The sequence below is a fragment of the Diceros bicornis genome, chromosome 3, assembly GCF_020826845.1.
Source record: "Diceros bicornis minor isolate mBicDic1 chromosome 3, mDicBic1.mat.cur, whole genome shotgun sequence".
Classification (NCBI taxonomy): domain Eukaryota; kingdom Metazoa; phylum Chordata; class Mammalia; order Perissodactyla; family Rhinocerotidae; genus Diceros; species Diceros bicornis.
Window position 1 is genome coordinate 89,766,154 of NC_080742.1, and position 557,541 is coordinate 90,323,694.

The 557,541-nt window shown below is 42.7% G+C and overlaps 6 protein-coding genes, 2 long non-coding RNA genes and 10 gene segments (V, D, J or C); 13 read left to right on the forward strand and 5 right to left on the reverse strand.

Moving 5' to 3' along the window:
• The window catches only part of LOC131400280 (T cell receptor beta variable 3-1-like), a 15,259-nt gene extending 8,001 nt beyond the window's left edge, over nt 1-7,258 (forward strand). The window contains 1 exon segment of the V gene segment in view: nt 7,187-7,258. Coding sequence covers nt 7,187-7,258 — 72 coding nt within the window.
• A 6,977-nt stretch (nt 7,259-14,235) lies between these two features.
• On the forward strand, nt 14,236-22,145 carry LOC131400291 (T cell receptor beta variable 20-1-like). The segment is given in 3 exon segments: nt 14,236-14,319; nt 14,651-15,096; nt 21,975-22,145. Coding segments are annotated over 3 exon segments (648 nt in total).
• Nucleotides 22,146-27,272: 5,127 nt separating this feature from the next.
• LOC131400303 (T cell receptor beta variable 20-1-like) lies at nt 27,273-28,589 on the forward strand. The segment is given in 3 exon segments: nt 27,273-27,358; nt 27,691-28,136; nt 28,461-28,589. Coding segments are annotated over 3 exon segments (606 nt in total).
• Nucleotides 28,590-46,445: 17,856 nt separating this feature from the next.
• On the forward strand, nt 46,446-47,230 carry LOC131400314 (T cell receptor beta variable 3-1-like). The segment is given in 2 exon segments: nt 46,446-46,683; nt 46,800-47,230. Coding segments are annotated over 2 exon segments (480 nt in total).
• Nucleotides 47,231-47,613: 383 nt separating this feature from the next.
• Nucleotides 47,614-51,424, forward strand: LOC131400325 (T cell receptor beta variable 4-2-like). The segment is given in 3 exon segments: nt 47,614-47,641; nt 50,673-50,891; nt 51,000-51,424. Coding segments are annotated over 3 exon segments (672 nt in total).
• A 25,564-nt stretch (nt 51,425-76,988) lies between these two features.
• Nucleotides 76,989-80,465, reverse strand: LOC131398332 (uncharacterized). Its single transcript, XR_009216861.1, has 3 exons — nt 80,379-80,465; nt 77,898-78,055; nt 76,989-77,246 (listed from the first exon to the last, which is right to left on the reverse strand). It is a non-coding gene; the product is annotated as an uncharacterized LOC131398332 (long non-coding RNA).
• LOC131398307 (T-cell receptor beta chain C region-like) lies at nt 78,779-366,260 on the forward strand. The segment is given in 9 exon segments: nt 78,779-78,827; nt 78,915-79,153; nt 134,589-134,648; nt 296,223-296,230; nt 361,625-361,671; nt 364,582-364,968; nt 365,410-365,427; nt 365,582-365,688; nt 366,001-366,260. Coding segments are annotated over 9 exon segments (936 nt in total).
• On the forward strand, nt 200,149-200,929 carry LOC131398323 (T cell receptor beta variable 19-like). The segment is given in 2 exon segments: nt 200,149-200,236; nt 200,357-200,929. Coding segments are annotated over 2 exon segments (441 nt in total).
• Nucleotides 268,812-269,298, forward strand: LOC131398318 (T cell receptor beta variable 25-1-like). The segment is given in 2 exon segments: nt 268,812-268,878; nt 269,006-269,298. Coding segments are annotated over 2 exon segments (342 nt in total).
• Nucleotides 350,649-354,217, forward strand: PRSS2 (serine protease 2). The gene is made up of 6 exons (XM_058531724.1): nt 350,649-350,688; nt 351,725-351,887; nt 352,258-352,299; nt 352,952-353,205; nt 353,595-353,731; nt 354,029-354,217. The coding sequence occupies exons 1-6, from the start codon at nt 350,649-350,651 to the stop codon at nt 354,179-354,181; spliced, it is 789 nt and encodes a 262-aa protein (XP_058387707.1). The 3' UTR covers nt 354,182-354,217.
• LOC131398328 (uncharacterized) lies at nt 356,691-359,395 on the forward strand. The gene is made up of 3 exons (XR_009216860.1): nt 356,691-356,831; nt 358,489-358,804; nt 359,322-359,395. It is a non-coding gene; the product is annotated as an uncharacterized LOC131398328 (long non-coding RNA).
• Nucleotides 366,261-368,527: 2,267 nt separating the features above from the next.
• Nucleotides 368,528-375,313, forward strand: LOC131400335 (T-cell receptor beta chain C region-like). The segment is given in 7 exon segments: nt 368,528-368,536; nt 369,718-369,865; nt 370,092-370,328; nt 373,681-374,067; nt 374,509-374,526; nt 374,680-374,786; nt 375,083-375,313. Coding segments are annotated over 7 exon segments (927 nt in total).
• Nucleotides 375,314-384,828: 9,515 nt separating this feature from the next.
• LOC131398380 (T cell receptor beta variable 30-like) lies at nt 384,829-386,434 on the reverse strand. The segment is given in 2 exon segments: nt 384,829-385,901; nt 386,256-386,434. Coding segments are annotated over 2 exon segments (357 nt in total).
• Nucleotides 386,435-417,748: 31,314 nt separating this feature from the next.
• On the forward strand, nt 417,749-437,813 carry EPHB6 (EPH receptor B6). Of its 12 annotated transcripts, XM_058531845.1 has the most exons (19): nt 417,749-417,996; nt 419,277-419,335; nt 419,622-420,165; nt 425,970-426,168; nt 426,450-426,514; nt 426,770-427,523; nt 428,254-428,409; nt 428,726-429,076; nt 429,198-429,322; nt 429,513-429,675; nt 429,905-430,019; nt 430,280-430,332; nt 430,529-430,648; nt 430,800-431,047; nt 431,292-431,465; nt 431,955-432,104; nt 432,372-432,565; nt 432,689-432,844; nt 432,958-437,813. In XM_058531845.1, exons 4-19 carry the CDS (start codon nt 426,069-426,071, stop codon nt 433,064-433,066), a joined length of 3,033 nt encoding a protein of 1,010 aa, XP_058387828.1. In that variant the 5' UTR covers nt 417,749-417,996; nt 419,277-419,335; nt 419,622-420,165; nt 425,970-426,068; the 3' UTR covers nt 433,067-437,813. The 12 variants fall into 12 exon arrangements, with proteins under 12 accessions (XP_058387828.1, XP_058387856.1, XP_058387807.1 ...); XM_058531835.1 differs by lacking the exon at nt 417,749-417,996 and having other exon boundaries at nt 418,030-419,335; XM_058531873.1 differs by lacking the exons at nt 419,277-419,335; nt 419,622-420,165; nt 426,450-426,514 and adding an exon at nt 425,240-425,293.
• TRPV6 (transient receptor potential cation channel subfamily V member 6) lies at nt 433,403-448,051 on the reverse strand. The gene is made up of 15 exons (XM_058531894.1): nt 447,691-448,051; nt 440,172-440,269; nt 439,889-440,011; nt 439,375-439,512; nt 439,013-439,111; nt 438,720-438,895; nt 438,116-438,262; nt 437,820-438,032; nt 437,409-437,495; nt 437,234-437,310; nt 436,818-436,983; nt 436,383-436,449; nt 435,742-436,010; nt 434,534-434,640; nt 433,403-434,179 (listed from the first exon to the last, which is right to left on the reverse strand). Exons 1-15 carry the CDS (start codon nt 447,816-447,818, stop codon nt 433,900-433,902), a joined length of 2,175 nt encoding a protein of 724 aa, XP_058387877.1. The 5' UTR covers nt 447,819-448,051; the 3' UTR covers nt 433,403-433,899.
• A 16,458-nt stretch (nt 448,052-464,509) lies between these two features.
• TRPV5 (transient receptor potential cation channel subfamily V member 5) lies at nt 464,510-487,203 on the reverse strand. Its single transcript, XM_058531904.1, has 15 exons — nt 486,977-487,203; nt 484,614-484,711; nt 484,323-484,445; nt 483,710-483,847; nt 483,347-483,445; nt 483,054-483,229; nt 482,516-482,662; nt 480,362-480,574; nt 472,004-472,090; nt 471,829-471,905; nt 471,396-471,561; nt 471,126-471,192; nt 468,837-469,105; nt 465,847-465,953; nt 464,510-464,857 (listed from the first exon to the last, which is right to left on the reverse strand). The coding sequence occupies exons 1-15, from the start codon at nt 487,102-487,104 to the stop codon at nt 464,557-464,559; spliced, it is 2,196 nt and encodes a 731-aa protein (XP_058387887.1). The 5' UTR covers nt 487,105-487,203; the 3' UTR covers nt 464,510-464,556.
• A 3,395-nt stretch (nt 487,204-490,598) lies between these two features.
• On the forward strand, nt 490,599-491,500 carry LLCFC1 (LLLL and CFNLAS motif containing 1). Its single transcript, XM_058535106.1, has 2 exons — nt 490,599-490,740; nt 491,322-491,500. The coding sequence occupies exons 1-2, from the start codon at nt 490,599-490,601 to the stop codon at nt 491,498-491,500; spliced, it is 321 nt and encodes a 106-aa protein (XP_058391089.1).
• A 634-nt stretch (nt 491,501-492,134) lies between these two features.
• KEL (Kell metallo-endopeptidase (Kell blood group)) lies at nt 492,135-511,430 on the reverse strand. Its single transcript, XM_058535113.1, has 18 exons — nt 511,407-511,430; nt 510,960-511,101; nt 510,481-510,657; nt 508,676-508,800; nt 508,210-508,356; nt 504,797-504,856; nt 504,514-504,702; nt 504,122-504,270; nt 502,819-502,948; nt 496,563-496,673; nt 495,305-495,403; nt 494,980-495,057; nt 494,437-494,537; nt 494,149-494,259; nt 493,940-494,007; nt 493,549-493,718; nt 493,096-493,191; nt 492,135-492,381 (listed from the first exon to the last, which is right to left on the reverse strand). The coding sequence occupies exons 1-18, from the start codon at nt 511,428-511,430 to the stop codon at nt 492,220-492,222; spliced, it is 2,139 nt and encodes a 712-aa protein (XP_058391096.1). The 3' UTR covers nt 492,135-492,219.
• Nucleotides 511,431-557,541: the final 46,111 nt, after the last annotated feature.

A 557,541-nucleotide genomic window follows, 5' to 3' on the forward strand; every position in this document is an offset into this window, starting at 1 on the left:
GGAAATGGAGTTTCTGATTTCCTTACACTACCAAAACACTGCGGGTGATTCGGGGATGTCCAAGGAATGATTCTCAGCCAAAAGACCTAATGGAACATATTTCACCCCGAAAATCCATCCTTCAGAGCTGGGGGACTCAACTCTGTGTCTCTGTGCCACACAGACATTGGCACATTGCTGCAGAGCCAGTTCTTCCATGTGGAATTTGGTCAGATATCAAGGGTCCTCAGATATTGAGGGTAGGGGATTCCGGCTAACCAACTTAGCAGGATTCTTGCTAAAATTAGGCTCTTGAGGACTCCCCAAGAACAAGGCCTTGATGAAAAAGATGAGAATGGATTCTTGAGGTATAGAATGGACAGAATTTGAACACTTAATTGTTGTAAGGGGTGAGGGAGATTAAAGAGATGAAGACAATCTTTAGATTTTGAGAATAACAAGGTGGTCAACAAATCCAGGGATCACAGATGAAAGAGATTATTCAACAAAGGGATTCACTTTGGCTCATTTTGAAATTGAGGTACATTTGAGGTATCCACACTGATACCTTTATAACTAAGAGAAACTCCCTTTCTCCTCCTTCCGTGGCCAGTGTCCTCACCCACTCCTGCCCCACATTCAAGGCTTACACACACACGTGCACATCCACATGCCTGCACACACATGAGTGTACATGCACATACACACACACACCTACTAAGACATTCATGTAAAGGCACACATCAACTTTTCCTCCCCAACCCCGACCCTCCCCAGCAGAGGGACGTATCAGACTTACAAAGCAATCTAATCTACCTTATTTTTATTAACAATTTTGTTTCATTACTGCCCCCTTAAGCACTTAAGTCTTGTTATATATAATAAGAATGCTGTTCGGGAGAAGTAAAAACTATTCCATATTTCCACTTTTACTATTAAGAGACATATAATTGCCAATTAGAGTTTCTCAGGTTCCCAGTGCATCAAAATAATAAAATACCTAGGCATAACTTTAACAAAAGTGAAAGAGTTGTACACTGATAAGTGTAAAACATTGCTTGAAAGAAATTAAAGATCATCTAAATAAATTGATAGATATCCCATCATCACGGATTGGGAGACTTAATATTCTTGAGATGGCAAAACTCCCCAAATTGATGTACAGATTCAACTGAAGCCTTATCAAAGTTCCAAAATTCCAACACCTTTCTTCTCCAAGAAATTGATGCTAAAATTCATATGGAAGTCCAAGGTACCAAAATTAGCCAAAACAGTTGGAAAAAGAAGAACAATGTTGAACATCTCACACTTCCGCATTTCAAAACTTACCAGAAAACTACAGGAATCAGGACAGTGTTGTACTGGAACTGGATAGACAGGTAGATCAATGGATAGAATTGTGAGTCCTCAAATAGACCCATACATTTATGGGGAACTGATTTTAGATAAGTGTCAAGACCATTACATTAGGGAAGAACAGTCTTTTTAACAAATGGTACTGGGAAAACGGGACATCCATGTGCAAAAGAATGAAGCTTCATTCCTTCCTCATATCATATACAAAAATTAACTCAAAATGGATCAAAGACCTAAATGTAAGAGCTAAAAGTATAAAATTCTTGGAAAAAAACACAGATTTAAATCTTTGTGACCACGGAATAGGCAATGATTTCTTAAATACAACACCAAAAGCACAGGCAACTAAAGAAAAAACTAAATCAATTGGACTTTTTCAAACTTAAAAAATGTTTGTTCTTCAAAGTACACTTTCAAGGAGGGTAAAGACAGCCCCTAAAGTGTGATAAATATTTGCAAATCATATATCTCACAAGAGACTTGTATCCAGAATATGTACAGAACCCTGGAACTCACCAATAAAAGGATAAATAATCTAATTAAAAAATGAGCAAAAGATCTAAATACACATCTCCAAAGAAGATATACAAATATCCAATAAATACATGAAAATATTCTTAGCATCATTAATCTTTGGGGAAATGAAAATCAAAATAACAATGAGATACCATTTCACATTCACTAGTGAGTAATAAAGATGACAGATAACAACAAATATTGGTGCAGATAAGGAGAAATTGGGACCCTCATGCATTACTGTTGGGAATGTAAAATGGTCCAGCCATTGGGTAAGATAATGGGCAGTTCTTCAAAATTTAAACATGGAATTACCACCTAACCCAGCAATTCACTCCTAGGTGTATACCCAAGACAGTTGAAAGCATGTGCCTACACCAAAGATTTTACATGCACATTCAGAGCAGCATTATTCATAACAGCCAAAAAAATGAAAACAATTCAAATGTCTGTCAATTAATGGGTGGATTAACAAAATGTGGTGTATTCATACAATGCAATATTATTCAGTTGTAAAAAGGAATTATGTTCTGATACATGCTATAACATGGATGAACCTTGAAAAAATATATGCTACATGAAAGGAGCCAGACACAAAAGGGCACATATTGCATGATTCCATTTACATAAAGTGTTCAGAATAGGCAAAAATCAGAGATAAAAAGTAGATAATGGTTGCCATGGGTAGGAGGGAGGAGTGAATGGGCAGTGAATTCTAATTGGTATAGGTTCCTTTTTGGAGTGATGATTGCACAGTTGTATGAATATACTAAAAACCACTGCAGTGTATGCTTTGAAATGGTGAATTTTACCGTATGTGAATTATTATCTAAAAAAAAAAGATATAGAAGCTCAACCTAAAATGATTTCAAATATTCCAGCTTGAATTTCAGAAATAATGAGTATATTTTCGAGATATTATTGTGAATAGGAGAATGTGCTAATTTGTATTGTATATCATCTTTATTGATGAACTTACCAATCTTCTAAAAATATTAAATATTTTACAAACTTCTCAGTAAATGTACTCTTTAGGTGGCTTAAAAAATTAACTGACTGTGATGTGCATAATAACATAGATGAGTCTCTAAATAATTACAATGATGGAAATAAGCCAGACACAAATGAATACATACTATATTATTCATTTATATGAAAATCTAGAAAATGCAAGCAAATCTATATTGACAGAAAGCAGATTAGTGATTGGTTAGAGATGGGACAGGTGTGGGAAGGGTTGAGAGGGAAGGATTACAACATGACACAAATAAATTTTGGAGGTGTTGGATATGTTCACTATCTTGATTGTGGTGATGGTCCCATGTTTGCATACATATGTCAAAATGTTTTAAATGTGTTCAGTTTATTTGTAAGTAAATTATACCTCAATAAAGCTGTTTCTTAAATTGAGATATAATTAGCACACAACACTGTTTAAGTTTCCGATGTATAATTTGTTGATTTGATACATTATATATTGCAATATGATTACTACTATAGTGTTAACTAACACGTCTATCGTTTCACATATTTATTATTTATTTTTTGTGGTGAGAACAATTAAGATCTGTCTCTTAGCAGCTTTGAAGTTTATAATTCTGATAAGAGTAGAAAGGAAATCCAAAAGTGTTTGGCAAAGTGTCTAAGCTGGTTTATTTGTTTGGAGAGGGATAAGTGAAATCAAATGGTATTTTATACCCTACTTATCTTGTAAACTTACTCAGTATTTCACAAATTAATTTTTATTATCCATCTGTCTGTAGTTTAGCCAATTTGTACACTGTTAAGAAGTGTTCCTTCCATTGAAGGGTGGGGGCACATTACCAGGGCTTTAAATGACAGGGAATGAGGAAGAAAAGTGAGGGCTATATTCTGAGGCTTTAGCCACTGGAAAGAATCTTCAGCTATTTGCGTGCTCATGGTGGAGGGAAGGTACACGCAGTTTTGTCAGAAGAGCCAAGTTTGAAAGTCTGAAAGTGGAAATTTGATCAGGTAAGTTCCAAATGCCAAAGGCATTACATACATTATAGCAATTGTCTCACGGCCATTTGAGCTGCTGGCGATAGCATCAGCATCACTCTCAGCAAAACATCAGGACCACCGCTTTTTCACTCCTCCCATTCCAACACACGATTAACTGCTTTCTTCTATTGACACTCATCACGATGTGATTGGAAGCTAAGTCTGGAGGGAGAAGGTTTGGTTTGGAACATGGACTAGCCGACAGGAGAGACTAAAAAGGGATGGTCCTTATCTCACCTCTCTGATTGTGTTTGAGCCTCGAGACAGGAGACTGGTAACCAGCAGCTGATGGAAACTTTCACAAGTTGTTCAGTGAGAGTCTGCATATAAGCAGAGCTTCTTCAGGCCCTAAGAAACAAGGATACCTCAGAGATAACGAGGTGACAACTCATTTCCCCACGTCTGTTGTAAACTCCACCACTGCCCTAGCAGCCTGAGGATTAGTGGGTTTAACACCATCGAGGAAAAGTCCCTTTGGGCTAGGCAAGGGGGCTCAGTGATGGGCATTTTCATCAATGCTATTTGGCGTACTTCCAGGAGAAATAACTGAGCTGATTCCGAGTGGTGACGGCAGCTACATTTTGGATGAAGTGTGCATTTGAGGAAGCCTACTGAATACTTCCCAAAAGAAGACTCTGTGAGGGAGACCTTAGGATCCTACTATTAATATGACAAGGCTTTGAGCTGTTGCTATTTGGTCACTAAAAGTTGACATGATCTTATTTATTACTCAAATCCTGGAGCACCCTAGTTGTACAGATTACATCTCCTCCAGGGAGCCTGTAAAGTCCAATAGAGCAGCATGGTGCCTTATTCTTGGTATCTTCCTTTCACTATGTCTGGGACAAAGGAAGCTTTCTCAGAATTTTTGTTCAATGCCACATAGTAGGAAAGAAGGACAGAAGAATAGAAGGAAGGAAAATCCCTCAAACATAGATGTCTCATCCATGATTAGAGAAAATAACACAGATAAATAAATAGAACCAGGGACATGAGGTGAGAGGAGAGTTTACAGTTTTTTTAATGGTTGTTCTTTGAATTATTTATATCAAAAATTAAAGTACCAATAACAAATGACAAAAAAAGTAAATTATAAACGATAAAATAAGGTTCCCTCAAGATGCTTGAAACCATTACTGGGCTGAGATGGAGGAGGGAAAGAGGAAACTGAGTCAAATCATTTCATTTCTCTAATTTTTTCCCAAGTAATCCCAATCTCTCCTCCCTGTCCCCTCAATATATGTCACCAAATATCATGTCTAGTGACTACCTCTACTCAGCAACAGAAAAAGGAAAGATGATATGAGCCAATGAAAGGAAAATAAAAGAACAAAAGATAACAAAAAGTGGAGAAGGAAGTGGTAAAAATTAATGTCTTAGAAACTAAGGACCAATAATGAAGACATTCATCTCTCAACTTGCCCTGCACAACACTGAACCCCACACTAACACATATTAAGCCAGTTTGCACTTACAGTTAAGAAAAGAAGATGTCCCATTCAACTGATGTGCAAGATCAGTTCTAGAGACAACGGAGTCCACTGGAAATGGTGACCTCACAGGAAGACTCACCTCATGGGAGGCAGCTGCAAGGTCTGGATCCCTGAGCTGCTGCAGTCAGCACCCTTCCTTGGCCCTGCCTGTGGGCTCCCCTTTGTGCCCAACTCTGCCATGGGCACCAGACTTCTCTGCTGGATGGTCATCCGACTCCTGGGGGCAGGTGAGTTCTGGGCCAATGGATCAGCATCACTGGGCTATGTCTGTGGCTCTATAGCTGTATCTCAAATATACCCTGGACCTCCATGTTGCCCGAAGATTTTCTGAAATGTATTGACACAAAGAATGAAATGAAAACAAAGAATTGCATTATGGAGTGAAAAGAAAACTTCATGTGACTTTTTAAATGCACTCACAATACTTAAAAGATATTTGAACTAGCCTTAGGTTGCTTTATTGTAAGGTACTCACTTCCTCTGCATTTAAGACTTGGTCTCATGTAATCTTTTCTTTTCTGAGGTCCCACAAATGCTAGCATCACCCAGAACCCAAGACACCTGGTCAGGGGGAGAGATCAGGATGCAACACTGAGATGCAACCCAGTGACAGGACACAATTACATTTACTGGTATCGGCATCTCCTGGAGGAAGGTCTGAAATTCATGATTTACCACCAGGAAGAAAAAGTCTTAGACGAGTCAGGAATGTCAATGACACACTTTTCTGCTGAACTTCCCAAAGAGGGACCCAACGTCTTAAACATCCAGCTGGCAGAGCTGGGAGACTCAGCAGTGTTTCTTTGCCAGCTCCTGATCCACATCAATGCAGAGTCACATCCTCTCAATGTACAAACACCCTCCAGGCCTCGCCCCAGAGACAAGCACAGGCTGGGGGAGGGGACATATTGTCTGATTAGGGAACAAATCAGCTATAAGTCATTCTGCAGGGTGATGATGGAGATAGATAGGGGAGGACTGTAGAAATATCACGGAACATCCCAGCAGCATCCTGCATCCTGAGCAGCCCATGCTCAGGATCTAAGGCTCTATCACACAAGAAAGGTAAAGATTTTTAAAAACTGAAAATAATTTGACAGGTTAAATTTTCATTGACTAACATAGTTCTCTTTCCGTTATTGCACACTCTATTTCAAGTTCTCTGTTGCATGCTTCGAACACAAATTTTATTTAATCAGCAAGACAATTGAGCAAAGAGAATAATTGTATTCATTTTAAACATGAGAAAACATGGTTCTAGGAGTTCATTTTCCTTTCTCAAACCCCCAAAAAAAAGAGAGAGAGAGAGAGAGAGAGATACAAGATACAAACACAAGTTTTTCTGGCACAAAGTGTTGTGCTTTTTATACAATGCTGTGCTGCCTTCTATACTTTCTGGAATAATCCAGGTTTTGTCCCTTGCCCAGTGCCTATGAAGCTATGAATAGAAGCCAGGATTAAGAGCTCTTGCTATAGGATATCCCAGAGATGGTGGAAATGGAGTTGGATAAATTAGTCTGGGATTTAGAAGACCGGTCTGGACCCAAAGTATTGTTCATTAGAAACACATCACCTCTACCTTTTGTTATCTCAGTAAATAATTTTTTAATTCTCATCATGCAACATGTTGGGCACCTAGAGAAAAGTGTTTATTACCATTTTCTTTCATGAAACAATTTCAGAAAATAAAAAGGCAGACGAATGCAAAGTCACTTCAAATACACACATACAAGGCAGTCCTCTCACATGTTAGGAGTATAAACCACATCATTCCGCTGTGTTTTCTGCATTTGATTTTCTGAAATTATTTCATTTCCCAGGTCCCGCTCCTCCCTTCCCTGGAGGAGGAGGTGGAGGAGAAAAACTGCGAGGGGGACAAAAGAGCACAGTGACTGGGCCAGAGGGGGAGTGAGAGGCACTGGAAAAAGACACCCCCTGAGTCAGACCTGAGCAGGATCTGAGGAAGGAGGTTTCAAGGTGGACTCACTCCACTTAAAGTTCCAGGCACCTGATGGAAAGATATCCTCTTCCCAATATCTAGCTTCTGAGAGAGAAAAAAAAGGCAAAAAGATAAGAAGAAGGGTCCTCTGGCAATGGGGTAGTGAAGAAAAAAAATAAGAAAAACGGGAAAACTTATAATCCTAAAAAACAAAAGAGAATCACAAAAGAAGAGGACTCAAACTACCCCACTATGAAAACAAACAAACTAAAGTTCCTAACGTGTCTGCACTCTTCTAGAATGACTGGAAGGGATACTATACCTGGGTATATTGTAAAATACTTCAACATCACGAAAATGAACAAGAGGAAAGCAAAATCCATAAAGTAGAGGAAACCTCTCGCCTGTCACCATCTCCCGCCAAGAAACAATCACGAGTAAGAAGAATAGGTAAGTCTACACTCCGGACAGAATTAAATAGACTCAAGCAAGCAGTTGAAGATAGGATAACCCACCTATAACCAGAAGTTCAAAATTTAACAACAAAATGGCAAAGAAGGAGGAACAAAAAAGAAAACTGGTTGACCTCAGGAAAGAAATGAAAGAAAGAGACAAAATGATCTAGGAAATGAACAATAAATTAAAAGATACCAAAGGAAGAATAAACTCAATTGGAAATTCAGTAACGGCATTGAAGAAAGGCAGGGAAACTCTAAGAGAATGAAAATGACAGAGAGAAGTAAAACCATCCAGAGAGAAGTTGCTGGAATGAAAGCAGGGCCTGGGCCTGAATGCAGAGGAGGATCCAGAGCAACTGGGCTCCTGGCAGCAGATCTGAGTGGTATCTTTTCATCGTTGCCACAGACACCTCTGCACAGACCTTAGAGTCACTCTTTTCTCAGAGAGTGGATGGGATTACAAATGAATCCTACCTTCTGTGTGACCAGAGCGTCTGCAGTGCTCCCACAGTAACCAGACATGACCATCACTAGGAAGGTGGAATCCAGTAGGCCAATCAGAGGAGACTCTGACCTGGAGATGCGATGATGCCAGCCCACTGAGGCCAGACTGAAAGCAGTTTCAGGAGGGAGGCACAAGGTGGAAGCAAGTGATTCGGATCGCTGTTCTTAGTTTCCTCATCCACAAAATTAGGGAGACATCTCGAATATCTCCAGGATCCTTTCCAACTATCTAGTCTAGACCTCTGTCAAATTCCACATATTAAGGCAGGAGAATCCCCAGAGCTGAATTTCATATCTCATTTGTCTTCCAGCCAGTGTTTGGAGTTACAAGGAGACCCCCTGACCACTACAGGAAAGATATGCTCTGTTGAGTGGCCCTTTGTCTCCTGGGAGCAGGTGAGTCCTGGGTAAGGGAGCAAATTCCTGTCCCAAAGGTGCCAAGCCCCCGAAATAACCTTTTCTCTGTGACTGCAGCATTAGGCACCCTCTTAGGGTGTTTCCAGAGTGTTTCTCTCTCTTCCATAGGCACAATGGATGGTGGAATCACTCAGATCCCAAAATGTCTGTTCAAAGAGAAATGATCAGATATGACCCTGGAATGTGAACAGAATTTGGATTACAATGTTATGTACTGGTACCGACAGGACCCAGGACAAGGACTGAAACTGATCTACCCTCGCAGGTTGTAAATGATGTTCAGAAAGGAGACGTATCTGAAGGCTACAAGGCCTCTCAGGAGGAGAAGACATTCTTTCCTCTCACTGTGACACTGACCCAAAAAAAAGCAGACAGCCCTGTATCTCTGTGCCAGTAGTAGAGACACAGTGAAGCACAGCCACCTCCTCTCCGTGCATAAATGTGTCCCAAGCCCGGCTTCCCCACCAGGTGGCAGGGCTTTCTGGACTCAGTATCCTGATTTACTGGCTTTCTTCTACCTCAACCAGGCCTCCAAAGCAGCTGCTGCCATCAGCACGCTTTGTGGAATGGCCTGGCACTTCAGTGACCCACTAAGTCGGTTTTAAACATGACATATATATATGTACCTATATCTATATTTGTCTATCTATCCATCTCATAGAGAGCAAGAGAAAGAGGAAAGAGAAAGAAGAAGTGGAAGAAAAGGAACAGGAGGAGAAGGAAGAGGAAGGGAGGATGGAAAGAGGGGAAGAAAGAAGAGGGAGGTTTAATTTTACAAAGCAGCACTTTTTTCTGTTTCACCAAACACTGGAAAATAAAAATGAACACACAATGATCTCTCTTCAGAAAGGTAATAAAAGCCTAGTGAGGAGAGAAATGTGTAGAAGACAAATACGGTAATCTAATATCACACGTGTGCTTTAATCAGAGATGTTAGTGGAGTATAAAAAATAACACAGCCAATTCTCTCTCATGACATCAGGAAGGGCTTCAAAGAGAAGGCAAAATGGGAGACGAAACTCTAATGGTGAGTAGGATTTTAAAGGATGGACAAGCAGCATTAGAATGATACAGGCTTAGGGAGCTATGTTAGGAGAGAGTGCTGAAACAATACAAAGAATAAAGATGATCACCCTCCCCGGAATATGGCAAGAAAAGAAAATTTGGAAGAATGATTGGAGCAAAGTTATTGAACAAAATTCAGTTTCTACTTGTAGTGGACCTTCCTTGGGTATCCACAGAGAAATCCCTAGTTGGCTCCTGTAAATGCACTTGGCACGTAGAGGGGAGAGTCAGGATAGAGAGAAGTATCTGCGTGACTACTCAGCAGACAGGTGGTCAGTATTATTTTGCAAATGGTCTTATTGTTTCTCTGTATTTTCTCCCTTTGTGGTCAGCCACCTATGTCTGGAATTAGAAGGCCAGTGATGTTAATTCTTGGGACTGATTTGTTTACAAGTTTTTATTTGACCACATGAGCCTGTTCCTGGAAATGAATGACAGTCTATTTTTCGGACTAACACTCACACTGTATCCAACTAAAAAAGCTGCATGAAATATATTTTTAAATATTCGTGGGAGCATTTGAGAAAACCAATCTGTTCTCCTGTGTGGCCCTGTGACTCCTGGGACAAGCAAGCTCTGGAAAAATGTGGGAAGACCCTCCCTGACCATCACACAAGCCTTCACTTCATGAATTTTATTTTGATTTCTTCCTGATTCTGTGTTTAGCCTTTGCTTTCTTCTCCCATATATTCTATAGAAGCCTGACTCACCCAGAGACCAATACACTGAGACACAGAGATGGGAAAGAGATCCTAACCTCTGAATAGGATTTAAAACACTGAACTGTGCCATGATGAGCATTCCAAGCTCTGATTGCAACTAATGCTCTCTGATAATAGTGAGGAAACCATTGGGATGGGATGGATCTAAGATGTTTCATATGGACTGTCCAGACCATGTTCCCAGGTACGTTAAGGTCAGTCATCCCCTGGGCCGGATGATGCAGTCATGGCCTTTTGTGTCAATGGGGAGACAGCCACGGAGTTCTCTGCTCCCTGTGTGCAAGCCACATTCCAGAGGCAATGGGATGGGTGAGGCTATCTGTCCAATGAGAGAAAGGAAATGAAAGCAAAGACATAAGAGATAGACAGTCTTCTTCTACTTTGCTATCTTGGGTATAACTAGAAGGGATAGAGATTTCCTTCCACCAATTGAGGAATTTATAAAACAAAGCCTATGCACCTACTTGTTTTAAAACATCCATTCTAAAACTATTGAACCATTTACTATTTATGATTTGTGGTGACTCTAAAAAGCTGTGACGTTTCATAATGGCTCCCATTCCCATCACCAAGCTGTAAGAGAGTTATTGTATGAAAAGAAACTCAAAACATTTAAAAAGTTAAAATATCACTAAATGTTTCCTAGGCAATTTTTGAGAAGCCATTGCAAATGTTAACTAAGAAGAACAATTTATAGAGAAATATAATCAAAGAATGATAATATTTCTTGGGCACAATAAACGTAATTCCTGAATTTAAAAATATACTAGAAGCAGTCAGCAGTAAATTAGGGAAGTGAGAAATCCAATTTGTTAATTGTGTAGAAACTCAAGAAATATTCCAGAATTTTAAGAAAATAGAAAAGGATATGTGAGAAAAACACACCATCACAGATGCTTTGTTCATGATGACCTCAAACTGGAAAACACTTAAATGTCCCTCGACAATGCAATGGATAAATAATCTGTGCTACATTTATATAATAGAATAAAATATAGCAAAAAATCAAATATTGTTTGTAAAATCATGGATGGATGAATCTCATAGACATAATATTGAAGAAAAGAGGACAGCAAAAGACAACACACTATATGATGGAAAAACAGTGGCTAGTTGGGGGCATTTTTAACTTACTTGGAGGGAAGAATGGGAGAGATTTCTGGGGTTCTGAAAATGTCCTATGTCTTGATCTGGGTGGTAGTTACATAAATGTATTTTTTTGTGAAAATTCACCAAGCCGTACACTTGAAATTTGTGCAGTCTATTATATGTATTCGAAGTCACACTTAAAAGCTTAGAAAACCAACAACAATAATAAAAACCACCCCCAAATGTAGTGACTTAAGATAGAAATATATTATCTCTCATGTTCCGTGGATTGAGCAGGTTTAGCTGGGCAGTCTCCACTTGGGGGTCTCTCACATTGTCACAGTCAAATAACCACCAAGCCTGGAGATGTCTTAAGACTCACCTGGGCTTGACACCCAAATGGCTTCTTTATGCACATACCTGGTCCCTCACCTGGGGTGGTGGGAACAGCTATGGACCAGCCTGGCATGTCTCTCTTTCTCCACATAGCCCTTCAATGTGTTAGATGGGTTTCCGCACAGCAAAGCGGCTTCAGGGTAGTTACCATTATTACATAGTGGCTGGCTTCCCCAAGAGTCAGCATTCAGGAAACTCAGGTGGGATCTACAAGGCTATTTTTCAATCTTGCAGAATCATACAGTCATTTGCACCACAACAGGCCTGCCTAGAGTCAAGAGGAAGGAACTGACAGGAATGTGAATACTGGAAAGTGTGTTTCATCTGGGTGCCATCTTTGAATAGTAGCCACCATAATATGATAAATTGGTACTTCTAATCCTATTCCTCACTGCCTTGGACCAATGATGACTTCAGAGCATAGTGACAGCTCCTTCACTTGCAAATATTTTTCTTGAGATCAACTCTAATCAAGAAATATACCAGGAAGAAGGAAATGCATCTCTTCCTTAGTTAAGTTGATACAGCAATATAAACCACAAGTATACACATGAGGCTTGTGGTCCTCAAAAGGAGTAGAAAAGTTTTATTCTGATCCAGAAGCTTCCACCCACTTCATCCCATATGTCATAATGTTATACCAGAAGTAATACGTTGTAAGGTACATTCACATACTCCTTGTAGGAAAAGTACAGCTATAGCATGAGGCGGCCCCAGTCTAATGCGGTGTGTATCAACCATGAAACAAGTATAGCCACAGGAACATGTCAGATGCCCTTCAATCCATTTATCAGTCCTATGTATGAGTAATATTTAGTATGCAATAATTATACTTGCTATGATAAAAATCCATGTCACTGTAGTGCAAACATAATTTGAGGGATCAAGTCCTAATCCCACCTTTCTTAGTTGCCCACTCCAGATAAAAAGAACTAAATATTAAGTGAAAGCACAACTGGGAGGTTGTTATAAAAATGAAATCATAATGCTTTGGAGAAAAATATTTAGCCTCTTTGAGATTGCTATGCGTTTCCTAGAGTAAGCTTTAAATCAAATATTCCAGTATGTTCAAAGCTGAAGTAGTTCCTATATCTCCTAGAACCTGTTTCCCTTGGCCAATACTTAGCTTATGACCTGTATCATGGTGAAATGGCTATAAATAAATTATCCTCACAGCCTTCACAGTGCTTTACACAAAGACATTTAGACTCTAATAAAATAGCCATGTTTAGTATTAAGTACATCAATATGAAGAGAACTGGCATGAGACAGTTGTGAAATAAATTCCTCATTTAGAAGATGAGGAAGTGTCCTTATCATCAATATGAAGAAACATTGATCCTCTAGCCTAGGATACCTTATGCTCACCCATAGTTCTAGTGATTAACAACCATGAGTTGTCTTGGTGTTGTGTGCTGGTCTCAGCCTGTTGATAACCAATGTTGTGGCTGGAATGACCCTTGTGGTTCTTATTAGGATTATAAGATGCCCTCAGCACCTTGGGGAAAAAGTTTATTACTTACAAGTCCTAGAAGTTAGGAAGCACAGCTGGGGGTACACAGTGATGTCTCAAGTAGAGAAAGCATGCAGGGGCCTGAGGTTCTACTTTTATTGGGGTCAAGGGTAGGGGCCTAGAGTTTCCTGGGCTCACTCCATATTGGTGAATTTAAAACATAAGAGCAGGAAATTAAAGCTTGGGAAGTAGAAAAACAAGTGGCCCAACTGGTCAGTTATCAAAACCAATCAAGATCTTAAAACAAAGGAGCCTGAGCTGGAGGGCTGAGGGGGGTGGCCTGGCTCTTTATCTAGTCCTATGGTTGGCACTGTGTTTATTGGAAATAGACATCTTTGAAGTGGATGTCTCTTTGAATTGGATGCCTCAGCAATCAAAGCTTAAGTCAGGTACTTGTATGACAAAGAAGAAAAACCAGCTGTCAGGGCTGCACTACACTTGGTTACTTTGAGGCACAGAAGTAAAGAACTGACTACAATTCCATTTACTACACAAACATACACCTCTTTTCTTATATAAGGCTAAGAAACTCATTCTAGTCATTTCAATGACCTAAGTATCAGTGTAGCTTCTATAAAATTAGGAGTTGAATTAGAACATTTTTAAGGTCCCTTTCAGCAATATATGTATTGTTCTTTGACGCTGAGAAAGAGCAATAGATCTTGTATCATTGGCAAAGATCACCACCAGGGGGCAGATTAGAGCATCCTCAGGATTCTGTAAACTGTCACCCATCTTTCTAAGGGTGAAGAAAGGAAAAAAGAAGATCAGGGTCATAACTGTTTTGAGAGGGCTGTGCTGTGAGGCCAACCCCTGAAGATGCTGAAGCTTCTGCTGCTTCTGGGGCCCAGTAAGAGCCTTATTATATCAGTAGCTTGGGCGAGTGTGCGTGTGTGTTGGCATGAGTGATGTGGTAGCTAGAGATTGGGGATTTTTTATGCTGATCAAAATGAGAGGGGACATCCATGCCCTCTGGGAGTGTAAAGGGTAAGGTGAGAAGTCATCAGGCAGGGGCGATGGGGGATTATGATTCAGGGAGTCTGAGAGGGAGATTTCACAAAACAAACAGGATTCTCTGGGAGCTGTGAGAAAGGTGAGGGAGCGAGGCTGTGAGTTCTCTGCCTGTGGTCACGTCTGACTGGTCCTGCTGGACTCTTTCATCTCTTTGACCTCTGTTTCAGCAGGCTCTGTGCTTGGTGCTCTCGTCTCTCAACATCCAAGTATGGCTCTCTGTAAGAATGGAACCTCCATGAAGATCGAGTGCCGTGCAATGGACTTTGAGGCCCAAACTGTGTGTTGGTATCGTCAGTTGCCGAAACAGGGCCTCACACTGATTGCAACTTCTAATCAGGGCTTTGACCCCACATATGAACAAAGTTTTAGACAGGAAAAATTTCCCGTCAGCCATCCCAACCAAACATATTCATCTCTGAAGGTGAAGAGTGCGCATCCCACAGACAGCAGCCTGTACTTCTGTGGTGCTAGTGACACAGCGCTGGGCAGAGATCAGAGACCCAAACAACAACCTTTGCAACAGGCCCCTCTTCCCCACTCCACCAAACCCACGGAGCCCTGTGGAAGGAGGTGTGGAGAGAGGAAAACCACAGCTTCTCTGATTGAGACATCTGTGAGTGTGTGTGTGTCTATAAAGAGAAAGAGATAGAGAGAGTGAGAAAGAGAAAATATCTGAACGTGGAGTGTGGAGAAGGTGTAGAGTTTGAGAACCAGCAAGAGAGAATGGAGCTGGGTCTAAAGAGACCAAATGACATGGAAACATTATTGGGATGAAAATTATAAACTTGGATTTTTTCCAGAACCTGCCATATGTTAAACATACGTTCTTTGATAAATATACACATAATCCTATGGGTAGATCCCAAAATGCTTCTGTAAAACACTGTGTGTTTATAGAAGCAGAAGTAATAGACTTTGGCATTTGGCTCTCCAAGACTATTCCACAGCATCTTGTCTCCATCCTAGATCATCAAGATAAAGAGAATCATAAGGCAGCCAAGCAGAGATGTTCACTCATGGAAGAATTCGTTGATGTGCTATGTACAGTGTTTTTATTGATGAATGAACAGGGTAAGGGTAGGTACAAAGGAAGGTGTGCATCCTCCATACCTGGGTACAGAGCATAGCAAACCTTCATAGAGAACATGTTGGTTGAACTAGATCTCAAGAAAGTTGTCAGAGGTAAGAGAAGGCAGAGGGATCCTATAAGGAAGACTTCAGACAATATGACTTGTCAACAGAACTAGTGAGTTCTGTCAGAAGCCAGAAGATAATAAGTGGAGCAGTGAGAGTAAGCCCTTCAGAAAAACCTCTTCCTAGGAAAAACCAAATACTTACCTTCACCTTGAATCTTACATGACCCAATAAGAAAATAAGGAAAAGATTTTAATATGCATTTAATGGAAGAAACATCTATGACTGATATACATATGAGGACATATTTAACTTTTCTGATGATCAGAAAAATGTTCAGCAAGACACAATGATTTGTAAGTTTATATCCACTTAATTAGCCATATAAAAAGCTAGGAAATATAAACTGTTCAAGAGGGTATGGAGCCACAGGATTGCTAGTGGAAGCTTAAGTGATACAAACGATTTGGAATCAGTTTGACAATATCTCACGTAGTGGATCAATCCTGTATTCCATGACCCAGCAATTCCACTCCTAGGTTTACATCAGGAGAAGCTCTTGCATATGCACATCAGAAGATGTGTACACAAAAGTGTTCTAAGCAGCACTATTCACAGTAGCAAGTCATGGAACCAAGCCATGTATGCATTGACAAGAGAATGAAAGAATAAACAGTGGTATATTCAAATGTTGGAAAACTATATACACATCAGTCAAAATGAATGAACTCTAGTGATAAGCAATGTTGTAGGTGAATCCTAGCAATATAATAACAAGTGCAAAAACTAACCCTGATAAGATTATGTAAAGCATGATGCACTTTTTATAAAGCTAAAAACAAGAAAATAGAAAAAATAATTTTCATGACTACAAATACATTAGACAAAATTATATTAGAAAGAAAGCAAGAAAGAGTTGTTGCTGGAACTGGCTTTTACTAGCCCATGAGAGCCAATTGTACACATCTTTCTGAACTCCAATTTCAAAGGCATCATGTTGGTAGCTTGAAATCAGCAATAGAGGAAATATGTACACCATAGTTAACAGCAGACACATCAAATCAAGACTTGTTTTATTTTTCCTCCAGAGAGCTAGTTCTCAAACATTTACCAGCAAACATTGATAAGGTATGATGATGACTCAAATTCAGGATGGAGTTTAATATGGGACTGTGATGGGCAGTGGTAGGAGACGGAATGTAACAGAAGAATATAACTAAATTTATATATTGAGTATCGTTTAATGAGGAAGAGAGATGTTTTACAAGTACCTACTATATTTTTAAGTAAATAAACACCATGCACCAACAAACAATGCCTGTCTGTGATAAACCAAGGGTCAAGGTAAATCAAATCCCACGCATATGAGATCAAAGAAGAGAAAAAATAAAACAAGAACAGAAGGGATTAGAGTCTGTGAAAGAGGAGAATGAAAAACGTTGTGTAGGGAGAATCAGGGAGTGAGGATTTATACACCAAATGTGAAAATGAAGGTGTGGAAACAAGACCTTGCCCCTGACCAAAGTAGAACTGAACAGAAAAAGATGGGAGCTAATTCAGCAAAGCACATGCCACCATGTTGTATCTACATGATGACCACATCCATTTTGTTTCTGGTGATTAAATACTCCACTTGAGGTCGGTTGCCTCAGACTGTGTTCATTGCCACTGATGCCAGGGACACAATTTAATTGTAGCCCCCTACTCTGTCAGCATTGTCAGCCTGAAGAAGAGAGCTAGGAACATCCTTTAAAAATATCCCGCTACTTCCTCCACCAAGGGCAGGGAAAAGATAAGAGCATTTGAGGCTCTGGCATGAAACATAGTGAGAAAGTGATCACATCCCTACCTCAAGCAGTCATTGATTTCCCTCCTCTACATTAAGCTTCACAAGATTGCAGTGTCAGTTCACATGAATGGATGCTGCGTCCACACTTGCCTTTTCCAATTCAGCTGACTGTCAGAGACACGGCCTGCCACCAACATGTCTTATTTTAGGGGAATATGGCAAAGCACTGAACATAATCTGATCCAAATTTGTGTCCTGTCCTCCTTGGACTAGGACTGTGAAAATAAATTTCTACAAAGTTTCCTTCAAATTTTTCATGATATAAATGGACAATTCTTTTTAAGTGTAATATTTTCTTTTGTGCTCTATGTCTGTATCCTATTCTCTGGTATGTGTTGTATTTGAACTGAAATTAACCTTTGATGGTGCCTTATTCTTCTTTGTATCTTCCTTTCACTATGCCTGGGACAAAGTAGGCTTTCTCAGAATTTTTGTTCAATGCCGCAGAGTAGGTGAGAAGAACAGCAGAACGTAATGAAGGAAGATTCCTCAAACATAGGTATCCTATCCATGATTAAAGAGAATAATAGAAATAAATAGAATCAGGGATATGAGTTGACAGGGAGAGTTTATAGTTTTTTAATGGTTGTTCTTTAATTACTTATATCAAAAGTTCAAGTAGAATTACAAAAGATGAGAAAAGTGAATTATAAACCATAAAACAAATTTCCTCAAAACGCATTAAACCATTGTTTAGCTGAGGTGAAGGAGGAAAGAAGGAAACTGAACTAAATCTTTTCCTGTCTCTAATGTTTTTCCCAGCAATCCTGATCTCCACTTCTCTGTCACTCAGATGTCACATCTGGTCACTATGTCTCTTCAGCAACAGAAAAAGGAAAGATGATAGGAGCCAATGAAAGGAAAATAAAGGAACAAAAGACAAGAAAAAGTGGAGAAGGAAATGGTAAAAATTTATGTTTCAGAAACTAAGGCCCAATAACGAAGACATTCATCTCTCAACTTTCCTGCACAACACTATTCCCCCCATTAACACATATTAAGCCAGTTTGTACTTACAGTTAAGAAAAAAGGATGTCCCATCCTTGCACATCAACTGATGTGCAAGATCAGTTCTAGAGACAACAGGGTCCACTGGAAATGGTGACCTCACAGGAAGACCCGCCTCATGGGAGGCAGTGGTAAGGTCTGGATCCCTGAGCTTCGGCAGTCAGCACCCCTCCTGGGCCCTGCCTGTGGGCTCCCCTTTGGGCCCAACTCTGCCATGGGCACCAGACTCCTCTGCTGGATGATCACCTGGCTCCTGGGGGCAGGTGAGTTCTGGGCTAATAGAGCAGCATCACTGGGCTTTGTCTGCGGCTCTGTAGCTGTGTCTCAAATATGCCCTGGACCTCCATGTTGCCCTAAGATTTTGTGAAAGGAATTGACATTTAAATGAAAACGAAAAATCGCATTATGGAATAAAAAGCAAAATTCATGTGAAGTTTTAAATGAACACAGGGGACTTCAAAGATATTTGATCTTGCCGTGGGTTGCTTCATTATAAGGCACTCTCTTCCTCTGCCATTAGGACTCTGTCTTATGCAATCTTTTCTGAAGTCCCACAAATACCTGCCACATCCAGAACCCAAGTCACTTGGTCATGGAGAGAGGACGGGAGGCAACACTGAGATCCAGCCCAGTGACAGGACACAGTCATGTTTACTGGTATTGGCGTCTCCTGGAGGAATGTCTGAAATTCATGATTTGTCTCCAGGAAGAAAAAGTCATAGACGAGTCAGGAATTCCAATGACACACTTTTCTGTTGTATTTCCCAGAGAGTGACCCAACGTCTTAAAGAACCAGCTGTCAGAGCTGGGAGACTCAGCAGCGTATTTCTGTGCCAGCTCCTGATGCACATCAATGAAGAGTCACATCCTCTCAATGCACAGACACCCTCCAGGCCCCGCCCCAGAGACAGGCACAGGCTGGAGGGGGGACATGTTGTTTGATTAGGGAACGAATCAGCTATAAGGCATTCTGCGGGGTGAGCATTGAGATGGGGAGGACTGTAGAAATATCATGGAACATCCCAGCCCATGCATAGGATCTAATACTCCATCACCTGAAAATGTTAAAGATTTTTAGAAACTGGGCATAATCTGTCAGGTTAAATCTTTATTGACTAACATATTTCTCTTTCCTTTATTTCATACTTGATATCAAGTTCTCTATTGCATGCTTCTAATATATAATTTTATTTAATCAGCAAGGCAATCAAACAAATGAAATATTATCTTCAGTTGAACATGAGAAAACAAGATTCCAAGAGTTCATTATTCTTTCTCAAACTCAAAAAAAAAAGATTGAGAGAGAAAGAGAGATAGAGGATACAAACCCAGGTTTATCTGGCTCAAAGCATTGTGCTTTTTATACCACGCCATGCTGCCTCTTATTTTTTCTGGAATAATCCCAGCTTTATCCCTTGCCTAACGCCTTTGCGGAGATGTGTATAGAAGCCAGGATTAAAAACTCCTGCTATAGGATATCCCAGAGAGAGTGGAAATAGAGTTGGACAAATCAGTCTGGAATTAGGAGATAGGTCTGGCCCCCCAAAATTATTCATTGGAAACATATTGCCTCAAACTTTTGTTATCTCAGTAAATATTTCTTTTTATTCTTATCATGCAACAAATGTGGAGCACCTACAGAAAAGTCTTTATTCTCATTTGCTTCGGTAAAACAACTTCAGAAAATCAAAAGGCAGATGAATGCAAAGTCACTTAGGAAGGAAGTCCTCTCAGCAAAACACAGTATAAAACACCTCACTCTGCTGTCATTTCTGCCTTTTGATTTTCTGAAATTATTAAATGTACCCCTAGCCCTCCTTTCCTCACAATCAGGAGGAGTTGGAGCAGAAAAACTGGGAGGGGGACTGAGGAGGGGCACTGTCTGGGCCTGAGGGTTGTTGGAGAGACCACCCAGAAAGGACACCCCTGATCAGACTCCAGAAGGACCTGAGGAAGGAGGTTTCAAGGTGTACTCACTCCCTTTAAAGCTCCAGTTACCTGATTGAAGGGGATTGCCTTCGGAATGTATAGCTTCTGAGGGAGAATAAAAGGCAAAAAGGAAAGAAGAAAGATCCTCTGGAAATTGGGTACTGAAGGAAAAAGGAAGAAAAAGGAGAAAACTTAGAGTCCTACAAAACAAAAGAGAATCGCAAAACAAGAGGATTCACAACCCCACACACACCCCCATGAAAACAAACAAAACTTCCTAAAGTGTCTCAACTTACCTTGAATAACAGAAAGGATACCATTAAGCTGGGTATCTTGTAAAACACCTCAACATCACCAAAATGAACAAGAGTAAATCAAAATCCATAGAGTAGAAGAAAACCCCCACCTCTCAACATCTCCCCCCAGAAAGCAATCACAAGTCAGAAGAAAATGTAAGTCTACACTCCAGACAGAATTAAATACACTCAAGCAGGCAGCTGAAGATAGAATAACCCACCTATAGCCAGAAGTTCAAACATTAACAACAGAAATGGTAAACACAGAGAGAAATGAAAAAAAAAAAATGGTTGACCTCATGAAAGAAATGAAAGAGACAAAATGATCTAAGAAATGAAGAATAAATTAAAAGATACCCAAGGAAAAATAAACTCAATTGGAAATTCACTAAAGGCATTGAAGACAGGCAGGGAAACCTCTAAGAGAATGAAAACAACAGAGGGAAGTAAAACCATCCAGAGAGAAGGTGCTGGAATGAAAGCTGGGCCTGCGCCTGAATGCAGAGGAGGATCCAGAGCAACTGGGCTCCTGGCAGCAGACCTGAGTGGTGCCTTTCCATCGCTGCCACAGACACCTCTGCACAGATGCAAGGTGTCACTCTTTCATCAGGGAGAGGATGGGATTACAAATGAATGCTACCTGCTGTGTGACCAGAGTGTCTGCAGTGCTCCCATGGTAATCAGACATGAGCACCACTAGGAAGATGAAATCCAGTGGGCCAATCAGAGGAGACTCTGCTTGGGATGTGGGGGTGCCAGCCCACTGAGGCTAGACTGAAAGCAGAGTTTCAGGAGGGAGGCACAAACAGGGAGCAAGTGATTCAGTTCTCCCCTCTCAGTCTCCTCATCCACGAAATTAGGGACCCATCTCGAATATCTCTAGGATCCCTTCCAAATATCTAGTCTAACCTTCTGACAAATTCTGCATATTAAGACAGCAGGATCCCAGAGCAGAGTTTATTTCCTCATTTGTCTTCCAGCAAGTGCTTGGAGCTACAAGGAGACCCCCTGCCCACTATGGGCAACCATGTGCTCTGCTGGGTGGTCCTTTCATGGGAGCAGGTGAGTCCTGGGTTCAGGGAGCAAATTCCTGTCCCAAAGGCACCAAGCCCCCGAAATAACCTTCGCTCTGTGACATCAGCATTAAGCACCCTCTTAGGGTGTTTCCAGAGCGTTTCTCTCTCTTCCATAGGCACAATGGATGATGGAATCACTCAGAGCCCAAAATGCCTTTTCAAAGAGGATTGATGAGATGTGACCCTGGAATGTGAACAGAATTTGGATTACAATGTTATGTACTGGTACCAACCGGACCCGGGACAAGGACTGAAACTGATCTACTCCTTGCAGGTTGTAAATGATGTTCAGAAAGGAGACGTATCTGAAGGCTACAATGCCTCTCCGGTGGAGAAGGCATTCTTTCCTCTCATCGTGACGTCGACCTAAAAGAAGCAGACAGCCCTGTATCTCTGTGCCAGTAGTAGAGGCACAGTGAAGCACAGCCACCTCCTCTCTGTGCCTCAATATGCCCCAAGCCTTGTTTCCTCACCGGATGTCAGGGCTTTCTGGACTCAGTACCCTGATCTGCCTGCTTTCCTCCACCTCAACCAGGCCTCCAAAGCAGCTGCTGCCATCAACACACTTTGTGGAATGGCCTGGCACTTCAGCAATCCACTGAGTTGGTTTTTAAATACGATATATATCTGAATATCTATATCTATTTTTGTCTATCTATCTATCTATCTCATGGAGAAAGAGAGAGAGAGAGGAAGGAAAGAAGAAAAGGGGAGGGGATGAAGGAGAGAGGAGAGAGGGGAAGAGAGAAGAGAGAGGTTAATTTTGCAACCCAACTCTTTTTTCAGTTTTACCAAACACTGTAAAACAAAAATGAACAGAAAATGGTCCATTTCCTCAGAAAGATAATAAAAGCCTACTGGGGAGAGAAATGTGTAAAGACAAATGCTATAATCAAATATCATATGTGTGCTGTAATGAAAGGTGTTAGTGTAGTATAAGAAGTTACATGGACAATTCTGTCTGGTGACATCTGAAAGAGTTTCAAAGAGAAGGCAAAATGTGAAATGAAACTCAAATAATGAGTAGAATTTCACCAGATGCACGAGCACCAACTGAGCGATACAGGCTTTGGGAACTGTGGCAGGAGAGAGTGATGAGATAAAATCAGGAATAAGGAAGATCACCACCAACCCCTCCTGCCCACCGCCCCTGGAATACAGCAATAAGAGAAAATGAGTGGAGCAATGTTATTGAACAAAATTGACTTTCTAGTTCTAATGGACCTTCCTTGGATATCTGCATAATCAGCAGACAGGTGATCAGTATTATTTTGCAAATGGTCTTTATATTTTCTGTATATTTTCTCCCTTTAGTGTCTGCCAACTATCTTTGGAATTAGAAGGCAAGTGGTGTTGTTCCTGGGACTGCATTTGTTTACAAGTTTTTATTTGATCGAGTAAGTCTGTTTTGACAAATGAATGACAGTCTATATTTTTCAGATTAAAACTCACATTGCATCCAGCTAAAAATGCTGCATGAAATATGTTTTTAAATATTCTTGGAAGCAGTTAAGGACCCCAGTCTGTTCTACTATGTGGCCCTGTGTCTCTTGGGATTAGCAATTTCTGAAAAAGCGTGGGGATCATTACACATAAGACATGTCTTCATGCATTTTATTTGGATTCCTTCCTGAATCCTGTGTTTAGCTCTGGCTTTTTTCTCCCATATATTCTGTGGAATCCTGACTCACACAGAGACCAGTATACTGAGATACAGAGACGGGAAAGAGACACTAATCTCTGAACAGGATGTAAAACACTGAACTGTGTTATGATGAGCTTTCCAACGGTCATTGCAATGAACGCTCTCTGACAATAGTGAGGAAACCATTAGAAATGGGATGGATCTAAGATGCTGCACTTGGACTATCCAGACCATGTTCACAGACACCTACAGGTCCATCATCTCCTGAGCCCGATGATGCAGTCATGGACTTTTGTGTCAGTCGGGGCCATAGCCCTAGAGTTCTCTGCTCCTTGTGTGCAAGCCACATTCCAGAGGCAATGGGATAGGGTGAGGCTATCTGTCCAATGAGAGAAAGGAAATGAAAGGGACGACAGGAAGAGATAGACAGTCTTTTTCTTCTTTGCTATCTTGGGCATAACTAGAGAGGATACAGATTTCCTCTGTCCGTTGAGGAATTTATAAAACAAAGCATATGGCCTCTTCTTGATTTTAAAACATCCACTCTAAAACTATTGAACTATTTAATTTTTCAGAGTGGTCTTGACACTGAAACGCTGTGAAGTTTCATAACAGCTCCCATTCCCATGACCAAGCTGTAAGAGAGTTATTGTATGAAAAGAAGGTCAAAAAATTTAAAAAAGTTAAAATATCATTAAATGTTTCCTAGGCAAGTTTTGAGAAACCGTTGCATCTATTAATTAGGAAGAACAATTTGTAGAAAAATGTAGCCAAAGAACAACAATATATCTTGGGTGCAATTAACACAATTTCTCAATTTAAAAATATACTGGAAGCAATCAGTAGTAAATTAGACAAGTCAGAAAACCAAAATGTTAATTGTATAGAAACTCAAGAAATATTCCAAAATTTTGAGGAAATAGAAAAGAACACGTGAGAAAAACACACCATCACAGTTGCTTTGTTCATGATAACCTCAAACTGGAAAAGACTTAAATGTCTATCGACAATGCAATGGATAAATAAACTGTGCTACATTTATATAAAAGAATAAAATATAACAAAAAATCAAATATTGCTTGCAAAATAATGGATGGATGAATCTCATAGACATAATATTGAACACAAGAAGCCAGCCACAAGAGTACATACTATATGAAGGTAAAATACTGGCTACTTGTGGGCATTTTTAATTTACTTGGAGTGAAGCATGAGGGAGATTTCTGGGGTTCTGAAAATGTCCTATATCTTAATCTGGGAGGTAGTTACATGAATGTATTTTTTGTGAAAGTACACCGAGCTGTACTGTTGAGATTTGTACAGTCTACTATATGTATTTTATGTCTCACTAAAAAAGCTTAGAATAACAACAACCACCCCAATATATAGTGACTTAAAATAAAAATGTATTATTTCTCGTGGTTCTGTGGTTTGGATGGGCTTGCCCAGGCAGTTCCCACTTGTGGTCTCTCATGTCATCACAGTCAGATAGTCACCGAGGCTGGAGATATCAGAAGGCTCACCTGGGCTGGACATTTGGGATGGGTTCTCTATTTCCATTTCTGATCCCTCACCTGGGATGGCTGGAACAGCTGTGGAGCAGCCTGACATGTCTCTCTCTCTCCACATAGCCTCTCAATGTGTTAGGTGAGTTTCCTCATGGCACGGTGGCCTCAGGGTAGTTAAAATTATTACGTAGTGGGTGACTTCTCCAAGAGTGAGCATTCAAGAGACCAGGTGGGATCCACAAGGCTGCTTATGATCCATCTCGGAAAATCATACCATGTTGTTTCAAGCACCTACATGCCAGTCCAGAGTCAAGAGAAAGGCACTGACAGGAATGTGGATACTGGGAGGTGTGGTTCATGTGGGTGCCATCTTTGAAGAGTAGCCACCATAATATGGTAAACTGGTATTTCTGATCCTGTTCCTCACTGCCTTGGACCAAGGATGACTTCAGAGCACAGTGACAGCCTCTTCACTTGCAAATATTTTTCTTGAGATCAAGTCTAATCAAGAGCTATACCAGGAAGAAGGTTCTGGGAAAGGTATTTCCTCCTCGTTTAAGCTGATACAGTAACATAAACCACATGTATATACCTGGTGGCTGCTGGTCCTCAAAAGGAGTAGAAAGATTTTCTCCTGATCTGGGGGCTTCCAGCCACTTCATCTCGTATATGTCATAATGTCGTACGAGAAGTAATGCATTGCAAGGTACATTCACCTACTCTTTGCAGGAAATTAAAGTTATAGAGTGAGGTGGTCCCAGTCTAACATGGTGTGTACCAAACATGAAGCAAGTATACCCACAAGAGCATGTCAGATGCCCTTTAATCCACATATCAGTCTTATGTATGCATTAATTTTAGTATACAATAATTATACTTGCTATTATAAAAGTCCATGTCACTGTAGTACAAACATAATTTGATGGATCAAGTCCTAATCCCACCTTTCTTAGTTACCCACTCCCCATAAAAAAAACTAAATATTAAGTGAAAATACAACTGGGAGGTTGTTATAAATGAAAGTATACTGCTTTGGAGAAAAATCTTCAGCCCCTTTGAAATTGCTATACATTTCCAGGGATAATCCATTTACAACACATATTCCAGCATGTTCAAAGCAGAAGTAAATTCCTAAATCTCCTAGCACATATTTCCATTGGCCAATACTCAACTTATGACCTGTATCATGGTGAAATAGCTATAAAGTACCCTCACAGCCTCCACAGTGCTGTATACAAAGACATACAGACTATAATATATAGCCAAGTTTAGTATTAAGCCCATCATTATGTGGGGAACTTGCATGAGATAATTGTGAAATAAATAGTCCATGTAAGATGAGGAAGTGTCTTTATCATCCATATAAAGAAACACTGAACTTCTAGCCTAGGATTTCTTATGCTCACCCATAGTTCTAGTGATTAACAACTCTGAGTTGTCTTGGTGTTCTGTGTGGTCTCAGCCTGTCTATAACCAACGTTGCGTCTGGACGGGCCCTTGTGGTTCTTATGATTGCAAGATGCCTTCAGCAATACCCAATGGGAAACTTTGAAGAAAAAAGGTGTATTACTTACAGGTCCTTAAAATTATATAGCACATCTGGGGCCACACAGAGAGGCCGAAGGTAGAGAGAGAGGGAGAGCACAGGCCAGGGGTTCTGCTTTTCTTGGTGTTGAGGGTGAGAGTCTAGGGTTTCATGGGCTCACTCTGTATTGGTGGATTTAATACCTAAGAGGAGGCATTTAAAGCACCCGAAGAGAAAAAACAAGTGGCCCAAGTGGTCAGTTATGGAAATCAACCAAGGTCTCTAAAACAAAGGAGCCTGGGGAGGGGGGCAGCATGGAGGTGTCCTGTGGTTGGCGCTGTGTTTATTAGAAATAGACATCTTTGAAGTGGCTTCCCCCTTGAAGTGGACGCCTCAGCAATCAAAGCTTAAGTCAGGTACTTGCATGACAAAAAAGAAAATCCAGCTGTCAAGGCTGCACTACATTGGTTACTTTGAGGATATGACACAAAGTAAAGAACCGACTATAATACCATTTACTACACAAACATATACCCCTTTCCCTATATAAGGCTAAAAAACTTGTTTCAGTCATTTAAATGATCTAGAAGATACACTGGTATCTTCTACAAAATTAGGAGCTGAATTAGAACATTTTCAGGGCACCTGAATTAGAACATTTTTGAGGCCCCTCCTGCAATGTATGAATGGTTCTTTGACAGTCAGAAAGAGCAGGAGATCTTGCATCATTGGTAAAGACGGCCATTAGGGGGCAGATTAGAGCAGCCTCAGGATTATGTAAGCAGTCATCCATCCTTCTAGAGGTGGAGAAAAGAAGGAAACGCAGGATCATACTTCTCCTGAGAGAGCTGTGCTGTGAGGCTAACCCCTGAAGATGCTGATGCTTCTGCTGCTTCTGGGGCCCAGTACGAGCCTTATTATATCAGTAGCTTGGGCGAGTGCGCGTGTGTGTTGGCATGAGTGAGGTGGTAGCCAGAGATTGGGGTTTTTTTTATGCTGATCAAAATAAGTGGGCACATCCATGCCCTCTGGGAGTGTAAAGGGTAAGGTGAGAAGTCACCAGTGAGGGGAGATGGAGGATTATGATCCAGGGAGTCTGACAGGGAGATTTCACAAAACAAACAGGACTCTCTGGGAGCTGGGAGAAAGGTGAGGGAGCCAGGCTGTGAGTTCTCTGCCTGTGGTCATGTCTGATTGGTCCTGCTGGACTCTTTCACCTCTTTCACCTCTGTTTCAGCAGGCTCTGGGCTTGGTGCTCTCGTCTCTCAACATCCAAGCAGGGCTCTTTGTAAGAATGGAACCTCCATGAAGATCGAGTGCCATGCAACGGGCTTTCAGGCCCAAACTGTGTTTTGGTATCGTCAGTTGCCAAAACAGGGCCTCACACTGATTGTAACCTCTAATTGGGGCTCCACGCCCACATACGAACAAGATTTTGGGGAGAAAAAATTTCTCATCAACCATTCCAGCCTAACTTTTTCAACTCTGACCGTGGAGAGTGCACGTCCTGCAGACAGCAGCCTCTACTTCTGTGGTGCTAGTGACACAGCGCTGGGCAGAGATCAGAGACCCAAACAAGAACCTTTGCAACAGCCCCCTCTGCCCCACCCCACCACATCCGTGCAGCCCTGTGGAAGGAGGCGTGGAGAGAATAAAACCACAGCTTCTCTCATTGAGACATCTGTGAGAGTGTGTGTGTGTGTGTGTGCGCGCGCGCGTGTAAAGAGAGAGAGAGCAAGTGAGAATACCTGAGTATGGAGTGTGGACAAGGTGTAGTGTTTGAGAACCAGAAAAGTCGGAATGAAGCTGGGCCTATAAAGTGGCCAACTGATGTGGAAATGTTCCTGGGCTGAAAATTATAAAACCTGTACTTTTTTCCAGACTCTGCCATATGTCAATCGTATGTTCTTAGATCAATCTACACATAATCCTATAGATAGATCTCAAAATGCTTCGATAACGCAATGTATAATTTTTACAATAAACTTTGGCATTTGGCTCTCCAAGACTGTTCAGCACACTTTTGTCTCCATCCTAGAACCTCAAGATAAAGAGAATCGTAAGGCAACCAAGCAGAGAAATTCAATCCTGAAAGAATTTGATGATGTGCTATATAGTGTTTTCACTGATGAATGAACAGTGTAAGACTGGGAAAAAAGGAAGGTATGCACCCTCTATACCTCGGTACAGAGCTTAGCAAACCTTCATAGAGAATGGGTTGGTTGAGCTGGATCTCAAGAACGGTGTCAAAGGGAAGAGAAGGCAGAGTTAGAAGATAAGAAAGACTTCAGACCACTTGGCTTGTCAACAGAGCTAGAAAGTTCTGTCCCAAGCCAGAAGGTAATAAGTGGGGCAGTGAGTGTAAGCCCACCAGAAAAATCCTTTCCTAAGAAAAACCAAAAAATTACATTTAACACAAATCTTATATGACCATTAAAAAATAAGCAAAGCATATTAAGATACATTTAACAGAAGAAACATCTATGACCAATAAATGTATTAAGAGATAATTAAATTCACTGGTGATCAGGAAAATGTGAAACAAGAAACGATGATATGTAAGTCTATATCCATTTGTTTAGCAATATAAAAATCTTGGAAATATAAACTGTTCTAGAGGGTATGGATTCACATGATTGCTGGTGGTAGCTTAAGTGATACAATCAATTCAGAAACAGTTTGACATGATCTAATATAGTAGATCATTCCTGTGTTTCGTGACCCAGCAATTCCACTCCCAGGTTTACATCAGGAGAAGCTCTTGCATATGCACATCAGAAGACATGAACACAAAGTGTTCTAAGCAACACTATTCACTGTAGCAAGACATGGAACCAAGCCACATATGCACTGACAAGAGAGTGAATGAATAAAGGGTGGTATATTTATATGATGGAAAACTGTATGTACATCAGTCAAAATGAATGAACTGCAGTGATGAGCAATGTTATAGGTGAATCTTAGCACTATAGTATAAAGTGCAAAAATCCTGGGAAGATCACATAAACCATGATACAATTTTTATTAAGCTAAAACTAAATAAACCACGAAAATAATTTTAACAACTTTAAATATATTAGATAAAATTATATTAAAAGGAAAGCAACAAACAGTTCTTGCTGGAACTAGCTTTTACCAGCCCGTGAGAGCTGATTGTACACATCTTTCTGAACTCCAGTTTCAAAGACATCATGTTGGTAGCTTGAAATCAACCATAGTGGGAATATTTACCTCATGGTTAACAGAACACGTAGCAAATCAGAGCGTGTTTTATTTTCCTCCAGAGAGCTAGTTGTCAAACATTTACCAACTCACACTGAGAAGGAAAGATGATGACTCAAGTTAACTGGTGTTTAATATGGAACTGGATGGGGAGTGGTAGGAAATGGGATGGAACAGAACCACATTGTTAAATTTAAATATTGTCAAGGTCTATCCTGAGTATTGTTGGATGAGGAGGAGAGATGTTTTACAAGTACCTACTATATTTTTAAATAAATAAATAACCATGCATCCAAAAACAATACCTGTGTGTGATGAACTAAGGATTAAGACAAATCAAATCCTATGCATATGAGATCAAAAAAGAGAAAAAAATTAAATAACTGAAGGGATTAGAGTTTTGAAAGGGGAGAATCAAGAGCAGTGTGTAGTGAGTATGAGGGAGTGAGGGCTTAGAAACAAATTGTGAATATGAAGGTGTGGAAACAAGACCTTACTCCAAATCAAAGTAGAACTGACTGGAATTAGATGGGAGCCAATTCTGCAACGGACATGTTGCCACATTATATCGACATGATGACCATGTCCATCATGTTATTTGTGATTAAATACCCCACCTGGAGTCAGTCACTTCAGACTGTGTTCATTGACACTGAAGCCAGGGACTCATTTTAATTGTAGTCCCCTACTCTGTTAGCATTTTCAGCCTGGAGAAGAGAGCTAGGAAAATACTTATTACATATTCTGCCGCTTCCTTCACCAATGGCAAGGAAAAGAGAAGAGCATTTGTGGTTCTGGCATGAAACGTGGTGAGAAAGTGATCATATCTCTATCGCAAGAAGTCATTGGTTTCCCTCCTCTGCATTAAGCTTCACAGTATTGCAGTGTCAGTTCCCATGGATGGATGCTGTGTCCACACTTGATTTTCAAACCAGCTGACTGTCAGAGACACAGCCTGCTGCCCACGTCTTATTTGACAAGAATGTGGCAATAGCACTGAACACAATCTGGTCTAAATTTCTGTCCTGTCCTCCTTGGACCAGGACCATCAAAATAAATTTCTACAAAATTTCCTCCAAATTTTTCATGCTGTCAATGAGCAATTCTTTTTAATTGTAATACTTTCTTTTTGTGCTCTAAGTCTATATACTACTCTCAGAGTTATGCTGTATTTGAAACCAAATTAACCTTTGAGAGTCAGTGATAGATGGAGTAAGAGAGAGACTCTTATCTCCCCCTCCCCAACACACACACACACACACACACACACACACACACACACACACACTCAACAGAGGCACAGTGTTCTCCAGTAATGGAGATGCCATAGGGAGAATATCAGAGGCTTCGAGGGAGTCAAGGTCCTTTAAGTCTTCCACATCCTTGGATATTCCCATTCTGAGTGCACATTTCTTACTAAATACCCCACGTTACACATAAGAGATTTGCAAGTTTGTGAGTCAACTGGCATTGTAATTCAACATCCCACAAAAGCAATTTCCAGAACTGGTTTACAGGAGTCTCAACCCAATTGCTGCAGTACATGTCATGTCTCAGGCGTCTGAAGGTGGTTATTTGATTAGCTGCTTCACCACTTCATACAACTGCAGCTGTGTGTCCATTCTGGAATATGGAAAGCAGTCTGACTACTTCTGACTGACCAATAGTCAATTTCAAATACTCTATAAATATTTGAGTGTCTTCTATTTGTAGTGTACTCTCTGGTGCCGTTTTTAAACATCATGTATTATTCTTTTGTGTTTTCTAACAAAAATAGACTATGGTTAATTTACTGCAAGCGACTTTTGATCAAATACTCCCTTGAGAATTTGAAGGCCCTGATATCATATGTTGAACGGTTATGCTCCTTTTAAGAAAAGGTAGGGGAAAAAAACATTAAATGTCATTCCCAAATAGTTTACATCAAGATCTGTGTGTCCTTTTACTAGAAACATTACTTTCTTCTTATAACCAAATGTAGGGAAAAAAAATGCTTGCAAGATCTTAGTCTAAATTATTTTTGAGGAACCTATTTATAGTCTTTAAGAAAGAATAAAGTCTTATACAATAAACTCATTTTAAATAATTAAGGGAAGTATGATTAGCTGTTATCTTTGTCATATTTTTCCTCCTCCAGTATGTTCATGAATAAGATTAAAATAACATCCACCTTTGAAGCAGTCCCTTGCTTGTGAGTAAAAACCTCTGGGTCCACTAACCCCCGAGGAGCAAGGATAGAGATGGCTCAGACTTTTGAAGGATTTCTTCTCACAAGCAGAGGCTGAAACCAGGAAAGACAATACATGAATGTTATTTTTTACGTCTTGGGTAGAAATTGAAATCCAGTAGAAAATCTCTTAGACATTTTTAAATTTCTTGGTGGTCTAAAATTTCTAATTCACTGTTTACAAGGAAAACAAATATTTTAGTTTGATGTAGTCCCACTTGTCTCTTGTTGCTTTTGTTGCTGGTGCTTTTGGAGTGATATCCAAAAAATCACTGTCAAGACTAAAGTCAAGAAGCTTTTCCCTCATGTTTTCTTCTAGAACTTTTACAGTTTCATGTCTTACGTTTAAGTCTTATATCCATTTTGAGTTGATTTTCCTGTGTGTTGTAAGATAGGGGTCCAATTTCTTTCTTTTGCATATGGATATTCAGTTTTTAAAACACTATTTGTTGAAGAGACTATCTTTTCCCCATTGGGGCACCCTTGTTGAACATAAGTTGACCATATATGCATGGGTTTATTTCTCAACTCTCTATTCTGTTCCATTGGTCCGTATTTCTGTCTTTATGCCAGTGCCGTACTATTTTAATTACTATAGCTTTGTATGGTATTGGAGAAAATATTTGCAAACTATATATCTGATAAAGTGTTAATATCTGAAAATATATAACAAAATTCTATGATTCAACAGCAAAACAAACAAATAGTCTGATTTAAAAATTGGCAAACTACTTGAGCAGATACTTCTCCAAAGAAGACATGCAAATGGAAAACAGGTTCATGAAAAGATGCTCCATGTCACTAATCATCAGGGAAAAACAAATCAAAACCAAGATGAAATATCACCTCACACCAGTTAGGATGGCTATTATCAAAAATCAAAAGATAACAAGTATTGACAAGGATGTGGAGAAATTGGAGCCCTCATACACTGTTGGTGGAAATGTAAAATGTTGCAGCTGCTATGGAAAACAGTATGGAGTTTCCCCAAACAATCAAAAATAGAACTACCATATGATCCAGCAATCCCACTTCTGGGTATACATCTAAACTAACTAAAATCACGATCTTGAAGACATATTTGCACTCACATGTTCATTGTAGCATTATTCACTCTAGCCAAAATACGAAAACAACTCCATCAACAGAGAAGTGGATAAAGAAAATGTGCTATATACATATAATAGAAGATTATTCAGCCTTCGAAAAGAAGAAAATCTTGTCATTTCTGAGAACTTGGAGGAATCTGGAGGACATGCTAAGTGAAATAAACCAGTCACAGAAAGACAAATAGTGCACGATTCCACCTAAGTGAAGCATCTAAAGTAGTCAGACCCATGGAAACAAAAAATAGAATGGTGGGGTGCCAGAGCCTATAGGGAAGGGGAAATGAAGAGTTGTTCAACTGATATAAAATTTCAGTTATGTAAGATGAATACTTTCTAGAGATCTGCTATAAGACATAGCTGTATGACATAGTGTCTTTGGTTAACAGTACCGTGCTGTACACTTAAAAATTTAAGAGGGTAGATTTCATGTTAAGTATTCTTACCACAAAAAAAATAAAGCAAAAGAAAGGCACACAAGGAAACTTTTGGAGGTGGTGTATATGTCTATTACTTTGATTGTGGTGATAGTTTCACCAGTGTATGCGTATCTCCAAGCTCATCAAATTCTATATATTAAATATGGCAGCTTTTTGTATGTTACTTCCACCTTGCAGCCACTACCTCTGTCTCTATGTCTCTGTTAAAATTTCAACCTCATGGGAGAGAATATTTGTTGGGATCCAGTGTCTCTGTCCTTGTATCAGGGAGGCGTGGCCAGGGCATTGTGTGAAATTGAACCCAGCTACCACTGCTTATGATACAGGGAGACCTAGTAGAGTCACAGAGCAGGTTCTCAGAGGAAGTTGTGTTTGAGTTGACATCCTAAAGATGAGCTAGAGGTGGTTAAGAGGGACTGAGGATAATGAACCAACAGGCATTTAAGAAAGATGGAAGATTCAGCACAAATATTTCAAGCAGGAAAGAAATTGGTGAGCTTAATGAATGGAAAGATGTAGTGACGTGGCAGAGCAGAGGAAGGGGGCGGGTACAAGGTGAGGCTGGAGAGAGGTAGGCAGACATCAGACCCTTCCTGACCTTATAAATCAAAGTCTAAGATATAGAATTTAACATAAAATTTAATAGGAGTCATTGAATTTTTTAAATAGACTTTATTTTTTAGAGCAGTATTAGGTTCACAGCAAAATTAAGCAGAACATTCAGAGAGCTCTCATGTACTCCTTGCCATGCCATTGAGGTTTAGTATTTGACTTTTATTGTAATCAGATTAGTGTTCATTGCTGTATGTGTGCATACGTGTGTGTGTGTGTGTGCATGCATGCGTTTTTCTGTAATTGCCCTGGCTATAGTGTGAAAAAATAATGAGCAGTGTGGAAAGAGCTGATGCAGAGAAAAGACTTAGCCAGTGCAGGCACCCAGGCAGGCAGTAGTGTAGCTAGGATATGATGGTGGTGATAGAAATACAAGGAAATGAGAGATTTAAAAGATGTTTAGGAAGTAAAATAAAAGGACTTGCTAATTGACTAGACACAAGAGGCAATAGATAAGGAGGATTATGCTTTTTGCTAGTATAACTTCCCTGTTCCTGCTCCTTTCTGCTTATGAAAGTATTTTATTTCATTCAGCTACTCAGAGCTCCTTTATATCTGTTGGATTAGATGCTGCCCCATTTATGAATCTTTGAAGAGAGCCAACAAAAATTTTTAAAATTTACTTAGTTGAATTTTATTTTTTAACATGTTGTCCTCTTTCAGCAACTCGTTTTCTCTCAGCCCAGCCAAGCCCCATACCCTCAACTACAGGGGCAGAGGATGGCTTATCCCTTGTGTGGTCCCCTCAGTACCCTTCTCAGTGGCGGCTCCTGGCTGGAATCGCAGTCATGCATTTCTGATGATGGGCACTGGTCCAGACTGGGACCATGACCATCCAGTCTTATTCCTAACACTAGCTCACCAGAGGGGCTCCATTGAGCTTAGATCCTGAGGGACACATTGTGTTGAGTGATGTTGTCTTGTGTGACTGAGCAGAGAAGGAAGGGTATCCCTTGAAGGGGAAATGATCTGTCGCTGAGAAGGGGTCTTGGAAGGGAGGGAGATAGAGGGAGAATCTATGTAATGAGGAGGAAGGCTAATAGCAAAAGAACAGCTGTCAGAGGAATATCTCAGCCCAGTCCATTCAAATCCACCATCTATCAGTATCTGTATAAGGTGTGAAAAGGGGAGGAGGAAATAGTCCCTGGAGCTGGGGAAACTGTCAGGACAATGATGTCACAGGCAAAACCACAACCAAGGCAGAGACCAGATCCCAGCCCCCTCCCCAGGGCATCCTAGTTAGACAGGCCACCACAGCCGTGACTCCACCATGGGCTACAGGCTGCTCTGCTGTGTGGCCCTCTGTTTCCTGGGAGCTGAGTCTTGACTTCAAATCGGCTGCCCTTGGACTTTAAGCCATTTTCCTGTGGCTGGAGCAAACTCTTCCTTCTGGACTTTGTCTGAATTTTGTCCCTTTCCCCCAACAGTCCCCATGGACAGTGGAATTACTCAGATACCAAACACCTGGTCGTGGGAATGAGCAATAAGATGTCTTTGAAATGAGAACAACATCTGGGACATAATTCTATGTATTGGTATAAACAGAGTCCTCAGAAAGTACTGGAACTCATGTTTGTCTATAACTATAAGGAATTTGCTGAAAACAAGACAGTTCTAGGTTGTTTCTTACCTGAATGTCCAGACAGCTCCCTCTTGTACCTTCACATGGATGCCCTGGAGCCAGAAGACTCTGCCATGTATTTCTCTGCTAGCAGCAAAGACAAGACACAGCTCTGCAGGGTCACCTTCTCCCTGTGCACAACCTCCTGAGTCCAGCCAGGAAGCTATGGGGACAACTAAGGTTCAGTTCAACATTTTCTGTAGGGCCCTAGACAGATATCTCAGACCATAACACTGCTGTCAATTCACTGGGTATGGCAACGCTCATTTCCATGCACAAACATCAGCAGCCTGTGGCCTGGCTTTGTCTTGAACAAGGCTATGCCTACAGCTGAAAGTAGGACAGACATGAGCAAGTTGAAGTCGTTCCAAGTGTCTTCCAATCAGCTTGTGCCCCTGGGAAATCTTCCATGAGACACTTTATACTCTGGCCACAGCAGTCCTGCAATCCTCCTTCCAGTAAGTACCTTTCTCTGACTTCTCCTTCCATCCAAGTTAGACCCTGGACCTCAGCCCTGATCCCAGCCCCAAACACGCTCAGAACTTTTTCAAAACACCTCCTTGTCTCATCGAGTGCTCTGCCTGCTCCTCCCACTGAGGACAATAGCCCCCTCATCCGGTTTGGAACATTGTTCTCTGGTTCACTCTCTCTGCTCCTTCAGGATCTCAGCTCCTCACTGGCTTCTCCTCCACTTGAGCTCTCACACCTTCAGACTTGATTCTTTTACCTTCTGTCTCTTTAATCCTAATTCCTCAGGGCTTCATGTCCTGCATTATCTTCAGAGTCTGAGGCCCTTGGATTGTTGCTCAATACAGACATTAAGTAGTGACAGCCTCGTGACATTTCAGAGCAGGACTCTGTACTTGGATCCTTCTTTGCTGAACCCCATATCTTCCCCCATTGCTCCTTGTAATGGCCCTCGGTCCTGCACAAGGACTGAGCAGACCCCGTGTCTTTGGGTGGGTGTGCCCTGACACGAATGTTCTCTCCTCTCCTTTGTGGAGGACGCTCCAGGGACAGTGGATGTTGCCAGAAAGGCTAATGCTACCATCAGATCTCCACTGTGGGACCACGGGAGCTCAGAATTCCTCTCCTCTGTTTCTGATGACCAGAGGCCTGACCTAAGAGAGGCTTCGCTCCCGTCCTGACCCTGCCATGGATACCTGACTCCTATGTTGGGTGGTTTATAGTCTGGAAGCAGGTGAATCCTTGGGGTTCATAGGAAATTATCATCTCTGAATTAACTAAAGGCAGTTAGTCCTAATCCATTCCCTTATTCAATCTTCAGCTTCTTTCTCCTCCAACAGGACACACAGAATCTGAAGTCCGCCAGACCCTGAACCACCAGGTCACAGAGATGGGACAGGAAGTGATGCTGAGGTGGAACTCATTTCTGGTCACCTATACCTATATTGGTGTAGATAAATCCTGGGGCAGAAAATGAAGTTTCTGATTTCCTTCTATAAGGAAAATCTCCCAGAGAAGTCTGAAATATTCAAGGATTGATTCTCAGCTGAAAGTCCTGATGGATCATTCTCCACTCTGAAGATGCAACTCACAGAGCTGGGAGACTCAGCTGTTTATCTCTGTGCCAGCAGTGTAACCTCAGCTTCACAAAGATGCTTCCAACCTGTGCACAAACCCTCATGTTTCTGCCTCTTTTCTAGCTACCAGCACCACTTTCTTGCCCAAGAGAAGGAAATCTGATTGGGCTCGTTTTTTCAGCTGTCTCCAAATAGACAAATGTCTGAAATCAAATTATCAAGGTGGGATATCTTGGGCAGGACTGGCCAGGAGCCATGGGATTTGCAGAATCTCTACAGACACCACAGGGTGTGACTCTGGGCTCCAGAGATGGGAGAGTTGTTGGCCAGAAAGTGACCACCAAGTGACTTATGTCTTTATCCCCTTTTGGTTATTGGATTTACTTTTGTTTTAGTAGCTTAGAATAAATAATTTTAACTCATAGGGTAGAGGATAGTTACTGAGGAGGAGCTTCAGTATTTACATGAGAGTATAGAGGGTCTACAACAGCAAATCTCCAGAAGGACATGGAGCTTGGCAAAAGGGTCTACATATCAATGAGTCCTACCCAGCATGTAGTCAAAGCCAGAAGTACCTGATGACCTTCTTAGCATAGGGTTCTTCATTTTCAGAAATGATGTTAACCCACATGAGAATAAGCTAAGAGAATAACCATGGAGTCTGATACTGGGACACCGCTTCAAGGCCATCAGAGGTTTCAAGCAGCAACAGAATCACCAGATTAAAGCTGGGAAGTGCAGGATCAGAATCCAGCAGTAAAAGTCACACAGCATCTAGAAGCAGAGCAGGTTTTGGTAACCTCAACTTGACATGGTACAGCATATTAACTTCCTGGGTTTTGAATAACGTCCCAGTGTTCTTGAAGAGTTGGAGCAGGGATCTTAGAGTGAAGACTTCAAAAGGATGAAAATGGATTTCCTCATATTAAATCAGGATGAACTCAAGCAATGAATGGGAGAAAAAAAAGGATGTGAGCAGACTATATCAATTATAAACAGATGAAATATTCATTTATTCAGTTACTTTCATGCCAACACCACCGTCTTCAGGGTTGTAGAATGACTGATTTACTGAGAGGAGTTCCTACTCAGCTTTGCTAGGGACCAAATGATCTCATTTTACAGCAAAGGAAATGAAATAATGGGTTTATGACCATGGGATCCATTTTGTGTGTGTGTGTGTGTACTGCATCTCTCAGAAATATCTGACCTTATAGAATGAAGAAATGACCTAATAAAAGCTTGGCTGAGGTGCCAGCTCTGAGATAACACCTGTGGGGCTGGGATGATATTCTCTAGGATGTGGTATGCATTGAACCAATAGCTAAAATATGAATCCAGGAGCCACGGGGATGAAGTAAGAATGGCATCCCTCTCATCATCACTCCCAGCGATCCAGTTGCAAATTTGTACTTACTTCCTCTGAATTTTTAGAGTCTACTTGATAAGAAGTTCTGATTCTTGAGGAGAGAGGGGAGGAGGGAATGGCTGCTTCCACTACAGGACATCATAAGGATTCCAATGAATATGAACTATGGCTGTGCCTGGTCATTTTGGTCTCCTCTTGCTGAGAAACAGCAGGTAAGAATGGAGGTATTGATCTTGGTTACCATGAGGTGATAGAGTTGCTGCTACACCATGACAGCAGGAAAAGGTTTACCTGGAATTCAGGGAACTAACTCAAGCATCTCTTGGTGCTTCAATTACTGGTGATAGTGACAATTTTGCAATTGCAACAATCATGGCCTGACAAAGTAAAGACATCTAAGGGCTCAGGGATTAAAGTCTGGGTCACCCCATCAAATAAACCATTAGACCATTGAAGTGCTGAGCAAAGTTGGAGGAAATCTAGAATTGGTGATGGAAGAAGACGATAAATATCAGTTATGTCCTTGGGTAATGTAATAGCAGCAGATCTGTAGCCCTAATCCTCTTATATTTGTACAGATTGCAGCTACCACCTTGAAGATGTGATTATTTGGACTTAAGGAAACAATGCAAGGAGTGGACTTTATCAAATGCTCTTATGTATCACCTCATATCCTCTTGGTCCAAATCATATGTCTTGATTCCAGCCACAGCTATTTTATGCAGCTATTCCATGCAGACATTGACCCACTCTATACTGATTACATTTCATGTTAAATATGGACCATGTATCTAGCTTCCTTCCCAACGTCTTTCGTTGCTGTGGCATGAGATACAGGAGTGGCCTGTTTGAAGCTTACAAATGCACAACCCAGAATTGTCAGGGAGTTAATGCTCCATGGGACAACATCAGTCAATGGAGGATGAGAACTAATAGATAAAGTTTTTTTTTTTTTTTTTTTGTCTCAGATGTCTTTGAAGGTTTTAGATTGATGGTGAGCTGTTTATCTATAATTATGGTCCAATTAATACAATTTCTTCTGTATTTTCCATCCTTTTTGTTTCCTACATGATTTGGTCTAGACATCTCCATCTGACTTATCTTCCAGTTTACTTATTCTATTCAGTTGTATCTATTCTGCTTTTAAACCCTTTTTAAAATCTTAATTGTAGGTATTTTTATGTTTTTATTGTAGAAATTCATTTAAATATTTGCTACAATTTCCAGTTGTCTGGTAAAATCCTCTATTTTGTCATCTACTTTGTTGAATATATTAATAACAGTTATTTTAATGTCAGTGTCTGATAACTCTAGTATCTGAATCCCTTTTGGGTCTATTTCTTTTGTCTGTTTTCTCTTCTTGGTTTTCAGCCATGTTGGTCTTGTTTCCTCACACACTAGATAATTTACGTTTGAAAGCTGAATATTGTCTATGAAAAAGCATAGACATAATTTGAAATTCTGAATGATTTATCTTCTTGTAGAGAGGATTCCTTTTTACTTATGCTGAGAAATTGTGGCAGAGGCAGGTCATCTTAATCTAGTTGGTAATTGAGCTGGATTCAAGCTGAGCTTCAGTCTTTTTGATTGCTGTTCATTTTTGCTCCTAATGTGTAGTCATTTAGGCTCCAAACTAAATGTCTGGAGTTTTTTTTAACAGCTTTATTAAAATATTGCTTGTATAACATATTCACCCATTTCAAGTGTACAACTCAATGAGATTAAATCATTTTACGCAATTGTGAACCTATTACCATGATCCAATTCTAAAACATTTCCATCCCCATAAAAAGTTCCCTTGTGCTGATTTTCAATCAGTTCCTATTCCTCCCGCCAGCCCCAAGGGCTGGGATCTTCAAGAGAATCCTTTCCTATTCAGTGGTGACTGAATACAAATGTTGTTCCCCGGGCCAGTAAGGTGATATGAGTTCCTCTAATCTCCTCACCCTCTCAGTGTTCTCTTTCTTCTCAGCTTGTTAACCACTGTTAGTAAATTAGCAATAACTCTAGGGGGAAAATGGTTTGTCACATTTATCCTTTCTCTGTGGGATGCTGATTTCTTAAGTCCTTACTGTCTCAGTAGCTCCCAGTGCCTTTAAATATATATCTTTTATATTTTAATGAGCTTTTCCAGTTGTTTTAGTGCAAGTGTTGTTCTCTAGCTATTCAGTCTACTAACTTTGAAAGCCAGTTTTCATATTTTATTAAGGTAGGGTATATGTGAGTATGTTTTTGTCACCTTTATTAAAGTATACTTACTATACAAAAATTGCACATATTTAATGTCTACATTTTGACGAGTTTGGACATATGCATTCACACTGATACTATCCCCACAATCAAGGTAATAAACATATCCATCACTCCCAAAAGATTTTTGGAGTCCCTTTGGTTTTGTGTGTGTGGTGAGAACACTTAGCCTGAGATCTACCCTCTTAACAAGTTTGTAAGTGCAACACCTTACTATTAACTATAGACACTCTGTGGCACAGCAGATCTCTAGAATTTATACATCTTGTGTAATTGTAACTATATCCATTGAGTTTGTATTTTGGGTGGAAGTAGATTGAACAAAGGGAAGAGTGGAGCCTACTGACACTTGTTTTAGTAACCCCCTGTTAATCCCACCGTTTAACCTTTTATCTCTGAATCTTTGGCTTTATAGTTCTCTGGGATATCTTCCCTGAGTTCCCGCATGAGGGAACAGACCGTCCCCAGGTTCTTCCAAAATGCAGAACTACTGAATTTCTGTAGTTTTAAATCTTTATTCTATCAGTGCTTTTTAACGGGGGCTCAAGCTGGCATTTGGGAGAACATTTCTATTCTGAATGTGGTTTTCCTATGTCTCCAATGAAGTTTAGAACCTCACCAATAACTGTGATAATCAGAACACCCCACACATTTACAAATGTACACAAAATTTATGGCATATACAATTTCTGGCTGAGAACAACTAAAACACTTTATTCTTCGCAAATTCTATAAGTCTGATATTTCCTCCCAAAATTATTAACCATCAGAGAGAGACTATTCAATAGTGATATTTCAGTGTCAGTCCCTGGGCTTAATATTCCTGGGTTTCAGAGTCTCCTGGGAGTGCCTATGAAACCCATAGATTACTTCTTGGCATGAGCCTTAGATAGCATGTCTTGCCCAACCAAACAGGCTGAGTGGGAAAGAGAGCTCCAGGTGAGTCTTGGGTCTGCTCTGAGACCAAGGATCTTCCTTTCCTGTGAAAGTTGCTTCTAAGGCTGACGGTGCTTTCACAGACAATGATATCAATATTCCAATATCCTTCAGGAGGGACCCTTTCTTCCTGATGACAAGAAGCATGAGCCTGGTATCCCCATTTCTGCCCTGCCCAGGTGTGGGCCCAGGTCCTCAGCTGTGTGTCTATTGAGGAATCAGTCTGAGATGGGAGGGCCAGAAGCAAATTACAACTGTCCGACTGTCCATCCCTATCTCTGAGACCTCTACCACCTTGCTGTCCTTTGTGCACGGCGGGAACTGAGTCCTGGCACCACTGATCCTTTGGCCACAAGGAAGAACTGTGAATCTGAGATTCAGGGAGCTCTCAGGGAGGGTTGAGAGAACTCCCTGGACGGGAGAGGGTTAAGAGAAAGTCTGAGTTTGTTTGCAGCACAGGAGAATGTGGTTTGCAGAGGCTGAGTCAGTGCTGAAATGTGAAGGATTAAATATAGACCACTTGCTCTGCATTGATCTGCAGTTGGTGTTGTCCCAGCAAAGAGCCTGGACTGCCAGATTTGTTGCAGGTGAGCCTGCATGGAGTTAGAAAGGGGAGAGGTTTGAGGTGTGGAAGGTAGGAGCCCACAGGCAGGTGCAGGTGGAGGACTCCTTCCTGAGAGGAACAGGGGAGGCTCTGGGTCTGGGCCTCAGCCTCAGCTCACCCAGTGCATTGGAGCAGAGCGCTGCTGTGATGTGAACTCCTGGGGCTCAGGCAGTGAGCCTGGAGGGCCAGGGCTTCCTTGGGGATCTTGCAGAGATAGTAATAACCCAGGGACATCTACCTACCAGGCCAAAGGAGACCTAGAGCTCCATTCCCTCACTCCAGAATATCTAGGAGTTAAGCTAGAAAGGGTTTTATTCTTGTCCCTCTGCTGGTGTCCTCTGAATTTTTAGAGCAGGAGAGTTCTGAGCAATGATAGGAAAACCCGCTTCTGGGTTTGATGAAACAGTTCTAGGAAACTCTGCAACAGACTTCCTCCTGGACTCTATCTCCAACTTTTATCTCTGTCTCCAATGACCCACGGAAGCTAGAAATGTCCAGTCACAAAAACACGTGATATCAAAACACCTAGAGAGAGAAAAGACAGACATCAGAATGCAGATCTGAAACATGACTTTTCATTTTGTTTTCACCAAAGGCTCCTGTTTCACCTCTTTAAAAAAAAAAAAAAAAACTGGAATTTCCTTTGCTTCTTTGAAACCCAAGAATGGCACAAAATTACATTTTATGTATTTCTGGTTGTCTGCAGTAGGAGGATGCTTCACAATATAGACATATTCTACCAAACAGTGAAAGTCTGGCTTGACAAATAGTTTACCAGGAAACTGTTAGCCACTCAGTGATGGTTAATTTTGCAGTTCATCTTAGACTGGAACAGACGAATCTACTAAAGATAGTCAACTCATTTGTCTGTGCTCATATCTAAATTTCTTAATCTTCTGTATCATGAGCCACTTCCAAAATTTGTTGAAAGTTACAAACAGAAAGTGCAGAAATACACACTTTTAAGTTTAATATTGAATATTCCACATGACTAATTTTAACTAAAGGCTTGGAAATTCAGGGTCCCCTAGACCTTCCCCACTCTCATCCCCACAAAACATCTATAGCTTCTTCCGAAGAACACAAATAAGGTGACATAGAATCATTTACAAAAGTTAACAAATGATGCCTGTGCATCATGGTATTGCATTAAATTTTTGTTAGTGTTTCTTGCATTACTTTCAGATGACTTAAAGATTAAACATTTAGGATCCATATAATAAAAGGAATAATAAATGTAAATATTTTAAGAGGATAAATGAGACTTCAATAGCTAAATGGGCAAAGAGCATGAACTGATCATTTGTAAAGCTGGAGGACTAATGACCTGTAGCAGAATGTTGCGTCTGGTTTTGATCTAGATTTTCATTTGGAAAATCGATGGCCATTGGTTCACCTGTAGCATATGACTCGAAGCGTTGAAGTGAATGTTGAATTTTGTATTTTTTTCAGAAAGAAATGGGATTTTTTTTCAAAGTCAGAGCCACCAGTGACTAGCAGCCAGCTGAGCAGAATGGAAGGCAGATCATGGCCCTTGTGCCCTTGCAGACCTGAGAGACCAATTTTGAGCACCAGCACCAGTGAGGAGAGACAGAATATGATGAAACTGAGATCTTCATGGGAATCTGTGTTCAGGGAACTAAACTTGACAGAATTGGGCACAAGAGAGTTTCCGTCTGTCCCATTCTGCCAGAGCACACAGCCTCATTTCCCCTGCCCTGAGTTCTTAGGGAGCTGGTGGAAGGAGACAGCTCTGCCAGGTAGAACTGTGCTCTTGCTGAAGTCACACAAAGTAGAGGCAGTGATGGAGGTTTTGTTTCTAGAATGAGAGGAAGATTTCACTTTTAAAACATACCAACACACACACCTGTTTCCACTAATACCCAAACTTTAGGTAATAGTCAGAATAACAGAAGGAGTTTAAATCTTGGACAGCCACAAATATGACCAATGTCCAAAATCCACATCCTCATATCATGCAGCCTTTTCTCCTTTGTTCTAGCTCTTCTCCAGGCTTCTGCCTCATCCCACTGGTCCTGTGACTCTCCACCTTTCTGTGGATGAAGTTATGTCTATGCTAAAATTATTGCATTTTTCTTCATTATTTACTTTCCTCCTGCGATTGACCCCTGGCGCTTCCCAGGCATCCCAGCCTCAGTCCTGTGTTCTTCCACAGAGGCTGCCGCTTCTCCAGTTTAGCCAGGCCTGTCAGAAAAGAAGGTGCGAAGAATCCATTTCTTTGTTCCATTCTATCCTTTGGGAAATTCTTGATAGACAAGGAAAAAAATCTTGTTTTCCAACTCTCCTGTGAAAAATATAAAACAATCAGAACTAATGTTACCTCATGCGAGACAAGTGTCTTCGTATCAGTTTCATCCCAGTCTCTCTCTTTGGATGATGTGTACCTGATTATTCAAGAGGATTTGCATACAACAATAAAGTAAATAATTGATGTGAAATCTACTCTTTAAGAAGGGTTACTTCTTTATATGCTCAGAATCACTATTATATGCAGCCTTGTGTCAGTTTTGTTTTTTACTATTTCCTTCTATACTTCCTCCCTCCCAACTTCCTCCCTCCCTCCCTCCCTATGTTCCTTTCTTTGAAAAGTTTCCTGTGTAAGCTGTGTGGTACAAAGAGGTAGGTACTTGGGACACTGGATGCATAAGACCCACTAGCTCAGCAAACATCTAGGAGTGCCCCTGGTTAGGATCATACAATTTTATACTGGCCAGAGACTTGGAAATTATTTGTTTCAGTCCATCATTTAATAGATGAGGACATGGGAAGCCCAATAAAAGACAGTGTTTGTGTTAATCATGAGTATATTCCTAATCTCCATATAATATGTATTTTGTATTTCTGGTCTAGGGTAATCTGTGAATTTCTTCTTGTACCTATCAGAATATAAGTATCACAAGAGTGAGAATATTGTCTTACTCATGCTTTGCACTAAGTAGCCATTCAATGACTGCAAACAATAAAGCATGCTGGGAGTTCCAGTAAGGAAGGTGGTCGTCTCTGTTTGGTCACTACTGCATCCCCAGTGCTTGTTCTGTGTTCAGTAAAAACAAATGAACCATCTGGAGCCGTCTTTGAAGGGGTTTCACCAACAGTTGACAGTTCCTGTTGACACAAATTGTGCATGTGTGTGTGCGTGTGCGTGAGCATGTGTGTGGCAGTTGTGGCTCCCTGGTCATACTCCTGGTCCTTGCTGACTTGAATTTAGTAAGGGCTGAGGCCAGGCCCAGGACGGCACTGAGATCTGAGAACTGCCCCGTGCTGACCACTAGGAGGAGCTGCGGCCCAAACAAAACCCTGATGCTGGTGGAGGAGGGGAAGGACTCCTGGAAGGAAAAAGGAGACCTTGCTCCTCAACAGGGGAGATCCAGCAAGGTCTGGAGACACTTTGGGTTGTCACAACTGGGAGAGGGGGGTGCTACTGGCATGTAGTGGGTAGAGACTAAGGATGCTGCTAAGCATCCTACAGCCCCCACAGCAAAGAATAATCCAGCAGGATGTGTCAACAGGGGCCCAGGTTGAGAAACCCTGGGCTAGGCATTGAGTTGTAAACTTTATACCAAAAGAGAAGGTGACCTGTAGTCACTTCAAGAGCAGTAAAATTATCTGCTTACACTCTCCACAACTGCCTTGCTATGATTCACTCCTACAACCTCTTTGATATCACATGTGACTTCTTATTCCCTAGGAGCCTCCTATCCCCACAGGGCTCTACCTCTGGGACAGAGGAGAACATCACAGGGAGCAGGGCTGCAGTTTATCCCCTCAGGGATTCATCATGCTCCTAGCTAACATCAGTTCATGCAATTTAAGTGGTCTGCAGCTAGTTCTCTGAGGAGACCTCACAGCAATCGCTTGCTCACAACTGAAATAGTCAGGGGGCCACTGACCCTAAACCACATTCAAGGGAGCCAGGATGTGAGTGGGATTGCCCTGCATTATTGTGAAGGAAAAGAGAAGATGTAGAGAAGTGACTCTGAGAGAGGAGCCCAAAGGGAGGAAGGGGGAGGTGGCCAGATCCTGGGGCAGGGAAAGAGGAAAGAGGCAGCTGCTGGAACAAGAATGACCCTCAGAGAAGCATCCTTGAGCCTGCCAATGGGGAAATCCTTCTAACCTGTGACATCACAGGCCAATCATCTGTCGGGGCCCTGGAGCACTGCAGTTGGGTCTTCGTACCACCGAGACCAGAATCCTGGGCTAGGGTTTGGCCTGGTCAGCGCTGACTCCACATGGGCTCCAGGCTCCTCTGCTGTGTGGCCCTCTGCCTCCTGGGAGCAGGTGAGTCCTGGGCCCTGGTGCACAATCCCACTTTGAGTCTCTAAGCCTGTTCATCACGCCTCCAGCAACAGGGTACCTTCTGGGACTTGTCTGAATTCTACTTCTTTCCTTCTCAGGCCCCTTGGACACGGCGGTTTCCCAGACTCCCAAATACCTCGTCACACGGGTGGGAAATAAGATGTCCCTAAAATGTGAACAAAATCTGAGCCATAATACCATGTACTGGTATAAGCAAGACTCCAAGCAATTGCTGAAAATCATGTTTTCCTACAGTAATAAGGAAGTCATTGTAAACGAAACAATTCCAATCCGTTTCTCACCTGAATCTCCTGACAATGCTCATTTAAACCTTCATGTCGACTCCCTGGAGCCCGGCGACTCTGCTGTGTATTTCTGTGCCAGCAGCAAAGACACAGCCCTGCAAAGTCACTGCCTCCCTGTGCACAAACCCCCTGGCCCAGCCAGGAAGCTGTGGGGACAACATGTTCACCCGATCCTGAGGCTCCAATCACCCCATGAGACATCTGACTTGAGTTTCAGTCTTTAGCACAGCCTGTCAGTGCACCCATGGGGCAGTTCTAAGATATATGCATATAGAAGCCTTACAGAATTCTGCTCATCAGCTAGAGCAGGGGTTCACAGTAAATTCACTAAAGCACTCCAGGCTCCACAAACAAGAAAGGGCCCTGTCCCACGCACCGAAGATCTTAACTGATGGAAGAAGCCATTCCTTGCCTTTCTCTGCTGCACATATTGGTACATAGTGTACATAACATTATGACTGAAAACACACTATTCACTGAAAATATTTGATGAGAAAAATCCTAAAGGAAGATGAGGTGAATAAAAAAGTTTCTAAGACAAAGAGAAATCCAGATTATCAATGAGTTCACTGTTTATAGAAAACTATTTGTAGAAGCATGAAAGTCCATGGCGACAGATAAACTAGAAAGAAAGGGTGGGTAGAAGCATCGGTGGAGGGAGCAAGTGCATTGCAGACTCCCTGCCTTCAACAAGGATACCAGGGTGATACTTGCCAATTCTGATTGAATGTCATCTTTGAAGCCTCCTCCAGAACAGGCAGTACCAGATGAGGGAGGATATTATGACACATGGAAAGGACTTTGGACACAAATCTCTAGGCAGTAGCTAGCCATCGGTCCTAACTTAAGTGACATAACATCATCAAATTCCTATTTTTTTACAATAACACTGGTAGCAGTCTGGATCAGAGGGAGATAGATTTTGGGTGGAATCACTCTAGGAGACTGCTAAAGTGTTCTCCATGAAAGATTAGGAAAGGGTCTGTGTGGGGCACTGTGGATGGTGTAGAGCAGAGGCTCTGGATTCTGTCATCTTCTTCTAAGGAGTGTGAGGTTGATTCTGGGAGGTTTGAACGTGGGATTTGCTGGGATCTGTTTCAGTTGTGCCCTCCCTCTAAGGGAGCCCCAGCACATGGTCATGATTATAGGACATAGCCTTTTGGGGTGTCAGTGGGAATCACAGCACCGTCTCCAGTGTCCCTCATTCTAACCGGCCCTGACTGCCAGTGTCTTCTAGCCGAGTGTCTGCTGAAATCTCCGCTCAGCTCTCCAGCCTTCCAGACCCTGTTCTCTGCTTCCCTTCTGGTGTCCCACCCTATGCATACATTAGGAATTGTTCTCAGGGTGACCAAGCCTTTCACTTTCACTCATTGTTTGAGGTTTCAGTTTAAAGTCCATTGTTTTTTTTAGTCCTTGGAAGTTTGCTTACTTATTGGGAGCCAAACAATGCAATAAAATTTCATTTATTCATATTATTGCGGTTTTATTGGAGAAGAGCTAAAGTGTCTTCTTGCTCCAGGGGATGTCCAGCATAGTAATTTTAATAGTAACACTGCTAGCCTTTTAATTAAGGTTAATGTTCGGTTCTTATCTAAGAATGGAATGTCTCCAATAGTAGCGTATTGCAGGTACATCATGCATGTAACTTGTTTAGCGGGACAATATCCAGCTCCCTTTGCTTAAATTCTAACCCATATACCTTTACATTTTTTTGTTTTATGGGCCATACTGAATATCTGATAAAATTTCTTACATTCAGAAAATGATAATATTTTCCTTCTGACCCAGCACATCCCTGGGTTAAAAAAATTTTAATTATCAACTCTTGACCTAAAGCATGAGTAACTACACTCCCTACCCCCAACATAGATTTACATAGATTCTTGTTATTCCAGTTTGGTACCAAGTACCTAAAATAATAATAATACATAAATGGTAAATATCAATTGGCAATTATAGATCACTTCATTTTTGTCTTTATTCATATCTTCAAATTTTCTAAAATGAAAACTCAGTAGTGGCATAACAGTACATTTTAAGAAAACAGATGCAATTCCAGTAATTAAATGGACAAAAAGCATAAACAGATATTTTATATTGTGAAGTAGAAATGACTCATTGTAGGTCATCCTAGCTGGTCCCAAATGGGAAAGCTCTCTGTAGAAGTGATGGGCGTGGTTTGGTTTCTAACAGTTTAGAAATGGACAGGGCTTTGGAGATCATTTCACATCAGTTCCCCTGCTGTAACAGTTGAGGAAATTGTGTCACCTATATGAAGTCATTAAACACTGAAATACGAAATACATTTCTTAAACTTCATATAGGACACATTTTACTCTCTAGTGTCATCTGTGAGTACGTTACAAACTGGCTTATAAGGGGCTGTGATAATATCTGTTTTGCTCTTGGCTAAGAATCCAGACATAGCCAATCTCTGTTGAGTAAAAGTTGAGTGTCCTAGGTGTGTGGATGAGCGGTTTGTTGCCAATTCTTTTGCTTCTTTCCTCTTCACACTTCCCTAGAGTTTCATGCCCATCACAGCTGCCCCCAGTCTCTAGAATGAGGGATAGATCTAGATTTGCTGACCCTGGGCTGCTAAGAGGCCTGGAATCTGGGAAATGTGAGGCTTTGACCACAAGGAGGAGCTGTGGCTCTGTTGAAACCTCTGAGGCTCAGGGAGGAGTCAGGGCTGGGAGTGAATGGAAGGATGGGGGAGGAAGGAGGTGAGGGTATAGTGGCTACATGTTTTTATCAGTTCGGAGCATCAGTTAGACATCTCAAAATTCTAAAGTCATTTACAAATTTTTCCCTTTGTTTTGCATCACATGCTTTGTGTTTGTTCAAAAAAAAAGAAAATACCCTCAAATGGGGTTACTTCTGCTAAGACCCACATCACCAGACCAAGACTGAATTAGTTTCTGTTCTCCCAGAAATGGAATCTTAAGCAATCAGTCAGGAATCAGCTGGTCAGCACTAGTGAGGTAATCTGCCTGATAGACCCCTGCCATCCCCTAAAGGAAACCCAACCCACGTTTTGCTAGAGCAACTTCCTTGTCTTGCTCCCTTCTGCCTATGAAAGTCTTTCACTTTGTACAGCTCCTTAGAGCTCCTTTCTATCTGCTAGATTGGATGCAGCCCTATTTATGAATCGTTGAATAAAGCCAATAAAATCTTTAAAATTTACTCAGTTAAATTTGGTTTTTTAACATGTTGTCCTCTTTCACCAACCTGTTTGCTGTCAGCCCGGCAAAGCCCTGTCCCCTCAACTACAGGGCCAGAGGATGGTCTATCCCTTGTGTGGTCCCTTCAGCACCCTTCCCAGTGTCTGGCTCCTAGCTGCCATCATAGTCATGCATTTTTAATGCTGGGCACTGGTCCAGAACGAGACCACGAGCGTCCAGTCTTCCTCCCTCCAACAGCTAGGCAGAGGGGCTCCATCAAGCTTAGACAGTGAGGGAAACAGTGTGTTGAGTGATGTTGTCCTATGTAATGGAGGAGAAGAGGAAGGAGATCTTTTGAATGAGAAATGGTCTGTTGCTGAGAAGGGGTCTTGGAAGGGAGGGGGATAGAGGGAGAATCTATATAATGAGGATGGCAGCTAATAGCAAAATAGCAGCTGTCAGAGGAATATCCCAACCCAGTCTATTCAAATCCATCTTCTATCAGAATCTGTACAAGGTGTGAAAAGAGGAGGAAGAAATATTCACTGGAGCTGGGGAAACTGTCAGGACAGTGATGTCACCGGCAAAACTAGCAGTCAAGGCCAAGGAGATGAGAGCCCTGCCCCCTGTCTAGGGCATCCTTCTTACACAGGCCACCACAGCCCTGACTCCACCATGGGCTGCAGGCTGCTCTGCTGTGTGGCCCTCTGTCTCCTGGGAGCAGGTGAGTCTTGACTTCAAATGGGTTGCCCTTGGACTTCGAGCCATTTTCCTGTGGCTGTAGTAAGAGTCTTCCTTCTGGCCTTTGTCTGATTTTGTCCCTTTCCCCTAGCACTCCCCATGGACACTGGAATTACACAGTCACCAAAACACCTCGTCATGGGAACGAGAAATAAGAAGTCTTTGAAATGTGGACAACATCTGGGACATAATGCTATGTATTGGTATAAACAGAGTGCACAGAAGCCCCTGGAACTCATGTTTGTCTACAACTATAAGAAACTCGCTGAGAACGAGAGTGTTCCAAGTCGCTTCTCACCTGAATGTCCAGATGACTCCCTCTTATACCTTCACATGGATGCCCTGGAGCCAGAAGACTCCGCTGTGTATTTCTGTGCCAGCAGCAAAGACACAGCCCTGCAGAGTCACCTTCTCCCTGTGCACAAACCTCCTGGGTCCAGCCAGGAAGCTGTGGGGGCAACCAAGGCTCAGTTCAACATTTCCTGGAGGGCCCCAGGCAGAAAACTCAGACTGTAATACTACTGTCAATTCACTGGTTATGGGAACGCTAATTTCCATGCACAGATGCCAACGGCCTGTGGCCTGGCTTTGTCTTGAACAAGGCTGTTCCTGCAGCTGAAAGTAGGACAGACATGTCAAGTTTAAGTTGTTGCAAGTGTCTTCCAATCAGCTTGTGCCCCTGGGAAATCTTCCATGAGACAGTTTACACTCTGGCCAGAGCAGTCCTACAATCCTCCTTCCAGTAGGTATATTTCTCTGACTTCTCCTTCCATCCAAGTTAGACCCTGGGCCTCAGCCCTGATCCCAGCTCCAAACACGCTCAGACCTTTTTCAAAACACCTCCTTCCCTCACCGAGTGCTCTGTCTCTTCCTCCCACTGAGGACAATAGTCCCCTCATCTGGTTTGGATCACTGTGATCTTGTCCACTCTCTCTGCTCCTTCAGGGTCCCAGCTACTCATTGGCTTCTCTTCCACTCCAGCTATGACACTTTCAGGCTTGATTCTTTCTCCTCCTGTCTCTTTAATCCTAATTCCTCAGGGCTTCACATTTCACATTACATTTAGAGTCTGATGCCCTTGGAGCGTTGCTCACAACAGGCGAAAAAAAGTGACGGCCTCGTGACATTTCAGAGCAGGACTTTGTACTCGGGGCTGTCTTTGCTGAACCCCATTCTTCCCGCATTGCTCCTTGTAGTGGCCTTCAGTCCTGCAAATACCAGCAGACCCCAAGGTCTGAGCAGAGCCCTCATCCTGGGGTGGGTGTGCACGGACACAAATGCTCCCTCATCGTTCCTATAGAGGGCGCTCCAGGGATGGTGAGGAGTCCTTACAAGTTTCAAACCACAGAACAGATGCCAATTCAACTGATGTGGCAACTCTCAATTCTATGCACATCTTTAGATTGTGGGTTTTCTTTTTCCCAAGCGAAACTTTGCCCTGTCAACTGGTTAAAGATAAACACATCTGGTTCCAGTGTTTTTGTTTTTTTTAATGTCTTGTCGGGGGAAGAGGGAGAATCTCCCTCTGCCCTTTTCCTTAAGGTTCCTATGGCTGGCCAAATAGTTAACAAGACAGGTTAGCAGGAGAAAATAATACCAAGTTTAATAACATGTATACATGGGAGAAAGCAGGGACACTGTGTTTCTCAACACAATAGCAGAAATTCTCATCTTAAATACCATGTTCAGCCAATGACAAAGGAGGATTTTGGGGGTTGGGGGAGTCAGTTACAGGAGATTACCACTAAAGCACAGTAAACAAGAGTAAGGTTTATTGTGCAGCCCCAAGGCCTCACCTTCCACATTGATAAGTCACTAGAAATGAGCTCATCCCCCCTCTTCCCAATACAGAGAGGGAGATACTTTTACAAATGGAGATTTCCCTTGTAAATGATTGTCTGGCAACTCCTCGCAGGGTCATCCAGAGAATGTGGCCAGAGAGACAGAACTTCTGATAAGAGGGGCTTGTTGGTGCCTTTCCTATTGTAACCTCCATCCTACATTATCTTTACAGCCATCATGATAGATCTGTTCCAGGAAGGAGCCACCATGTCAAATTCTTTAGGCAGTTAGTGGGGGAGGTCAAATGTCCTCAGAGAAAACAACCAAGGTAAAGAGATAGATTTCAGGGTGGCCGAATCTTGATCTCCCACAGTCCCGCCTTTGAAACTACAAGTTTCACAGTCTTTTTGAAACTTAAAGAAGTTTCATAGTACAGAAGCTGAGTTGGTGGATTGTTTCATCTTACTGAACACATTTTTTAGTCCTGATAATAGATCAGTTCAATTAAGTTCATTTTGGAAGGTGGTGATGCAGGTGGGCTCTCAAGGTTATGCCTATATTATGGAAGCAAGCAATCAAGTATTTAATAGAAGCATTTCTATGGAAACAAAAGAAAAACAAGGTTAATGGTTGGAGCAAATTGTAAACCAGTTTCTGAGGTCAGAGGACAGCCAGTTAAGATGATTTTTAGATGTCAGCGTCAAAGTATCTTTTGCAGTTTAAACTGTCTCTGATGGTGTCGTCAGGTCATCTCTTAAGTTTATATCAAGTCCATCAGCTTCAGTTTGTAAGGCTTCAGGAAAAAGGGCAGGTTCAGTTTTTAGTGATTTCAAATGAAAATGATGGAAAAAATTAAAAACGTTAGTTTGAACATCTGTAGCCAGATATTTCAGGAGACTAGAAGAAATCAGGATCCAGTCCAGTCAACAGATATAAAACAAAAACCTTAAAAGACAATTAACAAGACTAGGATCTAATATCCACAAATTTATACTGAAATAGTTTTTACTGAAATATAATTTTTTCTCTCTAAAATCACCCTCATTTTTATTAAGATAGCAAAATTAAAATTAACTAGTTTGCAAAATAAGTCTAGTTCCAATAGAGTTGGCCCAATTATTTACATAAGTACAGCAAGAATAGCAATTGATCACATAGGCTCTTTTAAATCTGCTTTGCTGGAACTTTTTATAAGGAATCTCAGATTGAACTTTAAAGGCCTCTCCAGGCCAGAAAAGCCAAGCCAAGGATTTTGTCATCAGACTTCGCCTGTAATACCTACAGATTTGGGTGAATTCCTCTCCTCCGAGGTTCCCCCAAAATATTTCGAGGTTCCTTGTACCTGCCAGATAAGTGACATTCTTTACTTATCCTGGTAAGTGCTGCTTGGAGCATAAGGTACCAGGCCAATATTTCCACGTGGCTTTATTCCATAAAGTCCAATCTTCATTCCTCAAAAACTGTATGGTTATATTGCAAATATGATGTTCCAGTCACAACCTTGGTAATATAACCAGTGTTTCCAATTGTGTCCTGTTATAAGGAGAACAGATTCTTATTGAACTTATGCAAATAACTATATTGCCATGAAAACAACAATATTCACTTACTAAGAGTTTCTAAATTCGAGGGATCAGATAGAGAGAAAAAGATAAATTTTTCAATTTTTCTTACAAAAGTATCATTTACCAAATTGTTATGTCATAGCAATCTTGGGAAAAAAGAGAAAAAGTTTTCCTTAAATCTGAAAAAACAAAACATTAAAAATTCAGCAATACTTCAAATGAAAAATCATAAAAATTATAATTATCCCTATCAGTTCATTCAGTCCTTAGTAATCCATTCTTGATCCCAATCTTTTTGTTAGCAGCTTCATGAAGTTATCAGTCTCTCCATCAGATTTCTGTAATTTCTTACCAAGTTCAGTTTTATGATCAGAAAGTTTGTCAGAAACCTGTATTCCAGTGTAAATATCAGAGTCCCTTCCATGAACCTTTCTGAAGTTGAAACATATTTGCAAAAGCATTAGAGCAAAGAAATGTCTGTAAACAACAAGACCTCAAAATGGCAATTGACAAAGAAATTTGGTTAATTTTGTGACATACAACACTTTAAAATAATAATAACCAGAATTAAGACTGATAACCAGGACAGATCAGAATTTCAGTAATGTTATACAATTTTAAAACACCTATATCAATAACATTTACCCACATAATACCACCTAAGCAGACTTATCATCACTTGTCTGACAATGCTTTCCATGTAATTTAACATACTGAATCAGCCTAATAAGTTTAGTATCTTTCTCCTTATAGGAAGAGAGCAAATTTCTTTGAGAAGTTCCAGGGCCCTTTGAAAATTCTCAAAGAAAAAAAGTAAAAATAAAGACTTTATTTAAGATATGAATTTTGGGGAGCTTGTCAAAAATATAAAAAGTCAAAGCAAACAGAGCATTAACAGTCCAAAAAGCCTTAATAGAGAGACCTCAGTCTTTTGAACACAGGAAATTATTTTAACAGTTTTTTTCTTTTTTTGGTAGACTTACTTAAAGGTAAAGAAAAATCTTTTATAACCTCTTTATCAAGTTTAAGCAAATTATCCTTTTACGAGAAATTTCAATTTTGCACCAGCTTACTTCTGCTATTAAAACTCATTTATTTAATTAAATTCATTTCAATCTTAGCCAACTTGACCATGCAAAAACTCCTTTTCCAGAATTCCTCTTCCACAAACCTTCTATAACTTTCTTTTTACATTCAGAATTTGTCCCATGTCTTTCTTTTCCCTCCTAGTACTTGAGGACAAATTTATCTTTCTTAATCAAACAAAATATTTCCATTCTTTGTACCTTCTTTATACATCTTACTTTCCTTGTACACAGACATATTTTTCTTAATTTTTAGTAGCTTCAATCACATATATTAATTAGAAATTTTAACCTTTAGAAACCTTAATTTGCAAGTAAAAACTAAGTAAACCATTATAAACTTTCTTTTACATTAGTATCTTGTGGCTTGGAAAATTTATAAATACTTCATAATTTCTAGAAATATGTTACTTTATAGTGCAATCTTTTAATAAAACACATGTTTACCAATAGACCCAAAACACCTTTTAGTTTTCCTGTAATGAAAAGCCAAAAGTAGACAAATGTACATTTAGCAATCAATGTCTAATATCTTATCTTATTTGGAAATGATGATACTCAGAGAATTTTTTTCATAAAATTTAGCAAAACTCTTAAAAGTCACCAAAAAGAGTTTGGAAGCTGTAACCACCATAACACATAATTATTGTTTAAAGTTCACCCAACATTCATCTTTTTCACAACTATTTAGTTACTTATTCCCAATAATTATTTAGATTGCCTATAAGACTTCATAAGACATTAGATAAAATTAGCCATCATTTAAATTACTATTTTTGTTAACCAGTTCTGTAATAGAAATAACATCAGTTTTCCTACAAAATTTCATGTAAATTTCATCACCTCTTATACCTTTAAACATAGTTATCATTAAAATTTTTATCAATAGGTCTTGGTCTTCTAATTTTGGACAAGGGAAGCATTCCCAGTCAGACATTTTAAAACATATTCAGGCAAAGTTGATGTAACCTCTATATAAAATTAGCTCAAACATTCCAACCTTTATAACCTTATCAACACTTACACTTTTACTTGTTCTCAATTCAATTGTAACCTGAGTCAAGGTCTTAAGGCTAGTCAAATTTTTCCCTTCCTTTTTCTGGCCTTTTTTTAGGTACCAAATAAATAATTATGTGAGAGCTCTCAAAACATTTTTTCCCCCCAATTTAGAAGTTTTCCCAATTTAAAGGATCCGTCGTCTGGCCATTGATGAGTAGGATCTTCATTTGTATATTTATTCCAATAGTGACTCAAACCAATAAGCCTTTTTAAGGAAAGACCCGGAGGTAACTTTCCACGCTTAGAATAAATATACCATGGACGCAAAGAGACGTCCCTGGTGAGGGCACAGATGATGTAGCCCCCGTGATCCACAGAATTCACTCCCAAAGATATTCAGAGAAAGTAAAGACCTTCGTTGCACAGGCGGTAAGGATGGTGTAGTGAAAACGGTGTCTCCGGTCTCCCACAACAGTGTGGGACGCCTCCAGTCACAGACCCGCTAATCTGTGACACCGGGCAGGCGATACTGGAATGGGATTTTTCCAGCACTAACAAGCAACAAAGGTTAAGACGACAAAAGCCCTTATGGACTGGGCCTTTTATGACAAACTCCCCTGAGATCTTGGCACAGCCGGACAAAGAGACAGTTCGGAACCCCAGTCTACTCGACTGGCCACCAAGGTGCACTCTGGTAAATGCACCTTCCGTATGGTGGTGACCAAGGAGAATATTCTCACTGGTCACAAAGCCAAGTTTTCTCAGGACACAGAACAAGACAGAGACTACTCTGGGAGGAAAAGGGATCAAGATCAAAACCAAGAGTACTCTACCAAATTTAAACCAAGAGTCACTAAAAGCACAAGAAACTAGTTTCCCAAATATTTTGTCCTGCCAATCTAAATTTAGAAAGAGAAAAAATTCTCACCATTTCCTTCCGCCGGACTCCGCAGATAGAGATTCCGGGAAGCTGACATGGTAAGAAATCTTACCTTTTTGCCGGCTTTTGTCAGGCGTTCCCGTATCTCATCATCTGCAGTAGTCCAGGGAGAAGGCAGGTCTTCCAGCCAGAGAAGGCAACTTGCCAGCCAGTGTGGATCCTGGCAACTACGCCAAAACTGTTGGGGGAAGAGGGAGAATCTCCCTCTGCCCTTTCCCTTAAGGTTCTTCTGGCTGGCCAAATAATCAACAAGACAGGTTAGCAGGAGAAAATAATATCAAGTTTAATAACATGTATACATGGGAGAAAGCAGGGACACTGCGTTTCTCAACACAATAGCAGAAATTCTCGTCTTAAATATCTTTTTTAGCCAATGACAAAGGAGTATTTTGGCGGTGGGGGGAGTCAGTTACAGGAGATTACCACTAAAGCACAGTAAACAAGAGTAAGGTTTATTATGTAGCTCAAGGCCTCACCTTCCACATTGATAAGTCACTAGAAATGAGCTCATCCCCCTCTCTTCTCCAAACAGAGAGGGAGATACCTTTACAAATGGAGATTTCCCTTATAAATGTAAATGATTGTCTGGCAACTCTTGCAGGGTCATCTAGAGAATGTGGCCAGAGAGACAGAACTTCTGATAAGAGGGGCTTGTTGGTGCCTTTCCTTTCGTAACATTTACCCTACGTTATCTTTACAGCCATCATGATAGATCTGTTCCAGGAAGGAGCCACCATGTCAAATTCTTTGGGCAGTTAGTGGGGGAGGTCAAATGTCCTCAGAGAAAACAACCAAGGTAAAGAGATAGATTTCAGGGTGGCCAAATCTTGATCTCCCACAGTCCCGCCTTTGAAACTAAAAGTTTCACAGTCCTTTTGAAACTTAAAGAAGTTTCATAGTCTAGAAGCTGAGTTGGTAGATTGTTTTATCTCACTGAACCCATTTTTTAGTCCTGATAATAGATCAGTTCAATTAAGTTCTTTTTGGAAGGTGGTGATGTAGGTGGGCTCTCAAGGTTACGCCTATATTGTGGAAGCAAGCAATCAAGTATTTAATAGAAGCATTTCTATGTAAACAAAAGAAAAACAAGGTTAATGGTTAGAGCAAGTTGTAAAGCAGTTTGAGTTCAGAGGACAGCCAGTGAAGAAGAATTTTAGATGTCAGCGTCAAAGCATCTTTTGCAGTTTAAAATGTCTCGGATGGTGGCGTCAGGTCATCTCAAGTTTATATCAAGTCTATCAGCTTCAGTTTGTAAGGCTTCAGGAAAAAGGGCAGGTTCAGTTTTCAGTGATTTTAAATGAAAATGATGGGAAAAATCAAAAACGTTAGTTTGGATATCTGTAGCCAGATATTTCAGGAGACTGGAAGAAATCAGGATCTAGTTCAGTCAACAGATATAAAACAAAAACTTCAAAAGACAACAAAACTAGGATCTAATATCTACAAATGTATACTATAGTTTTTACTGAAATATAATTTTTCTCTCTAAAATCACCCTCATTTTTATCAAAGATAGCCAAATTAAAACTAACTAGTTTGTAAAATAAGTCTAGTTCCAATAGAGTTGGCCCAATTATTTACATAAGTACAGCAAGAATAGCAATTGATCACATAGGCTCTTTTAAATCTGCTTTGCTGGAACTTTTTATAAGGAATCTCAGATTGAACTTTAAAGGCCTCTCGAGGCCAGGAAAGCCAAGCCAAGGATTTTGTCATCAGACGTTGTCTGTAATATCTATAGATTTGGGAGAATTTTTCTCTTCCGAGGTTTTTTTAAAATATTTCGAGGTTCTTTGTACCTGCCAGATAAGTGACATTTTTTATTTATCCTGGTAAGTGTTGTTTGGAACATAAAGGTACCAGGCCAATATTTCCACGTGGCTTTATTCTATAAAGTCCAATCTTTATTCTTCAAAAGCTGTATGGTTATATTGTAAATATGATGTTCCAGTCACAACCTTGGTAATAGACCCAGTGTTTTTAATTGTGTCCTGTTATAAGGAGAACAGATTCTTATTGAACTTATGCAAATAACTATATTGCCATGAAAACAACAATATTCACTTACTAAGAGTTTCCAAATTCGAGGGATCAGATAGAGAGAAAAAGATAAATATTTCAATTTTACTTATAAAAGTATCATTTACCAAATTGTTATAAGTCATAGCTAGCTCAGGAGAAAAGAGAAAAAGTTTTCTTTAAATTTGAAAAAACAAAACATTAAAAATTTAGCAGTACTTTAAATGAAAAATCATAAAAATTATAATTATCCTTATCAGTTCATTCAGTCCTGTGTAATCTATTCTCGATCCCAGTCTTTTTGTTAGCAGCTTCAGGAAGTCAGTTTTTTTATCAGATTTCTGTAATTTTTTTTTTACCAAGTTCAGTTTTATGATCAGAAAGTTTGTCAGAAAGTTTGTCACTGTGTTCCAGTGTAAATGTCAGAGTCCTTTCCATGAATTTTTCTGAAGTTGAAACATATTTTGCAAAAGCATTAGAGCAAAGAAATGAGTCTGTAAACAACAAGACCTCAAAATGGCAACTGACAGAGAAATTTGGTTAATTTTGTGACGTACAACATTTTAAAATAATAACCAGAATTATGACTGATAATCAGGACAGATCAGAATTTCAGTAATGTTATACAATTTTAAAACGCCTATATCAATAACATTAACCCACAAAATAGCACCTAAGCAGACTTATCATCACTTGTCTGACAATGCTTTTCATGTAATTTAACATACTGTATAGGCCTAATAAGTTTAGTATCTTTTTCTTTATAGGAAGAGAGCAAATTTCTTTGAGAAGTTTCAGGGCCCTTTGAAAATTCTCAAAGAAAAAAAGTAAAAATAAAGACTTCATTTAAGATACGAATTTTGAGGAGCTTGTCAAAAATATAAACAATAAAGGAAACAGAGCATTAACAGTCTAAAAAGCCTTAATAGAGAGACCTCAAGTCTTCTGAACGTAGGAAATTATTTTAACAGTTTTTTTTTTTCTCTGTCTTTTAGGTAGACTTACTCAAAGGGAAAGAAAAATTTTTTATAACCTCTTTATCAAGTTTAAGCAAATTATCTTTTTACGAGAAATTTCAATTTTGCACCAGCTTACTTCTGCTATTGAAACTCATTTACTTAATTAAATTCATTTCAATCTTAGCCAACTTGACCATACAAAAACTCTTTTTCCAGAATTCCTCTTCCACAAACCTTCTATAACTTTTTTTTTACATTCAGAATTTGTCCCATGTCTTTCTTTTCCCTTCTAGTACTTGAGGACAAATTTATCTTTCTTAACCAATGAAACAAAATATTTTTATTCTTTGTTCTTTCTTTATACATTTTACTTTCTTTGTACACAGACATATTTTTCTTAATATTTAGTAGCTTCAATCACATATATTAATTAGAAATTTTAACCCTTAGAAACCTTAATTTGTAAGTAAAAACTAAAAAATTATAAACTTTCTTTTACATTAGTATCTTGTGGCTTGGAAAATTTATAAACACTTGATAACTTCTAGAAACATGTTATTTTATAGTACAATCTTTTAATAAAACACATGTTTACCAATAGACCCAAAACACCTTTTAGTTTTCCTGTAATGAAAAGCCAAAAGTAGACAAACATACATTTAGCAATCAATGTCTAATATCTTATGTTATTTGGAAATGATGATACTCAGTGAATTTTTTTTATAAAATTTAGCAAAACTCTAAAGCTTTAAGTCACCAAAAAGAGTTTGGAAGCAGTAACTACCATAACACATAATTATTGTTTAAAGTTCATCCAACATTTATCTTTTTTACAACTATTTACTTGTTCCCAATAATTATTTAGATTGCCTATAAAACTTTATAAGACTTCAGATAAAATTAGCCATCATTTAAATTACTATTTTTGTTAACCAGTTCTGTAATAGAAATAACATCAGTTTTTTTCTACAAAATTTCATGCAATTTTTATCACTTCTTATACCTTTAAACATAGTTATCATTAAGATTTTTATCAATAGGTCTTGGTCTTATAATTTTGGACCAGGGGAGCATTTCCAGTCAGACATTTTAAAACATACTCAGGCAAGGTTGATGTAACCTCTTTATATAAAATTAGCTCAAACATTCCAACCTTTATAATCTTATCAACACTTACACTTTTACATGTTTTCAATTTAATTGTAACCTGAGTCAAGGTCTTAAGGCTAGTTAAATTTTTCCCTTCCTTTTTTTTTTTTTTTGGCCTTTTTTCCTTAGGTACCAATTAAACAATTATGTGAGAGCTCTCAAAACATTTTTTTCCCCCAATTTAGAAGTTTTCCCAATTTAAAGGATCCGTCGTCTGGCCATTGACGAGTAGGATCTTCATTTGTATATTTATTCCAATAGTGACTCGAACCAATAAGCCTTTTTAAGGAAAGACCCGGAGGTAACTTTCTACGCTTAGAAGAAATTTACCATGGACGCAAAGAGGCGTCCCTGGTGAGGGCACAGATGATGTAGCCCCCGTGATCCACAGAATTTACTCCCAAAGATATTCAGAGAAAGTAAAGACCTTCGTTGCACAGGCGGTAAGGATGGTGTAGTGAAAACGGTGTCTCTGGTCTCCCACAATAGTGTGGGACGCCTCCAGTCACAGACCCGCTAATCTGTGACACCGGGCAGGCGATACTGGAATGGGATTTTTCCAGCACTAACAAGCAACGAAGGTAAAGACGACAAAAGCCCTTATGGACTGGGCCTTTTATGACAAACTCCCCTGAGAGCTTGGCACAGCCGGACAAAGAGACAGTTTGGAACCCCAGTCTACTCGACTGGCCACCAAGGTGCACTCTGGTAAATGCACCTTCCGTATGGTGGTGACCAAGGAGAATATTCTCACTGGTCACAAAGCCAAGTTTTCTCAGGACACAGAACAAGACAGAAGGAAAAACCTCATCCGGTTTTTTTTTTTCTTATGTGCACAATGACAGCTTTAGCCACGCCTTAGATCTCTTGGAGCCAGAATAATACCTAGCGGGGGAGGTGCCGCGGGGTTGGGGACTGTGTGCTTTACAGAGTACCTCGTCGTTGCACGGACATTTTCTTGTAGTTGGCAGGGGACCTGTGTCATCTACCCCGTTCCGGGACCCAACTTATCCTGACACGGTAGTCTTCTGAAAGTGGCGAGCGCCCTAATGGCTCTTAACTGCTCGACCCGCGCCCACCAAATTTGCGGCCTTTTTGGCTTCCAAGATGCCCTCAGCAATGGCCTTCACTTCATGTGCATAATAACCCACAGCAAAGTTTGTAGGCGCCGGTCTGGTGAGACCCGCAAACTCACCAGTCTGTGGGGCCGGCCGGGACAGCAGGCTTATAGGGCCTATGCCTGCGTCCCACCCTATGGTATTTCCTTCTTATGACAAAAGACACAGACAAAAGAGAAAAACAGAGACTACTTCTGGGAGGGAAAGGGATCAAGATCAAAACCAAGAGTACGCTACCAAATTTAAACCAAGAGTCACTAACAGCCCAAGAAACTAGTTTCCCAAATATTTTCTCCTGTCAATCTAAATTTAGAAAGAGAAAAAATTCTCACCATTTCCTTCTGCCGGACTCCGCAGATAGAGATTCCGGGAGGCTGACGTGGTAAGAAGTCTTACCTTTTGCCGGCTTTCGTCAGGCGTTCCTGTATCTCACCATCTGCAGTAGTCCAGGGAGAAGGCAGGTCTTCCAGCCAGAGAAGGCAACTTGCCAGCCAGTGTGGCTCCTGGCTGGCTCGCCAAAACTGTCGGGGGAAGAGGGAGAATCTCCCTCTGCCCTTTCCCTTAAGGTTCTTCTGGCTGGCCAAATAATCAACAAGACAGGTTAGCAGGAGAAAATAATACCAAGTTTAATAACATGTATACATGGGAGAAAGCAGGGACACTGCGTTTCTCAACACAATAGCAGAAATTCTCGTCTTAAATATCTTTTTTAGCCAATGACAAAGGAGGATTTTGGCGGTGGGGAGAGTCAGTTACAGGAGATTACCACTAAAGCATAGTAAACAAGAGTAAGGTTTATTATGTAGCTCAAGGCCTCACCTTCCACATTGATAAGTCACTAGAAATGAGCTCATCCCCCTCTCTTCTCCAAACAGAGAGGGAGATACCTTTACAAATGGAGATTTCCCTTATAAATGTAAATGATTGTCTGGCAACTCTTCGCAGGGTCATCTAGAGAATGTGGCCAGAGAGACAGAACTTCTGATAAGAGGGGCTTGTTGGTGCCTTTCCTGTTATAACATTTACCTTATGTTATCTTTACAGCCATCATGATAGATCTGTTCCAAGAAAGAGCCACCATGTCAAATTCTTTGGGCAGTTAGTTGAAGAGGTCAAATGTCCTCAGAGAAAACAACCAAGGTAAAGAGATAGATTTCAGGGTGGCCAAATCTTGATCTCCCACATATACATGGGAGAAAGCAGGGACACTGCGTTTCTCAACACAATAGCAGAAATTCTCGTCTTAAATACCATGTTCAGCCAATGACAAAGGAGGATTTGGGGGGTTGGGGGAGTCAGTTACAGGAGATTACCACTAAAGCACAGTAAACAAGAGTAAGGTTTATTATGCAGCCCCAAGGCCTCACCTTCCACATTGATAAGTCACTAGAAATGAGCTCATCTCCCCTCTTCCCAATACAGAGAGGGAGATACCTTTACAAATGGAGACTTCCCTTGTAAATGATTGTCTGGCAACTCCTCGCAGGGTCATCCAGAGAATGTGGCCAGAGAGACAGAACTTCTGATAAGAGGGGCTTGTTGGTGCCTTTCCTATTGTAACCTCCATCCTACATTATCTTTACAGCCATCATGATAGATCTGTTCCAGGAAGGAGCCACCATGTCAAATTCTTTAGGCAGTTAGTGGGGGAGGTCAAATGTCCTCAGAGAAAACAACCAAGGTAAAGAGATAGATTTCAGGGTGGCCAAATCTTGATGTCCCATAGTCTCTTTACCATGAAATAAACAAGCCTGCTGTAAAGTGGATCATTTGATTTAAGGCTTCACAGGATCCTCTGAAGAAACACAGGTGCCCCCACAAGTCACGCCCTACAATAGAGCAGAGGACAAGAAGAACGCAGCCCTGTGAGGAGGTGTGTTGCCTGGGACTCTGCAGGTCCCACAGTTTCTGAGCCTCTCTTCTCAGTAACCAAGGAGCCCCTACTGTCACAGCTGTTACCACCCAGAGTCAGGCAGCACTGAATTTTCAGGAATCAGAGAAGGAACTTCCAGGCAAGGGTCCCAGGGCTGGAGCCAGCTGCAAAGGACAGTGGGAGACCCAGCCTTTAGATAATAGGTTTGAGAAATATGTGTCTCTCTATCTTCACAAATTTTATTATTCCTTAAACTGGCTTCTCTGTTCTCTGATTTCTCTTTTTTCCACTCAAAGCTAGACCCGGAGCCTCAGCCCTGATCAAAGCTCCAAATCTGCAAACACTTGCTCTGAACGCCACAGGCAGCCAAGGTGTCCCTGCTCCCAATGGGTCAGAGCCAGTGTACACGGGGTTGGGTACTTACTTTCTCATTCACTCTCCTTCCCTTGCACTGCAATGTCCTTTTAGGATTCAGATCTCAGCTCCTTACTGGATTTCCTCTCCACGCTGAATTTGTAGGGTTATTTGTTTTCGATTGGTCTGTTTATTCCCAATGTTTAAATCATCAGGCTCAAATTATGAATCACAGAGTCCACGGCCCTGATTGTGGCTCTGAATTAGCTGTTGAAGAGGGGAGTGTGTCCTGGCTGTCTATCCGGGTCTTCACACCCGGCCTAACTATCCTGAAGCCCGTATTGTCCGAGGGTCCCTCTGCAGCTGCAGTATATCACTCAGGGCCTGTGGGCCTGCATGATCCAGAACACATGGGGAGCTGAACCTTGGGGCATGATGTGGGCACTAACGCTCCACACTCTCTTCCATGGGGCTGCTCCTGAGTCTGTGGGTGCTGCCTGAGACTGTGAGTCACAGGGTCTCCTCCCTTGGACTGCTAAGGACCAAATGCCCCACTAGGAGAGGCCTCAGCCCAGCCCCTCCCTGCCGTGGATGGCAGGCTCTTCTGCTTGTGATCTTTGGTCTCCTGGGAGTGGGGGAGTCCTGGAGTGCTTGGGAATTTCCATCTCATTTCCTTTGCCTAAGGCCGGTTCCAAATGTTGCCTCATTCTCCTTCTGGCCTCTGTCTCCTCCCACAGGACACAGGGAACCTGGAGTCAGCCAAACTCCTAGCTACTGTATCACAGAGATGGGATATAGCTCTAATTGTAACCCTGCTGCTACTCATTCGCACTTCTATTGGTAGCAACAAACCCTGGAAAAGGCAGTGGAGTTTCTGATTTCCATCTATAACAAGATTCTTTCAGAGAAAGCAGGCTTTTTTTGTTTTTTTTTTTGTGAGGGAGATCAGCCCTGAGCTAACATCGGATGCTGATCCTACTCTTTTCTGCCAAGGAAGATTGGCCCTGAGCTAACTTCTGTGCCCATCTTCCACCACTTTATATGGGACGCTGCCACAGCATGGCGTGACAAGCGGCGCGTTGGTGCGCGCCTGGGATCCGAACCTGCGAACCCCGGGCCGCTGCAGCAGAGCGCGCACACTTAGCTGCTTGTGCCACCGGGCCGGCCCGAGAAAGCAGGCTTTTTGAAGGATCAGTTCTCAGCTGAGAAGCCTGACGGATGGCACTTCACTCTGAAGATCCAGCCTGCACAGCTGGGAGACTCAGCCGTGTACCTCTTTGCCAGCAGCTTAGCTACAGCCTCGCAAAGACACTTCCTGCCCTTGCATAAACTCAACAGCTTCCCTGCTCTCCCCAGCCTCTCAGCAGCCCTTGCCTGCCTGAGAGGGGTGAGGGGTGTGTGTTTGGGGCTGCAGCTGCTTCTCAGTATCAGAGGTCAAAAGTTAACTTTGATTCACAGAATAGGAAATGTTGTACAGGGATATCTGGGGCTGTGGCATTTGGGAAAGGTTCTCAGGAACCATAGAATGTGGCTGTGGACCCCAAGGATGGGACAAATGTGGCCAATGAATGACCAAGGGAGCCTACAAACGTACCTCTGTATCCTTTTCTGGTCTTTGTTTTTGTTATTTCCTATTTAGCAAACATACCTTCTATCTTCATAAGGAGACTGGCTTACTGGAGAGGAGAGGAGGGACTTGAGTGAGGATACTCAGGATCTTCAACTGGGAACTTTCCAGAAGGTGAAGAATCTCAACACCAGAGCCTGAGTACTGATGGGAAAAGAATGTTCTGGAACAGTAGATAGCAGAGGCAGAAGCCCACATAGAGCATCACATGGCAGCTAGGAGTGAACTCTTCACTCTCAGCAGGATATGTGGCAACAAGACTAACTTCTCAGAAGCTAAGACCTGAGGGTTTTTCAACAAGTGGCTGGAGGGATGATTAGGGAATGCTTCACAAGGGGATACAGGATTTCCTACTACAGTAGTCCCCCCTTATCCATGGTTTTGCTTTCCACGGTTTCTGTTACCCACGATCAACCTCCGTCCAAAAATATTAAATGGAAAATTCCAGAAATAAACAAGTCATAAGTTTCAAATTGTTGCTGTTCTGAGTAGTGTGCTGTAATCTCGGGCCATCCCCCTGTGTCCTGCTTGGGATGGGAATCATCCCTTTGTCCAGCATATCTATGCCATATAGGCTACTCATCCTAGTCACTTAATAGCCGTCTGTGTTATGAGATTGTCGTGGTATCTCATTCGGCACAGGGCTGGGTACTATCCACAGTTTCAGGCATCCATTGGGGTTCTTGGAATGTTTGCCCCATGCATAAGCGGGAACTACTATAACAAGGCAGGTAGAGCTCAAGTACTCTATTAGAAAAATAAATTAGTATTAGTGTTCTAGGCTAGTTCAGTATATTATATTGGTCATACACCTATTCATTCACTCATTCACTAATTCATTTATTCATTCTTTAGACAGAAGGTAACTTACCCCAAGATACGGAAAGTATGGTTAGTGTACTGCAGGGACCCCATGGGTCTCAGAGGAAGTATCAATCATAGGGTCATATATGATGCAGGGATCAGCCTACCTGAGTCAAAGAACTCTCCTTCATGCTCTGAAATCACCAACTTCCCTAGAAAGGGTGTACTGGGGCCACTAAGACAGAAACACCATGGAGAGAACATGCAAAATTAGGAAGAAATGTATAGTCTCATATTTTTAGGGAGGCCATATGATTTATCATCATACTGGGACACCTTGGGGAGTGAAAGGGGTGCTGATATTAATTACACTTGGACAACAGAGATAAAGCAGGACATGTGTTTATCCCACCTGTGGCCCATCCCTGGGATTCATCTCAGGGTCCTGAGCAGGAAGAGGCTTCCGTCCTGGGGAAAACAGCTGCAGGGAATAAGAAATGGCTACTAAGAGCTGTGGCAACAGGGGACCAACGAGTTTTCCTGGGGGATTTCCCTGACAGGGTGGCCCTGAGTGAAAGATCATCATCCCTTCTCCCCGGAGGAACCACTAAGGGCTGAGCACACAGGCGGAGCCCTGCACTGGTGGTTACAAATGCAGAGAACAGGGTACTGGGGACAGTATATGGTGCTAAGTGCCTCCCTCTCTTTCAAATTCTACCCCTGGAAGCAACAGAAGAGGCCAGTTTCCCAGGCAGCTGGGAAGAAAGGCAAGTGTCTGAGGCAACAGGCAGATGGTGATATCAATGAGTGGCTCCCTGTGGGATTCAGCCTAAGACAGGAGGTGATTCAGGAGCAATAAACAACCCTGAGGCTCTCTAGGATCACATAGGGAATCAAGCCTTGGGGCAAGGCTGGACGTTCTGGTAGTGCTGGGATGTTAGGGCTCTGAATGAGTACACTTTGGATATCCATAAACATGTGAGATTCTTTTGTGACTACGGTGTAGGGAGCTCTGGGAACATCTGATAACATATATATTTCACAAGTAATTTTAGAAAAAAGGCTGTTTGGAAGGATGATCAAAAACATCAATGGTTGTTGATTCTGGATAGTGGGATACATTTTTTATTAAAGGCAATGAAATGCATAATATTAAATGTTAATTATACGCATTTTGTCAAATGGAAACACTCAGGTAACACCACCCTAATCGAGATGTAGAACATCTCATCACCCTTTGTGTGTTATGTCCCCTTCTAGTCAATCCACCCCCCCATAGGTAACCACTGTTCTGATGTCTATTGGCATAGATTAGATTTGCTTGTTCTTGACTTTCATATAAATGGAATCATACGCTTTTTTGTGACCAGCATCTTTCACTTAACATAATGCTTTTGTTGTTGTGGGAGATCAAGATTTGGCCACCCTGAAATATATCTCTTTACCTTGATTGTTTTCTCTGATGGACGTTTGACCTCCCCCACTAACTGCCTAAAGAATTTGACATAGTAACTGCTTCCTAGAGCAGATCTTCTATCTGATGGCTGTAATATAATGTAAAATAGATGTTACAATAGGAAAGGCACCAACAAGCCCATCTTATCGGAAGTTCTGTCTCTGGCCACATTCTCTGGATGGCCCTGCAAGGAGTTGCCAGACAGACATTTACATTTATAAGGGAAATCTCCATTTGTAAAGGTATCTCCCTCTCTGCTTTGGGAAGAGGGGGGATGGCCTCATTTCTAGAGACTTATCAATGTGGAAGATGAGGCCTTAAATCTGCATAATAACCTTATCCTTGTTTACAGTGCTTTAGTGGTAATCTCCTGCAACTGACTCCCCCACCCCCAACATCCTCCTTTGTCATTGGCTGAACATGGTATTTAAGATGAGAATTTCTGCTATTGTGTTGAGAAACACAGTGTCCCTGCTTTCTCCCATGTATACATATTATTAAACGTGGTATTATTTTCTCCTGCTAACCTGTCTTGTTAATTATTTGGTCAGCCATAAGAACCTTAAGGAAAAGGGCAGAGGGAGATTCTCCCTCTCTCCTGACATTGTTCATCCTTATTTTTATGTGTTTTAGGAATTCTTTTTTTTTTTGAGGAGGAGAATTAGCCCTGAGCTAATGTCTGTTGCCAATCCTCCTCTTTTTTTGCTGAGGAAGATTGGTCCTGGACTAACATCCCTGCCCATCTTCCTCTACTTTATATGGGACGCCATCACAGCATGGCTTGATAAGTGGTTCATAGGTCCGTGCCTGGGTTCCGAACCTGAAAACCCCAGCTACCTAAGCAGAGCATTTGAACCTAACTGCTAAGACACCGGGCCAGCCTGGAGTAAGTCATCCTTTTTTATTCTATGTATTTTTTGATTGTAGGAACACTATCAAATTTGCATATGTATTTATTTACATGTCAATGGACACTTAGGTTGTTTATAGATTTTACCTGTTATAAATAAAGCTGCAATAAGAGCATTCTGGTACAAGACTCTTGTGCAGACATCCACTTTTATTACTATTGGGTAAATACTCAGGAGTGGGATTGCTGGGTTGTATGGTAAGTACTTATTTACTTTAGAAAAAGTGGCCACTCTGTTTTCCTAAGTGGTGATACCATTAGCCTTCTCGCCAGGAATGCGAGTTCCAGTTGCTTCAGTTGTTTATGCTGGAAAAAAAAGTAGAATGAGGGGAAGGGAAGTCAACATGGGGCTTCAGAGGAATCAAGAATGTACTACACTCAGCTGGGAAACACCACACAAGAAACAGGGAGGGGTGCAGATGAATGAAGATAAGAGGTGCAGAAAATCATTGGAAACCTTCCTGCCCCAGCTGACAATGTAAACACTTCCAATTTATTAAGAGGAGGCACTGTGGTTCCACTGAGACACAGGAGGCTGTGAGGAGGGGAGAGGAAGAGCTGTGGTCCATAGGGAGTGATGAGAATAATACGAAGTTTTCACATATTGAGGTATATGGGGAAACCACTCTGGTCTAAACCTGATTCAGCCTAGAACTTGTTCCCAGAGCAGCCTGACTGTGGCCCACCAAACACGCATTGTACATCTGCCTCAAACATTTTCCCAAAACAAAGAATACACTCTTCAAAGACAGGGATGTGATGTCTCCCTTTCTCTGACACTGATACCAATACTTCTTTGTACATCGGCTTTTCTTTCCAGAGAACTAAGGTCAAGTTGACCTGCTGTCTATGTGCTGGCCTGTTGCAAAACATCTCCTGGTGACTTCGGGGAAAACGATTGTATTCCTGTCATGCTTGATGGATGCTCTCTGTTCTAAAACAGCATATAACCATGCTGTAACCACACTTCCCAGGACTGCTTCCTTCCCTGCGGAAGAGAGTGCTTCGGGGATAGTCCTCACGTTAGGCTCAATAAATATACCTCTATTTGCTTATCTCTAGATTGGTTATTGATTATTTGCATTGAAAGGAGAGGGAGTTAGAAAGGCTTTGTCATCACATCAGGCAGACTGATCGCTGACCTTTGAGGCACTGCAGCAATACCATACAGCCTGATAGGAAGTGGGGGTCCTCAAACCTGGAAAGAAAAGTAGACAAGGAGGGAGTTTGAAGGAGCATACTGGATACCGAGGGGCAAGTGCATACAGAGAGGTAATAGCCTTAAAGGAAGATCAGAGGAAGTAGGGTGTGAGCCTACTCCTCAAATCCAGTTCCACGGATCATAGCCCTATCTTAGAAATAAAATAAGAAAGAGAGAATGATTGATTTTTGATTGGGACAAATAAGAGGGGATCATGGGCTTGGAGAACCTGCTGGAGTATTGACGTCCCAAGAAGACCTGGCTGTTGGCTTGTGAAGAGGCTCAGAGTGCCAGCACTTACCTAAGAACACCAGAGCATTGGGGTAGGGGACATCCCCTCACTCCCTGACCTGCCATGGGTACCAGGTTTCTCTCTTGTGTGGCCTTTTGTCTCTTGAGAGTAAGTCAGTCCAGGAAACAGAAGGGAAATTCCTGCTAATGGATTTTTCAATTCCAGATCCTCATCATTTCCTTCATTTGGACAACTGTTTGCTTCATTGCCTCTTTCTTAGCTCACATGTCCTTCTCTGATAGAACCCATGGATGCTCAAGGCAAACAGATAGCAAGATCCATATTGTAAAGATGGAAAAGAAGCTCATCTTTGAGTGTTCTTAGAAAATAAACCACTTTGCAATGTACTGGTATTGACAAGACCCCGGACTAGACTAAGGCTGATCCATTAATCAAATAGTGCTGAACTTACAGTCAGAGGAGATGTGCTTGAAGGGTACACATTTCAAAAAGATATAGAGAATTTCCCCCTTGACTCTGGAGTCAATCAGCACCAACTAGACCTTTCTGTACTTCTGTGTCAGTTTGTGATTCCATAGGACTGCACAGTTATAGCCACTTAGCTCAGAAAGAACAAGGTGGCCCCTCTCTCATGGAGTCCCTGCACTAACCAGAACGTATCACAGAAGACCTTCCCAGCCCCTGCCTACATCCTACAATGAAAACATTTAGATTGTGAGTGAGGAACCCAGAGAATTGAGGACCTCAATCTGAGTTGAAATCGATCAAGAATGGCTGAAACATGACTCTACCAATTTGACTGGACTGACTCCATTTTCTACCTGCTACCTCCTCTCTGTGTTGATAATCCAGGATCATCTCAATTTCTTGAAGAGAATTCCCCTAATTGCACTCCCTGCAGAAAACCAAGATGATAATGATGATGATTTATATGTAAAATAGGCTATAGTGTCTACTTGGTCTCTTCCCACAGACCTCAATTTCAGCTTCTGTCCCCCTTCCTTTCCCTGTCACATTCTTATTACTAAGATATATCTTCCTCATATTAGATCTCTGCTCCAAGTCCTTTTGATACTCATTTTTCAAATTTAAAAAATTAGATTGATAATATCCCGTTTTTTCCTTCCTGGAAACGGTAAAGTTGTTATACATGAGAGTGACAGCTACTGTCCAATATGGCTAGTGATCCTTGCCTCTTGGTATCCATTTCCTTGTGTGGTACCTTCCCACAGTGGATCTGGGCTGGTTTTGGCGATCAATAGAATGCAATAGAAGTGATACTGTATAACTTCTGAGGCTAGATCATAGCAGACATTGCAGCTTTCACCCTGATCTCTTAGATCACTTGCTCTGAGAGAAGCCAGATGCCGTATCATGAGAATACTCAAGTACGTACAAATTTGTACAAACTTTAACAAGACCCTCTCCAACTCCCAAAGACAAAGTAGATCTTTAAGCATTTCTTAGACATAGTGAAAGCAAGGAGAGTAAATAAGGAAGAGAAGAGATGAATAAAGAAAGAGAAGATTCATTCTAGGGAATGGTGAGACTTTGGGGGAGAATTTTAGGAAGACAGGAGGGAGGAGTTGGGGAAGATAAACGGTGTTAAGAAATTTTTGTTACATATTGTGCCATATAACTCCACATTCAAGATGAAACTTGTGATGGGTTTTAAAGAAAGGTGACAAATTTTTATTAAGATACATATATAAAATACCTAGTGCCTAGTATATTTCCTGTTAATGTGGCCAAAACATAAATTATCACTAATACTATTATTTTCATGAATGGAAACAGCAATTTCTGCATGAGGATCATAGTGTCCTAAGTAACTTACTTCATAAGACCAGAATCCTGGCCTGTAAAGTTCCACCCAATCCTGCCACAGGCTCCAGACTGCTATGCCCAGAGACACTTTCTATCTGGCAGCAGGTGAGTTCTGGGAACAGAAGATTAGAGAATCTAGAAATCTTTCTCTTTTGTCTATATAATTGGGCTTCTCTGGGCCTCTGCCTCCAGCTTCTGGGTCTTCTCTCTGACTCCACAGTTGTTAGTATCACCCAGATCCTAAGATACCTGGTCACAAAAACAGAAATGACGCTATTAACATGTGACCTGCATCTGAGATCTAGGCATGTATGCTGCATCCATGGAAGCTGTGGGAGAAATAAGAACTGCTTCTCTATTTTAGAGTCGTCCACAGGTAAAAATGTCCCTCTAGTAGATGTTAAGCAAGTTAGTCTTAACCCCTCACCCTGGGTTGGGGGCTTTACCTTTCTACTTTTGTGTAGTAACAGAGACGCACAGCTATGGTCACCGCTTGTCAAGGCACAAGTTTGTGTCTATTGCTGAATCCAACTCCTAAGAATCTTATTGCAGGTCCCACCTAGGCTCAACATGGTGTTAGGACACTAGTTGCTGAAAATCAACATACAAATCTCCTTCTTTTGGAAACCCATTTTCCGCCTCAGCTCCCATGATATTTTGCTTCTGATTCTGCTCTTATATCTCTGAATTGTCTCTTTTTAGCATCCTTTGTTGATTCCTTTACCTCTAGATGGACGTAAATGTGAATTTTCATTGAAGATTCATATTCAATTCATTTTATCTTTTCATATCTACTGTTTTGCTTGAATGACATTTTACCCTCCTCAGGCTTTATTCGTATAGAGTGATTTTCATTGGTCCATTTCCCATTCAGATTTCTCTTTGTGCTCCAGAACTTCATATCAGCTTTCCATCTGAATATCTTCATCTGGGAAAGCCATGGACACACCCAAACTCAGCATGTGCCAAATGGAATTAATCACATTTCCTACCTCACCTAACACACTATCCCCACGGCATTCCACTTAGAGAGATTTCCATCACTAGTCCTGTATAATTCGTTCACTCATTTGATAATTATTTTAATCATTTATTGGATAACAAGCAATTCTAGAAGACATTTGAGAATCATGATTTAGGTCCTCAAAAAGTCAAGTTAATGAGATCAATAAGTAAATCTTCTGAGTGTATCTCAAAGCTTTTAGTTGGTACCCTTATGTCAAGGAGGTAAGACCAATAAACCCCCTGTCTTTCAAGTACTGAAGGGTCCCTTTGGGCTTATAGCATACACACAATTCTGAAGGATGGATAAGTCCTCCAATAATTGAAGGAAATAATGGTCTTCATTTTTCAATGTGAAGTCAGATCCTGTAAATAAAACAGTTTGTTTGAGAAACTTGATATCTTTCACTTCTCCTTTCTCAAGTGCCCTTACCTCACCATCAGAGGGACCATGGTGTCCACTGACTACCTACAAACTTGTGTAGATTTATAGTCTATGTGTTCAGTTTAAAAGAGTCCCTTGTCGAATTTCAGTTGGAGCTCTTTACCTTCTGTAGAACCACTCTCCAGGTGAGCTGTGAGGTTGTCAGGGGTTACGGATGTGTCTTGTGCTCATTTCATAAAAACTTGTCTCCAAGACATAATCCAACTCACCCTTCCTTCCTTACAGACTCTAGTGATGCCAAGAGTCAATGTACTTTTCATACATTATATGAAAAGTAATATATTTAAAACAAACAACAGTAAAAATGAAAGAGAACTTCACCATATATTCCCATCAATTTCAAACATTCAAGAACATCATACCCATTAGCATGGATAATATTGAAGGAAAAACCTAGAGAATAAAAAGTGTAGGCGAAGTTGTGGAGATGTTAGAATACTTTTGCATTGCTGATGAGAATATAAAATAGTGCAGCCACTGTGGAACAGTGCAGCAATTCCTCAAAAAATTAAACATAGAATTACCATATGATCCAGCAACTCCACTTTTGGATATATGCCCAAAAAGTGAAAAGTGAAAGCAAGAATTTGAACAGATATTAGCACACCAATGTTCATAACAGCATTATTTGCAGTAGCCAAAAGGTGGAAACAACCCATCCACTCAACATGTAAATGGGTAAAGAAAATGTGATATATGTATAAAATGGCATATTATTGAACTTTATAAGTAATGAAATTCTGACACATGCTAAAATATGAATAAACATTGAACACATTATGGTAAGTGAAATAAGCCAGGCAGTAAAGGATAAATATTATATGATTCCACTTCTCTGAGGTATCTAGAGTGGTCAAATTCAAACAGACAGAAAATGGAATGGTGGCAGGGGTGGGGGAGGGAATGGGGAATTAGTGTTTAATGGATACAGAGTTTCAGTTTGGGAAGATGAAAAGTTCTGGAGATGGATACTGGTGATGGTAGCACAACGATGTAAATGTAGTTAATGCCACTAAACAGTAGACTTAAAAAGTGGTAAGTTTTATATTAAATATGTTTTATCAGAATAATAAAATTAAAGAAAAGTTAAAATTAAAATTTAGAAAAGATAATCTTCGAAGAAAGATGAGTTCCTCTCAAGAAAGAATTGATTAACCATAATTTTGAATGCAGAAAAATTATATTTTAGTGTCTTAATAGTGTGCACCTTATTTCTTAGGGAGGAAAGTATTTTTGATGGGAATATTTTAATTTAAGGGCTGGATATGGAAGGTAAACCCCAAGGGTATTGTTCTACATAATACAGGTTGAAGAATTTCAGGTTCTAGGAAGTCTTGGGTGAGGGTGTAACGATCAAGGATGGGAGAGAAATATTGACAAACTGTGGTCTGTATCATATATTCCTTTGCAGCAGTCCCCAAATCTTCATCAGACTCTACTACACTCACCAATACTTGATGTACATGATTTTGTTGAGGAAATCAAAGAAAGACTTAGCTTTACAGCCAGGTGATGTCACAGGGTTAGAGAAGATCTGGAGGATACAAACGTCCATGAAAATGGTCAGAAATCTCTGGAAGGGCTTTGGATTCCCTTGGCTTTTGGAACTTATAAGCTCTAGGACATTTCACCTAATTTTCAAGGAAGACGGAGCTTCACAGATCTTATCTGGATTCTAAATTTATTCGCTGAAATCTTGTTTTTATGAAAACAGGGAAAAATATCCCTTGATGATAGGAGTCATTATTTTAGGAAAATAATCATCTTTATTAGTTCCTATTGGACAAAAACTCTAAATGTTTACATGAAGCACTGGTTTCTCTTAGAGAATCAGATAACATGAACATTCTTCCCCATAATAAAACACTTGGAGATACTGACGTAAAATATGCTAGGTATGCTGTTGTGAAGACCTCCAGTAAATTGACCCTATGTGCTCTTACAGGTTATTTATCTTCTACTTTCTTGTTCATATTGCATGTCTTCACATAGTATATTTAACATGCTCGTTTTAAATTCTGGTTCATCTGGTTCAATCATCCACTTTCGGGGGACGTATATTGCCCAGTTGGCTATCTTTCTTTTAGAGTCCTTTAGTGCTATCAGTTACCCTGCTATTGATTTCTGCAATAAAAATCAGGTAAATTGTTTCAAAGCAAAGAAGGAGTCAGGCAAGAGCAGAGCTGAAACGATTTCCAGCACCTGGTTTTCCCACCGTACTCTTGGTCTCGCCTCTCATCTTACTCATATTCCAGCCCCAAATAGGTTCCATCTTTCCAGAAGCTTCTCATGGATTTTGGTTAGTCTCTAGTATTCATATTTGCTTCTTGCCCTATCAGGTTCCTCTGGGGAAGTAGCCAGGAGATGATGCTAGTTTGCAACTTTAGAAGACTCCAGAAGCCAATGCTCTCAAATCTCATACATATTTATAATGTCAGCTGGATTTTTCTTGTCTGAAACATAATGACAATTTATCACAGGATCTCAGGCATCTCTGAAGCAATAGATATCGTTTGATTTTTTATAGTTAGGGAATGATTGGCAATCTAGCAAACTTATCTAATTGAATTAAAAAAATGCCAGGTACTCCTTTTAAAGAAGAGAAATATACTTTCCTTAGTGTGATTTATACTGATTGTTTACATTTCTATGATTTTCTGTAGAAATTCTCATTTACCAGCAGAAACTCCATAAGACACACCAGCCGCTGTTATAAAAGGTTTTAATGAGTTATGATACACAGAATTCATAAAAAGTATTCAGTTACAGAACATTGCCATCTGGACTTGAGATAATTTCATCTTGTTTATATCCATGGAGATTCACTCAGGGTGGAATTTTCCTCTCTGGAGGCATCTTCTAAGAGGTACTAGTCACTGACCAGAGCTCATTGGCACAACGAGTGACCATCAATGTCAGATGCAGCCAGATCAGGGATCTCTTCTCAAAGGTACTTGACGGGGTTGTTGCCTTTGGAATTTGAAAGTCAAGAAATAGATTACATTAGAATATCTATATTCACTCTATATAGTGCACTATGTAAATTTAATAAAAATTAAGGCAAATGTAAACATTTAAAGAAATTTGGATTGGAAGTAAACTAAGAAGAAGCAAATGGAAGATGCTGGTTCTGGAACTGAGTCCTTCTCAGATTCTATTTTCCCAAGTCTTTCTGTTTATTTTGTTATCCTACATTAATCCAGACTGGACTATCCTTCCTAGAATACTAGGAGTAGAGGATTAGAGTATTTTATTTCAACTCAGACACATGTGTTCAATCACATATGGGGAAATGGGCATTATATTATTATCAAAGAACAGAGGCAAAAAGAGGATTTCTAAAGAGAGAGGATAGAAGATAAAGAAACAAACTCTCCAGCAGTCTTGGAACCGTGAGTATTATTTTCTTTATTTTGAGGTAAGCTGAATAGGGGGCGCCTTGCCCCCTATTCAGGCCTGTCTGAATGGTCTGCCTTGAGCAAGCTGTCTGGGGTCATCGAACACAAAGCAACTTCAGTTAATTGTTAGTTATCCCAAAATCCTTGGGAGTCCATCTGCAGGAAGAAAGACAGGCTGTCTCTGGGTAACCTCTGCAGGGTTCCTTCAGCACCCCCACCTTACCTGGGCCAGGTTTACGCCATCTCCTTCATCATCAGAATCTTATCAAAGGCAAAATATTTCCTTCATGACCACCTTTTTTCGTTCTTACATTGCAAAATCCCAAATCAGCTAAGTCTGGGGTTCTGTGTGTGTGTTGGGGGGGTGGCAATGTTTTCCCACTAGAAAATAAAACAAAACAAAACAAAAACTTACTGCAACAGGCACTGGTGCAATAGTTCCTAATTTAAACACATCTCAGGACTCCTGCATCACTGCAAAGATAAAATCTTGGTTACCGGCCCATATGCCACACTGGGCCGCTGTGGAACTGCCCAGCTCCAAAAGTTTCTGGGGCAGAACCAGCTGTCTGATACCAGAATGGTTAAGGAACAGCCTTCTTTGGTGCTTTTACTCCCCTAGAAGGCTTACTAGTAGAGACACTCATTTGCAGGCGTACTGTCTTGACTAGGAGCCATGAACTCCAGCTATGCAGTGGTGAGGGAGTCTCCTGAGTTTGCAAGGGAAAGTGAAGGGTGTGGGGCTGGGAGGAGGCAGCCCGCATGCCCCAGGCAGGGACAGGTAGAGGGACACCTGCCCCAAAGGAACAGCAAAGGAGCTGTGGGGATGCGCATGCTGCCTAAACCCAGCCTAGCCTAGACCAGCCCAGTCCAGCCGCATGTGTCATGGAAGAAGCTTTGCAGGAGAAAACAGGGTTCCTGGATCAGCTAGGCCAAGGACCTGGCAAGAGATGCCAGGCTTAAGGGAACAAGCAGAGACAATGACATCAGAGCTGTGACATCACTGCCTAATCTCCAATCAGAGAAGGGACACCCAGGACTTCATCTCTTAAGGGACCAGAACTCTAAGCAGGGAGACACCTGCCCAGTTCTGCTCCACCTGCCATGGGCTCCAGGCTCCTGTGCTGTGTGACCCTTTGTCTCTTGGGAGCAGGTACTACGCCTGACAGCACCCGAATCCAAGGCACCAACTTACTCCCTCCCGTGTTCCTTCTCCAGCCCCTGTCTTCTTCCCTCACAGGCCCAGTGGATCCCGGAGTACCTCAAATACCAAGACACCTGATTAAAACAAGAGGACAGCAAATGACAATGAGATGTTCACCCATCTCTGGGCACAACAGTATATCTTGGTACCAACAGGCCCTGGGCCAGGGCCCCCAGTTCCTCGTTCAGTATTACGATGGGGAAGAGAATGATAAAAGAAATATCCCGGATCGATTCTCAGGGCAACAGTTCAGTAACTATAGCTCTGAGCTGAACGTGAGCATCTTGCAGCTGATGGACTTGCCCCTGTATCTCTGTGTCAGCGGAGTGACACAGCCCTGCAGAGTCACCAATGTTCTGTGCACAAACCTCACTGCCCCAACTTGGAGCAACGTTAGAGCTGACAGATCTATGAGAACCTCGGGTCTGCAGTGGGAAAGAGAAATGACTTAGGGTCCTGGAAACTGCAGCCTCGGGCTCTTCTGCCAATCAGGGACATGGGACAACAGGGTACAAGAAGATCTGTTCAGAGGATGGTGCTGCAGGAATAGGTTCACTCCAAAATCACCTTCCTTGCCTGGCCCTCTAAGATACAAGGGTAGAGGGAAGAGTTTGTAATTTATAGCTGGTACACTATTTTTTCAGGAGGAAGAGTTCATTGAGGGATCAAAATTATTTGATAAACATGTAGTCTAGAAGATAGAATCACAGGGATATGGTTTATATAATTTAAGGATAAGAAACTGAGATTTTGGGAAAGTCTAGGAGAGAAAATGTAATTAAAAATGCTTGAAAATAGAGAGTTTCAAGTATATAAACAAAAAACCAAAAAACTGTCCTATTTGTAACACAATCTCTTTTCTCCCCTCCTCCCGATGTCTTCAACACCCAGACAACATAAAGCAAGGCCTTAGAGCACTGGCGTCACCCAGCGGCAGCTCGCTGGTGAGGACATCACCACGCAGATGCTGTGATGATGGTGAGAACCCTGGAGTTGATGCTCACTCCTCCCTTCTTGACTCCTCACCCCAATCCTCCCTCCTTGGGCACAGTCAAGCGTCTCCCAAACACAGACGATGGCACGCCGTCCCTGACTGTAACAGACAGAGGCTCTCCAGTTTCCCCCAGATCAGTTCTGCTTCCCTGGAACAGCTCTGACACTTCACCACCCAGGTTCAGTCACCTTCAGAGCATCGCTTCTTGGCTGTCTCGGGATGCATCAGCTCTGTGACCACACAGCTCTTCGCCACATTCCTACAACACCGATGCCCTTTAAATCCTCTACATCTGCTCTTCTGTTCCCATGGCCTGGAAGGCCCTTCCCTTCACCACCAACATGGACAGATACTATTCATCTTTCAAGGACTGGCTCAGACGTGCCTTCCTCTTTGCTTATCTCCCTGACATTCCACAGCACTGTACCATTGATTAGTCTACTCAGGTTGTCATAACAAAATACTGCAGACTGCGTGGCTTAAACAACAGACATTTATTCTCTCACAGTTCTGGAGGCTAGAAGTCCAAGATCAAGGTGCTAGGGTTGGTTTCTGGTGAAAACTCTATGCCTGGTTTGGAGATAGCCGCCTTTTGGCTGCGTCCTCACATGGTCTCTCTGTGTTCAGGTGGAAAGAGAGAAAGAACTCTCTGTGTCGCTTCTCCTTTTTATAAAGACACCAGTCTTATAGGATCAGAGTCCCAACCCTATTATGGCATTTAAGCTTAATTACTTCCTCAATGGCCCTATCTTTACATATATTCACACTGGGGGGTTAGGACTTCAACATAGGAATTTTGGGGACACAATTCCATCCATAAGTATATTGCTCCCTTTCCTTACCTCCTAGGAAAATCAAGTATATAATTGATACTCTTTTACACTTGTAAAATGAATAAGTAAATGCTCACTTATATAGAGCCATGAAGTATTATTATTCACTGTTTTCCCTTCACGACAATCTCCTCTTATCTGAAATATAAAGGGTAGTCATTGTGGATAGTCTTGTCTTTCCATACACCTTCTGCAATATTGTGAGCAATTGTGCTTTCATAGCCAGGACTGATGACCAGTTCTATAAAGAAACCTAATTGTATCTAAAGCTGAAATATGCTGATGTTCTTTTGGAACAGAGAAAATTATGTTACAGTACTATTCATCCAGTTTCACGATCCTGTAAAGAATTTTCCATCACCAGCCACCACCACATCTTTAGAGACATCTCTTGCCATCATCAAGGGTGTTTCTCAGAAATGAACCTGAAAAACTGATCAAGAAAAATTGATGTTCTCAGTAATAAAACCTTGATATCCTTGGTAATTAAAGTATAAGTGTGTGTGTGTGTGTGTGTGTGCACGCACGCGTGCGCATGTGTGTTTTCTTGTGGAGACATATAAAGTGGAAATAGTTTCTCTCTGGGTAGAATTTATTAAGAGGCATTGGGTCACTGAGCAGAACTCATAGGTCCTTCTGGTTGGTGATAGTAAATGTTAGGCTCAATTGGATAGACCTTAACTATGGCTGCAGGGTTTTTTATTTCCAGATTTTATAAGTTCAGAAATAAATATGTAAAATGTATAAACTCTCTTTACAAAATACACTGTCTAAAATTTGGTAATAATTAATTTAAATAGAAAATCTGGAAATATATGGATCTGACTAATCGGGAGGAGCTATGGAATATAGCGTTTCCAGCCTGGATATGCTTGAGATTATCAGACTGTTTATTTTTATGGTCTGTATTATTTTGGCTTGTCTATTCCATTTAGCATACTAATTGCAATGGTGCAGCAATTATTTCCTTCTTCATTGAAATGTTGGATCAGACAATCTGTTGCCCCCACAGGCAAAGGAGGGATTTGAGATCATCCCTAAATCAGCCAGGTTGGGAGAGCAGTAGAGTGGGTGTGTGTCGGGGGGTAGAGTGCAAGGGCTGCATGCATGGGGGTTGGGGGGAATTTCTATTCTTTATTCAGCAGAAGGTGTGAATCCACGAGACTGTGGACCTTCAGCCACTTGGAGGCGCTGTGGACTCACAGTACTTACTGCAAGGCCCCCTGGGAGGGTGAGAGTGGCCCAGGAGAGGACAGTTAAGGGAATTCTGGTACATGCCTGCCTCAGGGAGAGGGTTTGAGTTCACTGAGTTCACTGGTCTGGGGACACATGGAGTTAACAGGCTCTCACTGCCCAGGGAAGTGGAGACCCGCCTTGAACCTCAGTGGGCGCCAAGGAGGCCATCTCCTGAGCCTGCACAGGAAGTGGAGGGTGAAGGGGTGGGGGCGGCAAGGGTGGGCAATCCGTGTCAGGTAGGGGCAGGCAGAGGGACATCAGGTATGTTGTGGGCTATGAGGATGGTGCTCAATTCACACCCACCCTTTGTTGAGGGGCTGGGCAGGACAGGAATGGCGCCTAGAGTAGCCCACCCTGGGTCCTGCCAAGGGGGACAGTGGGCTGGGGACATCTGTGAGAGAGTAACAACAGAGCTGTGATGTCAGAGCAGCGACATCACAGGCAAATGCTGCTATCAGGGAAACGGGAGGTCAGAACCACTCACCCCAGGAGACCCCGCCCCTGAGCCAGGAGATGTCTTGGGTTCCTGATGCTGCCATGGGCTCCAGACTCCTCTTCTGTGTGGCTCTTTGTCTCCTGGGAGCAGGTGAGTCCTTGGCACAGTGTGAAAGCCTCTGCTGTGAGTTTGCCATGCCTGAAGTACCAGCCTGCCGGTGATGGCTGCAGCAGGAGGCTTCTCCTGTGCTCTGCCCCCAGCTGCTTTCTGTCTCCTCCCCAACAGGCCCAGCAGATTCTGGAGTCATTCAAACACCACGACACCTGATCAAAGCAACAGGACAGCAAGTGACAATGAGATGTTCCCCTATGTCTACACATCTCTCTGTGTACTGGTACCAACAGGCCTACAGTCAGGGCCCCAAGTTCCTCTTTCAGTATTACAATGAGAAAGAGAACGAAAAAGGAGCCATCCCGGCTCGATTTGCAGGGCGACAGTTCCCTGACCAAAGCTCTGAGCTGAACGTGAGCATCTTGGAACCGACGGACTCGGCCCTGTATCTCTGTGCCAGCAGCTTGGCACAGCCCCGCATGATCAGCAGCCTCCAGTGCAAAAACCTTCCTGCCCCAGCTCAGGAAGTGACAGCGAGGGTGGCGGCTGCCAGTCAGACAGGCTCAGGCCCTCATGTATCAGACATGATACAGACATCAGACCTTTCCCAGACACTCTTACTGCTGCTTCTATATGTGATATGTTTTATGCTCACAGAAATTATGCAAAATAAGTATTATTTACCTGTTTTCATATGTGAGGGGAAGTAACTTTCCCGGGTTTCACATTTCATAACTGGCAGAACAAGGAATCAAACTCAAGTCTGTTCCTCAACTCCCGTGGTCCCGCCGCCCCCAGACCTGTCGTCTCATCTGGCTTCCCTTTTCTAGGTCCAGATTAGCAGGACGGGAAGGTCATGCATCATATATGATTATCATGACCTCTTTCCTGACAACTTCAAGGAACATATGACTTCAAGGCAAAGAATATCCATTGATACTTCGTTGTGACAAAACAATAAGGGCACAATTTTCTGCACTGTAGCTGCTGCATGGACCTACGTCGTGTGCTATCTTTCAGGGAGGCTGTGTGAGTAGGGAGGTTTCCAGATCTGCCTTCCCAGCTGCAGAGCAAAGGGAATGCAATATTTGCAAGGAAAAGTGCATCTTTCTGTACATGATACAATTTCCATGAGGGAAAGGCACATAGATAATTATTATTTCTTTCTTAGGTTCTTTTACTCAACAAACATTTTTGGTCCCTTACTTTGTACAAGGTATTGTACCACATAAAGTAGAAAGTGAAAATAAGTATGTTTCTTGCCTTTGAGAGGTTTAAGGTCTGCATTATTAAATGTATAATATTTACCTTGAACATTTCACTGTTTCTATGGAAACCACCTTTCACATGAGTGCAGGTCATTACAGAAGTGTAAGCGCTGAGAACATTAATGCACAGACAGAGTTCAGTTCTGCTCCAGGTAGAAGACTCCGAAAAATTATGCCATCATTTATTGACAATTTACTATATGCCAAGTAAAAGTCCTTCATTTTTAAAATTTCAATTAATTATCAGAGAAATACCTAAGAGGCAAATGCAATTACTGTTCTCATTTTAAAGATGAGGGAATTTGCCCTCGAGTTAAATAACTTGACCAAATCAAATAGCTAGCAGGATGCAGAAGTGGGACTCAAACTCTGTCTGTCTCACTCTTCAGTCCCATGTTTGTAACTCGATGCGAGAATGCATTTTCATAAAGAGAGACGCCTACCTTCAAACCAGGCTGCTGTCCCGGAAGTCCCTGGCTCTAATGAAATCACTGCCAGGGATCAGTTTCCCCAGGAGACAGTGGTGTAGAGAAAGAGCCCTGACAGGGTGCCGTGTACACCTGGCTCTGATGCCAATTCCAACACTCGCTGCCAGTCAAGACCTGAGGCCAGTTTCTTGACATATGAGGCTGGGTTTTTTCATGTATAAAATGAGACTAATAATATCTATCTGTATTAATCAGGGTTCTCCAGAGAAACAGAATTTATATGCGTGTGTGTGTGTGTGTGTGTGTGTATATATATATATATATTTTTTTCTATTTGTTATAAGGAATTAGCTCACACAATTGTGGAGGCTGATAATTCCAAAATCTGCAAGCTGGGCTGGTGAGGCTTCACTGACTAGGTGCCTCCAGAAACTCAAAGTTGGGTTTGGAAGCAATTAACTGTTTTTCCAAGTCGTTTCTTTTCCTTTTGTTTCTTAAGGAGATGTAACCACCAGCCACCCTGAAACTGACCAAGCCTCATCACAAGAGCTATGCCCATGACCTTTGCCTTATTTTTAGTGCAAAGATCTCTCCAGGAGGAGCTTAGGCCTCATTATGTGGAAACATGTTCTCCAATTGAGCTTGTGCAAGGGAATATCTGCCTCTCCTTTTTGAATATTTATTTCACAATGAAAATAAAGATTCCTGATTCCCTTTGTTCGCGGATGCCATTACTTTGGAAATGATTCCTTGTGGCCTCCTATTTGCTGCAAATACACTTTACTTTGTGAGACCACTTCCACTGGTGTAGAGTCTTATTTAACTCACCAGGAGGTGAGCCTATTTGGTTTGGTAACAGTCCTGGAGACCCAGGGAGATCCCAAGTTTAAGTTTGAAAGCTGTTAGGCAGGAAGAGCTGATGTTGCAGCTGAAGGCCATCAGCTGGACTAGTCTCTCTTACCTGGGGGAAAATTGGTCTTTTTGTTCTATTCATGTCTTCAGCTGATTGGATGAGGCCCACCTACATTATGGAAGGCAATATGCTTTACTGATTAAACTGTTAATCTAATATTAAAATCTACCTATTTAAATGTTAATCTGATCCAAAAACACCCTCTCAAGGACACCCAGTCTGATGTTTAACCAAATATCTGTGAACTCCAAGGCCCAGTCAAGTGGACACATTAAAGCAGCCATCATACCATCTTCCAGTGTTGCATAAAAGTTTAATAAGCATAAAGTGCCTTGCATCTAATAGAGATCTGTTGATTCTTTTTGCTCATCGCTGACAGCCTCTTCCACCATTTCCTATGTGCAAAGGTAGATATAGATGCATTTTGCACAAAAACTGTATAGCTGAAGACTTCAGTGTCACAGAAATGGAAATATTTATACTCGCTGATTCATTACATAAAATTAACTGGAGCATGTAACATACATCCTTCCTCAGGCATTTTTAAATCAACTTTTTTGACATATGAATTATATACAAGAAACATTATATACTTTAATTGAACAGATCAATAATTTTTGAGGAATATATATGTATAGACCCACGTGACACTGACCCTATGAAGATATAAAACATTTCTATCACCCAGAAAGTTCCCTCAGGCCCCATTGCAATGGCTCTCTCCATCATTGACAACCAATGATGTGATTTCTATCCCTATAGATCAGTTTTGCTCAGGCACCTTTTTAATGGAAATTTAAAATCTCTACTCATCAAAACAATTCTTCTTTAGTACACAGGTAACCAGTTAAGAGAATTAGGTGCTCCTGGAATGTGTTATGGTTAAAGAAGTTCTTGAAACCGTGAGAGATACCTGATCCACAGTAGGGACAATTCTATGTGGAGATAGATGGTTTGATAAAATGACCATCAGAAGGTCTTTCTAGGGGCCAGCCCTGTGGCCTAGTGGTTATGTCTGGTGCATTCTGCTTTGGCGGCCTGGGTTCATGGGTTCAGGTCCCAGGTGCAGACCTGCACCACTCGTCAGCCACGCTGTGGTGGCGACCCACATACAGATGTTAGCTCAGGGCCAATGTTCATCAGCAAAAAGAAAGGTCTTTCTAGCTGGTAGAAACTGCTTTTGTTATTTGTTTACTCACTTTTATTCATTTCTTTTTTCTTGCACCCAATCATTCAAATTATTCTGTAATGATATTTTGACTAAAACTGATCATCTCCAAGGATATTATTTTGAGCCCCCATCAGACACACACATAGGTAGGCTTCCTGTTCACACACTGTTTTCTGCAGCTGAGCAGACCACGGGCAGTAGTGACTTTATTGAGAGATCGTTCCATGTTGGGAAAAGGGTTTCCTCTGCCATGACCCCAGTGTCCATCCAACAAAAAATGAGCTTGAACTGGTAAATCCTTCTTTCTGCTCTGGCCTTTCCTGGGCACCAGTCTCCTGTGCTGTGTGTTCTTCTGTCTCCTGGACCAGAGAAGTCCCAGGCACAGATGTGGAACACACTCATGGGCTAACCAGGCCCCAGCTTCAAGGCTTGTTGTTGTGGTTACAACATCAGGCTCCTCCTTTAGGTTCTAACCTTAGTTTCTGTGTCCTTCTCTCCAAGACCCCAGAGACCCTGAGTCACACAGACCCCAGACATGTGGTTCTGCTGAAGGGAAACCAGCACACTGGGAGGTGACCACAGGTCCAAAACCATGTACTTGGGACCAGCTACATAAATTGCAGAGCCCGTGGTTCAAATGCTATTAAGAATTGGAATGTCATGACAGCAGAGTGTTGAACCAAGTACAGGGTCCATCTAAGTGTGGGACTGTGTGCAACAAGATACAGTTTTTGAGCTCCATGATATTTATTTCTTAATTAATGGCAGCCATTCTTCATTGGCTCCCCATGGAATCTCCCCAAGGAGATACTCCCCATGGAATGGATGTCTCAAATAAAAAACGGAACATTATTCACTTACGCTGGAGTCTGCCACCTCTCCTGAAGTCTCTCCCACATCTGTATTCTTTTGTGCCAGTAGACCATCTGCAGCGCTGAGCTGCCATCACCTCAGTCACAGGTATGAGGCTGTTCTGCTTGCTGCTGTCTCACACAAAACCTGGGAAGCAAGTGTTCTGGGGAACATGAAGGGGCTCTAGCTGCATTTGGCAGCTGTCCCATCTGTCATGAATTGTTAAGAAACAGAGCAAAACGATTCCTCAAATGTTGATGATCCTGCCCCTGAGGTCTGGCAACCAGATACCAGGAGAATCATTGCAGGTAGAAGGACCTTAACAGGATGGCGGTCAATAAGCAAAGTGGAAAGGGATACCTGAAGGAGCATTTGTGTTGCATGAGTCAGAAAAGGCATCAGAAAGCCATAAGGATTTTCACTAAAATTCAAAGCCACAGAAATATGTAGATGCACAAAACCAATAAATTAATGAAAAATTATATCACAGGAATAAATACACATAAAGTTGCAAACAGTTTTGCAAAAAGATTAACAAGGACTTGTGTCAATTCAGACAAGTGCATTCTTCCCATTCTAAGCTGTTCCTTATACATTTACTTTTGCTTTGACCCTCTGGGGGAAGGGGCGTGGCCCCTTATGACAGGTTGGCCCTGGGGCCCAGGCAGGGAGAGTGACATCTCAGAATGACTCCCGGGAGAGCCCCTTTCTCCTTCCATCAGCACACAGACCCAGAAGACCCCTCTGTCTGCCCTGCTCCTGCCATGAGTGTTGGCCTCCTGTGCTCAGTGGCCTTTATCTCCTGCAGGCAGGTGAGTCCTGGGCAGGGATTTTTTCATGAGTCAAAATTTCCAGGTCTCAGTGCTGAACCTTTCCCTGTGTCTGCAGCATCAGCTTTATCTCCTTTTCCACAGGTCCAGTGAATGCCGGTGTCACTCAGAGCCCAAACTTCCAAGTCCTGGGGACAGGAGAAAATACGACACTGAGATGTGCCCATGATATGAGCCACAACTCTATGTACTGGTATCGACAAGACCTGGGACATGGGCTGAGGCTGATCCATTACTCAACCAGTGCTGGTTTCACTGAAAAGGGAGATGTTCCCGAGGGGTACAATGTCTCTAGACCAAGTACAGAGAACTTCCTCCTCGAACTGGAGTCTGCTACCCCCTCCCAGACATCTGTATACTTCTGTGCCAGCAGTTACACCACAGCGCTGCACAGCTGACTCCTCTCTGCGCAAAAAGGCAAATGGAGGCCCTGAACCCTGGGACTAAGTCAAGCCCTTTGCAGACTCTAGCACAGTGAGAAATTGGAGACCCGAATGGCCAGTGTGTGCAGCGTGAACCCCAGTGTGTGTTGAGGTCCATCTCCAGGGCAGTTTCAGCCAGGCCTGGCCCTGACCACAGGCCCTTGGGTGGACATGTCTCCACCGTTGCTCTCTCTCTCTCCTCTGCAGCTGCCCCGCTAGCTGGGAAGGTGCTTCCCCAGCTCTGACACTCTAGTCATGGGCCTGAGTCTGAGGCCTCCAGTATGGAATGTCCTTGGTAAGTAGATACATCTAGACCCCCTTGCCTCTCCCTGAGCACCTCACTGCTGTCTCTCTGTAAGGTCCTCCCCTAGCCCTGGCCCTCATGTGGTATCTGATCCTGCCCCCCTTTCCTGTTCAGGTCCGTCACCTCACAAGCCCTGCTGGGTCTTTCCTCTCCCCATCTCCCTGGACCAGGCTTAAATAGCTTACCCATCTCTCTCTACTCCAGCCACCCTGCTAGTCCCTCGTCTCTGTCACATCCCTTCCCATCTCAGAGACTTTAAAAGCTATTACCTCTGCACTGGACATGGACCCTTCTTCTTTGTAGTGACTTACTCCTATCTCACACTCCCATTGAAGGTGCCACCGGGTGGCCAGACAGTTTTGGGTAGACTTGTTTCCTATCTGAATTATGGACACAGTTGGGATGTCTGCGTTCTGAATTTTCTAGGTCTCAACTGTAAAATTCTCTCATGGCTGTGGATACATCTCCTCCCTACTTAGAAGCAGGGCTCTGTCTCCTGCTTCTCTCTCCCTTGTGAGCTTCTGTGATGCTGGAGTTGTGTGGACACCTGGTCAGTGTGAGGAGACAAAGGATGCAATCCCATCTCTAGAAACATCCCTGGATCCCATTCTGTTATACCAAAAGGCAAGCACTCTAGTCTCCCTTTAGACTCCACAGTCTGAGAAATGTTCTTCCTTTACTTAGAGCTGATCAGCTCAGAGTTCTGATGACAAACAAAAGTTAAATCCTCAGAGCTGAAGAAATAGCTGTGCATTTCTGCAATGGCAGCAAGAATACAGTGCTGCAGAGATGCCCGCTTCCCATGTAGAGACCTGGCCCCAAAACAGGAAAGAGCAGAGAGGGCTAAAGAGCCCAAACACATCTAAGATGATTGAAAGACGATTTCTCAGGGCAATCCTTCCCTCTACTGACCACAATCAGTTCCTGGTAAGACAGGTATGACCACTCTTTGCCCCTGTCAGCTGAGTAACCAGGATATCACATGTCCCAGCATCTTGTAACAACAGGGAAATAATTCAGATTCCAGCCTTCTTCCTGCACCACAGTGACTGACCTCAGGAAACTTGGTCCTTCAGCAAAGAGCTCTGTCTTCTCCTGGCCAGGTCTGGCCTGGCAGGCTTAATTCATCATTAATATGACTTCTTAATCTACTAAAAGGGGAACATATGACTGCAAAGTAAAGCATACTAATTTTACCTGAAAAAGTTAGCACTAAGTAGAAACTGAGGACTTTTGTTCCCTAATAGTCTTAAGTTGACAGATGGTAGAACAAATCTTTGGTGCTAGGACTTGGGGTCCTAGTGGTTTTCATATTTCCGTTCCCAGTTACCCAGGGTATACGAGAGTCAATGAACTCCCCTGCATCTGAGATGGTCTGCTATGAGTTTATAAAAGAACGTTCACTTGTCGAACAAGCGTAGGTACGTTTGTTTGCACAAGCAATTATGTCTGTTGCTATGGGAATTTCCAGTTTAAAATATGGTATGTTGTTTAACCTGAATGAATATAAGGTCTATAAATGCAATTCTGATATTAGGATATTTCTTGACGTTTTGAGCTGGGCAAAAAGGAAAGAAGAGGGGATGTTTGTAAATTTAGGAATTTATATAATATAAATAAATAAATACAATATATAATCCCCTCGGAGGAACACAAAGCGAAGATCACGACTCCACGACCTTATGGGCTCTAATTTATAGAGAGAGTATAATTAAAAGGAAACAGAGAATCAGAATTGCTTTCTGGAGCTAACACTCGGGTTGCTCTGACAGCATTTTCTGAAACTAGGAACCTAAGGGCCCAGATCTATTCAGCAGCCCAGTTTTGGGCTGACAGCAGACAGTTTTGGGACTCATGCACTTGGAAGTTAGATTTGAGATACTTGCAAAAAGTAGGTACTCTTGAAGTTCTGTACTCTCCATCCAAGCCTCTCAGGAACTCCACAGATTAACGTTAGACAAATATTCTCCCACTAAAAACATTAACTCAAAACCAATGAGGAAAAGTGACCAGAAACAGTAAATATTTGAAATGGACAGCCATTTGGCATTATAACATATGAAAGTTTGAAAAGTTATATTCAAATTAATACAAGAAGAAATTGAAACATGAGCAAGGAAAAAAAGCTGATGTTAAAAAACATCAGCTAACAAAAAAAGCATGAAGTAAGATATCTAGAAATGATTGATATAATTACTGAAAAGAATAATGGATAATTTAAACAGCAGAGTAGATACTCTTAAAGAGATTATGAATAACATAAAATACAGATCTGAAAAAATTACCTGGAATGTAGCATGGAAAATTATATGTGAAATATGAAAGAGAAATTAAATGACAGGGAAGAAAAAATAGGAGTTTCTAGTTTATTAGATCATACATAATATTTTATTCAACTTCCTCTTTGTTCTAACATATAATTGAAGTTTCAGAAAGAGAAAAGATATGGTATGAGACATTAACTGAGAATTCTCCAGATGTGATTAAAGACATAAATCCTCAGATTAAAGACGAATCCAAATGAATCCCCTGTAAGGATAATAGATACATCATAGTGAAATTGTAGAACATGAATGACAAAGAGAAGATTTTGAAAGCAGCCAAAAGAAAAGATAGATATCTCCCAAAGGAATAATTAGACTGAGAGCAACAGTGAAAGTCAAGAAAGAGGGTTAAAAGTAACAATTAGTATTATGGTCCTTATTCAATTAAGAATGAGGTTAATTAAAAAATGTTTCCATGGGGGGAAAATAAAAAAAAAAATAAAGATCTCAAAATTATACTTGAGAGAGATGGAAAATGATCCCAGGAGAAAGGTATGGAACACATACGTGATGGAATCAATTTAATCTGATAGTCATGTCCTCAAATCTACACAGACTGACTACTGCAACTAGTGTCTAATACGGGTGCTAATATTAAAATATCTTTGGCATACAAGGTGAGACAAGTTAATTGAACTGAAAATGTTCATATTTTCTTATTTTGTTTGAAAAGAGTGGAGATATTCAATAGACTTTCCATTGTGTGTGCTTTAAAAAAATAAAAGTAACCATTAAAAGGCAGAAATAAGAGTATATAACTTCAATACAGAGTTAGAAAAGGGAATATTAAAGAAGTCAAATTAATTCAAAGAAGACAGAGAAGGAGAAAAGAGAGAATAAAGAGAACAAAAGAGAAAGCAGGACAAATATAAAGCACAAAAAATACTGTTAGAAATAAATATAAAAATATCATTAATTATGTCAATATTAGTGGGCATTGCTTGTTAAAATGTTGACAGTTTGAAATTGTCAGACTATGTTTAAAACATCAAATTATATACTATTGAAAAGAGAAACATCTAAATTTTAAGGACACAGAGTGGTTAGAAAACCCTAACCAGAAGAAATCAGATGTAGCCATTTAAATATAAAAAAGCACTTAAAGCAAAATGTATCATTATTGCTTTTCTAAATTGGTAGATGTTAACATTTAGTTCTGTTACTTTAATGACTACAAAATGGGCAAGTTGCACTTCCTGCTAGAAGACTAAAATTCTAGCAAACACGTAAGTATAAGAACTATTGCTTCAGATACCAAAATGACAATATTAAAATGAGAAATTAACAAACATGCCATTGTGCTAGAAGATTTTAACAACAGTTCCTTCATAAGTGATACATCAATAGACAGCATGTTGGTAAAGACACGTAACATTTGAACAATACATTTAATGAGACCAATGAGAGGAAAAAATATAAAATCCTGCACACCCAAATTAGGAAAAAAGTTCCCAATTGCATGTTGAATATTTATATAAAGTGACTATTTATTAGGCCAGGAAGGAGGTCCCAATCAGTTCTAAAGTACTGGTATCATAAAGATAACCTTCTCTGAAAATAGCACCTTAATGATTAAAGGAAAAAACAAAAGATAAATTTTTAAAAACCACAGATTTATACATGTCAAAACATAATTGCAAATAAATCCTAGTTTAACCAGAAATCTTAATAGGAATTTTAAAATGTTTAGAAATAAGAGATACTGAGAATACTACGTATCAATAATTAAGTGCTGCAGCTAAAGTCGTCCCTTGAGAGAAATTTCTAGAAGTAAAGGATAATGAGTGCAGAAAAATAATAACCTAAAGATTAAGCTTAGGATCCAAGAAAGAGTACAGAATAATCCCCCCTGAAGTAGAAGAAATACAATCAGAAGTATAAAATATACAAATAGATGAAACAAAAAGCAAACTATATTGAGACTCGATAATGACAAATGTTTTGGAAACTAATAAAATGTACACACAAGGCAGGACTATGAAGAAAAAAATGTGGTAAATAAATTATATTAGGAATTAAAAAGAAGAGATAAGTAAAAATGGAAGAGAGCTCAAACTGTAAAAGAATACTATGGGGCCAGCCCCAGTAGCCTAGTGGTTAAGTTCAACGCACTCTGCTTCGGTGGCCCAGGTTTGGTTCCCAGGCTCAGACCTGCACTGCTCCGTTAGTGGCCATGCTGTGCTGGCATCCCATATACTGAAAAGTAGAGGAAGATTGGCACAGATGTTAGCTCAGGGCGAATCTTCTTCGCAAAAAAAAAAGAATACTATGAAAACTGTCATTAAATTAGAAAGAAATGAGAATATATGAAATAGTAACGTACCTGAATCAATAATTGATGTCCACCCACCTCCCAAAACACTAGGCATGGAGAGTTTACAGTTAAATTTTACCAAATGATCAAATAGTAGATAATTTCAACTTTATATAAAATATTATAGAGAATAGAAAAAGAAAGAAAGCCTTCCAACACATTTTGTGAGGCAGTTATAAACTGCTCTTGAGCAGTACTACCATCTCTTAGGACCACAGCCCTAAGCAGGAAGATGGAGAGGCCCCAGTGCTGACCTGATCCTACTGTGGGTTCCATAAATTTATACACAATTGTCCCTTTCTTCTTGGAAGAAAGCAATTACAGGAACTCGAGAAGATGTTTTATCCCTGAATCCACTTTTCTTAGACTGTAATCATTTCCCAAGTAGACTTGTAGGACTGTCTCCAGCTTCCATCTCCTTCACCCACAGGCTCCATGTATGGAGTTACCCAGGCTCTGGGACACCCAGTCACATGGGTGGGACGGGTAATAACACTTGGAAGAGAATAGTGAAATCATAAGCAGACACTTGTGACAATGTTCCCACAAGTCAGCCAAACATCTTACTCTATACATCTGAATGGTCTCCCCATTATGGGGGACTCAGCAGTGCTGCTTGGAGGAGCAGCAAAGACACAGAGCTACAGAATGTTCTCCTCCCGGACCCCACAGCCTTGCTCTCAACCATTCAGTCTTCTCTGCTACCTGCTACCGCTCACCCCTGAAGGAAATGGGGGTTAATAAAAGTGGCCGGACATTAATGGCTATAGAACATTAGATGCCTGATAACAGTGAAAGGAAGAGTTAAACTGCCTATAACACAGCTTCTAGGTTTCCAGAAGGACAGTTAAATTTATTATTGCATATTACACACCAGTGTTTTAAAGGTCAATGAAGTTGAGTCTTCTTCCATAAATAGCTGTAATGAAACTTTTTTTTTGGGGGGGGGGTGGAGGCGGATTAGCCCTCAGCAAATATCTGTTATCAATCCTCCTCTTTTTGCTGAGGAAGATTGGCCCTGGGCTAACATCCGTGCCCATCTTCTTTTACTTTATGTGTGGGACGACTGCCACTGCATGACTTGATAAGCAGTGTGTTGGTACACTCCCAGGATTTGAACCTGCGAAGCCCAGGCTGCCAAACCTAACCACTATGCTACCAGGCCAGCTCCAGGAACCTATTTTTTAATTCATGGTGACTTACAATGACATGAGGCTTTGCTCTGGGCTGTGGAGACATAACACTACGTGGAGATTAATGAACACAGAGAGGGCAATTGGTCTTTGATCTGCAGAAGGAATAGCAGTTTCCAACTGAGTTATTTTCCCAGGGCATCATGTCACCTCTTGTCATTGTCACCTTCTTATCTGAATATGTCACTGCATTCTAGGCAAAGCCGTGTCAAGCCCACAGTGCCCAAGCTTGCCTAAGAAATGGATAATGTTGAGCATGTGTGACTAGGAGGATGGAGGGGAGGGTGACAGAAACAGAGATGCTCACAGGAGATCCTGACTTGCAGAGAAGAAAATGAATTCAACTTTGGTATCTTGTATAGGAGATGCTGTTGACACATCCTAGTCAAAATGCCCAGTAGACAGAGGAGTGATAGGTGGATGTAAAGATAAACTTAGAGATAGAATGTGAGACCGCTGCATCCAGACAACACTGGAGCAGAAAGTGACTACCTGTGCATTGATTTTGTTAAAAAAGGAGTTTATAAATATTTAAATTAATCATCCAAGTATGTTATAATATAAATCATGTGTCCTTGAGGTTGTGAGGATTGACAGAGGCAGTGATGTCACTATGGGAACTGCCTTGTGGGGACAAGGGGCGTCCCCCCAGCTCCTGCTCATAAGGGCCCTGAACTGGTGACCCTCCAGTTCCCACCCTGACCCTGCCATAGGCTCCAGGCCCCTCTGCTGTGTGACCCTCTGTCTCCCGGGGGCAGGTAATTCCTTAGAAAACCAATAGTTTCAGTGTGTGTGTGTGTGTGTGTGTGTGTGTGTGTGTGTGTGATGATTACAATTGTTTTCCTCCTTACTGTTCCCAACTTCCGTCCCCACAGGTCACACAGGTGCTGGAGTCTCCCAGTCCCCTGGCACAGGGTCACAGAGAGAGGCCAGGCTGTAGCTCTTAGGTGTGAACCTATTTCTGGTCATGCTACCCTTTATTGGTACTGACAAACCTTGGGTCAAGGCCCACAGTTTTTGATTTACTTCTTGAACAAGAACGCATCAGACACATCAGGGATGCCTAATGATCAGTTCTCTCTGCTGAGAGGCCTGAGGGATCCTCCTCAACTCTGAAGATTCAGCCTGCGGAGTGAGGAGACTTGGGCATGTATCTCTGTGCCAGCAGCTCAGCTACAGTGTGGCACAGTCACCTCCTTCCTGTTCACAAACTCCTTATTTCTCACTTCTTGCAGTTCATAGAGACTTTAAACAAGCTATTCTTTGCCATTCATTCCCCAGCAAAAATAAGTAGACTTGGACATCTGTCCTTTGGGTAGAGAGACCATAGATGCACTCCTGAAATACTGTGGCTGTGAATGTCGGTGGATGGAAATAACTATGGCTCATTGGGTTCTAGGAGTCCCAGAGCCAGCTCAATCCTCCAAGGCAAGGACTGAATGTCCTGGGCACAAACTGTCTTCTGTAGGACTTTAAGATCACTGCCCACTTACACACCTCTGGCTCTGTGCAGTGAACAGTGTCTCCTCTGCCTTTGTTGTCTCCATCTGGCAAGTTTACCTCCTCAGGCAAATTTTTTCGTCTAAAGACTCTTCTACCCCTGTCACCTTGTAAGTTTTCTGCAAACAGTACCAAGTCTGTCTTCCTGTTGGAAGTAAATGCCTTTACTACTTTTGTGGTGGTTCATTGATAAACACAATATTGATATTAGTAAGACTTCATTTCCTCTGCTCTTTTAAGCAGCCCATTTCCTCTGTTTTCATTTTCCCACTCTCCAGTCCTGAGAGTTAGACAAAAGCATACTTTCACAACTGCTCCAGTTTCCTGATTCCCTGAGTAAATCTGATTTCTAGCGACTGTTTTATTTGGTGCCCTAGTCTTTGATATGAAATAATTTCCCTGAGATCTCTAAGTCAAGAAGAGGGGATATTTTCTTTATAATAATGCCCCTATTCCTTTTTATTTGATATATTATATATTGTTATATATTATTTGTTATAAATAATTATATTGTGATGACACCTTGCAGCCATCTGTGGGTGAAGCTGCAGTTTGTGTCTGTGAAATCTACAGCCATGGTCAGAGCTGATATGAACATGGATCGTAGGTTCCTGGGAGTCCTCAAAAACAACCCCAATGCTCCAGGACTGTGATTGAATGTCACAGACTCCGGCATGACAGAGGTGCCCTGAGCCTTACATGGTTGGTAAGGGGAATGACAGTCTCCCCAAATTCATTGATCAGAGATATGGGGGCTCAGGACTCCAGATTTCTTTCCCCACGGAATGAGTGTCCTCGGAAGGGAGATTTCCTGGTCTTACTTTAATTGTGACATCAGCAAAACACTCCTTGCTCTGTTGTTCTGTTTCTCCCAGGACTGAGGAAGGCCAGGGCACAGGGGGAATTCCTGGTCCTTGGAGTGCCATTCCAGGGGCTTCCTTCCTAGACCTAGTCCCAATTTTGGCCACTTTTCTCCACACGACCCTGGCAGATTCAGCGCCCTTATAACACTACTTTGCACCAGTGTTTTCTTATCTCCCACAACTCCTCTGCTTCTTCCAGAATCATCTCTTGCCTCCCTGCTGCTCAAATCAGCAGACACATATTGTACAATTTATTCATTTTGTATAGAGCATCCTTTTCTGATCTTAATTTGATGCATCCTTATTTTCCTCATTAGATAGCGTTTCCTCCATGATTGTTTATTGCCTTATAAGACGACCTATATTTTTCTTATATTCCAATTTTACCTTTTATTCACGCACATTTGGCCCCATCTTGAAGAAGATCTCATTATCTTCCCAGGCCTTTGCTGATCTATATTTTGGAGAGAACATTGATTGTCATTTTAGGGGGGGGAATTTTCGTTTATCTTTAGTAATGGAGACAAAAGAATCTTCTTAACTTCAATTTCTTAGTTTTTCTTCTTATTTTAGACTAAATATTATTTCCTTCTTATTTCCTTCCATTCCTCCCATTCTACCCCTCTCCCTTTCAGAAGATAGTTAAGGGAAAAGACCTCAGTTGGACTATAACTGCCAGATAATATGATAATAGTTAAGTAGAACGAGGGTGGGATTTTAAGCATGGTAACTCAAAGGAATAGAATCAGGGTTAGAATTAGTGTTGGGATTAGGGTTTAAGGAAGTTGAGCATAAAACTTGCAGAATACTACTTTTGGAATATCACCCCTTGGGCCATTGCAGAAGAAAACAGTGATGAAACTTCAGGTATTGTCCACAAGATGGCACTGTGACGCCACTGAGATCTAAGGGGCTCTGAGGATAGTCTGGGAGAACTGCCTAGGAGGAAAGGGTTAAGAAAAATTTAGGTGTGGATCCTATATTAGGCAGATGTTGAAGAAGTTTTCAGTTATTGCTAGGCTCCCTTCAGCTATGGGAGAAGTGGGAGGTCCCTCTCAACTTGACTGAGATCCACAGTTGAAGGAATTGGGCGAGGCAGCCTTGATGTCAGGGGCAGGTGCACAATAGAGAAGCTGTCTCAGAGGAATGTGGGAAACCAAGGGGGTGGGGTGCACCCTAAACTCAGTGCATGGCGGCCACACCCCATGTTCCCTGCAGGCCGTGCTAAGCAAGGCCTCTGAGAGGAGTAGCTGACCCTGCCTGAACCAAGTCAGAAGGGACCCTGTACCAGAGAGAATCTGCAGGGGTGGCAGGTAGTGACATCCCAGGCAGATCCCTCTGTCCATTGGAGAAGAGCCTCTGAGCTCCCTGTCTCAGTCCTGTGGATCAGAGCATTTAGCTGGGACAGCCCCCTCTCACCCTGACCCTGCCATGAGCCTCAACTTCTTTTGTGTGACTCTTTGTCTCCTGGGAGCAGGTGAGTTCTAGACCCAGCTGGAAACCTCTGCCATGGGTTTGCAAAGTCCCGGCTCCAAACCTTTCCCTTTCCTTTGCTGATCCAGGTTACTCCTTAAGTCTTATCTTTACCTTATGTCTGCCTCTCCTACAGGCCCCATGGATGCTGCAATCACCCAGAAGTCGAGATACCATATTATACAAAGAAGACAGGAGATGATCCTGGAATGTTCTCAGAATATGAACCATTTGTCAATGTTCTGGTATCCACAAGACCCAGGGCAGGGGCCAAGGCTGATCCATTATTCAAGTGGTGTCGGAAGGACTGCGAAAGGGGATATCTCAGAAGGGTACAGCGTCTCCCGAAACAAGACGGAGGATTTCTCCTTGACCCTGGAGTCGGCCAGCATCAACCAGACTTCCCTGTACCTCTGTGCCGGCAGTGAATCCACAGCGCTGCACAGCCAGCTGCTCTCTGCACAAAAAACGCAGCCACAAGCATGAGGGACACTCCTTCCTGAGGCCCCTGTCTCACCAGGGGAACCACTGCCCCTATGAAGTTCTCACCATACTTCCCAGCAAGGGCATCTCTGTCTGAGGGGCGCCGTGAAGAGTGAACCTTAGTGTGACCTGAGGTCCTTCATCATGAAGAGTGTGTGTGTGTGTGAAAGTGCAAACAGCACTTAATGTTATTCCACTCAATTCAGAATATTCTGGTAATGAGTCAAGCAGAGGCACAGCAGTGTCCAACATGAGGTTTACATTTCATCTTCTTTTCGGTGGGGAAGAGTAGAGCAGCAAGCAGCTGAGCCTAAACTCCGAGTGATCTGGAGTCTCCAAGTCTAACACTATTACGTAAAGTTGCCTTGAGCTTCAAAACCATTGAATACCAAGCAGTGATTCTCTGGAGGAAAAAAATTCTCAATAACAAGTTATAAAACATACAACTAAACAAACCACTTAGGAGAAATGCTAGTAGATGCATCAAACAGCAACGTTAGACCCAAACGAGGTCAAGTGTAGAGTTAGCACAAAGAGACTACAAACTAGGTCTCTACCTGTGGGCACAGAGCAGAGTTTGAGTCTTCTGAGGTTGTGAAGGGCAGATGAAGGGAGGAAGCTGATTCTTACCATTCCTTTGGCTTGGATTAAGATTCATGAGCTCCTCGATATTTTTTTCTTGTAAAATATTAGAAAATGATATGGGCAATAATGTCATTCTTCCCTACCCTGTATCTCTCCTTGCCTTCTTATTGGTAGAAGTCTGCACCCAATAGCGACGTTTCTTAACTTGGGATCCATTAACTCGGAGACAGGGAGGTCCACAGTTGTGCCTCATGGGTCATGCAAACCCCCTGTGCGGCTGCCCCATGAGCCCCTGCTGTGCCCATGTGCCCCCTGGAGCCTGCCCAGGAAGTGCTGGCTCAACAGGACCTGCTGCAGAGAGGGGAGCAGGCTGTTTGCTTGGCGAATCCTCTCTTCACTAATCTACTGAAAGCCTAACAAAAGACTAAATGGTGAAACTGATGAATCACCACTTTGTTAAACTATGGAGTTTACAGTAGTTCAGGATTTATGGAAGGATTTCAACAGCCTTTGAGGATTTTTTTTTTTCAAGTTTTTCTTTGGCTTCAGCCTTCCCTCCACCGCTGATCCTCAGCTGCTTCTGCCAGCTTGTTGGTCCAGCTTATTTATTTATTTGTCCTTCTTTTTTGTGCTAACATCTGTTGCCAATCCTCCCCTTTTTGCTGAGGAAGACTGGCCCTGGACTAACATCCGTGCCCACTTTCCTCCACTTTACATGGGATGCTGCCACATCATGGCTAGATAATCAGGGCGTAGGTCCTGCCTGGGATCCCAGCCTGCCAACCCCGGGCTGCCAAAACGGAGCGCGCGCACTTAACCACTACACCCCTGGGCCAGTCCGTTTATGGTGTGTTTTGATGTACAAGAGTTTAATTGAATGTAACTGAAATTATAGATAGTTTTTTTGCCTATCCCCATTAAACAAATTCTCTCAAATGAATGCCTGAAAATATTTTCCTTAATTTATTCTAGTAAAATTTAAATTTTACTTTCACAGCTAAGAATCAATGCACCCTGTGCGTATGGACCTCTGTGTGGTGCTGGGATTCCTCGCCAGCTCAGTCTCAGCTGGGTGAGCACCGTGGTCTGAGGGGACTCAGCCTTCTCTTCCAGCCCCTCCTGCAGCTCTGCCATTGGAGCTACCACAGCTCAGGACTTTCAGAGGAAATCCTCTCACCCAGCTGCTCACAGGAAGGAGAGTTTATCTGAAACTGGATACACACAGACACCGCTGACCCCTCAGGTCTATGTTCTGTCCCTGCTGGCCTTGTATAAATCTGTCTTCCTGACACCATTGTCATTTCAGTCACAAGCCTCTGTCCCTGTTGTGTCCACTCCAGGTTGTCCCTCTCTCCTGTGCCCTCATCTCTGCTTCAACCACACTGTCCTCAGCTCGTTCCTCATATATGTCCTGCTCCTCCCATCAGAAGTCTTCTCCACTCCCAGGCTGTTCTCTGTCAGCACAGGTCTCTCCTTTGATGTTCTCCTGCTCCAGATCTCGCTTAACCAGCACCTCCTGAGGGAAGCACTTCTTCGTTCTGTTACTAGGTCAAATCCCTGTGTTATCAGGGCTCAGAGCTTATACTATTCACCAGCATTTAGCACAGTTGTCATTTTACATGAACTAGTGTGACAATTCAACAGAAATCCCTCCCACTCTAGACTGTAAACCTCACATCAGAGGGACTGTGGATGTTCTTTATTCCCCATGTTATTCCCAGCACCAACTGCAGTTCTGGGCACCAGTGGACAGTCTTTAGGGAATGGATGACTCATGGAAGACCATCCAGGCTCCCACTTAGACCATCCCAGAGGTCTGGTCACATCTGCTGGGACCTTCCATCCCTTTGTCTCCTGGGATCAGGTAGGTCCTGAGAGGGATGAGAAATCCTTATCACAGGCTTATGTAACTGGATCTGAAGGCTTTCTGCAGGGCTGCCACTTCCTATCTTCCCATCAGCTTCCTCGAGGTGTCTCTTTCTTCAGTCTCCTTCCCTCCAGCCCCCAATGGATTTGAAGTCTCCCACATGGGAAACCTAATCACTGACAGAATGATCAGAAAAAGAATATCAAAAACTGTTTTAAAAGATGATGGAGAAGGAAACAAAATGGCTTCTCTATTACATTAGGGAAGGTTTTCCCAAGGCATGAGTATCTCTTGGATAAATTAGTGGCCCTGAGGCCTGATACCCTGAACTGTATCGTGGATGTCCACTTCCATGTATCGCTGGGCAACACCAGAGACACAGAGCTGAGGTCACTTGTTCCTGTGCCCCAGTTTCCTCCAGCCCACATCCTGACTGTGGTGCAGGAGGCTGTGCAGAGCTCTGTCCTGCTCTCCCTCCATTGCCAGATGAGAAAGGCTGTGACAGCCTTTCTCCATTTACAGAGAGAGAGGCCATGTGTTAGTCTTTGAAGAATCATGAGAGTCTTTCATGATAGAAATAATCAAATACACGATCACCTATGATGGCGCAAGGATAGAGCTAAGTCCAAGTTTTGCCTGAATAATTCATATCAATGCCTTAAAGACTAATGCAGTTTCATCTCCTTAGGCAGTGAAGAGCAAAAATAGACTACTTATTTCAAAGAATTGAACCTTAAAAAGACTGGAGTTAGAACATCTTCTGTAGGGACAGCATCTCTTCCCACTCATTTCAGAAAACCATATTTGACAAAGCTGTGATGTACTGATGAACCCTGGAAGAACAGCACCTTCAGCATTGTAATAATACTGCTACTTGAATTAAAAATAAAAGATGAACATTTCTAGAGCCTGTGAAAACATAAAAATGTAACTTATTTTTATTGAGTTTGGAAATGCAGGCACTGGAGGGTGCTCATTTACCTTCCTTTTCAAATAGGGAATTATTCAAAGCTTAGTCTAGAATGAGAGGTCAGATCCTTCACTCCCTCATGGTGTCAGGCTTTCATGGGTAGAAGCCATGTTAATTCATAGTCAGGACAAACTGAAATCAACATTGAATGTGTCGACCTCCCTGCTCACCCACCTCGCCAGGCAGGGGCCAGTCATGGGCACCAGGATCTTGTGCTGTTTTACACTTGGCTTATTCAAAGAAAATGGGCATTTATAACAGGGCCTTTGTGGATATTGCCCATTGAGACACCAAAAATTCTGCAACCTGTATAAGTGTCTGAATTGAAAGCTCTCATATGATTAAGCTATGTTTTATAATTTGAAAATAAATTAACAGTGTATAAAAAAAATGTTAAATGTTTAATAATCCTCTCCCCTCTCCAAACACACTCCTATCCAATCTCGCCTTTAGTTAGTCATCAATATTAACACTTTGGTGTATGTCTTCCCACCCCTCTTCTCTACACTCATGCAAACCTGTCTACCCAAATACACCTGCAAAAGTGGGGCCCCTATACACATTAACTGCCACATGCATACTTTTTCTCATAATCTACTTTAACGTTTTTTTTTAAGATTGCTATGTTTAGACCTAAGTTGCTGCTAGTAGCTGCCTCTTATTACACGATGGGGGTAGACAGGTACATTAATGCTCTGCCATCATTGTCTTATACCCTGCCTGACTAATACCTAAGTGCTGCCAGATCTTTCCTAAAGTGACTGAATGGCCCGTTTGTGCTCCCAAGTTCTCTTCACCCAACACCTAGCTGATGAGGCCAGTTCTTCCAACTCTCACAGTCCTAGAGGTCTGAGAGCTGCAACCGCACTTCCTTACATGAGGAGACAGGCAGGGAGGAGTGGATGGACGTTTATTACACCCACCAGACTATACAGTATCTCAGGTAGTCCTCATAAAACATTGTGAGGGGTGTTCACTCTGTTTTACAGACCAGAAGGCTGAGGTTCAGAGTGTTAATGGGCTGGGCATGGGTCTGAGAGCTAATAAATGGTGCAGCCATATTTCAAAGTTCAGTCTGTTTGCACTTATGTGGGAGGATATAGGAACCACAAGGTCACTGGAGGTTGAGGAAGGGGAGGTTTAGAACCATTTGGTGTTGTCGGTCTTCAGGTCAGATACCAGGGGTGGGAGGGTCCATGTGTGTCGTACACCACTGGAGGTAAACACATCACGACATTGACAGTGGAGAAGTGCTAGAGAGCGTTGATCAGTGGCCTGGCCCCAGAAGACCTGAACTTTGAGAAAATTATTCCTATCACAAGATGCAGCAGAGACACGGATGTGGATGAACCAGGGAAGGGAGCTCTGTGAGAAGCTACTGTTAAAATGAGGGAGGGGGGAGAGGCACCTAAGAGGTCGCTTCATGTATGTGAAATGTGGAGGAACACAGTGTTAACTCAAATCCAAGCTGGTTCTGATCAGTTTTGCTTTTTAAGTGGTTGGAAGGTGGGATGATTTATTTCGAAGGTGAAGTTAACATCCATACTATTCCTTTTCCTTGTGAAGGCTGGTGAAGAAGAGAAATAGTGAGGCTGAAGGAGCCACAGGGTAATTGTTTAATGGGGCACGCTAATAAATCATTCAGTGTTCAAGAAAACTCTCAGGGGCCAGAAATGGATCCATTTTCCTGCATAACCAAGTTGGAGGAATCTTCTCTTCTTTGGGAAGGATTGTGATTCTTGTTCCTCATATGAAGGGGGCCACCAATGAGGCTTTGAAAGTTATGCTGGGAATGAAAATGGGAAATTAATTACTCACAATGCAGCCTGGTGGGAGCCCCAAGAATCGGTTCAACCTCCCACCCCATTTTTATTGTTTAACTCTCCCCAGAATGTTAAGGATAAAACAGTTCTGACTTCTTTTGAAAGTAAGGTTTTGGAACATTTATTTATTTTAGAAGTGATTTAGAAACAAAAGAGGAAAGATGAAGTGGATTAGGACAAAAAACAGTATGGAGATTAACGAATTAATAGATGGAATTGTTTTTTTTTACTTTCAGAGTGAATGGAAGTTTCCAACTTAGGTCAGTACCTGCCAGAGGCACCATTTCATCCCTTGAGGCTATGAACTGTGAATTCAAACTCATTTCAGAACAAAGACATGGCTATGGTCCCATCCATCCTAATCCCCACATATCCCACTGCTGCCCAAGCCAGGGACAGGACAGGCAAAAGCAGGATCGAGGTCAGAAATAGGAGAGCTCAGAGGAAAGACGATCAAGTCAGCATCTTATACTGTAAATTTGAAGTCCTGTTGAAACGTCCAGATGGAAATGTCCAGCTGACAATGTGAAAGGAACGAGAGAAATGAGAAGACCGGCCAGATAGGGAGTGTGGGGTGCGGGAACAGAAAGCTCAGGAGTGACAACCAAGGAACCTAACAGATTCAGTGTATACTTAAATCCTCTTTGAATTATCATTTTTCATTAATTCTATGCTTCACAATTTTTCAACTTTTAACATTTCTGTTTATGAGTGACAGTATTTTTTTTCTTTCTTAATGGTACATAATAGAAAGGTGCATCTCAGAGTTGCTGGCATCTTAGATGTAATTAATTAATTAATGTCAGGTAATTCTGAGGCTCAGAGCTGTCACTATGAGAAGTGCCTTTTGGAGAGAAGAGACGTCCCTCCTCCTCTGCTCATGCTTACAAGGGCTCCTGAGCTGATGAACCTCCCATTCCTGCCCTGATCTGCCATGGTCTCCAGGCTTGTCTGCTCCTTGATGCTCTATATCCTGGGGGCAGGTGAGTCCTCAGAAAACCAAGCAGTTTCAGTCTGTGTGTGTGTGTGTGTATATGTGTGTGTGTGTGTGTGTGTGTGTGTGTGTGTGTGTGTGTGTGTGTGATGATTACGATTGTTTTCCTCATTCTGTTACCAAATTCTGTCTCCACAGGTCACACAGTGGCTGGAGTCTCCCAGTCCCCTCAGCACAGGGTCACAGAGAGAGGACAGGATGTAGCTCTCAGATGTGATCCTATTTCTGGACATACCTCCATTTACTGGTACCGACAGACACTGGGGCAGGGCCTGGAGTTTCTGACTTATTTTCAGGGTGATATTGCATCAGACACATCAGGGATGCCTAATGATCGGTTCTCTGCTGGGAGGCCCGAGGGATCCTACTCCACTCTGAAGATCCAGCACTCAGAGCTGGCGGACTCGGCCATGTATCTCTGTGCCAGCAGGTTAGCCACAGCATCACACAGTCACCTCCTTCCTCTTCACAAACCCTCCTGTGCTCACCTCTCCTCATAACCCCAGAATCCTGACAAAGCAGTCGCCCTGCTCTTCCCTCATCAAAAGGAACAGCTGCATTTGGATCGGTTGTTCTTCTGACAGAATGAGGTCAGGGAATCACCTTCCAAACACTGGAACAGAGAATGTTGGGTAGTAAGAACCGTAAGGATTTCTGGGATTTCCTTTATATGGTTCAAGATTCTATAATTGTGATTGACTATCAGAGCTTAGTTTCAGGTATAGTGAAATATTCTCTTATAAAACTATAAAGTTTCAGCATATTCATAATAAACTCCTATTACTGAGTGTCCCTAACTCAGACCACACTATGTCCAGGTGTGGGCTAGCTGATCCAGCATCCTATAAGGCCATATGCAGCTACCAGCCTTAGAAATAAATAAATGAGAATCCTTAGTAAGAACTGACATTGAAATCAATTATCCAGAAGCAATTGTCATGCATAATACTGCATATTAAGTATGTTCATATATTTCTTTTTTATTTCTCTTGACAATCATGCAGTCATTCTGCATTTAATTTTCTTCTTCTCTAGTCTATTTTTAATAGAAATTTGAATTTAGCTAGAGGTCCTGCACAACTGGCCACTTGAGGGCACTGTGGATCCACTGAACAAGCCACAGCCTCTAGGAGAGGGAAGGTTAAGGGACAGATAGTCTTGGTTTGGTCCCTGCAACAGGGAGATAATTTGGTGAATCAGGGTTAGTGCTGGCATATGAAGGGTTGATCACAGTCTTCTCACATGAACTGACTTGCAGGTGTGTCAGGAGAGAGCCAGGAACTTCACCTTGCAGGAAGTAAGGCCTCTCTTAGAGCCTACATTTGGTGGAGAGTGTGATGGGGCTTCAATGGGGCAGCCTGGATAATCCAAGCCAGATGGAGAGAAAGGAGAACTTGCTCTGAGGACACTCGAGCAGCTGTGGGGGGATGGACCCTGCCCAGCCTAGCTCAGCACAGCCAGGTCTCCCTGCTCATTAGGTGGCTAGACAAAGGGGAGAAGGCCTGGATCAGCTGAGCCTGTTCAGGGGGTGCAGGGTGCCTGCAGGAGCCTACAAGGACAGTAACATCAGAAGTGACATCACAGGCAAGCCCTCCAAAGAGAGAAAAGGGAGAAGCAAAACATCTGCTCTCCACCCAGGAGGCCAGAGTCTGAGTAGGAGATGTCCCATCTTGTCCTGCCTGAATCTGCCAGGGGCATCCAAGTCCTCTGCTGTGTGGCCCTCTGTCTGCTGGGGGCAGGTGAGTCCTTAGCTCAGGTGGGAGGTCCTTTGAACCCTTGACTCGCTGGAGTATCAGACTCCTTCCTGTACTAGGTCTCCTGCTTCTGTCTCCTTTCTCCACAGGTCCAGTGGTTGCTGGGGTCATCCAGTCCCCAAGACACCTGATCACAGCCAGTGGGGCAAGGCCATTCTGAAGTGCTATCCCAGCTCTGTACACAACAGAGTTAGCTGGTTCCAGCAGGCTCTGGGGCAGAGCCCTCAGTTTCTTGTTGAGTATTATGAAAAGAAGCAGAGAAATAAAGGAAAAACCTCTGATCACTTCTCAGCTCAGCAGTTCAGTGACTACAGCTCTGAGCTGGACATGAGCTCCTTGGAGCTGGAAGACTCAGCCTTGTATCTCTCTGCCAGCAGCTCAGGCACAGCCCTGCAGAGTTACTGGCTCTCTGTACTCAAACCTTCCTGTCCCAGCCAAGGATGTGACGGGGGAGGGAGTGGCCTTAGCCAAGTTGTAGGGATGCTTGTAGCTTTTTGTAACACTCTCTATGCCCTGCCCAGCTCAGCCAGAATACTCCTGAACATTCAGGCTCTAGGTTCACTGAGTATTCTCCCATCCCTGCCATCACCTACCAATTCCTAGCAAGTGGCAGGAGTCCTTACTCTGTGCTAGAGGGCAGGTGAATTTCGTGTGTTTTAATGCAAGATAGACATCAGTATGCCCACATTATAGATGAGGACAATCTCAGTATCCCGTTTTATAGATAGGAAGCTGTAGGTCACGGACTTTCCAATCATTTCATAGTTAAAGTATCAGAGGTAGGAGTCAAGCCTACATCGCCTTGCCCCCAAAATCAATGTTCCCCTAAAGTTCCATTGTGTTCCCCAGAACTTGGTCAATGAGATGTAGCAGAGCACTGTCTCTGGCATTTCAAGACCAGCTGAGCTGTGGTGGGGAGGTCACCCATAACGGTGTGTGGTCACTATAGATTATGGCCTGCCACCTTCTAGGACATATAACCTCAAGCCAGAGAATGTGTGTTTGTCCAGTCATAGTTCCACGTAGAGTGGGGCCATGATATCCCCGTGGTACAGGAGCTAAGTGACTAGGGGGATTTACAGACTCTCAGAGGATTAAGCCAAGGAAACAGAAGCCCTCTAGGAATTTCAAGCAGAATAGGAGTTAATAAAGGGAATTCATGCATCTAAACCATTGGAAAGTCTAGAGGAGGGAGGGTCTCCGAAATCTACAGCTTGCTCTCAGGGCCACCGCTTTCGATCAGAAAATCTTAAATTACTCTTCTGCCCAGGTCAGGAACTGCAGAAAACACGTGAGAGTCACAGGTATGAAATGTGTGGTCTAGACATTTACAACCTGCAGGTACAAGCTTATTAGTGAACACAAATGGCTTCAATTCTACTCCTTTATGTGAACTTATAGAAAACTTCCTTAGTTAGTGCTCATTTTCTCTGTGCCATATACTTAAGTACAGTTTTTCAATTTATTTTCTTAAGAACCACATGAGATAGAACAATTTATCCACATTACAGTAAAAAAGCTGATTGTTAGAGAGTTTGAATAATCTGCTAAAGGAGGCACAACTAACACATACGGGAACTGGGACTCAAACAGTCCATTCTGACTCACCCCCATGTTTTAGATCACCTCACTCTCCTGCATTCGGGTAGAGGGAGACATCTTCAGAATTGGAACACTGACCCAGAAGTCCCTTTCAGAAACCCTGGATCTGACACACACCATTTGCACAACATCTCTCACCTGGGAGGCCACGTGATGAAGAGAATAGACCTCCAACTTCGAAGACCTTCTGTTCATATTCTGACCCCCTTGGGCTGGTGACTTAGAAAATATTTATCTGAGTTTTCACATTTGTTAACTGAGGCCAATAAAATGTGTGTTGCAGAGATCTTACACAAGCAAATGAAACAAATTGCCTAATACAAATTATAGGCTCAAGAAATCTTAGTTTCCTATTAACTCTCTGACAAATTTCAGGTCTAGCACAATTATTTACTATGTGCAATTCTGGGATCAAAGGCAGGCATGGGTGATATTTGCCTGATTCACCTATGTTCTAGACACAAAGTCATCTGAAATGCAGATACAGTCATCACATTTGTAATGTGAAATTAACTACAAAGAGTTGCCTCTTAAGGGAAAATGAAAATGTGACCCATGACAGCACTTCCTGTTTGATATTAAGTCTCATATGCAAGAAAATGTGATACCTCCAGAAATTGTGGTTTCAGAGCAATTGGTGATCACACAAAAGGTATGATAGATGAAGAGACAGTTTCATTTGAAGAGAGACCATCATAGAGGAGCCTCAAGTGCCTTCCATCACATCCCTGACCCACCTCTGATTTCAGCCTCAGCGTTAAGCTCGTGCTGACAGCCCCTCCTCATAGGCATGCCTGGAGTCCCTCTACTTTCCATCCCAGAGCCTTCTCTGTGTCATAGGATCCCACTTGGCCTGTATAGGAGGGTAGTCAGAGCCGCAGGGTGCTAATGCTCCTGGTGGGAGAAAAGCTCCAGCCTCTGCATTCAGGCTTCAGAGGATTCTGAAGGCATTCCATGCGCTTATCAGCAGGTTCCAAGGGAATCCATCTGTTGCCTTAGTACAACTTCAATAGTGCACCTTCACCCTGCTTTTCTCCTTCCCTGCTCTCTTCCTCCTGCTTCCTGGGATTATTTCCCAGATAAACTACTTGTACCTAAGTCCTGTTCTCAGACTTTGCCTCCAGGGGCAGCCTAAACCATGACAGTAAGAGAATGACGGGGCCATCAGAAGACCCTTCCCTTTGGAAGAGACCGCCATTTTTCTTTAATTCATATTGCCATCCATTCATTCAAAAAATCTTATAATCACATACACGAACAAATATTTTCCCAGTTCATTTTGGGTTATTTTGAATTCCCAACAGACTCACGTGGGTCTCTGCTCCCTTAAAGCTGTGAACCTATTTGTAACTGTGTGGACTAGGGTTATGTTTACAGAAGCAGAGTTTGTCTGGACTCAGAAAACTATTTATTCCTTTCTCCATTCGTTCAACAAACACATATTGGATGCGGGTACAGAATAGATCCAGGTTTTGTGGGGCCTAAAGCTTATAAAATTTAGGGTGCTGTTTGAAACAGAGAATAGAAAAATTTTTTAGAGTATTGGAAAGGTCTTGTGCCAGTGAGAAGGCCTGAAGTTATTCTTCCTTGACCTCATGGCCAATCCACCCTCCAAGTGTAGCTACTGTTCCAGGTGCTTAGGAAACATGAGTGCATGCTATCAGCAATGCCAAATTCGTGACTCAATAAGTAATAATTAATCTAAAAATAAATTGAAAAAGGGATATTCCTGCTAAACCCTTATCTCTCTAAAGAAATTAGGATATTGTTGAGAATACTAACATTATGGATACATCATACCTTATTATGAGAACAGTCCTCAGATCTCTGGGATTACATGTACCCTTCCCCAAAGAATGTGACTCCTAGCTGAAAAACTCCCCTTTTTTGCACTGACCCAGCTATGGGCAGTAAGCTCCCTAGCTATGTGGCTCTTAGTCCCCTGGAAAAAAGTGAGTCCTAGGCATTAATGGGAAAGCCCTTAATGGGTTTGCCAGGACCCAACCCCAAGCCTTTCCACATGGTGCTACGTCCACCTCCTACTTGTTTCTGATTTCTGATTTCATGTCCTTTCTCACTGTTGTGTGATTATAGGAATTACCCATCAAGATTACATCAAGATACACAGTCACAAAAATATGGAAGCCTCACACTGTGATATGACCTATAGACGGAATAACAGTGTGCACTGGTGTTGACTGGCTATAAGTTTTGTACACAGCATTTACGATTCAATGAATGTTCTTCCATTTGGTGGATGCAAAGCCTCCTGAATAGAGACAGAACATTTCCCTGTGACCCTGAAGGCACGCGACACATGTTTCCCTGCGTGAATATCTCATCCACTTCGCTGACTAGCCTCCTCTCTTTTTCACAGGAAGCACAATAGCAGGGTTTAAGTGGTCCAGTCCTCCGTGGCCTCATCTGAAACAAAGGGAGGAATCTTCCCATGAGAGCATAGAGACCTGAGCAGAGATGACAGGGCTCCCATCAGTTGGTGAGTTGTGAGACAAGATAAAACGGTTCTTCAAATTCCAATGATCCTGATTTGAGATGGAGAAATTTCTGGAAATCAAGTGATGTCCACTGTAGGCTGACATCCAATTATCCAGAGTTAGGCAAAGAGAAAAACTAGTAAAAGGTATTTGGAGGCAAAATTTGAGCAGATAAGTCACAAAAGCACCAGACTGCCGTGAGAGTCTTTCTTGGTCAAGAGAAATATTATGAAAAATTATAATAGTATACACAAAAGGAATCGTATCATTATGGGAATAAAATATGCATAGAGGAATAAATTTCTTTATCAAAAGTGAGGGGAAAAGTATATATACTTATAGCGTTTCTTCAAAAAACAGACTTACAAATTATTCCCCTTCCATTACACTTTCAATTATGTATGTATGCAAATAATTGATTTGTTCCTGTGGGAGAGGGGTGTGGCAGGTTAGCTCTGCAGCCCAAGCGTTTGCTGGGGACACTGCCATCACTGAGTCACTGAGAGCCCAAGTTCTATTCCCACACAACAGAGCTGAAAGACACAGGATTCTGCCCTGGATCTGAAATGAGCACCAGGCTCTGCTTCTGTGTGGCTCTTTGTTTCCTGTGGACAGGTGAGTACTGGTCACAGGTGGGTTCCTTCTCTGGGATTCCCAAGACCTTAATACAAGGCCTCCTCTTAGGATGACAACATCAGACTCTGTCCCTCTCTATTACAGGACATACGGATGCTCGTGCTGGAATCACTCAGATCCCAAGGCACAAGATCACAGGGACAGGGAAGAAGGTGACTCTAAGATGTCACCAGACTCAGAACCATGACTATATGTACTGGTATCCACAAGACCTGGGACATGGGCTGAGGCTGCTCCATTATTCAAATGGTGTTGGCAGCACTGACACAGGAGAAGTCCCCGATGGGTACAGTGTCTCTAGACCAAATACAGAGAACTTCTCCCTCATGCTGGAGTCCACTACCCCCTCCCAGACATCTGTGTACTTCTGTGCCAGCAGTTACTCCACAGCGCTGCACGTCTGCCTCCACTCTGCGCATAAAGCGTAGTTAGAAAGACTGAGGTTGCCTTGCACTCATGAGGCCTAGCCCAAACCCCAGGAAGCCCCTGCCTCCACAGGAGTCACAGAGCTCTTGCCAACATGGGGGTCTTCCAGCAGTGGGCAATATGACCCTCAGTGCAGAAGTCCATCCCTACGCCAGTCTCAGCCTGACCGGAGGTCACCCCGACATCCTTAGCTTGCTGGTTCTCTCTTCTGCAGCTCTCTCTCTTTTGCTTGCAGAGAGAAAATGCATCCTTAGTTGAGACACATGAAGATTTCCTTGATAATCTAAAACCTCTACATTCTTCTCTCCCCTATGGGCTTCAGTGACTTCCTCATCTCGTCCTTTCCCCACCTCTACTACCCTCAATTTACTGTCATGAATCTTCACTCAGATGGTCTCTGCTCCTGGCAGCCTTTCTTCTCTGAGGCAATAGCCCTACAAGGTCTTATAATATTTACCCTCCACCTGTCTCTTCATCATCGTCTTGCACAAGTCTGCCTGGCTTTCTCTGCTCCAGCTGCACTCATCTACATTTGGTTAGTTCCTCATATGTGCCATGTTCTTTCCACCCTAGGGATCTGTCTTAAGGGCATTTCTTCTGCAGTGAACATACGTTTCTCCATCTTGTTTCTAGATCTCTACTTCATTCCTTACACAAAAATATATTTCAGACATGCTTATTCTTAATTGTGAAAAGTAAAACTTAAATTTTACTAAATAATTTAATAAAAATATTTTTAGGCACTCATTTGAGGATTTTTTTTTTTAGTGGAGATATGAATACAAACCACAAAGAAAAAAATATTTAAAATTTCAATTGCGTTAAATTAAACTCTTGTACATCAAAACACACCATACAAAAATGAACAGGTAAGTCATGGACTGGGAAAAGACATGATGAATGAAGAAAATAGGTAAAAGACTCAGTGTGACAGAGACCATTCGTGCTCACCAAATCCCCATGGTTCCTCTGTGATTCCCAGACTCACTTGCAGTTGGAGGGCTGGGAATCTATGACCAGGGTCTGACAGTGGGATATGGGTAAAAATTATGTAAGCCAGTTCCAAGCCTTGCCCTTAAATCCTGAGACGCTGTGTTGGATGTCTCCAGTATCCTCCCACGTTTGGAGATGCTCTAGAAGGACTCATGGGATATGGTATATAGTTGTAGTCATGACTAAGATTTATTAGTGACACAGTAAATACTCATGGCAGATCGTAAGGGGAAAAGCCACAGGTGGAGTCTAGAGGAATTCACATGCAGGCTTCCTGATGCTCTTTTCCTCCTAGGAGGGGTCCCATGGAGCTCACGCTTCACCCAGCAACAGAAATGCAGCAACATGGGTGCGATGTTTCTGCCATTGGAGCCATTAGGGACTGGGTTCCCAAATTTTTATCAGGACTAGATTACACAAGCACCCACTGTCCCCCATCTACTAAAAATCTAGTCTCCCGGAAGGAAATCCGGGTTCAGCATAAACTATGTGATTTGCACCAACTGTCCAGGCACAAAGAGCCACCTTCTCAGTCAGGAAATCTTGCATCAGTGCAGGCAACTGGTTACCACCAAATTCCCAGACACCAGCCAGAGGACAGTCTCGCAAGCACGGCTTTCTAAGCACAGCAGTCTCTGGCCTGCTGTGTAAACTCTTCTCTGCACAGGCTCCCTTCAACTCTCTTGTCCATGCCTTGGTGAACTTGGAAGGTACCTGTTGCAAATTGCCTGAGTACAACATGGGAGCAGCCTGGCTCACTGGGTCATGTTTTGGTGGACAAGTACTGAAGACAGCTGTTCGTGCACACTGGACTTTGTAGTCACCAGAAATAGAACTTTCTAGAGTTAAACTACTGAGATTTCAGGATTTGTTTTGTAGCATAGCTGACTTTGTCTAATATAGTTAGTACTTAAAACGAAAAAAGAATTCTCTTTACTTAGTAAGAAAAAGACAACCCAATAAAAATGGCAATAATCCAGGTAATTCACAGAGAATAAACATAAATTATCACTAAACATGTAAATAGATTCTCAGCCTGACTTAGAATTAAAGTGTTGCAAATTGGTCAATAAGTTATGAATTCAAACTTACCAGACAGAAAAATCTTCAAAAGAGTGACAGTCTGAAATCTGAGTAAAGATAGGGACTAGTGGAAACTCTCTTTCCCTACAGATGAAATTACAGCTATAATGGCAACCTTCTGTGGGATGTGCTCTGACCCATAGCACTTCTAGATAAATTGTCAAAATACTCAAATCACCTAGGTTCCTTTCACTGTCTTAGATTCCATCATGGAAAATTCAGCTGTTATATGTATATAAAATGGTAATACATATTTTTTTAACTTTTTAAAAATTGTGGTTATATATATTACAAAATTTGTCACTTTAACCATTTTGAAATGTACATTTCAGTGAGCGGCATTAAGGACATTCACAATGTGCAACCATCAACTCTATCTTTTTCCAAAACAATTTTCATCACCTCAAATGGAAACTCTGAACCCATTCTAACTCCCCATTCACCTCCTCTTCCCCTACTAGGCCCTGGTAACCTCTAATTTATTTTCTGTCTGTATGAATGTGCCTATTTTAGACAGTTCATATATGTGGAACTGTACAATATTCTTCCTTTTGTGTCTGGCTTATTTCACTCAGCATGATGCTTTCAAGGTGCATTCACGTTATGGCATGTATCAGAATTTTATTCCTTTCTATGGCTGAATAATATTCCATTGTGAGGATATGCCACCTTTTGAATATCTATTCATCAGTTGATGGACATTTGAGTTATTTCCACCTTTTGGCTATTGTGAATAACTGTGCAATGACATTGGCTTACAGGTATCTGTTTGAGTTTCTGTTTTCGGTTCTTTAGGGTATAAACCTAGGAGTGCAATTGCTGGGTCATATGGTAATTCTGTTTAACTTTTTGAGTAAGTGCCAAACTGCTTTTCTCAGCAACTGTACCATTTTACATTCTCATCAGCAATGCAGGAGGGTTCCAATTTCTCCCCACCCTCAACAACACTTGTTTTTTGTTTTTTTTTAATAGCCATCCTACTAGGTGTGAAGTGGAATCTCATTGTGGTTTTGATTTGCATTTCCCTATGACTAAGGGTTTTAAGCATCCTTTCATGTGCTTAGTGAACATTTGTATATCTTCTTAGGAGTTAACATCTTTTTTTATCTGATTATTTTTCAGTTTCTCTTTGTCTTTATATTTTAGTAGTTTTACTGTGATGAGGCTAAATGGGGTTGAGGATGAACCCCATTTGGGTGATTGGTTGTTGACAATGTTTTGAGTGTGTGTAGTATTTCTGAAACATTTGTAGTATACTGTAGAACAGAGAAAATGAGTAAGTTTATTGATATTGCTGGGAACTAGGGCTCTAACTAAGAGAAGGGAGATACACTTAAGAAACTGGAAAAGATGAGGTAGAAATGATCAGTTGTTTTGGAGGTATCAATATGAACTTATGATTTTAAAGATAATATATTTCGTAACTCTATCCATGGAAAGGCCTAAGAAACAATCCAAAAGCCAACTGTCTAATTGCTCTATTTTCTTTGTGGTTGTATTTGATTTCTAAGACTGTGCACATTTGTGGAGACAGTGATGTCGCTGCGGGTACTGCCTTGTGGGGACAAGGGGTGTCCCTCCTCCTCTGCTCATGTTCACAAGGACCCTGACCCGCTGAACCTCCCATTCCTGTCCTGACCCTGCCATGGTTAGCAGGCTCCTCTGCTGCGTGACCCTCTGTCTCTTGGAGACAAGTGAGTCCTAGGGACATCAGGATCTCTGCATTTCACCTTTCCAGAGATTATTCCAATCCTTTCCTTTTTCTATTTTCAAGTTCTTTTATTTTTCCCCCACAGAACTCACAGAAGGTGGAGTCGCCCAGTCTCCCAGACACAAGATCACAGAAAAAAGATAGGCTGTGTCTTTTTGGTGTGATCCTATTTCTGACCACCGTGCCCTTTACTGGTACTGGCAGACCCTGAAGCTTCTGAGTCTCTTTGAGGATGAGGCTGTAGTAGATGATTCCCAGTAGCCTAAGAATCAGTTTTCTGCAAGAGGCCCAAAGGAGGAGACTCTACTCTCCAGATCCAGCCTGCAGAGCAAGGGGACTCGGCTGTGTATTTCTTTGCCAGCAGCTTAGCCACAGCATTGCAGAGATACCTCCTTCCTGTGCACAAAACATCGTGATTCTCCTTTCTCTATTCAGCTCACAGCAGCTCTAAACAGAGGCCTTACCTTATTCCTCATGCTGCAAGGGAAAGAAGTGGTTTGCAGAGATAAGCTATGATTCATATAAAGGGAGGACATGAAGATTTCTTGAAACATGAGGGCTGAAAATGTTGTTAGAAAATAATTATGCTCCAGGACTTGAAGCACTTCTTGGTGACAACTCAGATTCAAAGCTGAAAGTGACTTATCACAGACTCAGTCCTCAGGGGCTAGTGATGGTTGTTCTCCTATAAAACTACGCAATCACAAAACATATTCAATAAACATTAATAATACAGATGGTGATGACATGCGAGTAGCGAACAGCGGGTTCTCCCTCTCTGGTTGTGTAACCGTCTAAACGATTTGAACTGACATCCTTCACTCTCAAGTTTCTTCTCTGTCCTCACTCAGGAAGTTTTCTGCATCAAAGTCTCAACACATATTATATATTTGGAAAAATTTTTTTCTGTTTTTGTAGAAATGCATTGATAATCATATTGTTAATGATGATGATGATAACTTCAGCTATTTTATTCAGCCCTTTTCCAACTTCAGAGGAATACACACAGATGGATATCCTGGGAACTAGTCCTAAATCTTAGGTCAAAACTAATTCTCCTTTCTCCAGAGAGGTCTAACTCTCCATTGTAACCAGCACAGATCAAGGACATCTCTAGGCTGAGCCAGCCAGTGCAGAGGCTGCTGAGGACGTTTCCAGCTGTCTGCCTTAGTGCCCTACAGTAGTTCCTCAGTGTGTTAAAATATTCCTTAGTAAGAACTTCTGAAACAACCAATTGCCCCTGATCCAATCGCCCCTCTGATAACACACCCTTTGTGTGGAGGTCCATATCCTCCGCTCTACCTTCAGCCTGGACTCTCTAAGATAACACTAGAAACCATTCTGAAGCATTGGTGGGAACTGTTTGGAAAGCAGCTCACTGAGATCCCCCTGAAGGCACTGTCCCTGCCCCTCACCTCTGCCAGCTTCACTTCCCTCCTGGTCCAACCGAGACTGCAGATCCTAACATATGTCGACTCACCCATTGCCTGTCTCCTCAACTCCTCTGCCCACACCTCCATCCAATTTGCTTGTCTGACAAAATTTCAGTCATTGATGAACACAGCTGTCTACAATCTCCTCGCCAGAGTTTTTACTTGATTCTTTCCCCAATCTGTTATGTTGCATTTTATAATTATTAATTCCCTCATAACATTTTCCAAGATTACCTTTTTTCTCTTTAAACATAGGAAACATAGCTGTTTCAGTCTGTCTGATCATTTTCACATCTGAAATCTTTGTGGGGTCTATTTTTGTTGATTTACTTTCTCTGCTGCTTCTCAGTCATGATGCTTGTATTTTCATGGTGTTTGTACTTTTGCTTATGAAGCGATTATCTTTGACTATGTGTCAGACACTAGATTTGTAGAAATAATTTTTTGTCTAGGATGGACACAGACCTTCCTCCAGAGAGAATTTTATTTTACTTCTGCCATGCGCATGGGGATGTAAACTCTCTGGCACCACCTAAATCAGAATTCAAGGCTTGAGGTGTCCTGGGTCCCCTAGAGAACAGATCCCTCTCTAGCTCTCTGTACATTGCGTTTGTCAATGTTCCACATTTGCTCTGACTTTTGTCCCCCTGGCCTGTGAGTCACCTCGTGAGCACTAAGTCAGGGTGGGCACATGCCCCCCAGGGCAAAGGGCCTGCAGTGCTCCCCTCCCTGGGGGCTCACTCTCCCCATGATTCCAGCCTAGCATCCCTCACTCTATTTTTAGGACATTAATTAGTTGAAGTTTTCAATGTTGTTATTTTATACAGCTATTTAGATAACAACAAAAGACTTGATTTGAGTGCTCTTATCTGTAATTACTGGGATTAAGGTCAAAAGAATTTTATTTGGAATTTTAAATAAAAATTAATTAATGTTAGATTCTTAGACTATGATGTCTTTGATATGTAACTTAAATAGCACAGATATGTTACACTTAAACTTTAATTTCAACCAAAGATTTATAAAAACCTAAAGGATATTTATAATCAAATTGAGACATTGATTTGTTTTTGTAATTTTTTGTTCTTTTTTAATTTTATTGCATAACCTCTGGTTATGGTTCCATTGGACTGTGTGGCAAGGTGGAAAATAAATAAGGAGTGAATATTGTGAATTGGTCAGCGAGTACAGAGTGACTTGGAATTCATTTAATTGCTGCACTGTCATGACACATTTGTGCTATTTTTTTATGAGTCTACCCAAGCAGCAGTGGCTGGAATTGAGGAGAATAACTGACACGTAACCATCCATCTTTCCCACTTAAACACAGACTCCTGGGAAAACACTTTATTCCACATTCCTCATTTTGGGAACTTCCCTAAAGTAATCCTCCTGTTCTAATCTTCCTATTCCTTGCCGAATGTTCTCTATGAGAAGGGAAATAAATTATCTTATTTATCGCTTTATCTCACTTTAGTCTCTCTTCATTTCCTTGCTTTCTCCCTAGCTACCTAGAGAAGAGAGATTCTTTCACGTTTTCTAACACGCACTAAGATTAGTGGAGAACTTTATTTTCCACAGGGTTAGCTTGTAGTTTGGAGGGGAGAGAAAATGAGTTAAATTCTGATTCAGCATAGTGTTAGCCTGCCCCTTTGGTTTCACATCTGAGCCTGTTATTTACCAATATTAAAACCTGACATTTTCATCTCTGCTGTCTGACTCCAATGTCTAACTTTCAGATGGTTCCATTTTAGGTCATAATAAGATAATATTATTTATTGACCCTCTAATATCAAATAAATCATAATACTCAAATCCCCTGTACTTAGTGAAACAAAGCATAACTCCCCTTATGTCCTGGCAAAAGAGCACCTTTGTGCTGTTTCTGAGCACGGCCACTAGGAGGCACTATGGCTGCGTTGTCATCTAGAGTTTATGTCCAGAGGCTGAGAGAGCTCCGTGGAAGGAGAGGATTAGGGCAAACCATGGGGTTGGGCTTAGATCAAGGGAGTTGCAGATGTGTTGAATGATGGCTGAGAATGAAGGAATTAGAGACCAACCCTTCCCCCTCTATTGTGTGGTGGTGGGTTTTGCTCTGAACGGGGCTCTGAATGGCAAGTGTGCTAGCAGTGAGCGTTCCTCTCAGTTTGCTTAAGATGTCGCAGCACAGGGAGCTGGGCTGATGAAGCTTGCACATTCTGGGCTGGGAAAAGCAGAGGAGCAGTTTGAGTGTCAGAGGAGTCTTAGAGAGCCTGACCCGGACCAGCCCAGGCCATCCCCCCTGCTCTGTTGCACTGTGGAGGGTAGAGCAGGAGAAGTGCTGGTGCGTCCCTGGACCACATCAGAGGGACCCTGGCCCCAGGGAGCTGACAGTCACAGGGACACCACCATCACATCCACTCATCAGGCAGGGACTAGGGTGGACCAGAACAACACAATTTCTCCCCAGGAAGTTTTGCTCTCATCAGGAAGATGCCACAATGTAGTTCTGACTTTGTCATTCACTCCAGACTCCCCTGTGTCCCTTGGAAGCAGATGAGGTCTGGGCAGAGATAAGAAGTTTTTGCCTGGGTTTCCCTTGGCCTGATTTCAAGTTCTTTCTACATGATTGTACATCAGTCTCCCTTGTGGACCTTGTATTTAGTTGCTGCCTCTTTCACCCATGAGTCCCACGGATACTGTAATTTGTTAGATTACTATTGCTGCGCTAACAAATTACCACACATTTTGTGACTTAAAACAATACAGATTTATTATCTTACAGTTTTGAAGGTTAGAAGTCCAAAATGGATCTAAGTGTGTTAAAATCAAGTTGTTAGCAGGGCTGTGTTCCTTCTGGAGGCTCTAGGGGAGAATCTGTTTCCTTGCCTTTTTCAGCTTCTAGAGGCCACCAGCATTCTTTGGCCTGTGGCCTCCTTCCATCTTCAAAGCTAGCAAAGACCTGTCGAGTCTTGTCTCATGCTGCATCACTCTGACTCTGTCTCCCCTTCCTCCTCCTTCCACATGTTAAGACACTTGTGATTACAGGGCACTCACCTGGAAAATCCAGAATACTCTTCCCTATATTAAGATCAGGTGACTAGCAAACTTAATTCCATTTGGAACATTATTTCTCCCATGTTATATAATATAACACATCCACAATTCCAGGGATTACACATGGACATTTCGGGGAGCCATCATTCTACCTGCCACACCTAGGTACCTGGGAAGGAACAAAGAATGATCATTTTGAAAACAGAATAATGGCCACAGTTTCACATTCTGGGCCCAACAGAAACCAAGAAGATAGACCCTGAAGGAAACATGTCCCCCAGGTCACACAATGCATCCTGAAAACTATCTGCTCTTGAAAATGGCTCATGCTCCTGAGGTCCAGAGGACTCAGCAGTGTGTCTCTGTGTAACCACAAAATATGGACTTGAACTGGTCATTCTTCTTGGTTAACAAATAATGTAATTGACTAACTAACCCAAGAAACAGAGGCGTCTCTCAGGTCTCCATAACCTCCACCATGAGAAGAAGTGGGTTTGTGACATCAGGCCCCTTTTCTAGGGAAAGGCCAAATCTTAACAATTAAAAACATTGAGATTTTCTAGGACTAGGAACAAGATTTAAATCAACTCCAGAGTATTTTATTTGCAAATCTTCAGGAATAAGAAACTCCTCTGCTTTTTTTCATGGCAGGGGTAGAGAAATGTGGGAGATTCTATACTATGGACTTTGGGAATTTAATAGAGCTGAAGGATAAATAAATTCAGAGAGATATTTCTCTGCTCATAAGAGCTTTCAAATGGAATCAGTTCTCAGGGCGCCAGTTCAGCCCCTGAAGCCCTCACAATGCAGTTGATACTCATTCTTCTGGAGAACTCAGCCCAACTAACTGATGAATGATTTTTGACCGTGTGTATATGACCAAGAGCATAGAGCCAACAGTGAGAGGAATATGAGAGTTTGCAGAGAGGCTGGCTTACAATGATACAATGAATTCCTCTTTAAATACTTGGAGTTTGAGGTTCAAATGAAAATAGTTAGCAAGCTCTAGAAAGGAGTTAGCATACAGAAGGTATTATTTTCTATTTTGGAATTGATAATACCAAAATTATTCTATTCTGGTATAAGAGAGTAGAATAATTAATTCTAAAATTATTCTATTTTGGAATTGATGAGACCAAGAAAAATCTTCAGGGAGCCTCTGGATGTGTGAATGCATATGGCAGTTCAATTTTAATTGAGTCTGGTCCTGCCTGTTTCATCTTGCAGAGAAGCAGCCTTCTTCTCTGAAGGGAATCCGTGAGTTGGGGGTGGTGGCTCATTCAGTGATGTCACTTACAGATACACCTTTGGGGGATAAAAGGTCCCAAAACTCACTTCTCTTCTCATGCTCATAGTGGCCCTGATCTGGGCTGTTCCACATCTGCCCATGCTGCTCTGGGTACCTGGGCCCTCTGCTGTGAGTGTGTTGCCCTTTGTCTCTTGGGGGTAGGTGAGTTCCCAGGATATTTGGCATCATCATGCTGGGTTTCCCTATTGTGGCCCCGACATTTTTTTTTCTTATTCTGTCCCTTCCTCAGAGCCCACAGATGCTGGAGTCACCCAGGCAGCAGATGACAGAGATGGGACAAGCAGTATCTCGGAAATGTGAGCCAATTTGAAGCCGCACTGTCCTTTTCTGGTACCGACAGACCTCATTGCAGGGACTGGAGTTTCTGATTTACTTCTGCAGTCAACCTCCTATGGACTAGACAGGGATGCCCAAGGACCAATTCTCAGCTGAGATGCCTGACAGATCATTCTCCACTCTGGAGATCCAGGGCACAGAACCCGGGGACTCAGCCGTATACCTCTGTGCCAGCAGCTTAGCCACAGTGCTGCAGAGTCACTCCCTCCCTGTGCAGAAACCCTTGAGCTTCCCCTTGTCCCTCTAGCTCCTAGCCTTCCTGAGTGAAGGTCCTCCCTGCTCCTCTCTCACCAAGAGAAATGAGTGGGTTTGGGGCCTGACAGGGACAGATAAGGTATCAACCTAGGAAATCTTGTGTAGGAAATACTGCAAGAAATGGGTTTCAGGGATTCCTCACAAATGGTCTGTGGCTCAAAACTCACCACACAGGTAGGATCAACCTTAATGACCCACACTGTCGACTTTCCTGCCTTCCTGCACTTGCCATCCCCATCTGAACGGTGGGAGCTACTGGTAATGGCTGCTCAGCCCTCTCCACTCTCTTCTCTCTCTAAACCATTCACAGAATGTCCCCACCACAATTTTCCTGATTGTAACAGAAACTACTATACTATGATTTTGGCATGCCTTTAGTTAATATCATCTTAACGTTTATTTGGGGCTTTTTCATTACACTCAAAGAGTATCTCAAATGTAGGTAAAGCAGACAGTTTAATACATTAGATGCAGCTGCCACTTCTGCAATCTTGGGACTTATTTGGCTCTGTCCTGCCTAGGGAGAGCCCAGACCTGACTGAGAGCAGACAACAGAGGCCAGAGCAGCTGAAGGCTGGTGTGGGCTCACAGGAGGCTGACGGGGCCTCCATAGCTGCCCGCTCTGGAACAATGAGCATGGATGCCACGCTATCGACGTGCGCGCAGATGATGTCTTAAGGTGTGCAGACCTTCCTCCCTGCTCACGTGTCCTTAACACCCAAATCTATATTTCTTTATGATATGCCAGAAATTTCCACGTAACACCTGCAATCCATTCTGAGTGGTAAGACTTACTCTCTTGTATGGTCTTATTTTACATAGTGATCCCTTCTCAGCACCCTCAGTTCCTGCTTGTGTGTCAAATCTTAGTAACCATTTCTAGTGTCTCTGAGTCTCCCGCAAGTGTGGTCATTAGGTTTTACTGAAGCTGATTCACCAATCCTTGGTCATTCTTGGACACATAAGTACAAATTCAACAATATTCCTTCCCCAAAAATGGAATATGGAAGTTTAATTGCTTCGCATGTAGAAAGGACAGGTCCTTTTAATCTTTCCATTAGATTATTTATGTATTAATAACATCCGACAGATTTATTTGGGGTTAGTAATAGCTCTATTCCCATCCCCACTCCTCGGTTCAAATGCAGACTGTATATATTGGATGTCGCAGCTGCAGGCTCTGGTTCTCCATTACATATGGAGCTATACGATGGCAGCTCCTCTTGTCTGGATATTTTCTGTGATCCTAGTTGGCAACAACCTCCCCATTCACTGGTAAGAGATTAAAAATAACAGGTCAATACTGAATCTTTGAGACAGCGAATAGATGGCCTCATTAGGTGGATTGTCATGGGAGAATTCGTATTTCTAAGACTTTTCTTGAAGTTAAAGAGAGTGAACTATCAGTAACTGGTGAACTCCCGGACAGAAATAATCTACTGTATGTGATAGTAAGCAAAATTAGCCAGGCCCTCTCCCTTGAAGAAAAAAGTAACAAGGAAGACTCTCAAGAAGAAGTAAATTAGATCATGTACACATGAAGATCCAAAATCAATCAACATAATTATTGCAAAAACTTAGAGGACAATTAAAAGAACTCTTGTGCCTAAAACACTATGTAGCAGGGAATTCAAATTTCTTAAGAGAGTAGATGAGACAGTATAGTGGTTTGAATTTGTTCTTCCTTCTAGCCAAAGAAAGGATATTCATAGTAGAAAGTTCTTATATGGTTCTTACTATGTGTTGGGCATTCCACTACAAGCGGAAAACATTCATTTAGTACCCCATTTTATAGATGACGAAACTGAAGAAGAAAAAATATATGTAATTTTCCAGAAGTCCTACACCTAACAAATGGTGGAAAGGAGATTTAAAGACAAGAAATTTGGGACCAGATTTTTTTTAACCATTTACAAACAATTGCAAACAAAATTTAAAATATAGATTCACTAAACTGGAGGACAAAAGAGAATTCTTTAGAAGAGCTAAAATCTTAGAAGACAGTATTCTCATGAGAAAGGAAACGGAGGGCCTCAAGGCCAGGACAGACAGATTTAAAGGGAAGAGGAAATGATTGTGAGTTCAATTGCTCTCAAAGGAGTTATTAGAAAAGAGAGATGTATTCTTAGTTGTTACTAAGGAAGACAAGTAAATAGGCCCAAAGAAGACTAACAGGGGAAAAAACGCAGGATCTCAGAGGACACATTGAAACCCACAACTCCCCAGAGGAAGATGGAATGGCTCTCAAAGTCACACCTATGTGAAAGGTCACACACAATTTAGACAGTTTTGACAGGAGACTCCTGGAGAGATCAGTTGAAAATATCCAAATGTTATATCAGCATCAGCTGTGGCCTGTGCCCTAAACAAGAATGACTATTAAAATATATTTTATATTTTATATATTTTTATTATTTATATTGTTATATTATATTTTATATTTTATAAAATATATAAATATTTATATTTTTATATTATATTTTATATTTTATAAAACAAATATATTTCAAAAATATAAATATATTTATAAAATTATGATTCTTAGGGGAGGCTTAGAAAAAACGGGGTATATTAAAGAAGAAGCATGAAAAACAATAAGAGTACCTTATAGATGGGCTTGCTCAACAGAGAAATTGAAGATATGGAATATTTGTTTTAATAGTGCTTGTTTTGGAAGATTAAGATGTTGTTAATTTCACATCTCTCACTGGGGAAGATCACAGAGACAAAATACAGACGAATAGTCAAGATTAATGACTTGGGCCAGGATGCAAACATAAAATTAAAGAATTTAAGTCCAGTGATTATTGCTAACACTACTTGTGTTTGAGAAGGAACAGGATGAATTTTAGCAGCATTTTTAACTTTGAGAAATTTAACTTAATCTTTCTTACAGGATTAGGACATAGCAGAAGGAAATAAAATAATTAAATTTGCATCGTTCTTGTAGAAATAAAAACCTATAACGGACATAAATACTATTCAAGGCCTGCAACATTGCAGATTTGAGAAAAGAGAGAGAGTTGATGAAAAATAATTGATGACTTAGATTGGTCTCTCTTAGGCCCTTACAAGGAATTTAATAATGAAAGTAGTACATATTCAAATTCGGGGTATCTCTGGATGTTGACATTTTATTATATTACTGGTAGTCCCTTATGATGTCATTTAATCATGCCATTGATCCTCTATTTTGTCATAATGGGAAATATGATGGACAGATTAGGAAGGAAAAGGAGAATGGAAAGCTTATTCTCAGTTTTTCAGCCAGTGTGGCCTTGGAGTTATTTAATGACTATATTGTTGTGCACCATTTCATGTCCTCTGAGGCCCAACTTAACAGCCCAGCTGAGGTTCCAGGAATGCATCCAAAGGAGCAGTAATTGACATTGAGGGAGAGCCTCAAGGTGAGAGCAGCAATGTGCTAACAGACGACTTCTCTCTTGCTGATCACAGGCATGATGGCTAAGCCCAATGTGTTAAGAGAACACAAATCCTGAGAATTTTAGGGAAAGCACTTACTCCCACTCTCTTTGTGGGAGGTTCTCTGGAGCAATGTTCCTGGCCCGTCTCCCTTCCCCTCACTCTTCTCTGTGGTCGGAGAACTGAGTTATCTGATTAGCGATTTTTGAAAGAAGGAACTGGGCATGCTCAAATCAGACTCTCCCACTTCTATCCTTGTATTTGTCCGCCTGTGGAGAAGTGCTGTCTGTTCTCCTGCCTTGGAATTATAGTAAAATTAGTGAGCAGAATCTGTTCAGTAGGGAAGCCTGGCTGCTAGGGAAAAGGGTAGTCAGGGGAGTAGCACATTCAGTTTAGGGGAATTCTAGCTAGCCCACGTAGCTGCACATTTTGGTCCCACCTTCACCAGCAATGAAGCCTCCGTTTGGATTTCAGTTTATCTGACTTCAATATCTCTCTCTCAAATGTTTTCAATCCTAGAAAGAGGGGTGGTTATTTTGAACCCCTAAAACATCAACTATAACACCCCCATTGACCATGTAGAGATGGAACACAGCACAGTTCACTTTGGGTCTTGATACAGGACTCATTTCCAATGACCTGCCCCACTGGCCACTAGGGGACACTGTGGTTCCACCACCCCACTCAGCGCCTCTGGGAGGAGCTGAGACAGCTACTGGACAGTGGGGCTTAGTGAGAAGCTCTGGCTTGGTCATTGAATCATCAACATGATTTGCAGACATCGAGCAAGTGTTGGAGAAAGAAGTAAACTGTGGGCAAGCCTGGAATGATTGCCAAGCAAAGGGGCCACTAATACACACAATAGTAGAACCACACAGGCCCAATTAAAATAATTTTTGTGTGTGTTCTGGGAAAAACATACAAGTGGAGAAGTAAAAGAGCAGACGTGATTCCCATCCCCCTCCATCCTCCAACCCAAGTCTCATTAACCCACAGAGATGTGTATTTGGTGGGTAATAGGTACACTGCAAGGACCATGGCCAACATTCTAGTAGAGCAAGACTCTGCCCCATAACACTCTACGTATTCACTTGGACAGGAAGGCAGGGCAGGGTCCATCTCTTTGCCTACATAATAACAGAAACCCCTTCGTGGTGGAAGACAAAAAAGAACATCTTGTTCTGTGAGTTAATGCAGATCACTGAGCCAGCTCTCTGCTAAATTACTGAAAAGATTTAGGAAGTGAGCCTCCAAGGCCATCTGTCCGCTCTGTGGGGAACCTCGGAACCTGCACAGGAGCGGGGAGAGGGAGCTGGTTGAGTAGAACTGTGTGTCCTGACAGAGGGAAAGCAAAATCGCTCCTGTGTCAGGGACCTCAGAGAAGCTGTTGGAACGGGCTTCCCTCTAAACCCAACCTGGTCCCTTCCTCCTGCTGTGAGGGGAATTTTCAGGCAGGGTCCTGAGTGGAAGGGCTGACTGTGCTCTAAGGCAGAGGGCCCTGAACCTTCAGAAGTCCACAAATACAGTAACATCACCAGAAAAAAATGAGCAATGCCCAGAGTGACTTTAAGTCTGATTTTTCTCTCCACCTAAGATCAGAGCACTGAGGAAGGAGCCAGCCCACTCTTGTTCTGAACTTGTTACATGTCACAGCTTCTCTGTTTCATGACCTCTTGTATCCTAGAGGAGATAAATCCTGGACACGAGTAAGAAATCCCCATGCTGGAATGCTATGCCCTGATTCAGAGTGCTTTCTATGTGACTCTGCTATTATGGCCACCAGCTCTGCCTTCTTCATCCACAGGCCATAGATGCTGTCCTGAAACAAGCAGACACTGGACCAGGAGCGAGCGTGGCTGATTCTCAGCTGTTAAGAGAATTTCATGATCTTAACTTCCAAGTAGTTGATCAGATGTTTCTCTTATCTTGACAGACTCTCTTTGGGAGGTTGGAGGAGTGTAGCTCTGTGCCAACAGCAAAGACATGGAGCTGATGTGTTCCATCTTCTCTATGGGCAGAAATCTTATTCTATCCATCACCCCAGAACCAGGTCATTTTCCAAATGTCCATCTCTAGCACCAGAAAAAGTTAATCAGTGGGTACTAGTTGCCTTAGTATAGGGAGAAAGTCAGATGTTAATCACTGAAGAACTGTCCAGAGCTTTGCTAGATATAAGAAGAAGATTAGAATTAATGGGCGAGTGCTTTATTGTGGAACTTCAAGGAAAGTTAAAGCCCTCATTTATCACTGCTCAATCCACACCAGTGCCTGAAGGATTAATGCAATTTTGAGCTTTACCATAGAGAAGTAAAATGAGACCCCTTATATGGTAGAGAATATAAGAGGCACTGGGAGAAATACAAGAGGCACTGGACTGTGGGCCAGGGGGAATCACACAGCACAGGGGCATTGATCTCTAGCCTTCACTAGGAATATAATCTTCACAGTCTTATCTCTTCCCAGGGCTTCCATTTAGGCCACTTTGTGATGAGCATGGAGGCCAAGTCTAAATGCTTCCAAGAGGGACCTGGGGCAAAGTCCTAACTTAGCAAGGAATTATCTTGATTTTGTGTGTCTGGGTGATAGGCATTGCCAGTGAGAGGAGTAATGAAGTTCTTGAGATTTAAAAAGGAGTGTATTGATGCCCAGAATTTGAGGTGCTGATGGCAAACCCAAGTGGAAATTCCAGCAGCCGGTTGATATCTGATACACAGAGAAGGCAGAGTGGTAGAAGCCCTGGGGCTGTGAGAGGTGACACCTGATGAAGGTGCCTGGAGTCTCTGAACGAGCCAACCACATCCCAGAATAGTTATGACCTACTCCAGTCGATCTTTGTGGAGGATTGATGTTCACCTTTGGAAGGAGATCCTCTGAGCAGGGACAAAGCAATGTCACTTCCAGGCCACTCTCCACCTTGTGGAGACAAGAAGGACTAGAACCCCCCACCCCTCTGCTCATGCCCACAAGGGCCTCATCTGGGTGAAGCCTCCTGCTACCCCACCTGCCATGGCCACCAGTCTCCTCTGCTGTGTGGCCCTTTGTCTCCTGGAGTAGGTGAGTCCCCACAAATAAAGAATCTGCATTTTTTGATATTCCCAGGTATGTTTTCTTTTATGTTCCTTAATCTGTCCCCAAACTCTGTTCCCTTCCACAGAGACCACAGATGCTGGAGTCACCCAGGAACCTAGGCACCAGGTGACAGAGATGGGACAAGCAGTATCTCTGAGATGCAAGCCAATTTCTAGCCATGACACCCTTTTCTGGTAGAGGCAGATCTCAGTGCAGTGACTGGAATTTCTGATTTACTTAGGCAGTCAAGCTCCTATGGATGAGACAGGGGTGTCCAAGGACCAGTTCTCAGCTGAGATGCCTGATGGGTCATTCTCCACTCTGAAAATCCAGCGCACAGAACCCAGGAACTCAGCCATGTACCTCTGTGCCAGCAGGTTAGCCACAGTGCTGCAGAGTCACCAGCAACTTCTGCAGAATGCCTCACTTCCCTTCTCCCTCCAGTCCCCAGCCCTTGTAGCAGTCTCTCCAGGCTCCTCCCCTATCAGCACAAGGACCTCGGTTTGGTGTTCTACTGTCCCTTGGGAAGGCAAGAACAGAATGTAATGAGGAATCACATTAGGAAACTTTCCACAGGAAGGCAACAGGGGGCTGGTCCTGGGAATTCCTCACTAATTCTCCCAGAGGGTGATTGAGTCCAAGATTGAGGGTGAATGTCACCCACTGAGCTTTCGAGGGATGAAGTAAGCTTAAAACTGTGCAGCATTGCACAGTGATAGTTATCTAGCCGGGAGCATTTCAGTTATGGTTAGAAGTCCCCCGTTCACCATCAGAATGATCAGAATGGTTGAACAGGCCATAGTCACAGCCTCAGAACCACCAGCCCTTTCCAATTTATCCTAACTGTTCTCATTATTGAGTTTTCCATAACTGTCTTCCTAATTTTAACAAAAAACTTTTTTCACATTTTCAAATGTTCGTCCTTTTAAACTTTTCATTTAAAAATAGTTGCAGATTCACAGGGAGTTGCAAAATATGACAAAGGGGTCCAGTATACCCTCTATCCAGTTTCCACCAATGGTTACATCTTACATAATTATATTAAAATATCAAGACCAGGAAATGGGCACCAAGTGTGCAAGCAGTTCTAAGTCATTTTTATCACATATGTGGGTTCATAAAACCATCACCACAGTCAGGATACAGATCTATTGCAACACCACAAAATCTTCCTCACTTTGTAATCACACACACACACCCCATCCGTAACCCTTGGGAACCACTGATCTAGTCTCCATATCTATAGTGCTGTCATTTTGAGAATGTTTAATAAATGGAATAGTACAGTAGGTGACCTTTTGAGACTGGCTTTTTTTACTCACCATGTTGCCCTTGAGATGCATCCCAGTTGTTACTTTTATCAACGGCTCATTTTTTCCTTTTTATTGCTGAGTAGCAGTCCATGGCCTGGGTATACCAGTTTGTTTAGCCATTCACCTATTGTAGGACATTTTGGTGGTTTCTATTTTTTGACTATTTCAAGTAAAGCAGCTATATGTAAACATTTATGTACAGAATTCTGTGTGAGCCTAAATTCTCATTTCTCTGGGATAAATTTATGCCCAAGAGTGAGACTGCAGGCTTATATTGTAAGTGAAAGAGTATCTTTATTTATTTTTTTATTTGTTAATTTTTTTCTGGTCAAGAAGATTATCCCTGAGCTAACACCTGTGCTGATCCTCCTCTATTTTGTATGTGGGTTACTACCTCAGCATGGCTGACTACTGGTGTAGGCCCATGCCCGGGATCCGATCCCACTAACCCAGGCCACCAAAGCGGGGCACACCAAACTTAACCACTGTGCCGTGGGGCCAACTGTGTGTATTCTTAGTTTTTAAGAATGCTACCAAATTATATTCCAGGGTGGATGTACCATTTTACATTCCCAGAGATTCATTTCTAATACTAGTAGTAATTTCAACTTACATGTAACATTCCACTTTATCATTTCCACAACACACATGCAAATAACTAAAAGAATAGAAACGTGGTAGACCCAGAGACTTTTTTCTATGGGTGTTTTTGAACTCTGCTCTTCAGAAATGTTTGAATTCTGTCTATCCATTATCTAACTGGGGTCTGCCTCTTCAGTGTAGCTATCACTGCCTGCTGCTGTCTGAGTGCTTGTGTCAGCATCCTAGAAAGCTGTGAGTCATTGTCAGCCATCTGATTCATAACCAGGGAGTCCACGAGGATGCCTCCCAGGTAGTTAGTTCTACCAGTTCCAAGTGTACACCCTGCCTCCTCAGTCTCCTTTGCACAAAGCCCCCAAGCACGCTGGGGTCACACAGACTCCACCATAGCTAGTTTCCATGAGGTGACAGACATTGAAGCTTAACAGCGAAAAGAATGCCAGTTACAGATTTATATACACAGGACTGGTTCGTTAGTACTGCAGGAAAATGATACCTATGAAAATTTCCAAACTCGTCAGAAAAACATTTTGTAAATGTGATAGGCTGAATAATGACCCCCAAGCCCCTCACCCGAAGATTTCGATGTCCTCATTCATGGAACCTGTGAATGTTGCATTATATGGCAAAAATACGCTTTATAGGTGCTATTAAGTTAAGGAACTTTAGACATGGAGATTATTCCAGATTATCCAGGTAGGCCCTAATGCAATCATGTGTATCTTTATAAAAGGGAGGCAGAGGGAATTTGACACAGATGGAAGAGGAAAAAGCAGTGAGACCACAGAGGCAGAGACTGAAGTGATGCAGCCATAAGCCAAGGAGTGCTGGCAGCTACCACAGGCAGGAAGAGGCGAGAAACAGATTGTCCCCTAGAGCCTCTAGAGGGAGTGGGGTTCTGAGGACACCTTGATTTCAGCCCAATGATATAGATTCTGGACTTCTCTTCTTCAGACTGTGAGACAATACTTTCTGCTGTTTTAAGCAATCCAGATTGTGGTAATTTGTCACAGGAGCCACAGGAAGTCAATACGCTCCAACATGTGCTGTTAATCTGAGACTAGGTAAAGGAACTCGTGTCCTCTTATTATTGTTTGTAAACCTCACTCTCATGTTTTTATCTAACACCCATCTCCAAACTGTAATGAGAGAAAATGAGTTTGAGACTCCCATTACTCTGAATGAGAGGAGCTCCTGTATAAATTATGGAAGAACTGTTGAGAGCTGTGTTAAGGGCGAAAGTCAAATTATGATTACCAGAAATGTAGGTCAAACTTCCCTAAGAAACAAATATTTTCTTCCCCAAGAAAAAAGACATAATTTTTTGTTGTACAATGAATTCCACACTTTAAGTTATCAATAAGTATCAGATTCCTTCTGTAGATACGGCAGTGAAAACTGTTGTCATTAGATACTTGCTATGACATGAGTCACTATGCTACAGACAAGGAATATAACATGGTATCGAGACCTATAGGAGAAATGCGAGCTCCCAGATCAGCTCAGTGCTCAACACATGAATTCAGCCCCTGTAACTCCAACCACGCTAGAGAATCCCAAGTGCTTCCAGAACAAATCTGACGCACTGCATAATTGGATGGTTTTGAGCCTCTGTGATTAATAAAAAGGGAAGTCCAGGGAGCTGACTTGAAGCTTATGTGTTGAGTTAATCTTTTGATACCTTAAGTTTGAAGTGCTGTTGGCAAAGTTGTTTATACAATAAATATTTGCTAAGCATCTATATGCTCTTGGCTCTGATGTTTGTTCTGTTTTTTTTTTTTTTTTTTTTTAACAAAGAAATATACTTAATAAGACCTCAGGATACAAGATCAATATACAAAAATATACAAATATCAATTGTATTTCTATACACCAGCAACCAACTGAAAGTGAATCTAAGGAAACAATCTCATTCATAACAACAACAAAAGGAATGAAACCACGTAGGGATAAATTTAACAAAAGGAATGCAAGACTTGAACATAGGAAACCTATAAAACCTTACTGAAAGAAAATAAAAACCTAAATAATTGGAAAGATGTTCTCTGTTCACGGATTAAAGACTCAATATTGTTAAACTGCTAATTCTCTCTAAATGGATCTGTGAATTCAACACAATCCTGATCAAAATCCCAAAGACTTTTTGTCCCCTTGTCTGGGTTGTGTCTTCCCCTAACCACTGAAAAGCTCTAATTTTCTTTCAAGATTTAATTCCAGCATTTCCTCCTTTCCAAAGAGTTTCAGGCTTTGTTTTATGTTCTGGGCATACATCAATAAAAAAAGAAGAAGAAGAAATTCATTTCTTCATGTTTACCTTTTATTGGGGGGAGAGAGAGATAGAAAACAAACAATAATTATAATGTATAAATAAAGTATATATTATGTTAGAAGGTAATGCCTGCCATGGAGAAAAGAACAAGCAGACTAAGGTAAGGGGACCAGGACTGCCTGAGTAAGGAGTGTTGAAACTGTCAATAAGATTTCCAGGGTAGGGCCCAATGAGAAAGTGACCTTTGAGCAAAGACTTCAAGGAGATGAAGGAGAGAGACATGCAGACACCTGGGGGAAGACCATTCCAGGCAGAGGGAAAACCTGGTACTAAGGCCCCAACAGATACTCAAGGACCAACGAGGAGGCAAGCATGACTGGAAAATGAAGGAAGAGAGCAGGAGGTTATGTCAAAGAGGTAATGGGGTGGGTGGATCCTACAAGACCTTGAAGGCCTATGAGCTTTACTCTCTTACTCTGAATGAAATTGACAGCAGATGATTTGGAGCAGATGAGTGGCATGGTCTAACATGTCCTAGAAAGCTTAGTTTGACAGCTTGTTAGGAAGTAAGGTGAAAGCAGGGTGACCAGTTAGGAATCTATTGCAGTAATCCAGGCCAAGGATGTTGGTGGTTTGCTCCAGAGTGTTAGCAGTGAAGGTGATGAAAAATGGACAGATTCTGTGTATATTTTGATGACGGAGTCAGTTGAATTTCCTAATGGGTTGTCTACAGGGTGAAATAGAAAAAGAGAAGTCAAGGACAACTCAAGTCAACAACAGAGGGAGCAAGTCAACAACAAGATTTTCAACTGGATCAACAGGAAAGCTACTCGTGGAGCAGAGTTGAGGATAATTTTTCATTTTCTGAGCATACTGAATTTGAGAGTAGGGGCAGCAAAATCTTGATTGGAGCAAATTTAAGAAAGAATGGAAAAAGAGAACTTGGAGATAACAAGTATTGATAATTAGAAATAGCAAGAATAGTAACAGTGGACACTGTAAGTAGAAATATCCCACAGTGTTTAGGGATGTGATACAAGAGAGAAGCTAGAGCTTAGTGAGGGAGTAGGGTCTAGAAATTTGACTCAGGAGCTATGGGTGGTGACTTCTTCATGAACATATATGATGTTAAAATCTATTTAAATGCATAAACAGGTCAATTTTTATTGGCATCAGTTCTTCTTCGTCATTCCCTCAAGGGGCAACCTTCTTCAGAGGTTTCTTTTATGTTCCTCCCTCCCTAGAGGGAGCTCCCAAGACTGTGGACATTGGTTAACAAGGTGATGTCACTGCCAGGCCACACTTTCTAGGGACGACGGGACATGGATTTGCTTTTATTTCTGCTCATACTTACAACCTCCCTCATCTGGAAAAGTTCTCCTTTTTATCTGGATTCTGCCATGGTGTCCACACTTCTCAGCTTAGTGTCCCTTTGTCTCCTGGGCGCAAGTGAGTCCTTCAAAATGTAAGTATCTCCACTTGGCCCTCTCCCAGTCCACTCTTGTCATGTGTTCTATGTTCTTGTCTTTTCCCACAGGACACACATCAGCTGGGGTCATTCAGTTCCCCAGCCACAGGGTCACAAGAGAAGAAACAAGCTGTGACTCTGAGATGTGACCCAATTTCTGGACATGAAGGTCTTTATTGGTACCGACGTGCTGTGGGGAAAGAGATAAAATTTCTGGTATACTTCCTAGGAGAGTCTAAATGGGATGAATCAGGGATGCCCAAGGATACGTTCTCAGCTGAGAGGACTGAAGGGCCATATTCCACTCTGAAGATCCAGCCTGCAGAGCTAGAGGACTCTGGAGTTTATTTCTGTGCCAGCAGCCAAGACACAGTGCTTCAGAGTCATGCCCTTCCTGTAAAAAACCGGACCCTTCTCCCCTCTCCTCTCAACTCATGGCAGCCCTAAACAGAAGTTTTCCTTGTGCATCGTGCCCCAGGAAGAGAAGAGAGGGAGAACCAGAATTGTGTTTCAAGAAAATTTTGGTGGAGATATTTGTGATTTGGGGGATTTCTCATGTTCCTTACACAGAACTCTATCTACGCATTTCTGTTTTTTAAATGCGTGTGCTTGTGATCCTGGTGTAAAGTACAGCAGCTTCTTGCCAACCTCACTGCTCTGATCTGAAAGGAATTATGATTCTCAGAGTTGTGGCCACATCTTCACATCCCTTCTTATCACCAGATAAACAAGTGTCCCTGAAGGAAATCAAAATTGTGAATAAAAATGCATTTATTACTGGTTGTAGGTTGCTCGCTGATAATGGTGGTGATGGTGGCGATAAGTTTAAATTACATTTGTCTAGCACAAACCCATTTCCAAATACTTTTTAAAATCTCATTTTTGAGAAGAAGCCAGGTCAATTATTACATATTAAAGTTAATTTTCCATTGTTATCCATAGGGTCTGATTTGTTCATGTAAAAAACATGAGTTAGTGCAATATATGGATGCATGTCAGCCAGTCCTGAACATTCTGAGGTCACTTCCAGTTGCTGCAATAGGACTACGTTATTCTTAGAAGGCTGGACACTGGGGTTGTAGTGATCTGAGGGTTACAGATCCAGCAGGAGCAGAATGAAGAACTAGATACGGTTCAAAGCCCTATTGTAAATCACCCTGTTGCACAGATTTCCCCAGTGTAGGAAGGCTGCCTCTAGACACTTTTCTACTGGCCACAAGGAGGCGCTATGGTGTCATAGGTAGCCAAAAGTTGTAGTGAATTTCCTTGATACTCTGAAAAATGTATCTAGACAGAGGAATTCCAGGGCTTTGTTTCTGTACTAAGGTGGAGATAGATTGCAGACATCGGTTATTCATCTGTGATGTGGATAATAAAACACAAAGATATTATCTCAGCAGGTTTATAAGTGAGACTGTAGCAGAGGCTATTCCTGTGTTGAGGAACCTCTGAGCTGCCTTATATGATGTAAGAAATTAAGAGTGAGATGGAGAGGCCTGGATGAACATGGGGCAGATGTAGGAACAGGGACAAATAAGGGAAAACTACATCTACTTCATACCTGATCCAGCCCAGCCCAAACTCCCCTGCCAAGTAGGAAGCTGTATCTAATATCACACCAAAAGTGACCCTTGCCCTGATGAGGTCGACAGCAGCCCTGTCATCACAGGCAGATCTACCTATCAGGCACCAGGGGCTCCCTGAACTCCCACTTCTCAACCCAGAGATAAGAATCTGGCACAGACAGACACCTCTTTCCTGTTCTGACTCTGCTATGGGTCTCAGGCTTCTTCACTGTGTAGCTCTTTGTCTCCTTGGAGCAGGTGAGTCTTGGTTAGAAAGGACGTCTTTGACTAATGCTATCATGTCCTCAGTTACGTGCCTTCATTTTACGGCAGCAACATCCATCTCCTTTGTGACTCCGTATCTAAATTTTCCTTCTCTCTCTGTAGGTCATATGAGTACCATGGTCACCCAGAACCCGAGATACCAGGTTACCAGGAAGGGAAAAGCAGTGACCCTGAGTTGTTCTCAGAATCTGGATCATGAGTACATGTACTGGTACCAACAGAGGCTGAGCCAAGCACCAAAGCTGCTGTTCTACTACTATAATAAGCAATTTAACAATGAAACGGACACCTCCGACAACTTCCAACCCAGCCGTCCCAACACGTCCTTCTGTTCTCTTCACATCCGCTCGCCAGGCTTGAGGGACTCAGCAGTGTATCTCTGTGCCAGCAGCATGGACACAGAGCTAAAGTGTTACCTCCCCTCTGCTCATAAACCTCTCTGTTTCCCAGATCCAAGAGCCTTCTTAGACCTCCCTCCCCTCCCTCAGCAGCATCAGGAAGTGGGTTTATGGCTCTCATTATCTCCTTTGTGGACAGAATTTGGGCATAAAACTACAAAAACCATTGACAGTTATGCCAAGAGTAGAAAAGTGGTTACACTTACCCAACATTCAGTTTGTGGTATTTTTCCAGAATCATCTTAATCATCCATTCTGTTCTCTTTGGTAGATAAATAGGAAATTTTTTTCAGTTGTTTTTTTTCAGCCTAAGTCGGAGACTTAGAAATACATTCAAGGGCAGGCCCAGTCAACATGGAACCCCACTCTCATGAATCCTTGCCCTAAGGAGAAGAAACCGCCCTCACAGGCAAGTTGATGCGATCTCACAGTTTTCTTACCAAGTAGGAAAATTAGAACTGCTAAAAATTTGTGGCAAATTTGAAGACAAATGAATTGCCTGGGACATACATGATTCACAACATATGTAACTATTTTGCCTGAATAAATCTGTCTATGAACCATTTAAGTGGCATATAAATAGGATTCATATCAAAAGCTAGATGCTGTGCTTTGGAAGATATATTAAAATTACTAGCTTGACCCTAATTTTTAACATTAACAAAAAATATAAGCACTGCATTTTCTTTGAAACAAAAGGAATTTTTGCAATCTATTAGAACATTTTTCTAAAAACCAATATGTATCTTATGGTCTTTAGTAGACTGAAAGATTTATGATGACTGATTGAATAAGTGGATGCATGAGTGAATAAAGTTTATCAGTACAAGAAGGAATCGGCATCTGTGAGCTATGAGAGGCCTGACTCAGAGGATGAGAATGAGTCTTCTTTTTAATTTTGAAGAACATGTAGACATTCCTACACAGCAATCGTTTATTACATCACCACATATAGTCAACAGTAACATCACATGTTTCCAATTTTTAAATCAAGAAGCCAAAAAGTACCACCCAAAAACTGTCATCTGGGCCACCTACCATCTAAAAATATCCTGCTTTTCCTCTCTCTTTTACTCATCATACATCTACACTGCTTTTTTCACAAATTATGAAAGCTTGTATTTTTTATTCACCTGCCTAGGTTTCAATTTTTTCTTCCATAAAATGAGATGTTTTGGCTAGATGTCTCTGGGGCCTCTTCTCACATTTTATGGTTCCATGATACAGTCTAGAAATTTGATGCAGCTTGAGTGAAATGGCTAAAGAATTCAACCAGGGGGCAGATTAGAGCTTCTTTAGGTTATGGAAACACTCCACATCCTCCTGAATAAAGGGAGGAGAAAAATGAAGAGCAAAGACTCGTCACATTCCAGGCCCAGTTAACATACGAGACCTGGGACTGAGGATACAGATGCTTCTGCTGCTCTGGTCCCCTGTCGGATCCTTGTACCTGGTTGTCTTTGGAAGATGTGATGACGGAGAAAGAGGTGGACAGGGCATGGTTTGATGCGGCTAAGCAGAGCAGTAGAGAATTCCCTTGTTCTTTAGGGGTGTGGAGGCCACTAAAAGTGTGAGGACACATTTAGGGAAGGAGGAAATTAAAGTCTTAGGAGAATCTGATTTAAAAAACTAGAAAACAAACATGAAGTCATGGTGTTGGATGCTCTGGGAGTTTAGAGAGAGCAAGGGTGCAAGAGTGAGTGGCGTCTTTTTTTTTTTTTGCGGTAAGAACACTTAACATGACATCTGCCCTCTTAAAATTTTAAGTGTAACATAGTATACACACACAATAAGATATTATCCGGCCTTAAAAGAGAAGGAAATTCTGTAATATGCATGGATGAACCTTGAGGACATTATGCTAAATGACGTAAGCCTGTCACAGACGGACCAATACTGCATGGTCCCACTTCTACAGGAGTGAGTGGATCCTTCCTGGGGTATGTCTCATCCCAGCTTCCTCTCATCTCTCTCATTTTTGTTCAGGACTTTCATTCCCAGCAGATTTTAAGAGTAGACATCTTTTAAGAGTAGAATCTCTGTGAAGATCCAGTGCCATCACATGAAATTACAGAAACTATTTTCTGGAACTTTTAGCTACCTCTACAGATCTTAATATTTATTGTGAGCCTTATCAAGGGCCCCAAACCCACCTAGAAGAGAGGAAATAGTCCAGGTCCTCCAAGAAGCAGATTCCAAGCCTGGATTAGTGATGAAGGGATTTAGTAGAGAAAACGCCTGTGAGAGAAAGTGGGAAGGAAGCTGAGGAGGCTGGGCCATCAGACTGTGCTGCAGACCTGACTCCTGTAAGGAGAGAGGGAAGGAAGAAAAGAGGAAAGGAAGAGAAAGGGAGGAAGGAAGCAAGAAAGGAAGAAAAGTTTGTCTTCGATTGTACTACAGTTCTAAGAAAATCTCAGCCATTCTGGGCGGATCCTTAAGTCAAAGTGGAGCTATGGAGCTTCTGTGCTTGTGGCCTGCCTCTCTCATGAGCAGAACCTCTGCACCTCGGCTCCAGAGCGGGGGGCAGGGACAGTGCCCACTTCTCTTAGAATGACCTGCCTGATCTCTGAGTGGGTCCCTGGGTGGGGTGGTATGCCCTCGTCTTCTTGACTTGCTCCTCCCACCATGGAATCTCTACCCTACGAGCAAGCCAGAATGCGGTAGATTGGGGCCTAGTATTCTTGGTCTGTTGTTTCTGGAATAGAGGGTCCACTCTATGTTGTGCATGGGTGCTGGGTGGAGGAAGGTCTGGGTCTGCACCAACAATAGCGTTTCTACAACATGGAGCTGGTGGGAATGAGAAGCCTGCCCCTCCCTGGGGAAACTGGAGGATCCCTGTGTTCTCCACCACACGCACAAGGAGCGGAGCTTCTGATGCACTGAGCTTGGGGTGGTGCAGGAGGGAGGGGATCTGGCTCAAACGCCACAGATTCTCGCTGCTCTTAAGGAGATTTAGTAGGTTTTCTTGAAGAGGTGTTTCTTCATTCACTGTAGGCCTTTGGGACAATTTTCAGAGGCTTTAAATGATTGTTTCTAAATTTTCAGCAGTTATGTTTTTTTCGCTGGGAAGAGGGTATTCAAAGCTGCTCATGCTGCCATTCTGGAAGTGCTTCTCACCCCAATAAAACTGTTTATGTAAACAAGTGGCCAGTAATTTGCCAGTTCCTGGTCTGGCCTAATTTTGTCCCACCACTAAAGTATGGCCATTCTGAAGATTCTAGTGAATTTTTTCTGTGGTTCCTCTCTAGTATTTTTTGAAGTTTCATCCTACACAGACACAGATTACTGTTGAGACAAAAATATTCTGATCCCTATGAAGATTTCTGGAGTTCTTGGTATAGCTTCCTCCTCTCTGGTAGTCTTCCTCTCAAATTCTAGTTGCCTTTATTCCCTCTGTCTTTCCACCTCGAACTCTTCAGCTCAGAACAGTTTTTGTGCTCTGTTGTTCCCTCCTCACTGTGTGTAGACATTGCCTCATTTTTTCTTGCTTTAGAAGAATCACAGTCTTGCGCTGCCTGTTTTCCAATAACAGAGTACAGTTGTTTCAGATATTCTGTTTTCTGCTTTTGCTTGTACAGAGCAGAATTCTAAATTTAATGGGTAGATTTATGTTTAGGATTCTGAAAAAAAAAAAAGAAGAAGTCAGAAATAAGAAATCTAATTGAAAATGATGTGGATGAAGCTGATGGAACAAAATTTCCAGGACTTAAGGTATACTCAGAATTGACAAAAGCTTCAAAGAGATCAAGCAGTAGAGAAACAAAAATAAGTTTTTGGTCTAGGAAGTATATAATTTTAATCTTTAGGAGAATACTTTCATAAGATTGGAAATATTTCCTGAAAAAGCTGAAGATGGCATCCAAAGGAGTGATTCCTCTCTGACTAAAGCAAAGGCGTCTTTGTATAAAGACTGTTGGATTCTATGAAGTGATCACGTCACAGAGTAGCTGCTCACAGGGGATGAAAAAGCCTCAGAGAAAGCCACCTGCCTCTGTTCTTTCCCTAAATCTACCATGTGCCTGATAGTTGTCTGCTTCATGGTCCTTTGTCTCACGAATGCGGGTAAGTCACTGTTCTGAACTTGTCAGCACCCTGCTTTAAGACTTTCATCCATGTCATCAGACTCCCTCATGGGCAAAGTCTCCAACTTTCGTCTGCTTTCTTCACAGGGGCCCTTGATGCAGAAGTCACCCAGACTCCAGGGCACCTGGTGAAAGGGAAAGGACAAAAAGGAAAAATGTATTGTGTCCCCAAAGAAGGACACCGTTATGTTTTCTGGTATCAACAGATTCTGGCAAAAGAGTTCAAGTTCTTGATTTCCTTCCAGGATGAAAATAATTTTGGTGAAACAGAGATGCCCAAGGAGATATTTTCAGCTAAATGTCCCCCAAACTCACCCTGTAGCCTGGAGATCCAGCCTACAGAGCAGCAGGATTCAGCCATATATCTCTGTGCCAGCAGTGAATCCACAGTGGTCAATATTAGCTCATCTTCGTGCACAAAATCCTCCTGGGCCCAGCTCAGGAAGCAGGTTGTTTACTAATTTGAAGGGATATAACAGAAACTAACTAGAGGTAACTTGAGGCAAACAGGAATTTATTGTGAGGCTAAATGTATGTCCTGTAGGACCCCAAACTAAGGACACAGGAATTTCTCAGGTACAAACTGGAATGAAGTCCTGGAATCATGATATGGTTCGTTAGTCAACTTTTATTTCTTTTTCCACTTTGTTGGCCCCATTATTCTCCCTTATTATAAATTGTCTCCTCCATTTCTTAGATCTCATAATGAGTAGAGGATTATAGAGTCTGATGTTAGCCCTCCAGCGACACTGAGAAGGACCAACTCAACTTTCTCTCATGTGAGATTACAAATCCAGAGAACAGAAAAAGTTGATTCTGCTTTACTCAAGAACATGCTCTTGGAAAACTCAACATTAACCAAGGGCGTTGGGTTATTTTGAACAACATGACAGCTGGGACCTGTCACTTTGACCTAATGGATCAAAGATTTCAAAGAGAGGAATTATCTAATTTGGGACCAGGACACCAAATAGGTGTTCATCACAAGTGAGGGGTGAAAGGTAATTAAAACATTTACTGGACACAGAGAACCTAGGAAAAGAGAAGGAGTTAGAGAGGGGGGTCAAATTCTTAGTTTTTAGAACAATGTTAGACCAAGTGAAGACTCGGGCTAATTTCTTTTTAAGGAGTAAATCCAGGTTTAGTTAAAGTGTGACAACTTCAGACCCCATAATGCTACTAATTAGTTTCTATGGAGATGAGGGAGGAGGCAGATTAATGTGTTCTCAGTGGAAAAATATTTAAAGTGCAGACAATTGAAAATTGACTTGCTGACACCTGAAAAATCCTCAGGTATGTGATCAATATTATAATGAGTGACAATACATTCAACATAATGGAAGTGAAGGTGGCATTATGGCAGTAACTCTACCTTGGGAGGTCATTGCACCTACTTAGAGCAGACACAGCATTCAAAATACCTCTACTACAATTTGATGATCCATTCTGTTTACAAAACTGGTCATTTCTACACCACTCACCGCTCAGCTTTAGAGAAGTTTATATATTCTTTCTAGTCACATCTGCTCTTATTTCTGTGTAAGGTGAACCTACTTATCTTACTCCCAGAAGTCCAAATATACTTCTTTTCTCAGGCAAAATTTCATTCTGACCCCTTAAAACAGAAGCTCTCACTTTTCTGATCTATCTAATGTTATAGATTTTTATTTCAAGTTCTTTTTCTAGCGCTCAAAAATGAGTGCTCCTTAGTGTTGATTTGTGTACCTCTCCAAGTCCAATCTATGGTTAGTGACCCACACCTTTGCTTTCATCACAGAGGCGTCACTCCTTTGGATGCCATCTTCAGCTTTTTCATGGAAGATTTCCATTCTATTTACTAGACAAAAGTTTTATTTTTGTTTTTTTGCTGCTTGATCTCTTTGAAGTATTTGACAATACTGACTATACTCCAAGTCCTAGAAATTTCTCTTCTCTTGGCTTCATGCATGTGGTTTTCAATTACGTTTCTTATTTCCTATGCATTCTATTTTTTAATGAAGTTTCCAGAACCTATATCTATCCATTAAATATTCCCTTTCTCAGAAAAATTCCTCTTGTTCTATTTAAACTTTAACATTCTAATTTAATCATGAACTCCTTTTCTTCTTCTTTTTTGTTCAATTATCCTACTAAAAATCTCTACTCAAAAATAAATTTAAAGTGTGTTCTGAGAAAATTTGCCTCAGTATCACCTGAGGTTTAGGTTAAACAGGCATATTCTAGGACATGGTCATGATTTCAGAGTCAGAATTTCTGGAACTGGGTTATGGGAATACATATAATTTTGCCAAGCCCCTGGTAATCTTTGTTCGTGCTCAAGTTTGAGAAATTCTAAGAGAACTTTGTAAGATTGATAAAACAGCAACTGTGGTATAGAGCTCCCCCGTTTTCTTCTTGCTTTTTCTTTTTCTTCTCACTCTCTCTTTTTCACTTTTCCACTACTTCTTACATCTTCCTTAAACTTCAACTTTCTTAAGAACCCTCGAGTGGCTTTGGTGCCTGTTTACATCATCCGTGTAACAAAATATACTTGAGACCAAACCTTTGGATCAAGGATTCCCCTCTTCCATAGAAGGTGCCCCTGGAGCTGTGGGTGTTGCCAGGGACAGTGCTGTGATACCCAGATCCTATCTTGTGGCCTTGAGGGAGCCCAGAACTTCCATTCCTCTTCGCTGCTTTGCATGAGGAACCATTGCTGGGAGAGCCACATCCTGCCCTGATCTTGCCATGGACACCAGGCTCCTCTGCTGGGGGACTCTCTGTCTCCTGGGAGAAGGTGAGATCAGGAGTGCATGAGAATTTGTGTAGAAGATGCTGTCCTAGGGCTCCCCTTCACTCTCTATGGCCTCTGTCTTCTCCACAGAACACACAGACCCTGGAGTCAGCCAGACCCCCCAGGCACAGGATCACAGAGATGGGAAGGGGGTGATTCTGAGATGTGATCCAATTTCTGGCCACATACTTGTTTACTGGTACCGATAGAATCTGAGGCAGGAAATGGAGTTTTTGATTTCCTTCCAACACTAAAACACTGCAGCTGAATCGGGGATTTCCAAGGAATTATTCTTAGCCAAAAGACCTAATGGAACATATTCCACCCTGAAGATCCCTCCTGCAGAGTTGGGGGAATCAACTCTATCTCTGTGCCACAGCAGCACCAGCACAGTGCTGCAGAACCAGTTCCTCCTGTGCAAATGCGTTGACTTCTCCCCTCTCCCCTGAACTCTAGGAAGACATTTCAAAAGACTCCTTCCTTGTCTTCCTGCCTCGGAAGAAAGAAGCAGGTTGATTGTTGTGGCTCCAGCTGCAACCAGTAGAGAGCAAGAGCATAAGTTATTTTTTAAATCATTGTGTTGGGCATGCTTTAGGACATGGGCTTCTCAAATTCCAAAAAAATAACACAGATAGGCAATCTGTGGATTCCAAGTTTAGAAATAAAGATCCCCACAAAGTTTTCAAGTGCAGAGGCCAGATATCCGAGGTTGACATTACCTTACCAAATGCTGAGAAATTCCTACTGATTTTACCTCAAATAACTTCCCTGCAAGCTCTGTACCCCATGGAGGTGATGACTTCTTTGTTTGTGGAACAAGAGAGTGATGACTACTACAAGTTTATTATAGTCCTTTTATCAGAGGTCTTCACCCTCCGCAAATCTAAGGGTCCCTCACAGGCAGTGATTAAGTAGGAATAACTGTGAGGGTACAGCAACTGCAACCGTCTTAAAAGGAAAGAAGCCAAAGAAACACTGATTTATAATCCCCATTCAGGGATTATTCCAGGGAATTTAGACCTCCAATCCAGGGGAGCATGGAGTATTACTCTGTGATTTCAAACACTCGATTGCTCCCTTCTCTCTCTTGCAGGTCCCAACTCAAGGAGAGTGGAATTGGAGTCAGGAAATCTGCTTCCTGATCCCAACTCTGTTTTTTTTTTTTTTCTTTTTTTTTAGCTGTAAGAAACTGGCAAATGTCTTCACCTCTCTGGGACTCAGTGTTATTTCTTTAAACTAGAGACTTGCACTATTTGGTCTCCATGATCAGACATAACTATGATTCTTTGACTCAGAATATCTCCATTTTTCCCACATGTGTGACCACCAGGGATTGCTGTGGAAGACAAGTCATGGCTATCTGGCAGTAACTGAGCATAATTGCACATGTAGACAGCACAGATCCAGAGAGCATCTGGTTGGAAGGGACATTATAGGTCATTCCTGTCTGCCTCAATGTTGACACTGACTTAAAATGTGCTCATGTCAAAGAAAATAGTATATGTTTCCTGCAATCTCCCCCACTGATGCCAGCTGGCAGTAAAGGAGCATGACAGAAAGTCGACCATGTAGGGCGGTCATATGGTCTGGTTCGCCATGGCAGCCCTGGTTCAGGCCTGCTGTCCTGGCATAATTATTAATATTACCCTCTTTCACGTAGTAAAAGGTCCCTTATTGGACAATAAACTAACACGACCACTGTTGATCATAACACAAACTGTCACATCCTTCTGTTAAAATTAAATTGTTTATTAATATTGTAGTGAATTTTGTCAAAGAAAATTTATTCAGACACTTGTTAAAACCATACGGCAGACTTTATTCAGGGGAACTGTGCAATGGGGTTTTGCAGTTCAGGGAGGCAGATTGGGCTCAATTCTGAATACAGTAAGGAAAAGTGGGAATTTATAGCCAGGGAGCAGGGAGCCGGAGCGGGCCAGTGGGTGGAGAATTACTAAGAGGGAACATCAGGGGTAAAGGGGATTCTGGTTAAACTAACCTTGCAGGATTCTTGCTGAAGGCAGACCAGCATGGTCAGACATCGCTGGGGGTCAGTGGGGGACAAGGAATTTTGTCAGATATCAAGGGTCCTCAAATATTATGGGTGGGGGATTCTGGCTTACTGACCTAGCAGGATTCTTGCTAAAATTTGGCTTTTGAGGACTGCCCAACAATGAGGCCTAGCTGAAAAAGAGGACAGTGGATTCCTGAGGTATAGAATGGACAGAATTTGAAGACTTATCTGTTGTAAGAGGTGAGGGAGATTAAAGAGACGAAGACGATCCTTACATTTTGAGAGTAAAAAGATGGTCAACAAATCCAGGGATCACAGATGAAAGAGACTATTCAACAAAGGGATTCACTTTGGGTCATTTTGAAGTTGAGGTACATTTGAGGTATCCACGTGGATATCCTTGTAATTAAAAGAAACTCCCTTTCTCCTCCTTCCATGGCCAGTGTCCTCACCCCCTCCTGCCCCACACTCCAAGGCTTACACACACACAGGCACATGCACACACATTCACACACACACATACATTCACACACCTACTAAGACATCCATGGAAAGGCACACATTAGCTTCCCCCTCACCACGACCTTCCCCAGAGGAGGGTAGTATCAGATTTAAAAGGCAGTCTAATCTACTTTATTTTTATTAACAATTTTGTTTTATTACTGCCCCCACTTGCCTAAATCTTGTTATATATAACAAGAATACTGTTCTGGCTTAGTAAAAGCTAATCCATGTTTCCACTTTTACTATTAAGAGACATGTAATTGTCAATTAGCATAAATTTACCAATAGAAGTGAAAGAGTTGTATGCTGAAAAGTGCAGAACACTGCTTGAAATAAATTAAAGAAGATCTAAATAAATAGGAAGATACCCTATGATCATGCTTTGGAAGACTTAATATTGTTGAGACAGCAAAACTCCCCAAATTGATCTACAGAATCAACTAAATCCTTATCATAACTCCAGCTACATTTCTTCTCCCAGAAATTGTTACTAAAATTCATAAGGAAGTCCAAGGTACCAAAATTAGCAGAAACAATTTGAAAAAGATGGAAAAAGGTGGACAACTCACATTTCCCCATTTCAAAACTTACCACAAAACTACAGAAATCAGGTTGGTGTTGTAGTGGAAGAGGATAGATAGATAGATCAATGGACAGAATCGTGAGTCCTCAAACACACCCATACATTTACGGGGAATTGATTTTAGATAAGAGTGCCAAGACCATTACACTGGGAAAGAACAGTCTTTTTTAACAAAATGTGCTGGGAAAACGGGACATCCATGTGCAAAAGAACAGAGCTTGATTCCCTCCTCATATCATATACACAAATTAACTCAAAATGGATCAATGACCTAAATGCAAGAGCTCAAAGTATAAAATTCTTAGAAGAAAACAAAGATATAAATTTTCATGACCATAGAATAGGCAATGATTTGTTAAATATGACACCAAAAGTACAGGCAACCCACAGAAAAACTAGATCAATTGGACTTTTTCAAACTTAAAAAATGTTCATGCTTCAAAGGACAATTTCAAGGAATTTAAAGACAACCCCCAAAATTATATAAATATTTGCAAATCATATATATATATATCACAAGGGACTTGTATCCAGAATACATGAAGAACCCTAGAACTCAACAATAAAAAGATAAATAATCCAATTAAAAAATGAGCAAAAGGGCCGGCCCGGCGGCGCAAGCGGTTAGGTGCGCGCGCTCCGCTGCGGCGGCCCGGGGTTCGCTGGTTCGGATCCCGGGCGCGCACCGACACACTGCTTGGTAAGCCATGCTGTGGCGGCGTCCCATATAAAGTGGAGGAAGATAGGCACAGATGTTAGCCCAGGGCCGTCTTCCTCAGCAAAAAAAGAGGAGAGTTGGTGGATGTTAGCTCAGGGCTGATCTCCTCACAAAAAAAAAAAAAAAAATGAGCAAAAGATCTAAATACGCATGTCTCAAAAGAAGATATACAAATGGCCAATAAATACATGAAAATATGCTCAGCATCATTAATCATTAGGGAAATGAAAATCAAAATCACAATGAGGTACCATTTGACATTCAGGGGTGTGTAATAAAAATGACAGGTAATAACAAATATTGGTGAAGATAAGGAGAAATTGGGAACTTCATGCATTGCTGGTGAGAATGCAAAATGCTACAGCCAATGGATAAGACGGTGGGCAGTTTCTCAAAATTTAAACACAGAATTACCACATAACCCAGCACTTTCACTCCTAGGTATATACCCAAACAATCGAAAGCATGTGTCCACACAAAAAATTTTGCATGCACATTCAGAGCAGCATTATTCATAATAGCCAAAAAAATGGAAGCAATTCAAATGGCCATCAATTGATGGGTGGATTAAGAAAATATGGTATATTCATACAATGGAATATTATTCAGCCATAAAAAGAAATGAAGTTCTGGGGGCCGGCCTGGCGGTGCAGCGATTGTGTGTGCACACTCTGCTTCGGCAGCCTGGGGTTCACAGGTTCGGATCTCGGCATGGACCGATGCACCTCTTGTCAAGCCATGCTGTGGCGGTGTCCCACATAAAGGAGAGGAAGATGGGCATAGATGTTAGCCCAGGGCCAGTCTTCCTCAGCAAAAAGAGGAGGATTGGCAATGGATGTTAGCTCAGGGCAAATCTTCCTTACAACAACAACAAAAAGAAAAGAAGTTCTGATACACGCTGTAACATGGATGAACCTTGAAAAAAATATGCTCTGTGAAAGAAGCCAAACATGACACAGCACATACTGTATGATTCCATTTATATAAAATGTCCAGAATAGGCAAAAATCAGAGACAAAAAGTAGAATAGTTGTCATGGGCTGGAGGGAGGAGTGAATGAGGGATGACTTCTAATTGGTACGGGGTTTCTTACTGGGATGATGACAATGTTCTAAAATTAGATAGTAGTGAGGGTTGCACAGCTTTGTGAATATACTAAAAACCACTGAATTGTATACTTTTAAACGGTGAATTTTATGTTATGTGAATTATTAGCTCAATTAAAAAAAATATCTGGCAGCTCAACCTAAAGTGATTTGAATATTCTACCTTAAATTTCAGAAAAAAGAGTATATTTTCAGGAGATACCATTGCGAATAGGAGAATGTGTTGTCTTAATTTGTATTGTATATCAATTTTATTGATGAACTTGCCAATCTTCTAAGAATATGAAACATTTTACAAACTTCTCAATAAATGTACTCTTTAGGTGGTTTAAAAATTAACTGTACATGATAACATAGACGAGTCTCTAAATAAGTACAATGATGGAAATAAGCCAAACATGAATGAGTATATACTATATTATTCCATTTATATGAAAATCTAGAAAATGCAAGCAAATCAATAGTGACAGAAAGCAGATCAGTGATTGCCTAGTGATGGACAGGAGTGGGAAGGGTTGGGAGGAAAGATTGTAACACTACATGAAGAATATTTTTGGGGTGATGGACATGTTCATTATCTTAATTGTGGTGATAGTTCCAGGTTTGCATACATATGCTAAAACTTTTTAAATGTGTGCAGTTTATTTGTATGTCAATTATGCCCCAATAAAGCTGTGTTTTTAATTGAGATATAATTGACAGGTAACATTGTGTAAGTTTAAGATGTACAGCATGTTGATCTGATACATTTATATATTGCAATATGACTATGACAAAATAGTGCTAGCTAACACCTCTATCACACCACATAATTATTATTTCTTTTTTGTGGTGACAACAATTAAGATGTAGTCTCCTAGCAACTTGCAAGTTTATAATACTGATAACAGTGGAAAGGAAATCCAAAAGCGTTTGACAAAGTGTCTCAGCCAATAATTTACTTGTTTGGAGACAGATAAGTGAAATTAAATGGTATTTTATACCCTAAGTATCTTCTAAACTTACTCAGTATCTCCCAAATTAATTTTTATTATCCATCTATCTGTAGTTTAGCCAATTTGTACCCTGTTAAGAAATGTTCCTTTAAGTGAGGGTTCCTTAAGTGATCCCTGCACATCACCAGGGCTTTAAATGACAGAGAATGAGGAAGAAAAGTGAGGGCTTATATTCTGAGGCTTTAGCCACTGGGAAGAATCTTCAGCCCTTTGCACGCTCATGGTGGAAGGAAGGTACCTGCAGTTTTGTCAGAAGAGCCAAGTATGAAGATCTGAAAGAGGAAGTTTGACCAGGTAAGTTACAAGTGCCAAAGGCATTACATACATTATAGCAATTATTCCACAGCCTTTTGAGTTGCTGAGACCTTGTCATCACCATCACTCTCACCAGAACATCAGGACCACTGCTCTTTAATTTAATTCACTACTTGCATCTATTGACACTCATCACGATGTGATTGGTAGCTACATCTAGAGGGAGAAGGTTTGGTTTGGAACATGCAGTAGTGAATAGAAGAGAGTAAAAAGGGGTGGTAAGTCCTCTGCTCTTTATCTCATCCTTTTGACTAGCTTTGAGCCTAGAGACAGAAGACTGGTAATCAGCAGTTGATGGAACCATTCACAAGTTTCTCAGTGAGACTCGGCACATGAGCAGAGTTGCTTTGGGCCCTAAGTAACAAGGACATCCCAGAGATGATGAGGAGACAACTCATTTCCCCATGTCTATGTAAACTCCACCACTGCCCTAGCAGCCTGAGGATTAGTGGGTCTAACAGCATCCAGGAAAATTCCCTTTGGGCTAAGCAAGGGTGCTCATTGATGGGCATTTCCATCAAAAACATTGGTGAACAATTTGGTGTATTACTGGGAGAAATAACTTAGTGGATTCGAGTGGTGATGGCAGCTGAATTTTGGTTGAAGTGTACATATGGGGAAGCCAACTGAGTACTCCTCAAAATAATAAAGACTCTTTGAGGGAGGCCTTAGGATCCTGCTATTAATGAGACAAGGCCTTGAGCCACTGTTATTTAGACACTAAAAGTTGACATGATCTATTTCTCAAAGCCTGGAGTCTCCTAGATGTATAGGTTACATCTCCTCCAGGGAGCCTGTAGGGCCAATAGGGCAGGATTGTGCCTTATTCTTCTATGTATCTTCCTTTCACTATGTCTGGGGCAAAGTAGGCTTTCTCTGGATTTTTGCTCAATGCCACAGAACAGAAAAGAAGAACAGAATAGAAGGAAAAAAGATTCTTCAAATATAGCCATCCCATTCATGATTAAAGAGAATAATACAGATACATAAATAGAATCACGGGACATGAGGTGAGAGGGAGAGTTTATAGTTTTCCTAATGGTTGTTCTTTGAATTACTTATATCAAAAATTCAAGTACAATAGGAAGTAAGGAGAAAAGTGAATTATAAACCACAAAATAAGGTTCCCTCAAGGTGCTTGAAACCATTGCTTGGCTGAGGTGGAGGAGGAAAAAAGGAAACTGAGTCAAATCATTTCTTGTCTCTAATTTCTTCCCTAGCAATCCTGGTCTCCACTTCCCTGTCACTCAATGTGTGTCCCCAGATATCACATCTGGTCACTACCTCTACTCAGCAGTAGGAGTGGAAAGGTGATACAAGCCAATGAAAGGAAAAAAAAGGAACAAAGGATCAGAAAAAGTACAGAAGGAAATGGTAAAAAATTAATGTTTCAGAAACTAAGGACCAATAATGAAGACATTCATCTCTCACCTTTCCCTGCATGACACTGAACCCCACACTAACACATATTAATTCAGGTTGTATTTATAGTTAAGAAGAAAAGATGTCCCATTCAACTGATGTCCAAGATCAGTTCTGGAGACAACAGGGTCCACTAGAAATGGCGACCTCACAGGAAGACCTGCTCCACGGAAGGCAGCTGTGAGTTCTAGCTTCCTGAGCTGCTGCAATCAGCACCCTTACTGCTCAGCAGTGTATTTCTGTGCCAGATTCTGATTCACATGAATGCAGAGTCACATCCTCTCAATCATAGACACCCTCCAGACCCTGTCAGGGAAACAGGGCGGGCTGGCTGAGGGGACATGTTGTTTGATTAGCTAACAAATCAGCCAAAAGTCATTCTGAAGGATGAGGTTGGAGATAGGAGAGGACTGTAGAAATAGCAGGGAACATCCCAGCCCATGCTCAGGAACAAAGACTCTGTCACCCGAAAAAGGTAAAGATTATTAAAAACTGGACATAATTTGTCAGGCTAAATATTTACTGACTAACATAGTTCTCTTTCCTTTATTTCTTGTTTGATTTCAAGTTCTCTATTGCATGCTTTAGATATAGAATTTTATTTAATCAGCAAGACAACCAAGTAAAGGAAATATTGTCTTCATTTTCAACATGAGAAAACATGGTTCCAGGAGTTCATTTTTCTGTCTCAAAAAAAAAAAAAAGAGAGAGAGATAAAGGATACAAACCCAGATCTGTCTGACTCAAAGGGTTGTGCTTTTTATGTCATGCTGTGCTGCCTCTTATTCTTTCTGGAATAATCCATGTTTTTCCCTTGCCTAGTGACTATGTAGGTATGTAGAGATGCCAGGATTAAAAACTCCTGCTACAGTATGTCCCAGAGATGGTGGAAATAGCGTTGGACAAATTTGTCTAGAATTTAGGAGATAAGTCTGGCCACAAAATGCTATTCATTAGAGATACACCACCTCAACCTTTTGTTATCTCAGTGAATATTTATTTTACTGTCATCACGCAAGAGATGCTGGGCACCTACAGAAAAGTGTTTATTATCATTTGCTTTGATGAAACAACTTCAAAAATCAAAAGTCAGATGAATGCAAAGTCACTTCAAATACATACAAGGAAGTCCTCTCACCAGGATGGAGTATAAACCACATCACTCCACTGTGTTTCCTGTCTTTTGATTATTGAAATTATTTCACCTGCCCTGCCCCTCCCCTCCATGCCCTGGAGGAGGAAGGGGGGCAGGAAAACTACTAGGGGGACCAAGGAGGGGCAGTGGCCGGGCCTGAGGGGAAGATGGAGAGACCACTGGAAAAAGACACCCCCCAATCAGACCTAAAGTAGGAGGTTTCAGGGTGCACTCACTCCCTTTAAACCTCTAGGCATCTGATTGAAAAGGATCACTTTCCAAATGTGTAGCTTCTGAGGGAGAAAAAAAAGGGAAAAAGGAAAGAAGAAGAGTCCTCTGGCAATTGGGTAGTGGAGGAGAAAAGAAGAAAAAGGGGAAAACTTAGAGTCCTGCAAAACAAAAGAGAATCACAAAATAAGAGGATTCGCAACCACCCCATCGTGAAAACAACAAAATTTCTAAGGTAGCTACACGTCGCTGTAATGACGGAGAGGGACACCACTAAGGTGGGTATATTGTAAAATACTTCAACAGCATGAATGAACAAGAAGAAAGCAAAATCCATATAGTAGAGAAAAATCCCCCACTTCTCACTATCTCCCACCAAAATCAATCATGAGTCAGAAGAAAATGCAAGTCTACACTCCAGACAGAATTAAATAGACTCAAGCAAGCAGCTAAAGATAGGGTAACCCATCTATAACCAGAAGTTCCAACATTAACAACAGAAATGGCAAACATAAGGAAGAGAAAAAAAACTTTATTGAACTCGGGAAAGAAATAAAAGAGACAAAATTATCAAAGAAATGAAGAATAAATTAAAAGATACCCAAGGAAGAATAAAGTCAATTGGAAATTCAGTAAGCACATTGAAGAAAGGCAAGGAGACATCTAAGGGAATGAAAATGACAGAGAGAAGTAAAACCATCCAGAGAGCAGGTGCTGGAATGAAAGCTGGGCCTCGACCTGAATGCAGAGGAGGACCTAGAGCAACTGGGCTCCTGGTAGCAGATCTGAGTGGTGCTTTTCCATCGCTGCCACAGACACCTCTGCACAGACCCCAAGAGTCACTCTTTCCTCAGAGAGTGAACGGGATTACAAATGAATCTACCTTCTGTGTGACCAGAGTGTCTGCAGTGCTCCCATAGCAATCAGACATGAGCATCACTAGGAAGGTGAAACCCAGTGGGGCAATCAGAGGAGACTCTGGCCTGGAGATGCGATGGTGCCAGCCCACTCAGGCCAGACTGAATGCAGAGTTTCAGGAGGGAGGCACAAGGGGGGAGCAAGTGATTCAGATCTCTGCTCTCAGTCTCCTTATCCACAAAATTAGGGAGCCGTCTCGAATATCTCCGGGATCCCTTCCAACTATCCAGTCTAGACTTTTGAAAAATTCCATGTATTAAAGCAGGGGGATACCCTAAATTTCTTTCCTCATTTGTCTTCCAGCAAGTGCTTGGAGCTATGAGGAGACCCCCTGCCCACTGTGAGCAACCAGGTGCTCTGCTGGATGTCCCTTTGTCTCCTGGGAGCAGGTGAGTCCTGGATTCAGGGAACAAATTCCTGTTCCGAAGGTGCCAAGCTCCAAATCTAAGACTTTCCTCCATGATAGCAGCGTTAGGCACCCGGTGGGGTTGTGTTTCCAGAGCGTTTCTCTCTCTTCCACAGGCTCCATGGACAGTGGAATCGCCCAGAGCCCAAAATACGTGTCCAAAGAGGAAGGACAAGTTGTGATCCTGGATTGTGAAAAGAATTTTAATTCTGACTCTACATACTGGTACCGACAGGATCCAGGGCAGGGGCTGAGACTGATCTACTACTCAAAGGTTGTAAATAATACTGAGAAAGGAGACATATCTGAAGGCTACAGTGCCTCTTGGGAGGAGAAGATATTCTTTCCTCTCACTGCGACATCAACCCAAAAGAATCAGACAGCCCTGTATCTCTGTGCCAGTAGTAGAGACACAGTGAAGCACAGCCACCTCCTCTCCGTGCATAAACGTGTCCCAAGCCCTGCTTCCCCCCAGGTGTCAGCATTTTTCTGGATTCAGTACCTTATCTGCCTGTTTTCTACCACCTCAACCAGGCCCCCATGCAGCTTCTGCCATCAACACGCTTTGTGGAATGACACGGCACTTCAGCGACCCACTAAGTTGGTTTTAAACATGACATATATGCATATGTCTATATTTCTATCTGTCCATCTGACTATGTCATGGAGAAAGAGAGAGAGAGAGAGAAGAAGAAGGAGAAGAAGGAGGAAGAAGAAGAGGAGGAAGAGGAGGGGAGGAAGGAGAGTGGAAAAGCAGAAGAGAGAGGTTAATTTTACAACGCAATTCTTTTTTCTATTTTATCAAACACTGGAAAGTAAAAATGAACAGAAAATGGTTCCTTGCCTCCGAAAAATAATAAAAGTCTAGTGAGGAGAGAAATGTGTAGAAGACAAACACTGTAATCTAATATACACATGTGTGCTTTAATCATAGGTGTTAGTGGAGCATAAGAAGTAACGCAGCCAATTCTGTCTGGTGACATCAGGAAGGGCTTCAAAGAGAAGGCAAAATGGGTGACGAAACTCGAATGATGAGTAAGATTTCACCAGATGCACAAGAACCACCTGAGTGATACAGGCATAGGGAGCTACGTCAGGAGAGAGTGATGAGATAATATCAGGAATAAAGGAGATCAACCCCCCTGGAATATGGCAATAAGAGAAAAGTTGGAAAAATGAGTGGAGAGAAGTTATTGAACAAATTGAGTTTCTGGTTGTAGTGGACATTCCTTGGACATCTGCATAGAAGTACCTAGTTGGCTCCTGTAAATGCCCTTGGCACTTAGAGGGGAGAGTCTGGCTTGACAGAAATATTTGCATGACTAATCAGCAGACAGGCTGTCCGTATTATTTTGCGAATGGAGTTTATGTTTTCTGTATATTTTCTCCCTTTGTGGTCAGCCATCTATCTATGGAATTGGAAGGCAAGTAGTCTTCATTCTTGGGACCGCATTTATTTACAAAGTTTTATTTGACCACATAAGTCATAGAAATGAATCACAGTCTATATTATTCAGACTAACGCTCACACTGTAGCCAACTAAAACTGCTGGATGAATATATTTTTAAATATTCTTGGAAGCATTTGAGAACCCCAGTCTGTTCTCCTGTATGGATCTATGACTTCTGGGGCAAGCAAGTTCTGGAAAATGTGGGGAGACCCTCCCTGACCATCACACACAAACCTTGGCTTCGCATTTTATTTGGATTTCTCCCTGAATTCTGCATTTAGTTTTGTCTTTTTTCTCCCATATGTTCTGTGGAAGCCTGACTCGTCCAGTGACCAATATACTGAGACACAGAGATGGGAAAGAGACAGTAACCTCTGAATAGCATTTAAAATACTTACGTGGGATATTATGAGCATTGCAACAGTGATTGCAACTAACGCTCTCTGATAACAGTAAGGAAACCATTGAGAATGGGATGGATCTAAGATGCTTCACTTGGACTGCCACCACATTCACAGATACCTCAGATCAGTCATTTCCTGAGCCGGATGATGCAGTCATGGACATTTGTGGCAGTGGACACAGTCCCTAGAGTTCCCTGCTCCCTGTGTGCAAGCCACATTCCAGAGGCAATGGGATGGGGAGAGGCTCTCTTTCCAATGAGAGAAAGGAAATTAAAGGGACAAGAGGAAGAGATAGACAGTCTTGTTCTTCTCTGTTATCTTGGGCATAACTAGAGGCGATACAGATTTCCTCCTGTCCGTTGAGGGATTTATATAACAAAGCGTATGGAGTTCACTTGATTTTAAAACAGCCACTCTAAAATATTGAAACATTTAGTTTTTCAGAGTGGTCCTGACACTAAAAAGCTGTGAAGTTTCACAATAGCTCCCATTCCCATGACCAAACTGTATGGAAAGAAAGTCAAAAAATTAAAATAATTAAAATGTCTCTAAATGTTTCCTCTACAAGCTTTGAGAGGCCACTGCATCTATTAAGTAGGAAGAACAATTTATAGAAAAAGATAATCAAAGAATGATAATATTTCTTGTGTACAATAAGCATAATTTCTGAATTTAAAAATATATTGGGAGGAATCTGTAGTAAATTAGACAAGTCAGAAAACCAAAATGTTATTTGTATACAAAGTCAAGAAATATTCCAGAATTTTAAGGAAATAGAAAAGCATATGTGAGAAAAGGATACTATCACATCTGCTTTGTTCAGGATGACCTCAAACTGGAAGCACTTAAATGTCTATCAGCAATGCAATGGACACATAAACTGTGTTACATTTATGTAATAGAATAAAATATAGCAAAAAATCAAATATTGTTTGCAAAATCATGGATGTATGAATCTCATAAACATAATGTTCAACGAAAGAAGCCAACACAAAAGTACATACTATATGAAGGTAAAACAGTGCCTACTTGGGGGCATTTTTAATTTACTTGGAGGGAAGCATGAAGGAGGTTTCTGGGGTTCTGAAAATGTCCTATATCTTAATCTGAGTGGTGGTTACATAAATGTATTCTTTTGTGAATATTCACTAAGCTGTACACTTAAGATTTGTGGTATGTATTTTATGTCTCACTTTAAAAGTTTAGAAAAACAACAATAATAACAACCACCCCACAATGCAGTGACTTAAAGTAAAAATGTTTTATCTCTCATGGTTCTCTGGGTTGAATGGGCCCCTCATGTCGTCACAGTCAAATAGTCACCAAGGCTGGAGCTATCTGAAAGCTCACCTGGGCTGGACACCCAAGATGGCTTCTTTATGCCCATATCTGATCCCTCACCTGGGGTGGTGGGAACAGCTGTGGATCAGTATGGCATGTCTCACTTTCTCCACACAGCTCCTCAATGTGTTAGGTGGGTTTCCTCATGGCATGATGGCCTCAGCGTAGTTAAAATTGTTACACAGTGAGTGACTTCTCCAAGAGTGAGCATTCAAGAGACCAGGTGGGATATACAAGGCCACTTAGGACCCATCTTGGAAAATCATACCGTGTTGTTTCAAGCACATACAGGCCAGTCCAGAGTCAAAAGGAAGGGACTGATAGGAATGTGGATACTGGGAGGTGTGATTCATCTGGGTGCCATCTTTGAAGAATAGCTACCGTAATATGATAAACTGGTACTTCTGATCCTGTTCCTCACTGCCTTGGACCAATGATGACTTCAGAGCATAGTGACAACTCCTTCACTTGCAAATATTTTTCTTGAGATCAACTCTAAACAAGAGCTTTACGAGGAAGAAAGTTCTGGGAAAGGTATTTCCTCCTTAGTTAAGTTGATACAGCAATGTAAACCACAGGCATATACCTGATGGTTGGTGGTCCTCAAAAGGAGTAGAAAGATTTTCTCCTGATCTGGGGGCTTCCAGTCACTTCATCTCATATATGTCATAATGTTATACCAGAAGTCACACATTGCAAGGTTCACTCACCTCCTCTTTGCAGGAAAAGTATATTTATAGTGGGAGGTGGTCCCAGTCTAATGTGGTGTGTACCACCCTTGAAACAAGTATATTCATAGGAGCATGTCAGATGTCCTTTAATCAATATATCAGTTTTGTGTATACAGTAATATTTAGTATGCAATAATTATACTTGCAATGATAAAAATCTATGTCACCATAGTATAAACGTAATTTGATGGATCAAGTCCTAATCCCAACTTTTTTAGTTACCCACTCCAGGTAAAAAGAACTAAATATTAAGTGAAGGCACAATGGGTATGTTTTTATAAAAAGGAAAATAAAATGTTTTGGAGAAAAATCTTCAGCCTCTTTGAAATGGCTATGCATTTCCAAGCATGAGCTGTTTAAAACAAATATTCCAAGGGCCAGCCCCACTGCGTAGTGGTTGAGTCTGGCGCTCTCCACTTCGGCAGCCAAGATTCATGGGTTTGGATCCTGGGCATGGACCTACACCACTCGTCAAGCCATGCTGTGGTGGTGACCCACATACAAAATAGAGGAAGATTGGAACAGATGTTAGCTTAGGGCTATATTCCTCAAGCAAAAAAAAAAAAGGAAGATTGACGACAGATGTTAGTTCAGAGCAAATCTTCCTCACCAAAGAAAAAAAAAAAGAAAACTTAAAAAATAAATAAACAAAATAAAAACAAAAAAACTTCACAAATTTTCCAGCATGTTCAAGACAGAAGTAAATCCCTAAATCTAGAAACTATTTCCATTAGCCAATACTTAGCTTATAACCTGCACCATGATGAAATGGCTATAAATAAATTACCCTCACAGCTTCCACAGTGCTTTACACAAAGACATATAAACTATAATACATAGCCATATTTATTATTAAGTTCATCATTATGAGGGGAACTGTCATGAGATAGTTGTGAGATAAATACCTCATTTAGAAGATGAGGAAGTGTCCTTACCATCAATATGAAGAAACATTGAACTCTTACACTAGGATTTCTTACGCTCACCCATAGCTTTAGTGATTAACAACCATGAGTTTTCTTTGTGTTATGTGCTGGTCTCAGCTTATTGATAAATAATGGTGTGGCTGGACTGGCCCTTGCGGTTCTTATTAGAATTGAGAGATGCCATCAGTAATAACCATCAGGAATCTTTGTGAAAAAACATGTTTATTACTTACAGGTCCTAGGAATTACATGGCACAGCTGTGGATACACAGCGAGGTCACAGTTAGAAAGAGCGTTCAGGGGCTGGGATTCTGCTTTTACTGGGGTCAAAGGTGGAGGCGTAGGGTTTCTTGGGCTCACTCTGTAATGGTAAATTTAAAACATAAGAGCAGAAATTTAAAACTTGGAAAGAGAAAAACAAGTGGCCCAAGTGCTCAGTTATCAAGATAACCAAGATCTTGAAAACAAAGGAGCCTGGGCTGAGGGTGGAGGAGAAGTGGCCTGGGATTCTATCTAGTTGTGTGGCTGGCAATGTGTTTATTAGAGATAGCCATCATTGAAGTGGATGTCTCTTTGAATTGGATACCTCAGCAATCAAAGCTTAAGTCAGGTACTTGCATGACAAAAAAGAAAAACCAACAGTCAGGGCTGCACTTCACTTGGTTACTTTAAGGCACGGAAGTAAAGAACTGACTACAATGCCATTTACTACACAAACATGTACTCCTTTCCATAGGCTAAGAAATATTTTTCAGTCATTTCAATGATCTGGGTCTCAGCATGTCTTCTATAAAATTAGGAGTTGAATTAGAACGTTTTTGAGGCCCCTTTCAGCAATGTGTGTATGGTTCTTTGATAATCAGAAAAGGCAATAGAACCGGCATCATTGGAAAAGGTCACCACCAGGGGGCAGATTAGAGCATCCGCAGGATTATGTAAGCCATCATCCATCCTTTTAGGGGTGGAGAAAGGAAGAACAGAGCATAGTCATAACTTTCTTGAAAGAGGGGTGGTGTGAGGCCAAGCACTGAAGATGCTGATGCTTCTGCTGCTTCTGGGGCCCAGTATGTGCTTTATCATATGGTAGCTTGGGCCAGTGTTCGTGTGTGCTGGCATGTGTGAAGCGGTAGCCAGAGATTGGGGATATTTTATGCTGATCAAAATAAGAGAGGACATCCATGCCCTCTGAGGGTGTAAAGGGTAAGGTGAGAAGTCATCAGGCAGGGGAGATGGGGATTATGATCCAGGGAGTCTGACAGGGAGATTTCACAAAACAAACAGGATTCTCTGGGAGCTGGGAGAAAGGTGAGGGAGGGAGACTCTGAGTTCCCTGCCTTTGGTCATGTCTGACTGGTCTTGCTGGCCTGTTTCATCTCTTTGACCTCTGTTTCAGCAGGCTCTGGGTTTGGTGCTCTCGTCTCTCAACATCCAAGCAGGGCTCTCTGTAAGAATGGAACCTCCGTGGAGATCAAGTGCCGTGCAATAGACTTTCAGGCCAGAACTATGTTTTGGTATCGTCAGTTGCCGAAACAAGGCCTCACACTGATTGCAACTTCTAATGAGGGCTCCAGCCCCACACATGAACAAGGTTTTAGCGAGGACAAATTTCCCATCAGCCATCCCGACCGAACATTTTCAACTCTGACGGTGACGGGTGCTCATCCTGCAGACAGCGGCCTGTACTTCTGCAGTGCTAGTGACACAGCGCTGGGCAGAGATCAGAGACCCAAACAAGAACGTTTGCAACAGCCCCCTCTTCCCCACCCCGCCAAACTCACGGAGCCCTGTGGAAGGAGGTGTGGAGAGGGGAAAACCACAGCTTCTCTGATTGAGACATCTGTGAGTGTGTATGTGTATGTAAAGAGAGAGAGATAGAGAGAGTGAGAGAGACAGAATATCTGAGTGTGGAGTGTGGAGAAGGTGTAGTGTTTGAGAACCAGAATAATGGAATGGAGCTGGGTCTAAAGAGGCCAAATGACTTAGAAGTTCCCTGGGATGAAAATTGTAAACTTGGACTTTTTTCCAGAATCTTCCATATGTTAATCATAAGTTCTTAGATAAACATGCACATAATCCTATAGGTAGATCTCAAAATGCTGCTATAAAACACTGTGTGTTCTCTGTAATAGACTTTGGCATTTGGATCTCCAAGACCATTCAGCCGTGTCTTGTCTCCATCCTAGATCATCACAATAAAGAGAATCATAAGGCAGCCAAGAAGAAATGTTCACTCATGAAAGAATTCGATGATGTGCTATATAAGTGTTTTTATTGATGAATGGACAGGGTAAAGCAGAGTACAAAGGAAGGCGTGCACCCTCCATACCTAGGTACAAAGCATAGCAAACCTTCATAGAGAGTGTGTTGGTTGAGTTGGATCTCAAGAGAGATGTCAGAGGGAAGAGAAGGTAGATGGATCATACAAGAAAGCCTTCAGACAATATGACTTGTCAACAGAACTAGTAAGTTCTCTCAGAAGCCAGAAGATAATAAGTGGAGCAGTGAGTGTAAGCTCTTCAGAAAAACCCCTTCATAATAAAATTAAAAATTACCTTCACCATGAATCTTATATGACCCAATAAAAAATAAGGAAAAGATTTTAACATACATTTAATAGAAGAAACGTCTATGACTGATAAACATATAAAGAGATATTTAACTTTTCTGGTGATCAGGAAAAAGTGGAGCAAGACATAATGATATGTAAGTTTATATCCATTTGATTAGCAACATAAAAAGCTTGGAAATGTAAACTGTTAGAGAGGGTATGGACCACAGGATTGCTGGTGGGAGCTTAAGTGATACAAACAATTTAGAATCAGTTTGACAATATCTCATGTAGTGGATCAATCCTGTATTCCATGACTGAGCAATTCCACTCCTAGGTTTACATCAGGAGAAGCTCTTGCATATGCACATCAGAAGACGTGAACACAAAAGTGTTCTAAGCAGCACTATTCACAGTAACAAGTCATGGCACCAAGCTTCATATGCATTCACAAGAGAATGAAAGAATAAACAGTGGTATATTCAAATGATAGAACACTATATATACATCAATCAAAATGAATGAACTCCAGTGATAAGCAATGTTGTTTGTGAATCCTGGCAATATAATATCAAACACAAAAACTAATGCTGATAAGATTATGTAAAGCATGATGCACTTTTTATAAAGCTGAACACAGGAAAATCAAAGAAATAATTTTCATTACTAGAAAAACATTAGACAAAATTATATTAAAAAGAAAGCAAGAAACAGTTGTTTGCTGGGACCAGCTTTTACCAGCCTGTGACAGCTGATTTTACACTTATTTCTGAACTCCAATTTCAAAGGCATCATGTTGGTAGCTTGAAATCAGCAATAGTGGAAATATTTACACAATGTTTAACAGCAGACACAGCAAATAAGGACTAGTTTTATTTATAATCAGAGAGCTGGTTGTCAAACATTTACCAGCACACACTGATTAGGAATGATGATGAGTCAAGTTCATGATGAAGTTTAATATGGGACTTGGATGGGGGTGGTAGGAGATGGAATGGAACAGAAGCACATAGCTAAATTTATATATTGAGTACTATTTAATGAGGAAAAGAGATGTTTTACAAGTACCTACCATATTTTTTTTTTAAAGATTTTATCTATTTCTTTATTTTCCCCCCATTTTAATCGTAGCCCCCTACTCTGTCAGTATTTTCAGCCTGGAGAAGAGAGCTAGGAAAACACTAAATTTCCCACCACTTCCTTCATCAATCACAAGGAAAAGATGAGTGCATTTGAGGCTCTGGCATGAAACACAGTGAGAAAATGATCACGTCCCTATCTCAAACAGTCATTGATTTCCCTCCTCTACATTAAGCTTCATAGCATTGCGATATCAGTTTGCATGGATGGATGCTGTGTCCACACTTGCCTTTCCAATCCAGTTGACTGTCAGAGACACATCTAGCTGCCAACATGTCTTCTTTTAGGGGAATATGGCAATAGCACTGAACATGATCTGATCCAAGTTTGTGTCCTGTCCTGCATGGACCAGGACTGTCCAAATAAATTTCTACAAAATTTCCTCCAATTTTTCGTGATATAAATGGACAATTCTTTTTACGTGTAATATTTTCTTTTTGTGCTCTAAGTCTATAAATCTACTCTCTGGCCTGGGTTGTATTTGAAACCAAGTTCACCTTCGATGGTGCCTTATTCTTCTTTGTGTCATCCTTTCACTATGCCTGGAACAAAGTAGGCTTTCTCACAATTTTTGTTCAACGCCGCAGAGTAGGAGAAAAGGATAGGAGAACGTAAGGAAGGAAGATCCCTCAAACATAGGTATCTTAGCTATGATTAAAGAGAATAATAGAAATAAGTAGAATCAAGCTCATGAGTTGAGAGGGAAAATTTATAGTTTTCTAATGGTTGTTCTTCAATTACTGATATCAAAAATTAAAGTAGAATAACAAAAGATGCAAAAAGTGAAATACAAACTGTAAAATGAGGTTCCCTCAAAATGCTTGAAACCATTGTTTAGCTGAGGTGAAGGAGGAAAGAAGGAAACTGAGTCAAATCTTTTCCTGTCTCTAATTTTTTCCCCAGCAATCCTGGTCTCCCCTTCCCTGTGACTCAATACGTGTCCTCAGATATCACATCTGGTCATTGCCTCTACTCAGCACCAGAAAAAGGAAAGATGGTATGAGCCAATGAAAAGAAAATAAAGGAACAAAAGGTAATAAAAAGTGGAGAAGGAAATGGTGAAAATTTATCTTTCAGAAACTAAGGACCAATAATGAAGACATTCATCTCTCAACTTTCCCCGCACAACACTATCCCCCACATTAACACATATTAAGCCATAATGTCTGTATAGTTAAGAAAAAAAGATGTCCCATTCAACTGATGTACAAGATCAGTTCTAGAGACAACAGGTTCCACTGGAAATGGTGACCTCACAGGAAGACCCACCTCATGGGAGGCAGCGGCGAGGTCTGGCTCCCTGAGCTGGTGCAGCAAGCACCCTTCCTGGGCCCTGCCTGTGGGCTCTCCTTCAAGCCCAACTCTGCCATGGGCCCCAGACTCCTCTGCCTGGGCAGTTCCCACTTGGGGTCTCTCATCTTGTCAGACTCAGAGTCACCGAGGCTGGAGATATCAGAAGGCTAACCTGGCTCAGACATCCAACACGACTTCTTTACACAGATAACTGACCCCTCACCTGGGATGGCGGGAACAGCTGTGGACCAGCCTGGCATGTCTCACTTTCTCCACACAGCCCCTCATTGTGTTAGGTGGGTTTCCTCATGGCATGTTAGCCTCAGGGTAGTTAAAATTATTACACAGTGGGTGACTTCTCCAAGAATGAGCATTCAAGAGACCAGGTGGGATATACAAGGTCACTTAGGACCCATCTTGGAAAATCATACCGTGTTGTTTCAAGCACATACAGGCCAGTCCAGAGTCAAAAGGAAGGGACTGACAGGAATGTGAATACTGGGAGGTGTGGTTCATCTGGGTGCCATCTTTGAAGAATAGCTACCGTAATATGATAAACTGGTACTTCTGATCCTGTTCCTCACTGCCTTGGACCAATGATGACTTCAGAGCATAGTGACAGCTCCTTCACTTGCAAATATTTTTCTTGAGATCAACTCTAAACAAGAGCTTTACGAGGAAGAAAGTTCTGGGAAAGGTATTTCCTCCTTAGTTAAGTTGATACAGCAATATAAACCACAGGTATATACCTGATGGCTGGTGGTCCTCAAAAGGAGTAGAAAGATTTTCTCCTGATCTGGGGGCTTCCAGCCACTTCATCTCATGTATGTCATAATGTCATACTAGAAATAATGCATGCAAGGTACATTCACCCACTCTTTGCAGGAAAAATTCAGCTATAGTGTGAGGTGGTCCTGGTCTAATGTGGTGTGTACCAACCATGAAAGAAGTATACCCATAGGAGCATGTCAGATGCCTTTTAATCCATATATCAGTCGTATGTATGCAGTAATATTTAGTATGCAATAGATACACTTGCTATGATAAAAATCTATGTCACTACAGTACAAACATAATTTAATGGATCAAGTTCTAATCCCACCTTTCTTAGTTGCCCACTCCAGATAAAAAGAACTAAATAGTAAATGAAAGCACAACTGGGAGGTTGTTATAAATGTAAATACAATGCTTTGGAGAAAAATCTTCAGCCTCTTTGAAATTGCTATACATTTCCAGGCATGAGCCATTTAAAACAAATATTCCAGCATGTTCAAAGCACAAGTAAATTCCTAAATCTCCTAGAACCTATTTCCATTGACCAATACTTAACTTATGACGCGTATCATGGTGAAATAGCTATAAAGTACCCTCACAGCCTCCACAGTGCTGTATACAAAGACATACAGACTATAATAAATAGCCATGTTTAGTATTAACTCCATCAATATGAGGGGAACTGGCATGAGATAGTTGTGAAATAGTTCATTTAAGATGAGGAAGTGTCTTTATCATCCATATAAAGAAACATTGAACTTCTAGCCTAGGATTTCTTATGCTCACAGTGATTAACAAACCTGAGTTATCTTGGTGTTGTGTGTGGTCTCAGCCTATCTATAACCAATGTTGTGGCTGGACTGGCCCTTGTGGTACTTATGATTGCAAGCTGCCCTCCGCAAAATCCAATAGGAAACTTTGAAGAAAACGGTTTTATTACTTACAGGTCCTGAAAATTATATGGCACACCTGGGGCCGCAAAGGGAGATCGAAGGTAGAGAGAGAGGGAAGGCACAGGCCTGGGGTTCTGTTTTCATTCGTGCTGAGACTGGAGAGTCTAGGGTTTCGTGGGCTCACTCCATATTGATGAATAAATACGTAAGAGCAGGCATTTAAGGCACTGGAAGAGAAAACACAAGTGGCCCAAGTGGTCAGTTATGGAAATCAACCAAGGTCTCTAAAATGGAAGAACCTGGGGAGGGGGCCAGCAGGGTGGTGTCCTCGTTCTTTACATAGTCCTGTGGTTGGCACTGTGTTTATTCCAGAGAGCCATCTTTGAAGTGGATGCCTCAGCAATCGAAGCTTAAGTCAGGTACTTGCATGACAAAAAAGAAAATCAGACTGTCAGGGCTTACACTACACTTGGTTACTTTGAGGATTTGGCACAGAAGTAAAAAATTGACTATAATGATATTTACTATATAAACATGTACTCTTTTCTTTACATAAGGCTAAGAAACCTGTTTCAGTCATTTCAATGATTTAGGTCTCAGTATATCTTCTATAAAATTAGGAGGTGAATTAGAACATTTTCAGGGCACCTGAATTAGAACATTTTTGAGGCCCCTTGCTGCAATGTATATATGGTTCTTTGATAGTCAGAAAAAGCAGTAGATCCTGCATCCTTGGTAAAGATCAACACCAGGGGGCAGATTACAGCATCCTCAGGATTATGTAAGCAGTCATCCATCTTTCTAGAGGCGGAGAAAAGAAGAAGGAAGATCAGGGTCATAACTGTCTTGAGAGAGATGTGGTGTGAGTCCAACTCCTGAAGATGCTGATGCTTCTGCTGCTTCTGGGGCCCAGTATGTGCTTTATCATATCAGTAGCTTGGGCGAGTGTGTGTGTGTGCTGGCATGAGTGAGGTGGTAGCCAGAGATTGTGGACTTTTTATGCTGATCAAAATGAGCGGGCATATCCATGCCCTCTGGGGCTGTAAAGGGTAAGGTGAGAAGTCATCAGTCAGAGGAGATGGGGGATTATGATCCAGGGAGTCTGACAGGGAGATTTCACGAAACAAACAGGATTCTCTGGGAGCTGGGAGAAAGGTGAGGGAAGCAGGCTGTGAGTTCTCTGCCTGTGGTCATGTCTGACTGGTCCTGCTGGCCTCTTTCATCTCTTTGACCTCTGTTTCAGCAGGCTCTGTGCTTGGTGCTCTCGTCTCTCAACATCCAAGCAGGGTTCTCTGTAAGAATGGAAGCTCCGTGGAGATCAAGTGCCAAGCAATGGACTTTGAGGCCCGAACTATGTGTTGGTATCGTCAGTTGCCAAAACAAGGCCTCACATTGATTGTAACCTCTAATCAGGGCTCCAAGCCCACATACGAACAAGGTTTTGAGGAGGAAAAATTTCCCCTCAGCCCTCCCAGCCCAACATTTTCAACTCTGACCGTGAAGAGTGCACGTCCTGAAGACAGCAGCCTCTACTTCTGTGGTGCTAGTGACACAGCGCTGGGCAGAGATCAGAGACCCAAGCAAGAACCTTTGCAACGGCGCCCTCTGCCTCACCCCACCACATCCGTGCAGCCCTGTGGAAGGAGACGTGGGGAGAGGAAAACCACAGCATCTCTGATTGAGACATCTGTGTGTGTGTGTGTGTGTGTTTAAAGAAAAAGAGAGAGAAAGTGAGAATACCTGAGTGTGGAGTGTGGAGAAGGAGTAGTGTTTTAGAACTAGCAAAGTGGGAATGGAGCGGGGTCTAAAAAGTGGCAAACTGACATGCAAAGCTCCCTGGATTTTTTTCCTGATTCTGCCATATGTCAATTATATGTTCTTAGATAAATCTACACGTAATCCTATAGGTAGATCTCAAAAGACTTGTGTAAAACATTGTGTATTTTTTATAATAAACTTTGGCTCTCCAAGACTGTTCAGCACACTCTTGTCTCCATCCTAGACACTCAAGATAAAGAGAATCGTAAGGGAGCCAAGCAGAGAAGTTGACTCTTGAAAGAATTTGATGATGTGCTATATAGTGTTTTCACTGATGAATGAACAGGGTAAGACTCAGAAAAAGGAAGGTGTGCACCCTCCTTACCTAGGTACAGAGCATACCAAACCTTCATAGAGAAGGGGTTGATTGAGCTGGATCTCAACCCATTCTCAACCTCGAGAATGGTGTCAAAGAGAAGAAAAGGCAGAGGGAGCAGATAAGAAAGACTTCAGACAACATGGTTTCTCTAGACGTAGAAAGTTCTGTCTGAAGCCAGAAGATAATAAGTGGGGCAGTGAGTGTAAGCCCTTCAGAAAAATCCTTTCCCAAGAAAAACCAGAAAATTACATTGAACACAAATATTATATGACCGTTAACAAATAAGCAAATGATATTAACATACATTTAATAGAAGAAACATCTATGACCAATAAATATGTGAGGAGACAATTAAATTCACTGGTGATTAGGAAAATGTGAAGCAAGAAACAATGATATGTATGTTTATATCCTTTTGATTAGCAAATAATAAAAGGCTTGGATATGTAAACTGTTCGAGAGGGTATAGAGCCACAGGACTGCTGGCAGGAGCATAAGTGATACACAATTTGGAAACAGTTTGGCATTATCTCATATAGTGGATCATTCCTGTAGCCCATGACCCAGTAATTCCACTCCGGGGTTTACATCAGGAGACGCTCTTGCATATGCACATCAGAAGACATAAATACAAATGTATTCTAAGCAGCACTATTCATAGTAGCAAGACATGGAACCAAGGCACATATCCATTGACAAGAGAGAGAGTGCATGAATAAACGGTGGTATAGTCATAGGATGGAAAACTATATGTACATCAGGCAAATGAATGAACTCTAGGGATGAGCAATGCTATAGGTGAATCTTAGCAATATAATATCAAATGCAAAAACCATGATAAGATTATGTAAGGCATGATATGCTTTTTATAAAGCTGAAAAAAAAATCAAGAAAATAATTTTAACAACATCAAATATATTAGAGAAAATAATATTAAAAAGTAAGCAAGATACAGTGCTTGCTGGAACCGGCTTTCACCAGCCCTTGAGAGCTGATTGTGCCCATCTTTCTGAACTCCAATTTCAAAGATATCATGTTGGTAGCTTGAAATTATCCATAGTGGGTATATTTACACCGTGGTTAACAGCAAACACAGCAAATCTGGGCCTGTTTTATATTTCTCCAGAGAACTATTTGTCAAACATTTATCAACACACACAGACAAGGAATTATGATGACTCAAGTTCAGCATGGTGTTTAATATGAGACTTGGATGGGGAGTATTAGGAGATGGGATGGGACAGAGTCACATTGCTAAATTTAAATGTTGTGAAGGTCTATCCTGAGTATTGTTGGAAGAGGTAAAGAGATATTTTACAAGTACCTACTATATTTTAAAATAAATAAATAACCATGCATCCAAAAACAATACCTGTGTGATGAACCAAGGACTAAGCTGAATCAAATCCTATTCATGTGATACCAAAAAAGAGAAAAACTAAAACGGATAACTGACGGGATTAGAGTTGTGGAGGAGGAGAATGAAGAGCATTGCGTAGTGAGAATCAGGGAGTGAATATGAAAGCATGGAAACAAGACCTTGCTCCTGACTAAAGTACAACTGAACAGAATAAGATGGGAGCCAATGCAGTCATGGACATGCTGCCTCATTATATCCACATGATGACCACATCCATCATGTTATTAGTGATTATATACCTTACCTCGGGTCACTCACTCCTGTGTTCTTTGCCACTGAAACCAGGGACTCATTTTAATTGTAGCCCTGTACTCTGTCAGCATTTTTCAGCCTGGAGAAGAGAGCTAGGAAAATACCTATTAAATATCCCACCGCTTCTTTCACCAATGGCAAGGAAAAGAGAAGAGCATTTTAGGCTCTGATATGAAACGTGGTGAGAAAGTGATCACATCTCTCTCTCAGACAGTCATTGATTTCCCTCCTCTACATTAAGCATCACAGTATTGCAGTGTCAGTTTGCGTGGATGGACACTGTGTCCACACTTGCCTTTTCCAACCCAGTGGACTGTTAGAGACACAGCCTGATGCCCACAAGTCTTCTTTTAGGGGAATATGGCAACAGCGCTGAATGTAATCTGATCCAAATTTGTGTCCTGTCCTCCTTGGACCGGGACCATACAAATAAATTCCTACAGCATTTCCTCAAAATTTTTCATGATATAAATGAGCAACTGTTTTTAAGTGTAATACTTTCTTTTTGTGCTCTACGTCTATATCCTACTCTGTGGGGTGTGTTGAATTTGAAACCAAGTTAACCTTTGATAGTGTCTTATTCTTCTTTGTATCTCCTTTTCACTATGCCTGGGACAAAGTAGGCCTTCTCAGAATTTTTGTTCACAGCCACAGAGTAGGAGAGAAGGACAGAAGAATGGAAGGAAGGAAGATCCTTCAAACATAGGTATCTCATCCATGATTAAAGAGAATAATATAGGGGACACGAGGTGAGAGGGAGAGTCTATAGTTTTAGTAGTGGTTGTTCTTGAATTACTTATATCAAAAATTCAAGTAGAATAGCAAAAGATGAGAAAGAGAGTTATAAACCATAAAGTAAAGTTCGCTCGAAATGCTTGAAATCATCACTTAGCTGAGGTGGAGGATGAAAGAAGGAAGTAGTCAAATGTTTTTTGTCTCTAATTTTTTCCCCAGCAACCCTCTTCCCTGTCTCTCAATATGTGTCCCAAGATATCACATTTGCTCACTACCTCTACTCAGAAACAGGAATGGAAAGATGATATTAGCCAATGAAAGGAAAATAAAGGAACAGAAGATAAGAAACTGTGGAGAAGGAAGTGGTAAAAGTTAATGGGTGGTTAATGGGTTAATGGGTTGCTGGGTGGTTATCTGGTTCCTGGGGGCAGGTGAGCTCTAGGCTAATGGATCAGCGTCACTGGGCTTTATCTCTGGTTCTATAGCTGTATCTCAAATTTGTCATGGACCTCCATGTTGCCCAAAGATTTTTCTGAAAGGGACTGACATTTAAATGAAAACAAAGAATTGCATTATGGAGTAAAAACCAAAATTCATGTGAATTTTTAAATGAACACAAGATACCTCAAAGATATTTGATCTTGCCTTGGTTTGCTTCATTGTAAGGCACTCACTTCCTCTGCCATTAAGACTCTGGTCTCACGCAATCTTTTCTTTTCTGAGGTCCCACAAATACCTGCCTCAATCAGAACCCAAGACGCCTGGTCAGGGATAGAGGCCAGGAGGCTACACTGAGATGCAGCCCAGTGACAGGACACAATTACGTTTAATGTTATGGACAGCTTCTGAAGAAAGGTATGAAATTCATGATTTATCTCCAGAAGGAAAAGTCATAGATGAGTCAGGCATGCCAACAAAACACTTTTCTTTAGAGTTTCCTAAAGAGGGACCCAGTGTCTTGAAGATCCAGCTGGCAGAGCTGGGAGACTCAGCAGTTTATTTCTGCGCTAGCTCCTGATCCACAGCAATGCAGAGTCACATCCTCTCAACGTACAAACACTCTCTAGGTCCCGCCCCTGGAACAATGGCGAACTGTGAGAGGGGACATGTTGTTGACTAGGGAACTAATCAGCTATAAACTATTCTGCAGGTTGACGACAGAAATAGGGGAGGACTGTAGGATATCATGGAACATCTCAGCCCATGCTCAGGAACTAAGACTGTCACCTGAAAATGGTAAAGATTATTAAACACTAGACATAATTTGTCAGGTTAAATCTTTATTGACTAACATAATTCTCTTTCCTTTATTTCACACTCTATTTCAAGTTCTCTATTGTATGCTTTAAATATAGAATTTTATTTAATCAGCAAGACAATCAAACAAAGGAAGTTTTGTTTTCGGTTCAACATGAGAAAACATGATTCCAGGAGTTCATTTTTCTTTCTCAAACTCAAAAAAACAAAAAAAAGAGAGTGAAAGGGAGATATACGATACAAACACAGCTTTGCCTGGCTCAAAGGGTTGTGCTTTATACCACGCTGAGTTGCTTCTTATTCTTTCTGGAAAAATCCAGGTTTTGTCCCTTGCCTAATGCCTATGCAGGTATGTGTATCAATGCCAGGATTAAAAACTCCTGCTATAGGATATCCAGAGTTGGTGGAAATAGAGTTGGATAAATTAGGCTGGAATTTAGCAGACACGTGTGGCCCCAATAGATTGTTTGTTAGAAACACATCACCTCAACATTTTGTTATCTCAGTGAATACTTTTTTATTTTTTGTGAGAAAGATCAGCCCTGTGCTAACATCTGCCAATACTCCTCTTTTTTTTTTTTGGCTGAGGAAGATTGGCCCTGGGCTAACATCCGTGCCCATCTTCCTCCACTTTATACGGGATGCCGCCACAATAAGGCTTGACAAGCAGTGCGTCGGTGCATGCCAGGGATCCGAACCAGCGAACCCCAGGCTGCCCCAGAGCAGTGCGTGCACTTAACTGCTTGCCCTGACGGGCCGGCCCCTGAGTACTTTTTTTTATTCTCATCACATAACAAATGTTGGGCACCCACAGAAAAGTGTTTATTATCATTTGATTTGGTGAAACAACTTCAGGAAATAAAAAGGCAGACGAATACAAAGTCACTTACATTTATACCAAAGAAGCCCCCCCTTACCAGGATGGAGTATAAACTGCCTCATTCCACTGGCTTTTCTGCTTTTTGATTTGCTGAAATTGTTAATGTACCCCTGTCTTTCCTCTCCCCACCCTCATGAGGAGGTAGAGAAGAAAAACCTGAAGGGGGATGGAGGAGGATCAGTGTCTGGGCCTGCGGGTTGTTGGAGAGACCATCTAGAAAGGGCACCCCTGATCAGACCCCAGAAGGACCTGAGGAAGGAGGTTTCAAGGTGCACTCACTCCCTTAAAAGCTCCAGGCAGGTGATTGAAAAGGATTCCCTTCCAAATATATAGCTTCTGAGAGAGAAAAAAAGGCAAAAATGAAAGAAGAAGGGTCCTCTGGCAACTGGGAATGAGGGAAAAAACAATAAAAGGAGGGAAAACTTAAGGTCCTGAAAAGAAAAGAAAATAACAAAACAAAAGACTTCAGGACTACCCTAGCAGGAAAACAAACAAACAAAACTTTCCACAGAGTATGCACTTTGCTGGAACAACGAGAAAAGATAACATTTTCTGGGAACATTGTAAAATACTTCAACATCACGAAAATGAATAAGAGGAAAGCAAAATCCATAAAGTAGAAGAAACCCTTCAGCTCCTACCACCTCCCCCCAAGAAACAATCACCATTCCGAAGAAAATGGAAGTCTACACTCCAGACAGAATTAAATAGACTCAAGCAAGCAGCTGAAAATAGGATAACCCACCTATAACCAGAAGTTCAAACATTAACAACAGAAATGGCAAACACAGGGAGAAATGAAAAAAAAAAGTTGATTGACCTCAGGAAAGAAATGAAAGAAAGAGACAAAATTATCTAAGAAATGAAGAATAAGCTAAAAGATACCCAAGGAAGAATAAATTCCATTGGAAATTCAGTAAGGGCATTGAAGAAAGGCAAGGAAACATCTAAGAGAATGGAAATGACAGAGAGAGGTAAAAGCAGCCAGAGAGAAGGTGCTGGAATGAAAGCTGGGCCTCGACCTGAATGCAGAGGAGGACCTAGAGCAACTGGGCTCCTGGCAGCAGATCTAAGTGGTGCCTTTCCAACACTGCCACAGACACCTCTGCACAGACCACAGGCGTCACTCTTTCCTCAGAGAGTGAACGGGATTACAAATGAATCCTACCTTCTGTGTGACCTGAGTGTCTGCAGTGCTCCCATAATAATCAGAAATGACCATAACTAGGAAGGTGAAATCCAACGGTCCAATCAGAGGAGACACTGACCTGGGGGTATAAGCCCACTGAGGCCAGTTGGAGTGCAGAGTTTCAGGCAGGAGGCACAAGGAGGAAGCAAGTGATGCAGGTCTTCCCTCTGAGTCTCCTCATCCACAAAATTAGGGAGCTAATCTCAAATACCTCTAACATCCCTTCCAACTATCCAGTCGAGCCTTCTGACAAATTGCATGTATTAAGGCATAGGGATCCCCAGAGCTAAGTTTCTTTTGTCATCCGTCTTCCAACAAGTGCTTGGAGCTACAAGGAGACCCCCTGCCCACCATGGGCAAGCAGGTGCTCTGCTGAGTGGCCCTTTGTCTCCTGGGAGGAGGTGAGTCCTGGGTTCAGGCAGCAAATTCCAGACCCAAAAGTGCCAAGCTCCAGATCTAAGCCTTTCCTCTGACAGCAGCATTAGGCACCCTCTGGTGCTGTGTTTCCAGAGCCTTTCTCTCTCTTCCACAAGCTCCATGGATGGTGGAATCACTCAGAGACCAAAATACTTGTTCAGAGAGGAAGGACAAGATGTGACCCTGGAATGTTTGGATTACGACTCCATGTACTGGTACTGACAGGACCCAGGACAAGGGCTGAGAGTGATCTACTACTCGCAGATTGTAAATGTTGTCCAGAAAGGAGACATATCTGAAGGCTACAGCGCCTCTCAGGAGAAAAAGGCATTCTTTCCTCTCACTGTGACATCGACAAAGGAACAAGACAGCCTTGTATCTCAGTGCCAGTAGTAGAGACACAGTAAAGCACAGCCACCTCCACTCTGTGCATAAATGTGTCCCAAGCCCTGCTTTCCCACCATGTGGCAGCATTTTTCTGGACTCAGTAGTCTGATCTGCATTCTTTCCTCCACCTCAACCAGGCCTCCAAAGCAGCAGCTGCCATCAACACAGTTTGTGGAATGACCTGGTACTTCAGCAATCCACTAAGTTGGTTTTAAATATGACATAAATGTATATATATATATATATATATATGTTTATCTGTCTATCTATCTGCTATCTCACGGAGAAAGAGAGAGAGAGGAAGAAAAAGCATGAGGAGGAAGAGGAGGTAGATGGGAGGAAGGAGAGGAGATGGAGAAGAGAGAAGAGAGAGGTTAATTTTACAACCCAGCTCTTTTTTGTATTTTACCAAACACTGGAAAACAAAAATGAACAGAAAATGGTCCCTTTCTTCAGAGAGATAATAAAAACCTAGTGGGGAGAGAAATGTATAGAAGACAAATACTGTTCTCTAATATTGTACATGTGTGCTTTAGTCAGAGGTGTTAGTGGAGTAAAAGAAATCACCCAGCCAGTTCTGTCTGGTGACATCAGGAAGGGCTTCAAAAGAAGGCAAAAAGGGAGATGAAACTCAAATGATGAGGAAGATTTCACCAGATGCACAAGCACCACCTGAGTGATACAGACTTAGGGAGCTATGTTAGGAGAGAGTGATCAGATAATATCAGGAATAAAGATGATCAAACCCTCAGGAATATGGCGATAAGAGAAAATTTGGAAAAATGAGTGGAGCGAAGTTACTGAACAAAATTGAATTTCTAGTTCTAGTGGACCTTCCTCGGATATTTGCATAGAAAGACCCAGTAGGCTCTTGTGAATGCACTTGGCAATTAGAGGGGAGAGTCAAGATAGAGAAGTATTTGCGCGACTAGTCAGCACACTGGTGGTCAGTTTGATTTTGCAAATGGTCTTTATGTTTTCTGTATATTTTCTCCCTTTGTTGTCAGCCGCCTATCTATGGAATTAGAAGGCCAGTGGTGTTAATTTTGGGGACTGCATTTGTTTACAATTTTTTATTTGATCACATAAGGCTGTTTCTAGAATTCAATGACAGTCTATATTATTCAGACTAACACTCACACTGCATCCAACTAAAAATGCGGGATGAAATATATTTTTAAATATTCTTCAAAGGATTTGAGAATCTCAGTCTGTTCTCGTATATGGCTCTGTGACTTCTGGGACAAGCAAGGTCTGGAAAATGTGGGGAGACCCTCCCTGACCATCACACACAAACCTTGGCTTAGCATTTTATTTGAATTTCTTCCTGAATTCTGTGTTTAGCTTTGTCTGTTTTCTCCCATATATTCTGTGGAAGCCTGACTCATCCAGTGACCAATATACTGAGATACAGAGATGGGAAAGAGACAGTAACCTTTGAATAGGATTTAAAACACTGACATGTGATACTATGAGCATTGCAACAGTCATTGCAACTAATGCTCTCTGATAACATAAGGAAACCATTGGGAATGGGATGGATCTAAGATGCTTCACTTGGACTGTCCAGACCACGTTCACAGATACCTCAGATCAGTCATTTCCTGAGTCAGATGATGCAGTCATGGACATTTGTGGCAGTGGACACAGCCCAAATAAAAATATACTATTTCTCATTGTTCTTTGGGTTGAAGAGGCTTGCATGGGCAGTTCCCACTTGTGGTCTCTCATGTCCTCACAGTCAAATAGTCACCAAGGCTGGACATATCTGAAGGCTCACCTGGGCTGGACACCCAAGATGAGTTCTCTATGTCCATTCCTGATCTCTCACCTGGGATGGCTGGAACAGCTGTGGACCAGCCTGGCATGTCTCTCTTTCTCAACACAGACCCTCAGTGTGTTAGGTTGGTTTCCTCACGGCATGGTGGCCTCTTATTACATAGTGGCTGGCTTCCCCAAGAGTGAGCATTCAGGAGACCCAGGTGGGATCTACAAGTCTACTTGTGACCTATCTTGGAAAATCATACAGTCATTTCCACCACACACATGCCCACCCATTCAAGAGGAAGGGACTTCCAGGAATGTGAATGCTGGGAGGTGTGGTTCATCTGGATGCCATCCTTGAAGAGTAGCCACCATAATATGATAAATTGGTACTTCTGATCCTGTTCCTCACTGCCTTGGACTTCAGAGCATAGTGACAGCTGCTTCATTTGCAACTATTTTTCTTGAGATAACTCTAATCAAGAACTATACCAGGAAAAAGATTCGGGGAAAGGTATTTCCTCCTCATTTAAGCCAATACAGTAATATAAACCACAGGTTTATATTTATACCTGATGGCTGGTCATCCTCAGAAGGGGTAGAAAGATTTTATTCTGATCCAGAGGCTTCCAGCCACGTCATCTCATATCGTTCATAATGTTGTACCAGAAGTAGTGCACTTTAAGGTACATTCACCTACTCTTTGGAGGAAATTGTAGTTATACTAGGAGGTGTTCCGGGTCTAATGTGGTATGTACCAACCAGGAAACAAGTATAACCACAGTAGCATGTCAGATGCCATTTAATCTATATATCAGTCTTATGCACACAGTAATATTTAGTATGCAATAATTATATTTGCTATGATAAAAATCGATGGCACTATAGTACACACATAATTTCATGGATCAAGTCTCAATCCCACCTTTCTTAGTTACCCACTCCAGAAAAAAGAACTGAATATTAACTGAAAGCACAACTGTGAGTCTCATAAAATGAAAGCATAACGCATTGGAGAAAAATCTTTTGCCTCTTTGAAATTGCCATGTGTTTCCAAGAGTAAGCCATTTAAAACAAATATTCAGGTATGTTCAGAGCAGAAATAATTCCCTAAATCTTCTAGAACTTATTTCCATCGGCCAATACTTAGCTTATGACTTGTATCACAGTAAATACCTATAAATAAATTATCCTCACAGCCTCCACAGTGCTTTACACAAAGACATATAGACTATAATAAATAGCCATGTTTAGTATTAAGTACATCAATATGAGGGGAACTGTCATCAGACAGTTGTGAAATAAAGTCCTCATTTAGAAGATGAGGAAGTGTCCTTATCTTCAATAGGAAGAAACAATGAACCTAGGATTTCTTATGCTCACCCATAGTTCTAGTGATTAACAACCATGAGTTGTCTTGGTGTTGTGTGCTTGTCTCAGCCTGTTGATAACCAATGTCGCGGTTGGAATGGCCCTTGTGGTTCTTATTAGGATTGCAAGATGTCCTCAGCAATAACCATTCAGAATCTTTGGGGAAAAAAATGTTTGTTACTTACAGGTCCTAGAAATTACATGGAACAGCTGGGGCTACACCGCAAGGTCTCAAGTAGAGAAAGCATGCAGGCGCCGGGGGTTCTACTTTTATTGGGATCAAAGGTGAGGGCCTCAAATTTCGTGGGCTCACTCCATATTGGTGAATTTAACACATAAGAGCAGGAATTTAAAGCTTGGGAGGAGAAAAAACACTACATTTGGTTGCTTTAAGGATGTGGCACAGAAATAAAGAATTGACTATAATGTTATTTACTGCACAAACATATACTCCTTTGTTTATATAACGCTAAGAAATTTGTCTCAGCCATTTTAATGATCTATGTCCTAATGTATCTTCTATAAAACTAGAAGTTGAATTAGAACATGTTCGAACCCCTGAATTAGAACATTTTCGAGGCTGCTTTCAGTAATGTGTGTATGGTTCTTTGATAGTCCTGCATCATTTTCAAAGATCACCACCAGGGGACAGATTAGAGAATCCTCCAGATTATGCAAGCAGTCATCTATCCTTCTAGAGGCGGAGAAAGAAAGAAGGAAGAGTATGGTCATACTTCTCTTGAGAGAGGTGCAGTGTGAGACCAACCCCTGAAGATGCTGATGCTTCTGCTGCTTCTGGGGCCCAGTACGAGCCTTATTATATCAGTAGCTTGGGCGAGTATGCATGTGTGTTGGCATGAGTGATGTGGTAGCTAGAGATTGGGGATTTTTTATGCTGATCAAAATGAGAGGGGACATCCCTGCCCTCTGGGAGTGTAAAGGGTAAGGTGAGAAGTCACCAGTTAGGGGAGATGGGGGTTATGATCCAGGGAGTCTGACGGGGAGATTTCACAAAACAAAGAGGCCTCTCTGGGAGCTGGGAGAAAGGTGAGGGAGCGAGGCTGTGAATTCTCTGCCTGTGGTCGTGTCTGACTGGTCCTGCTGGCCTTTTTCATCTCTTTGACCTCTGTTTCAGCAGGTTCTGGGCTTGGTGCTCTCGTCTCTCAACATCCAAGCAGGGCTCTCTGTAAGAATGGAACCTCCGTGGAGATCAAGTGCCGAGCAATGGACTTTGACGCCACAGTTATGCTTTGGTATCGTCAGTTGCCGAAACAAGGCCTCACACTGATTGTAACCTCTAATCAGGGTTCTACTCCCACATACGAACAAGGTTTTAGCAAGGACAAATTTCCCATCAACCATCCCGACCTAACATTTTCAAGTCTGACGGTGGCGGGTACACATCCTGCAGACAGCAGCCTTTACTTCTGTGCTGCTAGTGACACAGCGCTGGGCAGAGATCAGAGACCCAAACAAGAACCTTTGCAACAGCCCCCTTTCCCCACCCCAACACATTGGTTGAGCCTGGTGGAAGGAGTTGTGGAGAGAAGAAAACCACAGCTTCTCTGATTGAGACATCTATGAGTGTATATGTGTGTCTGTGTTTAAAGACAGAGAGAAAGTGTGAATACCTGAGTGTGGAGTGTGGCCAAGGAGTAGTGTTTTAGAACTAGCAAAGTGGGAAGAGAGCTGGGCCTATGAAGTAGCCAACCAATGTGGAAAGTTCCATGGGCTGAAAATTATAAAACCTGGATTCTTTTCCTGACTTAGCTGTACATTAATCATATGTTCCTAGATAAATATACACATAATCCTCTAGGTAGACCTCAAAACACTTCTATAAAACACTGTGTATTTTCAATAATAAACTTTGGCATTTAGCTTTCCAAGACTATTGAGAACCATCTTGTTACTATCCTAGAACCTCAAGATAAAGAGAATCGTAAGGCAGCTACTCAGAGACATTCACTCATGAATGGATGGGAATATGTGCTATATACAGTGTTTTGATTGATGAATGAACGCGGTAAGACTGGGCCAAAGGTGGGTGTGCAGCCTCCCTACCTAAGCACAGAACATACCAAAAACCTCCATAGAGAAAGTGTTGATTGAGCTGAATCTCAAGAAAGGTGTCAAAGGGAAGAGAAGCCAGAGTGAGAAGATAAGAAAGACTTCAGGGAGCGTGGCTCATCTAGAGAATTAGAAAGTTCTGTCAGAAGATGGAAGATAAGTAAGCAGTGGGTTAAGTCCTTCAAAAAAATCCTTTCTAGGGAAAACCGAAAAAAATCATTGAGCACAAATTTTGTATGGCCATTAAAAAATTAGCAAAAGATATTAACATACATTTAATAGGGGAAACATCTATGACCAGTAAACATATGAGGAGATGTTTAACTTTACTGGTGATCAGGAAAATGTGAAGCAAGAAACAATGATATGTAAGTTTATATCCATTTGATTACCAATATAAAAAGCTTGGAAATATAAACTGTTCAAGAGGGTATGGAGCCACAGGATTGCTGGTACGAGCTTAAGTGGCAGATTTGGAAACAGTTTGACATTATCTCACATAGCGTATCACTCACGTATTCCATGACCAAGCAATTCCACTCCTAAGTTTACATCAGGAGAAGCTCTTACATATGCACATCAGAAGACATAAAAACAAAGTGTCCTAAGCAGCAGTATTCACAGTATCAAGACATGGAAGCAAGCCACATATGCATTGACAAGAGAGTGAATGAATAAGTGGTGGTATGTTATTAGGATGGAAAATGATATATACATCAGGCAAAAGGAATGAACTCCAGTGATGAGCAATGCTATAGTTGAATCTTAGCAATATAATATCAAATGCAAAAACCCTGATAAGATTATATAAAGCATGGTGCACACTTTATAAAGCTAAAAATCATTGAAATCAATAAAATAATTTTCAAGACTATAAATATATTAAATAAAATTATATTAACAGAAATCAAGAAATAGCTGTTACTGGAACTGCATTTTAGCAGCCCACGACAGCCAATGGTACACATCTTTCTGAACTTCAATTTCAAAGACTTCATGTTGGTAACTTGAAATCAGCCGTAGTGAGAATATTTACACCATGGTTAACAGCAGACACAGCAAATCAGGGTTTGTGCTACTTTTCTCCAGAGAAGTGCTTGTCAAACATTTACCAACACACACTGACAGGGAATGGTGAAGACTCAGGTTCAGGATGGTGTTTAATATGGGACTGGATGGGGAGTGGTAGGAAATGGGATGGGAGAGAACCACATAGTTAAATTTAAAAATTGTCAAGGCTTTTCTTGAGTATTGTTGGCCAAGGGGGAGAGAGGTTTTAAAAGTAACTATTATATTTTTAAATAAACAAATACCATGCACCAGCAAACAATGCCTGTGTGTGATAAACCAAGGGATAAGATGTATCAAATCTTCTGCATATGGGATCAAAAAAGAGAGAAAATTAAACAAATAACTGAAGGGATTAGAGTCTGTGAAAGAGGAGAATGAAGAGCGTTGTGTAGTGAGAATCAGGGACTGAGGGCTTAGATACCAAGCGTGAAAATGAAGGTGGGGACACGTGACCTTGCCCCCGACCAAAGACGAGCTGAACAGAATAAGATGGGAACCAATTCAGCAATGGAGATGCTGCCACATTACAGACACAATGACCAGATCCTTTGTGTTATTGGTGATTAAATACCGCACATAGGATGAGTCGCCTCAGATTGTGTTCATTGTCACGGAAACCAGAGGCCCATTTTAATTGTAGCCCCCTACTGTATCAGCATTTTTAGCCTGGAGAAGAGAGCTAGCAAAATTCTTTTTAAATATCCCTCCGCTTCCTTCACAAATGGCAAGTAAAAGAAAAGAGCCTTTGTGGTTCTGGCATGAAATATAGTGAGAAAGTGATCACAACCTTATCTCAAGCAGTCATTGATTTCCCTTCTCCACATAAGGCTTAGCAGGATTGCAGTGTCAGTTAACATGGATGGATGCTGTGTCCACACTTGCCTTTTCCAATCCAGCTGACTGTTAGAGACACAGCTGCTGCCAACATGTCTTCTTTTAGGGGAACATGGCCATAGCACTGATTGTAATCTAATCCAATGTTGTGTGCTGTCCTCCATGGACCAGGACCGTCCAAATAAAATTCTATAACAGTTCTTCCAATTTTTTTATGATATAAATAAGCTATTGTTTCTAAGTGTAATACTTTCTTTTTGTGCTATCAGTCTGTATCCTACTCTGGGGGGTGTGTTGAGTTTGAAACCGAGTTAACCTTTGATAGTGCCTTATTCTTCTTTGTATCTTCCTTTCACTGTGCCTCAGACAAAGTAGGCTTTCTCAGAATTTTTGTTCAATGCCACAGAGTAAGAGAGAAGGACAGAAGAATGGAAGGAAGGAAGTTCCCTCAAACATAGGTATGCCATCCGTGATTAAAGAGAATAATACAGATAAATAAATAGAATCAGGAACACAAGATGAGAAGAAGAGTTTATTGTTTTTCTAATGGTGGTTCTTTTAATTACTTATATCATAAATTCAAGTAGAATAACAAAAGATGAGGAAAGTGAATACTAAACCATAAAATAAAGTTCCCTCAAAATGCTTGAAATCATTGTTTAGCTAAGGTGGAGGAGGAAAGAAGGAAATTGAGTCAAATCTTTTCCTATGTCTAGTTTTTTCCCCAGCAATCCTGGTCTCCACTTTTCTGTCGCTCAATATGTGTTCCCAGATATCACATCTGGTGACTACCTCTACTCAGCAACAGAAAAAGGAAATATGACATGAGCCAATGACAGTAAAATAAAGGAACAAAAGAAGAAACTGTGGAGATAGAAGTGGTAAAAGTTAATGTTTCAGAAACAAAGGATCAATAATGAAGACATTCATCTCTCAACTTTTCCTGCAAAACACTGTCCCCCATACTAACACATATTAAACCACGTTGCATGTATACTTAAGAAAAAAGATGTCCCATTCAACTGATGTACAAGATCAATTCTAGAGACAACTGGATCCACTGGAAATGGTGACCTCACAGGAAGACCCGCCTCATGGGAGGCAGCTGCGAGGTCTAGCTCCCTGAGCTGCTGCAGTCAGCACCCTTCCTGGGCCCTGCCTGTGGACTCCGCTTCATGCCCAACTCTTCCATGGGCCCCAGACTCCTCTGCTGGGTGGTCATCTGGCTCCTGGGGGCAGGTGAGTTCTGGAATAAGGGATCAGCATCACTGAGCTATGTCTGTGGCTCTATAGCTGTGTCTCAAATATGCCCTGGACCTCCATGTTGCCCAGGGATTTTTGAAAGGAATTGACACTTAAATGAAAACAAAGAATTGCATTATGGAGTAAAAAGCAAAATTCATGTGAATGTTTAAATGAAGAGAGGAGACTTCAAAGATATTTGATCTTGCCTTGGGTTGCTTCATTGTAAGGCACTCACTTCCTCTGCCATTAAGACTCCATCTCATGCAATCTTTTCTTTTCTGAGGTCCCACAAATGCCAGCATCATCCAGAACGCAAGACCGTTTGTCACGGGGAGAGACCAGGAGGCAACACAGAGATGCAGCCCAGTGTAAGGACACAATTACATTTACTGGTATCCACATCTCCTAGGGGAAGGTATGAAATTAATGATTTATCTCCAGAAAGCACAAGTCATAGGTGAGTCAGGAATGCCAACAAAATGCTTTTCTGCTGAATTTCCCAAAGAGGGGTCCCATGTATTAAAGATCCAGCTGGCAGAGCTGGGAGACTCAGCAGTGTATTTCTGTGCCAGCTCCTGATCCACATCAAGGCAGAGTCACATCCTCTCAATGCAGAGACAACCTCCAGGCCCCACCCCAGAAACACCTGTGGGTTGGGGGAGGGGACATCTTCTTTGATTAGGGAACAAATCAGCTATAAGGCATTCTGCGGGGTTAGGATGGAAATAGGGGAGTGCTGTAGAAATATCATGGAACATCGCAGCCCATGCTCAGGAACTAAGATTCTATCACCTGAAAAAGGTAAAGATTTTTAAAAACTGGGCATAATCTACATGTTAAATCTTCATTAACTAACATAATTCTCTTTCCTTTATTTCATCCCCGATTTCAAGTTCTCTATCGCACGCTTTAAATATGGAATTTTATATAATCAGCAAGACAATCAAACAAAGGAAATATTGTCTTTGGTTCAACATGAGAAACCATGATTCCAGGAGTTCATTTTTCTTTCTCAAACTCAAAATACATAAATAAATAAATAAATAAATAAATAAAGAGAGAGAATGAGAGATAATGGATACAAACCCAGCCTTGTCTGGCTCAAAGGGTTATGCTTTTCATACCATGCTGTGCTGCCTCTTATTCTTTCCAGAGTAACCCAGGTTTTGTTCTTTGTCTAGCTTCAATGTGGATTAAAATGCCAGGATTAAAAACTGCTAGGTGGTGACGTCAGCAACATGCTGGTGTGAGCTGTGTCCTGTGTCTCTCCTCCTTTGAACTCCCACTAAAAGGACATTCATTGATCAGCAGAGGATACCCACACAGCACATCAGGATGCCTGAGAGACCCGAGCAGCTATATATCTGAAGGTGGATGGACTACCCCCTGGAGGTTGTGGTGGAGATAGGTGAGCACCCTCTGGACTCCAGGCAGCCCAGCGCACGCCTGCAACTACTTTCCTGGCTCGACTGATCATAGCACTGCTGTGTCCCCGAGGGTGGGAACGTACTTCAGGATGACTGTGGAAACAGGTGACGGCAGCCCTTACCCTCCTGTGTAATCACTGCCCCATCTAGTGGGAGGGCCCTCAGGGCCATGCAGCCCACAGAGAGTGGCACAGGCTTGGACCCAGTGGGGAAGCCCCACCCACCAAGGGCAAAGGCCAGTGGGACCTAGGAGCAGAGGGTGGCTGAGCTGCCACCCAGGCGAACAAGGTCCCGGCTGCTGCGAATGCCCATAGTACTACTGCAGCCCCAAAGGGGAAAGCATGTCACAGCAGGACTGTGGGAGCAGGTGGCAGTAGCCCTGAGCTCCCCTGTAAACACTCTCTCATCTAGTGGGAGAAACCACAATCCCACCTGGTCCCAGGGAATGGCTTTGGCTCTGTCCCAGAGTGGAAGTCCCGCCCACCAAGCACAACGGCTGGTGCAACCTATGAACAGAGGGTGGTTGAGCTTCAAGTCCAGGCAAACAAGCTCCCAGCTGCTGCAAAAGCCCATAGTACCACTGCAGCCCTGAAGGGGAGAGCACAACTCTGTGGGTCTGTGGGAGCAGGTGGCAGTAGCCCTGAGCCCCCCATGTGACTACTTTCCCATTGAGTGGGAGACCCCACAGGGCCGCTGCAATCCCAAGGAGTGACCCCAGCTCGGACAGCCACACTTGACAGGGATTGCAGCAGTGGGCTCAGATTACACAGCTCCTGCCCCCCTCCGCCACAAGGGGCAGCAGGTGGAACCTGTATCCAGAAACTATCACTATGCGCTGGCACAAATCCACTCCATCAAATGGTATAAAGAAATATATTAATACTCCAAACAAGAAGGAAAAAGACAAACACCCAGAAAGCAATCCTGAAGACATGGAAATCTATTATCTAAATGACAAAAATTCAAGACAGCCATCATAAGAAAACTGAATGAGCCACAAGAGAATTCAGAAAGACAGTTCAATGAAATCAGGAACCAAATTACTGAACAGAGGGAATTCTTCACAAAAGAGATTTAACCTATAAAGAAAAACCAAATAGAATTGTTAGAGCTGAAAAACACAATTGATGAGATAAAGAAAAACCTGGAGTCCTTAAATAATAGAGCTAACAATATGGAGGATAGAATTAGCAATCTGGAGGATAGGAACACAGAAATGCTTCAGATGGAGGAGGGAGAGAGAACTTAGACTAAAAAGAAATGAAGAAATTCTCCGAGAGATATCTGACTCAATTAGGGAATGCAACGTAAGGATTATAGGTATTCCAGAGGGAGAAGAGCGGGGAAAAGGAGCAGAGAGCTTGTTCAAAGAAATAATAACTGAGAACTTCCCAAACCTGGATAAGGAGCTGGAATTACATGTAAAAGAAGCCAACAGGACTCCTAATTACATCAATGTAAAAAGACCTTCTCCAAGGCATATATTAGTAAAGCTGGCAAAAGTCAATGATAAAGAAAAAATATTAAGAGCAGCAAGGCAGAAGAAAATAACCTACAAAGGAAGCCCTATCTGGGTCTCAGTGGATTTTTCAGCAGAAACCTCACAGGTTAGGAGAGAGTGGAATGATATATTCAAAATTTTGAAAGACAAAAACTTTCAGCCAAGAATACTACATCCAATGAAAATATCCTTCAGGTATTATGGAGAAAAAAAAACTTTCCCAGATAAACAAAAGCTGAGGGAGTTCATTGGCAGAAGACCCCCTCTACAATATTTGATCAAGAAAGCCTCTCATACCTGAAATAAAAAAGAAAGAAAGGGTTTACAAAGCCTTGAGCAAGCAGGTAAATAGGCAGACAAAATCAGAAAATTGCAGCTCTCTGTCAGAACAGATTGGCAAACACTTAAGTATAACTCTAAAGATAAAGGGAAGGAAAACATCAAAAATAAATATTGTCACTTCATTTTAACCACAAATTCACAACACATAATGGAATAATTTGTGACAAGAACAACTTAGAAGGAGAAGAGGAAAGATATGAAACCTGCTCAGACTAAGGGGACAAGAGGCTATCAGAAAATGGACCATCTCATCTACAAGACCTTTTATACAAACCACACGGTAACCACTAAACAAAAAATCAGAACAAAGACACAAATGATAAATAAAGAGAAACCTCAGAAAACCATCATAGAGAGCCACCAAACTGAATTAGCAGTCCAAAATACATGGGACGAGAAACAAGGGAAACACATAGTGACAGAAAAACAAGAGATAAAATGCTTTAATGCTTTAAGCCCTCATATATCAATAACCACTCTAAATGTAAATGTATTGAATTCCCCAATCAAAAGACACAGAGTGGCTGGATGGATTAAAATACAACAGGTAACAATTTGATGCCTCCAGGAAACACATCTCAGCCCTAAAGACAAACACAGGCTCAGAAGGAAGAGATGGAAGACAATACCCAAGCTAATGGCAAACAAAAGAAAGCAGGTGTTGCCATACTTATATCAGACAACATAGACCTCAAGATAAAAAAGGTATGAGAGACAAAGAGTGGCAATATATAATGATAAAAGGGACACTCTGCCAAGAAGACCGAACACTTATAAATATATATGCACCCAAAACAAGAGCACCAAAGTATGTAAAGCAACTATTAACAAACCTAAAAGGAGATATCAACAACACCACAATAATAGTAGGGGACCTTAACACCCCACCCACATCAATGGCTAGATCATACAAATAGAAAGTCAATAAGGAAACTGTGGACTTAAACTAAAAACTAGACCAGACGGACTTAATAGATATATATAGAACACTTCATCCAAAAAGAACAGGTTACATATTCTTCTCAAGAGCAAATGGAACATTCTGAAGGATAGAGCATATGTTGGGAAACAAGGCAAACCTCTATAAATTTAAGAAGATTTAAATCATAACAAGCATCTTTTCTGACCATAATGCTGTGAAACTAGAAATCAACTACAAGAAAAAAGCTGGGAAAGTGACAAAGATGTGGAGACTAAACAATATGCTACTGAACAACCAGTGACTCATTGAAGAAATTAAAGGAGAAATCAAAGAATATCTGGCAACAAATGACAATGAAAATACACCATACCAACTCATATGGGATGCAGCAAAAGCGGTCCTGAGACAGAAACTCATAGCAATAGGTCCACCTTAACAAACAAGAAAAATCCCAAATAAGCAACCTTAAACTACACCTAACAGAATTAGAAAAAGAACAAACAAAGCCCAAAATCAAAAGAAGGAGGGAAATAATAAAAATTAGAGCAGAAATAAATGAACATGAAACCAGAAAAACAATAGAAAAGATCAATGAAACAAAAAGCTGGTTCTTTGAGAAGAAAAACAAAATTGACAGACCCTTAGCCAGAGTCACCAAGAAAAAGAGAGAGAAGGCTAAAATAAATAAAATTAGAAATGAAAGAGGAGAAATCACAATGGATACCACAGAAATACAGAGGATTATAAGAGAATACTATGAAAAACTATATGCCAACAAATTGGACAATTTGGAAGAAATGGATAAATTCTTAGACATATACAACCTCCCAAAACTCAATCAACAATAAATAGAGAATTTGAGTAGACCAACCACAAGCAAAGAGATTGAAACAGTAATCAAAAATCTCCCAGAAAATAAAAGTCCAGGACCAGATGACTTCTCCGGAGAATTTTACCAAACATTCAAAGAAGATTCAATACCTATCCTCCTCAAACTATTCCAAAAAATAGAGGAAGATGGAACACTTCCTAACACATTCTACGAGGCCAACATCACCCTGATATCAAAGCCAGACAAGGACAACACAAAAAAGGAAAATTACAGGCCAATATTGCTGATGAACATAGATGCAAAAATCCTCAACGAAATATTGGCAAAATGAATACAGCAATACATTAGAAAGATCGTATACCATGATCAAGCGGGATTTATATCAGGGACACAAGGATGGTTCAACATCCACAGATCAATCAATGTGATACGCCACAATAAAAAAATGAGGAATAAAAACCACATGATTGTCTCAATAGATGCAGAGAAAGCATTTGACAGATCCAACATCCATTTATGATAAAAACTCTCAACAAAATGGGTATAGAAGGAAAGTACCTCAATATGATAAAGGCCATATATGACAAACCCACAGCCAACATCATACTCAATGGGGAAAAACTGAAAACCATCCCTCTGAGAACAGAAACAAGACAAGTGTGCCCACTCTCACCACTATTATTCAACATAGTACTGGAAGTTTTGGCCAGAGCAATTAGGCAAGAAAAAGGAATCCAAATAGGCAATGAAGAAGTGAAACTCTCACTGTTTGCAGTTGACATGACTTTATATATAGAAAACCCTAAAGAATCCATCAGAAAACTATTGGAAATAATCAACTACAGCAGAGTTGCAGGGTACAAAATCAACTTACAAAAATCAATAAAAATGATTTTATAGAAATGCAATAAAAAGTTGCATTTCTATACTCTAACAATGAACTAACTGAAAGAGAATTCAAGAATACAATCTCATTTACAATCTCAACAAAAAGAATAAAATATCTAGGAATAAATTTAACCAAAGAGGTGAAATACCTATACAATGAAAACTATAAGACATTTTTAAAGAAATTGATGATGACATAAAGAAATGGAAAGATATCCCATGCACATGGATTGGAAGAATAAACATAGTTAAAATGTGCATACTACCTAGAGCAATCTACAGATTCAATGCAATCCCAATCAGAATCCCAATGACATTCTTCACAGAAATAGAACAAAGAATCCTAAAATTCATATGGGGCCACAAAAGACCCTGAATAGCTAAAGCAATCCTGAAAAAGAACAACAAGGCTGGAGGCATCATAATCCCTGACTTTAAAATATACTACAAAGCTATAACAATCAAAACATCCTGCTACTGGTACAAAAACAGACATATAGACCAACAGAACAGAATAGAGGGTCCAGAAATAAAACCACACATATATGGACAATTTATCTTTGACAAAGGAGCAAAGAACATAGAATGGAGAAAGGAAAGTCTCTTCAATAAATGGTGCTGGGAAAACTGGACAGCCACATGCAAAAGAATGAAAGTAGATTATCATCTTTCGCCATACACAAAAATTAACTCAAAATGGATCAAAGACTTAAAGGTAAGACCTGAAACTATAAAACTCCTAGAAGAAAATATAGGCAGAACACTCTTTGACATTGGTCATAGAAGGATCTTTTTGAATACCATGTCTACTTGGATAAGGGAAATAAAAGGAAAAATAAACAAGTGGGACTTCATCAGACTAAAGAGCTTCTGCAAGGCAAATGAAAACCAGGATCAACATGAAAAGACAACCCACCAGCTAGGAGAAAATACTTGCAAATCATATATCCGACAAGAGGTTAATCTCCATAATATATAAAGAACACACACGACTGAACAACAAAAAAACAAATAACCTGATCAAAACGTGGGAAGAGGATATGAGCAGACATTGTTCTAAGGAAGATATACAGATGGCCAATAAGTATATGAAAAGATGTTCAACACCACTAATCATCAGGGAAATGCAAATCAAAACTACACTAAGATATCACCTTACACCTGTGAAAAGGGCTATAATCACCAAGACAAAAAATAATAAATGTTGGAGAGGACGTGGGGAAAAGGGAACCCTCCTTCATTGCTGGTGGGAATGCAAACTGGTGCAGTATCTATGAAAAACAGTATGGAGATTCCTCAAAAAATTAAAAATAGAAATACCTTAGATCCAGCTATCCCACTTCTGGGTATTTATCCAAAGAACTTGAAATCAACAATCCAAAGGGGCTTATGCAGCCCTATGTTCATTGCAACATTATTCACTACAGCCAAGAAGTGGAAGCAACTCAAGTGTCAATGGAGGGATGGTTGGATAAAGATGTGGTATATATATACAATGGAATACTACTCAGCCATAAAAAAGACAAACTCGTCCCATTTGCAACAATGTGGATAGACCTGAAGGGTATTATGTTAGATGAAATAAACCAGACAGGGAAAGACATACACTGTACTCATATGTGGACTGTAAACTAACACAGGGACAGAGAGAACAGTTTGGTGGTTGCAAGGGGGAAAGGATTTGGGGGGTGAGCACCAGGGGTGAAAGGGCGCATTTGTATGGTGACTGACAAATAATAATGTACAACTGGAATCTCACAATGTTATTAACTATTGAGACATCAATTAAAAAAAAAAAAAAAAAAAAACTCCTGCTATAGGATATCCCAGAGATGGTGGAAATAGAATTGGATAAGTGAGTCTGCAATTTAGGAGATAAGTCTGGCCGCAAAAAACTGTTCATTAGAAACACATCACCTCAACCTTTCATTATCTCAGTGAATATTTTTTTTTTATTCTCATCATGCAACAAAAGTTGGGCACCTACAGAAAAGTGTTTATTATCATTTGATTTGGTGAAACAACTTCAGAAGATCAAAAAGCAGATGAATGCAAAGTCACCTACCTACAGACAAAGGAAGTCCTCCCTCACCAGGATGGAGTATAAACCACCTCACTCTGTTGCCTTTCCTGCTTTTTGATTTTCTGAAATTATTAAATGTACCGCTGTCCCTCCTCTCCCCACCCTCAGGAGGAGGTAGAGAAGAAAAACTGGGAGGGGTTGGAGGAGTGGCAGTGTCTGGGCCTGCGGGTTGTTGGAGAGACCACCCAGAAAGGACACCCCCTTATCAGACCCCAGAAGGACCTGAGAAAGGAGGTTTCAAGGTGCACTCACTCCCTTTAAGGCTCCAGGCAGGTGATTGAAAAGGATTGCCTTCCATATATATAGTTTCTGAGGGAGAAATAAAGGCAACGAGGAAGGAAGAAGCATCCTCTGGCAATTGGGTAGTGAAGGAGAAAAGAAGAAAAAGGGGAAAACTTAGAGTCCTGCAAAACAAAAGAGAATCACAAACCAAGAGAATTCACAACCCACCACCCCCACCACGAAAGCAAACAAACAAAACTTCCTAAAGTGTCTGAACTTCCCTAGAGCAATAGGAAAGGCTACCATGACCAGAGAATCTTGTAATATTCCTCAACAACACGAAAATGAGCAAGAGGAAAGCAAAATTTATACAGTAGAAGAAAACATCCTACTTCTCACCATCTCCCTCGAAAAAACAATCACCATTCAGAAGAAAATGGAAGTCTACACTCCAGACAGAATTAAATAGACTCAAGCAAGCAGCTGGAGATAGGATAACCCACCTATAACCAGAAGTTCAAACATTAACAACAGAAATGGCAAATACAGGGAGAAATGAAAAAAAAAGTTGATTGAACTCAGGAAAGAAATGAAAGAAAGAGACAAAATTATCTAAGAAATGAATAATAAGTTAAAAGATACCCAAGGAAGAATAAATTCCATTGGAAATTCAGTAAGGGCATTGAAGAAAGGCAGGGGAACATCTAAGAGCATGCAAATGACAGAGAGAGGTAAAAGCAGCCAGAGAGAAGGTGCTGGAATGAAAGCTGGGCCTCGACCTGAATGCAGAGGAGGATCCAGAGCAACTGGGCTCCTGGTGTCTTTCCAACACTGCCACAGACACCTCTGCACAGACCACAGTCAATCTTTCCTCAAGGAGTTAATGGGATTACAAAGGAATTCTACCTTCTGTGTGACCAGAGTGTCTGCAGTGCTCCCACAGCAATCAGACATGAGCATCACTAGGAAGGTGAAATCCAGCAGGCCAATCAGTGGAGACTCTGGCCTGGAGATGTGGGGGTGCCATCCTAGTCAGACCAGACTGAATGCAGCATTTCAGGAGGGAGGCAGAAGGACGGAGCAAGTGATTCTGGTCTCCCCTCTCAGTCTCCTCATCTACAGATTAGGGAGCCAATCTCAAATATCTCCAGGATCCCTCAGAACTATCCTGTCTAGCCTTCTGACAAATTTTCTAAATTAAGGCAGCGAAATCCCAAGAGCTAAGTTTTTCTTCATTTGTCTTCTAGCAAGTGCTTGGAGCTTCAAGGAGACTGCCTGCCCGCAATGGGCAACCAGGTCCTCTGCTGGGTGTCCCTTTGTCTCCTGGGAGCAGGTGAGTCCTCAGTTTAGGGAGCATATTCCTGTCTCGAACGTGCCATGCTCCCGATCTAAGCCTTTCCCCATGAGAGCAGCATTAGGCACCCTCTTAGGCTGTGTTTCTGGAGATTTTGTCTCTCTTCTGTAGGCACTATGGACAGTGGAATCACTTAGATCCCAAAATACACGTCCAGAGAGGAAGGACAAGATGTGAGCCTGGAAGGTGAACAGAATTTGGCTTATGGTTCCGTGTACTGGTACTGACAGGACCCAGGACAAGGGCTGCGACTCATCTACTACTCACAAATTGTAAATGATGCTCAGAAAGGAGACATATCCGAAGGCTACAGCTCCTCTCAGAAGAAGGCATTCTTTCCTCTCTCTGTGACATGGACCCAAAAGAACCAGACAACCCTGTATCTCTGTGCCAGCAGTAGAGACACAGTGAAGCACAGCCACCTCCTCTCTGTGCATCAATGTGTCCCAAGCCCTGCTTCCCCATCTGCTTTTCTGGACTCAGGACCCTGATCTGCCTGTTATACCACCTGAACCAGGCCTCCAAAGCAGCTGCTGCCATCAATGTGCTTTGTAGAATGACACTGTACTTCAGCGATCCACTAAGTTGGTTTTAAATATGACATATATGCATATGTCTACATCTCTATCTATCTATCTAACTATATCATGGAGAGAGAGAGAGAAGAAGAAAAAAGAGGAGGATAAAGAGGAGGAGGAGGGGAGGAAGTAGACAGGAGAGAGAAGAGAGAAGAGGGAGGTTAATTTTACAACCCAGCTCTTTTTTCTATTATAACAAACCGGGAAAACAAAAATGAAGACTAAATGGACACTTTCTTCAGAAAGATAATAAAAGCCTAATGGAGAGAAATGTGTAGAAGACAAAAACTGTAACCAAATATCATACATGTGTGCTTTAATCAGAGGTGTTAGTGGAGTACAAGGAATAACACAGGCAATTTTGTCTGGTGACATCAGAAAGGGCTTCAAAGAGAAGGCAAAATGTGGGATGAAACTCGAATGATGAGTAGGATTTCACCAGATGCACAAGAACCACCTGAGTGATACAGGCTTAGGAAAGTGCGGCAGAACGATGAGAAAAAATAAAGAATAAGGATGATCACAACCACCCCTCTCCCCAGAATATGGCAATAAGAGAACATTTGGAAGAATGAGTGGAGCAAAGTTATTGAACCAAGTTGAGTTTCTAGTTCTAAAGGACCTTCCTTGGATATCTGCATAATCAGCAGACAGGCGGTCAGTATTACTTTGCAAATGGTCTTTATGTTTTCTGTATATGTTCTCCCTTTAGTGTCTGCCACCTAATGATGGACGGAAAAGGCAAGTGGTGTTAATTTCTGAGACTATATTTGTTTACAAACTTTTATTTGATCATATATGTCTGTTTCTAGAAATGAATTACAGTCTCTGTTATTCAGATTAACCCTCTCACTGCATCCAACTAAAAATTCTGGATGAAGTATGTTTTTAAATATTCTTGGAAGCATTTAAGAACCCCAGTCTGTTCTCCTGTGTGGCCCTGTGACTCCTGGGACAAGCAAGTTCTGGAAAAATGCGAGGAGTCCCTGACCATCACACACAAGCCTTGGCTTCATGCATTTTATCTGGATTGCTTCCTGAATTCTGTGTTTAGCTATGACTTTATTCTCCCTTATATTCTGAGGAAGCCTGACTCACACAGGGACCAATATACTAAGATACAGAGATAGGAAAGAGACACTAACCTCTGAATAGGATTCAAAACACTGAACTGTGCTATGATGAGCATTCCAAGCTGTCATTGCAACTAGTGCTCTTTGACAATAGCAAGGAAACTTTTGGGAATGGGATGGATCTAACATGCTTCACTTGGACTCTCCAGACCATGTTCATAGACACCTCCCTGTGAATCATTTCTTGAGCCAGATGATGCAGTCATGGACTTTTGTGGCAGTCGGGGTCACAGACCCTAGAGTTGTCTGCTCCCTGTATGCAAGCCATATTCCAGAGGCAGTGGGATGGGGCGAGGCTATCTGTCCAATGAGAGAAAGGAAATTAAAGGGATGACAGGAAGAGATAGACAGTCTTGTTCTTTGTTATCTCAGACACAACTAGAAGGGATACAAATTTCCTCCTGTTGATGAAGGAATTTATAAAACATAGCATATGGATTCTACTTTATTTTAAAACATTCACTTGAAAACTATTGAACCATTTACTTTTCAGAGTCTATATGACAGTAAAAAGCTGTGAAGTTTGATAATAGCTCCCATTCCCATGAACAAACTGTAAGAGAGTTATTGTGTGAAAAGAAAGTCAAAACATTCAAAAAGTTTAAATATCATTAAATGTTTCCCTAGGCAAGTTTTGAGAAGTCATTGCATCAATTAACTTGGAAGAACAATTTATATAAAAAATGTAATAAAAAATCAATAATATTTCTTGGGTACAATAACATAATTTATGAATTTAAAAATACGCTAGAAGCAATCAGTAGTAAATTAGACAAGTCAGAAATCAATTTGTTAATTGTATAGAAACTGAAGAAATATTCCAGAATTTTGAGGAAATAGAAAAGAATATGTGAGGAAAACATACCATGACCTCTGCTGTGTTCATGATGACCTCAAACTGGAAAGCACTTAAATGTTGATCAACAATAAAATGTATAAATAAATTGGGTTACATTTATGTAATAGAATAAAATATAGCAAAAAATCAAATATTGCTTGCAAAATCATGGATGGACAAGCCTCGTAAACATAATGTTGAACAAAATGTATGTACATACACACAAAAGAATGTACAAGAGTACAAACTATACGAAGGTAAAATAGTGGGTACAGTGGGGGCATTTTTAATTTACTTGGAGGGAAGCATGAGCGAAATTTCTGGGGTTCTGAAAATGTCCTATATCTTGATCTGGCTGATAGTTACAACAGTCTATTCATTTGTGAAAACTCACCAAGCTGTACCCTTAAGATTTGTACAGTCTGTTACATGTATTTTGTATCTCACTTAAAGAGCTTAGAAGAAAAACAACAAAAGTAACAACCACCACCCCGAAATATAACTACTTAAAATAAAAATGTATTATTTCTCATGGTTCTGTGGGTTGAATAGGCTTGCCTAGGCTGTTCTCACTTGTGGTCTCTCATGTTATCACAGTCAGATAGTCACAGAGGCTGGAGATAACTGAAGGCTCACCTGGGCTGGACATCCAAGATGGCTTCTTTATGCCCATATCTGATCCCTCACCTGGGATGGCTGGAAGAGCTATGGATCAGCCTGGCATGTCTCTCTCTACACAGTCCGTTCATGCAGTTAGGTGGGTTTCCTCATGGCATGGTGGCCTCAGGATACTTAACATTATTACATAGTGGCTGGCTTCCCCAAAAATGAGCATTCAAAAGATCCAGTGGGATCTACAGGGCTGTTTATGACTGAGCTTGGAAAATCAGACAGTGTTGTTTCCAGCACATACAGGCCAGTCAAGACTCAAGAAGAAAGGACTGACAGGAATGTGAATACTGGGAGCTGTGGTTCACCTGGGTGCCATCTTTGAAGAGCAGCCACCATAATATGATAAATGGGTACTTCTGATCCTGTTTCTCACTGCCTTGGACCAAGGATGACTTCAGAACATAGTAACAGCTGCTTTCTTTGCAAATGTTTTTTCTTGAGATCAACTCTAATTGAGAACTATATCAGGAAGAAGGTTCTGGGAAAGGTATTTCTGCCTTAGTTAAGTTGATATAATAATATAAACCACAGGTATATACCTGATGGCTGGTGGTCCTCAAATATACCAGAAAGATTGTCTTCTGATCTGGGGGCTTCCAGCCACTTCATCTCATATGCGTCATAATGTCATACCAGAAGTAATGCATTGCAAGGTACTTTTACCTTCTCTTTGCAGGAAAAGTATAGTTATAGTGGGGGGTAGTCGGAGTCTAATGTGGTGTGTACCAACCATGAACCAAATATAGCCACAGGAGCATGTCAGTTGCCCTTTAATCCACATATCAGTCTTGTGTATGTAGTAACATTTAGTATGCAATAATTACACTTGCCATGATAAAAATCTATGTCACTATGGTACAAACATAATTTGACGGATCAAGTCCTAATCCCACATTTCTTAGTTGCCCACTCCAGATAAAAAGAGCTAAATATTAAGTGAAAGCACAACTGGGAGGTTGTTATAAAAATGAAAGTATACTGCTTTGGAGAAAAATCTTCAGCCTCTTGAAATCACTATACATTTCATAGAGTATGCCATTTAAAACAAATATTCCAGCATGTTCAAAGCAGAAATAATTCGCTAAACCTTCTAGAACCTATTTCCATTGGCCAATACTTATCTTATGACCATTATGAATAATGTTTCCTCACAGCCTCCACAGTGCTTTGCCCAAAGACATACAGACTATAGTAAATACCCATGGTTAGCCTTAAGTACATCAGTATGAGGAGAACTGGCATGAGATAGTTGTGAAATAAATAGTTCATTCAAGAAGAAGAAGTGTCTTTGTCATCAATATAAAGAAATATTGAACTTCTGCCCTAGGATTTCTTATGCTCACCCATAGTTCTGGTGATTAACAACCACGAGTTGTCTTGGTGTTGTGTGCTGGTCTCAGCCTATCGATAACCAGTGTTGTGTCTGGACCCGCCCTTGTGGTTCTTATGGTTGCAAGATGACTTCAGCATTATCCAACAGGAAACTTTGAAGAAAAAAGGTTTAATACTTACAGGTCTGGAAATTATATGACATGAGTGGGGCTACACAGTGAGTTCTCAGGTAGAGAAAGAGAGATTACAGACCTGAGGTTCTGCTTTTATTGATGTTGAGGGTGAGATTCTAGGGTTTCATGGGCTCACTGTTTATTGGTGAATTTAAAACATAAGTGCAGGAATTTAAGGCACAGGAAAAGAAAAAACAAGTGGCTCAAGTGGTCAGTTATGGAAATCAACCAAGGTCTCTAAAACAAAGAAGCTTGGGCTGGGGGGCAAAGGAGAAGTGGCCTGGCTCTTTATCTAGCTCTGCGCCTGGACGTATGTATATTTAAGATGGCCATCTTTGAAGTGAATGCCTCTGCAATCAAAGCATAATTCAGCTACTTGCATGACAAAAAAGAAAAACCTATTGTCAGGGCTTACACTACACTTGGTTACTTTGAGAATATGGCACAGAAGTAAAGAGGTAACTATAACACCATTTACTTCACAAACAAGACTCCTTTCCCTATATAAGGCTAAGAAACTTGTTTCAGTCATTTCAATCACCTAGGTCTCAGTGTATCTTCCATAAAATTAGGAGTTGAATTAGAACATTTTTGAGCCCCCTGTCAGCAATACGTGTATGGTTCTTGGAGAGAAAGAGTAAAAGATCTCGCATCATTGGCAAAGATCACCATGAGGGAGCAGATTAGAGCATCCTCAAGATTATGTAAGCAATCATTCATCCTTCTAGGGACGGAGAAAGGAAGAATGAAGAGCATGGTGCTAACTATCTTTCTAGAGAGGGGTGGTGTGAGGCCAACCCCTGAAGATGCTGATGCTTCTGCTGCTTCTGGGGCCCAGTAGGAGCCTTAGCACATCAGTAGCTTGGGCGAGTGTGCGTGTGTGTTGGCATGAGTGAAGTGGTGGCCAGAGATTGTGGATTTTTCATGCTGATCAAAATGACAGGGGGTTTAAACAGTGAGGTGAGAAGTCATCAGTCAGGGGAGATGGAGGATTATGATTGCAGGCAGTCTGACAGGAAGATTTCACAAAACAAACAGGATTTTCTGGGAGAAAGGTGAGGGAGCGAGGCTGTGAGTTCTCTGCCTGTGGTCGTGTCTGACTGGTCCTGCTGACCTCTTTCATCTCTTTGACTTCAGTTTCAGCAGGCTCTGGGCTTGGTGCTCTCATCTTTCAACATCCAAGCATGGTTATCTATAAGAATGGAAGTTCCATGAGGATCTAGTGCCATTCAATGGACTTTCAGGAGAGAATTATATTTTTGTATCATCAGTTGCCGATACAGTGCCTCACACTGATTGCAACTTCTAAACAGGACTCCAGCCCAACATAAGAACAAGGTTTTACCAGGCCAAAGTTCCCATCAGCCAACACAATCTAACATTTTCAACTCTGACAGTGATGAGTGCGCATCCTGCAGACAGCAGCCTCTACTTTTGTAGTGCTAGTGACACAGTGTTGGGAAGAGATCAGAGACCCAAAGAAGAACCTTTGCAACAGCCCCGTCTTCCTTACCCCACCAAGCCCATGGAGCCCTGTGGAAGGAGGTGTGGAGAAAGGAAAACCACAGCTTCTCTTATTGAGATATCTGTGACTGTGTGTGTGTGTGTGTGTGTGTGTGTGTGTGTTTGCATGAGTAAAGAGAGAGTGAGAGCCGATACCTGAATGTGGAGTGGGGATAAGGTGTAGTGTCTGAGCAGAATAGAATGGAGTTTGGTCTATAAAGTGTCCAAATGATGTAGAAAGGTCCCTGGGATGAAATTTATAAGTTTGGATTTTTTTTCTGACTCTGCCATGTGTCAATCATATGTTCTTAGACAAATCTAAACATGATCATATAGGTAGACCTCAAAATGCTTCATAAAACACTGTATTTTCTATAGTAAACTTTGGCACTTGGCTCTCTAACAGTGTCTTGTCTTCATCCTAGACACTCAATACACAGAGAATCATGAGGCAGCCAAGTAGATATGTTCACTCATGAAAGAATGCAATGATGTGCTATGTACGGTGTTTTGATTGATGAATGAACAGGGAAAGACCAGGAAAAAGGAAGGCATGCACCCTCTATACCTAGGTACAGAACGCACCAAAAACCTTCATAGAGAAGGGTTGGTTGAGCTGAATCTTGAGAAAGGTGTCAAAGGGAAGAGAAGGCAGAGGGAGCAGATAAGAAAGACTTCAGACAAGAAAGCTTGTCTACAGAACTAAAGAGTTCTGCCAGAAACCAGAAGATAATAAGTGGAGCAGTGAGTGTAAGCCCTTCACAAAAATCCCTTCCTAGGGAAAACTAAAAATTACATTGACCACAAATCTTGTAGGACCCAATAAAAAATAAGCAAAAGAAGTCACTATACATTTAATAGAAGACACATCATTGACTATATAAACATATGAGGAGATATTTAACTTGACTGGTGATCAGGAAATTGTGCAGCAAGACGCAATGATATGTAAGTTTATATCCATTTGATTAGCAAAAAAAAAAAAAAAGGAAGCTGGAAATATAAACTTTTCTAGAGGGTATGCTGCCACAGGATTACTGGTGGGAGTTTAAGTGATACAAACAATTTGAAAACAGCTTGGCATTATCTCATATAGTGGATAATTCCTGTACTCCATGACCCAGCAATTCCACTCCTAGGTTTACACCAAGAGAAGCTCTTGCATATGCACATCATAAGACATAAATACAAAGTGTTCTAAGCAGCACTATTCACAGTAGCAAGACATGGAACCAAGCCACATATGCATTGACAAGAGGGTGAATGAATAAACAGTAGTATATTCATTTGATGGAAAACTATACGAACATCAGTCAAAATGAATGAACTGCAGTGATGAGCAATGTTATAGGTGGATCTTAATAGTATAATATCAAATGCAAATCTAACCCTGATAAAGATTATGTAAAGCATGATGCACTTTTTTAAAACGCTACTAACAAGTAAATAAAAAAAAATAGTTTTCATGACTACAAATAGATTAGATAAATTATATTAAAAGGAAAGTAAGTACAGTTGTTTCTGGAACTGGCTTTTACCAGTCCATGAGAGCCAATTGTACATATCTTTCTGAACTCCAATTTCAATAACATCGTGTTGGTAGCTTGAAATCAGCCATAGTGGGAATATTTACACCATGGTTAATAGTAGAGACAGCAAATCAGGGCTTGTTTTATTTTCCATCAGAGAACTGATTGTCAAACATTAACCAACACACACTGACAAGGAATGATGATGACTCAAGTTCAGGATAGGGTTTAATATGGAGCTTGGATGGGGAGTGGTAGGAGATGGGATGGGACAGAACTACAGAGGTAAATTTAAATATTGTCAAAGTCTGTCTTGAATATTGTTGGACGAGGGAGAGAAATGTTTTACAAGTGGCTACTATATTTTTAAATAAATAAATAACCATGCATCAACAAACAATGCCTTTGTGTGATGAATCAAGGGTCAAGGTGAATCAAATCCTATGCATATGAGATCAAAAAAAAGAAAAAGTAAAACAACTGAAGAGATTAGAGTTTGTGAAAGAGGAGAATGAAGAGTGTTGTGTACTGAGAATCAGGGACCATTCTTTCATCATTTGTCTTCCAGCAAGTGCTTGGAGCTACAAGGAGACCCCCTGTCCACTATGGGCAACCAGGTGCTCTGGTGGGTGGCCCTTTGTCTCCTGGGAGCAGGTGAGTCCTTGGTTCAGGGAGCAAATTCCTGTCCCAAACGTGCTAACCTCCGTATCTGTTACGGCAGCATTAGGCACCCTCTTGGGCTGTGCTTCTGGAGATTTTCTCTCTCTTCCATAGGCACCTTGGACCGTGGAATCACTCAGAGCCCAAAATACGTGTCCAGAGAGGAAGGACGAGATGTGACCCTGGAGGGTGAACAAAATTTTAATTGCGACAACATGTTCTGGTACCAACAGGACCCAGGACAAGGGCTGAGACTCATCTACTACTCACAAATTGTAAATGATCTTCAGAAAGGAGACATATCTGAAGGCTACAGCTCCTCTCCGGAGAAGAAGGCATTCTTTCTTCTCACTGTGACATCGACCCAAAAGAACCAGACAGCCCTGTATCTCTGTGCCAGTAGCAGAGACACAGTGAAGCACAGCCACCTCCTCTCCATGCATAAATGTGTCCCAAGCCTTCCTTCCCCACCAGGTGGCAGGGCTTTTCTGGATTCAGTGGCCTGATCTGCCTGCTTTCTTCTGCCTCAACCAGGCCTCCAAAGCAGCTTCTGCCATCAACGCATTTTGTGGAATGGCACAGCACTTCAGCGACCCACTAAGTTTGTTTTAAACATGACATATATGCATATGTCTACATCTATATCTATATATATAACTATATCAGAGAGATAGAGAGAGAGGAAGAAGGAGAAGAAGAAGGCGGAGGAAGAGGAGGAGGGGAAGAAGGAGAGAGAAGAGAGAAGAGAGAGGTTAATTTCACAATCCAGCTCTTTTTTCTATTTTACTATAACTGGAAAACAAAAATAAACAGAAAATGGTCCTATAGTACAGAAAACTCATAAAAGTCTAGCTTGGAGAGAAATGTGTAGAAGACAAATATTGTAATCTAATATCACACATGTGTGCTTTAATCAGAGGTCTTAGTGGAGTACAAGGAATAGCACAGCCAATTCTGTCTGTTGACATCAGGAAGAGCTTCAAAGAGAAGGCAAAATGTGAGATGAAACTTGAACGATGAGTTTGATGTCACCAGATGCACAAGCACCACTTGAGTGACACAGGCTTTGGGAGCTATGTCAGGAGAGAGCAATGAGATAATATCTGGAATAAGGATAATCACCCCCATCCCTTGGAATATGGCAATAAGAGAAAATTTGGAAGAATGAGTGGTGCAAAGTTATTGAACAAAATTGAGCTTGTAGTTCTAGTGTACCTTCCTTGGATATCTGCATACAAATACCCAGTAGGCTCCTGTGAATGAACTTGGCACATAGAAGGAGAGTCAGGCTTGAGAGAAATATTTTCATGAATAATCAGCAGACAGGTTATCAGTATTATTTTGCAAATGGTCTTTATGTTTTCTGTGTATTCTCTCCCTTTATTGTCTGCCACCTAACTATGGAATTAGAAGGCAAGTAGCATTAATCCTTGGGATTACATTTGTTTACAAGTTTTTATTTGGTCACATAAGTCTGTTTCTAGAAATGTATCACAGTCTATATTATTCAGACTAACATTCACACTACATCCAACTAAAAATGCTGGATGAATATATTTTTAAATATTCTTGGAAGCCTTTACTAACCCCAGTCGGTTCTCCAGTGTGGCCCTCTGACTTCCAGGACAACACACTTCTGGAAAAATGTGGGGATTACATACAAGCCTGGCTTCATGCATTTTATCTGTATTCCTTCCTGATTCTTTGTTTAGCTTTCACCCTCCTTTCCCATATATTCTGTGGAAGCCTGACTCACCCAGAAACTGGTATACTGAGACACAGAAATAGGAAAGAGACACTAACCTCTGAATAGGATTTAAAACAGTGAACTGTGCTGTGATGAGCATTCCAAGCTGTCATTGCAACTAATGCTCTCTGACAATACTGAGGAAACCATTGGGAATGGGATGGATCTAAGATGCTTCACGTGGACTCTCCAGACCGTATTCACAGACCCTCCAGGTCAGTCATCTCCTGAGCCAGATGATGCAGTCATGGACTTTTGTGGCAGTCAGGGACATAGCCCCTGGAGTTCTCTGCTCCCTGTGTGCAAGCCATATTCCAGAGGCAATGGAATGGGGAGAGGAGCTCTTTCCAGTGAGAGAAAGGAAATGAAAGGGACGACAGGAAGAGATAGACAGTCTTGCTCTGTGTTATCTTGGGCATAACTAGAAGGGATATAGATTTCCTCCGTCCATTGAGGAATTTATAGAAAAAAGCATGCAGACTTTACTTGATTTTAAAACATCCACTTTAGGAGCCGGCCCTGTGGCATATGATTAAGGTCACGCCTTCCCCTTCAGTGGCACGGGGTGCACCAGTTCTGATCCTGGGCGCGAACATACTCACCCCTCATTAACTCATGCTGAAGCAACATCCCATGTAGAAAAGCTACAACTCTACGACTATGATACACAACTATGTACTTGGACTTTGGGGAGAAAAAAATAAAAAAGGAAGCTTGGCAACAGATGTTAACACAGGGCCAATCTTCCTCCAAAAAAAAAAAAGTAACAAAGTTCAAAATTAAAAAAAAAAAGTTCCACTTTAAAAGTATTGAACCGTTTACTTTTTCAGATTGGTTGTGACCTTGAAAAGCTGTGAAGTTTCATAACAGCTCCTAGTCCCATGACCAAGATGTAAGAAAGTTATTGTATGAAAAGAAAATAAAAAAGTTCAGAACATTAAAATGTCGCTAAATGTTTCCCTATCAAGTTTTGAGAAGCCATTTCATCTTTTAACTAGGAAGAACGATTTATAGAAAAATACAATCAAAGATCAATAATATTTCTTGGGTGCAATAAACATCATTTCTGAATTTAAAAATATATTGGAAGCAATCAGTAGCAAATTAGAGATGTCAGAAAACCAATTTATCAGTTGCATACAAAATCAAGAAACATTACAGAATTTTGAGAAAATAGAAAAGAATATATGAGAAAAAAACCATCACATCCACTTTGTTCATGAACCTCAAACTGGAAAACACTTAAAGGTCGACCAACAATGAAATGGATAAATAAATTGTGTTACATTTATATAATAGAATAAAATATATCAAAAAATCAATTAATTTTTGCAAAATCACGGATGGATGAATCTCATAAACTTAATGTTGAACAAAACAAGCCAGCAAAAGAGAACATACTACGTGAGGGTAAAACAGTGGTTACATTTGGGGGCATTTTTAATTTACCTGGAGGGAAGCAGGAGGGAGATTTCTGGGGTTCTGAAAATGTCCTATATCTTGATATGGTTGGTAGTTACAAAAGTCTATTCATTTGTGAAAGTTCCCCAAGCTGTACATTTGAGATTTGTGCAGTCTATTATATGTATTTTATGTCTCACTTAAAAAGCTTAGAACAACAACCACTACCCAAAAATGTGGTGACTTAAAAATGTATTATGTTCTGTGGATTCAGTAAGCTTGGCTTGGCAGTTCCCACTTGGAGTCTCCCATGTTGTCACAATCATAGTCATTGAGGCTGGAGATAGCTGAAGGCTCACCTGAGCTGGACATCCAAGAAGCCTTCTTTACGCCCATATCTGATACCTCACCTGGGATGGCAATAAGAGTGTGGATCAGACTGGCATGTCTAACTCTCTCCACACAGGCCCTCAATGTGTTAGGTGAGTTTCCTCATGGCATGTTGGCCTCAGGGTAGTTAAAATTATTACATAGTGGCTGGCTTCCCCAACAGTGAGCATTCAGGAGACCGAGGTGGGATCTACAAGTCTACTTATGACCTATCTTGGAAAATCATACAGTCATTTCCACCACATACAGGCCCACCCAGTCAAGAGGAAGGGACTTCCAGGAATGTGAATCCTGGGAGGTATGGTTCATCTGGGTGCCATCCTTGAAGAGTAGCCACCATAATGTGATAAATTGGTATTTCTAATCCTGTTCTTCAATGCCTTGGACCGATGATGACTTCAGAGCATAGCGACAGCTGCTTCATTTGAAAATATTTTTCGTTAGATCAACTCTAATGAAGAACTATACCAGGGAGGAGTTTCTGGGAAAGGTATTTCCTTCTTAGTTAAGTTGATACAGTAATATAAACCACAGGTATATATCTGATGGCTGGTGGTCCTCAAATATACCAGAAAGATTGTCTTCTGATCCAGGGGCTTCTAGCCACTTCATCTCATATATGTCATAATGTCATACCAGAAATAATGCATTGCAAGGTACTTTCACCTTCTTTTTGCAGGAAAAGTACAGTTATAGGGGGAGGTGTTCCTGGTCTAATATGGTGTGTACCAACCATTAAACAAATGTAGTCACAGGAGTATGGCGGATGCCCTTTAATCCATATATCACTTTTATGTACACAGTGATATTTAGTATGCAGTAATTATCTTTGCTATGACTAAATTTTTGCTAAATCTATGTCACTATAGTACAAACATAATTTGATGGATCAAATCCTAATCCCACTTCTCTTAGTTAAAGACTCCAGATAAAAAGACCGAAATATTAAATAAAAGCACAACTGTGAGGTTGTTATAAAAATTAAAGTATAATGCTTTGGATAAAAATCTTCAGCCACTTTGAAATTGCTGCACATTTCTAAGCATGACCCATTTAGAACAAACATCCAGCATGTTCAAAGCTGAAGTAAATCTCTAAATCTCCTAAAGCCTATTTCCATTGGCCAATACTTAGCTTATGACCTGTGTCATGGTGAAATAGGTGTAAATAAATTAGCTGCACAGCCTCCACAGTGCTTTACACAAAGACATATAGACTCTAATAAATACCTATGTTTAGTATTATGTCCATCATTATGAGGGGAACTGGCATGAGATAGTTGTGAAATAAATAGTTCATTTAAGGTGAGGAAGTGTCCATATCATCAATATGAAGAAACATTGAACTTCTAGCCTAGGATTTCTCACACTCACGCATCTAGTGATTAACAACCACGAGTTGTCTTGGTGTTGTATGCTGGTCTCAGCCTTTCCATAACCAATGTTGTGGCTGGACCAGCCCTTGAGGTTCTCATGATCACAAGATGCCCTTAGCAATAACCATTGGGAAACACTGGAAAAAAAAAAGATTTATTACTTACAGGTCCTAGAAATTATATGGCACATCTGGGACCATACGGCAAGGTCACAGGTAGAGAGAGAGAGAAAGCACAGGCCTGGTTTATGCTTTTATTGATGTTGAGGGTGAGAGTCCATGATTTGATGGGCTCACTCCGTATTGGTGAATTTAAAACATAAAAACAGGAATTTAAGGCACTGGAAGAGAAAAAACAAGTGGCACAAGTGGTCAGTTATGGAAAAGAACCAATGTCTTTAAAAGAAAGGAGCCTGGGGCAGGGAAAATCAGAGAGATGTCCTGTCTCTTTATCTAGTTACGTGGTTGGAACTGCGTTTATTGGAGATAGCCATCTATGAAGTGGACACCTCAGCAATCAAAGCTTAAGTCCGGTACTTGCATGACAGAAAAGAAAAATCAACTGTCAGGGCTTACACTACACTTGGTTACTTGGAGGATGTGGCACAGAAGTAAGGAACTTATGGCCATTTACCACACAAACACATACCCCTTTCCTTATATAAGGCTAAAAATCTTGTTTTAATGATTTCAATGATCTAGGTCTCAGTGCATCTTCTATAAAATTAGGAATTGAATTAGAACATTTTTGAGGCCCCTTCCAGTGATGTATGTATGGTTCTTCAGTAGAAAGAATAATAGATCTTGCATCATTGGCAAAGATCACTACCAGGGAGCAGATGAGGGCATCCTCAGGATTATGTAAGCAATCATCCATCCTTCTAGGGATGGAGAAAGGAAGAATGAAGAGCATGGTCAAACCTCTCTTGAGAGAGGGGTAATGTGAGGCCAATCCCTGAAGATGTTGATGCTTCTGCTGCACAGTAGGACCCTTATTATATCAGTAGCTTGGGGGAGTGTGCGTGTGTGTGTGTTGGCATGGGTGAGGTGGTAGTCAAAGATTGTGGATTTTTTATGCTGATCAAAATAAGAGGGCACATCCATGACCTAAGGTGAGAATAAGGTGACTTCTCACCTTATTACACCCCTAGGGCTTAATGAAGTGAGAAGTCACCAGTCAGGGGACATGGGGGATTACGATCCTAGGGATTCTAACAAGAAGATTTCAGAAAACGAACAGGATTCTCTTGGAGCTAGGAGAAAGGTGAGGGAGCAAGACTGTGAGGTTTCTGCCTGTGGTCAGGTCTGACTGCTCCTGCTGGTCTCTTTCATCTCTTGGACCTCTGTTTCAGCAGGCTCTGGGTTTAGTGCTCTCATTTCTCAACATCTCTTTAAAAATGGAACCTCCGTGGAGATCGAGTGACTTGCAATGGACTTTGAGGCCCAAACTGTTTTGGTATCGCTGGTTCTCGAAACAGCACCTCACACTGATTGCAACTTCTAATCAGGGTTCCAGCACCACATACGAACAAGGTTTTACCAAGGCCAAATTTCCCATCATCCATCCCAACTGAACATTTTCATCTCTTACGGTGACAAGTGCGCATCCTGCAGACAGCAGCCTCTACTTCTGTGGTGCTACAACACTGGGCAGAGATCAGAGACCCAAACAGGAACCTTTGCAACAGCCCCCTCTTCCCTAACCCCCCACACCCGTGGAGCCCAGTGGAAGGAGATATAGAGAGAGGAAATCCACAGCTTCTCTGATTGATATATCCGCGAGTGTGTATGTGTGTGTGGAGAGAAAGAGAGAAAGAATATCTGAGTGTTGAGGTGTGGAGAAGGTGTAGTGTTTGAGAACCAGAAAAATGGAGTGCATTTGTCCTATAAAGTGGCCAATTGACGTGGAAAGTTCCCAGAGCTGAAAATTTTAAACATGGATTTTTTTTCCTGACTCTGCCACATGTTAATCATATGTTCTTACATAAATCTATGCATAATCCTCCAGGTAGATCTCAAAACACTTCTATAAAACACTGTGCATTTTCTATCAATAAACTTTGGCATTTGGATCTCCAAGACTATTTGGCACTGCCTTGTTACCCTTCTAGACACTCAAGATAAAGAGAATCGTAAGGCTGCCAAGCAGGGATGTTCACTCTGAAAGAATTCGATGATGTGCTTTATACAGTGTTTTGATTAATGAATGGACAGGATAAGACCGGGAAGAAAGGAAGATATGTACCCCCGATACCTAGGTACAGAGCTTACCAAAAACCTTCATAGAGAATGTGTTGGTTGAGTTGGTTCTGGAGAAAGTTGTCAGAGGGATGAGAAGGCAGAAGGTGCATTTAGGAAAGACTTTAGACAACATGGTTTGTCAAAAGAACTAGAAAGATCTGTCAGAAGCTGGAATATAAGAGGAGCAATGAGTGTAACCTCTTCACAAAAATACTTTCCTAGGAAAAAACAAAAAATCACATTGAACACAAATCTTCTATGATGAACAAAAAATAAGCAAAAGATATTAACAAACATTTAACAGAAGAAACATCTATGACAAATAAACAGGTGAGGAGTAATTAAATTCATGGGTGATCAGGAAAATGGAAGCAAGGCACAATGATATGTAAGTTTATATCCATTTGATTAGCAATACAGAGAGCTTGGAAATATAAACTGTTCGAGAGGTATGAAGCCACAGGATTGCTGGTGGGAGCTTAAGTGATACACAATTTGTCTCACATAGTGGATCATTCCTGTGTTCCATGACCCAGCAATGCCACTCCTAGGTTTACATCAAGAGAAGCTCTTGCATATGCACATCAGAAGACATGAACACAAAAGTGTTCTAAGCAGCACTATTCACAGTAGCAAGACATGGAAGCAAGCCACATATGCATTGACAAGAGAGTGAATGAATAAATGGTGGTATATTCATACAATGGAAAACTATATATACATCAGGCAAAATGAATGAACTCCAGTGATGAGCAATAGGATAGGTGAATCTCAGCAATATAATATCAAATGCAAAAACCCTGAGAAGATTATGTAAACCATGATAACGCTTTTTATAAAGCTAAAAAAAATAACTCAGGAACGTAATTTTCATGACTACAGAAATACATTAGATAAAATTATATTAAAAGAAATAAAGAAACAGTTGTTGCTGGAACTGCCTTTTACCAGCCTGTGAGAGCCGATGTACACATCTTTCTGAACTCAGTTTTAAAGACTTCAGGTTGGTAGCTTGAAACCAGCCGTAATGGGAATATTTACACCACAGTTAACAGCAGACACTGCAAATCAGGGCTCATTTTATTTTCCTCCAGAGAACTGGTTGTCAAACGTTTACCAACACACGCTGACAAGGAATGAAGATGATTCAAGTTCAGGATGAAGTTTAATATGGGACTTGGGTGGGGAGTCATAGGAGACAGGGCGGGAGAGAACTACACTGGTAAATGTAAATATTGTCAAGGTCTATCTTGAGTATTGTTGGACAACAGGGAGAGATGTTTTACAAGCTCCTACTATATATTTAAATAAATAAATAACCATCAACAAACAACGCCTGTGTGTCATAAACCGAAGATGAAGATGAATCAAATCCTATGCATATGAGATCAAAAAAGACAAAAAATAAAACAAATAACAGAAGAGATTAGAGTCTGTGAAAGAGGAGAATGAAGAGTGTAGTGTAGTGAGTATGAGGGAGGGAGGGCTTAGACACCAAATGTGAAAATGAAGGGGTGGAAACAAGACCTTGCCCCCGACTACAGTAGAACTGAAGAGAATAAGATGGGAGCCAATTCAGCAATGGACACGCTGCCTCATTGTATTGACGTGATGGCCACATCCATTGTTTTATTGGTGATTAAATACCACACCTGGGGGCAGTCATCTCACACTGGGTTCATTGCCACTGAAACCAGGGACCCATTTTAACTGTAGTCCCCTACTCTGTCAGCATTTTCAGTCTGGAGAAGAGAGCTAGGAAAATACTTTTTAAATATCCCACTGCATTTTAGGCTCTGACATGAAACATGGTGAGAAAGTGATCACATCCCTATCTCAAGCAGTCATTGATTTCCCTCCTCTACATTAGGCTTAACAGTACTGCAGTGTCATTCGCATGGATGGATGCTGTGTCCACACTTACCTTTTCCAATCCAGCTGTTGTTAGAGACACAGCTGCGGCCCGTATGTCTCAATTTAGGAGAATATGGCAATAGCGCTGAACATAATCTAATCCAAATTTGTGTCCTGTCCTCCTTGGACCAGGACAATAAAAATCAAATCCTACAACATTTCTCCTAAATTTTTCATGATATAAATGAGCAATTCTTTTTAAGTGTAATACTTTCTTTTCATGCTCTGAGTCTACATTCTAGTCTCTGGGCTATGTTGTGTTTGAAACCACACCAAACTTCCAGAGCCAGTGATGGATGGAGTAAGTGATAGACTCTTACCTCACCCTCCTCAACACATACACACCCACACACACACACACACACACACACACTCAACAGAGGCACAGTGTTCTCTAGTAATGGAGATGTCATGGGGAGAATTTCAGAGGCTTTGAAGCAGTCAGGGTCCTTAAAGTCTTCCATATCATTAGATATTCCCATTCTGAGTGCACATTTCTTACTCAGTACCCTATCTTACACGTAAGAGATTTGCAAAGTTGTGAGTCAACTGGCGTTGTAATTCAGCATCCCACAAAAGTAATTTCCAGAACTGGTTTACGGGAGTCTCCACCCAATTGCTATAATGCATACCATATCTCAGGTGTCTGAAGGTGGTCTTTTGATTAGCTGCTTCACCTCTTCATACCACGGCGGCTGTGTGTCCATTCTGGAATATGGAAAGCAGTCTGACTACTTCTGACTGACAAACAGTAAATTTCAAATACTCTATAAATATTTCAGTCTTTTATCTGCAATCTACTTTCTGGTACCATTCTAAAAAATCAGTTAAGCTTCTTTTGTTTTTGCTGGCAAAAATGAACTATGTCTGATTTACTGCAGGTGACTGTTGATCAAATACTTCCTTGAGAATTTGAAGCCCCTGACATCATATATTTAACAGTTATCATTCTTGTAGGAAAAGGTATCAAAAAAGCCATTAAATATTATTCCTAAATATTTTACATCAATATGTGAGTGTCCTTTTACTAGAAACATTACTTTCTCCTTATAACAAAACAGAGGGCAAAAAATTCTTGAAAAGATCCTTTAAAAAATCTTAGTCTAAATCATTTTTGAGGAAACTATTTGTAGTCCTTATGAAAAAATAAAGTCATATGAAATAAACCCACGTCAAAGGATTAACGAAATGATGATTAGACATTATTTTTGTCATTGTTTTTCTATTTCAGAACCTTCATGAATAAGATCAAAATAGCATCCCCCTTTGAAGCAGTTACTTGGTTGTGAGTAACAGCCTCTGGGTCCACTGTCACCAAAGGGATGGGGATAAAGATGGCTCAGATTTTAAAAGATTTGCTCTCACATGCAGAGGGAAGAAACCAGGGGAGACAGTAAGTGAATGTTATTTTATTATATTTGGGTAGAAATTGAAATCCAGTATAAAATTCCTTAGATAGTTTTAAGTTTCTTGTTGGACTAAAACTTCCAGTTCACTATTTACAGGGAAAGCAAACATTTTAGTTTGATGTAGTCCCACATGTCTATTTTTGCTTTCATTGTCAGTATATTTGGAATGATATCCAAAAATCATTGTGAGGACTAAAGTCAAAAAGCTATTTCCTTATGTTCTTTTCTAGGAGTTTCAGAGTTTCAGGTCTTATATTTAAATTTTTAATCTATTTTGGGTTTATTTCTGTGTGTGGTATAAGACAGGGGTCCAATTTCATTCTTTTGCATATGAATATCTAGTTTTCCCAATACTGTTTGTTGAAGAGACTGTCCTTTCCCCATTGGGGCAACCTTGTCACAGATGGGTTGACTATATACGCATGAGTTTATTTCTAGGCTCTCTCTTTTGTTCCCTTGGTATATATGTCTGTTTTTATGCCAGTACCACACTATTTTAATTACTATAGATTTGTATGGGATTGGAGAAAATATTTGCAAACCATTTTTCTGATAAAGTGTTAATATCCAAAAAAAAATATAAGAAATTTCTATGACTCAATAGCAAAAAAACACATAATCTGATTTAAAAATTGGCAAAGGGCGTGAATAGACGTTTCTCCAAAGAAGACATGCAAATAGACAACAGGTTCATGAAAAGGTGCTCCACATCGCTAGTCACCAGGGAAAAGCAAATCAAAACCAAGATGAGCTATCACCTCACACCAGTTAGGACAGCTATTATGAAAAAAATCAAAAGATAACAAATATTGACGAGTATGTGGAGAAATTGAAGCCCTCATACACTGTTGGTGGGAATGTAAAATGGTGCAGCTGCTATGGAAAATAGTATGGAGTTTCTTCAAACAATCAAAAAAAGACCTACCATATGATCCAGCAATCCTACTTCTGGGTACACATCTAAAATAATCAAAATCATGATCTTGAAGACATATCTGCACTCCCGTGTTCACTGCAGCATTGTTCACAATAGCCAAAATATGGAAATAACTCCATCAATGGATAAGTGGATAAAGAAAATGTGGTATATACATATAATAGATTATTCATCCTTAATGAAGGAAATCTTGCTCTTTGTGACAACATGCATGAATCTGGAGGACATACTAAGTCAAATAAACCAGTCAAGAAAGACAAATACTGCACGATTCCACTTATAAGAAGTATCTAAAGTAGTCAGATTCGGAAGCAAAAAGTTGAATAGTGAGGTGCCAGGGCCTATAGAGAAGGGGAAACAGGGAGTTGTTCAATTTATATCAAGTTTCACTTGTGCAAGATAAATACATTCTAGAGATCTGCTCTAAGACATGGCTGTATGAAATAATATCTTTGGATAACCATAGTGTGCTGTACACTTAAGTGTGTTAAGAGGGTAGATCTCATGTTAGGTGGTCTTACCACAAAAAACAAAACAAAATGAAGGGACACAAGGAAACTCTTAGAGGTGATGGATATGTCTATTACTTTGATTGAGTTGATGGTGTCGGGGTGTATGCACATCTCCAAACTCATCAAATTCTATACATTAAATATGTGCGGCTTTGTGTACATTAATTCTACCTCAGTAGGCCTAAAAATGAATAAAAGGAAAGTAAACCTGATACACGTGAAAAAGGGCGCCTTAAAACACTAAATTCTGTATTAATGAGAATGGGTTGCACAGATGCTGGATGTGCTCAGAGGGATGAGAGAAGAGACCATCAACTGCAGCTGAGTGAGAATAAAAATCCTAGTCTCACATTCCTAAGCCACAGGAGCTCCGATCTTCTTTCTAAAGGCAGGTATAAGGAGCCTCAGCAACCACTACCTTCTGTCTGTATGTCTGTTAAACTCAGGGGAAAGAATCTTTGTTGGGGTACAGTGTCTCTGCCCTTGTATCAGTCAGTCACAGCCAGGGCGTTGTGTGAAACTGAACCCAGCTGCCACTGCTTATGACAGAGGGAAACCTAATAGAGTCACAGAGCAGGCTTCTTAGAGGAAGTTGTGTGTAAGATGACATCCTAAAGATAAGCTGGAGGTAATTAAGTGGGGTGGGGGATAATGAACTGATAGGCGTTGAAGAAATACGGAGGATCCAGTGCAAAACTTTTCAGGCAGGAAAGAAATTGGTGAGCTTAATGAATGGAAAGATGTAGTGATGTGGCAGAGCAAAGAGTGAGGAAGGGGGCGAGTACAAGTTGAGGCTGGAGAGAGGGAGGCAGACATCAGACATCAGACCATTCCTGACCTTATGATCAAAGTATATGATTTGGAATTTAACATAAAATTTAATAGGAGTCATTGAGTTTGTTTTTATAATAGACTTTACTTTTGTAAAGCAGTTTTGGGTTCACAGCAAAATTAAGTGGAAAGTACAGAGTGCTCTCATATACTCCTTGCCCTGATATTGAGTTAAAGTATTTGACTTAACAAACACTAATCTGTTTAGTGTTTGTTATTGTTGTGTGTGTGTGTGTATGTGTGTGTGCATGCATGCGTGTTTTTTTAATTGCCCTGGCTACAGTGTGAAAAAATCATGGTCAGTGAGGAAAGAGCTGATGCAGACAAAAGAGCCAATGCAGTCATGCAGGCAGGCAACAGCGTAGCTAGGATGATGATGGTGGTAATAGAAATACAGGGAAATGAGAGATTTAAAAGATGTTTAGGAAGTAAAATCAAAGGACTTGGTAATTGATTAGACATGAGAGGCAATAGATAGGGAGGATTGAAGATGACTACCATAGCCCGATGGATGAGGAGGACCAAGTGGGAAGATCATGATTTATCTGAGATCAGGGGAGCCCTTGAGGCAGAAATCTGACTGGAAGTATGCAGTGGTCTGTACAAGTCATGGACTCAGAAAATGGATCTGGATGAAAGGTAAAAATTTGGGACATTGAGCATAATTGGAAAATGAAAGGACTTATGATCCCTTGAGGATAGAACATACAAAGAAAAGGGCAGAGGACTTAGGACAGGGATTTAGGGAGAACGCTCACCTTGAACGGTGGCTGGAAAAGATTGAGAAGGCAAATTACACTGATAAGCCTTCCATCAATATTAGATTAATGACTGAGTGATTATGCAACTAATTACTCCTGATGATTCTACGCAGTAGGCGCAGGTTACCACACCAAGGACTGCTTATTCCTAATTCCTCTCTGATACTTGAGGTGCCTAGATGCTGCTTCACAGCTTGGAGCTGGCAACTCCCCACTCACCTCCCCATTCACCTGGAAGGTGAAGTCAGTGAGAGATCAGAGGGCATCTGACCAATTTGCCCCTTTGGCCACTAGGGGGTGATGTGGGTCTTTCTGCAAAATACCTGGGAGCATAAACCAGCAGGCTCAGTTCCTCCTTCATCTGAGAAGTTGTTAGATCCTTCAGGTCCCTCAGGTGAGCTACATTAGGTACTGGTTGGGAGAATGAATTGCAGATATCCTGGGATGCCAATAGGTCCTTGATATAGCTGGATCTAATCTACACTTGGTGACCCCCATAGAATTTACCACATATCCAGTACCTGTGGTTGTGGGATCATACAGAATTGATAAATAAGCAAATAGACGTCACCACCATTTCTATTCAACATTGTGCTGAATTTCCGGTCAGTGGAACAAGAAAAAAAGGGCGAGAATGAGAAAGGAAGGGGAAAAGGTGATTACTGACAGATGACAAGTTTAGAGAAGGTCCCAAAGGAATCTAAGGAAGTTTTGCATCATTAATAACAAAATTTAATGAGTTTACAGAATTCAACATAATTATAAGAAGTCAGTTTTGTTTCTACACACTAGCAACAGTTAAAAGATATATTTTTAGAGAGAGATGATTTACAAATAGTAACATAAAATATAAAACACCTAACAACAAACCTATTAGAAGATAAGGAAGGCTTTAACATAGAAAATTTTAAAATTCTAGAGAAAGACGTTATAAAAATTTGAAATAAGGAATATACACCATGATCGTGAATAAGTAAACTCAATGGTAAGAGTATTCTAATTTCTGAAAATATCATCTATAAATTCAACGCAGCACTAAACAAAATCACAAAAGATATTTGTTTCATGAAATTTGACTAAAATAATCTGAAACTTAAGTGAAAAAGAGGGACAAAAATAGACAAGATAATATCGAAGTTTAAAGTGAGGTGACTTGCCCTACGAATCATCAAATTATTTTATAATTTAGGATAATGAAAAAAGCATACAAATCGAAAATAATAGATTAATAGGTGGCCCATGCTTATGCAGGCACTTAATATATGATAGAGACATCATCATAGGTATATAGGAGAATGACGTAATATCAAATAAGTTATTCTGGGAAAGGTGGTTATTCATACAAAGAAAGAGTCATTTAAACCCTTCCTCACAGCATAAGCAAAAATAAATTCTAAATGGATTCAATGCTTAAATGCAATATTCAAAGCGTTAATTGTCTGGATAAATAATATGAGAGTATATCTTTATAACTTGGGCTGGGGGAGCATTTCTTATAAAGAATTAAAAAATGCATACCCTCCCACAAAAGGATGATAAACGACTAAATTAGGAAATTCAACAAAAAACATTACAAAGAGAGTGAAAACCCAAGCCACAAATTGGAAAGATATTAGCAACACATGTACCTGACAAAGCTGTGGTCTGTGGAATATATAAAGCACTGTTACAAATGAATAATAGCTAATCATCCAAAAAGAAATATGGGCAGATGGGTTTATAGAAAACACGAGTGGCCTATAAATAATAGAAATATGTTCAAGCTCCTTGGCAATCATAAAAATGCAAACTAAAATTGCAGTGAAATAAAATTTTAACCCAATAGATGGGCAAAATTAAACAGATATTAAATACCAATTGAGTCCTAGATGCGGACTGTTTGAAAACAGTCATGAACTGTTGATGAGACTATTTATTTGGCTTAATTCATTTGGAAAGCATTTTGTCTATTATGTAAAGTAGACATGGTGACCCTAAGTCTCAATCTTTATATTGCCCGGTATAGAGAATATCTTGCAAGTAGAGATGCAAAGACATGTACAAGAATGCAGTCCTGTTTGCAGTCGCACAAAAACTTAGCAAAAAAAACCTATGGATTAATTCAAGAATGGGTAATAAATTCTAGCAAACGAACAGAATGGAAACCCACATATTAGTGAAAATGAATTATTTAAAATTCTATGCATCAACATGAATTAACATGGCAAACAATGTTGAATAGAAAAAGAACACGTCACAGAAAAAATACGAACAGAATGATCCCCCTTAGATAAATTTCAGAGACATACGACATTAAATAATATATAATTTACAGATTCTTATATAAGTTCTAAAAACTATAATGAAAAGCAAGTGAATAAAAATATAAACTTCAGGGTTACAGTTACCTGGACGAAGTGGAGAAAGAACAATGAAATCTGGAAGAATAACAGGGGCTTAAAAATTCTCAGCAATAATCTCTCTCCTAAGCTGATTGGTTCAGACAAGAATATTCATTTTATTGTTTCCCTGGATGCATTGCATATTTGTCATAAATATTGTTTGGTCTAGTTCAACATTTAATTTTTTAGTCTAAAGTCGCTGCTGTGAGATTTTATACGTGTGGTGAAACCTCTGATTGATATACACCAAGCTGTATGATGTATTGCCTGAGATGGAAGGGAGGAGGGGTGGAGGCAAATTAACAGGTTTAAAAAGCAAATAAATAAATTATATGTAAGTGATTTTATAAGAAATAATAATGAAACAGCAGAGTCAGGGAAAAGGAAATAAAAGCAGTTGGCAATTCACACTAGTTGTTTTTACCAGCTCTGCCTGCCCTCCCACATCCTGTGTAATGTTTTAGTCCCAGGTACACGGCAACTGTGAAGACCATGGGAAGCGACCACATCATGAGGAGGTTGCTGATGGGGGATGAGGAAGCCTTAGAGAAAAGGTCATGTGTCAGCCATGTGCCTCAGACTTCTCTGCTGTGTGGCCCTTTTTCTCTGGGGAGCAGGTAAGTTCCAGTTGTGAGCCCTTCCGAAAGTGTCAGGACTTTCTCCTGTGGCTGCAATACCAAGCTCCCTCGCGGGATTTTTCTCCACTTTCTGTCTCTTTCCTCCACAGGCTCCATGGACACTAAGGTCGTACAGAGTCCTGGACATCTGGTCAAAGGAAAAGAACAGAAAGCAAAGATGGATTGTGTCCCCATAAAAGGACATAGTTACGTTTATTGGTATCGTCAGAAGCTGGAAGGAGAGTTTGAGTTTTTGGTTTACTTACAGAATGAAAATATTATGGATAAATCAAAAGTACTCGATCAGCGATTCTTAGCTCAATGCCCCCAAAACTCAGCCTGCAGCCTGCAAATCAACTCCACTGAGCTAGAGGACTCAGCACTGTATTTCTGCGCCAGCAGCCAATCCACAGTGCTGAATGTGAGCTTTTCTTAGAACACGAACTCATCCCTCACCCGTCTCAGGAAATAAGTGGTGTGTTAGGTGCATAGGAACTAACAGAAACCCAACTTGAAAGAGCATAAACCAGAAGGAAAAATGTATACCTGGCAACTCTAGGTGAGCAGAAAGGAATGTTAAGAAAGAAACCCAAGGAAGGGGAAGGAAGGTGTAAAGGGGGCTCAGATTCTCCAGTTTGCAGGATATCTGGGAAAGGGAAGACCCAGGATACCTTTTCTTTTTTCATGATCTTGATGGATTGCTAACAATTTATAAGAATATGTAATTCTGTGCTTTCCACCTGGCACACCTGCTTCTCACCCTGTCCCCGCCGTGGGGACTCAGCAACCCCCTCCCTCCGGAACACTACCATCACGCAACTTTGAAAAGCAACTTTATTGAGGCATAACACACACACAATAAAATGCACCCATTTTAAGTGTATATTTCACCACATTTTGACACATTTTTACATCCATGTAACCACTATGACAATCAAGATACAGAAGACTTCCCTCTCCCCAAAAAGCGCCCCCGTGCTCCTTTATTGAGTTCTTTGTTAATTTCTCTCAGCATTGCTTTGTTGTTTTTTATTGTTCAGGTCTTGAACCTATTTTGCTATATTTTTCCTAAGTGTTTCCTGAATTTATTTTAAGAAACATATTATGAATGTACCTTTTAATCCTCGTAAGGTATTTATTTATTAAAATATTTTGTGCCAAGATTTCACATTAGTTCAATCTTTCTTTTTATTTATTTATTTTTTGGTGAGGAGGATTGGCCCTGTGCTGACATCTGTGCCAATCTTCTATTTTGTATGTGGTACGCCACCACAGCTGGCTTGACAAATGGTGTGTAGGTCCACGCCAAAGGATCCCCACCTGGGAACCCCAGGCCGCCGCAGCAAGTGCACGAACATAACCACTACATCACCTCTAGATTTGTCTAAAATTCTGTCAATAAGAATTGTGTATATATTACCATTCGTTGAGATCTGAAGTTTCTCAGAATTAGTAACACATACTCTTGTAAGGGATTATTTTAAAGTATAATCTGTGTAGATTTTTTTGTTTCCATTTTGGGGATATTATTTCTGATTACAGGGTTCCTTAGCATAAAGCCTCATTCCTTCATGCAAGAAAGTATGTCTCTAGCGTACTGTGTCCCTGCCATTTTCTATTCCAATAATACCCCCCAAGAATCACGTATACATCATGATAATGAGGATGATGAGGGTGTTGATGATGATGATGACGATGATGATGAAGGTAGCTGATACTGAGGATGGTATACAGAAAAAGACAGATTACAGAAATAGTGTCATGTTCCCAGGACCAGAAACGTCATAGTGAGTACCTGTCATCGTCATGATTTGGGTCTGTAAATCAGTCTAAAGAAGTGGTTTAAATTTGTTTTCCATTTTTTTCTTTAATCAGGACACTTTTGACAAATCTGAGATTGCACATGGTGGTAAACTGTTTCTGAGGATGTGTGAACTTCCTAATGCTTCCTGTCCATGGATTCCAGCATGAAACACATTCTCTTCTAAAGCAGAAAATTTTAACCCGGGACCCATGTACCTCCAAGGGGTGCAGAGAGAGAATTCAGGGAATCTATGAATTTGAATGGGAAAAATGTATCTTTATTTTCATTAATCTCTAACATATAGCATTTAGTTCATGATAGATATATTGAATAAATCACAGCATTGTTAGCTGTACCTGTGACAAAGTCAATAATAGAAATCGTAAATATTTGCATATATTACAGTTGATATGAGAGTCACAGGTATTTTCACATCACACTACATAGAGCAAATATCACTCACCTTCATCACTACTTTGAAATCACGGCAGTTTTCAGACTTGCCAGGATATATTTTATTTAATGAATTTTAAATATGTACGTATATTAATATATCATAAATTTTTAAAAAATGTTTTAATAACTACATTTCAAAATAATTGGTTTCCAATGGAATACTATGTATTCTATTTTGTGGGTTTAAGACATTATTCTGAGAAGGAGTCCTTAGGATTTACCAGATTGCCAAATGGGCCCATGGTACCAACAAGGGTAAGAGCCCCACATGAGGAATGAGAGGCTCAACTTTGCAGATGTGGTTGAAAACCTGAAGCCTAAACCCAATCACTGGAGGCAACCTGTAAGCAGGACTCTTCTCAGAGTTCTACCCACACTGCTGTACTTTCTAATGATTCTCATTCTAAATCATTACATCATTTCCTTTCCCCATCTCCCTCTCCCGCTCCCTCTCTCTCTCTCTATGTAGCTGTCTGTCTCTTTCTCTCTCTCTCTCTCACACACACACATACACACAGACACACACACACACAAACACACACACACACACACACACACACACACGCCTTTCTTCCAGGAGAGGGCAGCAACAGTTTCTACGTCCCCAGAATCCAACCAAAAGTGTCATCATGAAAGTGTCTTTTATTACAGATGACCTCAGACACAAAAATAAGGCAAACATTTATCTGTCAAAATAACAGCATTCATTAAGAAATAATTAATTTATGATCACATTTTCATTTATCTAAGATTCTTGTGAAGAAACTATGTAATGCAATAAATTTACAGTCATTATATAAATTTCAACTCAGTGCTGGGAAACGATGTTTTAGTTAGCTGACACAATCCTATGTTAGTAAATGTTTGATTTTCCTTAACATAACATTAACTTCCTAAATTCTATGGATTAGGATATCAAGTCCAGAAAATAATAATAGCAAACAAGAATATGGTACTTATTTTGTGTTAAAGACTATCTTAAATTCTCTATTTATATGTGTTCACAACAACTTTTGAAGTAGATACTCATTATGCCCATTTTACAGATGAGAAAATCAAATCAAAGGGAGGTTAAGACACTTGCCAAAGTTACATAGCTGCCAAATGGCTGAGCCAGGACTCAAGTCCAGGCCATCTCCCAAATCTGTGCTCTAGTCCACCACCACCAGGGGACAATGGGTTTAGGGCCCTTTACTATTGCTGAAATTACTGGAGAAGCCTCTACTCCATCTCTACTGTGTCAGTTACCACTGTAGCAATAAACACAGAGGACAGAGAGGATTAGCTCTGTTTTATAACAACAAAATATCTGATTCTCTTCTTGTGTTTATGTTTCCCTACTTTACAGTATCGGTGGGGAACAGAGAGGTTGGTAGACAGGCCATAGACTCTGAAAATTGTAGGTATTTCTTTTCCTAGTTCTCATCTCAGCTGGTGCACAGGCACATGGCATTCGGGCTGAGACTCTGACCGGGAAGTGGGAGACCTGGTCTTCTCACCATGTGGGCTCTTGTCCACTTAGAACGGATATAAAGAGCTCTCTGCAGGTAGAAGAGAAGATGTGAGGGACTTGATATCTCTGAGCCTTAGTCTACCCATCTATAAAATCAGCTGTGACAGTCAGTCACCTTATAGCAATGAGAAAATCTGCATATTGAGCCAGGGGGAGCCCTAGGTCTCAGCCCCTTCCCTTGGCCTTTCTCAGAGTCTGTGTCTGGGGCTTCACAAAGATCCTGTCCCTACCATGGGCAGCTAGGCCCTTTGCTACATTGCCCTTTGTCTCCTGGGAGCTGGTGAATCCAAAACTCAGGTGGTAAATTCCTGTCCTGGGTGTGCAGATCCGCACTCCAGCACCTTCTACTTACAACAGCATGGGGCACCCTACTGGGCCTTACACTCTGCCTTTGCATCCTTACCCCACAGGACCCATAGTTGCTGAAATCTACCAGATGCCAGCATTCCTGCTCACTGGGGCTGGACGGGATGTGACGCTGGAGTATAAACAGAATTAGAAATACAATGCCATGTACTGGTACTGACAGGACCAAGGGCAAGGTCTGAGACTGATTTATTGCTCAACAGCCAAAAAAGATGTTCAGAGAGGAGACATACCTGAAGGCTACAGCATCTCTGGAGAGGAGAAGGGGCTGTTTCCTCTCACTGGGAAGTTGGCCCACACCAACCAGACAGCCTTGTCTCTCTGTTCTGGTAGCTCACCATAGTGGAGCACAGCCACTGCCCACTTCTTCACAGATCTGCTGCAGCCCTGCAGCCTCACTACAGCCTCTATTTTAATATTCTGCTAAGCATCCTTCCCTGCACTCTGAATTCTTAGTCAGCATTCATGAGAACAGACCCAGAGGGTACACTTTGCTCCTTGTGCTTCCAGTCTCTTAATCACTCCTTTTACATTTATTTATATCTTTTCTTGAGATTTTACTATGTCTTCCCACTTTTCCAAATATGAAGGACACAAAATTGAATAGAAAACAGAACTTTTCTCAAAGAAGCTAAGAGTCTAGTAAAGAAAGTGATTATAGTAGAATGGAATATAATACACAATGATATCATATCAAAATATAACAACATAATATAATATAGTACTAGAATTAGAAGTTCTCTGGAAGCTCTGGGGAGGACATGCCAATTCTGTCTGCTGCATCAGAAAAAAGCTAAGGGAAGGTTACATTTGAGCTTCACCAGATAGACCTGATTGTGGGTAGTTCATTCTAGACAGAGAGAACACCTTCTGCAAAGGCATATTAAAGAGAGTGACACTTCAGGGAAAAATTAATGAAAACAAAGAAGATGATCAACCGATATGAATTAAATCCAATTAGACAAATTTGAGAGAATAGATAGAATGGAGTTTTTGAATAAGTTGAGTTTCTGGTTTCATGGATGTAAGTATGGAAGTCCCTTTTAGGCTGCTGCTTAAAAGAAAGACCTGAGGCTCGAGAGAAGTATTTGGTTGTCATCAGCAGACAAGTGATCAACATAATTTTTCAGTTGTCTCTATATGACTTTGGTTTTTTACAATGGCCACAACTTCAAATAATATGGGATCCTGTTAGCAGTAACAATTCTCATTTGGGATAGCCAGGTTTGAATTGTCTATGGGACAACCAGATGAAAATCGGAAGTAGGTAGCTGTATATACAGACATGAAATTGAGATGCAATAGAGCTGTACTAGAGATATGGATTCTGCAGCACTCAGAACATAGAGAATTAAATTATGGAGCCAGAAAATTCCACCCAAAGTATAGATTTAGATAACAGAGATAAAATGCCTGGAAATATAGATTGCAGTATTCTGGTTCTTTAGGGAGATTAAAGAACACAGAAATGGACTGTTAAGGCTGACTGAGTGAGCAGTGATCAAGGTACGGAATGCAAAAACAAAGGAGGGAGTTTAGAGAGAGAGTTTTGGCTTGTCTAATGATGATGTGTCTAAGAAAATGTGAGAAAAAAAGTAACCCCAGTGGAAAAAACCATAAACACTTCCTGGATAACAGGTAGAAGTAGGGGAAGAGTAATATGTTAGTTTATGCTGGAGAATAAGACTTTTACATTGCAGTAAATATAAATATATTAAGTCTATTGACAGCCATTAAAGAAGACTCAAATAAATTGAAATATATCCTATCTTTATAGGTTGAATAGATTCAATGCTTTAAAAAATGTTCATTTTTCCAAATTGATTTATACATTTAATATAATCCTATAAAAATCCAAATAAGTTTTTGAAAGAACTTGATAAGTTAAATCTAAAATTTGTATTATGCTGCAAAAGAACAAGAAGAGCTAATACATTCTTGAAGTAGAATAACCAAGTGGGAGGATCTAACAAATGTCAAGAATTATTATAAAACCACAGTAATAAAGGTAGTGTAGCATAGGGCCAGTGACATATAAATTGATCCATGGGAAAAAAATGTATATATGTCCATATCCACACAAAGGTGGTAGCGCAGAAGTCAACGAATAGATTTTTCTACACGTGTTGATGGGAAAATTGGGTATCTGTTTGAAGAAATAATGACATTGGTCACTTACCTCACAACATATCCCAAATTACTTCCAGCTGTAATAGAAACATAAATGTAATAAGCCACAAAGCTTTAAGAATATACCTTAGGAGTGTATCTTCATAGCCTCAAGGTAGGAAAGGATTTCTTAATCTTCTTTATCAGTAAGGAGCTGATTGCTAAAAATGACTACATCAAAATCAAGTTATTCCATTTACCAGAATTAACTACATAAGAATGAAAAGGTTAGCCCTATAGTGAGATATGATTATATATATTATACACATTTAAGAGATATGTATAATATATATATATAGTTATGTACCCAAGAAAGGCTAGTATGTAGAATTTATAAGAACACCTACGAGTTAATTTCTCTACAAATCCATGGGAGAAAATTAGCTCAATAGAAAAATGGGTAAAAATTTCAACAACTACCTCACAAAAGAGAGCATTTAATATACCATTAAACATGTAAACATTGCTAAATTTAATTATTAATCAAGGAAATGCAGACTAACACTACAATAAAGTATATCACCTGAATGGCTAAAATGAAAAAGGAGCACTACATCAAGTGTTGGCAAGGCAACATGTCAAGAACTCTCTTGAACCATTGGACAGATTGTAAATTGGTAGATCTGCTTTGGAAAACAATTTGGCATTCTCTAGCAAAGTTCAAGGTGTGTATACCTTCTAGAGGTGATGAATATGTTTATTTCTTTGATTGTGGTGATGATATGACAGGTGTATGCATACGTCCAAACTCATCAGATTCTTTTGTATATCAGATTTTTTTGTATATCAATTACACCTCAATAAAGCTGTAAAAAAAAGATGTGTGTACCCACTATCCAGCAATTCCACGCTTGAGAAACTCTTTCTTAGAGGAACTCTTATATTTAAAAACCAGGGAACAAGTACAAGAACACTCAGTGTAACACTACTTTGTAGTAGCAAAAAACCATGACTTACCCAAATGTACACCACCAGGAGAACAGATACATAAATGTTGGTGTTTTATGTATGCACTGAAAATGAATAGCCTAAAATTAAACACATCAATATGACTGAATTTTATAATTTTGAGTGAAAAATTACATTACAGAAGACATGTACAGCATTGTCCCATTTGTAGAAAGTTTAAAGCATGCAAAACTACACAATATTTTGTTTAGTTATAACCTATGTATTAAAATAGAAATTAGAAGCAAACAAAGATAAACACAAACACCTAAACAGAATTAGAGAACAGTGGGTGGTGGGGCAGATCTGGGAAAAGAAACAAGAGATTTCAAAGACTCTGGCAATATTTTGTTTCCTAAGAGGAGATATTTGTTCAAGTGCTCATTTTATTGGTATGTTACCAAATTCTTGTGCATATATTCAATATCAATTTTTTGAACAACCTCATTGAACAACCAATTGAGTAAGGAGAAATCTGTGACATGATACACATTAAGTGGTTAACATTATTTACCTGGAATGGGGACGGGATGAAGGAAGAAGACAATAAGCAAAAATAGATCCCGAAAAAAGAAGTGCACTATTATAAATAAAGGGTGATGGAGAGAAAAATCAGGAAAAAAAAGGAGAGGTTATCGAAAATAAACATTAATAAATGAACAAGCTAAAATGCACCAGAAATAACAAGTAGGTGAAAAATTCTGCAAAACAGTGGCTAGTCTCGGGATCATAAAAACAACAGTAACAACAGGGATCTGTATTATATTAAAAGATAATTAGATAGTTAACCATCAAAAGCAGTGCCCAGTCCTGAGTTAGAAACTGATATTCAAAACAATGATAAGGGACATTTTTCAGACAACTGATAAATTTTGAATAGAAACTGAGTAGTAGATAAAATGAAAATGCATTGACAGGGAAAGATGATGATCATTAACTGGAAAAACAAGGTTATAAAACAACATTTGCAGAATGATATATTTTTTATAAAAAAATGTGTGTATGTACACATTCACACACATAAAGACAGAGAGAGAGGGAGAGATCTGGAAAGAAGATCACTAAGGTGTTAACAGTGATCATCTTCCGCATAGATGGTGTTTTATTTTATCTTTATTTTCTAACTTCCTAAAATATATATGTATCTATTGTTTCAGTTAGTGAAAATAGATGTAAAATGCTTTTAAATTGAATATTTTTAAATGAATAAAATATAAACTAATTTTATTTACTGAGGAAGGATAAAAGCTTTCCTTCTGATACTGTGAAGTGTTTTTGCCCAGTAACATGAAGCAGTAACATGATTATGAGTCTGCAAAGCAGTCACATCACAAGAAGGTTGCTTGCTGATGGGGCATGGAAAAGCCTCATCCTTTCGTTACCTTGATGCCGCAATGGGTACAAGTCTCCTCTGCTGTGTAGCCCTTTGTCTCCTGGGAGTAGGTGAGTCCTGAGCACAAAAGAAAAATCCCATTCTTCACTTGCCAACTCCCAGGCCCAAGATTTTTCCTTGTCAGGCTCCCTTCAGGGCTTTTTGTATACCAGCTGTGTCCTCTTACAGGCTCTATTGATGCCAAAGTCACCCAGACTCCAGGACATCTGGTCAAAGGCAAAAGACAGAGAGCAAGGATGGATTGTAACCCCAAAAAAGGACATACTTTGTTTCCTGGTATCAACAGATCCAGAAAAAAGAGTTAAGTTTTTCATTTATTTTCAGAATGAAAACATTCTTAATCAAATTGATTTGGTCAAGGAGCGATTCTCAGCTCAATGCCCCAAAAACTCACCTTGCAGCCTAGAAATCCAGTCCTCTGAACTAGGAGACTCGGCACTGTATTTCTGTGCCAGCAGCCAATCCACAGCGTTGAAATGGTAGCTCCTCTTAGTGCACAAACTCATCATGGACCCAGCTCAGGAAGCAGGTGATGTATGAGGTGGGAAGGAAGTAACAGAAATTAACTGGGGCTAGCTTCAGTCACAGTGGAACTTAGTACAAGGCTAAAGGGTATTTAGCAGCAGTCAAGGAGTGATGGACAGACAATTCTGGCAAAAAACACCACTTAACCAAGGTCTGGAATGACTGCCTCTCCAGTTCTCACGTTTATTCTCCTATTTTGTCTGTTGCATGTTTTTCTCTCCCTGTACTCTTTCTCTTTTCCTCCAGTCCTCACGACAAAGATAAGATGGTCATTGAAGGTCACACTTCAGTTGTCATCATTCCAGCACACTGACAAAGATCAGCCCAGCTCTTTCTAAACCTGGATTTAAAATCCCATGGGAAAGAACAGGCTGATCATGATGCAACCATGAATCTTCTGCCGGAGCATTCAAAACTTGCTGTGTGTGTATGTATTTCAAATCATGTAAATCTTACTTTATTATGCATGCAATTCTGTCTCTTAGATTGTTCCATTCTGCTCAAAGCAAGTGAAATGCTTCATTTTTCTGTATGTTCATATAGCCTGTTGCTTCTAAATGATGCACAATGTTCTATACCCACTTCACCAGAAATAGACACCAGTTTTCCTCCAGTTTCATGCCAGCATCTGAATATGCTTGTACATATCACATCACGGACCTGTACAATCCTTTTACAGGATTATGTACCCAGAATCATGATTGCTGAGACATGGAGTACTATATGTATACGTTATTTTATGTATCTAAATACCACCAGAAGGCTCTTCAGAAATGCTGTTTAAGTCTAAAATCCCATTTAAAATTGCATAAGCCTTTCCATAGCCCCCAATCCTCTTCTGGCATTATCCAGTTTTCTAGATTGTTGCCAGTCAAGCAGTGGAAAGAAACTCCCATCTCTCTTCCATCCCTCCCTACAGGTAGATCTGAAAAATTTCTATAAAACTCTGTGTATTTTCTGTAATAAACTTTGGCATTTGGCTCTCCAAGACTATTCAGCACTGTCTTGTCTCCATCTTAGATACTCAAGATGAAGAAAATCATAAGGCAACCAAGCAGAGATATTCACACATGAAAGAATTAAATGATGTGCCATATACAGTATTTTGAATGATGAATGAACAGGGTAAGACCAGGTACAAAGGAAGGCATGCATCCTCTATACCTAGGTACAGAGCATACCAAACCTTCATAGAGAAGGGGTTGACTGAGCTGGATCTCAAGAAAGGTGTCAAAGGGAAGAGAAGGCAGAAGGAGCATATACGAAAGACTTCAGACAACATGGCTTGTCAACAGAACTAGAAAGTTCTGTCAGAAGCCTGGAGATATTAAATGGAGCTGTTAGCGTAAGCCTTTCAGAAAAACCCCTTCCTAGGAAAAAACAAAAATTACATTGACCACAAATCTTGTATGACCCAATAAAAAATAAGCAGAACATACTGACATGCATTTAATAGAAGAAATACCTATGACCAATAAACAAATGAGGAGATATTTAACCTCACTGATGAGTAAGAAAATGTGAGGCAAAACATAATGATATGTAAGTTGATATCCATTCAATTGGCAATGTAAAACTCTCGGAAATATAAACTGGTGGAGAGGGTATGGATCCACAGGATTACTGCTGGGAGCTTTAGTGATACAAACAATTTGGAAACAGTTTGGCGGTATCTCATATAGTAGATCTTTCCTGTATTCCATGACCCAGCAATACCAGTCCTAGGTTTACATCACGAGGAGCTCTTACATATGCACATCAGAAGACATAAATACAAAGTGTTCTAAGCAGCACTTTTCACAATACCAAGACATGGAACCAAGCCATAGATGCATTGACAAGAGAGTGAATGAATAAACTGTAGTTGATTCATACGATAGAAAGTTATATATATATCAACCAAAATGAATGAACTCCAGTAATAAGCAATGTTATAGGTGAATCTTAGCAATATAATATCAAATGCAAAAACAAACTCTAATAAGATTGTGTGAAGCATGGTGCACATTTTATACTTCTACAACTAAATCAAGAAAATAATTTTTGTGACTACAGATAGATTAGATAAAATTATATTAAAAGGAAAGCAAGAAACAGTTGTTGCTGGAACTAGCTTTTTTCAGCTCATAAAAACTAACTGTATACATCTTTCTGAACTCCAAGTTCAATGGCATCATGTTGGTAGCTTGAATCAGCCATAGTGGGAATATTTACACCATGGTTAACAGCAGACACAGCAAATCTGGGCTTGTTTCATTATCTTCCAGAGAGCTGGTTGTCAAAAATTTACCAGCATACACTGATAAGGAGTGATGATGACTCAAGTTCAGGTTGGTGCTTAGTATGGGACCAGGGTGAGGAGTGGTAGGAAAAGAGATGGGACAGAACCACACTGTTAAATTAACATATTGTCAAGGCCGATCTTGAGTATTTTGGGGCAAGGAAGAGAGAGATGTTTTACAAGTACCTACTATTTTTTGAAATAAATAAATAACCACGGACCTGCCAGAGTGCCTGTCGGTGATGAACCAAGGGTTAAAATGAATCAAATCCTATGCATATGAGATCAAAAAACAGAAAACGAGAATACAAATAACTGAAGGGACTAAGAGTCTGTGAAGAGGAGAATGAAGAGCATTGTGTGGCGAGAATCAGGGAAAGGGCTTAGACACCACGGGTGAAAATGAAGGTGTGGAAGCAAGACCTACCCCTGACGAAGGTAGAATTGAATGGAACAAGATGGGAGCCAATTCAGCCACGGACATGTTGCCACATTATATCGACATGATGGCCAGGTCCATCCTGTTATTGGTGACTAAATACCCCGCCCGGGGTAAGTCAACCTCAGACTGTGTTCGTTGCCACGGAAACCAGGAACCCGTTTTAATTGTAGCCCCCTACTCTATCAGCATTTTCAGCGTGGAGAAGAGAGCTAGCAAAATCCTTTTTAAATATCCCACTGCTTCCTTCACCAATAGCAAGGAAAAGAGAAGAACATTTTAGGCTCTGGAGTGTCAAGCATTGATTTCCCTCCTCTACATTAAGCTTCACAGTATTGCAGTGTCAGGTCACATGGGTGGATGCTGTGTCCACACTTGCCTTTTCCAACCCAGCTGACTGTTACAGACACAGCCTGCAGCCCACATGTCTTGTTTTAGGGGAATACGGCAATAGCACTGAACATAACCTGACCCAAATTTGTGTCCTGTCCTCCTTGGACCATGACCATTAAAATAAAATCCTACAGCATTTCCTTCAAATTTTTCGTAATATAAGTGAGCACTTCTTTAAATATAATGCTTTCTTTTGTGCTCTAAGTCTATACATCACTCTCTGGGGTGTGTTGTATTTGCAACCAAGTTACCCTTAGATAGTGCCTTATTCTTCTTTGCATCTTCCTTTCACTATGCCTGGGAAGAAGTAGACTTTCTCAGAATTCTTTTCAATGCCACAGAGTAGGTGGGGACAGGAGAATGGAAGAAAGGAAGATCCTTCAAATATAGGTATCTCATCCATGATTAAAGAGAACAATACACATAAATAAATAGGGTCTGAGGACATGAGGTGAGAGGAAGAGTTTTTAGATTTTCGAATGGTTGTTCTTTGAATTATTTATATTAAAAATTCACACAGAATAACAAAAGATGAGAAGTGAATTATAAACGATAAAATAAGCTTCCTCAAGATGCTTGAAATCATTGCTTAGTTGAGGTGAAGGAGGAAAGAAGGAAACTGAGTTAAATCATTTCCTCTCTCCGATCCTGGTCTCCACTTCTTTGTCACTCGATATGCATCCCCTGATATCACATCTGGTCACTACCTCTACTTCGCCCAGAAAATGGAAAGATGATATGAACCAGTGAAACAAAGGAGAAGAAAAAATAGAGAAGGAAGTGGTAAATATTAATGTTTCAGAAACTAAGCACCAACAATGAAGACATTCATCTCTCAACTTGCCCTGCACAACAGTATACCCTGCACTAACACGTTTGAAGCTGGGTTTTACGTATATTTAAGAAAAAAAGGTTGCATTCTACTTATGTACAAGATCTGTTCTAGAGAAAATAGAATCCACTGGAAATGGTGACCTCACAGGAAGACCCGCCTCATGGGAGGCAGCTGTGAGGTCTGGCTCCCTGAGCTGCTGCAGTCAGCACCCTTCCTGGGCCCTGCCTGTGGGCTCCCCTTCATGCCCAACTCTTCCATGGGCCCCAGACTCCTCTGCTGGGTGGTCATCTGGCTCCTGGGGGCAGGTGAGTTCTGGGCTAAGGGATCAACGTCACTGGGCTTTGTCTGTGGCTCTATGGCTGTGTCTCAAATATGTCCTGGACCTCCATGTTGCCCGGAGATTTTGTGAAAGAAATTGACATCTAAATAAAAACAAAGAATTGCATTATGGAGTAAAAAGCAAAATTCACGTGAATTTTTAAATGAACATGGGAGACTTCAAAAATATTTGATCTTGCCTTGGGTTGCTTCGTTGTAAGGCACTCGCTTCCTCTGCCATTAGGACTCAGTCTCATGCAATCTTTTCTTTTCTGAAGTCCCACAAATGCCAGGGTCATCCAGAACCCAAGACACCTGGTCAGAGGAAGGGGCCAGGAGGCAACACTGAGATGCAGCCCAGTGACAGGACACAGTCATGTTTATTGGTATCGACTTCTCCTGGAGGACGGTATGAAATTCATGATTTATCTCCAGAAAGAAGAGTCATAGGTGAGTTAGGAATGCCAAGGAAATGCTTTTCTGCTGAATTTCCCAAAGAGGGACCCAGCGTCTTAAAGATATAGCTGGCGAGCTGGGAGACGCAGCAGTGTATTTCTGTGCCAGCTCCTGATCCACATCAATGCAGAGTCACATCCTCTCAGTGCACAGACACTCTCCAGGCCCTGCCCTGGAAACAGCAGGGGCTGGGAAGGGGACATGTTGTTTGATTAGGGAATAAACCAACTATAAGATATTCTGAGAGGTGAGGACGGAAATAGGGGATGACTGTAGAAGTATCATGGAACATGCCAGCCCATGGTCTGGAATTAGTACTCTGTCACCCGAAAAATGTAAAGATTTTTAAAATTCACACTCTATTTCAAGTTCTCAACTACATGCTTTAAATATAGAATTTCATTTAATCAGCAAGATAATCAAGAAAAGGAAATATTTTCTTCATTTTCAACATGAGAAAACATGGTTCCAAAAAAAAAAGAGGGAAAGAGATATAGGATACAAACCCAGGTTTGGCTGGATCAAATGGTTGTGCTTTTTATACCATGCTGTGTTGTCTCTTATTCTTTCTGGAATAATCCAGGTTACGTCCCTTGCCTAGTGTGTATGCAAGTATGTGTATCAATGCCAGGATTAAAAACTTCAGCTATAGGATATCCCAGAGGTGGTGACAATAGAGTTGGATAAATTAGTCTGGAATTTAGGAGATGGGACTGGCCTCAAAATACTCTTCAACAGAAAAACATCACCTCAAATTTTTGTTCCCTCAGTGAATAATTTTTTTATTCCCATCACAGAACAAATGTCAGACACCTACAGAAAAATGTTTATTTTCATTTGCTTTGATGATACAGTTTCAGAAAATCAAAAGGCAGACAGATGCCAAGTCACTTCAAATACCCACAGACCAAGGAAGTCCCCTCTCACCAGGATGGAGTATAAACCAGTCACTCAGCTGTGTTTTCTGCCTTTTGATTTTCTGAAATTGTTTCTGGTAGCCCTGGTTCCTCCCCTCCCTGCCCTGGAGGAGGTGGAGCAGAAATACTGCGAAAGGGACAGAGGAGGGGCAACGGCTGGGCCTGAGGGGGAGTTGAGAGGCCACCAGAAAAGAACAGCCCCTGAGTCAGACCTGAGCAGGACTTGAGGAAGGAGGTTTCAAGGTGCACTTGATCTGCCTAAAGAGAAAGGCTCATGATTGAAAGGGATCGACCCTGAATGTATAGATTCTGAGGGAGAAAAAAGGGCAAAAAAAAGGAAGAAGGGTCCTTTAGCAATTGGATAGTGAAGGAGAAAAGAAGAAAAAGGGGAAAATTAGAGTGCCACAAAAAAAAAAGAAAATCACAAAATAAGAGGACTTGCAACAACCCTCCCCCCAACCATGAAAACAAACAAACTACCTTCCTAAGGTGCCTGACCTTCGCTAGAAGGACTGGGAAGAATACCATTTAGCTGGGTATATTGTAAAACACCTCAACATCACGAAAATGAACAAGAGGAAAACAAAATCCATAGAGTAGAGGAAAACCCTCCACCTCTCACTGTCTCCTCCCAAAACATTCATGAGTCAGAAGAAAATGGAAGTCTATACTCCGAACAGAATTAAATAGACTCCAGCAAGCCGCTGAAGATAGGATAATCCACCTATAACCAGAAGTTCCAAACTTAAGAACAGAAATGGCAAATACAGGGAGAAATGAAAACAAACAAACTAAAAACATGTTGGGAGACTCAGGAAAGAAATGAAAGAAAAAGACAAAATTATCCAAGAAATGAAGAATGAATTAAAGATACTCAAGGAAGAATAAAGTCAATTGGAAATTCAGTAAGTGCATTGAAGAAAGGCAAGGAGACATCTAAGGGAATGAAAATGACAGAAGTAAAACCAGCCAGAGAGAAGGTGCTAGAATGATAGTGGGGCCTGGGCCTGAATGCAGAGGAGGATCTAGAGCAACTGGGCACCTGGCAGCAGATCTGAGGGGTGCCTTTCCATCGCTGCCACAGACACCTCTGCACAGACCTCAGAGTCACTCTTTCCTCAGGCAGAGGATGAGATTAGAAATGAATCTACCTTCTGTGTGACCAGAGTGTCTGCAGTGCTCCCATAGTGATCAGACATGAGCATCACTAGGAAGGTGAAATCCAGCGGGCCAGTCAGAGGAGACTCTGGCCTGGAGATGTGGGGGTGCCGTCCTAGTCAGTCCAGATAGAGTGCAGAGTTTCAGGAGGGAGACACAAGGGAGGAGCAAGTGATTCAGGTCTCAGCTCTCAGTCTTCTCATCCACAGAACTAGGGAGCTTGCCACATTTATCTCCAAGATCTCTTACAACTATTCAGTCTAGCCCTCTGACAAATTCTGTCTATTAAAGCAGGGGGATCCCCAGAGCTAAGTTTTTTCGCATTTGTCTTCCAGCAAGTTCTTGGAGCTATAAGGAGACCCCCTGCCCACTATGCACAACCAGGTGTTCTGCTGGGTATCTCTTTGTCTCCTGGGAGCAGGTGAGTCCTGGGTTCAGGGAGAAAATTTCTGTCTCCAGGGTGCCAAGGTCCAGAATTAAGCCTTTCTTCCATGACAGCAGCATTAGGCTCCCTCTTGGGCTGTGTTTCGAGAGCTTTTCTCTCTCTTCCTTAGGCACCATGGACGTTAGAATCACTCAGAGTTCAAAATACCTGCTCAGAGAAGAAGGACAAGAGGTGACCCTGGAATGTGAACAAAATTTGGATTACGACTACATGTACTGGTACCGACAGGAAACAGGACAAGGGCTGAGACTCATCTACTACTCACAGTTTGTAAATGATATTCAGAAAGGAGACGTGTCTGAAGGCTACAATGCCTCTCGGGCGAAGAAGGCATTCTTTCCCCTCACTGTGGCATCGACGCAAAAGAACCAGATGGCCCTGTATCTCTGTGCCAGTAGTAGAGACACAGTGAAGCACAGCCACCTCCTCTCTGTGCATAAATGTGTCCCAAAGCCATGTTTTCCCACAAGGTGGCGTGGCCTTTCTAGACTCAGAACCTGCTGTGCCTGCTTTCCTGCACCTCAACCAGGCCTTCAAAGCAGCTGCTGCCATCAGCACGCTTTGTGGAATGGCACGGCACTTCAGCGACCCACTGAGTTGGTTTTAAATGACATATATGCATATATCTATATCTATCCATGTAACAATATGATGAAGAGAGAGAGAGAGGAAGAAGGAGAAAAGAAGAAGGAAGAAGAAGAGTAGGAGGAGGTAGAGGAGGATGGGAAGAAGGAGAGAGGAGAAGAGAGAAGAGAGAGGTTATTAATTTTACAACCCAGCTCTTTTTTCTATTTTACCAAACACTGGAAAACAAAAATGAACAGAAAATGGTTCCTTTCCTCAGAAAAATAATAAAGACAAATATTGTAATCTAATATCATACATGTGTGCTTTAATCAGAGATGTTAGTGGAGTACAAGAAATAACACGGCCAGTTCTGTCTGGTGACATCAGGAAGGGCTTCAAAGAGAAGGCAAAAGGGGAGATGAAACTCGAATGATGAGGAGGATTTCACCAGATGCACAAGCACCACCTGAGTGATACAGACTTAGGGAGCTACGTCAGGAGAGAGTGATCAGATAATATCAGGAATAAAGATGCTCACCCTCAGAGGAATATGGCGATAAGAGAAAATTTGGAAGAATGAGTGGAGTGAAGTTGTTGGACAGAATTGTGTTTCTAGATCTAGTGGACCTTCCTTGGACGTCTGCATAGAAATACCCAGCAGGCTCCTGTAACTGCACTTGGCACTTAGTAGGCACAGTCAGACTTGAGAGAAATATGTGCTTGAATAATCAGCAGACAGGTGGTCCGTATTATTTTGCAAATGGTCTTTATGTTTTCTGTATATGTTCTCCCTTTGTGGTCTGCCACCTAACTATGGAATTAGAAGTCAGGTGGTCTTGATTCTTGGAATTGCATTTGTTTACAAGTTTCTATTTGATCACCTAACTCTGTTTCTAGAAATGTATCACAGACTATATTATTCAGACTAACATTTACACTGCATCCAACTAAAAATGCTGGATTAAATATATTTTTAAATATTCTTGGAAGCATTTAAGAAACCCAGTCTGTTCTCCTGTGTGGCCCTGTGACTCCTGGGACAAACAAAATCGAGGAAAACCTGGGGAGTCCCTGACCTTAACATACAAGGCTTGGCTTCATGCATTTTGTTTGGATTTCTTCCTGATTCTGTGTTTAGCTTGCTCTTTCTTCTCCCGTATATTCTGTGGAAGGCTGACTCACACAGAGACTGATATACTGAGATAGAGAGATGGAAAACAGACACTAACCTCTGAATAGGATGTAAAACACTGAACTGTGCTATGATGAACATTCCAACAGTCATTGCAACTAATGTTCTGTGACAATAGTGAGGAAACCATTGGGAATGGGATGGATCTAAGATGCTTCACTTGGGCTGTCCAGACCATGTTCACAGACACTTAAGGGCAGTCATCTCCTGAGCCAGATGATGCAGTCATGGACTTCTGTGGCAGTCGGGGACCCAGCCCCTAGAGTCCCTGCTCCCTATGTGCAAGCCACATTCCAGAGGCAATGGGATAGGTTGAGGCTATCTATCCAACGAAAGAAAGAAAATTAAAGAGACGATAAGAAGAGATAGATAGTCTTGTTCTTCTTTGTCATCTTGGGCATAACGAGAAGGTACACAGATTTTCTCCTGTCCATTGAGGAATTTATGAAACATAGTATATGCAGTACATGCATTTTACTTGTTTTTAGAATATCCCCTAAAAAACTATCAAACCATTTACATTTTCAGAGTCGTCTTGGCACTGAAAAGCTGTAAGTTTCATAATAGATCCCACTCCCAGGGCCAAGCTGAAAGAGAGTTATTGTATGACAAGAAAGTCAAAAAATTAAAATAGTTGAAATATCACTAAATGTTTCCTTAGCAAGTTTGGAGAAGCCGTTTCATCTTTTAACTAAGAAGAACAATTTATAGAAAAATATAATCAAAGAATGATAATATTTCTTGGGTACAATAAACACAATTTCTGAATTTAAAAATATACTGGAAGCAATGAGTAGAATAAATTAGACAAGTCAGAAAACCAATTTTTGGGGCCGGCTCGTGGCTTAGTGGTTAAGCGCACGCGCTCTGCTACTGGCGGCCCGGGTTCGGATCCTGGGCGCACACCGTCACGCTGCTTGTCCAGCCATGCTGAGGCAGCGTCCCACATACAGCAACTAGCAGGATGTGCAACTATGACATACAACTATCTACTGGGTCTTTGGGGAGAAAAAGGGGAAAAAAAGGAGGAGGATTGGCAATAGATGTTAGCTCAGGGCTGGTCTTCCTCAGAAAAAAGAGAAAGATTGGCATGGATGTTAGCTCAGGACTGATCTTCCTCACACACACAAAAAAAGAAAACCAATTTGTTTATTGTATAGAAACTCAAGAAATATTCCAGAATTTTGAGGAAATAGAAAAGAATATGTGAGAAAAATGCCATCATAGCTGCTTTGTTCATGATGACCTCAAACTGGAAAACACTTAAACGTCCATCAACCATTCAATGGATAAATAAACTGTGTTACATTTGTATAATAGAATAAAATATGGCAAAAAATCAAATATTGTTTGTAAAATCACAGATGGATGAATCTCATAAACATAATGTTGAACACAAGATGCCAACACAAGAGTACATACTATATGAAGGTAATATAGTGGCTACATTTGGAGGCATTTTTAACTTACCTGGAGGGAAGCATGAGGGAGAATTCTGGGGTTGTGAAAACGTCTTATATCTTGATCAGGGTGGTAGTTACAAAAGTGTATTCATTTGAGAAAATTCACGAAGCTGTACACTTAAGATTTGAGCCATCCATTAAATGTGTTTTATGCCTCAGTAAAAAGCTTAGAAAAACAACAACAACAATAACAATAACCTCAAAATTTAGTGACAAAATAAAAATGTATTATCTCTCATGTTTCTGTAGGTTGAATAGACTTGGCTCGGCAGTTCCCACTTGGGGCTCTCATGTAGTCACAGCTAGTCACCAAGGCTGGAGATATCTGAAGGCTCACCCGGGCTGGACACCCAAGGTGGCTTCTTTGTGGATATACCTGATCCCTCACCTGGGATGGCTGGAAAAGCTGTGGACCAGCCTGGCATGTCTCACTTTCTCCACACAGCACCTCAATGTGTTAGGTGGATTTCTTAACAACATGGTAGCCTTCGGGGTAGTTAAAATTGTTACATAGTGGCTGACTTCTCCAAGAGTGAGCATTCAAAAGACACAGGTGGGATCCGTGATAAAAAGATAGGTACTTATGACCTATCTTAGAAAATTATACAGTGTTGTTTCCACCACATACAGGCCAGCCCAGAGTCAAGAGGAAGGGACTGACAGGAATGTGAGTACTGGGAGCTGTGGTAAGTCTGGGTGCCATCTTTGAAGAGTACTTAGCATAATATGATAAACTGGTACTTCTGATCCTGTTCCTCACTGCCTTGGACCAAGGATGACGTCAGAGCACAGTGACAGCCTCTTCATTTGCAAATATTTTTCTTGCCATCAACTCTAATCCAGAGGTATACCAGGAAGAAGGTTTGGGAAAAGGCATTTCCTCCTCATTTGAGTTGAAACGGTAATATAAACCACAGGTATATACTGATGGCTGGTGGTCCTTAAATATAGTAGAAAGATTTTCTTCTGATCCAGGGGCTTCCAGCCACATCATCTCCTATGTGTCATAATGTTATACCGGAAGTAATGCATTGCAAGGTACATTCACCTACTCTTTGCAGGAAAAGTACAATTATATGGGGAGGTAGTCCCAGTCTAATGTGGTGTGTACCAACCATGAAACACATATAACCATGAGAGCATGTCAGAACCCCTTTAATACACGTATCTGTCTTATGTATGCAGTAAAATTTAGTATTCAAAAATTACACTTGCTGTGATAAAAATCTACATCACTATAGTGCAAACATAATTTGATGTATTAAGACCTAATCCCACCTTTCTTACTCACCCACTCCAGATAAAAAGAACTAAACCTTAACTGAAAGCACAACTGGGAGGTTGTTATAAAAACGAAAGTACAATGCTTTGGAGAAAAATCTTCAGCCACTTTGAAATTGCTACACATTACCAAGCATGAGCCATTTAAAACAAATATTGCAGCAGGTTCAAAGCAGAAGTAAATCTCCTGGAACCTATTTCCATTGACCAATACTTAGCTTATGACCTGTATCATGGTGAAATAGGTGTAAATAAATTAACTGCACAGCCTCCACATATAGACTGTAGTAAATAGCCATGTTTAGTATTCAGTTCATCAATATGAGGGGAACCGGTATGAGATATTTGTGAAGTAAATAGTTCATTTATGATGAGGAAATGTCCTTATCATCAATATGAAGAAACATTGAACTTCTAGCCTAGGATTTCTTATGCTCTCCTATAGTTCTAGTGATTAACAACCATGAGTTGTCTTGGTGTTGTGTGCTGGTCTCAGCATCTTGATAACCAATGTTGTGGCTGAACCAGCCCTTGTGATTCTTATGATTGCAAGATGACCTCAGCAATAACCATCGGGAACCCTAGAAAAAAATTCTTATTACTTACAGGTCATGGAAATTATATGGCACACCTGGGGCCATAAGTCTAGGTCACAGGTAGAGAGAGAGAGAGGACAGCCTTGGGGTTCTGTTTTTATTGGTGTTGAGGATGAGAGTCTAGGGGTTCATGGGCTCACTCTATATTGGTGAATTTAAAACATCAGAGCAGGAATTTAAGACACCAGAAGAGAAAAAATAGTGGCTCAAGTGGTCAGTTAGGTAAATCAATAAAGGTCTCTAAAACAAAGGAGCCTGAAAAGGGGCTTTATCTAGCCCTGTGGTTGGCACTGTGTTTACTGCAGATAGCCATCTTTGAGGTGGATGCCTCAGGAATCAAAGCTTAAGTGACGTACTTGCTTGACAAAAAAGAAAGCCAACTGTCAGGGCTTATACTACAAAATATAGGCCAAAAATGTTTAAAAAGATCCTTTAAAAAATCTTAGTCTAAATTATTTTTGAAGAACCTATTTTTAGTCCTTATGAAAAAAAAATAGTCTTATAAAATAAACCCACTTCATACAATTATTGGAATGATGATTAGATGTTATGTTTCTCATTTTTTTTCTACTTCAGAATGTTCATCAATAGGACCAAAATAGCATCCACCTTTGAAGCAGTTACTTGGTTGTGAATGAAAATCTCTGGGTCCACTCTACCCAAAGGAATAGAGATTATGATGACTCAGATTTTAAAAGATTCACTCTTAACAAGCAGAGGGCTGAAACCTGGGGAGACAATAAGTGAATGTTATTTTATTATGTCTTGGGTAGAAATTGAAATCCCACAGAAAATCCCTTAGATGGTTTTAACTTCCTGTCGGTCTAAAACTTCCAATTGACTGTTTACAGGGAAAGCAAGCATTTTTGTTTAATGTAGTCCCATGTGCCAATTTTTGCTTTTGTCGCGAGTACTTTTGGGATGATATCCAAAAAGTCATTGTGAAGACTAAAGTCAAGAAGCTTTTTCCTGTTTTCTTCTAGGCTTTTTACAGTTTCAGGTCTTATATTTAAATTTTTAATCCATTTTGGGTTGATTTCTGTGTGTGGTGTAAGATAGGGGTGCAGTTTCATTCTTTTGTATATGGATATCCAGTTTTCCCAACACCATTTGTTGAAAAGACTGTACTTTCCCTGTTGGGGAAACCTTGTAGCAGATCATTTGGCTACACATGCATGAGTTTATTTCTAGGCTGTCTATTCTGTTCCATTGGTGTATATGTCTATCTTTATGCCATACCATACTATTTTAATTACTATAGATTTGTATGGGATTGGAGAAAATATTTGCAAACCATTTATCTGATTAAGTGTTAATATCCAAAAATATATAAGAAATTTCTATGACTCAATAACAAAAAAAACACATAATGTGATTTAAAAATTGGCAAAGGACATGAATAGACATTTCTCCAAATAAGACATGCAAATGGACAATGGGTTCATGAAAAGGTGCTCAATGTCACTAATCATCAGGGAAAATGAATCAAAACCAAGATGAGCTATTACTTCACACCAGTTAGGAGGGATGTTATCAAAAAATCAAAAGATAACAAGTAGTGACCAGGATACGGAGAAATTGGAGCCCTCGTACACTGCTGGTAGGAATGTAAAATGGTGCAGCTGCTATGGAAACCAGTATGGAGTTTCTTCAAACAATCAAAAAAAGAACTATCATATGATCCAACAATCCCACTTCCAGATATATATCTAAAAGAATTAAAATTACTATCTTGAAGACATATCTGCACTCTCATGTTCACTGCAACGTTATTCACAATAGCCAAGATATGGAAACAACTCCATCAACAGATAAGTGGATAAAGAAAAGGTGGTATATACATATAATAGAATATTATTCAGCCTTAAAAAAGAAGAAAATCTTGTCATTTGTGACAACGTGGATCAACTTGGAGGGCATGCTAAGTGACATAAGCCCGTCACAGAAAGACAAATACTGCACAATTCCACCTAAGTGAAGCATCTAAAGTAGTCAGACTCATGGAAGCAAAAAGTAGAATGGTGGGGTGCCAGGGCCTATAGAGAAGCGGAAACAGGGAGTTGTTCAATTGTTATAACGTTTCACTTATGCAAGATGAATACTTTCTAGAGATCTGCTCTGAGACATGGCTGTATGAAATAGTGTCTTTGGATAACAATATTGTGTTGTGCACTTCAAAATTTGTCAAGAGAGTAGATCTCATGTTAAGTGGTCTTACCACAAAAAACAAAAACAAAACAAAGTAAAGGGACACAAGGAAACTCTTAGAGATGATGGATATGTCTCTTACTTTGATTGAGTTGACAGTGTCAGGGGTGTATACACATCTCCAAACTCATCAAATTCTATACATTAAATATGTGCAGCTTTGTATACATTAATTCTACCTCAATAAGCTTAAAAATAAATGAAAGAAAGGTAAACCTGATACACAAGCAAAAGGGATCCTTAAAACACAAACTTCCTTATTAAAGGGAATTGGTTGCACAGATGCTGGATGAGCTCAGAGGGATGAGAGACCATCAACTGCAGCTGAGTGAGAATAAAAATCCTAGTCTCACATTCCTAAGCCACAGGAGCTCAGAAATCTTTCTAAAGGCAAGCATAAGGAGCCTCAGCAACCACTACCTTCTGTCTCTATGTCGCTGTTAAACTCATGGGAAAGAATCTTTGTTGGGATCCAGTGTCTCTGCCCTTGTATCAGTCAGGCACAGCCAGGGTCTTGTGTGAAACTGAACCCAGCTGCCACTGCTTATGACACAGGGAGACCTAATAGAGTCACAGAGAAGGTTTCTTAGAGGAAGTCATGTTTAAGATGACATTCTAAAGATGAGCTGGAGGTAATTAAGTGAGACCAGGGATAACGGACCGATAGGCATTGGAAAAGGATGGAAGATCCAGTGCAAAACTTTTCAGGCAGGAAAGAAATTGGTGAGCTTAATGAATGGAAAGATGTAGTGATGTGGCAGAGCAAAGAGTGGGGAAGTGGGCGAGTACAAGGTGAGGCTGGAGAGAGGGAGGCAGACATCAGACATCAGACCATTCCTGACCTTATGATCAAAGTATATGATTTGGAATTTAACATAAAATGTAATGGGAGTCATTGAGTTAGTTTTTTTAATAGACTTTATTTTTTTAGAGCAGTTTTAGGTTCACAGCAAAATTAAGTGGAAAGTACAGAGCGCTCTCATATACTTCTTGCCCTGAAATTGAGTTAAAGCATTTGACTTCTTCAGTAATCAGATTAGTGTTTGTTATCGTTGTGTATGTGTGTGTGTGTGCGTATGTGTGTGTGACTGTGTGTGTTTTTTTAATTGCCCTGGCTACAGTGTGAAAAAATCATGGGCAGTGTGTACAGAGCTGATGCAGATAAAAGAGTCAATGCAGTCATGCAGGCAGGCAACAGCGTAGCTAGGACGATGATGGTGGTGATACAAATATAGGGAAATGAGAGATCTAAAAGATGTTTAGGAAGTAAAATCAAAGGACTTGGAAATTGATTAGACATGAGAGGCAATAGATAAGGAGGATTGACGATGACTACCACAGCCCGATGGATGAGGAGGGCCAAGTGGGAAGATCATGATTTATTTGAGATCGGGGGCACCCTTGAGGCAGAAGTCTGACTGGAAGTATGCAGAAGGCAGTGGACTCAGAAAATGGATCTGGATGAGAGGTAAAAATTCAGGACATTGAGCATAATTGGAAAATGAAAGTGCTGATGATCCCTTGAGGATAGAACATACAAAGAAAAGGGCAGAGGACTCAGTACAGGGATTTAGGGACAACGCTCACCTTGAACAGTGGCTGGAAAAGATTGAGAAGGCAAATTACATTGATAAGCCGTCCATCAATATTAGATTAATGACTGAGTGATTATGCAACTAGTTACTCCTGATGATTCTACTCAGTAGGCGCAGGTTACCACACCAAGGACTGCTTATTCCTAATTCCTCTCTGATACTTGAGGTGCCTAGATGCTGCTTCACAGCTTGGAGCTGGCAACTCCCCACTCACCTCCCCATTCACCTGGAAGGTGAAGTCAGTGAGAGATCAGAGGACATCTGACCAATTTGCCCCTTTGGCCACTAGGGGGTGATGTGGGTCTTTCTGCAAAATACCTGGGAGCATAAACCAGCAGGCTCAGTTCCTCCTTCATCTGAGAAGTTGTTAGATCCTTCAGGTCCCTCGGGTGAGCTACATTAGGTACTGGTTGGGAGAATGAATTGCAGATATCCTGGGATGCCAATAGGTCCTTGAAATAGCAGGATCTAATCTAGACTTGGTAACCCCCATAGCATTTAACACATATCTGGTGCCTGTGGTTGTGGGATTCATACAGAATTGATAAATAAGCAAATAGACGTCACCACCATTTCTATTCAACATTGTGCTGAATTTCCAGCCAGTGGAACAAGAAAAAAAGGGTGAGAATGAGACAGGAAGGGAAAAAAGTGATTATTGACAGATAACAAGTTTAGAGAAAGTCCCAAAGGAATATAAAGAAGCTTTGCATTATTAACAACAAATTTAGTCAGTTTGCAGAATTCAACGTAATTATAAGAAGTTAGTTTTGTTTATACGTAGTAGCAACAGTTAAAAAATATTTTTAAGGAGAGACCATTTACAAACAGTTACACAAAATATAAAACGCCTAAAAACAAACCTATTAGAAGATAAACAAGACTGTAAGAGAGAAACTTATTAAAATTTTAGAGGAAGACATTTTAAAAGTCCAAAATAAGTGGAGATATATACCATGATAATGAATAACTAAATTCAATGTTAAGAGTATTCTAATTTCTGCAAATATCGTCTATAAATTCAATGCAGCACTAAACAAAATCACAAAAGATATTTTTTCATGAAATTTGACTAAAATAATCTGCAATTTAAGTGCAAAAGAGGGATAAAATTAGGCAAGATAATATTGAAGAAGTTCGAAGTGAGTCGACTTGCCCTACGAATCATCAAATTATTTTATAATTTAGGGTAATGAAAAAAGCATACAAATGGAAAATAATAGATTAAAAGTAGGCCCAAGCATATGTAGGCACTTAATACAGATAAAGCCATCATTACAGGTGTGGAGGGGAATGATGTAATATCAAGTAAGCTATTCTGGGAAAAGTGGTTATGCATACAAAGAAAGATTCATTTAAACCCTTCCTCACAGCATAAGCAAAAAGAATTTCTAAATGAATTCAATGCTTAAATGCAACATTCAAAATGTTAATTCTCTGGGTAAATAATATGAGAGTATATCTTTGTGAAATTGGGCTAAGGGAGCATTTCTTTTCTTTGTTTTTTTTTTTTTTTTGTGAGGAAGATCAGCCCTGAGCTAACATCCATGCCAATCCTCCTCTTTTTGCGGAGGAAGACTGGTCCTGAGCTAACATCCGTGCCCGTCTTCCTCCACTTTATGTGGGACACCACCACAGCATGGCCTGACATGCGGTGCATTGGTTTGCGCCCTGGATCTGAACCCTGGCCACCAGCAGCAGAGTGCGCGTACTTAACTGCTACACCATGGGGCAGGCCCCAAGGGAGCATTTCTTATAAAGAATTAAAAAATGCATATCCACCCCAAAAAAGAATGATAAACTACTAAATTAACATATTCAACAAAAAACATTACAAAGAGGGTGAAAACACAAGCCACAAATTGGAAAGATGTTAGCAACATATGTAACTGACAAAGCTTTGGTATGTGGAATATGTAAAGCATCGTTACAAATGAATAATAGCTAACCATCCAAAAGAAATACGGGCAGAGGGGTTTATAGGAAACACGAGTGGCCTATAAATATAAGAAATACGTTCAATCTTTTAGCAATCACAAAAAAAAAAAAAAACTAAAACTGCAGTGAAATACAATTTTAACCTAATAGACGTGCACAATTAAAAGGATATCAAATACCAATTGAGTCTTAGATGTGGAACATTTGAAAACACTCATGAACTGTTGATGAGACTATTTATTTGGCTTAGTTAATTTGGAAAGCATTTGACCTATTATGTAAAGTTGACATGGTGACCCTAAGTCTCAACCTTTAACTTCCCAGGAATAGAGGAAATCTTGCAGCTAGGCATGCAGAGAAACGTACAAGAATGCAGTCCTATTTGCAGTGGCACAAAAATCTAGAACACAAACCAGTGTGCATTAATTCAAGAATGGATAAGAAATTCTAGCAAACGAATAGAATGGAATCCTACATATTAGTGAAAATGAATTATCTAAAATTCTATGCATCAACGTGAATTAATATCACAAACAATGTTGAATAGAAAAAGAACATGTCCCGGAAAAAAATATGAACAGAATGATCCCCCTTGGATAAATTCTAAAGACATATGACATTAAATAATATACAATTCACAGGTTCTTACATAAGTGCTAAAAACTACAATGAAAAACTAGTGAGTAAAAATATAAGCTTCAGGGTTACAGTTATCTGGACGTGGTGGAGAAGGAACAATGAAATCTGTAGGAATAGCAGGGGCTTAAAAATTCTCAGCAATAATCTCTCTCCTAAGCTGATTGGTTCAGACAAGAATATTAACTTTATTGTTTCCCTGGATGCATTGCATATTTGTCATAAATATTGTTTTGTCTAGTTCAACATTTAATTTTTTAGTCTAAAGTCGCTGCTGTGAGATTTTATACGTGTGGTGAAACCTCTGATTGATATACACCAAGCTGTATGATGTATTGCCTGAGATGGAAGGGAGGCGGCAAATTAACAGGTTTAAAAAGCAAATAAATAAATGATGTGTAGGTGATTTTATCAAAAAAAATAATGAAAGAGCACAGTCAGGGAAAAGGAAATAAAAGCAGTTGGCAATTCACACTAGTTGTTTTTACCAGCTCTGCCTGCCCTCCCACATCTTGTGTAATGTTTTAGTCCCAGGTACACGGCAACTGTGAAGACCATGGGAAGAGACCACATCATGAGGAGGTTGCTGATGGGGGATGAGGAAGCCTTAAAGAAAAGGTCACCTGCCGTTGCTTGTCCCTGGGCCAGCCATGTGCCTCAGACTTCTCTGCTGTGTGGCCCTTTTTCTCTGGGGAGCAGGTAAGTTCCAGTTGTGAGCACTTCTGAAAGTGTCAGGACTTTCTCCTGTGGCTGCAATACCAAGCTCCCTCGCGGGATTTTTCTCCACTTTCTGTCTCTTTCCTCCACAGGCTCCATGGACACTGAGGTCACCCAGAGTCCTGGACATCTGGTCAAAGGAAAAGAACAGAAAGCAAAGATGGATTGTGTCCCCATAAAAACACATACTCGTGTTTATTGGTATCGTCAGAAACTGGAAGGAGAGTTTGAGTTTTTGGTTTACTTACAGAATGAAAATATTATGGATAAATCAAAAGTACTCGATCAGCGATTCTTAGCTCAATGCCCCCAAAACTCAGCCTGCAGCCTGCAAATCAACTCCACTGAGCTAGAGGACTCAGCACTGTATTTCTGCGCCAGCAGCCAATCCACAGTGCTGAATGTGAGCTTTTCTTAGAACACGAACTCATCCCTCACCCGTCTCAGGAAATAAGTGGTGTGTTAGGTGCATAGGAACTAACAGAAACCCAACTTGAAAGAGCATAAACCAGAAGGAAAAATGTATACCTGGCAACTCTAGGTGAGCAGAAAGGAATGTTAAGAAAGAAACCCAAGGAAGGGGAAGGAAGGTGTAAAGGGGGCTCAGATTCTCCAGTTTGCAGGATATCTGGGAAAGGGAAGACCCAGGATACCTTTTCTTTTTTCATGATCTTGATGGATTGCTAACAATTTATAAGAATATGTAATTCTGTGCTTTCCACCTGGCACACCTGTGTCTTCCGGAAGGATAATGGGCAGGTGGGCTGCCTTTCACGTGAACCCTGATCATCCGGTGGAGCACAGTTCATGGAACCAGACACAGAAACTCCTCAAGGGCTTCAGGACTGCTTCTCACCCTGTCCCCGCCGTGGGAACTCAGCAACCCCCTCCCTCCGGAACACTACCATCACGCAACTTTGAAAAGCAACTTTATTGAGGCATAACACACACACACAATAAAATGCACCCATTTTAAGTGTATATTTCACCACATTTTTACACATTTTTACATCCATGTAACCAGTATGACAATCAAGATACAGAAGACTTCCCTCTCCCCAAAAAGTCCGCCCCCATGCTCCTTTATTGAGTTCTTTGTTAATTTCTCTCAGCATTGCTTTGTTGTTTTTTATTGATCAGGTCTTGCACGTATTTTGTTGTAGTTCTCCTAAGTGTTTCCTGAATTTATTTTGAGAAACGTATTATGAATGTACTTTTTAAAACTCATAAGGAATTTACTTATTAAAATATTTGCTGCCAAGATTTCACATTAGCCCATTTTAATGTAGTCTTTACATTTCTCAACTGGTGTCTCAACCTCAGTATGTCACATAAAAATACCTTCTCCAGAAGTTAGTGTTCACCAGCAACCATACGTGAGCTCACATCAGCCTCATTTCCCAAGTGAACCAACCAAGTGTTCGTACTGCTCTGCTTTAAGGTAAAATATAGTAATTCAAACATATCGACAAAGTTGTGCAACTTCTGCAATGTGCACATTAAGAAGAGGTACTTTTTGCTTATGAAAATAAACCAATGAGTTAGGAATAATTAAAGGGAGTATTTTACAGTTAAGCACATAATGTGGAGGGAAGAATTTGAGTGTTGCAGCTCTGCTGGTCAAGTTTGTGAGTCTCTTCTTCTTCTTCCTGTGGGCCTTTCATCAGGTCTAAAGTCCTATAACACAGTCATCTTTCTCCTCGTTCTCCTACCAAATCAATTCAATGTTCCTTAGCTTTCAGTAGCCAGATCGGCAATCTCTTTATTTTGATTGGCAATATGCTTACTTTTAATATAATTGGCAATATATTGGGCAAACATTTCTCATCTTGCTCTTGTTTTCTATTTGTTCCCTTTACCCAATTTCTTATTTATCCTTCTAGGTAACCATTGTTATTATTTTCTTGGTTTATCCTTTAAGTGTTTCTTTTGAAAATATATAAGCATTCCAGATGAAGAATTACTGCATTAGACACATGGAATGAGAGCAGACTGTGGAATCTTTTGCAAAATAGGAAAGGGTGTTAAACAATATAACCTTTTTCATTATTTACTCCTTTGAGCTACCTCTGAAACATGACACTACGTCACAATGAATGCAACAGGGATTTTGAATCCAATAGATTTGTCTAAAGTTCTGTCAATAGGAATTGTGTATATATTACCATTCATTGAGATCTGAAGTGTCTCAGAATTAGTAACACATACTCTTGTAAGGGATTATTTTAAAGTACAATATGTGTAGATCTTTTTGGTCTTCCATTTTGGGGATGTTTTTTCTGATAATAGTGTTCCTTAGCATAAAGCCTCATTCCTTCATACAAGAAAGTATGTCTCTATCATACTGTGTCCCTGCCATTTTCTATTCCAATAATGCCCCCAAGAATCACGTATACATCGTGATAACGAGGATGATGAGGGTGATGATGATGACAACGATGATGATGAAGGTAGCTGATAGTGAGGATGGTATACAGAAAGACAGATTACAGAAATAGTGTCATGTGCCCAGGACTAGAATTATCATTGTAAGTATCTGTCATTGTCATGATTTGGGTCTGTAAATCAGTCTAAATAAGTGGTTTAAATTTTTCCTTTTTTTTTTCTTTAATCAGGACACCTTTGACAAATCTGAGATTGCACATGGTGATAAACTATTTTTGAAGATTTATGAACTTCCTAATGCTTCCTGTTCATAGATTCCAGCATGAAGCATATTCTCTTCTAAAGCAGAAAATTTTAACCTGGGGCCCATAGACCTCCAAGGGGTGCATAGATAGGATTCAGGAAATCCATGAATTTGAATGGGAAAAATGTATCTTTATTTTCACTAAACTCTAACCAAGATATAGCATTTAATTCATGATAGATACAGTGAATAAACCACAGCAATGTTAGCAGCACCTGTGAAAAACAATGATAGAAATCACAGATATTTGCATATATTACAGTTAATATCAAAGTCACAGGTATTTTCACACCATATTACATAGAGCAAATATCATTTATCTTCATGACTATTTTGAAATCATGGCAGTTTTCAGACTTGCCAGGATATATTTTATTTAATGGATTTTAAAGAAGTACACATATTAATGTATCATATTTTTAAAAAATGTTTTCATAACTACATTTGAAAATAATTGATTTCCTTTGTTATACTATGTATTCTATTTTATGGGTTCAAAACATTATTCTGAGAAGGGGTCTTTAGGATTTACCAGATTGCCAAAGGGGCCCATGGTACCAACAAGGGTAAGACCCACCCCGTATGAGGAATGAGATGCTCAACTTTGCAGATGTGGTTGAAAACCTGAAGCCTAAACCCAATCACTGGAAGCAACCTGTCAGCAGGATTCTTCTCAGAGTTCTACCCACACTGCTGTACTTTCTAATGATTCTCATTCTGAATCGTTACATCATTTCCTTTCCCCTTCTCTCTCTCCCTCTCCCACTGTCTTTCCATTTCTCTCTCTCTCTCTCTCTCTCTCTCTCTCTCTCTCTCTCTCACACACACACACACACACACACACACACACACACACACACACACACACGCCTTTCTTCCAGGAGGGGGCAGCAACAGGTTTTAAGTCACCAGACTCCAACCAAAAGTTTCATCATGAAAGTGTCTTTTATTAGAGATGACCTCAGACATAAAAATAAGACAAACATTTATCTGACAAAATAACAGCATTCATTAAGAAATAATTAATTTATGATCACATTTTCATTTATCTAAGACTATTGAGAAGAAACTATGTAACGCAATAAATTTACACTTGTATAAATTTCAAGTCAGTGCTGGGAAACGATATTTTAGTTAGCTGGTACAATCCTATGTCAGTAAATGTCTGATTTTCCTTAACATAACATTAACTTCCTAAATCCTGTGGATTAGGATATCAAGTCCAGAAAATAATGATAGTGAACAGGAATATGGTGCTTATTTTGTGTTAAAAATTATTCTAAATTCTCTATTTATATATGTTCACAACAACTTTTGAAGGAGATACTCATTATGCCCATTTTACAGATGAGAAAATCAAATGAAAGAGAAGTTAAGAGACTTGCCCAAGGTTACATAGCTGCAAAAAGGCCGAGCCAGGACTCAAGTCCAGGCTGTCTCTCAAATCTCTGCTCTGATCGACCGTGACCAGGGGACAGCAGGTTTAGGGCCCTTTGCTATTGCTGAAATTACTGGAGAAACCTCTAATCCATCTCTACTGTGTCAGTTACCACTGTAGCAATAAACACAGAGGATGGAGAGAATTAGCTCTATTTTATAACAACAAAACTTCTGAACCTCTTCTTGTGTTTATGTTTCCCCACTTCATAGTATTGGTGGGAAACAGAGAGGTTGGTGGACAGGCCATAGACTCTGAAAATTGTGGATATTTCCTTTCCTAGTTCTCATCACAGCTGGTGCACAGGCACATGGCATTCGGGGTGAGACTCTGACCAGGAAGTGGGGGACCTTGTCTTCTCACCATGTGGGCTCTTGTCCATTTAGAAGGGATATAAAGAGCTCTGTTGGCAGAAGAGAAGATGTGAGGTACTTGATCTCTCTGAGCCTTAGTCTCCCCATCTACAAAATTAGCTGTGACAGTCAGTTATCTTATAGCAACAACAAAATCTGCATATTGAGCCAAGGGGAGCCCCGGATCCCAGCCCCTTCCCTTGACCTCTCACAGAGTCTGTGTCTGGAGCTTCACAAAGATCTTGTCCCTGCCATGCGCAACTAGGCCCTCTGCTACATTGCCATTTGTCTCCTGGGAATAGGTGAGTCCAAAACCCAGGTGGTAAATTCTTATCCTGGGTGTGCAGACCCCTACTCCAGCACCTCCAGCTTACAACAGCATGGGGCTCCCTTCTGGGCCTTATCCTCTGCCTTTGTATCCTTATCCTACAGGACCCATAGATGCTGAAATCTACCAGATGCCAGCATTCCTGCTCACTGGGGCTGGATGGGATGTGACTCTGGAGTGTAAACAGAATTTGAAAAACAATGCCATGTACTGGTACCGAGGATCAAGGGCAAGGTCTGAGACTGATTTATTACTCAACAGTCAAAAAAGATGTTCAGAGAGGAGACATACCTGAAGGCTACAGCATCTCTCGAGAGGAGAAGGGGCTGTTTCCTCTCACTAGGAAGTTGGCCCACACCAACCAGACAGCCTTGTCTCTCTGTTCTGGTATCACACCACGGTGGAGTATGGCCACTGCCCACCTGTGCGCAAACCTGCCCCAGCCCCGCAGTCCCCGCTACAGCCTCTGTTGTAATACTCTCCTAAGATTCCTTCCCTGCACTCTCTGAATTCTTAATCAGCACTCATGAGAACAGACTCAGAGTGTACACTTTGCTCCTTATGCTTCCAGTCTTTTAATCACTCCTTTTACGTTTATCTACACCTTTTCTTGAGATTTTACTATCTCCTCTCACTTTTCCAAATATGAATAATACAAAATTGAATAGAAAACAGATCCTTTCTCAAAGAAGCTAAGAGTCTAGTAAAGAAGGTGATTATAATAGAGTGGAATATAACATAATATACCTTAATATCATATCATAATATAAGAACATAATGAATACAATACTATAAGCACAAGTTCTTTGGCAGCTCCAGGGAGGACATGCCAATTCTGTCTGGTTGGATCAGAAAAAGCTAAGTGAAGGTTACATTTGAGCTTCACCAGATGGACCCAATTGTGGTTAGGTCATTCTGGACAAAGAGAACAGCCTCTGCTCTGCAAGGGCATATTAAAGAGAGTGACACTTTAGGGAAAATTAATGAAGACAAAGAAGATGATCATCCGATATGAATTAAATCCAATTGGACAAACTTGAGAGAATAGATAGAATGGACTTTTTGAATAAGTTGAGTTCTGGTTTCATGTACATAATTATGGAAGTCCCTTGTAGGCTGTTGCTCAAAAGAGAGAGCTGAGGCTAGAGAGAAGTATTTGGTCATCATCAGCAGACATGTGATCAACATAATTTTTCAGTTGTCTCTATATGACTTTCGTTTCTTACAATGACCACTACTTCAAATAATATGGGATCTTGTTAGCAGTAGCAATTCCCATTTGGGATAGTCGGGTTTGAATTGTCTATGGGACAACCAGATGGACTTGGAAGTAGGTAGTTGCATATACAGATGTGAAATTGAGATGCAATAGAGCTGCACTAGAGATATAGATTCTGTAGAACTCAGCATAAAAAGGATTAAATTATCAGGCCAGAAAATTCCACCCAAAGTATATATTTAGATAACAGAAATAAAATGCTTGTAAATATAGACTGCAGTATTCTGACTCTTTAGGGTGATAAAAGAAATGGACTGTTAAGGCTGACTGAGTGGTGAAGCGATCAGGGTACAGAATGCAAAAACAAGGAAGTGGTTTAGAGAGAGAGTGAGTTTTGGTTGGTCTAATGTTGATATTTCTAGGAAAATGAGGAAAAAAATGGTATCCCAGCAGAAAAAGCCACAAACACTTCTTGGATAATAGGCAGAAGTAGGCCAAGGGTCATATGTTAGTTTATTCTGGTAAATAAGAACTTTTACATTGTAAATATATAAATATATAAAGCTTATTGATAGCCATTAAAGAAGGCTTAAATAAGTGAAAATAGATCCTATTTTTATAGGTGGGATAGATTCAATGCTTTAAAAAACGTTCATTTTTCCATATTGATTTACACTTTTAATATAATCCAATCAAAATCCCAACAGGTTTTTGATAGAACTTGATAAGTTAAATCTCAAATTTATATTTTGCTTCAAAAAGACCAAGAATAGCTAAGACACTCTTGATGTAGAAGAACCAAGTGAGAGGATCTAACAAATGTCAAGAATTACTATAAAGCCACAGTAATAAAAGTAGTGTAGCATAGGGCCAGTGACATATAAATTGATCCATGGGGAAAAATGTATATATGTCTGTATCCACACAGAGATGGTACCGCAGAAGTCAAAGAACAGATTTTTCTACAAGTGTTGATGGGAAAATTGGGTATCTGTATGAAGAAATAATGACATTGGACACTTACCTCACAACATATCCCCAATTAGTTGCAGCTGCATTAGAAACAGAAATGTAATAAGTCACAAAGCTTTAAGAATTTATCTTAAGAGCATATCTTCATAGTCTCAAGGCAGGGAAGGATTTCTTAATCTTCTTTATCAGTAAGGAACTGATTGATAAAAATGACTACATCAAAATCAATTCATTCCACTCATCAGAATTAACTACATAAGAATGAAAAGTTTAGCTATATAATGAGATATGATTATATATATTATAATATTAAAATATTATATAATATATATTATATAATATATTAATATAATTAACATTAAATATATCACATATATTTATATATGCATATACATAGCTACATTTATGTACCCAAGAAAGGCTAGTATGTAGAATTTATAAAGAACACCTACAAATTAATTTCTCTACAAATCAATGACAAAAAATTAACTCTAGAAAATGAGTACAAATTTCAAGAAACAACTCACAAAAGAGAAAATTTAATATGCCATTAAACATGTAAACATTGCTAAATTTAATTATTAATTAAAGGAAATGCAAACTAACACCCTAATGAAATATATCTTAAGAGCGGCTAAAATGAAATAGGTGCACTATATCAAGTGTTGGCAAGGAAACGCGTCAAGAACTCTCTTGAATCTTTGGACAGAGTGTGAAATGGTGGATCTACTCTTGAAAACAATTTGACATTCTCTAGTAAGATCAAGGTGTGTATACGTTTTGGACGTGTGTATATGTTTATTACCTTGACTGTGGTGATGATATCACAGGTGTATGCATACGTCCAAACTCATCAGCTTCTATACACTAAATATGTGCAGTTTTTTGGTATATCAATTACACTTCAATAAAGCTATAAAAAAAAAAGAAAAGATGTGTGTACCCACTATCCAGCAATTCCACCCTTGAGAAACTCTTTCCTAGAGGAACTCTTATATGTAAACCAGGGCACACATACAAGCATATTCAGTGTAATACTACCTTGTAACAGCAAAAAATTGTGAAATACCCAAGTGTAAAGAAACAGAGGAATTGATAAATAAATGTTGGTGTTTTACTATGAAGAAATTATACAGCAGTGAAAATGAATGAACTAAAGTTAAACACATAAATATCATTGAACTTTATAATTTTCAGTGAAAAAATTACATTGCAGGAGACATGTACAGCATTGTCCTATTTGCATAAAGTTTAAAGCATGCAAAACTACACACTATTGTATTTAGTTATACAACTGTGTATTAAAATGTAAATTAGAAGCAAAGAAAGATAAACACAAACACTCAATAGAGTTAGAGAACAGGGTTGGAGTGGCATCAGATCTGGAAAGCAAACAAGAGAGTTCAAAGACTGACAATATTTTACTTCCTAAGAGGGGTTATTTGTTCAAGTGCTCATTTTATTGATATGTTATCAAATTCTTGTGTATATATTAAATATGTACTTTTTAATGTGGAGAAAACAACCTCATTGAACAATTGAATGAGTAAAGAGAAATCAATGAAATGATACACATTTATGCTGTTAACATTACTTACCTAGAATGGGGATGTGATGAAGGAAGAAGAAAGTAAGCAAAAATAGATCCTGAAAAAAGACATGCACTATTTAAAATAAAGGGTGATGGAGAAAAAAGAGGTTATCTAAAATAAACACTTAAAAACGAACAAGCTAAAATACACCAGAAATATCAAAAAGGTGAAATATTCTGCAAAGCAGTGGCTAGTCTCAGGATCATAAAAACAACAGTAACAACAGGGATCTGTATTATATTAAAAGATAATTAGATAATTAATCATCAAAAGTAGTGCCCAGTCTTGAGTTAAGAAAGTGATGCTCAAATCAACAACAAAGGACGTTTTTTAGACAACTGCTAAACTTTGAATAAAAACTGGGTAGTAGATAAAATGAAAATGCATTGACAGGGAAAGATGATGATCGTTAACTGGAAAAAAAAAAGGTTATAAAACAGCATTTACAGAATGATATATTTTTTATCAAAAAGAATATGTCTACACACTCACACACATAGGGAGAAAGAGAGAGGGAGAGATGTGGAAAGAATATCAGCAATCATCTTGGGCAGTGAAACAGTGTCTTATTTTATCTTTATTTTCTAACTTCCTAAAATATATACATATACATATATATATTGTTTCTGTTAGTAAAAATAGATATAAAATGCTTTTAAAATGAATATTTTTAAATGAATAAAATATAAACTATATTCACTGAGCAAGGATAAAAACTTTCCTTCTGATACCATGAAATGCTTTTGCCCAGTAACATGAAGCAGTAACATGACAATTATGAGTCTGCAAAGCAATCACGACACAAGAAGGTTGCTTGCTGATAGGGCATGGAAAAGCCTCATCCTTTCGCTGCCTTGATGCCACCATGGTTACAAGTCTCTTCTGCTGTGTAGCCCTTTGTCTCCTGGGAGTAAGTGAGTCCTGAGCACAAAAGAAAAATCCCATTCTAGGCATGCCAACTCCTAGTCCCAACCTTTTTCCTTATCAGGCTCCCTTCAGGGCTTTGTCTATAGCTGCTGTGTCCTCCTCTTACAGGCCGTGTTGATGCCAAAGTCACCCAGACTCCAGGACATCTGGTCAAAGGCAAAGTACAGAAAGCAAGGATGGAGTGTATCCCCCAAAAAGGACATACTTTTGTTTCCTGGTATCAACAGATCCAGAAAAAAGAGTTTATGTTTTTGATTTATTTTCAGAATGAAAAATTTCCTGATCATATTGAGTTGGTCAAGGAGCGATTCTCAGCTCAATGCCCCAAAAACTCACCTTGCAGCCTGGTAATGCAGTCCTCTGGACCAGGAGACTTGGCACTGTATTTCTGTGCCAGCAGCCAATCCACAGCGTAGAAATGGTAGTTCCTCTTAGTGCACAAACTCATCATGGACCCAGCTCAGGAAGCAGGTGATGTATGAGGTGGGTAGGAAGTAACAGAAATTGCCTGGGGCTAGCTTCAGTCACAGTGGGATTTAGTACAAGGCTAGAGAGTATTAGCAGCAGTCAAGGCATGATGGACAGACAATTCTGGAAAAAAACACCAGTTGGCCAGGGTCTGGAATGACTGCCTCTCCAGTTCTCATGTTTCTTCTCTTATTTTGTCTGCTGCATGTTTTTCTCTCCCTGTATTCTATCTTTCTCTTTTCCTCCAGTCCTCATGACAAAGGTAAGATGGTTATTGAAGGTCACACCTCAGTTGTCATCATTCCAGCACACTGACAAAGACCAGCCCAGCTCTTTCTAAACCTCGGTTTAAAATCCCAGGGGAAAGAACAGACTAGTCATGATCCAGCCATGAATCTTCTGCAAAAGCATTCAACTCTTGCTGTGTATGTATGTATTTAAAATCATGTAAATCTTACTTTATTATGCATGCAATTCTGTCTCTTAGAGTGTTCCACTCAGCTCAAAGTAAGTGAAACGCTTCATTTTTTCTGTATGTACATCTAGTCTGTTGCTTCTAAATGATGCACAATGTTCCATATCCACTTCTCCAGAAATAGACACTAAATTTTCCTCCAGTTTCATGCCAGCATCTGAATATGCTTGTACTTATCACATCATGGACCCATATAAGCATTTTATAGGATTATTTACCCAGAATCTTGATTGCTGAGACACAGTACTATATGTATATGTTATTTCATGTACCTAAATACCACCAGAGGGCTCTTCAGAATTGTCGTGTAAGTCTAAAATCCCACTTAAAAGTGCATAAGGCTTCCCATATCCGCTTATCCTCTTCTGGCATTATCCAGTTTTCTAGATTGTTGCCAGTCCAGCAGTGTAAAGAGATTCCAATCTCTCTTCCACCCCTACCCCCAGAACACCACCAGTGTTTACCAAAAAGATGTAGATGACAATTTAAGAAAAATAAATAAAACCAAGAATTTAATAGGAAGGGGGGGATTACTTTATGCTCCTATACTACTAACTGGCAATCATCTAGAAAGCCGGATAATGCTCTCTCCCTCCCCCCCCCCTCCTATTTGCAGTTTCGTATTGCTAATGAGTTTGAGCACTTCTTCATTTGATGTTGGTCCTGGATTTCTGTTCTCAAAATGGCCTATTCATATCCTTAGGCCATTTCTCTATTGGGAATTCTATATTTTTCTCAATGATTTGTAGGAGTTCCTTTGATATATTAGATATTAGTCCCTTTTTTGTTTTAGACATTGAAATACCACCTCCCTATATGGCTTCATCCCTGTCCCAGACCGCAAAGAACCGGTAGGTGTTGGGGGGGGTACAAGTGGTCTTTCTTTCTGAGCGGGTGTATGTTATCACCATTACTGAAACATGCCTCCATTTCTCCCATCCTTAGTCCCATGGGCATCCAAAGTGCTGTCTCCCCCACTGTTACATATGTCTTTGTGTAGTGTAGAAAAGTATCCAACCATTGCTGCTCCCAAAACTTTTATCATCCATCAACAACCCCCTTTCATCCAGAAATGCTGAGAAAATGCTTCATTCCATTCAGCTGTGCTTTTTGCTCCCTGGAGCAAACTCTATTGAAATTAATTTTTCTCTCTCTTTTTTCTAACCGGATTCTGTTGTCTGGTTACAACAGGGGCAATAAAAATTCACACGTGTTTCTTAAAGATTTAATATTTGCCCCATGTTACCTATTTTAGGGCCAAATTCCATCCAAAGCAACCACCGATTTCACTGAGCTTTTGAAATGACGGCTGATCCATCTTAATTCCACCAATGCATGAGAGCAAATCCCTTTCCCTGAGACATAAAAGGACTGAGAAATGTTTAGCTGTACTACACGAGATTTCAGTCTCTGGGAAAAAAGAGAAGAGTAAAAAGAGCCATGAAAAAATGTATTTAAAACAATGCGTGTTATGGCAAATTATAGATTTTTTAGTGAACAACATGAGAATATTATATGCTCTGTAGACAGCAATTTTTCATTGGATAAATTAAAACAAATGCATAAGGAATAACTTAGGAACACAAATTTTAATTGATACCCAGAAAACCATCAGTCTTTACCATAAAGATGAAGATAATTTAAGAAAAGAATGAAACCCAAAATTTAATAGCAAGTGAGAAAATATGAATAGAAAAAATTTCCTGTAAATTCAGGAAGAAATAATATTTGTAAAAAAGTACTTAAGAACACTTTAAAAGGACTTAATAACACTTTATGTTATTCAGTTTGATTAAAAGCCCAGTCAGAGGGTTACTTTTATAAATTACTTATAATAGTATCAGTTTGACAATAGGGATCAAGAACCTTAAAATTGCTTACTCCTGGGAATTCAGCTTTTGATCAAAATGGATAGTTGTTACTGTACTTGCCCTACATCCATGAGCCACTCTAAAACCTAACAAAAGTTTTAAGGCAACAATTTTCAGACAGTAGACAACAGGCAGTAGAGGGTTGTGGTCACGGAGAACAGGAAACACAGATGGGAGCCTCACTATTGCCCCAAGTCTCTGCCTGGATACAGTTTCTCTGCCTTGGTACAATTTCTGGATGCAGCACAAAGGCATGGAGACAGGCAGAGCGCAGCAGTCTCACTTTGGTGGGGAGGCAGAGGTCAGAGTTCAGGGCTGTGGAGTGGCTGATGTACAGAAAAAGACTCCCAACATTTTATGGAGTCCCCTCAGTCTTTGTCAGATAGTGAACAGCATATACATAGAGAAAGCCTCCCTAAGGCCTGCCAGAGAGCAATTGCTGGGGAGCTGTGAGAGGAAGGAGATTCTGGCTGCCACACAGTCCTGGGAGACATGAACTCTGACCAGCCAGAGTGGAGAGACCTTGCTGAACCCCCTGGGAATACACTTGGCACCGCTCGGGGTGTGGGTCACACTTTGAGAGAAGGGCTACCCAAGTCCTAGAGTGAGAGCCACTCTAGAACTGCCTTAACCAAGTTCAACAAGACTCCAAGGGATCCAGCTGATTTGCCAATAAATTAACTGCCTTTTAGAGAAAAATATCATAACACTCTCTAAATAAGGGCGAAAAAAAAAATCTAGACTTTCAACAATGTAGCATCCATAATTTCAATCAGGCAATGAAAAAGTATTAGACATGGGAAGAAATAGGAAAATATGACACATACATAGGGGAAAAAATTGGCAATAGAAACCAACTCTGAAATAACAAAGATGTTGGAAATTTCAGACAAGGAATTTTAAGTAGCTACTATAAAAATATGTTCAGGGGCCGGCCAGGTGGCGTAGCGGTTAAGTTCGCGTGCTTCAATGTGGTGGCCTGGGGTTCACCAGTTTGGATCCTGGGCGCAGATCTATGCACTGCTCATCAAGCCATGCTGAGGCAGTGTCCCACATAGAGTAACTAGAAGGGTATACAACTATGACATACAACTATCTACTGGGGCTTTGGGGAGAAAAAATAAAGGAAAAATGGAGGAAGATTGGCAACAGATGTTAGCTCAGGGCCAATCTTCCTCAAAAAAAAAAAAATATATATATATGTTCAAGGATTTAGAGGAAAATGTGGTCATGATTTGATGAATTGATAAAAGTGATTAACCCATAGCAATCAAGACTAATTACATATCAATGATGATAAAGAGAATATCTCTATAGATATGATAGACATCAAAATGATGATAGAATATCACAAATAAGTATATGCCAATAAATTCTACAACTTAGATGAAATGAAATTATTTGAAAAACACAAACTTACCAAACTTATTCAAGATTAAATTAGAAATGTGAAGAACCTTATAGGAAGAAAACTGAATTATTTATCAAAACCATTCCCTCAAACGAAACTACGGACCCAGATTCCTTTCCTGGTGAATTCTATCAAACATTTATGGAAAAAAGTGATGTCAACTTTACATAAATTATTTTTTAGAAAATAAAAGAGGAGGAAACACTTCACAAGTCACTATGTAAAGCCAGCAAAACTCTGATGCCAAAACCTAACAAAGATGTTAGAGAATATCCTTTATGATCATAGATGAAAAAAAATCCTTCCCAACATATTAACAAATCAAATCCAAATGAGTATGTGTATATGTATATATGCATATGTGTATATGTTTATACAAATATAGTGATAATACATCATGATCAAGTGGGTTTATTGCAGAAGAAACAATGGGTTAGCATTCTAAAATCAACGTATGTCATCATTTAGCAGAATAATGAAGAATAATCATTTGACCATCTCAATTGATGATGAGAAAACATTGTCAAAATCCAGTAATAATTCAAAATAAATGCTCTCGTCAAATTGGTAATAGGAAAATGCTTTCTTCATCTGATGGAGAGTATCGACAAAAATGTACAACTGACACCCTATTTAATGGAAAATATTGAACACTTTCCTCCTATAATCAGGAACAAGGCATGTTGTTTTCTTTCACCACTTTTCTTCAGCATTGTATTGGAGGTCTTAACCAGTTTGATAAGGCAAAAAAATATATAAAGAAAGAAAGAAATAAAGGAAGAAAGGAAGAAAGAAAAATATTAAAGGTTGGAAAGGAAGAAGTGAAATTATCACTATTTTCATATTACGTGGTTGTTTATATAAACAACCCTAAGGAATTAATAAACAACAACTAGAAATAATTAGTGAATTTAGCAAGATCACAAGATACAAGGTTAATATGAAAAAATCAAGTGTTTTTATACGTGCTGAAAACAATCGAAAAGTCACCTTCGGAAAACAATACCATACACAATAGTATCAATAACAGGAACAAATTTAACAGAAGATAGTCAATGAAAAACTAAAAAACATCACAAAAGAAAGTTAAAGAAAATATTAAAAATGGAAAGATATATCATGTTTATAGATTGGAAATTTCAGTGCATTAAGATAGCAATTTTTTCAACAAATAATGTTAGAACTGGGTGATCACATGGAAAGAAATGAACTTTACTGATATTTCACATCATAAACAAAAATCAATTTGAGATGGATCATAGACCTAAGTGTAAAAGCTAAAACTACAAATCTTCTAGAAGAAAACATCGGAAAACATCTTTGTGAGTTGAAGGTAGGCAAAAATTTCTTATGACACAGAAAGCACTAATTAGTAGTGAAAAAAATCATTTCCCTTTTGGCACCCCTTGTGCCAGAGGATGTTTGTTATGCGAATCAATAATTCACAAATAAGAAGAGAGTCAATTATATGTGTCCTCCATTCATTCCTCTAATAACAGTCTCATCCCTCCTCTGGCATAGATTCTGCCCCCATACAACTTCTGCTTCTCCTCTCCTTGCCATGCATCTACAAACTTCCCCTGTAGGACTCTACTTGACCTGAGTCCTCTGTTCTCTCAACTGATGAGACCCCCAAAAAGAGTTTATATTCAGCTTCCAAATCTCTTTTCCACTCAAACCACTGCCTACAGCAGGGGGCACCAAAACAGAATGCATCCTTTAAGAGTTGCAAATAAAGGCAATAATATGTTTCCCATTAAGGGCAAACCCCAAAGGATCATCTTTTTTATCTTTATCCTGTTTGTATTAATCGAGTCCCTGGGTAAGCAATTTATTGGAGTAAATTCACCTTTCCATTGATATTATTAGTGGAGAACTCTACCTAGACAGAGAGAGAAGGAGGGAGAGAACACTAGTACATGTCATATAGAGTGTATACAGTGGCTGTGAAATGTGTGTGGGCACATTTAAATAAATCAGCAACTACGCAAAAGAACACAGGAGGGAGAGAAGTAGATGAGGGATAAACAAGAGAGGCCATGAGTTGGTAATTATTGAAGCTGGGTAGTGTGGGGACCAGGAGGCTCATTATACTATTACATCTACTTGAATGTATTAGAAATTTTCATAATCAAAAGAAAAGTATTAAAAAGAAGACTTTCCTGGTGTGAAATGCAACAGGATCGATTAGCGTGGGATGCCACGATGTGTCCATGGATGAGGTGGAGCCAGGACGGGCACAGACCTGAAGTGGCAAAGAGCATTGGCTTATGACGTCAGACAGGGTCTCAGACTATCGTTGTACCAGTGCTGTGTTGGTAATTTGTTGCATTGAATTGTTGAACATTTTCCTTCTAAAATCAGGAACAATTTTTGTTATGATAAAATGAACTCTTTAATGAACTACTTTCAGTTAGTTCAAAATATGAGTGAAGGTGTCAAGTATTTCTTTGAAACACATACCCACATTAAGTGATGAACTTCCTACAATGAGCCAATATTTTCAGTAAATATCTATGCCCAGAGAAATGACCAGAAAAGCAGCAACCAATAAAGAATAGTAGCAATTTGGAACAAAGTTAGTAGTGCTGGCCCCCTTAAAAAATACAAAACAAAGCAAACTTTCAAACTTTATGGTGAATATAGTCAAATTGCAAAGCTTACCTAGACCTGAATTAGAAAAAAATGAATAACTGCAGGAAAAAAGAGAAATGTTACAGTCACCACCTTCCAATAAAATTAGATCCCCTTCATTTGAAAGGATTCTGAATGTTCTCCATAGCCTATTCAATGGGGAGAATGATGCTTCCTTGAATAACTGAAATGGTCACCCCTAGGAAGGGGGATATAAACTACCTTCTGAGAGATGGCAGAGGAGAACCAGGAAGAGAAGAGGAGGGAGTGAGTTCAGCATCCGCTGGTATGACATACAATAAGTAAACCAAAGCACCACCTGCCTGAGAATAAGGGAGTGAAGAAGGTTAGGTCCCGAGGGGGAAAGGGGTGTGGCCGCATCTTTCTCTGAGGCCTAATAAGTTGAGAGGGACAATGACATCACTGACTGAATCCTTCCACTTTCCTATTTCTATGTCCTATTTCTCCCAACACTGAGAGCTGGAAACGCCTCCATCCCACTTCTCCCTGCCATGGGCTCCATGCTCCTCTGCTGTGTGGCCTTTTGTCTCCTGGGAACAGGTGAGGAAACACATGGGAAATCCCTGCCTTAAATTTGCCAGGTCCTGGCTGAAGATTCTCCTTTGAGACTGCAGCAAGAGGACCCTTCCCAAGTTCTGTCTCCAGTTTCTATTTTGTTTCCTCACAGGCTCCATGGATACTGGCGTTACCCAGACACCAAGGAATAGGATCACAAAGACAGGAAAGAGAGTTGTACTGGAATGTTCTCAGACTAAGGGTCATGACAGAATGTACTGGTATCGACAAGACCCAGGACTGGGGTTACGGCTGATCTACTACTCCTACGATGTCAAGGATACTAACAAAGGAGAAGTCTCCTATGGGTACAATGTCTCTCGAAAGGAACAGGCGAAATTCTCCCTGTCTCTAGAGACTGCTGCCCCCAACCAGACAGTTCTTTACTTCTGCGCCAGCAGTTATTTGCACAGTGCTTCTTGGCCACCTGCTCTCTACACAGAAAGTCAGGCCCATGGCTGAGTTATTTGCTCAGAAGGCATCCTAGATGTGGGATGCGGGGATCCTTAGAGGTCTGAGTGGTTCTATGCTGAGCCTCAGGCTGAGCTTAGGGCCACTTTGAGTCAATGTCCCCCGGCCATGTGTTGACTCTGAAACCACAGGCTAGGTCAAACCCATCCGCCCTGCCTACTGACCCTCTTTATCTATTCTAGCGGGCTTAGCGCAATAGTGTCCTTCTAGGAGAATGAAACTGAGCATTTGGCAACACCAGCATGATTTTCAAGAAGAGTATTTCTTATTAGCTCAAACAGAATGTGGTTTTTAATGGTTCTTTTGCCTCTGTCTCCACCCACTTTGCAACATCTCCAACTCCATCCTGTTCCTACTGACAGCCCCTTCACCCAGCCCACCCTTTCTCAGTCACAGTCCCTCTGAGCTCCAATCACTGTTTAGCTGGGTAACTGGTTGCCTTTGTACTGAGAACAAACTGACAAGCTTGTTTTCTAAAACTTCATTCTAAGTAAATTTAATTCTCATTAAATCTGACTCAGAAAGTGAAGTTCAAGCACCAGAGACTGTGATCTATAAAAGTTATCTTTCATCTACTGCCCTACACTTGGATCTCTGCTGAGATTAATCTTAACCTGCAGAAGATGATAGACTTGCCTCATTATCTGGAGGTACTGAATTTCAAAAATGTGCCTACTCCCCAACATGCAGCCAAAGCTAGGAGCTTGGAGATTCCCCTTGCTCTCAAAGCATTGGAATAAACCCCTGGCTTTCCTGCAGGGGGGATCTTCCTAGGAGCCAGTGAACTCCAAGCACAAAAATGCTTGATCAAGGGCTGCCATAGCATGATGTAAAAGTCTGCCTGAGAATCAAGTTGAAGCCTCCCTCATGTGCTTTGTCTTCTCACCCCATAAGCCTCAATTATTTTATCAAAAGAATCCACAGGACTTGGTCACAGTTCAGGCACAAAGAACCCAACTTATTTTATTTTCTACCTGTTCTAATCTGAAAAGAACGTCACCTTTTTTTTCAGTCTCTTAAGAGTTCTATCTTATTTAAAAAATCAGTTTTCAATGTTTTGTCTCCTGCTTTCTACGCACATTTCATCAATAGTCTCATCTCTAATAATAATTCTTCTCCCCTAAGCTATTAACTGTTCCATTTAATTGTCTACCGGACATTTCTAGTAGATTTCCCTGGATTTTTTTTTGCCTTCTTTTTTCCCTCAGTGTAAATACTCTTCCTTAACATTTCCATCCATGATCAGGACAATTTTTTTCATAAGTCCGTAACTATCTACTGGGCACTTTCAGCTGGATACTCCACGATTCAAATTCAAATAATTTATTGTAGAATTTGTAGTCTCCCCACCTTTACATGCACCCATTCTGGTCCGTATACTGTATTTCTGTCTCAGTGGTTGGACAATCATTCTACATTACTCGTTTCCATTAGTCCTCATGTTAAATCCATTTACAAATCTATTACTTCAATATCCCACATTGTCATAGGTTTGGTTTTCTGGAAAACGGACATTGGAAGAGAGATTAGTGTGAGGGAATGTTATTAGAAAATGCCCTCGCAATCAACACAGTTAGAAGGGAACAGAAGGAATTAGCATGGGGCAGAGGGAGAAGCTGGGCTCTCCTGCAGCCTAAAGAAAGGCCTCATCAAGCCCACAGGGAGCTCTGAAGCTGGATGCCCTTAGAATCATCGAAGTTGAAGAGAAGGGGCCAGGTCCTATACTCACTTTCCTCGCAACTGTGTTATTGGGCATGGGTGGCCCTAAGAAGGGGCACGCCCTTGTTGGGGGAAGAGGTGTCCTTTTTTAATTTATTTTATTTTATTTTATTTATTTTTAATTTTTTGTTTATTGCAGTAACATTGGTTTATAACATTGTATAAATTCCAGGTTTACATCATTATACTTCTATTTCTGCATAGATTACATCATGTTCACCACCCAAAGACTAATTACAACCCATCACCATACACATGTGCCGAATTATCCCTTTCGCCCTCCTCCCTCCCCACTTCCCCTCTGGTAACCACCAATCCAATCTCTATCTCTATGTGTTTGTTTATTGTTGTTATTATCTACTACTTAATGAAGGAAATCATACGGTATATGACCTTCTGCCTCTGACTTATTTCACTTTGCATAATACCCTCAATGTCCATCCATGTTGTCACAAATGGCTGGATTTCATCGTTTCTTATGGCTGAGTAGTATTCCATTGTGTACATATACCACATCTTCTTTATCCATTCATCCCTTGATGGACACTTAGGTTGCTTCCAAGTCTTGGCTATTGTGAATAATGCTGCAATGAACACAGGGGTGCATGTATCTTTATGCACTGATGTTTTCAAGTTCTTTGGAAGAGGTGTCCTTTAGCCAAGGCAATTCATGCAGAGAGCTGTCAGCCAGAAGCACTCCCAGCAAATGAGGGAAAACATCCTTCCTGCCTAGAGGGAGAGACAGGAGACACGGCACAGTTTCCCATACATATGTTTATCTGATTCAGCTGCTCCTTTCCTTCCTTGTTGTCTCTACTTTCGTGCAGGTTCTCATCACCCATTACCTAGAAAAAAAGTGTCCACCAGCCTCTTACTTCATCTGCTTTCCTCTGTCTTAGTCATTGTAACAGGACTGATCGAGTCTGACATTCTTCACGTGGCACACAAAGCCCTTCATGCACAGGTCTCTGCCTAAAAATATGGACCAACCTCCCAAATTCACTCCAGCACTTCAGACTCTAGTTTGACCGAACATTTTCTATTTCTCTGAAAAGGCCAAGCCAAACCACACAGCTGTAGCTTTGCAAACGCTCTTTCTGCTGTCTGAAGTGGGTTACTGCTTCTTGACTGCCTGGTTTACTCTTGCACATCTTTTCATTCTTAGCTCAAAGATTAGTTCATCTATAAAGGCTTATCTGGCTCCTATAGATGGAGAAGACTCAGCTCTTATTCATTCCAAAACTACTATAGTTATTGTATTCTTTCATAATTCTTTTTACATCGACTCGTCCCAAGACTATATTATATTCTTTAGTTTAAGAGTGTGTCCCTCCAAATTTATATCCCTGGAACTGAGTACAATGTCTGACTTAGTGAAGGAAAGATAGAAGGAAGAAAGGAAGGGAAGGAGAGGTGGAGGGAGGGAGGAAAGGAAAATAAACTCAAGCATGTCTTCAAGTAGTTCTCCAGGATTTTCTTCCAAGTAACATGTTTGCTGAGTTCTGGTGTGTGTTTATTTAAGACCTCCATACCACAACCTGAAAGTCCTTTTAAAAGAAAGAAAATATGTTTGGTTAAGCATAATGCTATAGGAAGACTAAAAAGATTGGAAAATGAGAGAGAGTGTTTTATTGGACCGAAAACATATAGAGACATATGTCATAATCGCTATCTGATGATAATGTGATTGACTGAGAACCAGGCAAAGTGAACCATAACCCCAGACGTGCATGTGAAAATGGAGAAGGTTTCAAGGGAAATAAAAGCTGTCCTCCCTAATGGAGTTTGAGATTTGAAACAGAGGACATATAAAAGAGGTTATGTACGTATACGTATATGTATATGTATATTATGTGTATGTGTGTATATGCATGTGAATATTTTTTATTTGAATTTTTAACACAAACCATATACTTATATATGGGGATGGGTTTAAAAATAGTTTTAGTTGGAATATTTAATATTTAATATGTTAAGTTCATGCCCAGAGTTCCAGTTTTGGTATTAGAGGCAAAGAAACAGAGCAAGGATGGAGCAAGGATGGTGAGTTATGCTCTATTTGAGGTCCTTTGGGACTTCCAAATGCTAGTATAGTACAGTTGAGAGCATGATATTGAAGCTCATAAAAGGCTTTTATGTGTGGGATCCAGACACATGAGTCATTACATAAAAGCTCAACTCCCATGCTCCAAAATCGGTGTCTGTGATTCTCTAGAGCTGAACTCTATCCTGTGATAATACATAGGAACCTCAACATCACACACTATTCTTGGCATGGCAGATTAAACCTCAGAGAGCGTCTCACTTCCACATAGAACCAGAGCCCTGAGCTAGAAGAGATCTATCTCCGTTCCGGAAACCAGGACCCTCCACCTTTCTTCCCTCTGCCTCCTCTAAAAACAGGTGAGTCCTTTGCCGTGATATGAAGTTTTAACCCAGCATTGCCCCACTCTGGTTCCAGGTCTTTCCATCCTGGCTGAATATTAAAACTCTGTTTTGTCTCTTGTCCTCATTGGTATCTCTTTCTTCTACAAACTTCATGGAGACTGGAAGGACTACAGGTCCTGAGAATCAAGGAAGCTCCAGTGAGAGAGGACCAAAAATGTGCAGAGATGTATGTAACAATTATCTCTGATCATTCCTGTATCCTTAATTGTTGACATTTAGAAATTCTCAGCATCTGCTCCAGAAACTTCTCTTGCTATACCAGAAAGATGGGCCATGCATGAGTTATTCTTGCGTGGACAGTTTATCTCTGCCTTCAAGTACCCCTTCATCTAAGTAGGACCTGAGCCTCTCTCATATCTACTCCGAATCCAAGATCTATCCATTTCATTCTTCCCTCTTTCTTTAATCACTTCTACTGTGAGATATGGATTCTACATCCAGTCACTGCTGAGGAATTTCGTCAAGTCTTCACTCATCCTTAAATCTTCTTATACTTAGAACGACTGGGAGCCTCTCTCTTTCCTGTTTCTGTAAAATTCATCAGAAAGACTCTTCCTAAATCTCTTAAGTGTCTATTCACCCATTTCACCTTTGTTCAGCAGGGGGCAGTAGAATTTCATTTATTTTTTCCCTCAACAGTTTCTATTAAAGTAAGACCAGCTTTCATAGTAAAAGCAAAGTCCACATGTCATTAATGATTTTAACGATTACCTACCCTTATCTTAAAGGAGCCCTTAATGGGACAAGAGTATTTCAGGGTTTGGTAAGTCATAATTGTTATATTCTTTCAGGATATATGAGAAAGCAAGAGTGAGCAGGAGCCCTCAGGTGTTACATATAGAATACATAAAGACTGAAAGGCGATCCTCAAATAATGGAGCCTTAATAGTCAAAATTCGAAACCCCAGGTCAGCAGCATGTAAGAGAATTGTATTGAATATCAACCGGATGCTAATGAACTAGGGCCAAGGAAGCAGACAAACTGGGAAGGGATACTGGGATTAGTTTTTGTGACTCACAATCAAAGCTACACATTTTTCTGTTGAGAGGAAATGAGGAAAAGAGAGGAAACAGGATAGTACTTGGTTTGGATGTTGTTTCCTATGGCAGCACCACAAAATTTTTAGCCAATATTACCAAAGTATGTACTGGAAAAAACTGTGGGTCTGAATTTTCTGGTCTGGCATGATTGGTGGTGCAGTTAAAAGAAAGATGAACCTAATATCATGAAGCCTATGTTGATAAAGTTTGTAAAATCTGAACACCAAATAGGAGAGAATAAAACTGATAACCACACAATAACAACAGGCATTTTCTGAGAACTCAGTGAATTCCAGTTACTGCGTTAAGCCCTTCACATGTGTTATCTAAATAGAGTGCCCCATTTAATCCTCACAACATGCTCTCCTGCGCCCTGATTGAGGCACTCGGTTCTCTGGGTCCTTCTTTTGAATGCCCTTCTCTCTCAGCTTTGCAGAGTTCATTCCAATTCATCCCTCAGAACTCACCTCAAACATCTCTTTCTTTCCCAACCTTCTTAATTAGGTCAAGTTCTCCTATCATAGGCTTTCAAAGCTCTGCAAACCTCATCTTCATAGCCTGTAAAACAGGTGCAATTTAATGTTTTGTAAAACGAGTAGAGATTCAAGTTAAGATAAATAAGCAAAGTATCTACTCTACTTTGAATGAGAGAAGTGAGCAAAAATATCTGTCCTTTGATAGATAAAGGGATATAGATGACAGTACTATATCAACAGGATGGCTGTGGCTCCCAGAAACTTTATAGGGACTGTGTCGTCACACAGTGACTTCATTAAGAGTCCATCCCACTTCCCCAGAACTGAGAGACACCCTTCTCACCCTGGGTGTGCCATGGCTGTCAGGCTCCTCTGCTGTGTGGCCCTTTACCTTCTGAGGGCAGGTAAGTCATAGACACAGATTTCTCTAAAGTCAGGAAGGAACATTTTCCCCGTGCTGGGTTTGCTCCTGGCTCCAGCATTAAGGTCTATCCTGGACTCTACCGCCAATTTTTGTCTTCTTTCTCTCAGGCCTCATGGATGCTGATGTCTCCCAGACCCCAAAACATTGTATTGCAGGGACAGGAAAGAAGATTACTCTGGAATGTTCTCAAACCATGAACCATGACAATATGTACTGGTACCGACAAGATGCAGGGAGGGAACTACAGCTGCTTCATTATTCATATGGTGTTAATACCACAGAGAAAGAAGAGTTCTCCTCTGGGTCAACTGTCTCCAGACTCAGGAAGGAGCATTTTCCTCTAACGCTAGAGTCTGCCAGCCCCTCACAGACATCTCTATACCTCTGTGCCAGCAGTTAATACACAGCGCTACACAGACATCTACAGCCTGCACAAAAAGGGTAGTCACAAAGATGAGGAAGTCCCACATTCACAAACTCATCTTAAACTACAGAAGCCACTGTAAATCTCCCCAGACTTCTCAGCTCTGAGGGGTCAATGTGGTCTGAGCAAAAATATGGGCAGAAAACTATCCCTGGATCAGTCTCTACCAAGCTAGGGAATGACCCAGCCCACAGTCACATCTCTCCTGCATCTGACTTCTCCCCTGCATCTAACTACAATGTCCAGTTGAGGCTTGCACAAATCTGTGTTCTCAAGATAAGTGGGATGTTATTTGACAGTTGCCTTATGGCAACCAGCAGGAGAGATTTTGCCAGCTAAGAAACAGCACAAGTTTCCTGTGGCCTTGTCCACAGGCTGTCTCTATCTCTGGTTAATGATTCTGTCCTCGCATAAAACTAGTTACTTCACACACAGCGTCTCAAAGTCCCTTTTCTTTCCCAAGCCCAATCCCTCTTCTGAAAATTTCGGGTCCTCATTCCATGACTGAGCATGAATAATAGAAGGACCTGAGCTGATTATTTTCGCTATTCTACCTCTAAATTAATGAAATTTCAACTAAATCTACATGAGATATAAGGAACAGAAACTGTGGTTGCAAAGAAAACCTTTCAACAACTTCCCTGTATTCAGCCCTGGATCCCTTTGGAGACTACCCTGACCTTTGGGAAGCTATTCCACAGATGGATGCTTCTTCTTACTTGAATACAAGAAATCTTAGAGATGTTTGTCTCCATCCACACGAGGCTAGACCTGGGACTTTGACTAGATCTGCTGTTGCACAGGCAATGGACAAAAGCGCAACTGTCAGCTATGGGGCCCTATGTCTCCTGAGAAGAGGTGGCTGCTGGGCTCAAATGTGAAACCTCTGTCTTGCACCAACTCCTTTGCAGTCTTCTTTGTGGCTCTTTCCCTTCTTCTCTGCCTTATTTTACCCTGATTTCCAGATTTTTTCTTCTTTTCTTCTCGATCTACACATGCACATTAGATAATATCATCCAATCCAGTATTTGAATTACATCTTGCCCCCTTGTGTAATGGTTAGCACTCTGGACTCTGAATTACGTCTCTCATTAGTTCCATACTAGTTGTCTGAACCACCTTCTAGATATTTCCACCTTCCTAATTCATAGGTTCCTCAGCTCAACTTCTTCCTGACAGAGGTCATCACCCTCTGTTGTAGGCACCGCCATGTGCTGAGATCGGGGAGAACCGTCTCCTATGGTCAAGTGTCCTTACTAGATGCCTGGAGGATTAAAGAATCTTTCTTACCTACCTCTTGGCCTCTTCCAGTTTTTCTTCCTCATTGCCACTCTGGTGATATGCATAATACACAAATCTGATCATTCTACTGACACTCTCATAATTTTTCTGTACTTCTCCTTCACATTCAAGATAAAACTCAGATTTCTTAACCTGACACAAAGGTATTTCATGACCTGAGCTCTGGAACTCTAGCCCAGCTTCCATCCCCTCATCCTCGCTGTTTTTTATTCCAGCATGACTGAACTGACACTCTCTGACCCTCTCTTACCTATCTGTGCCTTTGCTCATGCTACCCCTTTACCTTCAGTGGTCTGCTCTTCTTGTCTGCAGGGCTGACTTCCACAGTTTCATTAACCACTATCCTGACACGAGAAGTCTTAATCTGTTTCAGTTCAGCCTTGAATTCCAAATAGTAGTATGGAAGGCTTCCCTCATCACTATCCACCTTATTTTCCATGGGATAGCTTCTTTGGGCTGACGGTTTTTCTGAGACATTTTGAACAAGAATGGTCATATGGTATAAATCAGACAGACAAAACAAAGCAAAGTCTCTGAGCATGGATGGATGTCACTCCTGCTGGGTATTGTTGGGGGTGCTGCTGGATGCTGAGGCAATAAAATTCTCACCGTAGTCTGATGGGAGGAATTTCTAGTTTTGTCTCTGGTGCAGATGATAGTGAATGCTTCCTGAACAGACACCATGTGAACTGTGGGATTCAGGGCAAAGAAATAAATGAGATGTTCAAGTCAACAGCTACCACTTTATGTACGCCCTAAACCAAATCTCACTTTGTTATTAAAAACAGCAGCTATTGCTCATTTTGTACAGTTTTATTGAAGTATAATTGACATGCCTTAAAATTCACCCATTGTAAGGGTCCAGTTCAATGATTTATAGTAAATTTACCAAGTCATACAGTCATCTTCCCAATCCATTTTTAAAACATTTCCATCACCTCTAAGAGATCGCACCTGCCCTTGAGGAGTCATTCCACGGAATGGTCACGTGCCCACCTCAGGCAACCACTTATCTACTCTTTGTCTCTGTAGATTTGATTTTTCTGGAAAATTCGGATAAGTAGATTATCACAGTATGTAATCTTTTGTATCAGACTTCTTTCAGTTTGCCTAATATTTTAGGAGTTCATCCATGTTGTAGCATAATTCAATAATTTCTTATATTTTTATTACAAAAAATTATCACATTGTATAGATGTATCACATTTTGTTTATCCATTTACCAGTTATTGGACATCTGGATTGTCCCAGTTTTTGGCTATTATGAATAATGCAGCTGTGAACATTCATACACAGGTCTTTGTGAGATTACAGATTTTCATTTCTGGGTTTTTTTTTTTCTTCTTTATTGAGTTTTAAGAGTTCTTTATCACATATATGACTTTCAAATGTTCTCTCCCTGTCTATATTTTGTCTTTTCATTTTCTTAATGGGTGTCTTTGAAGAGCAAACATTTTTAATTTTGATGAAGTCCAATTTATGAATTTCTGTCTTATAGATCGTGCTTTTCATATCATATTTAAGAAATACTCACCTAACCCTAGGTCATAAGAATTTTTTTCTAGAGTTTTTATAGTTTTAGCTCTTATACCTAGGTGAATGGCATTTTTTGAATAATTCTTGTATGTGGTGAACAGTAATGATACACGTTCATTATTACTATTGTTATTATTATTATCATTATTACACATGGCTATCCCTGCACTATTTGATGAAAAGAATATCTTTATCCCATTGAATTGACTTATCATCTTTCTCAAAACCATAAGTGAAGGATTTATGTCTGGACTTTGTCTTCTGTTCCCTTAATTTATATGTCTATCCTATGTTAACATCACATTCTCTTGGTTATTATTGTTTTATACTGTTTCATAATTGACTAGTGTAACTCCTCCAACTGTGTCTTTCTTTTTCAAAATTGCTTTGATAGTCAGATCTCTTGCATTCCCATATAAATTTAATATCAGCCTGTCAATCTCTCCAAAATATCCTGGTGAAATTTTGATAGGGACTCCATTGGTAAATCTGGGGAGAATTTCCATCTTAACCATAGTCAGTCCTCCATGATCATGGAATGCTTTTCTATTTATTTAGATCTTCTTTAATTTCTCTTAACATTTTATATTTTTCCATGTAAAGATCTTGCATTTCTTTTAACACACTGAGAAGTACTATCCTTTAGGATGCAATTGTGAAAAGATTTTTTTTCTTAATTTTATTTTTGGATTACTTATTGCTAGTACACAGAAACACATTTGATTTTTGTGTATAGATATTGTATCCTGAAGCCTTGCTAAACTCATTTATTAGTTCTAGAAGTTTCTTTATAAATGTTGTAGGATTTTGTACATACAGAATTATGTAGTCTGAGAATAAAGACAGTTTTACTTCTTCCTTTCCAATCTGGATGGCTTTTCTTTCAATTCCTCATCTGATTGCACTAGCTAGTATCTCCAGCACAATGTTGAATAAAAATAGTGAGAATAGACACCCTTACCTGGCTATCAATATTAAAAGCAAAGCATTCAGTCTTTTCAAGCTTCACTGTTAAGGTGGATATTTTACTCATTCCCTTTATCAGGTTGAGGAAGTTCTGTCTGTTCATAATTTGTTGAGAGTTTTTATCATGATTGGGTTCTATTTTATGCCAAATTTCTTTTTCTGCTACTACTGAGATGATAATATGGTACAGCCTTTATTCTATTAATATAGTTTATTATATTACTTAGTTTTGGATGCTAAGCCAATCTTGCATTCATGGGATAAATCTTTCTTGGTCATGGTATATAATCTGCTTTTATATATTTTGGGATTAGGTTTGCCAATATTTTATAGAGGATTTTTTGCACCTGCATCCATAGAAATATTGGTTTGTAGTGTTCTTGTGATTTCTTTGTGTTTGCAATTAGGGTAATGCTAGCCTGATAAAACGAATTGTGAAATTTTCTTCTCTATTTTGTGAAAGTTTTTGTGTAGAAGGGTATTTGTTATTATTTAAATATTTGATAGAATTTACCTGTGAGGCCAGCTGGTATTGAACTTTTCTCTATGACATGGAATGACAAACAATAGTGCACATGCTAAATCCAGACCATAGCCTCTATTTGTGTGGCCCATGAACTAAGAACGAGTTTTTCACTTTTAAAAGTGTTGTAAAAAGAAGAGGAAGAAGCAGCAGCAGAGGCAGCGATGGAAGCTGCACGTGGCCCACGAAGCCTAAAATATTTATTATCTAGCCCCTTACAGAAAATTTTGCTGATCTCTGCTCTATAAGATGTTATTAACTCATTCTATTTCTTTACTTGTAATAAGTCTATCCAGACATTCAATATTTTTCTTGAGTCACCTTTGATAATTGATGCCTTTCGAGGAATATTTTTATTTCATCTAAGTTATCAAATTCATTGGCATAGTGTTGTCCATAACATTCTTTTACATGTTTTCTTAATTTCTGTATAATAAACAGAACAAGGCTACAAAAGAAAGAGAGAAATTTACAACAGAATTTCCTTGCGGAAAAGCACGAGACCCAGATGGTTTCTCACAGGGATTTTAACAAACCTTTTAAAGATCGGAGACTTTCAAAGTACTTAAAACATTCCAAAGTATAGAAAAATAGAGGAAACTTCAAAATTATTTTCATGGCATGAGTTTAGCATTTATACCAGAACTTGACAAAACTATACTTAAAAAAAAAACACTACAGACTAATCTCACTTACTAATATTGATAAAAATATCTCAAATAATAGAGAATCAAGCAAGCACATTAAAAAATAATATACTACAACAATGGGACTTTGCTCCAGGAGTGTAGAGATAGTTCAATATTAGTAAATCAATATAATCCATCATATTAATCACCAGGGTTAGCCCAAGCACTGGGAAAAGAGTAAGTGTTAAGTACTTTGTCTCAAGAAGGCAGTGGAAGGGATAACGCATCCTAATCCTGCCTGCAAATTGAACTGCCTCCTCCGCCATTCACATTCTCCCTCAACTTTACTCTCCAGCTCTACTGAACTTTTTCTAAACTCCAAAAATGTCTTGGACTTTTAATATACTGGTTCCTCTTTCTAGGCTACCAGAGAATTATGTCTTTTCTTACAAATCTGCCTAAAACCACACACTTCTGTGAAGTCCTCCATATGGTATTGCCTTCCTCTCTGCTCCTACAATAATTCAAAGAAACCTCAACTTCTGTATTTATAAAATGGCTTGTAATCTTGGTCATGTCTGACTCCTCATAGGCAACTATGGCCTTTGAGAGACTGGGCACATATCCTTTGACATTGTAACCCCAGTAACATGGGCTGTGCACGATGTATTGGATACAAACTACAAGATCTGTGGGAGCAGAGACCTTTCTTTTTTTGTTCAAGCTTGTATCCTAATGTCTGGTACTATGTCTGGAACATAGGAGGTCTTCAATAAATATTTACTCAATAAAGAAATGAAAGATTCAAATATGCCTTATGGAATTGACCCTGAATTTGTGCCCCATCATCCTCTAGTCACCCTCAAAATTATTTATTTGCTAAAGTCTCACATGTCTCCTTCCCTAGTTAAGGGCTGTGCCCTCTGGCAAAGCAGTTTAGGAGGAATGGGGTTGATGAAAAAGGCCACTGTGGAAAAAGCTGAAGAAGACACATGGGAATAAAGACAATATTTTTAGTCTGGTGATTCCATTTTTAAGGACACATAAGCTCCAGAATTGGCCTATTTCCATAAATGTCGCACTTCCACAGGTTCAGGGATAGAATCTTCCAGAAAGGGGCTCCACAGTGATCTCTAGGCTCAAAGGGGAGCTATTGGGAGAATCTCCTCACTGCCATTCAATATGCCTTCAGAGTGACAGGAATCCACTGCACTCTACTATCGAGAGGAAAGGAAGAAGGTGTGGCAAAGGGGCACAGGAAGTAACTCCTTGAGGGAATTTCAATTTGGAATTTATTCTTTTTATAACAAGCAGAGGGTAACCCACTCATTTTTCCCATCCCATACCCAAACCTCAAGTGACTTCACTCATAGACACACATACAAAGAAATGTGCACTGTCACCATCCCAGCAACAATGCAGCAGCAACAAAAACAAGAGGTGGGGAGGTATTTCATGGTGTGTTTAGCAGTATGCCCATTGCAAGATTTACATTCTCTGAAATTATCTCCTCTGTTGGAAGCAAACTAGTAGACAATAGGAACAGAAATAGAAAAACCAAAAATATGTTCAGTTGGATGAAATATTTGCTATAAAACAGAAATGTTTAGATGAAGATGAAATTCTTCAGAATTCTATCATTATACTCATAATAAGATTCTGACCTGGTTACAAGGATGATTCAACATGATAAGGAACAACTTGGAATCATTTAAGACTTGCTAAAAGCTAAAGGAAATCGGTTTAGAAATAAGAACAACCAAAGCGTAGAAAGTAAAAATAGACAGCAACAGACCTTTAGAATAGCCACTCTTAGAGAAGAGATCCACCAAGAATTTAGATAAAAAGGAATTTGGCGTGAGTAAGCCTCCTGTTACAAGAGTGCTCAAGATTTTCAGCAAGAATAGACAGAGCTAGTCCAGGACCTGGTAATAAAGGATATTTTGAATTTCAGGCAGTTGGTGGATAGCATACTAAGTGTGGTTTTAGTTTTAGAAATCAGAGTAAATTGTAAAATAATTCCTGCAGAAAGAAGACTCTACTCAAACTCTTTTCATTTTATTTATTTATTTTTTGAGTAAGATTAGCCATGAGCTAACATCTGTTGCCAATCTTCCTCTTTTCCTTTTTTCTCCCCAAAGCCCCAGTACATAGTTGTGTACCCTAGTTGTAGGTCCTTCTAGTTCTTCTATGTGGGATGCTGCCACAGCATGGCTTGATGAGCCGTAAGTATGTCCGTGCCCAGGATCCGAACAGGTGAATCCCGGGCTGCCGAAGCAGAAGGCGTGAACTTAATCGCTATGCCACCAGGCCGGCCCCCAAAGTCTTTTTAAAAAAGTTGGGGGGGGCGGAATACAGAGTAGGGAATCTTTGAAAAATTCATTATTAATAGTTAAAAGTACAGGTTTTGTGGTTAGACTTATCTAGTCACTTTCTAGTTTTGCAACATTACTTAACCACTCTGAGGATAACTTCCTATCTAGAAAATAAAGTCAATAATGTGTGGCTCCCAGAGGTTTTATTTAGTTGAGAAAATGCATGTGGATTGCCTAACACAATCTGCAGCACAAAAATTAGACACAATAGTGAATGATGATGTTAGTAGCAGTAATATTAGTAATGCTACTATTAGTTAACCATTTTAAAAGGTAAATCTTAATGAGTAATTAAAATGTAAGTAAATCAATATGTTTATATTGTGTGTGTGTATATATATATGTATATATATTACTTGCCTAAGATAAAAGTAGCAGTACCAGTATTCAAATCCAGGCAGTCTCCCTCCAGAGCATTCCACATTATCCACTAACCTAGTGGCAAGGTAGTTGATGAGGAATGTCGTGGATGAAGGACTAAGTCTGATTCAGAAAGAATGCAATGTAATAGTATATATAAACCCAGAAGAACAATTGTTGTTCCAAATCTGAATTGGCCGGGAGAGTTGTATGCCTAGTAGTGCTCTGTGAAGGGAAAAAAAGACTCCATCTCTGTAGGATGTGGGACTATGGGTGTGAGCAGAGATAGTCACAACACAGACAAACAATCTACAGGCTGACAAGAGCTGAAGAAGACCCATTCTTTCTCCTATCTTGCCATGGGTATCAGGCTTCTCTGGGGAATAATCTTTTGTCTCCTGGGAGTGGGGGATATCATGGAGCACCAGGAAAAATCAGATCCTGGGATTTCTAGGCTCGAGTAAAGGCCTTTTTTTTTTTTTCATGGCCAAAATATTGGGCTTCCTGGTGTTCACTGCTTTGTAACTTCTTCATCCTTCTCTCATAGACCATCTGGATGTTAGAATAATCCAGAACCTAGATATCTAGAGAAGGACAGAGGAAAAAGCCTTTTCTGAATGACATTAGGGCATTGAATGACATGGTTATGACAGAATACTCTGGTGTGACCAAGACCCAGCACTGGGGCTGCAGCTGATCTGCTGCTTACTTGTTGCTGGCAGTACTGAAAAAGATTCCCAGACATGTGCAGTGTCTCCCAGAAAGAGAAGGAGGGTTTCTTCCTGGCCCTGGAGATATCTTTGCACTTCTGTGCTAGCAGTTTGTCTCTGGCAATTCATACCCACATCGTCAGGTAAGCTGGAATTTAAGAAAAAAAATCTTCCTAGAAATAATGTTAAATATCAGAAAGCCACATCAGTGACATTTGAGCTTCAGTTTATCTGTGGTGATTAACACTCCAAAATTTCCCTAAAATGCTTTTTTTCCTCAAGAGGGAGACAGCTGCTACAAGTCCATGCATCAGCATTTGTCTACACCCAGTTCCATCCAGTGGAACCTCTGGTAAGACGAGTTACTACACCAGATCCAGATCCTTTCTGAACACGTCCTAGGCACCTACTAGATTTTCCTAAGTTTGTATGTAATTAGACGCTCCATTCTCTCCACCACATCTTTTCATTCCCTTAAGAATCAGCCTGAGGCAAAAGATCTGAACAGACATTTTTCCAAAGAAGATATCCAGATAGCCAACAGACACAGGAAAAGATGCTCAACATCATTAACTATCAGGGAAATGCAAATCAAAACTACAATGAGATATCACCTCACTCCTGTGAGAATGGCTATAATAATAAGACAAGAAATAACAAGTGTTAGAAAAGATATGGAGAAAAAGGAACTCTTGTACACTGCTGGTGGGATTGCAAACTGGTGCAGCCACTGTGGAAAACAGTATGGAGATTCCTCAAAAAGTTAAGGATAGAACTACCATACGATCCAGCTATTTCACTATCGGGTATTTATGCAAAGAACGTGAAAACACCAATGCGTAAAGATATATGCACCACTATGTTCATTGCAGTGTTATTCACAATAGCTAAGACATGGAAGCAACCTAGGTGCCCATCAAGGGATGAATGGATAAAGAAGATGTGGAATATATACAGAATGCAATACTACACAGCCATAAAAAGGATGAAATCTGGTCATTTGTGACAACATAGATGGACCTTGAGGAAATTATGCTAAACGAAATAAGAGGGACAAAGTCAAATACAGAATGATCTCACTTATCAATAGAAGATAAAAACAACAGCAAAGAAACACATAGAGACAGAGATTGGATTGGTGGTTAACAGAGGAGAAGGGTGGAGAGAGGAGGACGAAAGGGGTGATTGGGCACATGTGTATGGCGACAGATTGTAACTAGTCTTTGGGTGGTGAACGTAATGTAATCTACACAATAATCGAAATATAGAGATGTACACCTGAAATTTATATAATATTATAAACCAATGTTACCACAATATAAAAATAAAGTAGAATACATTAAAACAAAATAAAAGAATCAGCCCAAGGGAGGAGAAAAGACAAGCCCAAGGCATTATATGGAAAGCATGCAGAGATTGTATAGTGCTCATTGAAATGAATAACAGGCTGGCTAAAGAGATTAGAGTACTTTAGAGTGGAATTTGAAATTAGGTGTAGGGAGAAAATGGAAAAGAGTTCCAAGTCTTCAGAGAAAACACTCAAGGGTCCATGGAACATACTCAATTTAACATAATAGTCTAGTGAAAATTCAAAAGACCCAAACCCACCACATCCAAAAGGATATATCATATAAGAGAAACTAGAAAATTCATAGAGACAAAAAACCAGCATGCTAATTCCTCAAGAGAACAGTGTAGACAATTATATGACCTGGATAAATGAAACCACCACTTTCTGCTAAGTCTAAGAGGCTTTTCATTCTTTTCTGAAGCAGTGAGGGAGGAGGATCTGGTCTCTGGTCAGGAAGTACGTGAAAAGTGTTGATATCAGAGACTATTTATCATGGTACCAGACACTGTTCTTAATCTGGTGCTGCCATGAGCAACAGACTCCTCTGCTGTGTCCTCATTTGTCTCGACAGAGTAGGTGACTCCTGGACACAGGTGAGGAATCCCCGTCACTGGCTTCCCAGGCTCCAACTACAAAACGTTTCTACAGGACTGTGGCATCAGTGCCCCCTTACTAAGCTCTGTCTCTAATTAATCACTCTTCTTTCTCCCACAGGTCTCAAGGATGCTGTTGTCACACAGTCCCCAAGACACAGGGTCTCAGGGACAGGAAAAGAATTAACTTTAGAGTGTTCTCAGGATCTGGATCATATTTCAATGCACTGGTATCGTCAAGACCCACGATTTGGACTGCAGCTGATCTACTACTCAACTGGTGCTGGCATTGTTGAAAAAGGAGATGGGCCTGAGGGGTATCGTGTCTTGATAAATGATTTGAAACATTTTACCCTGACCCTGGAGTCTGCCAGCACTAACCAGACATCTGTGTACGTCTGTGCCAGCAGTTTATCCACAGCACTGCACAGCTGCATCCTCTCTGCACAAAAAGAGAGGCAAACCAAGGAGTGAGGGACCCTGCCTTCAAGACTCCTCACCCCAACTAGGAGAAGTTTCCTGAGAAGATTGCATTGAAGCCCCGCCCTGACCTCGTTATTCTTTACTTCTCTTTTCCCATTCTTGTCCCTCTAAGACTCCTTTCCTATTGTAATCAAAGTCTTGCCCTGGTTGATATTCCCCTAGACTAAAGGGTATTAACCCAATGTGAATATTTTCTAAGACAAACTTCAATTTTCAGATACAGAGGTAGGGAAATTTTGATGAAATTGAATTCTGGTCCATTAAATGAAGAAAAAACCCCTAGATTTTCAAAGATTCTTCAGTGGAGTCTCTCAGTGAGCGATCATGTTGTATAGGAAAATAGGCAGGGTAGGAGGGACTTCCTCAGATGTGGAATGGTCTGGGCATGGGTTAGAGAGGATGCAGAGGGTAGTGAAAGGTTCACAAACAAGATGTGGGCTCAGGATTACCACAGGGAGGAAAAAGAGCGTGCGCGTGTGTGCGCGTGTGCGTGTGTGTGTGTGTGTGAGAGGGGTAGGGGAGGAAGGTGTAAAAGAAGTGAAACATGTTTGTCTACAGGGATTATTAAGGAGCAGAACTTCAGGTTCATTGCATAGTTCCCCAAAGGAGGGTGTTGGGTGATAAACAACTGTATTAGTTTTCTATTGTGTGTAACAAATCGCTACAAATTAGACAGGTATTAACAACACAATTTATTATCTCACAGTTCTCTATGTCGGAAGTCCAGGATGGTGGGGCTGGGTTCTCTGATCAAGGTCTCCCGAGGCTGAAATCAAAGTGTCATCTGTCTTCATTCTCTTCTGGAGTCCAGCTGCTCCTCTCAGCTGATTCTTAATATTGGAAGAATCCAATTCCTTCTGGAGGCAGGACTAAAGACGCTGTTTCTTCATTGGCTGTTATTGTTGGTTTCCCCTCAGTTCCTTGCAGTCTCTCTCCAGTCCCCTCCATCTTCAGAGCCAAAAATACACTTCAAATCCTTCTTACGCTCTCTGACCTCCACTTCTGCTATAGATGGAGAAAAATATGCTTTTAAGGGGGCATGTGATTAGATTAGGATGGGCTCATCTGGATGATACACCCTTAGCGAAATAATGTAACATAATCACTCGAGTGATATCTCATCATATTCATAGTTTCCACCTACATTGAAAAAGGAGAAAATTATACATGAGAAAGAGTCACTGGGGACATTCTTGGAATTCTGTTCACCACACCAATGCAGAATAAATGCCAAGAAAATCAGGACAAGACATTCAGAGAACATACAATCAAATACATTAACTCGGAATTCAAAACCACTCGAGATCTTTCAGAGTCTTGGCCACGCAGTAGATCAAGTTCTCTTCCTACTGTTTCATCAGGGACATGATATAAAAGTGAAATGGAGTGGCCTTGTGTAAAAGGAGCCATGAGAAGGTCTAGGAAGGAAGGTGAGGAGGTGGAATAGATCTACTCCTACTGGAAGGACATCAAAGACTCGGGATAAGGAACAAAACTGTTTTCATCTCTGCGTTGAGAAAAGTGATGAAATATGAGACCAGAATATCTGCCAATGAAAGGGATGGAGTGAGAGTTGAGAGAACTTTTCTGGAGAAAAAAAATAGTTGGAAGAGGGACCTCAGAAAGAAACAAATATTAGGATCCAGGTGGCAGAAGGTTATTTAGTGGGATTTTAGTTTTGTCGAGGAAGGCAAATTGGTGAGAATGTCCTGGAAAAGAAATTTGGGATAATCTGGATAGTGATCAGAGTCTCGGGCAGCAAATCATTTTTTCTTCTGAATTAACCTACCCTTCCATAATTAGACAAAAGAGAACTTGTGAGAGTAATTCAAATATTAATGAGTTAAGCAGAACTGAATTGTTAGCTGCTGCCATAGATAGACAAAGAGTCATAACAAGAAGAGGAGGAAAGAAAAGAACCTTTCTAGAGAGAGATAAGAATTCTTGACATAGTATCATCTCTTCTCCTTTCTCTCTCTATTAGGTAGTTGCTGTCCATTATCTCCAGATGGAGTCTGGGGCCCAAGAATTCCTCCTGTTAATGAGTGAATCCTAGATCCGTACTCTCCACCTTGATTCCTAATTTGGACTTAAATCCACTGAGGACACCAACTGAACACTTCCCCCTGGAGGTTAAACACAACATGTCATCTTTGCCTCTCAGGCTACTCTTCTAGTTTCCTGATGTGGTGAATTGAAGTATGAGTCATTTACTTGCACAGGATTGGAAATAGAATGATACTACACTTCTCTTCCTCCTTTGCCCTGGACATCTAATCCATGTTCAAATGCTTTCATTTCTAACTCCTACATGCCTTTTCTCTTCGTTCATTCTCTCAATGCAACCATTGTCCTGTTTATACTTTTTTTAATCACCTACCCAGAGAAATTATTTCCTATTAATCTCTCCAGCTCTAGCCTCACTCCGTCTAATGCAGTGTCAACATTGTAGCCAACCGTAATCTTTCTAATTGCAGAAATCTGATCATGTCACTCCCTTCCACAGCATCCTTCAGTGGCTCTCAACAGTCTACTATACATAAAATCTAAACTTATTAGCATGGGAAAAAAATTTTTGACTATCCGTTCAATATTTTGAATGGAAGAAAATCACAATCCTTCACTAGAAAGATATCTGCATTAGAATTTCAAGTTCTCCCTAGAGTCTAGGATAATGATAGGGAGTTCTTTATTTTTTCCTTTTGAGTTACTGATCTTTCCTTATTAAGCCCATCACACTTGGGTGCTGGGGAAGACATACTCATGTGCTGTGAGTAGCTGGAATGGGTCAGTGCTTCAGACTCTTCAGGTCTCCCCAGAGGAGGAAGAGAAGAAGGAAAACTAAAGGACCTGACCAGATCCAGCATCTGATTGCCACACGATATACTCATCCCTTTTTATCCACATATTTACCATCTCTTAAAGCACAACACCTGCATGAAGTATGCTGACACGCTCTCTGTTTTCCTTCCATCTACTAAAACTTTTCCTATTTCCCTACTTTGTTATGGGCAGGAGAGCCTTGGGTATGGTGGTGGGTTTGGGAAGAGACAGAAGTAAACCATCCAGGAAGGAGAGGTGGGGCGGTGAACAAAATTTCCTAAATGTATATGACTTATGATCAGAATCCTACCAGGTGATCCAGCCACACCTTCCGCCACTCACATTCTCACTTCACTCTTGCGATATTGAACTCGAGCATCTTCAAACAGCAGCACATACGATTTCCCTTGCATGACACATCTGGAAAACTCCTTTTGTCTCTTCCAAATATTACTAAAAATAATAGCACTATGTAAAATGTGCTGTGTTTTCCCAAAAAGATGGAGGATCCTTCCTCTATATTCTCACCAAAACTTACATAATCCTCCATTTTTTCAAATACCAAATTGTAATATTTATTGGTATAGCCATCTTCCCATTGGGCTATAAAATATTTAAGGTAAGAAGACTTGTCTTGCCATCGTTCTGTCCCCAGAATCTTCCTCTGGGTATGACATGCAAGTTCAATGAATGATTGAACATAATCAATTTGGAGGCAGGGACGTTGTCTTTTATGTTCATGCCCATATCACCATAGTGGAAGACAGCACCTGAGACATAATAGATATTCATTATATGTCTGTTAAAGGAGTGGATGATCAATTCAGCAATGTCCACAATGATTTCATTCTGGGCTTGCCTCCTCTTCTCTCCCTAAAAATTATATTTCTTAAATTGAACCAATTCTTATCCTTATCTTCCTTTTCTGGCTAAGGGTCCCTGATATGCAGAATAATGACCCTCAAAATGTCCATATCCTAATCCTGAGAACCTGTGTATATGTTCTCCTACATGGCAAAAGAAATTAAGTTTGTAGATGCAATGAAATTTGCTAATCAGCTAAAGAGATATGGAGATTATCTTAGTTTATCCAAATGGGCCAAATTAAACACAGGGGTCCTTAAATGCAGCAGTGGTCAGAGTGATGTGAGAAGGATTAGACCCACTGCTACTGGCTTTGAAGATGGAGGAAGGAGGCCAAGGAATGTGGGTGGCCTCTGGCAGATGGAAAAGGCCAAGAAATGGTTTCCGCTAGCACCTCCAGAAAGACACAGAGCCCTGCCACACTTTGATTTCAACCCCAGATGACCCATGTCAAACTTCTAACCAATTGTAAGATAATAAGGTTGTGTGCTTACACCACTAATTTTGTGTTAATTTGTTGTAGAAGCAATAGAAAATTAATACATAGCCCTCCTTCCAGGCAGCTGAAAGAAGGCAGCTGATGACGAAAAGCACTCTGAGAGCAGCCTAAAGAGACGCAAAGGGATAAGGACAGGGGTTTGAGTTGGATGATGCCATTTTTAAAGGCAGATGCTACCAGTTTCTGCTCTTGACATGTTCCATCTCTGCAAATGCCTCATCTCCACAGGTTTATGACGAGAATGTTCCATCAGAGAGCCCCACAGTCAACACTCAGAGAGGGACTGTTCTCTTGAGAAGAATTCCTTCCTTTGGTCTGACAGTCAGTGGCCAGCACATCATGCACAGCCTCTGCTAAGAGCACAGAGCCTCCAAGGTACTGCCGCCAAGGAAGGCACAGAGGTTCCCATGGGACATGGGAAGTCACCTTCCAAATAGCAGGAGATTAGGATTCATTCTTGTTATTGTGAATATCAGAAGAAGTCCATTTACTTTCCCGCTTCCATCCCTCTGTAAGATGACCACATAAACACACTTGTGCATACAGAGCGAGTGATTGAGGGGAAGACGGAAGCAGGAGACAGAGAGAGGAAGAAAATAATTATCTCCCCCTGACCCTCCATTCTTCCAGGAGTACCCAGACATCTGGGTCCTCTGCACCAGCACTTTATCACTGCTGTCAATTCCCCTGCACAAAAATGGCAAGCCGAGTCATACAGTGACCCTGCACTTATTGGATCCACCAAGGGGGAGCCCATACAAGGTCTCCCAGAGGCACTGTCCTGCCCAGTTATTATCCTTTCTTTTGGATTTCTCATCTTAACGACTTACTTAGACCATCCACAGACTTTTAGTCCTGCTGGTTTAATTTGTTTTCTGTTGCTGCTATAACAAATTATTACACACTCAGTAGCTTAAAACAACACAAATTTATTATTTCACAGTTCTGGAGATCAGAAGTCCAACACAGGACTCACTCACATAAAATCCATGTATTGGCAGGGCTTCCTTCAATTCTGAAGGTTTAGGGGAAAATCCAATTCCCTTACCTTGTGACGCTCTTCTTCTGTCTTCAAACCCAGCAATGTCACAGCTCTCTTACCCTTCCTCCATACTCACATCTCCCTCTAAACATAGCTGGGAAAGGTTCTCTGCTTATAAGGACCTGTGTGATCAGACTGGGCCCACCTGGATAATCCAGGATATTCTCCCTAGCCCAAGGTCAGCTGATTAGCAACTCATTGCATCCACAGCCTTAATTCTCTTTTGCAATCTAACTAAACATATTCATATCGACAAGGACTTGAACATCTTTAAGGGGCCATTATTCTGTGTACCGAAGTAATATTCCACTAGAGGGCAGTAACATTTTCCTTAATGTAAATGGTACCTTTCAGATAATGAAAAGAGAAAATTTGAAAAAGTGGAACACTGTGTAGTCAATTAAAAGAAAACTCTACATACAAATATATCTCATGTGGTCGTTCAAAGGTCAATTATATAGCATCAGAAAATACCTAAGGTAGAGTGACATCCTCAGAACTACAATGACATGAGCATAAGTAAAATGGATTGGAAGCATGGTGAAAATTCTGCAATCTGTATCTGGGCTTAGGATCACCCATAGAAAAAAGATTTCTATATATTTAAAGGAATAAACCTTGTGTAATCCAGCTAGGGTTTTAAATAAATTGCTCATCAATTGAGTAGAGGCCGGCTTAATTATCATTGTCAAGAAAATGTTACCCAGGAAGGGTGGATGAGAGAAGCAGCAGATCTGCTAAGCAGTGCCTCTGAGGAGGAGCTGAGAGCTAACACTGAAGACGTCCAGGGATGGACATGTAGAGGTGGGTAGCACAGAATGAAATGCATGACATTAAAGTGCAAAAGATTGAGGGAGATTTTCCAGAGCTCATGTACATCCAGAGGATTCTCTCTTACTCCCAATCCCTTTGTTAGGTACAGATGACCCTCCGCTCCTTTGAGGAAGTAAAGTTCAAAAACTCTTGAATGTGTTGACCTTGGGAAGGAGAGATCAGAGGGAAGGTTCTTGGAAGGAAGGGTGGGAGGGTGCAACACGTGACTCCCAATGTGAAGACACAGGTACTCAGGTTAACAGCATCACTTTAGTGCCTTGGCTGATGTAGAGAAAGAAAGAAGAGATCAGAGCAGCCTCAGTCAACAAGATGTGGACGAAGGGGAGAAGCAAGTGTGTGAGAAGAGGAAATTAGCTGGTGGGAGGGTAGGAATATGGAGTTAGCTACCTCATAAATCTTGGGTCAACATAATATGGAAAGTGATTGGAACAAATTATAAATCTCTGCATTATAACTATCCACCTCTGTGATGTTGGAAATACCATGGAACCTAGGAGAATCCAATGGATTAGATAGTGAGATTATCTTTGTGGATGTGGGTAACCTGTGAAAGATGTCTAAAGATGAAATTTGGGATGATGAGGTTTACTAAGAATTGGATATTATTTACTTGAGGCAGGTATTTGAGAAGGAAAACTGATTTCCTTTCCTTAAGAACGTCTGTACCATCACTAGGACACAGAGGACTTGCCATGACTACACAACACCTAGAAATAAAGAGCCAAGTTTGCTCCCCACAGTCTTTTTCAGAAGGGAATGGTACAGCAATAAAAAAAGAGAGAGCACTCCGCCTTACAGCAGAGTGAATGTCATGAGAGCAACAGCGTCTCCCTCACTCACGGGGCACAGGGACCATTAGAGCTAAGCCTCCACCATCAAGGGGCCTGGGGGAAAGAAAGTCACCTCCAAGGTCTGAGGGCAGCCCAAGAACTGGGATGAGGGCCCATCTTATGCCTGAGATGATAACAATTTTGCAAAATGTAGAAGGATAGAGAAGGGATCTGAGAAGCTCTAGCTGTGATTGGAAGCAGTTATGAGGGATGGGGACATCTCCTTATCTCTCCTCCTCCTTCCCCCAAGAAAACTTTGATTCCAACAAAGAAAAGCTCAAAGGTGCTCAAAGGGGAAGACGTTCTGGGCAACTCCAGAAAAGTCACCTCAATCAGAAAGGACATCGTGACCCAGAAAAGGGAGCACAATATGCAGCTGCTGGAGGAAATAAAGAGATGCTGTGACACCTCCACCCACAGGCAGAGCTCCCCCGACTTGGATCCAGGGTAGAGAAAACCCAGCCTGGCTGCAACACCATATCCAGGGCCAGAAACCATCCCTGTGCAGCAACACTTGGGAAGGCAAGAAAGCAAAGAGTTAAAAGACTCTTTGTCTGGCAAAGCCCAGACAAAGAAACTGAACTGGCTAGTAACTAGGTGAGGTTTGAAGAAAGCAGATGTCGCCTCTGCCTTTCACCGCCCCTTTAGGAAAAGGAGAGAAAAGAAGTAAAAGGAAGAAAGATACAGCAAACACCAGCCTTGCAGAAAGCAGCTGCTAGCGTCCACGACTAGGTCTAATCTGTTCATGAGGAAAGAGCCCTGTGTGAAGGATTTTGAACTGGATATAGGCCAACAAAATGATCCGTGATGGGGATTTGACTGAATTTTTATGATGAGATTCTTTTAAAATACAGTGGCTAAAAACATAAATCAGTGGATAGACAAAGAAAGGAATATACTTGGAATTTTTTCTACAGAGTGGAAATGAGGATGTCTATAGCAAAAAAGTGTGGTATTGATTATAGCATAAGTTTCATGTTCTCACTTTTCTAAGTGATAATCCAATATGTTATATCAAATTTCATTATAAAGATCCAAAATATAGAAATATTTGCCAACTTTGACAATAGTATACTTATAAGAAGAATATCATGTGCTTAGAAACCAGCAGCCTCAAAGCAGAGCTAGGAAAAGGACAGTGAGCACAGCCTTGCCAACCCCCATGGTCTGCCTGCACTTCAGCCCTCTGGGGAGAGGGGAGTGGCTTCTCTCTTGAAAACGAGGACCATGTAGCTGCAGAAATGGAAACATTACAGAATCCACCTGCAGTCCCCAGGGCGGAGAGGCAGCTGTGAGACACGGCCATGGGCCTCAGGCTTATGGGCTGTGTCCTGCTTTGCCTCCTGAGAGCAGGTGAGTCCCAGAACACATGAGCAACCCTTGGTCTGCGCCATAGCTTGCAGGTCTTAGCCCAATCCTTTCCTAGAGGCTGCAGCATCTGGTGCCCTCCTCGACTGTCTCTAGCTCTTTCTCCTTCCTTCACAGGCCTGATGGAAGCTGAAGTGACCCAGTCAACAAGACACCTCATCACAGATATTGGAAAGAAGTTAACATTGAATTGTTCTCAGAATATGAACCATAACGTTATGTACTAGTACCGACAAGACCCAGGGCTGGGTCTAAAGCTGATCTACTATTCAATTGGTGTTAATAATTTAGAAAAGGGAGACGTCCCTGAGGGGTACATTGTCTCTCGAAAAGAGCAGGGGAAGTTCCCCCTGACCCTGGAGTCAGCCAGCACCAACCAGACCTCTCTGTACTTCTGTGCCAGCAGTGAATACACAGCACTGCACAGCCAGCTGCCCTCTGCACAAAAAGGGCAGCCACAAGAGCAAGGAGGATCCTCCCTCGGGAGGCCCCACCCAACCAAGAGGAAACACTCCCCACACCATCTGCCATAGAAATCCTTCCTCCACTCCCCAACTCCGGAGTCCAGCAACGCATCCCATCGGCAATGTGTCCGGCTCCCACTTCCTGTACCCATGAGCTTGTCAAAGTTCAGGCAGGACAAGCTACCTGTGTTAGGTCTAGTGCCAGGAAAGGCACTAGGAAAGGAATTTTGCCCACACTGCAATCGTTTCTCCATCCTGAGCTTCACTGTTGCTCAAACAGAGCATTCCAGTTTCAACCCAATCCCTCCACATAATTGGGTATTTTGCATGTTCACAAAATAATTCTTCAATAAAACAGCGTAGACCATTATATGACCTGGATAAATGAAACCACCACTTTCTGTTAAGTCAAAGAGGCTTTTCATTCTTTCCTGAATCAGTGAGGGAGGACGGTGTGGTCTCTGGCCAGAAAGTACATGAAAAGTGTTGGTATCAGAGGCTATTCATCACAGGACCAGACAGCATTCTTCATCTGAGGCTGCCATGAGCAACAGCCTCCTCTGCTGTGTCCTCAGTTGTCTCTTCAAGGTAGGTGAGTCCCAGGCACAGGTGAGGAATCCCTGTCACTGGCTTCCAGGCTCCAACTACAAAATGTTTCTACAGGACTGTAGCAGCAGTGCCCCTGCCCCAGGTGCTATCTTTCATTAATCACCCTTTTTTCTCACCCACAGGCCTCAAGGATGTTGTGGTCACACAGTTCCCAAGACACAGGGTCTCAGGGACAGGAAAGGAAATAGCTCTAGAGTGTTCCCAAGATTCTGAATAATATCTTAGTGTACTGGTATCACCAAGACCCACCATTTGGACTGTAGCTGATCTACTACTCGGCTAGTATCGGCATTGTTGAAAAAGAAGATGTCTCTGAGGGGTATCGTGTCTCAATAAATGAATTGAAATATTTTCCCCTGACCCTGGAGTCTGCCAGCACCAACCAGACATCTGTGGAACTCTGTGCCAGCAGTTTATCCACAGCCCTGCACAGCCACATCCTCTCTGCACAAAAGGAGAGGCAAACCAAGAAGTGAGGAACCCTGCCTTCAAGATTCCTGACCCCAACTAGGAGAATTTTCCTCAGAAGACTGCATTGAAGCCCCAGCCTAACCTCGGTATTCTTTACTTCTCTTTTCCCATTCTTGTCCCTCTAAGACTCCTTTCCTGTTGTAATCAAAGTCTTGTCCTGGTTGATATTACCCTAGTCTAAAGAGTATTAACACAATGTGAATATTTTCTAAGACAAACTTCAATTTTCAGATACAGAGGTAGGGAAATCTTGATGAAATTGAAGTCTGTTCAATTAAATAAAGAAAAAAACCCCAGACTTTTCAAGATTCCTCAATGGAGTCTCTCAATGAGTAATCATGTTGTACAGGAAAATAGGCAGGGTAGGAGGGACTTCCTCAGATGCGGAACGGCCTGAGCATGGGTGAGAGAGGATGCAGAGGGTAGTGAAATGTTTTCAGACAAGATGTGGGCTCAGGATTACCAGAGGGAGGAAAAAGTGTGTGTGTGTGTGTGTGTGTGTGTGTGTGTGTGTGTGAGGGGTAGGGGAGGAAGGTGTAAAAGAAATGAAATGTGTTTGTCTACAGGGATGATTAAGGAGCAGAACTTCAGGTTCACTGCATAGTCCCCAAAGGAGGGTGTTGGGTGATAACCAACTGTATTAGTTTGCTATTGTGTGTAGCAAATCACTACAAATTAGGCAGGTTAAAACAACTCCAATTTATCGGCTCATATTTGTCCATGTTGGAAGTCCAGGATGGCGGGGCTGGGTTCTCTGCTGAAGGTCTCATGAGGCTGAAATCGAGGTGTTATCTGGCTGCATTCTCTTCTGGAGCCCGGCTCCCCCTCCCAGCTCATTCCTATTGAATTCAGTTCCCTGTGGTGGCAGGACTAAAGACTCTGTTTCCTTGGTGGCTGTCACTGGAGGGTTTCAGTCATTCCTTTCAGTCTCTTACCGGTCCCCTTCATCTTCAAAGACAGAAGTGCACATCAAATCCTTCTTATGCTTCAAAACTCTCTCTGACCTCCCCTTCTGCTACCAGATGGAGAAAACTCCATTCTTTTAAAAGGCTCAGGAGATTAGATTAGGATAGGCCAAACTGGATAATACCCTTTGCCAAATAACGTAACATAATCACAGGAGTGATATCTTATCATATTCATAGGTTCCACCTACACTCAAAGAGAAGGGGATGATACATGAGAAAGAGTCACTGGGGACATTCTGGGAATTCTGTCCACCACACCAATGGAAAACAAATGCCAAGAAAATCAGGACAAGACATTCAGAGAGCATACAATCAAATACGTTTACTTAGAATTCAGAACTACTCAAGAGATGTCTCCAAGTCTCAGCCATGCAGTAGGTCAAATTCTCTACCTACTGTTTCACCAGGCACACCATATGAAAGTAGATTGGAGTGTTCTTGGTAAAAGGAACAATAGGAAGGTCTAGGAAGGAAGGTGAGGAGGTGGAAGAGATCTGCTCCTCCTGGAAGGACATCAAAGACTCAGGATAATGAACAAAACTGTTTTAGTCCCTAGGTTGAGAAAAGTGAGGAAAGATGAGACCAGAACATCTGTTAATGAAAGGAATGGAGCGAGGGTTGAGAGAACTTTTCTGAAGAGAGTAAACTTAGTTGGCAGAGGGAAAGCAATACACAATCAGCTTTCTTCACATGAATTTTGAGGTAACCTTATACAGAAATAGTTTATCTTGGTTCAATAATTATTTTGGAAGATAGCACAATCCTTTGAAATTCCAATGAGTAAGAAAACTAACAACCTCAAGGTGCGACCTCAGAAAAACAACAAATATTAGGATCCAGGTAGCAGGAGGATACTTAGTGGGACTTTAATTTTGTTATCAGCAAATTTATGAAAGTTTCCTGTAGAATAAATTTGGGGTAATGTGGATACTGATCAGAATCTTGAGCAGAAAATTATTTTTCTTATGTATTGACCTCCCCTTTCATGATCAGACAACAGAGACCTTGTCAGGGTAACTCAAATATTAATGAGTTAAATAGCACTGAATTTGCTCCTGCTCCTATACATGGGGAAAGAGTGATAACAAGAAGAGGTGGAGACAAAAGGAACTTTCTCAGAGAGAAAAAAGAATGCTGGCCATGGTAACAGTCTCTCATTTTAAACATAACATGTCATCTTTGCCTCTCAAGCTACTCTTCTGATTTTCTGAATTGAAGTATGAGTCACTTACTTATACAAAATTCAAAATAGAATTATATTGCATTCCTTTTCCTCCTTTACCCTGGACCTCCAAACCATACTCAAGTCCTTTCATTTCTACTTCCTACCGGCCTTTCCTCTTCATAAATTCTCTCTATTCAACCACTGCCATGTTCATGCTCTTTTTATGAGCTCCCCGGATAAATTTAATAGCCGCCTTATTAATCTCTCCAGACCCAGACTCACCCCATCTAATGCAGTGTCAGCATGCTATCCATGTGTAATCATTCTAACTGCAAAAATCTGGTCAAGTTATTTTCTTCCACAGCATCCTTCAGTGGCTCTACAGGCTACCACAGATAAAATCTAAACTTAATAGCATGGAAAAAAACTATGACTATCTCTTTAATATTTTGAAGAGAAGGAAATTACAATTCTTTACTAGAAAGATATCTTTTTATTAGAATGTCAAGTTCATGCCAGAGTCTGGGATGAAGACAAAGAGCTCTTCATTTTTGCTTTGGAGTCACTGATAACTTTCAGTATTAAGACTATCACAGTTGGGCACTGGGGAAGACATACTTATGTGCTGTGAGTAGCTGGAATGGGTCAGTGCTTCAGAATCTTCATGTCTTCCCATAAGAGGAAATGAAGAAGGAAAACCAAATGAGCTGACAAGATCCAGCCTCGGATTGACACACAGGATAATCATCTCTTTGAATCTATATGTTGAACAGTTCTTAAAGCACAAAACCTGTATAAAGTATGCTGGCAAGTTCTCTGTTTTTCTTCAATCTAATAAAACTTTCCCTATTTCCCTACTTTGTTATGGGCCAGGAGAGCCCTGGGTATGGTGGTAGGTTTGGGAAGAGACATAAGTAAACCCCCCATGAATGAGACGTGGGATGGTGAGCAAAATTTCCCATATATATATGACTTCTCATGATCACAATCCTGCTATGAGATCCAGCCACTCCTTCCACAACTCACATTCTCACTCACTTTACTCTAGCAACGTTGAACTCGAGCATCTCCAAACAGCAGCACATACGATTTCACTTGCATGACACATCTGGAAAACTCATTTGGCTCTTCCAAATATTACTAAAAACAATAGCACTATGTGAAATGTGCTCTGTTTTCCCAAAAAGATGGTGGGCTCCTTCTTCTGTATTCTCACCACAACTCCTCCCTTTTTGCAAATACCGAATTATAATGTTTATTGGTATAGCTATCATCCCATCGGGCTATAACATCTTTAAGGTAAGAAGACAAGTCTTGCCATCATTCTTTCTCCAGAATCTTCCTCTTGGCATGACATACAAGTTCAATGAACAATTGAACATAATCAACGTGGAGGTAGACACATTCTCTTTCATGCTCATGTCCATATTCCCATAGTCTAAGACAGCACCTGACACATCATCGATATTCGTTCCATGGCTGTTAAAGTAATAAATAAATAACTCAGCAATGTCTACAATGATTTGATCATGGGCTTGCTGCCTCTTCACCCTCTAAGAATTATATTTCTTAAATTTTACCAATTGTCAGCCTTACTTTCCTTTTCTGGCTAAGGATCCCTGATATGCAGAATAATGACCCCCCCAAATGTCCATTTAATTCTTGAACACTATGAATGTGTTACCTTACACAAGAAAAGAAATTAAATTTACAGATGCAATGAAATTTGCTAATCAGTTGAAGAGATAAGTAGCTTGTCCTGATTTATCCATGTAGGCCCAATTAAGCACAGGGGTAGTTAAAGTAGCTGTGAGAAAGAAATGTGAGAGTGACTGAGTGACATGAGAAGAATTCAATCCCCTCCTTCTGGCTTTGTAGATGGAGGTAGCAGGCCAAGGGATGTGGGTGGCCTCTAGCAGTTGGAAAAAGCAAAGAAACTGATTCTCCCCTAGGACCTCCAGAAAGACACACAGCCCTGCCACACCTTGATTTCAACACAATGAGACCCATATGATACTTCTCACCTATGGTAGGACAAAAAGTTTGTGTTGATTTAAGCCACTGAATTGTGGTAACTTGTTGCAGCAATAAAAGAAAATTAATACAGAGCCCCTCTTCTGGAAGGCAGCTGATGATGAAAGCCACGCTGGAGCAGCCTAAGGAGAGGCAAAGGGATAAGGACAGGGGTTTCAGTTGGATGATGCCATTTTTAAAGGCAGATGCTGCCAGTTTCTGCTCTTGACATGTTCCATCTCTGCAAATCCCTCATCTCCACAGGTTTAGAATGAGAATGTTCCAGCAGAGAGCCCCACAGTCAACACTCAGAGAAGGGCTACTCTTGGGAAAAATTGCTTCTTTTGGTCTGACAGTCACTGGCCAGCACAGCATGCAAAGCCTCTGCTAAGTAGCACAGTGCCACCAAGTTGTTGCTGCCAAGGAAGGCACAGAGGTTGTGACACAGGACATGGGAAGTCACCTTCCAAATAGCAGGAGATTAGGATTCATTCTTGTTATCAGGCATATCAGTAGAACTTTCCAGCTTCCATCCCACTGTAGGGTGACCACACAAACACACTCATGCATACAGAGGGAAAGAGAGAGAGGGAGACAGAGGCGAGAGAGAGAGTGAGGAAGAAAATAATTATTTCTTCCTGACGCGTCATTCTTCCAGCAGTAATCAGACATCTGGGTCCCTCTGCACCAGCACTTTATCACTGCAGCCACATCCTCTGCACAAAAATGGCAAACCCAAGGTGTGCACTGACCCTGCACTTATGAGGCCCCACCCCCACCTATCTGAGATCCCCCAGAGGCAATGTCCTGCCCAGTATTATTCTTTCCATTTCTTTTCCCATTTTAATCACTTTCTTGCCACAGATTTTTAGTCTTAGTGATTGTATTTGTTTTCTGTTGCTGCTATAACACATTATTACAAACTTAGTGGCTGAAAACATCACAAATTTATTATCTCACTGTTCTGGAGGTCAGAAGCCCAACACAGGACCCACTCAGCTAAAATCCACGTATTGACATGGCTTCCTTCCTTTCTGAAGGCTCTAAGAGAGAATCGTATTCCCTTGCTTGTGACTCCCTTCCTTTGTCTTCAAAGACAGCGATGTCCCAGCTCTCTGCCCCTTCCTCCATACTCACATCTCCCTCTAAACATGGCTAGGAAATGTTGTCTGTTTATAAGGACCTATGTGATCAAATGGGCCCACCTATATATTCCAGGATACTTTCCCTAGCCCAAGGTCAGCTGATTAGCAACCTTAATCGCATCCACAACCTTAATTCCATTTTGCAATCAAACTATACCTATTTCTATCTACAGGGACTTAAACATCTTTAAGGGGCCATTCTTCTGCCTACTGCACTAATATTCCACTAGAGGTCACTAACATGTTCCTTAATATAAACATTACATTTCAGATAATGATAAGAGAAAGTTTGAAAAAGTTGAACATGTGTCACCAATTAAAAGAAAACTCTAAATACAAATGTCTGTCATGAGGTCTTTCAAAGTTTAATTATATAGTATAGGAAAATATATGAAGTAGAGAGACTTCCTCAGAACCAAATTGGCCCTAGCATAAGTAAAATAGGATTGGAAATTGGCAAAAATTCTAGAGTTCCTATTTGGGTTCGGGATCACTCATAGAGAAAAGATTTCTATATATTGAAAGGGAAAAAACTTGTTTCTCCAACAGGGGTTTTAAAGAAATACCTCCTCAGTTGGGTAGATGCCAGCATAACTATTGTTGTCAAGACACTGTTACCCAGAAAAGGTGGATGAGAGAAGCAGCAGATCCACTAAGCAGTGCCCCAGAGGAGGAGCTGAGAGCAAACACCGAAGATATCCAGGGATGGAAATGTAAAGATGGGCTGCACAGAATGAAATACAGAACATTAAAGTGCAAAAGATTGAGGGAGATGTTCCAGAGCTCCTGGCCATCTACAAGATTCTCTTTTGTTCCCAATCCCTTTGTTAGGGACATAGGACTCTGCCCCATTTGGGGAAAGTAAAGTTTACCGTATTTTTGAATATGTTGGACTTGGGAAGGAGAGATCAGACAGAAGGTTCTGGGAAGGAAGGGTGGGAAGGTACAGCAACTGGCTCCTAATGTAAGGATTTCAGGGACTCAGGTTAACAGTATCGCTTTAGTGCCTTGGTTGGTTTTTAGAGGAATAAAACGGAGACGAGAGCAGTCTCAGTCAGCAGGATGGGGATGTAGGAGAGAAGCATGTGTCTAAGGAGAGTGAATTCGCTGGTGGAAGGAGAGGAAAATAGAGTCAGCTGCCTCCTAAATCGTGGGTTAACCTAATAGGGAAAGTGCTTGGGACAAACTATAAATCTCTGCATTGTAATCATCTGCCTTTATGATGTTGGAAGCACCATGGAACCTGGGAAAATCCAATGGATTAGATAGAGAGTTGAGCTTTGCGGATGTAAGTGAACTGTAAAAGATTTCTAAAGATGAAATTTGGGATGATGAGGTTTACTAAGTAATAGGAAATTATTTACTTGAGGCAGATTCTTGACAATGAAAACTGCTTTCCTTCCCTTGAGAACACCTATACCATCACTAGAAGATAGAGGATTTTCCAGACATCACAAACACCTATGACTGAAGAAAAGCCAAGCTTGCTTCCCACAGTCTTTTCCAGAAAGGAATGGTACAGGAATGAAAAAAGAGAGAACACTCCTCCTTAGAGCAGTGTTAATGTCATGAGGGCAACAGCGTCTCCCTCACTCACATGGCATAGGGACAGTTAGAGCTGAGCCTTCCACCATGAAGGGGACTATGGGCAAGACAACCATCTCTGAAGTCTGAAGGCATCCCAAGAACTGGGATGATGGCCCACATCTTGCCTGAAATGATAGATTTGGCAAAATACAGAAGGGCTCTGAGAACCTCTAGCCATGGTTGGAAGCAGTTAGGAGGGATGGGGCCATCTTTTTCTCTCTCCTCCTCCTTCCCCCAAGAATACTTTGATTCCAACAGAGAAAAGGTCAAAGGTGTTCAAGTGGAAAGACATTCTGGGCAACTCCAGGAAAGTCACCTCAATACAGAAGGACCTTGTGACCAAGAAAAGGGAGCAATATGTGCAGCTGCTGGAGGAACTAAGAAAAGATGCTGTGATACCTCCAGCCACAGGCAGAGCTCCTTCGACTTGGATCCAGGGCAGAGAAAACCCAGCCTGGCTGCAATACAATATCCAGGGACAGAAACCTTCCCTGTGCAGCAACATGTGGAGAAGGCAAGAAAGCAAAGAGGTGCACCAGGAGCAGACAAAGAAACTGAGTTGGCTAGAAACCACGTGAGGTTATTAAGAAGGCAAATGTCGCCTCGGCCTTTCACAGCCCCTTTAGGAATAAGAGAGAGAAGACAAAAAGGAAGAAAGATACACCAAACACCAGCCTTGAGGAAAGCAGCTACTAGAACCCACAGCTAAGTCTAATCTGTTCACAAGGAAAGAGCCCTGCATCTAGGATTTTGAACCAGGTACAGACCAATAAAAGAATCCATGATGTGGATTTGACTGAGTTTTTACCCATGAGATTCTCTTCAAAGATAGTGGATTAAAAATATATCAGTGACAGACAAAGAGAGGAACATACGTGGAATGTTTTCTCCAGAGTGGAAATGAGTCCAAAGTACAAAAGTGTAGTTTTTTTGGGGGGGAGGGGGGGGAGACTAGCCTTACGCTAACATCTGTTGTTAATCTTCCTTTTTGCTGAGGAAGATTGGCCCTGGGATAACATCCATGCCTATCTTCCTCTAACTTTCTATATGTGGGATGCCTGCCAGAGCATGGCTTGATGAGCACGGCATAGATCCACGTGTGGGAACCCAACCTGCAAACCCTGGGCCACCAAAGCTGAGTGCATGCACTTAAATGGTACCCCACCTGGCCTGCTCCTAAAAGTGTAGTTTTATGATAGTGTTAGTTTCATTTTCTCACATTTCTTAGTGATAGTCAAATATGTTATACCAATTTTCATCATAAAAATTCAAAATACAGAAATATTTGCCAAGTTTGATAGGAGTATACTAATAAGAAGACATTAACAAATGCATAGAAACCAGCAGCCTCAAGACAGAGCAGGAAAGAGTGAGCACAAGCCTTGCCAGTCCCCACTGGTTTGTATTACACTTCAGCCCTCTGGGGAAAGGGGAGTGGCTTCTCTCTTGAAATGAGGGCGAAGTAGCTGTAGAGATGGAGACATTACAGAAAGCAACTGGAGTCCCCAGGGCAGAGAGGCATCTGTGTGACATGGCCATGAGCCTCTGGCTCCTGGGTTCTGTGCTGCTTTGTCTCCTGAGAGCAGGTGAGTCCCAGAACACAGGAGCAACCCTAGGCCATAGCTTGCAGGTCTTAGATGGAGTCCTTTCCTAGAGGCTGTAGCATCAGGTGCCCTCCTCGGCTGTCTCTAGCTCTTTCTCCTTCCCTCACAGGCCCCACGGAAACTGAAGTGACACAGACACCGAGAACCCTCATCACGGAGATGGGAAAGAAGTTGACATTGAATTGTTCTCAGAATATGAACCATGACGCTATGTACTGGTATCGACAAGACCCAGGGCTGGGTCTAAAGCTGATCTACTATTCAATTAGTGTTGTTGACAGTCAAAAGGGAGATGTCTCTGAGGGGTACATTGCCTCTCGAGCAGAGGAGAATTTCTACTTGACTCTGGAGTCAGCCAGCACCAATCAGACCTCTCTGTACTTCTGTGCCAGCAGTGAATACACAGCACTGCACAGCCAGCTGCTCTCTGCACAAAAATGGCAGCCCCAAGAGCAAGGAGGATCCTCCCTCGGGAGGCCCCACCCAACCAAGAGGAAACACTCCCCCCACAATGAGTGCCATAGACGTCCTTCCTCCACTCCCCAACTTCCAGAGTCCAGCAACGTAGCCCCTTGGCAACATGTCCTCCTCTCACTTGCTGTATCCACAAGCTTGTCAAAGCTCAGGTAGGACAAGCTACCTGTGTTAGGTCTAGTGCCAGGGGTAGGAATTCCTTTTCTAGGAAAGGAATTTTGCCCACACTGCCATCTTTTCTCCCTACTGAGCTTCATTGTTGCTCAAACAGAGTATTCCATTTTCAATCCAATCCCTTCACAAAATTTTGTCCCACATTCCAGGTCCTATTCCTGGTCATTTTGTCACTTGGGGGACTAACACATTCTGTGAAGTTTACTAAATCTGACATCTCCCATTTTCTTCATCTTAGCAAAGGGTCCTGCCATCCACACAAATGCCCAAGCCAGAGATGTTAAGAGTCACCCTCACCATCTCTCAGACCCTCCCCTCCCACACCTAATCTATCACAACCCCTTACATGTTTCTAGGTATTAAATTCCTTGCAATTTTCAATAATTTTTTTGACCTCAGTGAAAACACTGTGTTCCAGCCAACATTGTTTCTCACTTGGATTCTTTAACCACCTTCCTAGTAGTCACCCTGCCTTCCAGCTTGCTACCTGAGGCTACCCACAAACCGCTCTCTTGAGTTTAAAAACCCATCAATGTCTTTCATTAACCTAGCTAAACTTTCAATTTTATCTTAATTTACAAGCTTCTCAATACCTTCCATGATGTGGTCTCTGCATACTTGTCTACACTCTAACGTGGACTTCCTTTCTCCTTCAGTTGCCACAACTACCTTCCATTCTACTAGATGTATTCCACCTCTCTCAAGAACCCAAATACATCCCCTGCTGACTCCCTCTGGGGTCTTCACCTATAATGTTCACTCTATCTAGATCACCTTTCCTCTCCCTATCTACTGGACACCGAATGATTCCTCCATATACCAATTCAGTCATCTCATCCAGAAAGATTTCCTTGAATCCCTGACTGGGTTTGTTCCTCTCCTATGTGCTCTTATGACAGTCTGAACTTTTATCCTCATGGCAGTTAACACACTGGATTGTGTGTTATTTAAAATTTACACTAATAAATATTGAAGGTAATGAGAGCAGGGACTATGCCTATATCGTTTACTGTTTTTATCTTCATACTCATCAGAGTGTCTGAAGGGAGTAGTGTTAAACGAATGAATAAATGAATCAGTCTTCTCTAATTAATCCCCCAACACCCCTCCTCACAGAAACTTTATAAAGTAGGTACTTTTATTAGCACAAATTACAGATAGCAAAATTGAGGCACAAAACAGTTCATTTATTTGCCTAAGATAACCGAAAATAGCAGCACCAGAATTCAAATCCAGGCAGTCTCTGTCCAGAGCCTTCCACGTTATCCACTAACCTAGTGGCAAGGTAGTTGACAAAGAATGTCACGGATGAAAAACTAAGTCTGATTCAGAAAGAATGCAAAGGATAACATGTATAAACCCAGAAGAACAATTGTTTTTCCCAATCTGAATTGGCCCGGACAGTCGTATGCTTAGTGGAGCTAAGTGAAGGGAAAAAAAGACTCCATCTCTGTGGGATGTGGGACTATGAGTGTGGGCAGAGATAGCCATATCACAGGCAAACAACCTGCAGGCTGACAAGAGTTGGGAGAAGAACCATACGTTCTCCTGTCTTGCCATGGCTATCAGGCTCCTCCTAGGAAGAGCCATTTGTCTCCTGGGAGTAGGTAAGATCATGGAGCACCAGGAAAATCAGATCCTGGGATTTCTAGGCTCCAGCAAAGGCCTTTGGTTTTTTTTTTTTTTTTTTTTTTTTTGGCAGAGAACGATTGGCCCTGAGCTAACATCTGTTGCCAATCTACATCTTTCTTTTCCTTTTTTTTCCTCCTCAAAGCCCTAGTACATGGTTGTATATCTAGTTGTCAGTCATTCTAATTCTTCTTTGTGATTCACCACCACAGCATGACAACTAACAGACTGTTGGTACGGTTCTGCCACCAGGAAGCCAACCTGGGCCACCAAAGCAGTGAGCACCGAACTTGAATCACTAGGCCATCAGGGCTAGATCCTTTTTTTTTTAACGACCAAAACATTGGGCTCCCTGGTGGACGCTCTTTTGTAACTTCTTCATCCTTCTCCCACAGGCCATCTGAATGTTAGAATGATCCAGAATCTAGAAATCTAGAGAAAGACATGGGAAAGAAAGCTTTTTTGGATTTTCTTTAGGACATTAAATGACATGGTTATGACTGAATGTTCTGGTGTGACCAAGACCCAGTGCTGGGGCTGAGGGAGATCTATGATCACTTGTTGCTAAAAAGGATTCCCTGAGGTGTTCAGTGTCTCCTAGAAAGAGAAGGAGGGTTTCTTCCTGGCCCAGGAGATATTGCACTTCTGTGCGAGCAGTTTATCTCTGGCAATTCACAGCCACATCATCAGGTGACCTGGAATTTGAGAAAAAAAACTTCTTCCTAGAAATAATGTTAAAGAGCAGAAAGCCACATCAATGACATTTTAGATTCAGTTCATCTGTGGTAACTAACATCCCACAATTCCTCTAAAATGCTTTTTTCCCCAGACCAAGCACTGTTCAGAGCAGTTACTAGATCACTCAAGAGGCAGACAGCTGCTACAAGTCCTTACAGCAGCATTTGTCCACACCCAGTGCCATCTGGTGGAACGTCTGGTAAGACAAGTTACTACACCAGATCCAGATCCTCTCTGAACGTGTTCTAGGCACCTGCTAGGTTTTCCTAAGTTTGACGTATTTAGTTGCTCCATTCCCTCCACCATATCTTTTCATTCTCTTAATCATCAGCCCAAGGAAGGAGAAACGACAAGACCAAGGCATTATATAGAAAGTATGAAAGGATTGTATAGTGCTCATGAAAATAAATAACAGGCTGGCTAGAGATTAGAGTACTTTAGAGTAGAATTTGTGGTTGTGTATAGGGATAAAATGGAAAAGAGTTCCGAGTGTTCAGAGAAAACACTCAAGGGTCCATGGAACATACTCAATTTTACATCATAGTCTAGAGAAAATTCAAAAGACCCAAACCCACCATATCCAAAAGGATATATCATATATGAGAAAATAAAAATTCTTAAAGGCAAAAAAATTACCATGCTAATTCTTCAAGAGAAAGCATAGACAATTAAATGACCTGGATAAATGAAACCACCACTTTCTGTTAAGTCTAAGAGGCTTTTCACTCTTTTCTGAAGCAGTGAGGGAGGATGGCATGGTCTCTGGCCAGGAAGTACAGGTAAAGTGTTGGTATCAGAGACTATTCGTCACAGTACCAGACAGCATTTTTCATCTGATGCTGCCATGAGCAACAGGCTCCTCTGCTGCGTCTTCATTTGTCTCATCAGAGTAGGTGAGTCCTGGGCACAGGTGAGGAATCCCTGTTACCGGCTTCCCAGGCTTCAACTACAAAATGTTTCTACAGGACAGTAGCGTCAATATCCCCTCCCCAGGCTCTGTCTTTAATTAATCACCCTTTTTTCTCCCACAGCCTCAAGGATGCTATAGTCATACAGTCCCCAAGACACAAGGTCTCAGGGACAGGAAAGGAATTAACTCTAGAGTGTTCACAGGCTCTGAATCATAACTGATGCAGTAGTATCCCCAAACCCCAGGATTTGGACGAGAGTTGATCTACTATTCAATTGGTACTGGCTACATGGGCAAAGGAGATGCCCCTGAGGGGTATCGTGTCGCGATAAATGAATTGAAATATTTTTCCCTTACCCTGGAGTCTGCCAGCACCAACCAGACATCTGTGTACCTCTGTGCCAGCAGTTTATCCATAGGACTACACAGCCACATCCTCTCTGCACAAAAGGAGAGGCAAAACAAGGAATAAGGGACCCTTCCCTCAAGATTCCTGACTCCAACTAGGAGAAGTTTCCTGACAAGATTGCACTGAAGCCCGGCCCTGACCTCAATATTCTTTACTTCTCTTTTCCTATTCTTGTCCGTCTAAGACTCTTTTCCTATTGTAATCAAAGTCTTTGCCCCTGGTGATATTCCCCTGGACCAGAGAACGTTAATCCAATGTGAATTTTTTCTAAGACAAACTTTAATTTTCAGATATGAATGTAGGGAAATTTTGATGAAACTGAATTCTGTTCAATTAAATAAAAGAAAAGAAAACCCAGATTTTCAAAGATTCTTCAATGGAGTCTCTGAATGACTAATCAAATTGTATAGGTAAGGTACGGAGACTTAGACGTAGAATGGCCTGAGCATGGGTGAGAGAAGATGCAGAGGGTACTGAAAAGTTTGTAGACAAGTTGTGGGCTCAGGATTACCAGAGGGAGGAAACAGTGTGTGTGTGTGTGTGTGTGTGTGTGTGTCTGTGTGTGTGTCTGTGTGTCTGTGTGTGTGAGGGGGTAGGGAAGGGAGGTGTAAAAGAAATGAAACGTGTTTGTCTACAGGAATTATTAAGGATCACAACTTCATGTTCATTGTATAGTTCCCCAAAGAAGGATGTGTGGTGATAACTAACTGTATTAGTTTTCTATTGTTGTATAGAAAATCACTACAAATTAGGCAGGTTAAAACTGCACCAATTTATTGTCTCACAGTACTGAATGTTGGAAGCCCAGGATGGTGGGGCTGGGTTCTCTGCTCAAGGTCTCAAGAGGCTGAAATCGAGGTGTCGTCTGGCTGCATTTGCTTCTGGAGCGTGGCTCCTCCTCCCAGCTCATTCATAGTATTGGCAGATCCAGTTCCCTGTGGTGGCAGGACTAAAGACGCTGTTCCCTTGTTGGCTGTCACTGGAGGGTTGCCTTCAATTCCTTTCAGTCTCTCTCCCTCCATCTTCAAAGCCAGAAATACACATCAAACCCTTCTTATACTTCAAAGCACACTCTGACCTCCCCTTCTGCCACCAGCTGGAGAAAATTGTGCTTTTAAAGAGCTCATGAGACTATATTAGGATGGGCCCATCCGGATAATATACCCTGTGTGGAATAATGTAATCACAGAAGTAATATCTCATCATAGTCATAGGTTCCACCTACACTCAAAGGGGAGGGGATTATACAGGGGCAAGGGTCATTGGGGCCATTCTTGGAATTCTGTCTCCCACACCAGTGGAAAACAAATATCAGGAAAACCAGGACAAGACATTCAGAGAGCATACAATCAAATACATTTACTTAGAATTCAAAACTACTCGAGAGATGTCTCAGAGTCTTAGCCATGCGGTAGATCAGTTTGTCTTCCTACTGTTTTATCAGGGACACCATATAAAAGTAGAAGGGAGTAGCTTTTGGTAAAAGGAGCAACAAGAATATCTAAAAAGGGAGGTGAGGAAGTGGAATAGATTTGCTCCTGCTGGAAGGACATCAAAGACTCAGGATAAGCAACAAAACTATTTTAGTCCCTAGGTTGAGAAAAAGGATGAAAGATGAGACCAGAATAGTTGCCAGTGAAGGAGATGGAGTGAGGATTGAGAGAACTTTTCTGTAGGGAATAAACTCAGTTGGCAGAGGGAAAGCAATATATAATTAGCTTTCTTCTTATGAATTTTGGGGTAATCCAATAAGGACATAGTTTATCTTATCAGTTGATTAATTATTTTGGAAGGTAGCACAATCCTTTGAAATTCCAATGATGAGACAACTAACAACCTCAAGGTCAGACCTCAGATAAACAACTAATGCTAGGATCCGGGTAGTAGGAGGATATTTAGTGGGACTTTAATTTTGTTGTTAGAGTCAAATTTGTTAGTTTCCTGTAGAAAAAAAATTTGAGATAATCTGAATACTGATCAGAGTCTTGGGGAAGCAAATTGTTTTTCTTGTGACTTGAACTACCCTTCCATAATTAGACAAGAGTGACCTTGTCAGAGTAACTCAAATATTAATGAATTAAGCAGAACTGAATTGTCACCTGCTGCCATAGATGGAGAAAGAGTCATAACAAGAAAAGGACGAGAGAAAAGGTACTTTCTTAGAGAAAAGAATTCTTGACATGGTATCATCTCTTCTCCTTTCTTTCTCTATAAGGTAGTTGCTGCCCATTGTCTCCAGATGGGGACTGGAGAATTCCACCTATTAATCAATGAATCTTAGATCTGTACTCTCCACGCTCATTCCTAATTTGAACTTAAATCCTTTTAGGACACCAATTGAACGTTTCTCCCCCAGAGGTTAAACACAACGTGTTATCTTTGCCTCTCAAGCTACTCTTCTGGTTTCCTGATGTGGTGAATTGAAGTATGAGTCACTTACTTGCACAAAATTGAAAACAGAATTGAACTATATTTCTCTTCCACCTTTACCCTGGACATCCAATCCATGTTCAAGTGCTCTCATTTCTAAATCCTACAGGACGTTTCTCTTCATTCATTCTCTCAATGCAAACACTGACATGTTTATGCTTGTTAAATCACCTATCCAGATAATTTAATTCCAGTTAATCTCTCCAGCTCTAGCCTCATCCCATCTAATGCAGTGTCAGCAATGTACCTAACTACAATCCGCCTAATTGCAGAAATCTGATCATGTCATTCCCTTCCACAGCATCCTTCAGTGGCTCTCTACAGTCTACCGTGCATAAAATTGAAACTTATTAGCACAGGAAAAAAACTGATGACTATCCCTTTAATATTTTGAAAGAAAGGAAATTACAGTCCTTTACTAGAAAGATATCTTTGCATTAGAATGTCAAATTGTCCCTAGAGTCTAGGATGATGATAAAGAGCTCTTTACGTTTTCCTTTTGAGTCACTGATATCTTTCCATATTAAGCCCATCACAGTTGAGCACCCAGGAAGACATACACACGTGTTTTGAGTAGCTGGAATGGGTCAGTAATTCAGAATCTTCAGGTCTTCCCATAGGAGGAAGAGAAGATGGAAAACTAAATGACCTGACCAGATCCAGCCTCTGATTGAGACACAAGATAATCATGCCTTTGAATCCACATGTTTACCAGCTCTTAAAACACAACAGCTGTATGAAGTATGCTGATAATTTCTCTGTTTTTATTCAATCTACTAAATCTTCTTCTGTTTCCCTACTTTGTTATGGGACTGGAGAGCCCTGGGTATGGTGGTGTGTTTGAGAAGAGACATAAGTAAACTACCCAGGAAGGAGAGGTGGGGTGGTGAAAAAAACTTCATATATATATATATATGACTTCTCATGATCACAATCCTACTGTGAGATCCAGCCACTCCTTCCACCACTCACATTCTCACTCACTTTACTCTAAAAACATTGAACTCTAGCATCTCCAAACAGCAGCACATACAATTTCCCTTGCATGACACATCTAGAAAGCTCACTGTGCTCTTCCAAATATTATTTAAAACAATAGCACTATGTGAAATGTGCTGTTTCCCCCAAAACATGGTGGACTCCTTCCTCTGTAGTCTCACTACAAGTTACACAATCTTCCCTTTTTGCAAATACCAAATTATAATGTTTAATGATATAGCTATCTTCTCATTGGGCTATAAAATCTTTAAGGCAACAAGACATGCCTTTCTTCATTCCATCCCCTGAACCTTTTTCTGAGCATGACATGCAAGTTCAATGAATGATTGAACATAATCAATATGGAGGCAGGAATGTTGTCTTTTATGTTCATGCCCATATCCCCGTAGTGTAAAACAGCACCTGACATGTAAGAGATATTCAGTATATGTCCATTAAAGGAGTGGATGAATAATTCAGCAATGTCTACAATGATTTGATTCTGGGCTTGCCTCCTCTTCTCCCCTTAAAAATTATATTTCTTAAATTTAACCAATTCCTAGCCTTACTTTCCTTTTCTGGCTAAGGATCCCTGATAGGCAGAATAATGACCCCCAAAATGTCCATGTCCCAATTCTTGGAAACTGTGAATATGTTACCTTACAAGGCAAAAGAAATTAATTTTGTAGATGCAATGAAATTTGCTCAGCAGTTGAAGAGATATGGAGATTGTCTTGGTTTATCCAAATGGGCCAATTAAGCAGAGGGGTAGCAGTGGTCAGAGAGATGTGGGAAGGATTCAACCCACAACTGCTGACATTGGAGATGGAGGAAGGATGCCAAGGAATGTGGGTGGCCTCTAGCCGTTGGAAAAGGCCAAGAAACAGTTTCTCCCCTAGAACCTCCAGAAAGGCACACAGCCCTGCCGCATATTTATTTCAACCCAATGAGACCCATGTCCAGCTTCTAATCTATCATAAATAATAAAGTTGTGTTGCTTAAGCCATTAATTTTGTGGTAATTTGTTATAGCAGCAATAGAAAATGAAAACAGAGCCCTCCTTCCAGGCAGCTGAAAGAAGGCAGCTGATAAAAAAAAGTCATGCTGGGAGCAGCCTACGGAGAGACAAAGGGATAAAGACTGGAGTTTGAATCAGATGATGCATTTTTAAAGGCAGATGCTGCCAGTTTCTGCTCTTGACATGTTCCATTTCTGTAAACGCCTCATCTCCAAAGATTTAGGATGAGAATGTTCCAGCAGAGAGCCCCACAGTCAACACTCTGAGAGGGACTATTCTCTTGGGAAGAACTCCTTCCTTTGGTCTGACAGTCAGTGGCCAGCACAGCATGCACAGCCTCAGCTAAGATGAACAGAGCCACCAAGGTGCTGCTGCCAAGGAAGGCACGGAGGTTGTGACACAGGACATGGGAAGTCTCCTTCCAAATAGTAGGAGATTAGAATTCATTCTTGTTATCGTGAATATCAGCAGAAGTTCATTCACTTTCCAGCTTCCATCCCACAGTAGGGTGACCACATAAACACACTCACATACAGAGGGAAGGAGAGAGGGGGAGACGGAGGGGGAAGAGAGAGAGAGGAAGAAAAGAGTATCTCCCCTGACCCTTGAATCTTCTAGCAATAACCAGCCATCTGGGTCCCTCTGCACCAGCAGTTTATCACTGCAGCCATATCCCCTGTACAAAAATGGAAACCGAAGTCATACAGTGACCCTGCCCATATGAGTCCCCACTGCCATCCTAATAAGATCCCCCAGAGGCCCTGTCCTGCCCAATTATTACCCTTTCCTTTGCTTTTCCCATCTTAATTGCTTTCTTACCACAACCCTTCACAGATTTTTAGTCTTGGTGATTGTATTTGTTTTCTGTTGCTATTATAACAAATTACTACAAGCTCAGCAGCTGAAAACCACACAAATTTATTATCTCACAGTTCTGGAGGTCAGAAGTCCAACCCAGGACTCATTCACCTAAAATCCATGTATTGGCAGTGCTTCCTTCCTTTCTGATGGCTTAGGGGAGAATCAGATTCCCTTACCTTGTGATTCCCTTCCTCTGTCTTCAAAGCCAGCAACGTCCCAGTTCTCTGACCCTTCCTCCATACTCACATCTCCCTCTAACCATAGCTGGGAAAGGTTCTCTGCTTATAAGGACTCATGTGATTAGACTGGGCCCACCTGGATAATTTAGGATACTCTCCCTATCTCAAGGTTAGCTGATTAGCGATCTTAACTGCATCTACAACCTTAATTCCCTTCTGCAATCTAATTAAACACATTCATATCCACAAGGACTTGAACACTTTTAAGGGGCCATTGTTCTGTCTACCGAAGCAATATTCCACTAGAGGGCACTAACATCTTCCTAATATAATACAGTGCATTTCAAATAATAAGAGAAAGTTTTATAAAACTGAACACTGTATAAAACTGAATACTGTCCATGTATAAAACATGGACATGTAGAGATGGGCAGCACAGAATGAAATACATGACATTAAAGTGAAAAAGATGGATAGAGATGTTTCAGAGCTCCAGGCCATCTAGAGGATTTCTTTCCAGTCCCTTTGTTAGGGACATAGGAGTCTGCTCCATATTGGGGGAGTAAAGTTCCCAGAACTCTTGAATGTCTTGGCCTTGGGAAGGAGAGATCAGAGGGAAAGTTCTAGGAAGGAAGGATGGGAAGGTACAACAACTGGCTCCTAATGCGAGGACATCAAGGACTCAGGTTAACAGCATCAGTTTAGTGCCTTGGTTGATGCTGAGAAAGAAAGAAGAGACCAGAGCAGCCTCAGTTGGGGGGCGGTGGAGGGGGAAGAAGCACGTGTCTGAGAAGACCGAATTAGCTGGTAGGAGGATAGGAATATACAGTCAGCTGCCTCCTAAATCTTGGGTTAATCTAACACGGAAAATGCTTGGGAAAAACTATAAATCTTTGTGTTGTAATTATCCACTTCTATGACGTTGGAAGCACCATGGAACCCGGGAAAATCCAACGGACAGGAGCATACATAGACAGTGAGTTGAGATTTGTGGATGTGGGTAAACTGTGAAAGGTTTCTAAAGATGAAATTTGGGACAATGAGGTTTACTAAGTAATAGGAAATTATTTACTTGAGGCAGATTCTTGAGAATAATAACTGCTTTCCTTCTCTTGAGAACACCTGTACCCATCACTAGGATTTGGCAGAGTTTCCATGACAACGCAACACCTAGGAGTGAAGAAGAGCCAAGCTTGCTCCCCACAGTTTTTTCCAGAAAGGAATGGTACAGAAATATAAAAATAGAGAACCCTCCTCCTTAGAGCAGCGTTGTTATCAAGATAACAATCGCCTCTCCCTCTTCACATGGAATAGAGACTATTAGATCTGAGCCTCCCTCAGGAAGGGGACTGGGGGCGCGAAAGACATCTCTGAGGTTGAAGGTAGCTCAAGAACTGGAATATAGGCCAACTTCTTTCATGGAGATGGTAATGATTTAGCAAAATACAGAAGGGCTCTAGGAAGCTCTAGCTGTGGTTGGAAGTAATTAGGAGGGATGAGACCATCTCCTTCTCTCTCCTCCTCCCCCCAAGAATACTTTGGTTCTAACAAAGAAAAGCTCAAAGGTGTTCAAGGGGAAAGACATTCTGGGAAACCCCAGGAAATTTACAGGAAGGACACACTGATCTGGAAAGGGAGCGATATGTGCAGCTGCTGGAGGAACTACGAAGAGATGTTATGACACCTCCAGCCACAGGCAGAGCTCCCAACTTGGATCCAGGGCAGAGAAAACCCAGCCTGGCTGCAACACAATATTCAGGGACAGAAACCTTCCCTGTGCAGCAACATGTGGAGAAGGCAAGAAAACAAAGTCGTGCACCAAGAGCAGACAAAGAAATTGAGCTGTGGGTAACAATGTGAGATTATTGAACAAGGCAGATGTCACCTTAGCCTTTCACAGCCCCTTTGGGAGAAGGAGAGGGAAGACGAAAAGGAAGAAAGATATGCCAAACACCAGCGTTGGGGAAAGCAGCGACTAGCACCCACAACGAACTCTAAACAGCTAATGAGAAAAGATCCCTGTGTCTAGGATTTTGAACTGGATACAGACCAATAAAAGAATCCACGATGTGGATTTGACTGAGTTTTTAACACAAGACTCTTTTAAAAGATAGTAACTAAAAAATATATCAGTGATTGACAAAGACAGGAATAGATTTGGAATGTTTTCTGCAGCATAAAAAGGAGGACTTCTAAAGTATAAAAGTGTAGTTTTGATGATAGTGTGAGTTTCATGTTCTCACATTTCTAAGGGATAATCAAATATGTTATACCAATTTTCATCATAAAAATCCAAACTACAGAAATATTTGCCAAGTTTGACAAGAGTATACTGATAAGAAGGATTATCAAAAGCATAGAGACCAGCAGCCTCAAAGCAGAGCAAGGAAAAGGACAGTGAGCACAGCCTTGCCAACCCCCATGGTCTGCCTGCACTTCAGCCCTCTGGGGAGAGGGGAGTGGCTTCTCTCCCAAAAATGAGGGACAAGTAGCCAGAGAGATGGAGACACTACAGAAACCAAGTGGAGTCCCCAGGGCTGGCAGGCACCTGTGTGACGCTACCATGGGTCCCTGGCTCCTGGGTCACGTCATTCTTTGTCTCTTGGGAGCAGGTGAGTCCCAGAACACATGAGGAACTCTTGGCCTTGGCCATAGCTTGCAGGTCTTAGCTGGAGCTTTTTCCCAGAGGCTGCAGGATCAGGTGCCCCTCTCAGCTGTCTCTAGCTCTGTCTCTTTCCCTCACAGGCCTCATGGAAGCCGAAGTGACCCAGACTCCGAGACACCTCATCACGGAGACGGGAAAGAAGTTGACCCTGAATTGTTCTCAGAATATGAACCATTACTGTATGTACTGGTATCGACAAGACCCAGGGCTGGGTCTAAAGCTGATCTACTATTCAACTAATGTTGAAACTTTTGACAAGGGAGATGTCTCTGAGGGGTACAACGTCTCTCGAAAAGAGACGACGAAGTTCCCCCTGACCCTGGAGTCAGCCAGCACCAACCAGACCTCTCTGTACTTCTGTGCCAGCAGTGAATACACAGCACTGCACAGCCAGCTGCTCTCTGCACAAAAAGGGCAGCCACAAGAGCAAGGAGGCTTCTCCCTCGGGAGGCCCCACTCAACCAAGAAGAAACACTCCCCACACCATCTGCCATAGAAGTCCTTCCTCCACTCCTCAACTCCGGAATTCAGCAATGCAGCCGCTCGGCAATGTGTCCTCCTCTCACTTGCTGTACTCACGAGCTTGTCAAAGTTCAGGCAGGACAAGCTATCTGTGTTAGATCTAGTGCCAGGGGTAGGATTTTCTTTTCTAGGAAAGGAATTTTGCCCATACTGCCATCGTTTCTCCCTCCTGAGCTTCACTGCTGCTCAAAAAAAAAAAGACATTCCATTTTCAATTCCAATACCTCAACAAAATTTTGTCCTGTATTCCAGGTCCTATACCTCATCATTTTGTCAATTGGGGGACTAATACATTCTGAGTTGTTTACTAAATCTGACATCTCCCATTGTCTTTATCTCAGCTAATGGTCCTGCCAGCCACACAAATGACCAAGCCAGAGATGGAGGAGTCACCCTCGCCACCTCTCAGACACTCTCCTCCCACACCTAATCCATCACCACCCCTTACGTGTTTCTAGGTATTAAATTCCTCGCAATTTTCAATAATTTTTTAAGCTCACTGATAACACTATAGCCCAGCAAACATTGTCTGTCACCTGGATTCCTTAACCACCTTCCAAGTAGTCCCCTTGCCTTCCAGCTTGCTACCTGCCCCACACACAAACCACTCTCTCGAGCTTAAAACCCACTGATATCTTTCACTATTAACCTAGCTAAAGTTTCAAGTTTATGTTATTTTACAAGCCTCTCAACACCCTCCATGATGTGGTCTCTGCATACCTCTCTACCCTCTGATGTGAACTTCCTCTTTCCTTCAGTTACTACAACTGCCCCCATTCTACCAGACAGATTCCACCTCTCTCAGGTCCCCAAACATGTCCTATGCAACCCACTCTGGGGTCTTCACCTATAATGTTCACTCTATCTAGAGCACCCTTCCTCTGTCTATCTACTGGACACCTAATGATTCCTCCACACACCAATTCAGAAGTCATTTCCTCCAGGGTGACTTCCTTGAATCTCTGACTGAGTTGGTTCCTCTGCTACATGCTCTTATGACAGCCTGAACTTCCATCCTCATGGCAATTAACACATTCGATTGTTTGCTGTTTAAAATTTACACTAATAAATGTGAGGTTAATGAGAGCAGAGGCCTATATCATTTACTTTTTAATCTCTACACTTACCTGAGTTCCTGAAGCGAGTAGTGTTAAATGAATGAATGAATCAGTGTTCTCTTAGATCATCCCCTCAACAACCCTCTGACCAGTCCAGGATCTAAGACTCCTGCAAAATCCTCTCCTGCACACTGTTTGGGGAGATTCCAGGGGTTTTCACGTGTGTATATAAATAAGATGCATCTTGTACTCCAGTAGAGTTTTACTCGCCTTCTACTCCAGCCTTGTGTTCACTCTGCTATGTTCACCCTGACAAGGATATTGCCCATCTTGAGTGTCACTGTATCCGTGAGATCCTTTTCTTTTTTTGCTTGGCCCTAAAATACCTGCCATCTACTGCTTATGCTTCTGCTCTGTACCATTTCATTCACCAAGCAGTACAATACAGCAGACCCTATTGTTGCTTCCAGCGGGTTCCATCATAACTCCCAGGTACAGTTTCTTGCAAGTGGTACCTCTATTAATGAAGTACAAGAGGAAGCCTTGGGCTAAAGCTTTCCCTTTCCTTCTCTGTGTTGGAGCAGTAAGACTGCAGTTCTGTATCTTGATCCCCAATGCCTTACAGAGACTTTAGCACAAAGGCTCATTCAATTTCACACATTCCTCAGCAACCACTAAAATAGTAATTATAACCTGGAATAAGGGAATGCAGAGAACTCCACGCAGGCTACAAATTCTGGCAACAAAAACCCAGCTGAGTTCAGAATCCACTCATCCTCCCAAGAACTACGGCTGTATTACTGGGTCAATCCACCCTGCCAGTCCTCCACCCTTGCCCTTACTTCAAGATGAGCTCTCTCCCAGAGCATCTCATGCTTTCATACACACAGGCTTCCAGGAAAACATTCCCTCCTTTTTGAAAGACCTTCCCTGACATTTCTGAGCTCCAAAAATTGCTGCTATTTAGATCCAAGCTGGGTGTCCATTACACCTTTTACCACATTCTCAATATAAATAGAATTCTATTAATTAAATCAGAGATGTAAGTGGAGGTTATAAGACCAAAGACTGCTCCCTATGAAATAGATCCTTCATCCAATAACTTATTCTTAATTCCTGGAAGTCATCACAAGTGACCCCCATCCCATGCAGGCCTATGAGACAATGATGATATAGACAGACCCCTTCATACTTATATAGAATCCACAAACCTACTACCCTGTCTTATATTAGGGCCTAGAGCTGGGATACCCTTATTCCTGACTTAGACTTGCCTTAGGCACCAGTTACTCAGCCTTCTGTTTCCTGGAACCAGGAGAATTCTGGTCGTAAACTGTTTCTTAGAGGAATCCAGTCTCAGTCTTTCTTATGGAATCTGTTTCCAATGCCTAATTTCCACCTCAACTAATCTCATACATGCTAAAGAAATATCTACAAGATTTAGTGAATTTTCAGATTTGAGACATGCTATGGTCTGAATGTTTATGTTCCCCCAAAGCTCATGTTGAAATCCTAATGCCCAATGTGACAGTATTAGGAGGTGGGGGTTTGGGAGGTGATTAGGTCATGAGGGTGGAACCCTCATGAATGGGATTAGTGTCTTTATAAAAGAGACCCCCACAGAGATCCCTAGCCCCTTCCACCTAGTGAGGGTACAACAAGAAGTCTATAATCGGAAAACAGCCTCCACTGGACAATGCCGGCACTCTGATTTCAGACTTTCAGCCTCCAGAACTGTGAGCAACAAATTTCTGTTGTGTATGAGGTACCTAGTGTGTAGTATTTTGTTATAGCAGCCCAAACAGACTAAGATAGAACACTATTCACAATTTGTTTTAATTTTTGATTCACTCACTGTCAATCTCCTTAATAGACGACTATTTCTATATTCTTCCCTTAAAAATGGTTTTATTCAGTATTTCCTCCTTTTCCATCTTATTACTTTATATACTTTCCCTAAAAAAAATCATCCAACTTCATCACTTTAATAAAAATGTCTATTCTAATAACTCTCAAATTAAGTATTCTAACCAGATATCTAATCTGAGCTCTAGCACAATTTATGCAACTTCTTCCATGATAATGTCACTTGGAATCTCCATCAGTACTTCAAACTCAACTCATCAAATTCTACAAACTTAATCACCCTGCCAGTCTTGATGAAAACCAACTCATCCAGTTTTCCATGTCATTAACCAAGGAATTTTAGAGCACAGATTACATGCAAAAATAAAGAGAGGCAGGTCACATAAGTAGAGTGACACACAACACCATGGATACACACACACACACATATACATGAAATATTAGATTTTCCTTGGCCCTCCAGGAATCCAGGTCCCTGTCCTTTTAGGAGAAGCCACACTTTTCTCCCAGCTTCTTTGTTTGGGATTGCTTATAATTTCCTTGAATGTAAGAATTAGACATGAGATATGTTCGTCGTTGAACAAATATAGAAGAGAGTGTAAGGGAATTTCTAAGAATAAAAGATGAAAGCATGAAACAGAAAACATACTCTAGACCTGGGTTAAGCTAGGAGAACAAAGGTATCTCAATGTTTGGGCTAAATTAAGGAAGGTAAAAACTGAACACAATGGTCACACAGCAGAATGGGTGGGCTGAATGGTAGTGTGTATCTGGAGGAAGAATTAAAGAGAGAAGGAGTAGGGGTATTATAGTCATCTCTCTTCTACATCGTAGTCCTCAGTAACAGACTGACTTCAGTCATCAAAATGCAGTGGGACAGAGCAGAGTAAATGCAGCCTCAAGAGGAGGGAAACTTTGGCATGCCCCTTGCTAAGGAGAATCATTGGAATGGAACTCTTTGTAGCAGGAGAGTCAGTGGAATGAATATAAATTTGTTGATTTGGGTAATTTGGTAAAAGCAATTTTGAGGAGGTTTGAGGAGGAGTTTAGGGAGACACTAGAAATGATAAAGAGTCACTCTAAGGAACCAAGCTGATTCTTGAATTAGAAAATTCAATCATTTTACATTAACAAAAATTTGTGTGATGCTGAAACAATAATGTGCATAGAGACATAAGAAGTTCAAGAAGAGGACAAAGATAAGAATATACCATTATAGGGCCGGCGCCGTGGCGCAGCAGTTAAGTGTGCACCCTCCGCTGCTGGCGGCTGGGGTTCAGATCCCGGGCGCGCACAGACACACCGCTTCTCCGGCCATGCCGAGGCCGTGTCCCACATACAGCAACTAGAAGGATGTGCAGCTATGCCATACAACTATCTACTGGGGCTTTGGGGGGAAAAATTAATTAATTCATTCATTCATTCATTAAAAAAAAGAATATACCATTATAGGCCTTGTGCAAACAGATGCCACCAGCTGCTTTTCAGTCCGAGTTGACCAGTTATACATAAAAATCCCATCAGATGCTATCAAGAAAATGTTCATGGCTTCTGGTCTTCAGAAGGTGGCTCTGAGCACAGGCAGACATGATAATATCACAGGCTGACTCACTAGAACCCAGGTCTTATTTCACTACCACCAGAGCTAACAGAGACACCCTACCAGGAACTCACCTGCCGGGAGCACTGGGACTTCTCTCGTGTGTAGCCCATTGTCTCCCTGGAATAGGTGGTTCATGGGCACAGGTTGGATGTCCTTGAACTTAGTTTGCCAGACCCCTACATTAAGCCTTCCTCTGGTGGTTACACATTGGCGTCCCTCCTAAGCATTTTCTCAAGGTACCATCTCTTTTTATCCACAATGTCCATGGATGCTGGTGTCACTGAAATCCCAGTTTATCATGTTTCAGGATCAGAAAAGAAGGTGACTCTGTGATGTGACCAAAATATTTATTATGACCTACATGTGATGATCCAGACAAGAGCCAGGAATAAGGCAAAAGCTAATCTATTACTCAGTTAGTGCCAGGAACACCAACAAATGGGACATCTCTCAGAGGTATGGTGTCTTTTAAAATAAGACTGGGCATTTCTCCCAACCTTCAGACATCCAGCCCTCTCAGATCCTTCTGCCAGCAGTTAACCCCCAACACTACATAGCCACTTCTTCAGCACAGGGGGGTTGTCACAAGGGGAGAGGGGGCTCTGCCTTCTTGAACCCTACCCCTACCAGAGGAAGCTTCTGCCCCCACAGAAGCTCTCAGAAGCCTTCCTCATCTCCCCACACTGGAGACATTGGAGCCCCAGGGCCCCAGTCAGTAGGAGTCCACCCCAGGTCACAGTAGAGGACAACTCCTGTGAATGAGCTGTCATGGTCCTCTTTTTCTTCCTTCTCTTCTGCTGTTTCAGCAGGGATTCCTCAGCCCAGGCTTTACCAGAATTCACCTGGTATCAATCCAGCTTCCCTCACACTGCCTGCTAAAGGGAGCCTCTTTCTACCTCAGACACACCGTGGTCTTCAGACTCTCTCCAGGGCCCCACAGGCCTGTCCAGCCCATTGCATTTCCCTGTTCCCCACTGACCCTCACCTACAACTGCATGGGATTGCCCAGTTCTACTCCTTCTCCATACCACCAGTCTTTCTACTTTCAGGTCTCGGCCCCTGGACTTCACTTCTTCAGGTCTCAGCACCTTATTCGGTGTTATTTTATAACTACATTCCAGTGACGACTGCCACCTATCTACCAAGATAACATGCAATTGCACACACTATTACCTCTGCAGGTCCACCTGGTAAAGTCATTCTTACCCTTCAGAGCTCATGATTGCTTCCCGGGCTCCCCAGGAGGTCTCCAGTCATTTCTTGAGCACACAACACATCTTTTACACATCTCAGTTTTGCAATAATCTTACTGTATTAAGTTTTTGTTTGCTAGAAATCTCCCCATTGTGCCTGATATACTGTATGATGAATGGAATGGAGCATGCTCTGTGGTCCATGACTGTCTTCCCAGTGCTTGGCATACAGCAAGAGTTCAATAAATATCAACGCAAGGATTCCAAGATGCTTTCAAGAACATTAATCAGGATTTGTCCTCCTTATCTCTCTTTCCTGGCTAAGAGCCCTTTTTGTAAGCAGCTTAGATAACAATGCTGATGAATAAAGTCTCTAAGAGACAAGTTTTTTACTTGGATGGTGCTATTATTAAACCTAGATTCTGCCAATTTCCAGTCTAGACATGCCACAGTTCTGTAAAAGGTTCCTCACCTTCACAGGTTCAGGGACAGAATTTTCTAGCCATGGACTCCATGGTCATCTCCAGGACCAGAGTGATACCAGGTGAGCTGTGGTGCCTGGGGTTGGAGGGGAGTTTTCCTGGGAAGATGCACTTCACACAAACTGCTGGGGTCGCTGAACTCAGAGCGGGCATGTTGACCCTCTGCCACCAAATTGCTGTTATGAGGAAAGGAAGGAGATTGTCACAAAGGGAAACTGTGGAATTAACCTTTCCCTGAGTAGCTCTTGGTTTGGAATTTCTCTTCTACATAATAAATAACAGAAGGGTCCAGAATCCTTTGTCTCTCACCCATGGCATATCTAGCCTATTTGACTACCAGAGCAAATAACATTTTAGCATCCCCCTCCCCTATACAACAATATTATTTTCATCAACAGTCATATAATAATCACTAATAATCAACATATCTTTGATTTGTTCTTTAGATTTGGAAAACAATCAACAATTACAAAATAAGAATACATTAATACATTTCAATGTTAAAGATCTTATTCAAATTCAAATATCAATTCAATATCAAATTCAATCAATCAATATTCAATTCAAATATCTCATGTATGAACTATAATTCACATTTACCAAACAAAAATCTTACACTTCCAAGGAAATACTCTGTTTCACCGTTTTAAATTTTAAACATACATAATCTCCAATTGGTCACATAGGATGACAGAATTGAAGTGACTCAAGTTCTGTTTCCTCATTTTGACCAACAGTAGGCTTATTTTATTCTAATGTTTAAAGAGAGAAATATACTGTGCCGCAGGGACTGGGGACAGAATCTGTGCACGAAGGGAGCATGAATGATTCCAAGCTTCAAAGAACTCACACTTTAAACACACCTATAGCTGAGCCGGGGCATGACAGGGGAAGCTGTGTAACTGAGAGTTCTCCCCAATCAGCTTCCCTGTAGAAGCAACACTTACTAAGTGATATGTTACACACACAAACACATACATATGTATGCATATATATGTATACACACACATACAAACACATACATATATGTGTGTATGTGTGTGTATATATGAATGTTTATATATATATATAAACATGGAAATTGTTTACAACTTAGACCAACAAAAGATGTTTTCTGGAGGAGTCTTATTTTTTTTTTTTTTTGAATGGGGAAAAATCCTTTTATTTATCTCTATGTACCAGGGAACAATTTTAATCTTAGTCTAATACCTTTCCTTTAAGCATATCAGATTACATTGTGTACTTGCAGATTCCACCAACAGTAGAAGCTTTCAGAATTTACATATCTTGTAAAAAATCTAAAAAGGAAAACCCACTCTAATAGAGATAAGAATGATTTATTGATTTGAAACCCTTTGTATAAGGAAATGGTCCCGTGAAACTGAGGATCAAAGGGTTTCTATATTGAGTGACTTTGTTAATAGGATTGATTTGCAATAAGATTAAGTCTGTTGAATTACATATTAGATGTTTACAGTTATGTCAACACTAAGGAATTTAGTCTGAATGTTTATAATTGACTTTTATATAATTGTGAAAAATATAGAAACTGTTGTATAATTATGATTGATTTGTATTGTACATAGGCAATTTTTCAAAAATATATACACCATTAGGAAATTTTAATAGATGATGTAAGTGGAATAACTATAAGTAAAACTCTCCTGGAATACCTATGTCTCATAGGGGCATCGTATCCGATCCTTTTGCTTTGATCAGTGGTTCTCAAGGTGCACCAAAATCACCTGGGGAGTTGTTTTTATTGTTTTGTTTTTGTTGATAAGGACGTTTAATGTGAGATCCCTTTTCACACATTTTTAAGTGTACAATCCAGTATTGTTAACATCTCTAGAACTTAATCATCTTGCATAACTGAAAGTTTATACCGGTTAAACAGCAACTCCTCATTTCCCCTCCCCCTGACCCCTGGCAATCGCTGTTTTCCTCTCTACCTCTAGGTGCTGGATATTGTGCTAAGTGAAATAAGCCAGTCACAGAAGGACAAATATTGCCTGGAAGGAGTCTTTTGTCACCAAAGCTGGTTAGAATTTCTAGCACACAGTGATAATAAAATCAGAGCAACTTTTAATTGCGGGTTATTTTTTTTTTACATCAATATGTATTACTTTATTAGTTTTTGGCAAATAATGTCTTTTATAGCAAAAAAGAAAAAAGATTCTTGTCCGTGGTCCAATCCAGAATTGCATCTTGCATATAGTTGTTGTGTTCCTTTACTCTTTAATCTGGAATGTTCCTCAGTCTGTCTTTGTCTTTTGCTATTTTAACAATTTTGAAGAGTATAAGCCAATTACTTTATAGAACAGGGCGCTTATTTTAGTGTTGTGGCGAAGCACGTTGAAGGTGAAGCATTAGATGAAATTAACTTCTACTTTCCATGTTTCCCTTGGTATAACATTTTCAAGCTTTTTATTGTGAAAAATTTCAACCACAAAAGCAGAGAGATTAATAAAATGAGCCCTATTAGCCAGATTCAATAACTGATGTTTTGCCTTCCTTCGTTCTTCTACTTTTGGCATTTTTAGTTGATGTACTTTGAAGCAATTTCCAGACATCATAATTTACTGCAGATTTTACCTCTAAAAAATAACATTTTATTATATAACCATAATATAACTTTACCTAACAAAATTATTTGTAATTCCTTAATATTATATACTACCAAAATTATATTCAAATTTCTCCTATTACCTTGAAAACGCCCTTTTAAATTTGGTTTTGCATTTGATTATGTCTCTTAATTTCTTCCTCCTCCTCCGCCTCCTCCTCTTCTTCTTCTTCGTACTTTCTGCAGACAATGAACCCTCATTTCTTGCGCCTGGAGCCAGCCTCATCCATAATCCCATTGTTGGTGCACCACTCTCGCCACCACATTGCCAGGTGGACCTGCACATGAGGGCACTTGTGCCATTGTGTCTCCACAACCAACACAGTAGATAGAAAAGGAAGGTGTTTTACAAAGGAATTAGCCTATTGCCCATGAGAAGAATCACATCTCTCTATATACCTAAACGTATAGAAGCAAACAGTAACAATTAGAACAGAAATATCTACAACTAAATTTTTTCAGCACACTAAATGTGTACTTAAGGACAGAAATGTAGGCTATGAGGGCTGAGGGATTCGTGATGCTTTGCAATAGAAGATGCCAACTTGGATGCGAAGATGTGTTCGGGATGGCAGGGAGCTACGAGGAATCTCATAAAATCTCATAAATGCTGAGCCAATCATTTCAAAATCAGAGAATGGCACAACAGGTAGCTAGACCTTGAACCAGAAGAAAAAGTCAGACATATTTCTTCTGAAAACTTCTAGTTAAGAGATTCACCAGGAATTCCGGGAACAGAATTGGTGGTAAATGTCAGAACGGCATTGGAGTTTGTAGAGCAGCAGGGCCTGACCCTGCCTGGGTGAGGTACCTATTACAAAAGTATCATGAAGCTTAGAGAAGGAATCAATAGAGAGGGCATAGGACACTTGATAATGAACGATGGTTTAATATCCATGGTGGCTAAAGAAGGCAGATTAAGCATAGTTTCAGTTTTGTAGATTAGAATTCATTGAAAAACAATTCCTGTAGAAATATTTTGGAAGGCAAATCTAAAAAGACAAAGATTTACCCCAAAGTCTAAGAGAAGGATGCTGAGTAAAAGAAATCTTACATCAGAGATGAATTTTAACCCACTGCCTGACATAAAATTAGCATCCAGTAGATGCTGGTGGTAGTGATAAGAGGCAGCGCTTTAAATGGCCACATTCACTGAGCCATGCATGGTTATAACCAGTGTATATGTGTCAACTTGGTGCCTTCTTACCATAACCCTGTGAGGCTGGTACCGTCATTAGTCCCATTTTACATATAAGGACACTGAGGCCCAGAATTGGTCCACAGTCACAGCCAATAAGTAAAAGAACCAGGTTCCAAACTCTGGCAGTCTAGTGTCAAAGTCAGCCCTTCTAATCGATATAGTACTTGTACTAATTATTGTTATTAGATAATATTGTGTGAAAAATTAAAACTGCTGTGAGGGAAATACATATTGAGAGAGAGAGAACAGTCAAGTTCCCCACTTTGGGAGATTCCCTTTCAGAGACTCAATAGAAGGACCCATGGCACTCAGCATATCCTAGTACTCGTGGCCAAGATTTATTCCCCAGACCTAGTAAGGATCCACAGCCAGGTCACGAGGGAAAGACACAGGCAGGGTTTGGAGGAACCCATGCGAGATGTTCGTATCCTCTCTCCCTCCTGTGAGAGTTTGCATTCTCACCCCAGGGATGAAAAGGCAGCAAACTGTGCCAAGTTTCTGCCCAGAGAAGCCCATTAGAGACTCAGCATCCCAGATATTTTTGGCAGCTGGTGTTGTGGGCTGAATTGTGTCCCCTGAAATTTCATATGTTGCAGTCCTAACCCCAGTACCTCAGAACGTGACTGTATTTGGAGAAAAGGGCTTTAAAGAGGCAATTAATGTCAAGTGACATGATTGAGGTGGGCCCTTTCCCAATATGACGAGTGTACTTACAAGAAGAAGTGATTATGACACAGACAGACACAGAGGGTTGACGTTGTGAAGACACAGGGAGAAGATGGCCATCTACAAGCCAATGAGAGAGGCCTTGAAGAAACCAACCCTACTGACACCTTTATCTTGGATTTCAAACTTCCAGGATGGTGAAAAAATACATTTCTATTGTTGAAGTCCCTCTGTCTGTGGTACTTTATTATGGCAGCCCTAGGAAACTAACACAGCTGATCACATAGGCGTCCTCTGCCCACCATATACCAACATTCCAGACTCAAGGAAGTAGAGCGGGAGTTCAGCATAAATCTGCAGGCAGTCTAGGCACAGTGAACGATATTTACCACTTACTAAATGGTAAGAATACTCCCGAAATCTAAATTCCCAGGTGCAAACCAACGGCCTACCTTACAAGCAGGTCCTCCTAAGATAGCCTGCGCAGGCCTGCTTTGTTAACATTTTTCTACACAACACATACACATGACACTCCCATGAAGAAGAGGGATGGCTTTCACTCTATCACTTCTAAACTCTCTAGACTCTACAGGATGGCTGAGGGACCATGAGCATGAGCAGGGAAAATGACATCACAGATAATCAACCTATAGCCTGGGCCCAGGAGAAGACCATTCTTGCCTCCAACCTGCCATGGGATTCAGGCTCCTCTGTGCTGTGGCCTTTTGTTTCCTGGGACTAGGTGAGTCCAGGGAGTTGGTGGCAAACTCCTGTCCTCTCATTTCTAGGCACTGGATATAAGCTTTTTCCCTCATCAAGCTTCCTGGTGATCTCTTTTTCATACCATTTTGCACTATCCTACTCTGACAGGCTTCATGGATGCAACGGTAACCCAAACGGAAAGATATCTGGTCAAAAGAACAGGAGACAAAGTTGTGATGGAATGTCTACAGAATATGAGCCATGATAGAATGTTCTGGTATCGACAAGACCCAGCTCTGGGGCTATGGTTGCTCCATATGTCATATGGGGTTGACACTAATGAGAAAGGAGATGTCCCTGAAGGGTACCATGTCTCTAGGAAGAAGAAGGAGGGTTTCACCCTGATCCTGGATTCTGCCAGCACCAACCAGACATCTGTGTACCTCTGTGCCAGCAGTTTATCCACAGCACTGCACCGCCACATCCTCTCTGCACAAAAAGGGCAGATATAAGAGGGAAGTGTCCCCAACGCAGGGCTGAGTCACACTGGCTCTTGTGGCACATTTGTGCCAATTAGAAGAAGGTGGCCACTCAGGAGGAGCCAGGCCGTCAGGCACAAACCTTGTCCAGGAGAGCATGGGATATTTTCAAGGCCCCACTCATCACTCCTCTCCAAGTCAGGGACCTGATTCTGAAGTTAACCTGCTCAACCTTCTGTGCTGTCCACAACCTCAATTCATGAGACTCTGCCCCAACCAGGAGAAGACCTCTCGCACAGTCACACTGAAGAATCCCTGCTCCACCATTTTCTATCAATTTTTCTTCCCTTTCCTATGCTCGTCCCTCTTACTGTATATTTTCTACACAGCTCCCTGTCTTTGCTCTTGACTGATATTTCACTAGAGGGTGCTCAAACATTCCAAACTCTTACTTTAGATGAAATTTATTGTCCTTGTGCTGATTCAAGAGAAAGTTTGTGGAACTGGAATTTTGCTCATTCAATCTAAAAAGAGAAAAACTCTGATAAAAATAAATCTTTCTTCAGGATCTCTGAATAGTCAAGACTATTTTATTGGAAAATTCTGATCAGGGAGAGAATAAACCACAATACAGAAGGTGGTAAAAAATAGGCTACATCTGTACTCACAGGCATCTAGAGAAAGTATCTTTCTATTTTTAAGAATGAAACATTTACTGTCCAGTCAGTAAATACTAATTCAGCCTGTTCTGTGTTGAGAATACAAAAGAAATATAAAGGTTATTAGAAATACGAAACTGCAAGGAATTTACAAAACTATTAATGAGCCAAAACAGGCATATGAAAACATATTTTGATTCAGTGCTAAATTTTTGTGTAGAAGAGTTCAGAGAAAATAGTAAATCAACGTGTATTACAATATTCAGGATAAAATTCATATGAGAGACAGGACTTGAGCTGACTTTGGATAAAAATAAATAAGGCAAGAGAAACTATTGAAAATAAGATTCCACAATGTTTTTGTGAGAGATCTCACTGGAATGAACAGGTGAATTCTTTCTTTGAGAAAAGGCAGGAATCACAGGTCTCCTGCCTGAGCTCAACATGTAGAACAGAGAAAACACACCTTCACAGAATAATGTTAAATAACAGAACACATCCCCTCAAACATTCATCTTCAGTGGACCTTCAGGGTGTCTGGGAGTCCTACAATTTCCCAAAACTTCTTTCTTTCCCACAGCAAGCATTGCCCAGACTCAGAAAATCAACCACAGGAGAACAGAACAGGAATAAACACTGTAAGTCATTTCCAGTGCTCTCTGGAACCATCCCCACCACAGCTGTCATCACCTCAGTTGAGCCCCTGGTAGAAAGAGCACTAGACCATGTTCCTCTCCTAACGTGGTGCACCTGCTCCGTCCAACACCTCTCACCTCGCTTAATTTCAGCTATAAAACTAAACATACACCTACCTGGCAGGTCTCAGTGGGGAAAGCTGCCCTCCACACACCAGACTTGGTGCATAGCCAGGGCACTGCAGTCTCTGAAGGGAGTTGCAGTCAAGGACTCAGGCCTCCCTGGCAGCTGGTCATGGCAGCTGGTCATGCTCTTTCATTTATTCGCACTCCTAGCCCTGAGACTTCATTCCTAGGTCTCTTTATCTGAGGCCTTGGGCAGAGGTCTTCTTCAGCCACCTCGATAGGGAGATAACCCACACTTCTGTGTTGATCCACCTGACCCTTGACCAGTGCGCAGATCCATGGGGGAAATATAACAGGGGCTTGGAACCTTCTCTGGTTTTAGACTCTTGCTTCTGCCATCTCAGTAAAGGATTAGGGTTAATTCTCATTTTTGGCTGTTGCTTTACTCAGCTACTCTCTCACCTGACAGCTCATCTCTCTCTCCCATCTCAGCTCAGCTCCTGACACTCTAAAATATCCAACAATATTTAAAAAGAACACAGATGGAACACTTGGACTACCTGACTTCAAGACTCAGTATAAACCTACAGTAAAGACAGTGTGGTACCAACATAAGGATAGACAAAAGAAAATTGGAATTGGATAAGAATCCAAGAAATTGACCTACACTTATATCATCATTTATTTCTGACAAGGGCGTCAGAGCAATACATTGAGAAAAGGAAGGACTTTTCAACAAATGGTGCTGGAGCAACAGGATATCCAAGAGAAGAAAAAGAAAGAAAAGCAGACCTCTGACCTTTAAATCATACCACATACCAACATTAATATAAGAAGCATTAGAGACCAAAATGTAAAGGCTAACCACATAAAACTTCTACATAATGGAAAGATTTTTTTTTAGACAGGAGATAGAAAATAATAACTATAAAAGAAAAAATATAATAGGCTTCATCAAAATATAATAGGCTCTGCTCAACAACACACACCATAAGAAGATGAATAGACAAGCCATAGAATGGGAGAAAATACTTATACAACATATATCTGTAAAAGAACCAGTATGGATAATATATAAAGAAGTTCAACAACCAATTAATTTTTCACCGGTTTTTTTCAAAATGGGCCCAAGATTTGTGCAGACACTTCAAAAACGAATATATATGAATGACCAAAAAGGCCATAAAAAGTGTTTAAGGTCTTTGGACAACAGGGAAATGTATATTAAAGTCACAGTAAGATACCAAAAACACCCACACACAAAGTCCAATTAAATAGCCTGGCGACACCAGATGTTGGGGAGGACTTATAGCCACCAAAACCCTCACATATTGTTGGTGAAAATGGTACAACCAACTTGAAAAAAGATCTGGTAGTTTCTTATAAAACTAAACATATACCTCCCGCTATGACTCAGTAATTCTACTCCTAAGTATTTACTCAAGAGAAATGAAAGCATAAATCTACAAAAAAGACTTGAAGTAGCATGTGTATAGGAAGTTTACTCACAATTGCAAAAACCTGAAGATGTCTCCAGCCATGCGAGTGGTGATACCTCACAACAAAAGATGCCAACCTGGATGCAAAGATGTGCTCAGGATGGCAGGGAGCTACGAGGAATCTCATAAAATCTCATAAATGCTGAGCCGATCGTTTCAAAAGCAGAGAGCAGCACAAAAGGTAGATAGACCTTGAACCAGAAGAAAAAGTCAGACATATTTCTTCTGAAAACTTCTAGTTAAGAGATTCACCAGGAATTCCGGGAACAGAATTGGTGGTAAATGTCAGAACGGCATTGGAGTTTGTAGGTCAGCAGGGCCTGACCCTGCCTGGGTGAGGTGCCTATTACAAAAGTATCATGAAGCTTAGAGAAGGAATCAATAGAGAGAGCATAGGACACTTGATAATGAACGATGGTTTAATATCCATGGTGGCTAAAGAAGGCAGATTAAGCATAGTTTCAGTTTTGTAGATTAGAATTCATTGAAAACAATTCCTGTAGAAATATTTTGGAAGGCAAATCTGAAAAGACAAAGACTTACCCCAAAGTCTAAGAGAAGGATGCTGAGTAAAAGAAATCTTACATCAGAGATGAATTTTAACCTACTGCCTGACATAAAATTAGCATCCAGTAGATGCTGGTGGTAGTGATAAGAGGCAGTGCTTTAAATGGCCACATTCACTGAGCCATGCATGGTTATAACCAGTGTATATGTGTCAACTTGGTGCCTTCTTACCATAACCCTGTGAGGCTGGTACCGTCATTAGTCCCATTTTACATATAAGGACACTGAGGCCCAGAATTGGTCCACAGTCACAGCCAATAAGTAAAAGAACCAGGTTCCAAACTCTGGCAGTCCAGTGTCAAAGTCAGCCCTTCTAACCGATATAGTACTTGTACTAATTATTGTTATTAAGTAATATTGTGTGAAAAATTAAAACTGCTGTGAGGGAAATACATATTGAGAGAGAGAGAACAGTCAAGTTCCCCACTTTGGGAGACTCCCTTTCAGAGACTCACTAGAAGGACGCATGGCACTCAGCATATCCTGGTACTCGTGGCTAAGATTTATTCCCCAGACCTAGTAAGGATCCACAGCCAGATCGCAAGGGAAAGACACTGGCAGGGTTTGGAGCAACCCGTGCGAGATGTCCTTATCCTCTCTCCCTCCCGTGAGAGTGTGCACTCTCACCCCAGCAAGGAAAAGGCAGCAACTGTGTGCAAAGTTTCTGCCCAGAGAAGCCCATTAGAGACTCAGCATCCCAGATATTTTTGGCAGCTGGTGTTATGGGCTGAATTGTGTCCCCTGAAAATTCATATGTTGCAGTCCTAACCCCAGTACCTCAGAACGTGACTGTATTTGGAGATGACGTCTTCTAAGAGGTAATTAATTTTAAATGTAATCACTGAGGTGGCCCCTACCCCTCTGTGACTGGTGTTGCTATAAAGAGGAGATTAGACATAAACACACACAGAAAAAGACAATGTGAAGACACCGGGAGAAGACTGCCACTTTGTAGCCAAGGAGAAAAGACTCAGAAGAAACCAACCCAGCCGATGCCTTGATCTTGGACTGCTACCTTCCGAAATACTGAGAAAATAAATTTCTATTGTTGAAGTCACCCCGTCTGTGGTACTTTATTACAGCAGTGCTAGCAAACGAATACAGCTGATCACTTAGGCACCCTCTGCCCAGCATGTACCAACATTCCAGACTCAAAGAAGCCAAGGGGTGTTCAGCACAGACCACATTGCTTGTGCAACAGATGAGGCACAGTGAACCACGCTGACCAGGTACTAAATGGTGGAACGCTCCCAAAATCTAAGTTCCCAGATTCAAGCAAGGACCCAGCTTGCAAGCAGATCCTTGTTGTCTCAGGCCAGTTTGTTAATAGTTTTCTACACACACACACACACACACGCTGACACTCCCATGAGGACGAGGGATGGCTTTCCTGGGCACCTCTAAACTGTCTAGAATCTGGAGAATGGCTGAGGGATCATGAGCATGGGCAGGGACAATGACATCATAGACTATCAACCTATAGCCTGGGCCTGGGAGAAGACCATTCTTGTCCTGAAACAGCCATGGGAATCAGACTCCTCTCTGCTGTGGCCTTTTGTTTCCTGGGAGTAGGTGAGTCCTCTCCTATTATGTCTAGGCCCTGGATATAAGATTTTTCCCTCATCGGGCTTCCTGGTGGTCTCTTTTTTCACCTCCTCTTTCCTTCTCTGACAGGTCTCACGGATGCAGATGTAACCCAAACTGAAAGATATCTGGTCAAAAGAACAGGAGACAAAGTTGTGATGGAATGTCTATAGAATATGGGCCATGAAAGAATGTTCTGGTATCGACAAGACCCAGTTCTGGGGCTACAGCTGCTCCATTTCTCTTATGGTGTTGACAATAGTGATAACGGAGATGTCCCTGAAGGGTACCGTGTCTCTAGGAAGTAGGAGCAGGGTTTCACCCTGATCCTGGATTCTGCCAGCACCAACCAGACGTCTGTGTACCTCTGTGCCAGCAGTTTATCCACAGCACTGCACAACCACACCCTCTCTGCACAAAAAGGGCAGATGCAAGAGGGAAGTGACCCCAACTCAGGGCTGAGTCACAGTGGCTCCTGTGGCACATTTGTGCCAATTAGAAGAAAGGTGGAACCAGGCCCGCAGGCTCATCTTGGCAGGAGAGCTTGGGATACTTCTCACGCCTACTCACCACCCCTTTCCAAGTCAGGGGCTGGATTCTGAAAGTAACCTGGCCAACCTTCTGTGTTGTCCACAACCTCAATTCACGAGACTCTACCCCAACCAGGAGAAGTCCTCTCACACAGTCACACTGAAGAATCCCTGCTCTACCATTTTCTATCAATTTTTCCTTCCCTTTCTTGCCCTAGTCCCTCTCACTATATATTTGTTACTCAGCTCCCTGTCTTTGTTCTTGACTGATATTTCACTAGAGGGCGCTCACACATTCCAAACTCTTTCTTTAGATTAATTTATAGTCCCTGTGCTAATTCAAGAGAAAGTTTGTGGAATTTGAATTCTGTTCATTCAATCAAAAAAGAGAAAACTCTGATAAAAATAAACTTTTCTCTAGGTTCTTTAAATGGTCAAGAATGTTTTATTGGAAAATTCTGATCCGGAAAGGAATAAACTATGATGCAGAAGGTAGTAAGAATTAGGCTATGCCTGTACTCACAGTCACCTGAAGAAAATGTCTGCTTATTTTTAAGAGTGAAACATCTACTATCCTATCAGTAAATATTAATTCTACCTTTTACTGCTTTTGTGACTGAAGATGAAGCAGTTAAAATTTCCCTGGATTAGGGTGAAACCATGCCTTATACCCACAAGGTTAACATGAGAAACAAAGTAACCAAAGTTTCTGAGCTTGATTTGACCCAGGAGGACCGCTGATAAACAGACTAGCTTGCTGACAGCCCACTGCCTGACTAAGCATCTCACAGGAGCATTGAGAAGCTAAAATGACCAGTTGTAAGCTTTACACATCACAGACCAAAAATCCACCACATGCAACACATAGAGGCCCCTAATTTGCACATGAAACCCATGAAGAAATATGCAAGACAGCTGCTCCAGTGCAGAGGACTCTCAGAACTTCAGCCCCCAAGGGGCTTATTCTCACAATATGCTTTGGGAAAACGCTTAAAATTTAAAAATGCTCATAGGCAAGCCAGTCAGTAACCAGTAGAAAGGATAACTTGTTAGTAGAAAATTTATGTCATCTGCCTGAAACTGATTTTTCTGTCCCAGATGAGGAAGTAACTGATGTTTTCTTAGATTCCTAAGGAATGTCACATTCAGCAGATCTGAAACTTTTTGTCTACAGAGAGGTGCCCAACAGTCTGAGGTCATCTGTCACCTAACACTCCTGGGGCCCCTCCCCAAACCCATTTGCCTTATATAAGTCATTTTCAAACCAGTTCTCCTTTAAGATGGGTTTTTTCCCAACAATAATCTACCATCTTCCAATCACCTAGCTCATCACTTAATAAAGTTCTTTCTTTCCACTGCCTTGCCTCTGGACTGATTGGCTTCTGTCTTGTGGTGAGCCCTTGCTTGGCAACATTTTGAGAATACAAAAGAAATGTAAAGTGTATTAGAAATCCCAAACTGCAGGGAATTTGCAAAACTATTAATAAGACAAAACAGGCATATGAAAACATATTTTGATTCTGTGCTAAATTTTTACGTAGAGGAATTCAGAGAAAAAAGTAATCATGTGTATTATGATATTCAAGATTAAGTTCATATGAGAGACAGGAATTGAGCTGACTTTGGATGAAAATAAATAAGGCAAGAGGAACTATTGAAAGAAATATTCTGCAACGTTTTTATGAAAGGTCCCACTGGATGAAGGGGTGAACTCTTTCTTTGAGAAAAGGCAGGAATCACTGGTCTCCTGGCTGAGGTCAACATCTAGAACAGGGAAAACACACCTTCACAGAAAAACATTAAATAACAGAACACCTCATCTACAAACATTTATCTTCCGTGGACCTTCAGGGTGTCTGGGAGTCCTACAATTTCCCTAAGGTTATTTCTTTCCCAAGGAAGTATTGCTCAGACTCGGAAAATCAACCACAGGAGAAGAGAACAGGAATGAGCACTGTGAGTCATTTCCAGTGCTCTCTGGGACCACTCCACCACAGCTGTCATCACTTCAGTTGAGCCCCTGGTAGAAGGAGCACTAGACCATGGTCCTCTCCTAACATGGTGCACCTGCACTGTCCAACACCTCTCACCTCGCTTAGTTGCAGCTATAAAACTAAACATACACCTACCTGGCAGGCCTCAGTGGTGAAAGCTGCCCTCCACACACCAGATTTGGTGCATTGCAGTCTCTAAAGGGAATTGTAGTCAAGGACTCAGGCCCCCACCCTGCTGGTCATGCTCTTTCACATATTTGCATTCCTTGCCCTGAGATTTCATTCCTAGGTCTCCTTATCTGAGGCCTTGGACAGAGGTATTCCTCAGATGCCTCTGCTGAGATCTCTTTATGAGGCAAGGAGGGGGAAACCTTGAAGACACCTTTCCCCACTCTGACTCAGTGCCCAGTACTTCTCCACTCCTAACGCTGGCCCTCATCCTCCTCCAATTCCCAGATACCATAAAACTGCCAGAGCCTTCTTGGGGGGCTCCCTCAGGAGGGAGATGACCCCCACTTCTGTGTTGATCCACCTCACACTTGACCAGCGGGCAGTTCCATGGGGGAAATGGAACAGAGGGGTTTGGCACCTTCTCTGGTTTTAGGCTCCTGTTTATGCCATCCTAGTAGGGGTTTAGGCTTAACTCTTTCATTTTTGGCTGTTGCTTTAATCAGCTTCTCTCTCATCAGACAGCTCAGTTCTCTCTCCCATCTCAGCTGAGCTCCTGACACTCTGAACTATCCAACAATAATTAAAAAGAACACAGATGGAACAGCTGGACTACCTGACTTCAAGACTCAGTATAAACCTACAGTAATTGAGAGAGTGTGGTACTGACACAAGGATAGACAAATGGAAAATTGGAATCAGATAAGTATCCAAGTAATTGACCTACATTTATATCCTTTATTTTTGACAAGGCATCAGAGCAATACATTGAGAAAGGGAAGGACTCTTCAACAAATGGTGCTGGAACAACTTGATATCCATATGAGGAAAAAGAAATAAAGCAGACCTCTGACCTCTAAATCATACCACATACAAACATTAATATGAGAAGCATCAGAGACCCAAACGTAAAAGCTAAGGACATAAAACTTCTACATAATGGAAAGACTTTGTTTAGACAGGACATAGAAAATAATAACTATAAAAGAAAAAATAATAGGATAGGCTTCATCAAAATTAAAAACATTTGCTCAACACAAGACGCAATAAGAAAAGGAATCCATGAGACTTAGAATGAGAGAAAATACATGCAAAACATATATCGGAAAAAAGACCCGTATTGAGAATATAGAAAGATGTTCAAAAACCAACTACTTTTTTAAATCTAGTTTTTTCAAAATGGGCAGAATATTTCTGCAGACACTTCAAAAATGAATATCTATGAATGACCAATAAGTCCATAAAAGGGTGTTCAGCATCTTTAGGCATCAGGGAAATGCACATTAAAACCACAATGAGACCACTAAGCATCCACCCACCCACTCAAATTAAATAGACTGGCAACACCAGATGTTGGGGAAGATTCGTAGCCACCAAAATCTTCATATATTGTTAGTGAGAGTGGAAAATGGTACAACAATTTGGAAAATGGTCTGATAGTTTCACATAAAACTAAACATACATCTAGCTGTATGACCCAGCAATTCTACTCCTAAGTTTTCAGTCAAGAGAAATGAAAGCATAAAACTACAAAAAAGACTTGAACTAGAATGTGTATAGGAAGTTTACTCAGAATTGCCGAAACCCGAAGATGTCCCGAACCATGCGAGTGGTGATGCCTCGCAATACAAGGTGCCAACCTGGATGCAAAGACATGCTGAGGATGGCAGGGAGCTACTAGGAATCTCATAAAATGTCCTACATGCTAAAGGCAATGATTTCAAAGGCAGACAGCAGCATGATAGGAAGACAGACCTGGAACGAGAACACAAAACAGACATATTTCCTCTGACCACTTCTGGTTAAGAGATTCACCAGGAATTCAGGGAACAGAATTGATAGTGAATGTCAGAACTGCACTGGAGTTTGTAGCTTTTACTTCTTAGCAGGTCAGCAGGGCCTGACCCTGCTTGCGTGAGGTGCCTATTACAAAAGTATCGTGAAGCTTAGGGAAGGAATCAATAGAGAGGGCATAGGACACCTGATAATGAACGATAGTTTAATAACCATGGTGGCTAAAGAAGGCAGATTAAGTGTATTTTCGGTTTTGTAGATTAGATTCATTGAAAAACAATTCCTGTAGAAATATTTTGGAAGGCAAATCTAAAAAGACAAAGACCTAGCCCAAAGGCTAACAGAAGGATGCTGAGTAAAAGAAATCTTACATCAGAGAAGAATTTTAACATTCTGCCTGACACAAAATTAGCATCCAGTAGATGATGGTGGTAGTGATAAGAGGCAGTGCTTTAAATGGCCACATTCACTGAGCCATGCATGGTTATAACCAGTGTATGTATGTCAGCTTGTTGCCTTCTTATCATAATCCTGTGAGGCTGGTACCCTCCTTAGTCCCATTTTACATATAAGGATACTGAGGCCCAGAATTGGTCCACAGTCATAGCCAATAAGTAAGAGAACCAGGTTTCAAAGCCAGGCAGTCTAGGTGAAAGGCTGCCCTTCTAACCAGTACATTACTTGTAGAAATTTTTGCTATAAAGCAGTATTGTGTGAAAAATTAAAACTTCTGTGAGGGAAATACACATTGATAGAGAGAGAGAGAGAACAGCAAAGTTCCCCACTTTGGGAGATTCCCTTTCAGAGACTCACTAGAATGACTCATGGCACTCAGCATATCCTGGTACTCGTGGCTAAGATTTATTCCCCAGACCTAGTAAGGATCCACAGCCAGGTCACGAGGAAAAGACACAGGCAGGGTTTGGAGGAATGCATGCGAGATGTCCTTATCCTCTCTCCCTCCCGTGAGAGCGTGAACTCTCACCCCAGCAATGAAAAGGCAGCAACCTGTGTGCAAAGTTTCTGCCCAGAGAAGCCCATTAGGGACTCAGCATCCCAGATACTTTTGGCAGCTGGTGTTATAGGCTGAATTGTGTCCCCTGAAAATTCATATGTTGAAATCCTAACCCCCAGTACTTCAGAATGTGACCGTATTTGGAGATAAAGTCTTTAAAGAAGAGATTAATGTCAATGAAGTCCTTGAGATGGGCCCTTTCCCAGTATCACTGGTGTCCTTTTAAGAAGAAGTGATTAGGACACAGACACACGTAGAGGGAAGACCATGTGAAGACACAGAGAAGAAGGCCACCTACAAGCCCAGGAAAGGCCTTGAATAAATTAACCCTGCCGAAGCCTTGATCTTGGACTGCTAGCTTCCAGAATTGTGAGAAAATACGTTTCTGTGGATGAAGTCACCCAGTCCGTGGTACTTTATTATGGCAGCTCTGGCAAACGAATACAGCTGATCACTTAGGCATCCTCTGCCCAGCATGTACCAACATTCCAGACTCAAAGAAGCAGAGCGGGTGTTCAGCATAAACCACATTGTTTGTGCAACAGTCTACACACAGTGAACCACAATGACCAGTTACTAAAAAGTGGGAACATTCCCAAAATCTAAGTTACCAGATGCAAGCCAAGGGCCTACTTTGGAGGCAGGTCCTTCTAAGACAGTTGTCTTGGGTATGCTTTGTTAATTTTAACTACACACAAACACACACACACATACTGATACTCTCATGAGGAAGAGGGATAGCTTTCATTCTAGGATCTCTAAACTCCCTAGAATCTGGAGACTGGCTGAGGGACCATGAGCATGGGCAGGGACAATGACATCATAGACAATCAACCTACAGCCTGGGCCTGGGAGAAGACCATCCTTGCCTCAAACCTGCCATGAGATTCAGGCTCCTATGTGCTGTGGATTTTTGTTTCCTGGGAGTAGGAGAGTCCAAGGAGTTGGTGGCAAATCCATGTTCTATTATTTCTAGGCCCTGGATATAAGATTTTTCCCTCATCAGGCTTCCTGGTAGCCTCTTTTTCAACAACTCTATCCTTCTCTGACAGGCCTCATGGATGCAAAAGTAACCCAAACTGCAAGATATCTGGTCAAAAGAACAGGAGACAAAGTTGTGATGGAATGTCTACAGAATATGGGCCACGAAAGAATGTTCTGGTATCGACAAGACCTAGCTCTGGGCCTATAGCTGTTCCATTTTTCATTTGGTGTTGACAATAGTCTAAAAGGAGATGTCCCTGAAGGGTACTGTGTCTCAAGGAAGAAGAAGGAGGGTTTCACCCTGATCCTGGATTCTGCCAGCACCAACCAGACATCTGTGTACCTCTGTGCCAGCATTGAATCCACAGCACTGCACAACCACATCCTCTCTGCCAAAAAGGGCAGATGCAAGAGAGAAGTGAACCCAACTCAGGGCTGAGTTACGCTGGCTCCTGTGGCACATTTGTGCCAATTAGAAGAAAGATGGCCACTCAGCAGGAACCAGGCCCACAGGCACACATCTTGGCAGAAGAGCTTGGGATACTTCTCAGGCCCACTCACCACCCCTTTCCAAGTCAGGGGCTTGATTCTGAAGTTAACCTGCTCAACCTTCTGTGCTGTCCCCAACCTAAATTTATGAGACTCTGCCCCAACCAGGAGAAGTCCTCTCACATAGTCACACTGAAGAATCCCTGCTCCACCATTTTCTATCAATTTTTCCTTCCCTTTCCTATGCTCGTCCCTCTTACTATATATTTGCTACTCAGCTCCCTGTCTTTGCTCTTGACTGATATTTCACTAAAGGGCGCTCACACATTCTGAATTATTTCTTAGATAAATTTTGTTGTCCATGTGCTGCTTCAAGAGAGTTTGTTGAATTTGAATTCTGCTCGTTCAACCAAAAAGGAGAAGAGCTCTGATAAAAATAAATCTTTTTCCAGGTTCTCTAAATGGTTGAGAATTTTTTATTAGAAAATACTGATCAGGGAAGGAATAAACTATGATACAGAAAGTGGTAAGAATTTGGTTATAAATGTACTCACAGTAACCTGGAGAAAATGTCTGTTTATTTTTAAGAATGACATATCTACTGTCTAGTCTGTAAATATTAATTGAGCCTATTCTTCTTTGAGAATACAAAAGAAATGTAAAGGGTACTAGAAATCCCATACTGAAGGGAGTTAGCAAAACTATTAATGAGACAAAACAGGCATATGAAAACATATTTTGATTCAGTGCTAAATTTTTGTGTAGAGGAATTCAGAGAAAAAAGTAAATCAATGTGCATTACAATATTCAGGATTAAGTTCACATGAGAGACAAGAGCTTAGCTTACTTTGGATAAAAATAAATAAGGCAAGAGGAGTATTGAAAGAAATATCTTGCAATGTTTTTGTGGAAGGTTTCACTGGAATGAACAGGTGACTTCTTTCTTTGAGAAAAGGCAAGAATTACAGGTCTCCTGCCTGAGGTCAACATCCAGAACAGAGAAAACACAGCTTCACAGAATAATGTTAAATAACAGAACACGTCCTCTCAAACATTCATCTTCAGTGGACCTTCAGGGTGTCTGGGAGTCCTACAATTTCCCAAAACTTCTCTCTTTCCCACAGCAAGCATTGCCCAGACTCAGAAAATCAACCTCAAGAGAACAGAACAGGAATGAGCACTGTGAGTCATTTCCAGTGCTCTCTGGAACCATCCACACCACAGTTGTCATACCTCTGTTGAGCCCCTGGTAGAAAGAGAACTAGACCATGTTCCTCTCCTAACGTGGTGCACCTGCTCTGTCCAACACCTCTCACCTTGCTTAGTTTTAGCTATAAAACTAAACATACACCTACCTGGCAGGCCTCACAGTGGGTAGGGGAGAAGGTGCTTTCCCGGCACCAGTCTTGGCACACAGCCAGGGAACTGCAGTCTCTGAAGGGAGTTGCAGTCAAGGACTCAAGCCCCGTCCCCACTGGTCAGGATCTTTCACGTATTTGCATTCTTATCCCTGAGACTTCATCCCTAGGTCTCTCTATCCATGGCCTTGGGCAGAGGTCTTCTTCAGAAGCCTCTGCTGAGATCTCTTTGTGAGGGATGGAGGGGAAACCTTGAAGACACCTTTCCCCACTCTGACTCAATATCCAATACTTCTGTACTCCTAGCACTGCCCCTCGCCCTGCCCCTTGACCCCAGGGTCCCAAACACTGCCAGAGCCTTTTATCTGGGAGTCCCTCAACAGGGAGAAGACCTCCCCATCTGTGTTGATCCACCTGACCCTTGAACAGTGCACCTATCCATGGGGGAAATGGAATAGGGGCTTCAGCACCTTCCTCTGGTTGTAGACTCTTGCTTCTGCCCTCTTAGTAGGGGATTAGGCTTAACTCTCATTTCTGACTGTTGCTTTAATCGGCTACCTTCACACCTGACAGCTCACCTCTCTCTCAGCTCAGCTGAGCTCCTGACAGTAAAATATTCAACAATTGAAAAGAATGCAGTTGAAATACTTGAACTATGTGACTTCATGACTCACTATAAACTACAGTAATCAAGGCAGTGTGGCACTGACATAAGGATAGACAAATGGAATATTGGAATGACTTACATCATCATTTATTTTTGACTTAAGCATCTCAGAAATACATTGGGAAAGGAGAGACTTTTCAACATATGGCACTGGAATAACTTGATATCCATATGAGGAAAAAGAAAAAAAGCAGACTTCCAGTGTCTAAATCATACCACACACAAAAATTATTATGAGAAGCATCAGAGACTCAAATGTAAAAGCTAAGCATATAAAACTTGTACATAATGGAAAGATTTTTTTTAGACAGGACATAGAAAATAATAACTATAAAAGAGAAAATAATCTAATAGTCTTTATCAAAATTAAAAATGTCTGCTCAAGAAAAGATGCCATAGGAAAATGAATAGACAAGCCATAGACTGGGAGAAAATACTTAGAAAACATGTATCTGAAAAAGGACCCATGTCAAGAATATATAGAGTTCAACAACTAATTGATTTTTTTAAATCTAGTTTTTTCAAAATGGACAGAAGATTTATGCAGACACTTCAAAAATGAATATCTATGAGTGAACAGTAAGCCCATAAAAAGGTGTTCAGCATCTTTAGACATCAGGGAAATGCACATTAAAATCACAATGAGACCGCTAAGCATCCACACACCCACTCAAATTAAACAGCTTGGCAACACTGGATGTTGGGGAGGATTTGTAGCCACTGAAGCTCTCATATATCGTGAATGAAAGTGGAAAATGGTACAATCAATTTGCAAAAAGTGCTGGTAGTTTCCTATTAAACTAAATATATACCTACCTGTATGATCCAGCAATTCTACTCCTAAGTATTTACTCAGGAGAAATGAAAGCATAAATCTATAAAAGAGACTTGAACTAGAATGTTTATAGGAAGTTTATTCATAATTGCCGAAACCCGGAGATGTCTTGAGTGCTCATCTGCTGGAGAATAGCTAAAGAGACGGTGATATGTGCATATCATGACATAGTCCACCGCAATAAAAGGAATGAAGTACTGGTACATACAAAATGATAAACCTCAAAAACATTATTCTGAATGAGAGAAGCCTTATCTAGAAGAGTATATACTGTGTTTATTCCACTTTTATGAAATTCTAGAAAAGAATATCTAATTTATAATTTCAAAAAGTTAGAAGACAGATGGCTTCCAAGAGGTTAGAGGTGGGGATCAACTAAGAATGGGCATGAGGGAACGTTTTTGGATAATGGTAATATTCTGTATCTTGGTAGATTGCACCGCTGTATGCATTCATCAAAACTCATTTAAGGATACTCAAGAGTTGTGCATTTTGCTGTATGAAAATTTTACCTAAAAAAAAAAAATGAACCATAAACAAATATTGAACTCTAGTTAATTATATGTATGCTGAAGTGTTTAGGGGTGAAAAATGCCTTCAACTAACTTTTAAATGTATTTAAAAAATTAGATTGATTGATGGATGAAAAGAGGGATGGACAGATAGTTACATGATAAGCAATAAACAGCTTTATCTAGGTGGAAATCTGAGTGGTGAGCACAGCACGTTCATTATGATATTTTCAACTTCTATAGATATTTGAAAATTCTTATAATAAAATGGGAAGTGGGGGCCGGCCTGGTGGCACAAGCCGCTAAGTGCACGCGCTCCGCTGAGGTGGCCCGGGGTTCGCTGGTACGGATCCCGGGCGTGCACGGATGCACCGCTTGTCAAGCCATGCTGTGGCAGCATCCCATATACAGTGGAGGAAGATGGGCACAGATGTTAGCCCAGAGCCAGCCTTCCTTAGCAAAAAAAGAGGAGGATTGACAGATGTTAGCATAGGGCTGATCTTCCTCACCAAAAATAAAATAAAATAAAATAAAATGGGAAGTAATAATGAGGAAGACCTGGATGTACTGATATAAAATAAACTTTTGAATTTATCGAATAAGAATACATTGTTAATAAAATGAATGAAGGTACAGGAAGATCTGAACTGTGAGCTACTACCTGTGTAAAAGAGAAAGAGTCAGATACATGTAAACTTAAACAAGCAAAGAATACTTCTAAGAACATACACAATAAATGTATTTACTTGTTGCTTCTGGAGACAGTAACTTACTTTTTGCTCTGTTTTTATTTTTTGAAATTTTAACCATGTACATGTATTAATTCAATAATAAATACATTAAAATTATATGATAATTTGGTATCCATGACACTCCCCGAAAGAAAAATCTAGAGAGACTACCGCAGTTAGAAGAGCATGCAAAGGAAGAATATCTTTGCTGTTGTTTTGAACAAAGAGAATACCAATAAGGAGAAAAGATTGGGAATTTTGTGAAGAATAGGGGTCATTTGGTAATTTTCACAAGGATTTAGGCTTAATGAAATAGAAAAAGATTTGGGGTTGTTTTGGAAGAAAGTTTGATATATTTGACTAAGAAATTTTAACGTATCCCTACATGTCAAGAAAAATTGGATTATTCTATACCTTTCACCAGTATACAAAGGGTTGCTGGAATATTGTTATCCCTAACATACCACATCTCTTCTACTATAAGGTAACTTGTTTTTCACAGTTTTATTTTTCTGAAATATCAGCAAATCCTATAACCAATGTTCATTTCTAATGTAATGGTAGTAACCACCATAATTAACAGTTATGTTTTTAACAGTGCATATTATTATAATAGATGGAATCTCAGAATCAAAGAAATCAGGTAGATTAGTTTACAAGAATTTCTTTCTAGAGTCCCTGTTTCCTTTAGGGTGTCAGGCCTATCTGTCATTCTCAGTCATCCACCAGATCCTCCTCCACTAAGACACAGGCAACTTCAAGGTGAGGCAAGCTTTAATAGTCCTGATGTTGACTTTTGGGCTTGGGGGTCACAGAGACAGGATTTGAATCCTGCTTCCGTCACTAACTCTTGGATTATGTGAACTTGGATAGGTTATAGATATTTATGTCTTATCTGTAAAATTTCCTAACCTGTAAAAATGGGACAATAGTAGCCTAATTCATAGACAGACTGAAATAATACATGTAACACAGAGAGTAAGTGCTCAAAAAAATTTAGCTCAGCTTTTATGCAAGTATAAACTATTTCAGGTAGTTACATGATAGAGGAAATCAGTCGGATATTGGAAAAGGTTCACAGAACTGTGGTCAAATTTTACAGAGGGATGATCTGTTTTATAGTCCATATTAAGCTGAATTAGAATAGAATAAACCTTACTACAAATGTCCAGGGATTAAGTAAAGAGGAACCAAGTACTTATGACTGTGATTACTGAAATGAGAGACAATAGAGATATAATGCAATGTAAGTGGTGCATTGATAAATGAGGAAGGTGAGGAGGAAAGAGGCAATAAAGATGAATTTCTGAGCCTAGAGAAAAAGATGAGTGGGGATACCATTTATTGGGAGGGAGGAATTCAGGAGCAAGAGCTAGCTTACTGGAGTATGTGTTGGGGAGGAATAATGAATTCAGTTTTGGACAACCACAATGGAGACTCAGCAGACAGTTGAAATTCTGAGTCATAAGCTTCTCTCATATTCTAAAATTTTACCTTTAGTTATTTGAGCTCAATACTGCATCTCATTCTTGCTTTATATACAGTGCTCAATAATGAAGGAGGGGAGGTGGTGGACACGTGGTGGATGGATGGTGGTTGCATGCTGGGACACCTCATGAATGAAGAGCCACACAGCTCCATTAGGGGGCAGACTAATTTTCTCCATATTCTCCAGAAACTCAACTTCCTACCACAGGAGGGGGACAGAGCTGGTAGGGAAGGAACTACACAGTGGGGAGGAAAGATGAACTTGAGTTTGACTTCTTAGTGCCTTCTCTCAAGAGAGGCGAGAGGGTATCACCTAAAGATGCTGACTTTTCTGCTACTTCTCCTGGGACTAGGTATGAGCCTTATCCAGTGGGGAGTTTGGGGTTAATGCTAATGCTGAGTAGAGGAGTAGAGGATCTGAGGCCACCAGTCAGAGGATGAGGAGGCGATGTTGGATTAGAGGATTCTGACAGCATAACAGTTAGCAGAACAAAATGGAGGCAGTGCTATGGGATTCTTCAGGAGCCAAAGTGATATTGAAACAAATAGTAAAGAGACCTTCCTGCCTGGGCACAAGCTTGTCAGCCCTCATGTGTTTTTCTCTCTCTCTGGAACTAGGCTCTGTGTTTGGTGCTCTCCTCTCTCAAAAGCCAAGCAGGGCCATCTGTCAACGTGGGACCTCCATGAGCATCCAGTGTCAGGCCGATACCCAACTCAGCTTCATGTTTTGGTACCGTCAGCTCCCAGGACAGAGCTTAATACTGATTGCAACTGCCAATCAGGGCTCTGAGGCCACTTATGAAAGTGGCTTTGTCAAGGACAAGTTTCCCATCAGCCGCCCAAACCAAACATTCTCCATTCTGTCTGTGAACAACACGAGCCCCGAAGATAGCAGCTTTTACTTCTGCAGCGCTGGAGACACAGTGCTGGGCACAGATCAAAGAGCTGAGCAAGAACCTCAGCTCCCTCCTACCCAGCTCCCACCTAGACGAGCCTGAGGACCCTGTCAAGGCAGGCTGGAGGGAGGAAACCACAGCTCTCAGGCAGACAGCTGCTTGTGTGTTAGTGAGTGAGTATGGGTATGAATGGGTAGACTGGGGATGGGGGAAGAATCTATAGTGTTAGCTAGAGGCCTGTATCCACAGACAGTAGGAGTAACTACTAGGAGGCTAAGAATAAAATTTCTTCCAGAAAATTGTTTAGAAATACTCAGTAAAGATAATCAGATACTACAGTTTGCCTTCAAGTGGCAGGGTCAGAAATATCTTTTAACTATTTTATCTCAAGGCTATATTTAGTTCCATCATTATAGTTCAGAAGGCCCTTCATCATTTTGATATCATACTGGTCCGTTGCATTGATGGCATTATGCTGATTGTTCTTGGTGTACAGAAATTATAAAGCACTCTGGATGCCACAGTTTGACACGTGCATGACAGACCAATGTAAAATCTGCGAAAGTTCAGAGACCTGCCAAACTGGTTGGAGTATCCCCTCTAAAGTGAGAGAGAAGCTGCTCATCTTATATCACCTGACATGGAAAAAGAACTGCAGCGCTTAGCGTGCCTCTCTGGACTTTGGAGTCAACCTATACTACAGTTGGGTGTGCGATTCTGGCCCATTCACGTGCAGTCTGTAAGGCTGGGCCAGTGCAAGAGAGAGTTCTATAGCAGAACAAGGCTGTGAGGAGAGCTGCCCTGCCGCCCGGGCCATGCACCAAGCAGACTCGGTTGTTCTTGAAGTGCCTGTGGCAGATAGAGTTGCTCTGTGGAGCCCCAGCAAGAGAACCACAAGGGAGAGACAGAGTTTTGGTGTAAAGACATACTCTCTTCTACCTACCAACAACTATTCTTCCTTTGAAAAGCTGCTTCTGGCTCTTTCCTGAATGTTTCATCATGGCATTCAGAGCTGGGTGTTGTCTGATCCACGAAACTGTAAAGTTGGACATGCACAGAGTTTTCTGTCATTAAGTGGAAAACGTATAATCAAGACCAGACTCAAGCATCACTAGAAGAAGACACAATCCAATTCCAAGAGCAAGTCTCACGGTACATACTGCTATTCCACTCCCTTACCCTCAATCCACATGCAAGGTTTCATGGGATTCTCTATTTCCAGTTGAAAAAGCGTGGGCCTTTTTCTGGATAGGTTTGCACTTTTTTCTGGAATGATCATTACAGTCTAACACAGTGTGGTTCTGAAAGGTAGTGGTTGAGGGAAATCTTCTTAAGGGCCAGAACTTCAGTCCCTAAACCTGGTTGTCCACATCTTATAGGAGAGATGGCACGAAGTATAGATCTAGCCTGTGTTCAATTTTCTTTCACACAACCCTCTAGACTCTTTAACCATTCTTTCACATTTTCCCTCTTTTTGCTTCTCTGTGCTGCATTATGGGTAATTTCTTAAGACCTACTGTCTAGTTTACTAATTCACACCTCAGCTCCAATAAGCTGTTTAACCTTTTAATTGACTTTTTTATTTATATTAACTTTCATTGCTAGGAAATCTACTTGGATCTTTTTACAAACATGAGTGGTCATTTTTGAAAGCATCTCCTTTCTCATGTATTTTTAAATGATTTTATTTCTTTAAGGATATTAAACATATATTTGGAATTTTTATCTGTTAATGCCAATATCTGATGACTTCTTGCATCGGGTTTTCTTGTTTGTAATTTCTGCTGACTCTCACTCAGGGTGGCTTATTTCTTATTTCTGTGCACTATATAATTTGATATTATGAATTCATCTTTGGGAATTCCTTAAATCCTAGACTAAAGGTGGGTTTTCCAGGAAATATTTATTTTTGCCTATGTCAGCAGTTGGGGTGCAACAGACCTGATATCATTTTGTTTTATAATTCTCCGTGTGTATCTTCTTGGCCATACATTGTCCATCCCAAACCCCAGGGGCTGACTACTCAGTGGCCATGAATATTCAGAAGAAACTTTTTTTAATCTTCCACCCAAAGCCAAGACCAAGAAAAACAATATTTCTTGTTAGCTGCCTGTGAGGTTTTTTAGTTGGCCCTTTCACTAAGTGGGTAGCTCTTCCTGTGTCCTGGCTTTATAAAGGAGCACTGCCCATCTCACCCCTGGTCCCATGTAAGGTCCAGTGGGTTTTGCCCAGTTTCCACACATCTGATTTTCTCTTTTTTTTTTTTTTTTTTGCTGAGGAAGATTCTCTCTGAGCTAACATCCACTGCCAATCTTCCTCTTTTTGTTTGTGAGCTGCCACCACAGCATGGCCACTTATAGACGAGTGGTGTAGGTCCACGCCTGGGAGCCAAACCTGGGCTGCCGAAGCGGAGCGTGCCAAACTTAACCACTAGGCCACCAGAGCTGGCCCTACACATCCTGATTCTTGGCCACAGGTATTCATATGTATCCAGTGGGACTCATTTGATAGAATCGGTCTAGTGCTACCTTCCTCCCTGCCTCACGCTTCCATTTCCCTAAGAAGTCAGGAAATTCACCTACAGATAGGCCTTGGATTGCAAGCACCTTCCTATATTACAGCAAAAGTTTCTCCTAAGAAGCAGTAAGTCACTGTGGTTAGGAACTTGAACTCTGTCATCAAGCAGATCCGAGTTTAAAACTCGGTTCTACTGCTTTATCACTAGGTGTAACCTTGGACAAGTTACATGAGTTCTTTATATATATCCTCATATGTAAAATAAGGACAATAATGAAAACAAAAAAAATGAGGAATGAGGGTTTGTTATAAGAATGAGATGAGATCATCCATATAGAGCACATAACACTGTGCCTGGGAGAGACAAGACACACCACTACCTAAATTTATTTCTTACTGTAACACATGAAATTCTACCATCAGCAATTCCTTCCTCAAGGTTAGGTATTATCCTCTCTGGGAAAATCTTATTTATTATTACAATTGTTTCTCTTTATTTTAGCTATTTTAATTTCAAAATAAATGATTGTTATTGTAAAATACACAGATTATTAAAATGAGGAAAATTTAAATTACTCAAAGTTAGATAATACCATACATACAGTTTTATAATTTATTCTATTAACCCAGCAATAGTTCATGAATACCATTTCATGTCAAAAAGTCTACTTTGCCTTAACTTTTATAAGAATAGTTCAATATATTGATGACCATCCTATATATATCAGTTTTTATAAGCAAAACCAATGGCTAGGGAAATATCCATATGCTAGATGAGAGGGTTATTTAATTTAAAAAGCAACGGTTGTGTGTGTCAATTTATTCTGTTATAGACTCAGCAGGGAATAATGAAAGCTCTCTTAACCCCACCTTGTCATGGTGGGCTCCTTCTTACTCAGGTCTCAACTCAAATATTACTTGTCCAAAAAGATCCTGCCTAATATAGCACTCTCAACCCAGCCACCAGTCACTCATATCCATTATCACTTTATCCTATTTTAATAACACCTAATCACCATTGTCTGAAATAAATATATATACCATATTTACATAATATGCATATATTCTATTTATTTTCTGCCTCCCATCGCTATACCTCCTCACATGTGTGCGGAAACACACATACACAAATACAAATAAATGCCACAAAAGCAATGACTTTTTCTCTTTTCTTCATGGTTGTTTCCTTACAGATTAGAAAAACTGCAGGAATATCACAGGAATTCAGTAAATATTTACTGAGTGTTATGAACTGAATTGTGATTCTCTAAAATTCATTTGTTGCCGTCCTAACTCCCACCCAGTATTTTAGCATGTGACTGTATTTGGAGATAGGGTCTTCAAAGAGCTAATTAAGTTAAAATTAGGCCATTAGGGTGGGCCCTAATCCAATCTGGTGAGTGTCTTTATGAGAAGACATTAGGACACACAAGAGAGACACCAGGGATGGGCTCACAGAGGAAAGGCTATGTGAGGACACAGTGAGAAGAAGGCCATCTGCAAGCCAAGGAGAGAGGCCCCAGGGGAAACCAACCCTGCCAACACCTTGATCTTGGACTTCTAGCTCCCAGAACTTTGAGAAAATAAATTTCCGTTGCTTGAGACACCTAGTATGCAGTATTTTGTTACGGCAGCCCTAGCAAACTAATACTGAGTAAATAAATATGATTCAGAAGAAAAGAGGAAAATTTGCCGAGCAGTATGGATTTCCTAGAGAAAAACTCTACAAAAGCATTTGAGTTTAGACAATGTAAGCCCGTAAGGAAATGAACCGGATTGCTCTAATAGGAAGGGAACAGACAGTTCAGTCTTTATATTTGAATAAAAAAGTGGCCCAACAACATGTGCCAGCTGGCTCTGCTGCCTTCCCCAAAGCTGGGAAAGGGAACAGATGCTATGGGTTCTAGAGAGGTAATTCCAGAACCTGCTCAAACACAGTGGCCCTGAAGTGGATGGTCCTCAAATTGGAACTGTGTTGTGCCTGTCTGGACTGAACACTCAGTTCTGAGCCTTGGGAGCCTTTTGAAGATCCTCCTGGACAGGTCGGCCTACAGGAAGTGGACTGACCAATTGGCTGCCTTCCAAGCGGTCAACACAGTCTAGAGCTTTTATGAGCTAAACGAGTGGAGGGAGCTCAATTGACCAATTGGGGTTATCATCAAACCGGGGTTGTGGGGCTCAGTCTGGACTTAATACAACCTAGGAAAATAAATTTTAAAAAATGTCATTTATTAAACTCTGAGTAACATGGAACAAGTCATGGCTACTACAATAATAACAGGCCACATGGGTGTTCCTCCTGGACTTGCTCCTGGCTTTCTTCTGCTTACTCTCCAGTAGACTCTGGAGTCACTTAAACAACTCTCATAGGCCAGTGATAGCACAAGGAGTGATGGAAATGTGAACAGAACGACCGTTACGTTGCAGGAACCAATCTGTCTTTAGATAATGTTAAAGCCTCAATTGCTAGAGTCCCATTCATCCCTCTACAGAAGCTGGAAGACCAGATAAAATATGTGAATGGACTTCCCTCTGAACATAAAACTACCTGTCTTCCTTGGCTTTAAGGTGGGCAGCAGGAAGGTTGAGGGGAGGAGCAGCAGGCTACTCCATTTAGCCAATCAGCCTTGACCAGTGACCACGTCTCTGTGTTACCCTTCAATTCTTCTGGATCACACAGAGCACCCCTTCACTATCCAGATTCAGTGATTCCCAGGCTGAGATGCTCAAGAAAATAGTTCTCATTGGATAAAGAGAAATTGTGTCATGGGGAAAATATGCAGTTTAGAAAAAAATAATGGAGGAAGAAAGGAGCTGGGAGTTTGGAGGAATCTGATAAAAATCTATTTTCAGACCACCAGGAGGTCCAAAAGACCTCACTACATAGCAACATGATGGGAAATGAACTTAGCTTGAATAGCAAAATGCTCTGCTGTCATCACTGCATTCCTTAGCTAGGTGACCTTGGAGAAGTCACTTAACCACTGAGCTTTATATTCTTTTTTTTTTTGTACAATTTTATCTATTTATTTTTCCCCCAAAGCCCCAGTAGATAGTTGTATGTCATAGTTGCACATCCTTCTAGTTGCTGTATGTGGGACGCCGCCTCAGCATGGCCGGAGAAGCGGTGCATCGGTGCGCGCCCGGGATCCGAACCCGGGCCGCCAGCAGCGGAGCGTGCACACTTAACCGCTAAGCCACGGGGTCGGCCCAAAGCTTTATATTCTTCATTGGCAAAAGGGAGAAAACGGTATCTGCTGCCTACCTTGTAAGGCTTCACTGAAGATCAAATAGAGGAAGGGAAGCTGAATGTTCTGTGGTAGAGCATGCAGGCTGAAGCGTCAGACTATCATGCTTACATCCCATCTCTACAACCTACTGGCTGTATGACCTTGAGCAAGCGACTTCACCTCTATAAAGTTCATCTTGTCATCTATAAAATGGGTGACCCCATAGATGGTTGTGCTGACAAAACGAAAAATGTTCCATGGAAGACTTACACAGAAACTATTCACTATCATCATAATTAAAAGACAGTGGTTGGATATGCTAAGCACCAAATATGAAATAAGAGAATGTCTTAGAGAGACAAGCAGAGGAATCCGTAGTTCAGAATAAAGAATATCAAGAGCTGCACAGATTTATCAAAATTGAATTTGGGCAAAGATGGACCTGAATCCATCCTACACGTCTGAGCCTAGAGTATGAGGGAACGGTCTCCACCTATAGCAACCTTCTCTGCCTAGGAGGTGATTCCTGCTACTTTGAAGAAGACTGACCTCATTCCATGTTGTGGGTGTGATAGTTTATTCTAAGGAAGAGCACAAAATATCAGGAGAAGACTAGTCTGAAGGCTTTAGACACAGAAAATCCCCAAGCTCTTGGGTGTTCCTTTCTAGACAGAGTCAGAGTCACAAGCACCAATCCAAAAATATTCTCCCTTTTCCTAAAATAATTTCCTATCTTCTACCTAGGATCACCTCCCCATACCTGTCCAGGGCTTGCTGGTATCTACAACAATAATCTCCTTAGCCTTTAAAACAGGACTTCCTATGAAGACTCCATGACAAGGGGACAAAACCAAAATAGCATTTTTGGTGACATTACAGAAAAAGCCCCTATTACCAAGGCTCCACAACCTGGGTCAGCTACCTGTGAGCAGAGAGAGGTGTGTCATTTATGCCTTAGACGTGGCCTAGAGCCTTACCATTGTCCAAACAGGAACCAGTCTATTTTTAGATAATGTTAAGGCCTCACCAGCAAGGTGAGGATCTGAGACCAGGTGCCAGGTGGGAGATTAATTCAATTTTCTATTTCTGCAGGGGAGACAAATATCAGGTGGGATCAGAATGTAGCTAGTCCTGGCTTGACCTCCAATAAACTTAGTTGCCATCTGGAGCAATTCCCACATTTCACAACACTTTCCACGCCTCCCCAGGAGGATCAAGGCCTCAAGACTTGGAAGCCAGCTCAGCCATTCATAGATCTGTATTCTTGGGAAAACAGAGCCTTTCTAATTCTCAGTCTCATCCTCTATAAATGGAAATAATTTGTTCTGCACACCTCACAATTAAATCTTTTGTGAAAAGTTAAACATGAAACTCAACACACATGAAAATCAGCATGCCACTGTCATTTGTGTGTCTGAAAACTCTTTCAAAGCTGTCATGCACTGTACAGATATAGCAGTATTCCCACCCGGATGTGAGCCGATCAGGGATCAGAGGGTGTGCAGTGAGGAGAAGGGAGCCCTCCGAGCAGTGGGTCTCCTGTTGTGGAGAAGCTGGCTTCCAGCCACGTCAGGCACTAGACCAGAAGACACCCTACGGGTCCCTCCCAACCCCATGAGCCCATACTGAATTTCCCCCAGTTCACTCTAGTTTCCATTTACTCCATCCCTGCAGCTTACTTCCTGTCTCACCACCAGATTTCTGCATTTTTCTCACTTTGTTCACCATTTCCAGAACTTTCATTCATTTTTACCTTTCAGAGAACTCAAACGTGAACTCTGCCCACTCCTGCCCCTCACCAACCCTGAGCTCAGAGGAGCTAAGTCCCTTCATAAGAGAGCTCCTCCACCTGGCTCACATAATTAGACTCAAGCACAGACACTAGCTCCAGCTCTATACCCCTCTTGCCAGGTTGTGCCTCAATAAAATTACAGGGCTGTGTCTTGGTGGCCATGGCAGGTCCCAAATCGAGATCATTTCTGGAAAGATTCACTCTGTACTGAGCCTAGCACAATTGTCCCAGTGCATTAAAGACAGAAAATTCCAGAATTCCCCCACCTCCAACTTTGTTATTCATCACCCAACACTCAACACCTTTTCCATGTGCGAAACTCTCTACCTACTGCTGATTCCCTGATTGCAATCCAAATTTACTGTGTCCAAACCCTTTCTAATATCTGATCTGGAGCACTTAATGCCAGCTCAGGCTGTCAGCTCCCAGCAGGTGGGGTCAATCGTCATGATGGTTAGTGCAGACACGAGGCTGCTTGAAGAGAACCCACGACAGCATGAGTGATGAGAAAGACCAATGTCCTGAGAGTGAGGAAGAGGAGGAATGTGCCATTGGTCTTCTGTCCCTCAAATGTTATCAGGTAAGCTCCTGCTTAACCCTTGCCCCTGCCTCCTTCCAAATGCTCCCCTCCACAAGCCTTGGTAGGAAGAAGAGCCAGCTGAAAGCCCAGACTCCTGAGGAACACTGCCTCTTCCTTCTCATGACCTCTTGATGTTGGGATTCTGGTTCCCCAAAACTTTGGATTTGACCTTTCTGCCCAGTGGTTTAGACTTGAGAGAAGGGTCCTCATGCTTACAGATATAAGACTTAGACAAGACTTCTTTCCTCTCACAGAGGCTCCAGGATACTGTGTAGCCAAGTTTGCTACCGATATCAGCCCTTCCTTAAAGTAAGTGAAATAAACCTCCATGAGGTCAGAGGATTTCCAGGGGCCCAGGTCATTCTTCCTCCTCTAATCCTCATCTCCTCAGCTTCAGAAGGCCCAGCTGTGATATGTGGGGGCTTGGCTTCCCTTGTGTTCCCCAACTCAGAATCCTTCCAAGAATCAGCTGACCTTCCTGTCTGCCCTCAGAAGGTAAGTTTCCTTATCACCTATAGGTCACAAATCCACAGAGCAGCCAAACATAGGAGAGCTGATGCAAGACCCTGGGAAGGGGAAAGCTGCAGGTGTGTTTGTCCTGGGCGGAGCGGCGACCTTCTGCCCTCACGTGCAGCCCTCTCCCTTACTGTGGGAGCTATAAAGGCTCTCCACCACGCACCCAGTCATACGTCCACCACCATGAATCCCCTCCTGGTTCTCGCCTTCTTGGGAGCTACTGGTGAGTTGCTTGCATTGCTTCAGGCCCCGCTGGCCCCCTCTGCTGGCAGAGATGCATGCTCTACCATTTTCGCTGCCTCTGCTGTTTGCCCTGGGCTGTGACAGTCCATTTCCCCTGTCTAGAACTCCTCCTTCCATTCTTAGGCTCTCTTTAAGCCTCGCCTCTCACCTTCTACCTGACTCCACTCCCAGCTCCATTGTTCATCCATATCGGGGCCTTGGGTGGAGGGGCTGGAAAGGGAGACCAGGTGGAGATGGTCCATGAAATGAAGCAGTGGTCTTGGAGGCTTGGTTGTGACAGCTCTTGGTAAGCTCCACCATAGCTGTTCTTAACCTTGGATGCACCTGAAGAAGTTGAAAAACTAATCACACCAGAACCCTATCCCTAGAAATTCTGACTTAACTCGCCTGGGGTGTGGCCTTTGCACTGAATTTTTAAGCTCCCCAGGTGACTTTAAGATTCCCAGGTGTGCAGCCAAGGTTGAGAATCCCTGTCGTATTGGCCAATAACAGTGCCCACCTTTGTCCTGCCTCATGGGCCTGGAGGCTGCTCTCCTTCACCTCAGTGCACAGATTTGAGCTGTGGGAGAAGCTGGGTACAGCCAGGGTTACTTAGCCAGGACATTTTCCTAGCAAGGCCAACTTATCCTGACAATCTGGGGCTCGAATAGCTGTGGGGAGTAGATTAGTGATGACTAAGAGAGAGGAGCATACAGTGGATGAGAGAACCACATTCCTACCGGGATCACACGGAGCGCACTGTGAGGGCGTTTTTTGTGTCCTTGCCCTGGTGGCTCCAGTAGAGGTCTGGGTCTGAGCCGGTCAGGGCACCTAGCTTCGTGCCCTGCCAGACTCAGAGAGACTCGGGAGAACCACATCCTGCAATCGTGACTGGAGATGGTAGCGCCCCCTCGCTGCCCATCTTTCATCACTGTGGTTGTGAAGGATCCTGACTAGCATGTTGCAGCCACAGCGCTCCAGGACCCACCAGCCAGCTTCCTGCTGAATTGTCTTCTCTCTTCCTATCTCCATTCAAGTTGCTTTCGCCACTGCTGACGACGATGACAAGATCGTCGGGGGCTACACCTGTAAGGAGAATTCCGTCCCCTACCAGGTGTCCCTGAATGCTGGCTACCACTTCTGCGGTGGCTCCCTCATCAGTGACCAGTGGGTGGTGTCTGCGGCTCACTGCTACAAGGCGTGAGTGCTGGGGCCCTGACCGCAAAGCCCACCACTCGGGGTCCTCCCAGAGAGCTGGGGTCAGTCTAGGGGAGTGCTGAGGTCTGGTAAGACAGATGGGAGATGTGATGGAGAAGTTGTCAACAGGCAGCTGACTCGCAGGAGCTGGGGGTGAAAAGGGACATAGGACAGGAAGCATCTCACGCCCAAAACAAATAGATAAAACAGCAAAAGCTGTGGGTCATAAAAGCAGAGAGGGTCTATTTTGGGGTAGTAAGGCCCAGTGGGAAAATAGGCAAGGACTTTACACAAGTAACCTGTGCCAGTTGGCTACACGTTAAAACCACCTAAGAAGTGTTCAAAAAATACCGATGCCTGGATCCTATTCCAGGGCCATTAGCTCAGAATTTTCAGGAAGAGGGTCTGAATATCAGTGAGTTTCGAATGCTCTCTACCTCTGGTGAGTCTACTCTCCAGGCAGAGCTGAGAATCACCAGCTGGACCAAGGCTTCTCACACCCAAGTGTGAACAGGTTCCCCTGGAGGACCTACTAAGTCCCAGATCTCTGGTACCCACCCCCAGAGTCCCTGATTCAGCAGGTCTGCAGTGGGAACCTAGCATCTGCATTTCTAACAAGTTCCCAGGTGATGCTGAGGCCGCAGGTCCTGGGGTCACACTTTGAGACCCACCGGATTAGATCAGACAGAATGACGATGCTTACCAGACCAGGAATGGAGGGAGTCAAAGTCACTGCATGTGATTAGCAAGTTACAGAGGATGAAGAATGCCCGGGGAACCTCAAGCAGCTCATTTGTGCCCATGTCACTGGATGCAAGAGGGTAGTGTGGGAAAGGTGCTGGGAAAGCAGATCGAGGAGCGATCCCTAACTGCACTCCTTCACCTCATCCCTGCTCCGCCACCACCTGCCACTGAAGCAGAAAGGTTCCTGGTCTCACACCTGCACTGGCCCACCCCTCCCGCCCTGTGATATTGCCACACCCTCGCCCTTGAGCAGGGAGCTCCAGAGCCCTGGAGAAAAGCGGGGAGGGGAGCAAAGGCCTTCACTGTGCTTCCCTTCCAAACAGCCGCACACAGGTGAGACTGGGAGAGTACGACATCGAAGTTGTGGAGGGGAACGAGCAGTTCATCAACGCGGCGAAGATCATCCGCCACCCCAACTACAACAGCTCGACCCTGGACAATGACATCTTGCTGATCAAGCTCGCCTCGCCTGCGGTCATCAATGCCCAGGTGTCCACCATCTCCCTGCCCAGCGCCAGTGCAGCTGCTGGCACCGTGTGCCTCATCTCCGGCTGGGGCAACACCCTGAGCTCTGGCTGTGAGTGGGACCCTCACTACTTCCCCCTCTGACTTCCCACATGGCCCAGACCCCAGTATGCCCCTGTGCTCGGACTCGTTTGCTTCCAGTCTGCAAATGTCAAGTGCCCCCTACACGCAGGACTCTGTGCTGCGTACTGGAGAGAGGCAAAGTCTCCAGGAGTGGACCCCTAGAATCTAAAGACGGGACAAATACACACTTGCTATGATCACTTCTAGGGAGGGGTTCAGCACTGATCATTCCAGAAACTAAAATCCACTGTTCCTTTCTGGGGCTTACACTCCTGGGGTCCTCTCCTGGCTGCCCTCAGTGTTTGGCACTGGATTACTGTGCCCATCCTGGTCTGACCCCCATTTCTCCTTTCCTTGATCTCTTCCTGCTCCCCACAGCCAACTACCCGGACCTGCTGCAGTGCCTGGAAGCCCCGCTGCTGAGTCAGGCCGAGTGTGAGGCCTCCTACCCCGGGGACATCACCGACAACATGATCTGCGCCGGCTTCCTCGAGGGAGGCAAGGATTCCTGCCAGGTGACTGGACCCTTCGCCTGCTGAGACCCTGCCCATCCACTGGCCTACCTGGGAGTGGGATTTGAACACCAAGGCTGTGGGGCTGACAGAGGGGGGCTCCGTGCAGTGGTCCCATGGAGAAGCGAGGAAGGCTGGTTTGTGTGGCATGTTGTCTCCTTAGTAAGAACGGGCCACCATGAGAAGGATGTGGAGCCACAGAACTGACCAGAGCAGGGTCTTTTAAGGTTCAGATTGCATGTGGCTCTATTTGCCCTTTCTCCCTCTTTATAAAACTTGCCCTGCCTTCTTCCTCCCCAGGGTGACTCTGGGGGCCCCGTGGTCTGCAATGGACAGCTCCAGGGAATTGTCTCCTGGGGCGATGGCTGCGCCCAGAAGAACAGGCCTGGCGTCTACACCAAGGTGTTCAACTATGTGGACTGGATTCAGCAGACCATCGCTGCCAACAGCTGAAGCCCCCAGTCCCTCCGCCATCACCATGCTAATAAACTGGCCCTGCACAAGCACCTGTGTTTGTGCCCGCTCCCTCCGGCCCCCGGCTCTGGGAAACACCATCCCATCTGGGGTCACACAGGGCTCTACCCCTCACAGATGAGCAGAGCACCCCACTTCCCACAATGTGTCTCATGGAATAGCAGTTTAGCAGCATGTGAAGAGATGGAACTCAAAAAATAATAAGCAGGGGGCAAGGGGGGCTATTTTCTAGAGGAAAGTACATTTCAGAGAGGCTGCATTAAAGAGGTGCCTTGACCTTGGCACTTCCGGGGTCGTGAGTGCGGTGCTAATGTGTGCACACACAGGGCATGGTGTGCAAGACCCCCCAGCTCCTGTCCCCTGGACCCAGAGCGAACGCCTCTAGGAAGACACCTGTGCCAATCACCTTGGCCTCTTCTAGTGCCCTCTGTCATGTGCTCGTACTAACCAGCTTGTACCCCGTCCTGGCAGCAGAAGGCCCCACTGGCCCCTATCTCCCAACAACCAGCTCATGTGTCTGAGGGGGATAAGAGAGCTCCCTGGGTCTCCATCTCTCATGTTCCTGGGAAATCTGTGCTTTGTTCATCCCACATAACGATTCCAATATGTTTACACCATACTGAGGGCTTTACAGGCATTGTCACAGGTAGTTCCCCTACCCTCTGGAGTGGGTATTGTTCCAGTGGTACAGACAAGAAAACAGAGGGTCAGAGAAGGTTATTAGTTTACTCACATCCCTCATCCAGCAAATGGTAGATCTGGGGTTTGACTCCTCATTTGTCTGGCTCCACCCCACCCCGCAGTCTCTCCTGGCCCCTCAGCTCTGCTCTGCAAGGTCTTTCCCGCCCATCCTCACCTCACTGCACTTTCTGAGGGCTCTGGTCTCCTGTCCGTCTTCTAACATGTGCTCAGAGAGGCCCTGCACGCTACCTCCATTCGCGATTAATACCTTTCCTGACCTCCCACAGCTTCCAAAATAGAACCCCAGCCCCTCATCCTAGGGATGTAGGGTTCTTCCTGCACTGGCCTGCCTGTGTTTCCAGGCTGTCTCTCTACTCCTTCCCTTCCCTGCCATGCTCCAGTGCTCAGAAGCCCTGGTGCTCCTCCAAGAAGCCATGCTCCTCTGGCCTCTAGCTCTGGACACTACTGGTCCATCTGGTTTGACCCCCTTCCCACTTGCCCCTTCACCCTCTTCAGAAAGGTCTTTTCTGACTCTTCCCACACCCGATTCTCCACCCCAACCCCTGGATTGGCCCCTTGGGCCCTCTGGTCTGAGTGAGGAGTCCTTCTGTTCCGTGTTGACTCCTACACAGTCCTTCTCATGCTGCTCAGTGAATATGGATGCATCTACCTTGGCATTCCACCACAAGCTCCTTAGGGAAGAAATCTCCTACTCGTCCTGGTAGATCTAGTGGTTAGACAATGTCTGGAATATAATAGGCACCCAGTGATTGAAGGAATAAAGTATGAGCTAGGAGGCGGAGCAAATTACTGAAGAGAGAAAGAGACTTCCAGAAGAATGGTTCTCAAAGTGTGGTCCCTGGACCAGCAGCACCAGAATCACCTGGGAATTTAGGAGAAATGCAAATTCTTGGGCCCTACCCCACACCTCCTGAGTCAGAAATTCTGAGATGGAGCCCAGCAATTTGCATTTTAACAAGATGTCCAGGTCATTCTGACGCATGCTAAGGCTTGAGGACCAAGGCGGGAGAGAGATCCTCAGGCCCGCACTCTCGGTGAAAACAATAGTAACTCACATTTTTGCTAACTGTATTCAGGCACCAGGACAGACCTTTATGTGTATTATCTTATTTAGTTCTCACAAGAATTCCGTAAGGGAGGTGTTATTATTATTATCATTCTCATTTTACAGATAAGGAGACCGCAGTTTAAAGAGGTTTAGTACTCGCCCAGGGTTTCACAGACATAAGGAGGGGGCCTGGGTGGGAGCCCAGGCAGTCTGGATCTAGGAGGTGGGCTTTCCTGAGGGTTGGGGGCCTCAGCGGCCTCGGGGGCAGCGGCGCCACCTGGAGGCCCAGAACTTAAGTAAGGAGGCCTGGGAGCTCGTTCCAGCTCTGTCTCTTCATCATGCGTGACTTGGGCAACCCCCTTAGCCTCTTCAGGGTTCAGTTTCATCTGACGAAATTAGGAGACGAATTCGAAGTTAAAATGAGTCTATTGACGTGCTTGACAGTTTTCAAGAATGACACACATATGTAACATGTTATTTGCACATCTCCTCCCCACATCCCAACGCACACGTTGAGAACTGCTTCGCTCCGGTCTCCAGGAGCACTATCCACGTGCTTCTCGCGCCCTCAAGTGGCCACACTGAGACTGCAGTTACTTAGGTCTAAAAAGAAAAAAAATAAGGAAACGCTGCCCCCTGCTGTCCAAACTGATGAATGACCCCACTTAACACCTGCCTAACAGGTCTAAACTCTTACGGAAAAAAAAAAGCTGCGCGTGCACGTGGGCATACTGACAGCCTGACAGAGCGGCAAAGCTGGACAGACTCCATCAGGATTAAAGGCAGCGGCGACGCCAAGACCGAGGTGGTGGTGTTCTTTGTAAGGCCATTCGGGATGAGGTCCCCAGCGAGATGGTCAAAAGGAAACCTACTTAGAGGGTAAGTTATTGATAGGCCAAAGGGGTAAATAAGACAGAATAATATACGGCAACAGATCAAAATAAGTCATTACGTGGATGAAAATGTTCCTCAATGTGGAAAGGGAAGATAGAGGCCTTTCCACGTTCCAACTGATAAAAAGCAATCGATGACATTGTATTCAGGCTTACGGGGGAGTGTTGTGGATCTGTCACTATTCCTGAGTTAAACAAACTGTCTTCCCCTTTTTTTCCCCTAAATTCTAAGTGCCACGCCATTGCACCCAGCTTGTGGCACCACCAGATAGCACTCTGATGTTCTCCACGGCCGACTCTTGCCCTTTTCCTAGTCAGAGCACAAGCAGTGGGTCCCAAGCCTGGCACAGAAATGGAAATACCCAGGGTAATTCTGTGCTCGATTGTTTATTTAAATACAAATTAATAAATCCAATCCTAGAGAGTGTTAACTCAAAAGATCCTGGGAATTACTTAGAAATATGCATTTTTCACAAACTTCCTAAGTGATTGGAGACTCATTAAGCAAATTCAGGACCATAAAACAGCTTCCTACATAAACTGAACTTCTTTGAAAAAAATAATGACTTTGTAAATAAAGTAGATTTTTCGAGTAGCAAATTTAAAAACATTATTTAATGCAAGATTTTGTTCTTTTTCTTTTCTTTTAAAATTTTGTTAATTTAAGTTTTATTCTAGATAAATAATATGGCTGTATGGCTCAAAAATCGAAAGAATACAGTAAACTTGACACTGAGAAGTGTTACTTTTACTTTCATTTCGTTTCTGTCTACTCCACTCCTTCTCAATAGGTAATCACTCTGATCAGTTTCTTTTGTATCCTTCCAGTGTTTCTTTATGAAGAATCAAGCAAACAAAAGTATAATTATTTTCCCCTTTGTTACACAAAAGGTAGCCTGCAGGAACACTATTCTGCAGCCTGCTTTTTTCCAGTTAACAATGTATCTTAAAGAGCTTTCATAGCAACGTGAAACATTTCCATTTTTTAGCATTGAATAATATTCCATTTTGTGAATGTATCACAGTTTATTTATCCAGTGCCTTACTGATGGGCACTTGAGTTTTTCCCAATCTTTTTGCTATTTCAAATAATGCAAATATTTTACACACATTTTTTATTTGTATCTAAGAATATTTACAAGATACATTCCCATAGATGGGATTTCTGGGTGAAAAGTAAATGCTTTTGTAATCTTTATAGATGTTTCCAAATTGCTCCCGATAAGGCTTGTATCATTTTGCACTCCTAACAGCAATAAGTGTATAAAAGTGCATATTTCACCACACACTGGCCAATAGAATGGTTTTCCATCTTTCAAGCTTTTGTCAATCAAATTGGTGAAAAGTGGCATTTCAGTGTAGTTTTACTTTGCATTTATCACAGAGAGATTTTTTCCTATGGTTAAGCAACATTTGGATTTCTTTTTCTCTGAAGCATCTGTTCTTTGCAGTTTTTATTGGGCTGCTGGATTATTTTCTTACTGATTTCTAGGAGTTCATCATATATTCAGGAGATTAGCCCTTACTGAGAGAATTGCAAATGTTTTGCCCATATTGTCATTTTATCTTTTGATTCTGTGTATATTTTTCTGTGTAAGTACATCATCATTATGTAGTCAAGTTTGTCTTTCTTTTTCTTCCAGATTTTAAGCCACAGTTTGAAAGGCAATAAAAGGAAGCACCAGCCAGTGAAATGAGATCTAGGCCACTCACCTGGAGGTTAAATGTCACGTTCATCTCATGCAGGGAAATTAAAATACTTGCCAATGACCTAAAATGTGTCTACCCTTCAGGGCAAAGAGAGGAAGACTGTGAGAGTGATTACGTGACTGTGCGATTGTATTCAAATGTTCCTAAGACTTCATTTATGCAGCTCTCCACGTGCACTTCCCCCGACACCCTTTACCTAATTCCATGTCTGAAGTTCACCATGGGGAGTGAAGCGAGATGAGGACACAGGTGATCTACCCTCACCCATGCCCATCAGAAATCTGGCCGCACTCTCAGCTGTCACTTTGCCTATATCTAGAAAAGCCCTTCCTCTGTGTAGCTCATGGTGTTCTCCTCCAGACCACCCTCGAGGTTCAGAGTTGGGCCAAATGGACAGAGTCTGGGTATTAGGGGATCTCATTCTCGGATGAAGGTGTGACCTTTGAGTGACGCAAACTCAGGGGCAGGCCCAGGGTGGAAAGGGGGCTTCTACTTCTTGGCAGGGTGGGTCTTCCGTCTGATGACAGCTTGGAGAGGGGCGGACACGGGGAGTTGGGGGGTGGGAACCAGCCCCTGCAGCAGACAGCTTTGCAAAGATGCAGCTCTGTGGAGCTAAGAACATCCTGCAGAAAGGGCATGGGGGTGAGGAGGGAGCCCCCTTGCCTGATCTGTACATACCCCACTACCTCACACCATGGCGGGTGATGGCACCGCCTCTGACCTCCAGTGCCCTCAAAGGAGCAGCTGCTCTGGTGATTTCTTCCAGGCTCCGAGGGGTGGGCCTGTGGGAGTGGCCGTTTTTGTACAAAGCTGTAACATTGTGGGGACAGCAGGGCCACGGTGATTCAACTTTACGGGCAACCTTTACAAAAACCTTTCTGCCTGTCCCAATGCCCGCAGTGCCTCCGCTTTTCTCCCAGGTCACAGGCCCAATCGTGGTTTGAGTCAAAATGCCTCCACCTTACCCCGGTCCACCTGTCAAGACAAGACAGGCCTGGCTCAGAACTGAAGCTTCCTGGCAGAGAGCCCAGAAGTAAGAAGAGTGCCTCAGTGGCCTCATGGGTGAAGGACTCAGGGACACCCCTTCATCCCAACCCCCACGGAACCTGGGACAAGGTCAGTGGGAAGGTGCATGGAGATGACCCATTCTATAAAGGAGAAGCCAGAGATATCTCATCTCTCTATGGACACAGTCACGGGTTCCGGTACCCTGCCCTCCTCTCCAGGCCCACATCCCTTTGATGGACCCTCAGAGAGAATCGAGAAGCGGGCATAGAGCCCTCTGGATGGACTCTGGTCACACTCTATGCCCCTAAGAGTCAAAGGTCAAAAATGTTTTTCTGCACAATATCTATAAAGCAGAGGAGGGGATTTCTTACTCCAGAGTCCTCCAGACACCAGCCAGGGCCCCTCCTCTCTCCACGCCTCAAATTTGTTTTCCTCCTTGCCCCATGTCACTGTGTGAACACTGAAGTCTTCTTCGGAGAAGGCACCAGGCTCACGGTTGTAGGTAAGACATATTCCAGGTCTTTCCAGGCCCCTCGTAGGGGAAAGCAGGTCCGAAGTGTCCATTTTGGAGGGGCATATTCTGATGTGCTAACTATGATTATCACTTCGGCCCAGGGACTAAGCTGACAGTCGTCGGTAAGGCTGGGGTCTCCAGGGGGTGGTTTGATGAGGGAGGACTCTATCCCGGGAAACGTGGGTGGGGAGGGATGACCCAGCTCCTGGGTCCTGGTTGAGGAGCCGTCATCTCCACTTCTAGGAAGCAGTTCAGAGGAGGGTCCCTGTCAGGGCAGATTCATTCAGCTGCCCGAGGTCCTCTGTAAAATCAGAGCTGAGCTGAGTGGTTGGGGCAGAGAAGGGACAGGAGGTGGTGCTGCCCCTCTGAGTAGTTACCTGAGACAGGGAGCCGAGAGAATGCCCAGAAGGTCATTAATGAGCCCTGACATTGGCCCATCTCCCCTCGCTGACAGAAGCTTTCTGCAAGGGATTCATATTTTTCCTTGCTCTGGATTTTATAGGCGGCCACACTGTGTCGGGGGCCCCGAGCAAGTTCTGGAAGGGTGAGGGGAGTTTCTGAAGCAGGGCTGGCAGCCCTGTGAGGGAAGAGATCCATGAACACCCATCCTCTCCCTGAATCCCAGCTGTGCTCAGCAAGCAAGGGGAGGTTCTGAAGTGGATCTGGGAGGCTGTGCTTTTGAAATATCCTCGATTTTGGGGAGGGGAGCCGTCTCACTGTTGTAGGTAAGCCAGTCGGGGCTGGAGGGCTGGGAACCAACGAGGAGAGGCAGGGATTCAGAGGGAACCTCCGTCTTGGGTGTTTAGCTTGAAGCATGTTTTTATCAGAAAGACCTGAATTCCTGTCTTGATGCAGACAGGAGGGGACAGCTTCCATCTCCAATATTTCACGGACTAGCTGTGCTGCGCCTGGGTTCCCCTACCAGAAGGCAAGTAGTCTCAGCTAGGAATGGGTCACCTTGTCTGTCTCCTGTCTCCTTGGAGGATGCCTCACCATGGTCATGACAGACGGGAGATCCTGTGGCCTTTGAGCTGTCGTAGTCCTGCCACTTCCTTCCTTACGCAGAAAAGAGACGGACACAGGAGAAGGGAGAGAGTGTCCCACGGGGCCAAATCGGCCCTCTGACCGCAGCACTGTTGCAAGGTTGTCCCTCCTCTGCCTCTCTGGGTTAAAATTCTACTAAGGAACAGGAGAGGAGAGCTGGTAGGTGGACTCAGAAGGAAGGAATGGGAGGAACCAGGGGCAGTTTTCCTATTGGGTTTTAGTGTTGTGTAACTAATGAAAAACTGTTTTTCGGCAATGGAACCAAGCTCTCTGTCTTGGGTAAGTAAAAGCCTTCCCCAGGGATAGTGTCTTGTAAGGCTGGAGTTCCAGAAGGACTCCTTAGAGAGGGCAGGGCTGGAGAACACAGCAGGAAAAAGGCTCAGACAGTGTGCGTGAGCGGAGTGGGTGCTGGAGCTCCCAAGAGTTCTGGGTGGAAGCTCCTGGAAGGAAGGGCCCCACACCAGTGATTCTGGGGTTTGCCACACTCATGTTGTACTGTGGAGCAACGAGCCACTGCACTTTGGAGAGGGGACTCGACTCTCTGTCCTAGGTAAGGTGCAGGACCAGGGTGGTAGGGCCATTGTCCCTTGGATGCAGAGTCTTTTCTCCCTTCCTAGCCCTGGTGGAAGGGGGTTGAGTTAACTCTCTCATTCCTGTGGGGCTTCTAAGGAGCTGTGTCTGCCATCACTTTGGGTTGATTTCTCTAAGTCTTCAGGCCATAATCTGCCTCCTCACTCTTTCCTCAGTCCACACTTCCTTCTTACGTGTATGATCTGCCCTCCTAAGCCTCGTGCACTCCCTTTTTCCCGGTAGAACGCTTAAGCTTTTCTCCTTAAGGATCCCTTTGGTCTAGAGCCCTGAATCCAGGTAGGGAGGGGCGGCCACCCCTGCTCCCAGGGAGCTAGGATTTGCACTCTGGCCGGAGGCCTCCTGCGGGTTTTACCACAGCCGTCTGCAGCTGTGTTCCTATAATTCGCCGCTCATCTTTGGGCCTGGCACCAGGCTCACCGTGACAGGTATCGGGGCCCCACTCCTGACGGGGGCCGCCTGTGATGACCACAAGGATCAGTCCTGGGGAGGGGAGTGGGGTGTAAGGCCGGGGGCAGAGCCACCCTTCCCTCCTGGAGCTCCGGCGGCCTCTCTCACCCTCCCGGAGCTTCTCCAGCTCGCTCTGCTGCCTTTGTGGCAGCTCCTCGGCTGCCAGGCTCCACGGTTGGTCATCAGGCTTTGTGTTTGCTCGATCTTCTCTTCATTGTTCTCCAGGACCCCTTCTCTCAGCTCTACTTTTTTCAGCAGGTGTGTCATTTCACTTCCCTTTCTTATCTGATCTTCTCCCTTTTTCCCTTCCCATTCTGACTCCATTCCTGCATTGTTGACCCTGTTTTGGTGAAGACCCCTGTCTTCTCTGTTAGCATCCTTCCCGACGTCTACCTCCAGCTCGGAACTCTGCCCTTGCCTTCAGCGTCCTCCCTCTCTCTGTCTCGACTAGTCTCCAAGACCCACGTGTGTCCTCCTGAGGTGGTTTAAGGGCTCGGGAGGCAGCAGGGGACCAGGTTGGTGAGACTGGGGTGATTTGAGGGGTGCTCTGGAGCCCTGAGGACAGAAGTCCATGTCATGGCATCGCGGGTGCTGCAGGGAGGTCTCTGGGGGGCACTGTGCTTGGTGGGAGTCAGAGGAGATAAGTCTGAATAAACCATTACAACTGGAAACACACCATCTTAGCAACAGACGAGGTATAAAGAAGAGAAATAGATAGAAGGCCCCATTTTCTCAAACCTCAGGATCTATGCTGGGATAATAGGGTACAGGGCCATCATGAAACACCATTACTGTGCTTGGGGGGATGCAGACAGGTGGGAGCCATGGGAGGGTCTGGGCTGGAGATATAGACGAGGCTGGAGGAACGGGACACATAGGTCCTACCAGATTGGTTGAGCAGGCTCTGTCCTGCAGATGGGGGCACATGCCAGGGAGTGTAATGGAAATTGGAAAGTAGGAATCACTGGGATTCACAATGCCTGGGTTCATGGGAAGAGGGACTCGTGCAATTGGAATGTGGCTTAAACTGTCTCAGGGTCTCTGAGATGCAGAAAATGCAGATGATAATGCCAGCCTCGTCGGGTCCTTAAATTGTAAGGGACCAACTTATGTGAGAATCCTTTGGAAAGGAGTCACCTTTAGTGACCATCCTTTTCATTCCTATTGTTTATCATCACTGTGTCACAGAGTTTGCCTTTTTCCAAACCTGTGTCTCAATTTTCCCATCAGAGATATTCCCCCAAATTTGGATAAAGTGGAGACATCAGAGTTTGCCATGTTTCTCCTCTAAAAACTCACTCCCCTGGTCAAAACAGAACCACATAGAGGGCAAGTACATTCGGGCAAGCAGGAGGGTACTTCAGAGATGGATGTGGTTTCTTCCATCCCTCCGTGTCTTCAGATGAGGTCATGCCTTCCAACAATTCCAGAAATTCTCTCCCATCAGGCTTGTAAAATGGCCCAGGACTTTACAAGATGAACCCCCAGATAAAATGGCCTTCAGACTTGGGATTTTTCATACCCAGCAACCAAGTTTTACTGCTTTTAGAAATGCAAAGCATGACTGTGAACCAGGACTCCAAAGCTGCCAGGAGGCTTGCCGGGCACTGGAAAGAAGAAAGGGCTCAGCCCATGAGCAGTATTTTTCATGGGATTACAGCCATTCTGGGCAAGCTACCACATACCCCGTGTGCCTCAGAGTAGGAGTGAATATGGAACATCAGATAAGATAATAGCAGGGGCTCCTTGCCTCCTCAAAGCAGGTTACATGTAAAAAAAAAATGTTTAGCTGGGTATTGTAGATAGAAAAAAATATAGTCAGATGCAATGGGAAAAGTGTCTCTTCTAGGCAAGAAAGGCTAATTCTAATATGTGCTATCACCCAAACAGACAAACATATACACCTTGCAAAAAACAAGGGAAATGATAATTAGAAAAAGTCAATTGACTTCCTAAGATCATGTTGCTAGTGAGAATCTTCTGCCTCAAAGTTCAGGCTCATTCAACTCTACTATAACCTCTTCTAAGTCTAAAAGATTACATCAGGCACCAAAGAGGGCTTTGAACAAGAAAGAAATATAGGCGGTCATCTTCTTCTGATAGATAATTGAACAAGGCCCCGAATTTGAGACTTCGCAAAGAAAGCCAAAAACATCAGGACAAAATGCCAACTTAGGGAGGTGGAGGAGATAGTAGGCAGTGTGTATCCGTAGAGTAACTGAGAAAGAAGTGGCAAAGTGGAGGGAGAAAACAACAGAGAATGGAACAGTGACTCCCAAACAAATAGGACCTACTACTACATAATTTTGCTTCATATGACCCCCTTCTCGCCCTTCCTTTCTCTCACACACACATGCAGAGCCCCTACCAAACCCAGACAGCTCTCAGACCAGCCCTGCTCCCAATCTCTCTTCCCTTCCAGAGGACCTGAAGGAGGTGTTCCCACCCAAGGTGACTGTGTTTGAACCATCGGAAGCAGAGATCAGCCGGACCGAGAAGGCCACGCTCGTGTGCCTGGCCACAGACTTCTACCCTGACCACGTGGAGCTGAGCTGGTGGGTGAACGGGAAGGAGGTCCAGACTGGGGTCAGCACAGACCCTCAGCCCTACAAGGAGCAGCCCACCCAGAAAAACTCCAACTACTCTCTGAGCAGCCGGCTGAGGGTCTCTGCTGCCTTCTGGCACAACCCCCGCAACCACTTCCGCTGCCAAGTCCAGTTCTTCGGGCTCACGGACGGGGACAACTGGACACTGACTAGGGCAAAACCCATCACCCAGAACATCAGTGCTGAGGCCTCGGGCAGAGCAGGTAAGTGGGGCCTGGGAGGGTTAGGCAAGGAGTGAATCAGACCAGAGAGAAAGGGAGAGATCCAGGTCAAAGACCAGAAGGACTAGATACACAAAAAAGGGGTGGGGGTGGGAAGACTAAAGCCCAGCATGAAGGAGAACAGGGCACCTCGGGCTAGTTCCTCCCCTAGATCCTCAGCCCAACATGGCTGTGCCCATGGGGCCCCTTGCTACCAGACTCCCATCCCTTCACTGGTCCTAGTTGCCTTAGAGGAGGCCCCTGACAATGGAGCAGCATGAGGAAGACAGCTCCAGGGCTGTCCGAGGAGGCTGACTGCATCGTCTGATTTCTATGTGTTTGTGACCTATGAGTCTATGACTTCAAAGGCTATGACTTAAGGCTCAGTCTCTTTAAGTAGTGGCCTTCCCTATTCATCTATTTTCTCCCCTTTCTTTCTTTCAGAATGTGGCGTCAGCTCAGGTAAGAGACCCTCTTCTTTTTTCTTTCCAATTCCTATGTTCTTTGCTCTGGAACCAAAGAATGGGGAACCCATGGACCCTGGGGGAAGAGGGGTGGTAGAGGGCCAGAGACACCTGCTCACAGGTACCCACCTGCTCTCCTTTCCCACCAACAGTGTCCTATCAGCAAGGGGTCCTGTCTGCCACCATCCTCTATGAGATCCTGCTGGGGAAGGCCACCCTGTATGCTGTGCTGGTCAGTGCCCTCGTGCTGATGGCCAGGGTAAGCAGGAGGGCAGGATGGGACATACAGAGCGGAGGTGACACAGCAACTCAGACCAGGAGTATAGAGACCCTGCCAGGACCAGAGTGGGGCAGAGAAGAAGTAGAGGGTTTACCCACGTGCCTCAGAAGACACTTTGTCCCTCTGGGATTGCAGGGGAAGAGCCATGCTGGGAAGGAGAAGCTAGGGTTACCTGAAAACCCAATGGAGGTTGTGAGGAGCCCTATTCATCTTGTCAGTGGGCCATCCTGCTTCCTTTCAATCGCCACCACTCCTGGCTCCTGGTAACTCCCAAAACCTTCTCTTCTTCAGGTCAAGAGAAAGGATTCCTGAAGCCAGCTCAAAGGTGGAGCCAGAAGCTTCAGCCTGTTATTGCTCCAACATGGATTCTCCTTTTTCCATTCCTAGCCAGTGCCTCTGAAGAGCTATTCTAGTCTCTCTACTCATCCCAATAGCTACCCCCTTATGTGCTTGCACACCTAGACACTCATGACCGAAACCTCCCCGACCCAAGGGGGACCCTAGTTTGCGTATATTGACTGAACCAATAAAAATGGCTTCTTCTGGCTTGATTCTGCCTTGTGAATGTCTAGATATCTCTTCTGCCCATCTCTGAACTACCTGTGTGACTCCAGTCAGAATAGAAACAAGAGATATTCAAGGAAGGTCCAGTCCCCTCAGGTATGAGGGGTGAGAGACTCAGCCTATGGCTGACACTGCTCCTCCTTGTCAGGGGAACTTAAGAAAATATGAAAGTTGGTGATGGGATGTGAAGAGGTGTACTCTGGAACAGCCTAGAAAAATGGTGATGTTGACCACAGGAATTTTCTGTCCTACCTGGACAGAGGTGCTCCGAGAAGAGCAGACCAACCAGGTGTGTCCACCTGCTAACTGGTCATGTCCCCCTGGCTAACAAAGCTCGGTTTCATATCTATCACCCACACTCCTTTCAGCTGTCTCACTGAGTACACTCTCGTCTTCATTTGTCACCAAAGAGGTTTCCCAGCTGAGAAGAGAATGTACTGACTTGGCAATTGGTTCTCAGTAGCAGATGTGTCTTCCAGTTTAAGTTACAAATCTGTTTATAAATTTCTCTCTAGTGAATTAAATGAGTATGAAAATGTCCCCTGATCACTCGTGGAAGGATAGAAAATAAAGTTTCCCTGAAACCAAGCATCAGCCCTATCCTATTTCTAGAAATCCTTCAAAAGTCCTTTGTTGTCTCATTGCCACCATGATGATGTAGTCCCAAGTCCTTAGGGTGGTGTATAAGACTCATGATTGTCCTCCACCTCTTTATTCCACATGCATCTTGCTTCTCTCATCCCTGAACCCCCTGAGCCACTTGCTTTCAGGCCATTTTGCACTCCTCTACCCAGAACGACACTGTACTCTAACTTGTACTTATCCTTAAAGATTTAGTGCTGATACCTTCCCCTGCAAGAAGCTTTCTCTGGAGCTTCCTTGTCCCTTACTCCTCCAAGGTTGGAGTAAATGCACCGTATATTTTGTTATCATGGTGCCCTGGGCACACCTCCTTCATGACACTTATCACACTTGATGGAAGCTACCTCTTTACTTATCTGACACCCCCATTTGACTGTCAGCTCCTTGATGACAAGGATGCGTTAGTATAGTATCCCTGAGATATGGCATAGTACCTTGGTTCGGTGTAGGAACGCAATAAATTGTCTTTGAATAAGTGAATCAATAAATGAGTGAACCCAAGTGACCCAATTCAGGAGCAGATAAGGCCTGCCTGAAATAGCCATCTACCCTTCCACTTATAAGACTGCAGCACACAGCCTTCCCTCTCTGTTGCAGCATATATGAATGCATATATATATTCACATACACGAATGTGTGTACTCACTCATTAAGCACATATCATTGCAATGTTTTGCCGCTAACTAACCTTCAAGAAAGTAAAGATATCCACATCACAGTTCCCAAGAAGCTTATCTCTTCATAAGGGGGATAATTCATGAATAGAAACAGCTGAAATACAAGGTGATGCTCTGAAACAACAACATGAGCTGTCTGCTAAAATGCAGTCAGAGCCTAGCCCTCAATTTCTGACTGGGATCATCAGGAAAGAGTCTGAGAAGGTGGCAATCTCTTCAAAGGAAGAATTGGTCTCAATTAGCCACGTGGGAGAGTGGTCATGACAGTCAGAGGCGTGAACAAAAGCTGAAACAACAGAGTCAGGGACTTCTGGGTATTTTAGTTTAGCGGAGTGCAATGGTCAGAGATGCAAGTAATAAAATACAAGGCTGAAAGGCAGGTTGGTGCACGCCACTCTGAGGATGGACTGGGATCCTTGAAACCAGCAGAGGCCTGGCACATAGCAGATGTTCATTAAACATTTGTGGGATAAATGAAGGATAGGGAGCTTAGACTTGGTTCAGGAAGCACTGGGGAATTATAGAGGTTTCCGGGCTGTTTGTCCTCATGCTGTAAGTTGCCATCACCTGCTCTATGGATTCCACCCCTCGCTCCTCCCACCCCACCTCACTATAAATGCCAGTCTGTGCAGGTGGGTACAGAGAGTCCCAGAGGGGAGACCTGATGACATAGGAGATCTCCTCAGAGCGGTGTATGTTCCAGGGTGGGGCCTCTCTGCCCACCCCCCCACCACCACTAGCACCATGACCTTCCCCAAGCCCCTCTCCACTTCAAAGGCACTCTGAGTTTGTCTTTTCCCAGCCCCACTCAACCAGACCAACCTCTGCCACCTGCGCTTCCTGCCTCGGCCCAGTGGTTGTGGGAGGGGGACCAGAGAGGAGGAAACATTTTTGAATCATGATGTAACATTGTGGGGACTGGGGGGGGGAGCACGATGATTCAGGTAAAGGAGGTGCTTTTACAAAAAGCCCTGCCTCAGAAAATACCTACTCCCAGCCCAGGGAACGCAGCTCCTGGATGGGGAAAGTAGCTGGAGAGGTCTGTGGAGCTGGTCCCTGACGTGGTCTTGCAAGGACTTGGACTCAGTGAACACCTTTGCACCTCCCTGCTCCAGTCTCAGCTTCCCAGGAATATGAAGGACCAAGGCATCAAAGTGGGATCATCATTCAGTGCTTCTCATAAAATCTGCCCTTTGACAAAGTACTTGCACATGTGTTATTCATTAAGAACTCACAACAACTCTGTGGGAAAGATAATACCCTATTTTTCAGGTGACAAAACTAAAGCCAGAGAGATGAGAGGTTATAAGTAGTATGAGGCAGGGTCTAGCCTGGAACACTTCCCAAGTCCAGTCCAACCACCACCACCAATACCCCTACAGATTTCAAGTCCACTGGATTGTCCCCAAGCCAAGTTGATTCTTCTCTGCAAATTGGGGGTGGTATTATACAATGCCCAGATTACCATGTCCAGCTAATTCTGGAAGTGGGAAGAGAGAAGCCACAAAGGAGAAGGAGTGTGCGTCCTCAGTCTATGCCAAGAGAGTTGGGGAAGTGGGAGGAATTCTTGGCAGCCCCTTCCCACTGTGCCTACAATGAGCAGCACTTCGGGCCAGGGACCCGGCTCACGGTGCTAGGTAAGACTGGCTCCTCCAGGTGGGAGGGAGGGTGGGCTGCTCAGCCTGGACGACCCCCTGAACCCTGGTCCTCGGGAAGCGGGCGCTGGACCCTCCTGGGCCCCTAAGTCGGAGAAGGCGCGGTTTGCTCCTGGGTCCCCAGGGCTGTGCAAACACCGGGCAGCTGTTCTTTGGGGACGGTTCCAAGCTGACCGTGCTAGGTAAGGAGGGCAGCAGGGAGTCCGAGGGCGTCCGTGGGGCGGGATGGAGAGGGGTGGGCAGCTGCCCAGCTCCATTTGGGGCAGTACTCAGAGGCGGGGCTCGGCGCCTGGACCGGGGACTCCGGGTTCTGGGTGCTGGGTGCGCGATGGAGCGCTCCGGGTTGGCGGGGACCTGGGCTGAGTCCAGGGCAGGAGGAGAGGGCAGCTCCGGGTTTTTGTCCTGGGGCTCGGGGCTGTGAGCACAGATACTCAGTATTTCGGCGGGGGGCACCAGGCTGACCGTGCTAGGTAAGCGGGGCTCCCGGGGAGCGGGGAGTAGCAGTGGGGGCGCTCCGGGACGCCAGGGGGGTAGCGGGGTCCCTTTTTGTGCTGCGCTCGGGGGCTGTGAGCCAAAACCCTCAGTACTTCGGCCCAGGTACCCGGCTGTCGGTGCTAGGTAAGCGAGGACGCCAAGAAGGGACGCGCGACAGGTTTTTGTGCGGGGCTCGGGGGCTGTGAACTCACAGACGCAGTACTTTGGACCCGGGACGCGGCTGCTGGTGCTGGGTGAGCGCGGCGGCGCGGCGGGGCTGGAGCGGGCGGGTGGCGGGCCAGGTTTTTGGGAGGAGCCCCAGGGCTGTGCTTTCCAGCGCTGTCCTGACTTTTGGGGCCGGCAGCCGGCTGACCGTTTTGGGTGAGCAGCCGCGGGACCAGCAGTCCCGGAGGCGGGGTCAGCAGGGAAGGCGGCGGGACCCAGGGCTGTTCCCAGTCTCGGCACTTGGTCGCCTCCCGTTCGCTGGAACCGGGCTGGGACCCGGGGGCTGGAGGCGGCTGGGGCGCAGCGGGGTTTGCGTGTGGGGCTGGGTCTCTGTGCTCCTACGAGCAGTACTTCGGCCCCGGCACCAAGCTCACGGTCATAGGTAAGATTTGGACGGCTTTCCGCCTTCCAGCCCCAGCCCCTGGGTCCCCGGAGAAGGGTGGGGTGGGCTGGAGCTGGGGGGCGCGAGGTGTCCATCTGTGGGGCCAGCTCTGCAAGTGGGGGCAGAGGGGATGAGGTACTCACAGTCGGGGAACACCGGCGGAGGGCGAGGGAGGTTTTGGTCCCTTTTTTTCCTGAAGTATTTAGGGACTGGGTGAGCGATGGAGAAGGAGAGGATTTAGTAGGACACTGAGAGCTGCCAGATTGGACAAAAAGCCTGAGAAGGAAAAACCTGGGCCGGGAGAAGTGTAGGCGAGGGTGTAGCTGCTACATGGCGGGGAAAGGAGAGCAGCAGGAAAAAGCGGCAAGGAGCACGGGCGGCGGGCGCCCAGCTGAGCCAGCGGGCTCCCGGAAGGTGTAGACGGAGGGAGCGTTGAGCAGAGGAGACAAAAGATGACAAACTAGAGTGGACTAGAGACGCCAGAAAGACGGACAGATAAACGTGTCAGTGAGAAAAGGAATCAAAACACGCCTGGGTTTGTTGATTTACTGTTTACAATGTGTGGATTTAAAATTGGATTTAAAACTCCTGCCTCACTCTTCCTAAACCTCAGACCCCTGAGGGCCAGGGCTGTGTGTACAGCATTCGTTCCTGCAGTGGGCTGGATGGGGACCTCAGCCACTGGGGTGCACTCACCCCCAATGTACCCCCTCCACCCAGCCTGAAATCTGTCCTCACACTCAGTATTCTAGGTTAAACAGCCTAGATGGTGCAGGAAGTTCCTGTGTCACAAACACATATTAAAATGCAGATATTTTGCTGTGAGGTGAGGAAAATTCCCAGGAGGCTCTTAGAGCTGAAAAGGGACCTTAAATGTCACCTGGTGATGAGAACATGGAGGCCAGGGAAGGGAAGTAAGTCACAATACCAGTGTCTTAACTTGGATTATTTGATAACAACAAGCACTGTTTGTAGTTAGACTCATTAAACTGGAGCCAACCGGGCTCAGCTAACGTGTGCCCCCAGGAAACGCTGGGTTCCTGTGATCATCTTGGGGCGGGGGAAAGGCTGAGGCTTCAGGACCAGATAAACCTGGATCCCAATACCTGGCTCTCTAATGATGGGTGACCTTGAATAGGTGACTCTGTGTGGACCTCCCTACCATTAACAGTACCTTCCACTTAATATTGCTGTGAGGGTTACAAGAGAAGCAACATGTAGAGTATCTAGCAAATGGTGGATTGTTGTAATTCAATACTTCCCTCCCCCACCCATCCCCCAGGTGGGCACTGGGGAGGGAGGCGAAGGGGGAAGCCCAGTGCCAAGAGAGGGGCAGGGTTTGGCTTGTGGACAATGGAGGGCTGGGCATGTGTGAGAGGTAGGCTGGGAACAGGAAAGATGAGCTTCACAATTCTGCCTGAGGTGAGTCCAACCCACAAGCAAAGCCTAAGCAAACAGAAGCTCACTAGCACACACACTTACACTCACATAGGCAAGCCCCCCCATACCCCAAAGGGACTCGCAGACACGGAGGGGTAACTGACCCTGTCCTCATTGTGAGGCCGTATAGACAGTGGTTCAGGGTGTAATGAAGGTTTGGCTTCTGTTTGTCCTGCCCATTGCATCAATAAACACGGTGGGGAGCCTCACACATGGCTCAAAGGACATCTTTAATTTTTACAATAAGGACTGAGGGTGTGCTGTGAGGGGGTCAGAGGAGTGCATTCTGTGGTCCCCCTGGAGGGCTGGTAGGATCCCAGAGGCAGGGTCTTAGAGGCAGCGAGTGTAATAACCAGGCTGAGAGCAGAAAGACTGATGGAGCCAGCACTGCAGATATGAGTTAGGATATTACCATCTGGGGTCGGGTCAGCCAGGAAAGACCTAAGGATGTGGTAGAAATTAGCAAGGCAGGAGTTTCGGGTAGGGAAGCTGACGTGATGGGAGGCAGGACCAGCTCAAAATGAAAATGCAGGGGCTTTTGTTAAAAAGTGACTTAGAATTTCAAAAAGGTGACAGCAGCCATTAAACCAAGCACAGGCCCTTCTAAGTGTGGGGTCCCGTGTGACTGCACAGGTCACATACTCATGAAGCCAGCCCTGGAAGTTAGGTCACATCCACGGGAATGTGAAGCATCAGTTAGAAGAGCATTTTCTCCATCTTGCAAACTAAACCAGATTCTCATAAGGGTGCAATTTCTTAATTTTAACAGAATTGCTCAGAAACAACAACAACAAAAATCAATGGAAAGCAAAGAACAGGGTAAAGTGAATGGAGAGCAGGCCCAGAAGAAATGAAGCAGTTGGATGAGAAGGCTGCATGGGCTTTAATGGCAATGCCTTCCCTGAGGCTCCTAAGACTGCACAGAGGAGAGGCTTAGACAAAATAGTTATCAAGACAACTAGTAGCAAGAAGTTGCTCTGATGATCTGAGATACTTGTTTAGGAAGCTTGCTTGTAGGGAAAAGGATACCATTTGGAAGCAGAAGAGCAAAGAAGGTTGAAGAATCCCTGAATTTGAAATAAGGGGAGATTGCAATCTGTGTGAGCTGAGGAAACTCAGGGGGTACCTGGAGGCAGAGGAATGGCTAGGATGACCTCATGAACCAAAAAAAATTCAGAAACCTCACATTCTCACAAGCACACCATAATATAATAGGATGCCCTCACATAGGTGTGCAAAAAGATGTGATCTGTATATTGTCAACTGAAGCCCCAGCCGCAAAATGACCTCTTTTTCCCCAATTTCCCTTTACCCTCCAGCCCCTCAGATTCAGACACAAATAACTTAGCTGAGGACATGGGCTTTCTGAATCCTATGTCATTTAATCTCCAGACCTACTCTGGAAAGTCTGTGTGATTCTCCCTTCACAAACAGGAAAAATGATGGAGATATATTAAGAGATGGTCCTAAAGTCACCTTGGTGGCCAAAGTCATTCTCAGATTTGGATCTTGTTCCTCTGATTTCAATCCAGTGCTCCATTTCAATAACTAGTACATAATATGGTGAGAAGTAGACAGATAAGTTTTCATTGATGGAGAAGAAATCAAATAATGTCAACGAAGGGACATTACTCAGAATGTTAGGCAGTGTCATTCCTAATGCCACCGTGGGATGGAGAGACAGTAGACAGTGCCTGTCCATAGGGTGAATACAGAGGACAGGCAGGCAGAGGGAGAACAATCACAGAGGATGGGACGGTGACCCTGAAATGAACAGGACCTACTACTACATAATTTTGCTTCGTCATGACCCCTTTCCCGCCCTTCCTTCTCTCACACACACATGCAGAGCCCCTACCAAACCCAGACAGCTCTCAGACCAGCCCTGCTCCCAATCTCTCTTCCCTTCCAGAGGACCTGAAGGAGGTGTTCCCACCCAAGGTGACTGTGTTTGAACCATCGGAAGCAGAGATCAGCCGGACCGAGAAGGCCACGCTCGTGTGCCTGGCCACAGACTTCTACCCTGACCACGTGGAGCTGAGCTGGTGGGTGAACGGGAAGGAGGTCCAGACTGGGGTCAGCACAGACCCTCAGCCCTACAAGGAGCAGCCCACCCAGAAAAACTCCAACTACTCTCTGAGCAGCCGGCTGAGGGTCTCTGCTGCCTTCTGGCACAACCCCCGCAACCACTTCCGCTGCCAAGTCCAGTTCTTCGGGCTCACGGACGGGGACAACTGGACACTGACTAGGGCCAAACCCATCACCCAGAACATCAGTGCTGAGGCCTCGGGCAGAGCAGGTAAGTGGGGCCTGGGAGGGTTAGGCAAGGAGTGAATCAGACCAGAGAGAAAGGGAGAGATCCAGGTCAAAGACCAGAAGGACTAGATACACAAAAAAGGGGTGGGGGTGGGAAGACTAAAGCCCAGCATGAAGGAGAACAGGGCACCTCGGGCTAGTTCCTTCCCTAGATCCTCAGCCCAACATGGCTGTGCTCATGGGGCCCCTCACTACCGTCCTCCCATCCCTTCACTGGTCCTAGTTGCCTAAGAAGAGGCCCCTGACATTGGAGCAGCACGAGGAAGACAGCTCCAGGGCTGTCCGAGGAGGCTGACTGCATCGTCTGATTTCTATGTGTTTGTGACCTATGAGTCTATGACTTCAAAGGCTATGACTTAAGGCTCAGTCTCTTTAAGTAGTGGCCTTCCCTACTCATCCATTTTCTCCCCTTTCTTTCTTTCAGAGTGTGGCGTCAGCTCAGGTAAGAGACCCTCTTCTTTTTTATCTCCATTTCCTGTGGTCTGTGCTCCGGAACCAGAGAATGGGGAACCCATGGACCCTGGGGGAAGGGAATGGTAAGGGGCCAGAGATATCTGCTCACAGGTACCTACCTGGTCTCCCTTCCCACCAACAGTGTCCTATCAGCAAGGGGTCCTGTCTGCCACCATCCTCTATGAGATCCTGCTGGGGAAGGCCACCCTGTATGCTGTGCTGGTCAGTGCCCTCGTGCTGATGGCCAGGGTAAGGAGAAGGGCAGGGTGGGCAGGTTATTGGAGGGAGAGGGTGGAACATCATACAAGGGATATGTGGGGATCTCAGAGCCTGACCTCAGCCCTGATATGGCCTACCCTGTCAAAGAAAATACAATGGGACTGCCAGACTGGGGAGAAAGTACAGGGATCATTACAGAATGCAGCCTCGGAGGGTGGGGAGAATCAACCAGCCCTACCCAAATCAATCCCGAGAGTCAGGCTCCTCTGACCCACTCCTACTGTTCCACGGCTGCCAGGACTCTGACAGTGTCCTCTCTTCCTCAGGTCAAGAAAAAGGATTCCTGAGACCAGCTCTAAAAGTGCATTCTGGATCATTCTTAATCCTCACCCTAGAGTCTCCTTTACATGCTTCCAATCCCTGTTCCTAAGGAGCTATTCTCTCTCTACCTTTCATCTCCTTCCTACATGTCTGTCCCTTCTCTCTGCTTCCCTGCAGATTGAGCTCCTTAATGCTGAATCTGAAATAGACTAAATTAATAAAAATGTCATGCTGGATCTGGTTGTGTCTCAGGAGTGTCTATGGAGCTCTGCCCTTCAAAGACCTACCTTCTGATTTGGAGAAAGCACCACCCCTCAAGCATATGGAGTGACTGACCCTCCTCTCTGACCAATGTTGCTTCCTCCTGTTCATCCTGATGGAGGATAGACCCCGTGATCCATACCCAAGAATTTGGGGTCCCCAGTGTCTAGGGTTAGTCTAAAGGGCAAGGAGCTGGGTTCTGGAAAGCTGCATAAGGATGAGCACAGGCGAACCATAGCCCCCACCTCAGCTCGGGACAGAGGACAGGGCAGACCTGTGGGTTAGAATGCCTGGTCATTTCTCAATTCGAGATTCAAGTTTAATTTATTATGCATTTAGATGTTATCTGTATCTGTTCTTAACATCTCCATCTTATCTTGATTTGGGATTTCGACATAAGATTTAGTTCTGCTCTGCATATCTAGGTTAGAATCCTAAAGAAGGCACCGAGTTGAAACTATTGATATGTGAAGCCTAGAGATTCCACAGAGGTCCAGGGGAGAAATGGGAAGGAAGCAGGGTCCAGTAGGGGCTGAGGTGCTACACCAAGTAGCCCTTCCAACAGGCACCTTCACTAGGGATGGAGAGGAGGCCATCCCAAATGCAGCATTTTAAGTGCATCCACTTGGGCAGAGACAGTTATCTCACTAGGGTAAACTCCACACGCAGGTTGCATTCACTGCGGTAGAACACTGCACTAGGGGAGGGGAGGGATGCAATTAGAGGACAGAAGGCATAGACCAGTGAGAGAAACCATGTGCAAGGTACTTGAGACCTAATGTCAGGGGTGAGAAGGAAGTCTGAAAGCCAAGCAGGCAGGGGGAAGATGGAGCCCCTTATTGATAGCCTGCTCTGTTCCAGGCTTTGGGCTGCGCACTGGCACACATGTTGTCCCACTTAGTCCCCACAATGACCCTAGAAGCAGGTATTATTCTCCTTACTTTGTAGTTGAAGAAGCCACAGTTCATAGATCAAATGACTGGTAAGCTGTGAAACTGTGGCACATTATCCTGAAGATGGCAATTCAAGAAGCTTTTTCCAAGTAGTGGCCAGAATGGTGTGATTGTCATGAAATGAACCTGGAACAGCTGCTTCCAAACTCCAGTGGAGGACCCACAGTAGCAGACTGAAGAGACCTTGATTCCTGTGTGTATTTGTCTCCTAACACTGCCATAACAAAGAACCACAAACTTGATGGCTTAGACGATACAAATGTATTCTTTCACAGTTCGAGGCCAGAAGTCCAAGATCAAGGTGTGGGTAGGGCCACCCTCCCTTCAAAAGCTCTAGGGGAGAATCTTTTCTTGTTTCTTCCCATTTCTGGTGCTCCTGGCATTCCTTGGCTTGGAGCAGCATCTCTCCAACCTTATGCCTGTCTTCACATAGCCTTCTGCTCCTGTCTCTGCGTCTCTGAGGATTTTCCTCTCCTTTTTCTTATCAAGACATGAGTCATTGGAGTTAGGACACACCCTGAATTCAGAAAGATTTCATCCCAAGATCCTTAACATTTACATCTACAAAGAACTTATTTACGAATTCGGTCACATTCTGATATTCTATATGGGCATGAATTTTGAGGAGACATTATTCATCCAGTGGGACACAGAGTGTCCAGGAACCGGAGATGAGGGAGTTTTCTAGACCAGCTCACACAGCCAGGAAAGGACATGGCCCATCAGCTGTAGTTATGTCTAGACTTATCAAACTGCAGTAGAGTTTTTAAAGTATTTTTGTTTATTTTTTTATAATGGCTAAAAAACCCAAAACAAAGGAGACAGAGTTTAGGCCCTAGACCAGCACCCACAGAAGCAGTGCCTCCCGTTTTTTAGACATGGTATCTCATCACAAGGCTGGGATGGGGAGATGGGCAGCTGAAGGGAAAAGTAAATGTCTCAGAGAGAACAGGGCTTAGGCAGGCTAGAGGGTGTAGACTGGAACAGGATGTTGGAGGACATGGGTCTGTGCAAGCAGAGCTGTGAGGAGAGAGCTGAGCAGCTGTAGGACAAAGATCAAGGTGGAGGTGGTGAGAGGAGGGTTACCCTCATGGAAGAGAAATGAGGTCTGTGGGTTTGGTGACTGCAACCATGGGGATGCTGAAAGCAGAGGCATTAGCAGGTGGGAGGATGTGGGAAGACTGCTAGTCGGCACCTGGGGTTTGTCAAGGTGAGGAACGAAGGAACATCCTCTGGAGGATAAACGATTCGGTGCACTTCACCCTCTCACTCCAGGAGATATAATAGAGATGGAGAAGCTTACAAACTCCATTTGGTCCCCACCCAACACCCCGCTTGACCCAGGGAGGGCCCTTCTTCCCAAATCTTTATAGCCGTTTCCTTGTCTCTCTCAGATACCACCACCTCCAACATTCAACTCACAGGCACTTCTGCCCTTCCCTTTTCCTCTAGAATCTAAGTAGATTCTTCTGGACCAGTTCTGGGCATCCCATCCATTCTTCTTCAGGTGAAACTGAGCAAAAGCGGGTTAGATGGAGGGCAATCATATCATTTACTATACATATGGGGATAACATTGAGAGTGAAAGATGGGATGCTGGGATGAGAGGAGTAAACAAGGATGGTCCCGGCACACCAGGACACACGGTCACTCCAGTTAAAGGGGCCCTAAGGGAGTTTCTGGGTCCAGAGTTATTCTTGGAATGGGAATCACTGAAGCAATTCCTCATTGACCTGGGCCTATCGACCTAATCCAATCTCAAGGCTTATCTAAGCTTCATCCCAGTAAGGAAATCTGTGGGCAGAATGTAGTCCGGGGGGCAAACTCCACTAGTGACACCCAGTCAAGGGGCAAAGCATGCTTGCTGATTGAAGAGAACTTAGAAGCCAATCTCTCTAGAAGAATGTCCATAGGCCCTTGAGTTCTCACCATTCCACGGGGCAAGGCTGGACTCCCCGTGGGTAGCACTCCAGGAGAGGAGACTCAACCCTGTGCCCTTTAGAGATTTATTCTGAAACTAGGAGGGGAAAGGACGCATCCAACCAGTCATGGGAACATGACTGGTGGAAGAACAGGATTCCTGTGGGGAAGGACTGTTCAAGTCACTGCCACTTGCCCAGAAGAAGAATTCTCCTATCAGCCCAATATCCACTAGAGACCTTAAACCCTTCCTACTGCACAGCTCATGGTCAGGCTACATAAGGTTGGGCAGTGGGGCTTGTGGGGTAGAGGAGGTTGGGACCATCCAAGAGACAAAGACTTTTTCTCTCTTAAGTAAGTGATTAGGGAAGAGTAGTGGAGAGAAAAAAGAAAAAAGGATTTTTCAACAAGAGAGGTTGGGATAAGAGGAATGGATCCTGATGGATACTAACATCTTCATTTTCTGCCCTGAGCCATATCTCGATTTTTCTTCTTCCATAGTGACCCAGAGAGGGAGAGCCTGACTGACATCAGCCCCTAACAGTCTATGTGACACACAGCCCCAAATGTCCCATATGGAGGAGCTCCATGAGGTCGATCTGCTCAGGGAAAGATGTGGAAATGGAGGGTTGGTACTTGAGACCTCTCTTGAAGCTATATGTGTCCAACAAAAACACACTCATATCTAGATGTATTCCATTTAGGGGTGTTAGGAGATGCTTATGGAAATCATAGGAACGATTCAAAACCCCAGGTCAGTTCTTAGCATCGCCACTGACCTATGGATGTATCCGTCACCTGCAACCCCACTGACCACTTCCTAAACTTTCATCACCAATTTCCCTTTTACCATGTCCACGGAAATGACCCTTTGCCCACATAAGAAGACCCACAGTAGAGAAGGCCACCAAGCCTGGGCAACAATTTTAATCACAGTTCATTCTTGTTACTTGTAGCAGACCCCCACAGTTTCCAGAAAGGTGATTTCTGGGCCTTGAGACCCCATGGAGTGAGACGTTACCCACTCCATCTGGACCCTGAACACAAAGCATTCCCTGCCTCAGTCTAGGTTTGAATATCCTCCCCTGACATCTTGGTCACTTTCTTTTCTTCAACTACATTTGTAGATCTGGAGTCCCCGGGTTCTTAAAACACCCTACCACTCTGCCTGTCCTTAGGATTTGTTGTGACAGTACGTGGTCATGCCCTGAATCACCTCCCTCCAAGAGACAACATATTCTCTGCTCACCAAACCCCTCTCCTACAGTCCTAACTACATGTCTTTCTCCTCCATCTTCATCCATTGTCTTTATGTCTATTGCACTTGGACTCCTAGAAGGACTCGTTGGACAAAATGGGGTCCCAGAGATGAGTGAATGGATCTATATGTCAGCAAAAAGACCCTGAAAATGAGCCCACAACTGTGACTATTTCCACAGAAGTTTCATCGGCCTGTATAACTTATCTCAGCTGTCTTCTGTGAGTATGAGAGATGGTCTTGACAAGAAGACCGCATTCCAGGGCTTCCTGTGGACCCAGCCCCCTACCACATCCTGACCAGACTTGCTGACATAAGGAAGTGGGTTTTAAAATAGTGACTTGATGGTGATCCTGGGCGTGACCCCTCCTGCCCAAGTTCTAGGCCACTCTGGCAATTACAATTCAGCCCTCTGCACCCTCGCTCCCACGGTGGGACTTGGTCTTGACTGGATCTTGGAATCATAGACACTCTGGGTGATAAAGAAGCGTAATATGCAGAGTCTTGAATTCCCCTCAGCTATGTTTGACCTGTCCTCGGACAGAGAATGCTCGACTTGTCTGGATAGGCCAATTCGTCACTGGACAGCTCTATAAAGAATTTTGTCCTATATAGGTATCCATAAATCTCATTGTAGTGCCCTTATGGGTCATAATTATACTCCTATGGCACTCCTAAAACAGCTAGCATGCCCACCTCCAGCCAAGAGTCCACAAATCTATGAGAAACAGAATAAGCAGCACCTTTAAAAGGCTGAGTTTGCAGAATGGAAAAAGCATGTGGTAGTTAGAGGAGAACATATGATAACAAAGAGTAGAGGCTTTAAAGCCAAAGAGACCTAGGTTCAAGCCTTAGATCTTCCACTTATCAGCTGTGACCTTGGGCAAGCAACCACCTCTGAGGCTCAGCTTTCCTTCCTATAAATGGGCTCAATCACAACCCCGACTTCATAAGGCGGTTTCATCTTATTTAATTCACACAACACTAGCCTAAAGATTTTTTTTCAGGCTAGACATCTCCAGTTCTCTCAATTTTTGTCTCATATGGCACAGTGCTGTGCACTTCCTACTCTCCACAGCCAAGCCACTGGCTTCTAAAACTTTTACATTTGTTTTTACTCTTCGACCTTTCCAGAGTGTGGGGTTCAGAAAGGGACACAGCACCAGTGGGTTTTGGCCTACACAGGGGAAGGAGGGAGCTTTAGCTCCTCATTCTCAATATTTTCTGTGTTGATTCCATTGGGGCAACTTCTCACCGTCTGTCCCCACATCACCCCACTGACTCACAGAGCTCACTTTTGACTCAGATCCTGGCTCTTTTTCACACACACAGCCTGTGAGCCACCATCCCCTGCCTGGGTTCAGACAGCTGGTTTTCTCTCTTTTTGTTGGTGAAGGGGGCAGGGAGTGCTTGTTTAATTTTATCATATTTCTTCAGCTCATGTCTCAAACTTATCTAGTTTCTGCAGGATTCTAATTCTGTGCCTCATCATATTTACCCCTCCATCCTCACACCACCTCAGATATGATCTTTTGCCATGTTTATTCTTATACAAGTGGTTCATAAAATTCAGAGCAAGATCACAGCTCAACCTAAAGCCCACGTTCCCCTAAGCTTGGTCTGAGATCCAGGAGCTGCTAAAACACAGAGAATTAGCTTCTGGTCCTCCTCTGCCTGCAGCTACACTGCCCTGGACAACTCGTTCTTCTTCTCTGGGCTTCTATATCCTCCTCTGTGAAGTAAAGAGGTTGGGTAAAGTGATGTCTAAGGAATCTTCAAGCTCTGTTCTTTAGATTCAGTGATTCAAAGTCTGCAGGCCTCAAATCACCAGGAGGAAGGTAACTTGGGGAATCTAAGCTCTTCCCAGAAGCAAATCATTCACATCTGTGACATAGCCTCAGAGGGTGGTGATGGTGTACCGGGGACGATGGTGACCCTGGAATCTCACAGTTAACAAGAGGCACCTGGAGCCCTGACACCTGTTCCCTGGTCCTCCTCCAGGAAAGATGTCCAGAGCCATGAATGAGGAGAAGAAAATAGTGTTTAAAGGAGAGTGGCCTTGAATTAAAGGCCAGGAAGTGAAGAGATGCAGGTTGGGGTCTTTTAGGAGACAGCTGGGGAAGGGATGAGGGTGTCTGAACCCAGTGCTGGCTGCTGGGCTGTTTATCTCTGAGTAACATCAGCACAAGTAACAACAGCCACCCACCTGTCCCTAGCACCAGCTCAGGGACTCACAACAGGATGTGGTTTGACATTTACCAGGTCCTGCATCTGGGGTGCCTGTGAAAGTCCCTCCCATGCCCATCTTCTGAGCACCTCAAGAACCACGCTCACCACATCCTGCTCCCACCCCTTTGCATGCTGTTTTTTCTACCTGGGCCTCCAGTGAGCACCCTGGAGGTGGAAATAGCACTACAGAGGGGAGAAGGGGTTCTCTAGAGGGGATCTGGGCACTGCAACTCCACGTGCAGACCATCTCACCCGCCCAACATAACTCTACACCTGCTGGAGGTTATGCCCAAGATCAGAGGCTGCACGGGCTCCTTGGAGACAGTGAAGAACGAAAAACAGCGGCAATAACTGCTCTGACTCAATTGGGGTCCCTTCTGGCACCACAACACTCAGGCAACTCCCTCCTCCCACCTCCTTCCACCCCCTCCCACTTCCCTCCACTCATCTAATGAGAGGCACTAATGAGTCACAGGAAAGGGAGCCCCAGATAATCAACAGACTGAAAAATGGACAGTCCCTGGATATGGGAGCTGGCGTGTGTGTGCCATACTGACGGGGTTTCGCTAAGTGTCATCGCCTGCTGCTAAGGCCAGTGAGGTCTGTGGGATGGACATTTTCTGTCCCATCTGGGTAAGGGGAGGGGGGAACATAATGCAGGAGAGAATGGAAAAGCAAGGAGACAGAACACCCCAAAGGAGGGAGCAGGAAATAAGAAAATGGAGATCAGGTCACGCCTGCTTTACAGGAGCTCAAAGGGCGGCAGCACACTCACCCAGAGCACGTAATCCCAGTCAAGCTATGAAGAAGCCCAATTTTTGTGTCATCAGCTTCCCAACCCTGGGCATTCCCCCATCTTCTTCAAGCTATCTGCAGGCCCCAAGGTCTCTCCCTATAAATCCCATGAGTGTCTGAGATCCAGGCGAGACACTCAGGGGAGTTCCTCTAGCCACCAGCACATGGTCCTGGACCTTGCATGTTCCAGTAGCCAGGGAATGACATGTATGAGAATAGTAGGCATACTTACAAAGTCAGAACCAAGAATGGGGTCCTGGAAGCTCTCTAGAAAAGAGACAGCCTCATCTACCCGAAGGGGCAGGTGAGATTGGTGAATTCCTGGCAAGAGATAGCATATCTGAGCAGCATCTGCCATTCTGAGCCGGTTTCCTTTGTCTCCTGAAATTATGATGATTGTAGATTTTTGAGTCCTAGACACTATGGAAACAGTTATGAGACTAGGATTCTTATTCACGAATAGGGCAGATAACATGGAGGATATTAACTTGTTTTGATGAATTTAGATGGTTTTCAAGCCACTCCTTACCTATCAATGTCTCCTGTCTCTATCGCCCTGTGCAACCATCAGGACTGTTTACTCACTGCTTTTCTGGAACTTGCAACATTCACTGAGACCTCCACATTTCTACTGAAACTGACTGCCCTGCTGAGGATATCATTTTACTTACCTAAATACTAGCCTCCCAAAAAACTAAATCTTGCTAAAATTCTATCTCCTTCGTGAAGTTTTCCAGAACTTTTCTGAATTCTCTACAAGAATGAAAAGTCTGTTTTAACTCTCCTACCATCTCCACTTGAACAATAGTGATTACTGGAACACCTCTCTGTTAAGAAGGATTCTGAGGCTGCATAAAACCCCAAAGGAAAAGACCAATGATCAATAATTGAATGGGCAAAACATAGGATGCTCATTTCATGGGTTTGCCATCCAAGCATATTTAGCATTTTAAAATATTTACTACATAGTTTAAAATCTAATTTTTTAAAAAATAAGTCTTTCTTTTGGGTAAGTTGTAATCAAAATATCTTATAAACTTAAAGAGAGGAAAATAATATCCATCTGTTGAAAATTAGATCCCGTAATAGGTTTATATGTTTATAACATAAACACCATTTCACGTAATACACTTAACAATCTAATAAGAGAAGTTTGACAGGTGAGGAAAATGAGACCTAGAGAGATTAGACAATTCGCCCAAGGTCATAACAATCAGCAAATTTAGACTCAAAAACCAAGTGCCTTAAAAATACAGAGACAGTAAAAAGATCAGTGGTCTTGCAGCATTTCCAGGCAAAGAGGAGAGGGATGAAGAGGTGAAGCACAGGGGAATTATAGGCAGTGAAACTACTCTGCATGACACTATGCATGACTCAAATATGTTGAATACGTGGCATATTTTTCCAAAATCATAGAAATGTACAACAGAGTAAATCTTAATGTAAGCCATAGACTTTAGTTAATAATAATATACCAATACTGGTTCATTAATAGTAACAAACATACCACACCAATGTAAGATGTTAATAATAGGGGAGATGGGGAGAGGAAAGGGACATTTATGAGAACTTTCTCTATTATCCACTCAATTTTTATGTTAATCTCAAACTGTTCTAAATACCAAAGTCTATTAACTAAAAATAATCTGACAGCACTGTTTCAGGGAGGGATCTATTTCCACTAATGTTCAATAATCAGCTAATATCCAAACATTAACTTGAGATATTGTTTCCTATTAAATGTGAACCAAACTTGAGTTGTAAATGCATTTTTACTTCTATGGTAGTAGCACCGCCGATTGACTTAGTAAACTAAAATTTTCACAAATGGAAAAAATAGTGAACCAAGTGCCTTCGTTAAACCATGCTGTGACCATGCCCAGCACCATTTTGAATGTATTTCATTTTTCCTTTTAATCTCTGTGATGGCTCAGAGTGCCCAGCATGTAAGAGCTATTTAATACATAGTTGATCCTTAAGGTACAATAAGGATCCGTGGGCATTATTAAATACTGTCTTGATCACTTTGTGTCTCTGTCTCAGATTTTCCTCTCTAGATTAAATGATACTGAAAATAAATATATCTGAATTGTCCTAGATGAAGTGATGCCAGGAACAGAGTATTTTAAGACTTCTTGTGCCCCCTTGTGGAGCAGAAGGGCCTTTAGAAAAGAAAACCCTTTTAGAGTAAGGAGGAGGAGGGAGGGGGGAATGCAGGAGGGATGAGGAAGGGAGCTCGGTTGCCAAGGTAACCATGGCATCTCTTCCCAGCCATCCCCATAAGACTTTTCCTCTCTTTCTTTCCCATTCAATTTCTCCCCCATAATTTCTCTGTTTTAGGGTTTTACCATTACACATGTGTGCCTTCTTCTTCACCCGGTCTTTTGTATCTCTTTGATCACCATCTGTTTCTCTGCTCTCTCTTTTGCTGCAAGGAAAGGGATGAGAGACAGTGGAACAGGAATTAAAAAAACCTAAAACTCAAAACAATAATCAAAATCCCTAAGTGCACACTTCTAGCCCACGCGAGAACAGTCTACTGAACACCATGCCCCTTCCCTGACTCAAAGCCTCATCCAAGCCTCCACAAGATGTCTAGTCTCCACAGAAATATCAAGGAAAGGAGACTCTCCAGGTGATGAGAATCAACCAGTTAAGCCACCTGAGTTGGCATCCTCACATTTGTCCATCAGTCCACCACCATACCACCTCCACTACAGGTGTATCCTACCTCGCTCACCCGCATATGCACAAACCTACTCCCCAGCATAGACAAACAGGAATTTGGAGAATAGAGTGTTAGGTAAGGTATAGCACACTTTGAGGGCTGGGGTATGATAGCCAAGGACTAGACATCCATATGTTGGGAACTTGACCAGAGGTACACAATTCACAGGTTCTGTACACATAAATCATTTTGTTCTCCCTAACAACTTAGTAAAGTTCTTTTGGAGAATCTGGCTTCATTCAGTTGCTCTCACATTGGCTGGCAGTCAGAAACCCAGTGACAAATATCCTCCATCCAGTCCCTGAGTGAGGGCTCCCAGAGAAGGTGGTGAGGACTCAGGAGAGGGTGGGGTTTTTGCACAGATGTCTACCCCACCCAGACCAGTGTGAGACTCCAGGCGCAGAGGTAGAAGCCAGAGTCATTAAGGAGGAGCTTCTTAGAAGTCAGGACAAACTGGTCATCCTGGGTCCTGGAGGCTGCGAAGTTCTGGAGTGCCTTTGGATCTATCTGGTTAATGCCAACGGAGTAGAAGAGTAGCTGGAGGGCACCCCCTGCAGCTTGCCGGTACCAGTATAGGGTGGGGGTAAATGTCCCCTTCACGGTGCACTCCAGGGAAAGTGGGCTGTCCACAAGCTGCATCTTGGTAGGTGGCCATTGATGGATGGTCTGAGTTCTGACACCTGTGGGAAGCGTAAAAGGCCATTTAGAGAGGAAGAACCCTAGCCCAGCTTGCCTTCCATCCTGTCAGAGGGGTGGATCAAGCCCTTCCATGGCTCAGGCATATGGGATCAATCACAAGGAGTAAATGTGGAGGGCCAAAGGTACAGAGGGTCACTGGGCAAGAGGGGACTAAGAGAGCAAACTCCTTCCCTGGGTACAGAGAAAACCAAGACTCAGTATACTGGCCACTAAGATAGAAGTCCCATATCTATTCCAGACTATTGGAGGAAGGCACTAAAGAAAGCCAAACCAACAGCTGAGGCTCTAGATTCATAGGGTTGGGGTGAGGATGAGGACTTCAGGGGAGGACCCACCCAAGAAAGTGCCCAGGAGAAGGGCAAGGAGACAGCAGAGCATAGTTCAAGCCAGCCTTCAGTTTAGTTAGTGTGGCTGACACTTCATCTGGGCCAGAGAGGTGGCCAGGCCCCTCCCTCTTGGAGACCTGCTGCCAAGAAGTAGAACAATCATTTCCCCTTAAGCTGGGGAGGAAATGAGGCTGGTCATTTCTTAAGTGTGTGATGAATCAACCCATCCTCCCTGGGAACCAGCTTTACCTGGCACTAGGCACTAGTTATCTTTATTGAAATCCTGCTGAAGTCCTGGTATGTAAATATATTTAATGACTCATTATTCATCTATAAACAAGAGATGACTCTCTGGCTCCACCAGGAGACCATCAAGAGTCTCTGTCACCGTCAGAGAAACTGTGATACTGGCAGAATGATGAAAAGAGATTTTAGTCTATCTGAAGCTGGAAACTAGCTATGGGACATGTCACCTGGGTAGCCAGAAAGGCAATGAAAGCAGATCAAGGCTCAAGAGATTTAGGTCTTCAGGGTATTCAAAGCAAAAAAGCTCAGCTCTGAGGGAAGGAAGCTGCTTTGACAGCCAACCAAGGGATCTGCATGCTCTTCATCCTGGCAGATAGGATCTGAAACCTGGACAGGCAGACTCAGCTCTCAAACTATCAAAGTTGGACTCTGTTCCATGTGCCTCTAATGGCTTCACTGGATCTAATTTATCCTCTAAATGCAACAGGAGGTAGAGGAAACATCATGGGACCTTGGAATCAAATAGATCTGGGTTCTAATCACAGCTCTGCTTCTTGCTGGTTTAGGAACCCTTGACAAACTCTGATCCTCAATTTTCTCATCTGTAAAATTAAAATACGGATTGTAATACTAACAAATGAGGTTTGTAGATGCCTTTGAAAGATGCCTTTTGCTTTATGCACTGAGTGTTGGCTGTTTTTTGGACTCCAGGGAAAGCCTGTGCCTGCAGCAAAGCGTGGAAGATTTACAATGGGATGGGGTGTAGGGTGAGGGCTGAGGAGACGACAGAGACACAAGAAGCATTCCCAAGCTGTTGATTCATAATAGCTAAGGATGGGAATCTGCTAGACAGCTGGTATAACCTCATTCTGTGGAAATGAGACACAGGACCCCCAGATGCCTGGAGGACAGCCAACGTGTCGCTTGGAACCTTCCCTTCTCTCTGCCTTTGCCATGCTCTGTCCTCTGAAGGATTCATTTTCAAAACTGTTATTCAACTGCAGTTGGATGTGGTAGAGGTTTAAGATGAGTACCTGGGAAAGGCAGTAGACATGGCCTAACAGGGAGAATGAGCCTGAAGTAAATCAGGCATTTGTGACACGTTCCCATTTCATCAGGGCCTACTGATGTAATATATTTGTTATTGTTGTTGATTCTGCAGTAACATAATTCAAAGTTAATGTTGGGGTTCTTGCTTCTAACAGAGTTTCAGCTGCAGCATAGTTTTTTTTGTTTGCATTTGAATGCACTATATTTGTGGGAGAGTGTTTTGTTTTTTTATCCTTTCCAACTTTAATCAATCCTCCTATAATATTTACTTAAATGATGATAAATCAAGTGGTAAGCATAGTGTGCATTCCATGAACATTTAGAACATATGATGAAAAATAGCAATAGCCAACTAAAGAAGCCAATGATGTTTTACAGTTATTCAATCACAGTTTTTATAAATCTTCTAATAGGACTCAATACATATCTATGCATGTCAGAATTGGAGGGAGTGAGCCCAAGAGGGATACGTGCCCACATGCACACACACAGACTCTTTTCTGTTTTTCTTTACCTTTCTGCCCTTCTTAGTCTTTGCTCCTGGAACTTTATTGAGTTAGTCTTGAGTGGGGATGTGGACAGAGGAGGGTAGACAGAGGGTGGCAGCAGATACAGGGAGAACGGAATTGTTCTTGCTCTTGGGACCATGTCATGCTTTCATTTGGCTGGCAGCCTTTCACACCAGCAAAGGCTGTGTGGGTCCTGCATAGCCCATGAGAGCTGATGTAACTCATCAGCTCCATTGGTTCAGTGTCATCACCAAGCACAAAGTCCAATGCAATCTTCTTCCCTAGAGATGGCACAGCAGATTGGAGGGTGAAGAGACATGTCAGTTAGATCAATGTAGCCAGCTGGCTCCTGACTCCCTGATCATTGTCACAACTCAGGAGCTTGGAGCTCCTTCCATATGCCTGATGCCTTAGAAAAATATCTCCTCATTCTCCATACCCATCTGCAATTTTGCTTATTCATTCCATTCATTCAAGTCATTCATATATTGAAATGTGGATGAGGATATGATCCCTCTACTCTGTGGCAGCAGATCTCCAAAAAGGAGGAGCCCAGCCTTATCTATGGCCCAGATGAGGACACGTCAGCCAGACAAGCTGAATTGAAGGATGGCTTGAACTATGCTGTGCTGTCTCCTTACCCTTCTCCAGGGCAATTTCTTAGATGGGTGCCCACCTCTCTAGCAAGCCTCCCCTCAAATTCTTTTCTTACTATGTTGAGTTTCTCTCTTCATACTAGATTCTTAATGAATCACCACTGAAAGCATAAAGCTTTACACATTAGAAGAATGGCAATAAATTTAACTCTTTTCTTTTTAATTTTAAAACTGAAATGTATCCCTAAACAACAGATTTGGAAGATACTTGCAGGGTCCATTTTTTCCTCTACAGAAGAGTTAAAAATTACCTAAGCTGATGTAAAGGGAGGAGAGTCAGCCAAGGAGATGTTTCTGAATTTCCCTGATCTCTGCCCTCTGTGTCCTACCCTCTGTCTGGCTACCTCCTGATCAGGGAAAGAGATGAGAGAGAATGTTCCAGATTTGATAAATAATATCAACCTACAGATCCAAGAAGGTTAGCAAAACCTAAGCAGGATAAGCCTAAAAGAGTTTGGTCAAGAAAGAGATTATTTCCAGTTACGATGCTCAGTGTAACTTTCACGTAAGAGACAGACTGTGAGGCGGCATAGAGTTTTAGGCTGAGCAAAATGAAATAGCAAAAAGCAAGAAAAGAGGAATGGAGTGAGCAAAGGTACAGAGGCAAAAAATGAAGAATAGTAGGAAGATTAGTTTAGGAGGAGTGGAAGATAATGCATGAAGATAAGTTACAGTAAAATTCTCTAAAGCTTAAATATCAATGTATGGGGGAAATTCTATGATAAAGTAACAGGGCTTGGATTTGCCCTCTAATCTGAAAGAACTAAAATGTACAAAATATATGAAACAGTGGTTTTTAGACATTGGCCAACAAGTGATACAAGACAACGATCCCCGAGAGGAAGTGAAACAAATGAGGTGGCCCTGTGATGGCCCCAGCAGTAGCCCTGAGAGATTTTTCAGGTAGGGAAATAGAGCATGGCTGTCTCTCTAAGTTGGGGACACTTGAGTTCAGAGTTCAAGGAGGCCAAAGTGGCTAAAATTCCAGGACAGAATACCAAGGAGAAGAAAGCTGCAACGAAAAAGAGCCCCAGAATCCACAGAGGGCTCTCAGTGATTCTTTGGCTGTTATGATAAGTACATGCATGTGAAGAAACTACCTTCAGGCAAAGAAGGACCACTAGAAATGAACAGGCAGAAGCATTCCAGAGCTCACAAAGGGCTTGGAATATATGGTGTTTCCACCAGTGGAGAGACCCCTTAACATACGGGGCATTGAGTAGAATTCTCAGAGGAGTATTGCCTCAGTAGTGGAGGCAAATTAGCTTTAGACTAAAGGCTGTTCTAGACACAAAGCTTCAAAGCAAGAGTTGGAAATATCAAATTATTTCCATAGAATTTAACTGTGTCACAAAAAAAGTCCAGAATTTTTTAAAGGGATACAAATACTCCAGCACCTACAAGCATAAAATTCAAATATCTGACATCCAATAAAAAAATCAGATATGAAAAGATACAGGAAAATGTGGACCATAAAGAGGAGAAAATTACTCAATAGAAACAGATCTAGAAATGATATAGATGATAGAATTAGTAGACAAGGGTATAAAAAGACCTGCTGTATATATTCCATATGCTCAACAGGGTGGAGGAGAGTGTACATATGTTAAGAAGAGACATGAAAGATATGAGGAAGACTGAAATAAAACTTCCACAGATGAAAAATACTATGAATGTGATGGAAAATACACTGGATGAAATTAGCAGCAGATGAGACATCTCAGACTGAATTTAAAGACAAAGCAATAGAAATCATCCAAGATGAAAACAGAAAGAAAAAGACTAAAAAAACAAATAGAGTATCAATGACTTGTAGGACATTAAACAGTCTAACATTGAGAGTTTTGTAAAACTGGACAAAAGAAATGAATAACTAACAGGGAAACACTTCTAAATTTGATGAAAACTAGGAAGGCACAGATCCAAGGAGCTCAGTGAACTCCAAGCACATGTAAAGGAAGAATATTTTAACAAGATACATTATCATCAGATTGTTTAAAGCAATGATACAGAAAAAATCTTTAAAGTAGCCAAAGAATAAAAGTCAAGCTATGCACAAATGAACAAAGTTAAGAATGACAGCAGTCTTCTCATCAGAAACAAGGCAGGCAGAGGCTGTGGAGAAATGTCTTTAAAGTATTGACAGGAAAATAAAAAACTGTCAACCTAGAATTCTATATCCATTGAAAATATCTTTCAAAAACTTTGCAAAAACTAAAATAATTCGTCACCAAGAGACACACACTCTAAGAAATGTTAAAGGATATCTTTCAGGCAAAATGAAAAAAAAAGTCCAGATGGAGTTGGTAAGCCAGCTATCTAGGGGGGATAAAAAAGGAAAACGAAAAGTGGATTTATAGCACTGACGAATTTCATGAATATAAATATTCCTACTATGGCCAAATTCAAGCTATCAACAGTTTAACAACTAGCTCACAAAATTTTTGAATATTTAGCAATTGGGTCTCAAGAGCTCCTACAAGCCAGCTACAGAATATTACTGATGGAATATCAATAGTAAATATGTGATAAATATAAAAACATGTTGTTTTATTTTTTTTAAATTTCTGTAAAAATAATCGCTCTTCTACCTCCAGCCACAATGAAGTAAGGACAAAATATATAAAACAATAGTTGTTCAACATTAGACATTGCACAAGGAAGGGCAGGAAAAATCAGCTGAGCTTTATAGTTGCCCAAGCTTGCTCCTTTAAGAGAATTTCCAGGCTGTGGCACACAGAGGGTAAACCTATGGGGAGACTAGCAGACTCTTTGGGTTGAAGACACAGAGCTGAGAGTCCAGGAAAAATAAGGCAAGTAGAGTTCATAAGACAGAGTATGGGAGAGGAGAGAGAGGCCCAAAGAGAATTTCAGAGACCTTCAGATCTTAATTTTTTTATTTTTTATTTTTTAATTTATATTTTTTTGGTGATGAAGATTGGTCCTGAGCTAATATCTTTGCTAATCTTTTTCTTTTTCTTTGAGAAAGATTTTCCCTGAGCTGACATTTATGCCAATCTTCTTCTATTTTTTTTTTTTTTTTTTTGTATGTGGAACACCACCACAGCATGGCTTGATGAGTCATGTGTAGGTCTGCACCTGGGATCCGAACCTGCGAACCCTGGGCCAACAAAGCAGAGCACATGAACTTAACCACTACGCCACCAGGCCGGCCCCAGAGATCTTCATATCTTTAGTATTTAGCAGAGTACTGATCTGAGCATGGATGTGAAGAAACTAACTGAGACTGGAAATAACCACCCGAAAGGATTAAAGAGAACAGCAACTGAATTTCACATAGGGCCAGGAATAGTGCATATTCTCATCAGCCAGACTAGAAAACCTTAAAACTCATGGGGTATTGGGTTGAGAACTCAGAAGTGTTTTGACTCAGGAGTGGAAAATAAGTATCCCTAGACAAAATGCTACTCTGGTTCTATCTAACAAATATTTAAAGCGAGACACAAAAGGTTCAGATTGTTTCCAAGTAACTTAACTGTGTTCTAAAACAGAGCCCAAAAGTATGTATAGGAATATAAAAATTCCAACACAAAAGTGAAATTCAATGTGCGGCATGTAATAAAAAACTACCAGGCATGCAAAGAAGCAGAAAAATATAATTCATAATGAGGAGAAAAGCAAAACAATCAAAACTAACCCACAATTGACAGAGATACTAGAATTAGAAGACAAAAACATTAAAATGGTTATTATAACTGTATCCCATATGTTCAATAAGCTAGAGGAAAGATTTAAGATACTAAAGATGCTAGGTAAAGACAAAAGAGACATACTTTTTAAAAGTCCCAGATCAAACTTCTACAGAGGAAAACCACAAAATCTGAGATGAAAAAAAATACACTGTATGAGGTTAATGGCAGATTAGACAATGCAGAAGAAAATATTAATGAACTTGAGGGCAAAGCATTAAAAACAAACCAAAATGGAATAAGGAGAGAAAAAGAATTTTTGAAAAGTAAACAGACCATCATTGTGTTATAGGACAACTTCAAGTGGCCTAAAATACTTATAATTGGAGGCCCAAAAGAAGAGGAGAGAGATGGGAAGAAAGAAAATAATTAGAAGAAATCGTGACTGAAAAATTTCCAAATTTGATAAAACTCTAAAAGCAGATCCAAGAAGCTTGACAAAACCCAAGCACAAGAAACACACACACATACACCAAAGAATATCACAGTCAAATCGCTCAAAACTACTGTTAGAGAGAAGATCCTAAAAGCAGCCAGAGAATAAAGACATATTTTGTACAGTGGAACAAGATAAGGAGGAGAGAGGATTTCTTGATGAAAACAATGCAAATGAAGGAGAAATATCGTCAATCTATAATTCTATACCAAGAGAAAAGCTTCTTAAAATCCTTCTTAAACATGCTTGTTATTTCGCCAAATTTCCACTCTGCATGCCAGCTACCTATTTCCTCCTCTTTCGTTCCACAGCCACTCCCATCCTCATTATTGTCCCAGACAATTCAGCTCCTGAAGAATATATCCAGCAAAACAAAAGCCTAAGAGTGGATCAGTCCCACTTGGAAAGCAATTCCATGATCACCTTTTTTTATATAAGCTTGATCCTTTCTGATGTTACCCTCTCCTATCCCCCTTCACCAAAAGTGACTCATCCAAGGATTTAGTAGACAAAATAAGTCTCTATCTAGGGAGAATCCTGCTACTTAGAAAATAGGATTTTCTCCTTCTTGTTACCCACAAAATTGGTGAAATTATAGGGATTGGTTTGGGAGAGGGGTGATAAGTGTGATTTAGTGCTGTGATCTTGAAGTTACAGTGGTCCAGTTCAATGGGAGAAAGTACAAGTGAAAGACTGGATTTTTAATGCGACATCAGGACTACCGATGCTGATTTGGGAGTCATTTACATAGAGATAATAGTTGAAATATTTGGAACAGATGAGATCTTCAAATTAACAAGTGAAGGAAAAGAACAGAGGTCCAAAAACAAGAATTGCTGAAAATTTGCACTTTTTGGAAAAGGAAGGAAAATAAGTTTGAGAAAGAAAGAAGGTAGTTGAGAGGTAAGAATAGAAATGGAATGGCCCCTGGGAGTTAAAAGAAGATTCTGACTAAAAAAGAGATGGCGACAGGATTTAAAAGGATGTAAAAAGGGTCAGTAAAATTAGGACTGAGTAAAATCGCTGGTGTCATTGATGAAAAGCCGTGAGAGAGCAGAGGTGGAACACTTGTTTGACAAGTATAGAAGTGGAGAGAACAAGGAAGGAGTTAAAAGGAACTGAGGAGTTGAGCAAAGTCTTTTATACCAAGATAATTGCAATCTGATTATGTTTGAAAGCCAAGAGGAAGAGATCTGTGAAGACAAGAAAATTGGAGATGCTAAAGAGAGAAGATAATTGAGAAACAAGGGAGGTATGAGGAAATTAATCCTTGGGCATCAAGAGAGGAGAATTTCTTCCTCTGCAAGAGGAGAAAAAATTTAAAAATGTATAAAGGATAGACTTGCAATGAAGAAGGCCAGTAAACATATTGAAAGATGCTTAATCTAACTAATGATCAGTGAAATGTGAATTGTTTAAAAAAACAAACACCATTTCACTCATCAGATTGGCAAAATTAAAAGAATCGAGAGTATTGGATGTTGAGGAGCCTGTGGGGAAATACATGAGCTCATGCACAGTTGAAATGTAAACTGTGACCGTCTTTGTGGAGGGCAATTTGGCAATGTTGATTAAAAATACACCTGACATTTTGCTCAAAAATTCACTTCAAAGAAACAATTCCATAAAAAGATATGCACATGTAGGCAGAAAATTTTGCCAGGACTTGTATTATAGCATTGTTTATAAACGGCAAAATATAGGAAATATGTAAATACCCATCAGTAAATGAATGGACAAAAAAAATCCATAACATATAATACTATGCAGCAGTATTATTGAATAAAATAGAGCAATATGTGGTACCATGGAAATATTCCCAAGATATGCTGTTGAGTAAAATAAGCAAGTGGCCAAATAATATGTATAATGCAGTATGATTTATATCAAAACACATTCACAAACATATGCAAAGCAGTTTATATGTATATATATATAAGCATACACACACACATACATATACACATTCATTCATTCAACCAGTAGTAACTGGATGCCTTCTATACCTTCCCATGTAGTTTATTTTCGCAAGAAATGCAAATATATAAAAAGGGCTGAAAAAATGCACACCAGGTTGATAATAATAGTTATTTCGGGGAAATAAAGCAGGAGAGGGAAGCGTCAGAAGAGCCTTTGTTTGATTTGCAGTGTTTGTATTTTTTGAGGTAGATGGAGTGTATAATGTGTATTGAGTACCATCAACTGATCCCGGGTCTCACTCCACTTATTTTGAGTAGGTAACTAAGTGAATTAAGGTCGTTAGGCTCAAACTCCATCTTTTCTTCAGTACATAGTAAATATCTATTGAGAACAGCATCAAAACGGTGCAGAGTAGTTCAGACTGACAGAAAGTCAGGATGTCCAGCGAGGGATGAGTAAGTGAAAGAAACTGAAGGAATGGCATGAGAGAATGATCTGAGAGAGAGGGAGAGGATTGTGGATCGGAAATGCTGACAGAAAAGGTGCTGAGAAAGAACCATCTTATAAGATGAAGGCGTTCTGTGTTTGGCCTAAGTTTTGTAAGATCGAAGATCTTGAGGGTTATGCAAGAGACAGACTGAGCTCATAAATGAATGCCAGAGGGGGACTAGAGAAAAGAACATGAATCACTTACTGAATCATCTTTGGATGTAAAAATGGGTCAGCAGAGAATGCTAAGCTATCGGTTTCAAGAGGGCTGTGGACATGAAAGGCAAAGACTTCAAATAATGACGAACAGAAGAAGGGTGGTAGAAATGGCCCTGAGTACACAGTCCTACCATCACCCACCATGGCCCCTCCTAGGGTGTTGGTTTTGGAGAGCTCTCAATGGGAGAGAAAAGTAGGAAGAACGGTATCGAAACAGGAGAGCTAGATAGGGCAAGGATGCGAATCTAGAAGAAAGTTGAGGAAAAAAGAAAACAGTATGTACAACAAAGCAGACACTAACTGCTTAATGTGAATAACAAGAGGGCTGAGACTGGGTGCTACCAACAGCATGGCTATTAAGAACCAAGTCAAAACCACCAGGGTGAAAGGGTGGTACGCCGAGCCCTGGGTGTGGTTAATTGGGATAATGGAAACATCTGGGCAGATGGCATAAAGGAAAGCCACTCAGAGGAAAGTCATAATGAGAAGTGGGGTGTCCGGTTGATGTCACTCCCCAAGCAAGGTGCCTCACAGCGGGAAAATCAAGTTCAAGAGAGGAGAGGCCAATGTACATGCACACACACATGTGCGCGCACACACTTTCTCCCATACACACACCCTAAGATTCTAGATGTAAGACTCGTAATGAGTCATATCAATAGCAACAATTATTTGATTTGTCAGGGATATTTATTCTTGACAACATTGCTAATAATACTGGCTCAACACAAAGTTGACATAAGGGAAGTCATATTGTAGAAAAGAAACCCTATTGTAACTTTGAGTGGCCTCTGATTAACTAGCCCAGGCATGCTCTGTGGATTTTATGGCCCCTCCTAGCTGCTATAAATTGATAACTTGGTTCTCTTGAGTTCCTTAGGAATGTGATGACCCCCGGAGCAGAGAGTCTATGCTGATAGCCATCATCAAGGACAACTAAAAGATCAGTGCGTTGCTCAGGTCTCTGATGCATAGCCAGTAAAACCAAAGACTATCAGGAACTAAGACCAGGTGTCTGCCCCCACCTGGAGACCAGATGCCTCCCTCACCCGGAGACCAGCCCGCTATATAACTAGCCTGTAATCTTTGTTCTGTAAGATGGTTTTTTTCAGACATTAATTGGCCATCTTGCTTCTTGCTAACAAGCTGTAATAAAAAGTTCTTTCTCTCCTATCACTTTGCCTCTTGACTATTGGCATGTCTTGCTGTGGGCAGACGAACTCCCTTTTCAGGCGGTAACACTAAGAGCTGTGGGGATGTGAGAAAGCTTCATTTATACCTCCATTTAAAATCCTGCTGTGCTCTGGTAAAAGTTATATACTAGATTATAATCTCTTACTGAGGGAAGTTGAGATAGTAGCAAGTTGGAACAATTTCGAGAAAGTAAAGAGTTACCAAAGAAAGTGTCTTATGAAAAAACAGTAAGCTTCATATACAAATTGAAAACAAATGACAAAGAAATTCCTAAAACAAGTTTAAAATTAGTAGACCAATGAGATATGGGGAATGAGCAATTTCTTTTTTCTAACAGATAACATATTATGAGTGCTTGCTGTGTCCAGATTCAGATGCAATTTCGTTTTCATAGATTATCACCCTTGAAGTAAAGCTCCACAATCCTGAGAGGTAGTTGATATTTATCCCATTTAACAAATGAGGGCATTGAGGCTTGGAGAGACTAAATGGCTTGCCCAAGGCCACACCACACCGGCAACATCTGGGTTCAATCTAATGCTGAAGATCTGCAAAGCTCATGTGTTTATCTACTGCACTATATTACTCCTCATCCTAGAGCGAGAACAGCAGGGACTCACATTGTTGCCATGCAGAGACACAGCATTTCTCCCTAATATCTGTTAGTGCTTACTCTTCCTCAGGCACTGTTCTTAGTGTTGAAATGCTTAACAACTTTATCCCGACAAAGACTCCATGCAGCAGGCGCTTTTATTATCACCCCCACTCCACAGATTAGAAAGCCGAGGCACTGATGAGTTAGATAATTCTGCCCATGGTCATGAGATTAGTAAGTAATTGAGCCAAGAGACCAACCCAGGCAGTCTGGCTCCAAAGCTATGAATGATGGTATTGTGCCATATCAGAGTAAATGGTTGGTTTTGCTTCCCCCATGGAGAGAGAAACAAGAAAAACCTAGGATCGGAGGCAAAAGATGAAATATTTTTTTAATTTTCCTCTTTGCAAGAGTGTTGAACAGACAAGAACAACAAAACTGGGTTGTCTGTTAGCATATACATTTTCAGTCTTAAGAATTTCAAATATCTGAAAGACAATGAGAATATCACAGAAATTGAGAATTTCAGGATTCCTAATTGACTCTATAAACTAAGGGCCTCTAAGTAAAGCAAAATATGCTCAAAGGAAAAGTTGTGAAGGGATCAGGGAATATGAGAAAAAGAGAAAAAATCCAAGGTAAGTTGAATCAAAGTACAAAAATAGGGGCTGGCCCACCGGTGTAGTGGTTAAGTTCATGTGCTCTGCTTCAGCTGCCCAGGTTTTGCAGGTTCAGATCCTGGGCATGGACCTATGCACTGCTTATCAAACCATGTTGTAGTGGCATCCCATACATAAAGTAGAGGAAGATGGGCACAGGTGTTAGCCCAGGGCCGATCTTCCTCAGCAAAAGGAGGAGAATTGGTGGCAGATGTTAGCTCAGGGCTAATCTTTCTCACCAAAAAAAAAAAAAAAAGTACAAAAATAATAGTAATAAACATTTACTATATACCAGATATTGTTGTAGATAGCATGCTCCTCTGGGCTAGAAGAATCAGCAAATGCTTTCACAACCTCCTTCAGAACATTGGGTCAACAACCCAACAACCAGTGGATGGAAAATTGTATTAAATGACCAATAAGATCTGTTTAAATGCAATTCATTTAAAAATGTCATTAAGTAAATAAAGCCCTATTCTTTGAATGATTCTAGATTCTATGGTTCTAGAAATAAAACAAGATTCTAAGAGCATAGTCTGAGAAACAAATTGCTTGAAGAGATGATTATAATAGAATAAGACAAGCAAGCACCACACACACACACACACAAATCTAGAGAGAGGATATCCATGATGTGCTTATGCCGAATTTAGGAGCTGGAAAAAAGTATATGGTCAGGGTTACACCAAGGAGAGATAACAAAATTTCTAGGAACACAGTCCAAGGAATATCAGCTGATTTAATGAAGCATAAGATGCAACTAGAAGTCAATAAAAGATAGACTCAGGGCCCAAATAGGACCTAGGGATATGTGCTTTTGTTACTCCACAAAAGGAGTTCATCTGCCTGCTGCAAGACATGCCAATAGTCAAGAGGCAAAGTGGTAAGAGAGAAAGGACTTTTTATTACATCTTGCTAGCAAGAGGGAAGATGGCCGACTCATGGTTCCAAAAGAACCATTTTACAGAAGACTACAGACCAGTTATATACGGGGCTGGTCTCCTGGTGGAGAGGCAGCTGATTTCTGGGTGGGGGCATCCATCTGATCTCTGGGTGGAGGCAGACATCTGTCTTAGTTCCTGATAGTCTTTTGTTTTACTGGATATACATCAGACCAGAGCAACGCCCTATATCCTGATCTTTCAGTTGTCATAGATGATGGCTATCAGCATAGACTCTCTGCGCAGGGGTCATCACATTCATAAGGAACTCAAAAGAACAAAGTTATCAACTTATTGCAGCTGGGAGGGACCATAAAATACACAGAGCATGTCTGGGCTAGTTAATCACAGGTCATTCAAAGTTACAATATGGTTTCTTTTCTACAATATGGCTTCCCTTATGTCAACCTTGTGTTGAGCTAGTATCACTTTGATAAAGAATCTTCTACTTTTTTTTCTTAATCTAGAGGTCCCCTAAACACATCACTACTTCATTTTTTTTCTTTTTTTTTTTTTTTGCAGGGGAAGAGTCACCCTAAGCTAACATTTGTTGCCAATCTTCCTCCTTTTGTTTTCCTTCCCCCCTTCAAAGCCCCACTACATTGTTGTGTATAGTTGTAAGTTCTTCTGGTTCTTCCATGTGAGCTGCCACCACAGCATGGCTTCTGACAGATGAGTAGTATGGTTCCACACCCAGGAACCAAACCTGGGTTGCCGAAACAGAGCACACTGAGCTTTAACTGCTAGGCCATCAGGGCTGGCTCATATCTTTACTTCATTTGATCACAGTGGTGAAAAACAGTGAGCATAGTATCTACGTATGTCTGTGAAACCTTCCCGTGAAAATATCTATGTTTGAAGTATATTTAAATGTAAGGTCTCTTACTCATAAAGACATAAATTTTACATTTAATATGACCCAATGCTTGGTGCAAGCAAAATGAAGAACAATTAGAGTAACCTAGGAGTTCCTGCATAGCTAGGGTGTCGTCTTTGGAGAAGTAATGCTCCATTCTTTCCTAAGGGTTTTGACAGGAAGGCAGAGTTAAGGTGAGGCGAGGTCCCCCTGCTGGGTGAACAAGGTAATCAATAAGCTATTATCGATAAGGTCTCCCTCCTGCAGTTCTCCTCTAAACCATCCCTCAGGGCCTTGGTGAAATAACTAAGGCAAGCTCTATAGTAGAAGGCTGCACACCACATGGAAAACACACACACACACTGAAAGAGAAGGAGAGAGTTGGCTCCTGAATGTTTCATAAAAGCCCCAGGTGTGGCCACTACATCTAGGTTTAATGAAGCTATAATTAGGGAAGGGAAAAAAAACATTAAGAAGAAGAAGCCCCTATTGTGGTATTTTCACTAATAGCAGAGGCTTGTCTAGATCAGGTGAACTCCCATATTTCTTCCTAATAATGTCTCAAGTCCCAGGAAAGTCAAGGATAAGAAGATAAGGATTAAAGAAAGAAGCTGGTACAGGACAACTGGCCTAGATTTCAAAAATTTCAATGTAATGAAAAACCAAGTGAGAAGGAATTAAAATATATTTGTAATGTGCATATGACATATTATTTGAGAAGGTTAGAATCTGTCATAGAGACAAGAATGCAAAGAAAGAGGGTAAAGAAACTAAGCGCAGAGGTTAGTAGCTTGTAAGACATTGGCAGCATTCATGAGAGGTGCTAAGTATAGATAAATAAGTGAGTAACCTCTGAGACACAATGAGATAAAATACAGCCTGAAGGAAGGCTGATATCATTTACATTCTACTGTAGCATAATAATGTATTTTGAGCCTTGTCTGTAAGTTGACTCTACAGGTTGAAAAATTAAAATGGTGTTTATGTTATTATGACTTTATAAATAATTATATACTGCAGGTCATACAGGAATAATTACAGATACTCTCTTGTATAACTTGTATTGATTTTCCTGGAGTTAAAATTCTGTTTTCCTTAAAGCAGTTGAATTTATCATAGCCTCAATTTACTTTTCCATGTTCTCTACCAAGTAAACTATTCTCTTCTGGCAGAAAATGCTAAGTGTCCCCCAATATCTGTTCTCCACTTCTTCTACTCTAATAAATGAAAATTAAATTTAGTTTGGTACATGGAAATTTGGAAATTAAAAAACCACTTTTTCCAGATTTGTTTTTAGCTAGGCATAGTCATGTGACTTAGTTCTAGCCATGGGATGTAAGGTCCAGTGTTATATGCAACTTTCACTAAAAGTCCTAAAAGGAAGTTGATGTGTTCATTCTTCCCCCTTCCTCTCTCTGCTCCTGGTACTTGACTGGGTGCCTTTCACTGAATCTTTGACTGAGTGAACTCTAGGGAGTGCAAAGCAGGAAGCTGTCCGGCTCCTAGATCATTGTGCAGCTCCTGCAGCTGCCCTGAACTACTCACATTCAGGCTGTTATGTGAAGGAGAAATGAACATCTAGCTTGCCAAAACTACCTTGCAGCCTTTTTGCCAGCTCTCACCAGCAGAGGAATGCATAACCTAACTGTTATAAACTTAAAAGGACATCTTTTTAAAAATTTTTATTTTTGTTTTTTTAATTTTTTTTTTATGTTTTAAAAACCTGAAGGAAATTTTATTTCTTATCCCACTGGAGTCTGACCCACCCTCTCAGTGGGACTTGGAGAACTTAAACAATTCATGTTTAAAAGCACCCTGAGCTAGAATTTCCATGGTGACACCCTGAAGGGTGGGCAGTCTTGGGCCAACAGGTTGGGTGTTTGGGGCCGAGAAATCGGGGTTCCTCATTGGAACATCTTTCTCAAGCAAGTGGGCAAACCTGATCTCCATCTCAGCCCGAGGGTCCCTGATTGCCACTCATTCTCAGGCATGCTGGGGAGAACACTCTCCCAACTGCAGCCAGTGGTCCTTGAGTAGACGTGATGGAAAGGGGCTGGTCACTTCTTCCGAGCCTGGGCCTGGTTACTTTGTCCTTCAAATAGGACATCCTTTTTGACACTTGCCTGGCTCATTTACTTCATAAGGCAATTTATGGAAGATGCTCAGAGTTGATTTCAGGGCACAGAAGTAGCGAAGAAACAAAGCAGGACACCAGGACTGTGTGAGTGGGTTTAGTGACACTTCTTCCTAATCAAATGTATTTTAGAGCTGAACATTGATGTAAAACAATGCTTCATTTACTGACTAGGGTGTACTCCAAGACAGAAAAAGCAGAGGGCAAAGGAAGAAGAAAATAAGGCTCTTAATGTAAAATGCTCCATGCAGCCAGTGTTTCATCCCAATGATCCTAAATTTACAGAAGAGGTCAAGGCAGAGGCATATCTGGACAATCATTCCACCTGGTCAACCCAAGTTCTCTTTGTCCTATAATTTCTAGATCTAACTTTCTGATAATTTTATATTCACCTTTCCATAGCCAAGATTATCCCTTTAAATACCCACAATGTGTATTTAGGCACATGTGTATGGTGATGGACTGTAATTAGTTTTTGGGTGGCAACATGATGTAATCCACACAGAAATTGAAATATAATGATGTACACCTGAAATTAATATAATGTTATAAACAAGTGTTACCACAATAAAAATAAATAAATACCACAATGTTTATTATGCTAGTTTTTTTCTCCTTATTCTTTTCAAAACTCTGTCCCTTCCTTCCTGCCAACTTGTTATCAAAACTCCCAGAGCTCTTGAGTGAACCAGAAATGTGTCCTTTCTGTACCTGGGTCATACTCATATAAAGACTCAGTGGGAGTGGAGAGCAGAGAATCACTTAGCCACAGGGATGGTGCATAGGGAGGAGACGACGGCAGTCTTGTGGATAAATTGCTCACTCACAGATGTTCAAATAAATCTGTAATCAAAAGGAAATCTGAGTACTTGGCCAAGGGGAAGTAAATTCCCTGAGGTCAACCTTTTGTTGGTCTCTGATCTTCTTCAGTAATGGGTCAATCGTCCCACCTGCCACCAGCTCAGATGCTGTCCACATGATCTGCTTCCTGTCCCAGTGTCCTAGCTAGGGCCTTGGGATTTAGATTACTCTGGCATTCAAGAGGCCTGGACTAGAAGGAGAGAGAACAATAATACTTAACACTTATATACTACATATATACCACTTCTATGTATGTTTACATTTATCATATCATGTAATCCTCACAACAACCCTGAAAGACAGCCAGCTGGTTCTTTTATTTTTTAAATAATTTATCACTTTTAAACTAAATTCACTGTATATTTAGTTTATGATAGCATATAGGAGGTACCTATTTAATTTGTATAAGATTCCAATACTTAGACTATATTTTGCAATTGAGGAAGGCACCTAGTTAGTAAGTGCTACTGGTATAAATAAGTTTACCTCCCCTCACTCCAAAAAAAAAACCAAGAACTATTGAAATATAAGCTTTGGTAAAGAAACATAAAAGAGAAGAAATTAATGTGATTGCTGAATACTAGATGGAAAATATTAGCAAAACAAGATGTTACGAGTTTCTGAAAGATTGAAGATGGCTATGGCCAAAGTGTTATATAAATCAGAGCGGAGAGGGCCACAGCACAGTACAGGTAGCTGAGAAAGCAGCAGGTGAGGCAAGGCTAGTTTACAGAGTTTCTTAAGTCCACAGGGATGTAGTCAGAGCACGAGAAGGAACTTAACACAAGACAGTTGGTGGAAGAACTATGTTTTCAATGGCTGCTGAGTCAGAGCCTCCTTTCTGACCTCCACACATACGTATATGTTGAAGGAAAACGTCTATAACATGAAGCTGGAAAAACGCCTTTCAAAGGAATTAAACTGTTAGCTTAAGAGGGACAATGACTTCCAGAAAACAGCTTGTCAGCTTGCTTATCTTAGAGTAAAGCCTGCCAGTTTACACACCACGCCCACAGAGAGCGTGCAGGCAGTTGCCTCATGCAGGGAAGAGGCCTCTGCTATCAGAGGAAATGCTAGTCAGTTACAGGGAATATGCAACATTTTTTTTATTCATAAATATGATTGGACAACCGAGTATCAGTGGACATTTGGTTTTTTAAAAAAAACAGCTGTAGCAAAGACAATGCTATAGATTTATCAAACAACTTTATTATCCTCTTGGAAGCCCAGGAAAATTACATTTCCCAGTCCCTTTGCATCTAGATGGGGCCAGATGACCAGTTCTGAATACTAGAGGAATGTGAGCAGAAGCATATGGCACTTCCTGGCTTGGTCCAAACACCAAATCTCCCCCATATTATCCTCCTCTCTTTCACCTTTTGTGACAACAGTGGGAAGCCTTGGGTAGTCGTGTCTTGGGTCTCTCACTCAACTCTCATAGGAAAGCTGCCCAGGTGAGCTTCCTGACCAGTAAGTTATGCACTGGCCTCTATTTTATTTTATTTTGTGAGGAAGATCAGCCCTGAGCTAACATCCATGCTAATCCTCCTCTTTTTGCTGAGGAAGATCAGCTCTGAGCTAACATCTATTCCCCATCCTCCTCCTTTTTTTTCCCCCAAAGCCCCAGTAGATAGTTGTATGTCATAGTTGCACATCCTTCTAGTTGCTGTATGTGGGACGGGGCCTCAGCATGGCCGGAGAAGCGGTGCGTTGATGCACGCCGGGATCCCAACCCAGCTGTCAGTAGCGGAGCCCGAGCACTTAACCGCTAAGCCACAGGGCCGGCCCTGCACTGGCCTTTATGTAAAGAGAAAACAAAACAAAGCAACCTCTATTGGGTTAAGGACCTAAGAATTGGGGGATTGTTTGTTATAACAGGTATCATTAACTATTCTTACTTATATAGTTTCATAAAAAGAAAAGACCAAGGTAATCAAACAGTTATTGACTCCAGAGGAAACAGAGATGATTCAAAGTAGAGACAAGGACTTCAACTGAATTATAAGTCTCGTTTTTCTTTTCAGAAAAGTTTGAGGATATATTGTACTTTAAGAAAAGGATAAAGTGGGGGCCAGCCGGGTGGCGCAGCAGTTAAGTTCACGACGGTTCGGATCCTGAGCACGGACCTACTCACCGTTCATCAAGCCATGCTGAGGTGGCGTCCCACGTAGAAGAACTAGAAGGACCTACAACTAGGATATACAACTATGTACTGGGGCTTTGGGGAGAAAAAAGAAAAAGAAGAAGATTGGCAACAGATGTTAGCTCAGGGCCAATCTTCTTCAAAAAAAAAGAAAAAGAAAGAAAAGGATAAAGTGGAAAACAAAAAAAAAATGAAAGAATAAGAGACAGTTCAGAGAAGTTAAAAATTATTGCTTAAATGAAAATTTCAAGAGAAAAGCTGGAAAAATATAGACCCCAAACAAACAAAGAAACACCAAAAAAAGATGGAAAACATGAGGGCAAAAGTTAAGCAATAATGTGTAAATATTTTTGACATATTTTTACAATGTGGTCACCATACTAGCTTGAGTGAATGATTCTCATGACCAAAGGAGAATTTGATGGCTGTTGCATAGCAATGACAAGCAAGACTATGCCTGGAACTCGGAGCATTCCCTGTCATGCATCTGTCCAGTATTCCTAGATCATGAAAACTGCAGGAGCCCAAGGAAGCCAGGACCCCACAGACTCAGATCCTCTGGGAATGGAGGTGCACTTCATCCTACCAAAAAATAACTGTCCGGCTAAGGTGCTGGTAGAGGGTAGAGGGAAATTGGCATGGAAAGTGGAAGAAGGTCACAACAACTATTAATTTAGACCTCATGACCAGCTATAGAAACCATGACTGAGGCAGCCATGTTTTGTGTTATTTAATGCTTTCTTTCCCTCCCTTCCCTGAAACATATATATTATGGGAGGAGCCCAGGAAGAGTGGCTAACACTTCAGGTTTCAGGTGGGTCCCATTCAAACCACTATTCAATCTCCTGTCTTCTTAATACAACTCAGATAACCACTTTCTCTGATTCTCTGACCCCTGCATCCAAATGAACAACCTCTGCTTTCTCCATACACCAAGTGTATTAATTAGGGTAACATTAGTGGCTGTAACAAGCAAACTTTAAACTTCATAATGGCACAACCATGGCAGAAGTTTATTTCACGCTCATGTAAAATCTTAAATGGGTGTTCCTGGTTGATGGGAGTTGCCTCTCCAAGGAATAATTCAGAGACTGAGGATTTGTTGTTTTTCCCATCTGCTTTTTTAAAAATGTAACTTCCAAGATCCTTCTACTCATCTATATCAAGTAAGTAAAAAGAAAAGAGAACACAGATAAAGTGCTTCTGTCTATTAAGCTTCTTGACCTGGAGGTGACTTGGGTTCTCTACCTGCAACCACTGGAGGGAACTAGTCACATGACTCCCCTGGATTCTCTCCCTCCAGCTTTGCTGCATCGTTTCTATTTACCCAGACCCTCCTCCCTCTCTCTCAGCTTCCACATGAAAGTCTCCGTGTGGCCCTCCAGGCAAAATTATATGGGGATTTTTATATTTTGGGGGAAAAGGAACAGAGGTACTAAGAGATTATGACCATTACCTAAAGAAAGGTAACTCAGGGTCATTGCATCCTTTCCTTAAAGCTATATCCCTGTCTGTATGAAGAGAAATGAGCCATATCCACCAATACTTTCTTTAGGAATCTTGTTTGCTTACACTTTTGCTTCATTAGTAGATTAGAAAGAAAGTTATTCTTTAATATCTCAAATAAGACAAAAACAATTGTTAATGGATTTTCCCACAAGACTCCTGGGAAGCAAACATAAGGGGCCTGCCCCAGGGAGAGTAACATTTATGACCATGATACGCTCTCTCATTTTTGGTAGAACAGGAGCCTGGGGAGATCCAGCTCTGAGGCCACGGCCTCTGCTGTCATTACCCCCCCCCGCCCCCCCCCCATCACTGATGAAGCCACAGGCCTGCAGCATGCCAGCGATGGCTGCACCTCCGTTGACCAGCACATTTTATTGAGAAGGAAGAAAGGGTGCTTCCCTTTGCCCACTTTTTTTTTTCTTTGATATCCTGAAATTTCCACCTAATTGCTATTTAAAAATTAATTAAACACAAACCCCTAAACACTCACCCCTTTATTATGAAAAGCAATTCAGCCCTGCTCATGCCCCTATACCCAAATTTACATATGCCTACAATACTCAGCCAAAAATAGAAACGGGGTGACAGTCAACCTAATTTAAGCACTGGATTTAGAGGGCAGCTCAGGGGCACCTCACAGTGCCTGAGCATGCACATTGCAATCGCCCTTGCCCCAAAGAGCTTACCAACACATTTCCTCCAAACACAACAAAACAAAACAACTTTCCCCACGGAGAATTTTCAAACCAGCTGCTAAGAGGAAAAAACCAAAACATTCTCTATCGTTTTACACTAACTTCTACTGCTTGAATGTTGTCTTTCTGCCAACCAGTTTCTTAGCAGCCTTTTTTTGAAATTATTCAATGGCATTTAGCAGATGGAAAAACCCTAGATCACAGCAAAGGCACGCATCATAATCATACACAAACTTATCTGAGTCCCAACACAAACAGTCTTAAGGGCCTTAATCATTTATTTACAAAGACATGAAATTGTTTCCATTTGGAAAAATAGACTAAGTGACATAACTGAAGAATACGCTTATTACTAAAAAGCAGATTAAGTGGGAATAGACACATAATAAAATAACTTCAATATAATTTATGTAAACTACAGAAATTCTCCATTTTAAGTAGCATTAAATCCACAATTCTCACCACTACTATCACTACCACTAATAAAAAGAAAAAGTTCAGCCAGCCCTGATGGCCTAGCTGTTCAAGTTGCTCACGCTCCACTTTGGAACTTCAGAGGCCTGGGGTTCAGTTCCTGGGCACGGAACCACACCACTCGTCTGTCGGTAACCATACTGTGGCCACAGCTCAGACAGAACTAGAAGGACTTACAACTAGAATATACAACTATGTACTTGGGCTTTGGGGAGGGAAAAAAAAGAGAGAGGGGAAGATTGGCAACAGATGTTAGCTCAGGGTGAATCCTTCCCAGCAAAAAAAATTTATAATCCCACTCTTTAAAGGTAACCACAATTTAGTTTACTGTATTCATCCAGAATTTAAAAAAAAAAAAAGAAAAAGTGTTTGATGGGAAGGACAATTATTTTTTAAATATGATTACAGAATAAAGGTTTGTCAGTATTCTTCTAAGTATTCAGAACTTCAAGAATTCACCAAAGAAGCTATCCTAAAATCTTAAAGTTTCTAGTCAAATGAGAAAAGAAAAAGAAAAGTAAGAGCAAATCTCACTTTTTTTTTTACCCCTTGAACTATTGGCAATGGCATGAAGAGTTATTGCAAATTATTAGACATAAAAGTCCATAATGTTTCCCACTCAATTTATTTGAAACCCATTATGAGATATGTAGATTCTCATAGGAAACTTTGTTTACTTATCCTGATTATCAGTCTTCAGAATAAAATACCTAAAATCAGAATGTGTTGCTATGTCCCTTCCTAATCAGCCACCTCACTCAATTTCTACCAAATTCAAATTAAAGAAAATGATAGCTCTTGGAGACCGTTAGGAAGAATTATCCCTTCTACAATTTATAATTTGATCATGGATAATTATGTGATGTAACAATAGAATAATTAGGCCTGCTTCTCTATTTGTGTTTGTGTGTGGCCTAGTCATGCCACGTTTGCTAAATTATATTTAAATGACCTATTAAGATTAGTCAACTCTATAAATGCATGGCTAGAAAAGATTTAGGTAATTGCAATGTATGTGGTACTCAAATTGTATTTCAGTTTCCTGCGTTAATACTGGAAAAATTAATTCAATAAAAACTTTACACCAAATTATTTCAACAGGCTAGACACTGTTGGGAGATAAGTAAGTGAACCTGACATGGAAATCATCATTGGAGCACAGAGTACTGGGGAACAGAAAGACATTCCTCAAAAATCACACAAATAAATACATATTTACCAACTAGGATAAGTATGACGAAAGGAAAAGCATAGTCTTCTGTGAGTGAATATAATAGGATTTCAGAAGCTTCCCTGAAACAACAATCTGTTAGCTGAGATTTTCTTTTTTTTATTTTGGTAAAATGTACATAACTTAATATCTGTCATTTTCACTGCAATTCAGTAGCATTAAATATGTTCACAATGCTGAGAACCACTATCTATACCCAAAACTTTTTCATCTTCCCCAACAAAAACTCTGTTCCTATTAAACAGTAACTCTCCCTCCTTCCCAGGCCCAGTAGCCAGTATTATCTGTCTCTATGAATCTGCCTATTCTAGATAACTCATAAAACTAGAATTATACAGTATTTGTCCTTCTTTATTGGCATATTTCACTAACCATAATGATTTCAAAGTCCATCCAAGTAGCATATATCAAAATGTCATTCTTTTTTCTGGTTGAAAATTATTCCATGCATGGATATACCATCCTTTGTTTACTCACTCATCTGTTGATGGACACATGGATTGTTTCCACCTTTCAGCTATTGTGAATAATGCAGCTATCAACAACATGGGTATAAAAATATCCGTTCTAGTCCCTGCTTTCAATTTTTTTTTTTGTGAGGAAGATCAGCCCTGAGCTAACATCCAATGCCAATACTCCTCTTTTTTTTTTTTTTTTTTTTGCTGAGGAAGATCAGCCTTGAGCTGACATATGTGCCCATCTTGCTCCACTTTATATGGGATGCCACCACAGCATGGCTAGACAAGCAGTGCATCAGTGCACGCCTTGTATCCAAACCTGCGCACCCCTGGCTGCCAAAGCGGAGCGCGCACACTTAACCACTTGCACCACCAGGCCGGCCCCTTGCTTTCAATTCTTTTGGATATATACCTAGGAGTGAAATCGCTGGGATTACTATGTCTAACTTTTTTGAAAACCGTCAAACTGTTTTCCACAGCTGCTGCACCATTTTACACTCCCACCAGCAGTACACGAGAGTTCAAATTTCTCCTCATCCTCATCAACACTTGTTATTTTCCATTTTTTTAATTATAGCCATCCTAGTAAGTGTGAATTGGTATCTCATTGTGGTTTTGATTTGCATTTCCCTAATGATGAATGATGTTAAGCACCTTTTCATGTGCTTATTGGACATTTGTATATCTTCTTTAGAGAAATGTGTATTCAAGTCCTTTGCCCATTTTTGAATTGGGTTGTTTGGCATTTTGTTGTTGATTCTTAGGAGTTCTTTATATATTCTGGATATTAATCACTTATCACATATACACTTTGCACATATTTTCTCCCATTCTGTAGGTTGTCTTTTTGGTTTCTTGATAGTATCCTTTGATGTACAAAAGTTCTTAATTTTGATAAAGTCCAATATCTCTATTTTTTCTTTTGGCTCCTGTGCATTTGCTGTCATGTCCATGAAATCCTTGCTAAGTCCAATGTCATGAAGGTTTTCCCCAATGTTTTCTTCTCAGAGTTTTATAGTTTTAGCTCTTAAGTTTAGGTCTTTGATTTATTTTGAGTTAATTTTTGTATATAGTGTAAGAGAAGAGTCCAACTTCAGTTTTTGCATGTAGATATCTAGTTTTTCCAGTACCATTTGTTGAAGAGATTGTCCTTTCCCCATTCAACGTTCTTGGCAAACTTCCCGAAAATCAATTGACCATATATGTGAGGATTTGTTTTGGGGCTGTGAGGTGAGATTTTAAGAATGAACAGGAGTTAACTAGGTGACAAAAGAGAGAAAAATTCCTCTAAGTAGAGAAACAGTAGGTATTGACTTTCTTTACAAGGAATGTAGCTTTGCTATCTCATTTTTCTATTCCTTTTACACATACTGCATTAAATTAATCTGGTATTTGAAATCTCTTTTGGGGGAGATTCTGAGTTATTTACTTTACTCTGGAGTCTCCAGCAGAATAACACAGGGTGGCACTAAATCCACTCTCCTTCTTTATCTTTTAACCAATGTGATCATAAATGTGCCACTTTTTTCTTTCTAGTATCCAACAGGTAGCAGTGATTCAGAAAAGCACCACTCACAAGGCCAAATATTAATTCTCATAGATAGTAGAGAACAAAATTACAAGGACCTAATTATCTAACAATTAGTGAAGCCCCCTTAACCATAATAAAATTAGCAATTACATTATTATGAAGAGCAGTGTTAGAAAAGCTCCTTCCAGGCAATTAAAAGATTTGAGGGAGGGAAGAAAGGGGGGCTGGTGCTGTCAGTAGAGATTTAATGAGAGTTAACATAGGAAATTTCTGTAATTTACACTAGTTTTATTTAATGTTTTACATTATCTGTCAAATGTCTCTACTTCATTAATCTACTATGAATGGAATGAATGAATGTGATCCAGTTAAGAAATTTACTCTATTTTCCCATACAGAAATAAACCATTTCATGTTTTCATTTAAAGTGATTAAAGTCTTTAAGCCTATATTTTTGTTGGATTTGAATGTGACTATACCATGATTTTTTTTATGATCTGCCACTTCCACAATGCATCCTCCTGGGTTTATAATAAATAAAAAGTGAGCTCATTTCTAAATTTTATCCCTTTTCATGATTGCTGCTTTAGCTACACAAAGACTCAGATGAAGCCTTGAAATAAATGATCGCTTGTAAGAGCCTAATCAATTTTGTAGACAGGTCAACATCATCTTCCCATCTCTCCTTGGGTTGTGAAGATGTGGAGAAAGAGAGGGGAAGGAGAGGAGGAGAGGTGGGAAACAGGGAAGGATGGTGATTTTCTCCTTTCAATTGTGTGTGTGTGTGTATTTAAACTCCATGGTTTAAATGTTTCAAAACTATATATTTAATTTTAACGGTATTATTTTGTACTGTTACTGATGGTTCCATCTCTATTTGAGAAATTAAACGGTCAAGTGCCACCAAGATACTGTCTTTTCTATGTAAATATTTCTAGAAATGCAAAAGACAACATTTCATTTAAGTATATTATAAAATGTGAAAGAGACTTTTTGTTACTTGCTGCATGAAGAAATTTCACAATGCACTGATTTACCATAGAAATCGTTCTAGAATATTATGCTTATTAGGAATTGTACTTGGTTTGACATCTGTCACTTTCATTATGCTGTCTATACCTTAATGCTTCCTTGTTATCTTTTATATATTTATCTTTGGATGAGTGAACTATACCATTTGCTTCTGTCTTCTATCTATGATTTGTAAGGTTAACACCTTTTAAAGATAATCTTACATGATAATTTTAAAACATTAAAATTCTTCTAACCTAATTATGCCAACAATAACTGCTGACTTCTTTTGATGGATGTCAAGGAAGTTAACACTGATGGCATCCCCATCTTTGTTATTTCCCTTTCATGTTTTGCATTATACTAGTCTGGAGTTTAAAATTTCCTTTAAAAAAAAAGACTTTCTTTTTATATTTACATTGAATATTTTACTTTTGTTGCCATAATTACCCTCAATTACTTAATTTTCCTTTTATTATTGGTTAGTGATTTGTAGGTTTGTATTTTGTTTTGTATTTTATTTATCCTACAATTTTAGATAGTTTCAGTGATTATAATGACTTTTTCTCAATCACAACTTCCCTAATGAAGAATGCAATTGCTTATTCATGTCTTAATTGTTCAGAGTACAATTGTATCTTGCTGGAAAACAGACTTGAGTGGTAAATGTTCTAAGAATTTGCAGATCTGAGAATAACCTTATCTTGCCTTTTGAAAAGAATAAAATCTTGGCTGGGGATATAATATTTGAGTCTATATCCAGTAGAGATGTATGAAACTGCAGGTAATAAAAATCACAATTACAGGTGCTTATTTTTCTCCTGTAACAAGAAGAGTATGCGGTTGCTGGCTTTGGCTCAGCTGCCAATATGGCTGCTGCAGGTCTAGCCATCATGTCTGTGGTAGGCAGAATAATGGTCTCCAAAGATATTCACATCATAGTCCTTGGAATCTGTTATGTTAGTTTACATGGTGAAGGAGAATTAAGGTTGCAGATAGAATTAAGGTTGCTAATCAACTGACCTAGAGATGGAGAGATTATCCTGGATTATCCAGATGTGGGCCCAATATAAACACAAGGGTCCTTATAAGTGGAAAAGGGAGACAGAAGACAGTCAGCATGAGGACTCAGCCCAACATTGCTGGCTTTGAAAATAGAGAAGGCCATGAGTTAAGGAATGCAGTAGCCTCTAGAAGTCACACTAGAAAAGTCAAGGAAATACATTCTCCCTAGGTCCTCCAGAAGGAATGCAGCCCTGTCTACACTTTTTTTTTTTAGTCCAGTTAGACCCATTTTGGACTTCTGACCTCCAAAACTATAATATATTATACTTGTGTGGTTTTCAGCCGTTGGGTTGTTTGTGGCAATAATAGGAAACCAGTGCAATGTCCAAGGGATGATTTCAAAGCAAGACAAAGGGGAAAGGGCCACATTAGTCTGTGTATTTTTATCAGAAACTAAAAGCTTTCTCATAAGTGCCCCCAGCAGAATTCTGTTTTCTTCTCACGAACCAGGTTAGGTCTGGTATCCACTCAGAACTGGAAGAAAGGCTGGGAGGGCAATTATTCAGCTTCCCAGCCTGTGTTTCAGGTAGCTAAGGAGAAGAGTTGGGAATGGCTTTTCAGAAGCTGATCAGTAGTGTTTTATCGTTTCCATCTGAAAACTCTGAAGGTATTATTCCACTACCTTTTCATTAATCAACGCCCCAGAGAAGAAATGTGAATGTATCTTGATCTTAATTCTTATTAAACGTAGTCTTTTATGTGTAAACTTACGTGTATGTGTAAACTTACAAGGAACCAATGGAAAACTTTTACCAGAATATATCTTGGTATTGGTTTCTGGTTATCAGTTTTGCTTAGAAGATAGCAAAATCTGTAAATTTTCAGTCTCATGACTTTGTTTACTTAATTCAACTATTTGATAAATATTTGTTAAGTACTTCATATGTGCCAGATGCTAACATAAATTTCTTGAACTTTGTCTTAGTTTTTTTTCCCCTCTTGTGTATGTGATGTGTCTTCTCATTCTGAAATTACTGTCATTTTAAGGTTAGAATTCCATACTGTATTTTCTAGACCTTTTACCTTCTCTGTTATTTTAAAAACAATCTGTTTATGTCTCACAGCTTGAATGTGTTCCAAGGTTCATGTTATATTTCACTGGTTTGTTTTTCCCAAGCTTTTGTCATTTTTTTTCTTTCTGCATGACTGAGATTTTATTTTAGCTATTGTGCTTTTTCTTCCCACTCCCTTTTTATCCCAACCTTTAAAAATAGTTTCTGTATCTGCTTTTAACTCACTAAGAATATAAAGTGGAGACTTTTTCTTGAAACTCTTATATCGTTACCCCCTCCCACTTTGCGTCAGATTTTTAAAACCCCTCAAGTTTCCTTGCTGTTGTTTACTCATTCTTGATATTGACGTGTTCCCTTTGTTATTGGTGCTTGAAGGTCTGATGGGAGAGATTCCAGAATCCTGCATGAATGTAGAGAGAGAGATATAATCTAAGAGAAGGAACATCCAGCAGCCTGAAACCAGGAAACGCTCCAGCCACATCTAGAGCTGGAGGCAAATCTTGCAGCAACGCAGGTCACCCTTCCTGTTTGGGGGGTGTGGATATTTTCAGAGAACACTATGTGAGACCAGAGCTAGAGGACAAGACTGGGTTTGACTGGAAGAGCAGACTGTGGGACCGTCTGCTCCGTGTTGTAGATCATCACATCTCCTGTCTGGGTCTGAAGTAAGAGGACACAGCTCAGACAAGGGAGGGAACAGTGTGGTGTCCTGTCCTGCACATGGGGACAGCCCAAATTCTTATTAAAATCTAGAATGTTTTCAACTCCTACTGTTTACATGAGTAACTGTAGAGGATTTGTTATTTGTGTTTTGAGGTGGTGTCATAGGCATTTTAGTGAGAGGAGGCTCCTAACATTTCCATTCATTCCACTAACTTCCTAGGACTCATCTTTGAACACTAAAAATATGTATTAAAGATGATGTTCTTGGGGGGAAAACACTGGCAAGGATGGCCTGTGAAAAGCCTCCATCTTTGTAGATTGCAAGAAAAGATGTAGATAATTGTGATCATTTTAGCTCACTTGGGGTAGAGGCTGTGCATTGCGGGTCTAATATTCTTTGTCTCCTCTAACTAACACAACTTTAATTTTATTTGGTGCAGCATGCATTTCCCAATCCCTTTCAGGTAGGTGTGGTCATGTGACACAGTCTTCCGGAAATATGTATATATATAAGAAGCCCCTGTGTGGAGCTTCCAGAAAGTTCTTAAAAGTTGCTAACTCGGCTGAAGCTATGCCCTTTATTCTGTGCCCGTTTTCTTTTTCTTGGCTGAAACTAATGGACATTATAACTGGTGCTCTGGCTGACATGCAGAGAACCTGAGAACAAGGCTTCACCCTAAAGAGGGAGGGGTACAAACCTAAGTCTTGTTGACCTTGGGCTTCCATAGCATTCCTGGATTGCTCAATTTGTTTAAACTACTGCTGGACAACTTTTCTGTTACATGCAGCCAAAGTCAATCTCTAATTGACGAAACATTCTATTATGAGAGAAGAGCCTTCCTCTTTCTCCCTGTGTACTAATACCTCTGCATGTCTTTTTATTGTTGCTTGGTTAAAGTAATGCCAAAGTGTAAGACTCTCATGGGGAAACTTTAAAGCTCACTCACTTTCAGTGAGCATCCAGGCTATCAATCACCATTGGTTTACAAATCAGTTGCAAACTAGGTTTGTCTTTCAAACAAATCAGTACTGTAGGAGAACCCTAGAACAATCTAGAAGTTTCTGAACAGAAAAAAAAATGGTTTCGTTGTATAAATGGACATTTGATACTTTTATTGGGTAAAATGTTTGGAGACCAGACTCCAGCTTTTGGGAAATAAGATGCACCTAGAGGCCACAGGGCATCGAGACAGTTCAGGGAAGGGCCTGGGACCCTGTGAGGTTGTGCATCTGGATCTATAACTAATGTCTTGGAATAAGAGATCTGGGGGCTCAGCAAATTCTTTTACTGCTTTTTACTAGAAGTCCTACCACCGAAATTACTTATAAAGCTCTTTGTTTATAATAACATCAGCTTGCATTAGCTGTTCTAAAGGGAAATAAGGAAGAAGAAAATTGTGCACCCTTAGGGAGTGATAGAAGTTGAAGAGAGAAAAGCCCAAGGAGGCAAAAATGGGAAAAAAAGAGAGGCAGATCCAATCAAGAGCCATCGCAAACCACCTAGAGTTTTCTACTTACAAGCAACTTTTGGCTCCAAATTTACATTATAGTTGGTTGTACCCCAAGATAATGAATTCTGTGAGCCACTAGCTTTACTAGGTCCTACCCTTCGGCACAGAACAAGTTTAAATACTATCATTTTTTATTTACTCATTCTAAAACACTTCTAATTTTCAGAGTTTTAGAGCAATGGGAAGAAAAAATACAGCTAGACTCACTAGTGCCAGCGGACTTATTAAATACGTCCCAATGCAGAATCATTCACCATCATTAGGCTTATTAATTGACTCCAAATATTGGGAGTGAACATCCCCTTGCCAAGTGGGGACTAGTTCAGTCGCCTTTTTCTTTCCTTCCATCACTCATTCAACCAATTCATTAAAGCCTATTTGTTTCTCCCAGGTGCCTCCTAATGAGTTTCATTGTTTTGTTTAGTGTGCTTGTTGGCTCACAGATCTCTTTCACAACTTTCCTTGGTTTCTGAATGCTCCTTAAGTACTAGTTTTATCAGCTCATTCGCAGCTAGTGCTTTAATAAACACGTCTTGGATAAAAGAACGTAGGACAATACCATGGGACAGGGTGATATCGGGAGGGGAAAAGGCCCGAGGGAATTCCACCAGATGCCTTGTGTTCTTGTGAGAACCAGCAGGTGGTAGCAACACTTTGCGGGAAGGTCCCCCCCAGCGCTGTAGGCCCGGAACAATAGACCCCAAATCCTGCCCTCGGTTGAGAAGAGGCTAGAGGTGGGCGGGAACATCTTTCCTCGGGGCGCCCCCTCCGTTCCTCGACCCCTCCTTCCGAGCACCCGTTGCGAGTACCTTCCACCGCCTCTCATCCCTGTGGGGAAGTTCTCTCTGGCGAGCGGGCAAGGCAGGCGGCACCCAGAGGTGCAGCAACTTGCCGGGGCCGTGCAAAAGCCAGACACCGACATCAGGACTTCCCCTTTCAGACCCAAGCCTCCCTGCCCTTTCGGAGAGTGGAAAGAGGGAAGGCGGAGTCAGAAGCCCCAACCCAGGGTCACTAACACAGAGGGGAGGTTAAGGCTAAATCAGAAGCGCTTTCATACCCAGACGCCCCCCTCCCTGGCTGCCTAACCACTCCCACCACCCACGTACCCTCTGAGACCTCTCAGTTTGTCTTTCCCTCCGCCCCCTTCTTTTCCTTCTTTCTCCTTTTCCTCAGCTCACGCCCACCTGAGTTCAAACCTGAGTAGGAACTTTAGTTCCTAGAGCTGAAGCAGAAAAGCAGGGCAGCGAGAGGGCGCGGGTGTCTGGACGGCTGCCGCCCTGCCCTGCCCTGCCCTGGGCATCGGCCGCCCGCCACATGCGCTTCACTCCCGGGTGCCCGAGCCCGCGCCCGCCCCAGGGGTTTTCAACACATCTCCTAGCCGCCCGGCTTCCCGCCTCCTCCAGGCCCCTCACGCGTGCCGTCTCCGTGCCCACGTCCCTCCCGCCCCCGGCCCAGCGCACAGGCGGGCCCAGGGCGAGCCCCGCGCCTCCACCTCGCTCTCCGTCGCGCGCCAGGGCCGCGGAGGGGCGCCGCGCATCGCCGCCTAGGCCGGGAGGGCGCGCTCGGCTCCCCGGAAGAGCGGAGAGGGAGGGCGGCCGCGGGGCCCGGAGAGGGCGGGCCGGGCTGGGAGGGACGCGGAGGGGGCAGGCCGGGCTGCGCTCGCTCCAGCCGCCGCTCCAGAGCAGAGCAGCGGCCGGCGGGACGCGCGACCGAGCGCGGCGAGGGCGAGCGCGACGCGGGCCCCGCACGATCCCCCGACGCCCCGCCTCCAGAGCAGCCCCTGCCGCCAGTCACCGCCCCCCGGCCGCCGGAACCCCAGAGACGCGCGGCGCCGAGCGGACCGGGCCGCGGGGAGCCGGGTCCCCGCACCCGAGCGCAGACGCGGGCGGCGCTGGGCGAGTGTGGGGAGCCGCGGCTCCAGCGCGAGGCCTCGGGAGTCTCAGACCTGCGGAGCCTGAGGCCGGTGGTAAGGTGAGCCGCGGGGTCTCAGGCGGGGTTGAAGATGGGGGCGGTGTGCCTGGGGACAGAGGGATTAGGTTTGCAAAAGTAGAGGGGCCCTTCAGACAGGGCCTTTGCAGATTCTCAGTATCCCTTCCCAAGGCGAGAGCTGGGTTCCTGAGGGGCGCGGAACTGGCCCACCTGGCTCCCCCACCGCACCCCCTTGACCAGCCATCATTGACACCCCCATTACCCTTGCTGCTGCGATTCCGCACTGTGTTTGCTGAAACAATCCTCTGGCTCTGATATAGGGGGTCCTGATACAGGGGTCCTGGCAGAGGCTGGGCTACCAGCCTTCTGAAGAGGTTTGCCCACCCCTCTGACCCAATGGCATCTCTCCAATCTCCGTGGAGCTGGGAGGAGCTAGGAGGTTGATCCCACACCTGTCCCCATCTCCCTGCAGCCTATCTTGCTCCCCCGCTGCCATCACCACACATAAGCCTTGGCGTGGAGTGAAGGCTTGGCTCATGCTCCCCAGCCACAACCCCCAAGTTGCAACCAAAGTCTACTGATCCCTGCGGCCCCAGCTCGTCCTCTCTTTACATCTGGGTGCTTGGCCCTGCCTGCCCTACACCCCCACCCACCAATCTTGGCTGTCTGGCACCCTTTCTCCTCCCATCCCTGGGGGACCTGGCATGGTCCCAGTGTAGCTGATGTTGTAATGTCCCTGGCAGTGCCTGTGGAGAGAAGCGGCTGGGCCTGTTCTCAATCAGTTAACCTGGGCCCTTCCCCCACCAGGGGAACTTGACTCCTGCTCTGGAAGGGGAGATGCTGGTTCAGTGGGAAAGGAGCTGTGGTCCTGTTGGCAGTCCAGGGAAACTGTCCAAGTAGTGAGACATTGGGAGATGGAGACTTGCTGGGTGCTGTTCAGGGGGGCCACTTGGCTCTTTTAGGGCACTGGACCTTGTATGTCCCAGGAAGATTAGGGTGGGGGTTTCTATGTACCTACCTAGTGGCCCAGGGAGGATGACTCCTTTGGAGTCTATTGGTTCATTCAGGGTGCAGGAGGATAGCTGCAGTGGCCGCTGTGTCACCAGAATGCTGGGGAGCAACAGGCAGTGATGGGCTGAGCATGGCAAGGGCAAGACCATTCCTCCTCTGGGCTAGCTGCCCTCCCAGCTCATCACCATCTCCTGAGCTGGGCCCTGGGCCCTATGTCCCCACCATACTCCTCTCTAGGTAGAAGGGGTTTGGGGGGTTCTGGCAGCCTCAGGTTTCCCTTTCTCTACTTCCCTGTTACCTCCCTCTCCCAGCCCAGGTGTTTCTGCAGAAGCGACGCCTGGGGCAGAGAGCAGTTCACAGCCTGACTTGGGTGAGACTAGACAGACCTAAGGGGAGGGAGAAGGGAAAGGGCCCATGGGCATCTGCCACCAGCATGAGGACCACTCACATCTGCACTGATCTGCACGCTGTCACACACACACACCTCCCAGTGTGCGCCATCCTGCTCCACACCCATCTCACCCCTTCACACTCCCTTACACACTCTCACAGGCACTGGTCCTAGCACTCATGGGCTTTCTTCCACAATCATTCACTTACTCATCCGATGCATATTTACTAACTGCCCCAACACCCTCCCTTATGTCCTTTTCCAGAGCCACGCATGTCCCCGGTCAGTGCACAGCCAGAGCAGCTCTTTCTAAGTGGCTGTCTGGCTAGACCCAGACACTGCCTGCATCTTAAAAGCCTCCCCCACCTCCACAGTCTGGGAGTAGGAGGCACATTCATTCGTCTGCATCTGTGTGCTCCGGGGGACATTCTCAGGGGCTGGAGGCCTCAAGGGACACAGGACTGTCGTCTGCTAGGTTAGCCACAAATTGGCTTCTCCACCCAGGGCAGCAGAGGCTAGAAGTGCTGGAGGACAGCCACCTCCTCACTGTCTGCTCTGGATGCCACTGTAAAGGCCAATGGGATCCTTTCAAGGCAGGCAGCCAGAGCTCGAAGAGAGTAGTCCTGAGACCATATCCAAGGTGGAGATTAAAGGATAGAGGCTGCAGCATTAAGTTGAGCAAGGATTATACTGGAATTTCCTGGGCATTGAACAGCTGCAGAACAGGACAGAGGACAGAGCCTGTGGTGCTGACCCCTCCCACACTGTGGCTAACAGGTGTGAGGACCAGCTCAGCAACCACCCCAGACGTAAAACCATTAGCCCTCTGCCCTTGGGAGCTTCCCTCGCCCCGCTGGCCCCCACAGCCTGCTTTGCTTCACTGAATGTTCTTGGCTGGGCTCACTTTGCAGTGATGCCCCTCGTTGTGTGATCTGAATGTACAGCCCCCTCTGGTCCCTTTTTCCCTTTGAAGTCACGGTCCTTCACTAGACATCAAGTAAGAGAAGCATGATATTATCAGTGGGACCATTTGAACTTCTTGGGAGAGAAGCTTAAAGAAAATCCAAGGATAAAAAGTTATTTTGCTCATCCATTCCCAGCTCCTACTGCCTCTCCATCGCTGCTTTCTTCTTATACATGAACATTTCTAGATATTTTGAAACCTAGAGGGAAAAAGGGGGGGGAGGGATAAAATTTAAGCATATGCCCTACTAGTCTAGGTTTTAAAAATATTTTCCTATTTTTGTTTAGATTTTAATTATGAGATTTTGTTTTAATTATAAAAATAAGGTATGTTCATTGTAACAAGAAAAACAATGTTGCGTGTGTAAGACAAACTTAATAATCCCTCCACCTACCATCCTCCATTTCTACCTCCTACAGGAACCAATTTTAATGCCCAATATATCTCCTGCCATATCTTCCTCCAAGCTTATTTGGCTTACATTATTTAATTTTTAAAAATTCACTTTGTGGATTGAGGTGCAAAAGCTATATTAAGTCAGCTGGATTTGTTCATAAAATTATCATATTTAGCATTTTAATTTGAGCACAGTTAATTTTTAAAATTCTTATTGATTAACTCTAATTTATTTTTAAATCTTTCTTTTTTATATATAGCAGTATTCATAAGCTATGATTTATAAGCTAAGATTCCACAAATCTTTAATCTGTGCCAGTTTCTGAAAACAAAATACGATCCTGATGCCTACGAAACTGTCATATTTTTGTAAAGCAAAGAAATGTAGCGGGCTTGTGGATATAGTGTGGCTACAGTATCAAAAAGATATAAAGTGATATATCCAGAAAAGGAGCTAAGAAATAAAATGTAAAGTCATAGAATGCAATTTTTGTCACACAAAACTTTGTGTAATCAGTCTCATTTTCTGAGCTATCATTTCACATCCACATTTATGCTGCTTCTGATGTTTTATATTTTTAAAACTGTATATACATCTGAAATTTGAATGTTTTCCTGATTGAGAGAAGTTTTCTGCTCTTTCATGGGTTGGATGATTTATAAACACTGACCACTTCTTTTCACGAACTGGAGAAGATAGAGCACTCTGAAGCAGACCATGAGGAAGAGGAGAAGGGGCCTGGCTTTGCTGTCCCCCTCTGTGTGACAGTAGGGGGGGCTGCTCCCAGGGTGCTCCCCTGGACCAAATGCCAAAAGATGTCCTAGTCCTCAGTCATTGAAGGCACCTTTGAAAACTAAGTAATAAGTCCTGCTTGTTTAGTATTCCAGGGATGTGGATGGAGCAGCCATGTTCTTGTCACATATTTCTGCCTTTGAAACTTGTTTCAAAAGGATCTGCAGTGGTAGGAATTAGTTGACAGCAATTTATTCCATATCTTCATACGGTTCCCTCTTTCCATATTTTTATTCTAACCATAGAAATAGACTCAGATTCTCTTTATATATTAAAAAATAAAAGACTTGAATTTATCTGGTTTGTTGGCTAAGCAAGAACTGACCTAACTTCTTAGTCTCACTCAGCCACAATTTTTTTCTGAGGAAACTTGTTTATAACCTTCGAGCTTCTGAATCCGAATCTAAAATCTGTCCTCATCAAACAGCAAAAGTATACTTCTGGGTACTTGAGGATCCTCAACCATTTCTTGTTGGTGAATATCTTTGTTCTTAGTGAAATTTCAAAAAATTACTGAAGTGGCAATCCATAGGCAATGTCTCCATTTTATTCTTTTCTTTCTGATTCCCCTTGACGACAGAGGCTGAGTGTCTTTACCATGTGTCATAATTGTTTTTGCTCTTTCTGGATCTTCTGGAGAGAGGCCAGCTTCATATCGTCATTAAGATGCATGCAAAGGCTAAGCATGCATACTGTATTGCAGCCACAAGCCACTGTGTTACTTGTAGTGTGGGTCATCAAAGCAAATGCTTTGCCATTCCTCCTCTTCTAGAATGTTATATTGCATAGCTGATGTTATCTGCAGTGCATCTCTTTCTCATGTTTTGCTGTCTTTCAAAAAAATTCATTGAGATGTATCTAAAGTGTTTATTCTTCCCTCTCCATGACTATTTGTCTAGCTATGAATTTGGGAGGACACAGTGCTTATAGTTTCGTCTTTGTACAGATTCCAGAATCTATCCATGTTCTGACTGAAAGAAGCTATTTGAAAGAATATCTGCTGGGCAAATGGTATAATAGCCTTCATTGTTTAAAGATTTTTTGCTGGCATTTTCAGTTCTTGATAACAGCGTTCCTGAAGACTCTCTAGCCCTGGACAGAATCTGGTCTGCTTTGGTGTGTCAACACCTTCTCCACTTTAAGCCATTGAAAGTTTGGGGGTGCACCTACAATATGAGTTATTTCAGGATATATATTTTTTTGTGTGAGGAAGATTGACCCTGAGCTAACATCTGCCAATCCTCCTCTTTTTTTTGCTGAGGAAGACTGGCCCTGGCTTAACATCCATGCTCATCTTCCTCCACTTTATATGGGACACCACCACAGCATGGCTTGCCAAGTGGTGTGTGGGTGCGTGCCCAGGATCCGAACCGGCCAACCCCGGGCCGCCGCAGCAGAGCGCGCGCACTTAACCGCTTGCGCCACCGGGCCAGCCCCAGGATATATTTTTTTTAATTCTTTTTTTTTTCTTTTTAAAGATTTACCCTGAGAGAACATCTGTTGCCAATCTTCCTCTTTTTTTTTTTCTTCCCAAAGCCCCAGTGCATGGTTGTATATCCTAGTTGTAAGTCCTTCTGGTTCTTCTGTGTGAGCTGCCACCACAGCATGGCTACTGACAGATGGGTGGTGTGGTTCAATGACTGGGAAACAAACCCAGGCTGCCCAAGTGGTGAGAGCACCAAACTTTAACAACTAGGCCCTCAGGGCTGGCTCATCAGGATATTTTTTAAACAGCCATTGGTGATGGGGCCATGCTTTTTATTTCACGATCTCCATGTACTTCTTCTTTTTTTTGTGTGTGTGAGGAAAATCAGCCCTGAGCTAACATCCATGCTAATCCTCCTCTTTTTGCTGAGGAAGACCAGCTCTGAGCTAACATACATTGCCAATCCTCCTCCTCTATTTTTTTTCCCCAAAGCCCCCCAGTAGATAGTTGTACGTCATAGTTGCACATCCTTCTAGTTGCTGTATGTGGGACACGGCCTCAACATGGCCGGAGAAGCTGTGCCTCTGTGCGCGCCCGGGATCCGAACCCAGGCCGCCAGTAGAGGAGTGCGCACGCTTAACCGCTAAGCCACGGGGCTGGCCCCTCCCTGTACTTCTTTGAAGCATTTATTTAATCTGTGAATGATTCTAGTAGCATTTGGGACAGTATTTGCAAAGAACCTCTGTTTCTTAGGAATAATTTGCCATATGGAAATCTTTTTTTTTTCCCCTAGCTTTATTGAGATACAATTAATATATAACATTGTGTAAATTTAAGATGTACAATGTGATGATTTGGAAATGCTCCTTACTTGCTTCCATATGCTATACATGGAACTCTGTTTCACAAATAGGATTCTAGAGGCACGAAGGGTAAATTTCAGCTAGTTGGCAGATACCCGCTACACAGCAGCCCATACAGATGTAGAAATGGTGTCCTTCCATGATAACCACAGGGAAATGACACTGAAGGCTTCATCTTACAGTATAGCCAGCATTACCAGAAAAAATTGTATCAGTAGGAATCAGATTATGATTTTCATATTCATCAAAGTTAAATATAGTTTAATAGTTTGACTTCAGCGTCACTGTGAAATGTGTAGTTTTGAATAGCGCTGTGGATCACACAGCCATAAATGTTCAGGAGGAACCAGGTTCCAACTTCCAATAGCCCGTTTTTTTAATTTATTCTCAGTTTCGTGTCTTTTGAGAAACATGCTTCTTGTTTTCTTCTCAACAGAAATAAATGGAGTCTACTGCTCTTTATCCATGCAACTCACAGATTTTTGAGACTCAGTCACAGGAGAGAGATAGGTTACCACTAATTTCTAGACCAACAAGCAAAGAAAGATCTGAGGCTGTTTGTCTTCCCTGTGACAGTGGAGGCAGCCATGCCTCCAGGTCATGTGTGTGTGAGTTGTAGTGTGTGCTTCTAAAGGCTCTGGGAACGTTTTATATAAGAGGGTAGCTTGCTACATAGTCTGAGAAATCATTTGAAGGTATGAACACTGTTTTGATTCATTTTGCTAAATAGTTATTATGTATAGATTTAAAGGAAATTTTATTTAATGATTTAATTGAAAAGATAATATATATACAAGATTTTAAAAATGCAAAAATTGAAGAGAACGCAGTAGGCCTGTATCCCCTGTACTAGCCCCATCATAGCCCTCTCCCTTTCTTCCCAGGTTTGTCTACCTTTCATAAAGATCCTTACGTACATATGTATTTGTATATGTATGTCCTTCTCAAGTTAGCAGTCAGGAGCATACTTTCTACTGTTCTGCACTGGATTACTTTCGCTTGGAAATTATTTTCCTATCAGCACATAGACAGTAGCCCTTATTCCTTCTTAACGTTGTGCTATAATTGTTTAACCTTCTTCCTATTGATGAACAGTTAGTTTACAGTCTTTTCCCTTAAAAACAGTCCTGCAATAAGTATCCTTGTTTGATCATCTGTGCAAACAGATCCAAGTACACTGTACCTGAAGGACAAATTCTTAGAAGTGAAGCTACTAGAGAGACATCGCCAACTGTCCTTCCAACAGGATATTCCAATTTGAACTCCTCAGCACAGTGAATATAAGAGAGCCTATTTCCTATACCTTCTCCAACCCAGTGCATTATTTATCTCATAGGACAAAATGGCATGTCATTGTTGTTTCAACATGGCTTTCTTTTATTGTGAGCAAACTAGAAGCATCTTTTCATATGTTTAAGGCATATATTTATTTTTCTGTAAGCCACAGAAAAAATGTGCTGCTTGTGGAGAGAGGACCTTTGTTCACAAAATGCAGGTATACCAACCTACATGGTTCCATCCCTTCTGTATACTGGCTCATTTATCAGACGGAATCTTTATACCTGTATTCTTTCTGCATCTGCTCTTGCCCCCTCCCTCCCATCATACCCTACAGCTCTCCTTCTGCGTTCCCTCTCGCTTCACTGCCTCTGAAATGTCTAGAGTGTCCAAGTTTGATGGGGGTTGGGAGGTGTTGGGGAGGGGGATCCGTGTGTCCTTAGGGAAGGAGTAGCTTTTAGCTCCCTGCTTTTAATAAGAAGAATCTCCAGGCTTCTGATACAGGGTGGCTATAGGAGGAAGAGAAGCGAGTAAATGAAGAGAAAGAACTGGAATAGCTCCTTCCCAAAGAAAAGGGTAAAGTTGGTCCAGAACTAACTACCGTGTGCTTTCAGGGGGAGGGCCATGAGAAATGAATGCTCAGAGATGGGGTTACCTACTCTGAATGCTCAGAGATGGGGAGTAGGGAGGGAGCAACCCTGCACATGGCCCTCTAAGATGGTGGACTTTGCACAGATCAGGAGAGAGTCAGGACCCTCCTGGCTCTCACCCCATGGTTGCTGCTGGGGCAGTTTGAGAACTGTAGGAAGAGACACAGAGTCAGGTTTTGGAGACTGGGCCACCTATGAAGCAATGCAGTTCCCTCCCTCTTCTGGTCCTGTGTGTCTCCCTAGGAAACAAGCTTGGCTGCAGACCCCAGTCTTGCAAGGCAGCAGCCCCGCCTGGGAGCAGGGTGGTGGCCAGGGCAATGGTGAGAGCCCTGAAGATGCCTCATGGCTGCTGAGGGCGCTGCCCGGTCAGGGAGCAGAGTGGTGGGCATGGTGTGCAGCCCGTGGGTCCTGGTCCTGGTGTCCTCAGTTCTGGCTCTGGAAGGTAAGAGAGGGGAGACCAGAGAACTCCCACTTGCCAGTAGAGACCCAGCCCAGGTGGCAAATGGGAAAGATTCAAAAAAGGCAGAAAAGAGTAAAGATATCAAAAGGGGGAAGGGACTAGGGAGGGTTTCAGAGAATGGCTTCTGACAGACAGCTGTACTCCTGCTGGTGAATTAAATGGACCAGGGAGGGAAATCCTTTTTTCTTCATGAGAATGGGGAGGGGGTTAGCAGTGCTGGCTGGAGGCTTGGCCACTGCGTGCCCCTTCTTATCTCTGGGCAGAGGTATTGCTGGACACCACTGGAGAGACATCTGAGATTGGCTGGCTCACCTACCCACCGGGTGGAGTGAGTGTCACTCTTTCATTCTGAACCCATCGCCCCTCCCCCACCCTGCTTGCTACAGTGTGGAGTTCAGGAAGGAAACCCTGGGTAGAGATTGATGGACTAAGACTCCTTCCCTCCAGAGGCACAGGACTTGGCGTATCCTCACCCTGCTTTGCATGTCATTAATTTTAAGTCTCAGTGGAAGAGCTATGCCCACCACCGCCTCACACCCTCCAATCCCCGAGCAGCTAACCCTGTCTCCTGCCCTCCCTGTAGTGGGATGAAGTGAGCGTTCTGGACGACCAGAGACGCCTGACTCGCACCTTCGAGGCATGCCACGTGGCAGGCGCCCCTCCAGGCACCGGGCAGGACAACTGGCTGCAGACACACTTTGTGGAGCGGCGAGAGGCCCAGAGGGCACACATCCGACTCCACTTCTCTGTGCGGGCCTGCTCCAGCCTGGGCGTGGCCGGGGGCACCTGCCGGGAGACCTTCACGCTCTACTACCGCCAGGCCGAGGAGCCTGACAGCCCCGACGGCGTTGCCGCCTGGCACCACAAACGCTGGACCAAGGTGGACACAATTGCAGCGGACGAGAGCTTCCCCGCCTCCTCCACCTGGACTGTGGGGCCTCGTGGCGCCGGGCAGCGGGCCGGGCTGCAGCTGAATGTCAAGGAGCGGAGCTTCGGCCCCCTCACCCAGCGCGGCTTCTACGTGGCCTTCCAGGATACCGGGGCCTGCCTGGCCCTCGTGGCGGTCAAGCTCTTCTCCTACGCCTGCCCTTCCCTGCTGCGCGCCTTCGCCTCCTTTCCTGAGACTCAGGCCAGTGGTGCCGGGGGCGCCTCCCTGGTGGCAGCCATGGGTACCTGTGTGGCTCATGCAGAGCCAGAGGAGGATGGAGGTGGCGGCCAGGCAGGGGGCAGCGCCCCCAGGCTGCACTGCAATGGGGAGGGCAAGTGGATGGTGGCCGTTGGGGGCTGTCGCTGCCAGCCCGGGCACCAGCCCACGCATGGAGACAAGGCCTGCCAAGGTGAGACCTGCTCCCTTGCACATGCCCAAGATGCCCCCACCTGCCTTCAGGCTGCTCTCCTGAACACCCCAAACTGCATTTTGTCCCCAAAAGTTCAGGAATAAGCTCTTTTAGGAAAGGACTCCTGTTTTCTCCAGATTTATTTCCTAAAACACACAGACTTGCTCTCATTCACTTATCTGAAATTTCTAAAACCTTCTGGAGACTTCCACAGCCATTCTTGAGGATCCTAGGGCTGCAAGCCTGAGAAGTGATGGTGATCAAGAGGAGTTAAACTCCTGGGTTGTCATGGGATAGGGTCCTTTGTCCGCTTTTGCCATCTGTTTAGGGAGGGGAATCATCCCACGGTCGGGTGACCAGGATGCAGGTAGGAGAAGGCAGTGGATGCCGGCTAAGAAGAATGATTCTGCTGCTGGGTGGAGGATGCAGGCGGCCTCTGCAGAGGGAGGTTATGCATTCAAGCCAGACGCCTATATCTGGTGCTTGGCCTGCCCGTAGCCCCCACTGTTTCCATCAATGAAAATACAGTTCCACCCAGCCAAATGGCAAAAGTAATCTCTGTCAGAGGGAGGGAAACAGGGAAGAGAGGGGTGGGAGTTAGACCTCAGGAAGAAAGGAGGAACCAGCCCTGGGGAATGGAATGGAAGGCTGGGAGGCCACCTGTGTGCAGGTGTGGACTCAGGAGGGGGTGGACAGAGTGAGCCTGATGCCTCCACCCTCTGCTCCTCAGCCTGCCCTGGGGGATCCTACAAGGCCTTGTCTGGGAATGCCCCCTGCTCTCCGTGCCCTGCCCACAGCCATGCCCCCGATCCTGCAGCCCCCGTTTGCCCCTGCCTCTCCGGCTTCTACCGGGCCATTTCCGACCCCCCAGAGGCTCCCTGCACTGGTGAGTCCCCCACCTGCCCCAGGGGTGGAAACAGGACTGGATTGGGGCCAAAAGAGGGGGGCCTGAGGGCAAGGTGGTGGGGCTGGTTTGCATTTCAGTGACTTCTTTCTCTCTGTCCTTGGTTTCTTCCCCCTGCCCTCCACCTCCCTCTCTCCCCCCATCCCAACCTGGCCTCTCCTCCTACCTACCTTCTCTGCTTTCTGCTCCCAACACATGCTCTCTGTCTCCTCCCCTGCCTCTTTCCTTCCTCAATCACCCCCACCCCACAACTCCCTCCATCATGGCCCTTCTCTGGCTGCACCTGACGCTTTCCCAGGCCCTCCGTCGGCCCCCCGGGAGCTTTGGTTCGAGGTGCAAGGCTCAGCGCTCATGCTGCACTGGCGCCTGCCCCAGGAGCTGGGGGGACGAGGGGACCTGCTCTTCAATGTCGTGTGCAAGGAGTGTGGAGGCCGCCAGGAGCTTGGCAGCAGGGGTGCTTGTCGCCGCTGCAGGGATGAGGTGCACTTCGACCCCCGCCAGAGGGGCCTGACTGAGAGCCGAGTGTTAGTCGGGGGACTCCGGGCACATGTACCCTACATCTTGGAGGTGCAGGCTGTTAACGGGGTGTCAGAGCTTAGCCCTGACCCTCCCCAGGCTGCAGCCATCAATGTCAGCACCAGCCACACAGGTGAGCCTCACCCTCCGCCTAACGCCTTACCTGCCTAAGGCCTTCCCTTGCCTCCTTGGAAGCCCCTCCCCAACTCCTGCTCCCCGGCCCCTGGAAACCCCCCTAATCACCCCCACCCCAGTTCCTTCTGCAGTCCCTGCTGTGCACCAGGTGAGCCGGGCATCAAACAGCATCACGGTGTCCTGGCCACAGCCAGACCAGACCAACGGTAACATCCTGGACTATCAGCTCCGTTACTATGACCAGGTGGGGAGGAAAGGGGCGCCTGGCAGGGCTGATGGGAGCTCGCAGTGGGGAGGTGGGGAGGGCAGGAGAGGTGCCCAGGAGCCCTGCAGCAGAGGGTACAGGAATGCAAGAGGGGCTGGAAGCCTGAGGTAGGAGCGGGGGTGAGCGGCTGGAAGAGGGCCAGCAGGGAGTGAGTGGTTGTCACCCCCAGGCAGAAGATGAATCCCACTCCTTCACCCTGACCAGCGAGACCAACACAGCCACTGTGACACAGCTGAGTCCTGGCCACATCTATGGCTTCCAGGTGCGGGCGCGGACTGCCGCAGGCCACGGCCCGTACGGGGGCAAGGTCTATTTCCAGACACTGCCTCAAGGTGAGAGGAAGCTGGACGGGGAGGGGAGGCACTAGGGCGTAGTAAGCAGAGGCCCAGGGGCTGACACCCAGCACCCTCCAGACCAGAGGCCTTGAGGAGAGTGCTCATGGCTAAGCAGCTGACCTTCGGGTCTGTGGGGGTGTGTGTGGTGGGGTGCATGGCAGGGTATGTGGGTGCATGCTCTTGTGACGCCTTGCCCATCTGTGATCCTGGGCGGCTGGTTCCTCAGGTGAGCTGTCTGCCCAGCTTCCAGAGAGACTCTCCTTGGTGATTGGGTCCATCTTGGGGGCCTTGGCCTTCCTCCTGCTGGCAGCCATCACTGTGCTGGCTGTTGTCTTCCAGAGGTGAGCCCCTCCCGCCATGCCCCCACACCACTCATTCTGCAGCACAACCCCAGGTCCTGGCAGCCCCAAAGCCCACTGCAGAAACCCCCACCAATGCCCTCTCCCGCCACCCAGGCCCTCTACCGGGGCCCATGCAGAGGTGGGAAGGGGAACCGGGCATCCTTCACTCCACAGATCTCTGGCTGGACGGCAGCTTGTGTGGGGGCAGAAGGGGGAGGACATGGGAGTGTGTCATTCCAGGACTCTGGTTTGTCCCTCAGGAAGCGGCATGGTACAGGCTACACGGAGCAACTGCAGCAGTACAGCAGCCCAGGTGAGGGGGTCAGTTGAGGGATGCACAGACGAAGAGCTGGGCACTAGGGCCAGGAGCACACCAGGCAAGGCTGGTTTCCCCCGAGGTTGAGGGGTAGCTCCTTGGCACTGTCTTGGGAGGTGAGAGGGCCTGCCTGGGGTGTGTGGGCAGTTGGGCCTTGCACCACACCCTCACAAAAAACCCCATATGCCTACAGGGCTTGGGGTCAAGTACTACATCGACCCCTCCACATATGAGGACCCCTGCCAGGCCATCCGAGAATTCGCCCGGGAGGTGGACCCTGCATATATCAAGATCGAGGAGGTCATTGGGGCAGGTACTACAGGGCAGCGGGAGGGCATTAGACGCACTAGCCTCCCACCACCACCACCCCAGGACTCCCTGCAATGTCCCTTCTAAATGTGGCAGGACGCCGTGAACCCACAGTCCTTCCCTACCGCCTTCCCAACCTACACCCGTCCTCTTAGGCTCCTTCGGAGAAGTGCGCCGGGGCCGGCTGCAGCCCCGGGGACGGCGGGAGCAGGCGGTGGCCATCCAGGCCCTGTGGGCCGGAGGTGCCGAGAGCCTGCAGACGACCTTTCTAGGCCAGACCGCAGTGCTGGGCCAGTTCCAGCACCCCAACATCCTGCGGCTGGAGGGCGTCGTCACCAAGAGCCGGCCCCTCATGGTCCTGACAGAGCTTATGGAGCTGGGCCCCCTGGACAGCTTCCTCAGGGTCAGTCCAGCCTGGGGGAAGGAGGAGGGCCCTTGGGTCTGGGAAAGTTTGCAGTTCTCAGCTGTCCCAGAGACTGAGTGCTATATCTTTGCTCCCTCCCACCCCACCTCCTGCGGTGGTCTTCATCCTTCATTCCCAGGCCATTTTCTGATTCCCAAATGCCCTCGCCCTCTCCCGTGAGGTCTGCTGTGCTCTGTGTCGCGGTTCCCCACCCGGTTGCTGACCTCTGCCCCCTGCCCCTCAGCAGCGGGAGGGCCAGTTCAGCAGTCTGCAGCTGGTGGCCATGCAACGGGGAGTGGCCGCCGCCATGCAGTACCTGTCCAGCTTTGCCTTCGTCCACCGCGCCCTCTCTGCCCACAGTGTGCTGGTGAATAGCCACCTGGTATGCAAAGTGGCCCATCTTGGCCACAGTCCTCAGGTGAGAGCACAGGCCTGGGGCCTCTCCATCCTCAGCCGGTGCTGGAGGATAAGCTGGAACCTCGGGTGGCATATCATAGTGTCTGAAGGGATGGAGATCACCTGTGCTCCATCCAGAATAGAAGTCTGGGCAAGGAGGGCATTGAGGGCTTTCAGGGACCAAGAGGATTGGGGAAGGCAGGAGACCTGCAAAAACCTAGAACCACCTCCTACACTTTCCCGAAAGCACACAGACTCTAGAGTCAGAGCAGCCAGGCACACATCCCGGGCACTCCACCCTAAGCTCTGTGACTTTGCACAAGCTCACGTTTCTCTACGCCTCAGCCTCTGCATCTGTTAAGTGAAGATAATATCATCTACCCTAGAGTTGTTGTGAGGATTAAACGACATGCGTGATGTAAAACCCTTAACACACATCCAGACACACAGTAGTTTCTCAACGAACGTGACTTCTGCTGTCATTGTTCTTGTTACTTTTAACCACCCTCAGGGCCCGAGTGGTATGCTTCGCTGGGCAGCCCCAGAGGTCATTGCACGTGGAAAACATACAACATCGAGCGACGTGTGGAGCTTCGGGATAGTGATGTGGGAAGTGATGAGTTACGGAGAACGGCCCTACTGGGACATGAGTGACCAGGAGGTGAGCTCTTGACCTAGACCTTGCTGATTCCCCGCCCCCGAGCCCTCCAGCCCTCCAAGCCTCACAGATTCGCACATTCTAAGACCTCCATTCTCTAATCCACTCACATTCGAAGATCTCATGCCTCTTGTTTTCCATATTTTTAAGTTCCTTTCCCACTCCAACCTCATGCACTTCCTACTTCCAGCCCACCCCCACACTCCTAACAATATACTCCTTTCCACCTGCAATAACGTCCCCTCACCATATTCTCCCTGTAACCTCCAGGTGCTAAATGCAATAGAGCAGGAGTTCCGGCTGCCCCCGCCTCCAGGCTGTCCTCCTGGATTACATTTGCTTATGCTGGACACTTGGCAGAAGGACCGTACCCAGCGACCTCACTTTGACCAGCTGGTGGCTGCATTTGACAAGATGATCCGCAAGCCAGACACTCTGCTGGCTGGCGGGGGTCCAGGGGACAGGTCTGGAGCTTGGGGCTACAGCCTGGGAAAGCCAGGGGGGATAGAAGCAAACCAAAAGGAAAAATGAGGAGAGGGGGCTAGGATGAAGTGGGGACTTTGACCTGCCTGCCCCTCCCCCATTAGACCTTCCCAGGCCCTTCTGAACCCTGTGGCCCTGGACTTTCCTTCTCTGGACTCACCCCAGGCCTGGCTTTCTGCCATTGGACTGGAGTGCTACCAAGACAACTTCTCCAAGTTTGGCCTCTGCACCTTCAGTGACGTGGCTCAGCTCAGCCTGGAGTAAGCAGGGAGAGGTGGTGGGGGGCGGGGGGAGCCTCTGGGCCCTAGGCCAGGGGTCATGCCTGGGATCTTGGAGAAGCCGGCCCAGATTTGATCCGCTCCTTCCCCACCAGAGACCTGCCTGCCCTGGGCATCACCCTGGCTGGGCACCAGAAGAAACTGCTGCACAACATCCAGCTCCTTCAGCAGCACCTGAGGCAGCCGGGCTCAGTGGAGGTCTGAGGCGCAGGCAGGAAGCTGTGAACTGACGATGACTATGACCCAGCCGTGGACACAGGTCCAAGGAGGGACGTGGGAGACGTGAGCCAGTTTCCATCTTGGCCTCCGTGAGAGGCGCGCACCACACTAAACCCAACCTTCCTGTGGACGCTTCATTCTCCAGTCCTCCACCCCTCCACCACCCTCCCCACATTAAAGGGAAAGAAGGGATTTTGCAAGTTGGAGGTGTGATGAGGCCTCAGTCTGCAAGGAGGGGCTAGGGAGGCCTTCAGGAGGGGCAGAGGGCAGGGCCAGGAAGGCAACACCACAGAACAGATTGCACAAGGGGAGCAGAGCAGGGAACAACTTTGTTGGAAAGAAGTTAGCAAGACACAACCAGCTTCACCCCACCCGCAAAGTGGTGCCTCTCTCCTCAATCACACACTTTCCACAAGCCTCTCCCACAGCTGTCTGGGCTCTCTCCCTTCTTCTTCTGACACTGGGGTGGACACTGGATGCCTGAGGTGGCAAGCCTGCCCTTAAAGTGCTTTGCTCCGACAGTGCAGAGTACTTCAGTAAGGCTGAAGAGTGGGCGCAGGCCGGGGCCTCATTGGCTTTCACGCTCGGCCCTGTGCTCTGGATGAGGTGTGTGCCACCTCCTTGGTTTCCATTTGCCTCAGAGCTGAAGGAGTAGTGGAGACGTGGGGCACAGTTATTCCCATTCCTAATTCATTCTACTCTCCTTTCCCCCCTGACCTGAGAGATTAGACCTTTAGGTATTTTGGATTTTGTTTTTGTGTTTCTGATGCTCCCAGGAACCTGAGAGCACCTGCTGGGAACCAAAGCAAGAGCAGTGCTCAGATCTGATATTCCCAGCCCTCCTCGTCTTCCAGACCCATGTTGAGCACCCCCGTCAATTCTTTCCGTAGGGTCCCCTGCCGAAGCCTCTCCCAGTTAGTGCTGCTGCGGGAGGTACTCCGAGACACTGAAGGGGTAGTAAGGGACAGGTAGGAGTTGAAAGAACGGCCCAGCTGCAGAGTTTCTGTGTCTTTGTCCACGTCGTGGGAGCCTGGGTTGTGGAAGGCCTGTGCATAGCGCCGGAGTCGCTGCTGGTTGGGATCCTGTCTGTCTTCCACCCTGTGGAGAACGGAGGACTTGAGAGGCAGCCGGGGATGGAAGTGCTGATCTCGGGCCAGTGCTTGTCTTCCGTCTGCACCCCATCCCCACCGTGAGTGGCCTTTTTCCTTGTCTGTGGCTGGTGTGCGCACAGGGGACACCAGCCTCTCAGCAGCCAGGCCTCGGGAAGCCATGCACTCTGGTCCAGCGGCTCTGGGCATACTTTCAGGGGCCCAAGCACCTCGTGGGGACCCTTCCCAGAGTAGCAGCTTCAGTCTATGGGCATAGAGCCTTGGGAGTGCACAGGCCCACACAGGGCCTCTGGGAGCAGGAGGGTGTCTGTGCAGAGGGACCCGGCCCGACACTGTCACTCACCGGAGGAACCAGCGGTCCCCCAGTCCATACTCTCGCCCGCAGATCCCAGAGCGAGGCCACAGGCAGCGAGGCACTTTCCGCTCCAGCATCACTGTGGTGGCCACGACCTGTGTGTGGGGACAAAAGGGGACATCAGAGGCTAGGTGCAGACTGAGAAATACAGACTGAGAAGAAGGGCAGAGGAGAAGAGAGGACACCGGGCAGAGGGATGACAGTTTAGCGACAGCTAGGAATCTTAGGAGCTCGCAGGTTCCCGGAGGTGAGAGACAACACCCCTAAGCTGAGGAGGGTGGTATCAGCTTTGTGGACCCTCTTCTGTGGGAGAGAGTCGATAGGACATGAGCCCCACAATTCTTCGGCCAGTGACCTGACATCCTTGCTAATCAGTGCCAGGCTGGTCCTACAGGAGGTTGAGAGACCTCACTCCAAGGCAACAAGAAAGAGAGCAAAGCAAATAGAAAGGGGGCCTCAGGGCTACAGGGTATTTTGACCCTACAGACATAAAGGCCATTTATAAATGCAAACATCCCACTGAGAAATCTAATATCAATATGTTTGCATGGAAAAATATTTTTCTGAGCAAACCCCATTTAGCCACTTTAGGGGTTTTTTTAACTCCATTTTCTACACAGCACAGCTAAATGCCATCCAATTTTCAGGATTTCCATTTAGCTAAAATTATTTTTGTTGAGATAAATTTTTTTGTAAGTATGTGTTTAAATGATGATTTGATTTATTTAATGGTCTTTTGTCCCCATCATGATGATCTGACTGAAGATAGCTTCTGCTATTATAGGGAGTTTTTGTGGCATTATTTTTAACATGTCCATTTTTCTGGGTCCAATTTTGCAGACTTAAATATCGCAAGATGTGATACTCCAGTTTTTATTCAGTAACAAAATTTACCGAGTGCCCTTTTTGCCACTATTAGCTTTATTTCTTGTTGATATATTTCTTGTTGATTATTCTAGAAAAGACTCAGGTTTTCACTTTTGAGAAAACTGAAGAATTTTTTTCAGCTATTCCAATATTGCTCGGTTGTATCGCCAATCCAATTCTTCTGTACAATTTCTATTATTTTGTGTACTATGCACTAACCGTCCAAACATATGTGGGGTCAAAATATCCTGCTTCTGTCTGAGCTCTGCCAGTTCCTTGGCAGGGAGAGAATGACTTGCACTAACCCTCCCAGCCACCAGGGAGCTCACCTGAGCCCTCCAGAGCTCATCCCGCTCATGGGCCACCCTCCAATGAGTGTCACCCATCATGGCGATAAGGAGGTTGAGCATGAGCAGCGTGGCGATGATGGCGAAGGCAGCATAGGTGAGGCTGTACATGAACGGCAGATTCACATCATAGTTGGCAGGGCCATCAATGAGGGTGAGGAAGAGCTCAAAGGTGCTGAACAGTGCCATGGGGTAATCATGGAAATGGCCCAGCTGGTTGGGGGACTCTGTCTGGAAGATGATATAGAAGGCTGCCCACCCAAGGGGGTGAGCATTACCATGGCAACCATGCACGTGACTGGATCACAGCCAGCTCTGCTGCACATTTCAGTCCTGTTTCCCTCATCTCCAGTATCGCCATCCCAGCCGTCTATCGCTCCGTACTTTGGGTACTTGTGTTCTCTTATTTCCCATAGGGCTCATCCTCCTGATCCCAGGAGTCACCTCTTCCTAACACTCCCAGTTTTCCCTCACCTTTGAGGGATGTTCCATCTTCAGACACTATAGCTCCTCTTATGTCTGCCTTTCCTTCTACTTTTCTCCAAGTGTATCAGAGGCATTCTGTGCCATCTAGGCTCCTCTCCTCTCCCTCCCATGGCCCCCATCCTGGACAGATGACTTACCTGAGGCAAAGCCCAGGATGACCACTGCCATCAGCCAGCAGAATCGCATCAGGTCGCCAAAAATCATCTAGAGAGGGGAGAAGGGAGGGAGACCATCTCCACACATGTTGCTTGAGCAACTGCCCCTTCCAGCCTCCAAGAGGTCTAACTCTGAGAAGTCCACACTTGTCCAGAGCCACTCTCTAGGACAGCGTTGGCACACTATGGCCTGCAGGCCAAATCTACTTGGCCTGTCTTGGTATGCCCCTTGAACCAAGAATGGTTTTAACATTTTTAAAGGATTGTTTAAAAAAAGAAGAAGACAGAAAGAAAAGAAGAATATGCAACAATATGTGGCTCACAAAGCCTGAGATATCTATCATCTGGCCCTTTACAGAAATGTTTGCAGCCCTGCTCTAGGACTTTTATCTAGGGAGCATGGGGGGAGGCACTGACCTTCTGGATCATGATGGTGAAGGGGCCCAGCATCTGGAATCCTCGGGCGAAATACATGACGTTGCACCAACCCAGCACCAGGGCGAAGGACATGGGCACCGCCTCCCCCTTGGTGTTGGTGAGCCGCATCACCATGATCACCAGCACCATGCAGGCATAGATGATCCTGGAGGGAGAGCAAGGAGGGAGGTGATGGGGGGGGGCCTGAGATTATCCTGGGGACCCAAGAGCAAGAGTGTGACTGAGACAGTACCCACACGCTCAGGTTCAGGCTTCGCAAGCTCAGTATATAGGGTCACACAAACATCACTGGAGAGGGACCTCTGGAGTTAAGGTTCTTCAGAGGTCAGGAATCCAGGAAGTGAAAATGGAGCCCTAGGGAGGGAAGGGATGGGAGTGAGAGGAAGGAGACTCACGTGAGGACATGGAACGGCCCTCCAAGGATGGTCTGTCCAAAGAAGCGAGTGAATCCCACTCTCAAGATGTCTGGAATCTGGAAAGAGGCCAGGGAGAAACAGGCACTTATAGACTTGGGCTTGTGCTGGATCCCTGGGGCAAACAGCCTCACCCTAGAACCCGTCCACACCTCACCTCTGCAAGCAGAAGGATCACCGCTCCAATGACAGTCACGAACTCCCCCACCAGTCGGATGCCATCTTTAGGGGTCATGTAGGCCTCCTGAGTCGGGGAAACATGGTCAGTGCACTCAGGGCTTCCATGCATCTGCCCTGCTTGCCCTTGGCCAGAAGTCAATGTCCCTTGTATAGGGTCACTAGCCCCATCAGATTCTTTTTAACTTGTTAGGCTTGGTTATCTCAAAATCTGCTCCTAGAGCCTATGTGTGTTTCTTTGTGCACGTAGTTTCAGTTTGTGCCTATGTATTTGAGACCTGCATGAGGGGCAAAGTGGAGATTGTAGGACAGGAAAGGAATACAAGTCTGAGAAAGGGCAGCGAGCTGAGCCAAATCCTGCCCGGAAGCTCTGCTGCTCCTAGGATTTCACCTGAAGCAGCTTCGGCTCTAGGATGGTTATGTCCCGGGAGTTGGTGATATTACTCGTCCTGGGCTTGAGGGGGCGGTAGATGCAGCAAATAGTGAAGCAGATCATGTACAGCAGGTAAATGGCACCCAGCATGCAGAAGTACCGCTGCCCATATGTCCTCCACTTGAGGCTCACCAGCTCCTTCACCGGTGTCTGGTCCAGGATCTGGCGAGCCTGCAGCAGAAAGAGAATAGAGCAAGCAGCTCGGAGACCCTGAATTCCCTCCCCAGCTACTCTCTGACCTGAAGACCCCATACCTCCCGCTTGTGGGTGGTGATAATAAGTTCAAGCAGAGATTGCTCTTCCCCCGAGGAGTCAATCTCCGTGATGTCGTAGAGAGTGGAGGTCAGCGGCCCACATGTCCACTGGATATGCTTCCGCTTCTGCATCAGGTGTTGGAACATCTAAGAGAGACGGAGATGCATGAGGAGGGGCAAGCAGAGGGGACTGTCAGAGTGTGAGTGGGAAGCTTGTCCAGGAGGACAGCACCACTGGAAAGGGTGGTTGCTCTTCACTCAATGACCATAGCCTTTTGGGCAGAAGAAGCCATCTTCACACTGACCTCCTAGGGTCCTCTTCTTCCCCCATAACTCCCTCTAGAGCTTGGGGAAAGACTGGAGGGCTGCTCCACCCCAGGGTGGCATCTAGACTCTATAAGCCCCCAACACCTCAGGGGAGAGAAAGTGGGCAAGAAAGGGGCTAGAGGACAAGAGAGACAGGGGCTGAGAAAGAAATTCCAATCTGAGCTGAAAACTGGACGTGAGCATCAGGAGTGAGTGTTCACATCTGTTTCCTCAAAGGGCCAGAAGTGTAGGATGAAGGTCTTTAGAAGGACATGTGGGTTTGGGGAGTGTCCCTCACCACAGTGTTGCCCTCCACTCCGGCCAGCTTGAAGGGGGTGAGACCCTGGTGATTGGGCACAAGGTCCAGGGACTGCAGGTGGTCCCCGCACCTATCATAGGACAGCAGCAGGTTGTACATCTGGCAGGCAAAGGTTTTGTTGGGCTGGAGGACGAGGATGTGCAACACTGTGTTTCCTGGGGGAGGACATGGGTGTCACATGACCACTGGAGCAAGTCCCTGATGTTCCCCGTGGTCACTCCTCCTCCTCACACCCCCAGCACCCCAGCTCCCCTCCCCACCCCAACTCTTACCCAGGGAGTCCTGGGCCCGGATGTCAGCTCCATGCTCAATGAGCAGCCGCACAATCTCCTCACTGCCCATGCAGGCAGCAAAGGACAAAGGGTGCTCCCCTGGGGACACAGAAGAACCATAGCAGGAGTGCAGGATGGGATGGGCAGTCTCCCCAAATGACTGCCTCCTTCCCCCCTCTCAGATCTGGGCTTGGGGACATTTGTCAGCGGAACCAGAGGCAGCGATGGTGCAGAGGGCAGTGGGGGGAATGGGCTGACCCCTCCCAGCTTCCCCAGAATGGAGCGCTCCTCAACCCACCCTCCCTCTGCTCCTGCCCACTTCTCCACCTCCCCTTCCTCCCAGCACTGGCCATGGCTCTCACCAAAGTAGATGAGGTTGTGCGGGCTGTGGTGGAAAGCTGTGCCTGTAGCCCTGGCAGAGACACTGGCCCCGTGGGCAAGCAGGGCTCTCACCAAGTTCACATTCTGGTTCATGATGGCTACATGCAGTGCAGTTTGACCTGGCCCAGAGAGAGTCCTCAGTCACGGGTCTGTCCTCAGGATCCTGCAGTGGGTCCCTCCCATATCTACACATGGTCCTCTTCACCAGGGCAGCCTGGGGGTGGGGGAGGATGGGGAGCCTGGACCTGGCAGGGTTCCCAGGGGATCCAGCTGCTGCCCATCTCTTCCCACTCTCTGGGCCTTTCCATTTCAGAGGTCAGGTGCTCTAATGATGTGCAGTGAGGTCAACAAGGAAGAAGGGAGATGAAGAAGGGAATAAAGAGTAGGGGCCTCAGATTCCCTCTTTGGTTTCTCCAAATAATCCACCACAGAGACTGACCTGAAATATCCTATAGGTCACCCCTTCCCTCCATCCCAGGCCCCTTAGCTCCTCACCTTCAAAGAGCTCAGATGTCATGGGCTCAAAGACCAGGTCTGGGGCAGCCTCCATCAGCACAATGGCAGCCTCCAAGTTGTCAGAGAGGGCAGCTATGTGCAGCGCTGTCTCCCCCATGGCTCCTGGTATTGACAGAAAGATGTCAGATGGCTTCTATGGGGTAGTGGAATGGGGACAATAGAGACGTGAGGGCCCACCACAGACGGTCCTGGGCTTTCCTGGGGAGCCATGTGCGTGGGGCTGACCCAGGAGGAGAGCTGTGCTGAAGGCTCTGCTCCTTACCTCTCTGGTGCACCTCACAGGCATCATTCTTGAGCAGCTTGTTGAGAGCCTGCACATCATTCTCTTTGGCAGCTAGAAGGAGAGGATACTCCCAGATCCTGCAAGGAATGGGATCAGAAAGGTGGCAACAGTGAGCATGCCCAATTGTGGAACAAGGGACAATGGCTTTGGTGCATCATATACAAACGTATGTACCTTAGTGGCAATGAAGACCAAGGTCCCTGATCCAGAGAAGTGAGGCCATTGGGGTGCAAATGGTTGCCTGATCTCTTTTTTCCCAGCCAGTTAGTTAACCCAAACTAACTTTTCCCCTTTCAGCTTGAGTGGGAGAGCCTCAGTGACTGGTTTCCTATCCCCTGGGTGCTGGGGCCAGAATGTTGTGAATGTGTTATCTGTGCATATCGGGTATGGAGGGGAGGAGTTTTACTTAAACATTCATTCACTTCCTGACCCATTGACTTCTGGAGCAACCCTGCTTTAGCTTCACTAAGTGCCCTGAGATTACCCTCCAAGATTAGCATTGTTTTCATGGACTAGGGATACAGGGAATTCCTGCCTCATATTTGTGGGGGAAGTCAACACGTAGAGGCTAGCAGATTTTCTCCTGTTGCATGATGCCCTCCTTCCTAGACCTTCTCAGCAAAGCCCTTTGATCCTGGTACTTTCCTCTCTACAATAGCATCTTCAGGGCTCAATCAAAAAAGCAACAGTGAATTCTTTTTTTTCCTGGCCCCTAAATCAGATTGTCTCATCCTACTTCCTATCTGCTTCTTACTTACTTGTCCTAGGCAAAAATCATCTTCTCTGATGATTTGGTCCCCAAATCCTCTCTTGAGTTTTATTCTTACAGTGAACTAAAAACCTTTTTTTTTTTTTTTTTGGTGAGGAAGACTGGCCCTGAGCTAATCTTGCCAATCTTCCTTTTTTTTTTTTTTGCTGAGGAAAATTGGCCCTCAGCTCATATCTGTTCCCATCTTCCTCCATTTTGTACATGGGACACCGCCACAGCATGACTTGATGAACGGTGCATCAGTCTGTGCCTGGGATTTGAACCCGCGAACCCTGGGCCACTGAAGCGGAGCACATGAACTTAACCACTACGTCACTGGGCCAGCCCAGAAACCTTTTTTTAAATCATGACTTACTCCAACTAAGACACATGGGCCCCTTTTACTCAATTTTCTCTCTGAGCCCAGAGCCATTTGGCCTTTCTATGGAAGCAAATGAAATAATACTATATATCAGTAGATGGCCAAATATGTGGCATACAAAAAGACACAGACAGGAGCTCACACACTGAAATACTGAAGTGGCAGGAAATCAACTCCAAAAGTGGGGGCGATCAGGAGAGAAGGAATGAGCAGGAGACTTACACCTCCACGAGAGTTGGCCCCAGCCCTGCCTATGCCACGTAGGCAGCCTCCAGGCCCTGCCAGTTCAACATGTAGAGTGCTCTCTCCATTCAATCCCCACCTCCTCTTCCCTACTGACTCTCATTAATTCATGTCCTCACTCTGTAGCTCAGGATTAGCAAAATATCCTAATTAGTTTCTTGACACCTCATTTCGTCCTTCTCGATGCTGCCAAGATACTCTTTCTAGATGGCAAATGCAATCACAGCTTACAAAAGTCCGGTGGGTCCTAAAATGCCCAAGGAGAAGGCACCCAGAGGTCCTTTACAGTCTTGTGCAACTACTTTTCCATGCTCTCCTCCTCCCACTCAATCCTTACACCCGGCATTTCCGCCTCACCTCCCCAGAGCACACCATTCTCCCAATGCCTGCACCATAACTCTCCCTCCACTGGAATCCAGCTCCCCACCCACCCTGTTCATTGTCTAGTCTGTGCTCCCGATGCCTAGGAACATGCCCAGCCTGTGGTAGATACCCATCACCACAATCTGTGGAACGGATGAATCTATAGCAGAGCCAGAAGGTAGTTTGGCCCCACTGGCCACCTCCTAAGCCAACCTTAGGCAAACATATCATCTACGTAAGAAATAGTATGCTTGGTATGCAAACACAGCTGCAAAACAAGTTTTCTACACCCCCTTCACCACCACCACCTTTCTAAGCATTTGCCCAAACGACTTCTCTATCCTAGTGGCAGAGATCAGCCACTTGCTTATCTTTGCATCCTTTCCCGTCTCTTCTCCAGTTACCTTCTAGTTTTGTGCCCCATTTTGACTAAGTGTGTGAAAAGTTAGTGGATCCAAGGGGGGTCCTTACCCAAGTTCCAGATTTGTCATATCTCCCAGCTTCCTAAGATATGAATGGGGAGGCTAGTCAGTGTCAGGCCCAACGATATCCATTTGGGCATATCTCTGAAGCCCATAAACGTCCCCCACGAACTTCCATTCCTATGTGTTCCTTTTCTTGCTTCTGCTGAATGCCCTGTTGGGCCTGGGAAGCACAAGAAGCCACTGTCCAACCTGGGCTTGCCAGATTTACCAAATAAAAATACAAGATGCTCAGTTAGATTTGAATTTTAGATGTGCAAGAAATAATTTTTTTAATAAAGCACTTTTTTTCCTTTTTTTAATTGAGGTAACATTGGTTTATCCATTATATAAGTTTGAGGTGTATAACATTGTAATTCAACTTCTGTCTAGACTATAGGTGTGCTCACTATATAAGTATGTCTCATGCAATATTTGAGACATATTTATACTAATAACTTATTCATTGTTTCTCTGAAATTCAAATTTAACTCAGTGTCCTGTATTTTATCTGGCAACCCCAATCAGACCACACTCCAGGCAAAGAACCAGCTTATGACCCAACCCAGCAAGGTTTATAGAGAACTGGCCTCCTCTGGGTGGCAAACTTCAGAACCCGGCAGAAAGGAGGGCAGTGTATGAATGGTTCTGAGAGGATCCGGTCATTGACCAAAGCCATTACTTGCAATAGAATCATAGGGCCACAAGGGGACAGCAGAGAAAGCCCTCACTCACAGTTCTTGGCAGTAAGGCAGACTCCCCAAAACACCTGATGCCCTTGGGCCCCATAGAAAAGAGAGGAGATGCATAAGAGCAGACCCATGCAAGGATTCTTGTCCTGAGGCACAAATAGTTTCTTCCATAACAACTCAGCACAGACATTTAAATCTGGAACAAAACTTACACATCTTCACCAGGTTTCTGCTAGACCCCTTCCTAGTGCAGGAAGAGGGGGAGATACTGATAAAATATCCTCCAATTTGAATGGTTAAATTCTGCTCGCTCCCTTCCAGGAGAAAATTTCACTTTATTTGGTAGAATACTTAACATAACTACCAGAAACTCTTATATACAAACAGTGGTTTAGGGCAGTGGTTTTCCACCAAGGGTGATCCCCTGCCCCCTCCCCAAGGAATTTGGCAATATCTGGAGACATTTTTGGTTGTCATGACTTGGCGAGGGTGTGCTACTGGCATCTAGTGGGTAGAAGGCAGGGATGCTGTGACGTATCTTACACAGGGCAGCCTCCGTAAGAATTATCCTGCCCAACATGTCCATAGTGACAAGGTAGAGAAATTCTGACTTAGAAGTATAATTATTCATAATTATTTTTTTTAAAAAGGATTTTTTCACATTAAAAAAATGAGAAATCCTCTATACATGTTTTCTTTCAAATCATTAAATACTTAACTAAGAGAGAAATAAAAAGGTGAAGCCTTTTAAGCACCCACTGATTAAGTAGACAAAAGAAATTATAGATCCACTCTGAAATTATAATAATATGAAAGGTGTTTTCAGGATTTAGAAAGTTGTTGGACAATTGTAAAATCCAACCGTCTAGTTCAATATTAGACTGGTGGAAACCCTACTCTAGGATTCCTGGCCTAAAACCTAGCACATTTTTGCATAGTCAACACATCATTGATCTCCCTGTCCGGGTTCCCTCTGGGCCACCAAGTGAGGATCTCCCACGTGTCTCTCCCTGTTCCTGCCACCCTGTCCTCCTCTTCTCCATTCTTGCTGATGTGCTGTGTGTGCATCTGTGTGTATGCCGTGAGTGAGTGAAGTTTTGTATTTGGTTACTGGGGAAACAAGACAAGATCAAGAGTGTCTGCAGGAGAATTCAAATCAGAATTTTAGAGCTAGACAGTCTCTAGAAAATTCATCTACTCTGTTCACGTAACAGATGGAAAAGAGGACTGGAGTCCCGAGGTGACGTGTCCATACAAGTCTGAGGCAGAGTTGGACTAGTTTCCCACTGGCCATTCCTCTGTCCCTGTCCTCTGTGTTAATCAGGGTTGAAGAGGGGTTACGGGAGGCACAGGGGACTGTATCCACACGCATGGATCCCGCTGGTTTCTCCACAAGCACGTCTCAGGCAAGTGTGCCAATTGGGAAAGGAGGGCACAGGCAATCTGTAGCTCAGAGTACAAGTGTCCCAGGTAGATACAGTTCTGATAGGGGTAAGCTCACAACCCCTCTAACTCTTTTCATCACAATAAATCCCACCTGTTAAACGTGCTTTTCAGCTTCCAAGGCAGCATCTCACTTATTATGACTTTTTCTCCTTACAGCCCTGTAACACAGGCTGAGTAATTCTCTCATTTTTCAGAAAAGGAAACTGAGGCAGCATAGCCAAATCACTGCCAGAAGATCACAGAGTTAAAGGCAGAATGCTTGGCCAAGAACCTAGACTCAGGCTCTCACCGCTAAATTATGTGGTTCTTCTAGTTTTATGGCTCTTGATTTTTCTCAGCCAGCCTGGAGCAGTGACCATAGATGAAGGAAAGAGCAGTCATGTGTGGGAAAGAGGCACGCACTGGCCACATGTGGGTCACCTCCTTCCAGCTCAGGTTCTTGGCGATGGGATGAGGAAGCCCAAGTTCCGGGGAAAGTGGCTATTTCCAGACTTGGAGTTGGGTTGCCTTTCTAATTGCTGCAAGTAAGCATGTGTGTGTGTACTTACTGAGAAAGGAAGTCCACAGACTCGTCAGCTCACATATATTTATACAGGTATCTGTCTAAACAGAGGAGAATCTCCAGGGTTCACTGCCTCCCTGCCAATTAGTGGGAGGGAGAACGTGCAGCAAGGGGGTCAGGTGTGAGGGTCAGGTTAGGCAGCCTGTGAAAGCTGCCCAGCCCACCCCACACCAGCTGAAATCAGATACTACGGTGTCCTCCTCTATGCTCTCATGACACGTGTTTACATCCTTCTTAGGACACTCATCGAGCTCACTGTTAACCCAAGTAGATGCATATTGGGACATTGTGCCCATGAGAATGTGAGCTCCTTGAGAGCAGGGAATGTATCATGTTAATTTTCTGCAAACCTAGCATAGTGCTTTATGCTCAATAAATGTTTAATATATTGAATCTCAGGAAATAAGACAATTCAAGGCCCAGGGAGAAATGATGCAGAAGAAATGGGAGAAAGGTGCAAGTTTAGCTTGGATCCCAATGATGTGAATTCAAGCAGAGGGGCAGCGTGACTGAGACCCAAGACAAGGCTACTAGCGAGAGAGGAACGTTGAGTTCCTGATCATCCTGAGAGACCATAAAGCCTTCCCTTATTAGACCATGCTCTACCTCCTGGAAACCTCTCAACCCCACCCAGAGTCCCCCTCTAAGCCCTTGGCACAAATCCTGACTTCACCACTTGCTCACTCTGGGCCTGTCTCCTTCACAGGGGGATAACAGGCCCTATCTTCCAAGGCTGGTTTGGGGATTATACGACATAAGAGAGGTGCCATAACATCGTTGGCTGCTTTCTTCCATCAGCTCACCTCCTCACCTGGCCATATTGTCCTCACATATGTTGTCATCTCATATTTATCTAGTTGTCCTCAAGTCTTCCCTTAGCCTGGTTTACTGTACAGTCTAGGACACTCCCTTTCCCAGCAACTTCAGTGTCCTTCCAGGGTGTACACACCCAGAGGGGAATCAATACTCTAGGCTCCTGGTGTCTGGAAAGAAGAGAGCCAAGAAACTATAGAATCAGGTGGGGAGATCAGGAATGGAGGAAGAATTCCTCAAAGTGGTAACATCAGGCTTTCTTAGCCCAAGGTACAAGAGAACCACCAGAAGGTCTTAAGAAAAAATAGGGTCAGAAAAAACAAGCGGAGGCAGCCCACTTCCAGCTCAGCTGCGTCTTTCACTCTCTCTGCCTCATGTCACACAGGGAACCTCTGCCACACCTTCCAAGCCCTAGGCCTTTTTGTGCTCTGTGCCTGGCTCCCCCAGCCCTGGGGTCCTGAGTGGGAAGGGGTGAGTGGAACCAGTGATGGCCTATTCTGCAACAACGATACCATTCTGTTGCCTCAAGATGTCATCGGCCAAACACGTACTCAGCCCCACTCTCCCAGGCCTGGGGGGAGAGAGGTGGGTGGCTAGTGAGAGAGACAGGAAGCCAAAACTGAAAAAAGGAGCACACCCCCAGTCCAGAATCCTTGAGCAGAAGAAGAAACTACGGGGGCTCCAGGCGGCCTCTAGCCTCCAGGTCAGGCTCAAGCAGGCCCCTAATTATGGAGATAGAGGAAGAGCCTCAGACACAAAACCTTTAGGCTTTGCCCTATGAATAGATACATTATCTGCCTTCTTAGAGGCCAGGGAAAGACCCAACAGGAGGACTTCCTTCTGAAAGCGTGCCACCACCACAGAGACCTTGGAGAGGAGACCACACTCAGGGACACCTCAAGCTTCCTCATCTTCCCTCATCTCCAGCTCCCAACTCTAAGCTGCCAGCAGGGTAGGGGAGCATTAAATGAGATCAGGAAAGTTTTCAGAGGCTAGTAGCAACAAGTGATACTTCCTTAAGGCTCCAACTATAGAGCCTCTTAAATCCTCAACCTAGAGGAGAGAGTGGATGAGCATTGGTCATAAGCACATCTGGTATTTTGGCCAGTCACCCATGCCCCTCTCCCCCCCCAGTAGAATGTAATAAATTCCAGGGCTGGTCCCAGCTTGGTTCGTCTTCATACCCACCCCACCCCCATCCCCAGTGTGGGCATACAGCAGGGCCTTGGTCAATGGCTGATGCGATAAATGCACAGGAATGCTAACCATTATCAGTTTGTCTTCTTTTGCGGCGGTTACCAGTGTCTGCATTCCTCTTTGCTCCATTCATTCATCATTCATTTATTCATTCCCGTATAGGTACATACATGCCCTATGTGTTTCTGCCAGACAGATTGTTCCAGGGGCAGGGAACAGAGATATAAGGCATTGTCTTGACCAGCCAGCACCCTTCTGGTGGAGGTTCAATGATGCCATAATCCTTCTGAGGCCCAGCAAGGTGCCTGGCCCTTAGGGAGGTACTCAGAAGAGGCTTGCATAATTTAATTGGATCTTAAAGATGGTGAACACCTGTGTCCATGCCAGCCCCCTCCTCTTCCACCTGGCATCCTGGGGAGCTAGCCCCACAGGCCAAGACTCTTGAGACAAATGCCCCCAAGGAGCCAGGACTGGAAGCACAGTCTGCCCAGACAAAGGTGCCAAAATATGGTGGGGGGGGGAGGGGGGAGGCAGAGGGAGGGGAGAGGTGAGGAGCGCCTAGGGGAGCAGGAGGAACAGATTGACGCTTACCTCTTCTGCTGCAGCAGGTACTGCTCGTCTTGGCTTTGAGCCCAGGGCTCCTGTCTCTGGAACAGTCTACAGAACTTTCTCCACAGGCAGAAAATGAGCCCCTTTTCCTTGGGGAGCGGCAACCCCATGGAGTGTAGGGCTGGCTCCTTGGGGGTCTGAGGCCAAGGCCAGACCCTGACAGGACTCAGCCTTGGGGCCGCATGGGTGCCCTCTGGGGCTGGCCTGCCCTCTCCCTGTAGAGGTCCGTCTCCTAGCTCCCTGGTCCCGGCAGGAGTCTCCCTGAGGCACACCAGCCAGACCGGTGAGGGCTCCGAGTTTGTTGTACTTGGCAGAAGTGAGACTCCCTCCGCTGGGCTTCTCTGTCAGGAGCTCCTCCTGGGAGTGAGTGGAGCCCTGCAGACACTCCCTCCCTCCTCCCAAATTACCTGAGATTTAAAGAGACAGGCAGCCTGCCGTCCTAGGCCTTTGCTAAACTTCTCCACCTGAGTCTCATTCCCTGCCCCCAGGCCAGTCCACAGAGGAAAGGTCTTCAAAGAGCCTGGAGAGGCCTCTCTTGGACTTTGGGACGCTGCGTGACCTTTTATAGAAAGGCCTGGACAGGTCAGACTAGGCTGAGAGACTCAAGGCAGTGAGAGAGGAGGGGGAGGAGTCAGTAGGCCATTGGGGATTGAGGGGCACCCCAGAGAGCAAGCTAGCCAGCCCCTGGGGAGCACCCACTTTTCTCTCAGTGCCCTTGCTGTCTGCCTCCCCTCCCTGTTCTGTGCCTCCCCCTCCTGAGCTTCTCTTGACTCTTCTAGTTTAATCTCTCACCTGGCCCAGAATAGGTATATACATATTGAAGACTCCGTCTCCTCACCAACTGTGGGTCAGCAAATTTTTCCGTAAAGGGCCAGATAGTAAATGCAAATATTTTAGGCTTTGCAAGCCTCATACAGGCATACGGTGTCTGACACACATTCTTCTTTGTTTTGGTTTTGTTTTTATAGCCCTTTAAAGACTTAAAATTCATTCTTAGCTCATGGGCCAGGGCACAAAATGGAGCTGTGGGCAGGATTTGGCCCCCTGGACAGAATTCACAGACCCCCACTCTGGAGCTCAAGAGACCCTCCCTGACATGACATATCTGTTTGGAATTGCCAAATAAAATAAATACAGGATGCCCAGTTCAATCTGAATTTCAGATAAACAAAGAAGAATTTTTGAAGTATAAATATGCCCCAAATATTTTCTCCGGCAACCTCTGGTGGAGGCAGCATTTACTCGCCCGCTGCTGCCTACTGGGCCCTCAACTAAGTGTGCCCATGTAAACTCACATGGAACCTGGGAGGCAGGTATGATTATCTGCATTTTACTGATGGAAAAAAAAAACAATGAAACTCAAAGTGGTAAAGTAAATCACCCCAGGTCATATAGCTAATTAGTGGCAGAGGCCAGATTCAGACCCGCCAAAGTCCACCGTCTTTCTGCCCTACCACACTCCCTCATCCCAGCTGGCAAATGAAGTTCTAGAGAGGTGAAGGGACTTGGCGCAGACACATTGAAGAACCATGACAGAAAGCCCAGCCCATCCAGGTCCCACAACATAGAACTCTGACATGAGTGAGCTGGGAGTCATCATGTAGATCATGTAGTTCAATCTTCTCCTTGGAAAGAAACTGAGGTCCCCGTTAAAGTCCTAGGGCAAGCTAGGGACCCGATGGCCTGGGGCATGTGTGTCTGTGCATTTAGAGTGACAGGTGTGTGTGGGTCACTCCCTAGCTTCAGAGTCTATTTTTTCCTACCTATCTCTGATTCAGAGAGCTGGAGGCTACAGCGAGGAGAGTGTGTGTGTATGTTTGTGTGTATTGTGTGCATGGTATGTGCATGTACATGTGCGTGTGTGTGTGTGTGGCTTGTCCATATGCATATATGAGTGTGTGTGGTATATGCATGTGTGTGCCTGTGTGCATGTGCGTAGGGGAAGGGGAGAGCTTAGGTGCAGGAGTAGGATGTCTCTGTGGGCAGGTATAGGAGGGCCACCTTCAAACCTAAAGGGAAAGCAGTGATTCTGTTCCTATTCCTGGGCCCAAGGCCAGGCCATAGCGCCCTGAGTAAACAGTGTAGTTCGATTAGCTGCTTTCCCCACCCACCCAGGGGTCAGCGGGTGTGGGCTGGGTTCGGGGAAGGCGCTGGAACCCAAACCTTGAACCCAGGACCTTTGTGCCCAATAAGCCAGTGTTTTTCTGCCTGCTGACCCACCCACCTTCTCTGACCTGTTGGGCTCCAGGCAAAGACCCCAATTCAGTCCCTGGTGGGGGAGGGGATTAGGCAATGTGCCACATGGTAGAGGGAGGCTATAAGAGGACCCTGTCATTCCCAACTTTCCTTTCCTTCCTCAGCTTCCTCGACCTAGTGCTGACTTTGCACGGATCACCATGACAGATAGGAAATTGTGAACAGACTCAAAGTTGGGGTGGAGGGTTGGGAGGAGAGGAGGCAGTTTGCTGGATACAAGTTTCTGCTGACAGTGTCCTCTCAGTTCTTGACCCCAACATTGTGTGCTTGAATAGTGAGGGAAGGTGGGCCACGGGATGGGTGACACTACCCACACAGGTCCTTTCACATCTTCAAGCCACATTCCCTGTACCTCCCCGGGGTTGCTGGCTCCAAGGGGACAGGAAGGATGCCCCGGATCTCCTCCTCTCTTGAGGAGCATTACATGGCTCCCTGTCCCGCTCCAAGGCCTGTCCAGTCTCTGCTGGGCAGCACCCCCTGATATGGGAGGACTCAGTTGGTTCTGCAACCCAGAATCCTGGACTCGAGTGTCCAAATACAGGAGGCTGTAGGGGCAGGGGGTGAGGGGATGAGACAGAGATTGGAACTCATAGAAGGATGGTCACAGTTGCCAGCTTCACCTAGTGAGACTTGCCATCACACCCTCTCCCCTTGCCCAGACTTCAAATTTAAGCAGACTTTTATGACTCTGGATAAGTCATTGTCCCTTCCAATGGTCCCATCTGTAAGGACGAGCATATGGACTTGGAGTGGTTGATGTCCAGTCTGCCCCTGACCTCATGGTGGTCAGTCTCTGATCTAGCCTTGGGAAGACTGAAAAGGTCAGAACCCATGGAGGAGGAAGGACTAGAAGGTCAACCTGGACTGTGTCTAGAATAGGTTGAGAATGCTCAGAGGGCTTCTAACCAGTTCTTCCTGCCTCAGGCTGAGCTTGAGCTCTAAGCAAAAGTTAGGTCCTCAGAATTCAAAGGTGGGGCCAGAGGCAGTGGGTCAACCAGAGTATGACTGGCCTTCTCTGGGGGCCACACCGGCAGGGGCTGGAGGTGGTCAGGGAGATGACACGTGTGTATGCATGTGTCAGTACGTACAGGACTGGGACCCAGCCCTGATGGGGGTGTAGGAGCTGCTTGATGCTGATTTCTGCATTTTGGGCACAGTTTCTCGACCTGGGCACCATTGATAAGTTGAAACAAATAATTCTTTAGTGTGAGGCTGCCCTACTCATTGTTGGATGGTTAGCCGCCCCTCACTGGGTGACAGCAGCAGCCCCCTCTGCTCAGTTTTGACAACCAAAAATCTCTTTTGACATAGCCTGTTTTCCCCTGGGAGGCAAAATCATTCTCCATTGAGAACCACTGCTTTAGGGCAAAAAAGTCTGTACATGTATTTTTATTCTGGTTTTGACCCTCTTCTTGTTTATTCTCTGTCGTTCTGTTTCCCTCTGTTTTTCCTGTCCCCCTGCCTCTGTCTACTCTGCAGTTGTATCTGCTCCCTTGGTCTTAGTCTCTGCGCCAGTGCGTGTGGGGTTTGTGTGTGTGTGTGAGGTGTATATATGTGGTATATGGGGGATGTGGTGTGTGATGTATGCTGTGTGTGTGGTTGTGGTGTATGATATGGGGTGGGTGGCATGCATCTGTGGCCATGACTCTCTGGTTTCTCTGGGAACCCTAGGTTTCTTTTTCTTCTTTCTCTTGATCTTTGCCCCTTACTTTGTTTCCTTGTCCAGCTAAGTGCATCGCCCCAACCCTGCTCCATACGCCCTTTTGGAGGGTGTCTCCTTAGCTCTGTTGTCATGAGCAGGGCTGACTAGGCAGGCCAAGGGGCTGGGAGGATGGAGCCAACATGGGGCAGCGAGGTCTAAATCACTGCTCACTCAGCTTGGAGTTTGTTCCAGTCATTGAGTTCACAAGCCCTTGTGTGCCGGCCCATAAATCCTTCAAGGAATAGATGACAGGTCGGCAGGTGAACATACACACGTCATAAGCACCACCCAGGGGTCGGGCAGGATGGTGTACTGCTAAGATATCGGACTGGGAGCCAGATGAGCTGGGCTCTAGTGCTGGATCTGTGGCTACTTAGGTGGCAGTTTGTGCTAAAAACCCTCCAAAGTCCTTTTCGACTCAAACATCCTGTGATTTTGAAGAAATATGAGTCATGTGGTGTCACGTATACACAGCTTTCACAGGTCAGGAGGTCTAAATTGATGCAGAACCATCATATATTTTTCCCCAAAATGTGACCTTGGTCCCCAGTCCCCTTTTCTCACCCCAGTTGTTAATTGTAACTCCATCCCTTTGCCTTCGTTTCCTGCAACCTCTCCATCCTCTAGCCACATAAGCGCTCATACCACGGCGGACTTTGTGTAAGAGCTTCAGACTCTATACGCTTTCTTGGAAAGATCTGGGGCAGGCCAAGAAGGTGGTTGGAGAGTTGAGTCGATGGTGGAAACGGCCCACGGGAGAGGACAGAGGCCATGACAAACCGCACTGTGCGGCTAGTTCCACCTTCTCAGATACGCATGTGCAGGATATTGGACAAATATTTATGCAAAGTATATTTTATGTCAAATGAATCAATATGTCATAGCAATGTTTCAGAATGGTTGTATGTGTGCATATAGGTCTGAGTTCTGTCATCCTCCTAACAGTCTGTAGATTTTTGAGTTCACAGGCATTGGTCACCCTGGACCCTTACCCCTTTGCAGAATGTGCCCAAAGGGTATAGATGGGCATAGTGAGCATCCTCCCCTACGCTTGTCCTTTTCCCTCCACTCTCAACCAGTTCCCCTCCTGCCTTACCTCTGCATGGGAGATTGTCTGATTCAGCCTTGCTAGGTTTGCGGCCCTCTTCACCCCTCAATGATTTTGAACATCTTGTTTCCTAAATGCCCCGTCTAGAAGGTGACTGAGTGCTGGTTGGGGGAAAAGTGGGTGCTGGCTCCCCTGGTTTGTGAGAGGAGACCTGAAGCTTTAGAGGGAGCCCCACTGAGAGCTCTGACCTCACCCTGACTCTCTCTTGAGGTCTCTGCAGGCTGGAATCCTGGCTCATGGCCCCAGTATGGCCCCTCTGGAGATAAGGCGGCATGCAGGAGGGTGTCAAAGTCCACAGCCTTCCTGCTGTCCAGGCTTCTCTGAGCCTTTTTCCTTCCTCCTTCTCTCTCTCTTCCTCTCCAGACCCTGAGGGCTTCTCTCTTCCAAAGCCAACCCCTCTGTTCTGCCACCTCCCTCGATCCTCTTTCATTCCACCTTACCTGGCCCCAGTGTCCTTTCTTTCCAGCTCTGAAATCAACCAGGAACGAAGCTGCTGAAACGTGCACAGCCCCCAAAGAACTTTCCCAATATGCCAAATGTGCCATGAGACTGGCTTCTGGAAGAGGCAAAACAGAGAACAACTGATGTGTAATCAGGATGGCTGCATTCCAACCCCAGTTCAACCAGAAATCGCTGTGGGACCTTGGCCAAGTCACTTACCTTTTTTAGTTTCCTGATCTACAAAGATAAGGATTCTTAAGTTCTTAACATTCCCTGTTCCTCTCAACACTGTCTGCTCCCCTAGGCAGCCCCCTCCAACTTCTACATGCAGAAAGGATGGATCTCAGAAGCAACCTCATATCAGAAAATGTTCTTATTTCTCAGGCTAAATCTGTCTGTCTTTGTCTCTGAACCACAGGGGCAGACGCTCCACCAAGCAGAAAGGAGAGAGAGAAGGTAGGCCTGCAGAACACAGGGACACGTGGCTTCTGATCATCCTCTAGCCTGATAAATAGCAAGATCCCGTGACCCCAGTTGTTCTGGGTGGGGGGAGGGGGAAGCTCCTCCACCACAGAGATTCCCAGAGCTCATGGAGACAGCCAGAGACAGGGCTAGGGACAAGGTGTGTGGTCGTTCTGACAAGGCGGGAGCGGGCTGGCTCTCCACTCCACTTCATTCCACTCATGGCAGTTTCTGGACAGTGGGCTCAGGGTGGGTGAGAAGGAAGCCATGGAGCAGCTAAGCCCAGACTAAACAGCCTTGGTTTGGGGCACAGGAGACAGGATCTAGCCATTATCCCAAATCGGATCATCGCTGTTATTTTTTTTTTTAATTTTTATTTATTTATTTATTTTTCCCCCAAAGCCCCAGTAGACAGTTGTATGTCATAGCTGCACGTCCTTCTAGTTGCTGTATGTGGGACGTGGCCTCAGCATGGCCGGAGAAGCAGTGAGTCGGTGCGCTCCCCAGATCCGAACCTGGGCCTCCAGCAGCGGAGCGCACGCACTTAACCGCTAAACCACGGGGCCGGCCCAGGATCATCGCTATTAAAAACTCAAAAAAGGGCCGGCCGGGTGGCATAGCGATTAAGTGCGCACGCTCTGCTTCGGTGGCCCAAGGGTTCTCAGGTTCGCATCCCGGGCATGCATCGACGCGCTGCTTGTCAAGCCATGCTGTGGTGGCATCCCATATAAAGTAGAGGAGGATGGGCACGGATGTTAGCCCAGGGCCAATCTTCCTCAGCAAAAAAAGAGGAAGATTTAGCATCAGATGTTAGCTGTGGGCTAATCTTCCTCACAAAAAAAATAAAATAAAATAAATAAATAAAAAATAAAAACTCAAAAGAAAGGCAAAACCCTTTTCCAAAAGCGTGTGTTCAAACTGGAAAACATAGCTTTTCCCAGCAGCAGCCCTGCAGTGGCAGCATTTTATCAGCAGTCTTCCCCCAATTTGTCCCCAATTGCACTTCTTATTCTTTTTCTCTCCCCACCCCAGCAAACTCAGTGAAAGGGCAGCAGGGCTGTGATAAGAACTCTTTCAAATTCTATTTATTTAGCCCAAGCATTCACCCAAACCCTCCAGCACCTCCGTCATAAAAATCATGCAAAATGCCAGACTCGTTCTAAAAGTAGGGGCAATAGTTGAACGTGCATAGGCTCGTGCCAGCTGGGGGAGGGGACAGTGGGAGCAGACAAGCGTTCTTCCTCCTGAAGGCCCGGGGCTGAGTCAACCGTAGGGATCAAGGAGCAGAACAGAGAAGAAGGAAATGCACTGGGGGCCCAGAGCCTGCCCACTGAGAGGCAGACCTGGGAGGAAGCTCTGGGCTCCTCTTCCTGCAGCTGGACCTGTAGGTTCACCCCTCGATGGAGCAGCACGAGAAGTGGGTAGGCCTCCCCCTGGACTGACAGGCAGCGTCCAGCTAGGGCATGAGAGGTCTGGCAGATTCTGTGGCAGATACCCTAGCAGGGCATGGTGGGAGGCTGAGAGGTGGGTGAGGAGGCTGAAGCCAGGGGCCCAGGAGGTGGTGTCCCAGCTGGGTACAAGGAAGGGACACAAGCCAAGCAGTATGTTCTCCAGAAGTCTGTTGGGCAATTCTGGACCTACCTAGGCAAGAAGAGTGTGAAGTCCCTAGTCAGCCACTGTAATAACAATAACTAGGAAAGAAAGAAAAAGATGATAGCTATTCTGCACCTCCCCCACCTCCCCTGCCCCCAGGCACGGGCTTCCTGGACGGGTGGTGCCCTGTGCACGTGGGAGTGTGGCTGTGGGGTTTGTGTCAGCATGTAAGCGCTGGTACATGCGTGAGGGCATTTGTGGAGTATACAGTGATCTCCCGATAGGGATCTGTTCGCAGGCCTTGAGGAATCGGCACATCATTCACATGCTGTGCTCTGGGGGCGCTTCTCAGGCCACTGGATCCCCTCCCTGATGCCTCCTCCTTCTTCTGGCCTTGCTGAAGTTCCCAACTCCAAGAGCTGACTTTGATGTGTCTCCTAGCTACAGGGAAGTCCAGGAACCATTACGCAGTCAGTGCTGGGCCTAAAGTCCTTGCACACAGACCAGAGTGCAGAAGGAGAAGTCAGAGCCCAGGGCTGCCTGTTGGCATCTGCACTGAAGGCGTCAGGGGGTGATACTGTGGCTGAAGTTGTGTGCCCATCGTCGAGGGTGGCTGATGGACGTACTAAGATATTTACTGTCAGAGGTATGGAAGTTCCTGTGAGCTATCATCACGCCGAGGTGTCTCTAAGACTCTCCTCTGTGTGGCCCTTGCTGCAAACTTGGTGTAGAGGGTAGACCCCACCCACCTGGGTCTGGATTTGTCCATCTGTCCATACAGGTGGTTGAGGGAGCCATTGTGGGGACAAGTATCTCCAGAACCCCAGAAGCCCTGGTTACTGTCCCACTCTGCTGTGGTCTGTGACTTCAATCTTACAATCTCTCTGAGAATCAGCTTCGTTGTCTGTAAAATGAGGATGAGAACCCTGCCCTATTACTCGACAGGGTTGTTGTTTTGATTAAAGAAGATAATGGCCATGAAGAGACTTTATATGCTGTGCAGTGTCGTATACGAAGGCAAGTCCTTGCTTTATCATTTTCGTTTGGATGGGAGTATTTGAAATTGAACACATCCAGGAAATAACTTTCTGGTAGAGACCTTACAGCTGTCTTGTCTCAGGGGCCCTGAGTCTTGTAGTGGAAGGAGCACAGACCCTGGGGCCAGATAAATTTGGATTCAATGTCACACTCTGCTAATTGCTAGTTGAGTGATCTTGGGCAAATTAGTCCACCTCTCTAAGCCTCAGTTTCCCATCTACAAAATGAGCGCAGTCATAGTCACTTGACCTTGTGCAAGGCCTTGTCCTCTCTGGGCCTTAGCTGCCTGTCATAAAAGGAGAATAACAGCAGCTAAGGTGCAGCAGGATCACTGTGAAAGGTGGATAAGACAGGCTGGGAGGCACCTGGCCCACAGCAAATGCACAGTGATAGCCTGTGTTCCTAGCCCCTCATTCCCTCTTCTGCTGTTGTTTTTGTGTCTTGGAGCCCTTTCAGGGACCAGCTTACCCTCCCATGGACAAATACCTGCCATGGGACCAGAGCAGATCCAACATCAGACTGTTACCACCTGCATAGGGTGGGTTTCTGTATCATTCATCCCGTGGACCTCACCCCCTATCCTTCCCAAAGAAACTGTTTAAATCTAACTCCCTTGTTCATTGTTGAACTGAGTTGGGAGGAAATCAGGTCTATGGCATTTCCCCTACACCAAGCTCTGTAATCACATCAGTCCTGCCCCCATTCAGGAAGATGCCTCACATTAATTATCTGGTTTATAAACTCCAGCTCATTCCTTGAAGCTCAACTCAAATGTCATGTTCTGTCTTTTCTTCCTTCTGAACCCATCCTCACCCTGCCAGGACTAGTCCCAGCCTCCTTTATGCTCCCAGCTCCCTTTCTTCATCCCCTTCATGTAAAGAATAGTACTGCATTAGCATTGTTCCTTCATCTGCCCATCTCCCCTACTTGCAGAGCCTCAGAGGAAGAGGCTAAATCACATTGTGTTCTTCTCACCCCTTATCGGGGTACCTGGCATCTAGTAGATGTTGAGCTGTGTTTTATGGATAATCATCTGTGCCAAGGCAATTGCAAGTTATTTAGTGGGTGTATTTCCTTTCCTAGGCATCAAAGGCAAATATGGGTCAATGTTCAAGAGAGGGGCCCAGAAGGTGACAGGGGAATGAGGGAAGGTGGCAGAGAACTGGATGTGTGTGCTTATGGTGTGTGTCCTGGGAGGGCAGAGGGTGTTTGTCAGTCCCAGCCCACACACAGAGAAAATAACTTCTTCTCTTGAAAGATTTATTGGCCTGCAGAAGGTAGGAAGTGAGCAGCCTCTGGGATGGAAGGGAGGGTGTGGTGTGTCTGTGTAGCAAAGGCACCTGTGGCTGCAGCCATTCCCTCCATCCCACCATCCTGCCCTGAACCTGGCTCCCGGCTGATCTGGGACCCAGGAGGAGGGAGTGATCACTGACTTAAGGCCTAGAGGGTATGGGACAGAGGCCACAGTGTCTGGCAGCTGTTTCCTACTTGCCCACCAGGTTTATCCATGGAGGGAGAGAGAAGATGAAGAGGCAGAGACTACTGCCTGGGAAAAGGAAGACCAATTTGCAGCTCTCCTCTCTAGACCTGGTTTATATGGAGAGAGCAGGGGTTGGGGTCTGAGAGTTTCTGGGAGAAGAGACTAGCCATCCATTTGGGACTTACACTCTCTGACCTAGGGGCAGGAGAGCATCTCTAAGGAGTGAGTCAGAAGTCACCTTCATGGAGCCATAGTCTTTAATATATCTGTCCCTCTCTCTTACCTTCTTACCTCTGAATTAAAAGGTAGTGCCTGCAGAGGGATGAGGAAAAGTAGAAGGAACAAGAGCATAAGAGAGGTGAACTAGGGGAAGGCAAAGACATTGTGATAACAGCTCCTTACATCAGTGACATTTTAGTGACCGTCGTGCTTTCACGTGTGTATGCTACTGTATGGTCACAACCATGGTAGGTAGGCAAGTCAGGAATCATCAGCTAATACCATGGCAGAGTGGGGAACTGAAATTGGGTTTTCACTGCACATGTCATCCCTGAAGGACCCTGGCTGTCCAGTAGGGATGCTCATAGGGATGAGAAAGTTGGCAGAGGCAACCTGAGTGGCCCTCAGGTTAGCCCAGAACTCAAGATAGTCACAGGCCAATGAAATCTGTGGCGGCAGGTGGGGGGTGGGTGGCAGTGATGTTGTCTCTTGGAGGAAGCTTGTGCCAACTGCCTCGGTTGATCCTACAGCTTGATCAAGAAGGAGTTAGGCAAGCACCTTCAGCAAAAGGATGGAGAAGAGCAAAAGCGTTGCTGAGGAGAAACCAGCCCCTTAGGAAACGTTTGTACTCACGTGCTCACAAGCAGACACCCTCACAGATGCCTGGCACTGCATAGGTAAGTGGGGACATGCACATTCAGTCCCTCCAGCAGCAGCCTGACCTTGCACAAACTCCTTCGGGCCCCATGGCTCCTTCGGGCCCCATGGGCATAATTGCCGCCTCCTCCATGCCAAAGACAACAAGGAAGTGGTACAAGCAAAGGGAAGCGGGTATGCCCAGTCCTCCCCAGGTGGCTCTGCCTGGCTGCCCACCCTGGGCAGACAGATGGGGCCACTTACCCAACCTTCTCCATCGATGTGACACCACTCAGTGCTACCTGGTCAAAGTATTTCTTTCCTTGCACATTTCTCATTTTTTCCTCATTGGCCTTTAAGAAACAGGGCTAAATTTAAAAATGGCCTACTTCTCTGAGTGGGCCTGGCCCAGAGAAGTAGATGACCCTTGTCCCCACATCAAGGCACTTTCTCAGCTTTTCATTGAGTGTCCTTGAGTGTGTGAAGGAGTCTTCCGGACACCACAGTTTGCCCTCTCTCCAACTCCGTTTCTCTGCCCTGTCTTTGCCCTGCCGTCCCACCCCAGGGACCTATAGGTCAGCCCTGTCTTCACTCATCTCTCTTTCCCCTCTCCGCTCCCTCAGCTTCAGTACCTTAGCCCTTATCTTGCGTTTCTTCAGCGCAGCACAAGGGAGGGACGTTGACCTCTGCCCTTCGTTCCCAAGGCTGCAGGCAGAGCCATTCCTCAGAGGCTACACAGCTACTCTTCCCAGAACCCAGAACCGTGTCAATAAAATACTTTGCAAACAGCTGGGAGGGGACATATTTGTAAAGTCCAGTGACACCTGTGAGAACAAGACCTTCCATGGCCTCCTTGCCTCTGGCCTGTGAGGCCCGCAGGAGCAAGAATTTTCTACGTTCTGTATTCTGAAGTGACCAGGGAGGGGAGAGGAAGGAGGAGAGAACAGTAACAATTTGGGGGTACCCGAAGAATTCCTGAGGCAGGAACAGCAGACTTTCTCTTATTCTATTCCCCACCCCTGTCTCTGGAGCCTTGTAAATAAGCCTGGCAGCTGCCTAGCAGGACAAGAACATCTGCCAGCTGTTAGAACCCTTCAGCACATGGTTCACTTACCCCATCTGCCGCAGGGTACAGCAACATCTGTGCGTGCTTCTCATCCTTTCCCATTTGGGCTCCACAGGGCAGATGTAGAATTTTGTAGATTACTTCTTTCAGAGGATACCTCATGCCAAATGGTTCGGTAGGCTCTATCCCAAGGCCTTGCTGCTGGATTTCTTCCCTCCTTTTCCTTTTCTTCATAATAGTCCACTTCTTTTCCTCTTCCTCCTCCTCCTCCTTCTTTCCTCTCTCCTCGTCTCTCTGCCTCTCTGTGTCTTTCTCACACACAGAGAAGTATATTTAAGCTGAGAAAATTTCCCTATAATCACTTACATTTGCATTGGCGTTTAGCCTTCTCAAAGTGTTTCCACACACACTATGTAGGTGGAAAAATTCCACACATACTTGACAGGTGAAAATAACTGAAGTATGGCCAGTAGGGGAACTTAGAATAAAAACAGATCAATCATTCGTAGATTCAGTTTGTTACACACTATATTGTACCAGGAATTATGCCAGGCGCTGAGAACACAATGGTGAATAAGATGGATAGCATCTTTGCCTTTGTGGAGCTACAGTCTACTAAGGAAGACAGATTATTAACTTATTAAACAAATATGTACAAGAAAGTGCAGGGTGTGTAATAAAAAAGAAAATATAGATGGCCTGAAACACAGAGCAGGTAGACTCTAACCTAGGCTATGAGTCAGGGACCTCCCCCAAACACACACACAAACGTATGTATGATCGTTAAGCTGAGACCAACAGGATTAATAGAAGTTACAAAGATGGAAGGGAGAGTGGGTGCAGAGAGGTAGAAAGGCCAAAAAATTACGAAGGCCAAGAAGAAGGAGAATATAGCACTATCCAGGAACTAGCAATAATTCAGCTTGGTGAACTAGAGTACAAAAGGAGAGGGGTGTGAGGAGGCTGGAGGGGTTGCCAGGGGTCGCGTCATGGAAGAGCTTCTAGAAGATCACAGTTTGAGGCAGGAGTTGCATCTTACAACATCAGCTTGGCTGTAGGGTGGACTGTGGACTAGAGAAGACCAAGACTGCATGCAAGGAGAACAGTTACGAACCTACTCCTGTAATGCAGGCAGGAGGTGACGGTGGCCCATTTTAGAATAACGGCAGCAGGACTTGGAGAGGCAGAGACAGTGAAAGTTTTTTCTTATGTTATATTGGTATGGCATTGTCTTCAAAACATATTAAGTGAAAAAAGCAAGGACTGGTTTTCTAATATACTCTTCCATGTGTTTTTGGAGGTGTATATACATACGTACATATGCTAGGATATGCATAGATTATTTTTGGAAGGATGAAGAACAAACTTTTATTCATGATGTCCCTGGGGAGGACACCTGCAGGTCTGGGACAGAGGTAGGAAGGCTTTTTTCCCTATGTATCTTGTGTGCTCTTTGAATTTTGCACCATTTGCTATATTATCTAATCAAAATTAATTATTTTTCAAAGGAGATGTTTTAGGGAATAGAATCCACAAGACTTAAGATTTACTGGATATGAGAATTAAGACAGAAGTGTTGAGGACAATGCCTAGGATTCTGGCGTAGGCAACTTGGCCTATTATTTGGTTGGGAAGACCGGTGGAAGAACAAGTTTGGTGAGGAAGAAAAGCTGTGCGGTTTGGGACACATTGAGTTTGAGGTGTCTGTAAATTATCCTGGTAGAGCTGTCCAACAGCTAGGCGTCCAAGCTTTTCATGCCTGGAGCTCGGGAGACAGATCTAAACTGAGATAGTGAGTTGGGAATCATGAACATGTGTGTGTTAATTCAATCTGTGGAAGCAGGTGGGACTGCCCAGGTGGTGAGGAAAACAGAGAGCCTTGTGGACCAAAAATATTTAAGAGATCAGTAGAAGAGAAGACGATAGAGTGGTGGGAGTGCATGTCACTAGACATGCTGAGAGGTGATGAGTGGTCGACTATAATCTGAATGCTGTAAAGAATTCAAGCAAGACTGAGACTGCTCCGTGGGTTTAGCCACAGGTAGATAACCTTGTGAGAATGCTGTCAGTAGCACGAAGAGGCAACGTCAAAAACCACAATGGGCTGAGAACGCTGTGTGAGGTCAGCAGACAATGGAGTCTTCTCTTAAGAAGTCTGGCCCTGAAGAGGGAATAAGAACCCTAAGGCAGTAGCTGAAAGGAGAGATGGGGTTGAGGGATGGTGTCTGCAATTTCTTTGAAGATGGAAAAGATTAGAGCATGGTTATTTGCTGACCCTTAGAGCTAGTAGAGAGGAGGTTGAAGATACACAAACGAGAAGAGTTAGAGGAGACAGTGATGGACACAGCTGTCTGAAGAGACAGAAAGAAAACTGGATCTCGAACACAGACAGGAGTTTAGCTTTACACAGGAGATGAAGTGCTTCCATTCCAAAAGAAAATAAGAGGAATTAAGGTGACTGAGCAAATAAGAGGAATCACAGGGACTGAGCACTTTTAGAAACCATACCATCTGTGTACCAGCATGTGAGTGTGTGCATGCACATTTGTGTAGTCCCTTACTGTTCCACACTCAGCTGTGCTTTCCATGAGTATCTGGATGAACCTGTCTGCAGTTTCACAAATCCCACTTAACCTCTTTGCTATTCCAGACCACAGTCCTCTTAAAAAAAATTTATGGCTTTTTGGTGAGGGTGATAATAAGGCTGGGATGAGAAGTAGAGGGCTGGAGACAAGAGGGAGGCTATATAAGAGCCCCTGGAATGGGTGCTCTGAACACCTAGATCCCAGTTTCCTTCCTAGAGAGGCATGGCCCGTCCTATATTCTTGCTGTTCACCCCATAACTCAGCACAGGGGCAAAGAGAGATGGGGGTGAAGGATGGCTGTTGCTGGAGACATAGCTGGGAGCTTGCTACCTCCAGACACAAGGATGATTAGCTGCCACTGAGCCACCTGAGGGACAGACCAGGGACAGTCCCATAAAAGAAATGACTGGGGGCCAGCCCCGTGGCTTAACAATTAAGTGCACGTGGTCTGCTACTGGCGGCCTGAGTTCGGTTCCCGAGTGCGCACCAACGCACCGCTTCTGCGGCCATGCTGAGGCCGAGTCCCACATACAGCAACTGGAGGGATGTGCAACTATGACATACAGCTATCTACTGGGGCTTTGGGGGAAAAAAAGGAGGAGGATTGACAATAGATGTTAGCTCAGAGCCAGTCTTTCTCAGCAAAAGGAGGAGGATTAGCATGGATATTAGCTCAGGGCTGATCTTCCTCACAAAAAAAAAAAAACAAGAAAGAAATGATCGGACCATTCAAGCACAGAAAGGCACAATTTACCACGCACACTTAAAAACATACCAGAATGCAATAAGATACAAACACCTTAGACTCTAAGCCTCAAAAAGCAAGGATAAGACAACTCAAAAATAACAATAAAAAACCCAACACAATTCAAAAATGGGCAAAGGACTTGAATAGACATTTCTCCAAAAAAGAAAAAGAAAGACATACAAATGGCCAATAAGCACATGAAAAGATGTTCAATGTCATTAGTCATCAGGGAAACGCAAATCAAAATCACAATGAGATACCACTTCTTACCTATTAGGATGGCTATTATCAAAAAAAACAGAAAGTAACAAGTGTTGGTGAGGATGTAGAGAAATTGGAACGCTTGTGCGTTATAAAATAGTACAGCCACCGTGGAAAACAGTATGGCAGTTCCTGAAAAAATTAAACATAGACTTGCCATAAGATCCAGCAATTCCACTTCTAGGTATATACCCAAAGGAATTTAAAGCAGGGACTTGAACAGATAATTGTACACCAATGTTCATAGCAATATTACTAACAATAGCCAAAAGGTGGAAACACCCAAATGTACATCAGTGGATGAATGGATAAACAAAGTGTAGTACATACATTCAATGAAATATTATTTGGCCCTTAAAAGGAATGAAATTCTGATACATGCTAAATAAACATGGACGAATCTTGAAAACATTATGCTAGGTGAAATAAGCCAGACACAATAGAACTAATATTGTATGATTTCACTTATGTGAGGTACCTAGAGTAGTCAAATTCATAGGCAGAAAGTAGAATATTGGTGATCAAGGGCTGTGGAAAGGGGAAGGTGAGGAGTTAATGTTTAATGGGTACAGAGTTTCAATTTAGGATGATGAAAAAGTTCTATAGATCTATAGTAGTGATGGATGCACAACAATGTGAATGTACTTAATGCCACTGAATTGTATACCTAATAACGGTTAAAATGGTAATTTTATGTTATGTGTATCTTATCACAATAATGTTTTTTTAAATAAAGCAAAGATAAAGAACCTTTCTTCTTGTGGTTTTCTAGTTGGGGTTTGGTTGCTAGGTGGCGACAGAGTCCTACAGGGGTGTAGGGAAAAGGGAAAAGCCACAATGCTGTGCCTGGCTGTTCCCACATTAAGCCCTGTGGAACCAGGCAGGCTTCACAGATTACTACTTCCTAGTGCCCACATGGGGCAGAAAGAGAGATGATCCAGACACTAATCTAGCGTTACTACCTTGGGTCTTTAGTTGCCAAGTACAACTTTGATCAAAAAGACACCTTCTTTTCCCAAGCTATGGGACTTCCAAGAACCCAGGAGATGTGTGGGACAACAGATGCCCTTTGCTCATCTCCAGAAATGTTGATGTGAAAGGTGAGATTTGGCTTTTAAGAATTATTCTATCTACTCCCTCCCATGATCAATAGGTATGAAAGTTAGGAACTTGCACATAGGCAAGAGTCTCTCTCTCTCTGCCCCCCACCCAAGGTCCCCCTGGAGTCAGGTGAAAAATAATAGGGATCCTAATCATAAATGATAGACATTTTCCTCTTCATCCTCCTCTCCAAGGTCCAGTCCAAGGTTCAAGTGTCCAAGGGTGTTACGACGAAGGAGCTCCCAGCCCCGGTGACTGCTGCTGCTGCGGGATGTATTCCGGGACAGGGAGGGAGTTGGGAGAAACAGGCAGGCTCTGGCTTGGGTCCCACTTTCAACCACAGAGGGCTGTTTCTCAGAAAGGTTCTCTTGTCCATCCTCCTTGTCTGAGCTCTTGAAAGCTTCCACATAGCGAAGCACTCGCAAAGGATTTTGATCATGGTGGTTCTCAACTCTAAGGAGGGGAAATGGGAAAGGACTCAATTGAGGTGGGGAGAGATGGGCCATGGGGAGAAGTAGAGGTGAATGAGGTATATGTAGGAAACAGTATCAAGAGAAAAGGGGAAGGAAGGGACCAGAATTGAAGCAAGAAGATCATGTAGGATCAAGTGAAGGGAAGTGCAGTGGAATGGAGGATAAACTGGGATGGAGGCCAAAGAGGTAAGCAATCAAGATTTGGAGGGTGGTAGGGCTTGTGTGTGTGTGTGTGATTGGGGTGGGGGTGGATATGGGTGAATATGAAAGAGGAAACAGAGCCAATTGAAAGATAAATGTGTCACAAGAATGAGGAGATGCAATTAAGGAAATAAATGAGAGAAGAGAGCCAGGTCAGGAGCTGAAGGTAGACTATGAAGGAAGATGTTAGTCTCAAAGCAAGAATATATTAGAAATGGGGGTGAGGTGGGAACAAGACTAGAACACTTTGGGTAACCCATACCCAAATCCGAGGAGCAAGAACACATATCTGTAGCCTTTCACGTGTTACTGCCCTGATGTACTCACAGCCTGGCATTGGCTGTGAGCATTCTTTTTATCCCTCCACTTTGGCTTCACCCTCCTCCTGTAAACAGGCTAATGCAGTCTCACTTTATGGAGTGATAACATCTCCTTTGGGTCCAATTTGGGAACTCAAGAAGGGGCCAGCCCCGGTGGCCTAGTGGTTAAATTTGGCATGCTCCACTTTGGCAGCCTGGGTTCAGTTCCCCGTCGTGGAGCTACAGCATTCATCTGTTAGTGGCCATGCTGTGATGGCACCCCACATACAAAAAAAAGGAGGAAGACTGGCCACAGATGTTAGCTCAGGGTGAAACTTCCTCACCAAAAGACAAAAAATAAAGAGCGAGAACTCAAGAATGGAGAGGAGGGTGGTAAATGTGGAACTGGTCACCCTTGCTCCATGGCCTCACACACGTTTGCAGTTGACGGATACACACTGTCACTCACCGCAGGAACCAGCGGTCCCCAAGCCCGTACTTGCACCCACAAATCCCAGAGCGAGGCCACAGGAAGCGAGGCAGCTTCCGCTCCAGCATCACTGTGGTGGCCACGACCTGGAAGGGGGAAAGAGATAGAAGGAGAACTCAGAAAGAGCCATGAGGTTCGGAGAACACTGAGGCCACCAACAGAGGGAATCAAAAGGAACCTGTGAGATGAGGACACCAGAGATGATAGCCACTTATCCATTATCCAGCCTGTGCCAGGCACCATGCTGCTTGCTTTACTCACCATTCATCGTAAAAGGAGAGAGAATATTTTATGAGTGTTTTGAATAAAACAGTGCCCTCTATATTACTATTCAGATTCATGGAAAATGAGTTGCTCCAAACTAATCTCATTTTCTTTTTCATAGGAAAGCCATAGGCCAATTATTTTGATTTAAATAAAAAGATTAAATAGAATCTCTATGATCTTGCAGGTGAAATGATTCTGCTGGTGTTCAGGGAATTTGCAGCAAATTAAATATCTATATCCTAAAAAGGAAAAGGATGGGTTAAGGACTGAAAACTTGGCAGGGAAAATTCTAATGACACATCATATGTTCTGTCCTTTGCCCTGCTCTCATTAATTATTTAGGTGAAACAGAAGATAAGCTTATCAAATATGCCTTTGACACAAAACTAGGAGGAATATGTAATATGTGAGGTGACAGAAGCATTAAAAAATGATCTCACCAAACTGCAATGCTAGTCAAAAACCAATCACACAAAATTTAAGAAAACCAAATGTAAGGTCCTACATTTATGTTTAAGACTAAAGTGTCTGTGTAAGTACAGGCAAATGGTAAAGGAGGTTAGCTAAGTAAGTCATATAACGAAGATGTGGAGATTCTAGTCGATCCTAAGCTTAAGAAGGGCCATTGTACAATTGCTAAAAGACCTGACTCAGTTTTGGGTGCTATTCATAGTATAGTGTCCAAAGCAAGGAAAGGCATGCCCCTCTTTATAATGCATTCCTCCAATCATATCAGGGACCATTTTAGTTTTGGAAGGGCCATGATCTACTAGGCCAAGAACAGAAGGATGCAGTCAGGATGGATTGGGGCCAGGAAGCTTTATTAATTGAAGGAACTAGCAATCCTTAATATAGCCTAATTCTCCACTTCCTATCCTTCTATTCCCCGTCTTTCTCTGTGCTCCACACTTCTCTCGGCCTTCTCTCAGCTTCCTACTTACACCAAACTCCCTCCAACCTCAGGACTTTAAATCATTCTATTCCCTTTCCCTGGATAGCTCTTCTTCACCTTAAAAAGGACAGTTACTATTTCTCCTGGCACCTTTATTCAGCCCCCACCTTCTTCCGGTAACAGAACCCATCTTTCATTTAGAGAATGATTCCTTCACTCCTCTCAGTCCATCGGTTAGAGTAGACTAGACTGCACATAGTTAATTAGTCTACTCTTCCCCAGAATTCATGACTACCACCACCACCACCATCCAGTCCTTGGCCTGAACCTTAAATTCAAGGATGCGTCTATGACTGAAACTTATTGCAATGAGGTGGAATTTAGACTCGGTTCATTGGGGGAAAGACATTCTTTTAAAGGCTATATATTCCACAACATCAGAATACAGAATACAATGTGAGTGGGGCCCTTAGAATTGTGTAATAATGCAGAATATCTGCTCCTTTCTTTGGGAGTTTAGAACTTCTATAAGCTATCTCACCAACATGATGGGAGAGACTGACTTCGAAGAGAGTAAATACGAAAGAGAACAGAACAGAGAAACTGATGAAATGTGTGAAATGGAGATCTGGGCACTTGCCAGACATGCCTAAAGCTAGTTTAATGCTTTAAACTTTCTAGTTATGAGGAGCAACACATCATCCTCCCACTGCCTTTTTTTAAAGTCTATTTGGGTTTGGTTTTCTGTACCTGTAGTAAAGAGTCCTGACTGATACAAACTCTAACCTCCATCCCTTTCCCTTTTTCCTCTTAACTGGCTAATTCTTACCTACGTTTAGGAGCTCATCTTAAATGTCACTCCATCAGGAAAGCATTTCCTAACTTTCCAGTCAGTCTTTTCTGTTGAATCCTGCTTTTAGCATCTTCTACTTCTCTATGACACTTTCATGACTGTAATTGTACAGCTGTCTGTGAAGTCATTTGTTTGTCTGTCTTCCCAACGAGACCGTAAGCTCCACGTGTTCACGCTTGTGATCCCAGATCCTAGACATTTCCCAACACATAGCAGGCTCTAAACAATTATTGTTAAGTGAATGAAAAGCCCAGGGGATATATAACGGTTGTATTCAAATATGTGAATTGTCCTAATATGGAAGAGCGTGTTCTGTGTTATACAAGGAGAAAACACTGGAACCAAAGAATAAAATTGTAGAAAGACAGGTTTCAGCTCAATGCAACATGGTCCTTTCTAATAACAAAAACTTCTGGAATATGAAAAAGCTCTTCTCCTCCCAACCACTATCAAAATCCACATAGTAAGGTCCTAATCAGCATTAAAGAAGATATTGAATGACCTCTGACCAATAAATGATTATTTATGGGACAGGCATTCAACTAGAAGACCACTAAAGGTACTTCCAATGCTAACATTTTATTAGCCTGTGATGATGTAAAGAAAAGATCACAAAGAAACAGGGAGTTTTAGAAGCAAATAAAAGATAAGGTTCAAATGAAAAACAGAATATTTCAGAACAAGACAGTTCTTAGTTCTCATTGGATTCAAGGATGACTCCTGGATCTACTTTCCCCCTGTGATCAACACCCCCGGTTCTTGGGTGTTGATCCTAGCCCTATTCTACCATTTTGCCTCCTTTTGTCCCCTCCACATATCCAAATGTACCTCCATTGAGGTGACAGCCCCACTCGGTTGTTCTGTGACTCTCTTAAGAGTCATCTACTATAACATATTCCACTTTGATTTTTCTCTCCATGCCCTGCCCCTTTGTAAGACTAACACTAATAAACTCACCTGGGCTCTCCAGAGCTCATCCCGCTCATGAGCCACCCGCCAGTGTGTGTCACCCATCATGGCAATGAACAGGTTCAGCATCAGTAGTGTGGCGATGATGGCGAAGGCAAAGTAGACAATGCTAAACATGAAGGGCAAGTTCACGTCGTAGTTGGCAGGCCCATCAATGATGGTGAGGAAAAGTTCAAAGGTGCTGAACAGTGCCATGGGGTAGTCATAGAAATGCCCCAGATTGTTTGGGTCTTCTGTCTGGAAAATGACAAAGAACGCTGCTCCGCCCAGGAAGAGGGCAGGGAGATGGGGAAATGGGGAGTTATCACGATAAGCATGGGCATGGTCAGCATTTATTTTAACTCCAGTATAGATCCCCATACATTCATACATATGCACACACACTTACCCATCAATGTAGATGTGTGAATGTAAGTCACAGTTTACCTGTGGATCGGGCTACCCTCAGATGTCCTATGACCAAGTTTATCACTTGGGTTAATGGTGATACTCAGCCAGTTAGCAAAAAATTATATCTATAGTAAGTCACTGAACTGGTTTTTACATTTTAACAAAACAAATATTTAAAAGACAACTTGTGGCTGGCCCCGTGGCTTAGTGGTTAAGTGCGCGCTCTGCTGCTGGCTGCCCGGGTTCGGATACCGGGCGCGCACCGACGCACCGCTTCTCCAGCCATGCTGAGGCCGCGTCCCGCATACAGCAACTAGAAGGATGTGCAGCTATGACATACAACTATCTATTGGGGCTTTGGGGGGAAAATAAATAAATAAATAAAATCTTTAAAAAAAAAAAAGACAAGTTGTTACAAAAATATACAGAATCTCCAACAATTTTAAAGAACTGAGATGTGAAAAGGCTAAAAGAAAAGCACCTTTTAAAAAAATCTTGATGGCCTCCGGATACCCATCCATCACTCTGAGATTCCCTGGGTGAGCTTGAACCATCATAGAAAAGTTTTCCCTGCTCCAAGTGTAGCCTAATGGATGGTGCTAGGCATCTCAGAAACTTATTATGGCATTAGAACCTTTAAAAGACTCCTCTCGGTAAAGGGAATTGAAGTATAAACAAGGTGATCCCCAGAGTAGAAATAGGGTCTATGACAAAGCATTGCTTTTTTATTTATGTAAAAAAAAAAAGTAAGTGTAACAACCAAGAAGAGATAGTTTAGGAGACTCTGGGTATGGGACATGTACATCTATAACAGAAAATGACTGTTGGCATTCCCTCATTTTGTATACATGTAGACTCAGATAGGGTAGAGTGTTGGGGCAAAGAGTACATGGGGAATACTCCAAACAAGGGGACCACCACCGTTTCACCCTTTCGTAGTTCAGATCTTGGTATGGTTTTTGGTCTACTGTTTTGTGGAGACCCTTGTTAAACAGGGGGATTCTCAGGACAGGAGCAGCATCCTTTGTACTGAGCCATGGTCTTTTAGAGTGGGGGGGTCTTCAAATACTGTGTAGTACATCCGCTCATCTTATGGATATTCAGCTGCAGACACTGAGGACTGGATTAGAGTTGCTGCCTTGCACTCTCTCTTCCTCTTTCTGCCTTTCCCTAAGAACTTGCTTCTACTCACTCACTTTCCCTCTCCCTCCCTCTGGCTTTGGCTCAGGTCTGCCTGTGACTTTCTTGCCTTGTCCTTTCCTCTCTTCCCTGGCACTCTTCCACTGTGCCTTGGGCCTTGATTGAGTCTCTACTGGCCTCTCTTTCTCAGTCTCTCTTCACAACTCTTCTTCTGTTTTCCTCTCTCGTTCTTCAAACTCTCCAAACTCTTTTTCTGTATCTCCCTTTTTGAATTCTTTCCTTTTCTCTCAACTTTGACCACACATATAAAAGAAAAGCATGTTGTGTGTTATTGAATGCTTTATGTTTCTTCATCTGAAGAGTAAACATAGGGGAGTTAAATATTGCACCGTCCCTGTTTGCCTGCATAGTTTCTGAGATCCATGACCGGCCAGTCTTTCCTGTTTAGTGTCCTTCTCTTTTCAAAGCCCTTTTTATCTCTCTCCAAGATCTCTAAAGATCTTGCAGGGCAGTCAGTCAAATGAATGTTATTGGTCCAGAAATTCAGAGCACTTGGGTCTACCTCCTAGGCCAACCTTGGTGACCCTGATCCTATGGCTGTGAGTGTGCTTTTTGACTCACTTTCCACTAGGAAAACAAACAAAAAAGCAAAAGGGAGTGCAAATGAGAACTGAGAGCAAGAGTGAGAGTGAACTTTCTGGAACACTGGATCCAGTGATCTAGTGGAGGAGGGATTAGTGTTCTTACCTGAGGCAAATCCCACAATAACCACAGCCATCAGCCAGCAGAAACGCATTAGGTCTCCAAAAATCATCTACAGGAAACAGAGAAGTAGAGGGAGGGTGGGGCGATCCTTTCTCCACCTGTCTCTCAGCCCATATCACTAACAGATCAGAGGTCCACATAGTTCCACCAGATCCACTCTGAGCAGCATTTTTCTTTTTTCTCCCACTTCCTCCCTCTGTCTGGGAATGTCCCATGGCTGAAGCCAGAGGAAACTTTGGGGAAAGCACTAACCTTCTGGATCATGATGGTGAAGGGACCCAGCATCTGGAATCCTCGAGCAAAGTACATAATACTGCACCAGCCCAGCACCAGGGCGATGGACATGGGCACCACCTCCCCATTAATGTTGCAAAGCCGCATCGCCATGGTCACTAGCACCAGGGAGGCATAGGTGATGCTGGGGGGAGAGCAAGGAGCATGGAGCTGTGAGCCGGGAGGGCTGGAAATATTCTAGGTCCCCTCCAGCATAGCGGTGACTTGGGTGGTACCCACACACTCAGGGTTAAACTTTGCACTTAAAACACATACAGTCGCACATACAAGCCCATTGGAGTGAAATCCCTGGAGGTGAGAGTCAGCTGAGGTATAGGTCCCAGAGAGTGAAGGGGGGACCTGTAACAATTCTGGCAAGGTCAGGCAGGGGCTGGAAGGAAAGGACACTCACATGATGACATGGAATGGCCCCCCAAGGACAGTCTGTCCAAAATAGCGAGAGGCACCAACCCTGAAGATGTCCGGGATCTGGGAAGAGGCCAGTAAAACAAAAAGACAATGTAGACTGCAGTTCAGTTTGGGGCCTCAGGTAGATGGCCGCAGTTTGGACTCCCCCTGCACCTCACCTCCAGGAGCAGGATGATCACTGCCCCGACGATGGTCACCAGCTCCCCTATCAGCCGAATTTTATCCTGTTGAGTCTCATAGGCCTCCTATGGAGGGAAATTCAGGATAAGAAGTGCTTTCTGATAGATTGAGAGTCAAATCCGTTTGAGCAAGTGATCTAAAGTAACTGAAGTCTATTCAAGATGAAGAAAAACTCCCCTTACCACCACCATCACAGCACCCCCATCATTGTATTTGCCACTGTGGCCAACTCTGTGACCAGGACATGGATCTACGTATCCAAGGCTTAATATATGTTGCACATGCTAATACTTGAGCTATCACCTAGCAAGTCACCTTATGTTGTGAGCAATAATTTATGACATGTATACTGGGGGCTGAGATCACATTTTACAGCACAAAGTAAACCAACAGGAAGAGGTATCAGTGGCTTGGGGCAGTTTCAGCTATGCTGAGAGTCCAGCTTTCCCAATATCACTGTTGTTCCCGGCAGGTAGAATAGACTACAAAGCTATCACAGAATTCATGTTCCGGTATGGACCCAGAACCTCCTAGCTCTAGAGAAACTTTGAATTAGTCACTAAACCTCCCTGAGCTTGAGGTTTTTCATCTGTGAAATGGAAACTATAATGCTTAGCTCCTGAGGTTATTGTGAAGATCAAATTAGATGACGTCTTTGGATGTACTTCATAAACCATAAAGCACTATAGATATATTCGCTGTGGTTTTCTTATGATTCGGCAATGCAGAAAAGGGCAGAAAATGGGCTACAGACACAATGCATTTTAGTTCTGAGTAAGGACTCCTGCCTCATCCTGAGTGGTAAGTGTAGAAGGTATAGGTCCAGGTAAGGCCAAGATGGAAAGAAGCCCATCCTCCTTCTGTACAAATTACTTTGCAGGGAAAGGCTGGCAACATCACACAGATATAGTGATACACTCTATAATAATGATCCTTAACTTTTTTGAAGTTATAAGCCCATCTGAGAATATCATAAAGGTTATGGACCTTCTTTCCAAGAAAGTGTGTTCATATATCCATTAATTCCCACATGAAATGGTATAAATAATTTCAACTCATTCAAGTACCCTTTAGGCTTTTGGAAACTCTGTTCTCCAAAGTCACATCTGTGAATAGTACACCCAAGAAAGGAGTTGAGAGGCCCTGAGGCCAGTGAGAATGTTGAGGATCTAAGCTGGGTAGGATGTGACCGCTCATTAGGCATAAAGAACACTAATCATCTCTGCTCTGCTAATATACTGAAACCTCTAAGCATCTCTCTGCAGGCTATTTCAGCAGTGAACTTACAGGTCCAATGAGAGGCACAGCTTTTGAAACAGGAAGAGATGCTATGTGGTAGGAGGTGATCTGTGGTATAAAGAAGGCACCTACCTACCAGGAGCCCCATGGCTTCTCAGAGTGTGTCAGCTCAGAAGAAGCAAGGATATAGCCTTTATGGAAGACTAGGACCAGACTTACCAAGAGATGGTGGAAATGTTTCAGGTAAATAGTATGAGACCAGGACAGACCAGGAAAAGAGTTGGTGTCTATCTACTTGGTGAACAATGAGATCTAAGAACTTGTGGCTAGACTTCAATTACTTTGCTGTTGTTGTTTAAAGAATTGATGTTCTGTAAACTTCTCTGACGTTTATCTTTCTTGAGAAACTGGTAAATCTTACTTTGTCATATAATGGGTGTTTTCTAAATCCTTATCATAGTAGAATTTCAATATATAATGTCTAAATTTAATTAAGGAACAGAGATAGAAGGCTATTATTCAGCAATGTGGAGATAACAACAAAGATGAAGAACTAGAAGAGGTAAAAACTGGTTGCTTCAGGGAATAAGACAAGGATGAGGAGGGGCAGGCAGGACACTCTCACTCTTCATTACACCTACCATTTGATTTTTAAATTTTGTGCATGTATTCTGTTAACTAGAAGTGCTCATTGTGAGATAAGAATAAAAAATAAGACCCAGACTACCAAACATGTTGTACAGAACCCTCACTGGTGTGGCCCCTGCCCTGTGCCCCATACTCTGTGTGAGCTCCACCCACATTGAACTACTAGGGTTCTGGGTTAAGCCAGGCCTTCTCAAGAACTTTGTGCCCTTTTCCTAGAATGCCTTCCTCTACCACGTTTGCCTGGCTCACCCTTACTTAACCCTCAAGATTCAGGTCACAGCACTCCTCTTGGGTCTCCTTTCCTGGCTCCGCCCCCACGCCCAGATCAGGTGTCTCTCCTGTAGGTACATGGTCCTGCTCTCTGCTTACAGCCTCACCCAGCACACCACAATCATCTGGTACTCCAAGTCTCCCCAGTAATCTGAGAGGTCTCTGAGAGTAGGCATGTCTTACTCCTGCTTTTTATCCACAATACACAGTAATAGGTGCTTCATTAATAAGAAAAGAAAGAAGGAAGGAGAGAAAGGAGGGGGTAAGCAGGCAGGTGCAAGCTGAGCATCATCTGAGAGTTGCAGAAGGAGGGAAAGGGGGTATCGGGAAATGGGACTGGGGAGGCAAATGGGGAAAAGGATGGCAACAAACTGGGCATTTAGCTCAAGGTCACCTAAGCAGGCCTGGCTAATATGCACTGAGAAAATACTCCGCCCTACCCCTTTAAAAGTAGATGACTAGAGTTCTTTACATCATCATGTGGCTTGGAATTTCAGGAGTTGTGAACAGCCAAATCCCCTGCAGAGGCTGACCATTCATACTTCATTGAGAATTGGCCTAATGAGATTGCTCTCACTTATCAGCTGGCTGAACTCATGGCCTTGAAGGAAATGCCCAGAAGAGATGGGCATAGCAGAGCCCTGTGTACTACTGTGGGGAAGAGGGGGAGCATGGGCTACCCAGAGGAAGTGGGAGGACAGCAGAAACAGTTGTCAAACCCCTCTTTTCCCCCCCAAGATCCCAGGCTTGCAAAGGAATGAAGCTCCCGGAAAAAGTCTTGCTGGTTCGTAATGAAGAATTACTCCAATCCTCTAAACTGTGCAGGGGTTCCTTACCAGGCTGCCCATGAGAATCAGCTAGGAAGTTTTTGTCACAACACACATGCCTAGGCCCACCCTGGGGACTCTGGTTCAATTAGTTTGGAGCTGAGACCTGGCATCTTCTTTTTTAGATGTAGATGTTTCTGCTATGTACCCCAAGTTGAGAACCACTGGGCCAAAAAGAGAAGGTCTCCTGGTTCCCACATAAGGCTACCTTCCAAGGGGTATTTCAGTCCTAGTCTCTGCATTTTCTCAGGAGGATTAACTTGGGAAATTTCTACTCTCTACAGAGGAGTCATCACCCATTCCTGACTTACCCTATACACCATTAGGTTAACCACATCAGAAAATGGTGCCTATTATCAAAACTAGAGAATAGATAGTGGCTCCGTAGCCAGGGGTGGGAGGAACTTCCATATCTGACCCCCTGCCCACTGACCTTCTATCCCTCATCTTGACAGGGAAAATTAATGTGGCCAGATAATGGCGAGTGTGGCAGGCCTTGGCTAGCTCTTATGCAATGGGTCCTCTAAGAAAGGAGATTAGAGTCTAACACATCACTCTGGAGGGAGACATGGCCTGGCTTGGTATTTAAAGGTGAAGATTCTGAAGTGAAGCAGACCAGAAGCTCAATCCCAGCACTGCTCTTCCTAGCTGAGTGTCTTTGCCAAAGTACTTAACCTCTTCCCACCCAATTCACCATTTTTAAAATAGCGATAATAATTTTATTTACTTATTAGGATATCTATGAGGAATAAATGATAAAATGCTTTGTCATCCAAATGTGGTCCACAGGATCACCACAACAGAATCACTCAGCAGTGAGTTAGAAATGCAGAGACCCAGGTCCTACCCCAGCCTTGCTGGCAGAGTCTGCATTTTAATAAGATCTCAGAAGCACAGGTAAATGCATGTAAAGTGCACAAAGCAAGCGCTCAGGAGATGTTATTTTTACCTCCTGGGCTCCCTGCTTCTCCTCATCTCTTTCGCTATCTTTCATTTGCTGTGCTTCTTCCACGACAAGTTGGTTATGACCCCTGGACAAAGCCGTGTAGAGCTAGAGATCAGCTGGTTTTCAAATAGCTGTAGTATTTTGGGTTGTTCAGAGCTTATGGGGGATAACGATGTATAGACAAATCAACCCCACCGACTGTGACAGGTAGAGGATCATTTAAAATGAATGGAAATCTATGAGTCATTCCTGCCACGGTCCTCTTCCTGACTCTGCATCCATCCATTGCACCGCAGGGATGATTTTACCTTCAAGAAGTCTCCTGATGCTAACCCCTTCTCTCTGTCTCCCCATCACACCTAGGCCAATCTACCATTATCTCTTGCTTGCTGAACTGTAATAGCCTCTTAAGTGGTCTCCTCACATCCTCCCTGGCCCCATCAAATCTGTCCTCCACCCTACTAACAGAGACGTTTTCCTAAAATAAAGTCTTGCCAAGTCCCTCCTCTGTTTAAAATCCTTCTGAGCTTCCAACTACCTTTGAGATAAAGAACAAAGTCCTCAATATGGCCTGCAAGGCCCTGCATTATTCAGGGAGGATCTGCCTGGACAACCTCATCTGGAGACCCCTGCCCCAGCTCCCTAGCCAGGCTTCTTTCAGTTCCTAGATGTTGGTGAAGTTCTTCCTGCCTCAGGGCCTTTGCGTACACATTCTTTCTGCCCAGGACTCATTTTTCACCTTTAACTCATACCCAGATCTCATCTGAGTTATCTTCCTCAGGGAAGCCTTCTCTGGCCTCTCAGAGTACTCAGGCCCCTGTTATAAGCTCCCCTAGCACCGTGTCCTTTTTCTTATCATAGGAAAAAATACTGTGAATTGTAACAATCACAGATTGTAATGAAATATCAATTCACTTAATTAATGTAAACCTGTCTGTAAACTCCAAAAGGGCAGAGATCATGTGGAGGTTGCTCAGATGGTGTTGAATTTCCAACACTTAGAACAAGGTTTAGGCCCAACTAGGCTCTTGAAGATTATCTGTTTAATGAATGAATCAGTGAAATGTTTTTGGGAAAAGGGCAGAGGAGAGATTGAGGAAATCTTCAAGACACAGAAAGAAAATCTGATTATGGGAGATCAATGCCCTCTTGCTGAACAATGGATCAGGAATCTAAATGATCAGAGTGATTGACTTAAGACTGGAAAGTTGGAGCTGAGTAGATCTCAAAAGTGGAAGTCAGTAGTTCTCAGCCCTAACTGAATATTAGAATCTCTCAAAGAGTTTCTTAAAAATACTGTTGCCAGGGCCTCAGCTTCAGACATTCTGATTTACTAGGTGTAGTGAAGCTTAGGAACCAGTATTTTCACTGCCTTCTCGTGTTTCTAATGTGCAGTCTTGGTTAGAAACCACTGATTTAGCGAGAGATAGGATCTTCCCAAGGTCAAACAGCTATTTAGTTTTAGAGTTAGAATAAAACCCAAGCCGCCTGACTCCCACACTTTGAGCTAAGAGAACTAGTACTGTAGCACATGTTGTTCTACCTAAACCAAGTATACGTTAAATGGAGGTAGGAAATTAACTCTAATTAATTAATAGAGTTTTGGGGAAACACTGAAAAAGCATAACTTTTATGGCTGAAGAATGAGACATATTAGAGTGAAAACATCCATTAGATATCTCCAAAACTGAACAGAGATAAACTAACTCCATCCTCATGTATATCTGCTTTTGTGTAGTTTGTGCCACTTCATGTAAATAGATGAGTTTTTTCTTTCACTTCAACTGTCTGGAGATAGTGCCCCTGGGCTGCTCTCATTGAGCCCAGGGACTTCTTCAGATCTCATGAGATCCACAGAGGAAATCCTATAGTGACTGAAAGCCCTGAGCATGCAGATTTATGAATATAATTGGATATTAAAGTATTCATTATCCAAGAAAAAGATCCAAAGGCTAAATAATATGTCAACAATTGCATTAATCAAGTCAAGACACTGTATTGATGCATTTTCATTTTCGAAGACTTTGAAGTAATAAAAAAGTAGAAAACAGAGAATTTCCTATATTTAACATATCTGGTGTATCATGAAAGCAGAATCTTTCACTCATGGTGAATCTTTCACTCTATCATTGATGGTGATAAGTTTGAAAGCCCCTGATTTAATCCAAATTGACTTACTACTGAATAAGAGGAACACATACAATCCATAAACTCAAGATCAAGGCTGAGGGGCCTTTGTATATGCATTCTCTGTAAAAATAGGGACATTTTGGGGCTGACCCCATGGTGTAGTGGTTAAGTGCACACGCTCCACTGCTGATGGCCTGGGTTCGGATCCCAGGCGCGCACCAATGCACAGCTTGTCAAGTCATGCTGTGGCGGCGTCCCACGTAAAGTGGAGGAAGATCGGCACAGATGTTAGCTCAGGGCCAGTCTTCCTCAGCAAAAAGAGGAGGATTGGCATGGATGTTAGCTCAGGGCTGATCTTCCTCACACACACACACACACACACAAAATAGGGACCTTTCATTGGTGTTCTTCGCTACCCAAACCCCTTACAGCAGCATTCTTAAATCCCCTCCTCCACTAAGAAAAGAATATCTGAAAGTCAAGAGTCTTCTATTTGGGCCAAAGCGGCTTTTCCTAAGTGAAAGGCAAAAGGGTAAAAATGCTAACCAGAAAGAAGGAAGGAATAGGAGAAAAAACAGAAGAATGAGGAGGTGCACTCAGCTAGAATTACGCTTCACCTAGACCTGAGGCAAGGAGAGAGGATCTTTTAAACATAATCTAGACTATCTGGGTCAAAGGAAATGTTTGTACATAACTAGTCTTGTCCCAAAGAGAAAGAAACACATAGGGAGGAGACTCAGTGGTAATCAATAGCTCAGTGTACCTAACTCTTAGGCCAGGATGCTATCTACATTCTAAATCCAGAAAATCCCCAAGTAAATTTGAGACAAAGGAAGGTTGGGAAAGAAGGCATCAGAGGAAATCAGGCCAATAATGTTGTAAAAATCCAACAACCCCCAATTCGTTCATATTTATACAATTTCCCCATTTCTAATCACTCCCCCACCCCAGCTGGCCATCTCCTAAATGTCCTTTCTCCTTGTATGGTCTCCACACCAGGGGCAACCTTCATGCCCAGTTTGAGATGCGTGGAACACAACTTGCCCCCAGTGCCCCTGTGCCCACCTCTGACAAGGCAGCTCCATCACATTCAGGCTTGTGGTCTCCAGGCAGCAAACCCTTCTTTGGGGGAGACAGTGGCTCTGGGTACATGAGCACACTGTCTATATATTGAGAGGCAATTATAGAAGCAGGAGAGATGGAGTGTTTTGTCCTACTTTGGGGTTATTGAGGCTCTTTGTTCTTTCTCTGTGCATACCACTCGCTTTGGTCTTATTTGACTTGACTAGGTTTTTGCTCCTTGACTGGGCAGGTAGTTGATGTTCTCTTTCTGACTCAAACTACCCTTCTTTCTCGTCTGGGCTGAGCTATTCCCATGGCTTGCCCACCTTGCATACAACATAAATCTCCAGTCACCTAGCTCTTACTTGCCTGGAAAAATTCTTCTTACTCTTTCTTTTGTTTTCTGCCCACATGCCTGCACCCCCTTTTGGCTATTTTCAGGTCACCAGGACAAAAATTTTGGTTACCTATGAACAATAAGCCAACCCAATATAACTGTATTTGTTGGACCGATATGCTCAGAAGTGCTCATTAGAGTCTACTCATTCTGTTATACACAGAGGAGGATTTACTCCCTTCCACGGCAGACTCTTCATTTACCCTACATCTCTCATCAGCAATCCTCACCACCCAGGTATCTGAAGGACACCACAGAATGGCAAGCCCACAAGAGTAAAGGGACCTCAGAGATTGATTACTTCAACCTCTTATGCAATCCAGGCATCCTTCTGCAGCATATCCAACAGGTGGTCAGACAGCTGACACATGATTGCCAATGTGCTCATATTGACAGTACACCGAAGAGAATGCAGGCCAGAAAGCTGTCAGTGTTGCCTTAACAGACCAGAAACAGACTCAGAAATGCACTTGGAGCACAGTTTTCCTCTCTTTAGAACAACTTCCTTAAAATTCTCATCACAAAAAACTGGTCCTCTTCCTAAATTATAAGGGATTTTACAAACGCACAGTGCTAGTAATACCAAGCATTCTTTCAGAGTTAACGAGAAAGGCCACAGCTCCATTGACAAGTGTGCTTCTACTCATTAAGGCCCCTCTCTGGTCCCCTTATATCATGTCTGATATCTATCTAGGGGATTAGGAGCCTGCAGCTGCTTGAGTCCAGTGAGTGGTGTCTTTCTTGAGTAGTATCACTCTAGTCTCCAGCATCATCGCCCCATGCCACCATTGCCTTTCATCCCCTCCCAAACTACTACCTGTAGTAGTTTCTGTTGGAGGATAGTGTTATCTCGGGGGTTTGTGCGGTTGTCACTACGGAACTTGAGAGGGCGATGGATGCAGCACATGGTGAAGCAGATCATGTAGAGTACATACAAGGCACCTAGCATGCAGAAGTACCGCCGCCCATATTTCTTCCACTTGAAGCTCACCAGCTGCCTCACTGGGGTCTGTTCCAGGATCTGGCGAGCCTGCCACGGAAGAAGAGTGTAGCTTGGTTTAACCTACATCATGAGGAGTACTGGGTTTCCCAGTGGGTCCCAGATGGGCAGGGTAGTAATCAGCACTACCATCATTCATCCATCTAGTCAGTCATTTCTTTTATAGACAACTAGTACATTTCTACTATATGCTAGGCCTCATGCTAGTGCTGCAGATAAACTATTACAGAAGTAAACACAGGCACTATAGCACTTAGGGGGATTTGAAGGATGAGCAGTAGATAGTTGAGTGAAGGAAGAGTTAGGGAAGACCATTCCATAGAGTAGCAGCAGTTGCCAAGGCAGGAAGGTATGAGAAGACGTTTGCAGACGAGGTGTGGTTGGGTATAAGAGAGACCCTGTTGGGAGTGTTGGGCAGGAGTTACAATGGGAGAAGTAGATTAGGGCCAGATCATCCTACATCATGAGTGCCAAGGGAGGGAGTATGAATTTTTTTCTGAATGCAATGGGAATCAATTAGAGGTTCAAATAAGGAAGTAGTCAGATTTGTTCTAGAAGTATTGGACTGAAGAGGAGCAATAGAAGGTACAGGTAGTAGGATGTGGCAATAATCTAAGCCAGACAGGTTGGTGCTCTAATGTAAGTAGACAGTGAGAGGTTAAAGATGCGAATGAGAGAGGGTAATGGAGGGCATGAGGCATCTGAGAAAGTAGGAAATGCAAATTCGAAGCATCGCTGGAAGGATCAACCATTAGCAGAAAGAATATCTTTTCCATTGAACCCAGAGGGAAGGAGAGAGACAGTGGGGAATGTCCAGATATGCTTGGCAGGACAGGGCAGGAAGTTGAAGGACCTCCATCCAGAAAGCCTATATTTTTCCCATGATGTAAGAGTCTGGATCTTCTGATGGGACTAAGGGTGAAGGCAGTGAGAGACATAAAAGGGACTATAAAGGAATTTTAAGGGAATAGAAAAGTAGCTGACCAAGACAAGACTAAAATCTGAGGAAAACATTGAGAGCTAGCTGAAATAAGAGACCAAGGATTTGTGGTGGCACAATCCACAGGAGATATAAAGGTTCCAATTCCTAAGAAACCCTGCTCGAAGCTTATCTGTTCCCAGAAATATTCTCTGAGGAAGTTCTCACCAATTGGCCACTCAACTTTTCTTCTATTTACTAGTACCAACAATCCTCCAAGTTTTATGGTTCTGGAAGAGTTCCTAGGAAATTCTCAAGTGGCAGATAAACAATGAAAACTATATCTTGCTGCTATCTTGGAGATTCCTGAAAGCCCAAAGTGTTTTCTCCTCTCTACCACCCTTCCACAAATTTTCCTTTCCCTCAAATCACTCAATTCAGTACTGTCTGAATGATCTATGTGTTTTCTCCTCTCTGGAAATCTCTCTTTTTCCTCATCTTCCTGATGACTCCCAATTCCTCCTTGAAGACCCAGATCAAGCACTTCCTCTGTGACTTATTCTCTTGCCCACCCAAGCCAAGTTAACCCAACATCAATTTTTCCACCACTGTGCTTAGTACAGACCTTTATGATAGTACACATTGTACTGAATTGCAATTATTGAGGACAGAGGCTGGAAATTGAGGAAGTTGACTAACAGAAACTGTGTTTTATTTCTTTCTATATTCTCAGTTCCTTGCACAACATCTGGGACACAAAAGGTGCTTAATATGCTGAATAAATTAATGAATGAATGATAGGAAGCAATTTCCATTTGGAGAGTTCCTCTTCTGAAATACTAGTATGAGAAAGGAAAGCAGAAGGGGCTGGAGCTAAGCAGAGGGAGAGTGCAGTCAGGAAAGGGGTATTGATTAGACTCTTCTCCCAAAGGTCCCAGGAGTCTCATCTCCACCTGTTATAAGGCAGGGAAGTGTCTGGAGCCCAGGATCTTAGCAAATGGACAGGCTCTGCACGGCACAGGACACTCCCTGATCCCCCATGGCATTCATACCTCCCGCTTCTTGGAGGAGACCACAAGCTCTAGAAAGGACACCTCCTCTCCCCAGGAGTCGATCTCCGTGAGGTCATAGAGAGTGGAGGTCAGTGGCCCATATGTCCATTGGATATGCTTCCGCTTCTGCATCAGGTGCTGGAACATCTGAGAGAGCACAGCAGTGAGTCGGAGGGTTAATGTGTGAGAAGCTGGTCAAGGGGAACAAGACCATTGAAGAGGGCTGTTGCCCACTCCTTGGGACTGACGGACAGTTGGGAATTGGCAAGACTCTGTTTATATGAACCTCCTTTTTACTTTCTGTCTGTCTTTCCTTCCCACAAACCCCGTAAAGATCTAAAAGAAAAGAGGCAAAGGGAGCAGAGCTTTGGGTATTGTGCAGACGTTCTAAAGTAAGATTCTCCAACCCTCCTTAGTCAGAGATTCCTGAGGCTGAGGATTTTAGTGATTGAGTTGGAAGTAAAGGACCACCACCCTTTTGGGGAGTTGGGAAGAAGGGCCATGAGAAGAACATATGGGGTTGGGGAGCATCCGTCACCACAGTGTTGCCTTCCACTCCAGCCAGCTTGAATGGGGTGAGGCCCTGGTGATTGGGCACGAGGTCCAGGGACTGCAGGTGGTCCCCATGCCCATCGTAGGACAGCAGCAGGTTGTACATCTGGCAGGCAAATGTTTTGTTGGGCTGGAGGACGAGGATGTGCAACACTGTGTTTCCTGGGGGAGGACACGGGTGTCACATGACCACTGGAGCAAAGTCCCTGATGTTCCTCGTGCTCACCCCTCCCCTCACACCCCCAGCACCCCAGCTCCCCTCACCACCCCAACTCTTACCCAGGGAGTCCTGGGCCCGGATGTCAGCTCCATGCTCAATGAGCAGTCGCACAATCTCCTCACTGCCCACACAGGCAGCAAAGGACAACGGGTGCTCCCCTGGGGACACAGAGGAACCATAGCAAGAGTGCAGGATGGGATGGGCAGTCTCCCCAAGTGACTGCCTCCTTCCCCCCCTCTCATATCTGGGCTTGGGGACATTTGTCAGCAGAACCAGAGGCAGCGATGGTGCAGAGGGCCATGGAGGGAATGGGCTAACCCCTCCCATCTTCCCCAGAATGGATCCCTCCTCAGCCCACCCTCTCTCTGCTCCTGCACACCTCTCCACCTCCCCTTCCTCCCAGCCCTGGCCATGGCTCTCACCAAAGTAGATGAGGTTGTGGGGGCTGTGGTGGAAAGCTGTGCCTGTAGCCCTGGCAGAGACACTGGCCCCGTGGGCAAGCAGGGCTCTCACCAAGTTCACGTTCTGGTTCATGACGGCTATATGCAGTGCAGTCTGACCTGGGCCAGAGAGAGTCCTCAGTCAGCGGGTCTGTCCCCAATTCTCTCAGGGATGCAACATCCTCCTAGCTTGCAGGAGGTTCCTGACAGATGCTTGCATAGATTTCTGCCCTTGGTTCAGCAAAGTGGCCTTAGACTGAGGGCAATTAGTCCCTCAGGCTGTCCATTATACTTACCTGTTGGCTACTGGGATTGGGGTGTAAATGTAATCACTCTAGTGTTGCTATGAAAGCAATAGAGTTTTACCCTCAGGAAACACAAAAGGAGTTGAAAGGAAATAATAAATGGCTCAAGGAAGTTACAGATCCTCAAAGCCAAGACCAGGAACTTTGCATTCTTCCCAACTCAAGTGAGTCATGCTTCCTGAACCCTACGTCACCCATTCCCCAACCTACTCTCGGAGGCCCATTTTAAGAGATAACATCAGACCCTCCTCTACATGTTTCCACTTTGAAAAATTGTGCAGGCTTCTCACCTACAAATGGCTCACACATGACGGGTTCCTTGACTAACTCTGGGGAAGCCTCCATCAGCACCATGGCAGCTTCCAGATTGTCATAGAGGGCTGCTATATGTAGCGCTGTTTCCCCCAGAGCTCCTGTAGCAGAGAAGACAGGGGCGTCAAACACTTCCCAGAGCCCTTTGAGGAGGGGATTCCAGGCTCCAGAGATGTTCTCCAGTCCTCTTTGCAGAAATCCTCAGAGTTCTGGGGTGGAGGGGCAGGTGCTACTGCCCTCATCTCCATCACATTAAACTCTGATCCCACCTCTTTGTCGAAAGTCACAGGCTCGGTCCAGAAGAAGATTCTTCAGGACACACAGGTCATTTTCCTTGGCTGCCTGAAGCAGTGGAGACTCTCGAATCCTGGGAGAAGATGAACATAAGTCAGGATGAGACAGAATCACAGACAGGCCAAAAGCAGGGTGGTTACATCATGCTAGCTCCTCCCATGTGGGGGGCCTCCTAGCCTAGATGGGTGAGAAGCTCGACAGAGGGGTGCAGTGCCTGAGGTAGGAGGGCCTAGGCTATGGAATGGGTGGTCCTGGTGGCCCTGAGATGAGGACATCAGGCCTGGCTGAGTAAATATTTCGGGAACCTAGTGGAGGAGACAGAATTTCTACCTGGGTTTTCACCCCTGCTCCTAGGCCTGCTGAACCGGCTCTCTTTAGCCAAGGGGAGTTTGAAATACCAGAACTGAGCAGAAAGGGAGAGATGGACAGGTTGTTAGAGATTTGGGAGTTGCCAATGAAAGTTCTGACTACCCCCCCAAGGCTGTTTAGATACCCATCTCTGCAGGGGAACATGGAGGAGTTTTGAGATGGCGTATGGAGGATCTATTCCTTCTGTGTTTTATCCTTAGATTCAAGGGTCAAACACTATGTTTATAACTGAGGAGAAGCATAGCCTTGGGCTTCTCTGAGAACAGTGCTACTCAGAGCAGGAGAAGCCCTACGGAGATACCCACCTTATGGTACCTCTGTCGGTTAATCTTTTTCTCTCCCCTGCCTGGATGAACCAAACATGAGATAAAGCTAAAACGGATCCCGCTGGGTAAGTACACTTTGGCTCTGAAGGTGAACACAGGATCTGGCAGGTTGAGGATCGTGTGGGAGAGATGAAAGGCAGACAAATAGACTGGCCGGTAGTTCCCACGACGTCTCCCAGCCCCAAACTCCTCTCTTCCAATGTCCCCGTGAGCCATGAGCAGGGGAAGAAGTTTTTTATCTAAAGAAGAAGCTTTTTATCTCAAGGCGGAGCTCAGGTCTGCCCATTAGAGAAGCACTCTCAGGAGGGACCAGTAGAGTGAGGGCCAGCCCCCTGCCCATCTCACCTGGACTCTCAGTCTGCATGCACCTAGCTCAGGGCAGCCAGAGCTAGGATTCCAGAATGCACCCCTGTGCAGAGGGAACTGCACACAGCCCCAGCACTCTGGGCCTCTAGCCCACCGCCCTCCAGAGGGGAGGTCTGGGACCTAGCTCTCTCTCTGATACTGCCCTAGTCTCACCCTAAAGCAGGGAGGGAGGTAGGGAGGCCAAAGGTTTCATTGCAGGGCCTGGGATGGGGGTAGGTGAGCAAGTAGAGAACCTTTCCTGAATGAGGGCTCAGTCTGCACCCAGGGGCCTACACAACTTGCGAGGCCCAGGGCAAAATGAAAATGTAGGACCCCTAGTTCAAAAATTATTAAGAATTTCAAGATGATGACAGCAGTGCATTAAACAGAATGCAGAGCTCCTCTGAAGCGTGGAACCCTGTGCAACTATGGAGTCCACCTGTGCATGAAACCAGCCCTGGTGGAGGCCCAGATATGCTAATATCTGCTCACCCTATCCCCCAGGCAGCTCTCGGATGGGAGACAATTCCCCCAAACACTCTGAGGCAGAGGCCTGCCTACAGGATGGGTCCCTGCCCTGACAGCTCTTCCAGGGTCTGGACCTCAGGGCTAGCCATGAAATGATCTGCCCACAGGCATACCAGCCCCACCCGAACTGAAAGCATCCCAGGAGCAGGCACAGCCTTATTCAGTCTCTGAATCCTCAGTTCCTAGCACACTGCTGCACACAGTAGACTCATAAAGGGTAGATGAACTGAACTAAGGACTCTCCAATGTCACCTGAGTTTCCCTCCTCAGCTGGTCAGATCCAGGAGTTTTACAAAACAAAGCTCCCCTCCCCTTTCCCATGCTATCAACTTTCATTCACACTAATGGTAATTCCTCACTCTTTCTTCAACCAACAAGTCTTCTAAAGCTCACAGGAGCTCATCTCTTCCCCAACAATCTGTTCCCCACCAGCCTACACCTGCCTGTCTCCCCAAACACAACACCCTGGCTTCTTCTCTCTGGTCACTTTCAGTCGTCCAACCCATTCTTCCACCAGCCAGGCAGGTTAGAGCCTTAGCCATCGTTCTGCCCCTGCCTCTGAATCTACATTCAAGGTCCTCGTGTGTGGTCCAACATCACAGCCCCACCACCACTCAGAGGGGAAGCTGGGTTTTTGTAACAAGTGGGTTGGGGGGAAGAGTACATCCAAGTACTTGGCACTGGATTCTGGGGCACTCTATCAGGGAGACAGACCTGTGTGGGTCAGAGGATTTGAGGATCAGTGAGGGGTGGGATGTGGCACGACATACCTCTTCTGCTGCAGCATATGGGCCTCGTCCACCTGCTGATCCCAGTCTTGCTCTCTGACCAGCCAGGAGGTCAGAAATGTTTGGAGTTGGACCCAGGGTCCTTTTGCCTCTGGTGGAAGAGCCCCCATGTCTTCTCCTTTCAGGCACTGGCAGGTTATGGGAACGTAAAAGAAGCAGGTCTAGGACTCTGCAGTGACTGAGGAGGAGGCGGGGTCTGTTTGGAGCTGGGACTGAGAGTGAGTATTTTTCCTGTGTGACTTGTGTGTGCAGCTGTGGTGTGTGTGTGTCTGCACTGAGGGGACTGGAGGCCCTACCAGGAGAGGGGAGCTTTATCTGGAGGGGGAGGAGCCCTTTCTGGAGCAAGGCCCTGGGGTACAGAGCCTGCCCTGGAGCCCAAGGGAAGAGGGAGGGAACTTAGCTCCCAGCAGTGGGCTGAGGGCGCTGAGACAGAGGGGTGGGGCAGAGGAATCTGGACAGGGAGCAAGGATAGAACCTGGAAGGTGAGTCAAGCAAGGTGAGCAGTCAGTGGGACACAGGAGAGAGGGAAGAAAGCCCTCCAGCTCTCAGTCAGGCAGGTCCTGGTTCGAATCCTGACTGTCAGCCCTTAAAGTCAGTTAGGTGACCTTGCTGTGGTCACCTTGCTGTAAGGTGACCTTACAGATTATGTGCTAATCTGTAAAATCAAGGTAATGCTATACTCTCATGGAAGCATCGGTAAAGCATGAAGAGCTCAGCCACTGTTGACTCTCCCTCCAGAGATGGGCTCAGAATCCCCCCAGAGCTGCTTCTCCAAGCTGTGTTAAATTTCATCTTAGACCCTCCAGCCCTGCCTCACAGGAGATTTCCAGGCCACCCCTCCTCCACAAGAAGCCCAGAGGTGACTTCTCTTCCCCCTCCAGCTTCTTGGAGCCCCGGGTCAGAGGTGACCCCCAGTGGGCCCTGCCTTTCCACAGAGGTTGAACAGCAGGAACTGAGTGGAGGTGGCTAATGAAGAAATCTTCATTCCATGTTTGGGACTCTCTCAGGAATGAGACAGCAGGAGGGATGAGTACAGCCAAGACAGTGCTTTGTTAGTTAATGATAAAATAGTTTCTACTTCTCTTCCTGATTGTTTCCAAAGATGTATATACACATATGATTAATTGTAGTCATTCAATAGACCTGTGAGGTAGATGGGAACAGGCTGAGGGGTCTCTGTTTTCCAAATAAGAAAACGGAGCACAGAGAGGGAGAGTGATTACCCACCTAGAGGCAAAACTGGGACTGGCTTTCAAGTTGGAATCTTAGCTCCAAAACTCCTGCCAGACCTTGTTGCTTCTTGGGAAACTCCTGCCTATAAAGATGTGAGAGACATGGGTGGAGATGGGCTGGGGACCCTTCCCCTTGGGGTCTTCAGGAGAGGGGAACTTCCCCTTCTTTTACTGTAAGAATGAGAGTGCTTCTCTAGAGACTGAAGGATGGACAAAATAACCTTTAGTGGAGGAAAAGAATTGAAAGGAAAATAAGTAAGGAAAGGAAGAGTGGATGCCTAGACAAGAAGGAAGCATGCTCTCACCCAGGGTGTGGGAAGATGCCAGCTAGGAAGGGGGAGGGGGTCACCTTGTGGGACATTTTTCTGTGTGGCTGGGGGGTGGGGCAGTGTGGGGTGGTAATGGCCTCTGAAACCTTGGGACTTCCAGTATAAGGAGATGGAGAGAGCGATAAGGTTGAGGTGGGGGTTGTAGATGCGCTGATAAGCAGGGGCTGGCAGAGGAAACACTCAACCCATAAAGCTAATCCTGGAGGGAGTGGGGGCGGGGAGGGGCTGGCCCGGTCAGAGCCGCACAGAGCAGGTACACAGGGGCTCCGCCACCAAGGGCACAGTCCCTGGTCCCAGAGGAGGAAAGCAGGGCCCAGTGTGCAGGCCCCCACCTCTGGGTCTTCAGCCCTTCTCACTCTCACTTGCCCTTCTCTGCCTGCACTGTCCTCTCCAATGGGAGGGGCACGTAAGAGTTGCCCAAGGGGGACCCAGTTGTCCCACCCATCCCAGCTGGTCGACTGGAGATTTACAAGCTACTTCTTAGTCTTTGAAGAGTTCCCTTCTCTTCTCTCCTCTGGCTTTTCTTTTTCTCTTTCTTTTTCACACTCCTTCATCTTTGTCATATTCTGCATCACCATCTTATTTTTCCCTTCTCTCCTCTCATTCTTCTCCATCCTCCTTCAGCTTTCTGCAGGCAAGGACACCTACAACCTCTCTCCCTCAGGTAGCAGCTTGACAGCCCAATGATGTCTCCAAGTCCAGCGTGAGTCAGTAATGCCTCCCAGGTGTCCAGGAGGAGCGGTCGGGAGCACCTCACTGCACTGTCAGGTCCCAGAGCCCCTTGGTGCCAAAGCAGCCAGACTTCTTATTCTGATGTGATAAGGAGGAGGAACACACATAGTAGCTGCATATCACTTTTTAGGAAGTACACTCCCACCCCGCATGCCCACAGCCATAAAGGGAAAGGATTTGAATACTATACTTTAAAATATTAACAGTGATTTTCATTGGGTGGTGGGATTATTAGCCCTTTTTGTTTTTCATACTTTTTTTATACATTTGTAATAAGAAAAAAAATTTAAACGGATTCTTGGTTTCCTGCAAGGATTTGTCTTTTTCAGCACGGGGAGTCGGGCAGGTGGGTGGTGTGGAAATGGAAGTAATGGTGTTCAGTACAACCCGGTTCTTTCCATTCCAACCTGCCTGGTAAGACACTCCCTGGTAAGACACGCCAGGCACCCTCCCCATCCATAACCCCAGAGCTAGAGATGACTTGCTTCCCTTTTAGCTGGGATCCAAGAGGCTCCTCCCCTAAAAGAGCAAGGAGGAGGTTAGTGATTTTTTCCACCCAAGCATCAATCCCTGGACCTGCAGGTCAATGAGAGCAAGGTGGGGATGAGCAGGGTCATCTGCTTACTTGAATCTTCCCTCCCCTACTGCCAAATGACCTCCTGTACCACTCCTCAGTCACTCTGTCAGCTGCTTGGATCATGCACATCCCAGGACTTGAGGATCCTCATTTCTACATCTGGTCTGGACCTCATCCTCTGCAAGCCACTTTCCCCGAGGAAGGCTGCATGGAAGAGTAGGAAGACATGATATTTAGAATCATGAGAGTTAATCAAGAGTCATGCTCTGTCTATTATATTCTATGTGATCTTGAGTAGGTGAGTCATTTCCTCTGTGAACCTCAGTTTCCTCATCTATATAATGGGTGTGATAAAACTGCTACTTTGAGTCCTGGTTGCTGTGTGGATCTAATGATATAATGGATGTGCAAGTACTTCACAAACTCAAGTCGTTTTTGCTGCTCTCCAAGGGATGACCCACTATGGTCATCCTAGAAGCCTCTGTTGTCCCCTGCTGGCTACTCTCCACTCCCTTTCCTGGCAACAGAACTCTCTAGTGAGCTGGAATGAGAGTCAGTCCCATGGTTGTGATGTCACAGAGCTCATGAAGTCACAGGTCTTATGGAAGGGAAGGAAGAAAATGGAAGGGTGCTGGGAAGGGGTAAGGGCCAGGATAGGGACAGGAGAGGGAGGAGGGGGGAGCCTGCTGTGCACTGGGGAGTAGGGAAGACTGAGGCAGCAGATGCACAAGCCCATGACTTCCCTGGGCCCCCAGCTCTGCAGGGCAGCATTCCTGGCAGCCATCCTGTTGCTACTGCGGGTGAAGGAGGTGAAGCCTCAGAAAGGGAGCCCAAGCCCCGACGAGAGGAGTCAGAAACAGAAAACATCGTCTACAGGTAGGTAGAGAAGAGGGAGACAATATGTGGGGCTAGGGATCAGACCTCTTTTCAGTTAGGCCCAGATCACTTATGAGGTCAGAGTGAAATCTAAGATCTAAGATAACTCCAGTCCCCTATTATTGTAGTGTGAAAGGGTCATGTAAAGAGTCTAGAACAGGGGTTCTTAGCCAGGGCCACATTCAGGGGCATATCAGGGGCTAGTTGAAATTGCATGTGGCTTTCCTGTGTATGGGCACAGGTGCATTTGTCTGGGCAGAGAGTCTTTGGTTTTCTTCCTTCTTTAAGGTGGTCCCTCACTCCCCAGATGGTGTAACACTTTGGAGGAGGCAGTCGGAGTTGGAAATGGGGTGTGTGTGTGCTTGAGTTGGGGTGGTGGTTGCACACAGACCAGAAAAGACCTCCAGGTGGACCATCACCTCTCTGGTCAAGGACAAGGATAGAGGTAGCTGAGCTAAAAGCCCCAGGCCCTAACTCTCCCCATATTCTCCAACTTCTTCCCCTTACTGGTGCAGGCCAAGGGCAGGGTGAGGGAAGGGTAGGCTCAGTCCTTTCAGCGCCTTCCCCTCTCCCCGTTCCAGACCAGGTTCAAGAGCAGTTCGAAGAGCACTTTGTGGCCTCCTCAGTGGGTGAGATGTGGCAGGTGGTGGACATGGCCCAGCAAGAGGAGGACAGGACATCAGAGACGGCAACTGTTCGTGACCACCTATTTGACCTAGCCTTCTGCTTTAATCTGGCCAGCATCATGGTTTTTTTATGAGGGACATTGAGGCTGAGGTGGTGGCCTGGTTCCTGGAGGAGAACCTAGATATCTACCTCCGCTTCATGTTAGCTTACTGATCCTCTCTCCCAACTGGGATCCAGGTGACTATTCCCAACGGAGATGTACACACAGCTAACTGCCCCTTGCAAGTGGCCCTTTATCTCAGGATGCGGCATCAGAGAGATCCTGGATCTGGCCTTTCAATTGCCCATCGCCATCGCCTGACCGCCTCCCCACGCTCTGAGCTCCATCTCCCAGGGACAAAGACACCAGACTCCTGCCCTTCTCTCTCCCACGCTTCTCCTGGCTTTGCTCAGGACAGCAGATTAGGGGGAGGAGGCAGCAACAGTAAAAGTAATAGCAATAAAATCTTGAAAACAATTGGGGGTAGCTTTCCTAGACTTAACCAAAGCCCTCTTGTCTCTAACTAGTCTGTTTAATCGCCCAACCTTTGGCCCACTGACCTTTAGACTCACCAGTTCACCAATCATTGGTTTTTTTCTTGTACCTTTGAAACTCTGCGTGACATTTTCTCCTCTTATCTTTTCTGACTTCCAGACATAGAATGTAGCAGGAAAGAGTCATTAAGAGATAGGCGGAAGCCAAGAGCTAGCTTTTATTTTTGGAACAGAAGGGGAGAGGAGATATCGCCCTGATTCCATGGAGGGGCAGCGCGATGTTGATATATCTATACTGAGGTCTCTTTTGTAGCCAGGTTACCAGAGTTGGCAGCGGCTGGAGGGGTTCATGAGGGCACCAAGTGGACAGCGGAAATATCTGGCGAAGGATGGCGTGTTGCTGAGGGGCCCATTGACTCGAAGGGTGGGAGGGCTGTGAGTGTCTTGAGAATCCTGGGTGCTGGGATCCCTACACATCACCTGGGGAGGAAGAGAGGTCCATACAAGTAAGAATAGCAGAGTAGATTAGAGTCAGTAGGACAAGGCAGACCTGGTGACTAGGTGGTGACTACGGACAACAAAGAGGACAGCAGGGATAGGAACAAAGGGCCATGCAGAGAGAGAAAGAGTATTTGCCCTTTGTAGGTCATTTAATCTCACAGTAGGGTCTGGAGGAGAGCTTGGCCGTGTAATCAGATCATTTGTAAGTAACCGAGAGGTGGAGTCTACTGAAAGAACTCTGTAAGGGGATCTTTAAGTGCTCTGAGGAATTGGGGGCAATGTCTGTTGAGGGACACATGGCACTTAGAGGGTTATGTCAGGTGGGGCCCACACCTGGGGGCAAGGTCTCTGAGGAGGAATGTGGTCTCCACACAGCCTGTTAAGGCTCATTTTTAACCAGTCTGTATTTCTAGAAGAAGAAATGAGAGAAGAAAAAAGTTGGCCTCATCTCAGGGAGGGATTTGGAAGTAGTGTTTTCTTTTTTTTGAAGGGGGTGCTGAATTTGGTAGGAGAATTTGTAGTAGTATGAAAGTCCCAAGGGGGCATGTGTAAAAAGATGACAGTCGGGACATCTGCAGCAGAGGGCTAGGGGCATCTAGAGGAAGATGTTTCAGAGAGGAGAGACTCTTTGAGAATTAACAATGGGATGTTTATCTCACATGGACCAAGCCGTGGGAGGTAGTGGCTGCCTACCTGGGCATAGCTTCGGAAGAAGAGTTGCTGGGGGCTGAGGTTCAGGTTGGGCAGGACGGTCTCCCCGCGGTGCCATAATAGCCTCTCACTATACGCCTGGATACGGGGGTGCGATGGAGAGTAGTCCTTAGGCTCCAGACCCGTGGCCATTTGCAAGTCTGATGCCCTACACACAATACCCAAAACCAGCTCATGGCCCTTTTCCCCAAGTTCTGTACTGACACACTGGTCTGAGCCAGGTGAAAATGCACTTGCCAGAAGAACTAGGGATATCCTAGAATAGAGAGATCTATGGGATAGGAGGGGGATCCCCAAGTTGCCATCTGTTCAGTGGCAATGTGAAAGGCAGAAAGCTTTGCGATGTTTGCATGAGGGGTGGTAGAAGGAAAAATTGGGGACAGGGTGTCTATTCTGCAGGTAAAAATAGATCCTAACACATAGGATATGAGTTACCTGCAGTGCAATGGCCAGCCCCCCAATGTCCATGGCATTCTCCAGGAGGGTGTAGGAGGCATTGAAGGAGATTCCTCTGGGTAATGGAAAGGCAGCATAGAGGTGCTCCAGGCACAGCAGCGCTCCCCGTAGGGCACGGGTGTCACAGGCTGGGCAACCCCCAGGTTGTACTGTTGAAAATGGGACAAGGGAATGAGATGGTGACGTGTGGTGCAGGGGTGAGGACATGGGGGTACCACAGACGGAGCTGGCTCCCAGCAGCATTGCAAAGGTTTCAGGACTGTCCCACATGAGCCCTCACATAACCTCCCTTTCTCCTCCTCTAGGCCTCCTTTGGGGCCTTCACCTGGGTTCCCAATGGCCCCACTCCCAATGGCCCATTGTTACCCACAGAGCTGGTAGAAGATGTGCAACAACTCATGGGCCATAATGCTGCCAGCAGCACCAAAGTTCACGGCTCTAGGGAGACAAGAGTGTTTCTTACCCCCAGAATCCTTCAGAGTTTTTTACTCTAATTCTCCAACCACAAGTCCCATCCATCATAACATTTGTCGATCACTCTTGCAAAAATTCCTCCCACCCTCATAGAATGGCCCATACCTGGGGTAGGCAGGGTGAAAGAACGGGGGTTGGAGGAGTCCAGCAGGGAAGACCACCACATGGTCAGATATTGAGTAGTAAGCATTGATCTCCCAGGGGAGCACCTGCCACCTGGGGGAAGGGCATATGATCACCAACTCCATCATTTATTGCCCCCCTCACCAGACATATGCAGTCCCTCCCAACCACTATCACTGTTTCTGTTTCCCTGAGACCCCATTCGCTTTCCTGTGAATTTTGGATGGATATCTGTGGGATGCAGTGTCTGTGTCTCCCTCACTCTCATACCTGTGGTGGGGGGAAGGCTGCAAGAAGCTCTGTATAACTCGAGCTCGGAGTGATCGGACACAGCTCAGAGTGGACTGCAGGTAGCTGGGTCCAATTTGTATCTGGAGGAGGCAGGGGGCGACTCAGATACACAGAGACAAATAGCAATGCACACTGACATACCCTGAGGGGTACATTTGAACCCAAACAGATAAGCCATGACACAGAGACATCCCCAGTACAGAGGAAACCAGCACAGTGACAACACCACACACTGGTACAGACAGCCTTCACACATGTCAGCACATAGGTAAACACACTCAGGCAAGTCACAAGAATGCATGTACGCCTGTGTGCACACACACTCATGGTGACCTAAAAGGTTCCATTTTTCTGCCGGTAAGATGCACAGTGTGGATCTTCACCCATAAAGCCTAGCCAGCCCCAGGGCAAGGAAGCAGTTGGTTAGGATCACCCAGGGAAATGGATTGTCTGCCACTCAGGTGGGTCAGGGGTATGAGGAAGTTGAGGACTAAGGAGGAGCTGGCAAGGGCAAGGACCCACATCGTTGTATTCCTGTCCGGCCAGCGCTGGCTCCAGGGCCTGTTCTGGGGCCCCCATTTTCACTTGCAGTTGGATGACCTAGGGAAAGACACAAAAAGTAGAAGGAACTTAGCTACCTCGAGTTTATCAGAGGGAATTTCTACTGGTCATTGCCCTTGTCCCCAGCTTTTATATTGTCCCCAAGATGTGTGTACCACGCAGTGGTGTCTATAATTGCTGTGTGCCCTTGTGCCTTTTGTACTCTCTTCCAGTCACTGTGGTCTCTTGATCTCATACTCAATTCCACCCCCTACTTATTCTCGTAGTCTCTTTCTCCTGGCCTTACCTTGTCCTGGGCCTCTTTCTGGGTCTTCTCATCCATCCACGGAAGCCTTCTGAGGCGATTGATGAGCTCATCCTTGATTGCAGTGAATAATTCCATGGCCTGTGGGCGTAAGGGGATGGGGATAGAGAAAGAGGACCAAGGCCAGCCTCAGTCTTGGGTCCTGCCCACTGGGCCTCTAGGAAGAGGCCTTGACCCTGAGGAGTTGGTAGAGAAGGGGAAGATCTCAGAAAGAGAAAGTAGAAAGTAATATTTACTAAGTGACCAAAAACCCAGGGAACAAAGATCTGTAGAGACAGAAAGGAAGTGCCAAGCACAGAAAGAGAAGGTAGGAGCTGATCATTCATGAGGGCAGACAGGGGAGACTGTTTCTTTCCATTAAGAGATCTCTACCTCCTGAGGGAGGGAGACATTGTCCCAACTCTTGGCCAGGCAATCAGCTCAGAAGGCAGAGGGAGGAAGAGAACCATTATTCCCTTCTCTGTTCTTGAGGGCCCTTGTCCTCACACCCTCTTTCTTAAGGCTTGCATTTCCTCTATTCATCTTCCTGGGCTCTTCAGCTTTTCAACAAGCTGCAGTCTTCCCACCTTCACAACACGACTGTGTAGTTACTGCTTTCCCAGACATCTACCATCTTGTGTATATCTTTTTTCGGTGGAGAAAAAGGGACGACAATATCAGAAGCCTGAGTTCAAATCCCAACTCTGCTATTTGGTAGCTGTGTGACCTTGGGCAAGTTATTTGACCTCTTTGTGCTTCAGTTCTCTCTTCTGTAAAATGAGGATGATACTAGGATTTAAAGTAGTTCATGCAAAGTGCTTACAAGAGTACCAGGCACATGGTAGGCACTCAGAAAAAGTACTCAGTAGTTATTTATTTGCACTTCTTAAGATTATATCATTCCATTCTCACATTGTTTCACGTGTTCTTAAAAAATCATAGATAAACAGGAAGTAGGCTTAGAGGTCATGGAGTTCAATTTTATCATTTTATAGTTGAAGGAACACAAAGCAGGAAAGTTGGGTGACTTGTCCAAGTTAGTGCATGTTGTGTACGCTTTGTGTCATAGCTAAACTGTGCAGACACTTGGGATGCAGCATGTCCTTCTTTGGGTTCTCTCTCATAGTGAACCCTCTCTCTATGATCGCCTGATTCCCCGACCACACATACCATCAAGAAGGGCAAAGTCAATAGAAGTAGGAGTGGATGGTTAGGTGGGAGGGGAGTGAAGGGACATGGGCTGAGAGGAGCCCTCACATACAGCACTTTGGGTGCTTGGGCTGAAGGCCTCACGAACAAACAAGGCTGCCAGGGTAGGTTGGAAGTAGTCTCCTGTCTCCTTCACGCACTTCATCCATCGAGGGTGGGTGGGCTATAGAGACAAAAGCTGGAATGAGTGGCTCCTGTCAAGGGTTTTCCTTCTCTGTTTTCCCAAGCCAGTCTTGTCTAGACCTCACCTCCAGAGAAGGCTCTCCTTTCTGGACTTTCTGGGTTTGTCTCACTTGACACTATTATCCCCTCTGGTGATACACATAGTTATTGCTGCTCAGCAACATGGGGCTTACATTGTCCTCCAGGATTAGTCTTGTGAGCCTGAGTTGGGAAAATCATCCTTGTTTATTGCCTATTAAATGTGAAAGCAAGGCCTCTGGGAGGCATCCTTTTGGAGAACTGAAAGGCTCCTGGGAAGGAGAGGACAAGATGCCACACCTCTTACCTTAGCAGGTCTGTTGCCCACCTCATCCCCACCAACCACACATACAGCTCTGGGAGCCCAGCAATGACTCCCACACTCCCATACTTCTTTGCTTAAAACGGAAATTAGAGAAGGTAATTCCCCCTTTCCTCCACCACCTGCCTTCACTCTCTAAATGGTTATTGTGGATCATATGGTAGGATCTTGTCTTATAAAGGAGAAAATTATCAGCTATCAGACAGCTTAGAAACTTTCAGCCAAATCAGGGAAGAAAAAGTAGGATGTGACAATGGACGCCTTCAACTTCAAAGGCAGAGAGACAGTTAGACAAAAACCTGAGAGGGCCTTGGCAACTGGGGTGTTTTTTAACAGCAGGATGGAAAGAATAAGAAACATCAGAGAGAGATGCTGGAGAGCTTTCCCGGCTGGGAGTAGATGGCTTTGAAGAGTTGACCAAGGGGTTGGCAGAGAGATGACACAGAGCAGATGGAGAAACACATTCAAGGTGCCAGGAGTAAGGAAGAGGAGAGCTGCCCTAAGGGAAAGCTGAGCTGGGACTTATGAAAAACCAGCTCATATGCTAATTTGGGTTAAGTGAATGAAGTCACAAGACTTCATTCCTGTAAGTTATTTACTCCCACAAATCTCCTCACAGAGAGGTAGTTAGGCTGCCACTATGCTCTGTGGTCCTAAGATTGGAGAGAGAGTTTATGGGGCTTCCCACCAAAGAGGAACTAGACAGGGAAGGCCAGGATTGTCGTCGTTGAGGAAACTCTCAGGCCTTACTATCAGGACGTCTATCATTTTAGAGGTTGCTCCAGACCTGTTTGCCAAATTTGTGTGTTCTTGTCCCCTCACCATGAGGCCTGTTAAGGACTTTCTCCTCTTATGAGGAGAAGGGACTCAGATACTTTCTATAGTATACTATTTGGAGCTCTGAAACACAGATGAGAAAAGCAAACATGAATTGAAAGGAAACCTGGGTCTGACAGCAATGACTGGGTCAAGTGCAGGTTCTGCTGGCCATCTTCGGTGTCTATCCCCCACAGGTCTCCCCATGAGCTTGGCTTTGGGGCTTCACCTGGTGCAGCTGCCAACAGCATCAGCCTTGAGCTTGGCAGTGTGGATCTGCCTGCCCTTTCCACACCTTGTGGTTCTTGAGTTGTTTCCTGATCCCTTTCACTGGTGCCTACCCATTTCTCCAACAGCCTTTGCCTCCTCCATGTCTGACCCCATAGTCTGGGCCATGGCAGGCCCTGAACTGGTTACTGCAGAGCATAGATGCCACCTCAGACCACCCGTTGCTCACCTCTGTGCAATTCTGGGGATTTTTGGTAACGGTTGTGCTGGGTCACACATTCCATGAGCAGGAAAAAAATTTCCAGTATCTATAAATAAATGTGGGCCTCAAGGGTGGAGGTTGACAGGTTATATATTCGTCTGCTTGGAGTTGTATCTGTGCTGTCTCTCAAGACACAGAGTGATAGAGTATACCATACATATTGAAAAGAGAGAAAGAGAGAAAGAAATAGAGGGAGAGGGAAAAAATCATCTCCAAAATATAGAAAATGGAAGAAATACTTCAAACTCAAGATAATGAGGCTCAGTAGATTAATTTTAGGGCACAGAAAAAAAGTAGTAGATATAACCTTAGAACTATGAATAACAATATTTGAGAAATGATAGAAGTCAGGGAAAATTCTAAGAGTCTGGAGAGAAGCAAAAATTTGCCCAATTTTCAGTAGGGGGAAAGTAGATTTTAGAGATTACAAGCCAGCCAAGAATCCTTAATGTGAATTTCTAAGCAAAACTCTAGAATGAGTCATTAAACTAATTGTTTTTGAATACTTGGAAAATAACCTGTAACTACTAAGGGCCAGTGTAGGATCACTGAGCACAAATAATGCCAAAATAATAACAATTTCTCTGGTTAAACGGTTTACCACACTAGGACATACCACAGACCACAAGTCACAAACTCCGATGGGGGCCATGAGGTAACCTGAGAGAAGCAGCCCAAAGTCAGAGCCACAGGATGTGAAGGGGCCATGGCAAATGAGAGCGTGCACCCCGTCTGAACCCAGGTGCATCACTCAGCTCCAGTCAGTTGCTGCCCTGGAGAAGGCTAGCCCAGTGCTACCCAAGCCTCACATCTGACTATTGACATGCTGTCTCCTAATGTTTGAATGTCAACAATTAATTAAAAGTTTGTAAAGGCTGTAAAAGCCAACAAAACACATCCACAGGCCAGACTCACCCTCAAGGACCACCTCAATCCTATTTCTGAACAGAGAATTCAGCATTTACTAAATACAGATTATTAATTTAAACCTCCATACTTCAGTTACACAAGCTATAAAAATGAGAATAATTCCTGTTCCAGCTTCCTCACAGAGTTGCTTGGAAGATCAGGTGAAACAATACATTGAAAGTACTCTGTAAATTCTTAAAAAAGTACTAGCCCACTATGTTGGCATTATTTTGACTTCAAGAAGGTATTTGATAAAACCACAGATGAAGTCTTTGTGAATTAGATAGGGAAATCTATGTTGGGTGATAGTGTAACTTGAGTGGATTCTCAGCTGGCTGAACCATAATGGAACATCAAAGATTAAGGGCACCAGGTTAGTACAAGCTGCCCTGACCATTCTACTGAAAAATTGTAACACATTCCCTGCCTAGCATACCCTCTCTCCCTTTACTGTTTTATTTCTCCATAAGACTTATCACCACCTAACATACTGTATTTATTTAGTTTATTGTCTTTCTTCCTCCATAGAACATAAGTGTCTGAGGGCAGAGATTTTTGTCTATTTTGTTCACTTTCCCTGGAGAAGTGTCTGGCATACAGTAGGTGCTCAATTAATCTTTGTTGCATAAATGAATGGATGAATCTATAGCTAGGTTTTTAATAACCTGACCTGATGCTCTTCCTTCTTCAGGATCTTAACAGTGATCTAGATGAAAATATACTAAATAAAACTGCAAATGACCCCAGGTAGAAAAGGAAAGGTAATATAATGGATGATTAGAAACAAAGGTTAAAATTACCTGAACAAGTTGGACTATTGGTCTGAATACAAATAGTTCACATTTAACAAGCACAATGTGAAGTCCTGTTTTTACTTCCTAAAACTCAGCTTCTCAAGTTTAATAAGAGAAAGACCTGGCTTATCAGCCATTTTCATTGACTATATATTGAAAATTAATCAATAAAATATAGTCAGATGATGAGACCTAGCAGTCTCTCTGAATAAGGACACCATAAAGTAGAATTCACCCAGAAGACTATGGTTAGAAATCTGTAATTGATAACCATTGGATGGAATCACAAATTTTGGTCAAATCAAGGCCAAAACTTTGGTGGTGTCTTTGACTCCACTCTCCCTCTCACACCATACATCTGTCAGAAATCCTATGTCTTACTTTGAAAATACATTCTTTAAAACATAAAATAGATAAATCCTATGGGATCCCATTTCATGCAGAGAAAAACCAAAGTCCTTACACTCCCTTCCCAGGCCCTGCATGGTCCCTTCCTTCCCTCTCTGCTTTCTTCCCTAGTGTTATCCTATTTGCTTTCTCTGTTCCAGTTGTACTGGCTTCCTTGCTGATTCTCAACACCTGGAGCATGCTCCAGCAGCAGGAGACACAGCCTTGCATGCGAGCCTAGTTCTCTCTTCTCGACCAGAGCCACCAGGAGGGTTCTTCATACTGCACCAAGTTTTAGCCAGCCTGCTCCAGGCATTTTCCCAATGAAATGATGTCCTTATTATTGTCAGAAAATCCCTTCAACTCTCTAGACATTGCTTCCATCCTACATCCTGCACAGACATATCACTGGTTATTCAAACTCACTCTGATCGTTCCCTCTTAAGAACTTTAAGAGCATCTATTGTCTAAACCAGAGTTTTCTTGGAATGCAGCTACACCCTTTCATTTTACTTGGTGTACAGCTGCTTTTGTGTTACAAGGACAGAGTTGAGTAGTTGCAACACAGATTGTATGGACCACAAAGACAAAAATATTTATTATCTTGACCTTTATAGAATTTGCCAACTCATTGTCTGTACCACCCACTTATTTCTCAATCCTGCATAATAGGTGGTTAAAAACATGGCCTCACGAGCCACACAGATACGTTTTGGAGTCTATTCCTTCACTTATGAGCCGTGTGGTCTTATGAAAGGTCTTACTTGTCTTTTCTGAGGACCTCAGAGTGTTTCTTGGAGGATGAAATAAAATCATTTACGCTAAATGTTCCATGCAATGCCTGATATACAGTAACCACTCAATGTATAATGCTATTATTATTATGTGTCATATTTGGTACTGTTGTTCCAGAAAGATGAAGTGGCTTCCCCAAAGTCACACAACTATTTTTTGGCAGAACTTGATTGAGTTTTTAAGCCCAAGGACAATTATATATCCTGATAGATATATAAGGATGTATATAATATATATAAAGGATATCTATAAGTATATAAAGGATAGTGACTTTAGCAATTTGTAAGCATTCTAAGTTCTTTAAGTGTGCATTTCAATGTGCCATCAGGCCACAGTTCTGGGATTTACAGGAAGTTGTTTGTTGGTAGTGATTTTGTAGCAACCAAGAGATTTTGCCGCAAGCCCAACTAAAAGGAGTTGAGGCTTTGTTCTGCTTCATCTGAGTCAAGAGAAAGGCTGGACAGAAGCTTCTTGGGGACTAGCCCACCTGAATGACAGTCCTAAGGAAGAGTGCCTACAATGATTAAGCACACAGACCCTAGAGCCAGACTGCCAGAGTTCAAATCCCAGCTCTACCAACTCACTAGCTATATTACCTTGATTAAGTTTCTTAACTTGTTTGCCTCAATTTCCCCATCTATAAAACAGGGACAAAATGGTGTGCCTACCTCATGGAATTGTTGTGAGGATTAAGTTAGCTCATATGTCAAAAGGGCTTAGAAAAATGTCTAGCACATTATAAACTCTTAGTAAGCAATAACTACATTCCAGTCCCTGTGCATACATTTTCCCTCTTTAAATTCCACAGATATTTCAGGTTTGCAAAGCAGTGAGTTTCTCCAAGGCAGAGAAATGGTCCACAAATTACTAAAAAAAAAAACAAAAAAACCACAAAATACTCAGTGACTTTCAAGACTACACTGAGGCCTTCATTGAGGTTGGGGCATATCTAGCTTCCAGATGCCTCCATTTGCATTTGGATGTGTTCAACCTAAGATTTCCAAATTCTCAGTAAAGAAATGTCTCCACATCTGTAGGCTTTGGTGAATTAAATGCATTTGCTACACAGTCCCCTCCTTAGACATAGCAGGATCTGCACCAGGAAGCCCACAGTCTGGCCCAATGGATCCCACTGGATGTCAGAGATGAGCTCTTTGTGAAGGACATTTGAACATCAAACACTGGAATCACCTAGACAGAGGCAGGTGACTGCTTGCAACACCTGTCTCTCATCCCAGTGAATCCTAAGCTTTAGGTCCAGGTCCTCAAATCACAGAGCTCAGGATAACTAGGCAAATAGTTGAGGGGTCATGACAAAGAAACGGCAGTTCTTGATAATTTTAGAGCTTTATATTTAAACTTTAATACTCAGAAAAAGGCCATATGTGTGTTTAAAAGTCTGGTACCTGGTACCTCAGTTCTCAACCTAAGTATTGTATGCCCAACCTATCTGCTTCCATGGAAAGCCCAGACATTGAGGGGCATCTGCTCTCATGTTTCCTCCCTGAGAGAAATATGCCAACATTTATCCCTCAACATGGCAGATACTCTTTTAGCCCCCAATCTGAGGGAATTCATCCCCTACTCTTCTCACCATGGGTGGGCGTTCTGTCAGTTCCCGTAGTTTCTGGTTCAGCAATCTGCGTGCCTCCTGGAATTTACTGTCCAGGGCTGGAGAAAGGCTCCCCACCAGCCCCAAGATCATGTGGCTCTGCAGAAAGTCCCTGTGGAGAGAAAAGAGACCCACACATACACCCCAGGGCTCTGGGGATCCCTCAAGAAAAGCCTCCCATTGTATAAGTTATCTTGATACTCATGGGGGATGCCCCTTTTCCTCTGTAGTTATGGAAAATAACTGTTTAACATGTCAACAAGTCAAGAAGAGCTTTTCTTGGTGTGGATTGGGCAATGATAGAAGAAGAAACTAGATGAAGAGGCAGACTTCTCAAGTCACAGGGAGAGAAGGATCTGGGCTAGATGACGACTGGACTTAAAAGATTTAACCAAACAAATTCATCTACTTTCACAAACAAGAAATCTCAGCTCATCTTAAGATGTGTCTTCTAAGCACAACAAAGCTGGAATCCAATACCTTTCTCTGCCCTGTGGGTAACTCTCTTACCAGATTTGATATGCACCCTCATGTAAACCTGCTCACGCCTGTATGAATGGTTGTTTGCTTCCCTCAAAAACAATTTCTAGGTGTTGCTGCCTCTGAATTACTATGAAGAAGGGCCTTGAGCCCAAGCCCCTGGAAGGAAGCCGCTGTCTTCAGGTGATGGCGACACAGGTATCAAGGATGGCAGAGATCCCAACACAGAGCCTCACTCTAATGTCCCCCAGTGTCTTCAGCTTCCTGATCTTTCCCGCATGGGCCCTGGAATCCTCTCACCACCGCTGAAATGGCCTTTCCCTCAGTTTGTCCCCCAGGGCACCCCCAGCCTTCGCCTCCTCTATCCACTCATGTAATGTGTCTCCTCTTCCCTCTCATACCCCTCGGCTGCTGACAAGACATATATGCTGGAGCTGTCCTCAGCGACTGGCCTTCCAGCATCTCCCATAGCTCAGAGGCTCCTCACAGGCTGGGTTCATTCCCAGCAAAACCTGTGTCTTGCTGGAACCTCACGCCACATCCCTCATTTCATATCCCTCATTTCACACGTGTTTTCCATTTCCCATGCCCCCAAGCCTCTCATACCTCCTGTTTCCTCCATTCCCTCTTGGGCCCTCCACCCTACCCCCTTCTCTGCCCCCACATGTCCCTGGATCCCTCCCATCTTCCTGCATGGCCCTTACCAGCCTGCATTCTCCAAAGTCTCCTTTGTCCCTAAGACCTCTGGACCTTCAGACTGTCTCTCCATTGCCCTCGTACTTCCCCAATCCCACCTGGGGCAAACCTGTGCTTCGACAGCTGCTCTTCCACCAGTCGTGACATGTTTTGCAAATACTCCAGGTCATGGACCACAAGGGGCTGGGAGGGGCTCAGGGACATCGGTGTGAATATCGCTTGCAAGCAGGACAACCAGTCAATGGCAGGGGCCATTTCCTTAGAGGAGAGACACAAAGGCTGAAGGGGGACAAGAAGAAGGAGTGGAGGCAGGAGAGAGGGCTTCTTCTCCCTCAGAGTTTGAGAGGGAGTGGGGAGGAGGATGTTCGGAGAAAGGATGGAGCCAGAAAATTATGGATGGGAAGGAATTATGGGAATGAGGAGAAAGAAGACAAGGAAATCAAGAAAGTTTGGGAGGGAAAATCCCATGCCCATCCTCCTCAAGTCCCTCATTTAGGGCACCTGCAGTTGGTCAATAGTGACCATCTGGAAGAGCTTTCCCTGTGCCTGTCGCTGTTCCAAGGGCCTCAGAAACTGAAGTAGCCGCGAGGTAATGGAGATGGACATGGAGGCATGTTCTTGCACCTTGCTTGGGTCTCCTCCCAGCAAGGTTCCCAGCTGACTCAGGTAAGTCAGGTATTCCCGCACGATCTGGGGGAGGGGCAACCTCAGTTACAGCCACCAGTGGCCCCTACCTTTCTCCTAGAATCAGAGGTCAGGATCTTTGTCCACAGTGCCGTCTTACCTGAGCATAGTTCTGTTCCTGCTCTTGCTCGACAGGAAGGTCAAACTCTGGCTGGTCTATCTGGACACAAGAGAGACTGGAGAGAAGTGGGGAGTGTGGAGGAAGGAGACAACAGGTGTGGGGAGATGGGGAGTGTACCGTGGAAGATGGCCTCAGGAGAAGGAATAAAGAAGAATCAGAGAAGGAGTGAGGGTGAAAAGAGAGGGAGGGATGGGGGTAAGGGACATGGGGGAAGAGTCTAGACATGGAAATGTGGAGAGAAGGTGGGTATTTCAACCAATTTGGGGGTGCTCAGTGAGAGAGAAGCATAATAACCCGTGTCCTGAAGGGAATCATTCCCTGTGCTAGGGCCAGCTGTAGGGTAACGGAAGTGAGACACCTATCTCAGGTGCAAAATTCAAGAGGTATTAAAAACTCAGTAATCAAGGTAAATAGTATCTTAATTGATGGTTTTAAAAATCAAAATGATTGCTAAAAACCCATGCAGAATAAAATAGCAAAACTTGGCTTATCATGGATTTTTTTCTGAAAACCCAAAATGTATTTTTTTTAATTGAAGTATAGTTGACATCCAATATTCTATTCGTTTCAGGTATACAACATAGTGATTTGACATTTATACACATTATGAAATGATCACTCTGACAAATGTAACAACCATCTGTCACCATACAAAGTTATTATAGTATTATTGACTATATTCCCTATGCTGTACATTACATCCTCATGAGTAATTTATTTTATAACTGAAAGTTTGTACTACTTCATTCCCTCCCCTATCTTGCTCATCCCTCATCCCCTTCCCTCTGGGGACCAGCAGTTTGTTCTTTGTATCTATGAGCTTGTTTCTGTTTAGTTTTGTTTGTTTGTCTGGTTTTGTTTTTTAGATTCCACACATAAGTGAAATCATACAGTATTCGTCTTTCTCTGTCCTACTTATTTCACTTCACATAATACCCTCTAGATCCATCCATGTTGTCACAGATGGCAAGATTTCATTCTTTTTTATAAACAATGTATGTTTAATCCATTTTGAAAAAAACATTATTTTTTCAAAAAATCCACAATGAACAAAAATTTGATATTTTGTGCACCATATATCTTTGCATTGACTTTGATTTTTTAAAAAATATTCATCAAAATACTATTTAGCTTGATTATTGAGTTTTGGGTACCCTCTTAAGTTTTGTACCCCAGGCAAGTGGCTCACTCATCTCCCTTTCCTCACTTTAGTTCTGGCACTGTTGTGTCCTTGATTCTATTCTGAAGATCTTTGCTCTTACATTTTCCTTTTTCTTCTCCAACTTCAATATCCCACTCCCACTTTGAGCTATATACTTTTCCCCTATCTTGAAAAAACTTTCGCTTGACTCCTTTGTCACATTTTATGTCCAAACTTCAAAGAACTGAAAGTTATCTGTGCCTCTGCTTCAACTTCCTTACCTTCCTCCTAAATTCCGAACAGTCTGTGTCCATTTCCATAACCATTTTGATACTGTCTTTTAGAAGGTTTCCAATGGTGAATTCTCATTCCTTATTTTGGAAATCTCTGGAATCAATGATGACCCCTCCTTCCTATAATTGGCTCCTCCCCTGTCCTTTGTGGATCACCCTTACTGGTCTGACTCCCACCTCCCTAATTGTTCTTACTCTGCTCTGCTCCCACACCCTTCATCGAGGTGCTCTCTCTGCCGTCCATTCTCTCTACCTATTCTTCCCCTCAGAGTCCATCCAGTCTCAAGTTGATGGAAACAACCCTCCTCCCATTTACACCAAATCAAAACTGTGGGGTCATTTTCCAATTCCTCCATCTCCTTTATTCATGTTTAATCAGTCATTAAGTCCTCTAGAATCACCATGGACCACTACCACCAGGATGAATTTGCCTACATCCTCATGCCTGGCCTTTCCATTTCTACCACAATCATCTTAGCTCAGAACCTCAAAATTGCTCATCTAGATTCCTCAACACCTCCAGGTTGATCTCCAAAACCGTTGACTCTATTTAAGCTCAAAGTACAGCCATCATATTTGAAAGGCCTCAGGAGCTCTTTTGTTTCCTATTATGTCAAAAGTTATCACCTCTGTTTGGTATCTTAGGGCAGCAATAATCAGGCCCAACTTCATGTCTTCAGTTTTATTTTTACCTCCTACTGCACCCCATCCCTACCCCCAAATCCTCTCTTCAACAGACCCACCTCTCACTGACCCCACAGAGGAGTCACACCATGCCAGGCTCTTCTCTTAGCTCAGGACTTCTCCACAGCCCTTTTAGTGCCTTTTAGCTTCACCTTCACCTGTGTGAGTCAACCATGCTTCAAGGCTCAGCTCACATCCTCCCTTCTCTGAGCCTTTCCTTAACCATTTCAGCTCTCAACCAATCCCCAAAGGCCATACGAGTTAAACTCCTGAGCACACCCTTTAAAACTGAAGTTTAGAATGTCTCACACTGATTATCACTTCCTCCTGTATATTCATCCTTTTGTAATTTTGTGGAATTTTTTTTAGAGTAGGGGCCAAATATATAGCATCACATTGCCTACCATAATACTGATGCCTCCAATGTTTTTATTTATTTACTCGCTCAACAAACACCTGGTGTGGGCCTCTGGATGCCTGGCCCTGTGCTGGGTCCTGAGGAACAAAGGTGAATAAGGTGTGGTCCTGTTCTTGAAAGGCTCACAGTCTTCAATACGGGGTTAAATGCTGAGAGCATGGGAAATGGGAGCACAGACGGGTTCACCTAACTCACAGGGTGTCAGTGAAGATTTCCTGGAAGAGATTATAAGCAAAGCCAAACTTTGAAAAATACATAAGGTTTCCAGGCTGAGTGTGGGGGTTTGGGGAGTAGTGAGGCAGGCAAAGGGAGACATATATGCAAAGAATGGAGGAATATTCTTGGAGCTGTAAGTGAGTGAGCATGGCTTGGGGTAGAAGGGGGAATAAGGCTGGAGAAGCATGTAGGGGTCAGATGCAAAAGGACTTGCAAGGCTTTGCTAAGAATTAGGAACTAGATCTTGATGAGCTAGTGAGCCATTGAAGGCATTTAAACAGAGATGATAACATAATTAGCTCTTGGTTTAGAAAGATCCCTCTGGCGAAAATGAAAAGTAAGAGGAGCGCAACACTGGAGATAGGGGATTAGTTAAGAGGCTCTGGAGGTAATCTAGATAAGCAGTAAGAAGATGCAACTATAGAAATACATCTTCCCAGAACTGGCCCTGTTGCTCCCTGCCCTAATCTCATCTAATGTTCCTGACTCTCACATCAATAATTTTCCCTAAAGATAGATCTCTTCTCTACATTGCCTGTTTGTCCTATCTCCCCAACTCACAACCTTCTTCTAAGAGATGATAGGCTAGAATTCAAGGCAGGCCCAGGTCTCACTGCATTTTTGCCCGTGCATCCCTCACCTGGATGACTGGCATGTGTGGAGGAGTGGGATGAGGTTGCAGATAGGCTCTGAAGAATGGGAAGTGATTATACTGACTCATCAGAAGTCTCAGAGTTCGGTTAAAGTCCAAAGAAGTCCAATTACCAGAGATTCGCCAGCCTCCAAGCTGGGAAGAAAGACAGGGCTCAGCATAGGGGTATAGTCTCTGAGACCTATCCTCCAATCCTCAGATAGCTGCTACTTGTTGACTTCTACTCTTGAGTCCTTTGATCCCTCTAGGGCTCCACCTCTATCTTTCTTTCTCTACCATCACCCAAGGTCTTAATACTTCCACAAGACACGGCCATTTCCTAGTACTTGGGCATTCTAGAACTTGGGAATCCCTAAGAAAGAGATCCATAATTTAGGGGGAAAAAATGGCAGCCCTGAGCATACATTGGTCCTTTGTGTTATGTACCTAGAAAAGTTGATGCCCCAGGTCTCACCTCCTCAATAACTTGTCTGAGGGGACCAGCCCCTGCAGCCTCGATGGCATCTGTGTCCATGCAGAAGCTGTAGAATTGGAAGGCTTTCTCCTCCCCAGAGCCCAGGTGCCAGGAACTTGGGGCCTCTAGAAAGGAAATATGGGAGAATGAAAGGAGTGGGGCAGGCACAGAGACAAGCAGAGATGGTGGAGACAGGGAGCTTATAGGAAAGGAAGGGAAGACTCTCTGGGAAATGGAAGGAAGGGGAGGAATAGAAGGATGAGGAAAATTGGGAAGATGGGAGGACTGCCCAATTTGGCCTGGATCCACTTGATGGAAGGATAAGAGGAAGGAAAGGCAGTGTGGAAAAGACAATGAGGAAAATAAAGGAAATGTGAGAAAGAAAATAAAGAGGAAAAGACAGGGAAGAAAAGGAAGAGATGGGAATAAGTAAGATAAGGGTAAAGGAGAACGGGTAGAAATGTAAGGCAGGAGGGAGCTGAATGAAGAAATTAGAAAAATTCAGGAAACTAGAGAACTTTGAGGGATTGGAGAGAGGAAACCTCATAAGGAAACGTTTAGCAAAGAGAAGAAACAGTGGCGGGCTCCCTTAGCCCAGATTCCTCACTCTTTGATCGCAGGAAACAAACAGACACATGACAATAACCCAAACATGTATCCACGGGGCTCATCCACCCTCTAAGATTGAACACCTCTCCCTTAGTTCCCCTGATGTCTCTTCATTCTATTGTGGGCAGTAGAACTTGTCCTAAACGTATTCTTTCTTTTCATCTCTGTGCCTTAACTGAAAGCATGGCCCTCCACCAAGGGAAAGCCCACTTCTACTCTTTCTCCATCACCAGAAGGAGAGTAGAGGGATACATTTATTTCTCTCAAATTCCCACTAATACTGTCGACATGTTCTCTGGGTTCCCTTACACTGGAAATGCACACGCATCGTATATGTTCTTATTCCCAAATACTCACCACCATTCACCAACTTTCTGGGACCCACTTCCAATCCCCTAGATGACCTCAGTTCCTTCCTCATAGCTTTCTTCTCAGTTCATTTCTCTTCCCCACAGCCACAATCTACAGGAATCTTCTTTAACTTGGGTTTTTAACTTGGCCCTCCTCTTCTTCCAGCATAGTTTCGTGCTTATCTATATTCTTTCCCTTACACACAACCAGATAAAGCCCCCTCTATCACTTCTAACCCTACTAATCCACTTCTTTCCTTCCACCATCATCTCCAATCATCCATCCCCATTATACCACTCCTTCCAGTTCTACTTACATGCCATGGTCCAAGGTTTCAGTGGAGAACAGGAGATAATGGTGAGAGAGGAGAGCTGGAAGTAATGGGAGGGAGAGGATAACACTGACAAGGGGACATTAGAAGGCAAGGATTTGAAGGCTAGAGAATGAGTGTGATGGAGAGAAGAACTGAAGTGCAACAGGTGCTAGTGGTGGAGGATATCAGGCATAGACTAGAAATTGAAGATTTAGAAAAGATAACAAAGAAGATGGAGCTTGGTAAAAATGAGAACTTGGAAAGAATGGAGTAATTATGGATAAATGTGAAAGGAAAGAGGACAGGGGTTAGGTAAAGAAAAGATGAAGAGAGGGACCAGAAGAAATGGAAGAGAGGCAGTGCCCAGGGGTGAAAGGTATGGTGATAGAGCAGCAAACCGAGGCAGTTCCCTGAGAGCCCATTGAGGATGGTGCAAACCAGTTGTTCCACAACCACACAGGGTTGGGACAGTCATGATAGTTCTAGGCTCAGAGTCACCCACTTACACAAACTGCTGCCCTGTGTTCCTTACCCAGTATTCTCCGAAGTCGGCTCTTGTTCTCCTCTGCAAGAGCCTGAAAAGAATTATTGATCCCTTTGGCCTTTCCACAGGCAAAGCTGAAGAAATCGGTGCAGGGGGCCACACTGGTGTTCCCAGAGGCCATGTAACGAGCCAGGAGATTCCAACACACAGGCATCTCACAAGGACCTGTGGGGAAATGCTCAGAGCTGGGAAAGAGAGAGAGACAAGGGCACCCCCAAGGGGCTAGGCAAAGGAACATGAGGTGAGGAAAATGGAGAGAGACCCTGATGAGAAGGAAATGATCTGACTGGTGGCCAGGAGTGGAATTCAGGGAGGAAGGAGTAGGGAAGGAGGGTGGGGGAACAGGAGGGTCAGGAGGAGTGGTGAATAAGTCAGTGGGCATGGAGCCTCAGGATGAGGGACGGACAAATGGGGCCCAGGATGGAGGGAAGGCTGACAGGGTTGAGGGATTCCAGGATGTTGCTTACCAGGGCCACAGCTCCCGAAAACGTAGACCAAAAGCACAGAAGAACCAAGGAGCAGACCGAGAAGCAGGACAGCCACCAGCACCCGCCTGGCCATGGTCCATAGTGGGCTCCTTTCAGTGGGCAGCCCCTCTTCTGGAGGTCTCTGTGAGGGAAACCAGGAAGTAAAAAACACAACAGGAAGGGGATCATGAGAGAGGGGTGGGGAAAAGGGAAGGGGAGAGAAGAAAGAATGAATAAGTTAGGGCTAGAGCTCCTTTGGACAAAAATAACTCTCTCGGTTCTCTCTAAACCCAGCCCTCTTTGGACCCCTGGGAGATGAGAAAACAGGGGCTATCACCTGTCTTGGGTAAAGATCAAGCAGGCTGTGAGGGGGTGAGAGCTTGTGGGACGTTAGAGCTGGAAAGGATGTCATAAATCTGCTCCGCGCAGGTCGAGGGGGTCACATACCTCCTGGCTCCAGAGAGTCCCCATTCCATACGCTGGGCTCGGTCCCCCTCTCCACCCTCCTAAACTGAGTGAGGAGGGAGGAGAGAGAAGCTGGTTCAGGAGCTGGGGTGACCATTAAAAAGTTGTATCAGGTCATTTTGACACCTCCCCCTGCCCACCCTCCCCACACACACATATTTTCATGCCAGGGCATGTTCCCAGACGGGCTTCAGAATGAACCTCTCCCCTGAATGTATCACTACCTCCCTCCCTCTCCCATCACCTTCCTCTTCTTTCCCATTTTGCTCTTGAAGCCTCACATTCCCTCCTTTCTGGTGGGGGGCAGGGCATTCATTCACACACAGCAGTCACCCCCACCCCCAACCCTAGGCATCTGACTCCAAAAAGTAATGGTTTTCTCCAGGGGACTTGCCTTTTGTCTGTCCTCTCTGGCTCCCAGAATCCTTCCTGGTTCTGCTCTAGGTGCTGAGTCTGAGGACTGGGAATCAGGAAACGGCCTCCTTTCTACCCCCACCCCAGTTCCTTCTTCCTAGGGAAGGGGTGCTTCTGCCACTCGACCCCCCTGTCCCCATACACATGCTATTAGCTTCTGGGTGGAGCCTGTTTATCAGTCAGGAGACAACCAGGCCACCCCTCCTCCTTTATCTCCACTTCTCAGGGGAGGGAGGGAGTCTTCATTCCCCAAGCAATCTTGCCTTTGGGTGGCTCCTCTTGCCCTGCTCTGTGCCTTTGCTCATGGAGGCTTTTTTATTTCTGGAACATTCTTTTTTCTCTCCTTTCTTCTATGATTGAAACCTCTTGGATCCTTCATTTCTTAGGTCAAATGCCACCTTACCCAGGATGTGTCACAGCTCCGTGGCCATTCCCCCACTCCCAGCATGCTCGATCACTTCTCTGGGTATGTCATAGCCCTGACGGATGCAGACAGAACTGTGCATGAAAAAGACCACAAACTAGGAGATGCTAATCTGCTAATTATCAGCACTGTGACACTAAAAAATCCACTTAAACTCTCAGGCAGGTGAGCAAGTTTTGTCGTTTGGGAAATGAGAATACTACTTGCCTTTGCCTACCTTAAAGGGTCTCATACCTTCTACAAAGGCATGAGGCATTACTGAGCCTCTCTTTCTTTCATTCTGCATTCTATTACACAGGCGGCTGGTGTCTTCATCTCCCTATTGATTGCAAACTATTTAGTATCAGGGATGGCGTCCCTTTTCCTTTCACATCCACCTAAGGTGCTTCATAAAATGTAGGAATGAATTGCATTCCAAGCCAGAAACTTTATTTCCCACGTCATACTGAGCTCTTACCTCAGGTCTCAGGGAACACATTTCTGATAGAAGATATTTCACCTCTGTTCCTTGTTTCCCCATCCCAAGCAAGATGGGATTTATTAGGATGGTCACACTAATGATACATTGGCAATATTTCTTGATCACATCAGCACCATGTTGTGGTGCATTTGTTGGGATGAAGGTGAGCACAGCTCCATGGTTGGAGAATTGGAATAAAGCTACTATGTCAATGGGGTCCATATTGTAGAGTATCATGAAAGTCATGAAGAAAAGTCAGGACTTCACACATTAGGAAAGAAGGAACTGAGGCTTTTGAGGAAGGGTTTGATATGATGAAAATAGTATCTACAAAACGCTGGTGTGGGGGCCAGCCTGGTGGCGTAGTGGTTAAGTTTGTGCGTTCCGCTTCGGCAGCCCGGGGTTCGCCGGTTCAGATCCTGGGTGCGGACCTACGCACTGTTCATCGGGCTATGCTGTGGCGGCGTCCCACATAGAAGAGCTAGAAGGACCTAAAATTAGGATATACAACTATGTACTGGGGCTTTGGGGAGAAAAAAAGAAAAAGAAGAAGATTGGCAACAGATGTTAGCTCAGGGCTAATCTTCAAAAAAAAAAAAAATTTTTTTTAAAAGACTGATGTAGTCCCGGGGATCTGGATTGATTAGATAAAAGACAAGAGACACAGTGGCTAGTTTAAGGGTACAGGAATGATGAAGTGAGGGCCTGGCCAAAGTGATGGCAGAGGGAGGGAAACACATGGAAAGAAAAATTTTATGGAAGAAAATAAAGTCATGGAAAGTGATGGAATGGGGAGAGGGGTACAACAGAGTCACAGATGAGCTTTAGGATTCATTTCTGGATGACCAGGATAATAGTGATGCCAGTGATAGAAAAAGTGGAATTTTGGTTAAGGGGTGGAATAGGGATGATCTTGAGAGCAAAATAATGATTCAGGATTTTAGACATTCAGGGCTTGTTTGGATAGAAATTGATTTTGCCTCCTCTTCTACTTCTCCTTCCAGAAAGTCCCATATTCTGCTCATGAATTTCTAGCTTCCTTCACACCTAGTCCCCTCCCCACTCCTTTTCTACTAATCAAATCCTCTGGACTGATGTTTCTCTAGAAAAATGATAATAGGGACAATTCAGACCAGATAAGAACAAGTTGAGGTACAAGTGTGCTGTGTGACATTAGCCCTGTAAACAGCCGCAGTGACCTGAGCTTATGTTCTCTCCTTACCAGAGAAGTTGAGCCAACCATGGAGATATGGCAACACGGCTGCCAGTCCACCCCTCCCTACTCTGCTGCCTCCTCCAGGCAGAGCAACCTCTGTTCTAGGAGCTGCCTCAGGAGCGTGACTCCCCTTATCTCCCATGTCCTACTCTGCAGTGAGTCATCACCACTGCCACGCCCAGTCACACCACACACCTCCAGTGCAGCAGTCCTCATTCAGCTCCAAGCAGCAAAAAGAGCTCCAGTTAACAACCACAGGCTCCTGGAGCGGGCACACATTTATCTTTGCAGACGCTGCCTTCTGGTTGCTTTAATTGTTCTGTCTAGGCTACTCTAATTCCAGGATCTTTTGTGTGATACCATAAGAATATCAAAATAATAATAATAATGATAGTATCTGCTTTTTACTGAGCACTTCCTATGTACCAGGTTTACAATAAATGCTTTGTTTATATATATTTTTCCTTGCAGTCTTCAAGGTAACTCTATGAGGGAGATAAGAGCTATTATTTTCCCCATTTTACAGATGAGAAAACTGAGATACATGGAAATACAATAAACTTGACCAAAGTTATAAAGTCAACAATTATCAAAGCTAGGAATTGAACCAAAGCCTTAACCACTGGGCCTCTCAGTCATTAATATTCTGTTTTTAGAAGTCTCTTCCTAGTCAGAATCATCTTTTGTCTAAACTCTTTAAGCTATCCTTCACTACTCTACTGCCTTGGGGGCTGGTGGTCTCCAAACACTGAAACATCTAATTCCACCTTTTGAAGGCTGTGGCCTTTGTTTTCTATCCATAATCACCTACCATCTACAGTAGTTAAGGTATCAAAATCAATGATGGGACATTGGTCTACATATAGTGGCATCTCAGGTGTGTACATCGTTGGCAATTCATTTCTAAGATCACCTAATTTCAGTGACAACAACTGAGAAGCTACCTTTTAAAGAGCAGTAGATCCCATTCGGAATGAACCAGAGTAAGCCTTGATGTCCCAGGCAACGCTGGGGAGTTTGACAAGAGGAGAGATAAACAGGTCACTGGGGATGTTCTAATTGCTTTTTCAAAGGAAGCCATGTTTAGAGTTGGAGATCACCTTTGGGAAAGAAGAATTTACGGTTTTTGAAACAATTTAAGTGACAAGTAGATGGACTATTTTAATATTTTTATTTCCATATAAACTTTTTCTTATATAGATATAAGACTAGAAAAAGACTAGAATACATAATCCCTGTTTAACCAAATTACTAAGTCAATCAAAAATATATTAAACAGCTAATACTTGGATTGGTACTTGAACATAGTAAAAGCTTGAAGGTAATGTCCCAGAGACTGAAGTTTGAATGTGCACATGTCGACATGTCTCAAAAGGAGGATTACTATCCTTTATTTTTCTTGGTATTTTTTCCATGCCACTCCTTTCTTCTCAATCCAACAAGTGTCCAGGGCAATACTCTGGGCACAGAAAACTGTAATTGACACAGATGTCAATTCAATGTATGTGTCCTCAAAAACAATTTGCATAAGGTCTTGCTAAACCCACTGTCTTAGTCAACTACTGCCATAATAATGCTTTGTAACAAACTGCTCAAAATTCAATGGTTACAAAAACAAGCACTTATTCTCATGTTCAAAGATCTGTGTGTTGACTGCTGTTCAACTGATATAGGCTGTGTTCATTTGTGTTTCAGGCTGCATTTGGATGAACTTGAATCTAGAACGTAGGTTCATGTAGGTCTGCCACAAGTGCGTTTGTTCAGGGACCCAGGTTGAAGAGGCAGAGGCTAAGCAAGTCATGTTTTCTCATAAAGGATCCCCAGAGTACAAGATTCAAGCCAAACCTTGCAAGTAATTTTAAGACTCAGTTTTCATCATGTTTACTAATATTCCATTGGCTGAAGTAAGTCAAAATATCAATGGACCAGGAGAAGTGTTTTGCTCACAGTGGGAAGGGATGGGTAGTGAATATTTGTTAAGTAATAAATCCAAACCATAACACCCAGTTTATCGAAAACCTCACATACTTTCTAGCCAGGAGTTTGGTCCACCTATGTGGCAACAGAAATATTGGCACCCAATGTGAGACCAGCAGAAACCTACGCAGAAAAAAAATGGCAGGCGGCCAGTCCTGATGGCCTAGTGGTTAAAGTTCGGCAGCCTGAGTTCGGTTCCTGGGCGCAAAACCACACCACTTGTATGTCAGTTGCCATGCTGTGGCAGTGGCTCACATAGAAGAACTAGAAGGACTCACAACTAGAATATACAACTATGTACTCAGGCTGTGGGAAGAAAAAAAAAGAAAGAGAGAGAGGAAGATTGGCAACAGATGTTAGCTCAGGGCAAATATTTCCCAGAAAAAAACAAGAAAAATGGCAGGAACTCAACTGGGTCAGCCTTCTACATGAGGAGTGCCCACAAATACTTATATCACAATAATAGCGGGCACCTCAGGCCACGTGGCAATGTGGCATTCCCTCATCTGTGAACCTTTAAACAAGCATTTCCACTCATGCAAATGGTCGCAATGCAACCCTACTTTTGCAGAAAAAATTTCCCAAACCCTAATCATTTTAATATTGACCTTGACCACTTAATTTCTTTTTGGTTCTGCTTCTGACTCTTGGCTCGGGACACTTTTTTAGTCCTAGCACTTATCCTTCAGAGTTGATGCCTGAGCTTGCTTACACAGATTTAGGCTCGTATATATGTTCTAAGGATTTTGGCTTAAACTCTTGCCTTGTATCTTCAACTCCCTTCAGATTTAGGTAAGGTCCTATAATACAGCTCCATACCCATAGACCTTTATTCTCAATCTCCAACACTACCTGGCTAATACCTCAGCTGGACCAGAAATGAGGATTACAGAAGGCGGATATCCTTTGGGCACCATGAATAGAAAAACTCAAAAATCAAGGCTGAGTTTAGATACTAAGTCATCAAAGATATGTGATGAGTTCAAGAGCTAGATACAGAGTGAAGCTATCAGGGTTGGCAAGGAAACTAGGCTCAGGAAGAAGATATCTAATATTAGAGAATTGTGGAGAAATTTGCATAGATAGCTATCAGCTAAGTCTGGTCTCTTTGGAGTCCGGGGATTCACACCTTTGCCTGGCCTCATGCCCCAATTCTTAAGTTAGAGCATCTACTACCAAGAGCATTTATTAGCTACTAATTGATTGTGTTGTCATGCAACAGGAGAAGCTTATTCTGATTTGAAATTGAGAATCACAGTCACATCTCCAACCTGGGAAGGTATTCCCTTCACTCCTTCTTTCCTTCCTTTTTTTCCTCCCCAAATTCAGTTCTTTAATTCCCTTACTTCTATTTAAACATATATGCACACACAGAGCCTCATCTAGAAAATATTGTATAGATATATAATGTGTATTTTATATATATAAATACAGAGAATATAAAAATATAGAATAGGAAAATGAACTTCCGCACTTGAGGAGAGGAACTGCAAAGAATTTGCAGCTATGTTTCACATGCCACAGGGAGAAGAACAGTCCTTCCTGTGAGGCAGCATGTCATGAAGAGATCACAGAACTAGGAATCAGAAACCTATTTTGTATCCAACATTGCTTATAACCAGCAGTATGACTTTTACCTAATTTTTGATATCTGTAAATTCTAGTACTCAAAGCCTATGATTCTAGGTTTCTGATTTAGTCTCAGTTTCTTTCTTCTCTGGGGGCCTTAGAAGTTTCTTTAGGTTTAAGATCAGAGCATCAGAATCAATGTATGGGAACTGCTTCTCTCTCCTCCTTAAAGATAACCATAGACCACAGAAGGAACAACCTAAGCCCATTCCCCCACTCCTGAAAGCTCTGGCCAAAGGGATGTAAGTAGAAGTGTCATGTAGTAGCTATCTGGAATCTTTCTTAGGTGATATTTGGCATTTTCCCATTGCCTCTCCTTTTTTTTTTTTTTTTTTTTCTGGTCCCTTCCTCCATTCTGCTGCCTGGAAGGCATATGCTATATGCTTCATGGAAGATAAGGGTGAGGTTCATACTCAAGGGATGGCAGACTGGTGAGCTGGAAGAAATCCAGTGTCTGGGTGGCTGTGGACTTCGTGGAGATGAGTGGCCCCACCAGCCCTGAACTGTATCCCTACAGACTTTTTTTCTGTAAGAAAATTACTGTTTTCTTAGGCTACTGTAGTTTTTTTTCTATTTCTCAGAGTTGACTCTAGACTTACTAGTGAACAGTTACCACTATCCAAATGAGAGTTGGACAAAGTCTACCCACACAAGGTCGTTAGATACAGACGACCATGTTGTGAACTGCACAACTCTAAGGATTGCCAATTACATGAACTAGAATGTAAATGATTTTCTACAGCTTGTGTCATATGGCAACCCTATATCTAACAACTAATATGATGTGAAAAGAGGAAGTAGATCTCATACTACTATGTTGTTCCTATAATGCTTGCTGGTTCACCCAGAGACCTGGATGTCCTCATTCAAATTGTTCAACTTGGTATTATTTATATGAGAGTCTTTAACAGTTAGAGTCCTCCCAGGAAGATAGAAACCGCTCTAGGTATCTCTAACAGAGAAAATTTAATGCATGTAATTGGATACACAGATAATGGAAGAATTAAGAAGCTTTATGGGTGGAGGGACAACGAGACAACCCTAAAATTATCAGCAGCAAGAAGCTACTACAACCCTTAGGGCTAAAGAGACAAAGGGGAGGAGGGTGTTAACAGAGCCTTGGAGCTGCAGAAGACGGAATCATATTGGACCTGCTCAGCAAGTTGGAACCTTAGGAAAAAGAGCTGTTCAGTGAAAGCTGGAGCCACAGAGGAGAAACAGTTGCCACTAGAAGTGCCACCTGAGGCAGACAGAGAGAAGGAGAAACACCCTGGCTTCATTTCTACTTACATCCTCTTCCCCCTAGCTGTATCTTCTAAGAAGTCAGAGAGGAAGGGGCCTGGGGAAACTTAGTTTCTTGTGATACAGAGCAAGGCAGAAGAGGTTAGGTAATTGATCTGCAAACAGACAAATGACTGTAAGAGTATTTGGCTCATTTGTAAGGTTCTGGGCACATGCACTACTGCTTCAAGGCCCAGATGATCAAGGGTGACTCAAAGCTGGGAAAAAAACCTCTATCTTCTCTTGTGTATAACTCATCAGTATCTTGAGAATTCAATGTTTTTTGTCATCTAGTAACAGCATCCTTGGAATAGACATTGCTATTCTCGTGATAGTCTGCGATCTACAGATTCGATACAGTCTCTATCAAAAGTCCAATGACATTTTTTACAGAAATAGGAAAAACAATCTTAAAATTCATATGGAACTACAAAAGACCCAGAATAGCCTAAGCAATCTTGAGAAAGAAGAACTAAGCTGGAGGCATCATACTTTCTGATTTCAAAATATATTACAAAGCTATAGTAATCAAAACAGTATTCTGTCAATGAACAGTAGAATTTGGAATTAAAAACACAATGACATTTACATTAACACTCTCAAAATGAAATACTGGGTATAAATCTAACAAAATATGTATAAGATCTATATAAGGGACACTACAAAGCTCTGATGAACAAAATCAAAGAGCTAAATAAATGGAAAACTATTCCATATTCAAGGATAGGAACACTCAATATTGTCAGGATGTCAGTTTTTCCAACTGATCTATAGATTCAATGCAATTCCAGTCAAAATCCCAGCAAGTTTTTTTTGGATATTGACAAGCTGATTTTAAAGTTTATATGGAGAGGCAAAAGACCCAGGAAAGCCAACGCAATATTGAAGAAGAACAAAGTTAGAGGACTGACACTACTCAACTTCAAGTTCCTTACTTGACTTACTATAAAGCTATAGTAAACAAGACAGTGTGGTACTGGCAAAAGAATAGACAAATAAATCAGTGGAATAGAATAAAGAGCCCAGAAACAGACCCAGATAAATATAGTCAATTGGTCTTTGACAAAGGAGTAAAGGCAATACAATGGAGCAAAGAGAGTCTTTTCGACAAAGGCTGCTGAACAACGGGATATCCATATGCAAAAAAATGAATCTAGATGCAGACCTTACGCTCTTCACAAAAGTTAACCCCAAATGGATCACAGAATTAAATATAAAACTCAAAACTATAGAACTCCTAGAAGATAACATAGGAGAAAGACTAGATGACTTTGGGTATGGTGATGACTTTTTAGATAAAACACTAACAACATGATCCATGAAAGAAATACTTGATAAGTTGAACTTCATTAAAATTAAAAACTTCTGCTCTGTGAAAGACAATACCAAGAGAATGGGAAGTCACAGACTGGGAGAAAGTATTTGCAAAACATCCATCTGATAAAGGACTGTTATCCAAAAATATACAAAGAACTCTTGAAACTGAACAAAAAGAAAACAAAAAATCCAATTGAAAAATGGCCCAAAGATCTTAACAGACGTCTCACCAAAGAAGATATACAGATGGCGAATAAGTGTATGAAAAGATGTTCCACATCATATGTCATTAGGGCAATGCAAATTAAAATAACAATGCGATACCACCACATACCTATTAGAATGGCCAATATCCAGAACATTGACAACACAAAATGCTGATGAGATGAGGAGCAACGGGAACTTTCATTCATTGTTGGTGGGAATGCAAAATGGTGCAGCCAGCTTGGAAGACAGTTTGGCAGTTTCTTACAAAACTAAACATACTCTTACCATATGATCCAGCAATCATGTTCCTTGGTATTTGCCCAAAGGAATTGAAAACTTATGGCCACATAGAAACCTGCACACAGATATTTATAACATCTTTATTCATAAGTGCCCAAACTTGGAAGCAACCAAGATATCTTTCAGTAGAAGAATGAATAAATAAACTGTGGTACATGCAGACAATGGAATATTATCCAGGTCCAAGAAGAAATGCACTATCACGATATGAAAAGACATAGAGGAAACTTAAATACATATTACTAAATGAAAGAAGCCAATCTGAAAAAGACCAGTGGTTGCCAGGGTTTGAGGGGGACAAGGGTGAGGATTAACAGGTAGAGCACAGAGGAATTATAGGGCAGTGAAACTACTCTGTATGATACTATAATAATGGATATGTGTCATTAGACTTTTGTCCAAACCCATAGAATGTACAACAACAAGAGTGGACTCTCATGTAAACTACAGATTTTGGGTGATTATGATGTATTAGTATAGGTTCAGCTATTGTAACAAATGTACCACTCTGGTAGGGGATATTGAAAATGGGGGAGGGTCTACATGTCGAGGAGTACGGATTACATGGGAAATCTCTGCGCCTTCCTGTTAATTTTTCTGTGAACCTAAAACTGCTCTAAAAACATAGCCTTAAAAAAGAACAGTATAGTACTGGCATAAAGACACACATATAGAACAACGGAACAGAATAGAGAGCTCAGAAATAAACCCAAACATTTATAGTCTATTGATCATAGACAAGGGGGCCAAGAATACACAATGGGGAAAGCATAGTTTCTTCAACGAATGGTGTTGGGAAAACTGGATATCCACATGCAGAAGCATGAAATTGGACTCATCTTACACCATACGCAAAAATCAACTCAAAATGGATTAAAAACTTAAATGTCAGACCTGAAACTGTGAAACTTCCAGAAGAAAACATAGAGGAAAAGCTTTCTGACATTGGTCTTGGCAATGATTTCTTAGATATGTCATCAAAAGCACAGGCAACAGAAGCAAAAATAAACAAGTGGGACTACATCAAACTAAAATGCTTCTGCCCAGTGAAAGAAACTTTACAATGAAATGAGAAGATAACTTACAGAATGAGAGAAAATATTTGCAAACCATATATCAGCTAAGGGGTTAATATCCAAAATATATAGGGAACTCATACAACTCAATACCAAAATAAATAAATAAATAAACAATCTGATTTAAAAAATGGATGGAGAAACTGAATAGACATTTTCTAAAGAAGACATACAAAAAGGCAATAGGCACATGAAAAGATACTCAACATCACTAATCATCAGGGAAATGCGAATCAAAACCACAATGAGCTATCACCTCACATCTATTAGCATAGCTATTATCAAAAAGATAAGAGATGAGTGTTGATAAGGATGTGGACCAAAGGGAACTCTGTACACTGTAAGTAGAAATGTAAATTGGTGCAGCCACTATGCAAAACAATATGGGGGTTCCTCAAAAAATTAAAAATAGAATCACCATGTGATCTAGCAATCCCACTTCTGGGTATTTATCTGAAGGAAATGGAATCAGCATCTCGAAAAGATATCTGCATCCCAATGTTCATTTTTGTATTCTAAATATTATGTATTATATATTACTCAGCCATAAAAAGAAGGAAATCCTGCCATTTGTGAGAACACAGATGGACTTTGAGGGTATTATGCTAAATGAAATGTCAGACAGAGAAATACAAATACTGTATGATATCACAATATATGTAGATTCTGAAAACAGCCAAACTCATAGAAACAGAGGGTAGAATGGTGGTTGCCAGGGGCGAGGGGTTGGAGAAATGGGGAGATGTTGGTCAAAGGGTACAAACTTCCAATTATAAGATGAATAAATTTGGGGGATCTACTGTACAGCATTGTGACCACAGTTAACAATGGTGTATTATATACTTGAAAGTTTCTAATAGAATAGATCTTACATGTTCTCACTACAAAAAAAAACTACTAGTTATATTAGGTGATAAGTGCTTTAACTAACCTTACTGTGGTAATCATTTCATTTTTATACATGTGTATCAAATCATCACATTGTACACTTTAGACTTACACAATGTTATATATCGACTATATCTCAGTCAAATTGGGGGAAAAAAAGACCACCCTCATCCATGTGGGTGGGCATTATCCAATATGCTGCATGCCCAAAAAGAACAAAAAGACAGAGAAAGGGCAAATTTGCTCTCTTTGCTTGAAGTGGGACATTTTTCTTCTCCTGTCCTTGAACATTGGTGCTCCTGGTTCTCAGGCCTTTGGACCAAAAACACAATCCATAAAAGGAAGAGTTAATAAATTGGACCTCATCAAAATTAAAAATTTTTGCTGTGTAACGAACCATGTTAACAGGATGAAAAGACAGACTACAGACTGGGAAAAAATATTTGCAAACCACATATCCAACAAAGGACTAGTATTTAAAATATATATCTTTAAAAACTGCTCAAAATTCAACATTAAATAAATAAGCGATCCAATTAGAAAATGGGCAGTAGACGTGGAGAGACACTTCTCCAAAGAGGATACAAAGATAGCAAATAAGCACATTGAAAGATGTTCAACACCAGTAGCCATTAGAGAAATGCAAATTAAAATTTCAGGGCCGGCCCCGTGGCTTAGCAGTTAAGTGCATGCACTCCGCTGCTAGCGGCCCAGGGTTTGGGGTTCGGATCCCAGGCGCGCACCAATGCACCACTTCTCTGGCCATGCTGAGGCCACGTCCCACATACAGCAACCAGAAGGATGTGCAGCTATGACATACAACTATCTACTGGGGTTTTGGGGGAAAAATATAAATAAATAAAATTATTTTAAAAAATTTATAAAATTTCAATGAGATATCACTATTACCTATCAGAATGGATAAAATAAATAACAACAACCAAATGCAAGCGAGTATGCAAAGAAACTGGATCACTCGTACATTGCTGATGGGAATGTAAAATGGTATAGCTCCTCTAGAAAACAGTTTGGCAGTTTCTTAAAAACTAAATGTGCAACTACTATATGACCCAGCAATTGCACTTCAGGCCTGAATCTCAAAGAAATAAAAACTTAAGTTCACACAAAACCTGTATAAAAATATTGTAGCAGCTTTACTCACAGTAGACAAACTGGAAACAACTCAGATGTCCTTCAATAGGTGGATAAACTGTGGTAATACATACCATGGAATATTACTCAGCAATTAAAAAGAACAAACTATTGATCCACACAACAACCTGGATGAATCTCCAAAGAATTATGCTGAGTGAAAAAAAGTCAACCCCAAAAGATTACATATGATTTCATTTACACAACATACTTGACATGCCAAAATAATAGAAATGGAGAACAAATTAGTGGTTTTGAGGGGTCAAGGAGAGATAGGGGTAGGATGGAAGTGGGCATGGTTATAAAAGGAGAACATAAAGGATCCTTGTGGTGACGGAAATGTTCTATATGTTGACTGTATCAATGTCATATAAATATCAATATCCTGGTTGTGAAATTGTACTATAGTTTCACAAGATGTTACCACTGGGAGAAACTGAGTAAAGGGTACATGGATCTTTCTATAATATTCTTTACAACTGCCTGTGAATCTTCGTGTCTCAAAATAAAAAAATTTAATTTAAAAATGACTGTCAAGTTGCAAGATAGGCTCTATAATTGTCCTGCAGAATGAAGTAGTTAATGAATCAGTCTGCTTCTTTACTGCAAGCAACAGAATCTATTCTAGATAGCTTAGTCAGAAGGGGAATCTATTCAATGATATTTGGAAGTCCACAGTATCTGGGATGGGCAGAGAGAGAGAGAGTCAGAATCTATGCAGCAACAAGACCAGAACCACACCAGCTCTGGCTAAGATACCCCTCCTGCTGCCACTGCTACTCAGAACCTGTGGCTCCCATCAGTGATGCTGGGGGACAGACAGCAGAAAGTCTGGCACTACATTTGTCCAAAATTGATCCATACTACGTACTCCTTCTCTCATTTTTCACTCTGCAATTGACGTCTGGTGCTGGTGTCTCCGATTACTGAAACCTAGATCATAGCCTGTGTCTGACTGCAGGAGAGTCTGGGAGAGCATGGTCTGGCTTCTACCCTGGAGAAGAGGCATTTATAATTCGGGAAATTCCCTCAAACATGGGAAGGTGTTCAAAAGATACTAGTCGGCCATAAACATGACAAATGTCCACTACAGGTATAATGCCGTGTTTTGCAAAAAAGAGATTATTTACTTTTTGAAAATTTTCAAATTCTGGTGATTAGGGTAGGTAGAGGAAGGGAGTGTGCTTCTTTGATAATTTACCCATTTTCTTCTTCAGTTCTTATTATTCTCGATTTCTTGATTCAAAATTGATATATTGCATTTTTATAGAAAAGTCATACATTTCACTTACTTTTTTGATTTTATTAACTGTGCCTAACATTACTTAATTAGTTTTAACATTTTCTCCAGTGCTATACATCCTCTTTATAATTTTATTTTATTTTGTATTCCATTTTCTTTTTTTATTACAAAATACAGGTTCATTACAGAAAACTTGAAAATCACAAAAGCGTAAGAAAGAAAATAAAAATCACTTGAAATCCAGGATGCAGTAATAACACCAATGAGCCCCGCAATATCCATCCGCTCATATCTCATTGTAAACACAGTTTAGGTGGATTGGACTCCACCACCACACTTGGGGTGGGACCTACTTGACCTAAGGCAATCAGAGTGATTTAACACACACAACCCCGCCTCCCCACCAACGTGATTAGCTCAGATATTATCAATCAGTGCCTGGCATCCTCCTGACCACAGTGATTGATTCAAGAGTGGGCTCATGATCTATGCTGGTTCAGTTTTAAAGAAGCCCAAGACCCATGTTTGTTAGGAGAAGAGACGGCCTCTTCCCCCTACCCCCACCCAGGCCTGACTAGTGTGGAGAAAGCATTTAGCCCCAGAGCTGCTGGAAGCCCATGTGGAAACAGAGCTTATATTCAGAACATGGAATTAAAATGGAGAGAGAAAATATGTCCTCACCCCACCAGTTGAGTTTCTAATACTAGAGTCTCATAAGTTCAGTCCCAGGTTGTCTTCACTTCTTAGTTGAATGAGACAAGATTTCCAGATTTATCACTGACAACAAGAAAATGTGTCTTTTGCCTCTATCCCTGCTCTGGATCTACCTGTGTGGCTGTCTTTATAGGGGGTCTCCAGGACAATTCTCTTTTGGGGACTGGAGTCTCCCAAGCAAATCCTATTTTGAAATGAAATTTTCTTACTTTGCTTTCCAGATTGTCCTCTACATTTGCTAAAGTATGTGGTCCATAAATATAGAACTGGCGGATGTAACTTGATTTTATTACAGCAGTTTGAGTTTTGGTGCCAATGCTATGTTTGAAACATAAGAGTGTTATTGGATTTGTAGCATCTATATTTAAAAGACTGGTGGGTTACTTGAGCCTGGAATGCCCAACCACTCTCAATAAGGGTCAGAACCACACTGTAGTTCTCCAAAAAAGAGATGATCCAGAGGCTGTCTGTCTGTGAGCGTCTGAAGTTACAGGACGTGCAACCCTGTCCAGGCTACAACTCCTGATCCTACTGAAACCCACTTAAAAGTGCTGTTCCTGGGGCCGGCCCCATGGCTTAGTGGTTAAGTGCGCACTCTCTGCTACTGGCGGCCCAGGTTCGGATCCCAGGTGCTCACTGACGCACCACTTGTCCGGCCATGCTGAGGCGGTGTCCCACATACAGCAACTAGAAGGATGTGCAACTATGACATACAACTATCTACCGGGGCTTTGGGGAGAAAAGGGGGAGAAAAAGAGGAGGATTGGCAATAGATGTTAGCTCAAGGCCAGTCTTCCTCAGCAAAAAGAGGAGGATTAGCATGGATGTTAGCTCAGGGCTGATCTTCCTTACAAAAAAAAAAAAAAAGTGCTGTTCCTCCACTGACTGAGCAGAGTACAGTCAATTTCCTTGAGAGTTCACAGACTATCGAGACAATCCCCCAACTTCTCTCCCAACACTTCCATACAAACTGTGCCTGGAGTAGTGAGAATGCAGAAAATAACTCTTTAAGCCTTTCTTTGATTTAAAATTCTCCCCTGGGACTAGAGGTGGATTGGAGCTGGCATACTTTGTTTTTACCTTGAGATTCACTTAGAAAAATAGAGAATGCATCTAGCTCCACTCCAGAACTAGAAAGATAGTCCATGAAAAGTGAACTTCAATTCCCATTCTCATATTTATAGATGGCAGGTGGCACTTCTAGGCCTTGTCTATATTTCTAGCAGGTAGTCTTAGTACAGCTCTTCTCTACTGATGTCATAACTTCTCAGCTTTGTGTGAAAACTCTAATCCCTAGCATGAATTGAAACTACTGTGCTCATTGTACCTGCCTCTGACCGTGACATATGGGAGCCTCCCACAGCCTCAGACAATGCACTACCTTCTCCAGACCTCACTCCACCTTCTTGCCCAGGTATTTTTGGGAATTGCTATTTCTGAGTAGATTTTTTAAAGTAATAGAGATCAGGCAGGGCAAGTGCGTATGCAGTGTTCTGACACCCAGAGGGAGAGATAAGCAGACAATAAACAAGTACACAAATAAATACTGCAATTGTAGGTAGTGATAACTGCTATGAGGAAAAATAAAGCAGGATAAGGGGGTGGAGAGAGATGGAGGGCAGTGGTAATGAAGTACCATTTTTGATAATGTGATCTGGCATTTGAGCAAAAGGAGTGAAGAAGTCAGCCAAGTGATCTGAGGAAAGACTTTGAGCTTTCCTTTACGTTTGCTGGGAAGTCATTGGACAGATTTTAAAGGATCACCTGCTCTCCTGAGGGAGGTGGTGTTGAATAGGAGCAGCAAAGCTTGTCAGGAAGCTATTAGAATCATTGCAAAATCCAGGCAAGAGATGATGAAAGTATGGATTAAAGTGATAGTAATGGAGGCAGTAAGAAGCAGCTGAAATGTAGATATATTCAAAGATAATGCCAATAGGAGTAGCTGATGGATTCCATGTGACACGAGATGAGAGAGAGATGTATCAAGCACAATGCCTAAGTTTGATACCTGAATAGCTGGATGAATGTGGTGCCATTTCTCAAGGGAAAGAAAATTGAGTGAGGAATGTGCTGTGGGTAGGTGTATGTAGAGAGCTCTGTTTTAGGTGTTTAAATTAAAGAAGGCTTATTAGACATTGAAGTAGAGATGTTGAATAGGAAGTTAAATGTAAATGTCTAGAGCTCAAGGGAAAAGTCAAGGCTAGAGATAACAAATTGGATGTTTGAATTTAAGTAGATTATCTTTAAAGTCAGGGGACCAGAGGAGATCAGCTAGGAATGAATCCAAGAGGTCAGAGCATGGGCCACTCCAACATTTGATGGCTAGAAAGAGAAGAAGCCAGCAAAGGAGGTTAATTTGGGGAATGTTAGGATTTTTCATCTGTGTGTATATGTATGTGTGTGTGTACATTGATGTTTTTTAATTGGTAGATGTCACAGAAATCTAAGAAATATGATGGGAGATAGATGGGTATCCATACAGATACCTTTATGAACTAGAATTGTTCTGTCTTTTTAATTACATTCCTCAGAGGTTTATCAATTTTCTTCTTCTCTTCAAATAACCAACTCTTAATTTTGTGTATGATTTATACTACTTATATTTTCCATGTTATTAATTTATGCTTTTATATCATTTTCCTATTTGGCATTAGATTAATACTTTGTTCTATTCTAGAATTTTACAGTATAATAGTTTTTCCATTAATATCTCTTTTTTAAAATTTCTTCTTATTAAAGACCTTTAAATGGGGGGCCGGCCCCGTGGCTTAGTGGTTAAGTGCACAAGCTCCGCTACTGGCAGCCCGGGTTCGGATCCCAGGTGCGCACCTACGCACCGCTTGTCCGGCCATGTTGAGGCGGTGTCCCACATACAGCAACTAGAAGGATGTGCAACTACCACATACAACCATCTACTGGGGCTTTGGGGAGAAAAAGGGAAAAACAGGAGGAGGATTGGCAATAAATGTTAGCTCAGGGCCAGTCTTCCTCAGCAAAAAAAGAGGAGGATTAGCATGGATGTTAACTCAGGGCTGATGTTCCTCACACAAAAAATAAATAAATAAGACCTTTAAATGAGTACATTTTCTTCTAAACACTGTTTTGGCCATATCCCAACACATTTTGATATGCAGAGCTGTGTTTATTATTACTTTAAAATAGATTTTTATCGCCTTCTTAATTTCTTTCCTAAGCCAACTTTTACGTACAAATAGTATTTTTTAATATCCCAAGAAATTAAGCAGTTTGTTAGTATTTTCATTATTCATTTCTTCTTCAAATGTGTTACGGTTAGAGAATGCATTGGGCAGAATTCCTGCTATTAGGAGGTTGGTGGTTGGTATTTTAAAAATACCTCTAAGGCCTATTTATGATTTTTTTTTTTTTTTGGTGACAGCTTTCCATTTTTCTCATCTAATTTTACAACAATTTGTTAGAATTGCCTGAATAATTGGACTGTCCAAGTCTTTGATTTTTTCGTAAATTTGTTTTATTTGTTGATGTTGTCAATCTCTGCCTTTCCCACCCCTAAGAAGCACCACTCTTTTTGAGGTAATCCTGACCAATAAGAATCATATTATGGGTCTTAGTCCTATGAGTCTGAGGAGTTTGTGATGAATGCTGGTGCTCCTAACAGATTATTTGTGGTGGCAGGAGGAGCCTCCTGGGTCATTGCTTTGCTACTAGGATCTCTACATTGACTGATGACATAGAACTTCTGTGTCCATTTCTGGTTGTAATCTCCCCTAGGACTGGATCTCAGCTCCACCTCAACCATCACTCTTCCCTGGGAAGCTTGGTTCTACTCCCTGAGTCCTCTGCACTAGATGAATAGATGAGCCAGCCACAATTATGCACCCCAGTAACTGCCTGGTGCTAATGCTCCCTGAATTTGAGGCCCTCTACTATTTGGGATCCTCTCAAAGTTCTGAATTCCGCCAAAAAGAAATCCATGTTTGCCCTTGGGTTCTACCCACCTTGGGAAGTCATCACATTGTTAAGTCTAGTTCCGATTTCCTTCTGGTGCTGTGTCTGAAATGTTAAGGCTCTAGCATGCCTGCTATTGGGACTTGCTGAGGCAGCGCACACTCCAGTACTGTGTAGCTCTTACCATATATGCATTATTTTGTCACTGTCTCTGGGTTAATCTGTGTTATCAAAGAACCGGATGCCAAGACCAGATTAACTGTGCAAGTGTTTTCTAGGGAAATGTCTGCGAGAGAATATGTGGAGGAAGGCAGAGAAGGCTGGGAGAGTCATCAAGCACAATGCAAGTCTGACCCAGAGTGAAGGAAAGAGAGAGAGAAGGTGGGTGGAAGCATTTTAGACTGCCACACAGTCTAAGGAGACGGGAAATCACTGAGGAATCCTCAAGGTGAAGTTTCAGTCAGAGGAATGCCCTTGTCTCCAGGAATGGGTGTGCCTTAGATCCCATGGGAGCAGCCTGTGGGTGGCACTGTGATGGGTTTCACAGCCCAGCAGCTGGAGCTCTCTTCAATGTCTGCAAGGACAAGGAGATCTGCAAGGAGCGTTCTGATGGCTGCCACACTCTCCTCCATTTGAAACAAGTTTCACTAATATGTTTTAATGCTACATTGTTTAACTGAATGTAAAATTGTTAGTGTTCTTTTTTTATCGTGCCTTTTCCTTATCTTATATAGCGACTACTATGATTAATAATTTATGCACTGATTTCTATTATATTGAATATCATTTATACTTTCCCTTTAGTTTAGTAGCATCTTAGCTCATCTTCTATTTTTAAACTTTATAAATTGGCTTTGCTTTTACTTATTTATTTATTTATTTTGTGAGGAGATCAGCCCTATGCTAACATCTGCCAACCCTCCTCTTTTTTTGCTGAGGAAGACTGGCCATGGGCTAACATACATCCCCATCTTCCTTCACTTTATATGGGATGCCACCACAGCATGGCTTGCCAAGCAGTGCGTCGGTGCACGCCTGGGATCCAAACCAGTGAACTCCGGGCCGCCGCAGCGGAGCGCACACACTTAACCGCTGGCGCCACCGGGCCGGCCTTGGCTTTGCTTTTAAATGTAGAATAAGATTTTTTTTTTGAGAGGTGAATTTTATCCTTTTGAGAAATAGCAGTTTCTGAAATCCACTCTACTGAATTATTTTTATCCTTTCTATGCTTGTTATTCTGTTTTGCCTTAGCAATTATGCCTTTTGATACATAAACTGCATTTACATGTACTATCTTCTAAAATGCGTTGAAGATAGCTTTATTAAACTCAATTCTACAAGGTTAACTAACAAACTATTTCTGTTTATATTAAATATGGAAAATAGAAACTTTGGACTCCTTTCTCTGATGTGAAATTTTGCACTAGTTGCTCCATGTTTCAATGTGTGTTTCATTCATTCTCTTTTTTTTTTATCTCATATAGGGTTTTGAATCCAGCATTTTATTGATCATGGCACCACCTAGCAGCTGCTAGAGTTTTCAATTAAATCTTTTCAACATGATTTTCCCACACAGTAAACTGCTGAAAATAACTTTTAGGTTATTTAGAGATGAGATATGTGACCAGAAAATCTCTCTCTGGCCTTTCAACCATTGAAAAATCATTCCACTTTTTTTCCCCAAATGATTGATCACTCAAACAGAAAAATGGTCTTTGGGGGCATAGGTTTCCTTTAAGAACTTACAAATATTGCCCTATTACAGGATTTTATAATTTAGGTTCTGAAAGTTGTAGTCATTCTAATCTGTAATCTTTTGAATATTATCAGTTCCTTTTTAGATTCACGTATCATCATTAACTGTCATTGAAATGAAGGTGGAGGCAAATAAATGTGTTAGCCTGCTCACCTTTTTTTTCTATTATTAGCCAGCATGCTTCTGGTTATGAAGGACAGAAACTCGACCTGAGCTAAACTAGTTACATAGGAGAATTGTTTTCTCATGTAACCACAGAAGGAGAGCAGGGCAGTGCTCATACTTGGGCTATTTTGCTCTGCATCTCTCACCACAGCTTCTTCCTGATATTGGCTCCATTATCTTCTGCAACCTGGCCTCCTCTGTGTGGGTGGTTACAGCTCCAGAGATGTACTTTCCTTAATTCTCGCCATCAAAGAAGGAGTGACTCTCCTTCTCCTCCAAGTCCGGTTTGAAAAATGCCAAGAAAGAGCTGTGATTGGTCTTACCTGGGTCAGCTAGGTACCTACATTGTTGATTATAACTGGGGTGACGTGGTGGTGTTTATATGGTTGGCTCAGTTTGGGTTAGATGCTTGCCTTTCGGCCTATCACTTGTGGTCAGGGGCATAGATTTCGAAAAAAAATTGCATATTCTTTAAGGCAAATGTTTGCAAAAGGGAAAGAAGTATTTCTTTCCCAAGGGCAAGGGGTGCTGCCCCAGAGAAAGGAGGGAGGAGTTTTAGGCAGACAAAACAATCCTTATTCATTATAATAAGTTTTACTGATTTGAAACCAATTATTTAGGAATTTCCTTTAAACTCAAGAGAGATTATTGTACATCAATCTCAAGTTCAGTCATTTTTATTACTTTATTTTAGTCCAATTATAGTTTGGGTTTGTTTTCCTAGTCTATCCCACCAATTGGACTTTTCGGGGTTAACAACAATATTCTTCTGTTTAAACATTTAAAAAACATTTTTCAAAAAAAGTCAAGTAATACAGCTATGTGTACAGTAAAATATGAAAATTTCTGTCCTGATGCCCATCCCCCAAATCCCCAATCAACTGATATAACAGCTTGGTGTATATTTTTCTAACTCTTTCCCCATTCACATCCTCACACACAAGTGCATGCATACACACACACATACACACACGGCATTTTTTTAAACAAAATATATAATGCTTTACATGATGTCATGCAACTACCTTTTTTATTTATTTTAAAGGACTCAGTTTTATACATCAGTATATATAGTATTCCCTCATTCTATTTAATGACTTCGTAGTGTTCCATTGAACAAATATACTTGTTAAATCAATCCCTTTTTAGTGGGCATTTAAGTTGCTTCTAGTTTCATTTGCTTCTAGTTTCATTATTTCAAAGCAAAGGATATGTTTCCAACAAGGGTATACATATCCTTGTGTAGATATCTCTGCACCCTTACGTAAGTATATCTAGAAGAATGATTTCTAGAAATAGATAGCTGGTTCAAAGAGTATGCCAGCAATATTCTTAATCACTCTGTTATAGTTAATCATTGTGTTACTATTTCTTTCATTCTAACCTGTCCTAGATTAATGACTGCTATGAGTCCTCTCATATCTTTGCTAATAAATATTTTACATTCTTTCCATTTTGATCATGATTTTTGGAGTCATTCCATTACAGAGAAGTTGGAAATTTCTTCTGAGCACTTCTGTATTATGAATTTGTTTTATTGTGCTAGAATATTTTTCTTGCCTCATTTTTGCATATCTACTGTCAATTTTAGATATTGATGTTTTCATTTGTTGAGCTTTCGTATCGGAATTTCATTGTGTTACTTAGAAAAAGGAATCTCTGACTAGTTAGTCTGCCATTTTGATGATGTCTCCAGCTAAGCATTTTAAAAAACACACTCTACAACACCACCTATCTGAAGTATATTATTCTATTTTCCAGATAGCCTAAGTTTTATACTTTTTGTCATCAAAAGTTCTTCTATTTAATTTAAACATTAGGAATGAACACCAGCCTCGACAGATCCTACTGAGCATACCTGAATGTGATTTTTGTCTCTCAAGACCAATATTAGGACGTCACAGTCACTCAGATATGATCTCTGAGAAAGTTCGCTCTTGCTCTAAATGAACCCATATGTTGCTGTCTTAAGTCCTTGGATTGGCTTTGTAGAGGATTTTCCCCCAATATGCCTCTCAGATTGTGAGTTAACACACTGCTCAGTGCTTTCAAAAGGCCCTGATCTTCCTATCTACTTTCTATGAGTAAAGATATAATTGTCTCCAATAAACAAATTAAATAGATTAAATGACGCCTAACAGACTTCCTGTGAGTGAAAGGCCTAAGCATTATTTTGCACATAGACTTTGGACATCTATTTTGCCTGCTTGATGGCTTATTTTGCTATTTCCTGATCTAAGCCAGATTCTAGAAAGGTGGAGGCGTTCTGTAGTTGAATTTTGGATGAATAAGATCTTACCTATGTATATAAATCAGCATATCTAGAGAATTGCAATTATAGAGTATCCCAAATACAGGCTTCTTTTTTTTAAGTACCAAAATATCAATGGAAGATATAACCACACTCAAATATTAAAGCATCAAGACATAATATATTCACACAGTTCAAAATTCAAAAAACGCTTTGAAACACTTTTCTACCCATCTGTCTCCCTGCCACCTGATTCCCCTCCTCCAAAGGCAACCAATGTTATCAATGTTCTAGTGTATGGTTATAGAGGTATTTTAAGCATATGCAAGCAAATGCACACAAACACATTTTTCTTTTTTGTACAAATGACCGTATATTAAACACATGTCCTACACCTGGCAAAATATCTTGCACATTATTACATATCCATATATAAGGGATCTCTCTTTTTCCTTTCCCTGTGTCAATGACTCCAGATTATTCCACCTCCATATGGAGTGCTATGGTTTATTTTGCTGTTTCCCCATTGATTAATATTTAAGATGTTTTTGATCTGTTGCTTTTATAACCAATGATGCATTTAATAATCAAATACATATGTATGTCCTTGTGCCAGATTATCTAAATGATAATTCCTAGGAGAGGAATTACTCGGTCAAAGGGTACAAGCACTTGTAACTTTGATAAATATTACAAAATTGCTCCTTAAGCAGGTTATTTCATTTTACACTGCCTATCTTCCCACAGTGTTACAAAATTTTTTGATACTTGCCAATTTAATAAGTGGAAATGATATCTCAATGTAGTTTTAATTTGCATTGATCTCCTTATGAGTGAAGATGAGGTTATTCTCATGTGTTCTTATCTTTTGCCCATTTTTTTCTACTGGGTTGCTACACTTTTTCTTATTGTTTTATTGGAGCGCTTTTATATACTTTAGCAAATCAATCTTTTATGCTATGAGTTACAGATAACGTTTCTCAGCTCGTCATTTTTTTCATTTAGTGGTTTTGTTTGGTGCTAACCATATTGATTTTCAAAAATTTCTTAATAAAGTCAGATTTGTCTACATTTTCTTTTTTGACTTCTGTGTTTTATGTCATACTTAGATAAGTCTATCCATTCCTATAAACATTCTTTTATTTTTTATGTTAAATTTATGGTTTATTTATTTATTTATTTATTTATTTATTTATTTATTTATTTATTTTAGTGAGGAAAATTGGCCTTGAGTTAACATCTGTTGCCGATCTTCCTCTTTTTGCTTGAGGAAGATTGTCCCTGAGCTAACATCTGTGCCAATCTTCCTCTATCTTGTATGTGGGATGCCACCACAGCATGGCTTGATGAGCAGTGTGTAGGTCCATGCCTGGTATCGTGAACCCCGGGCCACTGATGTGGAGCATGTGAACTTAACCACTATGCCACCAGGCTGGCCCTATGGTTTAATTTTTACATTTAAACCTTTGATCCATTTGAAATTTATCCTGGTGTAATATATGCAGGAATTGATTTAACTTAATTTTTTTCCTAGAGGGCCACCTCGTTGTCTCACCATATATTAAATAACCCATCTTTTCCAAATGTTAGTACTTCAGTGTTTTAATTATAACTACATAACTTGCTTTACAGGTATAGCTCCTCCTCATTACTCTTGTGTTTCTGAATATTTTTGGCTATTGTTTACTTACCTATATTTCCTTATCAAAATTTTAATCAGCTTGTCTAGATTAAACTGTCTAAAAAACTGTTGATATTTTTAATTGGGATTGTATAATTTTTATGGATAAACTTAGGGGAGAATTGATATCTTTGTATTGTTGAGTCCACCTTTTCATTTGTTCAAGTCTTCTTTTGTGTCTCTCATGAGAATTTTGAAGTTTTCTTTATGTAAATCTTGAACTTTACTTCTTAAGTTCATTCTTAGTAATGTTGTATTTCTTTGTGATTGTTGTTTTTGTAAATGGGGTCCTTTCCCTCCATTGTGTATTCTAACTGGATTTTTTGTATACGTGAAGGTTTTTGATTTCTGAATATAAATTTTGTACTCAGCCACATTACTGAGTTATCTTACTGTTTTTTAATTTATTTTCTTGAGTTTCCAGATATCCAGTCAAATTGTTTGAAATTAAGGTTAAATTTTGTCTTCTCTTCCTTTCTATTATTTCATGCCCACATTTTTTCTCTTGTCTAATTGCATTGGCTGACACATCAGTAGTTTTAATTAATGTACTCAGACTTAAAGAGGAAGTACATAAATTTAAATTGAAGGTCTGTCATTTCATGAAACACATAACCTGTGATCCATCCCTTTGCCAGGAGCAAAGGCAGCTGCAAAGCTCTCAGAAGATGGCCTGAGGAAGACAGACATCTGGAAAACAGGAGCCTTGTATAAGCTTTAAGCCAAGAGGCAAAAATCCCTTCCTAACCTATTGTCTTGCTTCTAGGAAGGGCAAAGACTGATATTAATGTCTTTGCTGACCTCTCCTGGCAAATCTGAAATCAGCCAGAAGATGGCATATTTGATTGATTATTTTTCCCAAGAATTCTCTGGGTTTTCCTGGACTGCCCGTCTGAAAAGATTTTTCAATATCCTGGAAGTTATTTTTAAACCCACACTTTCCTTTAATTTCTCTGTCTCCTTCTTCTTCCCCTCTCTTTTATAAAACTTTCAAATCTTTATCTTCCTTTCCTCTCTCAGATTTTTAGCTGCTCCCGTACTCCTGTATCCACAACTATCACCCCTGACTGACTTTATTTCTGAGCTCCAAACTCATGGAATCCTTAGAATAGGGCAGTTGGAAGTCAACGGTCACCTTGGCTGGAGCAGTTTCAGTGGGCAATGAGAAGGACAGTCCATCTTGCTGTGGGTGAAAAAATGAATGGAAAGTATGGGAAAAATAACAGGGGGTAAGTACTTCTATTTTAGGAGACTTGGGAAGGAAGGAAAGATAACATTGAATGGTAATTTAATGGTTAAGCAAGAATAAAGAATGTTCATTCATTCATTCACTCATCCCTTCATTGTTTAGGCTGTGTGGTGGCCATGCAAATATACCTCTCATATCTCTAATGGCAGAGAGTGTAATTGGTGGACAGCCCCAGCTGTTTTGCTCTGAAATCCTTCTCTTGCCTTCGTTGGGGCCATGCTTCCCATGGGCTGCTCCCAGCTGATGGCTGTGGGAGGCAAGGGCATCAAGGCAGGTCTGTTCCCAGGAGATTCAAGAGAGCTCAAATGGCAATGCAGGCTTAAGAACAACTGGATGGCCTTGTTGAACTTTGTTAGGATTGCACTGCAATCTAAGACTCCTTCTCCAACCTTCTCACCTGCCATCCTTCACAATGCCCACACCTGCGTGGCAATCTGACGGTTATCCCTGATTTCCTCACACCAGGATTCCTTCTTTCTCTCTTATAGGAATTTTCCCTAAGAAATTTCTTGGACTTCTGAATCTTCTTGGTGGCTGCTTCTTGGAGGACCCAGTCTAACATAGAGTAGAATAGCCTTGAGCATGTGTGAAGGATAAGAGAAGAGCAGGAGTGGAATAAGAATACTTTATTTCTCATCTTCTGTCTTACAGATTTCTTTCCAAACTTTCTAGTTTGGGTCTATGCACCTGTCACACATCCTGCTGTCTAATCACAGCTTTCCTCTCAATATCTTCATTCTCCCAATGTGATCCCTGATCTTGTCCCAACTCTGAGCTTCCCATCTAGGTTTCAGCCTTTAAGTCAACCAAAGGCATCTGAGCAAAATTGGTGGACTCCAAGTTGGGCAGCTATCATACCCTCCAATGATATTGTTTCCATTGTGGAAATGTTGCTTATTTTCTGATTGCCTATTATAATGACACATTGAAATGGACGTTTTTGTTATCATAGAATTTCAAATGCCAAAGCTCAGGAAATAGGTGTTAAGTACACAAATTATAAAGGAGAAGAGCCAGACACATCTCTGCAAGGCTTATTAAAAATGGAATGACAGGAGAGAAGTCAAGATGGCGGCATAGGTGCACTCTGAACTTACCTCCTCCTACGGACACAGCAGACGTACAACTACTCTTGGAACAATTACCCCAGAGAGACAACTGAAAACTGGATAAAAGGAACTCCTGCAACATGCCACAGTCCTGACTGAGATGGAACAGGCAGAAATTCCCTTCTGGAGAGAAAAAACACCATCTTCACAAACCACAATGACACACAGCTGCCTGGGAGCAATGCGAAGATACGCAGCCTTCCCTGGAGGAGTGGGGGGCCTCAGCCGGGGAACGTTGCTGCTATAAGCATTTTTTGGGCCCAGCACAACTGACGCAAGTGTCATAATATCTGGCTTTGTTGGCTTCTAACAACAACAGGGAATAACCCCAGAAAAGCTGGGCCATGATATTAAAGCTGGATTTTAAAGGCCCATGCACAAATTCACCCGTTTCAGAAAGCAACCTAAAATCATCAGAGAGAAAGGTGCACAGTTCTTTGGTGAAATGAGACTCACCTGATAGGCTCTGAGTGCATCTTGGTGAGAGACGAGACCTCTCCAGGGACTGGGACATTGGCGGTGGCCACTGTTGTGACCTGGTGTGGGCATGCTGACACAGACGCTGGCAGACACCATTGGAGTTCTCCCCCTGGCCTTTCTGCCCAGGGTCTGCCCCACCCACTAGAGGACCGATTTCATCCAGCTCAGCCAAGGAAAGCAGGCCGCCCTAGGGACTAGCCCCACCCAACAACAAGCCCTCAGGCAACTTGTGGGCTTGCATAGGCTAGGTACCTGGACTCTCTGCAGCCTGGCAAGTGAATCTACCTCTGTGGAGCAGGGCATGTGCAAGGAGTGGGCGGAGTGTGTGGGGCATTGGTAGAGTGCGTAGGGCCTCTGCCATGTGGTGACTGGGCCCACTTCAGGGGGTCAAGGTGCATGCATGGGGTAGGATTGTGATGACAGTATGTGTGGCCCTGTGGGCAGTGGGGCTTGTCAGCTGCAGAAGACTTGTGCTTCTCACACAGCCACATAGGGCATTGGCCATACCTTCCAAACCCTGAAACAATTGGGTGCTCCCATGCCTGGGGCCAGCCCCACCCAGCTGCAATCATCAGATAGCTGACAAGAGTCTTATAGGCTGGAAGCCTACAGCAATTGTAAGCCCCTGAGCCTAACAATGAGACACATTGGGACCTAGTCACTTAATAGAAAACTGCAACACAAATGTGCTATTAGACCTTGCATCCAACTGTGCTGGGGCTCGCCACACCCAATAAAGAGACTGAAGGGTTCACAACAACCACACGAAGCTGAGCATTACAACCAGCCAGATAGAGGGACAGCTTAGCTTCCCTGGACACCTGCGGCAAGATTGACCCTGCCACAACAGAAGGACACATGTAGCTCACACCAGGGTCACTCCTGGAACATCTGGAACTGGTGACAAGAGGGAAGCACACTGCTGGGTCTCATGAGGCATTACTTACCTAAAGTCAGCTCTATAAGATCAGGAGATGTAGCTGACCTACCTAATCCATAGATACAAGCACACAGAAAGAGGCTAAATGAAGAGGCAAAGGAATATGTACCAACTAAGGGAACAGGAGAAAACTCCAGAAAAAGAACTAAATGAAACAGAAATAAACAATCTACCTGACAAAGAGTTCAAACAAAGAGCCATAAGGATGCTCACTGATCTGGGGAGAAGAATGGATGAACTCAGTGAGATAGTCAAGAAAGAAATGGAAAATACAAAAAAGAACCAATCATAAATGAAGAATACAATGTTTGAAATGAAAAATTCACTAGAGGGACTTAGAAGCAGAGTAGACGATACAGAAGAATGGATCAGCGTGCTAGATGAAAGACGAGAGGAAATCACCCAAGAGGAACGGATAAAAGAAAAAAGAATTAAAAAGAGTGAGGACAGTCTAAGGGACATCTGGGACAATATCAAGCACACTAATATCCATGTTATAGATGTCCCAGAAGGAGGAGAGAGATAAAGAGGCAGAGAATCTATTTGAAGAAATAATAGCTGAAAACTTTCTTAACCTAAGGAAGGAAACAGACATCTAGGTACAGGAAGAAAAGAGAGCACCAAACAAGATAAATCCAAAGAGGCCCACACCAAGAGGCATGATAATTAAAATGTCAACAATTAAAGATACAGAGAGAATCCTAAAAGCCACAAGAGAAAGGCAACAAGTTACATACAAAGGAAACCCCATAAGGCTATCAGCTGACTTCTCAGCAGAAATCTTACAAGCTAGAAGGGAGTGGCATGATATATTTAAAGTGCTAAAAGGAAAAAACCTACAGCCAAGAATACTCTAGCCGGCAAGAATGGAAGGAGAATCACTCAGAATGGAAGGAGAAATAAAGAGTTTCCCAGACAAGCAAAAATTAAAGGAGTTTATCACCAAGAAACCAATCCTACAAGAAATGTTAAAGAGACTTAAGGGGGAAAGAGAAGACCACAAATAGGAAAAAATTATCTACTTCCATGATAAGACAGTAACAGATACAAATGTACAAAAAAGAGGTTAGATATGATATCAAAAACATAAAATGTGAGAGGAAGGGAGTAAAAGAGTAGAGCTTTATAAAGAGGTCAAACTAAAGAGACCATGAACTTAATACAGACTGCTATATATGTAGGTTATTCTATATGAACTTAATGGTAATCACAAAACAGAAACCTATAATAAATGCACCAAAAAATAGGAGAAAGGAACTCAAACATAATGCTAAAGAAAGCCATCAAACCACAAGGGAAGAGAGCAAGAGAAGAAGAAAGGAACAGAGAAGAACTACTAAAACATACATAAAAAAAGTAAAAACATGGGGCCGGCCCGGTGGCGCAAGCGGTTAAGTGCGCGCGCTCCGCTGCGGCGGCCCGGGGTTCGCTGGTTCGGATCCCGGGCGCGCACCGAAGTACTGCTTGGTAAGCCATGCTGTGGCGGCGTCCCATATAAAGTGGAGGAAGATAGGCACCGATGTTAGCCCAGGGCCGTCTTCCTCAGCAAAAAAAAAAAAAAAAAAAAGAGGAGGATTGGCGGATGTTAGCTCAGGGCTGATCTCCTCACAAAAAAAAAAAAAAAAAAAAAAAAAGTAAAAACATGGCAGTAAGTACATACTTACCAATAGCTACTTTAAATGTCAATGGACTAAATTCTCCAATCAAAAGACATAGAGTGGCTGACTGGATAAAAAAAACAAGACCCATATATATGCTGTATACAAGAGACACACTTCAGACCTAAAGACAGACCTCACAAACTGAAAGTGAAGGGATGGAAAAAGATACTCCATGAAAATGGCAATGAAAAGAAAGCTGGGGTAGCAATACTCAGACAAAATAGACTTTAAAACAAAAACTGTAAAAGGAGACAAAGAAGGGCACTACATAATGATCAAGGGAACAATCCAACAGGAGGATATAACACTCATAAATATCTATGCACCCAAGCTAGGAGCATATATATATATATAAAGCAATTATTAAGAGACATAAAAGAAGAAATGGAGAGTAACACAATAATAGTAGGGGGTTTCAACACTCTGCTTACACCAATGGATAGATCATCCAAACAGAAGATCAATAAGGAAACATTGGCCTTAAATGACACACGAACAGATGGACCTAGTGGATATATACAGAACATTCCATTCAAAAACTGAAGAATACACATTCTTTTCAAATGCACATGGAACATTCTTCAGTATTGATCACATTTAGGCAACAAAACAAGTCTCAATAAATTTAAGAAGATTGAAATAATACTAAGCATCCTTTTTGACCACAACAATAGGAAACTAGAAATCAAATACAGGAAGAAAATCAGGAAAACCACAAATATGTAGATATTAAACAAAATGCTATGAACAACGATTGGGTCAATGAAGAAATCAAAGGAGAAATTAAAAAATATCTAGAGACAACTGAAAATGAAAATACAACATGCCAGAATTTATGGGATACAGCTAACACGGTCCTAAGATGGAAGTTTATAGCAATACAGACCTATCTCAACAAACAAGAAAAGTCTCAAATAAACAATCTAACACCTAAAAGAACTGGAAAAAGAAGAAAAAACAAAGCCCAAATCAGTAGAAGGAGGGAAATAATAAAAATCAGAGCAGAAATAAATGAAATAGAAACCAAAAAGAAATAGAAAAAAATCAATGAAACCAAGAGCTGGTTCCTTGAAAAGAGAAACAAAATTGACAAACCTTTAGCTAGACTCACCAAGAGAAAAAGAGAGAAGCCTCAAAAAAATAAAATCAGAAATGAAAGAGGAGAAATTACAATGGGCACCTCAGAAATACAAAAGATTATAAGAGAATACCATGAAAAGCTATGTGCCAACAAATTGGATAATCTAGAAGAAATGGATAAGTTCTTAGAATCATACAAACTTCCACAACTGAATCAAGAAGAAATAGACAATTTGAATAGACCAATCACCAGTAAGGAGATTGAAACAGTAATCAAAAATCTCCCCAAAAATAAAATTCCAGGACCAGATGGCTTCCCTGGTGAATTCTACGAGACAGTCAAAGAAGACTTAATACCTATTCCTTCTCAAACTCTTCCAAAATATTGAAGAGGAGGGCACAGTTTCCCAACTCATTCTATGAAGCCAACATTACCCAGATGCCAAAACCAGACAAGGACAACACACAAAAAAAGAAAATTATGGGCCGATATAACTGATGAACATTGATGCAAAAATCCTCAGCAAAGTACCAGCAAATCGAATACAATACATTAAAAAGATCATACACCATGATCAAGTGGGATTTGTTCCAGGTATGCAGGGATGGTTTAACATTTGCAAATCAATCAATGTGATACACCACATTAATAAAATAAAGAAAAAAATCACATGATCATCTCAAGAGATGCAGAGAAAGCATTTGACAAGATACAGCATCCCTTTATCATAAAAACTCTTAATAAAATGGGTTTAGAATGAAAGTACCTCAACATAATAAAGGCCATATATGACAAACACACAGCTAATATCATCTTCAATGGTGAAAAACTGAAAGCTATCCCTCTAAGAACAGGAACCAGACAAGGATGCCCACTTTCACTGCTCTTATTTAACATAGTATTGGAAGTCCTAGACAGAGCAATCAGGCAAGAAAAAGAAAAAAAAGGGATCCAAATGGAAAGGAAGAAGTAAAACTGTCACTATTTGCAGATGACATGATTTTATATATAGAAAACCCTAAAAAATCCACAAAAAACGCTTTTAGAAACAAGAAATGAATACGGCAAAGTTGCAGGATACAAAATCAACATACAAAAGTCGGTTGCATTTCTATACACTAATGACGAAGCAGCAGAAAGACAAATTAAGAATACAATCCCATTTACAATTGCCGTGAAAAGAATAAAATACCTAGGCATAAACTTAACCAAAGAAGTGAGAGATCTGTACACTGAAAAACTATAAAACATTGCTGAAAGAAATTGAAGAAGACACCAAGAAATGGAAAGATATTCCATGCTCTTGGATTGGAAGAATTAACATAGTTAAGATGTCCATACTTCCTAAAGCAATCTACAGATTCAATGCAATCCCTATCAAAGTTCCAACAACATTTTTCACAGAAATAGAACAAAGAATCCTAAAATTTCTGTGGAACACCAAAATACCCCAAATAGCCAAAACAATCCTGAGGGAAAAAAAATACAAAGCTGGAGGTATCACACTTCCTGATTTCAAAATATACTACAAAGCTATAGTAACCAAAAGAGCATGGTACTGGCACAAAAACAGACATACAGATCAATGGAACAGAATCCAGAGCCCAGAAATAAAGCCACACATCTGTGGACAGCTAATTTTCAACAAGGGAGCCAAGAACATACAATGGAGAAAGGAAAGTCTCTTCAATAAAGGGTATTGGGAAAACTGGACAGCCACATGAGAGAAAAGGAAAGTATACCATTATCTCACACCATACACAAAAATTAACTCAAAATCAGTTACATACTTGAATGTAGGACCTGAAACCATGAAACTTCTAGAAGAAAACATAGGCAGTACTCTCTCTGATACCAGTCTTAGCAACATATTTTCAAGTACCATCTGACCCGGCAAGGGAAACAATAGAAAAAATAAACAAATGGGACTATATCAAACTAAAAAGCTCTGCACAGCAAACGACACCATGAACAAAACGAAAAGACAACCTAACAGTTGGAAGAAGATATTTGCAAACCATATATCTGATAAGGGGTTAATCTTCAAAATATATAAAGAATTCATACATCTCAACAACAAAAAAACTAATAACCCAATTAAAAAGTGGGCAAAAGACCTGAACAGACATTTCTCCAAAGAAGATACACAGATGGTCAACAAGCACATGAAAAGATTTTCAACATCATTAACTATCAGAGAAATGCAAATCAAAACTACAATGAGATACCACCTCACTCCTGTCAGAATGGCTATAATTAACAACACAGGAAACAACAAGTGTTGGAGAGGATGTGGAGAGAAGGGAACTCTCGTACACTGCTGCTGGGAGTGCAAACTCTTGCAGCCACTGTGGAAAACAGTACGGAGATTCCTCAAAAAATTAAGAATAGAACTACCATACAATTCAGCTATTCTACTGCTGGATATTTATCCTAAGAACATGAAAACACCAATGCATAAAGATACATGCACCCCTGTGTCCACTGCAGCATTCTTCACAATAGCCAAGACTTGGAAGCAACCTAAGTGCCCATCAAGGGACGAATGGATAAAGAAGATGTGGTATATATACACAATGGAATACTACTCAGCCATAAGAAACGATGAAATCCAGCCATTTGTGACAACGTGGACGGACATTGAGGGTATTATGCTAAGCAAAATGTCAGAGGGAGAAGGTTAAATACCATATGATCTCACTCATAAGTAGAAGATAAAAACAACAACAAACAAGCACATAAAGACAGAGATTGGCTTGGTGGTGACCAGAGTTCCAGGAAGTGGGGAGGGAGGAGGGCAAAAGGGGTGATTAGGCACGTGTGTGTGGCTATGGATTGTAATTAGTCTTTGGGTGGTGAACATGATGTAATCTACGCAGGAATAGAAGTGTAATGTTGTACTCCTGAAATTTATACAATGTTATAAACCAACTTGACGGCAATAAAAAAAAAAAGAAAAGAAAAATGAAATGACAGCCCATTGACCTTCATTTCACCACCCATCCAAGCTGTAAAGACAAATTACTGCAGTTACTAGAAGGAAGAAATTCATAGGGTGTTATGAGAGGTTCGGGGATTTGATTGGAGACATAAAAGAAACTTTTCACTCCAAACAAATGGACTGAAGGTATATTTCATTTTATTATATAGAGGATAGTAAAAGCGAGAGTCTGCAAACAGATTCAAATAGGTCAAATATTAAGAAGGAAAAACATTAGCTCGACTGGAAAGGGAAAACATCCACAACGACTGAAGAGAAATGACACAAATCAACTGGAAAGAGAAACACCAGGTTGACCAAAAAGAGAACACATCAGATCACTTACTTCACAATAAATCAATTACTTCACATCAAATCAATGACTTCACATCAAATCAATTACTCACAACATCCGTGTCCCACTGCCGGGAGAGTCCTGTCAATCGACGCGGCTGGGCAGGGATCACACGTCCTGGGCAAGGCGTCCCTTCCACAGGTGGAACTCTCCTTAGGGCTTAGTTTCCAGCAGTTTTTATACTATCTGTAATTTTCAGAGCAAGCAATTACAGAGTTTTCTGAGCAAGCATTTAGTGTTTCCATGCACAAATGGTTATCAGTGGCGTATGTGCGTTGAGCCCCCTGGTTAAGGTCCCAGCCCAGTAGTTGTGTACGTGCATTGTTCTCTCTGGTTATTGTCCTAGCCCGGCACAGATGGCCAGTCCATCCCGTGCTACGACACTCCAAGAGCCTTGAAATGTTATAATTTGTAATTCTGTCCATGGGAGAAAGGCCAGTTCCCGGGAAAAGGCCAGTTCCCACCGCACAGAAAGCAGCATTATATTTCTTTGTGTGCTGGTGGCTATAGGTTAATGGAGTGGCCAAACATGGCTGTACTCATGTTAAGACATAGGGGTAGAGTTCTGTAGTTCCCCCTCTCCCACATACCTTAGGCAAATAAAGGCACTCTCTCCAAGACGAAACCCCCAGAGAGATTAGAGATGAAGGAGTAGTCTCTTACTTATCCCCTCCCTTGTTGGATGCAAAACCCCATGGACCCACCGTAGTGCCACTAGAGGAGCAGCATGGTGGCCGAGTTCTAGGAAGATATGAACACCTATCTTCAGAGTTTGAGCGATCAGGGAGAGCTTTTGCTTCGTCAAAGGTGGGGATGATAGCAAGCCTGCACTCTTATCATTGACAAGGCCAAAGGGGCCAAGTGGATACTATGGAAGGTATAGCCATCTTGAAGATTCCTAGTCCAAGAGGGATACCCCGTTGAACAAGGATATTCTGGCACTGAGAGGCTGTAAGTTGAACAAGCAGTGCAGGAATTGGAGGGGATCACTACACAATGTGAAATGCAGCTGTCCTTTCAGGATATCAAAGAATCCACAAATGTGCCCAATGAGAAAGATACCATTTGGACCCCTGTGCCACACGGGGCATCAGTAGCTAAGGAAAGGATAAACAGCTCCAGATAAGTGAAAATACTTCAGCCCCTTTCCCTCTAACCTCTTCTCCCCTGTCTAGACACCAGAAGACTCAGGGCAGAGACGGAGGATTGGAGTAGACTAGCCAGGAGGAGTGAAAGTGCAAACTATTCCTGCTCTCCACCAGCAGGTCTCCAAGTTACAGGTCAGACATGACTAAGGTAGAAGAAACTCTTTAAATGATATGTAGCATTGAAGTTATAATACAGACTGAGATGCACAATTTAACGCCTGATAATGGGTCATCATGAACAATATGAAGCTGTTTTTATAAGCAAAGTGACTGGAAAATTGCAGGATCTGCCCTGAATGTCACACAGAGGAAGGGAAGGGAGATCTCATGGAGCATGCTGGAAGCAAATGTTGAAAGAAAAATAAAGCCATTTCCTATTTCTATCGCATTAAATTCAGCTCATGTAATAAACTGGCTACACACATTTTGAAATGTCCTTCCGTAAAAAGGCATGGATTAAAAAGCCCTGCCTAACCAAGCTAATGGAAGTGTTATCAGGGCCTGTCAAGGGAGCCCTAATCTTATTCCTGGCCCATGTCATTCTTTTTTAGGGACAAGGATCTTCCAGTACCTGGGCCTCCCCCAGTTTTATGAACATCAGATTGATAACTCCCACAGATCACTGTATTCTCTAACACCACACTTACAGGGCTCATACAGGCAACAGGCAGGTTCTCTCATCTCTTAATCTCAAGAAGCATCCCTTGTGATTTGTTTTTGATTCTGCGAGACCAACCATTCTGATCTGGCCAGAGCTGTGTACATTCAGAAATAGGAAAGCGTCCTGTTCTATTTAATCATCACATATAATTTTAAATATTAGCTAGTTGCAATAAATTAATGGTTGCTTGGCAACCAAAGAGCTGAGATTTTGAAAGGAAGTGGTCCCTTACTGTTCAAATCAGAACAGCAAGATTTGTTGAAACGTTCTGAGTTCTGTTCAATTCTTTGTGATGGAGCCAAACCCCGGGGCAGAAAAAGAGAAAAACAAAGGAATACTCACATTTTACAGCTTAGTTAATTTTAGGAGAGTATAGAGGAAGTACATTTTATCTCCTCTCCTAGCTTGGGTTAGAACTGCCCAATTTGAGAAGAAGCACTAATTAGCTGAAAGTAAACCTCAGCTGTGACTCGGCTAAAAATGGGATCTTTTGCAAAAATGAACTGTAAAACTGAGTGCGGCGGATCTGATTCACTTTGCATGTGAAAACCGGACTCATACTGACAAAATAACGTGGGGAAAGAGTTTTAGAGCGTTTTGAAAACTTTAAGGCATTTGGTTAGCTTACCCATAATATATCCAGAAATAAAATCCAGGCTGGCATTTTTGGCTCAGACTCTTTTGATGAGAGCATTTCTAGCCAACGTTAACTTGATTGGCTAAGGGTCAATCTAAGAACCAAGGAAAGGATCTGGGAATAAGAACAACACTTTTTTTTTTTATTGATGTCATAATAGTTTACAACATTGTGAACTTTTAGTTGTACATTATCGTTTGTCAGTCACCATATAAATGTGTCTCTTCAGCCCTTGTGCCCACCCCCCAAGCCTCTTCTCCCTGGTAACCACCAAACTGTTCTCTCTGTCTGTGGAACAACACTTTTAATAAAGGAAAGGGAAGGGAGACAGACTCTGGGTAATTTGGAAGCTTTTCCAGAGGGTTTTGGAAATGATACATAAAGCTTTGGAGAAAATTGAAGCAATCATTTCAAAGCCTTCCATTAGTAGCCACTCAAAACTATTCCAGTGACTGAATGGTGAATTAACATGTATTTTATTTTGAAAATCCTCTATACTTAACTTTTGATTGAATTTAAAATTCTATTGGAGCAAGCAAGGTAGTTTTGATTTTGATGTTTAAATTAATTAACATTTTGTTCATGGATCTCCCTCAAACACTTGAAAATCCAATTTGCTTCAGAAACGTCTGCTATTTTCAAGTTTTCAAAAAAACTGCCCCCTACATTTTCTAATTTTTTTTGCTTCCTTCTCCACTCCGGAAAATGAGCATATGCTCTGGTTCTCTCTTTTCCCTATGACATCATCCCTGGAACACTCTTGGCCATTAGTTGTCTGGGAGCTCCCAGGTATCACCGCTGCATTATTCAGAGCCGCCACTAGATGGGGGTGGATACACACTTCCAAGGAGGTACACACACGCGAGACTTGGTAATGGTGGTCTCTGAAGATTCTGGTTCTTACTTTGGAGGGTAGGCTGTAACAATAATTGTTTATTAACATTAATTAACTTGGAAAAAATGATATAAATGTAATGAAAATACCTATAATCAAGCAGAAACTGTCTCTAGCAAAAGGCTTCTCGTATCACCTCTGGTCACTGTAGTTAAGGCATTCGATTCTAGTTAAGTACCCCAGACTCAGCCCATTTGACTTTCTTTCTTCTCATTCATTCCATAATGTGTTCCTCTGTGCATTTCACATTCACACACCTGTATAAAATGCACGATGGCTTTTTGCACACCGTGAAGGACTTAGGGGTGCATACTTTGTGTATCTTATTGGTCTGCAGGTTGTACACGACCCAGGCTAATCTGATGCAGGATGTGGCTGGTGGCAGCAAGCAGTGGTTACCAAATTCTTTAGGTTTCAGGGTTTCCTTTTAAATAGCAACAAATTATGAAAATCTCCTAATTGACACTAAAAGTTATAAAATGTATCATTTTAATATCCCTTAGTTGAGAGAATTCATACAAAACTGCACAATCAGCAATGTTTTTCAATGAATAGGTATTTCATTTATCAGAGCATCAACTACATACATTTAAACATAGCCATATTATTTGCTCAGTGGTTGGCAATGCTTGTGCCCATGTATTTGCAAGCACCTTCTGATAACAATGATTGGGAAGCACCACAGTAGTGCTATGGTATCAGACAGACTCAAATTCAAACATAACTTTGTCACTTTTAATCTGTGCTTCTTAACCTCTGTGGGCCTCATACTCTTCATCTGTAAAATGGACATCATAACCTTTTCTGAGCAAGGTTGTTGTGAGGATTAGAAATAGTATGTGCAATATCATCAGCGTGAAATCTGCAGGTATGTGGTCAGCAGTGGTGGTATTTATTGTTAAAAGGTAAATTTCACTCTTAAGCAGTTTTGCTATATCTGTGATATTTAGAGACAATCTTTATCCTTTCGTATTGGACTCCAGATTTTCTGTCTTATTGTCATCCAGGTGAGCTAGTCGTCCCTGGATTTTGTCTGCTGGCTGCACCAGCCCCAGACTCTGCTCCTCTCTCCCTAGCTCTGCCTCCATGAATCTTCTTTTCACTTTCTTAGGTCCACTCTCATTCTGTGCTAAACAGAACCATCCTTTCCAATACCAAAAGCTTTCACTTCAACTCAAGGGAAAAAATTATAATTATAATCCACATATTAATAAAAGAATGGCCAACGTATCATTAGATGCAGTCAACTTTTGTCTAATTTTCTTTTTTGTAGATCTCTCTAAACTTCTAACACTTACTCCTGCATGCTTACTCCTTTTGAAGTGTTTACTTGGATAATTCATCCCATAATTGAACAAAGTCTACCCAGACCACATAGGCTCTGTCTCCCTCTCTCACACACAATATTCTGGAAGCGTCGCTCACCATCAACACCACTTCCCTCTCTGAAGAGGCCCCCAAAATCACTGCAGCAACACTTGTGGTCTGGTCCTCTGTTCTCTTAACATGATTTGGCCCTTGAGCTTCCCACTTATAAAGAAACAGATCTCGGCGCACTTAGGGACAGAGCAACCATTACCAGGCTTGTCAGGTAGACATTGTCTCTACGGTGTGGGTCCCAGCCTCCCCCAGCCTTCTGCTCCCATATTATGTGGCCTGCTCTCCAAGACAGGGTCACCTTACGTTGAGTCTGTAGTCCTGGCTATAGATTAATTAACAGATCCCTTCATCTATCACCATTCATCTATTTGTTTTTCTCTCTTTCATATTTTAGCTACGCTTCGGCTCCCCGGAAAATTCTTTCCAGGATTTGACCATGAATCTTTCCTGATTTCTGCTGCTTCCTGAAACAACTTCATCAGTTTACAGCGTTTGTTACCATGAACTTGCCTGTTAAGTATATACTTTCTGTCCCTTGCACCTTTTGCTCCCCAGTTCACCTTCTACCTTGTAATTCAGCAGACCCAAGTTTAATTTCTAGCATGGATGACTAACCCTGTGAATTTGGACAATGATTTATGTAAAAGGAAAGTGTAGATGATCTCAGACAGCCATTCCACCTCTAGTATTTGTTGAGGATCTAATATATGGCTATTCCTTTAAATATTGTATTTTTAATTTTCTCCAGTTTCCTAAGAGGTAGACCCAATAATACTCAGAAAGGTTGGATATCTGTCCTAGGGTCACACAGCTCAGAACTGGTAGAGCAGAGACTTGAGTCTAAGTCTGGTTACAAATTTCATGTTTTTCTATTAATCATCTTCCAAAGGCAAGAAGGGATTCAGGAGAAAGAATCTGAGCTGCTGGGAAATCTCCTCTTCTGCATTTATAGCTTCTCTAACTGGAGCATTATCTGCTCAAACCTTGGCATGTTATGGGAGGTTTCAGGAAGATAGCTCTTCTGTGAAAGAAAAATAAAATAATCTGGACAAAGCCATTATTTTCTAAAATCCAGACTCCTGAGGGGGGAAGTCCCTGCTTACAAGATAGCTTCCTGCATGTTCTCATGGTTAGTTGAGCACCAGCTGCATCTTCTATGAAATGTCTACTTAATGTGACTAGAAATATATGCCAAGAAATTAACCTTGAAGGAAGTCAGGTCCCAGCTGAAAATGAGCACAAGAACACAGAGGATCCCCCATTCTTTGCTCACTATTCTTTCAAATGTGAAGTCAAACATGATCGATTCTGAGAAGCATCCCTTATTTCACCCCCTCCTGGCTGGGTTGGAAGTTTCCCCTCTGTGCTGCTGTACCACCCTGTGCATGACGCTGTGGGGGACCCTATTACAATCACTGACTCGCCCTTCTTCCTGTTCTGTGAGCTCTTTGATGGAAGAGCCTGGATTTCACCTCTGAGTTCTCAGTGCCTAACATAGGTCCTGATGCAGAATGAGTGTTCATTTGTACTGTGTGTGTGTCAAAGAGAGGGAAAGAGAGGAATATGGGGGCTGGAAGAGGAGAGGAAAGGAGAAGAGAGAGAGAGGGAAAATGGAGAAGGAAAGAGAGGAGAAAAAAAGAGAAGAAGTTAAAAATAAATGAATCCAGTGGAACAACTATGAGATGGATCTGGATCCATACTCCATTAACTATCCACATGTTTCCCTAATGAGGTGGGCAGTGATGGTGATTTAAATCCGTGAGTATGAGCTTCAACTCATATGCTGTATCCTATAGCTCTTAAAATATCTGAGTATTCCCCTTTCTCCAGTGATGGTTACCCAAGTAAATGATGGTAGGCTTTTGGGGCAAGTCTGGTGAAATCACTCTGGATATCTTCGTCATGGTATCACAGGTCCTACTTCTGGTGCCTTAGACTCTTTCGTTTGATGATACTGAGCCTGAGAGCTGGTTCAAATCTAGACACTGGGCAAAGGGATCATGCCTTCGTTGGAGTAGCTGGTCTGAGCCTTCTCATTCATTCTTGATTGCTTTTGATTAGGTATACTAAGTAGTACTCTTGCTGGCTGCCTTTGTATCTTGTTCTATTTGCCATATCTAAAGATCCATGCAATGCAGTCTCCTCCTGTTTGCCATTTCAACCTTGCTGCCCAATAGGGCAACTTTGAGCACTTTGCATATGACAGTTAAGTGCTATTCTGGTGACCTATATGCCCGTGCCACTAGGAAGCCTGGTTCTGTCACAGCATCTTCTAACAACAGTGTCAGCTGATGTCCACTTTTATCCCCTTGCTAAGCAAAATGTCCTCCAGGCCTCCCTCCCAAGGAATGTGGTTAGTCTTCTATAACAGCTCCATTATAGCATTTCCACTTGTCTAAGCCTTTTGATCCCTTCCTTCAGAGTCTTCTAAGGCAATTTTTAGCGTAGCTACATAATTTAATGAAGGCTACCACTTTTCCAAAAATTCCATGTGTCAGCAAATAGCATATATCAGACCCATTTCCCAGGACCCTCACCAAGGTGTTAATCCTGCATGAGGGGGAGTGGCTCCATATCAACAAAGTCTCCTTTATTCAGCTTTATGTTCCAAACACCCTCTTGATCCACTCCCATCCAGGTGCACTCCTGGGCAGGCTCTCCCAGTGCCTGCTAGTGCATGTTAGCAAGTTCTTGCAGCAGCTTTGCTGTATAATATCTCTTTTCTGTTAGCAACCTTAGCTCTTCTCTAGTTTATGTGGAGATTTAACATAATTTATGAATCCGGTGGAAAAAAAAGAGATGGAGGCAGATCCTAAGGAAGACAAGCATTGTCTTATCAGGCTTCTCCCTTATCTGAGCTCTCTGCATATTCCTAAAGTAAGAGAGGGGGGCATGTCTTCCAATAGGAGATTGTGTCATTTCTGTAGGCCAAGAGAGTTCAGAGGAATCTGCATGTTCAAGGTTCTCAACTGTATCTGCTCAGAAATCATCATACCAAAACTAAGGGTCCCACCTGTTCCCTATCAGGTCCCTGTCTTTGGAATATGAGACTTGTTAGGCTGAATGAACCTTCTTTGAAATTCTGTTACTTTCATAATTAAATTCTATGACTGTTCTACACTTTGTCTGTCCTCTGACTACAGAGAGTGAATGTCTCCCTAAATGTTACCAAAGCGGCCCTCTGACTCTCACGCTTTGCTTTAAATAGAGCTGAGCCTGTCATTTTCTCTCCTCAACAATGGCATTTCACAAAATCTACCAAATTCCATAGTCCTTACGGTTATCATTCTCTTTGAACCTGTCAAATACTAGTCCACCAGAGTTAAAAATCTTAACAACTGCATTTGTTATATCATTCTCATCATTCTAGGGTCTGTCTAAACTGCCAGTGGTGGAGTTCCTATTGGCATTTGACCAGCAAGTGATCCACCTCCAGACTCCCTTCATTTGTGTCTGCTTTCAGAACCGCTTCCAATACCAACTGATTTGGATTGGGTTCCTTGGAAACAGAGCCTAAGACAGGGATTACTGAGGAAGTGATTTATGTAAGAGTCCTCTCTAGAAAGGGAGAGTGAGGGAAGCAGAATAGGGCATGGGAAGGAAGTTAATAAAGGATGTGGTCTCAGTTGGAGACTAGTTCAGCCTGGTCCCATGGGACCACTGATGAAAGAATTGCTCCACAACATGGACTCATGTTGAAAGAAATGGAATGGTTTTTTGTATCTCTCTCTCAGTCAGTCTTTCTCTGGAGGAGGGTAGGTTGTAAAACCTCCTGCAGGAGGTGGCTCCTGTTCAGCCAGGACAATTCTCTGAAGAAGGAGCAGTTGTAAGCCCATAGCAGCCAACTATCACAGTAGCTGGGGGGTGGTTGCAGTGACCTGGTAGAGAAAATACTGAGTAGGAGGCACCAACAGCTGCAACTTCCACAACAACTTCCAAAAAGTCACCAAAGAAAAGACAGACATTTTTGATATCTGGTGAGAGACAGCTCTCATACACAAACGGAATTGGCTTAAGTAACTAGACAGAAGACTCCAACATCAAGCAAATTTCAAAGGAGCTATAGGTAAATTATTTAACTGCTTGTGTGTGTAGAGTTAGAGCCCTGATTAATCTTCATAAAATTAGAACAGTTCTTGTTGTCCTGAGCACAGCTGCTAACATCCTGTTCTAAAAAAATGAATAGGAGGTAAAAGTAAAAGTTCAAGAAAAGTTTAGTCCTCTCTCCCTTAATTCTATAGAAGAGAAGTCTTTATGTAGTGGTGAAGAAGAGAACACAGATTTAAAACTTGCTCATTTCTCAAAGAATGGTATCTGGTGCTAACTTCGTGGAAGAAAATGTCTGGAAGTCTAGGGAAATGGAGAGAGCATTTGTATATGTGGGTGATTTTGTGGACAACTCTGTTTTAAACTGTGCACATTCACAGCCTTGAGAACAACAGAAAATAAATTTGAGAGAAAGAGCAGTGAAAAAAATGGTTCACCAAGACCAGTCTGTCTCAGCACACTGAGAACAATGACCAGGGGATAGGGGATTATCTCTCATACAAATATATCTATCTGGCTAGGGCAAAGAAAGATCAACAATGTCAAAAACAGTTGTGATAACACTGTGAAGATTTTAAAACACTTCGCAAATATAAAGTGCTAAGGTGATTATTGTTTTACGTTAAATCCTATAATGTGTACACCAGTCTAGATACTCTAAAGCCAAGATAACGGCAGCCCACCACTAAAGAAATGTGAAGCATGTGGTTCACTAAATACAACAAAATACTCCCAATCCAGCCCAACTTCCTCATCAGATTGAATGAACCCCTCAAACTTACAAGTGGACCAAAGAAGAGGGTTGTCCATTTTCAAGCATAAATACTATTTACCTAAGACTCAACTGTTCTGCATACAATGTACAGCATTTAATTTAAAAATTTATGAGACATACATACACAAAACAGGAAAAACAACCCATTTTTAAGAGAAAAAGCGGTGGAACCAAACTCAGAGCAGATCCACATATTGGAACTATCAGTGAAGGACTTCAGAACAACTACAATTGATGGGGGAGCTCTGCAGACTGGCTGGCTAGTTAAACAAGCATAATTTGTGGAAATTATAATTTTAAAAAACATTTGTGGTCTGGAAATCACATTAAAGGCATATACCAAAGAAAGAAACATTTATTCAAGAAAATCTACTAAAATTTGTTAAGAACAGCAAGAGACTGTGGCACTTGGACCATGACCCACTACCTTTCTCCCCACTCCCAGCTCAGTGTGATGGACACTCCACTCCAGGCAGGTATAGCCAAGAACAATGGGCTGGCTCTCTTTCCACTGAGCTCTAAGGTAAGTGCTATGATATCTTCCCAGGTTGGGTAGGTGGTCAGCATTTCTCATCCCTCCTTCCCTACAACCCCATGTTGCAGAAGCTGATTTCCAAGAAAGTGCAGACAAGGAGTCTGGAACTTTATGCTTCTACCCAGTTTTCATTCATAGAGCAGGGGCTTCACATTGAGAAGCACACTGAGAATACTAGGACCCCAATAACCCTCCCTCAAGCTCACTCATAGGGTGGAGGTTCCACACCAAGAGAGGTAAGCCCATAAATTCGAAGGCTACTGCTACTTCCCAGCACCCTCCAACTAGAGCAAGGGTATCACTAAAAGAGAATTGCACCACTGTCCCCACCCCTGGCTCCAGAGTCATGGCTCAGATAATTTGCCCAGGGTAAGAGCCAGCTCTGAAGGAACTGACTTTATTTGAAACAGAGTGTGAGGAAGTTCCAGCCTAAGAGCAGTCTCAAAAACAATGGAGGTTTTGGTGGTAATCAAAGGAGGAAGCTGGTAATTTCATGAGGGATACAAGGCAAACTATAGGCCAGCTAGTTTAATAGAGAGAATCAGAGAAAGATAGAGCTAAGAAATGCCTTCCTGGGGTCAGAATAAAACTCAAACTCTTCAAAAACTACCTCTATAAAGGCAATCTTAATTGGATCAGACTATGAGCAATTTACGGCCTAGGGTACTATCGAAAACAATAGAGCAATTATCTAGAAATCAGTGGAGCCTAACTACTGGGTGTGATCAGAGAAAGAGACAGTCAAAGGGAGCCCTGTTAAAGCCACTGTCACTTCAGGGTGACTGTGAACTAAGACTGTGGCCTCTGAAGAGTGATATCAGAAGGTGAACACTGCCAGGGAAATTGACCTCACTAAAACAGTCCAGTCCAACTAAAATTGACTTCACTAAAATAATCCACTAAACAAATCAGCAAACAAACTATAATAACAAGCCCTTGAGGTGAGGTACTGGTATCAGAGTGTTACCATATAATATCTAAAATGTCTAATTTTCAATGAAAAATTACAAGACATGCAAAGACACAAGAAAGTATGACCCATGCACAAGAGGAAAAGCACACAACAGAAACTGCCTGTGAAAGAGACCAGATGTCACATTTCACAGCCGTAGACTTCAAAGTAGCCATTACAAATATATGCAAAGAACTAAAGGAAACAATGCTTGAAGAAGTAAAAGAAGGTATGATGACAATGTTTCTCCACATAGAGAATGTCAACAGACATCAAAATTATGAGAAGGACCAAATGGAAATTCTAGAGTTGAAGAGTATAATGAGTAAAATAAAAAATTCAGTAGAGGAGCTCAACAGTAGATTTTTTTGTTTGTTTTTGTTTTTGTTTTTTGTGAGGAAGATTAGCCCTGAGCTAACATCCGTTTGCAATCCTCCTCTTTTTTGCTAAGAAAGACTGGCCCTGGGCTAACATCCATGCCCATCTTCCTCCACTTTATATGGGATGCCGCCACAGCATGGCTTGATAAGTAGTGCATAGTTCTGCACCCAGGATCCAAACCTGTGAACCCTGGGCTGCTGAAGCAGAGTACACGAACTTAACAACTACACCACTGGGCCAGCCCCTCAACAGTAGATTTTTAACTGACAGAAGAATGACTTAGTAAACTTGAAGATAGATCAATAGGAATTACACAATCCAAAGAAGAGAGAGAAAAAAATAACAACGAAAAATGAACAGAGCCTCAGAGAAATATGAGACTCCATTAAATGCACCAACATACATGTAATGGGAACAGCAGAAGAATAGGAGAGATACAAAGGAGTGTAAAAAAGTATTCAAAGAAATGATGGTTGAAAACTTTCCAAATTTGATGAAAAACATTAATTTACACCAAGATGGTCTATAAATTCCAAGTAGCATACGTGTAGAGATCCACACACTAACACACAACAAACAGTAAATATAAAATTGCTGAAAGACAAAGAAAAGATCTTCGAAGCAGCAAGAGAAAAATGACTTTTCATGTACAAGGGGATCTCAATAAGATTAACAGCTGACTGCTCATCGAAACAACTAAGACTAGAAGACAGTGGGATGATATAATCAAGGTAATGAAAGAAAAAACATGGTAAATCAAGAATTTTACATCC

Coding starts and splice junctions, on each gene's coding strand:
- PRSS2 (XM_058531724.1), top strand. CDS start 350,649: ATGAATCCCCTCCTGGTTCTCGCCTTCTTGGGAGCTACTG. Junction 350,689..351,724: donor CGCCTTCTTGGGAGCTACTG/GTGAGTTGCTTG, acceptor TCTCCATTCAAG/TTGCTTTCGCCACTGCTGAC. Junction 353,206..353,594: donor CAACACCCTGAGCTCTGGCT/GTGAGTGGGACC, acceptor TGCTCCCCACAG/CCAACTACCCGGACCTGCTG.
- EPHB6 (XM_058531787.1), top strand. CDS start 425,701: ATGAGAAATGAATGCTCAGAGATGGGGTTACCTACTCTGAATGCTCAG. Junction 431,048..431,291: donor CCCTGGACAGCTTCCTCAGG/GTCAGTCCAGCC, acceptor CCTGCCCCTCAG/CAGCGGGAGGGCCAGTTCAG. Junction 432,566..432,688: donor GGCGGGGGTCCAGGGGACAG/GTCTGGAGCTTG, acceptor CTCCCCCATTAG/ACCTTCCCAGGCCCTTCTGA.
- TRPV6 (XM_058531894.1), bottom strand. CDS start 447,818: ATGGGGTTGCCGCTCCCCAAGGAAAAGGGGCTCATTTTCTGCCTGTGG. Junction 436,450..436,817: donor TCACCATCATGATCCAGAAG/GTCAGTGCCTCC, acceptor TCCCCTCTCTAG/ATGATTTTTGGCGACCTGAT. Junction 434,180..434,533: donor GGGGACCGCTGGTTCCTCCG/GTGAGTGACAGT, acceptor CGTTCTCCACAG/GGTGGAAGACAGACAGGATC.
- TRPV5 (XM_058531904.1), bottom strand. CDS start 487,104: ATGGGGGCTCTTCCACCAGAGGCAAAAGGACCCTGGGTCCAACTCCAA. Junction 472,091..480,361: donor TCCAACAGAAACTACTACAG/GTAGTAGTTTGG, acceptor TTCCCTCCATAG/GAGGCCTATGAGACTCAACA. Junction 471,906..472,003: donor TGATCATCCTGCTCCTGGAG/GTGAGGTGCAGG, acceptor GCCTCTTCCCAG/ATCCCGGACATCTTCAGGGT.
- LLCFC1 (XM_058535106.1), top strand. CDS start 490,599: ATGACTTCCCTGGGCCCCCAGCTCTGCAGGGCAGCATTCCTGGCAGCC. Junction 490,741..491,321: donor ACAGAAAACATCGTCTACAG/GTAGGTAGAGAA, acceptor TCCCCGTTCCAG/ACCAGGTTCAAGAGCAGTTC.
- KEL (XM_058535113.1), bottom strand. CDS start 511,430: ATGGGGACTCTCTGGAGCCAGGAG. Junction 508,801..510,480: donor CCGACTTCGGAGAATACTGG/GTAAGGAACACA, acceptor TTTCCTTTCTAG/AGGCCCCAAGTTCCTGGCAC. Junction 508,357..508,675: donor TCAGACAAGTTATTGAGGAG/GTGAGACCTGGG, acceptor CTTTCTTCCCAG/CTTGGAGGCTGGCGAATCTC.